Here is a 524263-nt window from a genome sequence, read left to right as displayed (position 1 = left end):
ACTTGATATTTATTAATAGAAAGATTATCCAATCATTATTAAGGGCTGAAAGGAAGACATACTACTGAAGTAAGATGGTGATGTGCTGGAAATGAGCGTGTGGATTTTCAAAATACCAATTAACACTAAAAGAGCGATCATGAAAGTTATATGAAGAAAAGTGACAAAATGTGGAATCTGTGGGGCACTCATCATATCTCAAAACATAATGACAGGGCGCCTGGGTGGCTCAGTGGGTTAAGCCGCTGCCTTCGGCTCAGGTCATGATCTCGGGGTCCTGGGATCGAGTCCCGCATCGGGCTCTCTGCTCAGCAGGGAGCCTGCTTCCCTCTCTCTCTCTCTCTCTCTGCCTGCCTCTCCATCTACTTGTGATTTCTCTCTGTCAATAAAAAAAAAAAAAAACTTAAAAAAAAAAAACATAATGACATCAGAGCAGTAATAGGTTGCATATAGAAAACTTGAAAAGGGGACATTAATGTGCCAGTTTCAAAGAGTTGCTGGATTCATATGATATACTGGTCACATAAACACGATGGTTTATTGAGAATGGTACGTAGAAGATGGTGACTAAATGGAAAGAGCTAGAGCTAATGATGAAAATACATAATTAAAAATCATCTCCCCTGGGAAGCAGGTGACCCTGGCTAGTTGTTCATTCAGCCCAGGACACAAACTTCCACAGTGGTGGGTGGAATTGGGGAAACTGGGAGTGGGGGCACAACCAAACGCCTCTTAAATGCCTGCATGGGAAGGTACTTTAATTTAAACAATATGGTGAAAAGCTATTAACCAAATCACTTTGAAAAAAAAGGAAATATCCTATACATCCCTGTTTTGCAACACCTAGGCTCCTCCTCATCCTGACCCCCACCTCTCTCCCTAAACCATGTGATTAAACAAAGCTTGGGGGAAACAAAAAGGTTCTGAGTCTCCAGTTAGTATTAAATTAGATTATGCAACTGGATCACCAGGGTAGTCTAGAACATTAAACTTATTTTGTACAGCAATGGCAATATTTGTTAAAATCCATGAACAGTTTTACAAAAGAAGTGGCTTCCCAGAGAGACAGCAACTGTTTTGTAGCTGTACGAATTACATGAAGAATCCCTCTTATCCAGCATAGTTCAGGCCAATAATTAATCAAAACAATTGTTTAAAATAAGGACTACACTATTTAAGTTAAAACTCATAAATATACTTTATTTTCGTAAATATCCTTTCATTGGTCAATTTTTTTTTTTTTTTAAGAGAGAGAGAGTATGAGTTGGGGGAGCAGTAGGAGGGGGAGGGGAGGGGCAGAGAGAGAGAATCTTGGGCTCCACGCCCAGCATGGAGCCTGATACAGGGCTCAATCTCGTGACCCTGAGGTCACGACCTGAGCTGAAGTTAAGAGGCGGACACTTACTGACTGAGCCACCCAAGTACCCTGGTCAATCCTGAGAAAGATCTATGTTTCACTGATTAAAGCTCTTACTTTCTTGAATAAATTATATTAGTAATATAAAATAAGTTACACAACAATGGGAAAATATACAACTTCTAAAAACACATAAAAGTAATTAAATATGGGTGTTAAGAATTACTTTTGACCCATACATCAAAAAATACAATAATAGGGCGCCTGGGTGGCTCAGTGGGTTAAGCCGCTGCCTTCAGCTCAGGTCATGATCTCAGGGTCCTGGGATCGAGTCCCGCATTGGGCTCTCTGCTCAGCAGGGAGCCTGCTTCCTCCTCTCTCTGCCTACGTGTGATCTCTCTCTGTCAAATAAATAAATAAAATCTTTAAAAAAAAATACACTAATAAATTCCAGATAAATCAAAAATATGAGAAGGGAGAAATGATAATGGTGGGGAAAGATAAAATTATTCACGGAATAATAATCAAAACTAAGATGAATGGTTTTGGATTCATAAATAACATGTACAACATAATAAGGAAATATTTGGTACATACCTATAAAATATGAGATATAACTTTTTATTCAGGCATCTAATATTTTATTGAAGAAATGAAGTAAATACCCAAACCCAACACCCACCCTGAATTCTTTTTCCATCTTTTTTGAATATACATAGAAAAAATCTAGGTATAAACAAATAAGTGTATGTGCATGTGTGTCCACATATTTATTGATTTCCATCTTCTTTAAATATATGTAAAAAATCTGTTTGGATGTAAAAAATAAGTGTGTGTGTGTGTGTGTGTGTGTCTTTGTGTGTATATCTGAATATGTATTGATTTCTGGCTTCCTTAAATATATATATAGAAAAGTATGGGGAAATTAATTAACTAATTAATTAAATAAATAAGTGTGTGTGTGTGTGTGTGTGTGTGTGTGTGTATGTCTAGCTTCTCCAAATATATACAGAAAAGAATCTGAAGATAAATAAATAAATAAATGTGTGTGTGTGTGAGTGTGTGTGTGTATCTATGTGTCTATATATTTATTGATTTTTGGCTTATTTATATACAGACAAGAATATGAAAATAAATAAATAAATAAATAAATTGGGACGCCTGGGTGGCTCAGTGGGTTAAGCCGCTGCCTTCAGCTCAGGTCATGATCTCAGGGTCCTGGGATTGAGTCCCGCATTGGGCTCTCTGCTCAGCGGGGAGCCTGCTTCCCTCTCTCTTTCTCTGCCTGCCTGTCTGTCTACTTGTCATTTCTCTCTGTCAAATAAATAAATAAAATCTTTAAATAAATAAATAAATAAAGGGTGCCTCTGTGTCTCTGTATATTTATTGATATCTGGCTTCTTTAAATATATATAGAAAAGAAAGTGCAGTGTGTCTGTGTGTCTGTGTCTGTATTTTTTTTTAAAGATTTATTTTTTTAAGGATTTATTTAAGAGAGATAGAGAGTAGGGGGAGGGGCATAGGAACAGGGAGAGAGAGAGTGTTTTAAGCAGATTCCACGCTGAGCACAAAGCTCAACCACGGACTTGATCTTGCCACCCTGAGATCACAACCTGAGCAGAAAAAAAGTTCGTTGCCTAACTGACTGTCCCACCCAGGCACCACTGTGTCTGTATATTAATTGACTTATGGGCTCTTTGAATATACATACAAAGAATCTCAGTGAAAATTAAGCAATTAATTAAATGCACGACTGTGTCTATATGTGTGTGTGTATATTTAATGATTTCTAGCTTTTTTAAATATATAGAAAAAAATCTAGAGATTAAATAAATAAGTGTGTGTATGTATGTGTATGTATTGATTTCTGGGTTCTTCGAGTGCATGTAGAAAAGAATCTGGATGGAAGTAAGTAAATAAATAAATAGTGAGTGTGTGTGTGTTTGCGTGTGTATGTGTGTTTATTGATGTCCTACTTAAGTATAACACAGAAAAGCATCTGAAATCTGGATGGAAATAAATAAGTAAGTAAGTATATAAATAAATAAATAAGTCGGTGTGTCTGGGTGCCTGAATATTTATTTATTTATTTATTTATTTATTTATGCCAAACGCTAGACTAGGATTTGGAGGACACAGTGCTGGGCACAGACTTTGGACTAATACCCTGAAGGATGAGCACCCAAGGGTTCTCCAGCCCAAAGACCCCAACTCCTCTTAGCACCATAGTTGTCCAGGACATTTGTGAACAGGCACTACATTATCCTTGTTTAGTGCAAACAAAGGATCTTTATTAATTTTGGCATTTGAGTTATTTTTGTGGACTATACCAAATTTTTGAAATTTTTTCCTGTATTTTGATTAGTGTTTATTTGAGAATTAGAAAGGATCAATAACAGAAAAGGAGGCTAGATGGCTCTTCCCACACAAGGAACTCTTTTAGCACACAATAAAGTTCCTTAATTCTATTCCCAGGTAATCCCTAGAGATAGGTGACATAGGTACATCTAGAATCTTGCTTTCCAGGAAATCAGTATAATTTACAAAATACCATTTTGACTTATGACAATAATCCCAAAGAGAAAGCAAGAGAACCTCTTGAAGATCATTAATGACTGTTTTATATCTGGCCTTATAGACCGTAGATAAGAAAATTTCTGAATTCAAATTAATTATCACTTGCATAACTTTGTATTATTGGCTAGTCCTTCTCAAACTGCATGTCATAAGCCATGAAAGAAATAAGTGGGTGTTTTACTCAAAAACCTCACGAAAACATCCTCATAAAACTTTATTATAGCTAAAAATTCTTTTTAAAAATAATAAAAACATTTTTCTATTCTATTACTAAAAAGTTTCAGCTTATTTAAATCTTATTTACATCAACCTTATTTTAAAGTCCAATAAAAGCACAACATCCTACATTCTATGTCAGAATTTATTTTAAGACTATGTTTTGCTCATTTCTATAACTTTGAGTCATCTAAGTACCACCCCAAGTTTCAACACTACCCGCAGTTCTTAAGATTACTCACAGTAGGGTGATGGCATTTTAGTAGCTTTAGGACCACAAAATTGGCATATCAAATTACCCCATCTGTCCAACACTGAAATAATGCCCAATTCTGAGAATTAGATTTAAGCCTTTTCCCCAGGGGCTATTGGATTCTTAAAGTGTTGATTAACTTCTTATTTATGTGTTCTATAAATGGTTAATCCTTATAATCTACATGAAATATTCGTGATGGGCTGAATTTTGTCCCCCCAAAATCCGATGTTGAAGCCCTAACTCCCAATTTGGAGATAGCATATACACATAAAGAAAAGGACCAGGTGAAGACTGGGAAAAGGATGTCATCTGCAACAAATCCTTTTGGCACCCTCATCTTGGATTTCCAGCCTCTAGAACTGTGAAAAAATACATTTCTGTGTTTAAGTCACCCAGCCTGTGGTATTTTATTATGGCGGCCCTAGAAGACCAATACATAATATTGTATATACAATACAGAATATTGTATATTATGTTCCATAAATTTTATATTTATTATTTTTTAATTTTAATATTTAAAAATGTTATATTTATTATAATTACAGAGTAGTAGAGTATAATAAATGTAAGCATAATATAGTATTTTTTTTAAAGATTTTATTTATTTATTTGACAGACAGAGATCACAAGTAGGCAGAGAGGCAGGCAGAGAGAGAGGAAGAAGCAGGCTCCCTGCTGAGCAGAGAGCCTGATGTGGGGCTCGATCCCAGGACTCTGGGATCATGACCTGAGCCTAAATCAGAGGCTTTCACCCACTGAGCCACCCAGCATCCCATAAAATAGTGTTTTAAATAGGATGTATTATGTGTCATATTCTATTGTTATTTAATGTGTTCTACATCGTAATATAAATGTAGAATGCTAAAATAAATGTAAATATATAAATATAGGTATAACAAGTATAAATATATGCATATATTTGGTGTTTATTATGCTAAAACAAATATAAGTAATATAAATACACTCTTTCTGGTTGATGTTTGTATTTCTATATCAAAACTAGTGGAATATCTATAGTACAACCCACTGAGCCACCCAGGTGCCCTTGTATTTTTTTTTTTTTAATGGAAGGATCATGGTAACCCTGCATCAAGCAAGTCTATCAGTGCCTTTTCCCAACAGCATAAGCTCACTGTGTGTCTCTGTGTCACATTTTGGTAATTCTTGCAAATTTCAAATTTTTTCATTATTATTGTATTTGCTATGGTGATTCTTTTTTAATTTCCTAGTTAAACCATTCATTCTTTAGTAGCATGCTCTTTAGCCTTCATATATTTCAGTTCATTCCAACTTTCCTCTTCTGTTTGAGTCCATTTCAAAGTACTGTGGTCTGAAAATATGCAGGGAATGATCCCAATCTTTTGGTACTGGTTGAGACCTGATTTGTGACCCTATGTGGTCTATTCTGGAGAATGTTCCATGTGCACTCGAGAAGAATGTGCATTCTGTAGCTTCGGGATGAAATGCTCTGATTATATCTGTGAAGTCCATCTGGTCCAGTGTGTCATTTAAAACACTTCTTTTGGGGCGCCTGGGTGGCTCAGTGGGTTAAAGCCTCTGCCTTCGGCTCAGGTCATGATCCCAGGGTCCTGGGATTGAGCCCCACATCGGGCTCTCTGCTGAGCAGAGAGCCTGCTTCCTCCTCTCTCTCTCTCTCTCTGCCTGCCTCTCTGCCTACTTGTGATCTCTGTCTGTCAAATAAATAAATAAAATCTTAAAAAAATATATTAAAAATAAATAAATAAATAAATAAATAAATAAAAATAAAAATAAAACACTTCTTTTCTTTTTGATTTTTTACTTAGATGATCTATCCATTTTAGTGAGGGTGGTGTTAACGTTCCCTACTATTATTTTATTAATGTTGGTGTGTTTCTTTGATTTTGTTATTAATTGGCTTATATAACTGGCTGGTTCCCATGTTAAGTGTATAAATATTCACAATTGTTAGATCTTGTTGGACAGACCCTTTAAGTAATATATAGTGTCCTTCCTCATCTCTTATTACAGTCTTTGGATTAAAATCTAATTTGTGTGATATAAGGATTACCACCCAGCTTCCTTTTGATGTCCGTTAGCATGGTAAATGGTTTTCCACCCCCTCATTTTCAATCTGGAGGTGTCTTTGGGTCTAAAATAAAATGAGTCTCTTGCAGACAGCATATCGATGGGTCTTGTGTTTTAATGCAATCTGATACCCAGTGTCCTTTGATTGGGGCATTTATCTCATTTACATTCAGGGTAACTATTGAAAGTTATGAATTTAGTGTCATTGTATTATCTGTAAGGTGTCTGTTACTGTCTATTGTCTCTGCTCCTTTCTGGTCTGTTACTTTTAGGCTCTCTCTTTGCTTAAAGGACCCCTTTCAGCATTTTTTGTAGGGTGGTTTGGTGATTGCAAATTTTTTTAGTTTCTATTTTTCCTGGAGGCTTTTTATCTCTCCTTCTATTTCCAAAGGCATCCTAGTTGGATTTAGTATTCTTGGCTGAATATTTTTCTCATTAATGCCCTGAATATATCATGCCAGTCCTTTCTGGCCTACCAGGTCTCTGTGCATAGGTCTGCTGCCCATCTAATGTTCCTACCATTGTAGGTTACAAACCTCTTATCCTGAACCTCTTTCAGGATTTTCTCTTTGTCTCTGAGATTTGTAAGTTTTACTATTAGATGTCAGGGTGTTGACTTATTTTTATTGATTTTGAGGGGGGTTCTCTGTGCCTCCTGGATTTTGATGCCTGTTTCCTTTCCCATATTAGGTAAGTTCTCTACTCTAATTTTGCACCAACATACCTTCTCCCTCCCTCCCCCACCACTTTCTTCTTCTTCTGGGATCCCAATTATTCTAATACTGTTTCACTTTATGGTATCACTTGTCTCTTGAATTCTCAAGCGATCCAGTAGTTGTTTATCTCTCTTTTTCTCTGCTTCTTTATTCTCTATAATTTGGTCTTCGATGTCACTAATTCTCTCTTCTGCCTCATTTATCCTAGCAGTTAGAGTCCTAATTTTTTATTGCACCTCATTAATAGTCTTCTTTATTTCGACTTGGTTAGATTTTATTTCTCCAGAAAGGGATTCTCTAGTGTCTTCTGTACTTTTTTTTTTTTTTTAAATCCCAGCTAGTATCTTTATAACTGTTATTCTGAACTCTAGTTCTGACATCTTACTAATGTTCATATTGATTAGGTCCTTGATAGCACTGCCTCTTATTCTATTGTTTGAGGTGAGTTTTTCCATTTTGTTATTTTGTTGAGAGAAGAATAGATAAATAAGAGAACAAAATCTAAAAGGGTAAAAATGACCCAGGAAAAATAACACTAACAAATCAATAAATCATAAAAGACCTGAAACCAAGGGGAAAAGAAAAAAGGGAAAAAAAAAAGAAAAAGAAAAAACATGATCAGGCCAGTGAATAGAACAGAGTCATACACTAGATTTTGGGTGTATTTTGGCCTGTTAGGAGAAATTGCATCCCAAAATTTTAAAGAAAGAAAAATGTATGTATACAAAAATAAGGTTAGATACAAATGAAGAAATGGAATATGACTGTAAAAACGAAAAATTCTTAAAAAGATTTTAAAAGAGGAATTGATAAGTTGGTTGAATATAGGAAGAAGAATATTAAAAAAATAAAAATGAAAGAGAATGTTATCAGATGGGTGAATAGAACAGAGCCATACACTAGATTTTGGGTACATTTTGGTTTGTAGAAGAAACTGCATACCAAAATACTAAAGAAAGAAAAACTTACGTATATATTCAAAAAATAAAGTTCAACATAATGAAGAGATAGAATATGACTATAATATGAAAATTTAAAAATATTTTTTAAAAAGGAATTGATAAGAAGTTGGTTGTAAAAGGAAAGAAGAATAATTCAAAAAAAATGGAAAAGGAAAAAATAAAGAAAAATTTAAAAATTAATGTTGAAAGACTAAAGAATAATGGAGAAAAAAGCCATGAATTTTATGTGCTGTATTCTGCTAGCATTGGAGTGTTATAGTTCTCATTGATCAGTAAACTTGGTCTTGGCTGGATGTTCTCACTAATCTTTGCGGGGGGAGGGGCTGTTGCAGTGATTCTCAAATGTCTTTGCCCAAAGCAGAATTGCACAGCCCTTGCCAGGGCCCAGGCTAAGTAATCTGCTTGAGTGCGAGCTCTCGGGAACTTTTGTTCCCTGAACGCTTTCCGTAGAGCTCTGGAGAACGGGAATGAAGATGGCGGCCTCCCGGTCTCCGGCCCATAGGAGCTGAGAGCTCAGGGCCTCACTCCTCAGTGCGCCCTCAGAGAAAAGCAGTCAGTCACTCCCACCTCCCTGTCCTCCGACTGCACTCCCTGCTCACCCGGCCTGTGACCCAGCGTTTCTGTCTCTGGTGCACGTTCCCATTTGGTGTCTTCAAACCCAGCAGTAATCTGGATTCCAGTGGCACTTTCCTGCGCTGCTCCTCCCAGGAAAGAAAGGCAGTCTTTCCAGATCTGCTGCTTCAGATCTGCTCCCGACTATGTCTTGGATCCTGGTTTATGGCCACCCCAAGATGAGAGCCCCTTCCTCGGTGACATCTCTGCAGCCGGCTTCCCCACTCTGCTACCGGGGAGCTCTGCTGCACTCAGGCAACCCCAGCCTTCCTGTGACCCCATGGGACCCGAGACCACACTGTCCTAGTAAGGGCTCCATCCCCGACTTATCCTCCAGAGCGACATCCCTCACCGGAGCCGACTTCTAAAAGTTCCGCTTTTGTGCTCCCCTGCTCGCTCCTCTCACTTGCCGGTAAGTGGCTCAGGGAGGCTCCCTCCCCAACCCTCCCTGCCGTCTGTCTTCCCATACGTGGCCTCAGATTCACTTCTCCGCACCTCCTACCTTCCTGAAAGTGGTCGCTTTTCTGTTCATAGAGCTGCTGCTGTACTTTTCTTTGTGTTCTAGTTGAGTTTGTAGGTATTCAGAATGGTCTGATAGCTGTCTAGCTGAATTCCTGGGATCAGACACAATTTAGGTCTCTTACTCCTCCGCCGCCATTTTAGCAATATGGAGTTTTTACATTGAGGTATGTACCTTGTACATTTTTTTAAGTCATAATGTTATCACACACTTAACAGACTATAGTATAATATAAACATAACCTTTATATGCGCTGGGGAACGGAAACATTATTTGACTTGCTTTATTGTAGTGGTCTGGAGATACAAAATATGTCCAAGGTACGCCTGTATTACAGTTAGACACATACACACACTATGCTCCACACTCCTTAAATTTTAACCAAGCAAAATGATGTTCTTAAGCCTAAATGTGTGGTATGCATCAGTCAGTATTAGTTTTAGGTGCAGATAAAAGAAAACTCCAAAGTAACAGTAGCTAAAACAAGAGAGAGGTTATTTCTCTCTTAAATAAAAGATCAAAAAGAAAGAGTCCAGGGGTTCGAGGCCCCTGGGCAGTGCAGTTGGTTAACCATACAAGTCTTGGACAGTTTCGGCTAAGGTCATGATCTCAGGGTCCTGAGATGGAGTCGGGCTCTGAGCTCAGCAAGAAGTCTGCTAAAAAGCTTCTCTCTCCCTCTCCCCTCCTCTTGTTCCCTCTCTCTCAAATAAATAACACAAGAAAGAAAGGGAGAGAGAAAGAAGGAAGGGAAGGAAGGGAATGATGGAAAGGAAGATAAAGGAAGAAAAAGGAAGAAAGAAAGAACCTAAGGTTGCTAAGTGTCTCTGTATTATCAGTAGAGACCTAGACTTCAGCCACTGCTCCACTGTCTCCCAGTCTTAGGTAGCTACTGGCCAGAAGAAGTGGAAAGGCAGAAAAACAGAAGGGGCCCTTCCCTCTGCTGAGTCAGCTCACTTTAAGCTATAAATCACACACACTTTTACTAATACTTCATTGGTTGGAACTTAGTTATGTGTTGGGGTGGAAGTGTAGAAAGATAGAAAAGAAAAATTTCATTTCCCATGTTTCACACCCAGCTAAAACTCAGGCATCTGCTTCTAAGGAGAAAGAAAATAACAGATGAAGTTAGAGTAGACCACTCAGGTCCTGACACATAGTACAGTCCAGATCTGTTTCTGATTTCCATGTATTAAGAATAGAAAGGTGAGGAAAGAGAATCAAGAACAAAAAGAGAGAGAGAGAGAGAGAAAACAGTTTGGTTTGACCTCTGCCTGTATGGCAGTAGTTAATTCAAAACCAGATCTTCTGAGTCCCAAATCTATCAAATTCACCTCAATTACAAGTAGTCCTCTATTAAAATGTTAATTCTGTGGCAAAGATTAACAAGACATGAAACAACATATGTTGGAGAAGATGTAGAGAAAGGAAACCCTCTTACACTGTTGGTGGGAATGCAAGTTGGTGCAGCCACTTTGGAGAACAGTGTGGGGATTCCTCAAAAAATTAAAAATTGAGCTACCCTATGACCCTGCAATTGCATTACTGGGTATTTAGCCCAAAGATACAGACGTAGTGAAAAGAAGGGCCATATGTACCCAAATGTTCATCGCAGCAATGACCACAATCGCCAAACTGTGGAAAGAGTCAAGATGCCCTTCAGCAGACAAATGGATAAAGAAGATATGGTCCATATATACAATGGAGTATCATGCCTCCATCAGAAAGGATGAATACCCAACTTTTCTATCAACATGGACTGGACTGGAGGAGATTATGCTGAGTGAAATAAGTCAGGCAGAGAAAGTCAATTATCATATGGTTTCACTTACTTGTGGAGCATAAGGAATAACATGGAGGACGTTAGAAGAAGGAAAGAAAAAGTGAATTGGGGAAATCAGAGGGGAAGATGAACTATGAGAGACTGTGGACTCTGAGAAACAAACAGGGTTTAGAGGGGAGAGGTGTGGGGGGTTGGGTGAGCCTGGTGGTGGTTAAAAAGGAGGACACGTATTGCGTGGAGCACTGGGTGTGGTGCATAAACAATGAATTGTGGAACACTGGAAAATTTTTTTAAAAAAAAGATGTTAATTCTGCTGCCACGTTTTCAACATATTTGGGGGATAATACCTAACTTTGTACATAGTTTTATTGTGCAGAAATTTCATTTGACTCATTCTTGTTTTTGAAAAATTCAAAAATTTGTAATGTGGAGACGCCTGGGTGGCTCAGTCAGTTAAGCCGCCGCCTTCGGCTCAGGTCGTGATCCCGGGGTCCTGGGATGGAGCTCCGCATTGGGCTCCTTGCTCGGCAGGGAGCCTGCTTCTCTCTCTGCCTCTGCCTGCTTGTGCTCTCTCTCTCTCCCTCTCTGACAAATAAATAAATAATAAATAAAATCTTTAAAAAAAAATTTGTAGTGTGATCTGTTCATGTGATCTATCATGCATTGTTAAAGCATTTACATTTTTCCCTCTTCTGTACCTTCTACTGTTTGTACCCAGGACTGAACTGAGAATGGGCTTTAAATCAGAGCAATGCTCCATACCTTGTTTTGAACATATTTCTCCACATTTGTATCAAGAAATTATTTAAGTACAATTCATTTTATTGCTTTCTCCTTTCTCCAAATCTCCTACTGTCAGTACTTCTTCATTTCCTACAAAGTTCTCAAAGCATTTTTCATTCTTTTCTTATTGCCCTGGAAATTCTTGGGTCTTTGAATCTGATCTTCTGGGGCAGTTTCTTACTTGCCTCACCCTATAGTCAACCAGAGAATCCAACTCAGTAGAATTGAGAGCTACAGCTGCTGGTGATAGCTCCAAAGCCATCCTCAGTGATCCAACAAGGACCAATCTGATCTGGCCTCCTCTATGCACTCTTCTGACACTTAACTTTCCAGGTCTGGAGTCACTATTGCTGCTTTGATCGCATCAAAGATATTCCCTTTTAACACCCCTTTGCAGCAGCAAGTGGGGTAAACCTTCAATGGTTCATTTGGTTTTCCCTGTCATGAACTCTTTCTTTTTGACCTCCCCAGTTGAGTTTTTACACTATACATTTTTTACATAGTTGAGTGTTTACATTTTATATTTTACATTTTACATTTACCTGCTTCTAAGGTTGCTCCATTTTCTTTTCTATAAAGAGGAAACCTAGCACTTATGGGGAAAGTTTGACATTTCTCTTCTAGCATATTTAGGTTTTCTTGGTGGGGGGCCATAACAGCAGACCCCTAGTGGGAGACATGAAGTAAAAAATGTCTTCAGAAAGCATCTATTGCTCAAATAAATTTTGTCTAACCTCATCAACTCAAGCTGAATAACTTCACAAAGGAAATATCTTCTCAACGTTCCAACACATAGCTGAGGATTAAACTCAAACTGTTGTGACTGCGCTTGCTTGTGATGTTCCTTATCTTCCCTGTGTTAAGAGTCCTGATAACTCTTACATGTCCTTCATGCCCTGCACTTAAAATAATTCTGTCACCTTAAAACTCACATGATCTTAACCATAACACTTTGAAGTGTATCTTTATGCTGGTATTTTCTTAAATATGTCCAAATCTTATATAACCACTTTGTTTTCAAAGTATGAATAGCAGAATACCACTTGTTCATTGCCAGTAAAAAGAAAGCTATTACCTTTTGTACATTAACCTTGTATCTTAAAACCTTGCCATAATTACTTGTTAGTGGCAATGGTCCTTCTGTCAGTTCTTTCTAATTTTCCATATATATGACCATGGCATTTGCTAACAAGAACAATTTTTATTTCTTCCTTAAAAATCCATATATATAATTGTGTTTCCTTTTCATGTCTTATTGCATTAACCAGGAGTTCCAGTACAGTGCTTAAAAAGTTCTAAAAAAGTTCCTTGCCTTGTGCCTGATCTTAACAGAAAAGTTTCAAGTTTCTCACCATTAAGCACAATGTTAACTGTAGGATTTTTGTAGGTATTCTTTATCAAGTTGAGAAAGGACCCTTTTAATCCCAGCTTGCTGAAAGTTTTTGTCATGAATGCATGTGGATTTTATAAAACACCTTTTCTGCATTGATTGATATGGTCATCATGTGACTTTTCTTTCTTAAATTGTTGACATAATAGGTTGCACTAACTGATATTTTTAAAGATTTTATTTATTTTAAGAGAAAGAGAGAGAGGGAGAGCAAACAGGAAGAGGGGCAGAGGGAGAGGAAGAAAGAGAATCTCAACCAGACTCCTCATGGAGCATAGAGCTCAACTCAGGGCTTGATCTCATAACCCTGAGATTATGACCTGAGCTGAAATAAAAAGTTGGATGCTTAACCAACTGAGCTATCCAGAGACCCCACATAAATTGATTTTTGAATGTTAAACCAGCCTTGCATAATTGGGATAAATCTCACTTGGTCATGGTGTATAATTCTTTTTATAGATTTTGTTGAATTTTTTTTGCATCTATGTCCATGAAAGAAATTTATCTGTAGTTTCTTTTCTTGTAATGTCTTTGTCTGGTTTTGATGTTAGAGTAATGCTAACATAAAATGAGTTAGTAGTTATTCTCTCTACTTCTATCCTCTGAAAGCGAATGTAGAGAATTGGTATGATCTCTCTCTAAATGTTTGGTATAATTCACCAGTGGACCCATCTGGGCCTGGTACATTCTGTTTGGGATGCTAAGTTATTAATTGTTCATTGAATTTCTCTAATAGACATAAGTATTGTTTGTTCTTGTGTAAGTTTTGGCAAATTGTGTCTTCTAAGGAATTGGTCCATTTCATCTGAATTATCAAATTTGTGGGCATGGAGTTGTTCATAGTATTCCCTACTTCTCTTTTTAATGTTCATAGGATCTGTAATAATGACCCCTCTTTTATTTATTTTTTTAAATTAATATATAATGTATTATTTGTTTCAAGTGTACAGGTCTGTGATTCATCAGTCTTACATAACACTCAGTGCTCAGGGGCACCTGGGTGCTCAGTGGGGTAAACCTCTGCCTTCAGCTCAGGTCATGATCTCAGGGTCCTAGGATCGCGTCCCACATCGGGATCTTTGCTTGGTGGGGAGCCTGCTTTCTCCTCTCTCTCTCTGCTTACCTCTCTGCCTCTATGACTGTCAAATAAATAAATAATAAAAGAACAAACAAAACACTCAGCACTTATTATAACACATACCCTCCCCAATGTCTATAACCCAGTTACCCCATCCCCCTGTCCCCTGATGACCCCTCTTTCATATCTGATGTTAATAATTTGTGTCTTCTCATTCTTCTTGGTTAGCCTGGCCACAGCATTATTGTTTTTACTAATCATTTTTAAAATCACATCTTTCAGTTTTGCTAATTTTTCCTACTGTTTTCCTCTTTTCAATATCAATTTCTGCTTCAATTTTTATTATTCCTTTTCTTCTGCTTGTTTTAGGTATAAATTGCTCTCCTTTCTCTGGTTTCCTAAGCTGAATTATTGATTGTAGAATTTTCTCTTTTCTAATGTAGAAAACTTTGCTGCTAAGCATTGTTTTTCCTGCATTCCACAAATTTCGATAAGTTGAATTTCCATTTTCCTTTAGTTCACAATTTTAATATTCTTTTGAGGCTTCTTTAGTGAGCCATGTATCATATAGATGTATGTTGTTTAATCCCCAAATATTTGGGACTTTTTCATATCTAGAATTTTATTGATCTATTTTAATTCCATTGTGACCTAAGACAATACTTTGCATGATTTTTATTCTTTTAAATTTTTAAAAAAGATTTTATTTATTTGATAGATATCACAAGTAGGCAGAGAAGCAGGCAGAGTGCTGGGGGGAGCAGGCTCCCTGCTGAGCAGAGAACCCGATGCAGGGCTTGATCCCAGGACCCTGAGCCCAAGGCAGAGGCTTAACCCACTGAGCCACTCAGGTACCCCTATTCTTTTGAAATTTTAAAGGTGGCTTTTATGTTCCAGAATGTAGTCTACCTTCATGAATGCTTCCGGTGGACTTGAGAAGAATGTGTATTCAGCTAGCTCCTATTGTATAAAGTATTCTACAAATGTCAATTAAATCAAGTTGATTGATAGTACTGTTCTGGTCAATTATATTCTTATTGATTTTCTGCCTTGTTGATCTATGCATTACCAACAGACAGGTGTTGAGATTTCCACATGTAATAGTGGATTTATATATTTCTCCTAATGGTTCTATCAGTTTTGCCTCATGTATTTTGAAAGCTTGTTGTTAGGTACACATACATCAAATGTTAGGTTTTCTTGGAAAATTGATATCTTTATCATTATGTAATATGTGTCTTTATCTCTAATAATTTTCTTTTCTGGATTGTGCTTTTTTCTGCAATTAATATAACCACTCTAGCTTTCTTTTTTTATTAATGTTATGGAGTATATCTCTTCCCTTTCCTTTACTTTTAATCTATATCTTTATATTTAAAGTGGCTTATTTGGATTTTTTACCCACTCTGAAATCTTTGTCTTTTAAGTGGTGTATTTAGGCTATTCACATTTAAAGTGATTATTGATATAGTTTGATGAATATTTACTTTGTTTATAACTGTTTTCTATTCATTGAACTTTTTTATCCCCTTTTCCTCCATTTTTCCCCTGTTTTCTTTCAGCGCATTTTGTGATTCCACTTATCTTTTAGCATATTAATTATGCTTCTTAAAAAAATAATTTAGTAAGGGTTGCCCTGGAGTTTGTAATATTTATTTTTAACTCATCAAAGGAGAGTGAGAAAGAAAGTGGCTTCTATCCTGGTGATGTTCATAAGTGGGGGAATTCCTCCAATATTGGAAAGATGTTCAGAATTGCTGAGTAGCTAGAAGGAATGACAAATATCACTACATATTTTCTTAACTATTTTTTCTCATATTTTCCATGTCTTTGCTTAACGCCTAAAAGGTGAATTTCTTCCTACTTTATCTTTCAGTCATTAGGTTGTTCTACAAATATTTTATTACCCTTCAGTCCTACAGTGGAGTTTCCTTTCCTCTTTCTTCTTCTTCCTCTTTTTCTTCCTCTTCTCTTTCTCCTCCTCCTCCTCCTCCTCCTTCTTCTCCTCCTCCTATATTATAGTGCCATGCTTTTAATTTCAAAAAATCCTCTTATTCTGATAGCTTTATTTTTTTGGGTACAATCACCTTTCAAATCTATTTGCAGATATGAATTATAAATTTTTAGAAGATCATCTTTTTTCTCCATATTTGTGTATTGACTTTGGTATCTCTTTTGTTATTCATTTTCTTCAAAATGACTTACAACTCATTGTTTTGTATTTACATTTTTTTTTAAAGATTTTATTTATTGATTTGACAGAGAGAGATGACAAGCAGGCAGAGGGGCAGGCAGAGAGAGAGGAGGAAGCAGGCTCCCTGCTGAGCAGAGAGCCCGATGCGGGGCTCGATCCCAGGACCCCGAGATCATGACACGAGCCGAAGGCAGCGGCTCAACCCACTGAGCCACCCAGGCGCCCCTATTTACATTTCTAAATGTAAATTTAATTTCTAAAATGAAGTATTTAGATCATTCTAAATGAAGGTTTGGTTCATTTTCAAGCTTTGGCCATTTCAAGCTTTCTATCCTGTTGAGAATTGCCTCCCTCCCCCAAAGAAGAAGTGACTTTAGGTTCCGTAAGTGTGATAGGGGAAAGCTTAAGGAATGCTTTTTGCCAGGGGATAAAAGGCAATTTTTCTGAAGGGCCCATAGATAAACAGACAACCTACTGAGCTACTTGAGATGGTGAGATAAAGAAAGGATCACTGTGGTCCAGCTCATTTTAACCTAAAGCTACCTATCCTTGGGGTTTTCTTCATGTTCATTCATGCCCATTTGAAGGTCAGGTTTACTTTTACCTTATTTTAGCCCAGAGGCTCACAGTGGATCTTCATTTCCGCTAAGTCAGAATTTCCACCTTATTTACCTCATCTAATGGGATTTAGCTGGTGAGTTAAATATGGTTGAAGTTGGGTTTGTCCCAACCATTGCACAATTCTTTAATGAACTGGCATGTGGCAAGCTCACATCACCAACCCTGCTGGCTCAGTGCTTTGCATTCCTCTGAGGTTTCTAGCACTCATCCCACTATCTACTGTATATTTTCAAGAAATCCTCGGATTATCTGTATGACAATAACACCCTCCTCTGTCTCCCATGCTGTTAGATTTGTTCCTTTTCTTGTATAACTCCTATTTTTTAAGGTGACTTTACTGTCATCTCAGTGTGGTGGTGGCAATTTTTCCCCACTTCACATAGGAAATATATGAATGGATAAAATCAGAATGAACAGGTTAGCTGAAACTAACTATGCATTGGTCTAATTGAAAATTCAACCTTTTCATGGGTATATTTGGAATTCGTACTTCTGCCAAGGTTCTTGGACATGGGCATCTTTATTATACTACTATAAAAATGCAAGGTATTAATAGACATTTGCAAAATTCATTTCAATACTTCAGAGAAGTTTTTTTGTAGCTCTTTTCTGAACTACATATATATCCATTCATGTAAATATATTTTTCATATGACAATGAAAATATTTATTGTTGTTATTCTGGAAGGTGGAATTTTGAGTGATGCTCTTTTTGCTTTTAGATTGTATCTCTCAAATTTTCTACAACAAATGTATATGATTAAAAGGGAACATTTAGAAATAAATATATTTCTTTTGTTTTCCTTCAGTTTGCTAGACAAATGTTATACCATCCCTGGGGCTACATAGGGAAGTATCACATTTTTGAGCAGTAAATTTAAGGTATGGAAAAATCTAAAAGCATAAATTGCCTTATAAGTACCAGTTGCATAGAGATTTCCGGGTGTACTATGCAAGTTTAAAACTTCATGCATTATTTCTTTTCTGCTTTTTCCTGCCAGCTGATGATCTTCAAAACAACATATTATTGAGATGACTCATGAGAATCAGTGTGAAATAGAATGTTACCGCTAAAAGTTTCTTCCTCCTTACACTGCTTAGAACTTTTTCAGAGTATTATTGTATAAAAGAAGAAGAAAATTCTAAAAACTGAGATTGGAAATTAGTCCTGTCAGCACACCTAGAAAGAACTATAATTTTGTTAGGAATGTGTAACAAAAGAATCAATGTTAACTATTCATTTAACAATAACATTTATTATGCAGAAGAAATAATACATTACCAGCATTATAACATGAGATCTCGTCTAAGGTCTACCATGGCGAATACAGAGCTTTCGTTGACTCCATTATAATTTGGCTAACAACCCACATCTCTCAGATTTTCCCATAAATTATATGAAATTATATGTACAAAGATTATTTTATTTAAATATTATAACATTAGCACTTCACCTTATTTAATTTTGGGGACCCACCCTATTAAAAACACCTGAGGAGTAAGAGACAGAAGGTGACCCTAAACATGGAAGTGACATAGGGAGGTGTTTTCAAGACCTCAGAAAAATAACAAAGTATTAACATTTTTATTTGCTATGAAAAAAAAATAGGCGAAATTTGAAAAGTTGGGTACAATGTCCATGTCCCTTCAGTGTCATACTGAGGTGACAATCACCAAAGAATTATCTAGTGGAAAGGTTCCCAAACTTCAGTGTGTGTCGACATCATCTGAAGGAATTTGTAAAATTATACTTTAGTACATATAAATGAATCAATTGTGACTGAATTTTGGTGATCTACTGCACTTTGTTATGTAATTTTAATCAAGCATTATACACGGGCCATCAGGGTACCATCTTTTAAATTGAAAATTACATATTTGTGAAAGATTAAATGACTCCAAAATTTGTGTTATTTTGACAGACATCCTTTTGTCAGCTCAGATTTATGTGCTTTTACATTTTCTTAAAGCTGTATCAAAAAGTTGCGTTTTCTGATGCTTATTATTAATCAAAAATCATTTTTTCTTCATTTTCATTTAAGCAACTTATTGTAAAGACTCCTTTTTGTGTGAACATGTGGAAAAACACATGGCTTTATGTATGTTCTTTGTAAAAATTTGGTGACAGCAATATCCATGTAAGATAAATACATACTTTAGCATAGAGAAATAATAACAGAACATGGAAGCCAGAAGTTTGTGTATACTTTCAGGACTTAAATAATTGGGGGATTCATAGCTTCAAATTCAACTTTCAAATTATCCACCAATTTCTTGCGGGTATGGGGAGATCACTAAACTTTTAAATCCCTGCATATCACTATTTGCCAAGTATTGTCATATTTGCAGGTTTATATTACATTTCAGTGAAGTTACAGGCTACATTTATAAATTAAAAAAAGTAGTATCAAAAATATAAACCTTCAAAACCACCGTGAGATATTATTATTTCACACTTACTGGGATGGCTACTATTTAAAAAAAAAGAACAGAAGATAATAAGTGTTGACAAGAATGTTGGGGCCCTTGTGCACTATTGGTGGAAATGCAAAGTGTTGCGTTTGCTATAGAAAACAGTATCGGAATATTAAAAATACAGTTAACATATGATCCAGCAATCCCACTTGGGGCACATATCTAAAAGAACTGAAAGTGGGATCTTGCAGAGGTATTTGTCCACATTCATAGTAGCATTATTCACGATAGCCAAGAGGGGGTAAAAACATAACAGTGGGATATGACTCAGCCCTAAAAAGGAAGGAAATCATGTCACATTCTACAACATGGATGAAACTGTAAGAGATTATGCTAAATGAAACTAGCCAGTCACAAAAAGATGAATACTGTATGCTTCCACTCATATGAAATACATAAAGTAATCAAATTCATAAAATACTAGAATAGTGGTTGCCAAGGGGTGGGGCAGGGAGAGATGGGGAGTTGTTTTGTAATGGGTACAGAATCTGTTTTGTAACATAAAAAAGTTCTGAAGATGCATTGCCCAACAGTGTGAATATACTTAACCCTACTGCACTGTACCCTTAAAAAAAGTTAAGATGATACATTTTATGTGTTTTTTACTACAGTTAAAAATAGGAGAAATGTGAAAAATCTTTCTGGATAGACCTAAATTTTTATGGCTTTATAAGAAGGCAGGTACAGGGTATAATTTAGGGTCCACCAAAGGATTCTTTTCTCTCTAACCAGTCCTTATGTCATAACTGCCATCCATAGAGCATCATTAGTTGAGGTTACACACATATTCCCTATTGTGAGTAAATATCTAACATAATGACCTATGATTAAGTATTCACATTTTGAGGACATTTATCCAGATTGTTAAGAGTGAGCTTTGATAGGGTAAGGGGGAAAAAAGCAAGCCAGTGTACTTGGTGACAGAGTTGGAGCCTGGTGAAGTCTGATTGTTTACCAAAAAATTCACCTATTTAACTCCACCTTGGATCTGCCGAAACTTTTCCCCTTCCTGCTTCCTGTTGCCCTGGGGAAAGTTGCTACTACCATAGAAAAAGGGATTTTCTGTGTGTAACCCATGCATTCCATTCTAGGGGCGGGCAGAAAAAACAGAGAATCATTTTCCCAGCTTTCCACCTCCAGGCCACTAGCATGCTGTGGTAAGCAGTATTTTTCCTGTTTTTGAAGTTAAATCCCTTATCGATTGTTTCTTCTCATTTCCACATTTTCTTTCAGTTTGACTGAGGAACATTATATTATGATCCCTACAAAGGGACCAGAAGTGCTGATCTATTTTAAGGCCCATTCAAACACAGACCACCCACCTCTCAGTCTTGTGCTGTGTAATTTCTGGAAAAAATTCCATTCTTAATTTTGTGATTCTTACGCATAAACCATACACCCCCCCACTCAAAAAAAAAAAAAAAAAGTCATTACCATGGAAACTGGGGGAGTAAGTAACTTGGTAACTTTAATAGAAGTGCTCACTTGCTTTTGCTAAAGCTGGAATAACAACTGTGCATTTACCAGGGGAATACAGAACTTTCTATCATAAAGTTGGCTACTTTTCTTTGCCAGGTGCTCCATAACTCTTCAAGAGTATTCCCTATACAGGAGCGGTATTTTCTGTATTAACAATTTAGGGAAATGTTTGTTATTGACATAGCAGTATGGTGGTTAGTTAAAAAAATTATACAATTAAGACAATTTATATTACCTTATATGTCTATATTTCTCCCTTTTTTTCTATCTGAGGCTTCGAAAGGGCATCCTGGAGGGGTTTGCGGGATTTGGTTTCCTTTATTTTTAATTAATCATTGAAGTGATTCATTATATGAAATTCAGAGAACAGAGTAAAATATAAAAAAAAGAGAAAAAGCCATCAACTCATAATCCTGGCTCAATTTCAGTTAATTTGATGTATATTCTCCCAGTATTTTTTCTTAAGCGTTTTTTGTTAACATAGCTGCAATTATTGAAGGTTTCATTGCATTTGTAAAAGGAATTGCAGGGACACCTCAGTGGTTTAGGCAATTAAGCATCTGCCTTGGGCTCAGGTCAGGATCCCAGGTCCTCTGATACAGCCCAGTGTCAGGCTCCCTGTTTAGCAGAGAGTCTGCTTCCCCCTCTGCCTGCCGCTCCCCCTGTTTGTGCTCTTTCTGCCTCTCCCTCTGAAAAATAAATTTAAAAAAAAAAAAAAAGGAATTGCAGATTCCTTGTTTAAGTGGCAGGGGTACATGGATAAAACTGCTTTGTTCAGTGCTCTTTTATCTTTATTTTTTTAGCAATACGATTTATCCAAGCTGTCATTCAACATTTCCTACTAATATATCTTACTTTTGTTTTAAATGGTTTTTTCCCTGGTTGACATGTAGGGTTTATGTAATTTTGGAAATTTTTACCTGATTAAAAGTAACTTATTTGATTGATAAATCTTGCTGTGAGGAAGATACCAAGCAATCTTGTTAGAGCCACAGTGTCAGAGTTTGGATTTATCTGGAACATACTCACTGCTGTGACAGAGTGCCATGGGATGTAAGATGCCAAGAGAGCATAAGTGACAATGGGATGAGACTTCCATGGAGGCAGTGGGGCAGTGGTTGTTCCTTCCAGCTCTCATGATAATGCTCTTAACTGCATCTTATGTGGTTGGCTCTGAAAGTGCTAGGATATGTGCGAATGGAAATTTCAGGGAACTGGAACATGCTGTAATCAGGGAAAGGCTTGTGAATTTATTTGAGCTTCCATCCAAATGTACTCTTTTTTTTTTTTTTAAGATTTTACTTATTTATTTGACAGACAGATCACAAGTAGGCAGAGAGGCAGGCAGAGAGAGAGGGGGAAGCAGACTCCCTGTTGAGCAGAGAGCCCAATGCGGGCTCTATCCCAGGACTCTGGGATCATGACCTGAGCCGAAGGCAGAGGCTTTAACCCACTGAGCCACCCAGGTGCCCCCAAATTTTCTTTCTTTATAAGAAGACTAGTGATATAAGTAGCCATTCTCTCAGGATACTTACTCATAGATAGCATTTACTGAGTGATTACCATATGTTGGGTACAAGACATTTACTATCTAATGAAATCCTCTCAACAGTCCTATAAATTAAGTCTTGTTATTCTCACTTTAGCAATGAAGAAACTGAGTTACAGAGAAAGCAAATAACTTGCCCAAAGTCATTAGCTACTTAGTAATGAAGTCAGAATGTGAACTTTGACAGTCTAACTTGAGAGCCCATTTTCTTAATAATGTTTTACTGTGTTCCTTCTGGTAGATTCAGCTCAATAAAACTTCTCAAGACTCTGAGTGCCTTGTTATCACTCTTCCCTGAAAAAGTAACACCAATTACCAAATGCCAAATATGGAGAGCACTTGTCTTTAAGTCTCTGAAAAACAAAACAAAACAAAACAAACATAAACTCGAACATTTTGTAAACATTAAACTCCGTATCTTTTGTCTTTTGAAATGGACCAAAAGGATTACTGGATGTCTTCAATGGAAAATTGAACAGTTATCTAAGCACACCATTACTGGTATCTGATTCTATAGGTTCTCTTTACTTCTCGTTGCCTTTGAGCTCTTTTATAATTCTTATAAGGTATAGATAACTGATAGCTATGCAAATGATTGCTGTCCAAGGTCATGCAGGTGGATTTTATATGGGATTAATGCAACAGACTTCTCTCTACCTCCCATAAGCCAATTTTGCAACTACTTGCAAATTAATTTTAGCATACTTAATCTGTATATATGTGTGATTCTTTACATCTCATTTGAATCAATTGTAACATTAATGACTTCCTCATTAATGAATGAATGAACGAAAATATTTGACAGGTGTCCAATTTACTCTTGTATGAGAATTATGATTATGTCCTCTTTGAAAATCTCAAACTTCCTTTTCTTGTTTTATTCCAATCAGTTTCTATATTCTATACATTCTACTCAAATATATTTTAAACCTGTCTTTTCTGTTCCTTTTGCCTGATCTGCACTCTCATCATCTCATCAGTGCACTCTAGCAACAGTCTAACTGTTATGTAAATGTTTGCTGAATAAATGCATGAACACATAGGTTTGGGATCAGGATTATAATAGTTATTGTCAATGAAGGGAACAGCTGGGTTGGAAATAGCAGGAGATACCAGCACTCTAGAAAGGTTGATTTCAAAAATGTTTCTGAAACTTGGTTTCATTGATAATTCTTTTTCTGATAAAATGTTTTAGTACAATATGCATAATAATATAATTGCTCTTGCATTTAAAATTCAACTGGCTTTGTAGTGGCTTGATACCTGGTTTTATTTCTTCCTCCTTCTCTTCCATTTCCTTAAGCATGACTGGATAACACCAAGTAGTTGTTCATCACCTAGAGCTTGTACTATTGGGATATTTAAATTAACAGTAATCCATTCAGTTGTTTCTTATATCTTAGGCGCAATAACAGGTTGGGTTTGACTGGTGTGGTAGGAGATGGAGAAGGGGACATCATCAATATGCAAGATGTTCTTCGCTCTTCAGAGTATGAAATAGGTGATGGGGATGAAGGAGTGCCCTTGTGTGTGATGAACACTGGGTAATGTAAGGAAGTGTTGAATCACTACACTGCACACCTGAAGCTAAAATTACACTGCATGTTAACGAACCGGAATTTAAAGAAAAACTTTAAAAAATGTTTTACATTCCTCTTCCTCTAAAGAATACCTCTCAAAAATGTCCTTTGTCCAGAGTTGTTTTGTTGTTGTTATTGTTGTGGTTGTGGTTGTTATTTTTAAGTGTTTCCTCTGGCAGGTGCCCACTTCAGTGTCTACTCTTGCATACTCTTGTGGCAACATAAACAGGACAAACCGTAGCCCAGAAATCCCACACATAATCTGAATATACAAATTCAAGAGTGAAAAAAAAATGCCCCATGTAAATCCATGAACTTCAGGATGATAACTTGAACTTCTGTTTGGAACCTAGAAGGCACATGCAGCGACCTTGTATGATATAAAATAAAAAGTCATAAAGAGGTGTCCACAAAGAATTTCTAAAGGTGGAGGAATACCCAACAATGCTAAGATGATACTGAAAGTATTCTCAAACGTACCTGTTTGCTGAAGTTTGACTGCACACAAAAAATGATTAAAAGTAATACTCTTTACTCAGAAGCCTTCCCAGTACTTGTGTGTCATAAAGAATAGGAGGCTTTAACATTCTTGAAAGCCTCAGGCACATTAAGTATGCCACTAGCAAAATATTTTAATTTACCAGGACCAGACTAGAGAAAAAGAAAGAGGTTTCCTTCTGTCCCTATTGAAGTTAAAACTACAAAGGTTATATATGTTTCCATTTTTAGCTGCCAAATTGTTACTATGTAAACATTGTTAAGAATGTCCATTTTTATCTAGCTGCCTTATAAAACATAAAATGTCAAAATATTCTTTTAAAACAATTTTAAAAGTCAGTAAAAATTTTAAATTGAGCAGCTTCAGTATTTCTAAATGGTACTTTAACACAGATACGATTCTTATGACTGCCTAAAAACAATTAGAATTTATGTAAATATCTACTAAAAATTTTTTCCTTTTTATCAAGTTATTATAAAATTATGTTTTAACTAATGTAGACCTATTAGCTTTCATTAAGAAAATTATCTATAGACTAGTGCATAATTACACAGCCCAACATTTTCTAATCTTTTACATATGAACTCCACATTGTAAAAAATTATTTTGTCCATTTTTGTATGATACGAAAAAGAGTGTACTTAAGTGAAAAAAAAATTTTTTTTAAAGATTTTATTTATTTATTTGACAGAGCGAGATCACAGTAGGCAGAGAGAGAGAGAGGGAAGCAGGCTCCCTGCCGAGCAGAGAGCCCGATGTGGGACTCGATCCCAGGATCTCGAGATCATGACCTGAGCAGAAGGCAGCGGCCTAACCCACTGAGCCACCCAGGCGCCCAAGTGAAAATTTTTTAAATTAGCATATCAACAAAGAATAAAAGCTAATATTTACTTTCAATAAAAATTTTAATGTTAAAATATTTAAAATGATAATATCTAATAATTTTTAAAACATATAGGGATAAGTTTAGATACCTCATTCAGTAAGAAAATAAAAAATGCTTAATTTCCTTTGAATTATGTAAGACAAAACCTACTTTGTCAAGAATAATATTTAAAATGAGGGGTGCCTGGGTGGCTCAGTGGGTTAAAGCCTCTGCCTTCGGCTCGGGTCATGATCCCAGAGTCCTGGGATCGAGCCACACATGGGGCTCTCTGCTCAGAGGGGAGTCCGCTTCTTCCTCTCTCTCTCTCCCTGCCTCTCTGCCTACTTGTCAGTCAAAGAAATAAATAAAATCTTTTAAAAATAATAATAATATTTAAAATGAAATGTGTTTTATTTTGGAACTGAATATAAGTTAAAGATACATATTAATGTGTAACTACATGTTATACATCAAAAAGAGCAAAAACATCTTTCATGGCTTTTCAATTTTAGCATATTCTTCAGAAACTGTGCTGGTTTGCTTAAAATTTTTTTTTCCATTGATGAGGCAAAAACAGTGTTTTCAGGCTTATTTTTGAAGAATTTTCCACCAATAAAATAGTTTCTTTGGGGTATAGTAATTACATCAGAATACATGGATTACAAATTGTTTTCTCATTTCTCATTAATGGATTACAAACTAAGTTTTTGAAGTCTTTCTCTTGAAGAACTATTTAACAATATATATTCTGGATTTGGTGAAGAAGTTTTTACATTATAACCATCAAAGAAGCAGGCAGTTCTGCTTCTTGGTATGGCTAAATGATAAGATTGATTTATTACAGTAATGAACAATATCAAAATTGAGGAGAATAAATTTTTCCATTGCATTATAATATATAACTCTTTTTTTAAAAAAGATTTTATTTATTTATTTGATGGAGAATGAGTGAGAGAGAGCATGAGAGAGGAAAAGGTCAGAGGGAGAAGCAGACTCCCCAAGGAGCTGGGATCCCCATGCGGGACTCGATCCTGGAAGTCCGGGATCATGACCTGAACCGAAGGCAGTTGCCCAGCCACCCAGGCGCCCTATATAACTCTTTCATAAGAATTTTATCAAAATTTTTCCACAGATAAGATCATATCACAAACAATGAAAGCATTAACAAATCTCTTGAACCTGTCAATTTGTTTTATACGATATACAATCTTAGAAAATTTATATGAATAACATTTTATCTGTACAAAATTATCCTTTCATTTGACAATTTTTCCCATAAATTTCTTATATAGTAACAAGCTAATTCAGAAATACAGATTATATCAGGGCAACCTAAAATATTCTGACATCTCTTTTTATAAGGCAAATGTATAAATCATTGGATTTTACAGGGGCTCTTTGAAAATTTCAAAGATAATTTTAATTTTAATTTAAAAAGACATCTAGTGCTTGTTTCAGCAGCACATATACCAAAATTGGAATGATGTAGAGAAGATAGCATAGCTTCTGCACAAGTATGACATGCAAGTTTGTAAAGCATTCACGTTTTTTTAGCAAATATTCTCATACAAAGAATGAAGTTGAATTCTAATATTATACCATATACAAGAGATTAACTTAAAGTTAATCAAAACTGTTAGAAGAAAAATAAGGAAAAAGCTTCATGACATTGGATTTAGCACAGTGGTAGCTTGGATATGACACCAAAAAGCTATATAGACAACAAAAGAAAAAATAAATTGGACTATATCAAATTTTAAAAACTTTTGTGCAAAAAAACACACTGTCAACAAAGTGAAAAGGAAACCCATGAAATGGGAGGAAATATTTGCAGATCATATATCTTAATTAGGGCTTAATACACTGAAATACATAAAGAACTCCTACTATTCAACAACAACAACAACAACAAAATCAGATTTAAAAATGGACAACAAAATTGAATTGACAGTTCTCTAAAGAAAATACACCAATGGCCAAAAAGCGCTGACAAAATGTTCAAATCATTAATCATTGAAGAAAAATGGAAATTAAAAGTACAATGAGATATCATTTCCCAACTATTAGGATAGCTGTTTTCAGGAAACAGAAAGTAACAAGTGTGGGCAAGAATGTGGAGAAAGTGGAACACCTGATGCTCCTGGTGCAAATATAAAATGGTACAGCCACTACGAAGATTGGTATGGTGGTTCCTTTAAAAAAAGAAAAGAAAAGAAACAGAATTACCATATAATTCAAACCCACTTCTCAATATACATCCCAAGGACTTCAAAGCAAGGTCTTGAAAAGATATCTGTACACTCATATTCATAGCAGCATTGGTGAAAACAATTCACATGTCCATTGAAGGATGAGGGGCATAAACAAAACATAGAATACATAAGATGGAATATTATTCAGAGTTAAAAAGCAAGAAAATTCTGACACATGCTCCATGTGGATGAATGAACCTTGAAGGCATTGTAAGTGAGATAAATGAGTCACAATATGACAACTGCTACGTAATTCTACTTACATGAGCTATTTAGAGCAGTCAAATGCATAAAGACAGAGAACAGCATTGTGGTTGGTTGCCAGGAGCTACAAGGGAAGGAGATATTGTTTAATGGGTATAAAGTTTCAGATGGCCAAGATAAAAAATTCTGGAGATGGATGGTGGCAATGGTTGCACAATGTCAAAGTACTTAGAGTACACTTAAAAATGGTTACGATGGTACCTTTTATGTTATGTATATTTTATCACAATAAAAAAAAATGAAAAAGACACCATAAAATTTTATTTTCCTGAATTTAGGATTTGATCTCAAGGAAGTAAAGTAAAGAATTATAAGAAAAGATTTGGTCATTTGATTGAGATAAAAACACAATTACCTGTGAGCAATGACAAGTTATAGCCTAACTACACATAAATCTAAGTGATAACAATATACAATAAAAAGAGAAGGTTACAAAAATTTTAGGAACTTTTGTTGTTCTGAAGAGAGGTACTTTTTTTGAAGTTATCCAGAATATAATAAAGGTAGTATAAATTACAAGAAATTATTTTGGTGATATACAGAATTTCTGCTAAATTTTCAGATTACACAGAAGGTAAAGAATAATCTTTTATTAATCTTGTTAAAAGTGACTAAATATTTCAAGATCAATTTATATTTTCACATGGAGAAAATAAAATCCTAGTATTACATAAATTTAGTCTTTGGAAGTAAAGGGTATTAACATATACTAATAAATAAACATCAAAATTCAGGAAAATTTGCTAAAATCTTAACATATTTTATCTGTTTTCTTTCAGAGTCAGATATTGTAAAGAATGGCAAATAAAATTCACTTTCATCAAATCTTCTATACCTTGATATACACACTCAAGTTTCAAACTGAACTTTACAACAAATCTATTCTGTTTTTCCTCAGAAAACATGCTAGGCTATCTCTCCTGATTGTCAGGGATTGTATTTCTCTTTTTCATTTTGTAAGATTTTATTTTTTCTTGATTTTTTGAGATTTCTTATATAACCCATAGTATGTCTATTAGAAGAATGTCCCATGTTTATTTGAATGATCATCATTTATCTTTCTTTATCCTGGGTAATATTTCTTTTTTTGAGGTCTACATTATATATTAATATACCACACTAGGGTTTTTTAAATTATTGTCTACATAGTAGGCCTTTTAAATAATTTTAACCTATCCACTGCAGGGAGGTAATATATTACAAAGGAGCATGAGGAAATTTGGGGGTTGATGGAAAAGTTCAGCATCTTTATTGTCAGTGATATCATGAGAGTTGCATATCTGTTAAAGTCATCAAATTGTATACTTGAATTGAGTGCAGTTTTTGTTACAAAAATTATACTCCAACAAGGTTGACTAAAAGCAGAATATACTAACAAGAAATACCTAGGAACTCTCCAAGTATTTGGAAATTACACTTCTAAATAAACTGTGGTGCAAAGAGGAAATTACAATAAAAACCTAAAATATTTTGAGCTAAAAAATAATGAAAAGACTCCTTATTAAAATATGCAAAGGTGTGGGGCACGTGGAGGGCTCAGTTAAGCAACCCACTCTTGATCTCAGCTCAGGTCTTGATCTCAGGGTTGTGAGTTCAAGCCCTGTGTTGGGTCCACACTGGGCATGGAGCCTACTTAAAAAAAAAAGAAAAAGGAGAAGAGGAAAAAAGAAAATAACAAAATGCGCAAGATACAACTAGAGCAATGTTTAGAGGGTCAACTATCATTTTTTTTTTTTGGCAACTATCATTCTTGATGTTTATGTTGGACATGCAAAAACATTTAACAATATTAATCTAAGTTTCTACCTGAGAAGCCTTAAAACAAAAATTAAATCCAAAGTAAATCAAACAAAAGAAACAAGAAAGATGAGAGCAGAAATCAATGAAATTGGAAATTACCAACAATAAAGAAAATATACGAAGCAAAAGTTTGTTCTTTGAAAATATTCATATAGTTAATAAAGCCCTGGATAAGAGACAGGCTGTTTGTCTTCCTCTGGGATATGAGCAAACTTATCAAAGAAAATTAGATATCTCGGTGTTCTAGATAATATTATATTTTACTCTAAATATTACCATGACAACTATGGACATTAGTCTTTGCTAACAGTTTCAGGTAAGATTTTGGAGAATGTGAGGATGTTTACTGTGTGAACAGTGAAGGTAAATATATTCTCAGTCTCCATGCAAAGATAACAGATTATGTTATGTTCACAGTATATGAAGAATTATCCAAAACTTGGAAATAAAGCCAAGAGAGTACAGATATATTTTCAATGTCATATTGGATCATTATTTAATTTTAAAATGAGGTTTATTTAATTCTTTAAGAAAATTAAACTGGCACTTTCACCTGTGTTTAATTATTCTTCTTACTGTTTGATTAGAGCTCAGACACTGAAATTCATATTATCTTATAGATTTCTGTGTGATAGAAAAGTTAACTTCCAAAATGTGTTGTATTTTTTTATTTCTCACTGTGAAGTAACCAGTTTTATATCTAAACCAGCAATTTTATTCTAACATTACTTTACTCAAGTGCCTATAAATGGATTGTTTCTCAGAATGTTTTTTAAATTAGCTTTAACATTTTAATTGCCAATGTTAGGAGACAATTCTCCATGGGTCTCTCACAAATCTGTGTGTCTTATGAGTAGAGGTACTAACTGCCTTTGTTCTGAATTATCTTTCAAAGAATGTTTATACAGTAAACAGCCTTGGATGATACATTTATTTGCTTCCAGAACAAATCACAGTTTTGCTTATAGCCTTGGAAGGTAGAGTCTCCCTCCTGAGCTGAGGGTCAGGGACACTCAGTGTGTATTACCTAAGCTCAGAGTTCCTCTCCTAGAATGCAACCCACTACATGTGCAGGTGTCACCTGTCCTTCTTTGTATCACCATGTAGAAAATTGTGGTTTGAAGAACTGGCATCAAATATGCTTATGCTTATGCTGCTTGCTATGCTGTAAATAGTAAATTTCTTTTTGCTTCTGACCCAGGCATTTTGCATCCCCTTCTGGCATCCATGAATCTACTGCAGGTAATGTTTTTGCTTGCAAGTAGGATAAAATCTCAGACCCCTCACAGTTCTTGACAGGCTCTTTATTATTTAAAAAATTGGACAAAAGGGGTGCATGGCTGGCTTAGTGGGTAAAGCATATGACTCTTGTTCTCAGGGTCATGAGTTGGAGCCCCAGGTTGGGTGTAGGGATTTATTTTTTAAAAAAGAAGAAAGGGGCGCCTGGGTTGTTCAGTGGGTTAAGCCTCTGCCTTCGGCTCGGGTCATGATCCCAGGGTCCTGGGATCGAGCCCCACATCTGGCTCTCTGCTCAGCGGGAAGCCTGCTTCCCCCTTTCTCTCTGCCTGCCTCTCTGCCTACTTATGATCGCTGTCTGCCAAATAAATAAATAAAGTCTTAAAAAAAAAAAAAGAAAAAGAAATAAACAATTAGACAAAACATTTGACTGTGTTCATTCCATGTGTGGATGAGAACTGTGTTTCAATTCTTTGAACATTGTACTTTAACCTGTTGCTTGGTTATCCACTGAGATACCCAAGTGGACTTATCTGCTAAATTCAATAGAATGCCATCGTCCAAGAAGTGAACTCAATGAGTGTTTAGCCAAGGCAGGTTTTTTCCCTTGGCTCCTGTAGGGTTTCCCAATTAACTGAAACTTACCTTTGCTGACTCACAGTTTCTACAGCCTTTCTCTTTTCTTTCTTCCTTCCTTTCCTTCTTTCTCCCTCCTGAGTTTTTTGTATTTCTGGTGCTTGGTCAAACCTGTTGGTTACTTTCTACAACCAAGAGCAGGGAGGAGTGGTGTTGTAGGCTCTTGACTGTGCAGTCAGTTGAGCACCTTGTGTGTACATGAATTTAATTTGTGTGTAGCCAATAAATGTTTCCTACTTGATTGCAGGAATGACTGCTAGTCTGTTTGTATGGTCTTGCCAGTCAGTAATCTTCAAGGGATGATGGAGATCTGTTCTTTGTCAGGTAAGAGACAACCGAGAATCTGGCTTGTTTTTCTGTTTAACTATTTGTGAACTCATACCAATTAAGAAAATATTTTTCTGTTCATTGGAGAGGAGAATAACCCTTTGGTATCTGAACTGTGGAGTTTTTATGTTCTGTGTTTAGTTTTACTTGAGGTTGTAGACCTAAGGCTGCAAGCTCTCTCTGTTTTTGTGATTGAGGGAAGTTTTTAGCTTTTGGGGGGTGATTCCAGATATTTTCCTATCTCTAGAGGTATTAGTAAATTAGATTGTAAAGTCTTAAGAAAGGAAAGGGCTCTGTTCTGATTGGTTTATACAAGTTAATAAGTTACAATAATATATTCTATCTAATGATCCCAGAATTTCTAGAAATAAAAAACTAAATTTTAATATTTTATATATGTTAGTCTTTTTAAAAAACCATTTCTAGAGGAATTTAGTTCAGAAGCACTTTTATGTAAAGAATCCAAATCCACATTATCAAGGTTAAATCTTGGACAAATCAGACTAGATCTATAATTTTGGGTTTCTCTACTTTGGCACTATTGATATTTTGGGCCAGAAAATAACAATTTAAAAAGATTAAACTCTTTCAAAAGTCATGTCTCATTATATATTCATTTAAACACAGTTTTATTTATTTTTTAACCCTAAAAATTTGTGTGAACAAAGATTATTTATTAAATTCATGGAAATAATGCAGGAAATCTTAAATATTTAAATGATGCAAAATTAAACTCCTCTTGTATTAAAATATTTTGCTAAAGATTTTTACATGTTAATAAAATTAGTAAGAAGACAATTAGTAAGAAGACAATGTTGACTACAAACTATAATTACTCTAATTTGTCCAAAGAATTATTTATTTAAGAAGAATATCTTTTCTTAATTTTTCAAATATAAATAAATCTCTGTATTAAAATATCGGAAAATTTAAAGACTGGAGTTTTGCCAAAAGTTCCCAGTGTTGAATATTTTCTTTCTGGCTCGAACTATGCCTATTACTAGAATTCAATTAACTTTTTTTCTGAGTTTCACTCTTGGCAAGGGAAAACATACAAAAGAAGCACAGAAAATTTAATATTTCCCCTGCCTTCCCCCCTTTTTGGAAAGTCTTCACTTTGTATCTGCACCAGATATTCCCAGAATTTATACATAATAACAGCATGTGCATGAGCAGATTCATTTCCAAATTTTCAAAGGTTAAAAAAAGAAAAAGGAAAAGGGAAAGAAGCAGGAGGAAGCCAACTTAAAACAGTTATTCTATAAACAGTTATATTATAAATCTCACTGTAAAAGGCTAATTACCTAAACTCTACAAGGAAAGAAAAAGGGTTAGATGAAAGAAACCCTATTTTTACACATATAAACACCAAAGAAAAAGCATTACAGCTTATTGAAGCAATAACTAGGGTCTTTAATGATTCAATCAAACCATATGATTAAAAAGTTGGTACTTACTAATCACCAAAGTAGGAAAGTCTGAGACAGTGATCTCTTAAAATAAAAAGTGACCTCTTGTGCAGACAAACAAGTCAGAGAATCTGCTCCCACGGTTTTCTTCCTATTCTGAATTTTTTCTTAAATGATTCATCTAGTTCATATCAGAAATATCCCAGAGTGGCCACAGATTTCTAAATCCTCCTTGGTGAAATTAGGCCAGTTAGAGAAATATGCACCTGAATGAAAGTGTGAAGACAGTACAGGAATGGCCCAGGGTGTGAAAGAAGGAAGACCCGAGATGCCTATGACACCTGTAAACATCTGACTGATCAGCCACTCTCACAGCTTTGAGACTTCTGGCTCTAGGTAAAAGAAACTAAATTAGTAATTATCAAAGAAACAAAGGCAAGACTGAGGAAAGATCTTACTAGGTTTGAATAGGTGGTCCATGTAAAATGGGTTCAGTAAGGATGCTGGCTGATGGGCCCTTCTGAACCTGTTGGCCCTTTGGGATAGATTGAGGGACAGACTTCTGAAGCTACCACGTGCATCATTTCCCCTCCAAACTTTGTCTTATGGACTCACAGCAGAAAGTGACAAGGACGAAAAAAGAACCAAGATATTATGTTATTGATAACAAATGAGTTCTTCTTCCAGATATAAGAGTTTTCAAATCTGACCAGTTCACCAAAGGATTCCTGAGAGGAATCCTCATTCCCAGGACACAAAATAAACTGTTTCTCAGAAAGGACTTCACATAAATCTGTTGGACTTGAGCACCAATGCAGGACCTACCTGACCGCTATAGTGGGAGAGACACCTGAACAGGAAGTTCAAGCCTCAAGGGTATATGTGGTTTCAGAGATGAGGGCCTTGGGTCATGTTGGCAAAGGGCTCTCCACCAGATCTTCTCATAGTCTCCAAGAATGTCAATGTCAATTCTCCAAAAGAATATCAGAAAAGCATATTGATCACACAAAACTTGGTTTATTAGACTTACTGTAATAAGGGTAACTTCAAAGTCTTAGCAGTGTCTCAGAAGGGAGATTCCAAGAAACAGTATTTATAGGGTTTAGGTGGCTGGGTTTATGAGGTTTCAAGCAAGTCTTTCATGGCAGGTAACTGACTATGATAGTTTTGACACAATAATTTCAGATTGGTGAACACGGTGAAGTGTTTTAATGAGTAAACTGTTGAAGGAGAAGCAAGGTGTATGCCCAAGCCAGCTACCTACTATCCTAGTAGAGTTATTTATCCCAATAAGCCAAGTATTTGCCTGGACAAAATTAGTTTGCAGAAATGCCCTGAACAAATAGTAAAATTTAATGATTTATATTCTTATCTTCCTGGACCAGCGTTCTCTAGAACAAACAGTTGTGTCATGATGGCACAGGGGGCTGGAGTTCCCCGAACCTTTCTATACTGTGACCTCTGCTACGGCTTGTCCAGGGATCTACTACAAAGCATCATTGCCTTAAGATGATTTCCCACATAAAAATCATTTAATATTTTTCAGAGGGATAATTTTCTTCTGTTCCTTAGAACATACACTTTATTTAGAATGGTATATTATCTTTTACGGATCTGGTAATATTCCTGGCAAAGGGGATACTAATTGTTAATCCATTAAAGTTAAATAAGTTTCACCAGAGCTTGGATCTCGAATTCTTTCAGACTTCCTGAGTACACAGGCCTGTCCTTCCTTAATCGACTCCCATTTATAACTAGCAAAAATTCATCAATCTTCTAAGGCTAGTAACCATTCCTTCAGACTTTAATATCTTGCAGATCTTGCAGTTATTTACATAAAAATTTAGGTTAAGAAAAATTAGCAGTTTGCTCTTTTGAACTTTTGTAAAACTAACAATTTGGACATTTTCTTTCTAACATGACTGGTAAATTAAAAAAAAAAAAAAAAGATTACAGATGACAGAATCAGTCCAGTTACTTCATAATAGGAACTATTCCACTGTTTTGGACTAAAGCAAAAATGTCTTTGTCAATTATAATTCAATAGAGCTGTCTGAATTGGAAGCTTAATATACATATTTCATTGCTTACATTTATTAAAACCGAGAAATTAAAACGTGATTTGACTTAGTAAATATTAACACATTTCTATAACCCATCCAAAAAGAGCCTTTTACTTTGATAAGTCAGATTAAGAGGCAAACATAGATGGGCAATACAGATCCATACAGAAAGTGATCCTGCCTGTGTGTCAGTAGAAGGATCTTAATAGTCAAGAGTACATCCATGGGGATGCCTGGCATTTATAGTTTATTTTATAAATATCCTCTAATATTTATGAAAATTATAGTCCCAGAAAATAGAACATGAAAAGAATGCAAGATACTGTCAGGTCAAAGATTTTTTTTTTTAAAGATTTTATTTATTTATTTGACAGACAGAGATCACAAGTAGGCAGAGAAGCAGGCAGAGAGAGAGGAGGAAGCAGGCTCCCTGAAGGCAGAGGCTTTACCCACAGAGCCACCCAGGTGCCTCCCACCCAGGTCAAAGATTTTTGAAGGTGAACAGGAAGATACTTAAATATCTTAGGAGACAAAGAAGTGAAAACCTGACCGAGATGATGAAGCAAGGGACAACGATCTTCCTGAGACTGCGTACTTTGGGAAGACAGGCTCAGGCACATCCTGAGCCATGTCAGTAAGCTGTTCCTGACAATCAGCACTCACCCACACAACTGTTAACAGAAACCTATGGCTCATTATTTTAAATGGAAAATCTTTAATATATTAACCATCAACTCAATGCCTCCAACCGATTTCTTAAAGTACAGGAAACCAAAGCATATGAGTAACAGACTCTATTATTAGGATGCAAAATCATTATAACTAAATGTTGTATCATATGCAGTAATGCCTCAATGCCTCTCTTTACACCATGAACATCCCAAGAGTGACATCTCTTTTTTTGGGTTTATGTTACTTTTGTCAAGGCTTCTACATGGACCCTGTCATTCTGTCAATTGTATTTGAATCTCAACCCAAGGCTTTTTCCTCTTGTCATTTTAATAAAAAATATTGCGTTGAGCTTCGGGGACATAAATATACATTTTCCCCCACATAAACACCAGACTAGAATATTGTTTTGAGAGAGAACGTTCAGGGTATTAAAATCCAAGAGGCATCCTAGTGAAAAGATCTTAACCGAGGAGAGAATAGGCAGCTTATGTCTATATTAGGAAATCTGTGACTTACTTGTGATTTAAATTCATGGACATGAACCCTGTGAAACTCTTCTCCATCCTTCTTTAAAGATATAGTGGTTATAACTAAGACTAAGTTTGTCACTATTGTCATTAAGAATTATTCTAGAATAACTCTGCCTGAAAAAGGAAGGAAATGCTGACATGCACTACGATATGGATGAACCTTGAGGACATTATGCTAAGTGAAATAAGCCAGCCACACAAAGACAAAGGCTCTGTACTATGCTGCCCATATGAGGTATCCAAAGCAGTCAAATACATTGCAAGAGAAAGTAAAATTGTGGTTGCTAGTGGTTGGAGAAGGGGAGAAATGGGGACTTGTTTTAACTTTTTCTAAGAGGAAAATGTTGTGGAGATTGATTGCATGTCAATGTGAATATGCTTAACACTTCTATAATGTACACTTAGAAATGGTGAAGATGGTAAATTTTATGCATTTTTTATGGCAGTAAAAAGGAACAAAAGAGGGGGAGAAAGAATCATTCCAGAACTTCAGTTTACTCAGAAGGCCTCTCCAAAAAAAAAAATTTTTTTTAATAACATAATTATCTTGAAGCATCTTTTCACCCAGGAAAAATAAGGAGTCTGTATAAAAATCTTAAGAAAATAAAATCCATGGTGTTAATATTTTATATTAAGGAATCCTGCATATTTGCTATGTTTTGTCATAATGTTTGCTTATTAGCCTTGTAATTCCATTTTCTAAAGTGTATCTGTGTAGTTGATTTAGGTTTGTGATATTAAATTCAATTCTTAACTAAATTTATGTACATTCTTGAAAAACTTAAGATAACGTATTTATAAGTTTAGGTTATGAGACCATCAGAGTTAAGTAGTCAGAAAGACTCTTTAAGTTAGACGATAATATTGCTGAAAAGAAAATTGAACACTTTAATGTGAAATGTTAAACATAAAAGGAAATTTAATAAGTCGAGATATTTAAGGGAATTTAATATGGTTGTAAAATCCCCCTTACAAGCAATTGTAAAAATTTGCTAAACTTTTTTTTTTCTAATTTGCTAAACCTTTAAAAAGAATTCAGGGTATAGGGTAAATTAAAAGCTTGGGAAAGAGTCAAGTGAATAAAATAGTCATTTAAAAAGAAACCTAAGTAAATGAGCTTTTCCACACAGAAAAACTGTTCTTGCAGGCATAGAAAACTCACTTTCAAGAAAAGAAAAAAAGAAACAGCTCATGTTCATGCTGATAATAATATTTACTGTAAAGAAGCGAGCTGGGTTGCAGCAAGCTAACAACTGGTCATTAACCACCACTGACAAAGTGTGCGCAAGTCAGGTATCCTACAGAATAGAAATAGAACTACATTCAACGATTGCAGAGAACCAGTCTAAAAATGTAGATGTGGAGTATTTGTCTTCCTATTTGAACTGTATCGAACCCTTCTTGGTAATTTTTAACCTCAGAGCTTTTACTCAGTTCTTTATTCATTAACTACCTCACCAGCAGGCAATTTATGAGTTGCAGGGTCAGCCTGAACCTGTGGGGCCAAGACTACCAGGAGCCTTGATAATGAGCGAGCTAATTCTCTCTTCCTCCCCGGGACAGGGTAACTTAGAATTCTGCTCAGGTGCAAAAGCAGTTTGAAACTGACTCTGTCTCCGGTTCTCAAAGATTTTCTCACAATCAAAAATAGATTTTCTTTGCTTTTTAAGTAATCTGCAAAGCACCCTGCTCAGTAACATGTACATTTAATAATTTGGGGGGAAGATAATAAGGATGACCTGGTGTGATACCATTTTAATGAGCCAGCTTCTCTCTGAGCTCTGGGCTTTGGTGAATCAGAGGCACATTTTTAAATGACTCAGAATCACTTATTGATCACCCTCTGTGTGTAGATGACTATGTTCGTATTATTGACAATTTAAAAGAATAACAAAAGGAAAAGCCTTGGACTTCAAAGAGTTTCTAACAGCCATTTTGGAATATGGAACACTTCTGGGCGGGCAAAGCCAAGGCAACATGCTGTAGCCATATGTCAGCTTCAGGGCACTGGGTCACACAGTGGGATAAGAGGAAAGGAAATGAGAACCAGAAATAGCCTATAAAAATGAAAGTGCCTCCAAAGAAATCCCCAGACCAATGGTCCAATGGAACATGTTGAGTAGGAACTAGAGAAATCCATCCGAAATTATACCTCTTACTAAGCACAAGACTTGCTCCAGCTGTAAGTTCAATGAAGATTTTTCAGATTAACAAAATAATAATAATAAAAATAAATCACCGGTCTCCTTGAGAGAATGAAAATACAAATGGACAATGTCAGACCATATACCACAATTCAGCTCTGCCCACAACCTTGACAGCAATCAGCCCCAGATGATCAGGACTTGGTCAGTGACTGCCAGTTCCCTCTAATGATTGCCCAGCGTCCAACTCAGGACCAACCAGAGAAAGCCAGATACATTTCCCGAATCAGTCATGTCAGATGCCCCACTTCTAACTAGCCCCTCTCACTTTCCCATGCCAACAACCTCTAATCAGAGCTGAGGCCTACCCTATCTACACCCCCCACCTACGCCCCATTATTAAGCTTCCTTGCCTTGGAGTCTCTGCCAAAGGCAAGCGATGATAGCTGACCCCCACCTCCCATCCCCGCCCATAGCAATCTCTGAATATAGTCTTTCAAAATTCTTATTTGGGTGGTACTCATTTATTTCCACAGTTTTACTGGGAGCCCCACCTAGATATGATCTGCACTGGCTATTGCCACGGACCCCAGTCTTGGACCAGTTGCATTACCCATGGACACCCCTGGTGCCCTGCAGCTCTTGGCCTGTGGAGACCCAGCCTAAGTGGTAAGTCAACACCGGGTCTGAACTCTGCTGTCTTTGAATTGAGTCCCCTGGCTATTTATTCTACATTTGATAGACAGACATTGTTATTGGTTCCCATTTGTTTGGCACTCATTGGAATCAGATCACTTTTTTTCATCTGTTTTGCTGTGTTTTGTGTTTCTGCTCTGGGGTATTCTGCCTGGAACTGTTTGTTAGAAGAAGAGAAGAAGGAGAATGACCAGTGAAAACAGGCCCAGGCGTTATAAGCCCATGGCTCCCGCTGACTTCACAGAGTCGTGAATTTCCCGCTTACTCAAGTGTCCATTTGGACAAACTGCAGAGCATCACCAAAACCCAGAAACTTCCCCTTCTGTCTTGACTTCTGGTCTTGAAAGCTTGCCTTTGATTCAGAGAGAGTGTTTCCTCTGGTTTTATTCTGCGGGGCTGGGCGGGTGTTAGGGGTACAGATTAGTGGCTCTACCATCGAAGGCCAACCTTCCTGAAATCTTGAGTATGGGAACATCACATCTCTGTTGACACTGCCAGCTCTCATGGAGTCCTCTAAACCAAAAGCTTCTCCTTTCGGGAACAATGTCTTCCTATGTATTTTCTCAACGCAATCCTAACATATCTTTCAAAACGGCAAAATGGGGGCTCCAATGGCTATGCTGGGGAACCTCTGATGTGAATAATACCATTTGAAAGGCACCTGAGGAAAGAGAGGGAATATGGTTTCTCAGGTCTAATGAGCAGCACATTTTGATTGGTAGGCAGAGACCTAAATGAAATTCTGAATAAAAAATGTACTGAAAGAGTCTTTGGCCAAAAACAAGAAGCAACTTAACAAATTTAAGCAGAAACAAACGGGGCTTCTTTCCCTGGTGAATCCTCTCCCTCCGTGTCCTCCAGCTGCCTCCTTATAACCAGTTCTCCCTCTTCCTCTTATCCCCTGATCTCTCTCCTTCTGTACCTCCCTGGACTTCTTTCCCTTCTTTCCATGGTCCAGATTTCTCTAAACCCAGAGAAGACTGATAATTATTCATAGATGAATTATTTCAGGTTATGTGTACCTGAAATAGCCAGAGGTTACCTGGCTTATATGTACACCTATGTGTTGATCAGAACCTCAGATACTAAATTCTGGATGGCAGATGGTTGGATCAACTCAGAAAGAAACCTACAAAAATCCCTCTTTTGACAGTATATCTGAGAGTCAGAAAAAGGGTTAAAAATGAGATTAAGGTCTCCTAAAACCATGCCCGAAGTATTTCCAATAAAAATTGCATGGACACCACCATTGTCTGCCCAACCATTCCAGCCAAAGCAGGGAGCTCTGACATGTCCCACAAGACCTCGCTGACCAAGGGCATCCGAGTTAGCCCTGTGATGAGGGTTTGTAGCTTTGTCTCAAACAATGCCTGGGGAGACGGGCAGGATGCCAAGGCTGCCTTGCATTTCAATCCCCACATGGAACTGTCCACAGTGGTGTTCAACACGCTGGAGCTGGGCCCCTGGGGCCCTGAGGAGCATGGCTCAGGCATCTCCTTCCAGCACGGGTAGCACTTCGAAGTGTTCCTTGTCGCCACTGAAGAAAGATTCAAGGCAGTGGACGGTGGTGACTCCAAGTACCACCACTTCTGTTACCAGTTCCTGCCAGTGCACAGTTGCCTCTTGGAGGTGGTCAGGGACCTACAGCTGGAGGCCATGAAGATCTTCTGAGCCATCTCAGGAGGGTAGGTGGGATGGGGTCTCCAGTGTTGAATGGCAAATAAAGTTTCAGCCCACATAAAAAAGAAAAAAGTGTGTGTGTTTATACACATATATATTATGTGTGTGTGCAATATGTGTGTATACATATGTGTGTGTGTGTGTACACACATATATATCCATAACTGAATTATGGAAGCAGAAAAAACCTGAAACTATGGGAACAGGTCCTCGATCAAGATTTATAAGATCTAAATTTCCCTTGTGATTTAGTTCTGCTACTATATGTAGATGATGTCATACTTTATCGAGAGAACAAGGAAGCCTGTAGAACAGATCACTTGCACTGAGCCATAGCAAAAAAGAGACATAAAGTTTCAAAAGATGTTAAAATTTTACCAAAATACCCCCTTTTAAGGTATGCCCTAATTAAAAAGGGAAAAACACTCTCTTCTAATAGATGAAAGATAATCCAAACATATCCTACACCCATTGTAAAAAGACGGTTGAGGGAATTTCTAAGTTTCACTGGATATTGCAGACATTTGGTGCCAGAGAACTGAAGATCTTTCAGTACATTTGACTATAGAGGTGACTGAGCAATCCCCAGTTGGTGAAGATCTAGATCTCACCAAGATGGTACATCTTAGCCATCCCTGAATTGGTCAACCTCTCACAAGTGAGAAAATTACCAAAGGTTGGCAGGGAAGGGGACTGGGAGTCCAGAAGTCAAACCGATTATGGCCAGACCATAAGTGTAATCTTACTCTGACCCGTGATGTCTGCTGCAATCAGCCCAGAACGATCAGAACTTGGTCAGTGACTGCCAACTTCCCTAATTTTTGTCCTCGGTTCTAAGTCAGGTTGAACCAGAGAAAGTTAAATAATCTCCCCCAAACCAAGCACATGAGATGCCCCATATCTAGTTCGCCCTTTTCCCCACCATCTATACTCTCCTGTCTGCCTTTGAGTCTCTGCTAAATGCAAGTGACGGAGACTGACTGCCTTGATGTAGCGAAGTGAGTGAAAAACCCTGTCTAGTCGCACTTGGGTTGTCTTTGTTCATTCCCCATCCTCTATCCAGAGTTTTCCCGTTTGAAAATTGGGGTTTCTAGCTGTGAAAAAGTTCATCAATCATACCTGGAGCCACTCTAAACATTATGCTACTTGATCTCGAACACCAGAGACAACACATCTGAGTAAAAATGCCATTTTGTCTTACTCTAAAATATATACGTCTATACATCTTTACATCTGTATGTATATAGAGAGAGACTCAATCATTTATATGTGTCCAAAGCTGTGTGTTTATCCAAAAATCATGGAGCTCTCAAACTTGGTGGTTTTGGAGTCAAGCTAACTTATCCATGCTTGTCTCTCTTTAATAAACTTGGTGGTTTTGGAGTCAAGCTAACTTATCCATGCTTGTCTCTCTTTAATAAAACCAGAATATGGTCATCCCACTTTCTAAGTCACCTCTGACAACCAACCCTATAACCATAATACAGATCCTGACTAGTAAATTGCCAGTGACTTCCCAGTCATTCCCACCAGCTGGTCCATTAAAAGGGTTGCTGGTAAGAGAAGAAGCTTGGGGAACACATTTTCCAGTCACCTGGTATTACAGACATGTCAAAATTACACACAGTTAAACACCAGTCAGCCCTGTAGGAAACTTAACATATCTCCACGTGTGATAGAAAATTATCTGAGAACCAGAAATAAGCATAAGGGAGTAGAGTGTATTCTTTAAGCACAATGCTGGCTTGCAGTTCTGATGAACTTCTGATCGCCTGCAGTATTTTACAACTCTGTAGGGACAGAAATTAACACACAGACTTTTGTCCAAGGGAGATATAAATAACTTCTACCTTGTATCATATATTGCCCTATAAAATATAAACCAGGAATTTAATACTAATATTCTTTCATTAAATTACCTCTAGATTCCTGACTCTTTAAATGCTCTCTGAACTTCTTTTAGCATCTTACTGATTCCCTCATTAACTGATGAGTTGAATAAAATCTCTGACATACATTCATTAGGTATTTTCATGAGCATGATTTCACCTTTTTGAAAATTAAAAATTTAAGCTCTTAGAGGAAAGTTATTTGGTTTTTCTTTTTAATTATTATAATATGATAATATATAATAATAGTTATCCTAATATTGAATCAACCTTGCATTCCTGAGATACCATAGATAAGATATTATGATACCAAATTTTATTTGCAAATGTTTGTATTTAGAATATTTACATTTATAATTATTAACATAATTTTCAGCAAAAGGGAAAATCATGACACTTGAACAAATATAAAAATATGCACATGTTAAAGAATTTTTTTAATTACTTCCATATGACAGAACCAAACAGATGGTATAATCAGTTTGCAGAAAAAGTCAAATAATTGGAAAAATTATATGGAGTAAAGGAATATTGAGAGGAATTGCAAATGGAGGCAGAACTATTTTTTTCAGAGAGGAGAGAAAATCAATTAAGATCACTAGCAGACAAAATACTATTTATGCATTTATCAGTTACCTAAACACAGATGCAAAATAGCTCAAAGACAGTGAATAAAACTAGAATCTAATAACATGGAAGGATATGATATAAATGAAGCAGTTTCTATTGAAACACTCAAAAATTTTTGACATAATTGTTGATAAAATGGGTCTGTAATTTCAATTTTTTAAGAGTTTATTTATTTATTTATTTCACAAGTAGGCAGAGAGGCAGGCAGAGGGAGAAGCAGGTCCCCCGCTGAGTAGGGAGCCCAATGTAGGGCTCGAACCTAGGACCCTGGGATCATGACCTGAGCTGAAGGCAGACACTTAACCGACTGAGCCACCAGGAGTCCCTGTAATTTCAACTTTTTATGTAACCGGCACTGCATTTTGGTATTGCAAAGGGGGAAACTATTTCTTCAAACTTTCTATTAAAGAAGAAATTTAAGACACATGGATATCAGTGAAAATGGTGAACCATAAACCTCCAGGAACCTGTATCTCCCAGAGAACAACAAAAGCCTGGCAAGAACTGTCAGAATCAACCTCATTGGAACTCTGGAAGATCATCAAAGGTTTGCAGCAACCAGGAGAAAGGCCACAGATACAGGATAAGAAAATTTTGTGACATTCCCTTAGCCTTGCCCTGCCCCTTCCCCAGCACAAGAGCTGTACAGATGTGGGAACATGGTTCCAGAGCAAGCCAAGCAGATTTCGTTCCTAGGAATTGTATTTTTCTCTTTTGACCTGTCAGTGGGTTTCCTGAAGGACCCATGTAAGGAGCCTGCCTTTGTTTCACCTGACTTGGAACCCTGTAGGTGGAGAAGCAGCTACATGGAGAATGTTTATTTACAAGACAGAAGGTCAAAAGAATGAGCCTCTGTCAACTGGACCAAAAAAGAAAAATTGGGACAAAGGAGGGACACACAGAAAGACGGGATAACAACTTGCAGAGTGAGAATCTTTGGAGACTAAGGGCTTTTCAAATCTTCTGCCTATAATGAGGAACCTAGAAAACCACACACTTGCCTGGGGTGGGATGGCTGCTCAGAAAAGAATGAAAAAGACCATAACATTTCACCTCTGGCAGATCGTTAAGTTCAATGAAAGCCAGAACCGAAGGTAAGTGAGTAAATGGACAGGCTAAGCAGAAAGACATGCCTCCACACCGTGCCACTCTCCAAAGACCTGAAGAGAATTATTTTCTTCTTTGTCTTTCCTCTTTTCTTTCTTTTCTTTTGTTTTTGGGTCCAGAAGTTTGGTGGAAATCCCTGTCAAGCCATTAGTGAACAACTAAACTAAAGAAACAGAAACTTCAGAGTCAGACATAATAAAGAGTACAGTCTTTACAAAAATAGTTTAGAAAAATCATGAAAATAAGAACTAGAACCCAATGCAAATGAAACAGCAAAACTGGAGAGAGGGGAGAATGTAATTTCCAGAGTTACCAAATCATAATATTCAAAATGTCCAGTTTTCAATTAAAGGGCATGAGGCATACAAAGAAAGAAAAGACTATGGCTCTTTCCCAGGAAGAAAAACCAAAATGGACAAAAACTGTTCCCAAGGAAGCACAAGCACTGTACTTGAGTTGACAGAGACCTCGACAGATGGTCTTATGTGTGCTCAAAGAGCTAAAGGAAACCATGGGCAAAGAAGTAAGGGAAACCAGGAAAATGATATTTCAGTAAGTTGAGAATGCCAACAAATAGACAGAAATTATAAAAAGGGGCCAAGGGGAATATTTGAAGCTGAAAAATACAATAACTGAAATGAAAAATTCACTGGAGGGATCGAATAGCAGATTTGAGTAGAGAAAAGGAAGAAGAAGAGAATTTAAAGATAAGTCAAATGAAACTTTGTCATCTGAGGAGCAGAAAGAAGAAAAGGATGAAGAACAAGAAACAGAGTCTAAGAATTGCAGGACACCATCAAGCATATCCAGAAAAACATAATGAATATCTCAGATGACGAGTAGGGGGAGAGACAAGAAAAATACCTGAAAAATACTCAATATTTCAAGAAATAATGGCTGATATTTTCCCAATTTAATGTATAGATTTCCCAAATCTATACATCCAAGAGACTCAATAAACTGCATAACTTCTTATATTCTTAGTAGTCACTTTGGTTTTCTCTTCTGACTGCCTAGAAATTTTTGCTCATTATCTTATTTTTCTAATATTTGTGTATATATACATGTCTATGTCATCCATGCATTTAACCAGTTGCATTGACTGGTTAAATGCATGGATTATTGATATAATTATTGATTATTGATTATCTATTATTGATGCATGGATTATTGATCATTAATTATTGAATAATATTTTCTTTCTCCCACTAACTTTTTAATTTTTTTAAAAGATTTTATTCATTTATTTGACAGACAGAGATCACAAGAAAGCAGAAAGGCAGGCAGAGAGAGAGGAGGAAGCAGGCTCCCTGCTGAGCAGAGAGCCTGACGCAGGATTCCATCCCAGGACCCTGAGACCATGACCTGAACTGAAGGCAGAGGCTTTAACCGACTGAGCCAGCCAGTCTCCCACTAACTTTTAATGCTATCTCTCTCTCTCCCCTCTCCACAGTCTCTCTCTTCCAGATTAAATATATACATAGATAAGTTTGTAGACTCTCTTGATCTCTGTTTATGTCTAAACCAGCATCCTACCATTCTAATCAAGCAGCTTCAAGAAAGTTTTCATATCTAGTAGCACAACTTCTCCAACACTACTCTTTTTCACAAACTTCTTGGCAAGTTTCATGTGTTTATTCTTTTACAGTAACTTGAGAATGATTTTACTGAGTGCCAAAGTTAAATATCTTTGGGATTCCAATGGGCATTGCATTCGATGTATATATTATTCTGGGAAGACTGGACATGAAGTCTTCTCATCCTGGAAAATGTCTTTCTACTTAATCAGATTTACTTATGGTACTTAACATTTTCTCAAAAGTTCTTGTTCACAAAATATTATTTTTCTTGTTTAATATAATCCTACATATCATATAACTTTTCACTACTATGGATGCAGGACATTTTTCTATTTTAATTTCTAGTTGTGATTTTTAATATAAAAATTCTTGATTTTTGCATATTTATTGTTAGCCATTTATTGAGTTCTTAAACTAGCTATACTAGTTTTCAAAGTTGAGTTTCTTGAATTTTCTAGAAACAGATTCATAACTATAAATCATAATCTCTTTTTTCAGTAGTGGTCCTTATGCCTTGTACTTCTTGCATTAGCTAAAATGTTCAGAAAAAAAAATTGAATAGTGGTGATGGCAGATACTCCTGTCTTTCTTCTGGTTTCAATGGCAATGCCTTCAGTGTTTTTCTATTTTGCATGATTTGTATTGTTGTTGGTTTCTGAGAAAGCCTGTCTTTCTTGTTTCTTCTGGTTGGAGTTGTAATCAAGAAAGCTGATGAACTTTACCATATTAAAAAAATTATCAATTAATATCACTACATGTTTTTGCTTTTTGTATTTATAAATATTATATTCATAGGTCACCTAACTATAATTGTCTTTCTACTGTAAATTCTACTGCTGAGTAAAATCCCTTCTTCTTCCCCTGCTCTGTAGGACCTAGTTCCATCTCCATAGCCTACCTTCTATTTCCAAGATCATTAGCCTTTCTTACATATTATTATCTTTGCCAGGAATGCTCTCTCCCTAGTTCTTCACGAGTTGAACATAGTCTCATCCTACAGACCTCTGTATCTCCTCAGATTAACTTTCCCTGACCAATCTATCTAAAGATGATTCTGCTGGGTATTGTCCATTTCATTGATTGATTGATTTGCTTTACATCAGTTTTTTTTAGACTGTAATTATCTTGCTATTTCTTTATGGTCTATTTTAAGATCAACAGATTTTTTCCATTAAGGGCTAGGTAGTGGATATTTTAGATTTTGTGATCCTTGTGGCCTCTGTTTCAACTACTCAGTTCTGGCACTGTTGTGTAAAGCAATCAGAGGGAATGCATAAAGAAATAAATGTGGCTATGTTCCAACGAAACTATTTGCAAAACAGGCAGAAAGCCAGATTTGGTCCATAGGCTGGAGTTTGCTGACTCTTTTTTGTTACTTCAGTTACTCTTCTTGTTCTTTTTTCAGTTATTAAAATGAATATCAAGAACTTGAGGCATTTATTCAAGTAGAATTTTAGCTATGTTATTTTAGGTTTTTCTCTATTATGTTTTCCATTAATCTCTTAATGATTTTACACTTCATTGTAAAATTTATATTTCTTTTTGAGATCATATTAGAATGTTTCCAGTCACAAAACAACTAAGTTTATGTTGTTTGTTTGTTAATGATTTTAGGTTTTTCACAGTGGAAAGATCATTACTTTCTTCATTTAAAAATTTTCAAGCTTTTTATCTACCCAATTTCAGATGATTTCTTACAATTGTTATATGAATGTGAGGAAATAAGAAATATGTATAGTGATACAGATAGCTAGATGCAAAATATCATATACAAATACATATGTTGGTGATTGTTCTGTTCAAAACCTCTATATACTTAGTTATTTGGTAAATACAGTATTAGTGATATATCAGTTTCTATTGTATTGTTTATCATAAACATCATTTTTGTTGAATACTCTTCATTTTATTACATCTAATATTAATATCATCAACTTTTTAAAAAATAATTTAATTTATTTTAAGTAGGCTCCACACCCAGGGTGAGGCTCAAACTCATCACCCTGAGATCAAAAGTTACATGCTGCACTGACTGAGCCAGCCCAACGCCCCCATCATCTGATGTTTTAATTCATCTTTGCCTAACATATATTTCTCCATTTCCTTATTTTCATCATCCATTTGTTTCTTATAGTCAGTATATAGCTAGATTTTATTTCTTAAACAGCCTAAAAATCTTTTTATGGGGGAATTTAATTAAATCAATTATTCAATCTGATTTTGTTTTATTTAACTTATTTTATATTTACTCCTTAATTAATCATGTTATAGACTTGGTGTCCCTTCCCACATATTTCTTTTTTTTTTTTAATTTTTAATTTTTTATAAACATATATTTTTATCCCCAGGGGTAAAGGTCTGTGAATCGCCAGGTTCACACACTTCACAGCACTCACCATAGCACACACCCTCCCCAATGTCCATAATCCCACCCCCCCTCCCAATCCCCGTCCCCCCAGCAACCCTCAGTTTGTTTTGTGAGATTAAGACTCTCTTATGGTTTGTCTCCCTCCCAATCCCATCTTGTTTCATTTATTCTTCCCCTACCCCCTTAACCCCCCATGTTGCATCTCCACTTCCTCATATCAGGGAGATCATATGATAGTTGTCTTTCTCTGATTGACTTATTTCGCTAAGCATGATACCCTCTAATTCCATCCACATCGTTGCAAATGACAAGATTTCATTTTTTTTGATGGCTGCATAGTATTCCATTGTGTATATATACCACCTCTTCTTTATCCATTCAGTTGTGGATGGACATCTAGGTTCTTTCCATAGTTTGGCTATTGTAGACATTGCTGCTATAAACATTCGGGTGTACGTTCCCCTTCGGATCACTATGTTTGTATCTTCAGGGTAAATACCCAGTAGTGCAATTGCTGGGTCATAGGGTAGTTCTATCTTCAACATTTTGAGGAACCTCCATGCTGTTTTCCAGAGTGGTTGCACCAGCTTGCATTCCCACCAACAGTGTAGGAGGGTTCCTCTTTCTCCGCATCCTCGCCAGCATCTGTCATTTCCTGACTTGTTAATTTTAGCCATTCTGACTGGTGTGAGGTGATATCTCATTGTGGTTTTGATTTGTATTTCCCTGATGCCGAGTGATGTGGAGCACTTTTTCATGTGTCTGTTGGCCATCTGGATGTCTTCTTTGCAGAAATGTCTGTTCATGTCTTCTGCCCATTTCTTGATTGGATTAGTTGTTCTTTGGGTGTTGAGTTTGCTAAGTTCTTTATAGATTTTGGACACTAGCCCTTTATCTGATACGTTGTTTGCAAATATCTTCTCCCATTCTGTCCATTGTCTTTTGGTTTTGTTAACTGTTTCCTTTGCTGTGCAAAAGCTTTTGATCTTGATGAAATCCCAATAGTTCATTTTTGCCCTTGCTTCCCTTGCCTTTGGCGATGTTCCTAGGAAGATGTTGCTGCAGCTGAGGTCGAAGAGGTTGCTGCCTGTGTTCTCCTCAAGGATTTTGATGGATTCCTTTCTCACATTGAGGTCCTTCATCCATTTTGAGTCTATTTTTGTGTGTGGTGTAAGGAAATGGCCCAATTTCTTTTTTATGCATGTGGTATCCAATTTTCCCAACACCATTTATTGAAGAGGCTGTCTTTTTTCCACTGGACATTCTTTCCTGCTTTGTGGAAGATTAGTTGACCATAGAGTTGAGGGTCTATTTCTGGGCTCTCTATTCTGTTCCATTGATCTATGTGTCTGTTTTTGTGCCAGTGCCATGCTATCTTGATGATGACAGCTTTGTAATAGAGCTTGAAGTCTGGAATTGTGATGCCACCAACTTTGGCTTTCTTTTTCAATATTCCTTTGGCTATTTGAGGTCTTTTCTGGTTCCATATAAATTTTAGGATTATTTGTTCCATTTCTTTGAAAAAAATGGATGGTATTTTGAGAGGAATTGCATTAAATGTGTAGACTGCTTTAGGTAGCATAGACATTTTCACAATATTTGTTCTTCCAATCCAGGAGCATGGAACATTTTTCCATTTCTTTGTGTCTTCCTCAGTTTCTTTCATGAGTACTTATAGTTTTCTGAGTATAGATTCTTAGCCTCTTTGGTTAGGTTTATTCCTAGGTATCTTACAGTTTTGGGTGCAATTGTAAATAGGATTGACTTCTTAATTTCTCTTTCTTCCATCTTGTTGTTGGTATAGAAAAATGCAACTGATTTCTGTGCATTGATTTTATATCCTGACACTTTACTGAATTCCTGTACAAGTTCTAGCAGTTTTGGAGTGGAGTCTTTTGGGTTTTCCACATATAGTATCATATCATCTACGAAGAGTGATAATTTGACTTCTTCTTTGCTGATTTGGATGCCTTTAATTTCCTTTTGTTGTCTGATTGCTGAGGCTATCCTATGTATTTCTTACACCAAAATTTTTGAAATGTTCTTTTCCCTTAGTAAATTATTCTATTATATAGCTCATTTTAATGTTTTAGTCAATCACATTTAAACCTCTAAGTTTCTCTGTTGGTTTGCCAGAGTGCAATAATGATTATTGTATTGTTCTGCTTCACCTCTTTATTCCTTCATTCTCTGCATTGTTTTTGGCTTTTGACTTATTTCTCTAACTTGAATTTCTTTTCCAGTTGTATTGAAAAATAATTGACATACATCACTGTGTAAGTTTAAGGTGTATGCAGCATGATGGTTTGATTCACATTTATTGTGAAATTATTACCACTATAGATTCAACTAACATCTATCTTCTCATATAGACATAATAAAATGAAAAGTTGGGGAGACAGGGTAACCGGGTGATAGACATTAAGGAGGCATGTGATATAATGAGCAATTGGTATTATTTAAGACTGATGAGGGGCGCCTGGGTGGCTCAGTGGTTTAAAGCCTCTGCCTTCAGCTCAGGTCATAATCCCAGAGTTCTGGGACTGAGCCCTGCATTGGGCTCTCTACTCAGCAGGGAGCCTGCTTCCTCCTCTCTCTCTGCCTGCTTCTCTGCCTATGTGTGATCTCTGTCTGTCAAATAAATAAATAAAATCTTTAAAAAAAAGTATTAAAAAAAAAGACTGATGAATCACTGACTTCTATCTCTGAAACCAATAATACATTATATGTTAATTAATTGAATTTAACTTTAAAGAATTCTAAACAAAAAAGTAAAATGAAAAGGAAAAATATTTTCTCCTTGTAATGAGAATTCTTAGGATTTACTCTCTTAAGAACTTTCCTATATATCACACAGCAGTGTTAGCAATAGTCATCATGTTGTACATTCCATCCCTGGAATTTTTTAATCTTATCACCAGATGTTTGTCCCTTTTGACAACCTTCCATTGGTTGTTCAAGAAAATCTTTGATTTCTAAGATTTTGTGAATTTTCCAGTTTTTCTCTTGTTATCAATTTATAGTTTTATGCCATCATGGACAGAGAAGATACTTTATATGATGTCAGTCTTCTTGAATTGTTTAGACTTGTTTTGTGGCCTAACATATGTTCCAGCCTAGAAAATATTCCATGTATGCTTGAGAAGAAGGAGTATACTGCTTTCATTGGATAGAATGTTCTATATATGTCTTTGTCCATTTGGTCTATAGTGCTATTCAAACCTCCTATTTCCTTATTGATTTTCTGTATAGATGATCTATCCATTGTTGAGGGTGAGGTATTAAAGTCCCTAACTATTATTGTGTTACTTGTATTGTTTTTTCTTTGTTTTAGCTCTGTTCTTGTTTAGCTCTGTTTTACTTCTGTGAGTTTTTCTTTATATATTTAAGTGCTCCAATATTGGGCACATAAATATTTATAATATATCTTCTTGATGTATTGAGCCCTTTATCATTATATAATTCCTTCTTTTTCTCTCTTTACCATTTCTTTTTAACTCTCAAACTATAGTTGTTAGTGAATTATACAATATTATTACCATATTATGGAATTTAACTATAACTATATATTTACAATTATTCGTGAAATTTATGCTACTTTCTTATGCTTTTACAATATCAGTTAGTGTTCTTTTACTACGACTCAAAGAAATTCCTTTGGCACTTTTTATAAGGCAGTGTTGGTGGTAATAAACTCCCTTAGCTTTTGTTTGTCAGAGAAAGTCTTTATCCCTACTTCATTTCTGGAGAATGGGTTCTCCAGCTGTAGAAATATTGGTTGACGTTATTTTCTTTCAGTATTTTGAATATGTAGTCCCATTCTCTCCTGGACTGAAAGGTTTCTGTTAAGAAATCTGCTGATGGTCTTATGGAGAGTCCCTTGTATGTAACTTTTCTCTTGCTACTATTAAAATTCTTTTTTTGTTGTTTGTTTTTAACTTTTGACAATTATAATGTGTCTCAGTGTAGCCCTATTCATGTTCAATATATTTGGAATTCCTTGGGCCTTGTTGATCTGGATGTCCATCTCTCTTCCCAGGTTTGGGAAGTTTTCAGCTGTAATTGCTTTAAATATACTTTCTATTTATTTCTTTCTCTCCTCCACTGGGAATTCCCCTAATGTGCATATTGCTTTTTAACTTGTGTTCCATTATTCCCATAGGCTTATTTCACTTCTTTTCATTATTTGTTTGTTTGTTTTGCTCCTCTGACTGGATAATTTCCAGTGTCTTATCTTCCAGGTCACTTGTGCTTTTTTCTGAATGGTTGAGTCTGCCTTTGAAACTCTATTGAATTCTGCAGTTCAGTGGCATTTTTCAACTCAAGGACTTGTTTGTTTGTGATGGTTGCTCTTTCCTTGTTGAACTTCTCAGTTTGTTTGTTTTCCTAATTTTGTTTATTTATTTATCTATGGCTTGTGGGGTTTTTTGGTTATTTGTTGGAGTTCTTGTAGTTTATTAAACTTCCATAAGAGGATTATTCTTAATTCTTCGTCTGACAGTTCATAGGTCTTCCTTTCTTTAGGGCCAGTAATTGGTGCTTTATTAGTTTACATTGGTTGTATCTTATTTACTTGATTTTTCATGATCACTGATTCCTTATATTGGTCTACGCTCATTTGGAAAATCAGGCTCTTCTTCCAGACTTCGCAGATTTGCTTTGACAGAGACAGTTCTTCACCTTTCAGCTCAGTTGGGATTTCTGGGTGTAGCTATGATCATGCCCCTAAGTAGGTGGGCCCTTCTATTATGGTCTGTTTTGGAGTGAGGCAACTGTTCAAGCTCTGAGGATGGGATGCGTGTCTGCCACTGGCTGAGAACAGTTGGATTGGACTTACACCCTGGTTCTCTACCCAGGTGAGGCTGTATGATGGGCTTCACAATTGCCTTGATTCTCTGGCCAGGCTTACTAAAATGGTTGGAATTGAGTACTATGTACAATAGTAGAAGAGGTTATGAATTAGCTTCCCTGACTTGGTAAGGACAGGGCCCAGAGATTATTGTTTGGGGACCCGAACAGGCCGAGTGTACACTGAATTCCCTGTTAAGGAAAGGCCAATAGTTTTACCCAACAGACAGGGGAAGCCATGAGTATTGCTGTCTGCTGAAGTGCAGCCCTACATAGGACTGTTAAATGGGCTACGTGGCTTCCCCGTGCTCTGGTTAGGTTCCCTGATCAGGCTGAAGGCTCTGTTCGGTAATGAGTGAGGCTATGAATTAGATTCTCTGGCTGAAAACAGTGGGAAAAGCAACTCTTAAACCAATAAAGCTCTTTGTTTGCTATCTTAACTGGAGCCAATCTGCCCTCCAAGTTCCCTGACCAAAGAGGGCCACTGGCTTTGTTCTGCAACCTATTGGCTCTGCCCACCCACTTCTTGGCTTGCATGCCCCTGGGCTGCACAGCTTCCAGGAGTTACTATCAGCCCTCCTTGTCAGATGGGGCTGCAAAATACTCTTCACAGTGGCTGTGATTCAGCTCCTTCCCTGGGTGAGAGGAAAAGGAGTGGCTCTAGGCTACTCTCAAACTGGCTGTCTGCTTGGGAGGGGCTGGGAGCTATCTTCAGTCTTCAGCAAGGAATTAATGCCAAGCCTTTGCATAGCAGAGGAATATACCATGCCTGGTACTAGGAGCTTTACTCTGGGACCAATCAGTTCTGCTCACTCACCTATGGGCTTGAGCACCCCTGGGCTGCACAGCTTTCAGAGCTGTTCCCAGCCCTTCTGATCAGATGGGGCCAGAAGACACTCTCTACAGAGGGTGGGGCTGTGATTTAGTTCCCTACCTGGGTGTGTCCAAACTGGGTTTTAGAGCCTGTGAAACTTTTTTGAGGATCTGAATCAGGCAGATCTGCACCTAGCCAAGTTCCCTGGTCAGGGTGTGCTCCTGACTCAGCTCTGTGAATACCAAGTTGCTGGCTGAGATTATTGCTTGGGCGCTGCAGGTATGAAATCAGCCAAGATACATGTGCTGGTTGTTGCAAGCCCTTCGCCTCCTTCTTTGTCAGTTAGATTCACTGTGGTTGAACCCTACTGATTCCCCTGGAATCCTGTGGTGCAAGAGCAGAGTGGGGGCTCCCACAAAATATCCCACCATGCTGGGAGTCTGGTTTATCCCCTGGGTTCTCTTTTCCCACTGGAGGAACTGAAGGCTCAGAGGAGACCTCTCCACATAGTGCAGCTTTGGTTTCAGGGGAAGGGCGATGTGGTCAATGTTCCTTTTCTTATGCTTCTAGGGCAGACTGTCTTGGTCTCTGAATCTCTGAGGGTGCTTCAGCCTCACCCCCATGCCCTAGGATTCTGTCACTGGTGTTTTATTCCTGAGTAGTTGTTAGTTGTTCTTGTGCAAAGTCAGGAGCAACCTATGTCCCCGTCTTGATGTCACTCTCTCTGCTTTTTCTGATAGTGGGATTGCTAGTCTTTGACAGAGCATGTTATAAAACAGAGCAGTGGAGGCAAAATATCCAGTCTGATAATTCTCAAGGTCTCTTAGATATTCTAAATGACTATAGAAAGAATGAACTAATGAGGGGGGTGAGTACAGGGAGAAGAATTTCCTCCCTCAGAAAATATCTGCAATGAGAAGATGGTGTCCAGCCAATTTCCGTGTTGTTGACCCTCTTCCTGTCAGAGGACTGAGTCCATTCCCTATTGCATTGTTCCAGGGCAAAAGGTCAAGCATTCATTGGCTATGATTAGACTTGTTTAAGCCTTAACATCTGCTTGTAATTAGTATGAATCCTTCCAAGATTCTGATATATGATAAGTTCTGTTCCTTAGTTTCCAGAGCCAGTGCACATGTTTTTATAATGTGTGTTTTCATAGATATTTCATACAATTTTAGAGCATTTTTTGGTAATTTTTGAAAAAGTAGCACACAGTATTGCCTAACACTTGGGAAATGCAAAAGGGCCCCCCAAAAGAAGATCCCCATAATCAATTCATATAGATAATCTCTATTATCAGATTTTTAATATATTATCCGAATTCTGATTTTATATCTATTTTTTAATGCTAAAGTCAATCTGTTTGCAAATTGCTCTATATTCTTAAATGTATATATCACAAGTATTGCTCATTCCAGTTAATATTCTTCAATAGCATAATTTTTGTTGCTACTTAGTATTTCATCTATAATTTCCAGAGAATTATTTTCAAATTTATCAGTAGAGTTTACTAGTATTTCCTTTTTGCCTTTTAGTATCTTCTGGATTATGTCTATATCTACTTTCTCATTCTTAAACTTGTTTATTTATGTTCACCTTCTAGTATCTTTTATTAGAGTATTCAGAAGTTATTATATTTATCTCTCTTTCCTTTAAGCAGCATTTTTTAAAACTTCCTTGGTAAAATTTTAACATATTTAACTAAACTAAAACATTTCACTTCAAACTTATATAAAAGTTGATGAGTAAGGACAAGAAACTCCCACTTACCCATGACTCAAATTCACCAATAGTTTACATTTTGCCCATTTTCTGTATTATTTTATATAAGTATGTTATATGTAAAATGTATATCAAATGTTTTTCTACTGCTATTCTAAGTTACACTAATTTTTTCTGAAGTATTTTGGGAATAAGTTGAAGAGATGCCTATTTTCTCTAAGTGTTAACGAATATTAAATGTATGTCTTTCCTAAGAATGAGGATATTTTCTTGTAACCACAGTGTAGTTGTTAAAATGAGGAAGTCAGACATGGATACACTATTGTTGAACCATAGTCTGTATTCATATTTATCTATGCTTCAGTAATGTTCTTTTTTGCATTGCTTTGGTTATCATATCTCTTCAGTTTTTCTTTAGTCTGGAAGAGTTCCTCAGTCTTTCTTCATCTTTCTTGACTTGAAAATTTGAAGGGATCTGAGCAGTTATTTTGCAAAATGTCTCTCAATGTGACTTTGTCTGATCTTTCCTCATGATGAGATGTGGGTTATACATTTTGGAGGAAATATCACAGAAGACATATTGTGTCATTGTCAGAGCATGATAGAAGGAGTGTCATGACATTAATTTGGATCATTTGGTTAAGGTGGTGTCTGTAGGTTTCTATACTTTGGAGCAATTGTATATCCCATTGTCATTAATAAGTAATTTATGAAGAGACAATCTGAAGCTATGAAAATATCCTGATCCTTTTCATTCACTGATTTTAACATCTCTTGATGACTTTTACCTCTATCATTCCTTCTGCATTTACAGATTCTACTGTAAGAAAGACTATGCATGGATTCTTATATTACTAAATTTATTGTAATCCATTACTATATTTATTTTGATCTATGGCTGTTCCAGAATGACCCAGTGTGAGTCCCTTGAAGTTGTCCTCTTTCTTCTTTGTTTTTTAACCTTCAAATTATGTTGTTTTTTCATTAGCGCTAACAACTGTTTCCTGTAGTTAAATTCTTTTCTATGTGTACTCAAGAGTATATTGAATTGTTGATGTATAGGAGGTGCCTCATTAAATTTCAACCTTTTATTCAAAGGCCTCCAAACAGAATAATCTGGATGCGTTAAGAAATTTCAGAACATCCTGTTAGGTGTCAAATACACTGACCTTCTCTCTTGTGCTTCTTACCCTTTTAGTTTTTAGCACAGTGGCTTATGGAAAAGCATCTGTTGGTTTTTATCTTTGTGATGACTATTTTCTTGTTATGATGTGGGAGGAGGCCCTCATCAGGTCTATAAATGTTCTAATACTGCCAATGTGTTATGTATCAGCCATAAACCCATATCAGCCATCAAAATTTTGATTTTTTTAGGGGCGCCTGGGTAGCTCAGTGGGTTAAGCCTCTGCCTTTGGCTCAGATCATCATCTCAGGGTTCTGGGATCGAGGCCCTCATCAAGCCCTGCATCAGGCTCTCTGCTCGGCAGGAAGCCTGCTTACCCCTCTCTCTCTGCCTGCCTCTCTGCCTGCTTGTGACCTCTGTCTGTCAAATAAATAAATAAAATCTTTAAAAAAATTTTTTTTTATTATTTAGGAACCATATTGCTCTCTCTGTTTGTAAGCTTGTAGATCTTTACATACTCCATGCTTTCATTTTTTAATGTTGATAGGATTATTTTTTAGTTCATCCATGTAAACACACGGATATATGTACACACAGGTGACACAGTTTCTTCTTAGATTTCTGTGTCAGGTGTACAAGAAGAAATAAAGAAGAGTCCAGAACTACTTTTATACATTTATAAAGAGAAAGTCTCTGTCGATTATCATTCTTTGTCTGGAATTTTTCTAACCCTCTTTGCATGTATACTGAGATATATCCTGTGGTGTCTGGTTCTTGACTCGGATTTTTTAAATTTGTGACTTAATTGTTCTGAATGAGCCTATTGAGAATGCCAAAGAGCCAGTATTTGTTGATGATTATGCTTCCTATGGAGTCATTTCCAACCAATGCCCTGCCTGGGCTTTTCTCTGCTCAGTAGTGGAGGCCAGGAATTGCAGTCCATGCTTCTGCTGAGGCTCTCCTTCACGCTTCCAACATATCTCTATGTTTCTTTGAACAGTTTCTTACTTCCATTTTCCCAAGGTAACTTGGTTGTTTTTACTCAAGAATGACATTCAGATACTAAGATCTGCATAGTAGGGCTGATCATTGGTCCTGATGCCTATTGCCTATAGTCCCTTGTAGCAGAGAGCTGGGAAATATCTTCATCTATTTATATCTGTATCTTCTATCTGTATTTATTTCTAGCTCTACATTTTAATTTCTATATCTAAATAACTGGAGTTTCATTTTGAATTCAATACCACAAATCACATAGGGTTCTCCTCTTTCTATATTTTTATCCCTCTGTCACTGTTTCCTGAACAGTGAGAAATCTGGATTCCATTAGCCTCAATACTTTTACCCATTTGCACAAATTCAGAGTACACAGACATTAATTTCAGAATTGTTAACTCGTACCACTGAGAAAAGTAAGCCTACTAACAGGAACCTTGTTCATAGATGAATTGTATATATACAGTTCTGCACAAAACCTAAGTCTACAATTGATGAATTTGTGCAAATACATACATACATATAATCCACATTCAGAGCTCCTTAGAGAAATGTCTGATTTTAGGGCTGGGGCAGGAAATAGACAAGATGAGCCTAGAGCATCTTATAATGCCAAAAGTTTGGAAGTCCTTAGAAAAGGAAAAGAAAAGAAAAGAAAAGAATCATAAGGGCATACAACATGGACGCATAAGCAAACTGAAAGATTTTCCAGTGATCAAAGCCGCAGTTATTTGAAAAAAAAAATAATATTCATTATAAAATAAAGTATAAAATAAGAATTCAAGGGGCACCTGGGTGGCTCAGTGGGTTAAGCCTCTGCCTTCGCCTCAGGGCATGATCCCAGGGTCCTGGGATCGAGCCCTGCATCGGGCTCCCTGCTCAGTGGGGAGTCTGCTTCCCCTCTCTTTCTGCCTGCCTCTCTGCCTACTTGTGATCTCTGTCTGTCAAATAAATAAATAAAATCTTAAAAAAAAAAAAAAGAACTCAAGAGTCCATACTGATAGAACTAATGACTGAATAAATAGAGCTGAAGAGACAAATTTCCTATGCAGAGTTCCAAATAATTTGTGTAGATACTCTGCTGTCAAGAAATGGGGGCATCATCCCCACTTTAATGCGGATGTGCGTAGTAACTTGCTCCCAAAAGATGTAGTATCAAAAGGAGGGGGTAAGGTAACTTTACAGTGGGGAAACCTGGCAAACACTACCTCAGCCCACTGATCAAGGTTAATGTCAACAGCACTAAGTTATACTAATAGTGTGTATGTTTGGTCGAGATTAATGGAAATGGCACTCTATCTTTGGGGTCTTCCTTTCAAAGATCCATAGCTCCAGTCTAATGATGAGAAAAATACCAGACAAATTCCAATAGAAGAGACTTAACAAAATACCTAACCAGAACTCCTCAAAACTGTCCAGGTCCTCAAAAATGAGGGAAGTCTGGACAATTGCCACAGTCAAGAAGAATGTAAGGAGACATGACTAACTGTAATATGGTGTCCTGGATAAGATCCTAAAGCTGAATTTGGGTTAAAACCAGGAGAATCTAAATAATATATAGACTTTACATAAAAATAATATATCAATATTAGTTTATTGTGACAAATACACTGATGTAAGATGCCAGTAAGGGGAACGGTGTGAGATATAAGGGAACTCTGTGGTAACATCTCAGTTTTTCCGTAAGTCTAAAACTGTTCTGTGAAATGAGGTCCACATTTTTTAAAGTATGTGTTGAAGTATAAAAAGCCCACATGGCTTGGGATTGTGTGTATAAACTCTTAGCAGTCTAAAGGTCAATTGTATTGAGTTATGATTTATTATTCTTTCCTTGGTTTGTGATGTTAGCTGCATTCTTTTGATAAAATGATTCGGAGTTATTTACTTTCACTCCCTCAGGTGAAAACTTCCACGTCTGTTCTTCAATATGCTATTCGGTAACCTCTTATTGCAATATTTTTTAATAAAAATTCTTTTCAGAAACAATACATTATGGAGTTGGATTTTCAACTTTATTAAGTGAAGGACATTCATTCTTCCCGTGATAGCTTCAAATAAATCTTGCATTCAAAATGCAGATCTCACATATATTACTTTTGTGCTCCGAAAAGGAAGATGTGCCTTGTGAGAGAAACAAAATACAGTGCAATATGGGACAGTTGTGGATCTTGAGGGCTGAACGTGACCCCAAAACAAGGACCAAATGCAGCATCATACAAATTATTCCAACAATGGCTAAATTGTAGCAACCATGCATAAAGTAAAATAAGCAAGACAGAATAAAAGACTCCAAGTACATCACTAATTGGAAACATTTAGAAATGGGAACAACGTTTATGTAAGAAAGTTTTTCGCTTTTTTCAGAATTTCTCAACATGGCGTAAGGGGCCTATTCACCCATATCTATATAAATATACAGCCAATCCTGTTCCTCTGTTTGGGGAATATTTATTAAGATTAAAGACTTATGGACATTGGGGAAGGTATGTGCTATGGTGAGTACAGTGAAATGTGTAAACCTGGCGATTTACAAACCTGTACCCCTCAGGATAAAAATACATTATATGTTTATTTAAAAAACAAACAAACAAAAAAGATCAAAGACTTTTCCCTGATATTAAAATTCTGTGCAACCCCAGACAAATTCTGGAAAGAAAACTGTTTTTCTGTTTGGATAGAAGTTTGTATTTCATGTTGCTGTTAAAGGGGGGTAATTTAGTTCAGAATAGGGGGCTTTCACTAAAGCGTGACGCTGTTAGAACTACAGAAAGCAGCCTTTAGATATTCGGGGAAGAAACTGCTATCCCTGAAGAAAATTATACCAATTCAAAATAGGACAAAAGCATAACTATATGCCCTTTCAATATCCTATCAGAACATTGTCTAACACGACCACCCGAGGGTTATCTAATTCTCTAGGGGATGTACCTTTGTTTGACTTAGTAGTTATGTTTGATTAGGCTCAGGTTCTGTGAATTGTGTGTCAATGATATGGATTTTTTTTTCCAGTAGAAGTGCAAATGATTTCTCTTTGGCAGGAAAGATAACCCAAAAGGTTGTAGGTTTTATTGCCCAGTAGGATACTAATCAGTTCTGTCTCTCACTGAGTATACTGATTTCAGCAAGTCTTTTTTCCTCACTGACTTAATATAAATCAATTTCAATCAAACTCTCTCTTTCTGTATAGATGTACACCTGCGCAGATTGATATGCACATATAGATACATAGTATGTATTTATAACATATATTATGGGTATATGTGTATCACAGACATTCTTTGAGTTAGTTATGGCCCTATTCCTTTTTTTTTTATTAATAACACTCTTATTATTTGTCTCAGGCGTACAGGTCTGTGATTCATCAGTCTTACACAATTCTAGGCCCCCACTTCTAGACACCAGAGTATCTACACAAATTATTTGGAACTCTGCATGGGAAATGTGTCTGTTCAGCTTCTATTTATTTATTCAGTCATTTAGCTTTATTAGTATGGACTCTTGGATACTTATTTTATACTTTGTTTTAAATCCAATATTTTTTTTTCAAATAGCTGCAACTTTGACCATTGGAAAATCTTTCAGTTTGCTTATAATTCCATTTTATATTCCCCTATGATTCTTTTTTTTCTTTTTTTGCACTTCCAAACTTTTGGCATTATAAGATGCACCAGGCTCATCTTGTCTATTTCCCGCTCCAGCTCTAAAATCAGATATTTCTCTGACTGTGCTACGGGCAACCTTATTAGTAAGTCAAATACTGATGCACATTTATTCAACAGTTGTATGAGAGTCATGCTATAATAAAATGATTCAAAGTTATTTACTTTTGCTTCCCCAGGTGAGACCTTCCACCTCTATTCTTCAGGCCACTAAAACAGGTCACTGAGAAAAAGTTTATGCATAGATTCATTGGTGAGCTACGTTACTGCGACCAGAGTTCACCTCTTCCCTGTGGCCCTACATGCCCTCATGTACTTATGATTATGAAGTGGCTCAAGACGGAGTTTATGAGCTACCATACCTGCTGATGGAATAGAAGGGACTTAACTTTTGCAAAGCTGACCAGTTTGACTTTGTGATGGGTGAGCAAGTTGAATGTTCCATAAGCTTTCAGAGCTTTTAAGCAGATAGAGAAAATGCTTTTGTTTAACATTTTGCACTTTTTTTAAAAAAAAGATTTTTATTTACTTATTTGTCAGCTACAGAGAGAGAGCACACAAGCAGGAGAGAGGCAGACAAAGCAGGCAGAGGGAGAGGCAGACTCTAGCTGAGCAAGGAGCCCGATGCAGGACTCGATCCCAGGATTCTGGGATCATGGAGGCAGCTGAAGCAACTGCAGGCAGACACTTAACACACTGAGCCACCCAGGCATCCCAACATTTTGCACTTTAAAAGAAATCCACTTCTTAATGAAAATCAGTATTTACTTAATTCTCATCAAATGTTATCTTTCAGGGGATGAAATAGATTTTTATCTGTCGATTCTAAGGGGGGAAATAAATAACTAATTAACATGATTATTTATCAAGTAGTCAATTTTATAAATTGTCCTTGTTGTGATACAATCGCCACAGGATCAAAGTACACTGAATAACTCAAATACATAAAACAGGAACAGAATAACTACTGTGGTAAAATATGTCTTTATAATCAATCAACGTACAATACAGAGTATCATTTATGCTGTATTATGGTTATTGTGAATAAAATTGAACTGCAAATGAAAAAAAAAAGAATAACTACTGTGTTAAATTTTATTAGTCATCTAGACAAATTCATGAACAACAAATATTTGGCCTAGGAATAAATTTCCAAAAGATGATAGTCATCCTTGAGATCCTCCTATATGTACCTTCTGGGATGAAACAAAGAAATGTCATCAAAATATCTGGGCAGGGGTAACCAGTGTTGATGATGAGAAGCTCTTAATTGTTAGACCTTTACATTACACAGTCAGCATTTTACAAATAAATAGTCATGGAAATACGAATCCTGTCCCAGGGAAAATCTCTTGCTTTCCCTGCTTCTGTACATTTGTCAGGTTCTTACTGAATCTATAATTTATGAGTAAGTGACATGGTTAAAATTTGAATTGAAGACTTTAATTCTACATTTATTGTTTTCTCCAAAAGATGATAGTATCCATATTCTGATTTTGATTATTTTATATCAGCATTTATTAAAACCTCATTTCATCTTTCAGCAGAGGAAATAATATTTTCAGGGTTTAATTCCATAGGAACAGGATATATGCATATATAGTGAATTCTGAAATAGCTATGCCAACAAGAGCATTAGCATGAGAAGTGAAAACATCATACTTGGTGTACCATTTGAAATGGAGATGAGGGGGATGCCTGGGTGGCACAGTTGGTTAAGCAGCTGCCTTCGACTCAGGTCATGATCCCAGTGTCCTGGGATGGAGTCCCACATTGGGCTCCTTGCTTGGCAGGAAGCCTGCTTCTCCTCTGCCTCTGCCTGTGCTCGCTCGCTCTCTCCTTCTCTGACAAATAAATAAATAAAATCTGAAATGGAGATGGGTCCCACCAACAAAGAAGTGAATGTGTATTTCCTTGTCCATTCACATTTATGTGTTTCATGACAAACCTCAACTTCTAATTGTTCCCCCACATACTTTCTGTCAAAAATATTTAGTGCCACCCACAGCGGGGTTTCCCAAAGCACACATATTCAGAAAACTTGGGGGGTTATAATTCTTTCCTTTTTTAAAAAAAGGTTTTATTTTTATTTATTTGACAGAGATCACAAGCAGAAAGGCAGGCAGAGAGAGAGGAGGCAGCAGACTCCCTGCCGAGCAGAAAGCCCGATGCTGGGCTGAGCCTGAGCTGAAGGCAGAGGCTTTAACCCACTGAGCCACCCAGGTGCCCCAAGGGGGGTTATAATTCTTTAGTGAACTATTGTCTTAATTACAGAGACAAATTTCACTATTGACCAAAAGGGCAAAAAAAAATCTAATAAACCTTTGAGCTTTTCCATTACTTTAATAGACACACATAACACTACCATTTAGACAGACTTCAGATAAAAAGGTGAGGTAAGGGCACCCGGTAGCTCAGTTGGTCAAGCATCTGACTCTTGATTTTGGCTCAGGTCACGATCTCAGGATTGTGAAATCAAGTCCCACATTGGGCTCTGAGCTGGGTGTGGAGCCTGGTTGAGATTCTCCCTTGTCCTCTCCCTCTGCCATCCCCTCTCCACTAAAAAAAAAAAAAAGAAAGAAAGAAAGAAAAGTGATGTATAAAAGAAGTCACATGGAAAAGCCAGCCACATTGGATTGGAGATTAAGAACCTCAGGTTCCAAAAGAGTTCACAATACAAGTGTGATAGGACAAAATTAGGAAACCACCTGGGAGTGTTTTCTTCAAATGGAAAATCAGAGGGCTGGGTTAACTTCTATGTCTATGTTCCATCCTTTCCATTTCACAATTCATTGACTTCTCTAAATTTGCCCATCATGAAAAATAAATTCCAAATAAAAGGTGTATGTTTATGAAAACATAAACAAGCATCTAAAGTTTGTAAATATTTCTACTCGGGGAAAAAAAATTGTCATAATTATATCTAGTTTTTACATTACTCAAAAAAGCTAAAATAACCTGATAATACAACTATGAATTTCTGTTACTGGAGAAGTGTTCAATTTATTGTAACATTACCTGTAACTATATCAAGTAAAACAAAATTGTAAGTATCTCTTAAAGTTGGACATTCTGTAATATTTTTTATATACTGACTAAAAGTGTAACTATATTATATGACAAAGATTACAAAATAACTTCTGAAAATAAGCATTACACAGATTGTCACTATGTATCTAAGAATATATAAATACAAACTAATATGAATCATAACATTCACTTTTGAGTAAGACTGATGAAATCAATAGTAAAATTCATATAGCTGAAATGCCAAACTTTAAAAACTAAATAATTTGTTCATCAGTGTGAATTCTGACAGCTTTTCTTTTCCAATCCTCTCATTCTTCTTTCTCTATCAAAAAAATACATCCACTGAAGTATATCTTCAGAATCATTAATAGCCAAATCACTGTGGTCTGACTGAATAATTTGGCACCTTAGCTGAGCCTACCCCCCAACCCCTCACAAAAAAGGCAAATAATTTCCTGAAGAATTAAAACATGGCTCTTTCTATTAGTGTTGGCATTTCAGTTCTGTTCAGAGACCCTCTCAAATTTAGCTGGAGATAGTTTCCATGGTAACTGAAGAATGTGCTCTGATGAGTCTTGAAACAGACAAATAAGAATCTTTGCTTCTTACAAGTGGGCAACAATTTAATGCTTAATGCTCTCTAATGCTTAATGGAAGACATTTGAATCTATTTCGGTTTCAGACAAAAGCTGAAAAAAAAGCCAGTTCTGTCAATTACACAAGTCTAAAAGGTAGATATTAGTAAAATTGAGGTGAATACAAGCTGTTTTATCCTTTTCAAGATATAAAAATGTATAGCAATATATTATTATCTGACATTAAATATTTTATACTACCATGAAGAACTTTAAAAACCAATTTTCTTAATCCAAGTAAATATATCACTTTCCATTGTCATTGTCAGTTTTTAACTTAATTACCTCCTAAGTAATATACAGTTTATAAACACTGCAAAAATTCAAAATGGTGTTTCATTTTTTATGTGGGATTTGTTTGCTTTTGGTAGAGAAAATTGGGGATGGGTTAATGGGAATGTACAAGTCAATATGTGAAGGAAAGAAACATGGTCAAACTATTGAGTTGAAAAATAGGTATAGCTTTTCAAAGTCTAAAAAAATAATCCAGGAACATAAAAAAGAAAATTAGTATTACTCAAGAACAAATTGTGGCCCTACTTGAAAATATCTCTGCATAAATTTGTGTTACAAAGATAATGAAAACAGATGAATCTACCCTAACCCAAAAAACAAAATCAACAAAAAGATTCTTTTTGTTCTTTAATTCTTTTTTTTCTTTTTCTTTAATTTAAATTTAAATTTTCTTTAATTTAATTCTTTCTCTCTTTTTCTTTAATTCTTTAACTCCCTAGGGAAGAATCTGTGTCTTAGTTGATTGTGACGTTGGTTACCAAGGTAATGACTGTATCTGAGAGGCCCCTGGCTACAAATCCAAACTCTTGAAGACCTTCAGTAGAATCTAAATCAAACAGACCCTTATAATGGACTAACTTGTGTTCCCTAGTGCTCAAACACCTGAACCTTAGCAAATGAAACTTACTGCAAAACAAGGCAAAAATCAAGGTCATTGTTGAAAAATTTGCTTTAAAATTGCTTTCACCTTGACTCTCCACAAGTTGGAATATGTCAACCTCAAATCATTTAGAACCCTGTGACCCAGGAATTGTAACTGGCAGGATAGCCACTAGCCCATATGATGTATTTGTGTGATTTGGAGTGTATGAATACTGGTGTTAGGGCTCACAGCAAGTAAAGCACATGCTGGACTGAAGCTACCCTCCACTTCTTCATCCAGACATACCTGTGCAGTATATAAATGGCACAAGGCAGCCCTCGCACTAGGTCTTGAGTATGTAGTGATGAGCAGGCCAATGAATACCAACAGAAAAGGAAAAAAAAGTGACTGGGATCTGGTTGTTTTATAGGACTATGAGTATTTAAATAAATTTGATCAACATTCCTTAAGAACCTACTATGTGTCAGGAATATTGAGTAAGGGTTATAAGGATGGGATTCAGGAAGTACAAAAGAACTCTAAGGACATAACTACTTCTTCAAGTTCCTATACTAAGACTTTTTCAAACCAGTCAGGACATCTGGCAGCCTAAAGTCACATGCCCGGGACTACCCACTCTTTCTGAGTTCCTGCCTAAAAAAGCTTCAGGCTGTCAAAAGAATTTTCTGTTTGTTTTATTCAGTATCTGACAACAGGCCCCTGCCCCCACCTTTTTAGATCATTTCTGAATAAATAAATACATAAATAAATACATCTTATCATTGTAAATCCATCCCTGTCCCTTTGAGATACATACTTCTCTCCCACAATTTAGGAGTGTCTTTCTCAAGAACCTGAAGCCATCCCTTTGAAATATAAATTTAGGGAGGGATAGGACTTCTTTCTCCCAGTCTCTGTGGGAGTATGTTGTAATCCTAACTTCAATAATTGCTAGCTAGGAAACACAGCTGGCCTAATTGCATTTACACTGACCGACCCTCTCACCCACTTTTGGTCATTTTTCACTCCCCCTCTACACTGCTTGAACCCTCCCTTTCCCTACTCCCTCTTTCTCCCTTTAAAACATTCAGCCACCTCTGCACCAATTGGAATGGAACTCAGTTCTTTCCCCTACTGTCAGTAGTTCCTGAATAAAATCTGTTTTCTCCACTTTAACTAATGTTAGACTATGTTTACCTTTGACAGATCTAAAGGAAATATTGTAGTGTGAAAAAAAAATGTTAAAAAATAACCACCTGAAATTAATATTACATTTTATGTTAACTACCTGGAATTTAAATAAAAACTTAAAAAGACCATAAATACAGAATAAAAATGCTAGGATAGTACATTTAATTAATTAAATTGAGAGTGTGTGATATATGGTCTGCACATCGATACAAGTGATAATACAATAATATGTGAGAAGAAGGGAGACATCTATTGGGCAGAGGAGGAAGACAGTGTGGTTGGAGTGGAAATTTAACTCGGCTTTATGCATTTGTATTTGGACAAGGGAAATAGAATTTAACTTAGTACTGACATAGGTTCATTTCATTCTAGAAGACATAAGCATTGCCATAACCATATTAATAAATTCCAAGATCCGTAAGGGGAGAGTTCTTACCTGATTGTTTATTCATACCTGCATCATCAATGTATAACATACAATGGTCTCAACAAAAATTCATTGAATTAACAAATGAGGTATTATTTAAGTAAAAAGAGACTAAAATATGTGAACTAAAAGGCAGCTAATAGAAACAATCAGAAATGAAAGAAGAGACATTAGAACTGATATCACAGAAATAAAAAGAATCATGAGACCATCGTGAACAATACACTAAGAAATAGGATTACCTAGAAGAAATGGATCAAGTCCTAGAAATACAGAATCTACTAAGAATGAATCACAAAAAAATAGAAAGTCTGAACAGACTTATAACTAGTATGGAGATGGAATCAATAATCCAAAACCTCCCAACAAAGAAAAGCCTAGCACCAGATTGCTTCATTGGGAAATTCCACCAAACATTTAAAGAAGAATTAACACGAATCTTTATCAAACTCTTCTTAAAAAATGGAGGGGAACAAGTATCTCCAAACTCATTTTATGAGGCCAGCATTACTTTGAAACCAAAGCCAGACAAAGACACCATGAGGAAAGAATATAGATGCTGAAATCCTCTGGAAAATACTAGCAAACCAAATTCATCAGCACATTAAAAGCATCATCTATCTTGATTTATCCGTGGGACACAAGGATGGTTCAATGTAGGAAAATCAACTAATGTCATATATCCCATTAAGAAAATAAAGTGTAAAATCATGATTATCTCAAGAAATAAGGAAAAAGCATTGACATAATTCTATACCCTTTCACGAAAAACTCTCACCAAACTACCAAAGTACCTCAACATAATAAAGGCATATATGAAAAGCCCACAGCTGACATAACAATGATGAAAACGTTAAAGCTTTTCCCCTCTAAGACTGAGCATGAGGCAAGGATGCACACTCTTGCCATTTCTGTTAAACATAGGGTCAGAAATCTAGTCAGAGAAATAAGCTAAATAAATAAATAAACAAATAAATGGCATTATTGTCAGACAGAAGTAAAATTGTCCCTTTTTTCAGATGACATTGTCTTACATATAGAAACTCCTAAAGCCCCCACCCAAAAACTGTTAGAATAAATGGATTCATTAAACTTGTAGAATTAAAAAATCAACATATAAAAATCAATTTAAATTCTATACACTAACAATGAACTATCTGAAAAGGAAATTAGGAAAACAATATCAAAATAACCAGTTTACAATTACCAAAAGAAAATATTTGGGAATAAACTTAACTAAGGAGGTGAAAGACTTGTATATTGAAAACTACAAAGCATTGATGAGTTAAATTAAAGAAGACACAAACAAAGGGAAAGACATCTCATGTCAGGGGTTAGAAGATTTAATATTGTTAAAATGTCCATATAATCCAAAGCAATCTATAGATTCAATGCAATCCCTATCAAAATCCCAATGGCGGGTTGTTGTGTTTTTGTTTGTTTGTTTTAAAGTAAGCTCTACACCCAACATGGGGGCTTGAATTCTTGACCTCAAGATCAAGAGTCACATGCTGTACTAACTGAGGCAGAAAATGGCATTTAAAAAAAAATAGAAATAGTAAAAAACAACTACATAACTCGGAAACACAAATAGCCAAATCAAATGTAAGAAAGAACAAAGCTATAGGTATCACACTTTCTGATTACAATACTATAGTAATCAAAATAGTATGGTATTGGGATAAAGATAGGTATATAGGCTAATGGAACATAATAAAGATCCCAGAAATAAATCCATGCATATATGGTTAATTGATCTTCGACCAAGGTGACAAGAATACATAATGGAGAAAAGACGGTGTCTTCAGTGGTCCTAGGGAAATTGAATATCCACATGCAAAAGAATGAATTGGACCCTTAGAGAATTTAAAAAAAAAACCCTCAGAATAGATTAAAGATTTAAATGTAATGCCTGAAACTGTAAACATCCTAAAATTAAAAAAAAAAAATAGGGGAACACTTCATGACATTGGTCTTGGCAATGATTTCATGGATAGACCAAAAGTAAAGGCAACCAAAACTACAATAAACAATAGACTACATCAAATGAAAAGGCTTCTGTTCATCAAAAGAAACAATCAACAGGGCAAACAAGCAACCTACAGAATGGAAGAAGATGTTTGCAATCCATATATCTGACAAGGGATTGATTTCCAAAATATATAAAGAATTCCTACAATTCAATAGCAAAACAAAAACAAAAACAAAAACCTAAAAAACTGATTTCAAAAATGAACAAAAAGCTCGAATAGCTGATTTTCCCAAAGAAAACATACACATGGCCAGCAGGTACATGAAAAAATGCCCAGCATCATTGGTTATCAAGGGAATGAAAATCAAAACCACACTGAGGTATCGCCTCCCACCTATCAAAAATACAGTGAGTGTCAGCAAGTAAGTGGAGAAACTGGAAGCCTTTGACACTGTCAGTGGGAATGCACAATGGTGCTGCTGCTATGGAAAACAGTATGGAGGTTTATAAAAAAATTAAAAATAGAACTACCATATGATCTATTAATTTCACTTCTGGGTATTATCCAGAAAAAATGATGTCAGGATCTCAAAGAGATATTAACATTCCCATGTTCATTGACACAGTATCCACAGTAGCCAAAAATGTAGGAACAACATAAATGTTCATCAACAGATGAATGGATAAAGAAATGGTGGTATATACATACAGTGGAATACTATTTAGGTTTTAGGGGAAAAAAGGGAAATTTTGCAATATGCAACAACACGGATGAACCTCGAGGACATTGTGCTAAGTAAAATAAGCAAGTCACAAAAAGATGAACTGCATCATTTCACTTACATGAAGTATCTAAAATATTCAAATTCATAAAATCAAGGAATAGAAGGTAGTTGCCAGGAAGGAGGGGGAAGTGGGAGTTACTAATCATTGTGCTTAAGTTTCAGTTAAGCAAGATGAATAAGCTGTAGAGACCTGCTTTACGATATTGCACCTGAGGCCAACAATAATGTGTTGTACACTTCAAAATGAATTTAGAGGGTAGATCTCATGTTAAGTGTTCTTACCACAATAAAACCAAATTCAAAAAAGATCTGAGGGCATGTCTTGAGGTGCAGATAAATTCCTTGAATTCAGTTTGATCTTTTTTCAAGTTTGATTTTTAAGCTTCATTAATTAACATCATTGTCCTTTACTCAAAGGCTGTTTGGCTCTACTGCAGAGATAATCCAAGTCTGAGAACTCTGATGCCTTATTAATTAGGAGGATATTTGACTTCAGCCTGTTAGAAAATAATGTGTTCCCACCTCCCTGTGAGCTCCAGGAGTTGTTGTGTCCAGTTTGGTCCGGTGGTTCTTCGTCAGAGTCTATACTTTCTTCTTGTGCCTTCACAGATCAGTATCTACTCAAAGACAGGAAGATTCAGGGGCTCCTGGGTGGCTCAGTGGGTTAAACCTTTGCCTTCAGCTCAGGTCATGATCTTGGTGTCCTGGCTCTCTGTTCTCGGGATTTCTGCTCAGCGGGGAGCCTACCCACCCCCCCGCCTTCCTCTCTGCCTACTTGTGATCTCTCTCTCTCTGTCAAATAAATAACTAATATCTTAAAAAAAAAAAAAGACAGGAAGACTCTTCTGCAGAGCAACAGAACTCTTCCCTAATAGCTCCATCTTCTTCAGTATTATGTCCTGAAAACTGTAGCTCCCCTGACCTCTGCAAACTTTAAACTGTATCCTTGCCTCACCAACTCTACTAGGCTATATGCAGCTTTCACCTCAGTGTGCTGCTGAGTGAACACTGTCTCCAGCCAGTGAGCTCTAGGGCTTACGTTCTTTCTTTATCTGCTCTCAAGGATATGAAATAAGAATGAGCGCAAACTCCTGGTCATAAAGTAGGTCGGAAACAATGAAATGACATTTTTTTAAAAAGATTTTATTTATTTGACAGAGGTCACAAGAAAGCAGAGAGGCGGGCAGAGAGAGAGGAAAGGAAGCAGGCTCCCCGCTGAGCAGAGAGCCCGATGTGGGGCTTGATCCCAGGACCCTGAGATCATGACCTTAGCTGAAGGCAGAGGCTTAACCCACTGAGCCACGCAGGAGCCCCAAAAGGACATGTTTTAAATATTTAAAGAAAAATGCGTCAACCTGGAATTTGGCACCCAGCAAAATTATCTTCCAAAATGAAAACAAACCGAAGACTTTTAGACAAACAAAAGTTGAGAGAATTAGTTAGCAGAAAACCTGGATTATAAGAAATATTTTTAAAAGTTTGTAGAACAGAAGAAATACAATTCCAGAAGGGAACTTGGGTATGCACAAAGAAATGAAGACTGCCAGAAGTGGTAAATCCAAGTACATGAAACACAAACATGACAGAACTATAAAGAAAAGTAAACAAATCCACAATAAGAGTTACTAGATTTTGACATGACTTCCTTAGTAATTATAGAACAAATTGATAGAACAATTGATAGTAGTTTAAAGAGCAAATAAAGACAAAAGCAGTAAAGTGTAAAAGATATGCACATGATAAACCTACCTGACCTAATTGATATTTATAGGACACTCCTTGCCATAACCACAGAATACATGTTTGTTTTCAAGCATAAGTGGAATTCACCAAGATAGAGCATTTACTGTGCACAAAAGAGGTCCCTATAAATTATATATCCTGTTCTCTATCTACAACAGATTTAAATTAGAAGTCAATAATGGAAAAATACCTGGAATGTGTTCCAAATACTTCCAAATTTAATAACACAGATCTAAATAAATATGGGCCCCCAAAAAATCGCAATGAAAAATAGAAAATGTGACTTAAAAGAAAATGAAAATAAAACATAATAAAATTTATCGACTGCAACTAAAGCAATTATTTATAGGAAGATTTATTGCTTTAAATCCTTATATTAGAAAAAAAGAACATCCTAAAATCTATTATCAAAGATTCCCCATTATGAAACCTTAAAAAGAAGAGCAATATTAAGCCTAATGTTAGTAAAAATGATCGGAATAAGAGCAGAAATCAATAAAACAAAAACCACAAAATATTGAGAAAATTAATGAAATAAAAACCTGTGCTTTGAAGAGTAATAACATTGTTAAGGCTATGGCTGAACTGAATAGTAACAAAACAAAAAGATAACTCAGATTACCATATCAGGAATAAAAGAAGAGAAATGGCTAAAGATACAACAGTCATTAAAAAATAAGAGATTCCTTTAAGAATGTATGTGTGCCTATAGTCTGAATAACCTAGATGAAGTGAACAAGTTCCCTGAAAAGCACAAATTACAAAATAGACTCAAGAAGACATGGAAAAGCCAAATTAGTTTAAGACTTTTCTAAGAAAAACACAAATTTACAAAACAGACTCCTGAAGCCAAATAGCCAGAAAGTCCTATATTTATTAACGAAATTAAAATTTCTAATTAATATCCTTCCACAAAGAAAGCCTCGCAGTGCAAAAAAGCAAGAAAAGGAAATAAAGGGGGCATAGAGGTCAGTAATGAAGAAGTAAATCTTTCTTCATTCACAGGTATCATCATCTACATAAAACTACCAGAGCTAATAAGTGAAATCAGCAATATAGTACTACCCAAGTTAAGATACAACAACCAGGGGTGCCTGGGTGGCTCAGTGGGTTAAAGCCTCTGCCTTCGGCTCAGGTCATGAGCCCAGGGTCCTGGGATGGAGTCCTGCATTGGTTCTCTGCTCGGCGGGGAGCCTGCTTCCCCATCTCTCTCTGCCTGCCTCCCTGCCTGCTTGTGATCTCTGTCTGTGAAATAAATAAATAAATTCTTAAAAAAAAAAATCACTTTCTCTTTAAAAACAAAAAAGATACAACAACTAATCTTAATTCTCTATGCTATAAATAAATAATAAAGTAAATTGTATAAAATGATACCGTTTTCAATAGCATCCTAAACCATGAAATACTTAGGAGTAAATTTAGCAAAATAACTGAAAGAAGTGTGACTGAAAGTTACCAAACATTGGTGAGAAAAATCCAGAAGACTGAAATAAATAGATGTTTGTTAATGGACTGGAAAACTAAATATTTAGTTTTCCACTAATTGATAGATTTGATGCAATCCCAACGAGACCACAGCAAGACTTTTGTAGAAATTGCTAAGATGATTTTAAAATGTATATGAAAGAGCAAAGACCTAGAAGAGCCAAATTATTCTTCTTAATTATGATGTTGGAGGAAATAAACTGCTTGATATCAAGGCATATTATGAAGCTGTAGTACATAAGTAGATAGATATAGATAGACCAATGGAACTGCAGAGAATCCAAAAATAAACCCATGCATCTATGGTCATTTGATTATTACAGAGCTGCTGAGATAATTCAGAGGAAAAGAATCATTTTTACAAAAATGGTGCTAGAACAATTAGGTTTCCATTTTTTTTAAAAAACGAAACAACCCACACTTCATAACATACATGAAAATTGACTTGAAAAAGATCACAGACTTGGGGCGCCTGGGTGGCTCAGTGGGTTAAGCCTCTGCCTTCGGCTCAGGTCATGATCCCAGGGTCCTGGGATCGAGCTCCACATCAGGCTCTCTGCTCAGCAAGAAGCCTGCTTCCTCCCTCTCTCTCTGCCTGCTTCTCTGCCTACTTGTGATCTCTGTCTGTTGAAAAATAAATAAATAAAATCTTTAAAAAAAAAAAAAGATCACAGACCTAAACATAAAAACAAAACTACAAAATTTTAGAAGAAAATCTTAGTGATCTTGGGATATGTTTCTTTAACAGAACAAACAAACAAAAAGCACGAGTGAGAAAAGGAAAAATGACAAAATAAGCTTCACAAAGTTAAAAAGGTCTTTTGTCAAGAACTGTAAAAGAGCTGAGATTTCATCCAACTTGCAAACTAATGAGTTAGCCTCCCTTAGCTCCATGGATGTTGTCACACGAGAATCCTGAGTCAGAGCCTGAGTACTCGTGCCACAGCAAGTAGGTCACCATTAGCCTATTTCTACCAATTCTCTTTGTCCCCAGAATCCCACCGGGGTGCGGCTGATGGGCCCAGATGGATGCCTGAACAGACAGTGAGTTGCACTGTAGAGGAGGAACCCGGCGCTTAAGGAATTCAAATCTTTTATGATGAGTAGTAATAGGCATGACTGCCCCTTGCACCTGAAGGAAACATTGTCTTTATTACGTTGGACAGTCAGCATCCCTGCCCTCTGCACTGGAGGGAGATTGTCTCCTTCCTTCAAGGCTGCATGCTATATAAACACCCATTAAAACACAGTCCAGAGAAAAGTTCTGTTAGCAACTTGCTCACAATAAATGAAGAAACATGAAAAACCTGCAAAGAATTGTCTCCCAAACTTGTTCTGTTCCAAAGATACAGTTAAGTACATGAACAGAAAAGGCACATACAAGAAAATTTTTACAGGGCACACGGGTGACATGTTGTGCGATTCAAGATGTATGGAACTTCCACTAACTGATAAAAATACAAACAACACTACTTTAAAAATAGGCAAAAGATTTAAATAGATATTTCACACAAGATATCTGAATGGCTACTCGGTATATGAAAAGGTTTTGAACATCTACTTGACAATTTAAAAAATAACAGTACTACCAATACACACAACAACATGGTTGAATTGCAGAAATATTATGTTGAGCAAAAGAAACCAGATGCAAAAGAGCAAACTGCATGATTCTAATTTTACTAAATTCTAGAAGAGACAGAATTAATCTATTGTGACAAGAAGGAGATCAACATATGCTTTGGGGTTCAGGGTAGAGTTTAACTTCACAGAGCTAAAAGGATCCTTGTAGAATAATTGAAACATTCTGTATCTTGATTATAGTGGTGGTTACCCAGTTGTATACATGTGTCAAAACTCATTAAACTGTACACTTAAAATATGTGTCTTTTGTTGCATATAAATTATTCCTGCATAGAGTTTATTGAGGATATAGTCCAGTTACACAAAAGATGACTTAAAATAATAAATTCACAGGTAAACATTGTGCATGAAAAATATGGTGTTGGAGTTGCGTACAGTGAAACATAGATTTAAGTATAATCATCTAGTATCTATACAAAACAGAATGCAGTTTTTTATAACTAATATTGAAAAAGTATTAATAATTATAAGAAAATCCAGTAAGGTATCTGGACCCAAAACTAATATTCAACTCTTTTTTTTTTTTAAAGACTTTAGTTATTTATTTGAAAGACAGAGATCACAAGTAGGCGGAGAGGCTCGCAGAAGAGGAAGCAGGCTCCCCGCTGAGCAGAGAGTCCAATGTGGGGCTCAATTCCAGGACTCTGGGATCATGACCTGAGCCAAAGGCAGAGGCTCAACCCACTGAGCCACCCAGGCGCCCCTAATATTCAAATCTTAATTGTTGGTGTACCTGGGGGGCTCAGTCAGTTAAAGATCTGTCTTCAGCTCAGGTCGTGATCTCAGGGTCTTGGAATCAAGTCCAGCATCCGGCTCCCTGCTCGGTGAGGACCCTGCTTCTCCCTCTCCTGTGCACCCCACTTGTGCTCCCTCTCTCTCTGTCAAATAAATAAATAAACAAAATCTAAAAAAAAAAAAAAACTTAATTGCTTTGCTATTTACAGTTTAAAATACAGTGATGAGGGGTACCTGCATGACTCAGTAGGTTAAGTGTTGGACACTTGATCTCAGCTCGGTTCTTGATTTCAGGGTCATGTGTTCAAGCCCTATGTGGAGCCTACTTAAAATTTAAAAAAAATTTTAAAGAGAAATACAGTGGTGAGTATTTCAAAGTAACAATGTGTAAGCAAAAACTTGGGAATATACTTGGAAGGAAATACATAAAGGACATATATGAAAAAATATTTCGCAATTCCATGATGGAACACAAGATACCCTTTAATAACATAAGACTGTTTTAGCTGACCATTGCTGCATTAAGAAAAAAAAATACCCACCCCAAAACTAAGTGACTTAAAATATTCATTAGGAAATTTGCTGGGGTGTAGCTGGCCTGTGAGGAGCTTGGCTGGGCAGCTCTGCTTCTCCCTGGAATTCTGCAGACTAGTTGGGGTCCTTCTTCTTCAGATTGTGGCAATTGGGATAGATCTGCTTGACACAAGTCTCATCCTCCTCCTGGGACTCTAGTAAACATGGGTAATGTTCTCCAAACGGCAGTGGCAGAGGCTCAAAGAGGCAGGTCCATGACTCAAGCGCATTTCAAATTCTGCTTCTGTGATTTCTGCTAATATATCATTGACCAGTGCAAGTCTGCATGTTTAAGGACGAAGTCAATGGACAGGAAAAGATTACTCCTCCTAGGGAGGAGTAGAAGGGGCTGCAAAGTCACACGGAAGGGTTGTGTTGTAGACTGAAAGTTTGTGTACCCATAAAAATTCATATGTTGAAGCCGTAACTCCCAATGCAATAGTATTAGGATGTTGGGCCTTTGGGTAACCCACCCTCTTTTGGGGTGCGTATTTTTTTTTTTGTAATGCAGCAATGGTCAGCCAAAACAGTCTTATGTTTCAGTGAGATTTGTGCTTTTGTATGAATAGGAAGAGACACCAAAGCATCATCTCTCTGCCATGTAAGGGTACAGTAAAAAGGCAGCTTGCTGCAAGCCAGAAAGGGAGGCTTCAAATAACCAAATCTGTTAGGACCTTCAACTCCAAGCTTCACAACTGTGAGAAATAAATGTCTGCTGTTTTTCTTTTTAATTAGTTTCAGAGGTAGAATTTAGTGATTCGTCAGTTGCATGTAACACCCAGTGCTCATTACATCAAGTGCCCTCCTTAGTGCCTATCACCCAGTTACCCCATCCCCACCCACCTTCCCTCCAGCAACACTCAGTTTGTTCTCTATCTTTAAGAGTCTCTTATGGTTTGCCTCCCTCTCCGTTTTTATCTTATTTTTCCCTTCCTTCCCTGATGTCCATCAGTTTCATTTCTTAAATTCCACATATGAGTGAAAGCATATGGTATTTGTTTTTCTCTGACTGACTTATTTTGCTTAGCATAATATCTTCTAGTTCCATCTATGTCATTGCAAATGGCAAGATTTCATTTTTGATGGCTGCATAATATTCCGTGTGTGTGTGTGTGTGTGTGTGTGTGTGTGTGTGTGTGTGTGTGTGTTTGCGTGCGCACGCACATGTGCGCTCATCTTCTGTTATCCATCCATCCATCGATGGACATCTGGACTCTTTACATAATTTGGCTATTGTGGACTTTGCTGCTATAAATACTGGGGTGCACATGATTCTTTGGATCACTATGTTTGTAGCTTTTGAATAAATACCTAGCAGTGCAATTGCTGGGTTGTAGGGCAGCTCTATTTTTAACTTCTTGAGAAACCTCCATACTGTCTTCTAGTGTGGCTGTACCAGCTTGCATTCCCATTAACAATATGAGGGGGTTCCCCTTTCTCTGCATCCTCACCATCATCTGTTGTTTCCTGACTTGTTAATTTTAGCCATTGTGACTGCTGTGAACAGGTGGTATCTCATTGTGGTTTTAAAAATGTCTGCTATTTAAGCCATACAGTCTCTAGTATTTTGTTATATCAGATGGAGCTGACTAAGACAGGTTGTCATTAAAAGGATCAGTGAAGAACAGGGCCAATAATGCAATCTACAAAATAAAACAAAAAACAAAACAAAAAAACCACGCAAAAAAAACCCTGGATTTTGGACAGAAAGAGTCTACAGTTGTGGTGATTGTTAAACATTTATACAAATTCCTTGACATAAACTAACTCTTTGACTTCTCCCATGAAGAGGGGTCCATGGTCCTTCCATATCAACCTGGGGAAGGCTTTGTTTATTAGTAGAATGTGCCAGGAAAGATACTACCTGACTTCTGGGGCTTTGTTAGCAAATGTTCAAAAAACAAAATAAAACAAAACAAAAGACCTCAAGAGGCACATGGGTGGTGCAGTGGAAGCATCCAACTCTTGTTTTTGGCTTGAGTCATGATCTTAGTGTCACGAGATGGATCCCCATGTCTGGCTCTGCACTCGCAGGGAGTCTGCTCAAGATTCTCTCTACCACTCCCTCTGGCCCTCCACCCCAACTCTCTCTCTCAAATAAATAAATCCTTTAAAAAATGCCTTCACACTTCAAAATGATGATTATTGTACTAACTGAATTTGTAGATTTGCACAGTGTGTTCGGACACGTTTTGGCTGGAATGACTAAAATGTACCCAATAATTAACACCTACAATGGTGCTTACTTTACATTAAAAAAAAAATTATATAAAACCCATCAACAAATGCAAAAATAGACTTACAACTTTGCTTATAGCACTCAGCTCTCAAACTACATGAATCTTAAGTAGTTAAGAATAAAAATAAAACAACGGTATAAAACCCATTTTTCCTGAATATTCTACAGGAAATAGAATATTCTATTCAATTGGGAGTTGGGAGGCCACGGGCCCGGGGCCACACTGTCAGTATAAGACAAAGCTGGAGGCAGATAAAGTTAAGAAGGCCACGTCCAGGCCAACAGAGTAAGGTACACAGAGCTGAGGTCATGAAACCACCGAGAGAGCTGGCGGGAGTCAGTATGGTACCATATGGACCAAAGTAGCCTGTCCTCGACTGGAGTCCTCCCAAAGCTCTTCATCTTCACTGCCTTCAGAAAGAGCAATGCAGGGGTGCCTGGGTGGCTCAGTGGGTTAAAGCCTCTGCCTTCAGCTCAGGTCATGATCCCAGGGTCCTGGGATCGAGCCCCGCATCGGGCTCTCTGCTCAGCAGGGGGCCTGCTTCCCTTCCTCTCTCTTTGCCTGCCTCTCTGCCTACTTGTGATCTCTCTCTGTCAAATAAATAAATAAAATCTTAAAAAAAAAGAAAAAAGAAAGAAAGAGCAATGCTGACATCCTGCAACGCAGCCAGTCGGCTCACCCTGAGAAGCTGAATTCCCCATGCCACAAGTCAGCTGGCCAGGGCATGTGTGGGGACAAATGAGAGAAAGATGGCTGAATGGTGCCTGGAAGTTGTACAAAATTAGGGCAGCAGGGAGCAGAGCATTCAAAACAAAATCGATAGAACACAGACGCAGAGTTTGATGTAAAACTAAGTGAAAGAATGTGAGGGAGATGGGTAGAAGTGGACAACGGCAACTAAATTTGCAGGAATTGGAGTAAATGTATTCTCTTATTTTGTTTTGTTTTTAGCAAGACAAAGACATGTTGTCCCTGAGATGAAGATCAGCAATATGTAAGTATTGTTTGTAGATATGATAGCTTCCCAGGCAAACAGCTCAAACTTTCTATGTCAGCTAGTTCCTCTAAAACAAAATATAAAATCTATCTGTCTCCTATTCTCTCTCGCTCTCTGTTCAAGTGCTTCTTCCAATTGAAAGAACTGAAAGAACTGAAATTCATTCTTGCTACCACTACAAGGTTTTCCTCTAGTTCAACACCTGGTCCAAATCTCCTTGACAGAGCTCTGCTCAATTTAGTCAATCTTTGGCCTGCTTTAGCATTTTTCGCCAATTAGCACCTTTTTTTGAGTTGCTTTGTAAGTATGCCTGAGGGTTACTAATGTGTGGGTTCTGTCATTTTGACTAGACCATAAACTCTGGAGGTGAGCCTCCACATTTTTTTTCCAGCTTTATTGAAGTATAATTGACCTTGTATAAGTTTAAGATGTACAATGTGATGGACACAGTGACACGATTATATATTGCAATATGATTACTACTGTAGCATTAGCTAACACGTCTGTCATGTCACATAATTACAATTTATTTTTGGGAAATATAAAATGGACAGAAACAATTTAAGAGACAGAACATTTAAGGTCGACTCTCTTTGGCAATTTGTAAGTATGTGACACAGCATCTCCTAACTAGAAGTTTGTACTGTTTGACCAACATCTCCCTAATTCCTCCACCCCTAGCAATGACCATTCTGATCACTGTTTCTATGAGTTCAGGTTTTTTAGATTTCACAGGTAAGTGGTATCGTACACTGTTTGTCTTTCAATGGCTGACTTACTTCATTTAGCATAATGTCTTCAGATTTCATCCATGTTGTCACAAATGGCAGAAAGAAAGAATTTCTTTCTTTATCATGGCTCTGTGTGTGTGTGTGTGTGTGTGTGTGTGTGTATTTATAGTGTATATCTGCATCTTCTTATCTACTCATCCATTGGCAAACACAGGTTATTTTCATATCTTGGCTACTGTGAATAATGCTGTAGTAAACATGGGAGTGCAGGTATCTTTTCAAAATCCTGTTTTGCATTTTTTTTTAGAAACTTTTTTTTAAGATTTTGTTTATTTATTTGACAGACAGAGATCACAAGTAGGCAGAGAAACGGGCAGGGAAAGAGGAGGAAGCATGCTCCCTGCTGAGCGGAGAGCCGGATGCGATCCCAGAACCCTGGGTCCATGACCTGAGCCAAAGGCAGAGGCTTTAACCCACTGAGCCACCCGGGTGCCCCCAATATCCTGGTTTTATTCCTTTGGATATATACCCACAAGTAGGATTCCTGGATCATATGGTAGATCTACTTTTAATTTTTTAAAGGAAACTTCATACTGTTTTCCATAGTGGCTGTACCAATGTGCATTCTCACCAACAGTGCCCAAGAGTTCCCTTCTCCCCACATCTTTGTCAACACTTGTTATCTTTTGTCTTTTTGATGATAGCCATTGTATCAAATGTGAGGTGATACCTCATTGTAGTTTTGATTTACACTATTTACACTTATCTGATGATTAATAATGTTGAACATCTTTTCATGTACCTGCTGGCCACTTGTATGTCTTCTTTAGCAAAAAAAAAAAAAAAAAAGGCAAATTGAATTCAATAGCACATTAAAAGGATCATGATCAATGGTGTTTATCCTTGGGATGAAAGAATAGTTCAAAATATACAAACCAATGAATGGGATACCCCACATTAATTGAATGAAAGATAAAAATCATATGACCATGTCGATAGATGCAGAAAAAGCATTTGACAAATACAACATCATTTCATAAAAAAACCCTCAACAAATTGGGTATAGAAGGCACATACCTCAACATAATAAAGGCCATATATGACAAGCCACAGCTAATGTCATACACAATGGCCAAAGCTTGAAAATTTTTCCCTGAATATCAGGAATAAGGCAAGGTGCCTACTCTTACCACTCTTACTCCACAAAGTACTGGAAGTCTTAAATAGATCAATCAGGTAAGATTAAAAAAAAAAAATTAAAATCATCCAAATTGGAATGGAAGAAGTGAATCTGTCTTTATTTGCAGATGATATGATCTTACCATATCGTATCATATCTATCTATCTAGAAAATTCTAAACACTCAACCCAAAAACTGTTAGAACTAATAAACGAATTCAGAAAACTTGCAGGATACAAAATCAACACACATAAGTCAGTTGCATTTTTATACATTAACAACAAAATGCCTCGAAAAGAAAGTTAAAAAGTAAATGAAAAAGGACTCAAACAGTATATTATTAGTATAATCAGGGACTCAGATGGAATAGAGAGGGAGAGGGGAAATGAGACAAAACAATATTGGAAACGATATCCAGGAATTTCCCTAAACTAGTGAAATATATAAACACAGAGATTCAAGAACTTCAAGGAACTCCAAGCAGGATAAATAAAGAAAACCACACATCAGACACATTATAGTGAACTGCTAAAAATAAAAATGAAGGAATTCTCATAAATACAGCCAGAGAGAAAGTCCCATTACATTACAGTAATAGAAATAAAGCTGGGGTCCCTGGGAGGTTCAGTCTGTTAGGGCTCTGACTCCATTTTGGCTCAGGTCATGAACTAAGGGTCCTGGGACTGAGCCCCAGTCAGATATTGCACTGAGAGGGAAGTCCGCTTGAAGATTATCTCCCTGCCCTTCTGCCCTTTCCCCCAACTCATGCTCTCTCTCAAATAAATAGATTTTTAAAAGAAAGAAAAAGAAAGGAAAGAGGGAGGGAGGGAGGAAGGAAAGGAAGGAAGGAAGGAACAAACGAAGGAAGGAAAGAAGAAAGAAAAACAAAAATGGAAGGAAAGAAGCTCACAATTTTTCAAAAGAAACACTGGATGCAGAAGACAAGTGAATGACATCTTAATGTACCGAAAGAAAAAAAAAACACAAAACTAACAGATGATAATTTTATACTCAGCAAAAATGTCATTTAAAATGAAAGTGAACTGAAAATGCTCATAGGCATACAGAGGCTGAAACAATTGTCAGCACACCCACAGGACAAGAAAGATTGAAAGAAATTATTCAGGCTGAAATAAACTGATACCAGATGGAGGCATGTAACATGGTGGAAAGGAACAAAAAGTATCTGAAATGTAAACATGTAGGTGAACACAAAAGAATAATCTGTTAAAATCAGGAATAATTGATGTCTTCTAGACTTATACCAAATGTAGAAATGAAATCTACATTAGTAGCAGCAGGAGGTGATAGCAGCGTCTGATCCAGCCTGAACGACCTGACTCTGAGAAATGGAAGACATCCTTCAGACCTGAACATTTCCCCTTGGCTGGGGGGGGCTTGGCATGTGGCATAAAGACAAGAAGTCACCTGAAAGATGCCAGTGTTCTCTCCCTCTGAGTGGCTTGCATTTTCCAAAGTCCCACGTTGCAGGGCAGCATTTCTAGTGAATATGTATAATGGGGAGACCATTGAGGTGTGGGCCCCGTCCCCACACCACCTTGATTGGTCGTTTTCCACTGATCAGAGCCCAGGCTAGGGGATCTCAGAAGAACATAGAGGAAGGCAAGGAAAATTCCTGTGGGGTTTTGGCATAATTTTACTGGAATTTGGAAATCTTTTCTGTCTAAACAGAAAGGATATTCTAGTTCTAGCTAGACACTCCCGGTAGTGGGGAGGGGTGAGGGTAAAGGGTAGGGGAGGATGCTATAATGAAACTGGTTAGTCAACGTTGTCTTAATATTGTTGACAATTCTGTAAAGTTTCTTTTTATGAATGTTTCTGTTTAAGCTCTTTCACCTTTGTTTAGAAATCATTCCCTTTTGGGAAGAAATGTGACACTTGTGGAAAAGCTTATAGGAAAGCCCCGCTTGCCACCCCCCCTTTTTTTTTGCCTTTAAGCCTTCTTTAAGTGACACATCTTCTAGATAATTAAGGTTGTGATTTTTACTTTCGTTTTGTTGTTAATGAACATTTGTCTTTCAGATGGGATTGTGTGATAATGTTTAAACGGCAAAAAAAAAAAAGATTTTGTGCAATTAACGAAAAGCTACCGCAAGCAAAATGAAATGTTTCTTGGCAAAACAAACTCACAACCCCGAGATCAAGAGTTGTGTACTCTACCTACTGAGCCAGCCAGGTGCCCCGTATTTTGTTTGTTTGTATCTCTTTCTTTTTTTTTAATATTTTTATAAATTTTTTATAAACATATAATATATTTTTATCCCCCGGGGTAGAGGTCTGTGAGTCTCCAGGTTTACACACTTCACAGCACTCACCATAGCACATACCCTCCCCAATGTCCATAACCCCACCCCCCTTCTCCCCAACTCCCCTCCCACCAGCAACCCTCAGTTTGTTTTGTGAGATTAAGACTCACTTATGGTTTGTCTCCCTCCCAATCCCATCTTGTTTCATTTATTCTTCCCCTACCCGCTTAACCCACTTCCTCATATCAGGGAGATCATATGATAGTTGTCTTTCTCCCATTGACTTATTTCGCTAAGCATGATACGCTCTAGTTCCAATCATGTCGTCGCAAATGGCAAGATTTCATTTCTTTTGATGGCTGCATAGTATTCCATTGTGTATATATACCACCTCTTCTTTATCCATTCAGTTGTGGATGGACATCTAGGTTCTTTCCATAGTTTGGCAATTGTAGACATTGCTGCTATAAACATTCGGGTGTACGTGCCCCTTCGGATCACTACGTTTGTATCTTCAGGGTAAATACCCAGTAGTGCAATTGCTGGGTCATAGGGTAGTTCTATCTTCAACATTTTGAGGAACCTCCATGCTGTTTTCCAGAGTGGTTGCACCAGCTTGCATTCCCACCAACAGTGTAGGAGGGTTCCCCTTTCTCCACATCCTCGCCAGCATCTGTCATTTCCTGACTTGTTAATTTTAGCCATTCTGACTGGTGTGAGGTGATATCTCATTGTAGTTTTGATTTGTATTTCCCTGATGCCGAGTGATGTGGAGCACTTTTTCATGTGTCTGTTGGCCATCTGGGTGTCTTCTTTGCAGAAATGTCTGTTCATGTCTTCTGCCCATTTCTTGATTGGATTATTTGTTCTTTGGGTGTTGAGTTTGCTAAGTTCTTTATAGATTTTGGACACTAGCCCTTTATCTGATACGTCGTTTGCAAATATCTTCTCCCATTCTGTGCTTTGTCTTTTGGTTTTGTTAACTGTTTCTTTTGCTGTGCAAAAGCTTTTGATCTTGATGAAATCCCAATAGTTCATTTTTGCCCTTGCTTCCCTTGCCTTTGGCGATGTTCCTAGGAAGATGTTGCTGCAGCTGAGGTCGAAGAGGTTGCTGCCTGTGTTCTCCTCAAGGATTTTGATGGATTCCTTTCTCACATTGAGGTCCTTCATCCATTTTGAGTCTATTTTTGTGTGTGGTGTAAGGAAATAGCCCAACTTCATTTTTATGCATGTGGTGTCCAATTTTCCCAACACCACTTATTGAAGAGGCTGTCTTTTTTCCATTGGACATTCTTTCTTGCTTTGTCGAAGATTAGTTGACCATAGAGTTGAGGGTCTATTTCTGGGCTCTCTAGTCTGTTCCATTGATCTATGTGTCTGTTTTTGTGCCAGTGCCATGCTATCTTGATGATGACAGCTTTGTAATAGAGCTTGAAGTCCGGAATTGTGATGCCACTAACTTTGGCTTTCTTTTTCAATATTCCTTTGGCTATTTGAGGTCTTTTCTGGTTCCATATAAATTTTAGGATTATTTGTTCCATTTCTTTGAAAAAAATGGATGGTATTTTGAGAGGAATTGCATTAAATGTGTAGACTGCTTTAGGTAACATAGACATTTTCACAATATTTGTTCTTCCAATCCAGGAGCATGGAACATTTTTCCATTTCTTTGTGTCTTCTTCAATTTCTTTCATGAGTACTTTATAGCTTTCTGAGTATAGATTCTTAGCCTCTTTGGTTAGGTTTATTCCTAGGTATCTTATGGTTTTGGGTGCAATTGTAAATGGGATTGACTCCTTGATTTCTCTTTCTTCCGTCTTGCTGTTGGTGTAGAGAAATACAACTGATTTCTGTGCATTGATTTTATATCCTGACACTTTACTGAATTCCTGTACAAGTTCTAGCAGTTTTGGAGTGGAGTCTTTTGGGTTTTCCACATATAGTATCATATCATCTGTGAAGAATGATAGTTTGACTTCTTCTTTGCCGATTTGGATGCCTTTAATTTCCTTTTGTTGTCTGATTGCTGAGGCTAGGACTTCTAGTACTATGTTGAATAGCAGTGGTGATAATGGACATCCCTGCCATGTTCCTGACCTTAGTGGAAAAGCTTTCAATTTTTCTCCATTGAGAATGATATTTGTGGTGGGTTTTTCATAGATGGCTTTGATAATATTGAGGTATGTGCCTTCTATTCCTACACTTTGAAGAGTTTTGATCAGGAAGGGATGCTGTACTTTGTCAAATGCTTTTTCAGCATCTATTGAGAGTATCCTATGGTTCTTGTTCTTTCTTTTATTGATGTGTTGTATCACATTGACTGATTTGTGGATGTTGAACCAACCTTGCAGCCCTGGAATAAATCTCACTTGGTCGTGGTGAATAATCCTTTTAATGTACTGTTGAATCCTATTGGCTAGTATTTTGGTGAGGGGAGTGTTAAAGTCCCCTACTATTATTGTATTATTGTTTATGTGTTTCTTTGATTTTGTTATTAATTGGTTTATATAGTTGGCTGCTCCCACGTTGGGGGCATAGATATTTAAAATTGTTAAATCTTCTTGTTGGACAGACCCTTTGAGTATGATATAGTGTCCTTCCTCATCTCTTATTATAGTCTTTGGCTTAAAATCTAATTGATCTGATATAAGGATTGCCACTCCTGCTTCCTTCTGATGTCCATTAGCATGGTAAATTCTTTTCTAACCCCTCACTTTAAATCTGGAGGTGTCTTCGGGCTTAAAATGAGTTTCTTGGAGGCAACATATAGATGGGTTTTGTTTTTTTATCCATTCTGATACCCTGTGTCTTTTGATTGGGGCATTAGCTCATTAACATTCAGGGTAACTATTGAGAGATATGAATTTAGCGCCATTGTATTGCCTGTAAGGTGACTGTTACTGTATATTGTCTCTGTTCCTTTCTGATCTACTACTTCTAGGCTCTCTCTTTGCTTAGAGGACCCCTTTCAATATTTCCTGTAGAGCTGGTTTGGTGTTTGCAAATTCTTTCAGTTTTTGTTTGTCCTGGAAGGTTTTTATCTCTCCTTGTATTTTCAATGATAGCCTAGCAGGATATAGTATTCTTGGCTGCATGTTTTTCTCGTTTAGTGCTCTGAATATATCATGCCAGCTCTTACTGGCCTGCCAGGTCTCTGTGGATAAGTCTGCTGCCAATCTAATATTTTTACCATTGTATGTTACAGACTTCTTTTCCTGGGCTGCTTTCAGGATTTTCTCTTTGTCACTAAGGCTTGTAAATTTTACTATTAGGTGACGGGGTGTGGACCTATTCTTATTGATTTTGAGGGGGGTTCTCTGCACCTCCTGGATTTTGATGCTTGTTCCCTTTGCCATATTGGGGAAATTCTCTCCAATAATTCTCTCCAATATACCTTCTGCTCCCCTCTCTCTTTCTTCTTCTTCTGGAATCCCAATTATTCTAATGTTGTTTCGTCTTATGGTGTCACTTATCTCTCGAATTCTGCCCTCGTGGTCCAGTAGTTGTTTGTCCCTCTTTTCCTCAGCTTCTTTATTCTCTATCATTTGGTCTTCTATATCGCTAATTCTTTCTTCTGCCTCATTTATCCTAGCAGTGAGAGCCTCCATTTTTTATTGCACCTCATTAATAGCTTTTTTGATTTCAACTTGGTTAGATTTTAGTTCTTTTATTTCTCCAGAAAGGGCTTTTATATCTCCCGAGAGTGTTTCTCTAATATCTTCCATGCCTTTTTTGAGCCCGGCTAGAACCTTGAGAATCGTCATTCTGAACTCTAGATCTGACATATTACCAATGTCTGTATTGATTATGTCCCTAGCCTTCGGTACTGCCTCTTGTTCTTTTGTTTGTGGTGAATTTTCCGCCTTGTCATTTTGTACAGATAAGAGTATATGAAGGAGCAAGTAAAATACTAAAAGGGTGGCAAAGACCCCGGGGAAAATATGCTTTAACCAAATCAGAAGAGATCCCCAATCGTGAGGGGGGAGAAAGGGGATAAAAAGAGGTTCAGAAAGAAAAGGAAAAAAAAAAGAAACAATTAAAAAAAGAAAACGAATAAAGAAAAAATATAAAAAAGAAAAAATATATATATTAGATAAACTAGTTAAAAAGTTAAAAAAGAAAAGGGTAAAAGTTTTAAAAAGTTTAGCAGAAGAAGAGAAAAAAATTGAAAAAGAAAAAAAATTAAATTAACCTCAAGACTAAAGAATCATGGGGAGAAAGCCATGAGTTCCATGCTTTGCTTTCTCTGTCTCTGGAATTCCACTGCTCTCCTTGGTATTGAAACTGCACTCCTTGGTAGGTGAACTTGGTCTTGGCTGGATTTCTTGTTGATCTTCGGGGGGAGGGGCCTGGTGTAGTGATTCTCAAGTGTCTTTGCCCCAGGCGGAATTGTACCGCCCTTACCCGAGGCCGGGCTGAGTAATCCGCTGGGGTTCTTTTTTGGGAGAAAGATTTCTGTAGAGTTCCGGAGGACAGGAATGAAAATGGCGGCCTCCCGGTCTCCGGCCTAGAGAAGTCAAGAGCTCCGGCCCCACTCCTCAGTGCGCCCTCAGAGAACAGCGCCCAATTACTCCCGTCTCCCTGACCTCCGGCCACGCTCCGAGCTCACCGAGCCTGCGACCAGTTCAAGGTAACCCTAAGCTGAGAGCTCACTCCTCAGCTCTGTCTCTGTAGTGGCTTCCCCAGTCTAATACCCTTGAGCTCTGCGACACTCAGACACCCCCGATCCTTCTGTGACCCTGCGGGACCTGAGGCCATGCTGACCCCTCGTGGGCTTCGCCCCGGTTTAGCCTCTGGAGCGATGTCCCTCAGCAGAACAGACTTTTAAAAGTCCTGATTTTGTGCTCCGTTGCTCTGCCGCTTGCCAGAAGCCGGCCCCTCCCCCCGGGGTCTATCTTCCCGTCGCTTTGGATTCACTTCTCCGCCGGTCCTACCTTTCAGAAAGTGGTTGCTTTTCTATTTCCAGAATTGCTGTTCTTCTTCTCTTCGATCTGCCGATGGATTTGCAGGTGTTTGCAATCTTTAGATAAGCTATCTAGCTGATCTCCGGCTTGCTGAAGTAGTCTCAGACTGCTACTTCTCCACCATCTTGACTCCTCCCCCAGGTGCCCCGTTTTTGTTTTTGTTTTTTTCCAGCTGCTTTAATTTATTGAGACAAACACTGTCGTAAACGGAGCCTGTTTGCTACAGTGTGCACAGGGCCTAATCCTTCCAGCGCTGGCAGGTGTCGAGTCCGGCCTGGGCTCCCCTCCTCACATCCCATTGCAGCTGCCTTCCCTACATTAACAAGGGAATACTGACATAGATTTGCCCGCAAGGCATAAAGTGACCCTTCACTGTCTACACCATAGTTAGGAACCTGCTAGTAGAGGACAAATAAAAAGAGATTTTTAAAGTGAGAGTACGGAGGCTATTTTATAAGAGTACAATAGTTAGGGGAGGCGCCTGGGTGGCTCAGTCAGTTAAGCGTCTGCCTTTGGTTCCTGTCAGGATCCGAGAGTCCCAGGAGCGAGCCCAGCATCTTGGTCCCTGCCTTTTCCCTCTATGGCCGCTCTCACGCTCTCTCTCTCTTTCTCTCAATAAATAAATAAAAAACCTTAAAAAAAAAAGAGTATAAAAGAGTATAATAGTTTGGGCCAGAAATTCATTAACACTATCTAAAGTAGATACAGAGATGGTGCCACAGATGAGATTCATGCACTTAATTTTAGAGATGTTCTTCTTATCTTGAGTTAGAAGACACTGGCACCACATGAGATTTGGAAGTCTTATGTTCTAGACCGAAATGGGATAGGCCAATTTCCTGTCATCCAAGCAACTGAATAGTAAAAGCCTTAAGGCAAAAAAAAAAAAAAAAGGGCTTTTCTTGTTCTTTTCCCCTGTAAAACATGAACAGGCAGTGCAATACTAGAACTGTACTTTAAAATTGTTTTGTATATACCTGCTCCATACAGCCACAAATATGGTATTCTTTAAACCTTTGCCCATCCATGCTTGGAACAGAGTCTTCCAAAACTTGGGATATCTGTGACTTCACTCCTTGGCCTGAGGTGACAGTGGCTTCATTTCCTGGCTTGGGCAGCTGTTTATCCCTCAGTCCCCTGTTCTTCAGTCACTGCGGGGCCTGCAAATTGTGGTGAATGGCCCTCAGCATTTGGGATTCTACAACAATCCAGTCCCTGGTGACCTGGAAAGTGGCAATGAGGGAACTCAGTTGAATCTTCTCATTGGTGCCAACACAAAGTCTGTACTCACTGCGTGCCATTTTGGTCAATAAATGTACTCGAATTCAAGAAGGAAAGGCAGCTCTGCACAAACAAGCCTTTATCTCTATCAGGATATCATGTAACACCAACCCTTTCAGCATTTTCAACTCCATAATATCTCTGTAGGCTGTGGTAAAGTCTTGATTCAACACCCAGTCCAGAATGTTGGCAATGTCTGACCTCAGTGGTGCCCAGTGCAGGTGTAGGCAGTCTCCTCTGTCATCTTCACAAAGGCAGGAATGTAGGAGATTGGAAAATGTAGTTAAACTGTCAAAAGATTTCCTAGTTATCCATAAAATGGTAAAATTACTAATACGATATAGTCTGAAATAAGCTCAAGGATAACGCATAAAGGACAACATAACCATGTAAAGATTAATACAAAGGGTATAGCTAAAAAGTTAGAAGAGATGAAATAGAACAACTTTTATTTATTTATTTTTATGTTTAAAGATTTTATTTATTTGAGAGACAGACAGACAGACAGAGCATGAGTGAGGGAAGGGGCAGAAGGGAGAAACAGACTCTCTGCTGAGCAGGTGTCCTAGGCAGGGCTGGATTCCAGGACCCTGAGATCATGACCTGAGCTGAAGGCAGATGCCCAACCAAGCCACCGAGGTGCCCCATAAATAAATCTTTTTTAAAAATCAGAGGATACTGAAAATTTAAAGATTGGATAAAGTGCTAAAAATTCTTGAAAACTCCAGGCAAGGATGACTTCCAATATGTTTCAAACATTTATGGAAAAAATAATTTTATACAAACTCTTTAACACAATAGAGAAAAATGAAAGACTTCCCTATCAATTCCATGAATCTGGCATAACTCTGATACCAAAACTACCAAATTCTTCTAAGGACATTATAAGAAGGCAATATTACAGGTAATATCTCAAGTGAATATAAATTTTAAAATCCTCAATGAAATATTACCAAGTAAATCTTACCATGAAAATACATATGAATGTTATACCTAACCATTATATGCATAATATTTTATGTACATACTGCTGTTTTACATTAGAAACTATTTTTGTTTCAGAAATGAAGGATTCATTTATTATTTGAAAAGCAAACAATGTTAATTTGCCACATTAAGTAGACAAAATTCAATAGATGGAAAAATAGCATTTTAAAAAAGATTAAAATTCTGTTCATGTTATGAAAATTTATTCTTCTCAGGAAGCTAGGAATAGAACGTCCTTAATCTGAAAAGGAGTATCTGGTAAGATCTATTTCTATCATCATATTTAATGGGCATATATTGAATACTTTCTTTTTAAAATCCAGAACAAGACTAACTGGATATAAGCAGAATTCTACCAGTATTGTGTTGGAGCTCTTTGTGAATACATCAAGACAAAAAAATAAAACCAAACAAATCAAAAACCATAAAATAAAGAGAAAAAGGAAAAGGAAAAAATGGAAAAGAAAAGAAAAAAAAAGAGAGGCTGAGCCATATAATTCTATACATAGAAAGCCCCCAAATAATCTACAAAGAAACCAGTAGATTAATAAGTGAATTTAGCAAGATTGGTACAGGTTAAATACACAAAAGAAAGGATTGAATTGCTACATACCAGCAACAAACTATGGGAAAAAGAAATTTACAGCTATCATTCATATTAGAATTTTAAATGGGGTGCCTGGGTGGCTCAGTTGATTAAGCGACTGCCTTCAGCTCAGGTCATGATTCTGAAGTCCCGGGATTGAGTCCCACATTGGGCTCCCAGCTCCACGGGGAGTCTGCTTCTCCCTCTGACCTTCTCCTCACTCATGATCTCTCTCACTGTCTCTCAAATAAATAAATAAAATATTTAAAAATAAAAATAAAAACATGACATGCTCAGATATAATATTTTGAAGATGTGAAAAGCTTCTTCACTAAAATGTATAAAATACTGATAAGTTTATGGTATCTTTATTTATTTGTATTGTCTGAAAGTTAGTGTGAGCCTTCTAGTGCAGAAACAGATTACATCCTGATAGCAATGACCGTATTAATTCTTATCTGCCCCCATTCTTTTCTCCTCCGAGAAGATAGGAAAAGATTCAGATTAGATGTTACCTTACCAGTACTGGGGTTTGTACTATGGGCCAGGAACCATATTAATGTGAACAGAAGTTTAAATAGGATTAGGAAAGCTGTTTGACTTTCCCTTCTGAGAAAACTCCCTAATGTAAACATTCTTTGAGAAGAGAAAGGGAATGAACCTGAACTCCTACCTTTTATGATGTAAATAAATGTCTTTAGGGGAAGAGAAGAGAAAACCCCTTTGAGTTTACCAGCAAAGTGTGGTTTTAGCTCCATGGCTTCAGGACCCATCCCCTTGAAATATGAAAACTCATAGCTCTGTGAAAGTAAATCTCCTCAGTTCTCACTATTTGGTTATGATTTAACTTCCAAGGCTTGTGTTTTACCCCAGGGTTAGTTTTCTTTCCTTCAGAAAGCCCTACCAATGCAAAAACATTTTTAAAAAGTTCTCTATAGCTCCATCAATACTACTCAAGTAAAATTTTTAAATGTTTTTAAAAAATATTTTATTTATTTATTTGACAGATAGAGAGCGAGAGGGAGAGAGCATAGGCAGGGGGAGAAGCAAGTAGGAGAGGGAGAAACAGGCTCCCAGCTGAGGAGGGAGCCCAAAGCCAATGTAGGATCATGACCTGAGCTGAAGGCAGATGCCCAACCAACTCAGGCATCCAGGAGCCCCTAAATTTTAAAATATCTTAATAAATGTCCATAGACAATGGATCTTAGTCATTAGCAACATTATCTTTATATTCAATACAATTCCAGTTCAAATCTCAGAAGGTTATTTCCAGAGGAAATTGAAAGGTTGATTTAGAAATGTATAGGACATGGGAATACAATGTACAGCATAAGGAATATAATTAACAATATGTAACAACTTTGTATGGTGATGGATGGTGATGAGATTTATCACAGTGATCACTTTGTAATGTATATAAATGTTGACTGATTATGTTGTAGACCTGAATCTAATATAATATTGTATGACAACTATAACAACAACAAAAATGTGTGGGAAACTACAAAGATATAGAATACTCCAGAAAACTTTGAAAAAGACAGTGATGTAGGGCATATGGCACTAGATTTTAAGACTTACTATAAAACTATAAAAATTAAGGGACTATGATAATTAGTGCAAGGGACAGACAAAAAACCCAGCATAATAGAAAAGTGTATAGAAATAGACCATACATATATGATCAGTTGATTTAAGACAGATTCATTTTATTTACATTTTAGGAGGTGAGGCGTCTGGGTGGCTAAGTGGGTTAAGCCTCTGCCTTTGGCTCAGGTCATGATCTCAGGGTCCTGGGATCAAGCCCTGCATGGGCTTTCTGCGTGGCAGGGAGCCTGCCTCCCCCTCTCCCTCTGCTTGCCTCTCTGCCTACTTGTGATCTCTCTCTGTCAAATAATTGAATAAAATCTTTAAAATAAATAAATAAATAAATAAATAAATTTATTTTAAAAGCTAATGGGTTCTTTTAATGGATCGTTTTTTAAAAAGATAGTGCTGGAACAATTGGATATCCATATTTATACCAAAAGCCCTAAATTTAAGAGATAAAATTTTAAAGCTTCTGGAATATAGCATAGAATATTTTTATGGCATTGGAATGAACAGTATTGCTTAAACAGAACACAAAAGAACAGCAAGCTAATTAATTTAATTAATACATATCATTAAATGACCAATATTGTTAGTCACCAGGGAAATACAAATTAAAACCACAATGACACAGAATTTCACACTCATTAGAATGACTGAAATATAAAACAAACAAATAAAAAGTTGTATAGAAAATGTTGGTAAGTAGTGATCAACTGGAACTCTCACACATTCTTAATTGGGGTGGGAGGGAGGAAGACATTAAGCAATTTAGGAAAACTGACCACGTCTAGTAAAGATAAACCTACATCTATCATATGATGTAGGAACATCCATCAGTTCCAATCCTAGCTGTACATTCACAAAAATTGTCTACATGTCCACCAAAATACACACACAGTATGTTCAAAGCAATTTTATTCATCATAGTCTAAAAATAGAAATAATCTAAATGTCTACCAACCAGGAACAGATCTATTGGATAGAAACATTTTGGTTAATTCATATAATGGAATACTACACAGTAATATACAATGAACGCACTACTGATGAACACAACTGTTACACAAACATTATGTCGAACAAAAGGTGATGGACACCAAAGGGTGCATACAGATGGGGTGTTTCTATTTACATGCAGTCAAAAATCAGACAAAATAGGTAGTGATAGATGTCAGAAGAATGCTTACCTCAGGCTGAGGATATTGGCTGTGAAAGGAAATGAAGGAATTTTATTGGAATGTTCCAATAATAACAATATTAAATGATATTATTAATATTAAAAATTAATATTATATTTAAATATTAATATTAATTAATAGTAATTAATTATATTATATAAAATATATTATTTAATATTAATATTAAATAATAATAAATGTTCCAATTGGGGTGTCAGAAGTGTATGTGTATATTAAAAAATCATTTAACTCTTCATTTAAGATTAGGTGCTTTATGAACATTACTGAGTATATATTACTATGTTACAACTCAAATGTTAAAAAAATGAGGGGTCTTTTATCTGTTAAGTGTGTGAACTTTCTTCCAAGCATGTTTTCTGTGAGATACAAGAAGATTCTCAGAAGGAAACAGAGTTGTTTCTTATGATTCACAGTAATTACACTCGATAAACTCCCCATAATATTGCATTAGCAAATACCGAACTATTGCTCCTAGGATAAAGACAAGGTTAGGTTCCTGCTACCAAATGGTCACAGCATTTTTGTCAACAGATGAATCTATAACCTTGTTTATGTATACCTCGTTAAATATATATTGCTAATTTTTTTTTAACTTTTTAATTTTATTTATTTATTTATTTATTTGACAGAGAGAAATCACAAGTAGATGGAGAGGCAGGCAGAGAGAGACAGAGGGAAGCAGGCTCCCTGCTGAGCAGAGAGCCCAATGCGGGACTCGATCCCAGCACCCTGAGATCATGACCTGAGCCGAAGGCAGCGGCTTAACCCACTGAGCCACCCAGGCGCCCCTATATTGCTAATTTTTTTTAACACTGAACTCACAGTTGTTAAAAAAAATTAATTTGAAGATCAAATTGGCTTTTTTTTTTTAAGTTTTTTTATTTATTCATCTGAGAGAGAGAGCATACGAGGGAGAGCACGAGCAGGTGAGGGGATCAGAGGAAGAGGGAGCAGCAGACTCCGCGCTGAGCAGGGAGCCCAGCTCAGGGCTTGATCCCAGGCCCCTGGGATCATGACCTGAGCCAAAGCCAGATGCTTAACCAACTGGGCCACTGAGGCACCCCTGAATTGGGTTTATTAAACACTTCATGAATTAGGCAGCATCCCATCTAGCAAATAGTGGGGAGTTTGGAGGAGTTGTACAAAATGGAAGCCTTTTATGAAAGGAAATTGGGTCAAAAAGTTATTAGCAAAAGTAAAGAAAGAATTGTTCCAGGCAAAATCACCTTCCCCTAAGGGGAAGTTGAGGTGTCTTGTTGGCAGATTACCTGTTCTTCTGGGGGAAGGAGAGGGCCCATGTGACATCCTCCTCCCTGAAGTTGAGCAGAAGATTCCTGACTCACCAATTAAGACTACATTTCTGAGGGAGGTTAAAACTGCAGTTATGTTAGGTATTGAGTCCAGATTTGGTGACCTGGCTTAAGTAACAACATTTTGGGCCTATGCTTTTCTTTTTGACACATACAACAGCATTATAATTCCTCCTGACACAAAGCTTATCTAAAACGTGTTTGTGTTGCATAAATCGCATCACAGCCTTCTTGTTCTTAGGAATGCTGGACAGCACTTCAACACTGTGCTTACGGGCCGTGTCAAATAGCAAAATCACCAACAAAAATCACAAAAGAGGAAAAAACATAGCACTAAACAGACCACAAAAATGACAGTATGGGAGCCGAAATAAGACAGCACTAGCTTGTTCAGTCTCTGCTGGGACCATGCATGTCAAACAGCTCAAATTTTTTTTTTTTTTACCATTCTATGCATGTCCACAAATGACCACAAGTATGACACAGGTATTGACTTGGGAGGTCACAAATGAATTTTGGTGAGTAGGCAAATATGCAAATACAGAATCTGTGAATAATGAAGAACAGTTTGAGTACAACTAGATGCTATAAGGCACATAAATCTCTCTTCAGTTCTCAGAAATAGTGCCCCTTATAGGGAAATTGATTTGGAAGACATCTAGGTAGATATGTAAGGAAGTATGTAGAAAATGATAAAATATCAAGGCAGTAATGACAGTGAGAATTTTTTTTTTTTAAAGAGTTTATTTATTTATTTGACAGACAGGGATCACAAGAAGACAGAGAGGCAGGCAGAGAGACAGGGAAGCAGGCTCCCTGCTGAGCAGAGAGCCCTACATGGGGCTCGATCCCAGGACCCTGGGATCATGACCTGAGCCGAAGGCAGAGGCTTAACCCACTAAGCCACTCAGGTGCCCCGACAGTGAGAATTTTAAAGCAAAATTGGAACTTTGGGCAATGGTTTCACAGAGCAGTCAGGAAGAACAAGAGGAATCACTAAAAGAAATGTGAAGGAGTTAACTGGCTTGCGTCATCTCCTAGAAAAAACTGAAAACCCAAACCCATCTCTTTTGCTCCCTTCTGAGCCTTTTCATTCACATCTCTGCAGGTCCTGATCCATAATGACCTCATGTTTTACTAAGTGTGTAAAAGCTTATTAATCCCACGATGACACACCACAATAACATTAATATAGGTGTTACAAAATGGGTATTTAGCATGGACATACCTGCAGATCTCATAGCTTATACCATCAGGATAGTATAGGTTATGCTGCTTTAACAAAAATCTCCAAAATCTCTTTGGCTTTACACAATAAAGCTGTTTTTGCCTGTTTTTGGTTTTCTCTCACACAAGAAGTCCTTTGCAGGTCACCAGGAGGTCCTGCTTTACTACAACCTCATTCCAAGGAACAACTACTATCTCAAAAATTGTCTCTGGTGTATAGCAGTGGGAAAGCAAGAGCTTTGCAGAGTTTTACATCAGCAAGAAACACTTCAGCAGAGAACTAACACATGTAGATTCTACCCATAATCATTGACCAAACATAATTAAATAACCTCACCTAACCCAAAGAGGCCTTAATATTTTGTTTAGGATATTTGTGACTATGTTCATGAGGAATATCAATCTGTTCCTTCCTTTTCTTGGAATATTTTCATCTGGTTTCCACATAAGGGTACTCTTAACCTCATAAAATGAGTTGACAAGCCTTTCTTCCTTCTCTACTTTTTGAAAGAGATGTCTAGAATTGGGGTTCTCTCATTCTGAAATGTTTATTGAATTTACCATTGAACTTTGAAAGAATAAGATCAACCAGATTTTCTAATTTTTCTCAATTCAGATTTGTCATGTTATGTCTTTCAAGGAACTTGTCCATTTAATTTGCAAGTATTGGCATAAAGTTGTTCATCATATGCCCTTATTACCCTCTATGTCTGCAGGATGTATAGATAATGCCCCCTTTTTCATTCCTGATGGACGTCATTTTTATCTTCTCTCTCTCTCTCTCTTTTTTTTAGATCACTGTGAATAGAATTTTATAAATTTTATGGTTCTTTTCAAAAAGAGGTTTTGATTTTACTTTATTATTTGTCTATTACTGTAAAATTTAGAATGAGTGTGAGCTAAGTGACATTTAGAGTCACAGTAACCCCTGTCCTGAGTCCAGTGTTTGTGGCTGGGGTTGAACTGTAAAATAAATAAAGGGTTAGTCCAAGAAGTAGTTTCCCATAGCTCTGGCACCCACGTGCTAGAACTGCAGTGTAAAATGGAACTGCTGAGAACATCAGTCAAATTAAAAGAATTCCTAAAAGTTTCTCTTGCAAATATCTAAGGTGGTTAGTGGCCTGGTAAATGCTGACATTCATGAGATGTTTGTTCCATAAATCCCCAAAGACTAGAGATGACTTGAATGTCTAAGAGAAGCCATGGCCTGAAAATGTTGGGTTACACCAGCAGAGGACAGTCTAGCCTCCAGGGACCCTACATGACTGTTACCAGGATGACCATGCAGATGGTGGAGATGGGATATGGCCATCACATCACTTCAAAGGGACCTGGGCAGCCTAGGTAATGCAGCTAGTGAAGTGAGACATGCTCCGGAACATGCTGAAGGTTCCTCATTCTGTGATCAAAACATTGCAACAATAGACTATGGTTTTATCTGCTGAATCTTTCTAACTTTTCATAAAACTTCACTCAGATTTTGTGGGCATGTGCTTGCAAGGGAGGTCATTGATAACACAATATTGAAATCAATGCAAATACATCAGCAGAGAGATTTTTCTAGGATTCTTGGTGGAATTCAAATCGAGTGATTGAATCAAGTGCTTGATAATTGTTCCTATTTGTATCTTATCTCCCTAACCAGAGTCCAGAATATTACCCTCATTTGTATCCCCTGTGATGTCTCATGTCTGTATCTCCTGGCTCACCATGCTCTGGGCAAGTGTAATATTAATACATATCAATACTCAGACACACAATATGTGTCATTCTCCTACCTTCCAGCCAAAATCACAAATTATCTCTTTCATCTCACTATTTTCTTGGATTATTTCCCCTATATGGTGCTATAAGGAAAACCAGAAGAGCATGAGGTTGGATAAAGATGCATGTTATGTGTACGCTTGAGGTTGAAATGTGACGGTATGATAGTAAATGCTACTCTTAGTCGCTCCCGAGTCCTCTTTTGTTTCAAGATACCAGTGTTCTTTCTCTTAAGCATTAGTGTAGATAATGTGAATGGACTACATGTGTGAACTAAAAGAGGAACTAAGCAAACGCTGCAGAGGAGATATTTAACAAATTTACAAAAATCAACATTGTAATAAAACTGTGCAAATATTTAGCTAAATTGCAAAACTATTATGAGTGCTCCCAGCATGTAATTTGGCATTATAACAAATCAGAATAAAAACTGTGTCTTTGTGAAATAAGCAAACATGAAATGAGTAAAGCTATACAAAGTTGTTTGTTCGCTCTAAAACAATTGTTTATTTGAATGTTTCATGAAGGCTGTTTAATTAAATATGCTTGATATCTTGAGTTCATGTCATCTTCTATTTCTTAGTGCTGTGAATGTTTCATATTTGAGAACTACGTTCAGCTTATTCTGAAAATAAAGCTTCAAAGATCATTTTGACTGTTTAGGAATGATTAAATTTATTGCCAATACTAGTTGGTCAATTACCAAATGTCCTTCTGTCCAATTACCTCTACCTTCTAAATCATTTTTGAGGGAAAAATGGGGCTGCCACAAATTTCTGGACTGCAGATGAGAAAAACTTGGTAATTTAATGATTTATCTTGAATGTATAATGCTGCTTAGACTGATACAGGGCTTAGAAGGATAGGGAGAAAAAAGGTCAAATAGAATGTTGATGTTCTAATAGCAACATGATGATACTGAAAGTAAAGAACTAATTAATTCTGCTTTAAAAAAAAAAAAAACAAAAGCTTTTCCTTATCATTACTGTACTTGGCCAGAGTAAACCTAGAAAGTCTCTTACCCTCACTGTGATGAGTTTTTAATTTGAAACCCTGGTTGTATCTGTCAGTATCTGTCATTCAGAGCCAATTTTTCCCAGCCTTAATTAAAATTCCCACTTTCTTTGTTCTTTCACCTGACACTTAATTAATATATGCTACATTGTTATAGGTGCTTCTAAGTTTTTTGTTGTTGTCTATGAAATCTAAATTACTCTTTAAACTAGTCACATAGATGTACAGACTTGCAGCTGTATGAAACCTGTAAATCTTACCATTTCTCTCTTCCAGTTCTCTAACAGCCAGTCTATTTTGTTAGAAAACTCACTCTGTGAAAACCAATTTCGACACACTTGCTTTGTCCACATTAAGGTATTACATAGTTCGCTCAGTTCATTTACAACATAAATACTGAGACTCTATCCTGCTTACTCATTTTGTACCCTGAGGAATGCAAACAAGGAGTGATATTCTAAAATCTGCACAGAGTGAGAGATTATTCACAAAGTTATCATTCCAGGGCACCTGGGTGGCTTAGTCGGTTAAGCATCTGCCTTCAGCTCAGGTCATGATCCCTGGGCCCTGGGTCCTGGGTCCTGGGATCGAGCTCCACATTAGGCTCCCTGCTGGGTGGGAAGCCTGCTTCTCCCTTTCTTCCCCGCTGTGCTCTCTCTCGCTATCTCTGTCTCTCTCAAATAGACAAATAAAAATCTTTTTTTATAAAAAAAGCAAAGTTATCATTCTATATTAAGTATATAATGAGGGCCACGGATAATGTGATAAGACTATTTTATCACTGGTTGTTGAATTAGTCAGAAAACACTTGGTTTGAAACTCAGAGTAATAATGTTATTTTTAATTGTAATAATTACAGAATTCAATCAATGTCTGAGTCATTAGCAGGGTATCAGATAATAACTGTTGAAAGTCTTAAAAGGGAGTCTCATACAAATATAGAAAAAATACTTGCCATAGATATATTAAGTCACTAATGAAGAAGCCAGTCAAGATGGATAAAGCTTGTCCAAAAATAATTTTGGTTACTTACTGGCATTTTGGGAGTGATAGGGGAAGAATGTTAAATACAAACTAATGTCCTGCAGGACAGTTAAACCATAACCTTTGAAGCTACTGTTTCCACCAAATAAAAATCTATAAGCTAACATGTCATTTATAGTAGCTATGTTCTAATCAAGCAACAAAATAGCAAAGTCAAGCACTGGTACATTTTCTCAGAGAATTAAATAGTCCTTGGGTGGGCCTTTAACACAGTGGAAGGTCATACTGTATATGCGCTCTCCCCCAATTTCCAAGTTTTGGGTAAATTCTTTTTAACAGTATTTAATTGCCACACATAAATCACATAGTTTCTTGGCCTCATTTTTCTTACTAATAAAAAGAATTCAAGATTTGTTTTTCTCACAGCGAGGTTAATAAGCTAATGTGCAAAGGGTCTTGAAAAGACAATGTCCTTCATAGTTGCTAATTATTAGTACCATCCCACTTTTGATATTATTGAAGAAATAGTTACATATTTACGTGGGCTTCTACTTTGTCTTTATTCTGGCATGGTTTTAGGGTTTAGGAACCTGTCTCTTTCCTATCTGAATTTCAAGTGCTCTTGTACATTCTGACTCACAGCAGACATCAAACAAATATTCACTGAATGAATACCTAGTTTTTTAAACACTGCTCTTTATTAATAAGGAATACGTGGTGTTCAAATCCACCTACCATTGAATTTTTTTGTTATGGCTATTAATGCTATGGTTTTCCTCCTTAAGTGAGGGTCCATGTTCTTTATTCCAACAGAGCTAGGTCTTTGTAAAAACATTAAATTGGCCTTGAGAAATATTTTTGATTTAGCTGTCACACTTATCTTTGACAGTAGAGTGCGGGGGTTGTTCTTTTTTTATTAATAGTTTTTAAATATATTTTATTAGCCAAAAATAAATAATAGTCCACCCACCCTTCTTTTCATTAGCCTTTTATGGCAACACTTTTCATGACTAAGCATCAGATTATTAATCTTTTCTTTTCCTCATCTGTAAAGTTGGAAGATCATATTTTATTATTTTTAAGAATATTTTTAGTCTGTAATACCCTAAACATTGAAGCAAATCTTTCTTATAATTTACTCATAAAAAAAAACAACAACAACAGTTTAATGAAATTTTACAGTTAAAGTAGTTCTTTTTTTTTTTTTTAGATTTTATTTATTTCTTTCGCGGAGAGAATGAAAGAGCAAAAGCAGGGGGAACAGTAGAGGGAGAGGGTGAGAGAGGGAGAAGCAGGTTCCCTCTGGCCAGAGAGCCTAATGAGAGGCTCAATCCCAGGACCCTGGGATCATGACCTGAGCCGAAGGCAGGTGCTTAACATCTGAGTCACCCAGGCACCCCAAGTTGTAGTAGTTCTTAATTCAATACCATAACACCAACTTTATATGGCATAAATTGTTAAAGATGGCATCATATACTGAAAAAGAAAAAAGTAACAAGTCAGGATTGAGTTTAAATTCTGACTGTGCCCCTTGTCAAGTTTAAAAGATCACGCATGATTAATTTTCAGGAGTGTGTATAAACCTCATAAAACTTAAAATCCAACAGGCACGGGTCTTACAAATCCCAAATGCCAATTATTCCTACAAAAATCTGAACATTCTCCCCACTGGCAAAAATAGAAATATTGTGCAACAAAAAATATATTTTATGGACACTTGATAGAAGAAGAAAGGCAAAAACATGTCCTAGTTTAAAAAAAATGACACAGAATACACGTTTGGGATGAACGTCTCAGGGGGGCTTCTATCACAAAACAGCACACACTGGGGTGGCTTAAACAACAGACATTTATTTCTTGGAGTTCTGAAGGCTGGGAAGTCTGAGATCAACATGCTTGCAGATTAGTTCTCTCTGGGTTACAGTCGGCCGCCTTCTTGCTGATCCTTCACATGGCAGAGAAAGGAAGTTATGGTTTCTATTTTCTTCTTTTAAGGTCATAAATCCCATCTTGGTGACTGGGGCCAACCTCATGACCTCATCTAAACTTCATTCTAAACCTAATTACATCCCAGTGCCTCACTTCCTAATATCATTGCATGGAGTTGTGTTTGTGTCTATGTGTGTGTGTGGTGGGGGTTCAATATTTGTATTTTGGAGGGACACATTCAGTCCATAACAGTGGGTATTCAAACCAAATCCTCCAAACTTGGGGGAAATGTGGGAGAATGAGAGGCATGGGTATTCCTCTATGAGTCTCCCATATGTCTATGAATAAAGAAAATATTGTATATACTCCAAGCTAGCAAGTTTCTCTGACTCATATCTATGAGAGATTTTGATTAAGTGTTTGGTGTGATTTCTTAGAACATGCATTTTTTTAATCATTCAAATTGATTTTGATTCAGGTAGTGTCTGGACTCTACTACTATTAAGCATTGAATTAGATTATCTGTGAGATCATTTAAATATTAAAATGCTGATTATAAAAGCCTAGGAATACATTAGAATTCCATCTAAGAAATCTAAGCTAAAAGAAATAAATAAGATCTTTTTTTGTCCTCTGCTAGGCCCAAGACATTTATTTTGCCTTGGGAAGAAGAGATATTCAATATTAATAGGTCTTCCTCTTCATACTTAGTCCTTTTTCTTCTTTTTCTTATTCATATTCTCTCTGCAACACTAAAAATGCAACTTTGCATAATTCCTGCATAACCAGTATCACTGATAAGTACTCACGTGCCCCTATACATGATAGTCACTATTTTCTCTTTTATTTTTTAATTCAATTTTATGAAGCAGTCTAGGCCTCAGGGTACATTGTGTAGTTCAGATTGTTTCTAGTTAGAGTTATCACTTTGCTTTTTTATGATGCTCATGAGCTGTCAATTCCATTAGTGTTAAAGGACGGGTGCGGGGGAGCAATACGGAAAAAGAAGTCACAGCATCTAACTTCTGTAAGCTTGTACAGTCTGTAAAGTTACTTCCCTCTTCAAAGAAGGACTTTTTTTGTTTGTGTTGTTTCCTATTTATATGGTAATACAATGGGAATATGTGGTAATATGTGCCTATCGTTGATAATTTACAAGACATATAAGTTGGGCCAATAGAGCAATATGTAGTCAGTGATAGTCTTCTTTTTGTTTTAGTTCTTAATAGTACAAGAGAGAAGTTTTCTTGGTGTAGTGGCCAGCAACATTGTCAAGAGCTCTTGGCCATTTTCCAGGTCAGGGCCTATTAAATGAAGCTTCTGAGAAGCCAAACAATTTAAACACCCAGGAGTTAAATTAAGGCATTCTATTCAAGCAGGCATCAGCAAAGGTGATAGAACTTTCACAATTCCATTAACATTTCATGAATTCTCAGCAAATGTTGACGAGTTAATTCAATTACCCTGGTTAAAACAAATGGAGCTTAGATTCTAGTTTTTCTTCTTCATCCACAAAACTTTAATTTGCTTTTTTATTTGTAATGGAAGATACTAAGGAGGAAAGTGGGCTCTTGAATTGTTCTAGTCTGGTTCATATTCTAGTCCTACTCCATATTAAAAGCTTTCAGAAGATTATGCAAACTCTGAATTTCAGAGTTTTTTTTTTTTCCTTAACAAATTTGGAAAATACAACCCACCTTGTAGAGGTATTGTGAGAATTAATATAAGCATCAGTGTAATATGCTTAGTAGACTACCTAGCATACACAGGGCCCTAGTAAATGGTAGTTATTACTTAGCAAAAGGCCAAATACTGATATAGGCGAAGGCTTTCTTCACTTACTTTTTCCTAAACCTTTTTATAGTTTTCATCCAAACTACAGCAGATGCCTATTTTTCTGCTCATTCTCTTATTCCCATGACTTCCACATCTATCCCTGCCTCCAGGTGTCTGATGGAGCCCAGTATTTTCCACCCTGGCCTTGCTCTTCCTGTTGGTGTGTTATTTTTTAGAACATCTTGACTCTACTATTATCAAAACATAACTTACCTTTTTTTGGGCTCCATTGCTTTAGTTCCATATTCTGTGTATTTTATAGGGAGTACACAACCAAAACTGATGGAGAATAGTGACAATGACTTACTTTCAGGTGACATGTTGGCATTTTTACCTGTATTTGGGGAAAAGATTCCTTATCTTAGGAGTGAGTCCAGAGTGGAAACTATCATCACCATAACAAGTCCAGTAAATGAGGTCATGGTGGACAGGAGAACCTCACATGTGAACCTTGTCAGGGAGGAAAACGTTTTCCTCCACCCTCATAGGTTCAGTACTGGAGGCCTATGAATTAAACAAACAAAAGACAGATTAACAGGAAAAAAAGACACACAGTTTTTATTGATATTTATATGCATGGGAATTCACAGAAAAGAAGTGAAACTCAAAGAAGTGGTTAGACTTGGAGGCTTTTATACCATTTTAATAAAGAAAAGGGGGTTTGGGCTTTGAGGGATGTTAAACTATAGGGAAGTGATTAGGAAATGTATTAGGTAACTAATGGATGATAAGAGTTATTTTAGAAACATTCATTTATGCAAACTCATCTAGGTGGGTATAAACTCTCCATCTCTGGTAAAAGTAAGTTGTTCTTCCTGGTAGGGGAAGAAAGGGGAAGAAACATCTTCACAAAGGAAAATTTATGCCTTCTTTCAAGGAGATAGCAGAGGGCAGAGAACTTTTTCTGCATGTCGATTGTCAATTGCCTTTAGCATAATATAATCCTCCTGTCAGAGTGGCACACTATGAGGTAGCATATCCTGATCTTCAGCCTCAAAGAACCCCATATAGACAGATGGCTACCCAAGCACTTACTTACTCAGTCAGCTCTATTTTCATTGGTGTGCTCACCATAATCTCACAAAGGCTGTCAGCGTCTCCTTAAAAATGCAGACTGCTTTTCATTTTTCCAGCCTATCTCTGGAGATTCTGATCTGCATTGTCAACAACCATCCCAGGTAATTGTTAATGCAGTTTAAAATTGGAGAGCTCCACTAGGGTAGCCTTAGATGTACACATATTCTACAATAAGCTGTGATGTTCTTACAAATAACATTTACCAGGTTTTCAGTAAGGCCTGAATAATGAGTCATAAATTATGCCTTGGAAGTAAATGGAATCCTTTTCCCTAATGTAAGAGAGATTGCTAGGCATCCTGCTGATTTACTTTGATCAATCCTGGAAACTGGGGTTATAAATGGAACCAAGCTGAGTTCGATTCTGAGATATATTAGCATCCCCTGCAGAGTTCTTAAAAATCCTGATGCTCAGGCCATACTCCAGAACAATGAAGACCTTTTGGAGTGGGACCCAAACTTTTTTTAAAAGCTTCTCAAATAGGGACACCTGGGTAGCTTAGTAAGTGAAGCGTCTGCCTTCAGCTCAGGTCAATGGTTCTGGGGTCCTGGGATCAAATTCTGTGTCAGGCTCCCTGCTCAGTGGGAAGACTGCTTCTCCCTCTCCTCCCCTCTCACGCTCTCCGTTGCTATGTCTCAGTTTCTCAGTCTCTCTCTCTCTCTCAAATAAATATATAAAATCTTTTAAAAAATAAAAACGAAAAACTAAAAGCTCCTCAGGGGATTACAATATGTAGACACGTTTAAGAATCAGTGCACTAGTGTCACGATTCTCAACGCTGGGGGCAAATTAGAATTATAGGGACAGTTCACAAAGACAGCTACCTGTATATCATCCCTAGAGACTCCCACTCAATTGTTCTGAGGTTACCCAGCTCATACAACAGACAGCCAGGGTTGAGAACAAAGGCATTAGAACAATAATTCAAAGTGGGAATGAGGAAGGGTAGCGAAGAGGAAAACGAACTTTTAAAACTTTTAGATTTGAAACAGAGAAGAAGAGGAAAGGGAAAAGGGGAGGATTACATGTAGAAGGTCAGAGCAGGAAAGAGCCTAGTTTACAGCAAATGACCCAGCACAAGCACTGTAATAGAGAAGTAAGCTAACATTTCAAGCACCCCAGTCCTGAATGGGCAGCCCAGGGGTAGATTGCTTCTATCTGAAAGGCTAAGCAATTCTATACTCTAGGCTCGAGAGGCAGCTATTCTAACTACTATAAACATAGGTGTGTTTTAAAATGTCATTAGAAGTATTAGAAAAATTTTCACTGGTGTCCAAGATATGTGGTTGGCCAAGAAGATTCTATAGGTCCTCCTGTCTCTGTGTGAGCAGGGTATTAGAATTTACCAAGATCAGGAGTTTCTTTACCCTTAGTACTCAAAGTGTGGTCTGGACTAGCAGCATCAGCAAAAAGGTTATTTTGTTGTTGTTGCTGTTGTTAGAAATGCAGGATCTCGGGCCCCATTCCAGACCTAACGATGCAAATTTAAGTTCTTTTTTTTTTTTTTAAGATTTCATTTACTTATTTATTTATTTGACAGACAGAGATCACAAGTAAGCAGAGAGGCAGGCAGAGATAGAGGAGAAAGCAGGCTCCCTTGCTGAGCAGAGAGCCTGATATGGGGCTCGATCCCAGGACCCTGGGATCATGACCTGAGCCGAAGGCAGAGGCTTAACCCACTGAGCCACCCAGGTGTCCCTTAATTCTTTATTTAAATTTAATTCCGTTAACATATACTGTATTCTTAGTTGCAGGGGGAGAATTTAGTGATTCATCAGTTGCATGTAATACCCAGTGCTCATTATATCATGTGTCCTCCTTAATACCCATCACCCAGTTATCTCCATCCCCCCAAAAACCTCCCCTCCAGCAGTCCTGAGTTTGTTTCTAGAGTTCAGTGTCTCTTATGGTTTGCCTCACTCTCTATTAGAATATTACTCAGCCATCAAAAAGAATGAAATCTTGCCATTTGCAATGGCAAAGATCTAAAGGGTATTATGCTAAGTGAAATAAGTCAGTCAGAGAAAGACAAACATCATATGGTTTCACTCACAAGTGAAATTTAAGAAACAAGACAGATGAACATAGTGGAAAGGAAGGAAAAATTAAAATAAAAAAATAAAATAAGATTTATATGCCCTTTAAAGTTTGAAATGAATGGCATCCTAGATTTAATATTTTGAACCAGTTCTACATGCAACTATGTAACTTAAAATGTTGTCCTCTGCCTCCTAAATGGTTAGTTGAATTCTGCTGCTATGATATTGTACAGTATCCTCAAATGAAACTTCCATACAAGGGGCTTGTTGGAGTGCCTAAAAGAACAAAACAGAGAGTTGGGACTTCTGTGAGCTTACAGAATAGCTTGTGTCTGCTTGCTAGTAAGTGTGTGCATGTGTAGAGGAATTTAGTCTGAGATTTCCTTCCTTGTAATACATCTCACCTAACAGCGAGTTTGTGCTAGCCTTTACCTCTAAATATTGGTGGCCACATATAGTAGCTATTTAAAAAATATCCTAATTAATTGTGAAGGATGAAATGAGGTTAAGTGGTCACAAGGCTAGTCCAGTCTCTACATTTGACAGACTAGACCATGGGGGTCCAGAGACTCTAGGGACTTACCCAGGACTATGACTAGAACTCAAAACTTCTGACTCTCAAGTTTAGTCTTTTTTTTTTTTTAACTTCTACTGAAAGAGGACTTTGGCTGTCTCCATTTTGACCTCAGACTTTCTAGCTGGGTTCTTCTTTCCAGATTGTCTCTGCGCTCAGGCGGGTTACCCTGAGGGCAAAGCACCCTCCAGGGGAATCAAAACGAGCCCCTCAAGCAATAAGGACTACCCTGAGCCAGCAAACCCCGCCCATGATTGATTTCCAGGACAATGATGGGTCTGACCACCCCCCCCACCCCCCCCCACCCCCCCCCCACCCCCCCCACCCCCGCTTACCTTCACATCCCCACCCACATTGCCCCGCATTTTCCTTATAAAAACCTGGAAATATTTTTGGCACTTTGGGCCACTGTGGGCCCCACAGAACTAACTTTCTTTCTTGTTTCACCATGACTTGTCTCTCTGCCTTTGGATTCTGTCAGCAGTGAGTGGCTGAACCTGGTCTGTTTGGGACCCCCTGCGCCCTGGCTACTATACCACCCAATTTCTTCAGGAGAGCATTATGTCCTTTTCCATTTGCCAAGAAGTAGAGGAATGGAAATAAAGCTGAAGGAATGAGCTTCAGGCTTATCAAACTTAAGGAAAGTAACCTCAGTATCACTTGCTCATGCATCTCTTCTGGGTCAGTCCTATGCACAAGCAGACCAGAGTCCCCTTACAAGAGATGCTTTAAGATAAAGGAAGGGCTTCTTCCTTAAGGCATAGTTATATTAATGTTACATCTCAAGAATCATTTCAATTTACACATGGCTCTTTTAAATCTGGAGAAAAAGGTTGTTAGCTAGCTAACACGTCATGAATAATTGTTCTAACTGGGTTAAAAGATAGTTCTCAGAAGAATTAAAATGACTCTCAGATAGTTATAAAAAATGATTCTTATATAGTGTTAAAGATTTTATTTTACTGGTTAATCAATGAGAGAACCAGACAGATGCTAAAACTGGTTCAAAGGAAAAGTCAACAAGCACAAATTTATGTAAAATAAAGGAATTAGATTACAAAGGGAGGCAAAACTGATTTTTCTATAGGAGTTAGAGAGGTCAAACAAATCTGTATTAGACAACAGGGTCTTCATATCCATTCATTATCTGCAATTTAAACAGAATTGCTCAAAGACAATGAACAGGGGTATTACTAGACAACTGGAAGGATGTGTTATAGACAGTGCATAGTTTTTTGCTGAAGTACAAAATATTTTTCTACAACTGATTAAACAACTCATTATTCTTTATTTTTCCATAGTTATTACAATGATTATGTGGCAATTTCCCATAACAATAATCCAGAGTTATGAAACATTATCTTTACCTAACACTATAGAAAGGCAGACTCCAAATGGATGAAAGACATAAATGTGAAAAGCAAAACAATCATGTTAAAAAAGGATAATATAAGGGCACCTGGGTGGCTTAGTCAGTTAAGCATCTACCTCTTGATCTCAGCTCAGGTCTTGATCTCAGGGTCGTGAGTTCAAGCCCTGCACTGGGCTCCACAGTGGGCATGGAGACTACTGGGGGAAAAAAAAAAGAAGGAAAGAAAGAAAGAAAAAGATAATATAGGAGAATATCATTGTGGTAGAGATATAAAGAAGGATTTCTTAAAGAAAACTCAAACGGCACAGATTCCAGGACAAAAAAAAGAGATGAATATTAGTACATTAAAATTAAAGATCAAAGTCAGAGACATGACATAGTGGGACATGGGATATTCACAATGTCTAAAACCAGAAAGGGACTAACATGTAATGTAGGAGGAACTCCTGCAAACTGACAAGGGAAAAGCATGAATTCCAGTAGAATGACTGATCAAGAATCTTACTTAAGATTTTCCTTCATTGTAACATACCGCTTGGTCCCAAGGTCCAGCCTCGATGAGAGCTGCTAATAGTCATTAAAAAATGAACTGAGCAACTGCCGAAGGGCCAACGAGGCTTTGTTGGCAACAAGAGCCAAAAGTTGCTGTGATGAAACACCAATCTGGAAATTTTTAACAATGGGGAAGAGGAAGTCAAGAAATGAAACACTGCATTAAGGGATTCCTGTGGGGAAAGGAAATGTTTGTGGCCAGGAGACAGCAAGGTAACTGGGGCCTTTGGGAGTTGAAGAGCACTAACGGAACCAGCCAGGCGGAACCAGCCAGGTGTTCACACAGATGAACTGAAGACACAGTTTGTCACCTGGGCTGGCCTTCCTACTGCTTCTCTCCCCTTCTACTCACCAGCCTTATATGTGAAAAGCTACTGCGCTTTCAGACTAAGATAACCAAGCCCAAAATTGTGCACACACTTACATATACTTATATTTGTGGATTTGATCAGTTGTTGTAAGTTTAGTATACTCATTTGTGTTGTCCTTTGCTCTATGCAATAAACATAAATACCCAGGAGACAGAGTTAAATGAAAATTTGCATTTTGATGAGTACCTATTGACCATATATATCTAATAATTGGTGTATCGCAAAGATCAGAGAAAGCGTATTAACTGACTAACTAATGACTTGGCATAATTTATGGATAACAGTTCTTAGTGCTTAGCACAATGCCTCATATACGGTAGATGTTCAGTAAGAAGTTGTTTTTTTTTTTTTTTTTTAATTTTTTTTTTTTTAAAGTTTTTTTTTTTTAATTTATTTATTTGACAGAGAGAGATCACAAGTAGGCAGAGAGGAAGGCAGAGAGAGAGAGAGAGGAGGAAGCAGGCTCCCTGCCAAGCAGAGAGCCCGATGTGGGACTCGATCCCAGGACCCTGAGATCATGACCTGAGCCGAAGGCAGCGGCTTAACCCACTGAGCCACCCAGGCGCCCAGAAGTTGTTTTGTTTTATTAAGCGGGCTCATGCCCATTGTGAGGCCCAGCTCGGGGCTCAGACTCACACCCTTGAGATCAAGACCTGAGCTGAGATCAAGAGTCAGATGCCTACCCAACTGAACCACCAGGTGCCCCTGCAGTGAACGTTGTTGACTAAAGGGACATAAATACGAGTATTCTTTGTCCTGATTAAATATTTTTATTGTCAGTGAATGAGTTAATACCCCGAAGAAACTACGCATTATTTCATTATTAAGTTGTTGTCAGAAAGAAGGGATTAAGAACAACCAGGATTAAATGTAAGTTATCATTTTGGGGGTAGACTTCGGCCAGTATTTGCTAAACTTATATCTTAATGATCTAGATCGATACTATAGAGGAGATTAAATCAATATATGTAGGTATTTATTTTGCTACTACTTCATCTTGGAAGGTTCACTAGAATATTATATTTTAGAAAATCCAATATTTTATGGGTGTTTTATTGAGTTATGTATCATTTCCTGTAAATAGTTCCCAGGCAAAAGTAATTATGGTAATGTACTGCTGCTCTCTAAAGCAGGACACTGAGGTCTTCCTCATCCGTTTACCTAAGTACTAAGAAGATCCAGAATTACTTTTGGAAGAAAACCTTGGCTTTGCCTAAAAATAGATTCTTGGCCCATCTCTGCTGGAAGCACTCAGGTCTTCTGTTCAAGTATGTGCCTCCTTGGCGGCCTTCATTTTTATAAGACGGAATCTTCCTACTTTGCCAATTAGTTGATTGTCAGAGCATATCAGTCGGTTCTTATTTGGCAAAATAGAATATGTTCATTTCAAATTCCTACCAAAGAGTATGTCTTGGATTACTTATTGGCCAATTCTTATAATCCCTCTGGGGAAAATAATTATTGGGATATTGACAGAAGTATTTCAAGTACATTTCTTCATTTGTATTAATTAACCCATTTTATTTTGTGGTTTTGATGTTTTGACATTTGGGGCCTTGCTGACCCTGGAGGGACTGCCTCTTCCAAGCCACTTCCTAGAGATTATCATCAACAATGTACCTGTGAGAGCACCTTTCACATGCAAACCAACCGGTGGAGCCCAGGGCCAAAGACATCCCCTTTATTGGGTTCTCACACCCAGGACACTATTCTCCTGCCCTAATCCCCCAAGGGCCAGGTACCAGACAGACAGCCTTTATACCCCAGAGCCTGCTGAGATTATTCAAGCTAGCCAATCCTAAACCTGCTTACCCTACTTCTCCAGTTTCTTCCAACAGAAAACACAGTAATTGCTCTTACCATGTTTCTTTCTCATTCCCTCTGCTTCCTGACTGGTGCTTCCCTGTGTGGTCCCGTCCTTGCGTGATGTGCCCCCCTCCTTGCTGTGAGTAACAAGACATCTTGACAGTGGCGATCACCTCCTAATTTGTTCGTTTCACCAAAGCTGAAAGAATATATATATTTAGGGGCACCTGGGTGGCTCAGTGGCTCTCTGTCTGTCAAATAGATAAATAAAATCTTTAAAAAAATGTATATATTTATTTATTTATGAGAGAGAGTATGCGCACACACCCAAGGGGTGTGAGGGGTGGGGAGACGGAAAGGGAGAATCTCAGGAAGACTCCCACTGAGCATGGAGCTGGATACTCAGGGCTCCATGCCAGGACCCTGAGATCATGACCAGAGAAGAAATCAAGAGTTGGAGGTTCAACTGACTTAGATACCCCAAACCTACCTTTTACCTTTGAAGCAGATTAGACATTCAAAATTAATCCAAGTCTCAAATCTAATTGTTAGAATCTCTCAGTGACTTGCTTTTATTGAATTACCTTTTTAAGTCACGCCATCCATCTGTGTCTCTGGGCTTTAAAAGAAATAACAGTGCAAATCATGTTGTTAGATAAAAGTGAAATTGTTGCTAATGATATAACTCACTATTGTCTCAGAATGTGCCTTTTATAAATTCACATTAATAGTTTCAAACATACTTTATTTTTATTTTTTTAAAACATTTTATTTATTTATTTGGCAGACAGAGATCACAAGTAGCCAGAGAGGCCAGCAGAGAGAGGGGGTGGGGAAGCAGGCTCCCTGCTGAGCAGAGAGCCTGACATGGGGCTTGATCCAGGACCCTGAGATCATGACCTGAGCTGAAGGCAGAGGCTTAACCCACTGGGCCACCCAGGCACCCCTCAAACATACTTTAAATCTCATATTTTACTTTGAGGAAGATACTGCTTAAAATTTACTAAATATACACATACATATGTATATTCATATATATTATATATATACATATACATTCAGTATATGTACTAATATATATATTTATGTGTGTGTGTATATATTACTGAACATATATATCTTTTTAATAGTATATGGTGATGTATTCAGTGATGAACTGGTACTGGGTTGTACTGGCCTGAAGGCTGACTATTAAATTTTCAGGAATTTTATGTTGATAGTTTGAATTGGCCATGGTTGGAGTAATGACACCGTGGAAATGGACAAATACTGCAAACCAGGACCCCCTAATCCCTGTGCAAAGCCAGATGTTAAGCATTATCAGTACACCACTGACAGAATACATTAGTTTTCTCACATTTGTTTTACAAACTAGCATACATCTAAATAGACAGGAAATATACTGGAATTTCAGTCTAGTTTACAGAAAATATTTTAAAATTCTAATATTTAACACAACTAAATATGAAGTTTCAGACCAATAACAAAGCTGCATGATTTTTCTTAGACCTATCAAATGTACTGTTAGTTTGCTTTTTTAAATGGATAAACAAATGCAACTCTGTTCCATAGGTTAAAGTCAAAAAGTGAGACCAACATGTACGTGCCGTTTATAGATGGTCAAGGTTAACCAGATACACAGTTCCTACTATTATCTACTGATCAGTGATGAGAGAGAGAGAATTTCATAATAGGGAAAGGTAACGCTCAATGACATAAGAACTCCAGAGTTCAGTGAATATTGGAGACCTCTCTGGCTCAAGTTTAGGGGATCAACTTTATGGCAGAAATACCAGAGAACTGACTGTATCTCATATTTCAGAGAAAAGATAGAGCTGAGGGAGAGTGGATCAGCTGAAATCATTCCTTATGAGACTGGACACAGTGTCTCCACCTAATCCAGTATCCAGAAAAGGAATCAGAATCCAAATGGCATCTGGATTTATGAGGAAATAGTCGTTTGACTTTTTGTTCTGCATCAGTACAGAAGAAGTCAGATTGCAATTACAAATACAAAAGTCAAGGTTAAAAGAGCTTAAGCATTCATATATTTTCAAAGTATATGGCATTTAACTTTTATGACCTAGCTAAGTAATAAAGTCCCTGAAAAATAAGGAAACAATTTCCACACCTTCTGAGTTATTTGTGAAGCTAGCAACATGAAACCTGGCAAAGTACACTTGTATATGGATTACCTTCTCCTGCCAATGAACTTTGATTTTAATGATTATCCAGGGATGATCTTACATGTAAAATTGGTTTGCTTTGTTATAGATTTATCTTGAAGCAATGAAACCACACTTCTTTCTATTGTGGTCAAAAACACACATTGATTACCAACTTTTAAAAATTGTACAATGCGGGGCACCTGGGTGGCTCAGTGGGTTAAAGCCTCTGCCTTCAGCTCAGGTCATGATCCCAGGGTCCTGGAATCGAGCCCTGCATCAGGCTCTCTGTTTGGCAGGGAGCCTGCTTCCCCATCTCTCTCTCTGCCTGCCTCCCTGCCTGCTTGTGATCTCTATCTGTGAAATAAATAAATAAAATCTTTTTTTTAAAAAATTGTACAATGCAGTAATATTTAACTACATTCACATTGTGGTACAACAGAAATCTAGAACTTTCTCATCTTGCAAAGCCGAAACTCTATATCCATCGAACAATTTCTCTTTTGCCTCTCTCCTACCCTTGTCCCCGAGCTCCTGGCAACCATCATTCTGCTTTGTGTCTAAGAGTTTGACCATTTCAGATACCTCACATAAGTGGAACCATTCAGTATTTATAATTTTGTGACTGGTTCATTTCACTTAGCATAATGTAATCAAGGCTCATCCATTTTGTAGCAGATGACAAGATTTTTTTTTGTTAAGGTTGAACAACATTCCATGTACATACCGTATTTTCTCTATCCATACTTCTGTTGACAGAATTTAGGTTGCTTCCATACCTTGGCTCATATGAATAACACTGCAATGAACATGGGTGTGCACGTCCTTCTTCAAGACTCTATTTATTTTCAGTTATTTGTGATAAAATTCCAGAAGTGAGATTCCTGGAACATTTGATGATTCTATTTAAGAATTTTTGAGGAACCTCCATACCGTTTTCCATAGTGGCTGCATCAGTTTACATTCCTATCAACAGTCGCAAGGGTTTCAATTTCTTCACAGCCTCAATAACAATGAGAGTTTTCTTGTTTTTGTTTTGATAATGGCCATTCTAATGGGTGTGAAGTGATGGCTCACTGGGGTTTTGATTTGCATTTTCCTGATGAGGAGTGATGTTGAGCATCTTTTAATGTGTTCATCAGCCATTTGTATATATTCTTTGGAGAAATGTCTATTGGAGTCATTGCTCTTTTTGAAATTAATTTTTTTAGATTGTTGAGTTGTAGGAGTTATTTATTTTTAAAGAATTCTTTATCTGTTTTGGGTATTAACCTCTTATCAGATATATGATTTGCAAGCATGTTTTTCCCATTCTGTAGGTTACCTTTTCACTGTTAATTGTTTTCTTTGCTCCACAGAAATTCTCAAGTTAATACAAATCGCATTTGCCTTTTTTTGCTTTTGTTACCTGTGCTTTCAGTACCACGTCAGAGAAATCACAGACAATTCTAATGTCATGAAGATTTCCCCATATGTTTTCTTCTAGAAGTCTTATAGATTCAGGTCTTTAATCCATTGTGAGTTAATTTTTTTATATGATGTTAACATAAGGTGCCAACTTCATTCTTTTGCACCTTTATAATCTATTTTCCCATACCATTAGTTGAAGAGACATCCTTTCCCGCCTTGTGTAGACTTGGCACCTTCATTGAAGATCATTTGGTCATATGTGTAAGAGTTTATTTCTGGATCCTCTATTCTGTTCCATTGGTCTATAGATCCTTTTGTCAGTATCATACTATTTTGGTTATTGTACCTTCATAATATCGTTTTAAAATCAGAAGGTGTGGGGCACCTGGGTGGTTTAGTGGGTTAAACGCCTGCCTTTGGCTCAGGTCATGATCCCTGGGTACTGGGATGGAGTCCCACACTGGACTTCCCGCATAGCAGAGGGCTTCTTCTCCCTGCTTGTGCTCTCTCTCTCATTCTCGCCCTTTCTCAAACTAATAAGTAAAATCTTTTAAAAAAATCCTAATGTGTGAGGCCTCCAGCTTTGTTTTTCTTAAGAAGAAATCATGCTTTTAACAATGAAAATGCAACAATGAACATTGACTATGAGATAATCACACTTTTAACAATGAAAACTTGCTTTGAGAAAATACTTTGTGTCATCCTCTTACACATTTTTATCTAGTGTGGTTGGGACAGCTTCCTATTGTATAATGAAACTTTGTAGTTTTACCTACTACATTGTAAACAGTGATGGTTTTTATTTGTATAGTATTTGTTGTATAAGTTCTAGAATACTGTTTACCAATACTATGACAATAATGACGTGCCTTTAAAAATGACAAATGTGTAAATTAGTCACCAAAATGAATGTTATCCTTTTTCTTTCTTCCTTTCTTCCTCTTTCAAACAAATGCTTTTTCAAGTAATGCTAAGAACTACCTTTTGGAGCTCTTCTTTTATTATGAACTAGCTTCCGATCTAGTCAACAACCTACTTAATAAAACTGGATTCACTACTTTCATTTCTCATATCATATTTAACTGTGAATGACTTCAGAGTGTTTACAAATGTCAAATTCTATTTCAAAGAATGAAGGCATTCATTACTGAGTAGGAATTTGAAAAATTAAGAAATTGCTTTGAGGTAAGAATTGTTTGGATACAAATAAATTTTGGACCTGCTTGTTTAAAAATCACTCATATTACCTGATATATACTTATTATATACATACATAAAAAGTTTTGACTAATTGTGACTTCTTAGAAAATAAATAAAATGACAAAATCAAGTGTTTACAGAGGTTATCTACCCATGAGTACCTCACATATTCCTTTCTAATGTTTTGGGTATGTCAAATCAGGCAAAGAATTACTTTTATATATGTATTTATCTTCACTGCATTCCAAAAAGAATTTTAAGCATGGAATAAGCAGCGCCAGCCAAGTCACAGATTCTGTAAATTCCCAAACAGAGTGAAATTATTGCTTGAATGTTTTGATACTTTATTGAAATATATTTTTCATTTTCAATTCTGTTTACTTGTGGTATACAGGTTCTCTCACATAACTGTAAAAATCTGAATTACTCCATTTAGTTCTAGCTAACCAATTCTTCGGCTTTAATGAGAATTAGCCCTGACCTATATGTCTAGTACCTTAAGAGAACCATTCAGTGGTAGACAACAGTGTTAATTAATAAAACCAACCTGATTTGAAAAGTGGGAGTCATACTAGATCTAGGCAATTAATTGTGGGGCTATAGACTTTATAGATTAGTCAAAATTTTTCTTACAGTTTTATTGAAATATAATATATATACCACACTTCTCACCCATTTAAAGTGTACCTATTTGTGTGTTTTAGATATTCGTAAGGTTGTTCAATCACCACCACAAAGTTTAGAACACTTTTTATCCTTTAAAAGAAACTCCCTACCTATTAGCCATCACTCACCAGCATCACCCTCCTCAGTCCTAGCCTTAAGTAAGAGCTAATTTCTGTCTTTATAGATTTGCCTATTCTGACATTTGTGTAAATGGAATCCTGAAATATGTAGCCTTTTGTAATGGACTTCTGTCATTGAGCTTAATGTTTCCAATTTTTATTCATGTTGTAGCATGTATCAGTACTTCCTTTTGTTGCCAAATATATTCCATTGTATAGATATACAGTATTTTATTTACTTATTCATCCTTTGATGGACATTTGTGTTGCTTTCCCCTTTTGACAATTTGTTAATAATGGTGTTATAAACATTCCTGTGTATAGCCCAAAGACTGCTGATTTAAGTATTTGAAAATAAAGAAGGGGAACCTTAGGGAAGTCTGCCATTGTAAAAAAGAACATATGCTTCAACAGAAAACTATACATTTTTTAGATCACATTCTTTCAGGTATCTGATTCTAGTTTTTCATTGTCATTGAGCTATTTTACAATTCTTTGAAGTGTAGGTTGCCTGATAACAATGCAAAATAATTCCCACCTATAGACCTATAAGTTCTATCAGATAGAGGTTCACCTGCCTTCTCTCCATCACTGGGGAACAGGCCATTTTTGCTTTCATGTATACATTAACTTCAATATTTCTGATTTCCAAATGTATGTGTTTTTTAAAAAACGATCTCTCTTGAATTGGTTGCAATATCTTGCCAGTTTACTCATTAATGAATTAAATAAAATCATTAACACATTTTTATTTTTTAATCTGTATGGGAGTCCTGATTTTACCTTTTTTGAAAATGATCTTTCAACAACACCCGCAGTGTTTGTCTGCCTCCAAAAGTCCTGCATTTTCTGATGGAATTAGAATTTTAGTGGCTCTGAGAAGTATCCACCAGTTGGTTAAAACATTTCTGAAATCTCAACAAAGGTTAGCTAACCTATCACTGTATTCTCAAATTTAAATACATTCTGTCTAAGAGATTAAAGTTTTCTCTGTAGTTTTGATGTTAGAGGAAAGTTTTGAGCAGAAGGACTCAAGGAGTCTTCTCAATTCTTAGAAATGTGAGAACCACATTTATAAGTTTTTCTATCCTACTTAGATTGATGTAGAGAGCCAATCAGGACAGTAACTACAAAGCAATGGTTGTCATGATTTTCTTAACCAAAAAGCCAAGCGTCGACCTCCATAACCAAAAACATAGCAGGGAGGATGGAGTAGCATGGTTTCTGATACCTCCTGTTCATGGTCCCAGAGGCTCCCCCACACAGATCACAACACTCTACACAGCAGTAACCAAATAGTGATTCAGGAAAGAGAACTGTAGGTATATACTAGATATCGTAACTTATTGGATTCTAGTATCAGTAACATCATCTAGTTAGTGTTTCCCAAACATCCGCTCTCAGTCTAGCTGCACAACAGTATCAACTTTAGAACATTCTGGAATTTACTAGATTCCACCCTAGATATTCTTATTAGGAGAGCTGGCCTACAACCCAGGCATTTAAATCTGATCAAGCTCTCTAGGTGATTCTGATTTCCTTTTTATTATTTTTTAATTTTTTGAAGATTTTATTTATTTATTTGAGGGAGAAAGAGACACAGATAGCGACAGAGAGAGAGAGAGAGAGAGAGCGAGCATGACAAGCGGGGAGGAGAGGGAGAAGCAGGTGCCCACCTAGCAAGAGCTCAAGCCCAGGACCCCTGCCTGAGCTGAAGGCAGACGCTTTAACTGACTGAGCCACCCAGGCGCCCCTGAGTCATTTTGATTTTCACACAAGGTTTGGAGACAGCGGATACGATACTACAGATAAAGAGAAATACTTCCTAAATCTTGCAGTATAAATTTATGTGTTTTCTTATATTGCTCTCCAAGTGTTCTTTACCAGGCCAAGGACAGCTAATAATGTTCCTTGTTCATGCCTCACACTGTGCCAAGGAATTAAATCAGATAAACAAATTTTCTTATGGGCAAGGAATATAGCAGAGTCTTATTTAATAAAGATTCTATAAGCCACATACCTGGTTTCTTTTGAACTTAATTAATATACCAGGCATTTATTTTTTCTTTTAATTTCTAAATCCTACCAAGAACTATTCAATTGATTCAAAATCAATTATGTATTTGATTTCTACACAGTCAGCCTAAAAGGTAATAGTTTCTAAGAAACATTTTGTGTCAGTTCTGAATTGTTTGTTTCTTATATATTTCAGGTTTTACATACCCAAACATATGGTTAGAATCTTGCAGAGAAGTCTTAATTTTCCACAGTTGGAGAAAATTTTACTTAGAGCAAAATAAAAGCAATTGTCGGGTGCATTGACCTTGTGATTCAAAAATTTCAGAGAAGTGATCAGAAAGGTTTCAGTGAGGTGATGATTATGTCCAAATATTTTGGAAACTGTCTATATGTAAATATGTAACTTTCTGGGTCAGCACTCATCCGAGAGCATCTCAGTGTCGATTTTAGGCTTAGTGTTAGATTTTTGAAGGTGCATTTGCTTTCAGAAAATAAAGCTACAACACATAATAAATGACTATTTATTTATGCATCTAAATGCCTCATTTGGCCTTGGTCCAACTCTCCTCTGGATGAGCATGTGGTAGTCTATCATTTGGTTTTATGTAGCTCTTTGCTTAATCTCTGAGGCTCTAGAGACGAGTTCAATTTATGAATTTGCAAAATATGTATACTTTGCTAAATTATAGCACATTGTACTTAAATACATGTAATCTCTTATAAGAAAATTATTCAGGTTTCACAAAATCATGTCAGAGTAGCTTGTTAAATTTTAGAGCAAAGCAAAAAATTCTTTAAAAATCCACAAAATTCAGTTTCCTTTCCTTTAAAGCTACAATAGGTCAAATTTACATTCTTGGCAAAGATGATATCTTCTTTTTGTTTTGTTGAAATTGTAGTACTTAACTCCCTTCTAAAATTTTAATTAATATCAGCTCAATTTCATCTCACATTAATGTATTTGTTTCTATTCCCAGGATCATAAAATATGAATTTCATTTCCTTTGAGGACTCAGCTATGTGTTAGGCAGTTTTCAACTACTCATTATGCTGTTTCTGTAGCCATAAAATAAGTAAGAGATTCTTGTTTAAGTTTTGCCACAATTCAATATGGGAAATAGTAGTATATTATCTTTTTTGCATGGACATATACAGCCTTGGTGTCCATGGCTTTCTTTTTTTAAAAGGGAATAAACACTTGGATTGTAAGGCAGAGAATTATTAATGTGGAATTTAACAGCATTTTCCCTCAATTAGACAAAAATCAGGAGCAGAGTTAAGATACACGATTTTTTATACTAACTTGTTTCTTTAATTTATACAAATACATTAAAAAAAAAAAACTACAGTCTCCTAATTTCAGTTGGACAGGTTTTTTTTTTTTTCTTCTACAATACTAAGAAAGCCCAGAAAGTATGTGATCCATCTACACTTTTAGAATCTAATCAAAAACACTAGCTGAGTGAAAAAAAATTTGTTGTGGCTTAATCAAGAAACTAACTCCAGGGCCAGCAACACTTCCAAATACAATTACAGTGCTGGGTACTGTCCTAGGACATGAACAAAAGTATTGGTTGCTCTAGATCTGCCCACCAATTAGGATAAGTATTTGCTCATTATTCATCCAATTCAAAAATTTAATCGTGTAGAAACATGTAAGGCATGATGATATATTTTCAAACTTCATTTTAAAATAATTGTATCGATAACATTCTATGCTGGACATCAGAATTATAGCTAAGAACCTATGGAAAAATGTACTAACAACTCAGAACAAATTTTTTATTATTTCTTTTCTTTTTAAAAAAATTTATTTATTTGAGAGAGAGTGCTAGGTGGAAGGGCAGAGGGAGAGGGAGAGAAAGTCTTACGCAGACTCCAAGCTGAGTGCAGAGCGTGATTTTGGGCTCAGTCCCATGACCCTGAGATTCTGAGCTGAAACTGAGAGTCTGGTGACTCAACTGACTACAGTGCTCAGGCACTCCTTATTTCTAAAAGCAGATAATCGCATCTACAAGTTAAATACTAGAGTTTTGTTTTTGTTTTCTTTTTAAGTAGACTCTATGCTCAGCATGGAGCACCACTTGGGGCTTGAACTCCTAACCCTGAGATCAAGACCTGAACTGAGATCAAAAGTCAGATGCTTAACTGAGTCACCTACACACCCCTAATACTGGAGTTTTTTAAAAATGTTTTTTTATAACTTGGATTTTTTTACCAAACAGGACTATAATGGACCTCCTCAAGATCTAGTTCTGTTACTAGAACCAGACTGGAAATGGAAATAAAAATCAAAGAAATTTCCTGTTTAATTGTAGACAAACAGGGGTGTTTATTTATGAGCTTTAATAATTAATTCACCAAAGCTAATGCCGTAGAACAGAGAAGCTACTGACATAGTTTTGTTATTCTTTGATTCCTTCCTCCATATTTTCACAACTAAGAGTATTTTGGACAACCATTTCCTCCAACAGTTGTGTGCAAAGAAGAGCTATGCTATCATATAGCTCAAGAAATAGGCTTAGCATTTCTAAGGTAAAAGAATAATGAATATGAATTCCAGTAAAATGTTTTCAACTTGAATCTCAATTTGACACTTTGCTACCTGTTCTTTCCATGAAGGATTACCATGCCTCTCCCATTTTGTTTCTGTCTTGAAATATAACATTATTCTGAAGCAGAGGAGACAACATGTCAATCCCAAAGATGCCAGAGTTCGGGTGCCCTTTGGGGGTGGAGAATTGGCACATAGAATGCCACCACAAGAATCCTTTTGCCAGAGGGGCTAATCGGCTGAAAGTAAAATGGGCTTCTGTAGGAACAGATAATACCTCACACTTGTTATTAAACATGCAGTTTATACTATTGTAAAACTGAAAACTGAGAAGAATGTTTACGGCAGCTATTGTTTCAAACTTAGAAGCAGCGACAGTAATGAAAACATCATACCAATGTCTAATCCAATAAAATCCTTGGTTTACTGTGTTTTGTATGGGCAACCAAATAAAGTAAAAATAGGGAATAAAACAGAGGAGGTATCACTTTAGCGTGAACACACTGTAGATCTATTGTGCTATATTTGTAGAGCTAACAAATTAACAGCAACTTAAAAAATGACTTTAGGAATCCCAAGAAGTTCCATAGTTTATTACTTTCAAATAAAAGTAAATACTCAAACCCATCACGAGCCTACTTTTAGGTGGAACAGCCAAGATACTGGATGTATTGTAGAATGAGAAATCGATCAAGGTGATGGTATAAATTTTCAGTGGCATGGCCAAGGCATGAATGTAGGTAGAAAGCAATGCTGAATCATTATCAATTTATTTGGGCAGAAATGATACCTTCTAGATTAGAAAATCTGTTTATTGATTTAAGCTTAATTTTGTAGTTAGTAACACAAAATCAGACTGATCAGAGATATCTCTTGTATTCTGAATGTAAGCTGAAAACTTACATTCAGTCTTTTACTGAAATGTAGTTCATCTCTACAACGGAGTGTGTGCGGAATATCAAAAACCTAAAACACCGTAAGGCAGACTTCAATTTTTACCCTTAAATAGGTAAAAAATTTTAAAATTTAAAAGATGGACCTTTAAGATATCCGAATACCAACATTCACATCTGAAGGGGACAAAGCACTCTGGTATTTGCAAATGTGAAATAAGCGGTTATAAATATGTTTTTGGCAACCAAATTGCTTCATTACTATCAACACATTTTTCTTATTAGTATTGGTAAAGAAATAGTAATAGGAGTAAAATATCCTTTTATGCTAAACCTATGTGTAAACTTACTTATATAAAGTGCTCTTCCATTATTTTGTGTATTGCATAAAGAGATTATTGTGGAGACCTTTAACTCTGTTCTAGTCTTTTCTCTCCAAGACCTTCTGTTAATATACAACCAGCCAGGTGCCTTCCTGCATTAAATTATGGCATGAAAGGCAGGTTTCAGGCTTATCTTAGTGAATATTATCTAGTCTTAAATTTGATTCAGGCTTAATTTATAACTGTACCCAATATTTCACTTACACTTATGAATAATAATAACTCTTTGACTAGTTACTCAGAATATCCATTATGAGAACTTTAAAAATATATTGAGAAAACCCCTAAAACAACATAGAGTACATTTTGAACTTTTTTTTATTTTAAAGATTTTATTTGTTTTAGAGAGAGAGCATGAATGCGAGAGGGAGGGACAGGGGAAGGAAGAAGAGCCTGAGAAAGACTCTGAAGCCAAACAGGCATTGAGCTTGGAGCCAGAGACCGGGCTTTGACTAGGTGACCTGGAGGTCAGGACCAGAGCCGAAATCAAGAGTCTGCTGCTCCACCAACTGAGCCACCCAGGTGCCCTACATTTTGTACTTTTTATCTACTAATCTTATGGTCCATTTTTACTAATCATGGTATTACTGATTACAAAGGAACTAAGAATAACAGTCCACAATATCCTCCAGGACTTATGAAAGAAATCATATAGGAAAATCATCTGCCCCAATGTATTGTACTTTGTATTCCACTCATGTCAATACTAAATATCACCTGTTATACCCTAACACTGCTCCAACCCCTTTCCAACTGGAAAATGCAAAATGTAGGACCTTGAATCTCTCAATACATTAATGAGCTACTAAACTAAGTTTCAACCCTCATAAAGTCAATATGCCTTTTTTAATTTATAGAAATGCAAACGTTGTCTAGGATAGCACTGTCCAATAGAAACTTCTGTGATAAAAATGTTCTGTATCTACACTGTTCAATAGGGTAGCCTCTAGCCATTGAGTTCTTCAAATGTGGCGGGTGGGACTAAGGAACTGAATTTTTAATTGTATCTGGTTCTAAGTAATTTAAACAGCCACATGTATTGGTTAGTACTGGTCTAGTAGATTCTTAAAATAGGTAAGTGTTAGAACTGGAAAGTAGATTATGGGCAATCAAGAAATCTTAAAATTATCAGCTTTATGTTTTAAAAACTCTGTCATTCATTCCTTCAGTATGAATTTTTCCAGAAGGTTCACATTAAAAAAAAAAAACACACACAAAAACCAACCAAATTCTTTAGGTTGCTTTTCTGTATGAATCATCTTTTTGCAAAGAGGTGTAAGACTGATTTTATTGCCAACTCTGCCCCCTCTTCTACAGACAGAACTCAGTGATTAGGTTCTTGCATTTATTTAGGTTACTCTCCTAAAAAACATGGTTTCCATACTGCAAATAAATGACAGGAACTTTTCCACTAAATTATCCCAGACAGCACAAATGTTCTTTCCAAAAGTGGAGACTGGAACCACAGCCCCCTCACGTTGCCTGCTACATCTGTTTATGCTTATAGAAGTGACATCCACTTTGTAGACAGAGAATGCCAATTTCTTGGGAAAGCACCCAGAATTTGGTGAGCTTGAAGAAAAAAATTCACTGTTCAAAATACTTAGAATTGAGTAACTACAAAGGCTTTTTGAAATTAAGTGGGGAGAGATTTTGCTTCCAGGGTATAGATTCTGTATACAGACTTGCTGGAGTTCATATCCATCTACAATCATTTAGTAGCTGATAAAGCTTTGGGTAAGTTACAAAACTTCAGTTTTCCCATCTGGGAAATGCAGATAATTATAGTTCCGTTGGGAAAACTTGTTTAAGACTTTGAAATGGGCAAAATTATCACAGGGAGTTCTTTCAGTGGCAGGCTGGATGTTATCTACAGGAATCTCGTTTTTTGGTTCTAAGGCAGTCTGCACCTTTGACCTTCGATAAGGCCATTTTACTATTTTATAAGCTGTAGAAAGTAATGGTAATGTAAATGTTCTTATCTATAGAAATGCAAAATTACTTTGTTTTTCTTAGAGATACCATTACTTCCCTGTAGAACAGATAATTCGAAACATTTCATTTTGAGGCCTTATAGAGTTTTAACCAGTTTGGCCTCTTTACGGATTGTCCGTTAAGATCTGCTCTTTACATCCTTGTTGGAATGGGTTGTAACATCTTGCGATTCCCTCCCTAATTAATGAGTTAAATGATATTTCTGACACATTTTTATTTTCTATGTCCATGAGAGCTACGGTATTACCTTCTTCAAAAATTATCCTTTAGTCATTTCTACCCTGTGGAATATTTGGGAGGATTGGTTAAAAAATCCACATTGATCCTCATGATCAGTTTCGTATTTTGCCCCAAGGCTGTAACACTTCCGGTCTTTGGGCGTGGGCGGGAGAGAAGGGGGAGTAGCGGCAAAAGGGGGAGGTTGGGGGTCGGAAAAATTCTATCCTGACGCGAACGTCGGAAGACCTCCTCATCCTTTTCTTTTTTAACAGTGGAGACTTGAGGTCAAGGTGGGTGTTAGGCGGGGCACAGTGGCCTAGGTGTTGGCCTTCCCCGCCTGGTGAGTGGCCTGGGGTTTTAGATGCCCTGGGGTCATCAAGTTAATGCAGACTTTGTGGGGGCCCAGCAGCGGGCCGAGCGGTAGCCCAGTTTGCGCCGAACCAACCCCTCTCAGCAAGGCCGAGAGGAGAAGAGAGCAGGCCTTGCCCCAGGCCCCGGAGGCCCCTAGCCCGCGGCCGAGGGGGTGGGGCGGCCTCTCCTCGGGCCGGTGCTTTTCGCCCTCGGTTGGCCGCCAGAGGCTCCCTCTCTCTCTCCCTCTCCTGGGATTTTGCTGCCGGGCTCCCTCTCTCTGCGGCCCTAGAGTTAATCCCATCAGCCGAGGTGAGGCACCTGTTACCCTGGGCCTTCCTCACCCCCGCGGTCTCTCCCCCACTACACCTGGGCTCCCGGGCGGCCCAAACGGCCCGGCGCGGGTGACCGCACGTGGGCCAAGCCCCTTCCGCGCCGGGACCCCAGCCCCAGGCCGGCCCGAGTGTGCGAGCGTGTCGCGGCCCGGGCCGCCGCCCGCCCGCAATGGCGTTGGGGAGCGCAGCGCGCCTCCCGGGGCCGCCCGCCGCGGGCTGGGCGCGCGTGGGGGCCGCGGCGCGAGTGGAAGCGGCCGCCGCAGCCGCCCTCCGCGCTGCGCCGTGAGCGGCGGGTGGAGGGGCGCCGAGCCGGCCGGCGCGGAGAGAGCCGCGGCCACCGTGGGGCGGGGGGCGCCTCTAAGGAGGGGGGTGGGAGCCGCGGCCGCCCGACCCTCCCCGCCGGCGGCGGCTCCCGCTCGGGTAAGGGGGAGGCTGTGCGCGGGGCGAGGAGTTGGGGAGGGTGGAGATGAAGAGGAAAAAAATCGGGATGTACAAAGGCTGAGTTGCAGGCTGGGGGTGGGGGTGGGTTGTGGTTGGGGAGCGATAGGTTGAGGATCGGAGGCATTATCAGTGGGATCTATTGTTTCCTGGCACATTGGGAGGAAAAACAAAGGGATTTATTATCATTACCCTGTAATTTTTTTTTTCTTTTTCTTTTTTTAATGTGGCTAGGGAGCTCGGCTTTCCCCGTGCCACACTGGGATCCGCCTGGCAGCCGCCGGGAGCCGCAGCCAATGTGTTAGGACTTCAGGTGCTTTTTGGCACAAAGCTAGACTGCGACCTCCTACCATAGCGCTTGGCGTCACCTGCTCTCCCGGCCCTGCCCCGGGGCCGAGGGATTGCGTCCCGAACCAGGCTTGGGAACCGGCTGCCTCTCAAGTTGGTGTTATTTATGTTTGTCTTTTGTGAGGGCAGGTTTTGAGTCCCCCGGCGGCCCCATCTCCCCCGCCCCCGCCCCCTCGGGTTCGAATTGGCCGGGGAGGGAGTGGGGTGTACGTGGGGGGGGGGGAGGGGAGGGTGTGCAGGGCTTAAACAAATGTCAGGGTACAAGGAGATTGTCGATGCTTTACAAAAAAAAAAAAAAAAAAAAAAAAAAGGCACCACACTCTCAAGCCTTTCTTGTTTGTCTGCATGGGCCATGCATGCGTGCTGGGCCAGAAGCCGAGTTTGGAGGCGGTTTAAGTGAAAGTGTGTGCTTCCTCAGCTGATGGTGCGTGAGGGTGATATGGCTCGGCCTAATATTAAAAGACAAAACAAAGCAAAAACAAAATGAAAAATCTTTGGAGCTACATTGTCTGCGCCTCAGCGGATCTTGAAGTATTTGATTACTGGCATATTGATATAAAATCCAGCTGTGGGCTAGTGGAGACCAGCAAGCATGCATTGCGTTGCATTCTGAGCTTGTAGTAAGTTAGAGGAGTAAACAAATCAGGACTATGAAAAGAGGGCTCATGTTATATTTGCTTTCTGATCGTCACGTTCTGCATTTATTCCCATGATATTCTACATCTCACTCTATAATTAATAGTATCCACGCTTAGGAAACTTCCAAATATTACATGTGAGTGCACTTAGAGTGAAACTTATTTTCATTTAAGAACTTTCTTCTGCTTGTTTTGGTCTGAAAATGTACTAATGTTGCTCGGGGGATGCTGTACATGAGAATATTGGACCAAAGAGGGTGAACTAAGCTTCTGTAAGCATATTTTGGACTTTGGAAACATAGATTCCAAACTTTGAATTGTACTTATACAGAAAGAATAAATTCTACCTGATGGGGAGCACCCCAAATGAAATTCATTTTTCTGAAGGTTTGGTGATATCTTAAAGATCTGTGAACTGCTGGTTTCTTTGAAGGTCATTCACAAAAGCAACAGAAACTTAGGCTGAAGTTATGTACTTGTACTCATGTGTAACTTGTATGTGTGTCAGTATATGATTTCTGTAGGGATCTCCAAATTGTGTTTGAAACATTTTTGTTATCTAAGACCAATTAGAGGGATAACTTTTAAATTCTTGGCTTTTAAATTCCCTTATCAATAAATGATTTTTTTTCCTGTTTGACATATGGCTAAGCCACATTGAAAAGTGTATTGTTAGTTGACTGAACTTAGATTCAAATAAGTAAATGAATTTAGAAATTCATTCTTTTCTGTTACAGATGAACCTCTAGTCTTGCTTTGAAAAAGCCATTTTGTGTAACCCCTGACTGAATAATTTCCTAATACACCTGTTGGGAGGATCACTGATACAGTATGGCATTTGAGAGGTACTTTTTCTTGACCAAATACTGGTGATTAGAGAAGAGAGGTGTTTTGTTTTTGTTTTTTGTTTTTTGTGTTTTTTTTTTTTTCCTGATCATTATGAACATTGGCTTTTCACCCCTGAAGTAAAAATGTTGAAAACCGAGTCTTCAGGTGAACGAACCACTCTCAGAAGTGCCTCTCCTCACAGGAATGCTTATAGAACTGAGTTCCAGGCACTGAAAAGTACCTTTGACAAACCCAAGTCAGATGGGGAGCAAAAAACAAAAGAAGGTGAGAGCTCCCAGCAGAGCAGGGGGAGGAAATATGGCTCCAACGTCAACAGAATTAAAAATCTATTTATGCAGATGGGTATGGAACCCAATGAAAATGCTGCAGTCATTGCCAAAACAAGGGGGAAAGGTGGACCTTCATCTCCACAGAGAAGAATGAGGCCCAAAGAATTTCTGGAAAAAACAGATGGCTCGGTTGTTAAGTTGGAGTCCTCTGTTTCCGAACGAATCAGTAGATTTGACACAATGTACGATGGCCCTTCATATTCTAAGTTCACAGAAACTCGGAAGATGTTTGAGAGAAGTGTGCATGAGTCAGGACAGAACAACCGCTATTCCCCAAAGAAAGAGAAAGCTGGAGGGAGTGAGCCTCAGGATGAGTGGGGTGGCTCGAAGTCCAACAGAGGCAGTACCGATTCCTTGGACAGCCTTAGCTCCCGGACAGAGGCTGTCTCCCCAACTGTGAGTCAACTGAGTGCAGTGTTTGAGAATACCGATTCCCCCAGTGCCATTGTTCCTGAGAAGGCTGAGAACAACGCATACTCAGTGACTGGCCATTATCCCCTGAATCTACCATCTGTTACTGTTACAAATCTTGACACTTTTGGTCACCTTAAGGATTCTAATTCTTGGTCTCCTCCAAGCAAACACGGTGATGATGCAGAGGATTCTCAGAAGGGTCATACAACTCCGGGACCAGAAGTGGCTTTGAAAAGTACCTCTCTAGCCTCCATACCCAGTGAAGAGACACAGCAGAGCGAGGAAGCTGAGGACTCCACATCCAACCAAGAGACTCCTGTCGGGATTGACAGAGACGTTCCTGAAGAACCTTGTGCTGACACTAAGGCAATGCCCGAGTCTGAAATCCCTTCACCACAAAATGAACCTTTAGAAGACGCCGAAGCTAATTTAGTTGGGAGTGAGGCAGCAATGCATCAGAAGAAAGAACTGGCAGGTGGTGATTTTACCTCTGCTGATGCTTCTGGATCCAGGTGTGGAAAGGAAGTACCTGAAGATTCGGTTCATTTTGAGAGTTCCCATGTTTACATGCACAGTGACTATAATGTATACAGGGTCAGGTCCAGGTATAATTCAGACTGGGGAGAGACGGGCACTGAGCAGGATGAGCAGGAAGAGAGTGATGAAAACAGTTACTATCAACCTGATATGGAATACTCGGAAATTGTTGGATTGCCAGAAGAAGATGACATCCCAGCAAATAGAAAAATTAAGTTTAGTAGTGCTCCAATTAAGGTAAGTATGTTTTCTCAGTTTGTTTTTGAAATTTCCAAGTTGTGTTTTTTTTTTTTGGTATTTGGGCCTAAATGTATGTAGAATAGATTTGACAACTATAAGGAAGTCACGGTTGTTGATATACAAATGTTGTCAAGTGATTTTAAAAGTTTGGGGGATGTCCACATATTTCCTAATATACTTTAGGATTGCTTAAACCGGTATTGACTAATAGTAAAGTTGAAGAAGTTTGAGGATTGTGAGATACATTCCAATGGACTGGAGTATGAATAATATGAACCCGGAAAACCGGGAGTGTTAGTTTGAAAATAGAATTACCTCTTTAGTTCTACTAAAAGTACCCATATGTAATAACATTTTCTGAATCTGGACCCTCTAGTATATGAGGCATAATGTACAATGAGAAAGTCATGGTTGACCTTGAAATAATAGTCTTTATTTACTTGCTTAAAAAATTCTTGAGTTCTCTCTTACTTAAGTGTAAGTGGATTGTGAGGAATGTTGAAACTTACTATTTTTTTTTTTGTACTGCTACTTAGTAGCGAAAGTTTGATTCATGGAAATATATTAGCGGACTTAAATACTTTAATTGGAAAGCTATGACTGTGATTAGCTTTGAGTTCAGAACTTGTGATGTAGCCCTGAAATGAAATTTTATGAAAGGAAATTAAATTGATTTGTCATTCATGTATATGTTTTTACCTCTTAAAAGCTGGATAAATGCCAATTAGATTCAGATGCTCTATTCTAATGACTTCACTTACTTAACATTTGGTGTAGAAGAAATAGCACAGCGTACATCAGAAGCAGGGGGTGAAGCATTATTAGCTGATAATGGCGGGAGGGGCAGGAGGTGGTGGGTTGAGTATCACAGTCTCCTGGAATGCTTTTTCAAAGTGTACTTGTCCATCAGCCTCCGTCCTAAGATTCTGGCAGGCCCTCCTAGGGGAATCGAAGGGTTGTGGTGGTAGAAATGTGTAGATTGAAACCACTTTCTAGGGACTCCCAGCTTGTCCTGTGTGTATATATAATAGATTTGGAATTTGATGTGATGTCTTTTAAAGGAATCTGAAATCCACTGTCTATTGTCATTTCCGTCTTTTGAAACTTCCATATAAGGCTGTAAGAGAGAGAATTTACAAAGCAAAGAGAAATTTGACTTTGCTCTGATTATGAAATACTAATTTGAAATAAATAATCTATGAAATTATTTATAGGTGTTAGTAGGCAGTTCATTTCATTAGGGTAAGACAAAATTTCTGGGTCAGAATGGGCCATGCCGAGTTACACTGTGTTTAAAATAACTAGAGATGTGAGTGTGGTTTCTGAGTAAGCTAAGTTTCTTTGCTGTGTTTTCCCACTTTCATTTGTGAGCCTCTCCCCTAAACCTCGGCCCCCCACTCCCCAAGTCTTAGGCTCTCTCTTTAGAGGTGTCTTTCCATCAGGCTTATCCAGGGAGTTCCTAAATTTCGCTGTGCATGTTCCCTTCCAAGTGCTCTCCTTTGAGCATCATCTTTCTACCCCTTAGGAAGAAAGCAATAAGATTAAATTGTTTTACAGTGAGCAAGGCAGGAATAACTGAAATGAACTCTTCAAGGAGTTTGTTAAAACCAGTGACTAACTCCCTAATGGGGGATAGCAGCTTAACGAAAATTTATCAACTAGAACACTACCCACTCGACCAAATGGGGCACCAGCCTTGTATTTGCGTCCGGAGCTGCACAAAATGTAATACATGGTGATGGGTTTAATGCATTTTAAAGGATTTCTTATTGAAATATGGCTGTTCATAGGTGAACAAACCAGGTTTGGGATATGATATTCTGAAATTCAAGTGATTTTTCCTACTGTTGCTTATAACAAAAGCATTTTGCCTTTTAATTTTCATGTAATAAATTATGTATTTTATATAACAAGGAATGAAATAGATTACATACATATAAGTTGTAACACATTTTATCAAGAATAAGGTTTGTGAAACAAAGATAATGTACTAGGTTTTAGTGGGCAGTTAAAAGTATTAGTTGGAGTGGATTAAGTTTGCAAACAGAAGATTCATTCTTAGCCCTTTGTAATGAATAAGACAATTATTCTTTCTTGTTGTTCTCACTGTTTAACATGTAAGTGGATTCACTTGGAAATCTTGAGAGTCACTTTTCTACTGGTACTGGGGCTGGTAGTATTTAGATTATTCTCCAATTAAGATTTTTGCCTCAGAGGGTGGTAACAATGAAGTTCAACAAGTGTTTATTGAAGGCTTTTCATGTGTCTGTGCTCATGCTGTTTGAGGTAGAAGGCATGCAAATCTACAATGTTGCCTCTTTCCTATGTGAGCTGGTTGACTCGGTTCTTCAATACTTGTTATTTAAAACACATATAACACAGTCTGAAAACCTGTGCTGAAATGTCTCATGTCCTATGAGGACTGTAACTGTCCTTGGCTGTGCTAAATGCATGGATTGAACAGGATTTGATAAACCATTTGGAAGGAAATACACTGTGCCATTCCCTATGTATGTTTCATTATTCCTTTTGTAAAGTTGCACTTACAGAATGGGAGATTATGATTTCCAACCTAAACCTTTTCTTTTGAAATTTAAACATACTGCCTCTTTCAGCAACCAAAGGTGACATACTCTTTACAGAAATGATCTTTAGAACTTTTACATTCTTTTCCTGATATTCTCATTTACTCTTCACCGGAGTAAATATTCTCAACACTTTTAGGCTTTTGTTTTACATCTTGTGTATGATCTTTATGTGTGTGATCATTTTGTCAGTTGTTATTTCAGTTCTTCTATAGATTTTTTTAAATAGATACTTTACTGAGACGTCTTAAATCTGGATCTAGGAAAGCATCAAAATGATAGCTGATCTTTCCTGTGTAGCGTATTACTTATACATAATCGGTGACATTTAGAAATGGATTGTTTCTTAATGGATAGGTTGATGTGTTTCACAGTGTTGTGGAAAATTACAGTGGTATTGATTAATAATGGAAAATATAAAATCCAAGTTTGAAATATGGAGTGAGAGAGTGTTATGAACCATGCTAATTTGAGCTATGGAATTATGCCTTCATTCTCAGGAATTTCTCAAAACCAAGAGATTGAATTAATTAGCTTTGCTTTAAATGAGCCCAGGAGAGAAGTGATGACATTTTTCATTATTGTTTTCTATTAATTTGGAATATTTACTGAGACCTTGCTACGTGTGGGTTAACAGTGCAATATACTATAAAATGTAATAAATACAGAAAGTGACTGGAGCTGATCAGGTCAGCAAATGCCAGGAGGTGGGGAGTGGATAGCCCCTTAAGGATGGTTCTTGGGCTGTTCTCCTGAACTGTTCCTGGATGCTCTTTCTAAGGTCACTGCAACCCTTTTAAGGCAGTCATAACCCTTTCTCTCTTTCTGGTAGTCTTATGTCCTTTGGATAGGTGTTCTTGAAACTTAGCATCGATGAAAAAGGGTATTTTCCTAATTCCCTTAGCAAGAAGGAGATTGCAGGGTTAATGTGACGGTATGTTGTGCTCTACCTTTCTGAATGTTCTCTCTAGCTGTATGGAGTTTGCAGAGCTGGGGTTCAAAGGAGAATCACCAAGGACTGCAGTGCTTCTCTAAATCTTACATGAGACTTGTTGAAAGTGGGGTCCCTTAGCATTCTCTTTCTTTTGGGGGGCTCCGAGTTGATACACAGGACATATATAAGATCTTTTATTTGGGAGGTGTTCAGAGTATAGTTCTGAGATTCAGATTTCGGTCATTCTGTTTCTTCAGATAGTCTTGCTCAGTGCTCTTAAACTTTAATATGCTTATGAAACCCCTGGGGATATTTTAAAGTGCGGATTTCTGATTCAGCAGTTATTTGGGGGGAATCACCTTGATGCAAAGGTTAACCTCCAAGCACATCACCAGCTTTCCCACGGGCTATACGATAGACAGGCTCAGCAACCAGATTAAATGTCTGAATCACAGTATTTATCAAATCAGTTTAAAACACACAGCCAGAAGCAAGAGGAAAGCCATAGGGAAAGTTTACACAGGTAAGGAGCAAAGTTTGGAGGGACCACGGAACCTGAGGCCTGGGTACACAATATTTATATGCCAGCCCTCTCACTTTCACATCACCTTTCCCACTAAGGGTGCGGTTATGAGGACCAGAGTTGATTTTTGAGCATGGGCTCCACATACTAATAATCCCCTCAGCTCATGATATCATGGTATTTGCTCTACAGAGGAGAGACGGTACAAGTACGCTTACAGACAGCGGTAGCTTTGCCAGTTTCCCTGGGTTTTATTTGTGTTTCTTGGGTCAGGCACCTGTGAGTCTGAAATAAGACCAGGCTGGGCGGTCTCGGTGGGTGGCTGGAACGGAGATGGCGTATCTGGCAGTCCAGAGATGGCACAAGGATGACTTGGTCTTTCCATCCCTTTTCTTTCTGCAAGGGAACTTCTTGTTTGTTCCATCAATATATTTTCTATTTTGGAATGTCTTTCCGCTTACTAACTTAACTATTTTTAGCACATCTTAAAAATTTTGCCTTCATTTTTAGAAGCTTATAAGCTGTTATTGTCTGTACCTAATTGAGCCTCTGAGTGTGGCCTTTACCTCCTTAAGTTATTAGCTTACTTACCGTTAGTGACCATCACTTATAAGTGTCATCCATCCCATTTGTTTTCTTTTTTTAATTTAATTTTATTATTATTATTTTTTAAAGATTTTATTTATTTATTTGACAGACAGAGATCACAAGTAGGCAGAGAGGCAGGCGGAGAGAGAGGAGGAAGCAGGTTCTCTGCTGAGCAGAGAGCCCAATGCGGGGCTCGATCCCAGGACTCTGGGATCATGACCTGAGCTGAAAGCAGAGGCTTTAACCCACTGAGCCACCCAGGCGCCCCCCCACTTGTTTTCTTGATCTATATAACAGAATTTAATATTGTTGAATAATATAGCAAATTCACAAATAGTAGGTCTCAGGTGAGATTGTGGATTCCTGAAAAGATCTCAAGTGTGTGCTGAGGCTGCTGGTTAACAGATCGCTCTTTAGAATATGATTGTGAAGTAGTTTTCTGACTTGTGACAAGAGCTGGTCACAAAATGTTGGGGAATCCTTTAATACATTTGCTTTTCAGATTGGTCTGCTATAGCTGGTTTTGTGGAATTGTGTTCTTTGAAGCTGACGCAGGTGTAAAGTTGTAAGGTGCGTGATAGTTGTGGATAGAAGAGTGGATTATGACCTCTAAATTCATAAAAAATTGGGGTCATTAAAATGTCACATCATAGACTCTTGTGTTAGAACACACAAGAGTTTTATACAAGAGTGTTAAGTTTTGTTTTTGTTTTTTTTTCTTTTTGGAAGATTTTATTTATTTATTTGAGAGAAGAACACAAGCAGGGGAAGGGACAGAAGGAGAGGGAGAATCAGAACCCCCGCTGAGCAGGGGGCCTGATACGGGACTCCATCCCAGGACCCCGAGATCATAACCTGAAGGTAGATGCTTAACTGACTGAGCCAGCCAGGTGCCTGACATATTTCTTAATATAAGTTGTGGAAAATATGCTCGAAAAAACATTACTCTAAGTAAATTTGAGATATATCTGATGAACTTGCTAAATCTAGAGTAAAAATTAAATAGCAGTTTGCAAACTATTAATGTGAGCTTTTTAAGAAAATGTTTTTAATTATAAAAAAAGCAGGAGGAAGCAGTTCTTGATAGACTCAGAAACTCCATTTCTTTCATTTTTTGGAAGCCTAAATTAATAAACTAGAGAAGAGTATAGGATTGTTGTCTTATTTAGTTTGTTTTTCTTTGGATAACTTTGATTTCGTAACATTTAAATTGGACTTCCTTTAACATTCTGATGTCTTGATTCATAACCAGGTAAATATGTCAAATATTTTAATGTACTATACACATTTAATGTACAAATATTTTAATGTACCCCTTTTCTAATATTGAATGTGTAGACTAATACCTCTTTTCTGTTTTACTAAACGCTGGTCATTTAGTCTGCAAAAAGGGGTTCTTTTCTACAACAAACTATTACAGACGTTTGCTGGCATTTATTTGTAGTAGATTTAGTTTTTTGTTTTTTGTATCAGCCATAATTTTTACCTTCCCCTCTAAACTTCCTCACAAAGGACACTGGTTGTTGGCATTAATGGATTTTAAAGGGAAGAGACTGTATTTAGGGGAAAATAACTTTCTATGTTATCCATGCCTTGTTTACCTTATTAACGCAGTTATATGCCCAACGGTAGTAATCTGATTTAAGTCTCATGTGCATTAGAATTTTTTTTTTTTCAACATCTTACTTCACCACTCAAGGACAAAAAAGGTTTCGGAATTTTTCTAGAGAGATACAGTTAGCTATGGGATAATATCTGCATAAACAAAACAAGCATTGCTATGTTAAACTCTGAATATCATTTCTTGGCTTTTGAGCTGTTATTTAATTTCTTTGCTTTTCTATTTAATATTCTTTTCTTAGTATTCTATGTTCTTCCTTTTTGGACCTATTGCACTTTTGTTCTTTTGCTTTATTATATTCCACAGTTCCCATTTTGAATGGGAAGAGATGATTCGTATTTTTTCTTCCTGGCTACTTAAAAATTTTTTTCCGGGTATCATTTCTTCATTGTGGTTTGTGACATAGGAATTTACGGATGAAAAATCCTTCGCGGTAGTCTAGTGTAATTTCCCCCTCACTCCCATTAGCTCTTCAGTAGCTCATTGCTGACAGATGATCATTCGGCTTCTGCCTTAATAATTCCACTTTTGGGGAGTTTATTATTTTGCAAGGTGAAAGGGAAGTTAGAAGGAGGGAAATGCTGTGTGTGTGTGTGTGTGTGTGTGTGTGTGTGTGTGTGTGTGTAGTTGTACAGCATTGTGAATACACTTTTTTTGTTTGTTTTTAATTGGCAACTTTTTATTGAGCTAAAATTCATATAGCATAACACTCACCATGCAGTTTGATGGCCTTCAGTATATTCACAGTGTTGTGCAGCCATCACTGTTATCTAATTCTAGAGCATTTCCATCACCCTAAAAAGAAACCTTGTGCCTGTTAGCAGTCACTCTCAATTCCCCTTCTTCCTGTATCCTCTGGCAAGCACTAATCCACTTTCTGTCTCTATGGATTTGCCTCTTCTGGACATTTCATATAAATGGAACCAGGGGCATGCTCTTTGAAAGGAACGTAGGAGACACAATGAATGTGACTTACGATATGTTAAAATTTTTTTATGTGTTTTTTAAAAAGGATTTTATTTATTTATTTGACACAGAGAGAGATCACAAGTAGGCAGAGAGGCAGGCAGAGGTGGGGGGAGCAGGTTCCCTGCTGAGCAGAGAGCCCTATGCAGGGCTCCATCCCAGCGCCCTGAAATCATGACCTGAGCCGAAGGCAGAGGCTTAACCCGCTGAGCCACCCAGGCACCCCGCGATATATTAAAATTTAAGTTATCCTGAGGACGTCAGACTGTAGGACAGTCTAAAGAGCAGGGGGCAAAAGAATTTTCTGGGAGCTGACATGGTCTAAAGAGCAAGTGACAAGGTGTGGGAGCAACAGATGCTGTCTGCCCCTTATGCAGTTTCATGGAGAGGAAAAAAAAAATCAAGCTGAGGAGACAGCAGGGTCCAGGAGGGGATGAGGGTATTTGTAAACCGAGGAAGAGCGGTGCCCGTGGCGAAGAGGACGGTTGGAACAGCTCCCTTGTGTGGGATACTGCACTTCCATGCATGTAATCTGAAATTGCTACTGATGGAGCCTAAGTGCTTGCTTCAGCGCGGGCTGTCGTCAAAGGCACGGAGAGCACTAATGCTGATTTCATGTTTGCAGTGGCCTGAGCACAAGGGACCCTTGTCCTTTTCCGATGATCTGATCAGCTTCTTTCCATCCTACTGCTCTGACGTTGCTTTCATTATTCTTTTATGTTCAGCGAGATCGTTCATAGACAAACTTCACTCTTTATCTTTAAAATTCTCCTCATTCTTTCATATTTTAATACAGATTTCATATGCCATACTTGCTGTTATTCGTAATGTAACCATTTATGAGATGAGTAATTTGGGGCAGGCACTCATTTAGTTTATTGCATGTTATTTACTGAAGCATAGTATCTAGATGGCTGTTAAATATTATTAACTGGTAATGAAAGTAACACCAAGAGTGACTTGGTATTCTGTAAACTTGACGGATTGCCTCTTGAGGCCTTGGCTTTCTTATTTGTAATGGAGGCTGTCTTACTTGTAAAAGACCCCTGCTCAGTGTTAACATCTTGTGATTTTCTGATTATCCTTTAAAAAGATTTGTACAGTAAGTACTGCTATCATATATATCTGTGCTGTTATTTCAAAGGGAAATGGACATCTTTGGTTGCAGTATAGAAATGAATTTAGATTAGTTGTTCGTGACAATGTAATTTATGCTGTAAATTATAGTTTAAAATGATTAAAATTATATATATATATATTTTTTAAAGATTTATTTATTTATTTATTTGACAGAGAGAGAGAGAGATCACAAGTAGGCAGAGAGACAGACAGAGAGAGAGAGGGGGAAGCAGGCTCCCTGCTGAGCAGAGAGCCCGATGCGGGGCTCGATCCCAGGACCCTGAGATCATGACCTGAGCCGAAGGCAGCGGCTTAACCCACTGAGCCACCCAGGCGCCCCTAAAATGATTAAAATTTTAAATCCAAGGGAGTACATTTTCATAGAGTAGTTTTTCAGAGCAACTCAACTTTTGGAAGTATGGGTTGAACTACATATTAAACACCCTGCTGAGGAACCTTAAGAATAAAGAAATGTTTTGTAATATAGTTGCTGACATATTAATTGCTTCACTCACTTTTGTTCTGGAAATAGCTTCATAGCACGGTTCAACATGATTGAGATATTGATATATATATATATTTTTTTCTTTTTTTTTTTGCAAAATTCCCAATTTTTCACTCTAACTTGCTCTCTCCTCACGCATCTATTCTTACAAAAAGGACAATGAATCAGGCCGAGTATAAAGATACCTGGAAATTTTATATTTCAGGAGGAGGAAAGTTTTGTTCTTCCCTTACTTGATCTGTTTTCAGAGGGATTGAAGAAAAGCATTTGTAGAGTTAAAACTTTCCCCCATATATTTATGTATCAGGAAAAGTGGTTTTAGATGAAATGGCTCATAGACCTGTTAGTCTCCTCTCTTTTTTTAAAGTCAGATAAGAGTTTTATTTTGGGGAAAGCTGATCCTCCAAGATGTTTTCTATACCAGTCGAAATATACTGGGCTAGATTGGAACATGTAGTGGTTGGCAAGGGTCTAAAAGATAAAGAGTCATGATTAAGAGGCTCCTTTCCAGGAGTGACCAGGTGAGAGGCTTGCAGAGTAGCTATTTGTGGAATTTTCCCGGTGAGGCTTTTGGACTGGCATAACCCTAAGAAACTGAGTGACTCTGTGCCTTCAGATCTGTCACTGTACAGTGGGGTGGACCCTTCTTTTCTCCACTTAAGAGCTGCCCTCCAAAAGTCACTTTTTACTTTTTACTTGTTCCTCTTTGAAAAGTATGTCAGGATAGAGTTCTGCAGAGGGTACATTCATGCTTGAAAATTTGTCTAATCTTGAATACAAGGATTTTATTTTATTTTATTTTTTAAGAGTTTATTTATTTATTTGAGGGGGTGGGAGGATCAGAGGGAGAGGAAAAAGCAGACTCCCAGCTGAGCACGGAGCAGGACATCGAACTTGATCCCAGGACCCTAGCTTCATGACCTGAGTTGAAGGCAGGTGCTTAACTGACTGAGCCTTCCAGTTGCCCCAATACAAGGATTTTAAATTGTACTCAGAATCAGAGGTACATGTTTGGGGTTTTGAAGAGTTTTCCTTCCACTGTAAGGGACCTCAGCTGGGGGGAGGGAAGGACAGGTTTATTGGTTGGTGTTTAATATCAACCTGTGAGTCCGTGCTGTATTGATGGGTTCTTTTACCAACCACTTGTTTCAGATAAAATGGATGTGCAAAGTTGTTTCATAAAGAAAGAAAAAGACATAAATTCACACTTGCTCTTTGAATCAACTGATATATATTACATATACTTTTAAAAGAACCCATTTCTAGGGGGGCGAAATGGCAGAAGTTACTGTAGGGTGTTTCACTATCATCTTGTACACTATACATAAGATGGATTTATTTTTAGAAGTTTCTTCTGTAGGTAGAATAATAAAGTGCAACAATTTAAATTGTGCAGGAGTTATTATATAATATACTATCCCCAGAGGGCCCATTTCCTCTTAGAAATTTCAAGATTGGTCACTAAACTTGAAAACACACACACAAACAAGCCTTATGAAAACAAAAACTGGATCAGAAATGAAAATCTACAAAATAGTAGGGAAAGCAGAATACAAAAATGATGATAACATAGAGCAAGTCTTCACTGACTTTTGATATATGTGCTTAACACTGGATTAGCATTAAAAGGGAATTAACCCTATATACAGTTTTTTGTTCAAGATCTAGAATTATCTATGATCATTTAGTATAGATTTCTAAAAATAAAATTATTGGCTAAAATATTTTAAAGCTCTTCACAGGGGTGCCTGGGTGGCTCAGTGGGTTAAAGTCTCTGCCTTCGGCTTAGGTCATGATCCCACTGTCCTGGGATCAAGCCCCACATCAGGCTCTCTGCTCAGCGGGGAGCCTGCTTCCTCCTCTCTCCCTCTCTGCCTGCCTATCTGCCTACCTGTGATCTCTGACCGTCAATAAATAAATAAAATCTTAAAAAAAAATAAAGCTGTTCACATACATACTGCCTGAATTATTATTTAGAAAGGTTGTATTAGTTTATAATTAGCATTGCATTGGAATGGTTTTCTCACAATTCCTGTACCAATAACTTGGTGTTATTTACATACTTTACAGTTTTCAGTTTGGTGGGTGAAAAACATCTCTATAATTTCTATGATTTATGCTGACATTGATGAGCTTAAATGTTTTCATGTGTTTATGGGCCTTTTTTTGGATATGAGTTCTGAGTGTTGTTTTTATGGTCAATGTGTTTTTTTTTGGTCAATGACTATTGGTAAGGAGTACATCAAAGTTGTTATTTGTCTTGGTAGAAAGTTGGTAGAAAGAACTGACATGTTTAATAATAGTCATAATAATTCATAGTAATGTCATAATAATTCATTATGATATATGCATGTAGAGTAATAGGATAAATGTATTACAGGTCATGTCTTCTAAAATTTTAAAGATGAAGACTTGCTATACCCAGTATACTGTAGGGTAAAAAGATTGGTTAAGTACTTAATTTGCATTTTTTTAAATAACATATAATCTATTATTTACCCCAAGGGTACAGGTCTGTGAATTGTCAGCTTAATATGCATTTTTATCATCATTTTACTTTCAGTGTATTTATACCTAGAATGAAGATTGAAAGCACATATGTCAGAATGTTAACTATGGTAATTCCTGGGTGGAGAGAATAAAGGTGATGTTTAAAAAAATTATTTATAGTTTTCTAGAGCTACTAAATTTTCTACAGCGAGCAAATGTTCCTCTCTTAATGATAGGTAAAAAAAGGTGATGGGAACACAATTGGAATGATCAGTGATAACAACTTAAGAAGTTGACAAAAACATTTTTTCATATCGTCCAAGATTAAAATGATTAATTTTTATTGTTATTTTCTTTGGAGGTCATTATGTCACAGAAAAATCTGGGGAGTATAAATTTATGGAATACTGAAAAAGCGTTGGTTTAAGAAAATGGGCGTACTTTTGGCAATTGAATTTATTAAGTGCATACTTTTTAATCCTTGGTAAAATTGATCCTGCATTTGTGGTTAAGCTTGTGAATATTATGGGGGGGAGATATTTCAGTGTATTTTAAATTATGATGATAACATTTGCATAGGTGTTAGATACTTTCCTTTAGTTGCTATTGTGTGTGTAAAAGTATGCTTTTAAAAACTGAGCATATATTTTGGATTTGAAGAGAAAAGTATATTTTAATGAGTACTCTTAATAAAAATGATAAATATTTGTTTTTAAAAGCCTAATAATTCTGCCACATGTTTTTCTTTCTAACCCTTTAAATTACTGAGCCTCAACAGCTTTTCTCTTTCAGAAGTTGAGAGAGTAGAGATGTCAAGTTTAGTACCTTGGCTATATGTAATCCTATGAAAACATTTGCATGCTTTCAGCTAAAAACAGGATTTTGAGTTCTAAGACTCCACAGTGTCCTTTTGAATATGTTTCCTGTCACAAAACACCAGCCAATATGTAGTTTCCTGTTGTTCTTCTTAACAAAAGTTTTAGGTGAAAAGAGATTCATTTGATGTATGATTAGGCTATATGGTAGTATATAATATTTTTAGTTAGGGTCAAAGGGTCAGTTCCTCTCATGCATTGGATTGGATAGTGTTCCACCTTTGAAAAGCTTTGGTAGATAATGCGGGAGCATATAGGTGATAACAAGAATATTTTTGTTGAGTGGCAGAGTTTTCTGAAATTAGAAGTTAGATGTATTGCTTCTGGCCTAATCGATCAACTGATAACTCAAATCTTAAAATTTTAAGCAATTCTGGCATTTTATAAGCTCTGGTGAAGTTGTAATTAAATTGCCTTATTGTATACACTGGTGCTGCCTTACCATTTTCCATTAGGTATACTTAAACCTTACTACATACAATGTGGCTAATAAATTCTGTTTGTATTTTATTGAATATTGATTTTACAGTAGTAATACTCCTATGATTGATTGTATATAATTTCAAGGATTGTATGAAGGAGAAAAGGCAACATTATTATGCATCTGACTAACTTTGAGATGAGACTTGTGTTTTTCAATTGGGAGATTCTGATGCTTGTGAAATTTTTATGTTGCTGGTTCCTTCTCTGAATAATGAGTTCTGTGAGTAGTATTTTTAAGGAACTAGAGAACCCTCAGGAGATTGCCCCATTTGCAAATATAGCAAATCAGAAGTTTTAGTTTGAAGTTACTTGGTTTTGGTTGTTTTGTGACATTCTTGCCCTTAATCTAGAAAGGAACCATTGACTAAGTAGAGTTGATTCCTCTCACTGGAGGATGGTGGAAATAGATTGTAAATATTAATATGAAATACTTTCTTCTGCAAGTTTTTATTTAAATTTGTTAGTTAACTAATCTGCAGTGTAATGTTAGTTTCAGGTGTAGAATGTGGTGATTCAGCACTTGCATACAACACCCATAGCTCATCACAAGTTAATGTGAAATACTTTTGAAGGTGTCTTTTTTTACCATGTGTTGTATTTAATGTTTAGGTAGTATTATTAGTTAAAGTTCTCCAGAGAAACAGAATCAAATAATAGAAGATGTGTTTGTGTGTGCTTGTGTTGGGGGGGTGAGGGAGAGACAGAGGGAAAGAGAGAGAGACAGATACACAGACAGGGAGAGATTTATTTAAGGTTTGGCCTACACGATTATGAAGGCTGTTGAGTCCAAGATCTACAGGGTGGGCTAGCAGGCTGGACATCCAGGGAAGGGCTGGTATCGTAGTTTCAGTCTAAAATCTGTCAAATTAGAGACTCAGGGAAGGACCCAGGCTGGAGGGTAAGGATTCAAGTCCAAAGACCATCTGCTGGAGAATTCCTTCCTGCTCAAGGGAAGTTGGTCTTTTGTTCAATTCAGGGTTCCACTGACTGTTTAAGGTCTACCCATGTTATGGAGGGTAATCTGCTTTACTCCGATTTAAATTGTTAATCTCATTCAAAAACACCCTCACAGAAACATCCTGAATAATATTTGGCTAGGTTTCTGGGCATTCTAGCCCAACCAAGTTGTCACATAAAATTAACTCTTACAGTTAGGTTTTCTTACTTGGTTCTAACCTCTGAAGCAGTTTTAGGAACAAAACAAAACAAAACAAAAACCTCAGTTTTTTTCCTCATATCTTAGTGGAGTTGTTCTGCTGTTTTTCTTAGAAAACTTGTAAACAGAATTCTTCCTCTTGGGGCAGTTTGTAATAGTAGTAGTAGTTCCAGTAGGAAGATCACATGGTTTGGAATCAGATTGGATCCAGATCCTGCTGACATATGATCTACTTAATAAAGTTTGTTTCCAGTTTGAAAGCAGGGACTTTGTCTTATGGTTTTGTCTTCAGGACTGCTACGGTGCCTGGCACATAGCAGGTACACAGTCAGTGGTGGTAACCTTTGATGTCCCTTATCCATGTTCCTTCCCCTTCCCCATTCCCTCTCCACATCTGAAGGTCCAAACGGGGATGATGGTGATAATATTTGTACATGTATAATGATTGTATAATTTATTTAAAAGTGAAATTCTTCAAGTTAGCAGTTAAAAATGAAGGCTGAGTGATCCCATTACAGATTGTAATCTTTTCTGGCCCCTGCTCTGGCTGGCCGAAGCTCTTGTGCTCTTTCATTTGGGAAATCTCAATCTATTGCCCTGTAAGATAATGACAGTTTATAACTAACCAGAAACGGTCATTGAAGTATGGTTGCATGAGATATAGCTGTGAGAGTTGAAGGGGGAAAGTATTCATTTTGCCTTAACTTTATTTCTGCTTTGAGTGATCGACCAAGCTTGTAATTAGTTGCAAGAAAATATAAAAATTGAGGTTCCATACGAAAGTTGTAAAGCTACTTAGAAATTACAGTAATTTGCTACAACTTTGGTAAATTGTATATGTGAATATGTCTGTATTCTTACATGAAAATTGAAAATTTAATTAAAGAAGGCAGTTGAATTATTTCTTAACATTTAGTCTCTTCCCCACATTTTATTTCCTGACCTCTTTGTTAAAATGTGGTTTCTTTTGTACTTTTCTTTGATTAGAGAGGAAATGCTTTTTTTTGGGATAATATCCGCCCCCCCCTTGATAATTGATTTTAGAAATGTTTTTGGTTTTAATTGCAGACCTAAGTTATAATATTGTAATTATTTTGGTAGTCAGTTTTCTCATTCTCTAATCAGGCAGGCTCTTGCTGAGTGTGACTTGTTTATCCAGAAAACAGTTTTTCATTTTTCTCTATGACTTGTAAATAATTAGTAATAAGCTGCATTGGAACAAATAATCCAAGGTCTTCAAATCATATGTTTTTGTCTGTATGTTTCCTCCATGAATTATATTATCTGGGAGAAGTCTGACAGTTGTTATTAGACTAAAATATGATATGGCTTTGCTTGTTCATGTAAATTCGTTTAGGTACAAAATGTATGTCATTTTCCGCAGGCAGAAATAGCTTTTAATGGCACTCTAAGGAAGACAATTGCTAAGCTGTTTTCTGCATTTTTCTTTTTAAATAAAAATACCCTAACTGTTTGGAGGTTTATGTACATATCTGGTGACACACAAAAAAGTGTTCTGTAAAAAAAAACAAAACACCTTTTGGTGATAGTGAAGTTGGTAAAAACATGTGGCCTTTTATTCTGTTCACGTTATTTGAGTGACTTGAGCCAGTATGTCAGGTACTGTAATGTACTGTATGTTATTACTGCTGGTGATATTTTTGCTTGAGATTAATATGATTCTAACACTCTGCAATTACTGCTTGGCCATTAGTCAGGGTTGGTAGATCACTTATGATTCAGGTGTTTATGAGTAGCTGCTTATGCTGCAGCCATTTCAACGCATTGTCTTCTAATTGATTGTTAGCAGTCTACCAGCATTATTGAATCCTTAGTATGTGTTGAGCATGGGGCTTGATGTGTGGACATTTTTTGTTCGTTTGTTTTTGTTTTGTGTTTTTTTAAATTTCATTTTATTTTATTTCTTTTCAGTATTCCAGAATTCATTGTTTATGCACCATACCCAGTGCTCCATGTAATACATGCCCTCCTGAATACCCACCAGCAGGCTGATATGTGGTTATTAAGATAAATAAGAGGAGCCCTTGCTTCTCGAGGAGTGTATAGTCTTGACAAGGAGATAGAGAACAAAACACATATAGGATAGTGGAATAAGTACTGGGATATGGTTATAATCAGAAGGTGACTGTATGTGATTTGTGGGCCAAACTGTGACTTTTTTCAGAATAAAACAGGAGTAAGAATTATATATATTTGAGAAACCAGAAAATCTGAGTGTGTGTTTGGGTTTTATTTACTTATTTTTGAAAAAGAGCACAGACCATTGCTTCTTCTTCTTCGTATCCCCCAGTGTCTAGGGTGACCATATGATTTATTGTCAAACTGGGATGCTTTCTGACAGCGAAAGGACTATTCTTACCACTTAGTCTCCAACAGCAGGCATAACCTAGGTCTGACCCAGGGTGGCCAGTACACGGCGTCGCCTGCATATGTAACAGGGTGCTGAGGTCCCTTCTTCGTCAGGAGGAGGGGACTCATCAGGGAGGTCTCCTTAGACGAAATGGTACTGAGACTTTCAAGATGATTAAGAGTTAATTAGGTAGAGAAGTGGGACATTCTAAGTCCAGGAAAGGTATGTTTGAGGTAACTGTAGATAAGTCAGAATAACTGGAGGAACAGTGGGGAGATGCGTGTGCATGTGTGCATGTGTGTGCGTGTGTGTAGTGTTAGAATGTAGGCAGGTAATAGTTCAAGGACAGACTTCTCTACTATGGGCTTGGAATTAGATGCAAACTGGGGAGTCACTGAGGAATTTAAAGGGGTGGTTGACCTCGCCACTTTGTTCTAGTGCCTCCCTCTTATATGTTACTGATTCTGGAAAGCTGGAGGAGATCCATCAGTCCTCCGTTCGTTCTTTTTCATTCACTCTGTTCTTTCAGTAGACATTTATCTTAGTGCTTAGATTCCGAACCTGTTTTTGCTTGTTTCTTGTCTTTCTAGGTATGTGTTTAATTGAATATTATGTATACTGATGAAATATGAGTGTTCAGTGTCTTTTCTATAAAAATGTAAATTGAAATCTTCAGAAAGATCTGATGATGACGTCACCTAAAAAATCTTGCTGTTGAATTAAATGAGGGTGATAGGGATTAATACAACTGTTTGACCAAACAGCTAAAATGATCAACTACTCCAGTTATTTTTCAAGTGTCTTTAAGTTTTTGATCCACTTTAAGAAAGTCAAACTGGCCATCATAGCTGGGGCGTAATGCTGATTGTTAACCTGTGGGCTTAAACCCCAAACAAAGGGCCTGGCCTGATACCCGGAGATCAGGGAAGGAATGTATATTTAGTTGTCTTTTGTCAGTCAAGACCTGATAAAATATAAATCACTTTTTATGATTCCCCACTTTAACTTTTTTCAGTTAGTTGACAAACTCTTAGTCCAGATTGCTTCTGCTAAGAGAGCATCTTCTTGTAAAGAATGTCTGCTCTAAGCTAGCACTAAGCTAATCGCCTAAATTACATATTGGAACATACTCTTTTTCAAAGAGCCTGCATTCCAGTGAGAGAGATGGATGGGTGAGTCAACAGTTATAATATAGTGAGAGATGCACTGTGTTAGAGGTGTGCACAGGGCACCGAGGGCAGAGAAAGGTCACCTAGGTTCTGGAGAGAAGTGAGGAGAAACTTCTAGGAGAAGGTGAAGCTCTAGCTAAGTTTCAAAGGTTTTGTAGTGTCTGTAGAGGAAGGGGAAGGTGTGCAAGGTAGTAGGGAGGCACAGAGGAGAGAAAAACACATCTGTTGCAGATCTTAAAGTAGTTTAAGGTTGTTGATACACGGTAAGGCAAGTTCAGATCAGGAGAGTTCTTTGTGCTAGACTTAGGAGTTTGCATACTTTTCTTAAAACTTATCAGTCATAGGGGATTTTGAGCATGGAAAGGCGTGGTTGGATTCATATATTAGAGAGGCCGCTCTGATGGAGGGTGGAGGCTGGATGGAAGGGTTAGGTATAGAGATGGGGACGAGGTGGGTATGTAGGAATCCAAGTGAGCAGGGATAAGACTGGTGAGTGTTTATAAGAATGGGGGTCAAGACGGGCAGAGGGCAACCTGGGGCAAGACATAAAGTGGAAGGTAATGAGGAGTGCTGTTTTTTAATAAAGTTAACCTTTGAGTGCAAAAATCGTATGCGACTGTTTCTTATTCATCTCCTGTATTTTTCCTTCCGTCTCGTAATAGAACTTTGTCTCATGCTTAGTTTATAACCGGTACTCAGTAAATGGGAGGTAGTGAAGGAATTAGCTGCATATAAAGAGGGAGTTGATTGTCTTTGATCCAACAGTTGCAAAATTGGATGGATGAACTGATGGGGTCCTTTGGGGAGCGCAGTGGGTATGAGAGCTGGATCCGGATTTCTATGGTATTGGGGTACCATGAGAAGAGTAAAGACCAGGATAAGGGGGTAAGACCTGGTGGAAGTACAGGGAGGCAGCATCATGGATCAGGCCCACATTTTGGAGGAACAAAGATTGAGAAACAATGAGGTTTAGAAAGATTTTAAGAAGTATAAAGGTTTAGCAGCCTTGCTAGTGGGTTCGTAGCTGAAGTAGGGTACTCGAGTAATTCTGAGGAAAGAGGGTGACATTTATGGATTGAGACTGGAGAAGAACACTTCTGATTAGGAAAGGTCAAAGAGGTACAGAGATGTAAAGACACTGACTCCCATTTATTTCTGATCAAATAAGTTAGTACTACTGGACCTTTTAAAAAACTGTAATCGTAACTCAGAGCCGTGTCCAAGGTTGGTGGCAGAATTGGAAGCAGGATTCGAGGTTGAAAAGAACCAGTGCTAAGCTTAGCTGTCAGTGTCTTGCAGGTTAAGCTCTAGATTTTTACTGCATCCATCCAAAATGGTCGGGTATACAGATGGTGGTCACCTTCTCTAGAATTACTTTGCCTGGACTGCGAAAAGCTTTTCTTTATTTTCTTTGTACATTTTTCTAGCTGTAATTTGCCCCCTGATACCAGATCTGCGAAGATCCTTAACAAAGGCTCCAGAGTGACAAACGTGAATATTATTCTAAATCATCAGTGGACTGAAATAGTACTTCTTTCAGTCTTAATTTGCATTGCAAAAGTAAGTGCTCCTCAGTAAGATACTGTGTTTGTTTTCTTTTCTGAAGGCGTGGTAAGCTTTAGATGGTATTCTAGTAACTCCTTATTTGATTTCAAGCAATTGCCTTTGACAGGTCCTTATAAATTAAAATCTTCCTGCTGGCTGATGTCATACAGTGAGATATTGTTCCCACGAAGGGATGTCTCTTTATAAAAATGCTAAAAGTAGTCATGAAAATGAATAGAGAGAACATACAGTTAATGCAAATAGGACATATACTAAACACACTAATAATGGAATTGTTCCTGTTAGGGATTTTTCCTGCATGAATTAGACTGGCTGTGGGTTCTTAAAATACCACTTCTATGTGCATGAATGTGTGCCTCTAAAAGTATTTAGATGGGAGTGGCTGTTTCCATGGCTATTTCTTCTTCAGTGAATTTTTGTTGCTGAAGATACACTGACCTTCAGGCTTTTGGCATTTATTTTACTTGAGGTAGGTGTTGGGCTGGGCGTTAGTCACTTTTAAAGACAAATTCAGTTTTCTTTGTTGTTGTTGTTTTAAAGATTTTATTTATTTGAGAGAGAGAGAAAGAGAGAGGGAGGGAGGGGGAAGGGCAGAGGGAGAAGCAAACTCCCAGATGAGCAGGGAGCCCAGCACGGGGCTGGATCCCAGGATCCTGGGATCATGACCTGAGCTGAAGGCAGGTACTTAACCGACTGGGACACCAGGCATCCCATGATTATTATTTTTAAGTGAATCTATATCTACTGGCTGAAAGACACTTTGGATTTTTGTGTTGTATTTTACTTAATAATTTTGTTAATGGTATCAAACAGATTGACTTGGTACTGACTCTATACTGGAATTCTGTAAAATGAAGGTGCTGGATTAGGTAATCTTTTTATCTAGAAGTGTATATATATTTGTAGATATAAACTTTCAAGGCTGTGTTATAGAATTCTTGATTTGCTACATGAATAATCAGACACCTTACCTTTGTGAATGTTGTTTTGAGGTGTTAGTTTAGTGTTTGCTAAGTTTATTAGAACTGAGGCAGAGTTTTGGAGAGCTAATTCTGGAAGTTAAACTAAGCTCTGTGTTAAAATTGAGAGAATATATATTCACAGCATTTGACCTTGGAATTATAGGTAGGAGTGGTTGAGAGGAAGGGAAAGGGGGGTGGTGGGCCTCATCATGACAGTTCATGAATTAAATGAACCACCTACTCTACCAATAATTATGATACATTTTTTTTTTTTTTAATGCTGCTCTTCCTTTACAAAGATGGAGATTCCAGCCTACCTGGGGCATATGCTTTTTTTTTTTTTTTCCCTTTGGTCAGGAAAGGAAATAGAGTTTTGATTCATTAACCTTCTATCCTCTGATCTCTGGTGTGACTGGTATCACATAACTGTGAAACAGATGGTTAGGAGCATGATGTGTATCTGCTGAGCAGCCCTGTGTGATGGAATATGTGACTCTAGGATTAGAAGTCAGGAAGAAATGAGCTTTGACTATTAAACACACACACATACACACAGGCTGTCTTTGGCCATGTATGTATACCCACGTCTCTCTGCACATACGGGTCAGGTGTGTAGCGTATAGTGTCCTGCCACTGGGGAGGAAAATGTCAGAACTTTATTGTTAAGAACAGTTACATCATCAAACTACAAAGCTCCAAGAAATTCTCTGGCAACATAGTTTGCCATGATCCAACTGGGAATGTGCAAATTTATAAGGAGATTAACAGAAATTCACTGTGGTTCAGTTTTTAACTGCAGGCTGCTCCTTCTCTGAAAAGTCTAAAATACAACAAGGTGAAGTTAAAATATTCTGAACTATTTGCAGAAATGCCACCGAAGCATGTAAAGCATCAGAGTGCTTCTGAAGTCATCACTGAATTCAGGTAGACAGGCAGAGAGATCAGAATAGAAGGTGAAGTGGGAGTCATTCCCCTCCCTTCTCCCAGCTGTACTGGAGACAGCTGCAGTGTGGTTGAGCTCTGTGCCTAAATGTGAAATCAGAGTGAGCAGGGCCTCTAACCTGTCAGCTGGGGATGAGCTGGAGAGCGCCATCCTAGGGCAAAGCACTGGGAGATAAGCCATTAGGGTGCTCACAGCCCCCGGATTAAGTCACCCGGGTAAGTTTTAGTTTAATTAGTTTGTCTCTATTCTGTAACCACTCAGGGATTTCTCCATAACTGAAGGAATTTTCCTAATCACGTGAACACTTAACAGTAATAGAATAACAGGAAATAGTCTTGATTCTAGAGCTAAGAAAACAGCCTCTGTAGGTTTATGAGTATAGGCATGCTAATCCATTACCAGTGGACCAATAGTCAGAAAGTGTTTGAGTGCCTCCTCATCCTAGATCTCCAGGAAGTTCATTTGTTCTCTGTCTCACAAACTTCCCCTTTAAAAGTCCTTTTGTTACTCTGCTTCAACCAAATAATCTACATGCCTGTGAGCTCCTTAGGCAGGATGCTCTATGTCTCTGTAATTTTTGGGTGCTCCCTGTCTATGGCACGCTTTGGGTGTTCAATAATTAATTGTGAATGAATGAAACTTTACAGCCACCTACCCCTGTTAGTTCTACAAGTGTGTGCCCTGATTTCCAGAGCTCTTAGACATTAGAGTAATGAAGCCTGTGAAGTAGAAGTATGTAGTGATAAGTGGTTTGGTTTAATGCAGAACTATATGCATCTCATGTAAACTGCTTTTTAGGGGAAAAACTGGAGAAATAAAAATTGTTTTTTTTTTCTTTTTTCTGTTTGATTTTTGAGGTGAAGATAGTCAAGATACCTGATGCCCTATTTCCTTAGCCCAGTCATTAGATAGGTGGCACTGTGACGGATACTGGCCTTTTTTGCAAGAGGTGATATAAGTAAAAATTGGTATAGCCTTTTGGATAGGTTGCCAAGCCATCTCACTTCTTAGTTTAATTTGGAATAACTTTGAGTTAGTTTTCTTTTGTAGGTTTGCAATATTATGTAAACTGATTTGTTGAATGTTTGCTTTGGGCATGGTGGTACTTTAGATTTCTCTACATTTGCTCATGGGATTATTTGGTTTTTACCTTGTCATTATTCCAGCAAATTTATGATGGTGCTTATGGAAAGGGAGCAGATATTTGAGGTATTATGATTATTATTTTTAAAGATTATTTATTTGAGAGAGAGAGAGCAAGCATGTGCATGCAAGCGGGAGGGGCAGAAGGAGAGGGACAGAGAATCTCAAGCAGAAACCGTGCTGTGCTAAGCGTAGAGCCAGATGTGGGGCTCAATCTCACACTAATGTTCTGAGCTGAAACCAAGAGTTGACGCCTAAGGACTGCACCATCCAGGCGTCCCCAGGGTATTGTTTATTTAAAGGACATGGTTAACTCCTTTTTCTAGTGGAGAAGGTGCTTTGTGCAATTCAGTTCAAGCATCTTCTCATTGTAGCCTTTGTCTAAGTCTGGCAGTGTACAAAAGTCATGTTTCAATATCTTATTTATTTGGATTTTACTTTTATTTGAAATGTTTATTGCTTAGATTTTATATTACTATAGTTATTTGATGTGTAACTTTTTTTTCTTGTTTTATTTCTGTTTTTGATGTTTTCCTCTTATATGGTTTAATTTTTACCCTGTGAGAAGTAATTAGAGCCATCAAGTCTGCTCTCTTTGTCTTTTTGTAGCTTCTTATGCATAACATCATATGGCTGGAGTTGATATAATCAAATAATTTTTTTTCTTTTAGTTAACAAAACTAAACTCTTATGATGTTTCAGCAACAGAAATTTAAATCTGGTTTTATTTCAGATGTGTTTTGGTTATTGTTTCCATAATGAGGTCCAGACTCCCCAGTTAAGTTGTTATGTACAGTTTTGTTATTAAATTGCTATTTTGAGGCCCCATTTTCACCCATAACCCTCTTAAGAGAATTCCTCCCTTTGCCGTCTATTTAATATTCAAAATTTTGTCCTCACTTCTAAGGTTTTCCCTCTATACTTTCATTAGTTCCCTTTTTCACTGACATTTCCTGCTGTTTTCCATTTCATTTTATTTTGCTTACATAAACACATTTGTTTCTTACTTGAAGTCTTTTTTTTTTTTTTTTTTTTTTTTGGTAATGTTGTGGATGGTATTTCCCAAAGAATTCCAAGTGATTTCCAAAAAGGAAACACAATAAAAAACAAATAAAATTAAATAGAGAATCAGGATTAAAGTGAAGAGGAACCCAAATGTGGAGACTGTAAGTCAACAGACCTGGTCGCTTGCTTTGTGCTTCACATGTGATCTTAAGTATCCCATAACTCATAGTGAGAAGGAGGTATACTCAGCCCCTTATCGGTCCCCAATAAGGACAAGCAGCATTTTTTCTTTTTTTAACCTCAAGCAACAAAGCTTTTGTTTTTTTCCAAAACCAAAAGTTTTTGCATAGAACATTATTGCATTGATGATAATGATAAAAAGAGCTAACGTTTACCATGGCAGACACTACATAAAGGTGTTTTTTTTTTTTTAAGATTTTATTTATTTATTTGATAGAGAGAGATCAGTAGGCAGAGAGGCAGGCAGAGAGAGATGGAGAAGCAGGCTCCTTGCTTGCGGAGCAGAGAGCCCAATGCGGGGCTTGATCTCAGGACCCTGAGATCATGACCTGAGCCGAAGGCAGAGGCTTTAACCCACTGAGCCACCCAGGTGCCCTCTAAGTAAAGGGTTTTATTGGCATTAAATCCGTTAGTCCTTAGGATAGCCAGTCACTTTACAGCAACAGAAATGCAGACACTGAGCACTGTAGGGCAGAGACCATGCTTTCTGGGTAGATTCAGTGTGTGGCTGAGGTGATCTAGCCCCAGAGCCTGTGGTCTTTACTAATGCAGTACTTTGTTTTGCTCTTCCTTTTTTGAGGCTGAAATATATGTTGACATACGATACTATATTAATTTCAAGTGTACCACATAGTGATCCGACACTTACATAGTTCGCAAAATGCTCACCTTGGTAAATCTAGTTACTATGCTAAGTGTCAGGCTTTAGAATAGGCCCTTTGCCATAAGCTGTCCTCTTTCCATGTCCAGCTTGGGGCCAGAATTCACAGCCCTGAGATCAGAGTCACATGCTCTACTGACTCAGCCAGTGAAGCGTTCCTCATCTGTTGTCCCCGCCACCATTTAGAAAATAGTTTTTCTGCTCCTGCTTTTAACTGAATTGAGAACTGCCACTGCACAGCTTGATGAAAGTGAAGTCAGATTCTCAATTTACAACATAGGAAACTCCAACATTTTTAGTTTTTCCTTGTTAATAATTGACTACTCTTTGAAAAATGTCTATGAAACCGTTCATCCTAACAAGTGGGGAATCAGAGGGGTGGAATGTTAAATCCATGAGTCTGGGTTCCATTAAGTGATGATCCAGGCATGATTTGAGTTCAGAATTCTGTTGAGGCAAAAATTTTGCCTTTTTTTTTTTTTTTTTGGCAACATTTTTGCCTTTGACTGGATTTATATTTTCTGTCCAGAATAGAGCCCTGGACCATCGGCCAGTTAATGTGTCTTTCCTGTATCAGGCTCACTGGCAGCTCTGGAAGTATAATTGAGTCACAACAGCACACCCTTCACTCTTCAGACATCAAACACTTACTTTGAACATATTGTCCTTTGTTTAATCTCCCCTAAATATGACCTTTCGGGATCCCTAACATGTGGTATAAATTTTGAGAACTTCTCAACCCTAACTGCTGAGAGCTATCCTGAATTTTATCTTCTAATTCTTACCCTTTATGTTTATAAATTATTATTATTTGTGTTAAGAAGGTCTGGCCTTTGAATTCAGAACAGATTCAGTGCAGAGTTAAGGAAGCACTTCAGAAAGCGTATGATGAGCATTTCACAGTACCTTTGCATTCTGTTTCGTCTGCTGTCTAAGCCTTTGTCATTGTTTTGCCCTTTTTTGTACATAATACTTTTAAAAAATACATTCATGTTTCTGGCACAATGAATATTGCTTGTGGATTAGCCACAATTCTGGCAGACTTTTATGTAATGAAGTGGGAGCCTAATAGACGCAGTGTCTTGAGCTTTCAGACATGCAGGTTGTACTTTGTGTTTTCATACATTGTCTCTGGAGAGGTCATTTTCCCCCTGCCTGAAATGGGTCACCTTTAGTTTTTTTTTCTTATCTCTCTGCCAAGGAAAGAGGGGATGGTAGGGTTGAGCTACTACTTAAACATTATTCCTTGCCAAAGCCCTTCTTAAAGCACCAATAAGCAAGGGCTTTGTGTAGTCTAGAGTCAAATAATAAGAAGGGGTAGCTTATCCCAAAGATGTATTTTACAGGATATTAGTTCTTTAGGGAACACTTTGAAAACATGGTTCTGTGGTTAATTATGTTTGGGAAACTTTATACTAGAGCATCTTCTATCACAAGACTATTATTAGCCTCTTCGAGGCTCCAAGGAGACCACACTGTTACATTTTTTGAAAAAATTCTCTTCCCACCTTATTCTTTTTTGTTTAGCATTCCGTGATGTCAATTAGCATTCCAAGGCTCATGGAGCTACTTTGGGATAAGTTGTTGTACAATTTTTAAAGTAGAATATTTCTTTTAAGTTGCATTTCAGAAGTTCAGTTGCTTTTACTGCCTTCTCCTTCCTCACTGATTATCCCAGAAATCTTGAATTTTATAATAGTGAATGTTAGGTTATGATAAAGTGTTTCCAGTTAATGAAAGTGCTGCTACTTTTAACTTGCAGTAAAGCTTGTTGATTGAAGTAGTCCATTTTTGCTGTTTCATTCTAGAAACCAGAGATTCTGGATCTAAAATTTTCTTTTAATCTCCTGAGTCAGCCTGGATTATAGCATGCTCTGTTTTCTAGCTCATGATAACCATATTGCTGTAAAACACAAGAAAATTAAAAACATTGTCTTCCTATTGTTTAAATAATTGATAAGAGTGAGGTAAATATTTTAGGCTATTTTGTACTTGGAAAAGGAAATTTGAGCAGTAATCTCATCCCCTGGAGACAGACCATTTGGATAATGAAGTCTAAATTAAAGTAGTTTTCTTCAATAACTCAGGTTAAGTGTTGCTGTGTGGGTACCAGAGAAGGCGGTTGAGCTTATAGAGGATACTTGTAGACTCTGCTGGCTGTTTTCTTCTATTGGTAATCATTAGCTATGAGTGATCTTTTTATAAAGGGTCTTGATTTCCTTTTCTATAAAAAGAAAGAGTACTATTAGATTATCTTTTTAAGATCTCTTCCAGGTCCTAAATTCAGTTCTCGTTACTGTTGTACCTAAACAAAACTTTCATTGCTCCTTTTTTTTTTTTTTTTTTTTGGCCTGGAAAACTTTTAACAACAAATGAGGCTTAGGCCAGTAACATGTTGTTTTTTAATACTGGAGGTCCAGAGAAAAGGACTTCTCTGTTTTCATCTGATGCTCTTCTTTCTTATTTTATGCACTATCTTTATTCTGTGGATTTTAATAGAACTATCTTATTTCTTATTTGTGTGGGACATACTTACGTAGAATTATGAATAGGGAAACCTGAGCAAAGATCAGGTTGAAAAAATTTTGGAAGTATTTTACCCTGGGATAAAATTAAAGTTGTTTAGATTGCTATATTAATAAGCAATCTAAGTACAGGGACAATGAAAAATATATATACATACATTTTTTAAAAAAGATTGTTTATTTATTTGACAGAGAAAGAGACAGCGAGAGAGGGAATACAAGCAGGGGGAGTGGGAGTGGGAGAAGCAGGCTTCCTGCTGAGCTGGGAGCCTGAAGTGGGGCTTGATCCCACGACCCCAGGATCATGACCTGAGCTGAAGGCAGACACTTAACGACTGAGCCACCCAGGCACCCTGATACATACATATTTATTTATTTCAAAGAATAACCTACCTCAAAATAATTAAGAGCTCTAAAATAACTGAGGGGAAAATATTACCAAATGGCAAAACAGTAATTCTGTAATATGTTCAGTTTAATGAATGACCAGCTCATAGTCATTAATTGCTTCCTTGACTTTGAGAAAGTAATTTTCTCTGGTTGTTAGACTTCTCAGTTCATATATGTATTTAGAATTCTCTGAATAAATTTACACATATTAAAGTAAAAATAGGACTGGATTTTTGTGTCTTTATGCTGATTCTTTCATTTTTCAGTTAATAGTATGACAGTTAAAGCCATTGTAAGGTCATTCCATGTGCATCTGTACATAAAGTCTGTGTATCAGCATTTTAAATTCTCCTTAGTATAAATATATTAAAATGTATTATTTAATTTTTCTCTATTAATGGGTACTTGGTTATTTCCATTTTTTTTACTTCCATGAACAGTGTTATGGTTAACATCTTGATATATTTTGTGTACATGTGTTAGTGTTGTGGGATGGATTTCTAGAAGTAGTGCCACCCAGAGCCCTTTCCCATCCCCCAAATTGGGTTACATCTGTCTCTCCTAAGTTCCTGAAGCTTCCTGTACATCCCTCTAACGCTCTAAAACTACATTTTATTGCAAGTATGAGGCTGTCCCCTCCACTGGACACTCTCATGGGATGCAGATTGTGATTTATGTATTGTATCCCCAACACTGAGCACATAGCAGTGAAAAATAAATTTGAACCCACAACTTGAAAATCAGTATCCATTTTAGTCTTGGCCTGTCTCACACAGACTTCTGTAACACTCTAGTACTATTTTCCCGGTGCATTTGGATCATGACAACATAGCTCCTGAAATTCAGAGCCATCAACGTATGATGTGGCTCCTTTGTTCTTTGCAATTTAAGTTTCAGGAGCCTGGCATGACCCAGTGACACAGCTGTGCTTTCTTACAGAATACAATGTTCGACAAGTCTCTTGAGATATTTCTCCTAATTAGAGATGAGGGGATGAGAACTCTTATGTAATCAGCATTGTGGTAGAATGAAGAGAATCCGGGTTTGGGTGTCAGATGTTTGAAAGCATCTTCTCTGTGGCATATGATAGCCGTTTACTGAGGGCAAGTTTATTGAACTCTTTGAGGCCTGCTTTCCTCATCTGTAAAATGCAGATAGTATTATATATTACAATTAAGTATCGGAGGGACTAAAGATCTTAAATGTGAAATGTCTATCACGAGACTTGGTACATGGTAGGCACCTGGGCAATGTTAATTCCCTTTTCCAGGTACCTTCATAATTTTCCATCCTCGAGGGGAACCGGCCTCACAAGGCCTCCACATTGGTTTTCCAAACTGCTGAGGAACTCTGGTAGAGTAGAAGGTTGTTATAATTGACAGGTGTCTTGGAGAGATTTTAGACAATTGCGGTTCAGTTTTTCTCATTCGCACATACCTGCTTCTTCATTCCTCCCAGCCCTTTGGGATGTATATGTTGACTGTGACATTGCTCTTGTTACCAGGAGAAAAGTGCTCCTAATTTACCACTGTTAGTGATTTCATGTTTTTTTTTTTTTTTTTTTGAAAGTTCTTGTCTTTTTTCCTGTTATCCTCCCTAATGTAGTTTATGTCCTTGATCCTTTTTCAAAGTGAGTTAGGTTATACTTGTCAAAGATCAGAAGTGGTCCTGGTTTTCATCTTTCCTGATCAAGCCCATTTTTAAATTAATCTGTAAATTTCATCAGACCAGTTTATGAACAAACGGCAAAACTACTTTCAAAAGGATAAACTACCAGAAATAGAATCAGCTGGTTCTTTAAGTAACCTCCTTTTTGTAGGGCACAAAACTGAAATATGCCATGTCAAATGTAGCTTTGGGGATTGAATGAGTTTGGGCAGTGTTTTCTTCAATAAGTAGTATGATGCAGATATGCTACTACTGTGTTTTGTAAGGGAGAAATAAATGGTGACTTTTCTCCCCCAAACTGTGAAAGAACTGTATATGAATTTTATGAGCAAATGCTTTATTACTTGTTTGATGACATAGGGATGCTAAAGGAGAGGAATTCGGTGATGTGTGATATAGATGAGTGGCTGCAGAGGCAGTGAGGGTTAGTAGAGAGAACGGCAGATTCGGAAGGAGAAGACCTAGGTTTGGGACCTGCTGGCTGTGTAACAGCACACCTTTCTTCCCAGTTGCAACTTCTTCGCCCAGGAAAGGGGATAATAATACTTTTTCATAATGTTGTTTTGGGAATTAAGTAAATGAATATGTGAAAGCACTTTCTAAAATGTAAACGTATTGTCTACGTCAATAGACTGAACTGTTAGTGTACAAGTGGCTGGCATAGTACTGGTAGATAGAGGTTTTTTTTTTTTAAGATTTTATTTATTTATTTGACAGAGATCACAAGCAGGCAGAGAGGGAGGCAGAGAGAGAGGGGGAAGCAGGCTCCCTGCTGAGCAGAGAGCCTGATGTGGGGCTTGATCCCAGGACCCTGAGACCATGACCTAAAGGCAGAGGCTTAGTCCACTGAGCCACCCAGGTGCCCCAGATAGTGGGTATTAAATAAATACTTGCTGAATAAAGGAATTGGGGAAATTAAGCTGGAACAATTTGTTTCTTTTTTATTTTTAAGGATTTTATTTTTTTATTTGAGAAAGAGAGCAGAGCGAGAGCACGAATGGGGGTGAGGGGCAGAGAGAGAGGGAGAATCAGACTCCCCACTGAGCAGAGAGCCCAATGCCCAGCTCAGTCCCAGGACTCTGAGATCATGACTTGAGCTGAAGGCAGATGCTTAATTGACTGAGTCACCCATGGCTTCTTAACAGAACATTCAGTTTACTCCTTTTTATTTCCTTCTTTCTTTATGTTCCAAATCAAGAATTACTAATCTTCTGATACATAGATTTCTGGCAGAGATAAGATGTTGATAGTAATAATGGGGTATCCCATTGGGGTACAGAGCATCTTAGTTAAGAAAACAGACAGAATATGCAAATTATTTATATTGCAAAGGCAGTTTTCATAATAAGTATTTATTGAACATGCACTATGGACTTATTGTTTAATCAGTTAGGTAACGATTATTAGGAGCATATCATGTGCTCAAACCCCGGGGATTGTAGAGTAGTGTTGCGGCTAGCTCACCCAGCCTTACAGCCCATCAAATATGCTCTCTTTGTTTCCTCCCTTGACCTGTCCTGATTGCTGGTTGAAAGCTCTACAAGTGCAGGGTCATGTCTTCCTCATTCCTGTACCACCAGCACTTGGGACATAACAACTGATCAATAACAACTGATCAATAATTATTGATCAGTTGTTGAATCCTGAATACATGAGGATCTTTTTTTTTTTTTAAGATTCTGTTAATTTATTTGAGAGAGAGAAAGTGAGAGAGAGAGAGAGCTTGAGAGGTGGAAAGGGTCAGAGGGAGAAGCAGACTCCCTGCTGAGCGGGGAGCCTGAAGTGGGGCTCGATCCTGGGATTCCAGGATCATGACCTGAGCTGAAGGCAGATGCTCAACTGAATGTCTCACTTTAAGGGTCTTGATTAATCTTTTCTCTCCCTTCCCTTCCTTTTCCTTCCCTTTCCTTCCTTTCCTTCCTTCTCCATGCCCAGCATGGGGCTTGAGCTCACAGCCCTGAGATTAAGAGTCACAAGCTCTAGGGACTGAGCCAGCCAGGCGCCCCCATGAAGGTCTTGATTTAGCAGTGTTTATACGGAAAAGAACCTGAGCCATAACAATCATAATGTCTAACCTTAATTAACACACTGTCATTTCCTCTGCTAAGTGGTTTACAGGCAATAACACATTTAATCCTCTCAATACCTTGAGAGGCTGCTGTTACTATTCACATTCTACTAATGAAATACTGGAATCTCAGAGCGACTAGATAATTTGCCTGGTATAGCCATAACTCATTTTTTTATTTCTTCTACCTGGGAGGATCCAGTATAGCCTAGCCTCTCGTTTTTTTTCTTTTCCTGTTGCTATAGTGGAATTTAGTCTCTTCTATCCAGATGACCAGCATCCTCCCTGACACCGTTCCTGTTCCCTACTACCTCTCTCCTAGTTCCTCCAACGAGTCTCCTTTTTGTGATCTGTGAGCCAAAGATGATGCTAATCATAGTTCCAAAACACGAGATTGGTAGTAATGTCATATTTGTAATAAGGGGAAAGGAAAGCTTCAAGCTTTAAAGTAAAACGAACCAGTGCTGTTAGCTTCTGGAGTCCTTGAAAATAATTAAAAGTTTATTCTGAATTCCTTCAAATGTCTTCATCTGTTTTATTATCTTCTCTGCTTAAACCTGTTTCTCTTCAAGACCTGAATTCAAGATCGGAAGATAAAGTATCATACATAAGGTTTTTGATAGGTTCATAGAATTTGAAAACTTGAAACAGACTAATTTTTTTAAAAAGATTATTTATTTATTTATTTGACAGACAGTGATCACAAGAAGGCAGAGAGAGAGGAGGAAGCAGGCCCCTCCCCACTGAGCAGAGAGCCTGATGTGGGGCTCGATTCCAGGACCCTGGGATCATGACCTGAGCCGAAGGCAGGGGCTTTAACCCACTGAGCCACCCAGGCTCCCCCAGACTAATTTTTTAAATTGGGAAAAATCTTTTTAAAAATTAAAAGACTTTTTAAAAAGTTAGGATACTGAGAGTCTTAGTGTTATCTCTTCCAAAAAAGTACCTTGCCCAACTCCCACCTTTCTGTAAGCCATAAAAAGTTTTGCATAATGAAGAAACAGACCTCTCCAAGCAGCAGTGAAATCAGAGAAGAACTGAAAATTTGGAGATTACATTATGCAGATTGTCACTATGATTCTTCATTTTGCCAGAAAGAATGAAAGACAATTAACTTCTACTTGGTTTTGATGCTATGAAAGACCAACACTTAAGAAAACTGAGAAATAGCAGGGCAGATGGTCACACACAAGAGACAAAGATAAAATGGAAGTAGAGAGAGGAAGAGGTTAATAAAAAAGCAGTGGCATGGAGACAAGGTTAGAGAGATCAGGTCGGGAAATAGAGTTGGTAACAAAGGGACCAAGCAGAGCAAGGTTCTGCCATGAACCGGTAACCACAGTGAGAGAGAGAGAGCGAGAGCTAGAGCGAGTGCGCGTGCATGCGTGTGTAGTGTTGTCTCAACCTCAGTGAAAATAAGGACACTATATCTTTACATGTATCTTTAGCCCCAGTGACTGGTATATGTACACTTGTATATGTGACAGTATGATTCAGGGATGATTTGAGCCTCCGCAGTGTGCTCTTTTTAAGAATGCCTGACTATATTTGTGTATTTCAGAAACAGAACAGAAAATTGTGTTCCTAAAACACAATTTCATACTTAAATGGTCAAACCTCAGTTCATTGTCAGCTTTTCCCCCTTTTTCCGCTAGGCTGACCCATTTCCCAAAATTAAAAGCCTCTTGTATTTGGGGGTGTAATAGGCTTCTCTGAGCTGGCAATTGTGGGAACCTAATTTCCATTTAAATCTTGACTTGTGTACGATTAAGTTTTAATTTCTATGCATTTAAAAAATATTAGAAAAATCATCTTGGAGGGGCACCTGGGTGGCTCAGACCATTAAACAACTGCTTTCAGCTCAGATCATGATCCTGGCTGACGTTCCAGGATCAAGCCCACATGGGGCTTCCTGCTCAGCAGGGAGTCTGCTTCTCCCTCTGCCCCTCACTCTGCTCTAGGCTCTCTCTCATTCTCTCTCTCTCTCAAATACATAAATAAAATCTTTAAAAAAAAGAAAAAATAAAAATTCATTTAAAAAAATCATTTGGTGATAAGAGTTGGAGTGCTATTTTTATTTTTAAAGTAGTCAAGGAAATGAGAAAAACAATCACTGAATTTTTAGCATGGCAGTATAGCTCATGGATTTGGTTATTTAAATTTTAGTTTTCAAATCCTTGTTGTGACCTTGGGCTGAAGATCCTTGCTTTTTTTTTTTTTTTTTTTTTAAGATTTTACTTATTTATTTGACAGAGAGAAATCACAAGTAGATGGAGAGGCAGGCAGAGAGAGAGAGAGAGGGGAAAGCAGGCTCCCTGCTGAGCAGAGAGCCCGATGTGGGACTCGATCCCAGGACTCTGAGATCATGACCTGAGCCGAAGGCAGCTGCTTAACCCACTGAGCCACCCAGGCGCCCAAGATCCTTGCTTTGATCCACAGTTTCCTCATCTGAAAATAGAAATAATTTCTGCCTCATACGATTTTTATAGAATATGTGAAATGCATTTAAATGACCTACCTTGTTGTGTCTGCTATGTTGACTCACTCAATAAATGTTATTTTCCCTGCTACCGTCTTACCTTCAGTCAGATAGAACATTTCTCTCTGATTCTTCATCTTTGGGCCAGTCTCTCAGAAGCTGGAAGAGCAGAAAGGGCGGTTTCCCTAGGCTATAGAAATTCCCTTGGGTTTAATTTGAGCTTCAAATGAGTTCTTCTGTATTCTACAGCAGCAAACAGCCACTTCCTACACTTGGTGACAGGGTGAGGGGGTGGTGAGGTGGGGGGTTATGGACCCATCTAGGAATAAGTCAACCATCTCAATGAAAAGGCAGTCATCATAATTGAATAATTTAGAGCAGATTGGCAAACTCTGACCTCTGAGACAAAGCTAGACCTCTGTTTTTGTAAATAAAGTTTTATGGAACACAGACCCCTCCATTCCTTATCTGTGCTATCAAAGCAGAATGAGTGGTTGCAAAAGAGATTGCGTGGCCAGCTGAGTCTGTTATCTACCCTTTTCAGAACAAGTGTGCCAACCACTGATTTAGAAGACTGGGAGAGTTTCTTTAGGTGAAAATCAACTGAAAACCTTCGGTGTTAAATATTCATGTTTGAACAGCTATGCTGATTTTCTCATTACAAACTCTCCATCTTACAACTTCTGAGCATTTGCTGCTCTGTGTCTAGGAGAGCCAAAATGTGATCTGGAATTCACAGACCTCATTAGTTCACTATTCTTGGGTTAGTTAGGTGTTTGGGGCAGAGAGTATAGTCAGTCTTCATTATTATTATTTCGTGTGTTTTCCCCCCAAATTTCTGGAAATCTGTTGCAAACTTAGTAAAGTGCTGATTACAGTAATTTCATGAACATTTCTTTTATATTATCTAGACATTTGTTTTTGGAAGTAAAGCTTTTATCTGCATCTACTTCACCTAAAAATGTATTTTGAACCATCACAGCTCAAGGGGGATGGCAGTGGGATGGAGATAATATTTATTATGTTTTAGACAAAGGTAGGCCCTTATCCATATTGGTATTTTAAGATAAGTCTGTGAGGGGTGTCTGGCTGGCTCAGTCAGTGGAGCATGTGACTTCTGATCTTGGGGTTGTAGAGTTGGAGCTCCATGTTGTGTCCATAGATTACTTAAAAATAAAATTTTTTAAAAATATAAGAGATAGATCCATTTCTGTGCATGATGGGTGCTGATAGCTTATAAAAGAAGTTAAAAACGTGTTGGGCATTTAGATCTCTGCAGTGGCGTATGATTATGAGAGAATCAAGGAAAGCCCCATTGTGACCTACATTTTATCAAAACTGGAATACTTATTTCTTAAATGTTGTCAACTGGCTCATTTTTTAGTTTGTTCCTTTGTTTGTGAAGTGCTACCTCCTTCTGTTTATGTGAGTGTCCTGCCTGTACTCCAGGTCTGTTTCCAATAATACGTCCTCAGTCCTTGTTGAGGCTGTCTTTCCTTCCCTGCTCTCCCACCCCAACAAATACACCCGGTGTTGATCACCTGCCCCTTTACGCCTCTCTAACAGTTGAATGAAAATTGCCAGATGTTATCACCAGCAGTGCTAAGCATCATGTGCTCTGCACATTTATTAAACATGCAATTAGCGAAGTAGTTTGTGACTCTGGTAGAAATGTGCTCCATTAAAAAAAAAAAGAAGAAAGAAAAGATCATTACTACTGTTCCAAGGAGTTGATTCATGATTCTTTAAATCAGCTAGTTTTTACTTAAGAGAGAAGAGGGCTCCTCATTTCCTAAACCTGCAGTTAAAGTTAAGCTTGGACTAAAACCAGTGTGATGACCATAGTGATCAAAGACATTTCTTTGACAGATTCTTTCATTTGTAGAAATCCCAATCCCTGTTACAGAGCTGTTTCTTTTGTATACTTTGGTTCTCTGATTCTTTTTCTCAAAATAGTAGCTTGCCTGGATTTGGGATTCTGGTTACCTCTGAAAAGGATTTTAAGAACTACTTTGGAATCTTAATTGAATTCTGTTATTTAGGGTATTGGGGGTAATAACTTTTCAGATGTATATGGATAGTTAGATTTCAAGGATTCAAAAAATTGAAATTCTTAACCAGACTTTGGATTCTAAGTCCAGCTTTTGCACCCAGTTCCACTGGGCTTAAGGGGGATGGTCTGTGATGTTTGTATCAGTAAAACTGCTTAAGAGAATACTTTCTGAAAGCACATGGTAACCAAGATGCCGACTTTCGTTTCTAAAGATATTGATTGCCTTGTTTGCCTTTCCTTGTATAAGATACATACCTTTACTTAACTTTTGTAAGCCATACATGCGTATTTAAAAAAAAAAATCAGAGCAGAATGGTGGTGAAAGCATTTAGGGTAGGTCCTTTGGTTCTTTGCAAGCCGGAGTAACCTCTTGTAAGTTACTTAACCTCTTGTGCTTTCCCTTCCTCTTGCAAAATGAGCTTGATTATACCTTCTTAAGTGGAGATTATAAGGCTTGTTTTCATGACATATACAAAAGACAGGGATGCTTAAGGTCAAATGAACATAGTGAGGGTTATCTGGATAATTAAGTCTGAGACCTTTCAAGAAACGTTTTACGGGGTTGGAGGGATATATTTTAGGAAGGGTGTCTAAATAATTTAAACTGAGTTATTGTACTTGTCCCAGTTCACTGAAAAATTGCCCATCTTTTATTTTGTTTTGTATGAAATTGGCATAAAACTGCCATTCTAGTCACTTCATAATTATGCCCAGCTCACAAACATCCTCTTGCTGTACTGTCACAGTGAGAAGACAGTAACATTCCATTCAACTGTATGGGTTGAAGTAGGCTAAAATATTTATGAACATATGTTTTGAAATTTGGAAACATTGGAGGAAGAAAATCAATAAAGATGTAAATTTGTTTTGTTAAAACAGTTTGAATCTGTTAAATATTTTCTCAGTAATCTGCTTGACATGCACAAACCACTATAAATAGAGATAAAAGAACTTGTTAACAAAGAGGTTTGTGCAAGTACAAAATTTATTTTTTGGATTTTGTTTCATTAGTATGAATATTAATTTTAATTTTTTTTACTACATCAGTGGCTCACATAGCATTAGTTCTGAGAACTTACAGTCATCAGAAAGCTAATATGATGCTAAGAATATACAGAGATTCTTTTTTTTTTTTTTTAAAGATATATTTATTTGAGAGAGAGAGTGTGCTTGTGAGCTGGGGGAAGGGCAGAGGGAGTGGAGGAAAAAGGAAACAGACTCCTCACTCACCGCAGAGCAGGGCTTGAGGCTAGATCCAAAGGCCCTGAGATCAAGACCTGAGCCGAAATCAAGAGTCTGAAGCTTAACTGACTGAGCCATCCAGGCTCCCCAAGATTCTTAACAAAGCTTAAAATTGCACATAAATAAGATGTATTGAGACTCTTAAACTAATTTAACACCTGTACCATAACAAAGGTCCCGAAAGCATTTCCTCTTTTTAACTAGCACTTTGAAGCTTTCTGGGAATACCCTGGGTAACTTAAACCTTAATGTTCCTTGGAAGCCTTTGGCCTGAAGGTTGTGGTCCAAATATGGTCATTTTTTTTTTCCCCCTTCTTTAAGCTGAGATAGGTTAGCATTTTCAAAAAGTTCTTAAATACTAAGGGAGGAATGGTAAGAAAATACTTTTTTTTTTTTTTTTTTTTAAAAAAAGGAATATATGGCAAGGTTTGCCCAGCTGTTTTCCATTTTTGGCTGGAGTGAGCGGAACCAACTTAAATGATTTGAGCCTGTGTGAGCGCTTTGGGGGATTTACATGGGGGCAGAATCTAGGACTAGTGTTTATCTTTGGGAGAGTAGTGTCTGATTCTCCTGAAACCCTTGCCTTTTTGTTTCTGTACTGCCCCCCCCCCTTCACAATTCACCACTGACACAGGAGGAGGAGCACTAACAGGTGAATTTCATGAGGATCCTTTGGTTCAGTAGTTATATTAAGAAGGATAGTACTCAAATTTCAGATTTGTTTCTAAAATAAGTGGTCTGTCTGTTTTTTAATTCGTGAATTGAAAGGTAATTTTAATACTGTTCCTGTGACTGGTGACTTTCTGATACTAATTCTAAAATTCTTTTTGTAGATTTTTGGGTTTTCTAAAAAAGATAATCATATACTAGCTTACCAATTATAATTATTATAATTTATTTCCTCTTTTCTAAGACTATAACTTTGTCTTCTTTTTCTTGTCTTACTAGGACTAGGACTTCTTGTTCTCCCTTAAAAATACTGAACAGAGGTGGTGGTAGTGGACTTTTTTTGTCTTGTTTTTCACTTTAGTGAGTTCTTTTATTATTACATATGACAATTGTTGACATTTTTTGGTAGATATCCTTTATCAGATTAAGAAAGTTCTAATCAGTTATTTATTTGGTATTCTGTTTTTAAAATTGTGGTTGGATAGTCAATTTCATTGAATTTTTTTTCGTATCTGTTTAGATGATCATAGAGGATATCTCCTTTGGCTATATTGATAGGTGTTTTTTTTTTTTAAAGATTTTATTTATTCTTCAGAGAGAGGGGGGAGAGAGCGAGCACAGGCAGACAGAATGGCAGGCAGAGGCTGAGGGAGAAGCAGAGAAGCAGGCTCCCTGCTGAGCAAGGAGCCCGATGTGGGACTCGATCCCAGGACACTGGGATCATGACCTGAGCCGAAGGCAGCTGCTTAACCAACTGAGCCACCCAGGCGTCCCTATTGATAGGTGTTTTGATATTAAACTGCTCTTCAGTTCCTGGGATAAATCTAATTTTCTTACATTTTGAATTCACTGATTTATTTTATTTACTAACATTTTCTTCAGGAGGCTTGCCCTGGTCAGTTTTTGTGAGTGAGACAAGCCCCATGATTTTCCTTCCTCGTGCTGTCCTTGCTTGGTTTTAGTATAGGGTTATACCAGTCTCATGCAGGGGACCCAGAGGATGGGTCCTCTTCTATTTTCTGTAATAGTTTATGTAATGCTGGAGCGATCTCTTTCTTAAGTGTTTGAATCAGTTTCTTGTGAGACCGTATACACAATTTTTTGTCTGTGAGATTCTTTAAAGATTATAGTGCTCTTAATTTTAAAGTCATTTTTGAATCAGTTTGATAGGTTATATTTTCCAGGAAATTGTGCATTTTGTCTGGTTTTCAAAATTATTAGCATCAAGTTGTTTATAATATTCTCTCATTTTAAAATTTCTGTTGGATATGTAGTTTTTACTATTGTTAACTTGTCTTATTAATTTATTACAGCAATATGGCCTATTTAGTCTTTTCAAAAGAACTATCTTGTGTCTCTTGATTGTTAGGTCCGTGGTCAAAGAAGTGAGACTGATACAAAGGAGTGAGACTTGAGCCAAGCATCGAGAATCAAACCGACCGTTCAGGGTCGCCTCTTACAGAGAGGGTGACCCCTCCCAACCTCACAGACTAACTTTTATAGAGCAAGGGCCATGTGGTTGAGCCTGGCCACACACAGGTGGCCAATGAGATTGTAACACACAGAGAAAGCTGCACAGTCATGCTAGGTCACACACAGGTGGCCAGTTGTATAGTAGATATTTGAACTAGCCTATCACCTTGGTCAGAATTGGGGCCCAAAAGGCACCCAAAAGGTGGGGCCCACATTCTTTAGGGTGATAGTGATTGGATGTCTCCACCTGGTCTGACCCGCCCTTGTGTTTAGGCTCTGTTACCTGGGACTGGTCGACCATATTTTACTAGTTTCCCGGACTTGCTTTTAAGTAAGTCCCCTGGGAGGCGGAGTGCAGGGTCAGTTTAAGTTTTACTGCATAAACAACAAAATGGCTGTTCAACCGAGATGAAATTGCTCTGGCTGAATAGGCCCTTACATTGATCTCTGTCTTTTTTTGTTTTATTAATTTCCGCTATTTGTTTTTTCTTCCATTTCCCTTGTTTTTGTGTGTGTTCTTTTTGTAAATTCTTAATTTGATGCTTAGCTCATTAATTTTCAATCTTTCTTCCTTTCTAATATGAGATTTTCGGACTGAATTTGACTTTGTGTACTGCGTTAGCTAAATTTCACACATTTTTTTATATTAGTATGTTTTTACTGTTCACTTTTAAGCATTTCCTGATTTCTTTAGTGATTACTCCAAACCCGTAAGTTATTTAGATCTATGTTTTAAAGTGTTCTAATTCATGTCCCCCCCAACTTATGTTTTTGTTATTTATTTTGAACTTAACCTTCTAACTATAGACCGTAGAGAATATAGTATATATGATGTTGATTTTTTTGAAATTAAGACTGGCTTTAAGACTTAGTTTGTGGCCAGTTTTTGTTGCTGTTTCCCGTAGGCTTGGAAGGAGCTGGTAGTCCCCAGTTCATGACAGCAGTTTTCTGTCTGTGCACATTAACTCAAGTTTGGTACTTACGTTTGCTGAGTGTTTTATTAGGTTTGTATAGTAACAGTGAGAGAGTTGTACTTCTCGCTGACAATTTTTTGTTTATGTATTTTGAAGCTGTTTGTTAAGTATATATAAGCTTCGAGTTGTTAGGTTTTCCTTCATATTTTCTTTAAATCATTCTTTCCTTATGTATCATTACATGTCATTTCATTATTCCTGCGTGAGGTCTCTTATGTTTGGTACAAATATTGTTCTATCAGCCTTTCTATGTGGTCCTACTATATCATTTAAAAACATATTTTTGCTTGCAAACTTTTTGTGTCCTTATGTTTTAGGCATTTCTTATGAATAACATGCCACTGGATTATTTTTTAAAAGAGTAAACTTTTCTTTTAAATAGGGGGTTTGGTCTATATAGATTTATTATGATTACTAATGTGTTTGTGTTTATTTTGAGCATTTTTTGTATATATTCTGACTTTTGCTGATTTTCCCCGTCTCGCCTCTCCTTTTTGTGAACTTTGGAGATTTTCCTTCAGACTGGTTTTGTATTCTCCACTAGTTTGTAAATTATACAGTCTATTTTTTATTTCGTTACTCTAGAAATATATGTTTTTCTGTGTATTTGTATATATGTATGTATATGTATATCTTAAAGTCTAATGTTACTCAATGTTTTCACTCCCCTCTGAACCACAAAAGTAATTTCTGTTACTCCGCTTCCTATATTTACGAAATGGTCCATGTTTTAAGTCTTTTTTAAAAAACTTACCAAGGTAGGTAATTATTAATAACACTGTCATTGTTTATTTACATACGATTTATGTACCTGTTTTTCATTTTCTTTTTTTACCATTTATTGTGTATTCTAGATTTTCCTTTGGGATTAGTTTCCTTTTTCCTGACGTGTATCTCCTTTAATAAAGGATTAGTGGTATTAAGCCCTCTCGTATTTTTGTTTGGAGATATATGATTACTTTAAGCAGCATTATAAATAGCATACTGTCGGGTTCATACTGTAGTAAAGCAAATTTAGTGTAAAATTTTTACCTCTTAAAATGTGTATCAAGTTGTGATGATTTTTGTAATATCTGTTGCTTCATTTTATCCATAGCCTGCATTCTTCCTATGGCATGGAGAATCAAGAATAACCCGGAGGAGATTCAGAATCTTTTTCTATTACAAAATGCCCCAAAATAGTCTTCCTATTTCTTTTGATTCCCACTGGATAGTACTTTCTTTTTTGCTCTTAATTGCTGTCCTATAAAAATATCTGAACAAGATGTGTGTTAATTTTCTTAGTTCCCCTGTCTGGGTACTGAATTTCCTCATAAAAGAGGAATAGATAATCTCAGTTCATTCTCAGTTGTTGCAAATGTGTTGTTCCTGATGGTTTTAAAAATCAGTGCTTCTTTGAGGGAGAGGTAGTGTTGGGTCCCCAATGTTGGGTCCCCCAATAATGGGTCCGTGAATAAAGGAGTGAGACTGACGGACAAAGCGAAGGTCAAGCAAAGCTTTATTTCCCACGAAGCATCGAAGCATCGAGAACCAAACCGACCGGCTGGGGCCACGCCTCTTACAGAGAGCGCGACCCCTCCCTGCTTCACAGACTAACTTTTATCTGCATAAACAACAAAATGGCTGTTCAATGGAGGTGGGGCCGCTCTGGCTAAATAGGCCCTTACAGTACGACCTAGGAACTTGTGTATGTGTAGTTCTGACATTGTGACAACTTGCATGACTGTCTCCAGAGTCTACCAGTCTCCCATAAGCTTGCCCCACTTTCTGAATCATTCCTGACGTAGGCTCGGGGGCCAGTATTGATTCAGTTTGGGAAGATTAGGTGTTCCATGCTGGTGTTGGAGGATGAGACTTTCCACCTTGCTTCCTGTGCTTGATTGTCTGCCTTCATGGTACCTTGGCAACCTTAGTTGGGGTTTTTGCTATCTGGTGCAAGGACTGTTTGCCTACCTGCCAGCCTGTACCTCTCACAACATTGCTCACGCTGTCCTAATGCTGATGCTGTGTTCTCCAGTTACTTCCGGTCCCCAGCTTGGTTGAATTCCATCCATTGGTCAATGCTGCTGGATAAACTTCCAGGCCATTCATTTCAGTAGGCATGTCTAATTTTCCAGGATGGCCCATTTTGTTGCTGTGTGAACCCCTGTACTAAAGTACCTGTGGGCATTTCAGAAAGAACAGAGTTGGTTTGTAACATGAGCTTTCAAGAGAATTTAGCTGCAGTGACAAACCTTCTTATTGGAAATGTATTGAGTGTTGATATTCTTGGGTTACAGTTTATTTCCAAACAAAAATATAACCTCCACCTGTTGCCCTGAGAGTTGAATTTTGTGTATAAATATTGATTTCTTAATTTCATTCTTCATTTTGCATTTCGTATTATTTTGTCATATTTAATTTGACTATACAAATGGATTCTTTTTATATAGTACTGAAATATTACCTAATTGAGTTCCTTTTTTTTTTTTTTTTAAGATTTTATTTATTTATTTGACAGAGAGAGAAGCAGCGAGAGAGGGAACACAAGTTGGGGAATGGGAGAGCGAGAAGCAAACTACCCGCTAAGCAGGGAGCCCAATGGAGGGCTCGATCCTAGGACCCTAGGATCATGACCTGAACCCAAGGCAGACGCTTAACAACTGAGCCACCCAGGCGGCCCAGAGTTCTTTCATTTTTTTTAACTGTTACCAAATGATTAATTTTTAAGTCAGCAGAAGTTACGCTGTAGTAAGACTCGTTAAAATTTGGTAGGAAATTTTATAAATTGATGCAGCCTTGGTAAAAATGTGTTTTCCAGAGCATGCATTTTTGTCCTTGTGAATTATACTGCTAAGTATAAAGGCAAATGAGAGCAGTAAATGTATTAGTTTTTTTCCTCAAATAATTCTGTCATCATACTATCTTTAATTTTTCTTTCTTCTGAATTTCCATGCCTGATGGTTTATGCTAATTTTTTTGATGAATATTCACTTCTTACCTAAAATATAAAAGTAATGTATATATAGATTGCCAGCCCCTGAAAGCAAATCTTAACCTTTCTTTATTCCACAGTCCCTGGCTCAGTGTATGTTCAAAGTGTATAGTTGGGCTTTAATCATGTTTCAGTAAACATCAATCAGATGAGGTAGCATTAAAGTTGAGATCCAGAATTTCATTTGTTAGTATTTGCAAAGATGTGGGTAATTAAAAGATAACCGCTTTCCTGCAGCTTCTTGTATCCAGGTATCAGTATACGTAAGTGTTTCTTTTCATAAATCATTAACCATCATATTTAAATATATCTTTCAAAATATAATTATCATTATAATCTTTATTTCTTTAGCACATGTGAGACATATCCAGTCAGAGATATCAAGTTTTGCCTTATTTTGGAACAAGTAGAAAATTTGATTCCTTATATCCTTTGTTTTAAAACTCTATAGCAGATTTTATCTGCTAATAGTGGACTTATTCTTGGCACTACCTCAGATGTTTGAAGGGCAAGACAGTTTCTCCCTTAGTCATTCTTAGGATAGTAATAGTAGGAAGTAAGCCATACTAAGTAAAATAATTTTAATTTTTCTTGATACCTTTGAGTAAATAGTTATGAGAAAGCACCTGTAGATTTGATAACTCTACTACCAAGATTTCTAAGTGGAAACTATAAGTAGCTAATAATCTTTTTTTCTTTTTTTAAATTATTTGACAGAGATCACAAGTAGGCAGAGGGACAGGCAGAGAGAGAGGGGGAGGCAGGCTCCCCATGAGCAGGGAGCCCAATGCAGGGCTCATCCCAGGACCCTGGGATCATGACTTGAGTCAAACAATGGCAGAGGCTTTAACCCACTGAGCCACCCAGGTGCCCCACTAATAGTCTTTTTTATGTTAAAAAATGGGTGGATTGAGGTGTTGATATCCTATTAATTATTAATCAGACATAGGTGGGACTTGTATGTGCTCACCTAAGGTAAGACATCATGTGTGCTTTGTGCACCAAAAAAGGCCGAAAATTGCTGGTCTCGAGCACTTGCCAAGAACAGGGTAGAAGTGAGGTACATTTTGTGAATAATGTGTCTACTGTAAGGAGTTTATAAATTTGATAGCTGACACTGCAGCCTCCATACTTGCACCTGTCTTCTGGCCTCGGACTAGATAGATGTCTCTCTAGCCTGAACCTCCCCTTTCTTCCGGATATTTCTGTGGCCAGTTTCTGATATCCAGGTCGCTGTGCTTACAGGTCCTCCTTCTCCAGTTTACATTAGCCTCCTAGGCTCTGTTGAATCACACTTCTTGTTTCCACAATATAACTGATCAATACCTGAGGTTTTCTCCTTAGTTATTTCTCTCCTATTAGGATTTATTCCCCAGGACACTGTGTCTCTCATTCACCTCTTTATCCCCAGGGTCTAGGTTGGTGCCTGTCACAAGGCAGGTGCTCAAAAATGTTCACTAACCGAATGTGTGTATTTTCTTATTCAGACCTTTTGTTGGTGGTGATTATTTGTCATGGCGGTACTGTGGGAGTTATAGGAATAAATGAGAGTTGAACCCTAAAACCTAATAAATGGCTGTATTAAATTAGGGGTCTGGAGTTAATATGCAGTGGCTTCATTAAATCATCAGCAAAATTAAGTTAAGCTTTGTGATAGTGTTAGCATTTTTGTTACACTGATTATACATTTATTTCCATTCATAAAAATTAAAACCTGGCTAAAATCCCAGATTATATTGACAATTTCTTTTTTAAATTGACTTGGTTATTTTAAAAGAAAAGAAACATTTTCTGTATTGCTGCCCAAATTCCATTTAAGGGCTTTTACAACAGCAGGATGGCTTACAAATACCAAAGATGAATGTAGTTACATATTTTACAGATTGCAAAGTTGGGAAAATAGTTAATGAACGACTACTACAAAATTAATGAAAGTAGTTAATGAACAACCGGTAAAAAGTAGAATTATGTTTTCATTTATATCCAAACTAAATGGAGTGTTCCTTCATTATCACATTCTAAATTGAGGTATAAATGAAAGAGCACAGAGCATGTCAAGATTAGTAAGTATTACATTTTACTTTTGGAAAGAGTCATTTACTTATACCTTCAGTATTTAGTAACCACTGATAGTTGAAGGGATTATATGAGGTCATATTCTATAGAAGTAGTAGCCATTTTTAAAGCTTGTCATTAAATTTCTGACTTAATATAATGTTTTCAGCATTCCTGAGCATAGTGGTTTTGTGCAGAAAAAAATATCCAGGGATTATATTGATGTTAAAAATTAGTATTTAAAGTTAAGATTCAAATTCCTAGTTTTAACCTTTGGAGTGTAAGTCTAGCTTATATTAATCATATTATTCTTGTTATAGGTCCGTCAAATTTTAACAATTTTAAAGGCTTTAGGTGATACTTAGTCTCATTTGTAAACTTAAACTCCTTAAACCATTTAATATTTTATAAAATTTATTATATTTGACTTAAATATTTTTCTGAGAACCAGTAAAATTCTTCTACATCTCACAGATTAAATTATAAATATGGTGACTCTGAAGTTCCCCAATATGTCAACACTGTGTATACAGAGTTAGTTAGAAATACTTAGACTCATTGGTCTAAATCATTTACTCATTTTTTTATTTTAATTGGAATTCCAAGGCTGACCTATCACTCTGATAGATCAGATTCTCTTAAAAGTTACAAATCCTTAAAATATAATTGAACTTACTATTATTTTTTTAAAAAATATTTTATTTATTTATTTGACACAGAGAGAGAGAGATCACAAATAGGCAGAGAGAGAGGGGGAAGCAGGTTCCCTGCTGGGCAGAGAGCCCGATGCAGGACTTGATCCCAGGACCCTGAAACCATGACCTGAGCCAAAGGTAGAGGCTTAACCCCCTGAGCCACCCCGGTGCCCCTAACTGAACTTACATTATTATCATAAAATAGTAATGATAGGACTTTGATTCTCCCAAACATTTTTTACATTTAATTATAAAATCTCCTTAGGATTATGTCATCCCAAGTAATTTTCTCAACCTTTGAGACTGTGTGAGGAATTTAAGCAGGATTCTTATCAGATTCTTGTCAGTTCCTTTTATAGACAGACTTAACTTTATTTATAGGTAACAGGGCCATACTAAGTTAGTCCCTTCTTAACCGCGCAGCCCACATCCCTATTGTACTCATGTGGAGAAGGTAGTCTGTAATATTTGGTTGGATTTTGTATTTCTTTGGCTCCTAAGATAACTAAATATCTTTTCCCCAAACTTTGAAGGCTTTTGAAATTGATGGCATTAACTTTTTTTAAAATGTCCTTTATGTCTGGCTGGAGCACAAAAATCTTACTGATATTGAAACTATCTGATAGAATGCTGGCATTCTCTCAAGACTTTGTTCAGTTACAACTTGCAAGGTCATTCTGTAGATATTAAACAAAAACAATCAGTGAATCCTATTAGTCTCTTGACCCTTCTTCAACGGTTTGTGTATGACCTCTGTACTAGCAGGGGGAGGGGGAGAGAGAAAGTGTTCTCAGAAGGTACCCTGTCACTAATCCTATGATATCTTTATATTATAAATGGGAGCATCTGTTCCTTTTGGTTTAGGTCAAATAAAATGAAAAGAGAATTCTGAAATCCTTTTAGAAAGTAGGGGAAGGTAAAGGAAATAACACTTAAGTCTTACATTTTGTGAGGCATTTTATACTTACTATCCAACTTAAATTAATTTCAGTCTTACCATATACCTGCCAGGGAGGCATTATTGGTTCCTCATAAAGTATCTTTATTTATAGATAAAGAGATAGTGGTTCAGTGACGGTAACAGCTTGACAGAGGTCATGAAACTATTAAATGGTGGAGCAGAGTATGAATCTTATCTCTTTTGTGCTCAGATCTCTTTCCCTGCCTTGTCAGAAGATAAATGAAAAAAAAAAATGGAGGGGCACTTGGGTGGCTCAGTGGGTTAAGTCTCTGCCTTTGGCTCAGGTCATGATCTCAGGGTTCTGGGATTGAGCCCTGCATAGGGCTTTCTGCTTAGCAGGAAGCCTGCTCTGCACCCCCCCCCCCCCCCCCCCCCCGCTTGCCTCTCTGCCTACTTGTGATCTCTTTTTGTCAAATAAATAAATAGAATCTTTTTTAAAAAGTGGAGATTGTGTTCATATAAACAAATATGTTTCTTCTGGATGATGCTTCCTCATATTTGCTTGCTTTCCTTGCTAATGTATTTAGTAGACAAGCAAAGTTGAGTGTGTTTCCTGACTTGCCCATTGGGTTTTGTAGATGCCCTTGTTGGCAGGGAGAGATGCATGTTTCCACTATGCAAATTTGTTTTGATAGGTAAAGGGGAGAGTTGACTAGTGATATGATACAGATTGTCTGGAAGGGAATCCTTTAAATTCACTCTCTTTCCATCTCTGATATATTATCTTCTCCTTCCTCTGCTTCATCAGAAGGAAACAAAAGTGGGCCAGTAACATGACAGACTTGCACTTGAAGGGGATTAGGATATGCTACCCCACTTTGGTGTAAGGATTATTTTGAGACCAAAGAAATTCAGTCAGCAGGTGCGGGCAGAACTCTCTGTCTTCTCCTTACTTGCCTAAAAGCAGGGCATAAATTTCCTTTGTAAAGGTGTCTGTCCTCCTGGACTGTGGGAAAGAAAGAGAGTGACTCTTTACCTCTGATACGGCGAGTTGGCACTGAGATGAGCCTACATAAGCATACTTCATTAAAACAGACCTTCCGGTAGTTTCCACCATATATTGTATATTACTTACTTAGAATTCATTGTCCTGTGAAGTCTCAATCACCTTTTCATTGTTAAAATGTTATATAAGCCCTTGAGTCTAACTACTTCTTTGTTTTACTACTTCTCTGTGACCTCCCATGCACCTAAGATATTAATAAAAATTGTATGCCTTGTCTCCTGTTAATCTCTTTTGTTAATTTAATTTACAGGCTAATCATTACTGAACCTAAGAGAGTAGACGAAAAGTTTTTTTTTTTTTCTCTCCTCAACATCTGAGAGGGAAACTAGAGCCTTATGAGGGAGTTTCTTTTCCATATAACTGGGTTATCTTTTGAGTGTATCAAATGTTATGCTTTTCAGAGCAGAATAATGACTAATAATATTAGTATATTCTGATTACCCTGTGGTTTGGGTAGGACAGGTTATTCCTATTTTATTAATATGTAAATTAAAAAACCGAATAACCTAAGTTACTTACCTCAGGCTAATTCAGAGTAGAAAATCTATAATTTTTTTTTTAAAGGTTTTATTTATTTATTTGATGGAGAGAGACACAGCGAGAGAGGGAACACAAGCAGGGAGAGTGGGAGAAGGAGAGGCAGGCTTCCCGCTGAGCAGGGAGTCCTATGCAGGACTCTGTCCCAGGACCTTGGGATCATGACCTGAGCCAAAGGCAGACGTTTAACCACTGAGCCATCCAGGCGCCCTGAAAAGCTATAATCTTTTAAACAAAATGGAAGACTATGAGGATCTTTATAAATATAAAACTAGATTTAGGAATCCGAGCTGGTTATCTGTAGGAAATTGGAGCATCTAAGGAGTTAAGGTTAATTTTAGAAATGACTCGTGCCCCCTTTGCAAAAACTACTTAGAAATATTTGTACCCACTGTGGTAGCAAATAGTGCCAAATTTGGATGTAAATGGCTTTGCAGGCAGCAAATTACTATTTAAAGTTTGAGTTCAAGTATTTGGAAAATGCTTGCCCTAGCCCTTTTATGCAGTCTAGTTTTACTTGTGATTTGAGCGTATATCCTAGAACACATTTTTATTGATATAACCAATGTATTTGGACAGAGCCTGACAATCAGTATGTCAGAGGATGCTCATTTTGCCATTTATGAATTTTGCTGATTATTACAGAAATGTCTGAATGCTCATTATGTGCCTTATGTGTATCTTGTAATAGCTATATCAGATCTACTTTTTGAATCTTCAGGGTTTTTAGGATACAGACTTACTTTAGATTCAAATGAATTTCCTGGGGTTCATTGCAGCTCTGTGAATTCCCTGCTTTTAACTTAAATCTAATCAACTATCAGGAATGTCAGAACTCATTCTCCTAGAATCCTCCCTTTTTTTTTTTTTTTTTTACAGTCCACCTGGGTATCCATCCTCTCTAGAGAATGTTTATACCCAGTTCATCTTACATTCGTCCATGCTTAATTTCTGTGCAATTTCTTGTTCCTAAAATGTATAAATCACAAAAATGTGCAACTGCTCAGATATCTGTTATTCATTAATTCCATTAAGTAGATACTTTTTTTTTTTTTTTTAAGATTTTATTTATTTATTTGTCAGAGAGAGATTACAAGTAGGCAGAGAGGCAGGCAGAGAGAGAGAGGAGGAAGCAGGCTCCCTGCTGAGCAGAGAGCCCGATGCGGGACTCGATCCCAGGACCCTGAGATCATGATCTGGGCCGAAGGCAGCGGCTTAACCCACTGAGCCACCCAGGCGCCCCAAGTAGATACTTTTAACTCTAGTGGCTTAGCTGTCATTTGATTTTTAAGGACATTATTGATAAAGTAAGATTTTTGATATTATTACATTGGATTGTCAGGTGAAACTAGTGGGTTTCAAAAAATTCCACTCATCATTTTCACAAGTATTCCAAAAGTTTTACCCCATGTTTTACCCCAATGATATATGACTCTAAATTGGATTTCTTTAACCTCTTCCTCATAAGAGAACCTTGCTTTTCTGTTTAAAGAAATGTAGAAGTAACTCCTTATAAGGAGAAAATATCTAGAGATCTGTTTATAAGCATGTAATAGTCAAGTTAAAAAAAAACACCTCAAGTTGAAAATTCAGATAAAGAGCAAAATTACCTTGCATTAAAAAATACATTGAAATTATGCATATAGACTCTGAAAAATAAACATACCTTCCAATGCAATGAAATCCACTTTAATTTTAGTCTTAATCTTGGGATTCTGAGTGACTACAGTGTCATTGACTTGAGTATAAAGGGACTAAATATATTCCCACTGGAGTCAAGCTAGCACATTAATTTTTATAACTGTGAGTTTCCATGTAGGCAAAGGACTTGCCACAAAGTATCAGAATAATACATAGCACCTCTTTGAGAAAGAAATTTTCTTTCCTGGATTTGCCTCTTCTTCATAAATGCTTTCTCATGGAGCAGTTTGCTTTTGAATATATGAAGGGGTAGCATTTAACATTCCAAATAGAAATCATTTAAATATAGCAAAAATCTCTATTCAGGATGCTTGAGGAATCAAGCATTCAGGTTTATAGAATCACATAGCCTTTACATGGGCAACCAGTTCTCCAAATAGCAAAATAAAATATCTTTTTTTTTTTTTTTAAGATTTTATTTATTTATTTGACAGACAGAGATCACAAGTAGGCAGAGAGGCAGGCAGAAGGAGAGAGAGGAGGAAGCAGGCTCTCTGCAGAGCCAGAGCCCGACATGGGGCTAGATCCCAAGACCCTGGGATCATGACCTGAGCCGAAGGCAGAGGCTTTAACCCACTGAGCCACCCAGGCGCCCCATAAAATATCTTTAATATAAAAAAGCTTTGAATGTAGTGTTTTTGTGTATGTGGGATGTAAGCATGACATTTTAGGCATTTGAAATGAATTTCAGGTTTACCAATTGAGCAACACTTAACCCTGTGTTGGGGAAGCAATGGAACAAATGTTTGTGAATGAGAATTTCCTAACTCTTATCTGCCAGATAAATCAGTTTGCAACAAAGTTACTATTTATAGTAGTTTCAATGAGATGTAATTCATATACCATGAAATTGTTTCTGGTATATTCACAGGGGTGCTTAACCATCACCACAAGCAATTTGAGAAATTTTCGTTGCTCCTAAAAGGAATGCTAGGCCAAGCAGCTCCCCTTCTCGTCACCCCATCCCTAGGTACCTTCTAATTTACTTTCTGTGTCTCAGTCTTCCTGTTCTGCACATTTCATATAAATGGAATCATAAGGGATACAGTCTTTTGTGTCTGGCTTAGTAAAATGTTTTCAGGGTTTATCCGTGTTGTAGTATGCATCAATATTTTATTCCTTTCTATGGCTAAATGATATTCCCTGGTATGGATAGACTGTATGTATTTATCCACTCATCAGTTGATGGCCATTTGGGGTTCTTTTGCCTACTTGGCTATTGTGAATAATGCTGCTGTGAGTATTCACATATACATTTTTGCAAGGACATAGGTTTTCATTTCTTTTGGATGTATGCCTGGAAGTGTATAGTGAGTTTTTTATAATGTTAATTTTCCATTGTTAAAAGTAAATAGGTTTCTTTCTTTTTTTCTTTTTTAAGATTTTATTTATTTATTTGACAGACAGAGATCACAAGTAGGCAGAGGCAGGCAGAGAGAGAGAGAGGAAGGGAGGCGCTGAGCAGAGAGCCCACCATGGGGCTTGATCCCAGGACCCCAGGATCATGACCTGAGCCGAAGGCAGAGGTTTTAACCCACTGAGCCTCCCAGGTGCCCCAAAAGTAAATAGGTTCCTAATGAACTGACATAAGGAAACATCTTCGAGTAGTGGAAATGTGTTTTTTAATCTTGTCTCTAGCATTTAAACCTCTTATATCTCTAATTTCTTATATGGCAAGTGAGAGTTAGATTGGAAGATCTCTGTCCATTTAAATTGTAAGGTGTCAGGGACACCTGGGTGGCTCAGTTGCTTAAGCATCTGCCTTTGGCTCAGGTCATGATCCCGGAGTTCCAGCATCGAGTCCTGGCATTGAGCCCCGTATCAGGCTTCCTGCTCAGCGAGCAGTATGTTTCTCCCTCTCTCCCGCAACCCTCTCTCCCTCTCACTCTCTAAAGAAAAAAAAAAATCTGTTAAAAAAACCCCCTGTAAGGTGTGTGTGTGTGTGTCTGTGTTCTTTCTTATTCAGCAAACATTTGCTAAGTGTCTACTACTCTGTGGCAGATTTGTGCCAAGACTTGGGGATAGTGCATCTTCAGAGGAGCTGAGAGTCTAGTAGAAAGGTGGGGAGAAGAGGAAAAAAAGCAGAATTCATTAGTTAACAGATAGAAGCCTGTGCTGTGCCTGCCCAGAGAGTGGTTGTCACTGAGTGCTGGTGAACTGGTGAGCAGTGGTACCTTATCCATTGTGGGCCAGGGTGTAGGTGAAGGGGTGTCTGTGAAAATCTCTTGGTGAAAATGATGCTTAAGCAGTCCTCAGGAAGTCAGCCAACTGGATAAATGGGGAAATGATGTTTTATAACAAAAGTTGCTTGGTAATCATTTTGCGCTTAAAATTTTGGCTAAATGAATTGGTAACGTTGACAAGCAGGAAAAGACAACACTTTTTTTTTTCTTTACTACTCATTGCCAGACTTTGTAGTTATTTTTCTCATTGCAGAAAAGTGTAAAACAAGCCAATCAAGCTTTAAAATGACTCTTAACTCTTACTTGAACTCTTACTTGAACTATTCTAGTCACTTTAAAAACTCTTTGGGATCATCATGAGAGAATTCAACTTTTTTTTCAAGAAGAAATCAAATTTTATTGGTTTAATAATCATTAATTTTTTGGTAGTTAAATATCACCTCACAAGGAAATATCTGGAATGGTTTTGTCTGAGGGTCTCATGATGAGAAGGGCTCAGAATGGAGTTGTTTGGGCTGGGAATGCGGATCTACATATGGCATAAGCCTGGTCAGCTTCAGCCTGGGCATGGGTGGGATGGTGGTAATGAACTTGAGCTTTGACTACAGCTTCCAACAGAGACTGTGGTGCAGTGGCTGGATACCAAGTGTGTAGAGGGTAGCTTCCCTTCAAGAGACCTGCCAGGAGAAGCATTTTTTTTTTTTTTTTAAGATTTTATTTATTTATTTGACAGAGAGAGAGAGAGAGAGAGATCACAAGTTGGCCGAGAGGCAGGCAGAGAGCAGGGGAAGCAGGCTCCCTGCTGAACAGAGAGCCCAATGCGGGACTCAATCCCAGGACCGTGAGATCATGACCTGAGTCGAAGGCAGAGGCTTAACCCACTGAACCACCCAGGCACATCCCCTCCTTTTTTTTTTAACTTTAAGGTGTGCAGTGTTTTGATTTGATACGTTTTATATTGCAATATGATTACCACTGGGGCATTAGCTAACATGTTTATCATGTCCCATAATTGTCATTTCTTTTTTGTTTTTAGCATCTTTTTTTTTTTTTTTTTTTTTTTTTTTTTTTTTAAAGATTTTATTTATTTATTTGACAGAAATCACAAGTAGACGGAGAGGCAGGCAGAGAGAGAGAGAGGGAAGCAGGCTCCCTGCTGAGCAGAGAGCCCGATGCGGGCCTCGATCCCAGGACCCTGAGATCATGACCTGAGCCGAAGGCAGCGGCTTAACCCACTGAGCCACCCAGGCGCCCTGTTTTTAGCATCTTTAAGATCTAGACTCTTAGCAACTTTAAGGACTGTAACCCAGTATTGTTAACTGTAATTACAAGGTGTGCATCAGATCTCTAGAACTTATTCGTCTTCTTACAGGAAGTTTATATCCTTGACCAGCATCTCCCTAATTCCTCCACCCCTCTGCACGGGTTTCCATGAATTTGACTTTTTTTTTTTGCTTCCAGATATAAGTGAGATCGCATAGTATTTGCCTTTCTCTGTCTGACTTACCTCACTTATTCTTTTTTTTTTTTTTTTTTTAAAGATTTTATTTATTTATTTGACAGAGAGAAATCACAAGTAGACGGAGAGGCAGGCAGAGAGAGAGGAAGGGAAGCAGGCTCCCTGCTGAGCAGAGAGCCCGATGCGGGACTCGATCCCAGGACCCTGAGATCATGACCTGAGCCGAAGGCAGCGGCTTAACCCACTGAGCCACCCAGGCGCCCATTACCTCACTTATTCTGTCCTCAAGGTCTATCTGTGTTGTCACAAGTGGCAGGATTTCCTTCTTTCTCAGGGCTGAATAATATTCCAGTGTGTGTGTGTGTGTGTGTGTGTGTGTGTGTGTGTGTATCACAGTTTTATCCATTCACTCACTGGTGGACCATTAGGTTGTTTTCACATCCTGGCTGTTGTGAATAATGTTGGAGTAAACACAGGAGTGCAGATAACCTCTTCCAGATCATGTTTTTATTTCCTTTGGATAGATACCCAGAAGTGGGACTGCTGGATCATAGGGCTGTTCTGTTTTTCGAAGAACCTCTGTAGTATTTTGCATATTGACTGCACTAGTTTCCATTCTCAGCAGTGCACAAGGGTTCCTTCCTTCTGCATCCTCGCCAACACTTACTATCCCTGGTCTTTTTGATGATAGCCAGTCTCACAAGTGTGAGGTGATACTTCCTTGCTGTTTCGATTTGCACTTCCCTGACCATTAGTGATGTTGAGCATCTTTTCAGGTACTTGTTGGCCATTTGTATGTCATCTTTGGAGGAATTTCTATTCAAATTTCCTCTGCCCATCTTTAAAATCAGGTTTGTTGTTGTTGTTACTGAGTTCTAGGAGTTATTTATATATTTTGGATGTTAATGCAAGAATATGGCTTGCAAATGTTTTCTCCCATTCTGTAGGTTGCCTTTTCATGTTGTAGATTGTTTCCTTTGCTGTGCAGAAGCTTTTTAGTTTGATGTAGTCCCACGTACTGATTTTTGCTTTTCTTGTGAGCATGCAGTTTTCTACTCATTTTATGCAAGCAGGTTAATTGTACGCAACTTTGGAATCTTTCACATAGGGTAATCTTTAGAAATCATGGTGATGTTCCTGTAGGAGTATTTGCAAGCTATTGTGGGCCACTGGAGAAACAAACAAAACAACGGAAAAGGGTGAGCTTAGAGTTCTAACTTGTAGAAGCAATAATCTAGGCGAAGTATAAAAATCCTCTTTAGTGGTATTAAAAAGGAAAATACAATGGAATTTGCCCATAAATTGAAATTTCCACGTTTCTGAAATTGGTCAGGATATAAAAATTCTTTCTTCTCCTTTCAGGTTCTTCCTTGTCTTTTCTAACCATCATTTCCTTAAAAACTTGGTTTAAAGTTCTGCCTGGAAGGAAGCCTTCTAATATTAAAAGCTCCCCTTGTGTTATTTTTCTCTTGCATACTGATCTATAATTAATAACCTAGGTTTTAGTCTCATAGTGGATTGATTTAATATGAAAGTACAGAGCTATGTCTGCCCAGGCCATTGAGAGAGGCACGCATAGAAGGTGACTGTCGGATGTGAAGACAACACTTCATTTTAATTCATAAATGCAGCTATCTGTATTTTCATACATCCTTGTTTTTGTACATATTGTTTCAAGGTCTTGTTATTATAATTAGGCAGTTTGTCTCTTCTGAGTTTTAGTTTCAAATCTGTAAGTGGGTAAGATTCATATTGACCTTAGCTTTCATGATTTATTACACTGATGCAAATCAAACATAGAACAGGGAGAAGGGAAACAACCTTTTGTAGATGAAGCAATGCATTCTTAACTTATCCTGTTAAGATTTTTTTTTTTCTACAACTGTGACAGGCTGCTCATTCTCTGGCAATGACCTCTACCTTGGCCCTGACTCAACTAGTATGATGGCTCTTTGTGCAAATATTTTCTCAACCTTCAATTTGTCACAAGTAGCTGGGCATTATCCCATGAATAATAGATCTATGATTTTTCTAGCATTAGCAGAGTGGCTGGGATACTAACTTGTTCCAGCTGTGTTTCCTGGATTTGGTTTTTTTTCTCAGGAACTGGTGTTACTGCACAGCAAGAAAATGAATGGCCAGTAAAATAGATTGTAGTAGGTGTGTACTGGCCTGGCCCTGAGGAAGATTAATCTGAGAACAGGTTGAGTGCACTTGAAATACTTTAGGCTTTTAATGATCTGAATATTGTACGTTACCATATCATGGGGTCAGGTAGCTACAGTGTTACCAACAGGAAGACCGAATCTTAGAGAGAGGGACTTGCCAAAAAGTTGTTCCATTCTGAATTTAATACACACTTTGATTCCAAGTTCCATGCTCTTTCCAATCCATCATAGTACATAAAGACCAATGAAGTAAATACATTTTTAGTGGCAGAAAAAAACAACTATCTTTTGGATGGGATAATTAAAATGGTAGAAATTGCTTTATTTCCTTACTGTTTCAGTTATTTAAAACAATGCTGAGATTTCAATTCCTTCATTTTTTGTTTTAGGAGATTTTTGTGCCTTTACTTAAATGCTGTGAAAATGAGGAGCAACCACAAAATATAGGGAAAAATATATCTACTGCATCATAAAAATAATGTATGTGTTGTGTATTTTTGTTATTATTGTTTACCAAGGTATTTTTTTTTTTTTACCTTAGATTATAAATGCCTGTAATTAAAAAGGCCAAACTATTTTAATCCAGTGATGCTGAGGCTTATACTGTGTATTGAAAGAAGTATAGGATTTCAGATCTGTAGATTGGGAGGAGAAGGTTTTTCTAGAGGAGATTAACTTGAATAAAGTCATGTTTTGGGGAGAGCTGGAGTTAACTGATTTAGTGTATTTGATGCTAGTCCTCAGATTAGGACAAATGGAAGGGGTAATTAGGACCCATATCGCCTATTGTTGAGTAAAGGAGGGATTTTTTTAAAAGTGTTTTGGTAAGAATGTTGTTTAGAGGATGTAGAGTGAATGGAAGGCTAGGAAAAAGTCTGAAAGCAATTGCAATAATGTATGTGTTGAGAGCCACGAAGAGGGTTGGGTCTTAAGCTTTCCCTTGACAGATACCAAGACAAGAAAGGAGTGGATATTATAGATTTGGGGGAGTTCATTTGTCAGTGGTGGAGTATGTCAGACTAAAACGAGTACAATCATTGAAGTGGAGTTAGCATTTTGAATCAGGGTTTGTGATTGGAGTAGAGGGTTCATGGGAGATAAGAGAGAAATAACTTGCGGTAGGTCAGATTATAAGAGGTCTCAAGAATTAGGAAGATGAGTTTTAATTGTGGTGTGTAAATCAAGACAAATTAAAGAGCAGGGAAAATAAAAATGGTGTTTGAGAAGTTGTTGACACATTTAGGAAAACCGATTGTGCTTTAGGTTCTTAGAGTCTGGCTGCGATAGGATTTGGGAGAGGAAGGGTGTGTGACATTAGATGAGCTGAATGAGTTAAGGATGAAATTCCTCTAGAGGTTCTGCAACTTGAATGTGCTTAAGAATCACCTGAGGAGCTAGCTAAAAATTGCCAGATAACACCCTTAGAGGTTCTGATTTTAGAAGGATGGGTAGAGGGCGGAAATCTGCATTTTTAAAGGTACTCTAGGTAATTGTGATGTAAATGGCACACAGAAGTTTCCAGTTAGAGATACCTGGATAATCATAGACTGAAAAACGGAAATTAGGGGCATAATTCTGTGCAGCAGATGGTGAATTTTGTTTTGGACAAAATGAGTGTGATATTTATAAGCTACAGTGAGTTTGATGGCAGGACGTCCAAGTGGAAAGAGCTGTCCCGTAAAAATAGGTCCTTGCGTTGGCTAGAGTGTGTTGTCTGGCTGTGAGAATGGATGACGCATCCAGAGGGAAGGGTATTGGAGAAAGTAGGACCTTTTCTTCTAATTAATTTACCTCAGAAACACCAGGGTGCCGATGGATCTCCTTAGTTAAGTCATTTTAACATAGCTTCATTCTTCCTTTTTCTTCTGAAAGGACACTGACATTTCTTTTTTGTTTTCTTAATTCCTGGGGAGTATACATAAATGTCTTTGGCAAAGTCCTTCTGGTCTTGACATAGCTAACAGTATTTTCAACCACTGTAGACAGCTGTTTTAGCTATTCAGTTGGGACACATTAAAATAATTCATAAATAAATAAGTATTGTTACTAATTAGAGTACTAATCTGTGACGATATGCCCATGACTTATTTGGCTCTATGCCCTCTACCTCCTTACCTATTTCAATGTAGGCATTGATGTTGTTGTGTTAATGGTATCTGAGATATCCCGTTTATAAGTAGTTCTCGATCTGTATTTTTCAGGACCCTCAGAAAATTTTCCAGATAATTTTAGTTAGTTTCAAAAATGAATTCTAACTTCTTTTAATTTAGAAAGCAAATACTGTGTTGTACTGTTTAAAAGAGTCTGGATATATAAATTGCTCTGGCCTCTAAATCAACCCAGTAGTGACATTGTACTTCAATCTCTAAATTGATATGAATCACTGGGATAAAGGAAGTTTAGTTTAGTCCATTCACAGAAGGGGGGAAAAAAAAAAAGCCTGGTAGCTTGAAGCCCTTCTTTTGGCTTTGCTGCAGATTTTATAAAATGTTAAGCAAGCTAATTCACCTCTGGACAAGCTGGAGGTCTTTGAAACAGCGATATCTGAGCGGAAGAGGCCTAATACAAAGTGACTTACTCTTAAACATACTCAGAAATGCCATGGGCCAAATTGAATCCCATGAAACCTAACCTATATGCAGATAGTTTCCAGCATATGAGCCAATTGTATTTCAAAAGTTTATGTGTAAGGCAGCTGTTTGGAACTCAGAACACATTTTTTCCCCCTCTTACTGAAACAGTATAAAAAAGTATTGGCTGTGTTCCCAGGCTAGCTCACAAATCTTTTTAACCCCAAATGTACCTTAAGTTTTAACTGTACAGTTCAGTTTCATTTTATTAAATATATATATGTATATGTATATATGTGTGTGTGTATATATACATACATATATATATATATATATATGTATATATATATATTTGCTTCTGCGGGAAAATATACTCCAAACCAGTGGGAAAGGAATAGGTTATCTTTGCTCAGCTGTGTGAAGAGTCTTCTCAGAAGATGTCACTGGCTAAGCTGGGAAACAGTAGTTTATTAAGCATACATTTGTAGATAACTATCCTGTCCCATTATGAAGATGCACTTGTCGGCTATTCATTCCCTTGGTGATTACTGTTTCAGAAAGATGGCTTTAGTTTCTTACTCTTCTCTTCCTTTACTTTCTTGCCTTTGTCCTCTTCTCTCCCCAAATGTGGTTCATTATTAAGTGCATGTTCGTAAATCGGGAGTTGCCTGTAGCAGTTTTGGCTATAAAGTATCTAGTGCTCCTGTATTTCCTAACCAGAATTAATTAATAGGTTCAGTCATTTTCTGTCTTAAACGAGGCTGGTGAGAACTTATGATGGAAAACTGAGCCTGGGTGGCTCAGTGGGTTAAGCCTCTGCCTTCGGCTCAGGTCATGATCCCAGGGTCCTGGGATTGAGCGCCTTGTCGGGCTCTCTGCTCAGTGGGGAGCCTGCTTCCTCCTCTCTCTCAGCCTGCCTTGCCACCTACTTGTGATCTCTGCTTGTCAAATAAATAAATAAAATCTTAAAAAAAAAATTATCTTGGGGCGCCTGGGTGGCTCAGTGGATTAAGCCACTGCCTTCGGCTCAGGTCATGATCTCAGTGTCCTGGGATCGAGCCCCGTATCGGGCTCTTTGCTCAGCGGGAGCCTGCTTCTCTCTCTCTCTCTCTGCCTGACTCTCCGCCGACTTGTGATCTCTCTGTCAAATAAATAAATAAAATCTTTAAAAAAAAAAAATTATCTTATTTGGCAAGGATGGAAATGCTTGGTGTTGTCCAAGGCAAAAAAACTGATCAATTATCAATGACTTAAAAGTATTTGAAATATTATTGTAGTGTTTATTATATTGGATTTTAATGATTTGAATTTTGGTGAATTATTTCACTTATAATTAATCTGTTTTATTCTTAACCCCTATTTCATTTTGACTAGTCATGGTTGGTGACTATGTATTCATTCAAGGAAAAGGGTTCTATAAAACTGATTAAGGCTCATTTACGTTCAGCCTGGAGTGATTTACCTTGATGGGATTGCTGTTGTTTTGAGTGGAATTGAGGATCTGGAACCTCTCATTCATTCATTCATTCATTCATTCATTCAATTATCCAGTCCACATATATTTATTGGGTGTGTGTCAACTTCTTTTTTGGATAACAGGGATACTACAGTTACTGAAACAGGTATGATTCCTTCCCATATGTAGCTTATATTCTTGCTGGGAGTACAGAGAGAAAACGATAACTGGTAAGTAAATAAATAGTTTGTCTGGATATATTGTAAAGGTGGATCCCACTTGGGTAACAGATTGACTGTGGTGTATGAGAGTCAAGGGTATCATCAGCAGAGATTTTGGTTTAAGCAATCTGAGGTATGTAATTGCCTTTCCTTACTTTGAGGAAGACAGTGGGGGGTGGGGGGGTGGCTGGGGAGTACTGGTGTGAATCAAGAGTATGGTATTATGTATTAAATTTGAGGTACCTGTTAAGCGTTGAAATTGAGATATTCAGTAAGCACTTCAGGGGAGAAGTCTGGGTTGAAGATAGAAATTTGGCAATTGTCCCCCTAAGAGTGGATGTGAAAAAAGAGGTCCAAGCTATGAGTCCTGGAGCACTCCAAAATTGAGGAACTGGAATCAGCACAGAAGACAAAGAAGAGCAGCCAGTGAACCTCATTTAGTTAGTACCGAGACAGTCAGTGGCAAGTTAAAAAATATTTCAAGGAAAAGCGAATGATCAATTCTGTTAATTGTTGTGAATAGTTCGGTTAATATGAGAACTGACCATTGGTTGAGCAACACTGAGGACACTGGTGACTTCGGACAAGTCCTTTTCATGTGAGAGAGAGACAAAAGCCTGTTACATGGGTTTAGGAGAGAATTTAAAGGAGAGAAATGAAAGCTAGGTATGCAGACAGTCGATAGTAAATTCCAAAGGATGCAGTGGCAGCGTTTCAGGAGCTGAGGAAGGGTGTGGGATGAGACAGAATCAGGGAATAGAGGGTGCCTTATGGGGATGAGAGACCAGGTGGTGAAGAACAATTTGGGTTCCTTGGGATTCTGGTAAGGGTGAGTGATGTGAAGTGGAATAAAGGATAGGATGTGTTTAGCCTGATAGTTTTCCAGTAGATTGTGATGCAAAGCCAGTGAATGTGGAGGGGTAGGAAAGGGTGGGTGTCTGGCCAAGGTCACCTAGACCTGTGGGTTGCAGCCTTGTTTTGGCCAATAAAATGGTTTTTCGTAGAGCATTTCTTAAAGAACTTTGAAAGTAAGTTGCTCTAGTTTAACCGAAATTGAATTGTACCAAAAAGCCAAACTGTGGCTATCTAGTAAATATAGATGCCTTTTTTTTTTTTTTCAAATCAAGTTACAGTATAAAATAGACTATATTTTTGTATGGCATGTAACTGGCTGTTGAAAGAAAAGATGCTTAAAAGAATGAATAAATGTTACGGGATCTCCTTCTGGTAAGTTTCTTATGGCATGATCGATAATTTTAGGTATTTATGAATAGTATTCTTCCTATACACTTACTCGTTTTCTCAGAAGTTGCTTAAAAAGGCTTCATTGCCTTTTTATTCCTCATTATTTTTTGGCCTTTTTAATGGGGCTACACTCATTTTCATTCAGTGAATTTCTGCTGAGTTCTTCTCTCTGAAATAAACATATTTAAAGTGAAATCATGGCCTGATATAAGTTTTCCGAGTACTGTTTTAACTTTTCAGTTGAATTCTAGAATTTCTAACTCAAGATTAATTCATTTTTCAGTGCCCATTTGATTTAGGTGTTCGGAATGGGATTCCTCTAACACATCGGAATTTTTAGTGATAGAATTTAAATTTACATTGTTTATGCAGCTTTCTGGCAAGTTCTGCAGGAAGAAATGATCTCTTTTACTATTTACTATTAGAATTGACTTGTTTGAACAAACTCTTAACTATTTCTTAAGTCAAATCTGTCATACATTTGTAATTCCAGATCAAGTTTTTTTAGTTTTTCAGCCATAAATTTCATTAATTCCTGTTTAGTAATGACCCAGCATAGTCCATCCTTCTCCACCCACAAGTCTTTGTAGGATGCCATGGCCATGAATCAGTGCCATCTCATAGGAATTCTGTTGGAGGTCTCTCAATGGGATGTGTGATTTGAGTGTATCACCCTTATATTTTTACAGAAGATAATAAGCACTGATGTTAAATGCTATTTAGCAAATGGATGCAAAGGGTTGACAGTAATTTTAGGTTACTTAAAGATAATGTGGTCTTAAAATTTTTTTTTAGAAAGCTGCTTTCAGTTGACTTGTAGTTACTTGTAATCTGTTATTATCAAGGTCACCTCGTGGAAGATTTCCAAATATTCATTGGACCATGTGTCATTATTACCTCTTACTTGTCCACGGAGGAGAATGAGATTCTGTGGTGCTGAGGGTGGAAGAGTAAGGGTCATTATTTAGTGTTTGTTATGAATGGTAACTGTGTAACTGTCTTCCATATCCAAAGCCAGTTAGTTAATAGTGGAAGCCACATTCTAGCTTGATGTTGTGTAGGCAGAACTCTCAATGTTCTAATAACAGGAAAACAATGGTAGTTGTGTATAATTCATACTGGTTGAAATGTAAAAATTATTATCTTCTGGCTTTGAATACCTCTTAGTACATACCTGTGAATACTGAAGTATTAGATCTGAAAATTAATATTTGTGAAAAACCATTGATATACTTGTTTAGATCAGTGTTTTTTAAAAAAATTTGATCACATCTCGTAACTCGTAGTAAGAATTCATTCTGCATTCTAACTAGTGCACCATCTCACACATTCATGTGTGTATGTGTATGTTATGTGTAAGTATGCAGGTGTTGTATATACATGTATGTGTTAATAATTATTTATAATAGGTGATATATATATATATATAAAAGTTTAATGAAATAGTTAATCTTTGCATCATGTAGTACATTAGAATGTCTTCATTCTAATCAATTTTAGAAAAACATACTGTACATGAACTAAATTGATTTCTTAACCCATTGCTGGGTCATGACTGCTTATTGGATTACTCCTGGTCTAGCTGATCTCCAGGGTGGCCCACAACTATGGAATGTTTGTTTCTGGTTCCTATGAGAAAGGTGGTAAAAGTATTGAATATTCACTCTGAAGTTTACTAATCCTTAGGAAGTAATCTTCACCATCAGGTAATTTAAGAAGGAGTTACGACTGGGGGTGCTTGGGTGGCTCAGTCAGTTAAGTGGCTGACTCTTGATTTCAGCTGAGGTCATGGTCTCAGGGTTGTGAGATTAAGCCCCGGGTCTGGGAAGGTTGCTTGAAATTCGCTCTTGTCCTTTCCCTCTGCCCCTGCTCACTGTCTCCCTGTTTCTCTCTCTCAAGTAAATCTAAAAAAGAAAAAGAAAGGCTTAGGATAGAGTCATTTACTCATACAACTAATCTTTACTGAGTGGCAACTCTGTGTCAGGCTCTGAGCTAACCACCTCATATTCTAAGGTGGAGAAACAGAGGCTAGAGGCATGCAGGTGTCTCATTTGGTTAAGGGGCTGCCTTTGGCTTAGGTCATGGTCCTGAGGTCCTCGGATCAAGCCCCACATTGGGCTCCCTGCTCACGGGGGAGCCTGCTTCTCCCTCTTCCTCTGCCTGCCGCTCTGTCTACTTGTGCTCTCTATCAAATAAATAAATAAAATCTTAAAAAAAGAAAGAAAGAAAGAAAGAGAGACTGTCTCTGTCTGAGGCTCCAAGCAGCCTCCCATGTAGTGGAAGAGAAAATAAACAAATAAGAAATATAGATTGCCATGGAGCTATGGGAGAGAATGATGGTTGCTTGCTCGTAGTTCTAATCACCTTATTTATGTACTGTTGAAAGAAAGAAGATGGTAGCTGGAAGCCTAGGTTTTGACCCCAGGTGTCTGATCCTGTGTGTCAGGTAGAATGCTCTCCTCTCCATATCCCTTCTTAGGCAGGAGATCTAATGCACAACTTTTAAAAAAACTGATTCTTAAATAATTTTCTTTTGGATATTTTCTTGCTTTGTATGACAGATAGTTTTCTTTTCTGTTTAACATTTTCACAAAATATTCTCATTTTGGGTGGTTTCCCATGGTTAACATATTTGTAATCTGTATGTACATATGTGTGTATATGTAGTCTAATGTAAACACTTTTCTGCTTTTAATATTTTCACACTAATAACGATTTTCCATAGCAGTCATGAAGAAAGATTGTTAACAAATTGTAGTTATTATGGAGGAGGGTTTCTTATGAATGATAGTGTTTTCCTATACTCATCTCCTTCTATATATGAAATGGAATCATAAAATTTTCATATTTTCCAGTTTAATTTTATGGGCTCTGAAGGTATATGAGAATGTTTTGGGAAGAAAATGACATTAAAGATGACTTGGCAGGTGGGAGGAGGGGAAGTGATAGCACTTTTCAGGTTTTCAATGGAAGACAGACCATAGAATTTTTTAAAGCTATGGAGATTGACTTGAGATCAGCAGGTGGAAAATACAAGTGGCAAATTCTGATGGATAGAGAGGAAGCTAATAACTTTTTCTTGGTTGAATAATATTGGAGATATTAAAAAGGTTCTTTCAAGTTTGTGCCTTATCTTTACCACTACTGTTAGCTTCTTTTTTTTTTTCTTTTTTTTTTTTAGATTTTTATTTTATTTTTTATTTATTTGACAGAGAGAGATCACAAGTAGGCAGAGAGGCAGAGAGAGAGGAGGAAGCAGGCTCCCTGCTGAGCAGAGAGCCCGATGCGGGACTCGATCCCAGGACCCCGAGATCATGACCTGAGCTGAAGGCAGCGGCTTAACCCACTGAGCCACCCAGGCGCCCCTACTGTTACCTTCTTTTTAGTGAAGCCTGTAGTGCAATTTAGTGCCATTGCTCAAGTTCTAGAAGGACCTGGTTTGTTTTCTCTCCCTTCTCCAATATTTCATACCCACCTGATTCTGTGCTCTATTAATAAAATATTAAAAGTAGTGTCATAGGTGGATTAAAATATTGATACTCAGAGGGGAGATTCATGGTTCTACTTTTGAATAGAATGTATACTTCCAAAAAGCTGATGCTTCTACAACTTAAGTGCCCACTGATGGATGAATGGATAAAGGAGATGTGGTGCGCGCGCGCACACACACACACACACACACACAGAAAATGGAATATTAAAAAGTATAAAAATGCCATAAAAAAGAATGATATCTTGTTATTCATTACAATATTGATGGACCTAGAGGGTATCGTATTAAGTGAAATAAGACAGAGAAAGACAAATACCATATGACTCAATGAATCATATCTATAAGTGAACCATACAAGTGAATCTTATATGTGGAACCTAAGAAACCTAAAAACCTAAAAAACAAAACAAATGAACACACACATACACAAACCAAATGACAGAACAGATTCATAATTACAAACTGGTGGTTCTAGTAGGGAGGGAGCAGGGGGATGGCTGAAATAGGTGAACGAGGTTAAGAGGTACAGACTTCCCGCTATAAAATAAATAAGTCATGGGGATGAAAAGTACAGCATAGGGCACATAGTCAATAATACTGTAATAACATTGTATATTGACAGGTGGCAACTACACTAATGGTGAGTGTTGCATAATGTATAGACTTGTTGGGTCACTGTGTTGTGCTTCACAAACTAATGTAATGTTGTGGGTCAACTATACTTTGATTTAAAAAGCTGATGCTTCTAGTTTTAGATAATTCTGGTTTGTCTTTCTAGAAATTGCATTGATTGTATAAAATATTTAATGCCCTAAAAGTATCAACTACTTTCCAACCAAGTGTAAGAGGATCAAGTAGAGTTTGAGTTTTGAGCATTGGGCTTTGGCTTAGAAACTATTTTGTTAACTGGCGATGAGTTGGGCCATCCTTTTAACCATGAACTATAATAATCTACATGAACAGTCTGGTTCCTTGGTGACCTCAAACTGAGAGGCCAGTGAGATTTACTGGGATAAGTACAGTATCTGCAACTGGATAGAAATTGATAAAATATCAACCAGAAGACAATAGCATGTAGTTGACAAGGTAAGGAATATTTATCTTTCGAATCTTTTTTTCTCTTTTAAGCCTAGCTTTGGCTGCGTCTCTGCTGTTTATGTTAAATAAAATAACTCATTTTATTCAGCAGAGCAATAGGATTTCATACTTTGTTTAAAAGAAGAAAAATTATAAATTCATTGAAACTACAAAACTAATTGAAGAGTTGGAAATTAAATCTAAGAAAATCATAGCTATAGAAAAAGTAATATTCTTTTTGCATTGAATATGACAGCATAAGAGATATTTTCTCCAGGAGAAACCAAGACATGTTCATATCCTTTGGGCCAGTAGTTTTCCTTCTTACAGTGTAAACAATGTAAATAATCCAAAAGAATATATTTTTTTAATAATATATATTATTTTTTCACAGGGGAAGGGAAGGAAAACTGGGAAGAAATCAGAGAGGGAGACAAACCAAGAGAATATTCTTTATAGCATTATTTATACTGCATTATTTATATGGGTGAACATATATATTTAACCATTACATATATATGTATCCTTATCGTAGAGTATAATATTTTAGGTATCTTTCCTAAATGCTATATTATATAATCATCAAAAGAGATATGAATGGGATTATCATAGCAACATGGGTCATATAAAAATGTTTTAGAAGATAAATGTATGGACCACTCTTTGTATGAACCATTTTTAAATTCCCAAATAATGCCCTTAACTTTTGAAAACATGTTTAGAATAGCTTTTTCCCCCTTTGACCTGTTTTGCTACCTTTTTACCAATTGCTCCTTATTATATACCTGTGAGTTGTCATTCAGAGTGCTAGCTTTATTCTTGTAAAGTATTAATTGTTCCTTGAAATATAGCTCTCTTGTATTCTCAACTATTTAATATTTTAGCTTAAAGCTGAGTAAACACATCCTTTCTGTATAAATTTTTGCTTGTTGGATTTAAAAAAAATAGTGAACACAGTAAATAATTCATTTGGGTTAGAAGTTCATTACCCTTGACACTTGTGGGCAAGAAGCCTAGGAATTTGTCATCTGTGTTTCCAGATGGAAAACTCTTACCTTCTGATACTTGGTCTTCATTACATCTAAAATACCAGAAAATTTTGTTAGAAGCAGATGTTGGGGATATGCAGATATGACCCAAATGTGTGTATTGCAGCCCTGAAGGAAATAGCTCAGTTAAAACCAACCAACAAACAAAAATCAAGAATATTGGAGTTCCTTTATTATTTGATTATAGAACTTTCATATCTTCTCATATACTAGTATTTATTTTAGATGTTTGAATTTAACTGCTTAAGAAGAAAGTTACCCAGTGTTTAAAAAAAATTGCTGGATAAGAGGCCACTTCAGCAGTTTTGTGAAATTTTTTTTAATGTTTCCAAATGGTGTGTATTTAAGTAATTAGTGAGTTGGAGAGATGAGCCCATTTTCAGCAGGTCTGATTAGATTAGAAAGCCAGGCTAAATAATTCCTATTGAATATCAAAACAGGATTTGAGTATCTGAATTATGTGGGTAATTATTTGTTATATTTTCTGAACCTTTGTTGAAAGAGTAGAAGAGTGAAATGAGAAACTCCTCTTTTATTAAAAAATGATGGGGAGAGGAAAGAAGTGAACAGACAGAACACAGGATTTTTAGGGCACTGAAAATACTGTGTGATATTACGATGGATCTGTGAGCTTATGCATTTGTCCAAATCCATAGAATGTACACCGAGAGTAAATAAGGTGAACTGTGGACTTCGGGTGATTATGGTGTGTCAATGTAGGTTCATCCTTGGTAACAAATTATTGCTCTGGTGAATGATGTTGATAATGGGGAAAGCCATGCATTTGTCAGGGCAGGGGGTCTGTGGGAAATCTCAATACTATCCTCTCAATTTTGTTGTAAATCTCAAACTGCTCTTTGAGAAAAGACTTTAAAAAAATGAAAAGAAATTGCGAGTCAGTTATTGAGAGGAAAGCGTTCTTTAGGTTTAAAGTAGAATAGATGTGACTCAAATCCATGTGCTTTTCCTTGTCCTAACATCTTGGAGTGATGGACACTGTCTCTCCATCTCCACCCCCTGGGGTGATGGTGTGTATTACCCTGCAATTCTCACATTGTGTAACTCCTGAGTTTGTCCGATATTTTCAGTGCTTAGTGTTCAGTGCTTTTAAACTTGCCTTACATCTTTTAGGTTATTTACTTCTTTATCAAACTGATGATTAAATATGGTGATCCTTTTGACTCTACAAGGGAAAAGAATCAAGTTAAACTAAGCCCCAAACAATGGTTTATCTCAGTTTTAAGGAATCTTTTAGTCCAGGGTTTTCAACATTAGCTTACTTTAGAATCATCTAGAATACTTGTTAAAAAAGATAGCTGGCAGGGGCACCTGGGTGGCTCAGTGGGTTAAGCTGCTGCCTTCAGCTCAGGTCGTGATCTCAGGGTCCTGGGATCGAGCCGCACATTGGGCTCTCTGCTTTGCCGAGAGCTTGCCTCTTCTTCTCTCTCTGCCGGGCTCTCTGTGTACTTGTTATCTCTCTCTCTCTGTCATTTAAATAAATAAAATCTTAAATTTAAAAAAAAAAAGGAAAAGGAATTTACATTTGGGGCGCCTGGGTAGCTCAGTGGGTTAAGCCTCTGCCTTCGGCTCAGGTCATGATCTCAGGGTCCTGGGATCGAGCCCTGCATCACATGGGCTCTCTGCTCAGCAGGGAGTCTGCTTCCTCTCTCTCTCTGCCTGCCTCTCTGCCTACTTGTGATCTCTGTCTGTCAAATAAATAAATAAAAATCTTTAAAAAATTAAAAAAAAAAAGATAGCTGTCTCTTATTCCCAGATTTTCTCATTTAGTAGGTGTGAATGTGGCCCAGACTGCACGTTTCTGACAAGTTTTCAGGTGCTGCTGCCTGCTGCTGGTTTGGGTAACACGCTGAAAAAGAATACTGGCTTAGCATACATACTATACAACTCATTACTGAAGTTTCAAAAAAAGGTCAAATCATTGCTCTCATACGATGTGCAACCATGAATTTCATACATCTTGAACACATATTAAAACATTATTTAAATCATAGTTAAGAGGGAACCAGGCAGATGTTATAGCCAAGTTAAAGGAGAAGTCCAAGAAATTAAGATTGCTGTGGTGTAAGGGAATATTGAAGTGAATTTATAAATAGACAGGAAATTGGCCTTTTCTGTTTGGAGGAGTCAACTGAACCTCCACTGGACAGTACGTCTGTAGATGAGAGTAATTTATATTGCTCTCAGTTACCTATGGCAGTCAGTTGTCTACAACTCACTTGGAGTTGTAAAATAGCTCAAGGTCAACAGAAGACTAGAATCAGGTAACAAGGCATGGTGTGCACAACCAAGTCCATTTTTCCATCGGAGCACACCTTATTCTTTTTTCCCATGCCCAATTTCCTTAGAGTGCTTTACTGTAAATCTCCTAAAAAGGAAAGTGCCAAAGTGTTTTCCAAAATACTTGTACTGCTTTCCAATTCCACTAACAGTGTCTGAAATTCCAGTTCTTTTACTTCTGCAGTGACACCTGATGTGGTCAGTCTTCTTAATTTTAGTTATTTCAATACTTGTGCAGTAAAATGTTGTTATGGTTTTAATTTTCATTCCCCGAGTGGCTAATGATGTTGTGCACCTTTAAATCTGCCTTTTTCCCCTTGTCAATCATATATCTTATTTTGCGAATGTAATATTTTCTTAATTCTTGCTGTTAAATTTTAAAAGTTGTTTTTTTTTAAATATAGTCAAATATAAAATATACAAATATAAAGGATACAAGCCCTTTATCAGATACATGCTTTTGCAAATACTTGCTCCTAATCTGTGGCTTGTCCTTTTATTCTCTTACTAGTGTTTTTTGGATAGAAGAAGCTTTTTAATTTTGAGGTCCAGGTTAGCAGCTTTTTCTTTCTTTCTTTCTTTTTTTTTTTTTTGTTCTTCTTTTTTTTCTTAAATGGTGACAGCAGAGTTTTAAGATTTTATTTATTTATTTGACAGACAGAGATCACAAGTAGGCAGAGGGGCAGGCAGAGAGAGAGGGAGAAGCAGGCTCCCTGCTGAGCAGAGAGCCCTATGTGGGGCTCAATCCCGGAATTCCGGGATCATGACCTGAGCTGAAGGCAGAGGCTTTAACCCACTGAGCCACCCAGGCACCCGGCAGCTTTTTCTTTTATGAATCACCTTTTGGTGTCACATTTAAGAAAGCCCAAGGTCACAAAAATATTCCTCCTATGTTTTCTTCTTGATTTTTATAGTTTTTGGTTTTACTTTTAAGTGCATGGTGCACACTGTAATTTTATATATTCTGTGAGATACAGATCCATGTTCTTTTCTTTTCTTATGGTTATCCAGTTGTTCCTCTACCTTTGTGGAGAAGACTTCCCTTTTGCTACTGAATTGCCTTTGTCAAAAGTCAGTTGTCCATATATAGATTTGTTTCTGGACACTGATTTGTCTTTTATTGAAGCTGATACCACATTGTATTGATTACTGTAGCTTTATAAGAAGTCTTTTTAAAATGTCAGAAAGAATTAGCCTTTCAGCTGCTGCTTTTTCCGAAGTTGTTTGGCTTTGGTAGGTACTTTACATTTCCATGTGAATTTTAGAGTTAGCTTGTCAGCTTCTATAAAGAGACTACTTCTGTTTCGTTTGAATTATTTGAATCTGTAGATCAGTTTGAGGGGAATTGAAATCTCATGGTACTGAGTTTTCATGAACAAGGTGTAGTTCTCCAGTTATGCGGGTCTTCTTTAATTTCACTGAGCAGTGTTTAGTTGTTTTCAGCGTACATTCTTGCAGATCTTTTGCCGATTTATCCTTAAATGTTTCCTATTTGTGCTTAAGTTTTTGACCATTTGGCACAGTTAGAGTGTTGGTTTCATGTCCTTATCTATCATTTCTAAAATTTGTGTCAGTTCTAGATTGGTTTCAATTGATTGACTTTTCTCAGCCTCATGGTTCAAATTTTCCTGCTTTCACATTTCTTTCTATAATCTTTTATTGGTTAACAGACATTATTGGGTGCTAGATATTTTTGTATTCTTATAAATATTCTTGAACTTTTTTTCTGGGATGCGGTTATTTGAAAACAGTCTGATCCTTTTGGATCTCTCTTTTAAATATTTGTTGGGTAGGACAAGAGCAATGAATGTCATGAATCTTAGACTACCTTGCGCATACCCTTCACTATTGAGCCAATGCCCGTCTCAGTACTCTAGACAATGCCCATAAATCATGTTTTCCAGTCTGTCTGGAAGAACTGGATTTTTTTGGGAAAAAAAGTACCTTGACCTCCAGCTTGTGGTACATACAAATACTAATTTGTGATGGACCATGGGAGATCATAGAGGAATATTTTCATAGTCTGAAGATAGGAAATGGTTTACTATATAGGACATAAAAATGCTAAGTGTAAAGGGAAAATGGATAAATTGGATATGATAAAAATTAAAATCTCATCAACAGTCTTTGCTTAAAAATGAGCAGTAATACTAGAGACTAGGAGATAATGTTTGCCATATGTGTATCTGATAAAAGACTCCTATCTACACTGTTTGAAGAACTCCTACAGCTAGCTGCTCTAAGATTTTATCTTTATCACGGGTTTCAGTCTTGTGATGTTGATGTACTGTGGTGTGCTTTTCATTGTGCATATCCTACTTAAGCTTCTTCTGTTTGTGAGTTTATTATTTTTATAAAAATCTGGAAAAATCACTGGCCATTATTTCCTCAAATAATCTTTCCCTCTTTTCTTCTTGATTCTTACACATACATCAGACTGTTTAATACTGTTCCACAGGTTGCTTAGGCTCTATTTATTTATTTATTTATTTATTTATTTTTGGTAGTCTTTTTTTCCTCTCTTCCATTTTGTTAATTTCTATTGCTATTTTAAAATTCACTGTTTTTTTTCATTCAGATATTGTGTTTTTCATCTGAGTAAGTTCCATTTTTAAGTCTTCCATTTTCCTTTTTATCATATTTTGTTTTAAAGAAATACTGAGCCTCTATGTAAACTGTTTGAAAGCTTCCCTGTTTGCTAATTATTTTGTGCATTTTGGGGGTCTGTTCTGTTTTCTCTTTTTCCCACCTGTTTATGGATCACAGTTTTATCATTTCATTCATGGTCACTCCTGGCATTTTTTGATTGAATGTTGGGTATTATGACTATTATGCTGTTAAATGTCTAGGTTTTATTGTGTTCCTTTAAATTTTTTGAAATTTATTTCAGGTGGCAGCTAAGTTGTGCTTCAGTTTGTATTTTTGAGGCTTTTCCCAAAATTTTGTTTGCACTGGTCTAGTGACAGCTTTATGTAACCTACTTTGGACCTGCTTCTAAGGTGTGTTCCTTTTGGGGTGTGTGGGGTGTTCGGCGAGCCTCTCCACTCATTGTCCATCAGGCTTTGAAGGTCTCCCAGCCTGGTGAAGCCACTGGGACTTAACTTCCTTGAGAGCTCCCCAGTCCTTTGCCTGACTTCATGGAGTCTCCCCGCTACATAGGAAGAGCTGAATCAGCAGCCACGGACTCAAGGAGCCTTTGTGCAGATTTCTGGAGCTTTTTCTCTGCCAAGCTCCCAACTCTCTGGTATTCTGCCTCACACACTCGAGTCTCTTTAGCCTCTCCCAGATCTGATTTCTATCTCCTTTGCTCAGTGAGATGGCCATGATTACTTTCAGGAAGTTCCCTTCCCTGCACTCTGTTACGGACAATGCCTCCTGGAAGAAGAGTTCCACTTTTCTGTCTGTTTTTCTTCACTCAGGGATCATAGTCCTGGGCTGGCTATTGTCTTGGTGTCTGAAAAAATATCTTCTTCCAGTTTTCTAGTTGTTTATCATAGGAGGGCACGATCAGTTATGCTATTCCATTATGGCAGAAGCTGGATAGTTTCTGTTTTTAATAGAAGTATTTATTCCGGTCATGATTCTGAATGAATGTGATCTGAGGTTATTTATTTTTGTTGTCTGAGTAAATTTTTTTCAGCAGCAGAGCCCCTTCCCCCTTTCTCAAATGAAATTCTACACAGAACTCCAACACAGAAAGTAGTTAAAACTTCATCTGCTCTCATTTAAGTGAGGTTCAGAGCTGGCTTGGTTTCCACCTAACCCTGAAGCAATCCGGTACTCCTAAAAATAAAATTTGAAGACCAGTGAACTATTTACCCCTCTCATTTTACATATGAGGATACTAACTTTCTGGAAGGGTCAACTGTTTTGTCCTAAAGTAATGAATCTTAAACTACCTTGCTTGTATGGGTTCTTCTAGCATTTGAAAGAAGATCAGTTATATCCAGACTTAGTATCTTATTCTCCTTAGGTCAGCTTGATTGGAAAAAAAAAAAAAAAAAGAAACCTTCTGATTTTGAGCTGTTGCGGCATGAGATTCTTGGAGAACTCCATTTTCTATTAACCTTTGTGTAGTGCACTGAGCCCACATGGGCTCTATTGTAACTTCTGGCTGTTTAAACAGTCTCAGAATAGTTTATTTTAAAACCAGTCCAGCATTTTGGTTTATTCTGCTTTCTCAGTACTTGTGTATGTTAGATTTCTGCTTACCATCTTACAAGAACTCCAGATGAAGATGGCCACGTACAGATGTCTTATTCCTCCCTCCTCTTTCAATTATTACGCTTATGTTATTTAATCTCCTGGAAACTACTTGGACTATATGTGAAAGAATGCTGTACTTTGAACTCTAAAGAGTAGATCATTGGTTGTGACCTTGAATTGTTGAGGAAGTTTTCATATTGAAGGAAGCTGAATGTCAACAGCTTGCACTGTATTTCTTGGCAGAAACCTGCTCTGTGTGCACCTGGGGCTGTCTGCAATCAGAATCGGGGAGCTTACGGTTTTAATTATTTCATTCTGAAATCCGTTCTGTGTTTATTCATTGCTTTATTAGTGTGGTCTGTAGTATGGAAATGGGGCAGTCACCACAGATGGATGAGAAGGAGGCAGGTAGAACAGATGTGGCATTTGTCCAGTCCTTCGGTCTGCCGGTTTGGGTTAGACGTTCATATTGAAGAGTTGTGTGGCTGCTCTTATTTTGTTCTGACTGAGAAGGAAAACAAAACAAAACACCAAGTAATTTAGTTATGCCTTATGTCCTTGATTAGTCTTAGAGCGAAGAGTTCTTTTGAGGTGTCTGCGTGTCACTATTTGGGACTCAATGAATACTTGTCCAGTGAACACATGAACCAACCCCAATAAAATTAACAAACATCCCCCAAGAAATTGTTGATGATGTAACTGTTGGAGTTGCATTACTTTACAGAACAATAAGAATGCGATCGCTCTTCGGCAAAACCAGTTGAGTTACCTTATTTTTGAATTAAGGCTAATCCTGCCATGTTGATACAGCTCTTCCACAGGCAGTGGAGAAACATTTCCCCTTACTAATCTTTGTGTATTCAGTACTCAGCAAAAGGCTTTTGACACCAGAGGTAGTGCTCAAGAAGTGTTTATGGAAGGAGACCAATAAATCTGTTTTATCACATTTCAGTGTGCTCCTGGGCAGGCTTGGCAGATCTTGAGAAAGCTGTTTTTTTTCATGACTGTAATAATCCCATGTTAATTTTTGCATGTATACTTCACATGCACATACATTTATTCTCTAATTGTAATATGTATTAGTAGATATTTCCTTTCTAACACTGATTAGAAATTTTAGTTAAAAAATCTTACATTTTTAATGCAGCATTTGCTTTTTCTGTGTACTGTTCTTTTAGCCTGCGTAACTTGAATTTACTTAATTTTGTTTTCCTTTTCCCAGCAAAAACTTTCTACCTATTGTAAATAAAATTTGTGGTTTTTGGCTGATTGCTAACATTTATAAAAAAGCAACTTAGGAGGAGTTTTCCTGCATGTTCTCTTGTTTGCTCCCTCAACTTCTTTTTTAAGGTAAGTAGGCAGGTAAAGCAAGGCAGGTAGGCAGGTAGCTTAATTATCTGTTTCAAAGTTCTACAAATAGTTAAGTTTCAGGGTAAGACGTTGAGGTCAGTGTTGTTTCTATTGATTGTAAACTACCTCTGAATATTATATTTCAAAAAGTGACATAATCTAGTTGCTTTAACTCTTATTAGGATTGACTTACAATTTTGATTTAAAAATAAGAAATGACACTGTACTTAATGGAGATAATATAATTTTAAAGGTTGAGTCTGTGATATATATATTTTACATATATATCTATATAATTTAAGTATATATATATATGTATATATATGCATTAATATATCTTACATCTTATAATTGTAAATCTCTGTTTAGGGCCCCGTGTCTTTACAACCTCAGCTCAATAATTTATTTCTGATATAAGCAGATGGTGAGAAAACAGTGATCTCCAGATCTCTTATTACTGCTGTGTAATTTGATGTTTTACAGATAAGAATTTTTTTTTTTTAAAGATTTTATTTATTTATTTGACAGTAGATGGAGAGGCAGGCAGAGAGAGAGAGAGAGAGAGGGAAGCAGGCTCCTTGCTGAGCAGAGAGCCCGATGCGGGACTCGATCCCAGGACCCTGAGATCATGACCTGAGCTGAAGGCAGCGGCTTAAACCACTGAGCCACCCAGGCGCCCCTACAGATAAGAATTTTGACCAATGGAAGGCTGGTCTGGAATTCACACATCTCAGGGGACCCACATTGTCTAGATTTAGAAGTGTACTTGCACTTGAATTCAGGAAGGCTGTTGTAAACAAGGATTTGGGCTGCATTATAATTAAAATTCAAATCTTTATGTAGCCATTCCTTTGAGCTATTAAAAACTAAAAAAAAGTTTTTTTAATCTTATTTTTGAGATAGAAATTTGAAGCTTTTCAAAATGGTCTTTTCTTCTGTCATACTGAGTAAATCATCACAATGATTGGTATGCATTTATAGATGAAGGCAGAAAAATTGAAAGACAGAAGGTATTAAATCTTTGCGGTGAATAAGAACCTTTGCATCATATCATATATTGAAAATAGTAAACTTTGAGATTCTTACAGATGTAATTGATTAAAAAAATCAATTGATCAGTTTGATCCCACAATGCACCCTTGTATCAGGAGAATAAAATGATGCCTTGAGGGACTTTATTGACATTTAAAATTGGTCAAAACAAATTTTAATTTGACTTATTAGCCTTGTTTATTTATAATTAACTTTCATTTGCCATTTTTCCCTTTTTGATTGGTGTTTTCTGCTCATCAGTTTTATTGCCTTCTGAATACTAAAGTCTATCTACACTGAAAGTTTTCTAACTGTACTGAAGATAAAGAAATTCATTAAAAAGTTTATCAATATCATTAAAATCTGATACTAAGCTCTCGCTTTCCAGGGGCGAATTTGAAAAATAAACAAAGGAGACTTTAGTATTCGTTCCAGGTGACAATAATTCTGTTATGTCTACTGTAAAAGTTAATCATTGGCAAAATTATTTGAAATATTTTAGTGTTCTTGTGAATGTTACAAGCCATGCTTTTTAGAGAAGAGAAATTTGTAATAAGTGTCTTCTCTGCAGTGGTTGTAAAGTGATCTTATCTATGATGGAAACTGAAGAGAGGGAGAGAGAAAGAGTGCATGTGTCCATGTGGGTGACGGGTGTGGAGGGACAGAAAGAGAGGGAGAGAAATCCTCAAGCAAGCAAACTCACCATTGAGCATGGAGCCCAGTATAGGGCTCCATCCCAGGACCCTGACATCATGACCTGAGCCAAAATCAAGAGTCCGATGCTCTACCACTGACCCACCCAGGAGCCCCCTGATGTTGTTTTTTAAGGGGGAGTGGCAGCTAGGTCTTCAAAATAATTTGTGGAAATGAAAATTGGCTTTCATTCCCAAAGTTGCTAAGCCCCCCATGGCTAAGGGAAGGGCCCAATCTGTCTAAAAATATGTGGTTAAAAGTATATGATGTATCTTAAGTATTTGAATAGTATTACAAAAATACAACATTACAAAATGGGATTTCTTTATTTCGGCATATCTCATTGTACTTCACAGATAATCACATTTATCACAAATTGAGGGTTTGTGGCAACCCTGTATTGAGCAAGTCTATTGGCACACATTTTCCAGTAGCATTTGTTTAACTTTGTGTCTCTGTGTTGCATTTTGGTAATTCTTGCAGTATTTCAAACTCTTTTATTGTTACAGCTTTTATGATGATCTCTGATCAGTGATCTTTGATGTTGCTGTTGTCAGTGTTTTGGGGTGCCACAAACTGCGTTCATATTAGACAGTGAGCTTAACTGATAAATGTGTTCTGACTGCTTTGCCAACTGGCTGTTCTCCCATCTTATTCCCACTCCTCGGGCCTCCCTGTTCCCTTAGACACAATATTGAAATTAGGCTAATCAGTAACCCTACAATGGCCTCTAAGTGTTCACATAAAAGGAAGAGTCACATGTCTCTCACTTTAAATCTAAAGCTAGAAGTGATTACCCTTAGTGAGGAAGGCATGCCAAAAGCTGAGATAGGCTGTAGGCTGGGCTTCTTGTGCCAAATAGTGAGCCAAGTGGTGAATGCAAGGAAGAGTTTTGGAATTAAAGGTGCTACTCCAATGAACACGTGAAGGATAAGAAAGCAAAATAGCAGATTTTGCTATTGCTGATATGTTTTAGTGGTCTGGGCAGATCAAACCAGCCGTAACTTTCCCTTAAGTCAAAACCCTAATCCAGAGCAAGGCCCACACTCTCTTAATTTTCTGGAGGCTGGGAGAGGTGAGAAAGCTGCAGAAGAAGGCTGGAAGCTAGCAGAATTTGGTTCATGAGGAAGGAAGTCCTCTTCGTAACGTGAAAGTACAAGGTGAACGGCAGGGGCTTCTGAAGCTGCAGCAAGGTGAACGGAAGGTCAAGCTCAGAGAGTAAGTGACCCGTGACTGCGCTAAACAACAGACTTTCAGCGTAGATGAAACGGCCTTGGATTGGAAGAAGATGCCATCTAGGACTTTAATAGTTAGGAAGATAGTTAGGAAGTGGCTGGCTTCAAAGCTTTGAAGGACAGGCTGACCGTCTTGTGAGGGGCTGATGCAGCTGGTGCCTTAAGTCGAAGCCTGTGCTCATTTACCATTTCATAAATCTTAGGGACCTTAAAAAGTATGCTAGGTCTACGCTGCCTATGCCTTATAAATGGAACAACAAAGCCTGATGATAGCACCTCTGTTTACAATATCATTTACTGAATATATTTTTTTTAATTTTTTATTTTTTATAAACATGTGTTTTTATCCCCAGGGGTACAGGTCTGTGAATCACCAGGTTTACACACTTCACAGCACTCACCAAAGTACATACCTTCCCCAATGTCCATAATCCCACCCCCTTCTCCCAAACCCCCTCCCCCCAGCAACCCTCAGTTTGTTTTGTGAGATTAAGAGTCACTTATGGTTTGTCTCCCTCCCAATCCCATCTTGTTTCATTTATTCTTCTCCTACCCACTTAAGCCCCCATGTTGCATCACCACTTCCTCATATCAGGGAGATCATATGATAGTTGTCTTTCTCTGATTGACTTATTTCGCTAAGCATGATACGCTCTAGTTCCATCCATGTTGTCGCAAATGGCAAGATTTCATTTCTTTTGATGGCTGCATAGTATTCCATTGTGTATATATACCACATCTTCTTGATCCATTCATCTGTTGATGGACATCTAGGTTCTTTCCATAGTTTGGCTATTGTGGACATTGCTGCTATAAACATTCGGGTGCACGTGCCCCTTTGGATCACTACGTTTGTATCTTTAGGGTAAATACCCAATAGTACAATTGCTGGGTCATAGGGCAGTTCTATTTTCAACATTTTGAGGAACCTCCATGCTGTTTTCCAGAGTGGCTGCACCAGCTTGCATTCCCACCAACAGTGTAGGAGAGTTCCCCTTTCTCCGCATCCTTGCCAGCATCTGTCATTTCCTGACTTGTTTATTTTAGCCGTTCTGACTGGTGTGAGGTGATATCTCATTGTGGTTTTGATTTGTATTTCCCTGATGCCGAGTGATATGGAGCACTTTTTCATGTGTCTGTTGGACATCTGGATGTCTTCTTTGCAGAAATGTCTGTTCATGTCCTCTGCCCATTTCTTGATTGGATTATTTGTTCTTTGGGTGTTGAGTTTGCTAAGTTCTTTATAGATTCTGGACACTGGTCCTTTATCTGATATGTCGTTTGCAAATATCTTCTCCCATTCTGTCAGTTGTCTTTTGATTTTGTTAACTGTTTCTTTTGCTGTGCAAAAGCTTTTGATCTTGATGAAATCCCAATAGTTCATTTTTACCCTTGCTTCCCTTGCCTTTGGCGTTGTTCCTAGGAAGATATTGCTGTGGCTGAGGTCGAAGAGGTTGCTGCCTGTGTTCTCCTCAAGGATTTTGATGGATTCCTTTCTCACATTGAGGTCCTTCATCCATTTTGAGTCTATTTTTGTGTGTGGTGTAAGGAAATGGTCCAATTTCATTTTTCTGCATGTGGCTGTCCAATTTTCCTAGCACCATTTATTGAAGAGGCTGTCTTTTTTCCATTGGACATTCTTTCCTGCTTTGTCGAAGATTAGTTGACTGTAGAGTTGAGGGTCTATTTCTGGTCTCTATTCTGTTCCATTGATCTATGTGTCTGTTTTTGTGCCAGTACCATGCTGTCTTGATGATGACAGCTTTGTAATAGAGCTTGAAGTCCGGAATTGTGATGCCACCAACGTTGGCTTTCTTTTTCAATATCCCTTTGGCTATTCGAGGTCTTTTCTGGTTCCATATAAATTTTAGAGTTATTTGTTCCATTTCTTTGAAAAAGATGGATGGTACTTTGATAGGAATTGAATTAAATGTGTAGACTGCTTTAGGTAGCATAGACATTTTCACAATATTTATTCTTCCAATCCAGGAGCATGGAACATTTTTCCATTTCTTTGTGTCTTCCTCAATTTCTTTCATGAGTACTTTATAGTTTTCTGAGTATAGATTCTGTGCCTCTTTGGTTAGGTTTATTCCTAGGTATCTTATGGTTTGGGGTACAATTGTAAATGGGATTGACTCCTTAATTTCTCTTTCTTCTGTCTTGCTGTTGGTGTAGAGAAATGCAACTGATTTCTGTGCATTGATTTTATATCCTGACACTTTACTGAATTCCTGTATATGTTCTAGCAGTTTTGGAGTGGAGTCTTTTGGGTTTTCCACATATAGTATCATATCATCTGCGAAGAGTGATAATTTGACTTCTTCTTTGCCGATTTGGATGCCTTTAATTTCCTTTTGTTGTCTGATTGCTGAGGCTAGGACCTCTAGTACTATATTGAATAGCAGTGGTGATAATGGACATCCCTGCTGTGTTCCTGACCTTAGCGGAAAAGCTTTCAATTTTTCTCCATTGAGAATGATATTTGCGGTGGGTTTTTCATAGATGGCTTTGATGATATTGAGGTATGTGCCTACACTTTGAAGAGTTTTGATCAGGAAGGGATGCTGTACTTTGTCAAATGGTTTTTCAGCATCTATTGAGAGTATCCTATGGTTCTTGTTCTTTCTTTTATTGATGTGTTGTATCACATTGACTGATTTGCGGATGTTGAACCAACCTTGCAGTCCTGGAATAAATCCCACTTGGTCGTGGTGAATAATCCTTTTAATGTACTGTTGAATCCTATTGGCTAGTATTTTGTTGAGTATTTTCGCATCTGTGTTCATCAAGGATATTGGTCTATAGCTCTCTTTTTTGATGGGATCCTTGTCTGGTTTGGCGATCAAGGTGATGCTGGCCTCATAAAATGAGTTTGGAAGTTTTCCTTCCATTTCTATTTTTTGGAACAGTTTCAGGAGAATAGGAATTAGTTCTTCTCTAAATGTTTGGTAGAATTTCCCCGGGAAGCCGTCTGGCCCTGGGCTTTTGTTTGTTTGGAGATTTTTAATGACTGTTTCAATCTCCTTACTGGTTATGGGTCTGTTCAGGCTTTCTATTTCTTCCTGGTTCAGTTGTGGTAGTTTATATGTTTCTAGGAATGCATCCATTTCTTCCAGATTGTCAAATTTATTGGCGTAGAGTTGCTCATAGTATGTTCTTATAATAGTTTGTATTTCTTTGGTGTTAGTTGTGATCTCTCCTCTTTCATTCATGATTTTATTTATTTGGGTCCTTTCTCTTTTCTTTTTGATAAGTCGGGCCAGGGGTTTATCAGTTTTATTAATCCTTTCAAAGAACCAGCTCCTAGTTTCATTGATTTGTTCTATTGTTTTTTGGTTTCTATTTCATTGATTTCTGCTCTGATCTTTATGATTTCTCTTCTCCTGCTGGGCTTAGGGTTTCTTTCTTGTTCTTTCTTCAGCTCCTTTAGGTGTAGGGTTAGGTTGTGTACCTGAAACCTTTCTTGTTTCTTGAGAAAGGCTTGAACCGCTATATATTTTCCTCTCAGGACTGCCTTTGTTGTGTCCCACAGATTTTGAACTGTTGTATTTTCATTATCATTTGTTTCCATGATTTTTTTCAATTCTTCTTTAATTTCCCGGTTGACCCATTCATTCTTTAGAAGGATGCTGTTTAGTGTCCATGTATTTGGGTTCTTTTCAAACTTCCTTTTGTGGTTGAGTTCTAGCTTTAGAGCATTGTGGTCTGAAAATATGCAGGGAATGATCCCAATCTTTTGATACCGGTTGAGTCCTGATTTAGGACTGAGGATGTGATCTATTCTGGAGAATGTTCCATGTACACTAGAGAAGAATGTGTATTCTGTTGCTTTGGGATGAAATGTTCTGAATATATCCGTGATGTCCATCTGGTCCAGTGTGTCGTTTAAGGCCTTTATTTCCTTGCTGATCTTTTGCTTGGATGATCTGTCCATTTCAGTGAGGGGAGTGTTAAAGTCCCCTACTATTATTGTATTATTGTTGATGTGTTTCTTTGATTTTGTTATTAATTGGTTTATATAGTTGGCTGCTCCCACGTTGGGGGCATAGATATTTAAAATTGTTAAATCTTCTTGTTGGACAGACCCTTTGAGTATGATATAGTGTCCTTCCTCATCTCTTATTATAGTCTTTGGCTTAAAATCTAATTGATCTGATATAAGGATTGCCACTCCTGCTTTCTTCTGATGTCCATTAGCATGGTAAATTCTTTTCCACCCCCTCACTTTAAATCTGGAGGTGTCTTCGGGCTTAAAATGAGTTTCTTGGAGGCAACATATAGATGGGTTTTGTTTTTTTATCCATTCTGATACCCCGTGTCTTTTGACAGGGGCATTTAGCCCATTAACATTCATGATAACTATTGAGAGATATGAATTTAGTGCCATTGTATTGCCTGTAAGGTGACTGTTACTGTATATGGTCTCTGTTCCTTTCTAATCTACCACTTGTAGGCTCTCTCTTTGCTTAGAGGACCCCTTTCAATATTTCCTGTAGAGCTGGTTTGGTGTTTGCAAATTCTTTCAGTTTTTGTTTGTCCTGGAAGCTTTTAATCTCTCCTTCTATTTTCAATGATAGCCTGGCTGGATATAGTATTCTTGGCTGCATGTTTTTCTCGTTTAGTGCTCTGAAAATATCATGCCAGCTCTTTCTGGCCTGCCAGGTCTCTGTGGATAAGTCAGCTGCCAATCTAATATTTTTACCATTGTATGTTACAGACTTCTTTTCCCGGGCTGCTTTCAGGATTTTCTCTTTGTCACTGAGACTTGTAAATTTTACTATTAGGTGACGGGGTGTGGGCCTATTCTTATTTATTTTGAGGGGCGTTCTCTGAACCTCCTGAATTTTGATGCTCGTTCCCTTTGCCATATTGGGGAAATTCTCCCCATTAATTCTCTCCAGTATACCTTCTGCTCCCCTCTCTCTTTCTTCTTCTTCTGGAATCCCAATTATTCTAATGTTGTTTCGTCTTATGGTGGCACTTATCTCTCAGATTCTCCCCTCGTGGTCCAGTAGCTGTTTGTCCCTCTTTTGCTCAGCTTCTTTATTCTCTGTCATTTGGTCTTCTATATCACTAATTGTTTCTTCTGCCTCACTTATCCTAGCAGTGAGAGCCTCCATTTTTGATTGCACCTCATTAATAGCTTTTTTGATTTCAACTTGGTTAGATTTTAGTTCTTTTATTTCTCCAGAAAGGGCTTTTATATCTCTCGAGAGGGTTTCTCTAATATCTTCCATTTCTTTTTCGAGCCCGGCTAGAACCTTGAGAATTGTCATTCTGAACTCTAGATCTGACATATTACCAATGTCTGTATTGATTAGGTCCCTAGCCTTCGGTACTGCCTCTTGTTCTTTTTTTTTTGTTGAATTTTTCCTTCTTGTCATTTTGTCCAGATAAGAGTATATGAAGGAGCAAGTAAAATACTAAAAGGGTGGCAACAACCCCAGGAAAATATGCTTTAACCAAATTAGAAGAGATCCCAAATCGTGAGGGGGGAGAAAGGGGATAAAAAGAGGTTCAAAAAGGAAGAAAGAAAAAAAAGGGGAAAAAAAAAAAAAAAGAAAAGAATAAAAAAAAAATAAGAAAAATATAAAAAAGAAAAAATATATATATATTAGATAAACTGGTTAAAAAACGTTAAAAAAGAAAAAGGTAAAAGTTAAAAAAAATTTTACCAGAAGGCGAGAAAAAAAAACAAAAAATGAAAACAAAAAAAATTAAATTAACTGCAAGACTAAAAAAATCACAGGGAAAAAGCCATGAGTTCCGTGCTTTGCTTTCTCCTCCTCTGGAATTCTGCTGCTCTCCTTGGTATTGAAACCGCACTCCTTGGTAGGTGAACTTGGTCTCGGCTGGATTTCTTGTTGATCTTCTGGGGGAGGGGCCTGTTGTAGTGATTCTCAAGTGTCTTTGCCCCAGGCGGAATTGCACCGCCCTTAGCAGGGGCCGGGGTGAGTAATCCGCTCGGGTTTGCTTTCAGGACCTTTTGTTCCCTGAGCGCTTTCCGTAGAGTTCCGGAGGACGGGAATACAACTGGCGGCCTCCTGGTCTCCGGCCTGGAGGAGCCGAGAGCCCAGGGCCCCACTCCTCAGTGCGCCCTCAGAGAACAGCACCAGTTACTCCCGTCTGCCTGACCTCCAGCCGCGCTGCGAGCTCACCGAGCCTGCAACCGGTTCACGGTAACACCGAGCTGTGAGCTTACTGTCGGCTCTGTCTCTGTAGCCGGCTTTCCCTTTCCAATACCCGCAAGCTCTGCGACACTCAGACACCCCCTATCCTTCTGTGACCCTGCGGGACCTGAGGCCACGCTGACCCCGCGTGGGCTTCGCTCCGGTTTAGCCTCTGGAGCGATGTCCCTCAGCGGAACAGACTTTTAAAAGTTCTGATTTTGTGCTCCGTTGCTCTGCCGCTTGCCGGGAGCCGGCCCCTCCCCCCGGGGTCTATCTTCCCGTCGCTTTGGATTCACTTCTCCGCCGGTCCTACCTTTCAAAAGTGGTTGTTTTTCTGTTTCCAGAATTGCTGTTCTTCTTCTCTTCGATCTGCCGATGGATTTTCAGGTGTTTGCAATCTTTAGCTAAGCTATCTAGCTGATCTCCGGCTAGCTGAAGCAGTCTCAGCCTGCTACTTCTCCGCCATCTTGACTCCTCCCCCGTTTACTGAATATTTTAATCCCACTGTTGAGACCTACTGCTCAGAAAAAAAGATTCCATTTAAAATAGTACTACTGCTCAGTGGCCGAGCATCTGGTCGCCCAAGAGCCCTGATGGGGATGTACACTGAGATGAATGTTGTGTTCATGCCTCCACTCCGTAGCCCATGGATCAAGGAGTGACTTTGACTTTCCCATCTTATTTAAATACATTTCGTAAGGCTGTAGCTGCGACAGATAGCAATTCCTCTGACGGTTTTGGGCAAAGTAAATTGGAAACCTTCTGGAAAGGATTCACCATTCTAGATGCCACTAAGAACATTTGTGATTCATGCGAAGAGGTCAGAATATCAGCATGAAAAGGAGTTTGGAAGAAGTTGATTCCAATCCTCATGCATGACTTTGAGGGGTTCAAGACTTCAGTGGAGGAAGTGACTACAGATGTAGTAGAAATAAAGAAGAAAACTAGAATTAGTAGTGGAGCCTGAACACGTGACCAGATTGCTCCAATCTCATGATAAAACTGTAGTGGATGAGGAGTTGCTTCTTATGGATGAGTAAAGAAAGTGGTTTCTTGAGGTAGAATCGACTCCTGGTAAAGAGGCTGTGAGGACTGAAAAATTTTACATACGCTTAGTTGATAAAGCATTGGCAGGGATTGAGAGGATTGGCTCCAGTTGTGGTAGAAGTTCTGCTGTGGGGTACTTGGGCGGCTCAGTCGGTTAAGCATCTTGACTGACTCTTGGTTTCGGCTCATGTCATGGTCTCAGGCTCGAGAGATTAAGCACTCCCACTCCCATGCTCTGTGCTCAGCGGAGAGTCTGCTTGAAATTTTCTCTCTGCCCCTCTTCCCCTCCCCTCATGTGCTCATGTGAGCATGCACACACTCTGTCTCTCTCAAATAAATACATAAGTGAAATCTTAGATAGTTCTCTTGTGAATCAGATCTTATTAAGCATCACATGCTACAGAGAAATTTTTTTATAAAAATAAGAGTAATCAATGTAGAAAACTCCCCTGTTGTCTCCTTTTAAGTAATTGCTACAGCCACACTAACCTTCAGCAACTAGCATCCTGATCAGTTGTAGCCGTCAACGTTGAGGCAAGACTTAGCAGCAAAAAGATTATGACTTGTACAATGCTTGTACATTTTAAAAAAACAAAATACTGTTGCACACTTTGTAGGCTACAGTGTAGTGTAAATATAACCTCTCTATGGACTGGCAAACCAGAAAGTTCATTACACTCACTTTGTATACACTATTTGCTTTAGTGTGGTGGTCTGGAACAGAGCCCGCAATATCTCTGAAGTATGCCTGCACATTGAAAGTCTTAAATGTTGATTTGAATAATGTTTCACTTAAAAGGGCTTTCAAAGCAGAAGCCAGGAGATCTGGAAATTTATCCAAGTCCTGCAAGTTCTAGGAAGGAAAGGAAGGAAGGAGTTTAGAGGTAGCTGGGGTGGGTATCTGGGTAGAACACCTGAGTATATGAGAGTAAGCTCAGCATTAGGGAATCCGATAAAGGTGCTAGGTGCCTGAAATCAAAGGGCAGGCTCCTTGGGGATTCCCATCAGAAGAATGCACTGATCATCACTGAAACAAACACTCAGTGAAAGTTACGAGAGCCTTTTTGACCTGAGTATGGGTCTGTGGGCTTTGAACACAGAGTTAATAGAAAATATACAAGGTTGAAGGCTGTTACATGATCTAAGATCAGAAGTAGAATGACCTAACAGGAATGAAAAGTGAAAGAGGAAATTATTATCTCCTAGGAAAAATAAAACAGTGGAATCAGAAAGAAATCAGGGCATATTTTTACCCTGAGCTAGCTAATTGATTGGCATTATGTGTGTCTAATTTACCTGTGTAGAGTTACACTCTTCTGATGTCTTTACACTGTAATGAAAGTGTTCATCTGAGTTTACTCAGTATTTCCATTCCATTAGTGATAGCTGTAATGACTAGAAAAGAGAGCGCCAGTCTCATGACTCCTTGGATAGCCACATCGCAGTGGTACCTAGGGGTTATGTCTATGGGAACCTCATCATGAGGCCTTCTGGTTGGAGAGTAGTAGCCTGTGTGGCTTAAAAAAAGCCTCATCAGATACATGTAATGAGTATGTGTTTCAAAAAGCATGTAAGAGTAAATAGCACAAAATTGCCTTTTAAAGATGTTAAGTTGTTCAAATTTCTCTTTTCTCCTTAGGATTTGTGCGTAATTATATTAGTAATGTGTTATTCTTGTTTTTTAAAAAGTTGTTTTCTTCTGTTTTCAGTAGTCAGATTTAAGCTTTCATGAAAAATAAGTAATTATTGTTATCTCAATTAATATGAAGAGTCATGCATAAAATGTAAGGCCACAATTGTCTCTAAAATGAACAAGGAAACACAATTTCCTGGTTCTGTTAGCTGTTATAAAACGTGGTTACTCAGCTATTATTCTGTACTTTGGAAAAATAATGCTTCCGTGTTGATTCCAAGTGAAAGATTTTAGAAATTAAGGTCTCCCATGATACTTTTAAGGATATATTCCTTCAATTTGAAGACTCTGATGAAGAAACAAAAATATAACATTGTTTGGTCCCTTGGTACTCAAACAGAAATCTTCTCTTTTGATGAGAAGCCCTGGCTTCAATCTTTATATAGATTTTTATAGAAAAAATTTAAAGTAGGTAGAGCCAACTCTCAGTTCCAAACATAGGGCAAATAACTCCTGATTTGTTTGACCTGTGGCATTGCTTTTCAACCTTGGCTGCTCTTCACAGTCACTGGGAGTGTCTTCAAATTACCAGTGTGGTTTCTCCCTCAGAGGTTGTGATTTATTATTGGTCTGGAGTCGGCTTTGAAATGCTTGAGTTCTGTAGGTAATTCTGATGTGTGGTTACAGTTGAGAACCACTGCCTTGGAAGCATTCCCTTGGACTGTCATTCGTCTTTATGTGAAGTCAGAGGGGGACTGAGGAAGGAAAGGAGTGTCCTGTAGCATTAGCTTCACATCTCTGCTTATTCTAAGGGATCAGGGTAAAAGAGCATGTGAAGGGCTGGAGTTTGGGTCCTGTGCATCAGGGTGCATAGGCTAGTGTGTAGTGTTGGAAGTAATGTTCTCGAATGTTGTAGTGTAGTGGCATTTCTTGCCAAGAGTGATGGGAATGCGAGATTATTTTTGCTTCTCTGATATTGCTTGACTTTGAGTAAAGAGTTGACCATCCCTTGCTTTTTTAGCATTTTAGGAAAAAAGTTATTGTGCCAAGAGTCAGGAGTATCAGGTAATCAGTCAGAAAAACGTATGAATGGAATAGAATTATGTGTATCATTTCAAACCAAAGAAATTTAAAAGCATTCTTTTTTGCTTTTTTGGCTAAGCTCTGGCGGCACAATCACTGTTAATTTTGTAAAGAAATTTATTTTTAAAACAGCATGAGAGCCAAAAAAAAAAAAAAATAGCTACTCTTGTGGGGAGAGGGAGAGAAGACACTCCTGGGGTTCATTGTGTCTCTTAAAATCTATGAGAAGGGTTTAAAATATTTAAAGAATCTTACTTAGTCATCATCATATTTGTGCTGGACTTTTTGTATGAACTTAATTATACATTTCTAAATTAACTAATCTTATGAATACTTATTTGTTGAATGTGCTCCTTACATATGGAACTGTTTAAAGATTGAAAGGAAGAATAGGGATCTTTGTTGTTAATAGCAATTCTGGATACTATAATACCTAAATTGAATCCAGAGCAGTACATAGTATAACTGGTGTCATATATGTCTCTAGACACACATACCTATATAACGTGATATTGCTGCCCGAAAGCCATTGATATGATATCTGCGCACTGCCGTGATGAAGGTTAAGGACACGCTAGAAATGATTGTTGCCCATTGATGACAGTCCAGGTCCTATCAGAGATCTGATGGGTGTTTCCCTCTGGAGAAGAAGGAATATATTTTTTGACAGTCAATTAGATAAAGATTTTTGATTATCCTAGGACAGAGGTGAGGGAAGTAATTCGTATGGAAATGGACATTTTTGTTAGGGGAGTAAGCTAGATTTTTGCATTTTGTTAGTTGGGTGCCAGGCTACTAGACTCTAAACTCCGTCTGGGCAGGATTTTGTCTGTTTTGCTCACTGTCGTTTCCTCAATAAAAGTTCAGTGTTTTCGATTTTGATGAAGTCATTTACCTACTTCTTGACTTTTTCATTCTTCTTACTTGCTCTCTGATTTTGTAATTATATGCTATAAGCCACTTGCAGCTTTCTGCAAAGGGCTACTAATATGGTAACATTTTACAATTTATTTTACAACTTATTAAGGACATTTAGTACAACTGATGATTTGTGAATAATTTATGAATTAATTTTATAAAGAATAACAGTATAAAATCCTAATGACTTGAATATTAGTGCTTAGCCTTCCTCTTATAGTAGGCTTTTATACGAGAGTTGAAATAAGATTTTAAAACTTCCCAAGGCATGTAATCACAGATATGAACCATATTGAAGGATTTTGTCCAGAATCATACTTGATAATTGACATTTCAATACACTTAACTGTGTAAAAACTTTATATAGAATGGTTTTTAAATTACCTAGTGAATTTAGACTGAATTTTATTCTCAAAAACTCAAAATTTCACATCATTTTAGGACTGTATATATTGTAAAATGTGATATACACTAGCATCTGGTTGTGGTCAGCATCTACCAGAAAAGTGAATATAGAATTTCTTTAAGATTGCTGGTTCAGAAAAATGTCCTGGCTGTATTTACAGCAGGCAGTATAAATTATTGCTGTAAACATAATACCACAGTATTTGTGAATCTCCCCTCCTGTCCCCATCAACAGATACTAATAGAAAAATTAATTAGCTTTTTTCTATTGTCTAGCATAAATTATTCTCACCTAAAGATATACCAAAAAATGGTGATGTACACAATCATACATTTTAGAGAGGGTCTTTGAAATAAGGTACACTTACTTTTAGCATTTTCGATTGTAATTTTGTAAAATGCTTGGTGATATTTTTGTGGAGGGATGTTTTCATTAAGCTTTTGGTTCCTAATAGTCTTGCAGTAGTCTTATTTGTTAATTTTTGCCAAGAGTTCCACTTGAGAGATCTAAACCACTTGCTCCAATTTGAAATTTACATAAGGTTGAAAATAAAGTGAGATCTTAAGAACATTCTTAGGCCTTTGATTTTTGAAGAGAAAAACCCTAAAGAAGGTGTACAACCTGTTATAACTGAGACTTAAAAATATTTTTACGACACAAGAAACTCACTTTTAATTCAGATAATGCCTGCTGGTAGTCTTTAGAGAAAAAAATAAAAGTTACTGCATTTTAATTTTAAAGAGAATCCTGCCAGAATTCTTAATTCTGACGTGGTCTGCCTGAGGTCAGAGGGCGCTAGTTTGCTTCTCAGTATGTCAGTTCGTTCATGACGGTCCCTTTCTCTCATCCCTTGAGAAGTATATTTTCAAGGTCTGATTCGTGTATGTCCGTGTGTGTGTGTATGTGTGTGCATGCATGCGTGTGTTTTGTACATATGATCTACTTTTCTGTCTTTTTGCAGCAACCTTTTTTCTTTGAATGGTCATTCTAAATTTCTACTGCTTCTTTGGAGCATAGTTTTTTGCCCTAGATTGTTAATTATTCTAAGGCAGGATTTTTCAGTTTGTGTACTGTGACATTTAAACCAGATGATTCTTTGTTCCAGGGGGCGCTCTTGTGTGATGTAGCATGTTCGGTGGTGTTCCTGGTCTCTACCTGTTAGATGCTAGTAGTACTTTATCTCTGCTTTTGTGACAACCAAAAATGTTTCCAGACATTGCCATATGTCCTCTTGGGGACAAAATTATGGTTGAGAACCACAAATGTATTCCTCCTAATTATATACAAGTTCATTAAAAAAAAAAAAAAAACATTTTTACTGAATTGAAATAATAACTTGATTCAAGACTTGATTATACTGGGTTTAAATGGTAATTTTTTTTTTTTTTTATAGCTTTTTTGACTAACAAATACTTCAGAAGTCAGAGAGGACATATATACCAAATTATTTGATTATAAGAAAAACAGAACACTTTTATATGAAATCTCTCATTTAATTAATGATATATGCTATTAAGAACCTTTCCATGCTAGAGAGCTTATAAAAAAATCTTCATTAGGGCGCCTGGGTGGCTCAGTGGGTTAAGCCGCTGCCTTCGGCTCAGGTCATGATCTCAGGGTCCTGGGATCGAGGCCCGCATCGGGCTCTCTGCTCAGCAGAGAGCCTGCTTCCCTCTTTCTCTCTCTGCCTGCCTCTCCATCTACTTGGGATTTCTCTCTGTCAAATAAATAAATAAAATCTTTAAAAAAAAAAAAATCTTCATTAAACAATATGGGATTGGGAGGGAGATAAACCATAAGAGACTCATAATGTCACAAAACAAACTGAGGGTTGCTGGGGAGTGGGGAGTAGGGAGAGGGTGGTGGGATTATGGACATTGGGGAGGGTATGTGCTATGGTGAGTGCTGTGAAGTGTGTAAACCTGGCGATTCACAGACCTGTACCCCTGGGGCAAATAATACATTACATGTTAATAAGAATAATTACATAAAAAGACATATTTAGCATTTTTGGTACTATATACTATTCAGAGTGTACAAAATGTTAATAATTCCAAGAATGTTGATATCGACAAGTATTTGCAGATATTAAATTTCATAGCTTCCTCTGAATGCAATCTAATTTCTGAACTTCCCCCCCATTTTTTCTTTTGAAGTTTGATAATTATCTCTCTTTTTAAATGAAAGGGAATTGTCCTCTTAATTTTACTCTGTCTCTTTTTGGTTACCCACTGAATCCCACCCATAATGAATTTGTAGCAAGAGGAAGGTGAGTCAAGTTATGTGAAATGTAAGTTGAAGTTTGTGGCTTTTAGTGTTGCTACTCAGTTTTGATAGTGTATTTTTTTCAAAGACTTTATTTATTTTAGAGAGTGAGCAAGCACAAGCAGAGGGAGCAGCAAGCAGAAGGAGAAATGTATGAACGGAGGTTGGGGGTGCAGATGGAGAGGGAAAAACAGACTCCCCACTGAGCAGGGAGCCTGATGTGGGATTCAGTTCCAGGACCCCGGGATCATGATCAGAGCTGAAGGTAGAGGCTTAACCCACTGAGCCAAACATCCCAATATTGACAGTGTATTATGAGCAACACAGATCAATATTTTCTGTAGTTAGTGGGCCTGAGTGGCTTTTCCTTGTCATCTCCTTTGGCTTACCTTAAAATATATAATGAAAGCATGTGGTGTTTTAAAAAATTCTACATGCTGCTATATTACTTATTTACTTACCTTTATTTATTTATTTATTTAAAAGGTTTTATTTTTTTATTTGACACAGTGAGAGAGACAGTGAAAGAGGGAATAAAGGCAGGGAGAATGGGAGTGGGAGAGGGAGAAGCCAACTTCCTGTTGAACAGGGAGCCCGATGTGGGGCTTGATCCCAGCACCCTGGGATCATGACCTGAGCCAAAGGCAGACACTTAACCTGAGCCACCCAGGCTCCCTGGGTGGAGGAGCCACCCAGTGCCACCTACATGCTGCTCTTTTAAAAAAATTATAACTATTTCAACCAGGAAGAAATTCTCCAAATTGCAGAGTGATTTTATATTAAATATTTCTGATTGATAGAAACTATGAAAAAAAATAAATGTTTTGGATTCATTTCATTCTGAGTTTCTATTTTCTGTTGCTAGAATGGATAACATTTTCTTTCTTTTTTTTTTTTTTTAAAGATTTTATTTATTTATTTGACAGACAGAGATCACAAGTAGGCAGAGAGAGAGAGGAGGAAGCAGGCTCCCTGCTGAGCAGAGAGCCCAATGCGGGGCTCGATCCCAGGACCTTGGGACCATGACCTGAGCCGAAGGCAGAGGCTTTAACCCACTGAGCCACCCAGGTGCCCCTAGAATGGATAACATTTTCAGAATTTGAAGAGGAAACAGGCAGATTCGTTAAGGGAACAATATTCTTGTATTGATATTCTGCGTTTAGTTGTATGTGTTATTGTCCATAATGATACACAGGTTTCCCTGATGTCAATGTTGCTGATAGTAAGTGGGTGGAAGTGATGAATTGGATGATCCGCCTGACAGAAATGCAGTCGGAGAAGAGAATTTTCCTCTTTGAATAGAACCCTCTTTACACTTGGCCTGAATTTCTTCAAGATAACAATACTGCCTTTCAGAATTTAGCCTTTCTTTAAAGACATTTTTCATGTCAGCGTATTCCATCTAAAATACCTCATGCTAAATATTATGTTAAATTTAAAATAAGAGCATTCAAACATTAATATCTGAATTAAGCACATCAAAATTATCTTTATACTTTTAAATGTGGAAATTATAACAGCATTCTTTTACAAGCTTTTTTTTTTTTTAGATTATCTTACAAGTAAAAGCAACTGAAAAATTTTGGCAAGCTTGGTCTTTTTCAGAGTGAGTATGACTTTCTTTTTATAGGAGAGTCCTGGCAGATTGTGATCTATTTTGTGAAATACTGATTGTAGGGGGAAATAAAGATGCTATTTATTTTTTTGGTTTTCTTTAAACTGAGCAATCAAATTAAAATCTATGATACTGTTTCAAAAGTAACCATCCTATGTGTTTTTATCCTTTTATCTTTATTTTCTCTGTGGCTTTTAAAAAATGTTCTCCAATTTCTTAGTATTTTTTACTTTATTCAGTTGAAATTTAATAGTCACTCGTTTACTACTAATCAAGAATTATGAGGTCTAGCCTTTAAAAACTACTAGAGGCAACAACTGTTCAGTTAAAATAATTCACAGCTGGGTGGCTAAATATCCTGAAAGAGAGTGGACTAAATGAATCAGTGTCAGCTTGGAAAGAGAGCTCTTTCTTTAACTCTGTTCAACTTTTTATTTGAATGACTTAGATGACTCCCGAGTCATGTAATCTAAGTCAGACTCCACTCACCACACGGAGCTCAACTTTGCAACTCCATGTGAAATTGAAAGAAATAGCTAATGTGTTGAGTAAGTAAATTAGAATTAAAAATGATCCCAATGGGCTGAAATGCTATCGCAGCAAAGGAAATGAAATTTAATATGGATACATCTAAATGCCCGCATTTAAAGATACACAAAATTGTCACTTAAGTTCAGGAAACCTTAGCAAAATGGTTTTAGTTGACTACCTGTTTTTTAAGAAACAATATGATAAAGCTGCTAGAATTGCCTATAGTAGTTAGTTTCAAAATCAGATTTTCCAAGGGGGTCCCTGAACTGTACCATCTGCTCTTCAGGAGTCTTTTTTCTATTATGGACTTCATTTCTCTCTCTCTTTCTCTCTTTTTTTCCCTGCATTTTTCTTTTATTTAAACTTTATTTTTTCAGTGTTCCAAGACTCATTGTTTATGCACCACGCCCAGTGCTCCATGCAATACGTGCCCTCCACAACACCCACCACCAGGCTCACCCAACCCCCACCTCCCACCCCTCCAAAACCCTCAGTTTGTTTCTCAGAGTCCACAGTCTATCATGGTTTGTCTCCCCCTCCAGTTACCCCCAACTCACTTCTCTCCATCTCCCAGTGTCCTCTGTGTTATTCCTTATGCTCCACAAGTAAGGGAAACCATATAATTGACTCTCTCTGTTTGATTTATTTCATTCAGTATAATCTCCTCCAGTCCCGTCCATGTTGATACAAAAGTTGTGTATTCATCCTTTCCGATGGAGGCATGGAATATTATGCCTTCATTAGAATGGACTTTATCTCTTAAGGAATAAAGTCCTTAAGTTTTTAAAAGAACAAAGTTGGAGAACTTACGGTTTTGGTTTTGAAGACTTACTATGTAAAGCTACAGTAATCAATAGTATTTGGAATGGTGACGTTATATTGGACAGAAAATTCAGAAATAGACCCACCTATATATGAGCATTTGATTTTTAGTAGAGATGCCTTTTGTGAGACATTTTCTTATCATTCTCTGAAATTTCTCCATATCTTCTGGGCAAGCGGCACTGGCATCTTTGTTCCGGACTATCTTTACAAAAATATTTGTATAACATACAGCCTTGGGAGATTGAGACAGTGCCCCTCTCTGGGACAGAGAGTGATTTATTTTCTCCCACAGTAATAAACATAATGTCTCCCACTTAGGCAGAAGCTGGGCAGGCTTGCTGGTACCCCCTTTATAGGAGTTGTTGGAGTTTCCTAAGTTTGTGGTTCCTCTGCTGTGACTAAGACCCACTGTGTGCGCAGCCTTTTTTACCTGAATGTACCGCTATGTTTCCCCCTTGGGAGTTGGGGAACAAGAGGAACCAATGTAAACATGAAACTCATGCTGCCTGACATGCCAAGAATTACGAGGTGCTTTATCTCTGACCCAGGAGTTTTGGGTCTCTTGCTAGCGTCACGGAAACTGTGGCAGAGCTGACTTGTAGCTTACAAGTAGGATCGTATCAGACCTTTCATAGTTCTTGACAGTACTGGGAGAATTAAAAGGGGGAAAAGAAAGTTGTTTCAGCAAATGGCACTGGACCAACTGGTTATAAATTTGGGAAAAAAATGTGAACATCAACCTTGACCTCATACTAGATGTAAAAGTTGACGTAAAAGATGACTCATGGACCCACATGTACAACATGAAACTAGACTACTGATAAAAGAGAGCATAGAACTTAAATCCCGCAGCCTTGGGGTAAGACACAGCAAGTCATATCGTAGAGGAAAATATTGACTAATAGGATTTTATCAAAATAATAAACATTTTCTCTTTTAAAAAAACCATTAGGGAACAAGGTCAGGCTGGCAGAAAACATTTACAAAGCATATATCAGACAAAGGGCTTGTATCCAGAATACATAAAATACTCTTTCAATTTGATAATAATGAGACAAAATCCAATTAAAACATAGTAGACAAATGTTTGGATGCTTCACAAAAGACAACCAGTGAATGTCCAATAAGTGCGTAAAAATGACCAGCGTAATTTGTCATCAGAGAGATGCAGAGTGAAATCACACTTTTGTCCTAATCTGTGCCCATTAGAAAGATGAGCGTGTGGAGCATCCGGCACTTTCTACATCGCTGAAGGGATGAATTTAATGTAACATGGTGTAACTACGCTGGCAGGTAATTTTTAAAGAGTTAAATATGCATGGACTGTTAAAATAAAAACAATAAATATACACGTACCACACACACACACACACATTTCCATTGCTAGTTCTTTACACAAGAGGGGTGAAAATATGTGCCCACACAAAGATTTATTCATGAATGTTTCGAGTGTTTTCATTTGTAATAGTCCAGACTAGGAGCAGCCATATGTCACCAGTAGGTGACTGGATAAACCAGCCATGTCCTACCCATGCAGTGGGCTACTATTCAGCAGTAAAAAGGACAGGCAGACAGCTGATACATGCAGCAGTATGGATGGGTCTCAAAATAATCACACTTAAAGGAGCCAAATGAAGAATATGTTTTATGCAATTCCATTTATATACAGTTCTGGAAAGCTCAAATGAATCTATAATGACATAAAGCAGATCGGTGTTAGTCTTCCAACAGTGGTAGGGTGAGGGAAAAATTATAAAGGATTGCACAGGAAGTTCTTGGGGCTGGTGGGACTGTTTGTTATCTTGATTGTAGTAGTATTTTCATGGGTGGGTATAGAAGTCAGAACTCATCGAAGTGTACATTTTAAATGTAGGTAAGTAGGTCATTGTATGTCAGTTAAATCTCAATAAAATGGGAAAAGAAGACAAATATTTTATTATTTTTTAGAAATTCAGTTTTTTGAGTTCAGCTTTCTCATACAAATGAGCTACTTTTTTTTTTTTTTGCTTTATTGAGTTTTGATTGCCTCATTAATAATTTCCTATATATTTACTTCTAGGTCCATATAGCCCCATATATTTAGGTTGGAGGATAACATTGAAGTAGTTCAATTTTGGTTGGCCTTACTTATCTCAACTATATATTTAGGGTTATATCAGATCACCAAGGATTCTTCTGTCTTCGTAAATCTGTAATTGTAATTATAGATCAGTTGGTCTTCTCAGAATCACTTAATAAGGAAGCATTGTAGAGAGATCAGGAATATCTACTCAAATAAATCATGTTAATTCTTTTAGAGAATATTTTGAATAATACTAGACTAACCTGGTAATGTAAGGTTGACAACCAGAAAACAACTGCCCAAAGATGAAAACCAAGTCTTTGTCTGGATTAACCAGTATTTAAAATCATGAGTCTAAAATGCTATGTAAGAAAAATGAATTTTTTGTGTGTGGTTATGTTATAATAAAACTTTATTTACAGAAACAAGTGGTAGGACAGAATTAGCCATGGGCCACAGTTTCCTGACCTCTGGCCTAGAGCTTTGTTTTCTGATGGTTAAAGCTTGGCCGCTGCAAGTATGGGTTCCAGCTGGAGGAAAGTAGGGAGAGAGAGCACATGGAGGAGATAAACTCATTCCTTCACAGGTGCTGATCAGAAGTGGGATATCTCCTATCTCACAGTCTTTGGGCCAGGGCCTAGTCAAATGGATGACCTTCTTGCAAGGGAAGCTGGCAAATGGCTTCTAGTTTCAACAACTCTATTACTTTAGAAGAAGAGAATGAATTTTTTTTTTTTTTTTTTGATAGTGGCTCTGTTAAAAGAAATGTTTCCAAGATCAACAAAGGCTTCAAAGTTTGGAATTAAAAGCAGGAACATCATTCAGCCATAATACCCAGAAGTGGCATAGCAAGGTTCTGTTATGGAAGGTACCCTTAGAAGCCACCAAAGCTCTTCCAGTCCCAAAGGACTGAAAACTAATGATTGCTAAACAGCTGCATGCCAGTGCTTGGCAAACAACATCTTCCTGGGAGTAGTTTCCTGTCTTTAAGGTGGGGATAAGAGCAAGACCTCATCGTGGGGAGTAACCGACACTGCGTGCAAATAAAAGCGTGGGACGGGACACACAGGTACTGCTTGGGAAATGTTTGTTACAATTAATACCCTCATCATCAGCATCGGCATTATCTCCTGTAACTCTGACAGCTCGCATGAAAGAGGGTCTATTATTCTCAAGAAAAACGAATTTTTATTATATAAAACTGATTTCATATTGCTTACTGTGTATTTGGAATGATTTAGAAGAACAGTCTCATGCTTTGCTCAGGGAAGTTTTAAAACCAACACAACAAATGTTATTAAATATTGTTAATATAATTGCACATGCCCACACTTAGTAATCTAGGTACGTTTTTATTAGAACTCGCGAGAGGGGACCAGTGTTAGATAAATGTCTTAGGGATAGGGGAAAGAATGTGTGTTCACTTGGCTAAATGGAATGTGGTGCGTGGGTGTAGAGAATCAAGAAAAAGCATTTTTTTTCATGTTCAGGAAAAAAAATGCCTTTTATGAAGTTGGATGTTCTTGAATATGCTTATAAGTCTTATTCTAATACACTCATTACTTAAAGAACGTCCTGTGTAATACAGACAAATTGCACAGACAGAGGTTCTCTGGTGACAGGAATGAAACACCTACAGAACTTGTTTGTAACCGGGCTGCGTTGACATAATAGCCCCCTTTGAGTGAAGCCAGAAGCAGGAAGATAGCTTCACTTACCCAACGTTGTGGTTCACTCTTTAGGCCATGCTTGGACAAACAAGGAGGTCAGTGTGAGCAGTCTGCTTGTGGGTTAGTCTCAAAAGAAATTCTCAGAAGTTATTTTTAAAAGGCCAAGGAAAATAGAGCTCCTGTTTTTGGTACATATGTCACAGCTGAGCCTCTCCGTTTGAAGAGCTTCATTTAATATTTTTTGCCTTTTGGAGGGTAAGCTCTAGACTATATTCTAGACACTGTAGCATTGATAAAATGTTACTATACAGAGGCTCTGTGTATCCTTTGCACCCAATACCTTCCTTTCTTACTCTGCTCTGCCACAAATCTTTTTCATAGCTTGAGGAAGTGTTTCATGGATGACCTAGCCAGTTTTTTAAAAAAAAGTATAAAAACATTGGTTGAAATGTATTATTATTATTATTATAATATTTGTTGTTAGTGAGTCCCACATTAGTGGAACTTTCTAGTATTTTGGAAATGTAAGCATTTCGACTCTATTAGAAGTAGGCTAGATTCGACTCTATTAGAAGTAGGCTAGATTTTGATTTAGAGAAAAGTATCTGAAAAAAAAACCTAGGAAAATTGTGATTGAGATAATCCATTATTAGGTAATAGCTTATGGTGTTAAAATTCTAAGCAGTTTGATAGACTGCATATTGAAGTGATAATTAGGTATTCGATCTTCAGCAGATGATGGGAGCCCAAAAAGCTTATATTTAGTATTAAGAAATTATTGAAGAAACCATGTGCATATGTGAAGTGAAACAGTTTTTCTTAATAAGTTCAATTAGGAACTATTAGGTATAGCCGATTTATAACACTCTACTGCCGAAATCATTATAATTTTCAGATTGGAGTTTTACCTACCAAGTCGCAGGGAAGAAAATCCTATTTTGAAGTATGTCTTTTCTGTTGTACTCATTAGTTACTTGCTTTTTGGAAAATTACTTAGATGTGTTTGATTTCTTACTTCTTGATGCCTATTTTACTGAATCAGAACTGACATACATTACCATTTTGGTTGGTATTTAGTGTATTAAATGGTACATGTCGTGTAGTTTTAAAGTGACGGTTTTAAAATGACCGTCTCATCTGAGCCCCATGGCTGGTACCAGCATGGGGCTCCCTCCATCCCACCCCAGCAGCCTCTGGGGTAGGGTGGATTTGGTAATGACACTGCTAGAGAGTCTCCATAGTCCTCTCTCTTCTCAAGACTCTTCTCTATTTTCTCTCTCCGAACTTGCCCTTTCCTTAAAATGCTAAGCGTCTGGGGAACACCCGAGGCTGCTTTTGCCCTGTACGCCGTACCCGGCTCTGCTCTACTGCTCTTTTTCCAGATGTCGGTGTTCCGAATTCTGCCCTCTTGCTTACCCGCCGAGCATTAGGTGAATGTCTCAGAGCACATCTTCATCTGTGAAATAGAGATCATAACATACATCTCAAGATAAATGAGCAGACCCACATGAGGTACAGTTTAGGAGAGGCTTTTAAAATATTATTTATCAGGGCGCCTGGGTGGCTCAGTGGGTTAAAGCCTCCGCCTTCCGCTCAGGTCATGATCCCAGGGTTCTGGGATCGGGCCCCGCATCGGGCTCTCTGCTCAGCAGGGAGCCTGCTTCCTCCTCTCTCTCTCTGCCTGCTTCTCTGCCTACTTGTGATATCTGTCTGTCAAATAAATAAAATCTTTAAAAAATATATTATTTATCTTCACAGCTATTTAGTCAGTAAGTGAAATGTAATTGAGAACCTTCTTGAATTGGGTGGTATTCCAGATAGCCAATAGAATGTGTTTTGTGAAAGCCATTTTTGTAACTTTTTTTTTTTTTTTTGGTATCGATTGAGATTGGGGAATGAGAGTCATATATATTTTAGGTATCTGATTTCTTAGAGGGAAATGCTTTGTGCTCAGTTTAGCAGAGTTTTTTTGTCCAAGTGTTACTTCTGAAACCTCTTGCTACAAAGGAGAGAAATGTAGCACCCCAGAAAAGGACAGAGTGCCTGCTGTCTGCCTACTGACAGCTCCTAGGAATCTACCACGTCAACCAACAAAGTAGGACAACTGGGTAAGTCTGACCCCCTTAGCCCCTTGCTTTTAACTTCAGAATGACAAAAATAGTTACTTCCAGTTTACCTAACAGTGACTTTCTAAGTGCCTAACAGCTAGAATGGCCTGGGCCCTAAGGAGTTAGGACTGGAACAACATTCTGGGGATACCTGGTTCCACTAAGGTTTTTTGTGGAATTGTGGGGAGTGTCGGGCAGGGCCAGGCCAGGGTTCTGGCCGCAGGGACTGGGCCACGTGCACGGAAGTTCGCTCAGGCCCTCTGTCAAAGGGCCAAGGAGGACAGAAACCTGTAAATGTTGTGTGCCAGCCTCAAGTTCACCTGAGTGTGTCCATTGCAACTCGGGTCATTCTATCTGATTTTCAGTTTGGTTCTAACAGAAACTTTTTCTTCCTTTTTCCAAACCCCCCCCCCCCCCTTAATCAGCTGTGGAAGATAGTCATAGGTATAACTGAATATAATGTTGCCTTTTTAGGAAGGCATACATAAAATGTTAGCTTTCACACTTTAGTTCCTGGGAAAATATTTAAAGAAACCTTAATTTGAATCCTTTCATGAAGTGATCATTTTTAATTTCTCTTAGTTATAATATTGAATTTGTGTTTATTAGGTCTGTTATAAAAGCAGTATTAAGAGAACATAGCACCCCTAGATAGTGTATAGTTGTGGAAGTTGTAGCTTATATATGATCATAGAGTCGGGAAAAGAACCTTAAATGATTTGAACTGGATTGGCCCAGCTCATCTGTGGTCAGTCACCTCGCTGGTAAATGCTCAAGCCGGAACTTGAATCCTCTCCTTTCACTTCTCCTGTAACCTGTTTGTGTTAAGAAGCAAGAATGCTCTTTACAGTTTGTCTTCTTCAGATCACATTGGCAACAGTTACGCCATCTAAGCTTTGAGGTATGTAGCATGGAAGTTATTGTTTCTCTTTGAAATTTCAGGTAACTGAGGCCCAGAATTTCTTGGTTCCTTTTCTGTCCGCTTTCCCTGTTCACACTGGTTGAGTCAAACCTGCAGTTTTTCAGTTTTTCCTCCCTAGCCAGCCAAAGATTCCCGTTGTACGCTCTAGGTTGCTCAAGATCCTAGTGGGAGTTAGGAGACCAGGCAGATCTATGGAATGCTTCTCAAATATGCAGGTTGTGAAAACTTATCATCGGGGAGAAAAAGCTCAAAATGCTTGCAGTTTTACTTAGGCCTAATACTTTTTTTTTTTTTTTTTTTTTTGGTGTTAAATTGAATGAGGAAACCGAGATCCAGGAAAGCAAGCTTACTTAGGAAGATTTACTCATCAAACTGATAGTAGGATTAGTAGGACTAATTGAATCCTTTCCCCAGTCTATCCGCATCCAAATCCTATCCCTTAAGACCCAGACCACATGATACCTCGTCCATGTAGCCTTCTCTGGAGAAAGTAATAGATGACCCACCATGGTTAGTCTGACTCTAGGAAAAAGGAAATGGGGGCAACTTGAATCTAGAAGTTACATTTTAAGGAGACTCTGTTTTGGGGAATATAGTCGGATTATCTGGAACATTGTCACCATTTGATCTGTTCTTGTAGTGCACTTTTTAGTACAACTTGAGAGAATCTGCTTTTATTACAGAATATAATGCATACACAAAAGTATATAAAACAGTTGTGCAATGAATATAATGATGAATAAGTTATAAAATAAACACCCACATAACCACCTCCCACATGAAGAAGTAAGAATATTGTCATTACCATGAATCATTCTAACTTTGGGAGGCAACCACTGCCCCTTGACTTTAATGATAAGCACTTTGTTCTTTTATTTTTAATTAAAAAATTTATTTATTTATATTAGAGAACAAGTCGGGGGAGGTGCAGAGGGAGAGGAACGTGGAGAAGCAGACTCCCCGCTGAGCATGGAGCCCGAAGTGGGGCTCGATTCCACATCCCTGAGATCATGACCTGAGCTGAAATCAAGAGTCAGATGCTCAATCGACTGAGGCACCCAGGTGCCCCTGTTTCTTTTATTTTTCATTTTTTTTTTTTACTTTGTTCCTTTTAAAATAAAATTGTTGTTTAACACTTGTATGTATCCCTTGGTAGTACTTTGCCCCTTACTTCTATCTATTTGAAAAGTACATGTCCAAGTCCTTTATTCTTTTTTCATTCTACACATCTTTCTGTCTTGTCTTTGCAGACTTTCTGCATAGAGTTTGACTGGAAACTCTTTGTTGTGTACATGGGTTATAATATCTCATCCCACTCTATAGCTTCTCATTCCGTATGTTTTTCATTGAACATGTTTATTTTTTTAAATTTAGTCAAATTTATCAATTATTCCCTTTATGGAAATCATGATTTTAGAATGTTGTTTAATAATTTTTCCTTCCATGTGCCTGGGTGGCTCAGTGGGTTAAAGCCTCTGCCTTCGGCTCAGATCATGATCCCAGGGTCCTGGGATTGAGCCCCACATTGGGCTCTCTGCTCAGCAGGGAGCCTGCTTCCCTTCCTCTCTCTCTGCCTGCCTCTCTGCCTACTTGTGATCTCTGTCAAATAAATAAATAAAATCTTTAAAAAAAATAATTTTTCCTTCCCCCAGGATCATGAAGATATTCTCTTATATTCTAAAAACTAAATACATAGTGTTGTCTTTCACATTAGAGCCTGAAAATTTCATCTGAAGTATTTGTTTGTTTTTGTTTTTTTAGACAGTGTGAGGGAAGGACCTAATTTAATTGCTTTTCATATGGCGATCCAATTGTTTACTGAAATGACTGTCCCTTCTCTACTTCCATGAAGGGCTACTTTTGTCCTAAATCAAGTCTTCATATATTGTGTGTCTGTTTCTGTGTTCCCTAGTCTGTTCCATTTGTTTTCTGTTTCTCTACTGCTGTAGCAATACTATGTTGTCTTAATTGCCATTTATTTGTAATAACTCCTCATATCTAATGAAGTTCTCACACACTTTGTTCTTCTTCAGGATTGCCTTGTTTACTCTTGTCCTTTTGCATTTACATGTAAATTTTAGAATTAGCTAGTCAATTTCCACACAGACCTGTTTGTAATTTTAGATTGTGATTACACTAAATCTGTAGAATAACCTGGGGGAAAATTTACTCTTTAATCCATATGAATGGTATATCTCTTCATTTATCTAGGGTCTTCTTGCGTGTCTCAGTAAAATTTTATAAAACTGTCTTTAGACTCTCACATATGTCTTTTGATAGATGTATTACTGCTTAGCAACGTTTCTGGTGTACAAAATTAAAATATAATTAGTCATATGTCTGTATTGCAGCAACAAACAAAATAAAATTTTAAAAAATACAATTTGCCAAAACATCTGTTTTAAATATATTTCGATGTAAGGTTTAAATTTACCATCTTATTTTGTGCTTTTAACTTTAAAAGTTGCTGCTGTTTGATTCTACAGAGACAGTAGTGCCCCAGAGATAGTAGTGCTATAGAGTGGGATGAGATATTATAACCCATGTACACAACAAAGAGTTTCCAGTCAACTCTATGCAGAAAGTCTGCAAAGACAAGACAGAAAGATGTGTAGAATGAAAAAAGAATAAAGGACTTGGACATGTACTTTTCAAATAGATAGAAGTGCTCCACAGTAGTGTCCCACCAGTTGGTCATAAAGTTGTGTCAGTTATTCAGAGTTATGAAATATTCTGGTTTGAGAAGTAACAGATATTTGATTTTGTAGTGTTAAGGGCATTACTATATTCTTTTGCATATACTCATTTAATCCTTTTAACATCTTTATGAGAACAGCATATGGTTTCTGTTTGATAGCAGATGAAACTTAAATGTAGGGATGTTAATTAGTTTGCCTATTATCATAGCACTAGAAAGCTGTGAGTATCTTGGTCTGAACCAGCTTGTGTCCAACACCAGCATCCATGATGTTGTCACCTTCAAGATTTTGTCACTTAGCACTAACTCCCCAGGGCAGCACAGTGCTTCAGCAATGGTGATTGCTGATGACAATGAAAAACCTGAAGCAGCAAGAGGCTAAGTCATAATTATTTTATTTTGTTTCATGAAGCAAGAAAGAAGGTAAAAAATTTTGGAAAGATTTCTATTCAAAACATGAAAATCAAAGTAAGCCGGCTGAGCTTTATGATGCAAATGGATTCAAAGCATTTTTTCCTATTGAAGGGGAGAGATATAATGCATAGAGATAGTGCTCATTAATGTTATCAGTTTGTGAAAATAGAAAAAGTATTTGATTGTTAAGAACCCTACTTTTTACCTAAACTCAGTTTTTTTTAAGAATAGGAAAATGCGAAACTTTAGCTTTTATTTATATATCTTTTCTCCTTCTGTCAGTGACTGTCACTTTGCCAAATCCGTGGGAGTTTTATGATCTGTTATCCTCTGAGATCTGTGGATTCATTTAACATTTTGCTGTGATTTTATTGGTTTTGGAATCAAGAACTAAAAACTGAGTATAGTTCACTATTCATCTAACAAGATTTAAGGATGCTTAGCTTTTCAAAGTTCCTTTGGTCCCGATTAGATTTATTTCTGTTTGGCTAATGAGTAGATGGAGGAAAAAAATCAAACATTGCATATGGTTTCTGGAGTCTGGATATGTTTTAATAAAAAAAAAATATCAACTCTGGTCAGTGAAAGCTTTCAGAAAATGATTTCATGAAAAACTGCATGCTTTTGAGTTAAGAGTACTTTTCCCCTAAACCTGAAAGTCAGTCATACCACTTTTTTCCTGTTCTCTGTTTTCTATTTTTGTCTGTTCCTTAAAAATATTTCTTAGCTACGAGGAGACTTGCCCGAGAGCTGTCTCGTACTTAGGGTGGAGGTCAATAAAATGATAGCTGGAAAAACTTTGGATTGTTTACTATGTAGACTAGGATGGAAAAAAAGAAAAATAAGTAAATGGTGTTATGATTTTCTGTAATATACTCTCAGCTCTTTTAATAGGTGTAAACAGTGTCTTTTACACTGAGGATTGCAACCCACTGGGGGGTCATTGCAATCAGCACTTAATTTAAAGAATAGATTAGAATGTAAATTTAAATTTTAAACTGAATATAAATTGGAGCCACCTGGGGGGCTTAGTCCATTAAGCCTCTGCGTTCTGCTCAGGTCATGATTCCGGAGTCCTGGGATCGAGTCCTGCATTGGGCTCCCTGCTCAAGTGGGGAGTCTGCTTCTCCCAATGCCCTTTACCCAGCTCATGCTCTCTCTCTCTCTCTCAAATAAATAAATAAATAAATAAATAAAATGAAAAAGAATCCTTTAAAAAATAAAGTGAATATAAATTTAAGGAGATTCTAAATAGGACAGATGAAATAGATAAATTAGTGTATCACATAATAAAATTATTTGTTCATGAAAATTTAGTATCAATTCCACAGATAATGTCAGTAACGTATGTCAAGATTTAGCCCAGGAAAAAGAATCAAGATGTGTCTTAAACAGAAAGATATTTAATGCAAGGGAATTATAAAATTGATTGAAGATAGAAAGAATGGGTTCTAGGAATGACTTCCAGGCTGTGTAGAATCGATCCACTTAAAAGTTGGGTACACCTGAAGCTATTGTTGGAGCTGCGAGTTTGCGAATATACCCCATTGCTGCAATTAAGTATTCAGGAAACCAGAATTAATCTGCTGCTGCTGTGGCCACAATTGCCTCTTGACACCCAGAGAATGGGAAAGTGCCATCATCAGCACTGCTGTAGAAAACCTCACATTTGCTTGTCTGTGTTTGCAATTGAAACAGCCAAAAGGGTGCAGGAAAATGCCCTCTGCTTTACTTCTGCTTTCATCATCTTAGACATGTTGCTTCTATTTGCAGAACTAATTCTCATCCAGAATTTTAAGTCTAAGAGAAATGTCCTTAGCTTATCGTCCTGTGCAACAATCTAGATGGAGGTTAGAAGGGCAGGTAAGAGAATCCGTGCACAGCATCCAACTCAGCTCACCCCTTTGACTGCTCGGTGCTCACACATGCTCTTCTCATCTTGACATACTCATAGCAAAATCATGCAGCTGTCACTCCTATACAGGGAAGGTCGTCACTTCTCCCCAAAATGGGTTACAGCAGAGTCGCTGTACCTAGTGAATGGACTTTCTGATCCAGTAGAGATGCAGGCTGAAGTAGTTGTATGTTATCTCGGATTTGCTTTAAAATATTCTGGGGAAAGAAAAATGGGAGGAGAGATGAGGCAAGATTGGCAAACATGGTTATAATTGTTGAGACTGGGTTATGGCTAGTCAATTATTTTTCTCTATTTTTTGTAATCTTTGAAAATTTCCATAGGTAGAAATTAAAAATACATAAATGTAAAATATACATGTTTGTTCATGCTTCTTTAACTTAAAAATTGGCTGTTAACGTTTGGGAAGAGGAACAGTTGGGAGACAGTGAAACAACGAAACTGAACCATAGTGATAGAGACCTTTAAAGAAGAGCATATTGATTTTCCTCACTTCCTGAAATTTTTTCATTTGTGATTGTATTCATAAATATAAAGCATTGTCACTCTTATCTTTTTAAAATGATGCATAGGGTTATGATTTATTTGTTATAATTAACACATTTGTAATGCCCCAAAAGTAATTTCATGTCATTTGATTGCATTAAGATTAGAGAGATAAATTGTAGAAATGATGGATTATGTCTGAAAAGTCTCAAGGCCAGATCTTCTAACCCCACATACCGGGTTTGGATCCCTGAAGCATACTTAAGTTGTTATCAATCATTAGCTTCTACTCTATACATGTATTTTCTTCTCTTACCTGTTCTTTAAGTATAGGGATCTGAAAGAATGGTGTGTGTGTGCACATACGTATATGTATGTGTGGTGGGTGTGTGCACATGAGTGTGTGTGTGTGTGTATGTGTGTATTTTAACACCAGCTTAATATGAAAAGTGGTTGTTGAAACTTCTAATTTCATCTCTGATAATTAGAGATCTTGGTAGTTTTCACTTCCATCCTTAGAATAAGACAAAACTGGACAAATTGAAAAAAAATGAAAATCTCTCATCATAGACCTAAAGTTACAGGTCAGACCATCACCCTGAAATTTGGAAAGATGGGTGCATGCAGATTTTGTCAGCCAACATCTGCTTACCCGTGGCAGAAACTTCTGAAGCAGTAACACTTAAATGGTAATTTTGATAAATTGCTCAAGACTGGGTATGTGTTAATGTTAGAGTTAAGAATTCTTGGGGGGTTCCAATCTCACATGTTCATGAGCCTTATCAATGGGAACCCCACCAAGGTCTCACAGTAAAGATTTGAAAATTGTGCCAGCATGACTCTGACAGGAGCAGTGGATAAGTAGTCATCATAAAATACACACAGAGTCGTCTCAAACAAAGGCTACTCTTTAGGGTGAAAGACTTTGTCAGAACCTTGTTCTGGAGACACAGGAGTCAGATATTCATCTCTAGTCCCCTATAGACTTCCTGTCTTATTGAAGGAATTAAGTGACATGCTGTGTAAAGGTCACAGGCCAGAGGCATCCAAATCTTAGAAGTCTAATTTTTTTTAGAAGACTGAAATTTAATCAAAAGATTATGGAATGCTGCCTGTCCCCACATTTTACCACTATTCCAATAGGTCTCCTGTATAATAACCGTGAATTATAGCTGAAGGAACTTAAAGGTGCAGATTCCCTCTGAGGAGGAGTATGTAGGGAAGCCCAAAGTCAGGAGCAGGGGATAGAAACAAGGATAATAGAGGAATTGTTGTCTCTTGCACCTACAGCTGCAGCAAACATTAAACACCCAGAGTATAGCCAGATGAATATAAATCTTCACACTGAAGGCTTATTTACTTTAGTTCTTTTCCCCAATACGATATACCTGCTTTGAACAAAAAATTATAAGGCATCTCTGAAAAGGTAAAGGAGTCATCAGATATGATGACAGATGTTAGAATTATTGGACAGGTAATTTAAAATAACTGATTAATACAAAAGGGCTCTAATCAGGGAAGTAGACAACATGCAAGAATAGATGACTTAGGGATGCCTGGGTGGCTCAGTCATTAAGCATCTGCCTTCAGTTCAGGTCATGAGCTCAGGGTCCTGGGATTGAGCCCCACATTGGGCTCCCTCTTCATCAGGATACCTGCTTCTCTCTTTCCCTCTGCTCCTTCCCCTGGCTTGTCTTCTCTCTCTCTCTCTCTCTCTCTCTCACTAGCTCTCAAATAAATAAATAAATATATATAAAAAAAGAATAGATGGCTTATATAAGAATGAAGGTGGAAACTCAAGGAATCAAAAGACAATGCTAGGGGCGCCTGGGTGGCTCAGTGGGTTAAGCCGCTGCCTTCGGCTCTGGTCATGGTCTCAGGGTCCTGGGATCGAGTCCCTCGTCGGGCTCTCTGCTCAGCGGGGAGCCTGCTTCCCTCTCTCTCTCTCTCTCTCTCTCTGCCTGCCTCTTTGCCTACTTGTGATTTAAAAAAAAAAAAAAAAAGACAATGCTAGAAATCAAAAGCACTAGTGCAGAAATGAAGAATGCTTTGAGTGAGTTCATCAGTAGACTTGACATGGCTGAGGAAAGAATTAGTAAGTTTGAAGATAGGTCAATAGAAGCTTCCAAAATTGAAATGCAAAGAAAAGCATAAAAACCAAAAAACTAAAAAAACCCCCACAAAAAACAAACATTCAAAAACCGTGGGACAATTTTTAAAGGTTTTACATACCTATAATTGGAGGACCAGGTGGAGGATAAAGAGGGAAAAGAGCAAAACATAAACAAAAAATAAAAAACATTTGAATTGATATGGCCAAGACTTTCCAAAATTAATGACTTTCCAAAGTTAATCAATTAATAAATGAAAACTGTGAACACAGCAAGCTCAGAAAAAACCAGGTAGTATAAATACCAAAAGCAATGAAATAAATAAGGAAACTAAAAACACAGACCAACAACTCATGCTTCCTATTTAAACTGCTGGAAACCAAGGCAAAGAGAAAATCTGGAAATAAATCAGATGGGAAAAATACTTTACCTATAGGGGAGCAAGTACAAGAAAGGTGGATGTTAAAACAAGGTTTCAAATATTTAATGATACACATATTTACACCTTCAATTTAGCAATGACTTTTGAAATGCCTAATAAATGTCATGTTTTATAAAAGATGATACAGGCAAAATAAGACCTAATAACCTCCTTCTCCCAACTGAGTAGTAAAATCTGGTAGAAGGAAGTAAGAAAAGTATATGTATAACGATAATAGTAATAGTAATAATAATATTCAGATTTTGAAGTTACCACGAGGGAGGTGCCAGTCACACAAAATGTCATGGTGGTGCTTCGAGGGAAAGCCCGCACTGGCTCGGTGGGCCAAGGACAGTTTCTTTCCTGTTGCTCACAGGAGCTGACCAAAAACTTGACCTTCATCATTTTCCTCTCATTTTTTAAAATTTTCACCTGCCCCTCACTCAGGCTATGTTTCCTTCTCTTTCACTGAGAAAATCGTGACAACAGTGAACCTTGTTATCTCTACCCCTGTTCTCATGCTGTCCAATTTTCTCATAAGACACTTTTCGTTCTCTGTTTCCGTTCATGTCTCTGTTTCCGCCTCAGTCCTGGCACATCTGTCACGATGACATTGCTGACCTCTCCTTCTTCTCCCCAATCCCACCTTTCCAGCATCCTATACATTCTCCATGAAACAGATTAATCATCTCTCTCCCCTGCTTCGCCTTTTCTGTGCTTCTCGCGTCACCTACAGAATCAAGTCTTCGTCTTCGGCCTTTCAGAGACCCTTGTGTTCTGCCACAGACTTCGATTTTTGATTTCTGAGAGGAGGTAACCCGTGAAATCTTTTCCAAACATATTTGACGGAAATATCCAGTGACTGTCTCTTGGGCCTGTAATGTTTTGTGGAGTACAGTTGGGGAAGTGCTGGGCTTGAATGAAGAATGTGAACGTCTGGGAACGGGAACAGGAGGGAGAAGCACGACTGAAGTCATCTTGGTAGTAATGAGCATGGAGAATAGGCCAGCTGCGCATGAGGTCATGACATACATTAGTACATGATTCTCCAAATGCTGCTTTCTTCTCCAAGATTTTTAGGAGTGAGCCTCTGTGTCTGTTTATAATCTGCAAAGACTGTCATGCAGAAAAATAGGAGGAAAAGCCTTTCCGTTCTTAATCTCAGGAGAAAATAGATTTTAACCACGTTTCTGGAAACTTGCATTGGCAGAAGTTAAAGTCTTCCAGAGAGCTCAGTTTTATTTTATTTGTAGTTATATTTCATCTTAACAATTTAGATGTAGGGTTATTTGGCAAATTTGAGAAGAATAATGCGTTTTCGTTTCCTAAGAATTTTTGTGCTGTTCTTTTATAGTCTCCCTGAAATATGTGCATTTATCCAGTTGTCATCCAAACATCTGAATGTATACTTGATAATGTTCCTATCACAAAAGCTAGGGTTCATTGAGGTTTTTTTTTTTTTTTAAAGATTTATATTTTTGAGATAGAAATTGGGGTGGGGAGGGGGGGAGAGAGAGAAAGAGGCAGAGAGAGTCTTAAGCGATTCCATCCTAAGTGTGGAACCCCACACGGGGGCTCGATCTCCTGACCCTGAGATCACAGCCTGAGCTTTATTTTTAAATAAGGAGTCAGATGCTTAACCGTTGGCTGTCACCCAGGTGCCCCCGTTGAGTGTTGTTTTATTGGCAATTTCTTGTAACTAGGAATCTCCTGCTTTAGTAGAATGGGAATCATTAACTGTCATGTCTTTAAGGAGTACTAAATCATTCTGAAGGAACTTATATAAAAGAATACTAATTATAGTTTGTTATGATCCTTTAAAAATTCATGATTTCTTTAAACTGTTTTTGGTGAGACTTGCAGGACCTAGGCTGGAGAGTTACCTTGAGAGACTGGCCACTCACTGAGTGTTGCAAATGGAAATTATTACTCTTTACATAGGACCTTTCTATAGTTAGAGGGCAAAATGCAAGGCCAGTCATGTGGTATACTCTAGGGAACAGAAGACTCTATCCAGCCCTCACGTACAGGTGCGGAGAGCGTCCTCATATCCCTCTGGGCCTGCCTGGCTGTCAGGGAAGATAGGTAGCCAAAGGCAGCCTTCCTGCCCCCACAGACTTCCGGTCTGGTTGGACATGAAGTATGCCTATGGCTACACACTTACTCTGGGATTATACCGGGAGTGTTGACTTTCTCAGAAGATGCAGAATTAGGAGTGGAGAAGGAAGAAAAAGTGCTTAGGGAATATGTGATACAAACACATTATGGCAGTGGAATGGGTCTCTTTCTGAAATTTTGGATTAAAACCCTGAAATTGCTGCTTGTGCTACTATTTGAAACTGATGGGCTTCATTAGAAGAGCAGAGGGCATCAGCCTGATACTGAGATGCATTGAAGTTTTAGATCATTGGCAGTATGTCAGTTTTCTCTGTTGTTGTGTCATATCTCAGCATCTCCGGCTGGACAACGTATCTTTTTCACAAGTACACAATAACGGGAACCTCATGATGTGTTGATGTAAAGTAAAACTTCTTACTGATGTTGAATATAGTCAGTAGATTGTCTTATGTTATTTTCATGATCAAGAGAAAGAGAAACTATCAGGCTGCTAAATACAATCCTTTTAGCATCATCCACATGTTGAAATAAATTCTAGTTGCAGACTTTTAGCTGATAACTCTCATTTTGGAATTATTATATTTCCAGTACACATACAAGTATATTTCTGCTGAAAAATGTTCCGTTAAGACATATTTTAGGTATTCCATTTGCTATCAGTTTCAGTAACTTAGAACCGTATTTTTAAAAATGCTTTCCCTTCCTAAGTAGAGACGTGGAAATCTTGCTACCGTGTAGCCACAGTAACGTGTCTTAAAAATGAGACTGCTAAATTAAGTCTTTTTTTCTCTACTTTCTTTAACACTATATTATTGTATTCCTTTGTGGTATTTCCATCACTTAAGGGAATGAGATTTCAAATTGAATTCTAGAGAGACTTGAATTCCCCTTGGGTTCTCTTTCGCTGGAAGTATGTTTATGCTCTGAGGTAATTAGTGGCGCCTCATTAGGATAATGCTGGCAGAGTGGTAAGACTTCCTTCTGCCTTGAATAACTGCTGACAAAAAACAGACACCCACCACTAAATAAATAACCTTGCTTATGCTTCCTATACGTGAAAATACTTTGGACAGTAATTCATGAACACAGTGCAGATGAATGAAAAACTTAAAGCAAGCTACTCCTCTAATAGTAAACTGTGGAAGAATCTTTTCTAAAAACATGGACTTTATACTTTCTACCTGCCACAGGCTGCCCCATGCCATTTGTTTTCTACTCCTACTTCCACCTTTTGTCTTAATGATTCTCTCCACTTCTGGCCTTAAATACTTCTAAGCCTGTTCCCTAATTTTCTAGGCTTTGAAGTTAGTCCGAGGTAAGATTTAGTGGATCATTCTTTAGCTTGGCCAACATTGAAATCCCACTTATCTTAGAAGAAAAATAACACGTTGGAGGCTCTGTGCTTCAAAATTTGACTGCCAAGGAGATGCACCAAAAGAAGCCTTAGGCTAAGGGAGGGGGAAATGAGGCAGTTACTGCTTTTTTAGTTGTTCGTAGTTAATTTCCGGTCACTGTTTCCCAGTGGCTGCTCTGAACTGTTGGCTCGGTCCTCTGGTCCTGAAAGCCACACTTTATCCATCATTCTCATCTCCTGTGTTCTGCAGAGACTGAGGCCACCTGAAGTGAATTCCTTCACTTGCATCTAAATTACTGCTCTTCATCGGCACTCACGCTCTTTCCCCTTCTGCTTCTTCAGTGGTATGTAAGTCGTTGAAGTTTAGAGAAACAAACAGGATCGTTTAGCCCCTGCAGTACCATTTGAAAGGTCAGTCATATAATGTCCATTTTCTGTTCTCAGTTTGAAAGGTCCTGGTGAGTCTAAAAAAGGAAGATAAATATGAAAATGGCTTGAAGACTATAAAGGGCTGTACAGTACATAATTTATTAGCAATCTTTTCCATTGTTTGAGTTTGATATAGCTTGATCCAGTTTTTGTTAGTGGAAGATTTGGTTGAAAAGGATGCAGCAGAATATGAGTGGATTCGGTTAAGAGCGAGGATCAAAAGAAGAGAAAATGGGTCCTGCGAGTAAAATTGAAAACACTTGGGGCTTTATTTTGTCCTTAGAAAATTGGGCAAGATGACTAACTCCTTCAAGCATATGAAAGATTATTATATTGACCCATACTACACTTTATCTCTTCAAAAATGAAATGGAGAAAATGGTTTTAAATAGCAGCAGCAGAGAAGAGTCTATCATTTCTGAATTAAAGGTTATTAAACACTGAAACAGGTTATTAAAGGAAGCTATAGAATTCTCAGCATTGAGTACCGTTAAGATCAGGGATTACTTTTATTAAATGTTTCAGATATTTTCTTCCTAAAAGCAGATGACCTGATGACTCCTTGCATTGCCTATACTCTTTTGGACTCTACTGTATTATAACATTGGAATTTGGAGCATCATAGGGAGCACTTAATTTTCTCTTTTCTATTAAAAATTTTCCTTACTATGCTCATTTTCCAAGAAGATACTTTCCAGAGAGAAAAGATGGAGACCTGCATGGGTGATAGTTGGACTAAGTCCCGGGGATTCTCTGCCATGGATTCCAGCTGATGAGGACAGCTGCTGCTACTGAGCTACCATCATCTCACCTCCTCCTTTTCCCCGCCAGTTCAAAATCGCTTTTTTGTAAACAGTCCATCATCTCTCATTTAATTAGACCAGAAATAAAAGCCTACGCATCCTCAAATAAAGAGCAAACATTCAGATCTTGACCTTGGCAATTCCAGAAGTATTTTTGAATGCTTATAACCAAGTGGGTTCCTTATTCTTTCTCAGAGAAACAATGAGCTGCAGCCATCTTTGACCCCCCAAGTCAAGTGCATTGTGCAATTGCATTGTGATATTCATAACTGATAGCTTTTTGTGTTTTGGTTTTGGTGCTTCCCTCTCTCCTGGATTTGTTGATTTCAACAATGGAGTGATTCAGGAAGGTGGAGAGGGGATGGACAGTTAGAGCTCTTCAGGTGCCATGTGACACACGCCACTGTTGGCAGTGGCTGACTTACATCACATATACCCCCACTGGAGTTCTGGTCGTTCCCAGCCCAAGATTAAAGTTAATATGCCATCTCTTTGCATTATTTTTAAATAGTTCTTTACTTCTATGGTATAAATGAATAACTTATATCAGTAGGGATCATGAAGTGAGTTTTTTGTAACAAATGTTTTAAAGCATATACATATATATATATATATGATATATATCACTGACATGATACACAACAACCAGTGTATATATATACATTAGTTGTGATATATATATATATACACATACTAGTTGTGATATATCACAACTAGTGTGTATATACACTGGTTGTTGTGTATCATGTCAGTTATCCAGTGCCATCAGTATAGTTTCAGTCTTCAGTGATGTGATCTTTGACTATATTTTTCCAACTCACTGTATACCTTTCCTTTTCAACAATTCACTCCTTGAGCCATAATTGCCTCAGTTCTCCAGGATCTTTTTTGTGACTGGCTTGAATGAGCTCATTGTTTATGCGCAGTAAAGAACGTTTCTGATACTGCTTTGTTGTGAATATAGTTGAGTGCTCTAGCCAACTTTCTTGTTGAGCCAAAAAGGTCTATTCTGAGTATACTCTCTCTCAGGTTCTACCTTTGCTGAAACTGAAGGAGATTTTGAAGAATTTCCCCCATCTTACCAGGTTGTTTCAGCTACTCTCAGTTTTCTTTTTGGCTTTGGTATAACTTTCGCCAATTATGAAGGTTGATTCACTGGGGACCTCTTTATCTTTTTGTATTGTGATATAAAGTGTAGATTTAAAGGAAACATACTGTTGAGGCAGCTAATTCTTTTAGGCCTTGGCAGTTGGAAGTAATCCATTTAGAAATCTGTATAGAAGGCGTTTGATGGTTAACAAAAAGTAATCTATAGGCAAACTGGAAATAACAAAATGTAAGTGTAAAAGCTTGCTGGTTAGTAAATATTTCCTGTTTTTCCATAGATGGAATACAGTTTTATTTGTATGATCAAATTAAAATAGGATTTTAGTTACATTTTTCCAGATTGAATACTTATTTTAGAAAGGAGCAGCTGTCAACAGAAGTAGAAAGAAGACCTCATTGTCTTTTAATTCCACATCTAATTTTACATAAAACAAAAAGGTATATTAAATGATAGTACACAAAGTCTAACGTAAAACAGTTGTATGTACAAATATTGATGTGTGTTTTTCATTGACTAAGATGATAAAAATTCAGAAACATTTCTCTCCTTAATAGTTAGCATCCAGGGGCACCTAAGTAGCTCAGTCCTTATGTGTCTGCCTTTGGCTTAGGTCATGATCCCCAGGGTCCTGGGATCAAGCCTTGCATCCAGCTCCCTGCTCAGCAGGAAGCCTGCTTCTCCCTCCCCCACTCTCCCCACTTGTGTTCCCTCTCTCACTGTCTGTCAAAAAAAAATAAATAAAATCTTAAAAAAATAGCATCCATTAAATCTATTTTATGACTTCTTATATTAGAACTCATTCATTTGTTTGTCATTTTTTTAAAGTGTTCATTCAAAAAACTTACATGACTCGTAGGATTTTAAGATAAAATGGGAGCTAACTTGAGAAACTTGGGTGTGAAAGATAAATAAGTATGTAAGAAGTACAATAATAGAAATATTATTATAGCAGCCAATTTACTATCATCTTTTGAAGAAAACCTCTGGGATAAGCTTTACCAGTGATTCCAAACTTGTAAATGTGTGTCAGGCAATTTCAAGAGTTCTGCAAACCCAGTATTGACTGTAGGTTTAATTAATAATATATGACTCACATATGTATTGCTGTTTTCCAAGGCGATGTAGAAAAATCCTGTTCAATGAAGTGTGATTTCATTTATACAGTAACCAAATTCACAGAAGCATTTTGGTCATTGCGTCCCCTTTCAGCTGCTGCGAAAAGAGCATCCGCTATTGTATGATGGGTGCGTGTCAACAGCAACAAAATCACCTGGATGAATGTCCAGAATCTTGCTGTTGGATTCCAGGTTTTGAGGAGAACATGTAACCTCTCGCAAGGCTGTCACTGTCGGAAAAAAAAAAGTTTGAGTCTTTGGTGAAAATGGCTCTTCGGTTTGGTCTCCTTTCTGTTAGGTCACATGTTTAACTGAGTGATATTGTCAACTCTGTGCATAATGTTTTTTTTTTTTTTTTTTAAGATTTTATTTATTTACTTGACAGAGAGACACAGTGAGAGAAGGAACTCCATTGAGCATCTCCTAGAAAACTACTTAGAGAGTTTATCCTGCCTGTCCTTACCTCATGGTCAGAATGTAATCTTTCCTAAAACCCCTGTGTATTGACTTCCCTTTTAGAACAAAAGTTTTTCAGGTATTACTATGGTGACCAGCTGCTTTTGACATGGGTCCTTTCTGACTTCTTATTTTCATTAAAGGATTTTCATTTATTATCTCGGAGCAATTGAAGTGTGATTCTAGTCTGTGTCATCTTACTGACTCCAATTCTTTTTGCTTGAAAGAAGTCAAATCCTTTTTGAATGATCAAAAATTAAACATTTGTGACTGACTCAAAGTGATAGTAGTTTACAAAGCTTTAATAAAACTTTTTTCTAAAAAATGATGCTGTTTAAGGTTTCTGAAAATTCTGCATGAGCCTTTCATAGGTAGCAGCATTTCTAAAACTTTGTAGTAAGTTTTAATTTTCTTTGTTTTATGTGCCTGAGTTGGCGTTAGCAGAATTAGCAGTATTCATAAGAATTTTTTTGGGAAATATTTGTCAGAATACGTTATTTGGTGGTGATGGGGGGTTATTATTAAGGAATTAATTTTTATTAAATAAACTTAATAAAATTTTATTAAAGAAGCCTCTTTGTTACACTACTCCTTTAATAAAATAGAGTGAGCTTATGTTTCTTTCTTTGTCAAGACAATGGGAGATGGTTTAATGTGTTTGAGTTATTTGATAAATAGCCAAATTAGAGATATTAAAGTGAGTAAACATCTTTTCCTGAAAATCATGGAACTCTGCTGCCTTGCTAAAGCATAGCAGGCCACTGAAAAATGTACCAAGGAATTTGTATTTCAACTATTATATATATTTTTTTCTTTCTTGTTCTTTGTTTATTGTAATATACTTAAGGCAGTATAATGCCCAGACCGATGTGAAAGTCCTCACTCTTGGACCCGCGCAGAAATGTTTAGATGTTTACAGCATTAGTGTCGTTACATAATACTCATGGGATCTCGCATCCATGTTTCTCCCACCTATATTTTGACAGTATTATGTTGTATACAGTTTGCTAGTGTGGCTTTTGTCCTTTGATTCTCAATCTGAGGATCTTAGAAGCAGGTGAAGAGCTGGACAAATTTCAGCCTTTATGTCATAGAATCATATAATATTAAGTCATTAAATTAGACTCTTCCCACTGGATATCTCCCCGTGGGTGGCCTGTCAGTGCAACTTCTCTCCAGAGCCTAATTTTCCTTCTGCCTTCCCAATTTTAGTCATTGGCATCAATCAACAGTCAGGAACTCAGGGCAACAGTCTTAGGGTTGTTTTAAATTTTCCTCTTCTCTCGCTTCTGTGTCCAGTCAGTTGCCATGTGCCATCAGTTCTGACTGCAGTATTTCTTTTTCCTCTGCTCCTGTCTTTTGTCATGGCTCCTGCTCTGTCATGCTCTCGTCGTTTCTACTGCAGGAAAGTGCAAAAGCCGGCTTGCCTCTGGTCCCCTCCTCTGTCAAGTCGTTATCGACTAAACCCTCAGCGCAATTTCCATGCTTGATAAAACATACTACCTTCCTAGACGCTATTTCATTGTTTTTTAGTAAGGTTGGTGGGACTCTTCCTCTTTATCCTCATGCTGCCGTTAGGATGTTTTTCAGTGTTTGCGTTTCTTTGTGTTGAGATGGATATGAGAATCTTATTGCTGAAAGAAGAATAAACAAGATGATTCACATTTTCACAAATCGTATCTGAGGGAAGGTAATAGAAATGGCTCATGGCTGTTATCAAGAGGTCTGGTATGTGTTTGCAGAGGGAATTGGGAGCAGAGTAACTGGAACCTGGACCTCACACGAAGGAAGTATATTTGCATTGTTCTCCCAATACATCTGGCCCTGGGAAACTCTCCTTTGTGTACATGAAAGAAATACTACAGCAAAATTCAATACAATTTTAAATTTCTCAAGACCAAAACCATAAAAATATTAGATAAATATCTAAGATCAAACAATATTGACAACTGCATGGAAAGTCTTATTTTACTTGTGACTTTATTTTTAAACTCTGGTGGGAAAGAGAGGGAAGAACTCTTCCCAGCTTGGATCGCAGAAGCTGAAGAGAAGATGACGGCTCAGTCAGAATCTTTTTGGGAGCCCCTAGCCACATTGTTCTGTGTGGTGGTCTGTAGTAAGTGTAGGCCATAGGATCTTTCCTCATTTAGATTTCTGCTGCTTTTGCCAACCTTCAGAAGGCTGTAGCATGGCGATGTGGAACCATATTGCTTTGGAAAGCCCCGTAACAAAATACCTCGTAGCCTGCTCTCTAGAAATACAGAGAGTTCAACTCATCTAGGTATTTTGAAGTTAGGAAAGATTTGAAGAGCAATCACAAAACTATGTTTAGCCCCCCAAAATAAATCTGGTAGAATTTTTATTTTTATTTTTATTTTTTTTTTAGATTTTATTTATTTATTTGTCAGAGAGAGAGTGAGCGAGAGCGAGCATAGGCAGACAGAGTGGAAGGCAGAGTCAGAGGGAGAAGCAGGCTCCCTGCGGAGGGCAAGGAGCCCGATGTGGGACTCGATCCCAGGACGCTGGGATCATGACCTGAGCCGAAGGCAGCTGCTTAACCAACTGAGCCACCCAGGCGTCCCGTGGTAGAATTTTTAAAACAGCTATAATAAGCGTATATAGAAAGCTTATGTTGGATAACTCTGGAACCATGGCATTTTGGAATGCATACATTGATCATTTTAGATTAGGTTTTAGATTACAACTTCCTCCAGTGGTTTCCCATTATATTTGGAATTAATTCTAAGTCTACCATGCGTTGCCTGGAACCAGGGTGACCTTGTATCATCAAAATCAGAACTCTTGAGAGTGAAAGGAAGTTCTGTTACTAATTGCACCTGAAGAACCAGGAATACCTAATCCTGTCCTGGGCGAGTTAAAACATATGGTTACCTGAACTCCAAGGTCCTGCTCCCTCGTACCTGGTCCCCGTATGTCCCTCCCACCTCATCTGCCACTTTCCGCCACACTCCACACGGACCTTTTTTTCCTCATCTCTGTACTTGTCTTGGAGCCTTTATGCTATCTCTTCCTCTTCCTGAAACCATCTGCCCCCAGAATCTCACACGGTTAATTAATACTGTGTTATTCTGGTCTTGGCACATTAGTGAGGGCTTCCCTGTCTGTCTAAAGTTGCCCTAGCACACCAGCCTTTGTTCCTCATAGCACTTCACACTACCTGGAATTTTGTGTGTGTATTCATTCACTTACTTGTTTGTTTTTCCCCACAAAATAAACAGTAGGTACTATCTTTGTCTCGTTCATTACCATGCTTCCTGCCCTTAGGACATTGCCTGGTATGTGAGCTTCAAATATATTTGTTGAATAAGTAAAAGCAAGTTGATTTATTGTAACTTAACTGATTGACTCCTGACGAATTAAGTATCATGACATTGAAACAGAGTTATTTTGGGGAAAAGCACCTTGGTATAGGAGACAGATGGGACCATTTCCTTGGATTACTTAAGCTTTCACTGACTGTCCTTCCCTTTCTGAACCTCAGTTCCCACATCTGTCAAGTGGGATTATAACTGCGTTGCCCACCTCACCATAAGTAGTATAAGATAAATGTTTGAGAAAGGACTGTGTAAACTGTTAGAGGGCTTTTATAATTAGAAGGTATAACCATATATTTTCCACTTCTCTGCCACTTAAAGTATTGCTCTTTTCCAACTTCCCCTTTTCTGTTAAGACCTCCAGGCGAGAAACCTTAGAAATAATTCTTAACTGTACCCACCCTTTTGCTCTTGACATGGAGTTAAGTCTCTGAGCTCTGTTAATTCTTCCTTTGAAACATCTCCAATTTCAGTTTTTATTACCACTACTTAATACCCCATGTTAGTGCCTCAGCACTTTTTCCTAGATTACTATGATAACATTCAACATGTTTGTTTTCTCTTCCCTGTCTGACTTACCAAAGGCAGGTTAATCTTCCTAACAAACGATGTTTGCTGGTAACCTTCCATGATCTCCATAGCCTATTTGAAAACATCCACATTTCTAAGACTGACCTTTGGGGTCTTCTAAGGTCATACTCTCCATGTTAATTTCTGGCTCATGTCCATCTCCTGAGTTTCGTATTAATACTAATTTCAGTGGGTTTTTTTTTTTTTTTTTTTGCTTGTTTTGTTTTATTTTCTTTTGCCACTAATTTCTCATTCAAACATAAAATGCTCTTTCTGTTCAAGCACTTTATCCTCCAGGAAGTTCTTTCCTGACAACACACCCCACATTTTATCACAACGCACTTAAAAAACTTCTTGTGCTTTTTTCCTGTTATGTAGATATGGTGCATCCCTTCTAACTCCCATTTATTGAGTACCAACCATATGCCAGGAATAATACCCTAAATGTTTTCATTAGTAATTACGAAAATCAATACAAAGTAACCTAAGAAAGGTTAATGCAGTTAATGCATTAACTTGTTAATAAAGGTTAATAAAGGTTAATGCAGAAACTTGTGTTGTTATTTAACTGCTGTATAGAAATGTGTTTTCAGCATAAAAAATTCAAGAACAAGACCCGTGTCTCATTATTTTCCACCTGCATGTACTATTCGCAATATTAAGTTCTCACTTATGCTTTTTAAGATTGCATATATGTTTCATATTTCCTAATGACTGACTTTTTCTTAACATCAGGACACTCCATACCTATGAATTCCTGTGCTGAAGAACTTCAGTGACCCAAGATGTTCTTATCTAAACAATTAAATTAGAATGACAGAAGTTCAGGGAATTTGCTAATTACCTTGCAGTCATTTGTTAGCTAGGAACAAGTTTATAAGCCTGGGATTTATGTGGTATTCGCCCTTCCCCACAACAAACCAACATACTGGTTTATAGTCATAACAAGATAATTTCAGCATAATACTTTGAGCATCATGGCAGAGGTTTTTTTTTCCCTTACTTTTTAATACTGGTGACTTTAGACTCTCGAGTTTCCAGCGGTCTGAGGTTAATGAACTGTTGCATTCTTATTAACCATGGTGAGCTTATGACTTTACAAAATACCAGGTTTTTCTTGCCTTGTGATTTTTCTCCCCACCCTGGCCCCGTCATATGATTTTGCTGCATTTTTCAGTGCGTGAAAACTACATGCATCATATTACCATGTTCCCAGAAGTTGCCTGGCAGTAGCTAAGTTTGGCTAAAGTAATGCTAATGGCATTTACACCTCATGAAACTTACCACTGATCTGATTAAAACTGATTTTAACTAGTGTATTTTTGCAGGTATTTGGTTTAACGACCGCTTTTAAGAAAAATTGAATTTATACACTATTGACTCTTGAAAAGGCCAAAATCTAAATGAAAAATTTATATTTGGACATTCAGCCAGGACAGTTCTAAAAATAATCAGCCATACCATCACTAACATTTGTGAGACAACCTCAAGTTACATCTAAGCATTGATTAAATTATTAATGTGATTTACAGCTTTTTGAAAAAAAATGTTGAATTTTGATCTCTCTCTCTCTCTTCATGACACATACTGTTTGGTGACTTCACTTAGAAAAGAAAAAGAGGAATTTATGACCTCATCAAAAGCCTCATTAAGGAATGTGTTTGGTTTTCATGCTGAAGTTTTTTTTTTTTTTCTTCTTTTTTCTTTCTTTCTGCTGTTGTTTGCAAGAAATTCAGTCTCTACACTCACATAATTTGGGGAATTTCAAATACTATGTCATTCAGCCACAGCTGTTTTAGATATGCCACAAACTGTAGTTGTATGAAATTGATATTGATTTTTTTTGATATGGAGAAAAGCAAAGGATACAGAAAAGCAAACAAAACAGGGAAAATTTAAACTGTCTCCATAGTAATAGAATAATTCATGAGGCCAAAATGCTATAGCTTAGTAAGTAACTACCTTACTTTAGTGCAACATCAAATACTGGTGGTTGGTTTCTTGTTTGGTACAGATGTGGACTATTCTACCTCTCTAGGGTGGTTTATAAGGAATTATGGTCACGGTAGGGGTTTAAGTTGGGTTTGCTCCATGAACTGGAGGCATTTTCCCCAATAAGGAACTGGCAGATGAATTTTAGGTACATTAAAGAAATAAATACAGACAACTCGCACAACCTCTGAAACTTGGAAAACCAACACCATGTTTTATTTTTTCTAATCTTCTCTGAGCTCATTTGTTAATAACCCTCATCTTTACTCATTTTTCTGTCTTCCACTAACCCAGTTTTCTACTTGGAATGACTTTCTTTATGACAAAATCCATTTGATTCTTTCTCCCTGTACCTTTTTAGTGTAGCACTGAAGAGAAATTAATTATATTGAACAGTTGTTCTTAAGTTTGCTTCACTTTCCCTCTTCCTGATCATTCGTTTTTCTTCTCATTTTGAACTCTCATTATGGGTGGTAGATCAGGAATTGGAAAGACCTTTGTTCTGAATAATTGGAGTGACCATATTTGCCAATTAGATACTAGAGCAATGGTTATAAACCTGTCTGAGTGCTAGAAATTTATGGAGAACATTTGGATACACGTATTTTCAAGTATGTACCCAGAGATTCTGGCTTAGTAAGCTCAAAGTAGTCCTGTAAATAAGTGCTGGAAATAATTGACAACAGTTTTGTTCTTAAGTCACCTTAAATGAAACTCTAAGGATTTGTTTATAAAGAAACAAAAAAAGATTTTCTGTTCTTCTGGATGTGTAACTCTCCAAAGTCTTGTCTTCAGCTAGACTTTTTAGTTGGCTTATAATAAAGAAGAATAGTTTAGGCTAAATTAACATAATTAACTGGACTACTTATGGGTCCATTACTAGATAAATAGTGTTACACTGAGGAAGGTAGAAAATGCAAAGATATTTTTCCTAGAAAAAAGAAAACAATATATATCAAACAATATATATGTTGGAGCTTATAAATGAGACTTCTCAAGGGCTGAGTGTGGACTGAGGAGAGAAGAGGGCCTCTCTCAGAGCCCTCAGGATTCTAGTCTTTAGCCTTTGCCTAGAGGGGGGGTCTTTTGAAAGTGAGATTGTGAAGCAGTTGCTAGAGAATTGGGAAGAAGGCAGGGAAGGCCGCATGACAGGGCAAAGCGGACAGTCCTAGGAGGGAATAGTCAAGTGTGTTGAAGCTGCAGTAAGAGGTCAAGTAAAATGAGGATTAGAAAATTGGTTTTACCAGAGCGGCGGTGGGGGGGTGGGGGATGGAGATGGGGGGGGAGTATGGGGGGAAGGAATGGAAGGTTCTCATATCAAAGAGGCATTTCTCAAACTCCAGTTATTCATCTGTCATCTCATATTTATTTTCTTTCTAATTACCACCTTTTTTCCCACCCTTTTTCTTTAATTTTATAGGTGGTATGTACCCAGAGTTGTGACCAAGGCAAGATTTCTGCTAATGTCTTCTGTGTGGGCTTACCTGCCACTAATCAGGGCTTTTAATCCTGGATATTCATTAAAAAGAAATCTCTAGAGATCCAGCCTAGGATCACTTCATGTTAAAAGACTTAAAAAAAAGTCTCCTAAATTGCTGGACTGCCTTAACTATAATAATCTTTAAATAATAACAGGCATGGTTAATTTAACCAACATGTTCACTAAAATATATCTCAAGTTGACACTTGGAGTCATGGAACCTTAATTTTTTTTTTTTTTCCAAATTTTAATCTGAAGAAATTTTCCGTTTAAAGTAAGACCAAAATCTGGTATATTCGTTTTAGAGTTTAACCTCAGTAGTTTTTATAGTCATACATTTGTGGTGAGTTTAATAAATATTTGTGCTCAGCATATTTTTATCTTGTTAGAAATTCAACATTGAGAAATGGAACATTAAGGTTATTTTTATTGTGAGTCAAATCACTGGAAAAGTTTTCATCTGTTTCTAGTGTCATGAATGGTATTGTCTTCTGTGTAAATGTACCAATTAATAAATGTTTATTAATGGTTAAAAATAATCAACATTTTATAAAAAGGTGTATTTAGGATTCATCTCACAGTCATCCCAACTTTCTCCTACCTCTTACTTACCTCACTCCTTACAAACAGTCGTTCTGACCAATGTTTTGCTTATCATTTCATGTTCTTTTTATAAGGTACCAGAGAAATCTTATCGTGATAACCTTTTTAAAATTTAAGTGTAATTAACATACGGGTTGTATTAGTTTCAGGTGTATAACATAATGATTCAGCAGTTCTATACATTACTCAGTGCTCATTGTGATAGGTTTAGTCACCGTCTGTAACCAATGTTGTTACCATCTTACTGACTGTATTCCCTGTACTTGTCATCTCTGTGACTTATTTATTTTGTAACTGGAAGTTTGTACCTCTTAATCCCCTTCATCTATTTCACCCTCCTCCCCCGCCCGCCTCCCCTCTGGCAACCACCAGGTTGTTCTGTGTATTTAAAAGTCTGTATTTTTGTTTGTCCCTTTTTTTCTTTCTTTGCTTCTTAAATTCCACATGGATGCCCTAGAGGGTATAATACTAAGTGAAATTAGACAGAGAAAGACAAATACCATATGATATCACAGTGGCTTTCTTTTTTCAAAAATTTTATTTATTTGAAAGAGAAAGAGAAAGAGAGAACACACTCTAGTGGAGAGGAGGGGCAGTGGGAGAGAGAGAAGCAGGCTTCCGCTGAATAGGGAGCCCAATGTGGGGCTCGATCCCAGGGCTCTGGGATTGTGACCTGGGCCGAAGGCAGACACTTAACAGAAACATTCAGGCACCCCTCACTGTTGCTTTTTAATCCTTATGAAAATCCCATTCTCTCTAAAATACCAGAGAATAGTAATGTAGTGTAGTGGGTACTAGGCTCTCAACCCAGAATTGAGAGGGCCTTGAATCTGCTGTGTGACTATGATTAAACTGCGCAAGCATGTGTCCCCATATAGGCTGTGGCCTGAGCACTAAAGTTTATATTTTATTAATTCATCTTTCTATATATGTTAATCCTGGAACATAAACAGTTAACCATTAATGTGTGGTTGAATTTGTGTACATTAAGTGTGGGTTTTAAGGACAAAAATTTCTATGATGTCTACGATGTCTTAGCCCCCACAAATATTATTTTGTAGCCCCTACAAAATAGTTTTGTAGCTCAAATACTCCAGCACTTGAACTTGAATTTTCTTTGGTTTCCTTCATTCCCAGTGTTCACTGGATCTTCTTGAGATTGTGGAGACCTTAGATCCTGATCTAGACCCCCTTTTAGCTCTTTGGCTCATGTCCTACAAGAGTGGAAGGGGATACAGGAACATCAAGGAGTTTCTGAACAACGTGTGACTGAGATGTTTGCTTTTGATGTTGGAAAGGGTTAAGGTGCAGGAAAAGCTACAGTCTGAGAGAGATCAGCAGACAAGTTGGAAAGGGTCCTGGAAATGGAAAAAACCCTGGATATAGATTGATGGTTCTCTAAAGCCTACTACTATCTCCAGTTCTCCCATATAGTAGAGGGTGTGAGTCTGGCCAGCCCTGTAAACACCAGCTCTGTAAGTGCTGTGGTGACTTCAGGACTCATTGGGCTAAAGCCCAGCCTGTTACAGATCCAGGGTTACTTGAGAAACTGAAATCCAAGTATCCGAGTTGTTACCACTCAATTATATGACAAATAATGTGTCCTGGGTAGGCTGAAGGCCCCATAAGAGACACCTCCTACTCCGCAGTGGGAGTTCGAGGCAGCAGTGCAGTTTGGCAAGGAGGGGCAGAGTTGGAGATTTACGTAATTGACCTTATGGAGCAGAGATTAAGAGACACATTAGACTTGAACTTGGATGCTAACTAATAATGACCAGATATGTAAAAGAAAGATGAAGTGGCCATGGCGCATTATCACCCAGGTCACGCCCCCTTCACCACTGTCTAATGAGAAGGTCTTTCCTAAGTAGAACTGTAAACTGAGATAGATCCATTGTTCCCATAAATTAAATAGTAGAATCATGCATTCTTGGTTTATTATGTACCACAGTTAAAGAGATAAGGTCAGAAGCGCTCAGACTTTACCCACAAGTTATAATTAGATTTAGATGCTGGCATCATTGGAGTGTGGTTTTGCCCCCTCGGAAAGCTGACAAGTTTACCCCACCCAGACTTTATTGGATCAGTTGCCCAGATTGGCTGTAGGGGGTTCATATTCCAATTTAGCTTTGACTTTAACAAACTACACATGTATCATGTGGCAGCACACTCATACATACCGTCTGCTCTCCACCTGAGGCCTCTTAGTGCGTATAAATGTCTGCTAACCCTAGCATATCTCAGACTATTAATGTACAGTGGTTGACGAGCAGGTATTCCTAGTTTATGGGAGAATTGACCCTGGAAAGTTGGGCGCCAATACTAGTGGCTGGGATATGGAGTGGTAATCAGGTACATAGATAGAACTTTTACCTCCTGGGGAATACCTGGCTGGCTTAGTCAGTAGAGCATGCAGTTCTTGATCTTGGGGTCATAAGTTCAAGCCCCATGTTGGGTATAGAGCTTATCTTAAAAAAAAAAAAAAGAAAAAAAAATTTTACCTCCTGCTTTAAGTATGTTATGTATGCTGAGATAAAAATTTATTACAACTGAATCCTGTAATAATAGCATGAAATTAAAAAAAAAAAATTACCTTTTAATGTGAGTTCCAGGTCGAGACAACGAAAACACCTGGAGAAACAAAACTCCTGCAATTTTCTGGCCTTCTTTGCCTTCTTGCCCTTGTGCTATGTTTAACACAATGCCACCAGGGGGATGTTCTCTGTGGAAATCTCCAGGATGTTTTAAATACATATGAAACATCTATAAAAATACTTAGTGAATAGGCAAAAATTTGGTAGGTGTTGCGCTAATAACTGCAGTTTGGAAAGCTGTCACTTACATGATAAAGTATTTAAAAAATGCAACAGACCTTAAAAAATACAAGTTGTCATTATTCTTTGAATGGTGTTTAATAAGTGATGGCTTTCTTTATTAATAAGCAACATGATACAGAGCAATGTCACCATTAACCAAGAGACAATAAAACTTTACTTATTTATTTACTTACCTTACTTTTGAAAGATTTTATTTATTTGACAGAGAGCAACACAGAAAGAGTGGGAACACAAGCAGGGGGAGAGGGAGAAACAGGCTCCCTGCTAAGCAGGGAGCCCCACGTGGGGCTCGATCCGGGGACTCCGGGATCATGACCTGAGCTGATGGCAGATGCTTTATGACTGAGCCACCCAGGTGCCCTGAGACAGTAAAACTTTATTAACATGGAGCAAGGTACCTGAAAATGGCTTGTAATATACCTTAAAATAAAATCAGTGACATACTAGGCTAGTGAATATAGAATTTGATTAGATACCTTCATGAGGGGTGCCTGGTTGGCTCAGTTGTTAAGCATCTGTCTTCAGCTCAGGTCATGATCCTAGGGTCCTGGGATTGAGCCCCACATCTGGCTCCATGCTTAGTGGGGAGCCTGCTTCTCCCTCTTCCTCTACCTGCTACTATGCTTGCTTGTGTTCTCTCTCACTCTCTCTCTGTTAAATAAAGAAATAAAAATTCTTTAAAAAATACTTTGATAAGCAAACCTGAATTACCATGAAAATATACTATACTAGGGTCCCGGATTCTTTTCATATTTAACTGCCAAGGCAGTTAACCAAAGAGAATTTCATTAGCTTGCATTCTCTGATACTTGTTTTGGTTCTCATTTTCATTTGAGAAGAAAATTCTCAAGGAAATCAACAGGGGCAGTTATGTATGTCTTGAAGACAGAAGAGATACTCCTTTGCACAGCTGACCAAGGTGCTTGGAGTTGGGGGGAATGAATTGGGTGATTTTTTATGGTGAGTGGAGCATCCTATCTAAGTTTGTTATTGTACAGATTCAAAAACCTTTTCAAGTCTCTTAAAAGACTCAAATTCTCTTACCCTTTGTTTTTATGAAAAGCACATGACAGTAAACATCTGAGAGGGTGTGAGAAGGGAATTGAGGAACCCAACTTCCCCATCTCCTCTGTGTTGGTGTGAAAGAGACCAGAAATGTCCTTTGCAGGTCCTTCTTGTTCCTACAATAGAAGCAGTTCAGCTTATAGGTGGGTGAGGTTCCTTCCCCACCCCACTTTGAGTTATAATTGTTGTAGTATAATTATAAAACTATACATCCCCCTGCACTTTTCTTTCTTTCTTTCTTTTTCTTTTTTTTTTTTGCTTCTATTGGAGCTGCTAAATGTCTTAAAGAGAAGTATCCACAACAGGCTTTGCTGTCACAGAGCACTTATATCTGTGTTTCTCCATTTATGAAAGGGGGAGTGTTGCTTGGTAGCAGTGGCGGCTGTGGGTGTTCGAAGGCAGATGGGGGACTGCCGGGCTGCAGCTGCAGTCTTGCAAATATTGTTAAAATAAACTTCCATTGCAAACTGAGTGGTCAAATAGAGAGTGTCGTTATGATGAAGCAGAGCTGAAAGTCTAATGTGAGAAAAAGCAGAACTATTTATCTGAGCCTTGGAAACGTCTATTCTGAGTAGTGTCAGTGAGGTTTCGTAGTAGAAATCCAGTGGATTATGACCTTAAGAGGCCTCTAGGAAGTGATTGGGATAAATGTCACTAGTAGAATATTTTGATGAAAGAGAAAGCAGTTCCATTTTTTATTCTAAGAAGGTTTCATTTCACAGACTAATTTTATACAACCTTGAAATATATGCCTCACTTATTTAAAGGTGCATTTTACCTGTATTTGTTGATTTACCACAAAGTCTCATGTGTATGTAAGGTTTGGTTTTGATAAAATTGCATATTCAAAGTTACTTGGGCCTACCATAGACACTACAATCATGGTTTTCATAAAAACTGTAATGGAGGGGCACCTGGGTAGCACAGTTGGTTAAGCATCTGACTCTTGCTTTTGGCTCAGGTCATGATCTCAGGGTCCTGAGTTAGAGCCCTGAGTCAGGCTCCATGCTGAGCATGGAGTCTGCTTAAGATTCTCTTCTCCATCTTCTTCCTTTGCCCCTCCCTTCACGTGCATGCACACACTCTCTCTCTCAAAAAAACAAAACAAAACACTACAAAGGAGCCAAATGAATAAATAGATGGTTGTTATCAGAGGAGTTGTGGAAACTTCTGGAGAGTTGTCTTCTAGTGTAGTTGAGTTAGATGAATATTTATAATAAAATATATTATTCATTATAATTATATTCTAATTTTTCCTTTATAATTAGACATAATATTTATTTTGAAATTATATGTGGGGTAGTGTTTATCATGTGTGTTCATTTCAAGGAAGTAAAGAGGGCATTACAAAATTTTGTATAAAAAGGTGGACTCTTGCGATCTACTTATCTTCGTAATAGTTAACTTGGACTTCTTTTTTTTTTTTAAGATTTTATTTATTTATTGGACAGACAGAGATCACAAGTAGGCAGAGAGGCAGGTGGGGGGTGGGGGGGGAGGAGGCTCCCTGTCGAGCAGAGAGCCCGATGTAGGCTCTATCCCAGGACTCTGGGATCAGCTGAGCAGAGAGCCCGATGTGGCCCGGATCTGAGGACCCTGGGATCGTGACCTGAGCCAAAGGCAGAGGCTTTACCCCACTGAGCCACCCAGGCGCCCTTTAACTTGGACTTCTTAAATTGTTTAACTTTATACATTCAACAGAGTTTCTTTTATTTTTTAAAGTTAAGTCTGTTATTATTATTTGTAGTACTTATGTTCTGTAAAGTTGCTGCAAACAGTATTAGTTAATAGTGAATTTATTGCTCCTAGGGGAAATAGTTCCTGTAAGCCTCTGGTCATAATATTTTCATCAGTCAATCAGTATATAACTAATCTTGTGTGCATTTCTGTTTAAAGACACCTTAATACTGTTGCTCCCTTGATGTTGAAGTCACAGCCAATGCTAGGAAGTTTCTTAGAAGTACATTAATGGAGATGAAGAATGCTTCCAATGGGTTAATTTGGAGACCTGACTCTGAGAAGAATCAGTGACCCTGACCTTAGATTAGTAGAAATTACCCACACCCAAAAATAAACAGAAAAAGAGAGTGGATAAAATAGAGAGCAAGGTTTCAAAGACTTTTTGAATAATACCAGTAGTCTAATGTCTGTGTGATGGGACTGTAGAAGAAGAGAGTATAGGGTAAGAAGAAATATTTGAAGAGATAATGGCCAGAATTTTCAAAATTAACAAAATAAATTAAATTATGGTTCTGAGAAGCTCAGACATTCCCAAGTAGGATAAATATTAAGAAAATTCACCTAGGCACATTGTATTCAAATTGTGAAAAAATAAAAGGGTAAATGAAAAAAAATTGAAGGTGGAAAAAATGATAAATGACAGATCTAGCAACAAAGTTAAGAATTTCAGCAGAACTTTCATCAGATACTGTGCAAAAGTATAAGGTAGAGTGTATATTTTTTAAAGTATTGGACAGAATACAACCTGTCAATCTAAAATTCTATACTCACTAAAAATAACTTTCAAAAATAAAGGCAAAAAAAACTTTTTAAGAAAAGTAAAAACTGCGAGGATTCATTGCCAGCAGACCTGTGGTATAATGTGTTAAAAGAAGTCCTTCAAACACAAGGAACATGATACCGGACAGAAACTTGGACCCACATAGAGAAATGAGCCATTGAGAATATCAGAAACTGAGAGACTCCAGGTACCTCTAGGGACTGGAGTTTTCAGTGCCATCAGATCAGGAGATTTGTTTGAGGGTATGAAAGAGGAATAGATCTTCTCCCTAATAGTACAGCCAGGCACTTACTTTCTACTCTTCCTTTTCAGGAAGAAAATAAAGAATCTTACTACCTAAAGAATTTGGGGAAAACCAGATATGTGCATACTGAATAGTAAGATTACAAGTCCTGCCCTCACCCTCATGTTCCTAATGGGAGGAGGATTCTTCTCTGAGAAACTTTCCAATTCAGAGGACAGTTCTAGCTGATATTTGGAAACAGGCAATTAGCTGGATTTTCACTTTGTTAACCCACCTTTAGATCACATTTCAATCAACTTTATGGAAATATACTAAATAATAGTATATTATGAATAGGCTAAATTGTATCCCTTCCCCCCAAATTCATATGTTGAAGCCTTAACTCCCAGCATTTTAGAATTTGACTCTCTCTCTCTCTCTCTTTTTTTAAGATTTTAATTATTTGAGAGAGAGAAGAGTGTGCACGAGCAGGGTGAGGGGTAGAGAGAGAGGGGGAAGCAGGCTCCCCACTGAGCAGGAAGCCCAATGTGGGATTCAATTCCAGGACCCTGAGATCATGCCCTGAACCAAAGGCAGATGCTTAACCAACTCAGCCACCCAGGTGCCCTACAGAATTTGACTCTATATAGAGATGAAGTGTTTTAAGAGGTAATTAAGTTAAAATGAGGCCATTATGTTGATTCCTAATCTAATCTAACTGGTATTCTTATAATAGGAAATTTGGACACAAAAGAGATACCAAGTGTACACATGGGTACACCCACACAAACACACACAAACAGAGGAAAGATCTTGTGAGACACAGATAGAAGGTGTATAAGCCAAGGAGAGAGGCTTCAGAAGGAACCAAACTAGCCAGCACTTTAATCTTAAACTTCTAGCACCCAGAACTGTAAGAAAATAAATTTCTCTTCTTTAAGTCACCAGTCTTAAAAATGTAGAGCTAAACATCAATGATAGATAATAAGACAAACAAATAAACAAATAATGGGAGTAGAAGAGAATGGAGATAATGCAGAAAGGAGAAGGAAATAATCTAAAAATATGATAAGTAATATAAGAGAAGACATTGTATCTATGAACAAGAATAAGGTGTTCTAATAAATACTCAAGAGTACAAGAAAGAGCTTTTGGACAGTAAAAATGGTGGAGGAGGGGCACCTGGGTGGGGCTCAGTGGGTTGAAGCCTCTGCCTTCGGCTCAGGTCATGATCCCAGGGGCCTGGGATCGAGCCCCACATTGGGCTCTCTGCTCAGCGGGAAGCCTTCTTCCTCCTCTCTCTGCCTGCCTCTCTGCTTACTTGTGATTGCTGTCTGTCAAATAAATAAATAAAATCTCAAAAAAAAAATGGTGGAGGATATTTCAAAATTCAATGAGTTTTTCAAGACAGCATTAAGGAAATCTTCCCTCAAAATGGAGGAAGTAGATTATGGAAGCTAAGAGGGAAAAAAACGGAAGATAATCCAGGAGGTCCAACATCCAACTAATAGGAGTTCAGAAAATTAGTGAACAATGGTATGGGAGGAGAAATTAGCAAATAAATAATACAAGGAAATTGTCCTAAAATTAAAACATGTGAATGTTGAGACAGAAAGGTCAGGTGGAGCCCCAGTTATGGGCCTGACATGCCTTCTCACGTGACAAACAAGTGTCCCAACCAGCTCCGTGGTCTGTGAGTAAGAAAGTCTCCCCTGCCCTTCACTCTGGGGCCAGGGCCCCACATCCAGGGGCCCTGGACTAGCAGCGGGCACACAGGCTCTGAATCTCCAGTTAAGGAATGGCTTCTGACGTACCCCCAGAATCTGGGGAACATCTGGAGGCTTAGCTGAGTGGGCAGGCCATTGCCACTCAGTAGGTGTCCCGCTGCCCAAATCCACAACCCAGATTTCGTGGGACCACAGCAAAAGATTTTTTTGTTTTTGTTTTTTAAAGATTTTATTTATTTATTCGACAGACAGAGGTCACAAGTAGGCAGAGAGAGGCAGGCAGAGAGAGGGGAGGAAGCAGGCTCCCTGCAGAGCAGAGAGCCCGACGTGGGGCTTGATCCCAGGACCCTGGGACCATGATCCGAGCCGATGGCAGAGGCCCCAACCCACTGAGCCACGCAGGCACCCCGAGACAGAAAGGTTTTTTTAAGTGCACTATAGAAAAAAGTTTCAATAAGGCATATCATTGTGAAATTCCAAAGCATCAGAGTTAAAAAAAGAACTTGGAACATTTTGGGGGGAAGAAAACTATATCAATGGTTTGGAATTGTAGTACCAACTTTCTCAGCTATAACAAAGAAATTTCAAAACATAATAGAATGTGTCTTAACAATCGTGAGAGAAAATAATTTCCATCTTCGAATTCTACACCAAAACTGTCAGTCACATGTGTGAATAGATTATAGATATTTTCATATATGCAGTATTTTAAAGATATTTTTCCTCTGCCCTTTCTGAGGAAGCTACTGGAGCTGTGTACTACAAAACTCAGAGATTTAATATAGAAGGAGGAATGTATGGAATCCAGGAATGGGATCCAGCAGACAGAGGTAAAGAAAATTCGTAGAATGATAGTGAAGGTTAAGAAAGTAGTTGGCTAAATGCCTATAGAGTGTGCAGTCAAGATTAGGAGATTTTAGGAGTGTGTCTAAGGAAAACAATTGAGCATGAAACTGGTATATTATTTGATGTCTTGCACTCGAGTAAGGGAAGTTTATATTTCTTTTGGATGTCTAGTGCTGAGATGTTTAAAAATACACAAAAAAAGTTATCTAAAAAACAAAAGCAATGATTAACTTTAGAGTTAACACAAAAAAATAAATTGTAATGACATACACAAAGTGACTCAGGCATAAACAGCTTTTAAGTAACAACAACAACAACAACAATAATAAATACTGAATATTGATTTTGGCCAACACGTGAGGAGTCGTGTATGTGTGTGTGTAATGCTCGAAAAGTAGGTGGGAAGGGGGCAGGAATCAAGAGTGTGGAGAAGTGGGAAAAGGATTACTATGTTATAAGCCAAATCTAAAAGTAATAGTTGACTTTACAAGAACATATTTTATTATAAGAATAATTACTGTAGAAAATAAATAATATGAGCAAGAAGGAAATAAAAAAAACTTTAGCTCAATTTAAATGACTGCTCAGTAAGCACTTGTTAGGACAGAGATGTTTGATCTTAATTTTGCCAGCTTACTTTTCTATACATTTTGTTTCCAGTGCTTCCTTTGTTTTCTGGTTTTTGTTTTAAGATGCACATTTTTCTTATTTCTTATTTACACTTTATAGTGATCTTTAAAAATTTAAATTATATAAACGTAATTATTTTTTAATTATGTGGAGACTATCTGTTACTGAATGCAAGAGTATTAGTATACTTTGAAAGGGGTTAGAATATGTCCCCCCGAAAATATGTTGCTTTGGCATAAGGATTATTTTGAGCTAAAGGCAACTGAGAAATAGCAGATATAGGAGGAGCTCTCTGCCTTCTCCCCTTTCAGCCTAAAAACAGGGCATATATTTTTCTTTGAAAAGTGAAATGAGCATCCTTTTGTAAAGGTGCCCCCTTTCCTGTACCAAGAAGAGAACAGTTCTTGTAACAGGAGAGGATTTGAGTTTGGATAGCAAACCTTACGAAATAGACTGTGTCTATTATAAGTTTCCAAGTCATCATCACCTGTAGAAGCCCAACCCTCCTTTATATTTAGTCACTTCACAATTTATTGCTTTTTGCTAAAATGGTTTATAAGCTCCCAGGTTGAAAATCTTTTTGGGTTTTCACTGCTGTTCTGTGATTTCCTGGTGCATTTAAAGACATCAAAAACAAAATTGTGTGCCATTTCTCCTGGTAATATGTCTTCTGTCAGTTTAATTTGTAGTCTCCAGCTTAAGAACCTAAGAGAGTAGAGAAAAAAACTTTTCCTCTCCAACAACCTCAATTTCTCTTTTCCTTGATTTCCCTCTCATCTTTTAAATTTTTATTTGCTGCATTAAAAGATAATTTTCAGAAAATGGTAAAATCATTTTTTATAAAGATTTAAGAATAAACATGTTTTAAAGAATTTAATTTACTCATGTTCGGGAACCAGATAACAATTTCAGAGGAAGTCAGAACAGCACAGATTTATGTGAGGTTAAGAAATATTGAATGACTTGCAAATGGAAGCAAAGCTTGTTTTTTGCAGAGGGTAGGAAGTCAATTTAAAAACTATCAGTCAGCTCAGAATTTACATATATATCACTTAACTATAATTTACAAAGAGTTGCAAAATAGCTGAAAGCCAATAACAGAACTAGAACTCATTAACCTAGAAGGTTAATTATGCTATGTAAAATGCATAATTTCCATTGAAACACAAAATTTTTATTTTTATTTTATGTTATTTTATTTTTAAAACATGTTTATGACATTTATATTATGTAATATCAAGAGCTGTTTAGTCTTCATTCTCTATATCAAGGGTTAAGAAAATTCTTCTTCAGGGGCGCCTGGGTGACTCAGTGGGTTAAAGCCTCTGCCTTCGGCTCAGGTCATGGTCCCGGTGTCCTGGGATCGAGCCCCACGTCGGGCTCTCTGCTCAGTGGGGAGCCTGCTTTCTCCTCTCTCTCTGCCTGCCTCTCTGCCTACTTGTGATCTCTCTCTCTCTGTCAAATAAAATCTTTAAAAAAAAAAAAAAGAAAGAAAATTCTTCTTCAAAGGGCCAGATAGCAGGTATTTTAGGTTATGTGGGACACATGTATACATATTCTGTATTTTATTATTTTCATTTTCTTCTACAACCCTTTACAAAGTGAAAACCATTATTAGCTTGGGGGTTGTATAGAAACAGGCTGTGGGTCGTATTTTGCTGACCTCTGCTGTGTGCAAATGATTAGAAGTTTGTACCAGTCTTCTCATGCCACCAATTTCTAATTCTTGAGATCTTTGTTTTGATAAATCTCTTGGCAGACTGGCATTCATTATCAAGTATGCATAAGCACAAGCACATTTTTCCTGAGAAAGCTCATTAGTGCAATGTAGTTATTTTCCATTAGTCTCTGCATGTTCCTCAATGCTTTTATGTGGATTAGTGGCACACCAAGGGCAGGGCAGTGGGAGTGCTATGCATTGGGTACAGACTATGCAGAGTTACTTTGTCTACAGAAAGCTTTAAAATAATAATAAGGTTGAATAAAAGTTGGTCTATCCAAGTTCATTTCAATAGTAAATTCAACTTCTGCTTCCATACGTGATATACTAACAAAGTTTACATTTACCCTCCTCCTTGAAGAAAGAGAAAAATGGACAAATTGTATGAAACAATGGCAGTGAACACCAGTGATCCTTGAGACATGGGAACAAAACAGCCCAGCTTCACTCGTGAAGAGTGTCCAGACCACAGTGCAGTTAAGTGGAAAGCAGGCAGAGCTTGTCACTATCACTGAGGTGAAGTGACAGAGCTGAGGGCCTGGGAAAGCTAAGATAGCTAGAGTTTACAGGGCAGAGTGCTGATGAAGAAATTGCTGCACAGGGAGAGAACTCTAGAGATTTCCAGAGGCTCTGGTACAAGAATTGAGTTGAATACTGATCAGCGCATGCATGTGAGTGAACTACCCAAAGTAGAAGAGGATACAGTGCTCAGATGTCACCTTCGGTGTTGAATCATGCTTATTCCCAGCAGCTAGAGTAGAAAACATCCAAATTCTGTAGGTATTGGTTAGAGTATCAAAGAAGGGTCCCACCTCCTGAGAGAACAAAAAATTTTAAAAAGTAAAATTAAAGTAAACGTAGACTAAATAGAATGCATTCCTTCTTAACCTTAAAATCAAGACCTGAATGGAATTGTTTCCAAATAACTTAATCATATTCCAGAAAAAAACTCAAGAATATTTGTGGACATAAAAAAATATCCAGGACCCAAGAACCTGATTCACAGTATCTGGCATTCAATTAGAAATTCCCAAGTATACAAAAAGAAGCAGAGAAAATAGCATAAGAAAGAGGAAAAACAAAAAAAACAACTCTCACTCTGAAATGACACAAATGGTAGAATTAGTGCACAAATATATTAAAATAGTTGTTTGGACCTGTGTTCCCTGTGTTTGAGATGCTACAGAGCAGATTGAAAGGATGAGGTAGAGACATGGAACTGGTAAAAGCAACGTTATGCAGTAAACTTCTAGAGATAAGCAATGTACTGTTTGAGATGGAGAACATACCAGATAGATTTAGCTGCACGTGAGCTAGCTGATGAGTAAAGAGAATGAAATTGAAGACATAGCAATGGAAACTCTCCAAAATGAAACTCACAGAGAAAAGACTGGGGAAAGGAAACCTCTGAAAGGTGCATCAGTAAACTGAAAAATAACTTCAGTGGCCAAATATATGTGTAGTGACATCAGTCACTGGCAAACATTGGTCAGAATCAAATTTTTCAGAAACTAGCAAAAGGTAATAAACCAAAGGCTTGCAGCAGTCATAAAAGCATTTAATCAAGGCAAGCAACTGAATCTTAGTAAGAATAGCAAGCTTTGTGGTGTTTAACTTGCTCTCTTACTCCTTCCCCTAATCCCCCACAACCAGCTGCCTTGAATTTCAGGACCCTGGCATCCACTGGAGGAGGTAAAAGGTGTTGAAAGATCCAACACCATTTCCATGGAATTGTCATTATTTGACCTGTCCAGTGATCCTCTGGAAGACACTGCTCATGAAGATTTTCTTGATTTGTCCTGACTCAGTGCTCTTTGAATGCAAGCAGTCTCTTTTGTTTTGTTTTGTTTTTGTTTAAGCGGGGGTGGTGGGGGAGGGGGCTTGGTAATATTTGTTACAAACAAATGATTGTTAAACATTCCTGGGCCTGAAGTGGTAAATATAGGAACAAATGGTAGGCTAACCAAAAAGGTAACCTAGGGAATAAGCTGTTCATAGGGGACTTTGAAGATGCTCTGACATAATCCTGGGAATCTAGAAGCCTGTGCAAAAGTGTAGGGCAGTGAACATGCTCAGGAAGTACCTGTGACAACCCTTTGCTCTTACCTTTGGCTGGCCTTGAGGCTCTGTGCAAGCTGGAAGTGAACGCTAAGGTAGGGTTGTCTGCTGCCTAGTGGGTGTTGAAGGTGTGCTCCAACACACACAGAGCTCTGCTACAAAGACTGGGAGATTCACTGGTTCCAGGTGGTTAAAGAAATCTTGTCTAAATTATTAGCTGTGCATTTTTTGGGCACTGATTGTGCTGAGCATCAGAAGCCAAAAGACCAAGAGTGCCACCTACTCCCTTGGCTGGCTGTGCAGAGCTCTACCTGGTGCACACAGAGCACGCTTTACCCTAAACTGATGGTACTGAGGGAAGAGCCTCTGCAAATACTGCATCTGTCCATCAGCTGAACAGGTGAGAAGGTGGAATGAGCTCTAGGGTGAGGACGGTTAAAAACCGGACATTTCATTTAAATTGAACGCCAAAGAGTAGCACGACTGATTCATGCTAAAAAACAAGTACCTACTTTGGTTATGTCATGCTGTGCTTTTTTAAAAAGATTTTATTTATTTATTTATTTATTTGACAGACAGAGATCACAAGTAGGCAAAGAGGCATTCAGAGAGAGAAGAAAGCAGGCCCCCCGCTGAGCAGAGAGCCCAATGAGGGGGCTCTATCCCAGAACCCTAGGATCATGACCTGAGCCGAAGGCAGAGGCTTTAACCCCCTGAGCCACCCAGGCGCCCCCATGATGTGCTTTTTAAAAAAACTTTGTTCATAACCTTTGTTCTTCTGTCTGTGTGCTATTCTTACAGCCAAGTTCCAGGAGGAAAGTGCATGAGATTTGGCCACAGGCATGCCTAACTTTATGAACCAAAAGTATTACTTGACAGTTTGGTATAAATCTAACTTTTATAAGATGAAAAAATAATTAGCTGTCTACTAAGCCAATTGAACAGAGAATTCAGTGTCCACAGAACACAAAGAATATATAGACTTTGAGACACCTGGGTGTCAGAGTTGGGTAAGCTTTGGACTTGATTTCGGCTTGGGTCATGAGATCGAGCCACACGTGGGGCTCTGCGCTCAGTGGGGAGTCTGCTTGAGATTCTCTCTCTCCAACACCACCCCGACCCTCCCCTTGCTTGCATGCATTGTCTCTCTATAAAATAAATAAATAAGTCTTAAAAAAAAAAAAGGTAGAACAAAGAATATATAGGCTTTTTAGAATTAGTTCAGAAAAGCTACTATCAATCACAACGACCACCACAGGCAGTAGCAAGAAATGTATGTGTAAGTGGATTCAAAAATGAGGTGGGGAATGAAAAATTATTTGAGGAAATTTTCTAAATTTGCAAATTTGATGAAAATGCTACGATCCCAAGCATTTCAGAGAGCTCAAAGGTAAGAAATATGAAGAAAACTACTAAGATGATGCATCATAATCAAAATGCTGAAAACCAGTGAGTGATGATAAAAATGTAAAAGCAGCACAGGCAATAGGAGCATATTACATATATGGGAACAAGAAGAAAGATGGGAGGGCACTTAATATAATGAGCCCGAGATGTTATAGGCAAATGATGAATCTCTACATTTGACCCCGGAAACTAATAATACACTGTATGTTAACTAAATTGAATTTAAATAAAAAAATTAAATAAAAAAGAAGAAAGATGACGGTAAATTTCTTTATGAGAAACAATAAAGCTAGAAAACAGCAGGGTTATTTCAAGTCCTTAAGGAAAAATCTGCACACTTCTGTAGCACATGTATGCCACAGGCATCCCTGTAGTAAAAGAGAAAGGAAAAACGGGTTATGTTCACCAGTGAGCTGACACTATATTTAAGGCCCGTGTTAAAAAAAAAAAAGCCTAAGCAAAAATTCTTGGTGTTCAAAGTCAGATTGGACAGAGAAATGAGACCGTTGTTGTTAAATGTATGAAGCGTGGGTTGAGGGCAGAGAACAATTAAAAGGACAAAGCACTGTCGTAAAACTAGGGAAATAGACTACAAGCACTATGTAATTATTCCCATCAAGTTTTTTCTTTACTGACTTAAACTATAAAGCACTTTGAACATAATAGAAAATATACGCTGTGATACCCCCCACTCAGTTTTGTAAAATTTTAATGTTTTACCATATTTACTTTGTATTTGTCCATTAAAAAATAGAATATTACAGACTCAGTCAGTGTCTGCAGTGTCCACCACTATGTAAAATCATTTCGCAGTCCTCTCTAGCAGTCCTCATGTTCTGGATTTGGTGCTTTGAGTTGCGAAACATTTTTATTCTTCTAAAATATATAGGTAAATATAATATTTTTATTTGATGTGTTTAGGCTACATGTAAACGGTATCAACTAAAAGCACTCTTTGGTAGCTTTTTTTTTCCTCAACTTAAAGATGTTGAGATTGGTCTTTGTTGATCCAAGAGCCCTCGCCCCCATGTATTTTACTATGTGACTCTCCCAGAGTTTATTTGCTTTCTTGCTGTGGCCATTACAATTACTTACGGTTTTATCACTCACACCAGCAATGCTGCCACATACATCCTTGTATGTGTCTGCATATGCACAGGAACAATGTTTTTCCAGGCTGGGTTTCTCCATGTGGACTGGCCGGGTTATAGGAAATGTATCCATAACTTTATATCTGAAAGTAGTCTGTTGCCAAGGTGCGTTTCAGAGGGTGATGCTGACTCTTCCATCCTTTACCGGTTCCTGTTCCTCCTCATTCTCACCAATACGTGGCCTAGCTGATGGATTTAAAAGGGAACTCATTGTTTTAATTTATATTTTTCTGACTACAAGTAAAGTAGGATCCCTTTTGTGTTTGTTGGCCATTAGATTTTCTTTTTCTATGAGTTGTGTCTTCATATCTTATCCCATTATTCTACTTGTTTGATTTTCATTTTTATTAACTATTTTGAGTTTTAATAATATATATTGAATACTGACTTATTGGTATGTTTTCCCAGTTTGTAACTTACATTTTTCATTCTGTGTATGGTATTTTAAAATACAGAAGTTTTGAGTTTTAGTGTAGTCCTAATGGCTAATATGTTGTATCTTCTTTTTCTATAGTTTTTAGAAAACTTCTCATGTCATAAGTATCTCTTTTTTTGTATTTTCATCTAAAAATTTAAGAGTTTGCTTTTCACCATATGTCTTTAATCCACTTGGAATTTTTGGAATTTATTTTACATACAATATTAGGTAGGGATAGAAATAATCTATTTTTTTCCTTTCTTTTTCTTTTCTTTTTCATGTAAGTAACCAAATGGTTTCCTCAACTTATTTTCTTCAATCTTTTAAAATTTAGAATAGATAAGGCCCAAGTCTTTTTAGTAACTTACTACTGAAATGATAATATAGCCTGTGTTTGCTGTTTCAAAACTGTGATCTATTTTCCTAGTGGTTTGGTTAGGAAGTGGTGATGCAACATGGGGGCTTAAGTGGGTAGGAGAAGAATCAATGAAACAAGATGGGATTGGGAGGGAGACAAACCATAAGTGACTCTTAATCTCACAAAACAAACTGAGGGTTGCTGGGGGGAGGGGGTTTGGGAGAAGGGGGTGGGATTATGGACATTGGGGAGGGTATGTGCTTTGGTGAGTGCTGTGAAGTGTGTAAACCTGGTGATTCACAGACCTGTACCCCTGGGGATAAAAATATATGTTTATAAAAATAAATAAATAAATAAATAAATAAATAAATAAATAAATAAATAAATAAAGCTTAATTTTTCCTCCAAAAAAACTTGGAAGAGATTTAGATTTGCAGGAAACTTGCAGAGATAGTACAGAGAATTTCTGTGTGCTTTATACCCTGATCCCAGATTGTTAACATCTTTGTGTGGCTTTAAAAATATACCAGAGGTATAGAAAGGGACCTTGTCTTTCCATAGCAAAAACATTACAGAAATTCACTTTACAGTTCTTGCCTTTTTAAAAGACAGGATACATATTTTAAGGTGGTTGTATCATAAATATGGACACAAATACAAATACATGTTTTCAGGTATAATATTAAATATCTCTTGCACTGTGTGTGAAATGGATTTGCTGTAATGTTTTTTCCGACTACATTCCACAGAACCATCCAGATTGTATTGTACTAACTCAGTGGGAAGTGGGGGAAGGGAGGGAGTTATGGGAATTTGGACATCTGGGTATCATGGAAAACTACAGACTGTAACAAAGGTTAGAGATTGCTGGGTGTATTCTCTGCTTTCTGCTTTCAGGACAGGTATGGATCTGTTGATAGAGTCAGGCTGAGAAAACACTGGTGCTCAGTATTTGTAAACATTCCCTTAAGTGAAAGCCTATAGGGCTTGTTTGTTTGTCCGTTTGGGTATGTGTTTTCTAAGCTGAAAGTTTAGAAGAATTGTGGTGTAGCAAGAAATAGGCTACTTGGTTCTAGCAGAAGTCTATCCTGTGTAATAAAGCATGCGTGCCTCCTGTTAGGGAAATTTGGGGCTGTTGGAATCTAAACTGTGATATTTGGCATCTCTTTCTTTTCTGTGTGGTCACTTTCTTTCTAATAATAATCTATATTTTGGCTAAATAAGCTTGAAACCTTATATAATCATATGGCATGTGCAGGTTTTTTTAGGGGGGATTGGAGGTTTTCTTGCTACCATCTCATAGTGTTCCTGAAATGATTTCTTCATGAACTACCTTTGAGATAATTTACAGATGTCAGCAGTAAAGCGTAAGAATCCCAGAACACCATTCCTCTATGTTTTAATTACTTGTGTGTGTGTGTGTGTGTGTGTGTGTGTACTGGCCTCCATCCTGTTTTATCTGAGAAGGGATAACCTAATATTGTTATCATTAATTAGTCAGTAAAAAAGGAACTTAACGATAAACCAATAACAATAACAATGACTACAATAATAATATTAAAAGTAACAGGAGTTAACCTGAAGTGTGTAATCCCATTTAGGACAACAGAGTGTTCCATACTATAATTCAGGAAATGCAATCTTGTAAAGATCAGCTGTGGTTTCCTTAATGCCTCTGAATGTCCCTCTCATTTCATTTTCATTCTTGTACATGCATATGAGCAGATTCTACCTTCATTTTCTTACTGTTGGACACTTCCAGATCTGTTTGCAGAGAGGCTGAAGATGCTTATTCTGGGAGTAATTGGCAGTATGTGTTAGAATTCCATAGATGGGAGGGATCTGTTGCCTAGAATCTGACCTTTCCAGGGGGTTCGAATCCAGGAATATGGAGGAGGTTCCTGATCTTGGCTGTGATTCTCAGTTGAACTCCTTTGGAAATTAGAAAAAGTTAGAGTATTATAGTGGAAGGCTTTCAGGAAACAACTAGGACATGTGGAATCATTTGGTAAAAATGGAAGATATGGGAAGAATACTGGTCAACTTGGGTAAATGGTGGTTTGTTTCAGCCTGTTTTCTTCAGCCAAAAGGATGTTTGAATAATTCTGCAACATTTACAGCTGTATGGTTTGTTGATATAAGAAGTTGATTGAGCAGCATCAGGAGCCATGTGTAGACAGTCCTAAACATTAGAACAGGAAGTTAACGATTTCTCCTAAAACCTGCCCCTAGTCTTGTTGCACTAGGACAAGCATTTCTTTTGCTCACCCTTAAGCTTTTCTACTGGACTTCACTAGTAAAATACACATATTAGTATTTGGAGACTCAATAAGCCTCATATAATACATTTGAACTTTAGTTCAAGAGCCATGAAAAGAACATCAAGGAAAGAGTGAACATAACTTATAAAGTAGTTGATACTTTAGACATAAAGTCAGTGAAATTCATGAAAATGCTATTTCAGTTCAGAAAAAAGTAGAGTACGGGAGGGTCAAAGGTGTAAAGCTGATCCATTTTAAGGCTGATCAAATCATTGTCATTCTGCTCTGTGAAGCTACCTAGTACCCTTATTGTAGTTGTGCTGAAATATGAATCTGCCTTCAGTAACATTTCCTCATCCCCTAGGACATAGAAGTAAACATAATTCAGATGTGAATGGATAGCACCCAGGTGTTTACTTTTGTCTCATTGAGATATTGGTGATGTGTTTTGGATTTCTCTTTCTCTAATCAAATATGCTCTCAATATTTATCTGAAGGTAAATATTTTACTTCTTAAAATGTAACATTAATTAGAATTAGAAATTTTAGTCTCCTTATTCTAATTTTATTTCAAACTACAAATAAAATAAAATAAATTTCCTTTATTCATAGTGCCATTGAATCCCAAATATGGGCAGTCTCTTTGCTAGAATGTGAGACATGATACTTGAGGGATTTATAGTTTCATGGGAAAAGTGAAACGTAATGAAATATTTACAGTAAAGGGGTAGATGGTCTCATGTATTTGTCTTTCTCAAGGAATCCTACTCTTTACGATGGTTATAAGTGTGCTATAACAGATGTCCAAATAAGTTTAGCCAATTTTGAGCTTTATGGGTTTTTTTTGTTCTTGTCATCATTGTTTTGTCATCATCCCAGGTCTTACCTGCAGCTTTAATCTGATAATACTCACTGTGAATATAGTAACTGATTTTTTCCCCAGATGTATGAAGCCAGGAAATCCCTTTTTAGGTAGAAGTTGTGAGTATTTCCTGGTGTGCCAAGGCCACCAGGGTGTAATATAGAGAAGACTATGGAAGTTGAGTGGAGGAAGCTTCTACCTCTAACTTCAACTGAGTCAGTCAGGAGCGTTCACAAATAAAGTCATGTCTACATTGAATCTTCAAGTTTGTGTTGTTTGTAAGATGGATAAGAGGATCATGAAAGAGAATACTGGTCATTTTAAATAGTTTGAGATCTTGAGATTGTTGGAGATACTGATAAGGAGTATGTCAGGGAGAAGACGAGAAGTGAGAATATTAAAAAAATAATCTTATAAGATCTGTTATATTGTCGGAACTCTATCTGGTGGCTTATAAGAAGCCATTGGAGGCTTTAAAAATTAAAACAAAAAAATCTTTTTGGATCTTTAAGCAGAGCAGGGTTCTGATGAAATCCATGTTTTCTTTTCTTTTTTTTTCTTTTTAAGATTTTACTTACTTAGTTGACAGAGACACAGTGAGAGAGGGAACACGAGAAGGGGAGTGGGAGAGGGAGAAGCAGGCTTGTTGCCAACCAGGGAGCCCGATGTAGGGCTCGATCCCAGAACCCTGGGGTCATGACCTGAGCTGAAGGCAGATGCCCAACAACTGAGCCACCCACGTGCCCCGACATCCGTGTTTTCGAACAGTACTCTAGTGACAATGTAGAGCTATTAAAATGGTACCTGAGTAACACTGAGAACTGATATGTAATAGTCAATGTAATTGATCAATGAGAAGGGTATTTGTCTTTGGAAGAGAAGGTAGAAGCTTAGCTATTTAAGAGGGTGGAGTACCCTAGACCTGGTCCTCTCATTCCTACTTTAAAAGAGACTTGAATGGATGGTGGTGCCCTTAGAAGAGCCTCCTTTTTTCCCCCACTAAGAGCATGGCATTCTGTACTATATGCTTCCTAACTTTAATTTCGGAAGTCTCATTGAAGTCTGTAAGTACTCAGAAAACATTGTTCAATTAGGGAAACTTTAAAGATAAAAGAGGACAAACTATACCCATGATTGATTGACTAATTGATTGATTTTGGAGGTTTAGAGGATGAACTACACTCAACCTTTTTTTTTTTTTTTTTGGAGGTTTAGAGTTTGAGGAACCTAATCAATAGTATTCTTCCTTTGTGATAAATTCTGAACGACCTGAGCGATAACCTGATAAAAGTTAGAGCTGTGGAGATCAGAGTATCCACTATAAAAAACTGGATATGAGAGTGTAGTTTAGGTTTGTAGGACTGGTGACCTTCCTGAATCCTGAACTCCAGAATTAGACTTACCCACTCAGTCCCACTGGCACCAGAAAATAGCGGGTCTCTCCACGCAAGAGAATTTTTAAGGGACAGCACTGAGGCATGGACAAGAGTGTGTGCTCTCTGCAGACAGCCTGGTCCTATAGAGCAGGACAGAATTACACCCACCTAGTTCTTACTCTAAAGGACCAGCATACAGTGCTTTGATGTCCCTTCCCGTGAAATAAAGCCCGGGGAAGAAAGGTGGTTCCATTTTTCCCAAATGGTCAGTGGCTCTGTGAAGACTGGAAACCATTAAAGGAACCATATTATGCTCCGCTGAAATAGCAGATTGATTGTAGGTATAGTTTTGGAATTTCAGAGCTGAAAGTGATCTTGAGGCATTTACTTCATTTATTACTCTCATTTTTATAGATGAGGCAGATGTGGGCCTAAAATGGTCAACTTACTTAAGACAACACAAGTGGAAGAGCACATCTTCTGAGTCACCATGTTGACACTATTTGTAAATAGTAATCATAAGGTGTTGCCTTTTAAATAAAAAATTAAGTGAATTTCCTCATTTCCCTTTTTTTGTGCAGTAAAGAAAGATATGGGAATATTAAAGACGATAAAACAAATTCATAATCCAGCTACTTAATTTTTTTATTTTTAACATTTTTTTTGAAGATTTTATTTATTTATTTGAGAGAGAGAGCAAGCGTGAGCAAGGGCAGAGGCAGAGGGAGAAGCAGACTCCCCACTGAGTAGGGAGCCTGATGTGGGGCTCAATCGTTTAATTGACTGAGCCACCCAGGCGCTCCAATAATCCAGCTACTTTAAAACAACTATTGTCATTTTCACATACTTTCTCTTCCAAAGCTTTTCAACATGCGAATTAAATGTGAAGCATACCCACGACATCCAAATTGGAATTGTTTTCTGAGGGAGGGCTCACTTTGCTTCATGTGAAAGGACTTACTTTGCTACTTGTCTTTTTTATAGAGAACCATTTGAAGGAATGCAAGGTAATACCAAGAATACTCTGTAACACATCTGGAAATTATTGTTCCAACATCAGCTTTGGTTAACTGTGATCTTGGATGTGCTTGTCTGAAACTAAAATGAGAGCTGAGACCAGATATGGCAAACGTGTGTCTTTTGCCCTTCTCCTCACCAGATCAGTTGGCAGTGAGCGCACTGAAGTCATGTGGAGGGCGGCTGGACTCAGCTAGCCGGACTGGCCTGGGGAGTCCACCCCAGGAAGGAGGGGGAGTGGCGTCTGTGGCCTTTGTTTGCATGGGGATGTGGGCAGTTGCCAAGATTCTAGCTGGCTGAAAAATTCCAGGACTGAGTACTTTAGAAGCTCATTTTTCTTCTGAATGAAACGAATTTCTAATTTTACTGAGTTTTAGGTAAAGTTGTATTTTTCAGATGGATGAGTATGTGATACCTCTCTCTCTAGAGATGTAGCTCAGGGGACCACTTCTCCTGTTTTCATGTGATGACAAAATCATTCCACATAAACTTACACACACACAAAGGCATTGCGAATCAAGCCCAGAAAACTTCAACTGAAGCATAGTATTAGCTTTTTGCTCAGCGTGAGTGTGATTTTCCACTGAATAAACCTCTCAGCCAGATGTCTGAAAGAAGAGAATGTACACTTGATTTTCTTGGAGCGTATTCTCAGAATTAAAACCAGAGTATTCTGGTAATTAAGTTCTTTTGAATAGGGATTTGGATCTAGATCTTTGTTATTTTGTTTGAGGATCAAACAGAGTGGAAGTATTTTAGTATTTAAGGTCAAAACTCAGCAAATTATTTTTTTGGTAAATGATACAGTAACTATAAACCATGGTTTCTATACTGTTTGACACATGTATGTTTATTACATAAAAAAAAAAAAGCTGAATGGGATTGTATTTTACATTTCATATTTATAAAACACAATGTCTTTTTGTTCCTTAGGGTCATCATTACAAACATCAGTTATCACTATATAAATTAACGCTGAAAGTGGTATTAAAATATGTTTAAAGTTTATATAAAGCCAGACAAACAGTTGCCTATTTCCAGGCAACAGTGCGTGGAAAGACGTGCTCATTGATTGTTCAAGATTTGGTAATGAGTGTTTTTAAAATAACATTTATTATTTCTCATTTATTTATCAAAGCTCGATATTTTTTTTTTTTAAAGATTTTATTTATTTATTTGACAGAAAGAGATCACAAGTAGGCAGAGAGGCAGGCAGAGAGAGAGAGGAGGAAGCAGGCTCCCTGCTGAGCAGAGAGCCCGATGCGGGACTCGATCCCAGGACCCTGAGATCATGACCTGAGCCGAAGGCAGCGGCTTAACCCACTGAGCCACCCAGGCGCCCCAAAGCTCGATATTTTTAAAAAGCCAGAAAAATACAAAGAAAATAAAATAATTTATAATCCTAGTTCTCAGAAATTATGATGTCTGTGTATGTAATGGGGATCACTCCTATTTTGTGTGTGTATACACACAGTTGCTTCTATAATCTTCTCACATGCCACACATTTGGACATTTTTTTGTGTAGGTAAATGACTTTATAGAGCATGACTGTCATGATGCATCTGTGAGAATCAGTGTGTCCCATCTTACGGATATACCATTATATTCATCCTTCTTTTGGACATTTAGATTGCTTTGAATTTTTTTCCTCTTTAAAATAATACTGTGGTGGGGTGCCTGGGTGACTCAGTGGGTTAAAGCCTCTGCCTTCCGCTCAGGTCATAATCTCAGGGTCCTGGATGGAGCCTCGCATCGGGCTCTCTGCTCAGCAGGGAGCCTGCTTCCCTCTCTTTCTCTGCCTGCCTCTCTGCTTACTTGTGATCTGTCTGTCAAATAAATAAATAAAATCTTAAAAAAAATAATAATACTGTGATTAGTGTTTTACATAAATATTTTGGTGCATCTGCGATTTCATTAGATTAAATCCTTGGAATTTATTAGGTCATTTGACCTAAGTTTGCAAAGTTTTGAAGATCTTGAGCATGCTGCTCTTCAGAAGGTTATGCTATTTTCCTTTCTCCACAGTGTATTAACTTGACAGTTTATCTGTCCCATTGCCTGGTTTAAATTCCTCATAAATGAAAAATGACTTGTGTCATTTGCATTTTTAAAAGATTTTGTTTATTTATTTATTTGACACAATGTCATTTGCATTTTAAAAAAAGATTTTATGTATATTTGACAGCCCACACAAGCAGAAGGAGCGGCAGGCAGAGGGAGGAGGCAGAAAGAAGCAGGCTCCCCACTGAGCAGGGGTACTGGGATCTTGACCTGAGCAGAAGGCAGAGGCTTACTGAGGTGCTGGCCACCCCCAGTGTTTGCATTTCTTTAGTTGCTATTAAGTTTGAATCCTCCTCCCTACCCCATTTCTTGGTTCTCTGCTGTTGTGGTGTTTATCCTATATAGGGGTGCTTCTTTTATGCTTTGGTTTTTTAATTTTTATTTTATATATTGTTTTTTTGATTTATTTTAGGGAGAGAACACAAGTTGGGGGAAGGGCATAGGGAAAGGGAGTGAGAGAAGCCGACTTCCCACTGAGCATCTGGCTGGATCTCAGGACCAGGAGATCATGATCTGAGCCCAAATCTAGAATCTGATGCTCAACCCACTGAGCCACCCAGTTGCCCCTCTGCTTTGGTGTTCTTAATAATGCTTCCTCTACTTAAAGCGCTGCGGCAGGAGGTAAAGAGCATGAAGTTTTAATTCATCCAGACCTGGGCTTGGATTTCAGTTGTCACTTACATATTTTCCATGTGTCTTTGGACAGGCTGTCATTTATGAGCCTGAAGTTCACTGAGCTGCAAAATAGAAACATTATTGGGTCTAAATGAGACACTTACTTCAGGAGAGTCACTTAATGGTAGCTACAATTATCCTCTTTTTTCTCATCTCCTTATTATCACCTACCTGTCATTTTCTCTTGAGGTATTTTTGAACCCAACTGAAGGAAAGGTCCAGGAAAGTCTGCTGTTTGTCTATAAACAGGGAGGGCAGGTTCTCCTCATGGTTCACCTAATGGTCACTGTTGGAATCTTCTTTTTTATTCTTATAATAGCTTACTGCTATCGCAAGCTTATTGATAGACATTTCTGTTATATATATGGTGAGAGAGCCCACAATGGAACAGTGGTTTTTGTTTGTTTGTTTCTTCCAAAGTGAAAGGGTGAGGCGCGAGTCTCCAATTCAGCTCATTGTCTCCTACAGCTGAGAAGCTGTATCCCACTCCTGAGTGCTTTGGCTACATCTGGTTGATTCGAAAGAGGCAAACAGCAGTTTGAGTATGTCAGATTTAGGACGTGTGACCTACACATTTCCCTTCCCAGTGCCAGTGCGGCAGGTGGAGATGACATGGGACAGATTTCGGCAGCCTTGAGCTCTTACACACTAGACCGTTTGTGTTTTCTCCGCTTGGGAGATGACAGGCATCAGCAGTGCGGTTTCGCACAGATAGCCCACCATGACCAGAGGCAGAACTGTGAAAGGGACTGCTGAATTTTATTCAGCAAATCTGCCACAGTTGTGGGACATTAGGGCCTTCACTGACCCCTTATCATTTAGGGACAGATGCTGCACTCAAGGCTACAGGGGAGCAAACAACTTTTACATATTTACATATGTAAATCCACAGGCTTTAACCACCTGCCAGCTCCTCATTTCAACCAGAGAACTTAATATTAGCTATTATTATTTTTCTCAAATGAGGCATTTTCCCAGCCAATAGAGCTAATTGCCCTTGACTACCCTATTCCTACCAGTAGACTTTTTATATTAGCATTTTGAAATACATTAAAAAAGTATCAGTTCTACCAAATGATGTCTCACTAAACTGATCAAAAGGGAAGCATTATAAACCTTTGTGCCAGGCGCTAACTGGCCTTTTGAAAAGGAGGATCGTAGTCTTTTCCTGTACTACCTACAAGAAGATATACCATTAATTTCATTCTTCTCTAATACTTGATCCCTAACACAAGTAATCACGAAGACCATGTCATTACATCATGTCTTTTAGACCGTAGCCCTTCAAACGATCATGCTAGTTGGGTATCATAGGAGGTTTATTTAGCTAATGGATGACCATTAAAGGGCATCCCAAACTATGCATATGTGAAGACTTACTTAGTTTGCAGTTGCAATATGGTAAAGCTTTTTATGACTGGGAGATTTTTATGATTGGGACTCCCTCTGCCTTTTGAAGGTCACTTTGCTTTTGCTCTAAAGTGGTTCTGATTTAAGATACCATCCACATATAAATCACCGACATTGTAAAATACGTTGTACTGTTAACCATAGATGATATCGATTCTGATAAAGGTTTCACAGTGTACCCATGCCTCAAAACTTCATGTTGTTAGGTAGCTATACATCATGTTAAATAGGTACCATTTTTATTTTGTTAATTATATTGCATCCAAGCCGGAAATTTAAAAAACAAACCAGAAACAGAAGCAGTGGGCTATAGGAAGATGAATAAGACTATAATACACCCCTAAGGAGTTTATTTGAATAGAAAATATGGTCACAGATAAATACAATGAATGACAGAATGGGATAAATTCTAGAGGAGAGACCCAAAAAAAGATGAAAGAAAGCTTTACAAACTTATAGGGAAATAGGAACTTAACAATTTTTTTGCATGCTAGGATGAGTACAAGGAAGTTGTGTGGGTAAAGCCTTGTAAGCTGCATTCTGGTCCTGGAGAACTTTGATGTCCTTCTAAAATATTTGAACTTTCTTCTCAAGGGAATCCAGAACCTTGGGAGGCAGAAGAAATGTAAAATCACTCATAAATTCACTATCTTGGGGCATCTGGGAGGCTCAGTCATTAAGTGTCTGCCTTCGGCTCAGGTCATGATCCTGGGGTCCTGGGATGGAGCCTTGCATTGGGCTCTCTGCTCAGTGGGGAGCCTGCTTCTCCCTCTCCCACTCTCCCCACTTGTGTTCTCTCTCTCGCTGTGTCTCTCTGTCAAATAAATAAGTAAAAATCTTAAAAAAAAAATGCACTGTCTCTGTTTCCTATCCCAATCTCATCTCCCAGTTCTGGTCCCCAGCCACAGTGACTTGAAGAACAATCACACTTGAAGAACTGTATTTAGATGTGGTGTATTGTGAGTTGTGGGAGAGCAGAATGCAATAAATGCATCACAGTGTAATTACATTATTAGTGATCTGAGCAGTCAGGGAATAGGAAGGAATGAAAACAAGAATCCTTTAAAAGATAGACTCTCAAAAAAAAAAAAAAAAAGATAGACTCTCTAGGAGATTTTGACCAATTTCTGATGTGTATAGGGTCAGGGGAGAGGGAGAGGAAGATATGTTCATGACCGACTGCCTTTTCAAGTCCACTTGACCAAAAGGGTCCAGTTGCCATCAAGTGGGAGAGAGCTTGCAGGAGGCAGAGAATGGGGAGCAGTACAGTTTTGCTTCGGGGAGCTTTGAATGTGAGGTGCTATGAAGGCTTAGAACTGGTCAGCATCGAAACGGGGGCCATAGCCTAGTCAGGCTGACATATCAAAGACCATCACAGTTGGTGTGAGTAGTCCGGTCTTCAGTGCATCTTCTCTAAGGAGTGAAAACCAGTTTGCGTACATCACCGCCAGGATGCTTTAGATCTCATTCCCTTCCTTTGCTGCATTTCAGTAAACTTTTTTGAGATTCCTCACCTACTTGTTTGGCAGACAGTTCAGCCTCATTGATGTCTTTGAAATTTCTTCTGTCACCTAGGTAAGCACACAGTTTCTGAGAGTTCTATAAAGACCCTTATGTTAGGAACCAGACTTTTAGTTTAAGTTGGAGACATTTAATCCTTACTGTTGTTTCTACTTGTTTCCTGGAACAAATGGTAAAATTCCTTGAAAGGCTCTTCTACTGTCTCCCAGCAAAACTTTGGACCTGGGGTGGGTGGTCTTCCTAAGGCTCCCAAGACCATAGAGCTTAGTGTTTAGTTCTCATGGTACCCCTTAGCTCTTCCTTCAGAGGTGCAGTCACCCTTGGGGGCTTCACATGGGGGGTGTAAACATCGATACCTTAGGAAAGTCTCCCTTCCCTTCCCAGCCTCAAGAGAAGCTCTCAAACCCCTTTTGGTGTAGCCAACCTCCTCCTTTGTCCCCTTTAACCTCATGCATACGTTGTTAGCACTCCATTCCATCAGCTTTCCTATTTAGACAATTCAGAATAATCTCTTTCCATGGGACTTCAGAAACACAGTGTTGGCACTGGTAGGGGAAGAGGAAGGGAATACCAACTGCTCAAACAAATGCTAGAACAGATCCGGACTTACTAACTCATCCTGTTGCATCTGTATGAGAGTATTAACTTCTGTGAATGAGAGGTTAGCTATTTATCTTAGGAGATTACCCTCTATCCCCCCCGAAAAGGTGCCAATTGGTGCTAATTAGTTCAGTTTTTTCTGCGATGAAGATACCTGCCCAGTGGGAACTGGACCAAGGCCACCAATTTATGTCATGCTGGCTACCAGTTCTCAGTTTATAAAGCATATGTCTCCAGTTTAAACCAAATTCCGGCTGAGCTGAAAGAGAACATTGCTAATTTCTCATGGATATGTTTAATTGTTTATAATAATTTGGAAAATACTGTGAAAAACATGAACATCAGTGGAATCACCCAGTTTCCTGTTAAGCTGTCTACTGGGAAAACACACTAATTTGGGCTTCGTTGTCTTAGAATTTGTCCAAATTTAGGATGAGCTCAGTTTATATTTATTTATGGCAGAATTTCTTTCTGTCATTTTACTTTAATGGCATTAACTTTTTGCAAGGAGATATTAAAGCTTTTGAAACTTATCAAGTACTTAACCAACACATCTTCGCAGATAAATGATACTAATTATAATTCAATTCTGTTTTCTCAAAATGGAGAGATACGGGACCTTCTAATCTTTTTATTTCACTGAGAATCTGTGTATACGTAGCCTTAATAAGACTCTACTTATTTTGAAATATTTTATTTAAAGTCTTCATAGATACAGCTTATTGTTCCACAGAGTCAGTCAGAGCTATTCTAAATTTAAAGAGTTAGCTTCTCCAAATGTGGTTGTTGGTTGTCTCTAAACATGAAGTAGTTGATGCCATTGGTGAAACAAAAATATCTATTTGATTTTATCACAGTTTGGGGGCACATTCTGTGACTATGTCTAGGGATATGAAAATTTACCACACTGTAAGAGTTGTTAAAAAACCTTTCTCAAGGGGTGCCTGGGTGGCTTAGCGGGTTAAAAAACCTTTATCAACCTTTATCAAGATATGATCATCAGATATCAAAAGACTAGTTTTTGGAGCCAGAGAATTTTCTGTTTTTTTTTTTTTTAATTTACATTTTTAAAAATTTTTTATTGACATATAATATATTATTAGCCCCAGGGGTACAGGTCTGTGAATCGCCAGGTATACACACTTCACAGCACTCACCATAGCACATACCCTCCCTAATGTCCATAACCCAACCACCCTCTCCCTACCCTCCTCCACCCGGCAACCCTCAGCTTGTTTTGTGAGATTAGGAGTCTCTTATGGTTTGTTTCCCTCCTGATCCCATCTTGTTTTTATTTATTCTTTTCCTATCCCTCAAACCCCCCACTTTGCTTCCCAACTTCCTCATATCAGGGAGATCATATGATAATTGTCTTTCTCTGATTGACTTATTTCGCTCAGCATAATACCCTCTAGTTCTATCCACATTGTGGCAAATGGCAAGATTTCATTTCTTTTGATGGCTGCATAGTATTCCATTGTGGAATATATATATATATATATATATATATATATATATATATCACTTTATCCATTCATCTGTTGATGGACATCTAGGTTCTATCCATAGTTTGGCTATTGTGGACATTGCTGCTATGAACATTTGGGTGCACGTGCCACTTCGGATCACTACATTTGTATCTTTAGTGTAAATACCCAGTAGTGTGATTGCTGGATCGTAGGGTAGCTCTATTTTCAATTTTTTGAGGAACCTCCATGCTGTTTTCCAGAGTGGCTGCACCAGCTTGCATTCCTACCAACAGTGTAGGAGGGTTCCCCTTTCTCCGCATCCTCGCCAACATCTGTTGTTTCCTGACTTGTTAATTTTAGCCATTGTGACTGGCGTGAGGTGGTATCTCATTGTGGATTTTATTTGTATTTCCCTGATGCAAAGTGATATGGAGCAATTCTTCATGTGTCTGTTGACCATCTGGATGTTTCCTTCGCAGAAATGTCTGTTCATGTCCTCTCCCCATTTCTTGATTGGATTATTTGTTCTTTGGTGTTGAGTTTGATAGATTCTTTATAGATTTTGGATACTAGCCCTTTATCTGATAGGTCATTTGCAAATATCTTCTGCCATTCTTTCAGTTGTCTTTTGGTTTTGTTGACTGTTTTCTTTGCTGTGCAAAAGCTTTTGATCTTGATGAAGTCCCAATAGTTCATTTTTGCCCTTGCTTCCCTTGCCTTTGGTGATATTTTTAGGAAGAAGTTGCTGCAGCTGAGGTTGAAGAGGTTGCTGCCTGTGTTCTCCTCAAGGATTTTGATGAATTCCTTTCTCACATTGAGGTCTTTCATCCATTCAGAGTCTATATTCGTGTGTGGTGTAAGGAAGTTGTCCAGTTTCATTCTTCTGCATGTGACTGTCCTATTTTCCCAACACCATTTGTTGAAGAGACTGTCTTTTTTCCATTGGACATTCTTTACTGCTTTGTCAAAGATTAGTTGACCTTAGAGTTGAGGGTCTATTTCTGGGCTCTCTGTTTTGTTCCACTGATCTATGTGTCTGTATTTGTGTCAGTACCATACTGTCTTCATGATGACAGCTTCGTAATAGACCTTGAAGTCTGGAATTGTGATGCCACCAGCTTTGGAGAATTTTCTATTTTAAGGGCTTTGTGATGGTTAATTTTATGGGTCAACTTGGCTGGGTCACAGTGCCCAGATATTTGGTCAAACATTATTTTAGATGTCTCTGTGAGCGTGTTTTTGAATGAGAGTAACTTTTCAGTTGTATGTGGAGTAAAGCAAATTGCCTAACATAACGTGAAGGAGCTTCATCTAGCCAGTCAAGGCCTGAATAGTAGTAAGACTGACTTCCCCTGAAGAAGAGGTACTTTCCCTAGCAGGCTGCCTTCAACTTGAACTGCAGCATCAGCTTTTCCCTGGGTCTCCGGTCTACTGGCTTACCCTGAAGATTTTGGACTTGTGAGTCTCTCTAATTGAGTGAGCCAATTTCTTAAAATAAATGTGGTTAAGTATAAATACAAATATTATATATATTTGCTATATAAATATGATGTATATTATACTATATATTATACACACACGTAGACATAGTGACACACACACGTCATCTTGGTTCTGTTTGTCTGGAACACCTGACAAATACAGGGTTGTTTGTGTTGCCTTTTGAACTAGCCTGCTCTTTACTGCCCACTGTGTAGAGTGTGCTTGTTTTTTCACTTCCTGTTCTTTAGTTTCCCCCAAAACACTAGGCTTACATTCAGCGAAACACATCTTTTTTTCCTAAAGACTTTGTCTTCATTAACTATCCTTGGTGTGCCATGCACATGGTTCTCAGAGCTTTGGGTTTCTCAAATAAAAATATAAAAAGTCTGTGCTCTCCTTACTCTTTCCTGCCTTATTTACTTGGTATAAGCGTTAAAGATAATTTGTGTTAAGTTTTATTCTGCCTGTAATTTACCTGCAATTACTTCACCATATGCATCGCAATATTTACGGGTAGAACTTTGTTTGAGGAGCCTTTAGTTAGCATTCCAGGTATGTTGGTCAGGAATCTTCATTCTAGGATTAGTTAGTATTTGAAAGACCCTAACTAGAAGTCAGCACTTCAGAATTGGGTGCTTTCAATCTGTACAAAGGGCTTATTAATATTTTTTATTAATGTTAAGGATGTTACAAATTATGGGTGAAATGAATGGTGTTGCACATACATGGGCTGGCCTTAGAAATAGTTCATGTTAATGGACTTTGAATTAGGCAAGGCCAGCAACCTAACTAACAGCTTTCAGAGTAACACCTACCTTTAGCCCTCATTCGGCTCTGTTCCCCAATATGGAGGATTCTGCCGAGTGGACCTGATAGAAGGCTAGACACATCTGCTGAAGAGTGTTGTCATAATTGCTTACGAACCTTCCTGCAGGTTCCTTGTCAGAGATACCCTAGAACAGAAATCTGGGCCTTTGCTGAGTTTACAACATAGAACTGTGGGTCTCTTTTTCAACCTTCCTTCTCTTCTGTGTATCTGTCTGCAGCAGAAAATCCTCACCTATGGGGGATCTTTGCAAGACTCGGGGTGTTTCCCCCAAGCTGAAGTTGTCCATTGCTCGAAGGCCATCAGGGTGCTCCTTTCTGTGGATGCTTCATTGCCACATTTCTCTCCAACACTTTCAACGTACGGATTGTCTTCTTCCTGCTTTGTTTTAGTTTCGGTTTAGGGTCACTTCAGCAGAGGCACTGAAATCACGGGAAGGTGGGTTCGAGTCCTGGTGAGGGAGCTCATGGTAAGTGGGGCCCGTTTGTGAAGCACGCAAGTGTTTGGCCAATGCCCGGGTGCGTGCTGTGCCAAGCCGTCCTCTGTAACGTGGCGTGCTAGAATCTGGAATGTTTTCCGTCTTTGATGTGTCAGGAAGATGAAGAAGAACCAGACAGCAGGTGGAAACGAGACCCTGTGAAACACTGTGGGAGATTCCTTCCAGTCAGTATTTATATAAAATTCTGAATTTATTTGGACCTGCGTTGATAAAAGAAAATGTGTTATAGGGAAGTAAAGGACATACTTTTTTTCCCCCTTGTTGTTCAAAAAGCGTTGCTGTTGCTTTGAAAAAGTGCTGTGGCCCAAACCACTAGAAGCATGCAAAAGAATGACTTTAGTTAAAATCTTAGAGTAAGCTAATTTTAACTTTATTTGTTTTGGATCGCCGTGGGTTACTGGGTCAGAAATGTCACTGCTAACTGTACTTGTAAACTTGTTCCCCTTAAAAGCCTACCTCTGCTGCAAAGAAAGGGAGAAGGTCTTGTTTTGTTTCCTTTGATGAAGGAACAGAATAACATTTGTTGGTTTTGAAAAAAGAAGTCAAGTTTAAACATCCGTTTGTTTGCTTAGTGAAATAACACAGGAACAATGTGAAGGTGACCGAACTAGATAGGTAGATTGATTGATTGATTTTGATGGTGTTGAACATTAGGGCCCAGGATACTGTTGGCCTTTAGAGGTTTTTGCATTCCAGTAATATCACAATTGGGTTCTGATTATTATTTGATTAGCTGTCCATATCTCTGCAAAGTATTTATGGTAATATAAATAAAATTGGTAGAACTATTTTAAGAATATTAAAAGAACCAAGGTCACATTGATGAAAGGGAAAGTACCTCAGTTAACATCTCTTTTATCTCTGAGGTTTTTTCCTGGTCAAGGTAAAACAAATCGAGGCCGGTGATACGCCAATGTAGACTGATAGTGCATTGCTCTGGGCACAGGCAGGGGTTTTGGCAGGCCAGTCTATATTTTAGTGTCAAGATAGTTATGTAGATTTTGGTTTCAGGGACAGTAAGCATCATAGTGGATGAACTATTCAAAACTTATTTATGAGCAGGAGTATGAGAGGAGTGTAGATAATCTGGGGAAGTAGTTGTGTTATCTCACATATAACCCTGGGAAAGCCTTCTCTCCCCAACATTGAACCATGCATGATTACATGGATGATCTCATTTCATTTTCTCAATAACTTTGTGGGATCAGTGTAATTATGATAACAGCCGTTTTGTGAATAAGGACACTGAGGCGAGAGCTACAGAGCTACAGAATTTAGGACATCTTTAAATTAGATTAAAATTGGGCTCTTACCAGTTGGGAATATATATATGTAGATAAAGATGTGTGTATGGATACTGATGTATAGACATATATGCAGTGTGCTCTTTGGTTTCCATAATATAACCATTTCAGAGCCTTTCATGTCAGCAGGGATAGAACTTTTTAATCAATGCATAAAATTACATATTCATATGTACCATAATTAGTTAGACATTTTCTGTCAGTGGACATTTAGGCAATTTCCAGCTTTGGGCTCTTACAGATAGTGCTGTGATGAACTCTCTTGCATGTACATTTTTGTGCACATTTGTAAATATCTCTATAAATACCCAAATGTAGGATTATTAGGTCAAAGGCATTGACATTTAAAATCTTTTTTTTTTTTTAAAGATTATTTATTTATTTGACAGAGAGAGACAGAGAGGGAACACAGCAGATCATGATCTGAGCCAAAGGCAGATGCTTAGTGACTGAGCACCCAGGTGCCCCTGACATTTAAAATCTTGATAGCTATTCTCAAATTATGCTTTTCCCCCTTGCTTTTCCAAGAGCATTCATTTCCCTGTATTCTTATGAACACTAGATGTTGCAGTCTTTTTTTTTTTTTCTCTCTCAACTATTCTGTGGGTATTCGAATACCTGGTATTTCCTTGTACTTGAAATTTGCTTCATTTTTAATGAAGCTGAGCATCTTTACACCATTTACTGAACATTAATATTTCTTCATTGAATTCTACTTAATTTCCTTTTCCCTGCTTATACATGCAGTTGGTTGAAGTGCTGACGTTCTTTGTATATAATGCATATTCATATTTCTTCTTGATATTTAACAATTTTTCCTCCTAATATTTGATTTTTCTTATAATTTAATTATGGCATATTTTGTTGTCTAGAAATTTTTAGCATTGAATTTTAATCACATAGCTTGTTCATTTCTTTGAAGATTTCTAGGATCTGTGGCTTTGTAGGAACATCCTATCTAGCTGATTAAATGTTGTCCCATATTTTCTTTAGCACTTTTAAAATTTATAAGGTTTTTTTGTTCTTAACCAATTGAAATTTTACTTTTGCTATTGATAGGAAATAGGATTTTTTTTTCCACAAAGATATCCCATTCTTTCCCACTATTTATTAAATAGATCACCCCAACTAATTTGAATAGAATAGTAGAGCAGTAGAACAGAATAGGACCCCAAAATAGATCTTCCTGAGGGTCCAAACTATATTGCCTTAAAAAATGAAGTTTTATTATATGTTTGATATCTTATAGGGTCTGATTCCATTGTACTCTTTTCAAACAGTGTGTTAGTTTTCCATGAAAAATGTGAGTGGGGTTTAACTTTGACTGCCTTGTATTCATAAATTAAGTTTGGGCAAACTAACATTTATAGTAATTTAAGAGCATAGATACCTTTAAAATATTAAGAATTTTATCCAGGAAAATAGTGTGTCATTTTACATATTTAGGGCTTTTTGTATTTTCAGTTAAATTTTATAGAGAAGGATATCCTTACACATTTATAATTAGTGATTCCTGGGTATTTTATGTATCTGATCTTTTCTGTTATGCTTTCTAAACTGTTTTCAATTTTCTTAATATTTTTTGGTTACTTTGTAGAACTCTTACTGGTTCTAATAATGTTTATGTTAAATCTTTTAGATTCTTCAAGTAAATGATATAGCTTTCTCTGTACCTAATGAATTCTGGCTCTTCTTTGAAAAAGAAAATTTATTAGATTATTACATGTAATATATATTATATTATTTATAGGTTTTTTGTATGTACCCACATAATTTACCAGCCTATGAGCAACCTGAAGATGAAAAGTATCTTACATTCTTTCTTTTTTTTTTTTTTTAAAGATTTTATTTATTTATTTGTCAGAGACAGAGGGAGAGAGAGCGAGCGAGCACAGGCAGACAGAGAGGCAGGCAGAGGCAGAGGGAGAAGCAGGCTCCCCGCCGAGCAAGGAGCCGCATTCGGGACTCGATCCCAGGACCCTGGGATCATGACCTGAGCTAAAGGCAGCTGCTTAACCAACTGAGCCACCCAGGCGTCCCCATTATTTCTTTTCTACAGAATGAAATAGTGGTATAGTCCTCTGATTGCTAGCTACCTCAAAAATTGCTTAAAACACCATTTTCCAATATGGAATCATACAGTTAATTGCTTTATTTAGTTTCAGGATACCCCCAAATGAACTTTATAAACCAGACCAGTTGAGGAAGAACACTCTGACAGCAGAGTATTTTGGAATCCTGAAAGAAGTCAGGAAGGTGTTAATTTATTGGAAACAGTTCTCCCGTACTTATATTTTACACACACACACACACACACACACACACGAATACACACACATATTTATTGACTTACTCTGTGGTAGCAAAATTGAGCTCTGTTCCAGGGTAGATATCAATTGAATCTTTGTTCTGCAGTCAATATATATTCTTGGACTTTCAGCAGATGTAGATAAGCAGCAGACATCAGTGGAGTAATTTCCAGTCATATCTACCAGTAGTTTGCAGGACATGTAAGTTACAGATCCAGCTAAAATTTTTTTGTGTGTCTTTAAAGATTGCTCTCCTAGGCATGTTGCTTTGTAGTCCACTCAGCTGTCTGTGTTTTCTAAAAGAAATGGATATAGGTAAGGATTTTTTTTTTGGACCTAGGACCTTATATGTGCATTCTAGGTCTTCTACACTCAGATGTAGGAATTCTTGTTTATTCTTTAAGACTCATCTCAAATATTTTGCCCTTCATGAAATTCTCTTTCTCCAGCAAGTGAGAAAGATTACTTGGCATATTCATCTGTTACATCAGGTATCACGTTATATACTGTGTTGTTTACATTGATTTCTGTATCCCTGCTAAGCTGTGAGCTACTTGAGACTATATACCTTCTCCAATGTCCACAACTTCCAGTGTCTGACATGGAGAAAGGTACAAACCCTATAATTTAGAAATATGCATTTGGATACAGTGATGTTTATTATGGTGGGGAAGTGTGGTAGAGACCAAATGAGTGGCTGGAGGCCATGAAAACATGTTGAAAGTCAGGAAGAAAAACAGTACTCATCCTGGTACAAATATTATAAATGACATGATTTTGATGAATTTGTACCATACTACATCTGCGTCTATATATACAGCATATATTCCTGATTTATAGGTTACCATATATAGCATAGGAAAGTTGCCAGTTTTCCAATAACATGAATGTAGAACACACCTGGACCAGCAGGACCAACTTTATCGGCAACAGATTTGGTTTCTTTTATCTCTGACCTTCTGTTCTGCTTTCTTTTTAAATTATAGCTTCTTATGTATAGTAAAGCTTCACCTAGATTTTAAGATTTTGAAGACATTACAGAGTTTTTTCAGGAACAGTTTAGATACTTAATATTTATTGAATTTAATTTAAAAATGTCAGTTTTTATTATTACATGTTTATTGGACTTGGTGAATTACACATTTCTTTCTTTTAGATATAGACTTGAGTAAGGGATGGTATACCTATTTCTAGTTACTTTTCAAATAGAACAAACTCAGAAGAAATAAGGACAAGCAAGTTTTGGTTTTCATAAGTGTTTTTGAAAATGGAGGAAACGATTGACATAATATTTAGCAGAGCTGGTGCCATCCTGGTTCTCTGCAGCTTTTGAGCAGTATTTTGATACTCATTTTGTGGAAAGGCTCACTGAGAATCTAGCATGGATCTACATGCAAGTAAAATAAGAGAGGACAAATGAGAGCATCGCGTGCTCTGTGCAGTATATATGTGCTACCAAAGCGAGCCGCTCAGTACAGTATAGAAGTCAGTTTCAGTGATTCTGTGACTGAAATATAATTATTGTATTGACACACCACAACGCCGGGGCACGTGTCGGTCATAGCATGAAAGGGACTCAGTGCAGATGTTTGCTTAGGTAGTAGCTTCAAGGTCCTTTTCCATGGTTCCATCAGGAACCAGTAGAGCATTGCAGCTAATATGGTATACTCTGATTCCATAAAAAGCAGTGAATATTGCTATTCAAATAATACATCCTGTGGCTGCTGTTTCCTCTCAGTTCATTAAAAGTGATAGAACGGCATACATTTCAAAATGTAAGTTTTTTTTTTATTCTGATTGAGTTTTCCTTTTCTTAACATCTCCATTGCTTTTAGAGAGAAAATAATTATTTCAAAGAAATTAATGGTACAAAATTTTTAATTTATATAAGTTTAGATACTTAGCAGGTTTTGTGGTTTTTTTTTTTTTTTTTTTTTTAATCAAGAAAGCCATCTTTCTGGATTGTCATCTTCTTGTTGACCTCCTCCTACAGGTTTTCAGCACATACTCCAATGAAGACTATGACAGGAGGAATGATGAAGTGGACCCTGTGGCTGCTTCTGCTGAGTATGAGCTTGAAAAACGTGTAGAAAAGCTGGAACTTTTCCCAGTGGAACTAGAGAAAGGTATGTGAGCTCCACAACATTTGTAATCTCACTATGGCTATTTTAGCAACACAGAAATGACTTTATTTTTTTCACATGTAGCCTTTTTCCCACCAAAGGGTTGGATAAAGTGTTAATTCTCACGGAGGATTTAATTTGTTTATTAAATTTCAAAAGTAGTTGATATGACCTCTGCATAGATGGTAGACTCGAAGACTCTTCCCTTCTGCTTCCAATGGAAAGCCATCAGCTTTAGTTGGCTGGGATGGTGCTGGGAGTAGGGAGGTATGGGTGGGGCCTGATGTTTGGATGGTATCTCTGCAAAGGTCCAAGGCTGGTGAGAGCTAAGAAGGAGCAGGTGGAAGGGAGGCGGGCAGGTGGTTGTGTTTGTGTTTGTTTTTTTTCATTCTTGGTAGAGAGGGAGTGGTCACTCTGAATGTATTAGGTAGGGGAGTGCAGGACTTTTGATTATGGGTTTTGGAATGGAGAATCCTCTGTGAGGGGAGAGGGCTAAGAGAGCAGGGAGAATGGGAGCAGAGGGGCTGCCTTTTTATTTCTGCTCTGGGAATCTTAACCTGCTTGTAGTGGGAAGTGAGGACCCAGGGGCCCAGAGATTGCCGTGTTTATTGTCCTGTAAGATGGGCACCAGGAAATGGACTGGGACTCAGTGAGCAGGGAGATAATCACATCTCAGAGAGCTTACAAAAACGCAGAACAAACAGATAAAAACTTGAATGACAAAAAGAAGCAAATGAAAAACCAAGTGAGGATATCTAGTATGGCTTTAGAAAGACATTCTTAAGCCAGTCAACAAACAACAAAAACACTGATTTTAAAATGTAAAATTTCAGTAGAGGAATTGAAGAGGAAAAGATGGTTTTGTTGAGATTCAAACTGGTGACCTTGAAGGTCAGGCCTAAGAAATGAGCCAAACTAATTCTTAAACAACAGAGCAAACATTCATGAAAAGTCATGACAGAGACCCAACATATAAACTATAGGTGACAGAAGGGGAAAAGACAACAGAGGATGAGAGACATATTAGACAAAGCACGGAAGAATTTTTCCTGAGCTCAGAAAAGACTGGAGTCTCCTATTTGGAAGGGGTTAGCCAACTGATTGAGAGAGGACTTGAAAAACACCTGTACTTAGGCATAGCCTGGGAGAAGTCCTCATCATCAACATATAAAGTAGGAATTTTACAAAATACCGTGCTCAAATCAGTGCAAACAAAGAAGCAAAGGTACTTGCCAAAGCCACATTATTAGACTAGCATCAGATTTCTCACTTGTAACATTGGACGTGGGAGGCAGACATACAGTTTCACGCATCAAAGAATCCCGTATCTGTCCCAGAAAGCTCTTCTCCTGGTGAAAGAAGGAAAGTTGCTGTATCTAAGGATCTAAAGGACACACCTGCCTCCTTCCCGATTAGCAAGGAGGAAAAGAAACAACTTGTTCTAAACAGCAAAGGTGAGGGGAAAAGAGTTGAAAACAAATTATTGGGTATAAAATTACTTAGGTCACAAAAATGTAGAGAATACCGGTCGTTACACCAGACATGACTGGTTAATTGTTCCCATTAAGAGACACTTTCATTTGAGGTTAAAAAGATGTAAGAATGGTACTTACATTTTTCATTCATTTAAAATGTGAAAACCAGTCCTAGCTTATGGTCCATACAAAAACAGCTGTGGGATTTGGCTGTGGGCCATTGTATTTGCTTATAATAGCAAAAATGAGCATAATCCAAATATTCATTAATGACAGAAAAGGGTAAAATGAAGGAGGCTCAATTCCATGCAGTAGTGTGTATGATTCTTACAAACATGAAATTGATGGGGGGGGGGGGAGATTAAAAGCAAATCACAGAAATAGCCATTCAGTATAATTCCATTTATTTAAATTTCAAAGCCAGTGAAAATTAAACGGTGTAACGTTTAGAGATACACAAATAAATGGTTTTAATAAGTGGTTTTAAAAATGGTGGGAATGACTGATACAATATTTAGGACAGTGGTTACCAAGGGAAGAGTTATGATACCAGGGAGGGGTACAGAATGGGCTTTTCAGGTGTTGGTAGTATTCTGTAACTTGGTCAGTTTTATTTTTCTTCTTTAAACACAATGTTTTGTAAGTAAATGTTTTCATAGACTCTTTTGTGTTTTTCACAAAATCAAAGTTGAAGCTAGGAAAATTAAGCTAGAAAAGAACTAAATTATTTTCAGTCTTTTGAGAAGCCTCCATCTTGTTTCCCCAAAATGGATGCACCAGTTTGTGTTCCCAGCAACAGTGCACAAGGGTTCCCCTTATTCTGTATCCTTGCCAACACTTGTTACCTCTCATTTTTTGGATGATAGCCATTCTAACATTCTAACTCTAAAAAGGTGATTTTTCACTGTAGTTGTGATTTGCATTTCACCGATCATTAGTGATGTTGACAACCTTTTCATGTAACTGGTGGCATTGTATGTCTTCTATGGAAAAATGTCTGTTCGCTTCCTCCGCCTATTTTTAATAGGTGTTTGGTTTTTGCTGTTGAGTTGCATGAGTTCTTTATATATTTTGGATATTAGCCCCTTACCAAGTATTTTCTCTCATTCTGGACGCTGTCTTTTCATTCTGCTAATGGTTTCCTTTGCTGTGCGGAAGTTTTTTTAGTTTGATGTAGTCCCACTTGTTTATTTTTGCTTTTGGTGTCAAATCCAAAAAGTCTTTGCCAAGACTGATGTCAAGGGACTTACCTGCTATTTTCTTCTAGGAAGAATGTCAGCTTTAAATCCTTTTGAGTTGATTTTTATTTATGGTATAAGATAGGGGTCCAGTTTCATTATTTTATATGTGTCCATTTTTCCCAGCACCGTTTATTTGAAGTGGCCATCCTTTCCCTGTGGTATATTCTTGGCTTCTTTGTCATAAATTAATTGACCCAATATGCATAGGTTTATTTTAGAGCTCTCTTTTGTGTTCCACTGATCTTTGTGTCTGTTTTTATGGCAGTACTGTACTGTTTTGATTGCTGTTGCTTTGTGACACGGTCTAAAACCAGGAAGTGTTATGCTTCTAGCTTTGTTATTTATTAAGTTTGCTTTAGCCATTTAGAATTTTTTTTGTAGTGCCATAATTTTAGAATTGTTTATTCTATTTCTGTGAAAAAAATCATTGAAATTTTGATAGAGATTGAATTGAATTTGTAGGTTTCTTTGGGTAGTATGGCTATTTTATTAATATTAATTCTTTAAATCCTTGAGTATGGATAGTCTTTCCACTTATTTGTGTCTTCAGTTATCAGTGTCTTACAGCTTTAAGAATTTCTGATTTTTCACCTCCTGGTTAAGTTAATTCCTAGGTAATTTATTCTTGTTGATGCAATTGTGAATGGAATTCTTTTCTCCTCTTTTTTAAAAGATTTATTTATTTATTTTTAGAGAGAAAGAGGGAGCACACTTGGTGGGGGGAGGGGCAGAGGGAAAGGAGGAGAGAGAATCTCTCACACCCAGCATGGAGCCTAATTCAGGGCTCAGTCTTTGGACCCTGAGATTATGACCTGAACTAAAATCAAGAGTTGGATGCTGAACCAGCTGAGCCACCCAGGTGCCCCAGGAATTATTTTCTTAATTGCTCTTTCTGATAGTTTGTCAGTGTGTGAAGATCTAAATATGATACAAACTATATATTATAATACCAAACAAAAAATTTTACTTTTAAATTAAGGAAGCATTTTAAAAAGTAAATAAATTAATGAAGTAGTTAATAAATTAATTACTTTTAAATTAAGGAAGCATTTTAAAAAGTAAATAAAGTATTTCAGTTAAAACCAGGAGTCTGATGTGAAATGCTCTTTAAATGAAATAGTATAAATGGTAGAAGACAAAAGATGAAAAGTAACCTTTTGCTGATTTTTATTATATAATATGTATAATAATTACATATATGAAAACTGTAATGAGAAGCTGAACTAATTCTTATTTTAAAATATTAGAATTGATAAGATTATATGTAAGAGGAGGTTAGGTGCCACATACATATAAGAAAATTTATCATTTTTTCTCTATATTTACTCAAGCACATAAATATGAAAATGGGAATGTTTCATTTACAGTAGCACAAAAAACAAAATGCTTATTAATCATGAAAATAAACAATATTTATCTGTTGAAAATCCATCTTTTTGACTGATAGAAGATGTAAACAAATAGAAGGATGTATCATATTCTTGGATGAAAAGACTCAGTATGGAAAAGTTCCTCCTATTCTTCCTCTGTGATACCTATAAATTAATACATAAATTTAATGCAGTTTGAATAGAACTGCCATCAGTGTTGATTGGGAGAGTGGATTGCATACTGTAATACTAAATTATATATGGAAAAATAAAGACCTAAGGGAAGTCTGAAAAAGAATGTGAAAAGTCTTAATTTCTTAAATATCTGAATATAATGTAAAGCCTCTATAGTCAGAACAAATCGTATTCACAGAGCAAGTGATCAGTGGAACAAGGTAAAAAATCAAGAGAAAGATGTTAGTATGCATGAGAATTTACTACATGACATGTATGGTATTCTAATTTAGGAGCAATAGGGTGCTTTACAAATTGTTCTGGCATAACTGAGCATCACTGTGGAAGAATATAAAGTTGGACACCTTCATTTGTGTTATATTATGTGAAAAAACAACTCCTCATGGGTTAGTTAAATATTAAAAATAAAGTAATAAAGGTATTTGACAAAAAATTTATAAGACCACATAAATCCTGTAGGCATGTTGAAGGAGGGGCTTGACCAAAGTGGGAAAGCAGAAGTTAGAAAAGGAAAGAGGGACCAGTCAATCAATCCAAAATTTTAAGCTTTTAAAGGCAATATTGTCAAACAAAGGCAATAGATAAATGATAAATTTGAGGGGGGCATCTTCATTATAAATGACATGGAGTTAATATGTATAATATGCTAAGAATCTTCAAAAAGAAAAAAAAAGACAGGGAAAACTCATTAGAAAAACATGGCAGTTTACTGAAGAGGACATCTAATGGTCCACGCTCCTATGAGTACAGTCTCAGATCTCACGAGCAATAAGGGGGAATGCTAAGCCAACATGAGCTTCTTTCCTAAGAGAAAAAAATAAGCTCTGAGCTCAGAGTGTGGTGACAGCATCTTTCCTAGTAACTCAGCCTCATAGTCTTTTCTGCCGTTTCCTGGCTGCTGTGCCTACTTAGGGCTTGGCCTCTCCCTAGGAGGGGATAGACAGAGGAAGACCAGGTGGCTCCTGGGTTCCTGGCAGTCACAAGAATCCGTGGCCTTCCAGGATAGGGCTCTGGACTTCACCCATGCCTGACACATCTCACAGAAAGCTGTGCAGACATGAAATGAGGCATCTGGTCTCAGTGTTGATTGTGTTCTTCCTTTGTCTCTCCGTTATACATCTTATCTTTCAGGCAGTCAGCACTGGAATTGAGGATGGCTCAAGCTACTATCACTTTTCCAACAATTGGGTTTTCAGCTCTGCAAATCTGAGTAATTTTCCAGTGAGAGCAACAGAGTTGCTAAGGCAGGAAGAAAGATAGTTTTACTAAAGCCTGAGTTCAGGCAGGGAAATGCACTTAAAAATGAAGACATAATTTTCATGCAGGCTATTTACAGGAAGGAACTACTTAATGACATGATGGTACAGAGAATCCACATTTGAAAGGAGTTCTTTGAATGTACTGCGTGTGAGAAAGTTTCACTTATAGCCCAACATTGGCTTGACACGGGGTAATTCATAATGAAGAGAAGCTCCTGTAAATACAATGAATGTGAACAAGAATTCAGCTAAATGCTTAATATATACCAGATTTCATATGGGAGAGAAGCCTCATGGCATTACTTCGTGTGGACGAGTCTGCAGTGATCATCCCTTAAACGACCAAGAGCAAACACTCTGGGAGAAACACGTACATGTATGTAAACAGTGGGAAGGCTTTGGGTCATCATTCATCCTTTCACCAACACGAATAGATTTCCACACCAGGAAACTCTAGGAATATGATGAATGTGGGGAAGAGTTCAGCTGTATAGCTAACCATACAAATAGGACAGTTCCTGTGGGTGTGAGGAAACTTACACATGGGACCAGTGAGGAAGAGCCTTTAGCACAGATTTAATTTTTCTTTTCCCCAGAAAACTCTTACTGGAGAGAAATCCTAAATGTTTTGAAAATTTTTAACCAGAGAAAGCCTCTGGATCAACTTGAGTATCTATACCAGAGAAACAATGAGAATGAAATGAATGTGGGAAATCACATGTGTGCAGACATTTTAAATACAAGGAATGAAAGAACTTCTCCGGTGATGACTTGTACAGTAGTCACCATTAAACTTCTCATGCTGGAGGGGCACCCCTGCCTAAAGTCAACGCGGAAGTACGTTCATCTGGGGATCACATTGATCAGGTCCTCCAGGGAGAACACTCTACGGAGCTCTCTTTAGCACACAACTGAGTAAACAAATCACGCTTTTCCCAAACGATATGTAGAATACAGATGTAGGATTATAAATTGGACTTAGAAACACTTAAAGCAGAAGTTGATGACAAGTAGTAATGATCAATGAGATCAGCCCAGTTCAAGAGATTACTGATTAAGAATGCTTAGTGTATTAAATGTTATTGCTAAGAAGTCTTAAAAGCTTCAAGCATTCTGCTGACTGGATGAGCCAGTTTTCCTTTGACAACCCTTTGCTGTTGATTAGAGAGTGTCTGCTTTTTTTATGTAGCCCATACAGTATGGTTCCAAAGACTTTGACGCTATCAACCAATAACTTTCAGTGTTGACCAAAAAATGTGGAATGTGAAATCTTTTATTATTATCTTTTATCTTTTATTTCCTTGATGTTAAGATACATATGTTCATGGAAATATGGATAAACACATTATTGTAAAGGAATTTAAAAACGTTTTTGTCAGTTTTGTTCACCAGAAGAGGAACATGGAAACTAAAATGAATGCCTGTCAGTAGAGAAGTGGTTGTATAAGTTATGATACCATCTCACCATAAAATATTATGCAATCATTAGAAGTGATTTAAGGCTATGTAGGTTGATATCCATGAAGTATCATTGAATTAGCTGCAGAGAGAACTAGCTTTAATACGATCTTATTTGTATAAAGCAAATAGGAAGGAAAAATGAGCCATGTTTATACATACATATACATATATGTATATACATTTATATATATGCATATATACATATATATTGTAGCTGTTGATACTTTAAATGCTTGGATAGTAGGAAAGTACTGAAAGACACATGCTACCTTATTAAACATGAATGGGGACATGAACCAAAAAACCAAAGACCATGTAAATGAAGGGGAAATTTTAGATATATTATGATCACATTCATTTAAAATAATATATATGTGTTTTGGTATGTATGCCTTTATGTTTGAAATGTATTATTTAGAGAGGGTGTGTTTCAAGGCAGATTGATTACTCCATGATCAAATTTCTGCTTTTTCTTGGGATCGCAAATGAATAGCCAACTGCAGTAATAAAATGAGATTAAACTCACAAGCCTTTTGGGGGTCTCCTGTTTAACATCTTTGCTCCCCAGCAGCATAGAAAAAAATATTCTGCCAAGACAAGTGTGTCATGAATGTGTCATATAGTCCATGAAGAACAAAACTAAAAGCAAAAAAAACCTCCACCTAATTGTGGGCTAGTGTAAAACTTAGGTTGTTGCATTGTTTTTCCCTTTTTCATAGATGAGGACGGACTTGGTATAAGCATTATTGGAATGGGTGTTGGAGCAGATGCCGGACTTGAAAAGCTGGGAATATTTGTCAAGACAGTAACAGAAGGTGGTGCTGCTCAGAGGGATGGCAGGTAAGCTAACTACGGTTGTTAATAACTAAAATCTTCTAGGAACTTTACTGGAAATTTCTGTCAGTGGTAGCTTTCTTCTTTTGATTTTTTTAGGACAATTATAGAGTGTGTCTCAGAAATGGAAAAGGTTAAAACACTTGAATTACTTTATGACTTGCCAGTAGAATGCCTGCTTTCTTTAATGTATGTTAGGTAAATGGGTGGTTGGGTCTTCTGTCTCCGTCTGTCTCACTTTGGTACCTATCCTATCCTGTCATCCCTCTGTCTAGTGAGAAATGGGCAGAAACGTGGGTGTATATTGTTTGGGAATATGTCCTGTGGAGATCAGCATATAGTTTTCACTTCAGAAGTATTGAGACAAGTGATAATATTTCTGGCCCTTTTGAGAATGACAGAGGTAGAAGGGATAATAGGAACCTTAACCCTGCAATGATGATAATTCTGGAAATCACATTTTTCAAAATGTATTCTGTCTGAAAACACAAGTTCTTGAGTGCTAACTAAACCTGTGGAATTAAATGTTCTGGAGAGGACTCCAACAGTCTTTACTTAAGTGTCCACCTTGGGTAATCTGGGTGGACACCAGCATGTTGACTGATTGATGTTTTAAGTCTTAGCTTTCGTCATCTCAGCCTGCAAGTATCTTTAAAGATTCTGATGAGTCCCCACTCAACATTTCTGCTGCATCAGGTTGGGGCTGAAGCAGGGGTTGGCAGTAGAACTAAAAGTAGGTCCAGCATGATGAGGGCCAAATTCAAAGAAAGGTCATCTTATTTTTTTTAAGAGCACAGAGTAACTGGCTTTGATTTTTTTTTTCAAGTTTTAAGTGTATCTCACTTAACGATATTATCAAGGAATGATCAAGTATGTTGAAAATCATTTGTAAATCTCCTGTGGGACATATAGTAGCATTATTTCTTTCATAATCCTAAGTGTACATATTGATAAACACAGATACTAAGGGGAATTAAATTGATTTATTTAAAAGGAAAGCCCCACCAGTATCATATCGTTCCATGAGGTTTGGGACCACATCTGTCAGTAGCCTTATTTGTATAGCCTTCACTTGAATAGAGAAGGCCTGACATGAATCTTTTGAGTGAATGTTCAGTTAAGTGAATGTGTATCACACCTAAAACAAAGTAGGATATTAATATTTGTGTTACAAAATAATTTGTTAACAGTCTTCCCCCATTTTTCAGATGGTTAACGAAATAACCTCTTTACCCTTTCAATGAATTATACAATGGTAGTAGCATAGATTTCCCATTATTGATGTAGAAACTTTCTTCCAAGTGAGCTAAAATTTATTTGTAAAATCTGTGTCATTTCTCTTTAAGTTTCACAAAAAAATTAAAAACTATTCCACAATGATAGGAAATACTTCTTGTTGTTAGTATTCAAATAATATGAAATTATTATGAACCATCTCTCTTAAGTTACATGGGCCACAAAACCAAACCAAAATAGAAATTAATTAAAAAATAAAAAGGTAGAAATTTTAGCATTCAGCACTTAGCCAGTTCCCATTATTCTAAACTCAGACCGTTTTGTTTTCCCACCACTCACTTTTAAAATTGTTTGTTTTTCGTTAACCTATTTTTTGACTTGTTGTCCTACATAGGTTCAGTATTTCCACCGGCAGGAGAACTTGGCTCTGTCAGTCCCAGTGTGCATTTCCTCAGTCCTTTGAAATGGATGTTTACCTAGGATAGTAATCCTGCTGTTGTTACAATAGATGCTTAATAAATGCCTCAGTGAGGGGCGCCTGGGTGGCTCAGTGGGTTAAGCCGCTGCCTTCGGCTCAGGTCATGATCTCAGAGTCCTGGGATCGAGTCCCGCATCGGGCTCTCTGCTCAGCGGAGAGCCTGCTTCCCTCTCTCTCTCTCTGCCTGCCTCTCCATCTACTTGTGATTTCTCTCTGTCAAATAAATAAATAAAATCTTAAAAAAAAAAAAAATGCCTCAGTGAATATACTAAGGAAGGCAGTTTGGTGAAATGAGCAGAATCTTTGGGAACATGTGACCAGGAGTCTCATTCTGTTCCCTCTACTTAACCAGATATAGGATATTGAACAAATCAGCTTAATTTTCATGTTATCTACATTGCAGGGTTGCTGTAAGCATTCAGTATGCCTATGTAAATTAAAACCTTCCACAGTGCTGTCTGTGTATGAAACTGTTCTTGAATGAAGTAGGAATAAGCTTGAAATTTATTTAAAAATAGTTATTATGAGAAATGTTATGAAAAACTATAGAAAGATATATAAAATATGTATAGAATCATAAAATTTTAAAAGTACAGAGGAACTTTAGAGATCTTTAAATTCATACTTTTTGTTTTATATGTGTTTACAAATTGAGGATATATATGTGTATATATAGTCTTATTATTAGACCTGTGGAAGTGTTCACATCTTTAAAATTATATTACTATTTCTAGCATTACTGTTGTGCTCATTTGCACAATATTTAAATGCTTGTTGTTTAAAATTTATCAGTGTAAAATAATTGCAAAACAAACAGTTGATGCTTCCTCAAGTTAATATTTTTGAAAGCTATGTCTACTTGATGGATATAGAAAAATATCCTTTAAGGATTTACGAAGCACTTTGATCAGCGTGAGACCATTCTTCTGTGGATATGTTTTCTATTTTTCATCCCTCCCCCAACTTCTCTTTCTCTTTCTCTCAAAAAATTAATATATACCAAAATATTGAATGGCTCTAGTCAGTGTGGGCTTTTTTTTTTTTTTTTAAATTTCAGCTAATATGGAATATTTCATTTTCCTACAGAGAATTTATAAGGCATATGTATATATATTAAACTACAACTAAAAATAATAAAGTTATCATGTGCCCTCAGGAAAGTTACTCTTCAGACCTCAGTTATGGACAAAATGAAAGTTCTGGATTAGGTGTTCTTTATAATTTAAAAGGTTTAAAGTTTTTTTTTTTTTTTGAACCCTTCTCGCTTACTTTAGATTCTTTTTTTTTTTTTTAGAGACAGAGAGAGTGTGTGTGCACAAGTAGGGGAGGGGCCAAGGGAGAGAGAAATAAGCAGACTCTGGGAGGCTTGCGGAGCTGGACGCGGATGAGCCTGACAGTGGGCTCCCTTCCCATGACCCCGGGTCATGACATGAGCTGAAATCAAGAGTCTGTCCTTAACTGGCAGAGCCACCCAGGCGCTCTTTGCTTTAGTTTCTTAGTTCTATTTAAGAAAATCATTTCAATTTAATCTCCTATTCAGTCACATTACCTTCAAGATATGTTAAATAAACAGACTTACAGACTAACCCAGAGCATTCTTTCCTCCCTTCTCCCCATTCACTGCCCCCGCACAAGAAACCTTTTTTGATTGCTTTAACCCCTTCTAAGCATCTCATAAACTCACCATATTTTGAGCACTTTTGAAAATTTGCCGTGAGCGTTTGTCTCTAGTGCATCCAGGGTGTGGTTAAAAAGTTTTGAATCTTCCTTACTTTTTGATAGTGTGTTCTGCATTCGAAATTTTGTTTTGTCAAGCTTTTCCTGTCTGTCTGTACCTTGTCATATGATGCCTGAAGTATAGGGGTGCTCAGTAAGTACTTGTTGATGAGTGAATCTGAATACTTGCACGTTAACCACTTTCAGAATGTTTACTTAGGCCTAACGTTTTCCTGCCCAACGCCGCTCTCCCTCTTTTCTTTTTCTTTTCTCTCCCTCTTTCTCCTTTTTGTGCTACCCTGCCTCTTACAGAGTAACTTGCAATTTAGCCAAGTGACATGAGTCGGTAGCCATTTCCACCATCTGTTTTAGTTTTACATTTTTAGTAAAAGAATAAGTACAAGGGTCATTAAATAAGATTAATTTTAGTAAAATAAATATTAATCTTAGTAAGTGCATTTTATTTATTATTAAATAATAAATATTTTATTATGTTAAAATTAATATTTAGTAAAAATAATGTTAATGATAAAACCATTAGCTTTGCTGCCATCCATTTTATGATTGGTATACAGGACATGAATTATTTCTCCAGTTCTCTTTCATGAATCTGTAAAGCAAAATCAACTTGAAGATACCACAACTGAAAATGCTGGTAGTGGATGGAGTAAGTCCTGACAAACAATGGGAATGACACTGTGCTAAAGAGGCAAATTAAAAATGCATTTGGGATCTACTTTGTTTCTGGCTCCTAGGTTTGTTTCTCAGGCATTTGCATGTCATCATTTGAGAACACTGTCCTGGTCAGTAGTTTTTGGAAAAAGTTATCAAATGTGAAAGGAGGGTGTTATGTAGTTTACCTTCATTCAAGCCTCTCAGGGTTTTCAGATGATTTTAATTGTTCTTGACAAGCTTTGGGTAGCAACAACATGTAAAAAGATGAAGAGTTTTACTCTTAACTTCCCTTGCAGCAGATGCCCCCTGGGGCAGGACCCATCTGTGTCCCCGGGGTGTCCCTCAGGCCCGGGACAACCTGAATGGAAACTCCTGTTTTAATTGTGTCCATCTGTCGTAATCCCGTAGTCGAGGGTTTTCTCTCAGTGCACACACCTCGTGTCACTCTCCTCATCAAATATTTTGCTTATTCACCCCTTAGAGAGTTGGGATATTACTGCTTTGATATGGACGTATTTTCATATACGTTTAAAACTTCACCATGTGGCATTTCGGGGGAACTTGTGTTGACCAGAGTTGGTTAGTGTTGCTCCAGCTGGTCTCCCTTTCCTTCATGCTTTGTTGACATAAGCCCCGTGAGGTGGAATTTGTGGTGGTGTTTCCCCTTCCCAGATACATCATGTCAGTAGGTAACGATCCAGGAACATTAAACAAAGCCGGGAACCGTCCAGCATATGTATTTTTGTAAGCTTACCCCCATTGGTCTGGGTTTTAGATTCCGAGCTGAGGGAGATCACGAATACAGTGGAGGGTGAGGAGTTGTGCACTGTTGTTTACTAGCACACGAAAACTATGACCAGCCAGCGACATTCCTGTCCACTCCATTCCAGTAGGCAGTGTTTCCGGGAAAAAACAGGCTATTTCCTGTGTCTTTCTGTAAAACATTTGGAAAGCCCAGGTCGTCTGTAGTCTTTGTGCTCGGGGATGGTCTGCTTCAGAGAGCTGTCCATTTAATTTTTACCACCAGGACTCATGCCTCGTCTGTTTTGTGCTTCTAATTATGAACCAAGATTTGAGAGATTATCACTGTTACTGTAGGAAAACCTTTTTCTCTACTGTTGCAACCATTTTTGTATTAAATACCTTGCTGGTTTATGGTCTAGTGGGTTGTAGGGTCAGTGTATGATGGCAGTAATAACCCGAATTGCTACCCTTTCTTTTTAACCAGTGTTACTTCTCTTATCCCCTGTCTAGTCCTCTTTACCTCTCCTCCCTCTTCTGCTTCTTTTTAGTTTCTTGAGTTTGTCTCCGCCTTAATCACCACACAGTCTTTCTCTATGAAATGGTAAATTAAAATGCCTCTCAAAATATCAAACTCACTAGAACTTCCTTCTCTCCCTCTCTCTTTTAAATTAAAGGTGGTTTTATTTCCTTGGTGTTTTTTAATTGTGTATCAGATTTTCATTTTTTTCCTTTAATGAATGTAACACTTTTGAAATGAGGACTTTTTAAAATAAATATTCCTTTAATGAAAATAATAATCAAATAGCACTGAGCTCTCTTCATCCTCTTAATGCTGTCTGTATTGAGGCAGGCAGGAAGAATTATGTAGGATCAGGAACCTGCATTTTAATCATGGGCTGCCTCTTCCTCACACTGGTGTGACTGCAAAGACCAAATCTGTGCCAAATATCTGTTGTCCCTGTCCCTGTTGCACCGAGTGCTTTGTATAGAGCTTGGGTCACTTCTGTCTTCTCAGGGATCATTTCCAGTGCTCGTCATTGCTTTGTGAGTTGCATATTTCCATCTCGTATTATTTTTTTTTCCTGAGGGACTGCCTTTAACATTTTACCACCAGGTCTGATGATGGTGAATTCTTTCAATTTTTATGCCTGAAATCATCCTTTTGTTTCACCTTTGCTTTTTTTAAGATATATTTTCTTTGTGTATAGAATTTTAGGGGTTGACAAATTTTTGTTTTTTGTTTTTACCTTTTGGTACTTTTTCCAGACTTTTTTTTTTCCCTGCATGAACAAAAGTACGTGTACACAGATGAATTAAGAAAATTAGCAAGTGCTATACATAGTGTTTTATTTTCTGCTTATTTAAGTGAGTTGTGTATAAGAAGCATTGCAGAATTTCTGTTGACAAGCAGAAGCTCAAAGCTATGTGTACTAATTCCCCCGTCCTTTATATTTTTTTGAGACCATGCCTTTTTGGCTTTGGGTTATAGACTTTAGATCCTTGAGTCCAGAACCTTTAGTTATTTTATTGTTATGCACATGTGTATCTTTAATAAAAAACAAGTCCTGTAATGCTTAGACTAAAGGAAAACTTTTTAGACTGTCTCTATGAAATGCTATCCTCAAGTATCAAATTAACATTTGCTAATTTTAGAAAACATTTTAAAGTTTTAATGTAATGCATGTTCATTGTTGAAAATTTAGAAAACAGAGAAAAATGTAAAGAAGGCAATAAAAATTGCATGTAATCCCAACATCTAGAGTTGATCTATACTAAAATTTCCTTGCAGATTTTTTTCTGTGCATATTATGCCTTTGTTTACTTACTTAATGAAATTAAGGATCAGTTGAATATATAGCTTTGTGGGTTTTTATGCTTTTTATTCATTAAGATAGTATCTGTTGAGTGCTTATGAATGATATGTCAAGCTGTCTTCCATGCTTTTTGTATTTTCTTATCATTTTTATTTATTTACTAGTTATTATTGCTAATAGCTATGATTAAATATGTATATTATTATTTCTGTTGTATATATAAGGAATTGTTGGCTTTTCTTTTATGGACACAGCAAGTAAGTGGCAGAGCCTGGCTATAAATCTAGCGGATCAGACTTCAGAGCCTATACTTAACTAATACATTCTGTTGTATCACATCATTAAACACTTTTCTGCAACAGACTTTAAGGGGTGCGTTATGCTGTTGTATTATATAGAGAAGTCATTTGCTTATTGTTAGGCTAGTATGTTGTTTCAAGGTGTTGATCAGATTAGCATTTTTATACAAAAACCATTGTGGCTATCTCAGATTCTTTCTTCGAAATTACTTCCTTGGAGCGGAATTGCTGTGTCAAGGTGCATTACATTTTAAATGCTTTAGAAACACATTGCTAAGCTGCCCTTCAACAAGGTTGATCAGTTTGTACCCCCTTAGCAGTGTCAGCAACCCTGTACTGCACTGCACCCTCAGCAAGACTAAATGTCATGTTATAAAATCTTTAATAAATTGATGTGAGATATTGCTTTTAAATTTTAATTTCTTATTTATGAGCCTCTTAGGATATTTACTGGACACCTGTATGTCTTTTTTTTTCCTGTAAATTATTTTCCATTTGTTGGTTTCCTGTTACATTTCTTACAACTGTGCTTTCATCTGTTCTTTCAGTGCTGATCTTCGCGAAGAAGGCAGGTGGTGCAGACCAACTGCCTTCACTTCTCGCCTACATGGAGTTTTCTCTCCTGCCCCCCCGGTTTGATAACAAAAACAATCAAATACAAAAACCAGAATTAAAGTGCAACTCTAAACTTAAACACAGTAAAAATTTGTATTAAGTTTATACCCTTAATTTTCTGTCAGATTTATTGCTTTGAAAATTATTTACCTAATTTTTGAGACATCCAGAAACTTCTTCTTAGATCTGATCTTCTTAAACTTTTCAGTGTCATAGTATAATCACTTATCTCTAACTAGGTCTATGCTTCCATCCTCGGTTTTGTTTTTGTTGTTGTTTTGTTGGGGGTATGTGTGTTTGCATGCACGTGTGTGTGTGTGTGTGTGTGTGTGTGTGTGTGTGAGGGAGAGAGAGAGAGAGAGAGAGAGAGAAACAAGGATGAGAGAGGGACAGAGAGAGAGAGACAGCTATATAGATCCTTTGCCTCTTATTTTTCACTCTGTATTAGAAGAATGTTTCTCTCTCAAATTAGCTTCCTAAACTCATTTTTATATTCAGTCAGTGAACTCATTTTTTAAATGACTCTAGAAATTACTCCCAAATTCGTACCCCAGCCTTCGTGCCTATAGAACCTATTCACTTATATCATCTTACTTTCATCTCAAATTCAACATAAATTGAATTCCTTTTTTCATTTTTTTTCTTCCTTCCCCTTGATCTGAACAACCTGTTTTTTTTTTCTGTATTGACCCTATTTTTCATTACTTTAGATGTAAAACTTTCTAGTCATCCTTTCTTCTCTCATTTACTTTACCTATGTAATATCTTCCTATATTGGATATTTCTTTCTTTGGAATGTTCCTCAGATTCTTCTTTTCTGTTCATTCTTTGAGCCGTATCACTGGACCAAATCTTTTTCTTACTGTGCCGATGTTTGTGTAGGGCTTCTTTCAGATCATCTTTCCGGTTTATCCTTACCTTTTTCCAAGATTGTTCTACAGTTATCACTTCGTTTGTATAGTCTTGGTGAATAATAGTGTGTAGTTGTGCTCCTTTTTTTTTTTTTTGCCAGTCAGAGCGCAATGTCTTACTGACTTTGAATACCTGTTATTTAAATGCCCATTCAGTTGTCCGCTTCAGTCCAGAAGAGTACATTGTCTGCACTGGTTTCCTTCCCCAGCCTCCCTCCACATCTTAGTTGAAATAATAATTACTATAACTACAGTGATTTAAGACCATATAATACATTAATTACTGTGTAAACCCCTTTACATAGATTTTTGCTAATATTACAACCAGCACGGTAGTTATAGTAGACCTTCTTTATCTAAACTAAGAATTAATTTTTTCAGGAATTTATAGTTGAACAAACTTAAGGTTTCATAGAAAATGGGATTAAGGAATGCCTAGGTGGCTCAGTCGGTTAAGGACTCTTGATTTTGACTAAGGTTCTGATCTCAGGGTTGTGGGGTCTAGTCCCCCTTAAGGCTCCCTGGCTCAGTGGGGAGTGGGCTTGGCCCTCTCCCTCCCTCTCTGTTCCTTTACCCCACTTGCATGTGCACTCTTAAATTGATTAATAAATCTTAGAAAATAAAGAAAATGGGATTAAGAAAACTGTGGTCTGAGGTAAGTGAATGAAAGCATCTAAATAAACATTTAACAAATAAGGCAATCAAAATGTGTTCTAAAAGACTATCAATTACACATCTTAAAGTTTTGCTATAATAGATACAGTACTGTTCATTTACATTTAGCATTTTGCATATTATGTACATTTTAGTAGAATACCTTTTGCTGACTCCTCACAAACTCCTAAGCATTAGGAAAATGCTTGTGAATTTGTTTTATCCTCATGGTGGTGATATGCATTTAAATGGCATTTCTCATTCTCCAATACTTTTTCCAAGAGTTCATTGCTTTTCCAGTTTTCATAGATCTGACTTTGTTTTACCACCAGCACCTGAGACCCTGTAGCTCAACTCCTCAGTCTCCTTTATTCCTCCTTCACTTTCAGTGTGCTAGCAGGGTGGGTGGGTGGGTCTGGATTTTCTCTAAGGCAGATTTCCTTCTCTCTTCCCAGGGCTACTTTGTAGAAATATGCATCTCAATCTACCATCTGCTTTCTAGCTCTTTTCTTTTTCTATCTTTCAGTCATTGCTTTTTCCATTTCTCTACATCACACAGACTTAAAAGTATTCCTGAAAAAACTAATTTCCTTTGATTCATTGATTGTTTAGAAGTGTGTTGTTTAATTTCACATACCTTTTAATTTTCTTTGGTTTTCTTTTTGTCACTGATTTCTGTTTTCATTTTATGTGATCAGAAAAGATACTTTGTATGATTTCAATCTTTTAAAATTTATCCAATTTAAACTCTTAAAACAAAAACAAAACAACAACAACAAAACCAAACAACATACAGATGGGAAAGAGCATTGGGGACTTTCAGTAGATCATCAATAAGTGGAAGCTTCGGGATTGAAATTTAGCTCTAGGCAACTCTTTTCTTACTACCATACTTCTTTCATACTCTCCACCTTGCCCCAAATAGTATTTTTCTCAACATTGTGTTACCTTTTACATCAAGGGTAACCTTAGTGTCCAGTTCATCACTGAAGCCATTCAACTGTCCCTGGTGGAGCCCAGCGGAACGCTTGGCCTCTGTATACTTGAATGTAATGGGCTATAGCACATGCATTTAGGTTTACTTGTTTGTCATCATGTCATGTGTATTGAGTGAATATCCATAGGTTTATGGTTAAGTCATTAAGAGCAAGGACCACAGTTGTATTTCTGGTGACTTTTAGAGCAGCATGCTAGCACGAGACTTTGAATAAGCACTAGAACCCATGTATGAGTGGCTTGATGCCACTTCTAAGATTCAGTCTTTTGGGGGCAAATTTCCTGTGACTTTAGTGTGTTCTGTTACTCTTCCTAAAGGTAATTTCCAATAATCTCTAGTCTCTGTGAGGGTCACTTTTCCATTTCTTTTTGTTTATTTTGATAGCATTGTATACTATAGCTGATGACTTTCTTGGCTTATTTGCAAAAACACCATGACTTCATTGTGAATCCATCTATTTTCAGTTTTTTCTTTGCTCTGGTTCCACTTGACCCTCACCTCACAGAGTCAGTAGCCCTCCTCTGTTAATGTGAACTTATTTTGTTCATACCTTTCTTAGCACACTTACTGAAATATTTCACACTCTCCGTCTCTCCAGTTCCTTCAACATACACACATATCCCTGTACTTCTGCAAATATTTGTGTGTGTGTGGGTGTGTATGTGTGATATTCTGTATCCCAGTGACTCTCACTGTTCTTGGAGTACAGTCAGGATCGACTCACTTTTGCTAAATTACTGACTGAATGAATCAATCAAATCAATGAAGCAAGCATATTATTTTCTCTACTTATATTTTTCTAGCACTTTTGCTATCTTCCTTCTGATTAGAGTACTTAGAAATGTCCCTCTAATTGTATTTGTTGCATTGCATTTTATCTAAATTATCCTGTACAAGGATGTATATTTCAGAAATTTCTTTGACTTTTCTTGTACTTCCTTTATTCTTGTCCATTAAGAAAATCATCATCCTCATTTTCTTCCAACTCTAATTACTCTGTCTGTTGACAATGTAAAAAACCTGTATTTTGCTTTGACTTTTATTTCCTCCCCAGTAAATGCTAGCCCTGTATGTATTGGCTTACAAAGAAAACCTGTTTTAGAAGTTTTCTGCCCTGTACTTAGTAGTTCCCACACCCATCCTTGACTTTTATCTATTTTAAAAATGTCTACCTTCTCAAATGCTCTTGCCCGATTAGAACACCGTACCACCTTTTCATTTCATAAAAGCATAACAATGACATTCGTTTTGAGAGTTTGAGCTTTTCAGCTTTACTTCCCACCCCTTCCCCAAAGGCCAGCTGTGTTCATTGTTCAAATTCTATAATTCAACTTTAACTTGGTGTTTCAAAACACAAACTATATTTTAAAGAGTTGAAAGAGAAAGAATTTCTACTGGTAAATCATGCACTTGAACTGCCATGGATGTTTCTTGGAGAAATGCCATGGGTTTACAACGGTCACTGGTCATTCAGAAGCATTGAGGAAGCAAGCGTATACTGCCTGATAGCATTCCACTAGATTTTATGTAAAGGTTAGGAAGAAATAAAGTCATAATTTTGGCCATGAAAGTAGTTTAGAATCAACTTAAAACTCAACGTCCTCACTCCCAACACAACCCTACACAACAAAATGACTTTCATAAAGGAAATGTTATATTATATTACACAAATTATGTGTACACAGAAACAAAGATAGAAAGTTTTTAAAAAATGCTACTAAAATTAAGTAAGATTTAATCAAGACAGATGTTTTCTAGACTGTCTCTGAGAAAAAAAATACTTAAATGACAACTGGCCAAGAGAAGATGTTGTTACAGAAAAGAGATTGGTAAAAATAGAATGATGGAAAGGGAGGCAATAATTAGGATATTTGTCTCTTTTGAGTCTAACCAACAGCAGTGTATAAAAAAAATGTTATCCTAAAAGTGGACATTTAACTTTTGTCCTATCCAGAGAACAAACTACACATAAAAGGAACTCTTTTCTTTTCTCTCATTCTCCAAAATCGTTTAATAACATGAACAGTATATAATTATTGCTCTGGACTCAGATGTCAGACCCATGAGGTTGGCAATCTATTTGCTTAGGGAGACCTTATACCTCAATAAATAATAAACATTTATCTGGTAACATGTAACATTAGATGAAGGTATAAAACATATGGTATAGAAGAGGTTCAAAGGATGGAAGAGATCACTGGGCTTGGGTAAATAGATTAATACTCAAAGAGAAGTTAACATTTGAGCTGGGCTTTTAGGAGAAAGCTTTTGAGAAGATGAAGGGATACATGGGCACATGTTTCATAGAGGATACAAAGGCAGGAAAGTGAACAGTCTTTTCAGGATACGGCTTGCCTTACAGTTCTTAGCTATGTGAGGGAGTTGTTGGACAAAAATGAAAATGTAGTTGAGTTGATACTAGCTGATGGTAATAGGAAATATGCTAGGTAAATAAATGGATACATAGCAATGTTTATAACAGGTGTTGTCAATATCGTTAAGATGTCACATACCCTTGTATTCATCTGTAGATTCAAAGAAATATCAGTTAAAATCCCAGTGGGCATTTTTTTTTTTTTAAAGAAATTGGTTAGCTGGTTCTAAAATGCATATGGAAATGTGAGGGACCTAGAATAAAAATTCTGAAAAAGAATAAAATTAGAGGACTGACCTTATCTGATTTTATAAGACTTATTATGAAGCCTCAGTAACCAAGACTATGTGATATTCGTATAAAATAAAAAATGTGGAATAGAAAGTAAGCAATAGATTGAGACATATGTAGTTGTTGACTTTCAATAAAAGTGCCAGAATAACTCAGTGCTAAAGTGTACAGTCTTTTCAACAACTAGCAGAAAAAAAATTAGTTATCCATATGAGGAGAAAAAATACCTGAGCACAAATGTTATCACACCATAATTAATTAACTTTGATTAATTAATCAAAATCAATCCTAGATCTAGATGTTAGAGTTCAAACTATGAAAGCTCTAAAAGAACGCATAGGTGAAAGTTTTTGTATCATCACATTAAATAAAAGTTTCTGAGACAGCTCACAAAAAGCTCGGACCATCAAAGAAAAAACTGGCAAACTGAATTTCATTAAAAATCACAACTTTTTTTTACTTTGAGAGACACAGTTACAGGTAAGGAGAAAATATTTGCAAAACACACATACAGAATATGAAGAACATTTACAAGGAAATAACAGCAACCCGATTTTTAAAATTACGGACCAAAGATTTGACAGCCATTTCACAAAGAATATATGTATGGCCAATAGCATATGAAAATATGTTCAAAATCCCTAGTCATCAGTGAATGCAAACTAAAACAGCATTGAAATACCATTTCCTTTGGATCAGGTCATGATCTCAGGGTCCTGGGATCAAGTACCAAGTTGGGCTCCCGGCTCTGCAGGGGTCTGCTTCTCCCTCTACCCCTCCTCATGTTTGTTCTCTCAATCTCCCCCCTCTCTCTCTCACATAAGTAAATAAAATCTTAAAAAAAAGAAAAGAAAGAAAGAAAGAAAGAAAGAAAAAAGTGGTCCTGGACCTGCTCTATGGGAAAACAGAGTTGGGTCCCTCGACCACAGAGATCAAAGGGGAAGAAGGGAAACATATGCTGTATACTAGAATTATTAATTCACTCTAGTATTTGATCTACCTATTAATATTTAAGGAGCCCACCCTCTAGCCCAATTACCAACCAAAAGTTCTTAAACTTCAGCACCATTCCTATTTCTTAGAGGTACAGTACTCTAGTCTTGTGCATGGTGAAGGGTGGACGCAAATGGGGACGGATGATAATACTGTTAAATATCAAGAAGGATAATGTGGGATAAAAATGTCAGAATGAGATTAAGACCCAGTGCTGAAGAAACTTGATAGCTACACTAAGTGATTTAGAAATACATTTTATGGGAATGACAAAGCTGGTGGTGTTTTGGATAAAGTTGTTCTTTAAGATGAATTTTTAACATTTTATTGATATAATTCACATAGCATACAGTTCATTTATTTAATTATAGAATTCATGGGTTTCCAGAATATTCAAAACATGTGTCACCAATTAATTTTAGCACACTTTGATCACTCCAGAAAGAAACTCTATATCCATTTACAATCATTTTCCTTTTCTCCCAACTCCTCCCTCTTCTCCTGGCTTTAGGCACTAATCTACTTTCTGTCTGTAGAGATTTGCCTTTTCTAGACATTTCATATTAATGGAATCATGCAATATATATTGGTCTTTTGTGACTGACTTTTTTTCAGTAGCGTAATGCTTTCAAGGTTTATCCATGTTGTAGCAGGTATCACATTTCCTTCCTTTTTATTTCCAAATAATATTCTATTGAACAGATATGCCTCATTTTGTTTATTCTGATATCAGTTGATGGATATTTGGGTTGTTTCTGCTTTTTCACTGCTATCAGTAATGCTGCTTATGTATAAATTTTTGTGTGGACATGTCCTCATTTTTCTTGATATATACCTAACAGTGGAGTTTCTGGGTCACATGGTAACTTTATGTTTAACCTTTTGAGGAACTGCTGGATGGTTTTCCAAAGTAGCTGCACCATGTTACATTGCCTGTGGTAATGTATGAGGGTTACAATTTCTCCACATCCTCATGAACACTTGTTCTTATCTGTCTTTTGATCATAATCATCTCTGAGTGGGTATGAAGGGGCATCTTATTTTAGTTTTGATTTGCATTTCCCTGATAGCTGTTGATGGCAAGGATCTTTTCCATGTGCTTCTTGGCCATTTGGGTATCTTCTTTGGTGAAATCCCTGTTCAGATCCTTTGGCCCACTTTTTTTTTCCTCTTAAGGTATAATTGACATGTAACATTATATTAGTTTCAGGTGTACAGCATAATGACTTGTATACATTGTGAAATGATAACCATGGTAAATCTAATTAACATTCATCACTAGACATAGTTATAATTTTTTTCCTTGTGATGAAGACTTTTAAGACATACTCACAGAGCAGCTTTCAAATATGCAATACTTAACTTACATATTATTAACTGTAGTCACCGTGCTGTAGATTACATCCCCATGACTGAGTTATTTTGTAGCTGGAGGTTTGTACCTGCTGATCCCCCTACAGTCATTCTGTCCACATCCCACCTCCCTACCCTGTGGCAACCACCAATCTGTTCTCCGTATCTGTGAGCCTTGTATTTGGTTTACTTGTTTGTTTTGGTTTTTAGATTCTACAAAAAAAAGTGAGATCCTACATTATCTTTCTTTGCCTTAGTTTTTAAAGTGGATTGTTTGTCTTTTTGTGACTGGGTTGTAACTATCTTTATAATGCTGTAGACATAAGCCCCATATCAGATATATGATATATAAATGTTTTCTCCCAATCTGTGAATTATTGCATGTTAAAACAGTGATGAGATACCATTACACTATTAGAATGGCCAAAATCCAAAACACTGAGAGCACCAAATGCTGATGAGGATATGAAATAAAAGGAATTCTCGTTCATCATTTTGTGTTGTTACCATTTCAAGCTTTTTACAGATTGCAAACAGCTTCTTAACTGTCTTCCTGATTTTAATTTTTCCCTTCTTCAGTCTCTTCTCATCCTCAACCCTAATGGAGGAACATAATAGCAGTTTTCAAATATATGAAGGACCATCATGGAAATAGGAATTGACTCACTCTGTGTAACTCTAGTAGTAGAAAAACTATTCTCTTTTCTTCTAAATCATATTATGGATAATATAATTCAGTCCGTCCTTCAAGACTGAATGCATTTCATAAAAAATTCATCTCATTTTATATCTTCTTTTTGGACTCAGATGGTATGGACCAAGGCAAATAAAAACAAATAAAAATCACTTCTTCATACCTTCAACTTGCTTTACACTCCAGTTTTGGTTTTCATTATGTTCTCTCACATCCTAAAACAGGCTGATACTGTAGGTCTAACTTTTGTTATCCTTTCTCAAGAAAAAAAAAAAAAATTCATCCCATTACCTCACCCAAACAATTATATTTTTTTCTGTCACTGTTGCTGCTAGCATCATCTCAATTGTCCATATTACTCTTAACTTACAGCTTACTTAACCAACTTCTAGTTAACAACCTTTCTAGGTGGATGGGGACTTGCTAATGATTGTCCATTACGCACAGGCAGTACCAGACTAGCAGCTATCATTTTCTGCAGCCACACACTCCATTTTTACATCTTCTTAACGTGTGGAGATAAACACATTCCTTAACATGATGCAAAGCTAGAGTAACTTTGTAACATTTTATTTTTTATTTATTTTTTGTAACTTTGTAACATTTTAATGTAAGCAGAGTTGTATATATTAAAAGCTATGCTTTTATGGCCAAGGCGTTGGAGATAACTAAAAATCTGGGAAATCATGTTTTAAGCTGACACTCTATAAAACATAATTATCATCGATATAAAAGTTTGTCAGGATTATGATTCAGTTTAGTTAAACACAATCTAATTTTCCTATACGTCTTAAGCTTTTTATAGGAGTACTGTTAATCTGATCAGTATCCATATCAGAATATTAGGAAGTACAGATTGATTAATCTCTTCATTTGGAAAATACAAAGCCATACCTTTACAAAATCATGGAGAAAACACAAGTATATATCTTAAACTAAAATTATTAAATTAGTCTTACTTGTCTGAAGATTCACTTTTACTTTGTGAACTGGGCTTTCTATTAAAATATTGCTGAGCTTCTAGCAGAATCTTTAAGAAATATTTTTTTCTTAAATGTCTAGCATGTTTGAACTTTTCATTAGATACTAGAATGTAAGATTTATGAGAGTGCTTGCTATTCTCTGTGAACCAGGTTATCATTCCTTTAACTTCCAAGACTTTATAATTTAATTTATTAATACCCTTCTATGTTAGGGACATATTTCATGCATACACAGTGAGAGATAATGGCTTTTCTCAGTTACAGCAACACAGAGAATTTGTCACTTCAGTTCGGCAACCTCAGAAACAGCGTTAAGTAATCAAAGAAATACAAAAATTCACCAGTCCAAAAAAAAAAAAAAAAAAAAAAAAGATTTCAAAGGGCTATTTTCCTTTCTAGTGTTCAGGAAATTTTTTTATGAAATAGTTGAAGCCCGCAAACAGACAAAAAAAAAAAATTTAAAGGATAGTAACTTAAAATTTTTTAAAATCATCTCTCCCATGAGAGATAATAGATCCCTATAGTCCCAATAGCTGTCTCGAATGGTCAGAATATAAAATTACACTCCTATTCATTGCTGCTACCAGTGGGGAATTATTTTTCATTGTTGTGTAGAGCAAACTCGATCCAGAACCAAAATGGCCAAAGTCAGAAAAAACTTCAATACTATACTACATTAGGAAAAAACAAAGATAGTACTCTGTTGCTGCTTTAGAATCCGTCTGGGGCCCAAGCAATTATGCGGGGGCTTAACCAGCCCGCAGTGTGTATTTCTGTGGGAACAGTTGCCCTGGCTTTGTGAATCCACTCTGGCATCTTGGGTAGAAGCTCCAAAGCCATCGTAGGCTAATATTCAGAGAGTTAAAAAAAATGACTTTCATACATATAAAATGAACACGGATTAGACTTTACTTAACTCACTAATTAATGAGAGAACCAATGAGATGTGGTAAATGTGATTCAAAGGACATTTAGGAAGTACGTAGTTAAAGACAAGTTAATAAAGTAGTATTAGAATAACATTACTAAGTTAGATATAAACTAGTTAATATTCTACAGGGAAATAAACCATGGCCTATGGGATTATCTTTTCTAACAGAAGGAAAGTACCTGAATTTATTCCAGACAGAAAAATCTGCAAATTAACATGCAACTTAAATATATCCAGGATTTTAATCAATTTTAAACAGTGGATCAATGAAAATACATTCCCCCAAATTATCCTTGGGTGGACCTGCTAAATATGCACCTTAATCATATTGAAAAGACAGGTTAACTCTTCTTTTTATTCTTATTTTCAAGCTTTAAATAACTCTTCTTAACAGATGGCAAAAACATATGATATACCCAGCACTTGTCCAGAGTTATTATAGTGGCACAAGGATTATTGATGGGAAGCCTCAATATGATAAAGATGTCAGTGTTCTCCAAACTAATCTAAAAATCAGTATGATTTTATTAAGACCTCAACAAGTGTTTTTAGAGAACTTGGCAAGTAAGTCTTAAACTAATTATGCAGAGAAAAAGCTCAAAAATTGAGCAGAAAAATCTGAGGACAATGAACAAGGTGGAGGGAATTATCCTATGAAATGTCAAAACTAATTAGGAAGTGATAGAGTGTGCAGAGATAGACAAGTAGAACCTAATAGAAAACCCAAAACATGTTGATGCACATTTTAAACCCAGACAGATGCAGCACTACAAATCAGTGGAGGAAAAATGAACCCTTAGTAAAAATGTTATTAAGGTATTTATTTATAACACTTGAAAACATAAAAATATATTGCTAACACATAGTATAATAAAAAATAAGTTCCAGGTAGTTAACAACCTAAATGCAGAATGGCAAAATGTTAAAACTTTTTTAAAATAAATATTATTTTATTTTTTTTCAGCGTTTTAGAATTCATTGTTTATGCACCACACCCGGTGCTCCATGCAATACATGCCCTCCATAATACCCACCACCAGGCTCACCAAACATCCCACCCCCACTCCTCCAAAACTCTCAGTTAATTTCTGAGAGTCCACAGGCTCTCATGGTTTGTCTCCCCCTCAAATTACCCCCAATTCACTTCTCCTCTCCATCTCCCAATGTCCTCTGTGTTATTTTTTATGCTCCACAAGTAAGTGGAACCATATGATAATTGACTCTCTCTGCTTGACTTATTTCACTCAGCATAATCTCCTCCAGTCCAGTCCATGTTGATACAAAAGTTGGGTATACATCCTTTCTGATGGAGGCATAATGCTCCATTGTATACATGGACCATATCTTCTTTATCCATTTGTCCATTGAAGGGCATCTTGATTCATTCCATAGTTGGGCGGCTGTGGCCATTGCTGCTGTGAACATTGGGGTACAGATGGCCTTTCTTTTCACTACATCTGTTTCTTTGGGGTAAATACCCAGTAGTGCAAATGCAGGGTCATACGGTAGCTCTATTTTTAATTTCTTAAGGAATCTCCACTCTGTTTTGCAAAGTGACTGCACCAACTTGCATTCCCACCAGCAGTGTAAGAGGATTCCCCTTTCTCCACATCCTCTCTAACACTTATTGTTTACTGTCTTGTTAATTTTGGCCATTCTAACTGGTGTAAGGTGGTATCTCAATGTGGTTTGGATTTGAATCTCCCTAATGGCTAATGATGATGAACATTTTTTCATGGTCTGTTAGCCATTTGTATGTCTTCTTTGGAGAAGTGTCTGTTCATGTCTTCTGCCCATTTTTTCGACGTGATTATCTGTTTTGTGGGGGTTGAGTTTGAGGAGTTCTTTATAGATCTTGGATATCAGCCCTTTGTCTGTGTTGTCATTTGCGAATATCTTCTCCCATTCCATGGGTTGCCTCCTTGTTTTGTTGACCATTTCCTTTGTTGTGCAGAAGCTTTTGATCTTGATGAAGTCCCAAGCTTTTGATCTTGATGAATGTCCCAAAAGTTCATTTCCGCTTTTGTTTCCTTTGGAGACATGTCTTGAAAGAAGTTGTTGTGGTCGATGTCAAAGAGGTTACTGCCTATGTTCTCCTCTAGGATTTTGATAGATTCCTGCCTCACGTTGAGGTCTCTTACCCATTTCGAGTTTATCTTGGTGTATGGTGTAAGAGAATGGTCGAGTTTCATTCTTCTATACATAGCTGTCCAATTTTCCCCACACCATTTATTGAAGAGACTGTCTTTATTCCACTGTATATTTTTTCCTGTTTTGTCAGAGATTCTTTGACCGTAGAGTTGAGGGTCCCTATCTGGACTCTCTACTCGTTGGACCAGATGGACCTCATAGGTATATACAGAACATTCCACCCTAAAACAACAGAATACTCACTCTTCTCGAGTGCACATGGAACTTTCAACAGAATAGACTACATCCTGGGTCACAAATCAGGGCTCAACCAATACCAAACGACTGAGATTATTCCCTGCATATTCTTAGACCGCAATTCTTTGAAACTGGAACTCAACCAAAAGAAAAAGCTTGGAAGGAATTCAAACACTTGGAAGCTAAGGACTACCTTGTGTAAGAATGTTTGGATCAACCAGGAAACCAAAGAAGAACTTAAACAATTCGTGGAAACCAATGAGAATGAAGACACTTTGGTCCAAAACCTATGGGATATGGCAAAGGTGGTCCTAGGGGGAAATAGCCATCCAAGCCTCCTATTTTTCTGGAAAAATCCAGAATATACCAGCTCTCTTTATACCTTAAAGAACTGGAGAATCAACAACAAATTAAGCCAATCTCACACACAAGAAGGGAAGTAATCAAGATTAGAGCAGCAATGAGATAGGAACTAGAGATAAAGTAGAACACATCAGCAAAAGTAGAAGCTGTTTTTTTGAAAGAATCAATAAGATAGATAACCCCCTGGGCAAACTAATCCAAAAGAAAAGAGAGAGGATCCAAACTAATAAAATTATAAATGAAAAGGGAGAGATCATGACTAATACCAAGGAAATAGAAACGATCATCAGAAATTATTATCAACAGTTATATGCCAATAAGTTAAGCAACCTAAATGAAATGGATGCATTCTTGGCAAACTTCCAAAACTTATGAACTTCCAAAACTGAATCAGGAAGAAATTGTCAACCTGAATAGACCAATATCTAGTAACATGATTGAAGCAGTGAGCAAAAATCTTCCAAAAAACAAGAGCTCAGACCTGACAGATTCCCTGGAGAAGTCTACCATTCAAAGAAGAAATAATACCTATTCTCTTGAAGCTGTTTCAAAAAATAGAAACAGAAGAAAAACTTCCAGACTCTTTTTATGAAGCCAGCATCACCCTGATCCCCAAACCAGGCAAAGACCCCACCAAAAAAAGAGAATTTCAGACCAATATCCTTGATGAATATGGATGCCAAGATTCTCAATAAGATCCTAGCTTATGGAATCCAACAGTACATTAAAAAGATTATCCACCATGACCAGGTGGGATTTATCCATTGGATGCAAGGGTGGGTCAACATTCGCAAATCAATCAATGTGATGGAATAAATCAATAAGAGAAGAGAGAAGAACCACATGCTCCTCTCAATTGATGCAGAAAAAGCATTTGACAAGATACAGCATCCGTTCCTGATTAAAACGATTCAAAGTATAGGGATAGAGGGAACATTCCTCAACTTCATAAAATCTATCTATGAAAAACCCACAGCGAATATCATCCTCAATGGGTAAAAGCTGAGAAGCCTTCCCTTTGTGATCAGGAACATGACAAAGATGTCCATTCTCGCCACTGTTATTCAACATAGTACTAGAATTCCTAGCAACAGCAATCAGACAACAAAAGAAATAAAAGGTATTCAGATTGGCAAAGAAGAAGTCAATTTCTCTCTCTTCCCAGATGACATGAGACTTTATATGGAAAACCCAAAAGACTCCACCCCCAAACTACTAGAACTCATACAGTAATTCAGTAATGTGGCAGGATACAAAATCAATGTACAGAAATCAGTTGCTTTCTTATACACTAACAATGAAAATATAGAAAGGGAAATTAGAGTATTGATTCCATTTACTATAGCACCAAGTACTATAAGATACCTGGGAATAAACCTAACCAAAGAGGTAAAGGATCTTTACTCAAAGAACTACAGAACACTCATGAAAGAAATTGAAGAAGACACAAAAAGATGGAAGATCTTGGATTCCAAGATTCCGAGCTCTTGGATCGGAAGAATAAACATTGTTAAAATGTCTTTACTGCCTAGAGCCATCTATACTTTCAATGCCACTCCAATCAAAATGCCACTGGCATTTTTCAAAGAGCTGGAACAAACAATCCTAAAATTTGTATGGAACCAGAGGAGAAGTGAACGGGGGTAATTTGAGAGGGAGACAAACCATAAGAGACTGTGGACTCTCAGAAATTTAGGGTTTTGGAGGGGAGGGGGGTGGGGTGTTTGGTGAGCCTGGTGGTGGGTATTACGGAGGGCACATATTGCATGGAGCACCAGGGTGGTGCATAAATAATGAATTCTGGAACACTGAAATAAAATAAAATAAAATAAAAATTTTAAAAAATGGTATGTATAAAACATGCATAAAGAACACTAAACATTAAAGAACAATAAATAAGAAAGAACATTAAAGAACACTAGTAATATATATGCTCTTAAACATAAACATATACATTTACATACATGTGTGCACACATACATACATACATACAGTTATGAGTATTATCTGTGTTAAGCGTACAACTTGAATAGGAAGGATTCCCTGCAGTTCTTGATGTTTTTTCCTGAAGAGGAGTGGTGGGAAGAAGGACCAGGGAGGAAGCCCACAGCAAATTTCAGCTGGATCTTTTAGGTTTTATGTAATTCATTAAGGACAAGAAAGGATGTAAGTATGTCATATGTTAGCAGTTGTCAATTTGTTGTGATAGGAATACGAATGTTGGGTGACCTGAATCTCTCCATTTAGTATTGCTTTTCAAAACAATCTGTTTTTCAAAACAATGTTTTAAAAATATTAAGTATTTGACTAAGATTGGGAGCTTGTGGATAAAAGACAAATTTCAGGTCAGTAAGAGTATCATAAAAATCAAGTATTTTGTCAACTCATGTATTGAAAATGGTAATGTACTATCAGAAAAGTTAATTGTGGTTAATTTCTCTCCTCTTTCCAAAGAATACAAGTCAATGACCAGATTGTGGAAGTGGATGGAATCAGCTTGGTGGGTGTCACACAGAATTTTGCTGCAACTGTTCTCAGAAACACCAAGGGCAATGTCAGGTAAATATGTGTCTTCAGATATGTATAATTTTATTATTTAACATTTTGTTATATTTTAGTTTTCTAGATTATACCTATCATCTTATGTAATTACAATGAAGATTTTATCTAAATACTTAATACTTGCCTTAATTTTTAATGTTTCCTTCTTTATTATAATTAGTTTATGCAAATGTAATATAAGACCAAAAATGATGGTAATTTAGGATGACACAAAGATATGAAATGTACAGTGTGACTCAATATGGTTAATTATTGAGCTATGTTAGTGTGCCTAACTGCATAAAATTTCTACTTAAGTCCTCAACAAACATGGATTTAGACTCTAAATCCTTTTAATAAAACATGTAATACTGTAAATTGAAATTGAAATGATTGTACATATATTCAATGCTACATGTTTTTAGATAAACTGGCTAAATTATTTGAGGTTAATACATGCATTTAAATAAATCTCTTTATAGACTTTATAGGACTAATCTTCGATAAATTGTAACTCTGCCAACTTAATAGGACAGAGGGTACATTCTTTTCATCCTTGAAATATATATCCTGTCCTGGGGGTTCTGAAAATTGTAGCTAAGAAAACAGAGAAGAAAATAGTCCTGAGCCAACTAAGATCAAGGTTTGAAATCCATTTTATTTGGTCATAGGGTATTTATTTTTAAATATTGTGTTGCTTATGTCTTAATATTTTCCCATCAATCCTACAAAGGTACACATAGGTGACATTAGTATGGGCCGTTATCAAAATGTTTTAGTGTTATCATCAGAGTGTCATGGCCAAATACTCTGAAATATCAATGAATCAATATTGCTGTAAAGAGGGTAACATGGAGATTTTATTGCAGTGGGTTTTATGTTGCACAAACATGAGTTTAAGTTTTAGAATTTAGACATTTTCAGTTGGAAAATACCCTTTCATGCTGAAGGAAGTGTTTAAGGAATACAACATCAGTGACTTTTATGGGTGCTATGTTGATGCTTCAAGACTACCCATAGTCCTGAAAAAAGTGTGTGAAATAATTGGAAAAAGCACAGGAAGAACCGTCTGATGGCTCTCTTAGAGCTGCGTGGGTGGGCTCGCTCAGGAAACGGGACTGTCTTTCTGCAGATTGCTGTCTTTTCTTGAGACAGCACTTTCCTCTGTCAGTAGAGAACTTTGGTTGTAAAGCTGTCCATTAAGATTTGAAGTGAATTTTAAAGTGAAATCAGTAAGATATGCATTCAAGTTGTAGAACATTTTTCTTTTTTCTTTCTTTTTTTATAAGAACATTTTTCCGTTGCAAGGAAGTTTTCAGTTCCATGAAATCATAGCCGCCCTTTTTTTATTTCAAGCCTCCTAAAAATTATAAATGGCATCTCAGCTATCTCCGGACTTCAGTCTCTCCCTTTTTCAGTCTGTCCTTTGTATACTTCCTCCGGGTGGAGGAAAATAATAGCAGTTTTCAAATCTAGGAAGGGCTATCGTGGCAAAAGGAATGAACTCATTCTGTGTAACTCAAGTCCTGGAAGATCTGGGACCTTTGGGTAGAAGTGATAATTCCACATCCGTCATGTGCCTCTCCTCTGCAGACACCTTCAGTGGCCACCCATTCTGTACAGCATCAAAGCTCTTGATCCTGGTATTAAAATCTTTTGTCACCCAGTCTTATCACATACCTCCCCCTGTATTCATGCTTTGGTAGAGTCACACTGGGGTAGCCATATTCCTTCAAAACTGACTTGAGTTATTGTTTTATTATTGTGCCTTTCTCTCTGTCATTTCTTCTGTTTAAGATACTGTCTTCTGTTTAGAACCTACTTATCTTGAGGAACATATTTCAACTCCTTTACCCTCCAAGAAATCCTCCTTGACCTCCATATCCCCTAGTGATCTCTCTTCCTGGTTGCATTCATCATTCATACTACGTTTTTAACCTTGAGGTTACTGAATATTACTTTCATCTTTTAAAGGCATACGTTTATTTCCTCATTCACTTTGCACAAATCTTGATAGTAAAATGGGACCTTTGACGCCTTGGTGGCTCAGTTGGTTAAAATGGGACCTTTACCCCTCTTTATACCCCCAAATGGTTTAGCCCAGGGTCTTAGTTAATGGAATATAAGGAGTAAGTCTTTTCTCAATTTTAACTTATCAAAAGTAATATTGGAGTTCTGTGAATATAATTTAGGTGGTAGTTCTTCATAGAACATTAATACGATAACAGGATGCAAAAACTTGACCTGTGTTTTTAATGAACTTTTTAAACCTGAGGATTTAAAATATGCATGGTTTTATATTTCTTATTGATTGGTGACTTAGCTATTACATTTAGTGGTTACTGAAATTTATTTTCAAAAAGGGATATCTGAAAAATTAGTAAATTTAGTTTGATATTTTTCCTAACTACTAAGCACATATCTGCTTAGTAGTTAGGAAAAATATCAAACTAAATATCTGGGAGGAATGTGTGGAAACCATGGCTTTAAAGATATAAGTGGGAGAAAGATAGGAAGCTAGAAGTGATGGGAAAAATGAAACTGAGATTTGGTTGGTGATTATTTCTGAAGTATTAGAGGTCAAGATTTTTACTTATTTTTACTTATTTCCTGGAAATGTATATGAAATTGGTACCAGGATATGGATATGCATCAAAATCATACAGTGAAGTTCTGTGACTTCATCTGTCCTTACAGAGAATCATTTCCCATCTGACCTCAGTCTGCTTTATTTTATTAAACTTTAAATTATAATACCCGAGTTTATGAACTAATACTAGTAACAAAGACTCCATTACTATGACATTTTTTAACACACTGGAGAAATTACAGGTATTTTAATGTGGTAATTTTTAAGGCTTATGTGTTTTTCAACTCTGCATCATTATATGAGTTAAGAAGTAGTTCAGCTCAAACCAGGTGAGGTCCTGGGGGATTGGAAGCCTGACTCAAAGTGTCAGTAAACAATGACTATTTCCTTCGTTTTACCAATGTCATTTAAAAACTAAGCACTCAGGATAAGTACTATGCTAATATCATGTAATTACTTAACATAATTGATTAGGATAAGACTCCTTAAGTAGTTTATACTCAGAAATAATGCAACACAGCAACAGGAGGGGAAAGATAAGCATTAACAGGGTGGGCATGGTGAACTCAAGACACAGTCTTCTTTATCATCCCTCTTCTGCGCCTCGCAGGACTTGCCCGTCTCCAGATGCTAAACCACCACGGGTGTGTACATGGAGCATCTTGGTACCAAGAAGTCCAAAGTCTGTTTGTGGTAGGGATTTCTCATTGAAATCATTGAAAACCCCTGGACTCCACAAAATCTAGGTAGAAGAAATAAATCCAGTGATTATTATCAAGCAACTTTGACAGGTTAGTCTGTCTTGCTTTGAAACAGCTCAATGACCCCTATTTGCAAAACACATTTTTCCCTGGTTAGTATATCTCGCAGCTTTGACCAAGGTTCAGTACCATGCTCTAGGCAATTCTGTATACTTTGTCAGTCCATTCGGTTTCTAGATTAACTCATGCTCTCTAATATGTAGTGCATAACACATTTACGGCTCTCCTTTTGACTTTAGATTCATACTACTTAGTATGTTTCTATTGTATGTTTCTTCTTTTAAAAATTTTTATTGGAGTATATTTATTGTATATTTCAGTATTTTGGTGAAAACCTAAAAAGAAAATGTAAATTACTTGAAAACCTGTAATCTTGGGGCACCTGGGTGGTGCAGTGGGTTAAGCCTCTGCCTTTGGCTCAGGTCATGGTCTCGGGGTCTGAGAATCGAGCCCTGCATAGGGCTCTCTGCTCAGCAGGGAGTCTGCTTCCCCCCTCTCTCTGCCTGCCTCTCTGCCTACTTGTGATCTCTCTCTGTCAAATAAATTTAAAAAAAAAAGAAAAAAAAGAAAACCTGTAATCTTTTTGATGCTTGATAGAAGGTAACTTGCCAAATGTAATATAGTTAAAAAGTTAGAAAAATATTCTATTCTTATTGTCAGATCCTACAATATATAAAGCATAATTTAAATAGTTTAGATTCAGTTCATTTGAATCCACAGGTTTAGCTACTTAAAATCCATTTTTAATCAGAACATACTAAATAATGCTTTTCTTAGAGATCCTTAAAAGACCCTGATGTCTGTTGGTCCATGTAAAGTTATGGGAAAATACTTTTAAACATGAAATTATAAAGTTATTAGAAAAATAATAATTAGTTCAAAATGATAAAAATACTGGTCATATACCTCTGGAAAGAAAGCAGGAATCTCTAGATATTAGGAGACTAATTAAAATTTATACAAACTACCTTCTAATTAATTTTGGGTATGTAATTTAGCTTTCTGTGATGTTGTTTTGTCAGAGATGTCCCAAATGTAGACATTTGACTCAGTCTCTCATGTTTTATCTCTGTGGACAAGGGGAAAAATGTGTTTGAATTATAAGATAGCCACAGGATAGGTACAATCATGGAGCTGATTCTGTTACAAATTATAAATATTATTTAATGTGTTCACTGATATTTCTTTATGCACTTAGCACTAGGAGTAATTGTCTTTCTCTAGTAACTACCTTTTCTCCCATGAAGCCAGACCTCATAGGTTCAGATTCTGACTTGTGAAATGGAAGCTGTGTTTATGGAAGTGTTAAATTTCCCTGTGCTGTAGTCTCTTCACGTATAAACCGGGCATCATAATAGTACCTCCAATACATTTTAGATGAGTATTAAATGAGTGAAAACATGTAATGAATGCCTAGAAAAAGTTGAAATTCAGTGAAATTTTAGTGATTATTATTTTCTTCTGAAAACTCTGATTCCTTCTTAGGTGTTTATGTAGATTGTTAGAAAACCGAGTCAATTTTATAGCCATTTCTAACAAAGGCACAGGATCTGATAGTCTGCAGAGGAAACCATTGTTACAGGTTTCTCTTTTTAGCTCTTTTTGAAGCACCAATATACGTCTTTTCTTTATTCTTTGATTTTTCAGTTTTAGGTAAAAATTTAGTGATTGCTTACTATAAAACTTTCACTGATCAGTTTTATTGTTCAGTTAAAAACTTTTGCAAGAGTTTATGACATTTACATTCTATTAAATGGCTATAGTTGTCTTGGGCAGTTTTTCTATAAGTTCATTCAAAAATTAAAACCAATAAATCTTATTTATAATGTTATGGTTATGAAAGTATTACTCAGTCTAGAATCAAGTATGACTGAATTGATAGGAAATGAAATGTAATTTTATGTCATTCAATCTGTGTCACTTTTCAAGGCATAAAGATTCTAATGGAACCTGACTTAATTTATTTCTAGCCTTCTTGATTTCCTCTGGGTCATACTTAGCTGCCAGGGAGCTTACATGTCTAAAAATGTATTATTTGGCCCTGAAATATAAGTAGGTATAGTATTTGAATTCAAAATCCTTCTCTTTCAGTATTACGAAGATATTTTCCATTGTCTTTTAGTATCTACAATTGGTAAGGAGAGTGTTAGTATTAATCTGATTTGTAGCCCTTTGTGGTTTTCTGCTTTGGATTTTTTTGCCTTCTTTGGTTTTTGAAATTTTTATCAGGCTATAAGTAGATCTGTATTTGCTTGTTTGTTTGTTTGTTTTGCTTGGAACTCAATCTGAAGTTGAATTTGGGAAATTTTCCATTATTTTGTTGTTTTCTTTCTTTATTATTCATTGTGTTGATCTTCTTTTCTCAAACCAGTATTAAAAGGGGAATTAGATATCTCGGCCATATCCTCTGGCATGTTCTTTTCTCTCAGGATCTCCGTCTGTTTACATTTTTTAAATGTATTCTTGAGTTTTCTCGATTTAATCTTCCAGATTACCAATTTATTTTAAAGCTATGGCCTTTTTTCTTTTTCTTTTCTTTCTTTCTTTTTTTTTTTTTCCCCCAGCTGTTCTGGCCCATTCTCAATTTCCTTTTGTTACTTAAATCTCCATTCTCTCTTGTCTAAGCTTGAGAGTTATTCAGCTTCCTACTTGAGATCTTCATGTGGCATTCAAAATCAATTAAATTTCATTTGGCACATCAAATGTAATATGTTCAAATTATTATCCTTTATTTGTACCATTCTCCGTCTTGCACCCTTGTCCAAAAAAAAAAAAAAAAAAATATGATCTTTACGTGGCTGATTCCCTCTTATCAAGTCTCAGTTCAAAGATCACTCTTTCAGTGAATGAATTCTTCTTATAGTATGGTACTTATGTTGTCTGAACACCAAGTCAGTTTCTGTCACTTTACCATGTTTTCCATATAGCATCCTCCAAGCAAATGATCCTCTGATGATCCTCTCCTCTGGGCATTGCTTCTCTTGTTCAGTTTTCTACCACGTTTACTCCTGACTAGCCTTGTTGATTAGAGCATGAAGGAAGTAGTGATGTGTGACTTCTGAGGCTAGGCTGTAAAAGGCATGTGGCTTCTACCTTGGTCTTCTGGATCATCAGCTCTGGAGAAATCCAGCTGCCACGTTGAGAAGACATTCAGACAGCTTTCTGGAGAGGCTTACACAAGGAAGAAGTTAGGCCTGCCAATAGCCAGTGCCAACTAACCAGCTCTGTGAGGGTGGCACCTTGGTGCGAGATCTTCCAGCCTCAGTAAGACCTTGAGATACTTGCAGCCCTGTCAACATTTGATTTAACTTAGTGAGAAGCACCAAGCCAGAACTGCCTTGTCAAGCATCTCCTGAATTCTTGACTCAGAGAAGATATGGAAGATAAAATGTCTATAAATTTTGGGATAATTTATTATATAAGTTAGAATAAAAGAGAGGACATCATTGTAGACCTAACAGATAGTATAAGGATTGGCCAATATTATGAAGAACTTTATGCTGATATATACAACTTAGAATAAATGATAAATTTCTTAGAAAACAATACTATGATGGAGTACCAAGGCTCCTTCAAGAAAAAGTTGAGTGTGTGTGTGTGTATAAATGTGCACATGAAAATGAATTTAGAGTTTAAGTTTTCCAGCAAAGAAAATTCCAGTATCAAAGTGTTTGACTGGTGAATCTTACCACACTTTAGAGGGAGAAATAACGTGACTTCTATATAAACTTTTCCAGAACATAAAAGAGAAGACACATCTCAGCTACATTTATGAGATCAGCATTACCATCATATTAAAGTCAGAAATAGACATTAAAACAAAAGTCATTACATACCAGTATTGCTCATGAATGTAGATATAGAAGTCCTTAGCAAAAATTTAACAGATTGAAGTCAGGAATATATGAAAAGGATAATACATTATGGCTAAATGACATTTATTTTTGGAATGCATGTTTGATTTAATGTTTGAAATTCAACCTGTGGAATTTTCTATACTGATAGAAGCATGGAAAAAAATCATAGGTTTGTATGCTCATCTCAGTAGTTGGAGACCAAAAAAACCTCAGGAAACTTGAAATACAAGAGAATTTCCTCAATGTGATAGATAACATCTAAGTGAAATCTACAGCTAATATCGTACTTAATGATGAAAGACCAAATGCTTTCTGTCTAGTATAAGAACAATGTCAGTGTGTCCACTTTCACTACTTTCTTCAACCTTGTCCTGGGGCTCATAACTAGGTCAATGAGGCAAAAATAAGAAATGAAAAGCACAAAAGACTGAAAAGGAAGAAGTAAAACTCTTTATTCACAGATGAGATGGTCATCTATGTTAGAAAGACCTAAGGAATCTAACAAAGATGCTACTAGAACTACCAGTAAATGAGTCAAACAGGGTTACAGGGCATAGGTTGATGTACAGAAATCAGTTCTATTCGGTATACTTGCAACAAGAAGGAATTGAAAATTCAGATAAAAAATATTTATGTTAGCATCGAAAACATGAAATACTTAAGGATAACGTTACAAAGATATGTTGACAACTTCAGCAAAATATTTCTGATAGAATATAAGGACTACCTAAATAATGAAGCAGTAGACCGTGTTCATGGGTCAGAATACTCAGTGTTGTTAATATTTCAATTTCCTCTAAATCTGCAGACTAAGGACAATCTCAGTGAAAATCTCAGCAAGATTTTTTGTAGAAATTAATATTTTCTAAAAAGAACAAATTTGGAGAACTTTCACTGCTGCAAAACTACACTACTCACAACAGTCTGGTTTAGGCATATGGACAGAAATCCAGTTTAATGAAACAGAAAAGAGAGTTCTAATATCGACCTGCACAGACATGAACAACTGATTTTTGACAAATGCACCAGAATAATTCAGTGGGGGAAATTATAGTCTTTCCAACACAGGTGCTGGGACCATTGAATAACCTCATTAAAAAAAAAAAAAAAAAAAGAATGAGAACACTTGACCTTTGTCCCACAGTATATACAAAAATTAATTCAAGATTGATCATAGATCTAAGTACAACTGAAACCAAAAATTTCTAGAAAACAGGCAAAAATCTTTATGACCTTGGGTTAATCAGATCTTTTAAGACACAAAAACAGAAATAGAAAGACATGATAAATTAAACTGCATCAAAATTAAAACATTTGTTTAAAAAAATCCTTAAGAAAATGGAAAAGCGGGCTAAAGACTGAATATTTGCAAAAACAATTATCTGATAGAGGACTATTATTTAGAAGATATGAAGAACTCTTATAATTCAATAAGAAGATGTATAATCTTTTTAAAAATATGCAAATCAATTAAAGAGACACTTTACTGAGGAGGATATACAGTTAAGCACATGAAATACTGCTCAACATCATTAATCACTGAGGAAATGCAAATTAAAACCACAATGAGGTACTACTGCATACCCACTAGTATGGCCGAAATTTAAAAGACTGATAATACTAGGCATTGACAAGGATGTGGAGCAAATTTAACATTCATTTGTTGCCAGCGGGAATGCAAACTAGCACAGCCATTTTGCAGAATAGTTTGGCAAATTCTTATAAAGCTAAGCATGCACTTGCCATATCAGCCAGCAATTCTATTCTTCGCTGTGTGTTCAAGAGCAATAAAAACATATATCTACCCAAAGACTCATACTTACATGTTCATAGGAGCTTTGTTCATAAAGCTAGAAACAACTCAAATGCCCTTTAACTGATAAAGAATATACAAATTGTATTATAGCCTGTGTAATGAAATATTTCTCCGCAATGTTAAGAAATAAATTACCAATATATTCAACACAATATTTGACTGTCAGAACTATTATATTGACTTAAGAAGGCAGACAGAAAAGGCTTTATACTCTACTTTAAACCTCAAGCATTTAAGAGGCATTTCTGAGGCAGTAAAAATGTGCTATATTGTGGCTATTGTATTTGTGACTCAGCTGTCTGTATATGTGAAAACTCAATGTATTAGACAACTTTAATTTGGCGAATTTTATTGTATATTAATCTGATCTCAATAAAACTGATTTTTTAAAAAAGTATGTTAATAGTTATGATTAACTTAGAAAGCACCATGCTAACTAATTTTATTGATGGGAATGGGGATTTCTACTTAAGAAAGGCAGACCTTAGAAAGCACCATGCTAACTAATTTTATTGATGGGAATGGGGATTTCTACTTAAGAAAGGCAGATGTAGTCAAACTGAACTTCCTCAGTAATATGTATATGTTATTATGCTATATACTTCTTTTTAAAAATAAAAAATACTTCCCATTATTAATTTTCTATGAGAAAAAAATAGTATCTATATTAAATTCTTATCTGGACACTTTTCTTTCTTTAGACATGGATTTGCAACACAACTTTAAGAACTCATGTGTTTTGGGGTGTTACAACTTTAAATGGGACCTTTCTGATCTTGTTTACCACTATGTAAATGACATAGTGTACCTATTGTTGTAAAACATGTTGCCCCAACCTGAGTGACTTGAAACAACAAACTTTTTATCTCACAGTTTATAGGATCACTTTCCAGCTTTTTCATGAGACCCTCTCTACAGGGATGGCTAGCAACATGGAAACTGGATTTCCCAGAGGAAGTAATCCAAGAAAGTATCCAAGATGGAACCTACCATCTTTTCATAACTTAATATCCAAAGTGACATTCCATCAGTTTTGTATTTTATTTGATAAAAGAGCTTAACAGGTCCCTCTTATGCTCCATGAACATCAGGAGCCAGAGTTCACTTAGGTGCATTTTAGAGGCTGCATATTATGTAATGATCAATCACTGATTGATGTATAGACAGGCAGTCTGATCAATGTGGTACCACAGTATAGTTTGTTTAATGACTACCCTCTCTTAAGAAGAACCCTGAAAATTTTTGAGACTATTTGGAAAAGACTGACCAGGATGGGGAGAGATCTAAACATTTTTTCCTTGTATATATATAAAAATTAAAGACTCTGCCAACTTCTACATAAAATAGAAAATTTTAAGAAGACATAGTAATGATTGTGAAGTATTTGAAAGATTGAACTGTGGGAAAAGACTTAGGTATTCTTTTAAACTCCAGATAGCTGTCCTAGTACGAGAGGACAGCAATTATAGGAAAATGATGTTACAGGAGAGCAATTGTGCTTCAGTATGAGAAATTTCTAATAAATTGTATATTTGTTCTTCAGTGCCATTTACATTAAACTTAAAATGCTTTCTGGCAAGTACTGCTACTTATGGTCAATAACATTCATCACACTTTTATCCTTAGCATATGTGTTTAGTGAGTTTTTGACATTGAGCCATATGACACTTCTGGAGATGAGGATTTTGTAGGAATTCTGGTTACACATAATAAAAAATAAATTAATCTGAAGGTCTTAAATATTTTCCTATCCTTTTTGGAAGAGGTTATACTACTCAAAAGAATATAAATGCATGTTGAATTTTTAAAATAAATATGCACTTGTTTTTTTTGGATTCACACGTGGATATGTAATTTGTCTTTTTTTTTTTTTTGAAGATTATTTATTTATTTGACAGAGAGAGAGAGAGATATCACAAGTAGGCAGAGCGGCAGGCAGAGGGGGAGGGCGAAGCAGGTTCCCTCCTGAGCAGAAAGCCTGATTCAGGGTTCGATCCCAGCACCCTGAGATCAGGACCTGAGCCAAAGGCAGAGGCTTAACCCACTGAGCCACGCAGGCACCCCTGGATATGTAATTTTTAAATATGAAAGTTTTTTTCTAAATTTTTTTTTACCTAAAATCATTGGTTTTCCATTTGAAGTACATTAAATCTTGAAATCTTTTTGCTTCATTCACATCGTTTTAATAAGAGGTTTTGTTGCCATTACAGCACAAGGGGAAATTGAGAGTTTCCCTTTTTATCAGAGTCTTGATTTTGTGGTTATGCATAATGGAGTATCATTTGTAATGAAGGGCAGTGAGGGCACCACCATGTTCATGCAAATTCTCCGTCCTTACAGATTTTGTGTTTACATGACTCCCTTGTGGTTAGACAAGAGGAATGGGACCATGAGTTTCGCAACTTTATTTAAATTATTTTAAATTATAACTACTTGTGATAGAAGATTAGATAAAAGATTAAAAACAGTGGAAATTTCAAAAAAATGTTTTAAAGGGGACTTGGGCTTAATGAGACATTTTCTGGGGCCAATATATACAGATTAGCATTCAGAAATTTTTCCTTTAAATAATTGTATGCATAACTATTTAAACCTGAAGTTAGCTTTTAAATCAAGAAATTTCTGTTCTTGAGAAGGTATAGCATTTTTAGAAAAAATTTAAGTTTACACCTATTATATAGCATATAATCCTTGAAGTGGCATGAGTTAGGCAATTTTTCAAAAGATTTTTAAAGAATTCCAATTATTTTTGTTCTATATTAAAATATAGTTGTAGAACAAAGTTCTTATGATTAAGGTTGGGTTATATATAAAATTCATTTCAAAAAAGTAATGCTTATAGTTAGGTTTAAACATTTCAGATCTAGATATTTAAGGTCTAGCTTTTAAAAGCAAACAGGTTGATGGGGGCAGGTGGGCGGGTGGTGGACTACATGGGTTATAGGTATTAAGAAGGGTACTTGTTATGATGAGCCCTGGGTGTTACATGTAAGTTATGAATCACCAAATTTTAGTCCTGAAACCAATATTACACTATATGTTAACTAACTAGAATTTAAGCAAAATTTTGAAACAAACAACAAAAAGCAAACATTTTCCTAGATGAATTTAAAATTTTTAAATGATATAGAGTATGCTATATTAATCTAAATCCCAATATAGAAAGGAAAAATATGTAAGGGTACCCAAATATAAGAAGAGGCAAAAGCTTTGCTGTGTAGCTGTGTAGGACTTCAACCTCAAGATAATAATAGCAAATCTCAGTGAAAGCAGCTAAATATGCACTTAACACCACTTGCTAGAAAAAACTGAGACACTTTCTACAAAAATATTTAAAAGTACCATGGGATCTTATGATCCAAGACTCCAATATAATGAGAGTAGGTGATGTGTATCTATTTTTCTTTTCATTTTTTAAGGTATATCTTACAGGTTTTTGGTGTGCGCACAATAAGTATTTGTTGCAGAATAAAATAATTGATTTTGTAAGAGCTAATAAGTATATTCTACTGTAGCTTTTCCTTTTTCAGACTTGATTAAGTCTACATTAAAAATTCTTTAGTAAAAAAATTTGAAATTTTGACATCATTTAAGTACCATTTTTGACTAGTATAGCACTTATTATCATAAGTATCTGCAAAACAAGGCACTCATAACTCATCAATTTTCAACATAACCTCTCACATCATTTACACTGAACATGTAGGATCTTTATGACTTCAATTCAGCAAATTGTAAATGTAATTTTATAGTTGTTTAGTTTTTGTTTGACAGCGCACCAGAGAATTCAATAAACTAATCCAATAAATCCTGTATAATTTCGTCATCTAAACTGTAAAAGACAGTGCATGGACACTGCTTGGTCTGATAATAGATGAAAGGAAAAGGGGAAACTGATTTATCTGTCTTTCTCTATTGTATCTCAGCCTGAGGGAATGAGGGGGCAGTTCTTATTGAAATAATTCACATCAAAACAAGATAATTGTTTGAAACACTAGCAACAAGTCATGCTGAACACAGAAACCCTCATTTTGTATTTTAGGTCTAGCCTTTATTTGTCCATTATAACCTTAGAAAATACTGAATTTTTAATCCAAACGTCTATTACAGTTTGGCTCCTTTTACCTCAACCTTTATAACTAAAAAATGAACAGATCAATCCATTCCTTTTGGAAGCAAAGTAAATGAATTTAGAAAGTAACAGGAAAACATTGTTTTCTTAAAGGATCTTAAAGGCTGATTTAACTAAATGTTTATCGTTTCAGTCAGAGATAATGTCTAAAATCTAATTCGTAATTGTGCATAAATACCAGTTAATTTGGTCACATGTGTTTAGAGGGACTGATTGTTGCTGACTTTATTAATTGTTATAGCTTTGAAGACTTTAAAAATTCAGTTTAAAGGGATCACATAACCTCTACTTTTGTATTTTGACGGTATCTAAAACTAAGGTTCTCAGAACTTCAGTGCAAGTATTTTACCTTTGTACTGTGGTTGACTCTCAAAAATGTACTGTTTTCAAAGCTAGGATGATTCAAATAAGAGGTAATTGGCACCAGTGTACACAGATAGTCCTTAAAAATGCATTCACCCCATCTAGCTATTAATACATTATCCAGGTAAAAACAACAGCAAACATTGTTAAATACTCTCTAGGCAGTAGGTCCTTGGTTAAGCTTTTTATATGTATTATATAATATTTACTTAAGTTATTATATTCATTTTATGACAATCTGGAAACTAAGGTTTAGAAATGTTAATATAGTCAAGGTCACAGAGCCAGTGAGTCATGTTTCTGGTTTAGTGAATTTGTCCTATCATAGCCTTTTTCCCCTTTTGCAGCCACTTTTAACCCCTAAATTTTACTATCACAGCTATCCATAGTGTGAATGCACAATTGAAATAATAATAACCTAATTTTAAATTTTGCATTTTCTTCTCAATTGTCTATGTGCTAGATTATATACATATTGTTACAGGAGTCCATTTATAAACACAGCTTAAAAATGGACCAGGCACTTAAGAACATAGAGAAAGGTAATTTGAATGTTACCCATTTTCCAAATGAGAGACTTTATCACTTTCATCGTCCCAGTATTAGTGCCTCATGTCCTTTCATGTCTATACCACATTTTATTCTTTTATCCCTCCTTTAGACACCTGAAGTAGATACCAATTTTCACATGAGGAAAGTAAGGCATGGAGGATAGTTTAGTTCCACCTCTGGGTGCTTTCCCTCTAAACCATACTTCTCAGGATGCCATTCTCCTCAGGCACATGTGAACTATAAATGACAGCGGAGTACAAGGCTTTAGAGATGTGTGTAGCTAGGTGCTGTCACGCTACCCTAAACAGCTGCCTGAATGAAGATGTGTATTTTAACATAATGCTTTAAAAAGTATATCTCATGAGATGAATTCTCTATTTGATATACGGTTAGAAATCACCTTTATTTCATAAGACTGTAAAGTGATTTTGAATACAAACAACTATTGGGCAAATAGTGAATAAGGTTAAGTTGTAGGGACCAACTCAGAAAGCCACACTATGATTTGAGCAACTATGCCTTCATGGTTTAAAATACTGATTTCTTATGCAATGTAGGGCAATACTTATTTCCTCTGGAATTTCAGTTGTACGTGTATTTGTTCCTTTCAGTTTTAGCATCACAAATAATTCTGGCTTGGAATTAGAGATCATGTTTTGAGGGCAGGAAGAAACATGCACATCGTATTGGAGTTTTGATGTATTATATAATTTTATTATTATATGATATGCTCTCATCATATAATTTGGGCTTTAAAAATAATCTTCTGCTCTAAAATTTCTCACAAGGTCTTTCTTAAGACTCCCTCATTAACCTCTGGAGTCATCAGCAGTAGTTCTAACTTCTTGGCAAGTGAACCAAGTCTTATCTTTTTCTCTCCCTGAATTGTGTTCAGAGTAATTTTAAACACTTGCCTTGCAGAAGAAATAAACTTCTCCATTCTTAGGGAAAACTGTTCAACTAAAAGATCTGACTATGTAATTCTCAAATGAGTTTAAAGAATTAATGACTCAAATGAATCTAAATTCTAATTTACCTTTTACTTTGAGCTTGGCTGCTGTTTTCAGTTAGTAGCATTTTGTACATTAATTGCTTCCTTCAAATTTCTGTCAGCTTTATAATAGGTTAAGTGATACTTCAAACCCCACTCTGTTATGCATTTGAAGACACATAAAAGATCCATCTAAGTTTTCCTAAATCTCTCATTCTAAGATATGAGTTTCTTAATTGCTTTATATTTATATCCCTAGACATCATTTCTGACTTTTAGACTATTAACCAAAAATGTGATGAATTCAAGACAGTCCTTATATGTCTAGATTAGTTGGGCATGGTAAAGGCTTTATGTACCTTCCATCACAGAAACCGAGTATCTCCAAATGAAGTAGAAAAATAAACAGGTAAGAAAAGAAGAAATAAAAATGTCTTCATTGTGGATATGATCTTATTAGGAAAAGTCTAAGGAATCTGTAAAAGTCTACTATGATTAATAATAAGTGAGTTTAGCAGGGTCACAAAATATAAGGCCAATATTCAAGAGTCAATTATATTTGTATATTCTAGCAACAAACCATTAGAAACAAATTTAAAAATCAGCACCACGTCCAGTAACTTGAAAAAACATGAAATAGAGATAAATTTAACAAACCATAGCTACAACTTTGCCTAAATGTTGTAGTGTATTGCTGAAAGTAAAAAAAAACCTAAATAAATGCAGAAATGCACCATGTTCATGGATTTCCATGAACTATTTCCACAAATAGATCTAGAGAGTCAAAGCAATCCCAAATCAAACATCAAATGGGCCTTTAAAAGAAATTGATGAGCTGATTGTAAAATTTATGTGAAAATGCAGGGAAATTGGAATAGTCAAAATAGTTTTGGAAAAGATATACAGAGTTCGAAAATTCACACCAACTAGTTTCAAGAGTGATTATATAGCAATCAAGGCAGTGTGGTATTCACACAAGGATAAGTACATCAGTGGAAGAGATTGGAAAAGTCCCAAAATTCAGCCCACAAGTATCTAGTCAACTGATTTTCAACAAATAAGCTAAAGTAAATTCAATGGCAGTAATGAATAGTCTTTTCAATAAATGGTGTGGAAACAACTAGTTATCCATGTGGAAAATGATGAAGCTCCACCCTTACCAAACATTGTGCATGAAAATTAATTTGAAAGATACAGATCTAATACAAATTCAAAACATTAACGCTTCAATAGGAAAATAGGAGAAATCTTAAAAATCTTACATGAGGCAAAGATTTCTTAGATAGGAAAAAAAAAGACACAAATCTTTTAAAAAGTTATCAATTGAACGTCCTTGAAGTTAAAAATAATCTTCTGCTCTAAAATTTCTCACAAGGTCTTTCCTTGTGAGAACTTCCTTGTGAACTTCCTTGAAGTTCAATTTATAAGACACAATTAAGAAAATTAAGAGGTTGGGGTGCGTGGCATGATCCCAAGGTCCTGGGATCAAGCCCTGCGTAGGGCTTCTTGCTCCCTGCTCAGAGAGCCTGCTTCTCCCTCTGCCTGCCACTCACCCTGCTTTTAGTCTCTCTTTCTCTTTGACAAATAAAATAAAATAAAATCTTTAAAAAAAATTTTAAGGGGCCCCTGGGTGGCTCAGTGGGTTAAGCCTCTGCCTTCAACTCAGGTCATGATCTCAGGGTCCTGGGATCAAGCCCCACCTCGGGCTCTCTGCTCAGCAGGGAGCCTACTTAACCCTCTCTCTGTGCCTGCTGCTCTGCCTACCTGTGATCTCTCTCTCTGTGTCAAATAAATAAATAAAATCTTTAAAAAAATTTTTTAAAAGGAAAAAAGAGAAAAGTGGTTAAATCAGAGCCTGGGAGGTGATAATAAATAAATAAAACAGATACACAGACATTATTTGTATGTATGTATGTATCTATGTGTGTTTATTACATACAGTATACATGGATAAAGATATGCATCCAGAATGTATAAAGAACTATTACAGCACAATAATAAAAAGCTGGATAACCCAGATTTTTTTTAATTGGCAAAAGACTTGAAAAAATATTTCACCGAAAAAGATATAAGAATGCTCATTAAGTGCATGAAAAGATACTTAAATGTCATTGGTCATCAAAGCATTGGAATTAAAATCATTATAAAGGTACTATTAGCTATTCAGAGGAATAGCTAGAATTCTAAAAGACAGTACCAAGTGTTGGTTAGGAAGTAAAGCAACTGTAACTTTCCTGCATTACTAGCAGGACTATAAAACGGTATGACCACTTTGAAAAATAATTTGGCAATTTCTTTGAAATTTGAAGATACTCTAGACTATCATTTCCACTATTAGTTATTTGTGTAAGAGAAATGAAATTTATGCCCCCCCACGACTTGCACACAATGTAACTTTGCTCATAATAACCAAATCCAGCCTAAATATCCACCAGTAGAAGAATAGATAAGCAAATATAGTACATCTGGTACAATGAAATACTATTCAGTAATAAAAAGGAATGAATTACTGATATTTGCATCAGCATGGATAAGTCTCCCAAAACATGGTGAGCCAAAGAAGTCAGACACTCTATGATTCTGAAAATCAAAATTTTCAGATTTGAATCTGATTTTCAAAATTTGAATCAAAATTCAAAAGAAAAAACAAATCTAATATGCGCCCAAGGTGAGGTTGATTTCCTAGAAAGGGAAATGGTATATTTTAGGTTGCTGGAAATGTGTATTTTTATTGGTGTGGTGATTACAGGTTATGCGTGTGACTCTTATCAAACTATGCATTTAACGCTGATCATAATAATTTATTATGTGTAAATTATACCTGAATAAGGATGAAAATTATATAATTTATAAACTCTACTTATACTTGATTCCCAAAGGAAAATAGCTCAAATGATTAATGAGCACCCAAAAGCGTAACTTAAAAGTCCTGTTTGGAACTATATTAAAATACTGCTACAAAGACAATTAATTTCTAGCATCTAAGCATAAAAATTTTGACTTATAGTGCATTTGTACAGAGAATGGTGGTGTATTTCATTTAAACTTATGATCCAATACAGCAACATACTATAATCTAAGAACAGCATCAGTTAACTATAGAAACATGATTAAACAAATAGTTACAACCAAAATAATGAAATTAAATGATATGTAGAAACTAAATCATGGGTACTACTCATATATTTTTAGAAAAATAGAACCATATATTAGTATGAAAAGATGTTAAGTGAATAATAATTTGTTAAGCAAGACACAGTATTGATGAAGTTGTATCCTAAGTGACTGCAGCTTGCAACAGCGAATGACTTCCTTGCTTTTATTTTATACTTTTTTTCTTACAGTAATTGATTTGAACAGATATTTCCCTTTGTCCCTTTATTTCTTGAAACGACACCTTTCCTCATAGCATCTCTTTCTCCAAAACTATGATCTCTTTTTATTTTAGTTTTTCTTTTCTTTTTTTTTTTTTTAGGGTTTTTTGTTTTGTTTTGTTTTGTTTTTCTTTTAGTTTTTCTTCTAAATAAAAACCAAAGCCTGTATTTGTTTCCCTTTCTTATTTCCAGAGTTATAGTAACTTAGCAGAAATTAATGCCTCTTTAATTACCCACCTAATGCATTCTATTCCTCAGAATGTTTTTGAAGCAGTTTTCGCATTGTAAAAAGAACAGTATTAGGGAAATGATTCTCAAGTTCAGCTGTACAAGAAATTAAGAGTTTGCTTCCACTTTGTAGGGCATCAAAAATGTGTGAAGTACTGTAGAATGGATTACATCTCTCTTGTCTTCTCCCAAAGTAATTTTTTTTTCTTTTTGGAGAGAGCAGCATGCAAGTGGGGGTTGGGGGTGGCAGAAGGAAAAGAAGAGAGAATCTTGAGCTGGTTCCACACCCAGCACGCACCAGAGGCGGGGCTGGTCTCAAGACCCTGAGATCATGACCTGAGTGGAAATCAGGAGTCAGATGCTTAACTGATTGAGCCACCCAGACACCCCATTTTTTAATTGTCCTTTACTTTTCCCCTTTCTTTTCCTTTAGGGTACGTCTGCAGTCACCTGTTCAGTTGACAGCTAACCTCCCCTTCCATGCAGGCATATCATTTATAGTATATATGTGATACTCTCTTCTTGAGGCCTGACGGACTGTGACGAGCTATCAAGCTCAGTTACTTTTTTTGTTTTTAAGCTGGAGAATCCAACCATATTGGTCTCTTTTCACCTTCCTACAGATTTGTTATTGGGCGAGAAAAGCCAGGACAAGTGAGTGAGGTTGCCCAGTTGATAAGCCAGACGCTAGAACAAGAAAGGCGCCAGAGAGAGCTGTTGGAGCAGCACTACGCCCAGTATGATGCCGACGACGATGAGGTAGGTGGTGCTCACAACGTCCTTCCTGCCTTCTCCCCACTGTGTTCCTCCTTTACAAAACTCTCTTTACCACATAAAAGTAGGATTGGTTCTTTGCAGTTTCTCAGGGAGAATGTGTCTACATTCAAACTCACAGAAAAGAAATATTACTTACATCTGTTATTAACTTATGAATCAAGTAATGGTATCCTGTTTACAGCATGAAGGCTTTGAGATCAAGTAAGTCATGTTTTACTGCACTATTGAAAGAAATTCACTGAAACAAAAAAAAGAGTAAAAACACTAACACATAAATAGTAACTGTTACTGTTGGAATTTGGTGATTTTCTCTCTCTGCTTTGTATTTTTTCCCATTTCTCCCCCAATTTTCTACAGTAAGTTTGTAACACTTTTTGAAAAAAAAAACAAAAACAAAACACAAAACATTTTGATTGAAAAAAATGCACACATATGTACACAAACACACACAGAAAAGTGTTAAAAACTTCTGGGTGTTTTCAGGTTTCTTTTTTCCAGGAAGAGAAAATCCTTTGGATCTGCTCACTGTGATTTGTGCTAACATAACGCAGAACAAAGCATCTCCACCAGCACATATCCCATAGAGCAGATACATATTGGAATAATTTTGCGTCCTGCTCTCTGTAGAAGATCAAGTAAATGAATAGAAGCTAACCCCCAAGTGAAAATGGCTCTCCGGAATCCTTGTGTGTTGTAATGTAATACAGATGCTGGTCTATTTCTAATGTAAATGCCAAATGTGCATTGATATAATGGGAAAACATGCTTTATTAGAAACATGTTTAAACATGTATGTGTTTCATATTGGCATGTCAAAAGGCCCATCAATAATTTAATCTGAGTATTTCATACTCCATAAACATAGTAAATATTCAGGTAAAACATATTATTTATACCACCTGATATAAGGACAGTGCAACTTTATATGTTCAACCTCTACCCATCTGAATATATTCTTTTTCCAGAGCCCTTTGTTGGTCTCTAGCCAGGACATAGTGAAGATTAATAAATAGACATTGAAATATTTTCATGTGTTTTTAGTCTGGAATGTTTTAACCCAAGTATATCTTAACTTTTTACGTGTTGGTCGTTCAGTGTAATTTATTCTCCATTCATTATAGTAGACAACTAAAAATGGTCTATTAGCTAAGTTTTTTTTTAAGTTTTGATTGGAGAATAAACATTACAAAGTCTTCACATCATTAAATTCGTCTCTGAGAATTCTATTTCGTTGATTTAATTTTTTATTTGCAGAGTCCATCTGAAATGGCAAGTACTTTTTTTACTATACTGAGATACAATGTATAAAAATGTTGCCTTGGTTTAGAAATTAAAAATGATTTCCTCCAATATTTAAATTTTCATCTTAGCCTTCAGTTTCTCTGTGCTAGTGTTTTGTATTTTATCAGAGACATTGATTTGCTTTGGCGGCCAGCCTATTTTTAGGATTGTAGAATCATTCTCTGCAGGCTCTGCTAGAAAGAATTTGGGTGTGAGATTTGGGGAAGTTTGGGTGACATCAAGTGGAAGAAGGCGAGGGGGCCAGGCTTCGCAGTCTGTGGGCCTCCGTGTCTTTGGCTTTGAGATTGGGCTAAATTTCTGCACTCTTTCTAGCTTTTAATGTTCTGTGAGTGTGTGAAATAAAACATCAAGTCTCGAAAGGCAAGAGGGAAAATAAGATAGTTCTTTAAAGCTCTCCCGGTGAAAGTTTTAGATCGTCTACTCTGTACTCCATGCTGCTTCCAGTTATGTTGAGGAATTGATCACATTCAGTCCCAGAGGTTTTCAACTCAAGCCCCTAAAGCTTTTTGTTTGTTTGATGTAATGTTTTTTCTAATTTAGTAATTTGAATCAATGCAAAATGAATATTTGTTACTCAACTTTTATACTTAGGAGCACATCATATGCAGTTTTGTTTGCTGGCTTGCCTGGTTTTTATGAGGAAAGCAAAGTTGGTTATCACCTGAGCAGATGTTTTTAGGACCAAGAAAGGTAAATAAATATCCAGTGCCTGGCACTTGGCAAGATGCATTTCCCTACATGATTTCATGTAGTTTTTATAGCACACAGAAGAGATGTTTTTTCTAGAAATGAAGCAAATGAGGCTTTTCCTAGTCATACAGCTATAGTTGGCAGTTTTGTTTTTTTTTTAAAGATTTTATTTATGTATTTGACAGACAGAGATCACAAGTAGGCAGAGAGGCAGGCAGAGAGAGGAAGGGAAGCAGTCTCCCCGCGGAGCCGAGAGCCTGATGCGGGGCTCGATCCCAGGACCCTGGGATCACAACCAGAGCCGAAGGCAGAGGTTTTAACCCACTGAGCCACCCAGGCACCCCCAGTTGGCAAATTTTTGATGGGAATAGGGTCTTCCTGTCTCCAGAGTTGGGACTTGACAACATATTGCTGTTTTTGAATGGGGTAGAGTAATGGGTCTGTCTTTGTTCGAGCACCCACAGAATAACTGGGTGACAAGAGATGTTGGAAAGAGGATTCCTGTGTTGGGTGATAGAGTTTCATGTAATACTTAGGTTCTGTGATTCTTTATTCTGTATTTCTAATAATAGGGGAATTAAATACTTGGAGAATTATTTTATTCTCAGCAAATAATCTGTAAGTATCCTATGAAGATAGGGTTTAAAGGGAAGAATAATTGAGTGTATGATTTTTTTTTTTTTAATTTGAGTTTAGCTTTAGGTTAAACTTTTTCTTCTATTTTCCGTTGTGGAAATAGAAATCATATGTTTGCTACTATGTTATTCCAAGTAACCTTCACTTTACTGAAAAGGTCAAGGAGACTTTCTCTATGTTTCTCTCTCATGCTCCCCTCTGACTTGTATTTCTCTCCTTTTCTTGTGTGTTGCCAAAACATGCTCAATTAAAACCAACTGTTAATATTCTGTGCATAGGAGAGATGAAAGCTGTACAAATAATTCACTCTTATATAAACACTTTATTTAAATTCATTTTTTACTCATACTACCAAATATTGTTAAATCAATTTGAGTTCTCTGTCCCTATTTTTTATCTATTCTCTTTCTCTCTGTTAATGAAAAGTAAAATGTCCAAGAGACATAACAGAGGTGAGAAAAACCTATAACCATTGGTTATGCAATGGGTAAATGATCCTGAGTTAATTTTATATGTACTTGAACAATGTATTGATTTATGTATATTTGTTAATCCTGAATTGTGTAATGAATCACTTGACTTCTCACTTTTCTTATCATCTATGGAATCATCTTGTGATTTCAAAGTTAGAATCATTTTTATTTCACAATATCCCCTGTGACATTCCCTGGGCCAAGAAGGAAAAAACTTCTAATTAAATGTAGGACAACTGAGTTCATCCAACTAATTTCCAGAGCCAGCGCTTAGATCAGCATAGTCTACTGAGGGATAGATAGCTTCTGGTTTTGGTCAAATCATCCAAGGTTGATTCTAACTTGGAACGTTCCATTGATAGAAGGGAGCTGCTTGCTCGAACTGCCTATAGGGAAAACATTGCAATGTGAGAAATATGTCCGAAAATTGTGAAAGTACAGTAGTTCTCTATCAAAACCATATTCAGGAATAAAAATACCTTATCAGGCATTGTGTGTGTTTACATGTAGTTGTTTTGATGATTTAGGACATTATAAGTTGTACTCCAAGAGAATTTACAATATATAGATAATCCCCAAACTCTTTAAATTTCTACACTTTCTGGTTTTTTTTACCCCCAAATATTTAAACTAGAGGAGTTTACAGTAAACCAAATCAGTTTTAATTTACAATCCTGTTTCTGTTTACTCTCCATTAAATATTGTGATTTTAAAAGAAAAAAAAAAGTTAAAAGGGCTTTGCCCAAAGGCTGAAGAATAAGGGTGAGGATCCTGTCAGGAAGAGAAAGATTAAATCTGAGCAATCAAAACATTTAAGATGTAGATTAGAATGTATCCGTAATTAGCAATTGCATTTCTGGATAATAGAATTATTGTTCATTTCTTTTTCTTTCTTTCTCTTTTTAAACAATCTGGAAGGTAACGATGGAGGAGTTCAATAAGCCCCTCACACAGTCAACACTATCCCACGAAATTCTGGGGGTATGGTAAATTTTTCAACTAGATTTTAATTTTCAATAACAACTTTAATCTCCTGTCATACTCCACAATTATCAATGTTTAGCCTTTTAGTGATGGGATGTTGTAATTCTGGTATATGTTTTGTGTAGCATGGGTCATGTCTGTAAGTTGTGGGTTTATATTTTTATCAAAGATCATTATGCAACGTGAAATACAGTCTGCTCACACTAGAAATGAAGTATGAGCTGGTGCCGTAGCACTTTTTTGAATTAGAAAATGCATATAGTCGTTCACATTAAAATAAACTATTTTATGTGCACTTTGAAATTATAGGATTATTTTTGGTTTGCTTCTTTAAATATGCTTTTAAAATATGGTAATTATTACATTTTAAAGTCTTAGATTATAGATGGTATTTCAAAGTCTCTTCAGGCAGTAGTTTATAACAAGGTTAATCATCACTCTAGAAACTGAGGCCCCTTCTCTTAAAACATAATTTAAGCTTACTTTCATAATTTTTTTCATTACTGAAAATTAATATAATTATAACTGTATCATGAGAACATTAGCTTTTAGAATCTTTTAAGATATTAAATACAATTTAGAGCCGCTACCTACATGGATATGCATTTTTATTGCTTGTGTTAACATGTAATGATTAGAGTCCGAAGTACAATGGAGCTATGGTTTGCGTAAGTGTTAAATGGTTCTTAAGAATATAATTTTTAGGTGAAAAGCATTAAAGGGATAACATTGAATTTGACTCATGCTGTTTGCTGTTCCTGGTTGGAAACAGCTTGTGTTGTGTGAACAAGAGATTGCAATTATTATGGATAGCCTTTTAATAAAGTGAATTGACTTTATACTGTTCATAATGTTGAGAAACTAAGAGTGGGAGGCATTCTCCCAGTTCTCAAACGTGTGTGTTCTAGCTGGCACTGGAACATCAGTGTTTTTTCTACCCTTTATCCTTGGGCTGCTCTCTTTACTGGGGAAAAGCCTTCTTTAATTTGTGTTGTCAACCATTTTAGAGCACTGTGGCTGAATTGCAAGGAGTGTCTGGCAACAGCAATAACAATAACAACTATTTCCTTAAGGTTTGTTTGTTTGTTTGTTTTGGTGAAAAATAATGCTTATATGCACCTTTCTGCTTCATGTGTGAAATTAAATATTCCATGTTTCTTATTAATTGGCACTGTGCTCAAAGAAACTCTCTAGAGCTGTGTGTTGAATAATAGTTGGAAAAATTATCATTTGAAAATAGTATTTACTTCTGAGATATGGATGCAGGTTCTGCAAGTTGTACTCACTTCCTAATGTTTAACCCTGGATGTTGTTAACCCTTAACACTTTAAATATTTTGTGATTCATATTAAAGGGGAAGAAAAAGGTACCCAACAATAAGGCTGTATGTGTATATAATACAGAGTACACGTTGTTTTTAAACCCAGTGAGGTTTTTTTAGAAAAGAATCTGTTGATACAAAGTTCTTCATTTTTCAAAAAACTAAACACACGTATGTTTAAATTATAATGCCACTTATTTATGTGATTTATATGGTAGACATAGCAAAATGTCTAAATAAAACTATTACACTTCAAATAATAGAATAATTCTCACTATCTTTAGCTGTCAGTAACAGAAATAGAGGAGCTTAAAAATGGAAATCAAGCTTAAAATGGAGATTCAGTTATGGTGATGGGAGGGACCTGAAGAATAGGAGAAATATAAAACCTTTTTAAACAACTTTATAGACTCCAATTTGACTGGATCTTTAAAATCATTAAATTTTATTACATCCTTTAGTTTGTGATCCCCAAATCTACAATACTGGTCATTGTCATTGAAACCCAGAATCAAGATGTTTGGAAAACATTTAGTTGAAGACTGTGTGTCCATGAGTGAAATATAAAATACTAGCCTAGGCATTGTACATGTACACAGGCATACGCACAGACACACACATGCATGCACTAGCCCCTGGTGGTAGACATCATCCCATACTTGAAGAATCCTCTGTAGAAATATTCTTTGTATGTGAAAACAACATTATTTATGATATTGAACACAGACAGGAAGATGGATAGTGTCAAAGGAAGATAGAGATTAGAATAGAAACCAAGGAGGGCACCTACTTCATGGAGCACTGGTTGTGGTGCATAAACAGTGAATCTTAGAACACTGAAAAAATAAATTTTTTTTTAAAAAAGGAAAAAAAAGTAACCTTTGCCCAGATAATGTCATCTTTTTGTAGCTCACTTTCTTTATATTGTTTATTGTAATGCAAGTGATTTAAATATGTTTTCATGTTATTTTCTTTCCAACTACCACATTGTGATGATATTTATTCATGAGTGAAATATAAAATACTAAATAAACTCCATCAAAGTCTGCTATACCATTAAATTCCTCTGAGGGTATGGACTTTGTACATCCTAGAAATCATGCTAGAACAATTCTATATTACAGTGATGGATCACGGAGTTTGAAGTGTTTGAGAGATGTCACAGAAATAAACACAAATGTCAGCATTTTTCCAACTTTAAGAACATTTATAAGTTGAATATATTTTTTTACCAAAAAGTTATAAAATTCAGAAAGGCACTGTGGGAGATGGATCATATCAGCCTTACTTTCCAGTGGGCTAGAAGGATTCTGTGGTGTCCTCATGCCTTTGCTCCTTTGGTCTTTTCTTCCTGGAGTACCATTCCCTAAACCCATTCTTGGTCAACCTTGTGTGCCTTCAAATCCTGTTCACTTTTTGGGTTCAATTTAGTTTTCACATGTCTTTTCTACAAAGCCTTCTTGGATTTTCTCAGCTGAGCTGGGGACTCTTTTCTATATGAGTCAACAACAGTACTGTGTGTGTCTCTATCATCATTTACCCATAAATATCCCCCACTAGCTTGTAATTTCTTCAATGACAGGTTTCAATAGCTAGTTGATTTTTAATACATACCACCATGAGCACAGCACTGGGCAGCCAAGAGGAAGCCAAGAAATTAAATTGAATTGAATCACTCGAAGGATGCTAAGATGAAAATTGGAGAGTAGAGTTAAATGAGAATAAAATTTAGTTAGAAACATAATCTGAGATAGTGAGGGAAGAGTGACACAGAGTACATGGATAAAAGAAATGTCAGACCTGGTAAGACTAGAGATTGGAGATAGGGACTGAGGAATAATCTGAACTTGTCCTTTGGCACTTTGGGATTTCACACCTTTCTTTGGGTTTTTGCATCCATATCTTAATTGTTTTGAGAAAATGTGAATTTGCAAGAATACCCTATCTCTATCACACTGCACCAAAATTGTTGGCATGTAAAACCAGAAAAAAATGAATATACATATTTCATTACTTGAAAACCTTTGGATCTTAGAAATAGGAATTTGGTGACTCACATTGGCATGACCTCTTTTTAGCCATAACTGAATAAACATACAATAGAAACAGTATAGTTGAAATGGCCTAAGTACTGTCGAGTTCAGTATTACATAGAGAGCCATCTTCTGCCCAGTAGTCATAGAAATACATTCTCATGAGCAATAAGGACTAAATGGTGACCTGATCAAAGACCCCAGTTTTCTAAAGCAGCCTTATTATGGAGGGTTAGCAGGTTTGATAAGGATTTCATTTATTTTAAACTGATATTGATGCTAGTAAGGGAAGTGGTAAAAACTCTTAAGGGATTTCTGGAATTCCAGTCCTTACAGGGGCCTTAAAAAAATCATTTTATTGGCATAAAATTGACATGGAGTAAAATGTGTAGATCGTAAGTGGATAACTTGATTGTTTTATCATTATATAATCCATGACATTAAAGTTAACATTAATGAGGGATAACATATATAATAAAATGTACCGATTTTAAATGTATTCATGTGGGTAGATGGTATCATGAATACTTTCATGGACAGTGAAGATACTGAACATTTTCATTACCTAAGATAGTTTCCTTATAGAACTTTGCAGTTAACTCTCAGCCCAAATCAAACTATTGAATCTATTTTCTGACACTGTAGATTAATTTTGTCAATTCTAGAATGTCATTTGAATGGAACTGTAAGTACACACTTTTTATTGTCTGCCTTCTTTCACTTTCATAATGTTACATTTATCCTAAGTATCCTGTATATTATGATGAGACTGTAATTGGTATTTCTTTGAGTTGCAGTAGACAAAGCCAGGGCCCAGCCAAAGTGGGATGTCTAATTGGAGAACTCCGTCATAAAGGTGGAGTCTCATGGGCTACACTACTCTGGAAGATGAAAATAAATCTAATCTTCCACTCCAAGGACTGCATGAGAAATTGCCAGTGTCAAACCTTGTTGCTGGGTGGACGGGAAGAAAAATTTTTTTCTGAGACATTCTGATCACAGCAGCCTGAACTTATGCTACCTTTCAGGACAAAAAAAAAAAAAAGCATGTTCTTTCTTGAGTCATTCATCTTTTTTTTTTTGAGAGAGAGAGAAAGTAGGAGGAAGGACAGTAAGAGAGAGAGGAGAGAGAAAAAACCAAGGGCTGGATGCTTAACTGACTACACCACCCAGGTGCCCAAAGCCTTTCATCTTCAATCAAAGCTTAAAAGTCAAAGTTTCAACAATTTCAAAGTACAAAACTCACAGGGAAGAACAAAAGGAGAGGGCAGAGAGGAAGTGAGAAGGCAGGGGAGAAAAAAAGAAGAAAGGAAAGTAAGAGAAGTTCCCAGTTATTTTATCAATAATACCAAACTGGAACAAATACCTCCAGTTGTATATAACTTATTCCAGAAGACAAAAATGAAAGTAGTGCAACTCTGATACCAGGAATGCAGTAAAACTTTGAGAATGTGAGATGCATTGGGCTATAGGTATAACCTTGGTCCAAAACCAAATATTGATGACAAGATTTAATAAGCCCATCCTATTCATAAAAACAATGCCCCCCAAAACTAAATAAATAAAATATTGTCAAATCTTATCTAAGAACATATAAAAGAGGTATTATGGTGAAATTGAGTTTAGCCAATAATGCAAGTATTAATATTTGAAAATCAGTCATTACTTGGATTTGACATCATACTGGAAGGCAAGAAGATGAAGAAATAAAAGAAATAAGTTGGAAAGGAAGAAATAAAATTGTTATTATTGCAGGTGATGTGGTTATCTGTTTGGAAAACCTCAGATATGCTTATGATCAGTTATTAGAAATATAAAATTTTAGCAAATCTAGACATAATTAATACAAAATATAGCATCTATTTCAATGTGCCTACAGAGAGAAAATATAACTATTTTCTAATTATTTCTAAGTATTAATTACTTTAGTAAAAAGGAAAAACCTTGTCTAACAAAACCTAGGCAAGACCCTTATGGAAAAAAAGAAATTTTACTGAAATATATGAAAGAAAACTTATATGGAAGGGTGAAGAAACCATTTTCATGGATCAGAAGACTCAATAGTTTAATTTGAGTCAATTCTAAGTGTATTTATATATTCAATGCTATTCCAGTAAAAATAATTCTAAAGAATTTAAAAATGGAAGTTGGTAAGCTATCGCTAAAATCTGTAGGAAAGAACAGTGCACCAGAAATAACCATGACCTATAGCATGCCTTAGAAAAGAGATATTTATTATTAAACTGTAGAAATTTAGTCTCTGGAGCAAAAGAAGGAACAAGTTGGCCAAGGAGCCCAGAAACACCCCTCACACATATGAAAATTGGATTAGTGACAGGTAACACTCTAGGTGAGTTGAGAAACGTTAGGCTCTTCAATGAAGGAGACATGGTGAAATTGCAACCTCCATTTCAGTCTGTACCCAAAAGTTCAGTCTAGGTGGACTGACTACTCAGGTGCAAAATATAAAACTATAATATTTAGAAGACATCATAGAAGAATATCTTTTTGACCTCAGTGTAAGAAGTGGTTTTGCTAACGTGAAATAGCTAAGAAAGCAAAACCATAAAAGAAAGGATTGACAGAATTGGCTAATTAAAATTTAGAACTTCTGTGCGTCTGAAGAATACCTATATGAATGCAAAAAGGCAAACCAGAAGCTGGAAGAAAGTATTTGAAAAATAAATAGCTGAAAGAGAATTATATAAAAAGTACTTCTAGGCACCAACAAGAAAAGACTATATAAAGAGGGCATTGGCTTTAACACTCATGTCATAGAAGAAGAACTTTAATGGCCAATGAGCATATGAAAAGATGCCCAAACATATTAGCAATCAGGATGTGAACATTAAAAACACAATGAAATACTATCTGGTATTTACTGAATTGATTTAAATTGGGTATTTTAAGTTTTGGTAAGAGTGTAGAGTGAAAGGAACTATTATTCTTTGTTATAGGATATATTAATTGGCCCATCCACTTTGAAAAACAATTTGACATTATCTAGTAAAGCTGTCTCAACAGTTATATTCTTTACCAAACAATTAGTAAAATTCTTATATACAAGAGCTGTAAGACATGTAGTATTTTTTTTCTAAAAGAAAAAAATTGGACACAACTGATAGCTCTATCAACAAAAGACTGGGTAAATATATATTAGTATCTTCATACAGGGAAATAATATGCAGAGTTCTTTCAGCAATCCACCACAACTGGTGGAATCTAGGAATATACCATTTAAAATAAAAACGACACAGGAGCATACCAACAATATGATTCCACCGATAATGCGGTTTAAACCTGTTAAAAACAAACGATACATTGTTTTGCTCTACATAAATATGGTAAAACTAAAGAAAAACCAAGAATGATAAAATTCAGCAGAATTACTCTAAAGGGCATGGAACTGAAATAGAATGAAGAAAGCACACACAGAAAAATATTAGAATGTAGTAATACTGCTCTTTTTCTTGAACTAGGTTGTTCATTGGTAGTGGTGATATCATTATTTATATACTGTCTATGTGTTTTACAAATATGCTTCCTGCCAATTAAGTATTTAATGAAAAAATTAAAATCTGCCATGTACAATCCTTATGTTTAGCAATTATCTGGATATAAAATGACTATTACCTAGTTCCTGATCTCTAAGACTTAAAAACGTCTTTAAGACTTCACGTCTCAAACTTGCCTCAATGTGACAATCTCATGCTACGTCTTTAAAATTACAGATTTCTCCATCCAGCCTCAGACTTACTGAAACAGAGTATGTATTGTGTCAGGCCTAGGATCTGGGGAGTTTGTGGGAAGGGGTTAGATGCGATCAGATCTGGAGTAGTCCAGCCAGGAAAACTGACCTTTGAGTCCTGCCTGGTATTGCAGAGATTTTGTAAGAAAGAATTGCGGCCACAACCCATCAGATAGCCATGAGGAAAGGAATAGAATTATCCTCTCTCAAAGGAAGTTGTAAAATTGAGATCATATTTATCATTAATTCATAGATAATCCATATAAATACCATCAATGATGTTTGTGTTCGTTTTACCTTTTCATTTACCAGAAATTCTAGAACTGTGACTTCTGGTTCTATCCGATCATCTGTTAGCATTTTTGCAATCATGTGAGTCAATTTGTATATGTACACACCGTATTTTCCAAGACTCAGTTAGTTGTATAATTATAGAATTATTGAAATAATAATAACATGTGCCACTTTGGTCCCTATAGTTGTTCTCTTCTGCAGATTAAAAATTCAGGGAAATACAAATCTCTTAGTCTCTTCCCACAGTTCTGTTGGCATCAGAATAAATGCTTCATTGTTTCCTTGGCAAGTAAAACAAAACTCAAGGAAGGCTGCCAATTTGAAATTGCAGTGTGACATTTGAATTACAGAGGTCTACTTTGGTCTGTTGACTGTTTAGTTCTGGATCTCAGTGGGAAAAATAAGGATCTTTAGTTCCCTCCTCATATAGAATATATTTATCAGGGACTTAAAGACAGTAGCATTTATGTCTTAGTGAGTAGGTAGCATTTGTTAAGAGGAATTGAATTAGGAATTTTGAGTCATGGAAAAATATAGTTTATACTTGCAAGAGGCTTGCTATTTTGTTTTGGAAACAATAAATATATATGGTAAAGAGCTTAAAGCACTTTGAAGGCAACCTGCCAAAAAGCCAAATAACCATAGTATAGAAGAGTCATCAGAACTAAGGACATGTAAAATAAAAGTATAAATTTAGATTTGTGGTTTTGATATTTATTTGCAAGAAGTTTTTGTTTTTGTTTGTTTTCTATAACCTAGAATCAGGTCAATATTGCATATATTCAAGAAAGAGCCAGTTTACCTGCAGGCAGAGTATGTGGAAAGGAATATTAGTTGGACAGTCTTTGAAAAGGTAATTTGAAAAATAATATAGGGATGTTAAAAATCAGCTGAATTTCGTAGACCTTTTTCCCCATTAAATAATAACTGGGAAACAGTTCTCCATGAGGCTCTCATATTTCTGAGGCACTGACTGCCCTTTGTTCTGAACTATCAAATGTTTGTGTCATGCACAGTCTTGGAAACTAGAGATAGTCTTTCCTTTTGGAACAAGGGTGGTGACATCGCCTGTTATAAAAGACTCAGGTTCCCTGAGCTCTGGCGTCTTCTCCAGACAGGCCTGCTTGTGCAGGTATCATCTGGCCCTCTTCCCACCACTCTCTGGAAACTGGAGTTTGAGGAATCACCACAAAGATATGTTAGTCTCTATCAACTAGTCCAAAGACCCATTCTGGGTTAGGATGGTTCTGACCTTGTTCAGACCAGAGTCATAGAGAAACACACTGACACCTATCTCTTGGGAGGGAAGGGATTTGCAGCTGCCACAGTCAGAAGCCTGGGAAAGCCTCAGAGCCTTAGTGAGTTCACTGTGGAGAGAGTGGAGCAAGGTATATAATGCCAGTTTAAGGAGAAATACCAGCAGCTGGACTGCCTTTGACTCAACCCCTCCTGCACTTCATCATGCCAGCTGTAGTCAGTGAGACACTAAGTGGTCTCAAAGTTCTTTGTGTTGCGTCTTGTCTGCTACAAAGGCTTATTGGCTCAGTCAGGGAGAATTCTTTGAGATAGACAATCTCTTGTGGGAAATTATTGAGGAATATTTGGGTCCCAGCTGGCCTACAGTGCTGATGAAAGTAACCTGCTGGAGAATAAGAAAGTGTCCCTCAGCGGTCTTGCTAAATTCTTACTAACTGTAAGTTACTAACTGTAAGTTAGCCTTACCACCTTGGAAGATTTCCCTGTCCCTTATGTTCTAACCAAACTTAGGATTGGACTCTAGGCTGAGATGGCCTCCAGCATAGTTCCTGCTGTGGCAGTGAAGGCGGGGCTGCGTCAAAGACTCTCCAAAGCCAACTTGGTTGTGTCAGTAATGATGACACCTTATATAGTGCTTCAGGTGGGAGATGCTGGAAGTTTGGTTAAAACACAAATAACCACTGCACTACTCAAAACAAAATAAATGCACCTTATTAGTGGTTCAGAGCCACCCTCTGCCTCTATGCCCCTGGATGCCTCTTCTATCTACCCTGAACTCTGCTGCTGTAAGGAGGAAGGTGACTAGTGGTCACGATGAGATCTCCTTTGTCCTTTGAAGAGACCAGATGCTATATGAACCCCTTATATGCTGGGGAACTTTGGGAGGAGAGGCATCCAAATTCAAGGATGGATGGGGGAAGGATGCCCAAATTCAACTGATGTGGTTTGGGCAGTGTTCAAGTGGGAAGGGAAACAAAATGGTCTCTTGGATGGAACCCTTTGGGCAGATGCAATGTAATACTGTTGTGACTTCCACTGCTCTATGTGTAACGGAATCAATGTATTATGCACCTGCCCTTATCTGTCCCATTAGTGCCAGTGGAGATCCTCTCATCTAGGGATTGCCAATATAGAACAGTAATAGTAGGACAAGAGAGAAAACATGTGTGCTGTTTTCTTCCAGGTAGGCCAGCAGAAACAGTATAGAATCCCAGAAAAAGAAGGAGAAACCACAGCTTATTTAAACACATCATGGTTGATCTCAGTTACTACAAGCTGAACTCATTCTGTGGCTTGGACTTCATTTAATAATGGTCTTATTGATATGAAATAGACTGACTAGATTTGGTGCTAGCCACTGTGGTCACACTGATCAGTGTAGCTGAGGGAAAATCCCAATAATGGAAAAATTCACCAGAAGCCAAAATGATATAGAAACAAGGGTAGATATCAATTGGGAGATGATTCCTGTATGAGTCTCTGACTTCTCTGTGTGTCTGGTAAGCAGAGACATTCATGGCCTTTGTTTCAGATTACCTTTTTAATGATGTGTGTAGGGTGAACAGTGTTGGAAAATAGAGTGTCTCTCGTTAGGGCAGATGACAGACTTGCCTACTGCATGTTATTAAAAAAATATATATGAGTTCCCTCAGTTCAGAATACTTTTTGGGGGTGTGTGTGGTTTATAGTTCATGTTTTTCAATCAATGCAATTATAATTAGACACAACTATTTTAAGAGACTTTCTTCGAAGAAAGAAAGAAAGTGAAACTATCTTTTAAAAAATATTTGATATTTGAGTACTCACCAATAAATTCAATATAGTAGAACAGCTGGAAAGGGAACGGATTTATAGAGTTTGAGGTGGATAAGATTAGGAAATTCCTAGAAAGTAAAATTTAAGAAATTGTGGTTGAAAATTACCTCAATAATTGAGTATTACAGATTATAGTACACTGTAACTGCTATTCTTCAGATCTCTTTCTTTTGCTTTTCATTTAGGCATCGTCAACACACTGTGTTACATTAGTTTCAAGTGTACAGCTTAGTGATTTGACGATTTAATACATACTGCTGTGCTCACCACAAGTGTCACCACCATCTACCACCAGACCAATGCTATTACAGTACCACTGACTCAATTCCTTATGCTGTTCCTTTTATTCCCATGATTTATTCATTCTGTAACTAGAAGCCTGTATTTCCTACTCCTGTTTACCGATCTTGCCCATCTCTCTTCCTCCCCCGCCTCGGGTAGTCATCAGTTTATTATTTGTATTTACGGGTCTGTTTCTGCCTGTTGTTTGTTCATTAGTTTTGTTTCTTAGATTCCACATATAAGTGACATCATATGGTATTTGTCTTTCTCTGACTGATTTCACTTGGCATAATACTCTCTAGGTCCATTCATTTTCTCACAGATGGCAAGATTTCATTCTTTTTAATGAATGGGTAATATTCCATTGTGCGTATATCCCTTTGAATTCATGTTTTCTTATTCTTCAGGTAAATACCTAGTAATAGAATTTCTGTTTTTAATTTTTTGAGGCATCTCCATACCTAAGTTCTGCTTCACTTTTAGACCATGTTCTCCTGGCACTACCCTGTCTTTGAACTTTGTTTGGAAACTGTTTCTTATTTTTAGAATCAAGATGTTCAAAACCATCAAGTCTTGGTTCCCTTCTGTTTAATGGTCCTCTCAATTTCTCTCTTTGGTCACATTTTACCGTAATAAGCAGCATGAAGAAATCCAGTAGCACCTTCAACACTTGTTTAGAAATCTACTTAGTGAGATCACTCCATTCACTAGGGAGCTTTCCAGCTTTCTCCTTACAGAAGGTGATAATAATGTTGCTAAGCTTCCTGCCACTATGCAAGAACTACCCCCCCCTCCACCCCAGATTTCCACTTACAGGGTGTTCAAGGCAATTCAGGCTTGCTCTAACATACTCTTCAGAATCTTCCCAGCCTTCCTTCATTGCCTATTTCCAAAGCCACTTCCTTGTTTTTCTGGGTTTGCTATGGCAATACCACCTTTCTATTACAGTATAGCAAATTACTACCACAACTTAACAACTTAAAATGAGAAATATTTCTACTTCACAGTATCTGTGGGTCCATTTAACTGGATGCCTCTGACTCAAGATCTGTTCCATGGCTGTGAATAAGGCGTCAGCCAGAGCTGCTGTCATTCAAATGCTCTACGTGGGGAGGATCTGCTTCCAGGCTCACTTGCAGCTGTTGGCAGGACAGAAAGGAAGATCCACTCCCAAGCTCCCTCATGTGACTTTTGGGACGCCTCAGGCCCTTGCTGGCTCTTGGCCAGAAACATCAGTTCCTGATGATGTAGGTGTCTCCACAAGGCCACGCACAATCTGGCAGATTGTTTCTCAAAGGCAAGAGGACAAAAGAGATGCAAGGCATAGTCTTCTTGTAAATTAATCTCAGAAGGGACACCCACTTTTGTTGTATTCTGGCAGTTAGAAGTGAGTCATTAGGTCCAGCCCACATTCAATGGGGAATGGATTATAGAAGAGCATGATTAGCCAGAAAGAAGGATCATTAAGGGTTATTTTAGAGCCTGCCTACTGTGGTGGAAAATGGAGTTCCTGCTTTTCAGGAGTATGCTTGCTAAAGGAAAGGGTAGGGGGGAAAAGAAAAAACAACCCAAAGAAGATATTAAAATACTGCAAAATCAAATGCTAACTTATAAACTGTCTACTGCAATTGCTAGAAACTTTTAAGAAGGGTAAAGATGAGTTTGAGTTGTTACAAAAAAAATTTATAGGCAAATCTTCAATCTATCTAATCATATTTTAGGAGAGATAATTTGCCAGAGGTATTATCAATTATCTGAGGAGCCGAGTGCTTGACAAAAGGAACATAGAAGGCCATATTCATAACCTAAATATAGACAATAGATGCTTCTTGCTTTAGTAGCGAGATCGTAGAATGAAGTGAAAAATCAGAAAACATTCTGAGCAAAAAGATTGGCAAGAAAATTTTGAATGGCTTGAGAAATGAGAGGAGAAAGGAGTATCTGTCTTGGTCCAGGCATCATGGTGGATGTTTTACATACTTTATCTCTTTGAATCCTCTCAATGCGCTATGATATTGGTATCTTTGGGGTCATTTTATAGAAGAGAAGAGCACGGAAGATGCATGCTAAATGACTTGCCGGCGGCTGTCATGCAACTATGAAAATTTTTTTCTCTTTTAGGGCCCTGGTCTCTCCACCCCCAAAATCCATGTTTTGTTGTTGTTGTTGTTGTCCGCATTGTTCTGGTGAAGCCAGAGGTAGTGAAAATTATCACAGTCATAAAGTCTCTGGCCTTTTAGCATATTCTAAGCACCGTGATTAATACTTTGAAGCTACCACTACCGGAAATTCTTCCAACAACCTTATGAAGAAGATGCTGTTATTCCCATTACAAAGATGAGGAAAGAGACTGAGTGGCCTAACATTGCAAAACTAGGACACAGAGAAGTCAACTGACAGAAGATGGAAAGAGAGATGGCTTTGCAGGGAAGGGGATGCTTTTGCTGAAAGCCATCTGGATGGCTGGCACAGATTTAGGAATTTTAAACATTAAAGTGTTAGTTTGAGGTCTTTCTCCTCCAGAGAAAAAGCAACTCTCTTCTATTCTCCAACAGAACAGAGTCTGAAAATATATATAACCAAATTCAAATCCAGTAAACAAATTCCAACAAAAACTGCATAATCAACGCTATTTTTTTGATTAGCACCATTTAGTTTCCCGGAATTTACCAGAGCAAACATTGCTACAGCAAAAATTACTGCTAATGGTTGAACCTAACAACAAGAGAAAATCCCCAAAAGGGTCATTTAGGCCCCAGCTGCAGCTGTGCCTCACTATATTTCTTACTTGAAAGCTGAGAATTAACAGGAAAATCAGGGCTCTGCTGTGCTGTGCAGATGTGGCTGAAACTGCATTAATTTATTCAGCAAACATTTGTTTAGTGCCTACTATATGCCAAGCATTGTGCTAGCTACACTGGGATTTCAGGAATAAATCATACCTGGTGCTTTCAAGGAGCTTATAGTTGAAAGTGGTTGATAGAGGGCAGATGTAAAAGCAGCCAAGTTTTATGAGTGGCATAAGGAGATCGTAGAAGCATAAAGGAGTGGATTAGAAGAATCTTCAGGCTGTGGCTTCATAGGATGAGCTGAGTAGATTAATCTTCGTCTTGGATGCCTGGGGCAGGAGGGGCAGGGCCAGTAAGTGGAGACAACAGAGGCCTGGAACTTTTCTTGGTCCTGATGCCTCCTACCAAAACTGGGAATATAAGAAGAGGAACGGGTTTAGGGAAAAGAAAAATTTTACTTCAGAAATGACCAATTTGCTCATAAAAGGTTCACGTGGCAGGGTCTTCCAGGACGTTACATTTATGAGACCAAAACTTTGCGAATGTCTGGTTACAAGATTCCGATTTCGAAAAGCTGTAGCTTATGTTGCTGTATTGTAGGATTAGTAACACGACAGTAGCAGCAGCAATGGCTTGTCTGGGGTGCCTACCAGGTGCTATTCCTTGGTGCCTAGAGACACCCCTACCTTAATCTCATGACAACCTTGTAATATATCCTAAGGGGGTATTTTTGTTCTCAGTTTATAGATGAGGACTTTGAAACTTAGATCTGAAAAGCTGACTTTGCTCACATCATAGAGTCAAGTTTTGAATCCAGGGCTATGGGACTTCAAAATCAAGATTGTTTAGTTGGCCTCCACTTAAGCAACTCACCAGTATAACAGATAACGTCCCTTCCTTCTCTAAAGCCTAAACTGAGATCTGCACCTTTCCTGAGTCCTCAAAGCTCAAGAATGTCTCATGCGTTTGTTCCCACCAGTCAAAAGTTAGAGATTTACTAAGAGGCAGAACCTGTCAGCTGTACTTATTATTCTTGTAAGTATGTGTTTTCTTAAAATATCAAGTGCTCCAATGTCATATGAGTAAAAGGAAGTTGTGTCCATGAAAATGAGATGAAATGTTCTGGGAAGAGTCAATACAGATTGGTAGCTCAAGAAAATTAAGTATGAGAAGGAAACATAAAAGAGACAGACCATACACATCTAGAGGAATTTTGCATTCATTTTCCTTGCAAGTATCTTTTCCATCCATTTTAATACCCGGCAGTAATTCTATAGGTTGTATGCTGTGATTCTGGTCTGTATACATGTAAATAGGAGATGAGTTAATTTACAGAATATCACAAAAAATAATACCAAACCTGGGATTAGGGTTCTTCTAAGATTTATAGGATCTAATCATCCCAACAAGTAGGAGCTACCTAGAATCAGCAGCCCCTACCACTCAGCTACCTTTTCCTGTCAGTGCCAGAGTCACTTGGAATGGAGTTTTAAGTTTGCATATTTTCTGACTGGTTTCTGAGGGGTTCTTTCACCCCAGAGATACACTGAGCTTGCTGCTAAGCACAAATGCCACTAAAGTCAAGGTCTTCATGATACTAGCCTTCACATGAGGAAGTAGTGTCTGAAAGATGCCGAGGCAGTTCCTTATCTGGGTCAATGACCCTCAGATTCCTTACTGGAAGTTATGCCTACTTCTGGGCTCCATCCTTTAAAACAAGTGTGGAGAATTTGGAGAGAAGTCTGAGCAGAGGCACAAGGACGATGACAGAGAATGAGACCCAGGAGGAAACCAGAATTATTTTACTTGAAAAGGAGCAATCAGAATGGCAATTTAATAATGGTCTTTCAGACATTAGGAATTATGACACTGAGGTTAACGACCAGATTTTCTTCATGTGCAAAACAGTGAAAGAATTAGAATTTCAGCTTTAGCAAGAAGAATAGAGTATAGAACCAAAAGGAAAAAAAAAAACAAACCAGCAATCAGATGCTGAGCCTATTTAATCAAAGGAGTAGATCAGTCCACACACTTTATGAAAGTGTTTTTAAAGGCAATATCATTTCCTGTCTGTTTTATATATTATACATAATACCACCTGACACAACAGAGACACATTAAGTGAACTTTGTTTTTTGACCCTGTGAATCCATGATTTATCTTTAAATTATGTCATAAGGTATAGATTTCCAACAGTTATTTTAAATTAGAGCCTCATAGCTTGGTGCTGTCAGGGGATGACCTACTTTCTAATAACGTTAAGGAAGTTCATGGTATGGAGGAACATTCATTCCAGGGGCCGCAAGCTCATGGAGCTGCAGGGGCATGTGGGTATCATGAAGAAGTGAAGCTAACAGCGTACAACATTGTGGAGTTAGGAAAGTTCTGGTGTATTTGAAGGTGTGTGGCCCATCCCAAAAGGGCAACCACTGCTGACTAGGCCATTGTTTTCACATCACAATATACCCATATTGCCAGATCTTTAGCTTTCTGAAGAAAAACTCCGGGGATCTGGAATCTCATATGAATTTTTTATTTAACATCAACAAAATACTAAGATTTATCAGAATGCTATGCAAGCAAAGCAGTACACCTCTGCAGGCTGTAAGTTAGCAGTCTCTGGTTGTCCTTTAGGTCACTGGTTAACCAACACATTAGTTAGCATAGAAAACAGAGCTGATTGAACTCTGAAGTTAGGAGAATCCATCTGCTAAACCTTCGTAAAACCCGAATTAAGGTCCCTTCCAGCTCTGCGAATATTTTGATCTCCTCTTCCTTCTTCCCTGCTCTCAGTATTGGGTGACTTATTCACACAGTGGTGGGGATTTACAGGAATTACTTATTTCCCCTAGCAATATAATTTTATTTTGCAAAACCATCACATACTTAGATGGAAGACAACTTTTGTTGCTATACTAAAGATGCTGCTGATGCTATTAGATTTTTAGGGAGGCACTCACATATGGCACAGACATGTCACTTTGGATCTTTGAACTAACATTTGTTTATAACATTGGCTGCATGAGGCATGCTTGACTTAAAAGCCTACTTACACTTCACCATTTGGTGACATATTTTATTTCTCTTTCATAAAATATTTTCAAATAACCCCCTTCTCCCTGGGCTAAGGACAACTGGATCTCTGAAATCCCCTTCCTTTCAGACAGGAGAATATGCCACAGATGAAGAGGAGGATGAAGTAGGACCTGTTCTTCCTGGCGGTGACATGGCCATTGAAGTCTTTGAGCTGCCTGAAAATGAGGACATGTTTTCCCCATCAGACCTGGACACAAGCAAGCTCAGTCACAAGTTCAAAGAGGTAAGTTGCTGATCTGCAAAATATTTTTCTATGCCTTTCCATTTCATTATTACATTTATATTTTGGTTTGAAAAATGTATTGAGAAGCATCAGTTTTCAAAAGAAAGCCTTTGGATAACAGATTGTCTTGAATTTCATTGAATTTCAAGGTAAAATTCAAGTAGATCTCATTCCACAACCATTAATTTTTAAATGCTTGTTATTTGTGTAGTGATAGCTTATGACTGATCTGTTCTTCCATATTTTCAAGCTGTAGCTTAAATGTGCAGTTTCCGTGGTAAGTTCAGGTTTTATTTTTTCAGTATTACAGAATGAATTTGGGGGACCTGATGATAATCTTTCCTCTAAAGCAGTAATTTCTTAGAAAGGTTTTTTTTTCTTTTCCTAAAATAGACAAGATCCCAAAAGGAATCAAATGATATACCTAAGTAGTTTAATTGAAGAAATTAAAGTTTAATGAATGAAATTTGAGTGGAGTCACTAGAATTCCCCAGGGATAGTGAGGTGCACAGGGACTGTTCCAACTTCCAACCGAAAGAAGGCCTTGATGGGTAAAGAGGAACAGAGATCCATCCCCCCACCTCCTCCCAAACAAGGGCATCTTTATAAGATCCAGCCACTGCTAAAAACGACATTTGGAGACAAGGGTGGTAACACTCAGACCCTTCTCTCCTCCTCTGAATGCTTCCTATCGACCGGCCAAAACCAGGAGGAGTGTGAAGAGGTCAGTCTCCGAAGGCAGCAACTATCAGAAAAGGGCCAACTAAGGATCCCAAAAGGGCAGATAGGTGCAGATAACACATACATTCGTCTTCTAGATTAACTGCTCTGAACTCCAGCATGTAAAACAGAAACACTGATGAATGGGTCCCCAAACAGTTTACTCTTCCTTGTTTTAGGAAATATCCTCATTGTCAAGGCAAGTGTGTCATTATTTAGAGCCCCCCCACCCCCACCCCACAATAACCCCGAGGCACTAAAGCTCTGTGGTTTCGAGCCTGTTAGGGACTTGACCATTTGGAAGAAAAAGTTCTCCTATATGTGAAAAACGAGGTTGATCATTGTGAATGTGTAATTTCTAATTTTATTTCTGATTTCTAATTTATTTTCATTTATAATTTCTAATTTTGATGTACCGTAAATAGTTCAGTTGTGTATGCTCTAATGTTATACCTACCGTGCCTTAATATTGACTTGCCTTTTTAATTCCTTATGATAAATTTATACTTGTGAGACCAGTATCAAAGTGAATGTACTTTTAAAATGTAAATTTTTATTTAAAAAAAACTTAGGTTTATTATAGAATTTTGGAAAATGCACATTTGTATAAATGCCAAAAATCTCATTCAGGAGCCTAATTTTATGGTATTTGGGATTATACAATTCATGCTGGGTTAAATTTCTACTCTTGATACCTGTATACATGAATTAATAGGATTTTCTCATGTCATCAAATGTTCTTCTGCAAATGATGTTTATTTACTATAGAGATCTCTTATCATTGATCTACTTAATTTTTTATCTTAGAACATTTCCATTGTTTCCAGGTCTTAAAAAATTATTATTCTTAAGTTACACTGTAACTGATATGTGTGTACTTATCCTTGGGATAATTTCTCACCGTGGAGTTGTTAGATCAAAGAATATGAGTATTCTGGGGACTTGTGGTACTTAATGCCAAGTTGCCACCAGAATGGCTTTTCTTGGTGATAGAGAAATCTGTTTATGCCACTGAATGTGCTGAGTGCCCATTTCTCTCCCACCTGTTATTAATTGTTGGGTTGAACCATTTCCATTTATATAGTTCACAGAGTCCTTGAGGCAAAATACATGGGTTTCCCAGATGATTTATGACTATTCGTAGTTCTGAATCAGATACAAACACTTGGAGACAAAGGAAGCACACAGTTCTATAATGATCGCAAAACTCGGAATTCCCTTACAGTAGGAGTGGCAGTGCTTATCTTAGGGCTAGTTCTTGTAAAGGTTTTCTGCATTAACTGGTATCTTCAAACCAAAGAGCAGTGCCAAAAAAGAAAGTTCTACTGGAAGTGAGTGAGTGCGAGGAAGAGGCAATCTAGGGACCTCTTTCTCTGCAGCTCTGATTGGGCCCATGAATACAGATTATCTAGAAGAATAGATGGACGACTTGTTCTTTAAAAAAGTCTTCCTCAAATGTTGTAACTCTCCATCCAGCTTTGAGGCCATGAGGTCAAAGCAGTATATCCAGGCAACAGCCTGTATTACAGCCAGGTGGGTATGGCCCTACCTTTTGACAGATAATTGAGCTGGAAGTGGAACCCACATTCTTTTATGAAAGCTAAAGAGGATAAAAAGTAGAAACAGTATATGGTTATATTCTCCATTTTCTGAATTGAGCTAAGGACTCCGCACTCTGTAAATACTGTTTGAGGTGTACTCACTGTGTAGACAACTGTGAGGTCTAGACCTAGGGGTTGGCAAACTGTGATCTATTGGCCAAATCTAGCCCAATGCTTTTGGTTGTAAATAAAGGTGTATTCGACATTGCCACAGACATCTGCTTGTTTATTGTTTGTGGCTGCTTTCATGCTCCATTAATAGCCAAGTCAAGTAGTTGCATAAAGACCATGTGACCTGCAAATCCTAAATTATCTGCTATCTGGCTTTTTACAGAAAATGATGGCTGACTTTGCTGTAGGCCCCTGCACGATCTGGACCCATTGTATATCTAACAGAGTTGATTTATTTTTAGTCTGAGTAACCAAATCTGTAATTTTCTTTTAACTTTGGTTTTTAAGAGTTGGAGGTTCGTCCTCACCTCAAGATCAAGCAAATACCACATTATTTCACTTCTAATTCTTGTTATCTCTTTTGTTATATATTTAACATATTGACATATTCTTTTCTTCAGGAGATTGTCACTGAGGATTTGTATCTTGTACACTGCCACTATCAGTTTTAACTTTCTTTCTATGGTTAGCGTAAATGCCCCAATACTTACAGCACTAAATATTTTTCACAAAATGTGAAAAATATGCACAAAATGTGGGGTGGAGATGGAGAGTCACGTGTGTCGGACTCTGTACAGTGTCTCCTATTAGCGAGGGTTCTCTTAATTGCGTTATATCAAACCAGTACATGTTGCACTCTTTGAGAAAAGTACATTGGACGAGATTATCTCAGTCAGCCCTCCTTTTGGCCTATTAACTATCTTCCTACCAGGCTCTCAGGTCCTCTGTTTTGGCTCACTCTTGTACCTGTTTTCTCATAGTTCTTGACATATGGTCAGTGGTTAAATATTTGGTGAACGAATATCATAAAGCATATACTGGAAGTTGTATAATTCAAGACAGCTGCCTAATTTAATTTCTCCAAGGAGTTGACAAGATAGCTAGCACTTTTATTAAATGCTCATTTCTGTATTTCCCTCTGCTTGGAAGGCCAGCATTATTATCTACAGAACTGGTGCCTTTTCACTCTGGCCTGCTTTTAGCCTTTATATTCTGTTCTGTTTTCTCGTTCCTTGGTGCAGTGCTGTTAGAATATACATGAATCATTGACAGAATAAATCAGATTCATTTAACTCTTCAAAAATTCCTGTAGTGTTCAACCTATTCAAGAAAACATTTGAATCACTTTATTCATTCCCTTGGAAAAACTTCTTTGCATTTTTATTGTAATTACATTAAACTACTAAATTAACTTGCAGAGAGCTGGCATTTTTATCACAGTGACTCTTTTAATCCAAGTTTATGGAATGTATCTGTTTAATTCAAGTCTTTTTTTCTATTAGTTACACAAGCATCCCTCCTATAAGTAACAGAACATCTCACTAGAGTGGATTAATCAAAAGCTGCCACAAAGGTTATATTAGCTTCACTATAAGTTAAGAAGTTTTCTCTATTTTTCTATTTTCAGAAATGACTTTTATAAGAGAGACTTAATGACTTGCATAAAATAGAGATTTCTGTTCCCTACAAGTTTATTATTACTCAGCTGTAAAACCATCTGTGCCTTTGTGGAGAAAGATTTTAAAAGCCTTTTATAAAGCTATTACTCTCTCCAAGTGTTCAGGTTTTTCTTGGGCCAGTTTTAGTGTTTTGCATTTCTCAAGAAAGTTATATGTTTCCTCTAAGCATTCATATTTTCTATCATTTTTATAATATGCTACTTATAATTAGTTATTCTTGTTTTATTCTTTATTTAAATATTTTTTCTTAGTTATTTTTCTTCAATTTTTGTCTGTCTTGTTAACCTTTACATTCCTAATTTTTTAATAAAAAAATATTTAATGTTCCCTACCAATATCTTAATTTTTTCCTCCTTTCTTGTTTCAGTATTGATTAATTGCAGTTAGTACATTTATTTTTGATAATTCCTGCATTCTGATAAATATATTGAAAACTATGCTTTTTCTAAATTGATTTTTTAACTACATGTTAACAATTTTTTTTTTTTTTCATTTAGAATGCCATTGTCCTTTAGATATAATTTCTCTTGGGATTTCCTCTTTTTTTTTTTTTTGTAAGATTTTATTTATTTATTTAAGAGAGAGAATGAGCAGGGGTGAGCGACAAAGAGAGTAGCAGAATCCCTGCTGAGCAGGGATCCTGACGCTGGACTCAGTCCCAGGACTCCGAGATCATGACCTGAGTCAAAGGCAGACGCTAAACTGACTGAGGCACCCAGGTGTTCCAAGATTTTCTCTTTAATACGAGAATGTTTTAGTGATATATTTTACTTTCCAGATATATGTAGCTTTATTTTGTTATTCTTTTGTTACCAGATTTTAATTTTATCACATTCTGGTCAGAAAACATATTCCACGTGATAGCTATTTAGAATTTTTAAGACTTCTTTTGTAAATTAATTCATAAATAATTTTGTTTATCTAGTCCTCATGCATGCAGAATTTTTGCATACATTTTGTGCTTAGGTATAAAATTTATATGCTTTTCATTTATGTAAATATGATTAATAATAGAATTATACATTTCTCTGTAGTGTGGCTTAGATTTTTGTCTGTTTGATCTATTAATTCTGAAAAGCCTGTGTTAAAATCAAAAACTACAGTATTTTTTTCCTTCCTATAATTCTATCAGTTGTGGTTTCATATATTTTAAATCTTTGATATCTGCTACATATATGTTCAGCATTATTATGACTTTGTGATTTATTTAACAACTAGTTGTCTTGTCCCTTATGATGCATTTTGCCCCAAATTTTATTTTCTCTAATAATAAAACTTCATCACTGCCTTTCTCTTGCATCATGTTTGCTTCACAACATCTGTTTTTTCCATCTTTGTATTCCATCATAGCCTTTTGTTCAAATATATTTCCTTTCGCCAACTTATTCTTAAATCTTACTCCTAACTACTCTGGGAGTCTGTCAGTTAATTCATGAGCTTAACCCATTTACATTTATTTTAATCACTTTAATATTAGAACTTAGAATTACTTCCTTATTTTGTATTTACAGTTTTCGTGCTTCCTTCTTCTTTCTTTTTTATCTTTTACCTATTTGCCATTAGATACATCAAATTCTCATCTGCTGCTTAAAAGTTATACATTTTCATTCTTTTCTTCTAGAGATTACATGTGAGTAATTTTGACTCAGTCTTGGGTTATTTTCTCCTAGGAACATAGAATGCAGATCAATAGCTGTATCTACCATTTAACAAAATAATAACCATCGCATAGTTTCATCTCCCTTTCCCCTCCTCTTGAATTTTTTTTTTTTTTTCAGGGGTTTTGGTTAGATATCTAGTTCCAACTCACCTATGCTTCTCCTGACTCTAATGGGATTTCAGTGCCGTCCTGATGTTAATTCACAAACCTCATTTTGGTGCTCCTACTTTACTATATGGCACCAAAGTTTAAAGTTAGTGGCCAGGATGTCTAAACTTAAGGTGAATGGAATAGACTGTCCCTGATTTACCTCCAGATGCAGGTTTACCCAGTTACATGTATAAGATGAAAGATGAATTAGATTGCTGTCTACCATTCCTGGTTATAGACACTTGCCTGGTTCATTTACTCATGTTTCCCAAACATATCTGGAAACACCTGTGTTCTGTCTCTTAAGAAATTCTTACAATTTTTTTTGCTAATTGATGAATGAGATTTTTTTTTTTTTTTTTTTTCCATCTCCAAAGTTGCATTCAGGAAAGGCAGTAAATAGTTTTTATTAGTATGTGTTGTTGTACTGCACTGGCTGTTTGCCCCTGGTCAGTTCAGTCATTTTATCTTTTTTTTTTTTTTTTTTTTACTCATTCCGTCATTCTACTATCCTTTAAAATGTTTGATTTCTCTTTTCTAACTTAGGGCAATAAATGCTTAGTTTACTTTATTGTTTAAACATTAAAGCACTTAAAAATATGAATCTCTGTTTCGCTAAGTCTTTGGCAACATCTTTGAGTTTCAGTGTTCATTCAGTCATCATTTTACAAATAGTCTTTATTTTTCATTTTTAAATGTTTTTATTTTCTCTTTGACTTGAATAATTGAGGAAACAGTTTTTAATTTGTAACTTACTATTAATCTAATGTTTTGTTACATTGTGGTCAGATAATATTGTCTATAAGTTTCTTTTTTTTAAATGGCTCTTTTATTATAGATTAATATGGGTATTTGTGATAAAAGTGATATTATGTACTTTCTACCTTCTGTATCCTTATCATTTTTTCCTATTTAACCTACTACACTGAGACCCATGTAGTAAAATTACACCTCATTATATTTTGGGCCTGGTAGCTTTGATTATCTATTTTAATGTTACGTTGAAAGCATATAAAATAAAAACTTAAAGATTTCTTAATCTTTAAATATTCTTTGATGGTAATAATGTGACTGCTACTTTTGTTTGTAGTTGCTGGATAAACACACTTTTGTAAACATGTGTATGTATCTGCTTTTATAATGTAAATTTAAGTGAAGTACTTTGTTTTACTGTAAATTTTGAAAATATCTTGGAGCTCTTTTAGTCCAAAACTTTAGCAACTTAAGTTTATGGTTATAATTGTTCAGGGTTTAATATATCTCACCTCATTTTATGCTTTATGATTCCTTTATGTTGATTGATTTTTGGTCAGGATTATCTAAGTTTTTAAAAAACTATTCTCTATTTCTATAATTTTCAAAATGAAGAACAAAATGATACCATCTAGAGTTCTAAAACAATACCATTTGAATCTTTTTGATACAATCTTGGTTTCTAAGACAAGATTGTTGTTAATATTTAATTGTCACATTTTCAATTAGCTTTATAATACTATGTGCAATAAATTGTTAGACTCTGGCTTACTCAGTTTCACCTGTTATTTTCTCTACACCAGAATTTCTCATTTCACGGAGTATATCCTTGAGTAATGTATTATGTACTCATGGAGGTTACAGCGTTCATGGGCTTCCTATACTGAGAATGAGAAAATCTAATTTTCATGACATAGGAATGATAATTAGTTGGGTTTATTATTTTGATTTATTGTTTTTTTTCCTGACAGTGTTGTAGGGTAGCCTTCTCTGTTGAGCTAGATGCATACTGTAAAAACTAAAGCCTAATGCCAACCTGGCACTTGGATACTTATATTATTTTAGTCTTGTATTTTACATTTTTATCACAATTTCTTCAAGTAGGCTTCCTTTCATTGAGGGTTTTTTTTTTTTCCCCCTTTCAATTTGCTTTCCTTGTTTCCTATGTTTGTGTTTTGGTTTGTTCTTACTTAATATTTTCTTCAGTTTCTGTTACTTTTATCTCTGTTGCTGTTTCTTTTCTAGAAACACTTTGTCTTCTATATTAATTATTTTGCTCATATTTTCTTTTTCTGTTTTTCTATCTGAGGTTTTCAAATGTGTCCTCTCATATCAATGATTCAGTTTTCTGTAGCCTTAAGTATACTCTTAACTTCAGGTTATATATGCTTTTTAGCACCTCTAACATCACTTAATTCCCTTACAACATTTTTAGTTTCCTTACTCTCTATCCATTCTTTGTGCTCCTTCACTTTCTATCCTAGTAGTCCAGAGAATTACCTTAAAATATTTTTATTTATGGGCTACCTCATTTTCTCAGTTTACTTGAGTTTTCAAGTTGATATTCTCTTTACCGTCACTTGAAATATTTAGTAATAGGTTCAGTTTTGCCTTTTTCTTCTGTTTTTATCTGGAAGTGAGACAAAAACTTGTTTGTATAGTCTGCTGTCATCCACTTCTTAAATTATGTATTCCCTATCTAGACTCCCATCGGGAGGACATATCTGTGTGCCTCGTTTCCTGTCTGGTTGCTATTTTCTGGCAGTCTGTCATCTAGTGCAGTTCTCTGAGCTTCGGTGAAATACTTCAAATCTTCCACTCAGTTCTCTAAATTAAAGGGGGGGAGAAAAGATGATCTCCTGCTCTCAAAACCCGTACCAGGACCACCCCTATCTTTACTGCTCCACTTTGGGGTCTGGAACTCAAAGTATGAGGTGTGCCACTGTTCAGCCACCTTCCTGCATTATTTTCCTCTTCTGGTAGTTGCTTTCTGAATGAATGTGGAATCCTGAGAGAGTTGGAGAACTTGGTCTGAGGACAGTCCCTGGGAAAGACAATAAAGGCTGCCCAGCTTTCTCACTGGATAGACTCAGAATCTTCAGCAGTCATTGAGGATGGACAGACCATCTCTCTGTCCTTGGAGTGAAGCTTGGATGCTTTTCTTAATTCAACTTTGTGACTCTTTCATATTCTAGTTACAGTTTAGTGTCCATTTGAACCTGTGAGTTTTCTTTCTTCCCTTTTTTTTTTTTGGTTTTTTTAAATGTGATTTCACTGGAAATTTAGTGGGGAAAAGGAAGAGGCTGAATCAGAAACTGCTGGTCAGGAGATATTTAAACCAGTTGTCTACTGTTTCCCATCACACTCCTCCTCAGCGGTTGTAAGGATCTTGAGGGGGAAAATGGAGTCTAAAAACTGTGCTATTTACTTTGCTTAAGTCATAGAAAATGTATGAAAAATAATCTAGAGAAAGCTATAAATGCCTTAGATGATAATATAAAGTTACCTTTATGGAAATTTCTATTAACATGTAGAGAAAGCTATAAAATAGATTATCTAAAATAGTGTACTTAGCAGCAAACAGATACTTCTTTAAAAAAGAAACTGTACTTACATGCTTTCACCTACATCCATTTTCATCTACATCATTAATAACTAGTTTATGAATACCTACTTGGAGAGTGGCCTTGTTGGAGTAGCTCACCCAAGCCTACATATGCTGCAATTAGTGATACCATTCAGATTATATTATTATACTATTCAATCATCCAACTTCAGCTAATTTTGCATAAACTGTTCCCTGAGAAAAACACTCGATACTGTAAAGATTGGTACTATATGTAACGCTTTGAGCAGAAATTATAAAGGAATATGATGTAGCTTCATTTTTAACAGCACCTGGGTATAGGCAAGAACAGCCGTGATTCCTTCTTTTATGGAGCCTACCCTGTCATAGGTAAGACAAAGTTCATTCAAACAACCGCACTGATAATGATAAGAAGTTTGATTCCAGTACTGAAACCACTTTATAAAGTTCTATGCAAATATCGTGTATTATTTCGCCCTTGTAAAGTAGAACAGAGAATGTTGCTCTTACCCGATTGTGAGCTCTCTGGTACTAGAGAGCTCTCAAAATCTTTGCTGCAAAGACAGTGTTTCCCATTCTTGCACAGGATAGGTAAAGAAAGTGTAGAAGTTCCGTCTCTCCATTTTTGTTTCTGCTAAGGATGTTTCTATTTCTAGCACAGTTAAATTTGGATTGTATTGATTCAGGGATAGGGTACATGTTCCATATTCATCTTTATTTTGAAAGAAATAAACAAAATGGACACAGCAGGCACACCTGCAGAGTGTTACGTAAGAGCTGCTGTTCTCTGTAGGAGGCATGTGTTTATTTGTGCTGTTTGTGCTGTAACCCCAGGGTACACATCTTTGGCATTCACGTTAAAAGATGACAGAAGAGATGAGATTGGTCTTTTAGGTCAAAACACTGACCTGCAATCCTTAACCTTTTCTTTTTATTTATATTCTGTCTTTCCAAGTATTCTCTCCTAATCTGGATTTTCTGAAGCTCCCAAATTCCAACAGACGTTTCAGGCTCGGTTTCTACTAACCAATCCTGTTGACTCCCTGTCCCTGCCATCAGCCTGACCAATCTCAGATGGTGATGTGCAAACCCTTGATCTGTCCTTTGGAAAGGTTATTAGACACATGGAGAGAGAACTTCTCTAGAATAAGAAAACACAACCTTTCACCAATTGTGCTTCTCTTGTCAAGTCACTTCACCTCTCTGAAAAGCAATTTTCTCTTCCTCTCTCTGTGAAATGGAAGTATCTCGGTCTCACCTTGCCCATTTGCCAAAGTGGAAGATAAGACAAAGAGGCCAAAGCCTAAGGGTCGTCTGACCCAGCTATGGGAATAAAAGATTAATCAGGCTATATTGGAGGAGGTTCCCTACCATATTTCTCTGGGGATGATCTAAGAACTTCTCTCAGAAGGTGGTCTCCTAAAGTAAGTGTTTGGAAGGTAGGTTCTGTGTCATATGATGAGCACAGCTCATGGTGTCATTAGGTCAGTGCTTAGTTGGATAAGGAGGGAGGGAAAAAACTGTATTGCTAGCCGATTAGGTGCAGGGTGAAGGGGTTAAGAGAGGAAAGGGAGTCAGACCTGAGATATTTTCCACGCCAGCATCTGCTTCCCCTGGGAACTTGAAGAAGCCATGTAATTTGTCTGGGCCTATGTCCCCATCTGAACAATGAGGTGGACCCTACCTGTCCACCTTCCCTCACAGGCTCATTTGCAATGATAAAGGAGATGATAAAAGAGATAAAGCCGCTTTACACAGGTAAGACATTTAGTGGAAGGAACTGTGAACTGAAGTATTCAAAACCCAGCTCAGACACTCATTAGCTCTGCAGCATGCATGACTGAAGCTGTTTCCCACTACATAACCTGAAGGTTCGATTAGTTTTGATATTTTTCCTACTAATAGAGATGGGTTTATAGAAGTTCTCTTAAAGTGCATACAGCCTTAAAACAATTGCACATCTTGTTATTTTAGGCCTTGGGAAGTCTAAGAAAACATTGCACTAAAACTTTTGTCCATCTTCTGAGTAATGTCTGAATTTTCAGGCTTCAGTCTGTTTTCCTGGATTCACAGCATTTAGAGGTGCTTAGTAGCACTCCAGGCTTTTATCAGTGCTCTCCCTTCACCACTAATGAGTGCCGCTGTCTTCTGTCACCCATTTTGGTGGGATGGGAGGGTGGGAAGCCTGGAGGTCAACCCGGCTGCTTCAGTTTTCCCTGGGTTTGCCTGCACACATCGTCAGTGGATTAATCTCTATATGCATTCATAGGAATAAACATGCTCACCCGAGACAAGGATTTCTAGGCTCTGCAACCATGACAACCATCTCCAGGCTCTTCATTTAGTAAATGTCACACCTGTAGTATTTGCAAGGGCCTTGGAGTTCTTCCCATCTAGCCCTCTCAATTTTCCTATGGGAAGCCAGGACTCAGAGAAGCAGCTTTCTCTCGGTCACAGTGATCTGAACAAGGAAAATCCAAAGTCCCAACAACCTGCATGCCACCTCCTTGGTTACCCTACGGTTGAACGAAGTCAACCCCTGAGAAAATAAAATCTGGCACTTCCCCACGGTTGCAGCGTTCTTCGTAAAATCTGCCCTTTTGATTTTGTGCTACTCTTCAAATAGAAGCAGAGGTGTTTGTTTTATTGCAGGTGTGACATTTTACAGCATTTAGCACTTTTGACTAAGAAATGCGGTTGTGGTAATTAGTCTGAGTTCTTCGGATCATTCTCATCTTAGCCTGGGCTAACTTTAAATGGCTTATTCTGTGCTAGCCATTGTGCTAGCCGCTTTACGTGGGTTATCTCATTCAGGCTTCCAGTAAAGAAGGTCATGACCTATGAGGAACTGCACTGTACAGGTGAGCAAAGTGAAGGTAAAAGAGGTGAAGGGACTGTCCAACGTCATGGAGTTCGTCCGCGGTAGGCTGGAGATTAATTCAGTCTGGCTTCACACTTGGCCATGGTACAAAGATCAAGGAGTCATTCTTCCAGTCAGTAACAATTCCAGATACTTCAGAACCATCTAGACATGTGCATTTGCTGGCATTTGCTGGATGCACATAGCGGCTCTTCAATAAATGCCTATTGAATCAATCCTTATTTTCAAAGGGAAATGGAACCGGATCTGGAACCAGAAGGTCTAGGCTCTAGTCGTGGTTCTAACAGCAATTCCCTGTAACAACTAAGCCTGGTCAGTTTTTATCCACGTGCCCTGGTTTTCCACATCTTCGAGGGAGTCCAGAAATGTCAGGATTGGTGATTCTGCAAGTAGTGTGCTCTCTGTAGGGCTCAGAGCTGGAGTAAACATATCCTGGTCATTTGAGCACGTCAGGCCGCCTTGCCTGAGAGATTCATCCGGACTAGGGCTTTGTCGGTAAGACCTCATGACTGAGGTAGAAGGCAGCTGCCATGCATTTCGTGCAACACTTGCCACTTTGTTGCTCTGAGCAGCTCCTTAAAGTAGGCAGGTAAAGCGTCGTACCACTAAGGCTACGGAGAGAAACTGGGAGCGCCAGGACTGCCTCTCTGGGGCTCCTAAAAGAATGGCAGCTGCACAGAGAATCCTTCCTCTCTAGAAGCTGTTGGAGCTCAGGAGCCCCTGGGAACCCATGAGGGTGAAAGGAGCAAGAGTCACACTGACAACAGACTGCGGGAGTGAACCGATCAGGAAGTGGTAAAGTAAGAGAAATGGTGTCAGTGGGGCAGAATCAGATTTTAAAAGTTTCAACCCCCAACCCCCCACCCCACCCCAGGACCAAGAGCAGTAGCTGAGCCATAGCAGTGTAGACCACAGGACCTTAAACATAACAGGAGACTGGAGAGCGTGGGGGAAGGAGCGTTACTCTCCATCCTTCCCCCACGCCCTTGTCAGCAAGCTGAAAACCAGGGTCTGGTAAGAAAACTTGGATTTATTTGATCATAGCAATATCAGACATTTGCAGCCCTTCTGGTATAATTCTAAATCCGAAATGCTCTGAAAACTGATTGTTTCATATAATTTTGTGGCAAAGTCATTTGGTGGTAAACCTGACCAAAACAGACAGGATGCTATGTATAGTTTCTATTTTCTACCTCACTTAGTGGGAAATACTATGTTGGGTGGCAAAAAATGCTCCTGTATTTGATCACAGAGTGCCTCCATGGGCAGGCTGTGGGCAATAGGCAATTTCTGAAATTGGAAAGATTCTGAATTCCAAAAACATCTGGCCCCAAGGATTTCGGAGAAGAGACTTTAAACCTGTAAATTGTTTTCTGTAAATCTTGGTGCATTTCTTTATCCCTTAAGGAAAGGAATGTTCTGTTTGTTCTTCTCACCCTTACAGAGAAAACAGCATGGGGGGAGGGGAGAAGCAAAACAAATGTAAGCGTGGCTCGCGCGCTAATAAGCTGCAACCAAAGCTTTTGGGGGGTCTAGGTCCTCCATCGGAGTCGATTTTGGGGGGGACAGAAGTCTGCATCTGTACCTTTCCCGCAATTTAAAAAAAAAAAAAAAATCACCGATGTCATTGTGGAACTGCAGCATCCTGGTCTTCGTCTGGCAGCTGCCGGAGCCGCATAGGAGCTGCTCGGCCTTCGGTGCGTGGGACTCGCGGAACCATGGCGCCATCTTTCTTCCAGATTGGGAATCGCATCCTCGCCCTGCGCGGGCCCACTTGCCTGCGGGAACCGTGCCATCCACCAGGCTCTGGGCTCTGAAACCATTCCCTGGCACCCAAATCCCAGAGGAAGAGCTGCAGAGAGGGCTAGAAAATGTATTGTCTTTTCTTTAGTCCCCGAGTAATTAAATTCGCAGCCTAATCAGTTAGAGAGTGTGGGCCACAGACCCCACGTTTCATTAGTGTGCACCTAGTGAGTCATTTTACACACTAGACATTTTAATTTACAGCCTGCTGCATTGCAGCACTTTTCTGGGCCTTCTCTGCCATGGGATAAGGTATTCTTCTAGCCGCCAGGGCTTCCAAAATATAGATACACTTTCTTAGTTCAGATTTTTTTCTTTCTTTTCAATTTCCAGTTGCAAATCAAACACGCAGTTACAGAAGCAGAGATTCAAAAGTTGAAGACCAAGGTAAGCACCGTTAAGTGGTGTTTGAATTGTGCTTTTTACACTTCAGATGCTGTGAATAAATTCAACCCTAGGACTAAAGGATTTGTTCCTGTGCATTTGCAAGAGTACAAATGTGAGAGGCTTTTCCACTGTTAGATACATAGACCTGCCAGTGAGACACATCCCCCAGGGGGTAAACACCACCATACTCCCTCAGCCAAGATAGCACCGCGTTTTAAAAATGCATATTTACATATTTGCCCATATGTGGCCACTTCCCTCTGAGATTTCCTCAAAAAATTAAATATTACTAATGGTTCTAGCATTTGAGTTAGTTTTGACCACTAAGTATGCTGTTCTTATTATACAAGTTATTACCCTGTATCTCTTTCTCTTTATTTAAATAGGTTTATTCATTTACTTATTTTTAACTTACTCATCAGAAACAATGTATTTCAATGTAGCACATTAATACTTTTTCATAGAAAAAAATTCCAATTTCTAATTATTAAATATTATGAAATTTAATATAATGTGTGAATAATTGATTTTAAATGCCAGATGCTACTGGAAATTTTTAGACAAGTTTAGTTTGCATTATTTAAATTTGTGGTGAGAAAAACAGGTCTTGATAAAAGGGAGTATGTATTTTTAGTTTATATATGAAATAATACAAGATTCAAAAGGGCACACTTAGTTGGTAAATTATAAGGTGCTTGTAAATTCCTCGAATTGTGTCTAGGTTTATCAAATATGTAATTTCAAGGATTTAAAAATATTTTTGAATTACCTCAAAAATAATATTCTTTATTATTTTTATGGTCTTTTAAAAACTAAGACATAATTTCTGCTCCCACCACTAATGATCTGTTTTCCTGTTCACATTGAACAATTATTTTGGTTTTTCCATGTGTTTTAAATGGAGATGAATTAGCAGGGCTATTTTGGTTAAATGGTATTCTCAGCTAATAACTCTGTAGCTCTTTAGTCAAAACATGTCTATACATCATTCATGGTGTCAGCCAAGCTCTGTGAATAATCATTTTTAAATTAATAGTGGTTGGTAAATAAACAACTTGAATACAAAACATTGCTTAATAAAAGATGCAGGAAAAACCTATCTCATTTTAAATTGCTGTTGTTTCTTAGCACAGAATGGAAGAATAGATTTTTTTTTAAATTGTTGGTTATAACCAGGGAAAAAAATTCCCCTGTGGATTGTAAGTGCTTTAACAAAACTTATGTGTTAGACCAGAAACATTTAATTTAGAAATCCTATAAATTAGTATTTTGTATTTCTCTCTTTATTATACTGGCATGTAATATCTATAATAGCTTACTTTATTGTGACTCTTTATATCCATGTTGACAATAGAATTCCTAATTTTGAAATGTTTTTGATTTTTTTTTACTTTGTAATCTGTTTTGTCAATGTATTTAGTTTAAATTATGCATTAAAAGATACATATATATATTTATTTGCTGAATGTGGTATGGTCTGGGGATGTCTTCGGTTTTGAAAATTGTTAGTTTATAATGACTCCGCATCCTTTTGAACTTGAAAGGAAGCATGTGGACTAGATGAAACACTACTTTAAAGATCCATTATTGTGAATAAATGACATTTGACCCCTCACCTAAAGGATCAGCCTTGAATTCCTGTAAAAATAATGGGGTCGGAGTAGTATACTATCTATTCCCAAGAGTCCCTGCAAGCAGAAACACAAGAAGCTGCCTTTTTTGGTCCATCAGAGGGATTTAAAATAAGTCAGCAATAATTTATATTTTTTACTTGCGCTATCTTTTACACTTTCATGCAAATTCAAGTTTATCAGGCTCTGGAAATTCAGAACACTGCCAGCAAAATAATGAGCTACGACTGGGTTCGTGTTCATTGAAATAAAGGATATAATCATATTATTAAAAGGGATAAAAACCAAAGCAAAAATAACTAACATTTATCAGATTATGCCCAAGGAGCTGTTCCAGGCATGCGGTTGTGTTACCTCACAATTCTGTCTTATAGATAATAAACCCGAGTCTTAGAGAGCTTCCGTTACTTACTTGCCTAAGGTTTAAAAGGCCAATAATGGTAGAGCCGGACCTCAACTCTAAACTGAATGGCTCCAGAGACCCCTTCTTAACCAGCAGACCAAACTGTGCTTTGGCCCCTCTCTCCGTCCCAGTGTGCCTCTCCCCCTTCACTTTTCAGTTAGTCTTCTACATCTAATTGTGTGTAGGAAAAACAGCTGAAAGAAGGTACATTGAAGTTCATTGGCTAGTATCCGGTCAAACTCTCAAACAGCATGTACTGCTCACAGAATTTCAAACCACATGGGGCAATGGGAAGATCATGGGAGGTGAAATCAAATCCCGGTTTTATTATCTATCAGATGTGTGACCTTGGTTGGACAAAACATTTCCCTCTTCAAGGCTTCCATTTCGTAATCTCTGAAATGCTGAAAATAAGGCTTGCTCTTCTCATCTCAGGGTTCTAAATGATTGAGTATATGTGGCAGTGGAACTTAATTGAAAACATGCTATTAAAAACGTGACGGATTTTGCTATAGAATACCCAGATTATCCTTGCCTTGACATTTGCTTTATCCAGCTGCAAGCAGCAGAAAATGAGAAAGTGAGGTGGGAACTAGAAAAAACCCAACTCCAGCAGAATATAGAAGAGAATAAAGAGAGAATGCTGAAGTTGGAGAGCTACTGGATTGAGGCTCAGACCTTATGCCACACAGTGAACGAGCACCTCAAGGAGACTCAAAGCCAGTATCAGGCCTTGGAGAAGAAATACAACAAGGCAAAGAAATTGATCAAGGATTTTCAACAAAAGTAAGCAGCTTCTAATGACTAAAGAATTGTGTGCATTTCTAAAGAGGGCTTACATCCAGTAATCTTATAACATCTAACAGAATAGAAAAGATTATCTCGGTGATCCTTTAAGCGGAGTTATAAAGCATTTAGACGTTCACTTTGGAAATCCCTTCTATCATTTTTTTCATGCGAGATTATATTTTGTTTATTTTAGAGTTCCTTGGCTCTCAGTTACCCCCCCTCCCCGGTTTCTCTTTGATAGTTTGTCACTCCTAATAACTATGAGAACATTTGAATCTCTGTCCTTTTGGCAACAGCTCTGAGGAGAAAGCAAGAAGCCCAGTTGAAGTCACGCAGAATGACTGACCATGCAAAGCAGTAACTGGGGCCTTGAGGAGGTTGTTTCTGTCTCTGTTCTTAGCATCAGGGACTGCGGAACTTTCCCACCTCAGAGAGTGTAAACCTTGTCTAGCGAGATCCCTTGCCCTGCCATTTTCCATTGCTCACAAGGAGAATCCCGAGGGGCTCATTTCGCTGCAGTGAGAGTCTAGCCGCAAACTTGGTTTTTGTATCTCATCAGCTCTTTCCACACGAATGCTGCTTTGCTTCCCTCTGTTGGATTTTGGTGTAATTTCAGGGAACTGGTTACTTAAGGACTTTTTCATCGGCAACTTCAGGTGCCTCTGGACAGCCAGAGCAATACAGTCATGCCCGACCACTTCTGGTCTTCGTGCTAAGCCTTAGAAGCTAAGCGTATGTGTAAGATTCCCGATGTCTCCGTTATTTCCTATCTCTGAGACCCTGTTTTTCACATTTAAAGGAGACTGTTATAAAATGTTGATTATGGAAAAGGGGAAATTACTCTTTGTGGTCTGAATCCAGTACATCACTATTTTAACTCTTCCTACCAAAAATGTCATCCCTAATTGTGTTTCACGTGATAAATTTATAGTAAGTGCCAGATTTGCAAGTTGCATTCCAGGCTCCCAAAAGGGAGAGATTTTTCTCCTCCACATACTAACTTCTAGTGTGCAAGTGACAGCTCCCCCTCAGTGTTTCTGACCTGCCCAGTCCTTCGCCATTGTCATTCGTAGAAAGTAAATTGTAATTATCTTCTGTAAACTCTTGCCATCCAGTCCTATTGGTTTACAAAGTACATGGCTCTGTAAATACGGAATTGTAACTATCCTACATAGAATCAACTGCACTAAGTTACCCAAGGTAGGTCATTAGTTCAGTAGCTTCTCTTATAAATCTGTGTGGGTACTCAAGAATCAGGAGTTAACAAACGAAAATCACAGAAGCAGAATCAAAGCATTCTTCTTTCATTTAGGAGCCATTAAAATGTTTTATTTGCTTTCATTCCTAGATGCCTTTTTTCGAACTGTGATTGAGTGTTGTTTATTTAAATAGCAGCCCACTCGTGTGTCCCACTGTGCAGTTTATTGCTTCAGATAAGAACTTCCACGTGTTTTCTCATTTATTGAGTATTTGATGTCATCAGATCTTTTATTTTCTTCTTAAGAGAACTTGATTTCATCAAGAGACAAGAAGCAGAAAGAAAGAAAATAGAAGATTTGGAAAAAGCTCATCTTGTGGAAGTTCAAGGTCTGCAAGTACGGGTGAGTTATGTGCTCAAAACCACTAAGTAATAGGATGGTTTGGCTGAGTACTTAGAGAGGAGTTCTGGCTTCGAGGTTTACGGATGGATTTTCTTTTCCCCTTAGATTAGAGATTTGGAAGCTGAGGTGTTCCGACTACTGAAGCAAAATGGGACTCAAGTTAACAACAACAACAACATCTTCGAGAGAAGAACATCTCTTGGTGACGTCTCTAAAGGAGATACCATGGAGAATTTGGATGTCAAGCAGACATCTTGTCAAGATGGCCTAAGTCAAGGTTTGTTTAAACTAACCACAAAAATTATTTCCAGTGACTATAAAATTGAGCCTTACATTCTTCGTTTTCTTACCCAGAGATTTCAAAGCTGAGACAGCCTTCCTGCCATGAGAAAGAAGAGAAGGTTTATCAAAATAAGAACCTATCATTTAGCTCTTGTTTTATCAAAACCAATGCCTTGATGAAAGGAAATAACAAAATTGCCACTTAAGCCAATTTTTTTTTAAGTCATGGTAATATTGATAGACTTAATGAACTACCTTAATAAGAATAAGTAAATAAACTACCCTAACATGATAGTTCATCTAGGATGAGCTCCTACTTATGTATTAATAAGTAAATCTTATAATTTTTAAGTCATTAGAATGAAAATCTTTTTCCTAGTATCAGAAGGCTGACTATCTACTTCTAGCACTTGGAATTCATTGAGTTACAAAGTTCTGTATACTTTTATGGTTTTACTTTGGTGTCCTCTCTATACTTCTCAGTCTTTCCTGTCAAAGAGCAAATAAGATTCAAAACACTGGAAATATTTGTTCTTGCAAATGTTTGTCTTGTTTTATGTACCAGCCATAAAGCAGTCACTTGTTTTCCTATGCAAACACACATCCATACAGAGGTTGTGTATATATGAATGTGAATGAATGCTTTAATATCTATAGTACATTTATAAATTAGAAAATGTGTAAGAATTTATAAAGATAAATACACAGGAGGATATAAAACCTTTGGTCTCATCTTTTAAAGTTTTTACCTAATAGTCCTTGGAAAAAGTGAAAGTAAAAGAATGTAGTGAATCAGCGCCGTCATGATAGGACGGACAGCTCACAGGCAGTGATCTGACATGCAGGAAAACTGTTCACTAATGAGCTGTATAATTCTCTGATGTTCTTTCTCACATATTAAAATGTCTCCAACGAGACTTCTTTTGATAGGCAAGTATTTATATCATATCATTAACTTTTAGAATTGCATTCTTAGCCATTAAAAATGAAGAGTATTGGAAATCTTCATTTAAAATTAAAGTGAGATCTAGAACTTTGAGATCATTTACTACATTTGTATCCTTTTGCTGGGCTTTTCCTTAATAAATATAATGGGTACATCTTGACTCCTGGGTGGCTTAAAGAGGAATGTTTAGCAAGGGCGTTACCACTAACTGAAGAGCTGTGTGTCTTCAGGAAGGTCATTTAGCATCTCTGGATTGGTTTTACTATGCATAATATAAAAATAGTCACACTTGTTTTTTCTCCATACTAACAGGTGTTTTGAAGTTACATGTCTTTGTTCACTGAGGTGAATCAATCCTTTATAGGATTATAATTGTTATATCAGGAACTTTAGAAGATTGATTTCTAAAGAAAAATCAGAAAAAAAATCAATGTTTTCTTCACCTTTTGGAATATTTTAATTTCATTAAATTAATTGTAGTTTATAATAAATATGTGTTTCTGCAGTGACATGCACCAGGTGTGATCCATAAACCAGTGGCTTTCCAGTGTTCAGTTCATTTCTGTTCATTTGTTTCCATTCAGAAATCTGTATCTTGTCAAACATGTAATTAATGGTATTTATTAAATTATGTGACTACAGAAGATCAACAAACTCTACTATTAACATGCTGATTTGGATCTAAACCTTATATTTCTTCTGAACCCTTTTCCTATTCTACACCCTCCATTTTGCCACATAATTATCAGTTTCCCTAGCAACACTGTCGGTTCACAGTGAGATGCGAAGACTACTAATTCTTACTGAAACCAATCCATGCTTGTGCAGTGGAGGTAGAATCAGTCATCTTAGACATTAGTAGCATACATATCAAGCGCTTGCTCTTCCAGTTTTGCTGCCGAGGACAGTCAGTGATAAATCTCCTTGAATTTCAATTGCTTGATCACATAAACTAAAATGGCTTGGTCAGTAGCTAGATAGGAATGCTCTGGAAAGCACTTTTCTAAATTGATCCTTTGCTTCTGTTGCTAGGGAACGCAGAAGTCCTAGAGGTTTAGAAAAGGAAGTAAAACTGAGGACCAAACAAAGGCTGTGCGGCACTTAAACATCCCCTCCCCTCCCCTGCCACATACCTTTTGGCAGCAGGATGGGTACAGCAGTTGCCCTCAGCCCTACTAGTTTCTGCCCCGCAGATGCAGTGCCTTTTCTCCCCACTTCCTGTGGACTGTCCAGTTTTGACTTGCCTTCTGAACACTGGAGTGCTTTATTGATAAGATGAGTGGTTTAGTAGATCTTTAGGTCTTGAGGCTCAGTGAAGCAAAAGGATTATCAATTAAAGTCATTGAAAAGCTCTGTTAGAATGCAATACTGAAAGAAAGAGAATGGAAGGAGAGCACGTAGGGGGCAGAAGGGGAGGAGGAGGAAAGGAAGCCCACATGCAGTCGTTTCTTCACAAGGAATCATGTTCTTCTACGAATGAGCTTCCCAGATGAGGAAGGATTAATTATGTGACTGTAGGTATTGAATTTATGTTAAGTTTTCAGAGTGATAAAATCATTTTTCAAACCATGCAGAAATTTACCATAGTTACAGTTCTATTTGAACACTATTTGTGTGGTTCTCTCTATAAACCAAACCTACTTAAGTAGCTCATTAAAATTGTGATAGATTATACAAAGCCATTAATATGCTCTAATACATCTTTTTTCATAATACATAAAGCAAATATAACATTTTTTTTAAGCCAGGAGCCATGACAGACCCTTATTAAGGATTATTACCTAATTATTAAGAGTTATTAATTAACACTTATTATTCATTAACTAGAACACATTGTTTTACCCGTGTTCCAGGATGTGAAAAGTAATTATTTTGCCTTCCGGTCATTTTTTTTTGTTGTCATTTCTTAGTGCCTGAGTAGTGCTAGTCTATGTATGTCCTCTATCCAGGAGCCCTAAGTAAGTAGAAGTATCTGCGACTGCCCAGGGATTGAGTCATGATTAGAGTAAGAGCAGAGAACCGGTTAGAGAGATCTTGGAAGAAAAGGGTTGTAGTCTTCGTTTGATTAGATTCCCTGGAAAACTCCGCTGAACAACATGAACTTCCCGCACTTCAGATATTCCGGGATCCTTAAGATGATACAGTTTTTGGCTTCAAATATTGTAAAGGCTCTTGTGAAAGGCTCTGCATATTTCATAGAGATAATGAAAAACTAGGACTAATTGGTAGAAGTTACATATGAAGGGAGATTATCACTATCCTGCCTCGAGAGGTTAGAAGTAAGTATGATACCTTTAGGAAAGTGTTTTGAATACTGGAAGTGTGGTGCCTCCCTCACTTGTAAGAGGAAGGATGGCTCCTAGACAGAAAGAACAGTGTCCCTGCCAATCGTACAACAAGGCCTGTCATTTGTAGGATAAAGGGCAAGGAAGGTGAATGGTTTGGTTGAAGACAAATACATAGATGAGTTAAACATTTCAAGAGATGAGAGGGAGGGGCACCTGGCTGGCTTAGTCTTTGAGCATCTGCCTTCAGCTCGGGGTCGTGATCCCAGTGTCCTGGGATGGAGCCCCATATCAGGCTCCCTGCTTCGTCGGAAGCATGCTTCTCCCTCTCCCACTCCCCCTGCTTGTGTTTCCTCTTTCGCTGTGTCTCTGTCTGTCAAATGAATAAATAAAATCTTTAAAAAAGAAAAAAAAAAGAGATGGGAGGGAGTTGAAGAAGAGGAAAAACATGAATAAAATTAGAATAATTTTTTTTTTTTTCTGATTCATAGATCTTATGTTAAAGAATGAGACCTTATGTTAAAGGTCTGCTTCAGGATATTCTTGGAGTAAAAGTAGGCTTTGAGTGCCTGAGAAGAAGTCATAGCTATTTCCATAAGCACTGGGACCCATTAGTAGTTCTCAGGCATTACAGGAACTGGGTCAGTTGTGGGTTTGTGAAGGTAGTTCAGGTATCCCTGTGAGGTTTGGATATTACTACCAAATCCTTCTTCTTTCTCTTACCCGTCTACTCACCTAGTGGGCCACTAGTTAGAAAACACTGAATAGTTATCTTCCCTAAAGTGTGAACATGGAAGGATTATATAAAGCCTTTTATTCTTAGTTCCTTTAGTTAGTTACTGTTCCTTAGCTCTAACAAGAACTGAGCCAGAAGAAAAAGACTGAAGGTTCAAGATGGCAGATTGTAGGAAAGACTAGACTTTCAGCATAGATTGTATGTAGAATTAAATAATTGAATAATGCATAATTTGGAGCACACAGTGATATTGATATTGATAACATCCTTAGAGTAAATCCACTGATGATTGTTATTAGGACGTTTTCACACAGTGACCCTCAGTGTAGACTAATGGCATCACGCAAATATGTAATGCAGTGTAGACTAATGGCATCACGCAAATATGTAATGCAGTGTTCAGTAAAACCGAATTAAGTTATTGGAGAGAGTATGGATAAGACATGATGTACTCAGCTGTCCATTGATCTGGTTTGGTGCTCAGGTGCTCTTTCATGTATAGCAGGTTAAATTTCTTAACCATGTTCAAAGAGAGATGTGTTTCAAGTATGTCTCACCCTGTAACTTTGGAGTTACCTGTTACTTCTTTTGGTTTTGTCAGTTTTTGCTTTGTGGGTCTGAGGTGATGTTAATAGGCACATACAGTTTAGAATTGTCCTATCTTCTTGGTAGATTGACCTTTGATCATCAGAGAATGTCTCTACTTTTAGTAATTCACCTTAATATCTGCCTTGTCTGGTATTTGAAGAGCTGTATCAGCTTTCTTTTGATTAGTGTTTGTATGGGATATCATTTTTTTTTTTTTACTGTAAACTTTCTGTGTCTTTTGTACCAGTATATAGATGTTTATTTTTTATTACAATCTCTCAGTCTTTTTAAGTTTTCCCAAATCTTTATTTTTAAGATGCATTTAGAAAGTTCTTTAATTTATTTACTGATATGTTGAGTTTAAAGCTAAGCTCTTACTATTTGTTTCTAATCTAAAAACAAAAATCTCTATTCTTTTTATCTGCTTGCTTTCTTTCTTTTGGATTAATCAAGTGGGGATTTTTTTTTTCTAAGTTACTTTTCCTGTATTAACTTCTATTCTTTTTATTGGATACCTACAGATACAATTTAGAATATTTGCAGAAAAGAATGGACTGAATGAATATTCATTAATGTGCTTCCCGTTCAACTGGTTCTTCTTCTTTTTGAATCTTTGGGCAACTTTATTGATTGATTAAATCAATCAATTGATTAATTGATTTAAAACATTTTTCTTAGATGATGACAAATATATAAACATCAAAAAATATTGGTGGCTCTACCTTACAACCACTATTTTAAATTTGAATATTTGATCCTTGCCAGTGTATTGCCAGTTCCCTATTTTATTTAAAAAAATCCATTTATTGGTTCCATGTGAAATCATAACAATTATTTTTAGGGGGAAATGAGTTCCTATTGCAATTGGATATAAAAAATTTTTTAAATATTTATTTATTTATTTGAGAGAGAAAGAGAGAGAGAGTGCACACGAGCAGAGGGACAGGTAGAGTGAGAGAAAGAATCCCAAGCTCGATGTTGGGCTTCATCTCACAACCCTGAGGTGACGACTTGAGCCGAAATCAAGAATAGGATGTTTAACCAACTAACCACCTAGGCACCCCTAAAAAAAATCTTCCATAACACCTGAAACTAATGTATCATTCTATGTTAATTATACTAGTATTGAAGAAAATTCTTCTGTAATTGGAGTGTGACCTTGTGTCACACTCCAATATAGATAATAGAGATAATAAAGATCCTCAAAAAGTTGGAGTTTGGGCTTTTTAAAATTCTTTTTATACACTACAGGTCTTGTGGTCCCTAACTGAGCTTTTAATAAATACTGAGTGGCAATTTATTAGAGGTTATACACGTTGGCAAATGCCTCAAGTACAGTTTTCTGTGTAACTAATGGAGTACAGATCTGTATATTTAACAAACGGTTAAGTTACAGATGAAGTTAATACATTTGTATAAGATTTAAGCTGTCTAACACAGTTGTGTTCTGGAATAAAGAAAGTTCCTCTTCTACTCTGAGGTGAGCAGAATGAATACCCGTTAGCTGGCCAGGATTCTCTTCCTTAAAAATAAATAAACAGGGGCACCTGGGTGGCTCAGTGGGTTAAGCCTCTGCCTTCGGCTCAGGTCATGATCCCAGGGTCCTGGGATCGAGCCCCGCATCGGGCTCTCTGCTCCGCGGAGGGCCTGCTTCCTCCTCTCTCTCTCTGCCTGCCTGCCTCTCTGCCTACTTGTGATCTCTGTCTGTCAAATAAATAAATAAAATCTTTAAAAAAAAAATAAAATAAAATAAATAAATAAATAAATAAACTAAATAAAACAGAAAACCTGCTTCTTCACAGAGGTTATTACTGAATCCAGAAATGCACTTTATATACATTTACATATATAATGTGTATAATATCATAACCAACTTGTGTCTATACAAGGAATCCAAAGTTGGTTTAACATTCAGAAACTCATATAATTCTTACATTAACCAGAGAAGTAATCTATATAATCATGTCATTAGATGAAGACAAACATTTAGTGAATACTTGTTCATGATAAAAAGTTTATTAAACTAGAAATACAAAAGTTTATTAAACTAGAACTTTCTTTTGTTTTTAACTAGAACTTTCTTAACTTGATATGTGAAGCAAACAGAAGTCTGAGAAACAAACTGAGGGTTTTGGAGGGGAGGGAGGTGGGGGGTTGGGCGAGCCTGGTGCTGGGTATTATGGAGGGCACGCATTAAGTGGAGCACTGGGTGTGGTGCATAAACAATGAATTTGGAAACACTGAAAGTAAAATAAAATAGAATGAAAAAAAATCATATGAAGGGTGAAAGTTAAAAATCAAGAATTTCCTTTAAAAGTAAAAATATTGTTAACATTTCGCCACTTAATGTGCTATAATCACTGCTATCCAATGTTTTCCTTGAGGTCCTAGCATGTACCAGACAAACAAAAGAAATTAAAAAAAAAAAGGAATAAAAAGAAAGAAGCCAATGTGTTATTGTCGCTGATACCCTTCAAGAATATAGATTATTAGAATTAATAAGAGTTTGGCAGGATGGATGGCTCTAGGAATTATTAGACATCACTTAATTCTAACAAAGAGAAAATGCAGTTTTTGTACAAGCAATTTATAATAGCAACAAAAAAATATAAGATAGCCAGTATGAATTTAGCAAAAGTAGCTCAAGAGCCATGGTAAGACATTCAAGAAGACCTACAAAAATTGGTAGAGGTGGGAAGCCTCAGTATTACAAAAATGCCATAGAGGCAAATTAACCTATGTGTATTCCATGCAGTTCTGATGAGAATTTGAACAGGGCTTTTGTTTTTGTTTTTGTTTTTGTTTTTCTTAAAGAACTTGACAAGTTATTTCATTAATTAGAAGAACAGTTTGGCCCAGAATAACCAGGACATACTTGGGCTAGGACAAAGTGGAAAGAGCCTTGTTCTCTCAGATGCCAAGATTCATTATAAAGTAATAGCGATTAAGATAGTGTGGGGTAGTCTCAGCAATTGACAAGTAAGTAGACCAGTGTAGCTGAGTGAAATCCAGAAACAGACTGACCCATTCATGGACATTCGAGACTGATACAGAACTGACAATGCAGATTAGTGGGGAAAGGATGGAATAACAAATGATGCTGGGAAAACTGACCATATGGAAAAAAATGAAATTGGATTTGACTTTGTATCACTCATACAATAAATTCCAAATGGATCAGAGCCTTAAATATGAAAGGTAGTGTTCCTGGGGCGCCTGGGTGGCTCAGTGGTTTAAGCCTCTGCCTTCAGCTCAGGTCATGATCTCAGGCCCCGCATCAGGCTCTCTGCTCAGCAGGGAGCCTGCCTCCCCCCGCCCCTGCCTGCCTCTCTGCCTACTTGTGATTTCTGTCTGTCAAATAAATAAAAAAAAAAAAAAAAGAAAAGAAAGGTAGTGTTCCTGAATCTTTGAAGAAGATGTAGGAGAATATTGATATGATTTAAAACACAAAAATTCCAAATCATAAGAAAAGTTTGTTAAATTTGACCACAGTTACTATTAAGAAAACCTGATCATTGAAAGATACTGTACTATCTTTCTAGAGAACGTGGAAAGACATGCCAAAAATTTGAGAGAAGGTATTTGTGGCCCATTTAAGAATAAAGATTGTTATTCAGAATATGCTAAGAATGCAACTAACTTAATAGAAAAATGGACAAACACATAAGCAATCAGTTCACAGAAAAGGAAAACCTTGAGTTTGATAACATAAGTAAACATTCAACCTCATTAGTAAAAATAAAGTGATTTTCAGGTATAAAGTTTCACAGTAATATGTGAGAGCCAGCATGAAGGAAAAGTCATACAGCTATTTTGCTGAAATAATTTGGTATTATCCAGTAAAATGGAAGATATGCAAATTCTGTGGCCCACCCAGTTTGCTTCTACATGTTTATATGCTTCCGGAAGTTCTTGCAAATGTGTACCAAAAGACATGTTCAAACATACGTAACAATATTGTTCATAAGAATTGCAGAAAAAGGTGAATTAATCCAGTCATACCTTTCCACATAATGTTGAGCAAACAAAAACGACAATTTACAGAATATTGAATACTGTTCATTACCATGTATATAAATTTAAAAAGCAAGCAAAATTAATGTAGTTTGTTTAGAGATACTTTTGTGAATAGGTAGGAGAAAAGATAGGGGCTACAACTAGAAATGAGGCATAGAGAGGGCTTCACAAGTACCAATTTTATTTTGGGGACTTGATGGTAGGAACATGGGTGTCTTTTTCCTTCTTTTTCTATGTGACTTATATATATAATTTTTTTATAAATTAAATATATTAAAATAGGAATGGTCAAGTAGCTTAGTTGAAAGTTAAGAATGAGGGGAACCACAGAAGACTTTTGGGGGCTTATAATACTTAAGATTTAGTAAGGGAAGGAAAGTCAACACCAAGAGACATTTATATCAATAAGGAGATTCCCTAGGTCACTGGACTCCTCCAAGAAATCATTTTCTGCTGAGGCTGTAATCATGTGTTGTCTTTGTCCCCTTTGCCGTTCCCTGGGCCCTCAATGTTAATGGCTCTTTCCCGATACCTGTGGATGTGAAGCTGGGCTAGACCCCTACCACCATGTCTGATTTATTTCCTGATGGAGTCTGAGAGTACATTAAGCATTCACTTTTAGCGTTGGAACCCAGAATTGTAAAATAAGGTTAAAGGCATGATTAAAACCAGAATTCATTAAATGGAAAGTCATTAAAAGGAAAGTGAATGCTTGCACTACATTATCAAGAGTGTCTTATACAAGAGCATTAGATACAGAGCAATGAGGTAATTATTCCATGCTGTCACATTGTTTAGTTTTAAATTGGGGCAGGAGAGAATTCTGAAGTGGATTTAAGCTTGTATTTATCATACATACAGATATAATTTCTTGGTAAACTTTCATCATTTTCATTTTTTCCTGAACAAATTATTTGCAGTAACTTTTAATCCCCAATAAATAATTTTGACCATGAAATATTATTGAATTGCACTAATTAAAGGGTGAACATTCCTGGTAAATCACTATGGAAAATTTTAATGAACAAGCCAAATGAATGAGAAATCAATACTTATTGATTGTTTTCTGGCATATCATTAGAGCCAAAATCTGTTCTCTTACTCAAAAAGCAAAGCACCTAAATTGCCTGTCTAGTTTTGTGCAAGTTTTGCATCTGTCTTTGTGTAAGTCATTAAGACTTTTGTTGCCAAATCAAAGAGGCATTCAGAAGGAGGTATTCAGTTGCAAAATGACAACTCTCCTTGGTTCCTATTTCTCACTGCCTCTTTGTAAGTTCACAGAAGTCACCAGACCCTACAGTCCTACTGCGTATGCATTAGTATTAGAAGATGTATTAAGTTGTTTTGATAGAAAACAAGCTGTTCTTTCTGAATGAGCTTAAGCTTAGTAGTTCTCTGTCTACTTTAGGAAAACCGGACTGCTTTGTATTTTATTTGGGCTTTTAAATTTTGTTCGCTTGGAATCCAGCTATAAGGTAGATTATGATCTGGAAGTAAAGACAGTTTTATTTTTTTTAGAGATTTTATTTGAGAGAGGAATGAGAGCGTGAGAGCAGAGGGATGGGGCAGAGGGGGGCGGAAAGGGAGACAGAATCCCAAGCAGACTCCACAGGGCCCGATGCCCGGCTGGATCCCAAGACACTGAGATCATGACCTGAGCAAAAACCAGGAGCCAGAGGCTCAACCAACTGAGCCGCCCACGCGCCCTGGAAGTAAAGACAATTTTAATCTGAATGTTTGATACAGTTCCTTTTCGAGGAAATTTTCCAAGATAGCTGTATTCTGAAGTGTTTCTTATATTTTATAGATAATCCTCGGGTCCACCATGAAATTGTAATTATACAGATTGTGAGACGCTGTATAGTTCTGTTAAAATAAAATTGACTAAAAGAACAGGCTGGGAAATCAGGATGGGAGGGTACAAAAGAAGAATGTTGCACGAGTGGTTTCTAAGTGCAGTGCATGTTGGCAGACTCCTGTCAATTTCTCAGGGTGGACCACAGATTTCACTGTGCACGCCATCTACCAGCCAAGAGGAAAAATACGATTAATCATGGTGTCACGGCCTCTTTAAAATTAAAACCAAGCAATAAACAGCTGTTTCTGCAATTAGGACCAGAAAATTATCTTGTGTGTATGGCTCTGAATAATATTCTAACCATATTGTTTCAGTAGTTATGAGATCCTTGAGGTTTTTTCTGTGAATGCAGGACACTAATAGCAAGTTATGACTGAATCCCACTGGACATGAAATAACGTTCTACTTCAGTACTTTACACTAATTACGTCTGAGAACCAACAAGAAATGCCATGTGTTAGGAAACTTAAGAAACACAGAACTTAGAACTTAGGTACACGGAAAACTCTATTGTCTGTGTGTTTTGTAATGACAGTAAAGGCCTTAAGACTAACCAAAAAGTCATTTGGATATTTGTTTTGGTTTCACAATTAATGTTTTATTTATTCAAGCTATATTATCAAAGACCTAGTTTTAAAATTTATTTGCAAGTCATTGTTAAGGGATCTCAGAATAATATTTAGTTCTTATTTACAAACTTCGCTAATTAGCACCTACAAACATTTTAAATTGCTTTTGTAAATTTGTTATGTTTGACTTCCTTGTTAAATACTATTTTTAGTGACTGGCAGTCTTTGCAAGTACTTAAGAAATTCTCGTGCATCTGTTAAGTTATACTTACAAGTAGTGTAGCCTTTGAATTTCCTTAACCCTTCTAATGCTGTATGTACGTAATTAAGTCTTTCCATAGTTAAAAGATACTTTCCCATTAAGGAAGCCAACAATTGTTATTTCAAGTGACTGAGGTTATTTCCTATCAAAAGCTTAAGCTCTGAATTCTTCTTATAGTAATCAAAGAAACTGTTATATCATGATAAATCATTTGGGGGAGGGTTGCATACTTAGCATACTTGGGATTACTAATATCCAGAGATTTTCGTAGGCAGCCCTGAAAGACAACAACACAGAAGCTTGTTTACTGTTGTCTTGTCAGGGACGTTATAATATCAAGAAGAGGACATTTACACAATTGTTTACTGTTGTCAGGGATGCTGTAATATCAAGAAGAGGGCATTTACATATCCCACCTTCCTAGACCCAGCTCGTGGTCCTACTCACAGAAGTCTGCAGTTCCCAACCAGTTTGCCCATTTGATTAGATTTTATAATTCTCTGAATTTAAGGACTTTTCTGTCGGATTCCAAAGATGTTTGACAGTGAAGGAAACCTAAGATACTGAATGCCTTTCCCTGTTGTCTAACCATGAATTATCCTTTCATGTTCTCCGAATCAACAGCTCTTGCAAGTGTTGCAAATGATACCAATGGAATTTAGGAACCCTCACATAGTTTTTTTTTTTTTTTTTTCTGCTTTGCAGCCCTTATGTCCAGGGGCAGGTCTAGTGACATTACTAAAGAGTCAGGGGCAACAGAGTCTGACCTCTCTACCCTCTTGAGAACAGGAGGTGGGTTGACCATAAGCTGAAGATGGCTATATTGGGCATCAGACGGCACCTGGAGAGGCATTACACACCAAAACAGACAACCAAATTATGTTTCAAAGGCTACCCAGATAGTTTTGAGGTTGCATTTATTGACAAAGTGGTAAAAAAAAAAAAAGGTGGGGGGAATTCTTCAATATTTTTCCAGCATTAACCAATGAAATGTATAGTTCATAAAACAATAATCTCAGAGCTACTAAAGAGATTAGGGAAAAGCAGCCATCTTCTGCTTGTTCTGAAACGGTAAGGAATCAGCTTCCTAAAATTTCAGAAATTTATACTTGGGGTATAAAATGTGTGCACTCACCATAAGGAAAGCAACTAAATGAATATAGAGTTCAGGGTGAGAGTCGCCTGTGAGTGTGTTCTTAAGTAAAGTGCTGTCATGAGAGGAGATGCAGTTGTGTAACTTGCTCTCAAATTACCACATCCGATTCAATACATCTTTGCCGGGCCATGCTGAAACAGAGTAGTGATTGGAAGCTAAGCCATAGAGCCCCGATCAAGCCAGATCATCTGGTCGTCAGGAGAGCAGCAAAGCAGGCCCACAGGCTCCACAGACGTAATTGGAAGAGCAGCCCTTTCACCTGGGGCAGGCTGATAGTCACATGGATTTTGACAAAGTTTCCCAGACTAGTAACAAGATCTGGGCATTCCCTGAGTCCTAAAACACCAGAGCTCTCGGATTAGAGTGGAATTAAGATGTCTGTAAAAGAAAATGTACTGAATGTGCGGGTTGTTTTTCTTTAGTTTTGTTTTGTTTTTACTAATTTTACATATATAAGTAATATATAAACACACAAAAAATACATATAACACACAAAAAAATTGACATTACAAATAGGTTTAAAGTATCTGTTGGCCAAGATCTCCAAATCTGATACCTTCTTTGGAGGTCACCACCATCGTCAGTACCATGTTAAATCACATGCATCTATTTATCCTCAATTATAAAATTATAAAATTATAAAAATATTTAAAATGAAGGTACATGTGGTTCTGCAGCTTGCTTTAGTCATGTGAGACTATCTTGCTAACCTTTCCACATCAGTAAGTGCCCGCGTTGAGTGCTTCTGTAACCATCGCTCTTCAAAGCATTGCATATCGATGAATGCGTTTGGTCCTCACGGCTATGTGCTATGTTACCATCGTGCCCATTTTGCAGTTGTGGATGCTAAGGGACAGAGAGGTTAGAGAAATTGCCCAGTTTAGTGACTGGAGCTGCCGATCTGGATTCTGTTTGAGGGAGACTTAACTACAGATCACTGTCATGGTAACTGTTTTTACCACCTCTCTGAGATGTATAAACCTACCTCTGAACACAGGGCAGAGCAACCCCCAAACCCGCAGGCCCATCTTGTGTGAAGGTGCAGTGACTGTGAGTGATCAACGGCTACTGTTCAAATTTTAAATTGCCACCAAGTGCTCAGTACTGTCGTTGATAACAGCATAAGTGAGATCATAGAGGCAGGACTGTTTTTGAGGAAAATAGTGCCCTTAAGAATGCAGAGCAGCCCCCATGTCATGCTGCCCCATTCCCTCCTTCCCTGGCCATCTCTGTCTGATCTGCGGGCAGCGTTCCATTTACGTCAAAAATAACGTCAACCTAGTGAAAAAACGGAATGACTCACAGCCTTACTGGAGGGAACTTGTTGCTGTGTGATAGGATATATAACATCCTAATTTCACAGAACATTTTTCATAACAGCTGCTAAAATCATAATCGAATCCATTAAATTTTTTTCAAGGATGCAATTTGAAGCAATATTGAAGCTGATCTTAAAAGGCAGGTACAGAGGTCGAGTCCCACCCACGCAGCACCGCTCTGTCATGAGTCACTTCATTATCTTTGCTGTTTGTCTGTCTGTATTTGTTAACCCACTCCAGTCTGCCCATCTTTTTTATTTCTAGCTGCATTTGAGTCAAAGTTAGGCTTTTTCTCCCCCCCGCAGAGACTAGAGGGTCTGAAAAAAAGGAATAGAGAAGGAAAGGAGAAATGGAAAGGAAATTTCCCTCGGATTCTTACGGACAACAGAACACAACAGCTGGAGAGAAGGGGTAGAGGAAGAACCCAGGTCTTGGCTTTATAAAAGCAGTGTTAGGTTATTGATTAAGGTCTCTGTTGAGAGTGAATGACAGTGAGAGAACATGGCCACCTAAGCCCTTTCATTCAGTAGCGTATGACTTAGCCATGTGGAGCTGGTTGGGTTTCTTCTGCCACATTGTCATCCTCAAAACTGACAGCTAATTTTTTAAAAAAATATTTTATTTATTTATTTGACAGAGAAAGAGAAAGACAGCGACAGAGGGTACACAAGCAGGGGGAGCAGCAGAGGGAGAGGGAGAAGCAGGCTTCCCACAGAGCAGGGAGCTCAATACAGGGCTCGATCCGAAGGCAGATGCTTGAAGACGGAGCCACCCAGGTGCCCTGCCAGCTAAGTTTTTGATGTAAGAATTTTACTCCTTGGATAAACATAAAACCAAATAAAATCCCTCAGGTTTCTCTCTAAGATACTGTATACTTCTGGAGATTAGCAAAGTTAGAACCTGACCTGTATTTTTGTTTGGAACATAAAGTAAGACTAAAACAAAGACTCTATGACGGCACAAGGTTACTTGTGAAGTTTACTTTCAGAGTTGCGAATGACCTTCCAGAAGGCTGATAGCACTTTTTTTTTTTTTTAAAGATTTTATTTGTTTATTTGAGAGAGAGAGAGAGAGAGAGAGAGCAAGCAGGGGGAGGACCAGAAGGAGAGGGAGAAGCAGACTCTGTGCTGAGCACAGAGCCTGGCACAGGGCTGGATCCCAGGACCCTGAGATGATGACCCGAGGTGAAATCAAGAGTCTGGTGATTAACCGACTGAGCCACCCAGGCGCCCCAAGAGAACAGGCTTCTGAGGACTGAGCTCTATCCTGTCTCATCCACAGATTAGCTGTGTGACGCAGTTAGTAAACAGTTAGTAATCTTCTTTGAGCCTTGTTTTTCCTAACTGGAAAGGAAAGCAGAGATAGAATCCCTAAGGTTCTTTTGAGCTGCAATATTCTGATTCTTGAACAACATGATAGAAAAAGATAGTTTCTGGTTACCCAACCACGTAAGTCCTATACACAGTTTCCTTCTCTCGCTCACACCTCCTCTAACACTCCTGAGGGCGATGTAGCTTGCTAGCTCCAGACTTCCTGTTGTTGAAGTGAAAGTTCTCCACTCCACTCCATTTTTCTGGCTCTTTACTTAAAAAACATTCATTCTCGGGATGGAATATATAAATTGCTGATTGGTAATTCATGAAGCACTGCTAAAAGCCTCGTGTTCTGGCCCTCAAAAATCCTCGACTGGATGCAGTGCGTTGTGGGCCGCTTGGACAGTGGACTTAAGGTGCTGCTTTTCCAGCGGACTTCATCTTTGATAGATGTAATTCCATATGCCTACCTAGTGCTAGCTGATAATAAAGCAGGTGTTCTAGACCGCTCTTTGGAAGTTGTTGGATATGAGTACCAGGCAAATTCATGAATAGTAACAGAGCTGGAAGTCCCAGAATAATTCCCTGCCCTTGAAACCCTGCTAATAAGTAGTTCTCATGTTCCCTTACTTTATTTCTTCAGTGCCTAGTGGGTGGAGTAGCTTCTGCATTTCTGGATGTTGGGTGCTACATTGGGTCCTCCAGGGCCAGGATTCTGTTGCAAAAGGAGCCATGTTAACAAAAGGAGAACAAGCTTCCTCCTTGAGTCTTCTTATCACCCAGTAACCAACACTGTTACAAAGCAACCGAATTAAGAAATCCGAGAATTAATTTTTTCTATAGTTTTCAACATGTCTTCCTTTTTTGCTTTCTTACACATATGTGGAAGATAAATAAGTATATTCTATATGTAGCCAATTGGAGAAATGTATTTCCTAGATTAGTCACATTATATGTGATTTTGCAACGAAAAACATTTGAACTGTAATGGCAGGAAAATTCTTTTTCTAGTAACTTGTTTAACCCTAGCTCAATTTGGAGGGCACAGACTAGTAGCCTGAGAGTCAAAAAAACAAGAAAAATCATGGCAGCTCATCAACCAGCCATGCAGATGAGAGCGAATTACTCAAGTTCTCTCAACTTCTGGAGAGGATAAAACATAACTTGGTGGCTCTGTCGCATGGGTTTGTGAGGAACTCATGAGACGGTGTGCATGATTGCTTTGTGTTACAGAAGATACAGTCCACATACAAGATAGATAAACTGTGAAACGGGCTTGTATGACAGTCTGTCTAATTATATTATTGCTTTCATCTATGTGGTGTTCCCACATTTTATATGTAAACAAGAGCTTGTAAGGTTGATTATCTCCCAATTATCACAACTAATGAACTCTTAATCGGCAGCTGCAGGTTTAGATTTTATTGAAAGGAAGAAATTAAAGTGATCAAGGAGATTATTTTTCTTCCATTGACATGTAAACAATGAAGAGATGACTAATTAGAAAATATTTAGCTGTCCTTTATAAATACCTGAATAGTCTGACTTTTTTGAATATTCACTTTTCTTTCAAATACAGGAAATGAAGAGTCAGAACCTTTTGTAAATATTGTCACTCAGTGGATGTATCTCCTAGGGAAAATATGTTTAATATAATTTGTTAGAACCGTATGACAAATGCGAAGTTCCATAGGTAAGAGAGGCACAACCTGAGATGCTTCCTTGTTCTGCTTTTATAATATATTTAGGGCACACCTTCGTAATAACACTGTGAAAAGGTATTTCCTCCAGTAATGCTACTGTAAGGAATTGTTTTATTCCATTAATATCAGTACACATTAACTTTCTGCAACTCAGTTATAAGCTTTATTTTTAATAATTTAAATCCAGAAGCACTTAATTAATTCTGTGAACATTATGACTTCATATAATGACTGCCATTCTAAAAAGATGAAACAGGATTAATGATCAAACTACATTTTTTTAAGGAGCAGGATTCCAGATAAATTCAACCAAAGGAGAACTTTTCCTCATCCAACGCCTACATAAATCGATGGGTAACCTTTCCTTCTCCCTTTTGGAATGGTGACTTGGAGTCCTGACTTGGACTTAGGGCCACAAAATTAAAGGTCGTGAGAGGCAGACCACAGAGGACCACGCTGACTCTTTGAATGTCAGATTTCTTTTGTTGCCTTGGTCACCTTTGGTGTTGGTTTCTTCCATTAGGCTTTGTACATTTCTCCTAAATCTCACAGACTTGTTTGTTACCCATGGGCTATCAGACAGGCTGGCATGGTTGTCACCGATTTTTTTCCCGATGTTAATGATAACCTTGAGATTTTTGTTATCAGGGCCTGTGGTCTCTTTGACAATCCTCTCCAAAGGTTCCCTCACCGATTATTTTGCTTTATTCTTTCCTTAGACTTGAATGAGGCAGTCCCAGAGACAGAGCGCCTGGATTCAAAAGCACTGAAAACCCGAGCCCAGCTCTCTGTGAAGAACAGACGCCAGAGGCCCTCTAGGACAAGACTCTATGATAGTGTCAGTTCAACCGATGGGGAAGACAGTCTGGAGCGGAAGGTGAGCTGACTGATTTCTGACTTGCAGTGTCGAGCTGTCTCCTTGTTCCTACAGCTTTTTGAAGATGATTTTTCTGCAGCCAGATTCTATGCTCTAGATGGAAACAGCTGGAGTAGTTCACTGTTTTGTCTTCTAAATTCTTGCTCAACTCGACAAATTGTAATTCAGCGTATTTCTGTACTCATTCAATGAACTAACCCAAGACATTATCCCTATTGTCATATTTCGTGATGGTGTTTTTATATTCAGTTGTTGGTTTTACCTAGTGGGAAATAAGGAATGTACAAGTAATTGTTTCTATATGTCTTAGGTGTCTGTTTTAGCTACAATGGTAATATGCTGAATTGTTATAAACTATGCAGTCTCATCTGTAAACCCACAAAAAAATTGGTTTTCAAGGGAAAATTTTTTACTAAAAAAGTTTGGTCTGATTTCAAAGTAAGTATTCCTGGAGCTGATGCTCAGCAGCATAACCTCCTTTATAATCTCTTATACCAACAGCCTTCAAACAGTTTCTATAACCACACGCACATTTCCAAATCACTTCTGCCCAAGGGTTTGAGAACTTCTCCAGAATCAGATTCTGGTGCTCCGTCCCTCACTCCAGTGGCTGGCAGTGTGCCCTTCTCATCTGACCACATAGCTGAATTTCCAGAGGGACCACTGAGCCCAGAAAAGGAGCCTTCCTCCCTTATTTGGGGAGACACTTCACTCTCCTCTCCTTCAAAATCTGATCATGATATGGAAGAATCTCCATACCACCATCAAGCCACCACCAAGAAAACACCACAAGAAAAAGGTACTGTTGATTTTTGTTGTTGTTTTGATTTTGTTTTGTCTATCTTCACTAACTCCTTGATTTGTACAATAGAAGAACAGCTTTTTTTGGTCATAGTCGTAAATCCTTTGTCTTCTCACACCTAATAATTAATATTGCTTTCTTTTTATGTTGTGGGATAAGAGCCCATGACTCTCCCATTTTATTTATTTGTTTGTTTGGTTTGTTTGTTTATTTATTTACCTTTTCCTACCAGGTTAGCATTTTTACTTCTTTCGCTGTCCACAAGTCTACTACTATTGAAGGAAATTCTTCAGGAGGCCTACTAGAGATTTTGTAGAGTAGCAGCCCAGAGTTTTAATGAACACTTAACATACTCACTTTGGGAGAAAAGAAGTGTATATAATATATATGTAAAAATATGTATGTATATAATATCTATAAAAATACATTACACATACACATATACATATTTATACACATGTGTGGTGTGTGTGTGTATATATGTGAAGATGAAGCAGTATAAGTAATAAGTATATAAGTATAACCATTAATTGGTTTTTATTTAGAATAAATTTTCACAGTAATGATGTATTACACAAATTGTGACAGGAAAGCTATGATAAAGATAATACAGAGAGATTAATCAATTAAATTTTAAAATAAGCTCCTAGAATTAATACCAAAATTTCATAGTCATATCAATAGACTATCATCATTTTAATTTACAGAAGAAATAAATTCTCATTCAATAAGTTAAATGATACAGAGATGTATAAAGATTAGGTTCATTCTTTTCCTACTATGTCTGATGTGTCTCCTTATAGTAACCAAGTAAAGTTGGTTATATTATCGGTCACATCTGAAATACAAGTAAGTATATATTACGTGTATTTGCACGAGAGCGCACATGCGTGCGTGTGTGTGTGTGTGTGTGTAGATGTAAAAACGAAAGTACTTTTTAGTATGCTTGCGTTTTATTTTGTCTTTTTTTTTTTTACAAAAATGAATCATACAAGTCACATGACTCTGCAGTTTTGTTTTATACATAATAATATTTTATGGACATCCCTCTAAGGCAATATACCCAAATTAAATGATAGAGACTCTTATATAGTGAGCCTATAATATAACTGAGACAACTATTCTGATATTGGTGGACATTTAGGCTATATTCTAGATTTCTTTTTGTGTATTGCTTGTTTGCTTACCACTTTGAAAGAAGTTACAACAAGCATTTGTATATTTTTTAAATTTTTATTTATTTGATAGAGAGAGAGAGAGAGACAGTGACAGAGGGAACATAAGCAGGGGGAGTGGGAGAATGAAAAGCAGGCTTTCTGCCAAGCAGGGAGCCCAAGGGCTGGATCCCAGGGCTCTGGGATCATGACCTGAGTCAAAGGCAGACACTTTAAGGACTAAGCCACCCAGGTGCCTCAGCATTTGTATATTCTCATATACTGGACACTTTTACTTCTTTAGAATACATTTTCAAAAGTCGAATTGGTAGTCAGAGTATATTGTGCTCAAGAGAAAATGTATAGCTTTAAATTCCTTTATTATTAAAAATAAAGACTGAAAATAAATAAATATTCAAACTAATAGGAACAGAACAATTAAAAGGTAGGGGGAAAAGTAGAAAATAGGAGCAGGTAAGAGATATAAGCTGAATTTAATTTTTAATGAAATGAAAAACCCATTCTTTTTTTTAATTTTTATTTTTTTATTAACATATAATGTATTATTAGTCCCAGGGATACAAGTCTGTGAATCGTCAGGTTTACACACTTCACAGCACTCACCATAGCACATACCCTCCTCAATGTCATAACCCCACCACCCTCTCCTGAACCCCCTTATCCCGGCAATCCCCAGTTTGTTTTGTGAGATTAAGAGTCTCTTATGGTTTGTCTCCCTCCCAATCCCATCTTGAAAAACCCATTCTTAATTTCCGTCTCCCCGCAAAATATTGTAACAGTGTGCAAATTATTCTAGCTAAAGTGAAGAGCCGCTTGGAAGGACACAGTAAGAAGAAAATAGAGAAACAAACACACAAAAAAATGTGGCATTGGAAATAAAGGAGATACGGAGATTAAAAGAATTTTTTTTTTTTTTACAGATAGTATGTGAACTCAGTAGATTTAAAAACCTAAAGGAAATGGAGTTCTCTACAAAATTAGTCTATTCAAATTGTCTAAGAGGAAAACTTGGATAAATCAATAATCACAGAACCACGAAATAGGTTTTTATAAGCACTTCCATTTAGAAAGTTACTAGAGCCAGGTGGTTTTATAACTGAATTCTGCCTAACCTATTAAGACAGAAACAAAAACAAAAACAGATAGGCTCTATTTTATGCTCGTTATCCCAGGTAGGGTGTTTATCATTTATTCAAGTAGCTGGTATCCTAAAAACTAGTAAAGCCAGTGTGGAAAAAGGAAAACTTATGCATGTAGCTTCATTTCAACTATGATGCTAATCAGTTGAATCCAGGAGTGCAAGTTAATTATATTCCATAATCAGGTAGTAGTATTGATTCTGAAAATGTAAGAATAGTTTGACATTAGAAAATCTAATAATATAAATCATCATATCAACAAAGGAAAGGTAAAGTGTTATAATATTAATGGAAGTCGAGAGGCATTTGGTATAATTCTTCAGACATTTTCAGTAAAAACTTGTTAAAGTAAAAGTGGAATTAGAAAAACTTTTCTGAATATGATTGGTTACTTACCAGCAATCAACTACTAAATAGAGAATCTTAAACCATTTGCATAAGAATTAGGAATAAGACATGAATGCCAACTACCACCACGATTTTCAAGTCTGTTTTTGAGACTTTTCTAATTGCAGGAAGATAAAAGAACATCAAATAATAAGTATAAATTTGAAATATAAAGACAAAAGTATCTTTATTTAAGGATTATATGAATATTCATCTAGAAGATTAAGTGGCCAGATATAAAATAAATATATGAAATTAATATCTTCATGAGTGTAATGGTGAAGCGTCTACAACTTACTTTGAAAGGCATTTGAAAATTAATGGATTAATGGATGACTAGAGGGACGGCTATATGATAAAGCAAATGTAGTAAAGTGGAAATTGTAGAATATAGGTAGTGGATATACATTTGTTCACTATAAATTTTTTTTAATCTTTTAAAAAAAACTGAGTGGTAGAAAGGAATGTCATTTTTGTCTATACTGATCTAAAGATTTGCTACAACAGATATTTTTGTGGAACTTGATAAGCTGATCCTAAATTTATAAGAAAGGAAAAATGGCTAGGAATACCTGAAACTCGTGTGTGTGTGTGTGTGTGTGTGTGTGTGTGTACCTTATTTTATGACAGCTGGTGGGTGGATCCGTGGAGAAAGAATGGAGGTTTTTTACAAATTGCTTTGGGACAGCTGGTTATCCGTATTTTTAAAAATTACATTAGATACCCCCCATACATTGCAAAACAACCTATTCAAGTTGGGTTTAAGACTTAACTGGAAAGTAACTGGAAAATACAAACTATTTAACTTTTAAAAGACTGTATAGAATATTTTTGTGACTTTGGGTAGACAAGGATTTCTTAAACAAGACACAAAGGAAAAAAAAAGAAAAGATTAATAACATCAGATGATATTAAAATTAGGAACTTCGTTTCTCAAACACACAACAAAGAATCCCACGAAAGTGGAGAAGATATTTCCTGTCTGTGTAACTAACATGAAGTTAGCGACTAGATTATGTAAATAACTTGTATAAATCACCTGGAAAAGACAAATGATACAGGAGATAATATATAATGTCTTGAACAGGCACTTCATAGAAAATGAAAACCAAAAGGCCAAAATATTTATGAAAGATGTTCAACTGCATTAGTAATCAGAAAAGTATGAGACAAACCAGATGAGATACCATTTTGTACCTACCACATTGCCATAAATATTAAAGTCTGATGTTACCAAATGCTGGAAACTATGTGAAACAACCAAAGACAGAAGAGTTTTCATCTTGCAGGTGGAAGTGTGAATTGGGGCAAGCTCTTTGGAAACAATTTAGCATTGACCTAGTAAGGGCGAAAGTGTGCATGCCCTTGACCCAACAAGGTCCTACGCTTGTCTACTGAGATTCATGTACAGGAGTATTCATAGCAGCCCTACTGTGTGATCAAAAGCAGCAACAAACAACTGGGAAAACCTAAAAACTGATAACTCCTGGAATAATCACTAGTAAAATAGTTAAATGAATTGTAGTATATTCATAGGATGAATCTGTGCAGCAGGGAAAATGAGTGAACCACACTGAAATATGACAACAGGCGTGAATCTCTGGAACGAGGCATTGAGAGAATAAACCAAATTGCAGAAGAATCACAGTGGTTCTATTTAGATAGTGTTAAAAAGTGAGTTACTTAGAGATACAGACAAAATGCTGAGGTTGTAAGTGGGAATGACAAAAGTCAGTTACTTGGTGGGGACTGTCCAGGAACTGGAATATGGAAGGACATACTAGGGACTTTGTAGGTAGAAACTGTGGTGAGGGTTGCGAGGAATAAATGAAATGGGTGTTGGCTTTATTGTTTTTTTTTCGTACTCTACAATTATCTAATAAATACTCTTGGTTACAGTAGTCAATAAGCATAATAAAGGACCCCATATAGAAATTAGAAAATAGAAAATTAATTGATGGACTTTAATATACAGGTAGCTTCAAGGAATTTTTAAAAAGTCAAAAATTGGCAAAAGAAATAAACTTGGTTCACCGAAGAGAAAATTTGTATTGCTTATAGGAAAAGATGATCAGGCTCACTAATGATCAGAGAAGTGATCACTTAAATTAGATACCACTGGATTGCCAAAGTTTTAAAGAATTCATGAGCTAGGGACGCCTGAGTGGCTCTGTTGGTGAGGCATCTGCCTTCAACTCAATTCATGATCAAACCCCACATCAGGCTCCCCGCTTGATGGGGAGCCTGCTTCTCCCTCTGCCTGCTGTTCCCCTTGTTTGTACTCTCTCTCTCTGTCAAATAAATAAATCTTAAAAAATAATAATAATAATTCTGACAACTAGTGCCAGCAGTGATGTGAGATACACTCATACCTTGCAGGTATGACTGTACATTACTGTATTTTTGAAAAGCGCATACCCATCTGTCTCTACCCGATCAAAAATTATGATCTTTCTAAAAATACATCGTGAACATAGAAATACATTTGATTTGGGGGACTCAACCTGTTTTTAACTCTTGGGAAGCACCATAGCTTTATTCTTGATCTTTTCCCTTTGGTTTCATTTCCTAAGCCTATTCATTGCTGGAATTGCCTTCCACAGACTGGTCTTAAGCACAGCTCTTCTAGGAGTTTTGGGATAAAAATTATGTACTTAGAAACTAAAAAAAAAAAAAAAAAAAACTAGTAGAAGCAAAAGAAGATATGTCAAGCCTACTAATTCATCAAAGGTAGTTCTCAAGTTGATGGAGGACTTGCATGGTTGATATTAACCTACTTTCAAAAGAATTAAAGACTTCAAAAACTCTCATTTATTCACTCAAACTATGGATTTAAATAGCACTTTTTTATAGTGCTGTTTTGTGGTAAGCCCTCTATCATCTCTTTGGAAAACTACATATAGATCTTAATTGGTCCATAAGAAGACCAAACAACAGACACATGTATTTTGGAGATAGAGGTTAATACTCTTTGGTCTGCTGTTTGAGTTTATTAGGCATAACTAGCTATTTGAGAGAAGTTACATTATAGTCAAGGAGAGTGGATCACTCACACATGAGATATGGCCCCCCGATTTTTTTAAGTGGCAGAATATTATCTAGATTAGGTCTCTCTTTTACTTCTAATTTTTTTTTAATGCTTCTTTAAAGTCAGCAGATGTTTCCTCCCCGATGGGAGAAGTAGTACGTGGATTTGCATTGTGCTCCGCAGTCTACGAACAGCAATGTAGGAGTCAAATGTGAGAATTCCACCCTTTCCCCAATGCCTCCCTTATTTGCAACTCTTTTTTGGAATTAAGCTCTCAGTGGAAGTAAGCAGGAACCGAGATAGAAGATGGGTAGCTTCTTCTCCAGAAACTAAGTACTTGGGCTTTACCCCTCTTCAGTCTTCCTGGGCTGATTGTCTTTCTGGGGAGCAGGGAAGAAGCAGTGCATTGAGCTTTGATAAAATATGAACTTTATCAATAGTCAGCTACTAATACAGTAGCCACTGGTACATACTATGGTCAGAGAAAAGAGTGCCTCACATTCTTTTCTTTCCCAGTAAAAAGTTTCCAGCCTTGAAGAGCTTTCATTGCCTTCCCTCTTCATTGACATTAATCCATTCATTTATGTATTTATTAAACTAATAGTTATTGAGCAGTTACTCTGAGTCAGGCGTTGTGCTAAGGGTTAAATGTATGAGAACTGACAAGATTCCATCTTTACCCTCAAGGAGTTTGCTGACTAGAGTCAGTCTGTCTGCCTCTTCTTTCTCTCTCTCTCTCTCTCTCTCTCTCTCTCTCTCTCTCTGTCATTGCCAGTTTGTTTTGTAACATCTTGTTTCTGATACCCCACCATCAGTGACTGGGAAGGCCCTATTCTCTCTTGCCTTCCGGTCTCAGGCTCTGTAACACCTGGAAAGACATCAAAGAGACCTTTAGTTAACTGACTGTCAGTCAGCAGCCCATTACCAATTAGTACCTCAAAAGTCAAAGGTCTAGCCCTTCAGTTTTCTAAGTCCAGAAACTCAGTAATACAGTTCAGATTTAATCAAGGCCAAAGTGGCTGATTCTTGCTGTTCTAACTTAGAAAACACTAATTTCTAGGCCAAAATACTTATTTTTCTGATTTAGTTTGGGAGGTACAGCTGACATAATACCCAGCATCCTTCATATGTTCTGTTCTCTCTCCCATGGGTTGGTGGGTTCATAAATCAGAAAGCTACTCAACCAGCATAAAACAGTAGTTAAATTACCTGGATGTGTGTATGGAATATGCTCGTTCAGCTGGGCTGACGGATGAATGGCCGGTTGCATGGCGGCACCCCTGCTATTGGGGCACTTTTGTGTCCCTCCAGGACTCTCCCTCCCTACTTCCCAAGATGCAGACCCCAGTGTTGTTAAAATGTTATGACATTGCAGGAGATGATACAGTATGGATTAACAGAGTCAGATCTACCTTCTCTGTCCTCAAAATCCAATTTGAGGAATAACATCCTATAAAATTCTTGAGTCCCTGGCGGTGTGAGATTAATCTATTCAGAGCTGGACTCAGCAGAGGTCAGGTATGGTTAACCTTATCTCCCTCCATATGTTGGTGTGTTTATTCACATGTGAGGTTCTTAGGACTCATTGGCTCATCTTTAGAGGAGCTAGAGTGAACTAGGTCAGCAAGACTTCATGTTTACATTCTTGCCTAACATTTCACTCCACGGAAATTCTGTTCTTCTTCAAACCCAGGTTAAATCTCATCTCCTTTAGTGGACTGTCAGTACACTCTCCCCATTCCCAGGCAGAGTGAATTATTCTCTTCTCTCTGATCCCTCCGAAATTTACACACTGTTGCTTCTCGTTCATCTTTTCATCTTCATATTCTTGGTCCCCAGCAAAATGTATGGCATGTAATTGGTGCTTCATAATTTTCTTTGGTAACCAGTGCAGGAGGTCTCTCCAGATAGCCAATGCAGGTCATCAAACCAAATCTGGCTGCCATGTCTTATTTTAAGTAAAGTCTTATTGGAACACAGCCACACTCATTTATCTATAACCTGTCTACACTTGTGCCACAATAAGCAGAGCTGCGGAGATATGACCAACTGTATAGCCTCAAATCTCAAATATTTGTTATCTGGCTTTACAGAAAAACTTGCTGGCCCCTGGTCTAGGCATTCATTTCCTTCTACTCATCATTGCTGGGTAAACTCTGAACATGTCTTAGTCCCTGGTTGCCATTTATCTAGATTTTTAAAAAATAATATGCCATTATTTTTGGTTGTTTAAGTTACTACAAGGTAATAATTAATTTACAGCTGTACTTGCCTGCAGTTTCAAGGCTAACAATGTGCTGGTATTACTGAACAACTAATTGAAGTTGGCTGTTTTCAAATTTGTGTTGATACCACATTCACAAATCATCATTTTGTTGTCATATTTGAGGAACCTCAGTGGAAGTGGGATAGAAAGAGCCCCATGGTAGCTGGGTAAATGATAAACATCTAACCCCATTTCAGTTAAAGCAAGAGGAAGTGTAAGATTATTTCCAGAGGTTTGTAAGACAAGTTAAGTGACCATAGAAAGCATGACAATATTTTTCTCATGCTTACTCTTTGAGTAACCTAATAATAACGTTTTGGTTTCTAGACTTCCATAGCAGTAGACCTTTGTCCAGACAAGGTTAAGAGGAGTAAATTAAGTACTATAAGCTTTCTACTTATGATTTCTAGAGATTCTAAGTTTATATGTGGCTATTAGCACACTGCCTGACACAAAACATGCCTTCAAAAGTATTCGCTGAATTAATGTCCTGGCAAATAGAACTGGCTTTGCAAAATCTTTACAGGATTTTTTTTTGTTATTAACATATTGCATTAGGTCTTTATACATTCGAAATAGTAAATTTTTTCATTGCTCAGAGGAGGGGTGAGGTTACATCCAGCTGTGATTGGTAAATTAAGACTTGACAATTCAAGGGACCATCGAAGGACTTGGGGGGAGAAGGATGGCCAAGGAAGCAGAGACAGGTACACATGAGATGGGTTGAAAGGAATGGGGCTGCCCAGCCTGCCTGAAGTGAAGCAGTTGTTTTATGCAGGTTAAATTGTTGCAATTAAAACTGAATAGGAAGGTGAAGTCATTAGCTCTAGAATTTAAGTGCCTTGAATACCTCACCAAATTACTAGGCAAACACAGATGTTTGAACGGAGGAATAAAAAGGGAAAAAAAAAAAAAAAAAGAAGACCCATGAGGTGTGGGGAAGGTGAATCAGGAGACACAGGGAGGGATGACCTGGAAGGAGGAGCAGTCGACATTGAGGGAGAGAGCGATGCAAGAGCCTGTGTAACGTCAGCTGCCTAGACGCAGGGGAAGGAGGTGAGGAACTCCGGACTTGACGGCAGGGCCTCTGACCTCAGGAAATGTGGCCCTGTCATTAGTAGACACTGGGAAGTCAGAGATAAAGGGCAAAAACAAATTTTTTAAAGGGATTTTTTGCATTTTTTTTAAAAAAGATTTTATTTATTTATTTGATGGAGAGAGAGAGAGAGAGAGAGCACAAGCAGGAGGGGAACAGCTGAGGGAAAGGGAGAAGCAGGCCCTGCACTGAGCAGAGCCCAACCGGGACCCTGGGATCGTGACCTGAGCCAAAGGCAGATGCTTAACCGACTGAGCCACCCAGGCGCCCCTTAACTCGTGTTTTTAATGAAGAAGGTTGAGACCTCAAGAGACAGGCTGGGCTAGGGGCAGATTTGGGAGTCCCTAGAGGAGAGGAAGAGGTCAAGAGTCTGGGGCCCAGGAGAGGAAGGATAGTTCAGTACAAGAAAAGGCCATCACACGTAGCCATAGGGAGACTGTTTACTGCTTTGAAACTGAAGGCCAGATCGCCAGAGCCTGGAGCTGCAGCGCCCCAACTGGGGGTTTGGACTTCTGATTGCTCTTGAGGGTAGTGTTGGAGAGATTTCAGAAAGCCTAATGGAAATTTTACATAAAGCTAAATAAATAAACAAAAACAAGTCACTCTTTTTTTTTTTTCTTTTCCTGAAATCATACCAATCCAGTGTCGGTTTTTGTGCAGACTGGACATTCTAATGTGCACTGTGGGTAGATTTGATTGATTTAAAATAGAGAAGTGCATTATTCCTTAATCTTGCCTCTTCAGCCTTTTGAAAGCATTCATTTAAGTGTTCCTTGGAACACACTTTGGCAAATGTGTGAGATAATGATGTGAGGTTGCCTAGCAGCGGGCTCTGTAATGGTCAGAATCAGGCTTTTAGTCCCAAGATGTCCAAATAACTGCAACACTAAGAGGTTACAGAGCATTTCCATGTCCATTGTCTCATCTGGTCCTCTCACCACTCGTTAAAACATCGCCCTGCTACCTGCAATTCAGAAAATAATTAGGCAGTCTACTTTTAAACTTTGCACAGTCCTAGCCATTAGGAGTTGCTTTGGGATTGCTCTGGAGGAATCCAGCACTTTCTTTTCCCCTTCAGCTTCTATGAAGGAAATTGAAATCTTGCCTTTTTTTTTTTTTTTTTTTTTTTTTAAATGTCCATTAGCAAAATCATCTCAGAAGGCGTTTGGGCCGTGTCTGGATTTTCTTTAAGTGTACGCCTCACATCTGTGGCCATTTAATTCAGACACCCAGCGTAATGATGCAAATATCCGTAATTAATATCTGAGGCTAGAAGTGGATTTTGACGTGGACATATTTCTGATGCTGGCGTTCCATTATGTACATTCCAAGGGATTGATTGTTGTAATCCAAGTATCGTTAACTGAAAGTATGAAGGGCTCATTGCTAAAAATCCTTAGTTTGTAAACCTCCCGTGGTGCTTCTTCAGAGCTTTGAACATAAACTGCTGAATAAGAACAGTGTGCATAATTCATGTTGTGTGTATGTATTTAGAAATTTATCCTGAAATACAATTAGGAGCAAAATTAATTAGCAAGGTTAATTAAACACTTCTGTAGGAACACTGTTCTGTCTACATTCCATGCCAGAAAGTTGCTGGAATATTTTTATAATTTTACAAAGATAGAGATAGACACCAACAGACAGGAAGGAGTAGTTTCACACACAAATATGCACTAAATTTAACACATCCTTTGTTAATCATCTCAGATCACTGCATATGCTGAACAACATCCTTTGCTAAATAGTTCCAGGTAGAGCCGTAGGAATTATCTCCTGTGTCCAAGGAGGAATAAGTGCCACCTGTGGAATCCAGCTCCTACATTTGACATTGAGCTCCACTCTCAAAGCCTTTCCTCTGATTGCTTTTTTGGCATCATGTGGAGTGTTCCCATCCCCCAGCAGCTGCTGCCCTTGAGAGCCAGCATAACTCAAAGAGGCAAAGATCATTCAGCTCCAAACACCGAGGAAATTTTGGCATCTTCCACATGACAGGAGACCAGCCAAGTTGTAGTCCAACCCAACCTCTGAGAGAAGCCTTTCAAAGATATAAATGGTTTATAGCTGAGCCCCAGCTTAAGAAGTCTCCCCATGCTCTACCTGTCCCAGGGCTGGCCACAGGCCATTAGCTAAGGGAGAGACCAGAAGAGAAAGCTTTGACTCTTGCTTCCTCCCCTAAATCTCCCAGACTCTGAGGGGTCTCTTTCTGTATTGGACTTGGGAGTTAAGTAAGAAGTGGGCTGGGTTCCTGTCAGAAGGCACCAAAACCCAAAGGCAGGACAGGTGTGGAGGACAGCGTCTGGTATTTGAAGCGAAGAGTTGGAGCCAGAGAAGGAACAAAAGTAAAGTCATGTCAGTCCCTGCCTTGAATGTAAAGAATTATTTGATTGTGTTCATTCTTGCTTATTTTGCTCATTCCAGTATATTTGAAGATAAAACTCTTTTTGATGAGTATTGGGCCTCTGTCCAGCAGGACCTTTCCTGGCTTAACTGAATGTTCCTCAGTATAGCTGTGTTTCCTGTAGCTTAAGAAAGGCATATATATTGGGACGCCTGGGTGGCTCAGTGGGGTAAAGCCTCTGCCTTTGGCTCAGGTCCGACCTGATCAGGTCCCATGATCCCAGGGTCCTGGGATTGAGCCTGGCATCAGGCTCTCTGCTCAGCAGGGAGCCTGCCTCCTCCTCTCTCTGCCTGCCTCTCTGCCTACTTGTGATCTTTGTCTGTCCAATAGATAAATAAAATCTTAAAAAAAAAAAAGGCATATATTATTTTCTTTTACACTTTGGAATTGGGGCAAAGTCCTTAGATTCAGAAATGCACTGACTTTTGACTAATGGCCTCAGAAAGAATAATAAATTGGTCTTTTTCACCTGTGTGTACATCCTAGATGGTGCCAAAGGTCCCAAATCACTAAGGGCATCCAGTTCATTGGTGGTGCAAGGAGGAAAAATTAAGCGCAAGTTTGTGGATCTGGGGTAAGCATTTCGTGATGTAAAAATCAAGCAAACAAACAAAAAGCTAAAAGAGGAAATGTGTTTCTCCTTTCTGACTGTGTACTGTCCTTATAGGGCACCTTTGCGAAGGAGTTCCAACAAGGGAAAGAAATGGAAAGAGAAGGAGAAAGAAGCCACTAGGTTCTCTCCAGGTAGCAGGTACGGGTGGGTGATCTCAACTTTCTGGCCCCCTCCTCGGTTAACCAAAATCAGCAGTCTGTGTCTATGAGCTGAAGTGATGCTCCCTAGAGGTGAGAGGAAAGAGAAATTGCACAGTCAATATATATTAGTCCTACCCCAGTTGTAGTCTACACTGGCGTTGGGTATATCCATTGGCTTAATTGCAGAATTATGGTCACGTGAACGATTTCAAAAAGATCGTCAGATCTGTTGGGAACCACGGATCCATTTTATAGGCTTTCCACTGCTGTTTCTTTTTCTCCTTTTTCTTTTTCCTGGCATACCACTTGGTGAGAAATTGTACCTTCTTCCTGGGATTATAAGAGAGTGGGGTCAGGGATGAGAAGAGAGAATTCCTAAATTAATTGTTGAAGTCTGTTATGGTGGTGGTTTAATCCTGTACGACAGAGAAAGGGTAAAAAGCTCTGTTTATATTGAGGGCACCAGTCTTGGGAGAAATAAGTCCATGATCCGACTCAAAAGCAATTTAACTTTGTGTGGTTTTGAAGTGAGAAATAGAAAACAGTCTGCTGTGTGCCTTAAAATTAAGAATAGGAAATGATCAAGGATACTCAGGATAAAATACAATAAAAAAGTGGAACTGTGTCAGGGAGAGAGAGATGCCCAGATACACAACAGGAGAGGGGCTAGGACAGTTCTATAGTAAACACCGCCTTTATTTCGGTCCCTGCACTTCTGAGGCAGTCACTTCCTCAATCCTTGAGGCTCTGTGGGGAAACGGATGGGACTGAAGCATCCAGCCCTGTGGAGAAGGCTTGACTGGATTTCATCATAGTGGCCAGAGGGTATCACCTCCCTCTACAAATTCCAGGTCAAAAGCAAGCAAATCTTGATTCCTTTGGTGAGTGCACACCTTACTCGGGGCCAACCCCAGGGAGTCACTACCACGAATTCCAGCTTTGGAACCAGCAGCCAGACGGCTCCATATTTTAAAAATCCTAACCCTGGAGTCTTTCTGCTTCACTGGTCACAAGTGTTTATACATGTACCAGTGCTACAAAATAGTTGTCAACTGGAATCATAATTTTATAATTGTCTGTAATTACAGTAGAATTTTGACAGGCCTGACAGGAATTCATGTAATTGAAATACTAGAAGAACAAGGGAAAAAGAGGGAGGACTTTTTCTGTTTCACAAAATGATTTTTTGAGCTATCACAGTAGTTGGTTAACACTAATTCAATCTAATGACAGTCTCTGTTCTTCTGTATAAATTGACAATGGACCCAGAACCTTTTAAAACAGAAGTCAGAAAACAGAGTTACTACCCAGTAGTGACACAGGGCCCCCGAAGGTGGGTGCGCGACAAGCACCGTCCGTGTCAGGGTCCCGCTTGCAGTTGTGGAGGACTGGGTGTAAACTCCGCACCTCTGTGAGGCTTTCTCAGAGAAGAGAGGGAATGATTTCACAGGATTGTGTTAGTAATCTTATCTCTTGGCTTTTCATTATTAGGCTGTAAAAATCAGATGAGGTCATTCAATCAGTTAGAGCCTGAGGCTGCGGGACTTGAGAGGCAAGCGGAGAGGTTTGCCAAATTCAGTCTTGCTTTTAGTTTTTTCCTTCCTCAAGAGTTAAGAGTTTATTGTATTCCTTGTGGAGACCTAATGACTCAAATGCATGACATGAAACATGAAACAAATAGATGAGGTTCAATAATTATAATAATAAATAAAACCCTACAAAAAATATGGCTCGATTCTAGCCTTTTCAGATATGTGCTCAGTGAATGCTCTGATTTAAACAGGCAGGATAGCAGGTCACAAAAGCAGGAAAGAGTTAGTGAGTTAGTTGTCAGAGCTTGTTGACAACAAAGAGTAAAATAAAATATCCTCATTTTAGAGCAAGTTGCCTCCAATGCCAGTGGAGTACCTACTTTGGAGCTCTGCAGGAGAAGCTCCTGGTTGAGTGGCTGAATGGAAAAATGTGTAAACAGTTATGTGTGTCTCGGAACAAGGCTAGACGGTGGCGTGTGGGAAGAAGACAGGAAGGGAGATGGCACTCCTTTCTGGAGGTGAATATGCATTCCCCTTAAAAGTGTGAACTGTGGGGAAAAAAACACTGTGCCAGAATCCAAGTATTCATCCTGACTTTGCCATAGGTAAGGCTCTGAATTTCTTGGACCTTGGTTTCCCACCAAAAAGTAATTAGATGGATTAACACTACCTGTTCTCTAACTCCCCATCTCTGTCTGTATTATCCAATATGGTAGCCATATGAGATGTAGCCATTCATTGAGCACTAGAAATGTGGCTAGTCTATATTGAGATGTGTTGTAGGAGAAAATGCATGCAGGATTTCAAAGACTTAGTATGGAAAAAAAGAATGTGAAATAGCTTATTAAAAATGTTATAATACTGATTACATGTTGAAATAATAATACCTTGAATATTTTGGGTTAAATAAAATATAAATTAATTTTACTTCTTTTTTTATGTGGTTACCAGAAAATTATAATTTACATACACAGTTAATAAGATTTTATTTATTTATTTGACAGACAAATTGTAAGTAGGCAGAGAGGTAGGCAGAGAGAGAGAGAGAGAGAGGGAAGCAGGCTCCCTGCTGAGCAGAGAACCCGATGTGGCGCTTGATCCCAGAACCCTGAGATCATGACCTGAGCAGAAGACACAGGCTTAACCCACTGAGCCACCCGGGTGCCCTGATCCCTATCATTCTATGAAAAACATCCTTTTTTGAGTTCTAACTCATTCTGTTGATCTATAAATTGGTATTTTCATGTTTGTTCTTTTTTTTTTTTTTTTTTACTTTTTTTATTGAAATATAATTAATACAGACTATTAGTTTCAGGTACAACATAGTGAGTCAGTAATTTCTATGTGTTACTCAGTGCTCATCACGATACATTTACTCTTGTTTATCTATTCTTTTTTGAACATATCTACTCCTCTGTGTTCCCACTATAATCTGTTTATACACAGAGATATAACAATATAAATTATTGTAAAGGCAAATTGGGTAAGGCAAAAAAAGATAAAACAGAAAGTAACATTGGTACTTAAAATAGAACATCTTCAACAATACTGCCTGTGCGCCAGAAGAGAAAAGCACCGCACCTCTGCCTAAACTTGACCCACAGAGGACCAAAGAGGAGCCAAATTTCTTTAAAAGCAAATGATTTTAAAAACAGGAAACAAAATGCAGTTGTAAATAGCCAGAGGAGAATGGTGAAATGATTTCATCCCGGCAAGTTTCAAAGCGAGAGTTTAAGGCCTGAACCGTGACAGTGAAAACTCAGTGAAGCCCCACAGAGTGGTTAACTTTAACAATATCACTTCTGCGGGTTCGCCCCTCACTTGATGGTTTTTCATGCCCAAATATGGCTTTCCTTAAAAAGAGGGTTATTTGGGTTGTACATTTAAAGTAATTTATTAAAGCCTCCAGTTTTAAAACCTTTTTGTTTGTTTGTTTGTTTTAGTTCATCTTACAGATCTTGTTGTTTCATTTTATACATCTAGTAAAATTGTATAAAAAGAAAAGCAGTCACTTTTATTAGGGACCCTTGAATAATCTTAGCTTAGCCTCAGTAGAACAGACCTGTTCCCCCTGTAGTTGTCAGTCCTGTTCTTAGAGAACTGCGCTTATAAAGTTAACCTACTCAGTTTTCTTTTTAAGTACGTCCAAGTGCTTGAAAGCTGACAAACTCTGACATTCCTAACAACATCAACACTCTTCCACTTGAAAAAAACTCTCGAAAATCTAGTAAATTAACATAGTGACTATATAAACACCCAGAGCTCTTATCACTTTGGTTATTTTTCATCTTAACCAATTAAACATATTAAAATAGAATCGATAGACAAACTTCTCTCTCAGATTCCTAATAATACAGATTTTCTTAACTCCTAAGCAATATATTTATTATTCCTAAACCTAATGTTTTTGTTTTGAAATATCAAATTTTTATTTGATTTTATTTGAAATATCAAATATTTATTTTATAATCATCTTGCTGTTTCATTTTAAACCTTCCCAGGATGGGGAGGATTCATTAAGGGAAGAGTTTCTCCATCTCAGGGAGGGGGCAAAAAATACCTTTTTCCTTCTGCCCTCTTGGGTTTTCCAGCTGGAGTCCTATAAATTAGATTGGCAGATGACAGATTAATAAGGGAAAAGCATACAAATTGATTTTTGATTTGACGTAAGTTTTGTGTGATGCAGGAGCCTTTATCAGGAAGTGAAGACCAAAGAAGTAGTTAAACCTGAGCACTTTAAAGCTAGGTTTGTTGAAGAGTGGAAAGTCTTGGAAAAAATGTTGAGAGGACAAAAGGGTATGAACTAAGAGTAGTAAACAGTGGAAACTTAGCAAGGCCTGTTTGTTCCTAAAACCACTGTTCCTTCAGATTCCTCTTGTGTCCTTGCATCTACAGAGATAAGGATGTTCCTTTCCTCCAGGTGTAGGGAAGGCACCTCTCTCAGAAGATCTTATGATCTGCTTGGGGGGCAGTGGAGGAGGTCAAAGAACCCTTTGTATACTTGCCATTTCTCAAATTCCTTAAAATGTTTGCTTAAAATATGTGCTCGGCCAAGTTGCCTTATTCTGTGGTAGCATGTCCAGAACCCTGTCAGAAATTAAGGTTAGACACTACAGGGACCATCTCAGATGGGCTGTTGGTTATTAATGGGAGTCTTTAGACCATAACTGAAGGTAGAAGCAAAGTATGTCAGTGGTGGTTGGCCTGCACTGCAGATGGACACCTGCTTGTCCTAGCTGTGATCTGTCAGGGTCTCCAAGTGCCCTTAGAAGGGTCTGGCTTTACAACTACCGTCTACTTAGTGGATGTGAGAACCTTACAGAATTACTTCATCTGAGGTGAATAAATGGAAGTCTGCAGCCCTCTGATTGCACCTAACTTCCCTTAATTAACCTCCTTAACTACCTGCTTAAATTCTATATTCTGCTTATACATTTTCTGTTCTGGCAGCTCCTGAACTCCTAATTATAACTTGATGACATTCAATTCTGTTCTGAATACCTCACATACCTTGTATTTGAAGTTAAGACAAATAAAAAAAAAATTACTATAGAATGTTTACCTGAGCAACTTAATTTTGGGGTGCTGACCCCAGAACAAACTGGTGTCAGGATGTATGTAATTGGGTTAACTGCTCTGTAGAGTTGTTAATTATAAACCATTTGAATGCCAGGAAACAGTGATTATCTCCACCTCATCTTCCCCACTCCCCCCCAACAATTTAATATGACAGAGACTTTATTTGAAGCCATTCTTTTTCCCGGTTCCTAACAATAAAACAAACCAGGGTTACATCAGTGACTTGTAATTCCATTTTCACCAAAAACAATAGTGAGACATTAGTGTACAAGTTTAAAAAAAAAAAAAAGATGAATTACAGAACACATACCTATTTTGATCCTCCAGAAATTATTTTCAGATCCATTTCTACCAATCTTGATTTTTAAGGGCATTATTAAAGATCTCTATGGAGATCGTTACCATAACCTGCTCTCAGAGTCAACAAGTGCAATAGACAGAAGGAGGAAAGGAAGGGAAGGGAGGGAAGCAGTAAGGAGAGGGGGAAGAATTTTACTTCATTCTTTTTCTTTTTAAAGATTTTATTTATTTATTAGACAGAGATCACAAGTAGTCGGAGAGGCAGGCAGAGAGAGAGAGGAGGAACCAGGCTCCCTGCCGAGCGGAGAGCCCGATGCGGGGCTCGATCCCAGGACCCTGAGATCATGACCTGAGCCGAAGGTAGAGGCTTTAACCCAGTGAGCCACCCAGACACCCCAAATTTTACATTATTCTTAACAGATTCTTCCATCAAATGGAAGAGACTACGAGTGATCAGTAATGGTATGATTGCTTCCAAGCTCTCTGTGCTCCTTTTGTAGGCCCAAGAGTTCAGTTGTCCAAAAGGAAAGTGGTATTTATTTTAGAAAGCGTGTCTGGTAAGCTGATGGATCTGTAATTATGAAGTAATGGAGAGTTTGCTTCTTTTAATGAATATACGCTAGGTCGAAGCAAATGGAAGCATACTGACCAATTCAGGATAGTAGGAGACAGTTACTTCAGTTCATAGGGTTTTAGAGTCAAGGCTAAGATACCGCCTCAGCAGGGACACAGCCAGACCTCCTGGAGACCTGGAAAATTCTCTTCCAAGGATTTCAGGACCTAATGGTTTGCAGTTTTGAGGACACTGGTTATTTCCTTAGAAGTGGGCTTTCTTTGCTTTCTATGTGATAATTCTTCCAGTCCTTCCATCATCTTGATAGAAAGCTGGAGAAGAAAGCCTCCGAATGTCCCCCAAAGCTGAGCCTCCATGATGTCACTTGTCATACTCACACTGTGGCCTCTGGTCCTGTGTTCAGTGCTGGATGCACAAGTCCTCATGGAATTATTAGTCTTGAATATTCTCCTGGCAGGAGGCTCTTACAAAAGAGTTTAATTATATGTGGTCATGAGCTTCTGTTTGAGATGTTCCATGATCAGAATTTGAACCCAAAGTCCTTTTCAAGTTAGGCATTAGGATGACAGTAGGTGGGCAACAATATTCTTATTTCCCGTCTAATTAAAAAAAGATAGGGATGGTGGTGATTGTCCCAAAAGTGTTTTACAAAGCTCACTTGGGAGCAGGACAAGAGAGTCATGCTGTCATTAATTATGGCCTGTTTATCAACTTTAAAACAATATCCATATATTTAAGCACTACTGTACCTTTTTGAATCGTGGATGGAACTCTTAAAAAAAACCTCCCATGCTCCTTTGAGTAACTGATTCAGAAATGTATAACCAAAGGGGGAAATAATCCTAGGTCCAGTTTATCTCAAGCATGCCCAGTTAGAAGACTGTGGGACTGCAGAAAAAATATTTTTATGGATCTGCACAGTTAGAGCTTTCTGAGTATTTTTACTGGACTGGGGAACCTGAGCTTAAAAGTCAAGCCTTAGCAGCTAAAGTATGAATGGAAAGATAGCGAGAACTGCAGAGATTAACCTCCCATGAGGTGTGTGGTTTCATATTCAAGGAGTGGGCTGGGGCGACGAGATGAGATCCAGCTTCGTGGAGACATTCCCAGACTTGTTAGGCTGGAGACGCTCGTCTTATCTCCCCCTAAGACATGTGTTACTTTCTGAAGGGTAAGAACCGAAGATCCTTCCTTAGTTGAGTTTGTTTACATGAAGGAGATAAGATGTCTCTCCCTTTCCCAGAAGGGAGGTGGGGACAGCACTGCTGTCCCTGTCCTATCTTATCATCCAGATGGGTATTTTTTAAGATCTCCTCACCAACAGTGTAGACCAAGTATAGGATGACAGCTGCCTTTCATTCTGTCACTCTGGAGAGAAGAAAGTAGGGCATGGGGACCCAGTGCAATCATTTTCTGTAAATAGTCACCTCTTCTCCAGGAACCTCATATTTGCATTCAGGAGAATAGAAATAAGTGTAGATACTAAAAACTTCAAGAGTCAACTCCGACATTTGTTAACATACAGATTCCAGGCAAACTCCTCCCTTCCAAAGGTCTCCCAGAGTCTAATTCAGTAAGTCTAGGTGCCCAAGAATCTGTATTCGAGCAGCTGCCCCAGGTGATTCCTGTCAGGCTTGTTTGGGAAACACCACAGGGGTCTACGACCCAGGAATAGAAACCGCTTCTTCCAGAAGACCAGTCTGTCTCTGCTGCCATGGTTTCTTAAGTTCGGTTATTGTACCCAATCCCTACCCCGTCTTTTAACAGCAAGTAAGTAGACTTCAGGATACAGAGTTTTTTTGGTTTAAACTTTAGGATGAGACTGAAGGTTGACACATCTCTCATTGGGCTTTCTCCATTATCCTTACAGTCCCCTTTATTGTTTTGGTGTTTTGTTTTGTTTTGTTTTTTTAAGGAATTCGCCATTATAACCATCAGATATTCTGGAATCTTTAAGTGAGCAATCATGATAGTCACCCAGCTTATGATCTCAGTGTTCTACCAAAACCTCATTGGCATCTTTGTTCTCTTTAGTCACTATTTTTATAATCTCTTTACCTTTGTAAATTAACAAGATGTTTTCACATTTACTGTTCCCTTTGAGTCTCACAATAACTTTGGAAAGAACAGGAACTATTGGGAGCTGCACTGTTTATGTAAATTTGAAATCTATTTTGAAATATTTGAAGTAAAAAATGTTTCAAAGTATTTGGAGTGAGATGTGAGAAGACCAAAGTCCTGTATGTGCATGCGTCGTGTGCGGTCTAGCTGTGGTGTGGAGGCACTTTTCACTGAAAGGGAATCTCTCTTGTCGTGACATCAACACGCAACAAATAATAGGCACGTGTCAAACTCATTTGGACAGATTGAGGGTTGACCTCTTCCCGGATGCACAGAAACTACCACCCATTCCTGCCTCGGCTCTTGATAATTCCTTTTCTCTAACCAGAAGAAAAATACAAACACACAAGTATACACAGACATAAAAATATCTGTTTTCAAACTGTGTTTCTCAAATACCTTTGAATCCTTTAAATGTTAAACAATAACCTTTGGCCTTTATACTTTCGCAGTTTCCCGGGTACTTTCACACGTATTACCTCACTTAATTCTTAACAACCACATAGGAGTTACATAAAATATCCACCTTTTACAGAGGAGAAATAGAGGCTGAGAGAAAGCCCAAGGCCCCGTACTCAAGAGGTGACAGATCCTGGACCTCCAATAGAGTGTTAAGACTTGCGGTCTGGTTTCCTCCTAAGGGGTGTGAGGGCGATCGGCTGTGACATCTGTCATTCTATCGATGCCTGAGTCGATTCGGCTAATGTGGCTGGCTAGCACTCCAATTGTGATGAAAAACCAATAAGGCGTGTGTTCTGCTTAAACTTTCATAAGCCCTAAAATTTCCAAATTATTTAAATACATCTTCTAAAATCCTAGACTCTTGGAAGCATGAGTTCAGAGAAGGCAAGGAAAGAATGCTGGCCGAGAGCTAATGTCACTGGCGGTGAGGCACTGCTCGGTCACCCAAATAAGGGGAATGACGTGATGGTTAACCTAATAGCAGTTCCAGAAAGACGGTGCCCTGTGACTTCAGTTCAGCCACATCCGCTTAATAGAAACAATAAGAATTCACTGTGGCAATAGCAATATGAAAATGTTGACCATTGTTCTAGAATCCATCGATACAAAAAAGATAGCTACTAAGATTAATGTCCTCGTCAAAATTGCAAAATTGTTCCTCTCCCATGTAGAACAATTTGTCAAACTGCTACTTTGAACTTTATTCGTAGTCCCTTCAGGATTCCCTTCAACGAGTGTCACACCTGTCCTTCCTTTGTCTGACATACGCATTTTTTCCCGTAACACAGGATCTTCAGAAGCAGGCTGGAACACTGGAAACCCAAGCCGTCCCCCGCGCCTCAGGCCTCCACCCGCTCACCGTGCATCCCTTTCTCGTGGTTTAATGAGAGCCGAAAAGGATCCTATTCCTTCAGGGACCTGCCTTCACCTACACGTCCCCTTCAGCCTTCTCCTGAAACTCTAATTTCAGATAAAAAGGGGTCCAAGGTAGAAAACACATGGATTTAAAAAGCAAACAAGAAAACCCCAAATCCTTCCTCCTCTCCAGTCTTTGGAAAGGATTCTCAACTTGTGTGTTTGCTCTGGACCTGAGAAACCAATGTGATAACCCTCCAGTAAACCATGCATGGTATTTCTTGTGTGGGGGAAAAGGAAAGCCTCGTTTAACCATCACCTTCCTTAATGCTGTTCCATTCTAGATTGTATGTTAATCTTTGATTTGCCTGTCTTTTCACATATTGCTATTAAATCTCAGTTTGACAGTTAAGCCATGCTGGGAAAGATGCATTTGAATCATGGAACAATATGATAGATCTGTTTACCAAGCGTTCCACTTTAAATTACATTACAAGACTATTTTTACTGTGCTCTTCAAGATTTACTGGAAAACAAATAAATTTGGGACTGAATATGTGTTCAATATATCTAAGTGAAACTCTTTAAAACGAACCAGTGCTGACATAGCACCCTTACTTATCTCTTCTTTTTAAATCAAACTTCCACCTTGAAAAACTTATAATCTCATCACTAAAGTTCTCTAACTTGAGCAGAAATAGAAAATATAATTGCACGGGTGTTGTTTGTTTTTAAACGCATGATGGTTATTTCCAGCATGACGCTGCAAACCTTATCTAACATTTTATTGGAACACATACAGTGGCTAACTTTCACATGTTGTTTGGTCTCCTTTTATCTGTGTTCGCTTTTCTTTCTCAAGCAGAAATGTGTGATTAATGTGACTTGAATTTAACTCTTTTCTTGAGGTCAGCAGCTCACAAGGTCTTGACAGGGCTGTGGGTTGTGTGTCTGTTGACATATCAAATAGTAATGTGTTGTGTTCAATGCTCTCCTGCTTACATGTTCTCCTAGCCTAGCTCCATGAGCTCGGATTTAGTCTCCATGTCGGAAGTTTGAGCAAAACTTGGGGTTTTTTTGGAACTGAATTCTGCAGCCTCTGGCACGGTACTTATTTTTGACATCTGACAGAACCCAGTAGCCAGGGAGCCTAATGGAAAACTAACGGGCCAGTTCCAAAGGAAGCAGAATATGGAACAAGATGGTGTTGGCCAAGGGCTTAGAGTTCCTCGGAAGCCAGTCATTCTAGAATTACTAGCAAAAGAAGTTTTGGCACTACTAGACCACTTGGATCTTGAAACATTTTCGGTATTGGAGCTGAGAAATCTAAATGTAGTTTGAATAATTCCACCATTAGCTTGTCCTGGAGGGACTCCAGATTGGTTTAAAAAATATTTTCACAAGTGCAGCCATGTGGTCATTCTGAATTTACTTGACTTGAGTAGCCACTGAACATTTTGATGAAGTTCTGGGGAAGTTGTTTTTTTCTTTTCTTTTCTTTTTTTTTTTTTTTTACACCCCACCCCCCCAACTCCACCGGCCCCAGGTGATTATTGGGAGAGTGTATCTGTTCTGCAGCCTCTTTGGAGCTCTGCAGGTGCTGTGGGAGAGTCGTATTTTAGCGTGTAACTACGAGTATATTGTCAGACTCTGACCTCCCCCAGAACTCATCATCTTGAAGGTTATATCCAGGGGACAATTTGCCTTTTCTCAGTATTTATCATGGCAAGCGATCCTTCCCAGGGGGTGCTCAAGCTACCTTTCTAATATGGATGGCCATCTGTTCCTAATAACTCAGGCTCTCCACACCATCTTGTATTTTTACTTGTACTGTTACTCATCGCGAGTAGGGTCAAAGAAGATAGGCTTATTAATGTTACTCCTCTGAGCAGTTGCAGAGGATAATGAAGCCTGTATCCTTGAAGAGGGATTGAAGAATGATTGCTCCAAAACACCTATCCTTTCATCTGATGGAGAAAGCGCCCAGAATTCCCCATCAGTTGCAAAAGGCACGGTACCTTCCACCACCGCCGCTTGAAGGTCATCACCAAACCAAATGTGAATTTCTCCGAAGATGACTTAAAGAGAACCTTTGTAGGACTTGCAGATACACCTACCACTGGTTCTCTCACTGTGCCCACTTAACCCTGAGCTTCATTTACTTTCACAGAATTTTACCTTCAACGATGACTTCAGTCCCAGCAGTACCAGTTCAGCAGACCTCAGTGGCCTGGGAGCGGAACCCAAAACAGCGGGGCTCTCTCAGTCCTTGGCGCTGTCGTCAGATGAGGTACGGTCGGGGCGCTCACGCAGACCCACCTTCTCAGATCGTCCATTGTACCCGTCACCAATCCCCGAGAAAACGTAGATTTTGTGTGTGAATCATGGGGACCATGTTTTCTTGTTTGATGTGAAATCTTCATGATTTCTCTCTCAATATGAAGGCAGAGTATTATTTCTGAGTCCATTGAAAGCTCTCCAGGGACCTCCTCTGCATTACTCTGACTTTACTGAGAGGACTTTGAGCAAGGGGGTGGGTGTGGGAGGCTTGGCACAGAGAGCAAGAATAGGGAGCAGCTCAGACTGTCCGTTCCCTCTCTCCCTCACCCCCCAACCATCACCCTTACCCCCTACCCCTACCCCCACTATCACCCCCACCCCAAGTTGAGCGTCGCCCCTGATTGACAACCACTGCAGTGGAGAGGGGAGAAAAACTGATTTAGAAGCCAGGGTCAAGTTAGCATTGCCAAGAATTCCCAGAAGATCAGTGTGTTTCCAGAGAAACAGGAAATTACATGACTGTTGGACTTAGTGTCTCAAGAGATGAGGAGAGGACAGAAATGCCACTATAGAGGGTGGGGGCCGGAGGAGGAGAGGCCGTGTAAATAAAGATACCATTGCTCCACATATTTGCTCAAAGTTACTTCTTTCTAACATGATTTTTGTTTTATAAAACTTTTCGTCTCCTAAATTTTTCTGCCCGTCCTCTTGAGATTTTAATTTTAAATCTTTGTACTGTGTATGTTGTGTCTCCTAGTTCTGTAACACTTTTCTTTTTGATTCCTTTGTTGCTCCCTCACTCAGAGCCTGGATATGATAGATGACGAGGTGAGCTATCAGTGGGCTGCGTGTGGTGGCTTCTGTGGTATTGTTTGAACCTCCTCTTCTCTCTCCGCAAAATGATTTGAAACCTAAACAGTACAAGACCACTTGTGTCTGTCCCGGAGGGTTTCCGTGCGTGAAATCATTTTGCTCTCTGCCCTCGTCTGTCCCTAAGTTGGAGCGATGTTTCTGAGGCGAGAGGATCACCAGGTTCTACCCTCGGAGCCCCTCGGTCGATCCCCCCATCACCACTACCTTGACACGGTCCATTCTGTTCCACCCCCTCTGCCTTCATCTCGGCTTCCCCATCCCCTCGTCAGTGTTCCCCGAGGTGACTCCTGTCTCTCCTCCCAAACCTGCCATCGCCTTCATCGCCTCTCAGCTTAGAGGTTCTAGGAACCAAGCTGCCCTCTGTGCTGTCCAAAGTGGTGCTGTGCCCTGGGCGGAGCCAGAGATTTGGAATGAACCACAGACCGTTGAGCTCTCCCGGTCCCCTGCTCCGTGCTCCGGGCTAAGCCGCACGTGACTCATTTATTAAAAGTCATTATGGACATTACCTGCCCCACCTTCCTCACGGGTTTGCTTGCTGCTCGAATGAAACCCTGGCTGTGAAATTTCCCCTCACAATGCTTGAGGACTTAAGGCTTTCCTCTTTGGAGGGGAAGCTACCTCACGATTTCTACATGTATTTTTATAGACCTCTAACGTCTTCTCTGAGGCTGCACGCAGAGTGGTGCATTGCATATAGAGATGAATCAAATACTTGCTTTCCGCATCTCATACTCTTTCCAAAGTGTTCTAATGTAAAGGCTTGCAACATTGGAGTGTATTTTCCGGTAGTAAACATCCTACGTTAATAATGCTGCTTTATCTGGGGGAATTTTTCAAGTTTCCAAATACCTAAAAAAATATATAGGTGATAACTATGCATGTGTGATACACACACAACTACAACCATTAACTTATTATTCATTTGATGGCGTAAAGATAAATATGGCTCTAGTAGGCAAGAAATTCCTTTTGATAGCATAATAGGCCGTGGCGAGCCGTAGCTTTTTGGTCCTTTAACAACCCTGCATAACATTCCTACCTCAGATCCTTGATGATGGACAGTCTCCCAAACACAGTCAGTGTCAGAGTCGGGCGGTCCATGAATGGAGCGTGCAGCAGGTTTCCCACTGGCTAATGAGCCTAAACCTGGAGCAGTATGTATCTGAATTCAGTGCCCAAAACGTCACTGGCGAGCAACTCCTGCAGTTGGATGGAAATAAACTGAAGGTAAAGAATTCTGTCTCTGTGTGAGGTTACCAGGTGTCAGTTGTGTCGCTCATGGCACCTGAAGTGTTTCCATGAGACAAGAGTGTTCTGCCTGTCTGAGAGGGAATTCACATCAGTGGTCGGCAGAAAGGACATTGCATCGTTTCTGAGCAGTAAACATAGTTTCAGAAAGTCGTCAGAGATTCCGAATCAAACAGGATGCTGCCGAGTAGGAGAGCTAGGGGCTCACTCCATTGCTTCTACCCAGACATGTGGTCCACGAATGAAGTCTGTTGACTTCCTGTGTGGTAGGAGTTGTAATAATGGCCAACGTGGACTCTCTCATCACATGAGAGTGAAGACCTAGATCCATGAATCTTTCCTTCTTTATTCATTTCTTCTCCACCCCTGCTCCTCCCTGCACACCTCTCCAAAAGTGGGACGATAGTCTCCTCAGAACTTTCTTCCCGGAGTACGTGCAGGCCATGTCTCCCCTGCTCCATCCCACTCTCATTTCACCTGTCCAGTCCATCCCTTTTAGAGACTGGGGGGGGGCGGGTGTGGACCCACCCCTGTGGAAAAAGGGCAAAAAGAGCTTACATTGGGCTCACCATCCCCAACCTCAGCCCCCTGTTGGGCTGAAGGGCAGATGAGTATCTCCTGACAGTCTTGAAAAGGTTAGAGATCAATCAATAGTCGGTGATTATGAAGGCCCCATTGACAAGGCTGTCGCTGTTGGGGAGATGGATGCATCCCGCTGTTGATTCTGAAGGTCAGGAAACATTTAGAGTACGCAACCAACTCCTCTTATTCTGAATTCCAAGCTCACTAAGCAACATCCTCATTAACAGGAATCCTTTATAGGTCTGCCTACAGGGAGAGAATGGCTAGTCATGCTGACATGAACATTCCGGCCCCAAAGACATTTTTGGTCCTCATTGTAAGTGACTACATTGGCAAAAAGGAAGCCACTTCCGTTCTCCCTGCCCTTCTTGGGGCCCTCTATGGCAGCAGGTGCCCACTCCTAGCTTTTAAAAATATTGACAAGTTTAGCGATACTCTTGCCTGTAAATGTCTATGGCCCAAAGGTTGGAGAAACAGAATTTCACCCCCCACCCTTTTTAAAATTCCTTCACCCATTAGTTACCAGTTTGGCAAGCATGTATTTAATGGGATTTAAGGTGTGCTGTGCTAGGCACTTCGAAGGGCAAATAAAGCTTAGCCCCTAAGTGTGGAGATTTTTGGCAAATGTAAGCAGCTTTTTCTAGGTTTTTACCTCTTTGATTATGTTTAAATCAGTTTTTGAGTCTGAACACATTGTGATATCAGCCTCTTCCTAGGCAGAGAGGTCACTGGTTTTCAAGTTCAATTTGTTTATGTATTTCCTTCCTAGGCTCTGGGAATGACGTCATCCCAGGACCGAGCCGTGGTCAAAAAAAAACTCAAGGAAATGAAGGTATCTCTTGAGAAGGCTCGGAAGGCTCAAGAGAAGATGGAAAAACAAAGAGAAAAGCTGAGGAGGAAGGAGCAAGAGCAGATGCAGAGGAAGTCTAAAAAGACAGAAAAGATGACCGCTGTGTCAGAGGGTGCTGGCGAGCAGTAAGGCACACCCCCTCCCAGACAGCTCTCCCCTCTTCCCGCCCTGGTCTCCTCCCGGGGACGGAAGGAACTGATGGCAGGGGTAATGTGCTCTAGGCCCAGTGGGGAACCGCGTGTGGCATACCTGCATTTTCTGCAATAATAGAATACACTTTTAATTTTCGCCTCCTGAAATAATCCCAAGCCACCTTTGTTTATTACCAAACCAAGGGTCTCATTTGTGAAAGATGCAAAATAGCTGTGTTCCTCTCTTCTCTTACTTACCACCCTCTTGTGTTGCATTGGGTGGGTGGTGTCCCTGGGGGAATCGGTGTTACCCTGCCCAGGAAAAGCATGGTGTGTCTCAGAGCACCATGACTTTTCAGTCTGGAAATCCTGAAACTATGCAGTGGCTTGTATCTGCGTGGCCAAGAGCCCTACTCTACCGTGAGATCGGGGCTCCGGAATCTGCTCCAGTGTGTGGACAGTGTTTGTGTCTGGACAGTGAGACAACCCCACTGTAACAACACTGGTGCCAGGCCGCATAATTATATCCGGTGGCAAAAAGCAAGCAAGCTCTTCTGTTTGCTGGGCATCCGAAAGAGAGAAAAGAATTCATGATTTGTTAACCCCAGAAGGAAGCAGAAGCCCTCAGATTGTGGATGTGGGTATTACCTCGGGGTTCTGAGGGTAACATTTGTCCTCCAGATTGAGCTGAACAAAGGAAAAAATCAGAGGTTAACACAGCCCCAGGATGTTGGGATCCATTGTTTACTTTGCTCCCGCTGTGTGTTCAGTAGTTCAGCGACACAGACACACATAATGTAGTTCCTTTATTCCCCCAACAAATTGAACAGGAAATTGATTCTTAAGGAAACCAACATTTTCAGGTTTCCTCTCCTGGGGAACATTCTGGCTAGTCTTCAGCCTGACTGTGACACAATCAGGAACTTGTCACATATTTTCTACTTAAGATTTCCCAAGTGGGCTTAGTTAGTGTTTTAACAAATGTACTTTTAAGAAAAATAGAAATACCAGTTAGAGAAAATTTAGATGTGAGTAACACTCAACCAGAGAAGCAATTTTATTGAGCACACAGAATGTTCCCGTAAAGGAGAGCTGACAGATTTTATAGATGTTTTGAATGGTTTTTCTGAGCTGTTCTCTTTCATTCTTTAGAGATTTCCATGTTACAGGTAAAGTTTGTTTAAGAGAGTTCACAGGAGACAGTCTACCAGCGGAGACAGTTATGCTGATTTTAAAGCCAGTATATGAAGGATTTCGGCATTTCATCCAACTAATTCAAGCAGAAGAGACTAGGGCAGAAGGAGGAGAAAATAAACTCATCTTGAGACACTTCCAATGATCGGTTATTGTTTGTTGTTGTTGTTTTGCTTTTTATGCTTGTGTTTCCGGTTCTGCGTTGGCTATAAAAATGAGGTCATCCATTTTCCAAGGGAAGGGACGAGTTGCAGATTAAGAGTTGAGGCCAGACAAATCTTCAGCTAGTATTTTACTTCCTTTTACTACATTGTAGGGGGGTCTTTGTCTGTACCATACACTGGACAGGTCGTATACACAGAGCTTGGGGAAGGCCTTTGAAGGTTCCAGGTAACAGATAATGTAAAGGGGGCCCCGCCCATCTAGCACCAACTTGTATTTTGGACATTGTGACTTTTTTTTTAAATTAATTAAAAAAAAAGTATATATATACTTTTTTTTTTTTTTTTTTTTTTTTTTTTTGCTTGCCTGAATATCTGAAATCTGGAATTGGCTACACTAGAAACTTATAATCCTGTCTCTCCCTAAGGTCTGTTTCCTTTTTGGTGACAGAGTATTGTCTGTTCTACTTTGATCCTGTGTCCCTAGTACAGATCATTCATTCAATGCTCAGAAACATTGACATAAAGTAACATTGTGTTTTACAATGATTGGAGTCGCTATGTATGTCTTTCTGACTATCTTCATTTGCTGTATGATAATGAAACTGCCATACTGGATACTCTATCAATATTTGAGATGTGTGGTGCTTTGCTATTTATTAATATCCTGAGAAACAAGGAATCACTATTCATGAACTACAAAATTCAGCAGATCTTTTCTAATACTAAAAGACTAAATTAGTCAAAATCTGGTAATACTAGTGCTTGCTAATGTAAATTTTTTGCCATTTTTGCTTATCTTCGGGGGGAAAAAAGTGATCTGGATCACACTGGAAGTTTTGCTCTATATTCATTTTAGGAATAGAAATAGAGGATGATTATCTTAAGTGATGTTTACACTCTGGTAATATTTGAAAATGGCTGTACATACTGGAAATGTCTATAAGTCTCAGTCTCTGCACATAATTTATGATCTCTAGTGTATCGCATTTCCTTAAATGTTTTAGAAGTATTGTTCTTGAACTTTATTTGTATGCTTCCAATGTTTAGACCAATGACCAACTGAAAATATTATAAATCAAGTCCTTCTTCCTCAAATCACATAGTCTTTGTATTATAAGTATTTTGATTTTTAAGTTAAGTTACAGTGATTTTAGGTCTTAATGAGTTATTTTAATATTACTACTTAAAACTGCTGAAATTGTAAAAGGCACTTGATTTGACTGTCCAGCCAAGGATGACCTGTAACTGATTGATCGAAGAGTATGAAAACAAAGTGCAGGACCTCAGAACTTATGAACATTTATTCATATTATTTATTATTCATATTATTTCTTTTCTTGACTCTAGTGCATGATGCCTAATTGAGGTCCCAGTGTCTTCAACAACTCCTACTCTAATGCTAGTGGTTTTCGGTGTCCCTACAGTTTAACATAGACTTGTTGCTTCATGAACTGTAAGAACTTTGCAGTTTTTTTATTTATCAAAAAATGAACAAAAAGGGAACATCTGGTTGCTATGAACTATATTCCTTCAGTGACAGCTCAGTATGACTCTAACAATAGCCAAACTGTTTTGGGGTATAGGTAATGCTTTGCGGGGTAGGGAATGTGTGGTGAGGTCAAGCTGTAGACAGGGAGCATGAATGTCCGGGACAGAGTTTTCCATTAAAGGACTTTAGTTTTTATAATGGATTATTTGATTTAAGACCATCTCCCTTAAAGTAACTCACAATCTATGTAATAGGTTTTTTTTTTCTTCTTCTTCTTCTTCTTTTTTTTTTTGCTTGAATCCAAAGTGTACTTCAGAGTGCTTCATTAGGGCAGGAACCTAATTTTGCCCATTTGGGCACATTGATGAAGTCCACCATTAATTTCATGACAGTAAAACTGTCCTTCTACGTTATCCTCCTTTAGTTGGGGTTGCCATGGGTTTCCAGCCCTCAACATCACAGAAGTATTTTGAACCCACCGTGGTTCGTGACGGCAGTGTGCTAGTGCTCATTCCAAACTTAACTTTCAAGGGGCATGAAATGGGACCACCTACTCTAGGCTTCTTTGTTGTTGTTGCCAACCAAGTGCCAAGAGGACAGGGGAGGAACCCAATTAACCCTTGCTGCTGCCTTTCATCCTATGTCATCCCTGGCCCGAGATCATAAGCTGCCCCCAGGCCTGAGCTACAAAAACAGTCACGGATTGTTCGATCTAGGACCTTAATTAACCTTTATGGTTTTTTTGCTGAGGACAAAGAATTCTCGTCTAGGTTGTTGGTGTAATAGGATTAACATGTGCTTTAAAATTATATTTTAAAAGGTAAATAAAAAATTGCATTTATATGGATGTTCTAACTCATTTATAAATGTTAAAGATTATATAGACCGAGCTTCAAGAGAAGAAACCAGTGTTTGAAGAGTCTAAATGGAGAGCTCCCCATGATTCTAAAAGAACTATTTATTCTTTAGAGGTATTGTAGCTCCTCATTACATTGACATATTTAAGAATTACCAAATTCCATTTAAACCACTAAATTTTCTGTCCCAGTAGGGCCCTGGTGAGGGGCATTTCAATCTGGTGGATACTGGTCACTACAGTTCACGTCACCTACTTAGTGCTAAGTCCTCAGTGCTTTCTGAAGGAAAGGTAAAATGAAAAACAAAAGCCCAGGGTTTTTAAAAACAGCTTTTCAAATTTATCTTTAATCAAGGACCTATCCTTCTACTGTTCTGAAGCTAAGCATGGAAGGATGAGGTCCAGAAATAAAATGTGCATATTTTCCACTAGAATTGTTTTCCTTCTGATAATAGGGTTGGGGAGTCAATTCTCAAAAGAAAGCCATGGTATATGAAATATGAATGTGTTTCCGTGGCTCATTCCTGAAAAACAGCCTGGGTATGTAGGCAGATTTTTGTTTTTATACTTGTCTTAGGTATTTAAAGTCTCAGGAAATTTAGTCTTGGTCCAAAACACTGGGGGGGGGGGGGATCCTACTAGACAGTACACCAGTAGTATTTGAACAATTTAGCATAGCGGTGTAGACTTGACCCCACCAGGAAGCCAGAGGGCAAAGAGAAAGCTTACAGAATCTACTTTCCCCTGGAAAATAAAAGGTTCAAGTTCTACTTTAGGGTAAACAGAAGGTCTTCAGTGCTGCTGTGTGAGCGTCTGTGTGGATGTGTCGAGGGAATGGTTCTGACTTGAAGCTAACGTATGTACGCGGTGTGGACCAATCACAGCATGTGACCTGCTTCTGGACCTACAGACTGGGGAAGGATGGAAACGGAATGATTTCCAGTCCTTGACCCTACCCCAACCCCAAAACTGCTTAAGATTCGAGAACGAATAGGAGGTAATGCCTAAGAGAACCAGAGGCAACTTCTCGATAATGTGCATGCTGCGTGTGTAGATGTACAGAACTACATATGTGTGAATATATTCCCACCTTACATACACACACACACACACACTCTCCGTAATGACACTGCATAAAAAATACATATATTGTATATGGAACTTGGTCATGTCAGTTAGGACCCCAAGCAGTAATCATAGCCTTATTGCCACTTTGTGTGTTTGTGTACATTGAATGACTCATAAGATTTTCAGAGATTTTTTTAATGTAAGTATTTCTACTAAATGCACTTATCCTTCTACATGTTTATATATTTTGGTAAAATTGATTTATTAGATACTTGGTATTTTAGTAAGATAAAGTTTCTTCAAATGTTTGGTTAATGCTTTGATGTCAAGATTGCACATTGCTGAGTCGAACCTCAGAAATTTATGCAGCTTTGGGCATTTTCAACTGCGGACCGCAGTTTCCTTGGCTAAAAATTGCACGTGTGTTCTTGTGCATTCGCTCATGCTCCCCAGCGACCTACTTGGTAGCTGTGATGCTTCAGTCACTACCTGCTGGCTCTCTGGTGGCCCTGTTGCCATCACGTGATCACTATTTACTTCTTCCTTGGAGTGACGGCATGGTTAGGTCAGTGCCAAACACGATGCAAGCGGCTGTGAGCGGGAGTATGTTGTTGGAAGGTGTCCACTTCTCTTGCTTTCAGCTGTTGTAGCCAGACACCCAGGTTTTCTTTAAAGGATTTAAATCTTTCACCCGTGAAAGAACAATTGGCCACGAAGAGTTAAATTACCTTGAAAAGTGGGAACTAATAGGCACTCCAGCTAGATCACACCTCCCAACAACATCAGATTTAGTTAGTGTTTTGTGAAACCCCTCAAATTATCTATCTTTATCTATATATGTTTTCCTTAATATAATTTATGGTCGCCCCTACTGCTTTTGTATTTTTTAATGGTGGTGCTATTAAACCACAAGCACGCCTGCTACGTATCACTAACAAACCTGACCAGCTGGAAAGAGAAACAAGAGAGAATGAATTCTATTCCATCGTAAGAAGTTGATTTATTTTAACTTTTCTTTATGTATCACTAAAGGAAAAGGGTTGTTTGAAAAACCTTTTAAGTCCAATAAGTATGGATAGCATGTTATCTGAAACTTTTAATTTGTACATTTCGGTGTCTGATCATTTGCATGGAAGAGACAATAGTGCCACGTCTAAATTGTTCTCTTGTGCTTGGTTAATATGTACTTCTCTAGATTGTTCCGTTTCAAGCGACATTTCTTACTCTTTGGTTTTCAGAGGCATTTGAAGCAAACTATCACAATGGTCCTCTGTTTTCTGACCAATCTAAAAATACCTGTGATTAAATTTGTCAGTGTAAATAAATTTCTTGCCAATGAGTATTATTGTTGTTAGACAACGAATGCAATAAAAAGAGAAATACAGACATCTGTCGGAGTAGGCTGGTTTTTGGTTTGGGTTTTTTTCCCCTCTTCCATTTTCACCTTCAACTAAAACAAGCCCTGACTGGGTAAACCTGTATTAACTGCCAAAATGCATCTATCAAGCAAGAGCAGAGTGCACGTTTTCCAGGGAAGTGAAACTAAAAATGAGTTTTAGCCCCAGCAAAGTGTAAATTGGCAGCTAGCATTACATATGAAAGCACAGTTAGGGAACTGGGTATAAAGTAGAAGGTGTTCCACTAGAAGCTTCCTCACCCGCCTTCTGATTCCCACGGCGTGTTTCCAGTACCTGTCAGCCTGGCCGGGCTCTGTGACAAACACAGTCAGGGGCGCCTGGGTGGCTCAGTGGGTTAAGCCGCTGCCTTCGGCTCAGGTCATGATCTCAGGGTCCGCGGGGAGCCTGCTTCCTCCTCTCTCTCTCTCTGCCTGCCTCTCTGCCTACTTGTGATCTCTCTGTGTCAAATGAATAAATAAAATCTTTAAAAAAAAAACACAGTCAGTGGCGGGCCTCGCCTCGCACAGCACAGGGCAAGCTCAGGGCAGGCTGGCCCACGGGACGGGGTTCTTGGTGGCAATTTTATTTCTAAAACCTTAAATGTTCTGAAGACTTGAATGTAGCAAATGAGGGATATCAGTTTCTCTCCCTCTCTCGCTCTCTGTCTCTGTCTCTCTCACACACACACGAGCCATAATTGATCTGTGACTAAACCTTCACCAAAAAATAAATGAAATAAGCTGGTTTTTCTCTTCCTCAGAGTGTGTTATGAAACCCCTCACTGAGGGGAAGCGTGTATCCCTTTTTGACTGGCCGTAAGCATATGCTATGTCAAACTGAATAGCTTGCTTGCTTTTTCTGTTGGGTGGGTTGGGGAAAGAATTTGCTTATTCTGTCAAGAACAAGAGGGAATAGAATGTAGTTATTTCATTGATGAGATCAAGCAACTCTTTTTAAAGGAAATATGGGGGCTTTTTCAACATAAGCCCAAAAGCCATCAATAGTTTCAAGACAATATTTGAGAAAATCCAACTTCAAGAGCTGTGAACAGCGTCACTGAGTAATTGAGTGCTCCTAGGGCATATGATATTATGCTCCCTGAAATGGTGACTAAAACAACTCTAATCCGATATGAGAAAAGTGTTTTTCGATCCAAACAAAATGTTCCCATTTATTCCTTTAAGTTAGTAGCCTTAAGATGTTGACAGTTCTCAATTTATCAGCAGACCGTTTTCCCCAAAATGCCAGACCTGACGTCATCATGGCAAGTGCCTTGGAGGAACTTTGTTTCTAATGTGACTGCCTTAGCATCCCAAAGAACTCATCCGGCCGGGAAGCCATACTTTCAAAAGAGACAGACAAATAAAAACAAGTAACCTTTTCATACCAGCTTCAATAAGAAAATGACAAAAGTCATCTCTTCTTCCCAATCACATCCCTCAGAAGATAGGGCAAGATTGTTGACTTTTTTTTCTTTGCCTTTCTACTGTTTTCTTGTGAGCCTCCCCTGCAAGTTACAATAAGAAAAAAACAACAAAAAAACAAAACAACACCTGGTTGAGGGGATGGGCAGTGGGTGTCGTGTGTGGCTCAGTCAGTTAAGCGTCTGACTCTTGATCTCAGGCTGGGTCTCCAGTCTTGGGGTCACGAGATCAAGCCCCATGTTGGGATCCACACTGGGTGGGGAGCTTACTTAAAAATACCAACAACAGCAACAACAAAAACCAGCCCCACTACCACTTGTAACAACAGTACTGTCTTCGGGGGCATTTAGCTTTACCTGAATGGATTATGGGCCTCAGTCCATCTTCAATCACTGAAGCTAACACACTTCTTTTCTTTCTTTCTTTCTTTTTTTTTTTTTAAGATTTTATTTATTTATTTGACAGACAGAGATCACAAGTAGGCAAGAGATTTAGGCAGAGAGAGAGAGGGGGAAGCAGGCTCCCTGCTGAGCAGAGAGCCTGATGAGGGGCTTGATCCCAGGACCCTGGAACCATGACCTGAGCCGAAGGCAGAGGCTTTAACCCACTGAGCCACCCAGGCGCCCCAACAAACTTCTTTTCAATGGGGCAAAGCCACTAACATGTACAGTTTATGCTGAGATCACAACACTCCCAAGAATGTTAAGATTTTCCTACATGTCATCGCTACCAGAGAACTGAGTGAGAGTAAAAGGAGAAATGGGGGTCATTTAGGTTTCCATTTACTGAGAAAGTCCTACGCCGAAGGGGAAATGGGATTCAGATTGTGCCAGTATGTCCCATGGCTTTGCTAAGGAGGGGGTGCCTGGAGCCGAGGGAAACTTCGTAGGTCACCTCTAGTTTCCCAGCAGGTGACCCAGAGCTCCTGAGGACTGCGGTCTGGGACGACTCGTGAGATCACTATGCTCCTCTGTTTCCAGAACAAGATTCAGCAAGGCAACAGCAAGCATCATGGGCTCCCCAGGCCACACCCATTTTAGGGAAAGGACGTTTGGATCACACGCAGTTAAACGATTTAAGGCCGGACAACTGATGCGGCAACTATAGCCATTTTATTGACAGGATTTTTATTGGTAAATGGAGTTTTCGAGTATTTCTAGACTGATTTGTTACAGTACTTTAAAAAGCCTTATGCACTGATTCTGTTCCCAGGTAAATAGCACTGTCTTCCTTCCTGATGTGCAAATGGAGGGTCAGTGCTCACGGTTCAGACCAGATCACCGTGGCCCTGGAGATGCAACAAGCCGTTGAAATGGTGGGCTCACGGTGTGCGTGACACGGGGGCAGATCCACCTGCTAGAGCTTGCAGTAGAGAGCTCTGTGGAACACGGTGCCAACCAGCAGCTTCCCTTTGTACACAGAAGCCACCGAACTTCCTTGCAACATTGTACCATTTTCTGCATAAACCTGTGTAACTTTGGGCTCTTCTGTTAAAATGTCCTGGATTCGGATCACCTATCAAAGAAGGAACATTAGCTTACTATTTTTTTTCATTTTTTGAAGATTTTTATTTATTTATTTGACAGAGAGATCATAAGTAGGCAGAGAGGCAGGCAGAATGAGAGGGGAAAGCAGGAGTCTGACCCAAGGCTGGATCCCAGGACCCTGAGATCATTACCTGAGCTGAAGGGAGAGGCTTTAACCCTTAAGTTTCTTTTCAACTCTTAACTTCTTAACATTTTTAAGCCTTTAGGATAAAATACAGTGTCTGGAAGAAAGGATGCTTACATACAAAAACACCAAATATGCAAACTGGGAGGGCCAGTGCCTATATATAAAGGGTTAATGGGAGCATTTAAAAGGACCTTTTTAAAACAGCCAGCCCCAGTTGCACCTGAGCAGCTCAGTCCTTTAAGCTTCAGACTCTTGGTTTTTGGCTCAGGTCCTGATCTCATGGAGCCCATTGTGGGGGCGATGTTCTCAGTCCGGAGTCTGCTGGAATATTCTCTCTCCCTGCCCCTCCCTCCCCACTAGTGCATGCATTCTCCTTCTCTCTCTAAAATAAATAAATAAATCTTTAAACAAAAATAAAAATAAAAAACTAAAACAGCCAGCCCAAAAGACAGACATAGTAGTTACTTAACTGGGAAATAGGTGATGGGGCACCTTGACTTAAGTAAGCCTCTTTCTAATAAAAGTCAGTCACTCTTCCGTGGGGCAGTGCATTAGGTAATGGATTGTTACTACTTTTTGCTATTCCTTACCAGATCCATCATTAGAAAGGAAGCACTTTTTCCAGAACAGCAAACCAAGTCCATGCTATAGCAAATGACCTAAGTTCACCAGATGAGCTAACAAGCAAGAACAAATTAGAATCTAACATTCTGCTCTGTTCTGCACAGTGAACACACCACAGCATACACTTCCCTAATTCTGTTAAACATACCACACAGCCATCCTAATAGCTAAGAACCAGGAAAAGGCACAAAGGATTGCCATTAAATATAATCACGATTGTCCTGTAAGCCTGGAGAGAAAGGGTATGAAGGGCCATAAAGTAATTGGAAATACACATTTGGTTTGGGGGTTACTTAATCTAAGAGACATGGGCTTTATTAATTTTTTTTAAGATTTCATTATTTTTTTTTGATAGAGATCACAAGTAGGCACAGAGGCAGGCAGAGAGAGAGGGGGAAGCAGGCTCCCCGCTGAGCAGAAAGCCGATGCGGGGCTCGATCCCAGGACCCTGAGATCATGACCTGAGCCGAAGGCAGAGGCTTAAACCACTGAGCCACCCAGGCGCCCCAAGACATGGGCTTTAAAAAGAAAAAGTTTTTTTTCGGTGGGTGGAAATGAGGCTGATTCTTAAAACTAAACTTTAAAAAGAATACATAGCCATAAACTATGTCAAAAATGGTATCGGTTATTTAACATAAATAACATGTATAACACGTACTGAAAAACTCAAAACAGAAAACCCCAGATGAGTCACAGAAATGTTCAAATGCCTATAGCAAAGTGCGTCTCAAAACTCTTGTTTGCACAGCCAAAATAGTCTGCCGAGTTAAGACCATGAAGATGAATGGGGTCTTTGGGTACTATAACTAAGATGGAAGGAAAGGTCTTTTAAACCAAAATAATTCCAGCAAGTGATGGATCTTCCCATTCCGCAGGGAAGGTTTGGAGAGGACGCCATATGGACATCAGGCCTGGCGCATTGTGTGAACTTGTGCATATACGGACGCGCGGGAAGAGGGGATTAAAAGGAAAGGCAAGCTACAAACAAATGATTAGACCTGCGGTCCATTCTGTTTCTTTTTTTTTTTTTAAACGATTGTGAATTCCCAAGTTGAAGAAACTCATCACTGAAGTAAAGATAGGGACTCCAGCCCTGCGCTGGCTCCCCTCACCCAGCCCTTCACTCTGCCGAGACTCTCACGAAAGCCTACGATGAAGTTTCCTTTGCCCCCAGCTCTGGCTCAGGGTCAGCCCAGGAGCAGCAGCAGCAGGGGAGTGGGAGGACTGAGAGGGAGGTAGAGTGTTTGTTCCAGGCTTCCTCCCTGCAGGGTCCCCACTGGTTGTCTATGTCCCCCAACCAGAGGCCAGGTTCCCCTCAGGGGACCCTGTCCACACTCAGCTCTGCTCTCATTCGACTTTCTGGTAACCATTTCCTGCCTCCCGCACTAGCTCTGGGGTAATGCATTATCTCCTTTCATTTCCCTACGTATGCCCACACCTTTGTATACAGGACCCTTATTAAATCTCCTCAAATTACCCAATTTAAATGTACCATCTGTCTCCTGCCTAGATTATGACTAAAATTCCTCCCAAAATCAAACTCCTTTTTATCTCTCATCATGTGGATCATCTATCCACGTCTCTCCTCATATTTGCACATGTAATTGAGATTTATGTTTCCAACCGAGAAACAGCGGGGAATAAGGTCGCCAATCTGATTCATTTTTCAAACTAACCTCTGATGCGGGAGGATTCTCCAGATCATAGAAGAAGATCTTCATGCCACTGGGATGGCATCCAACCCAAAGGTCCCCTGTCACAGGATCCACAGATATGTTATCCACGAGTGTGTTAAAGTCCAGGGACTTCCAGGTTAAAACAGGGAGAGAAGGAAGGACAGAAAGTGAAAACAATTGAGAGGTGACGGAACAATCTCTCAGGGGAAGCTATCATCTTGTTCTCCTCGGTCTCCACACTGCTGGTTCCAGAGCACAGTTCTGCCGCATTTCAATATCGCTCAGAGAGTTCCTCTGACTTTCCACCTATATTAGCATTTCGTCAGTTTCCAGGACAGAGGAGGGAAGGGGAAAATGCAGAATGGCAAGCAAGACTGTTAGAAGTCAGAGGAAGTCATCTGGACTAACATCTGTGCATAAACCTAAGAAAAAGTTTTAAGTGCTGCATAAAAGAGCTCCTTCTACAAAAACATGTGCAAATGATATTTTTATAAGCATTCAGAAAACAACTAGGAAATGTGGATTCATTTTGAATGAGCACATTGATGAAATGTAGGCTCCTCTTTAATGGCTAAAATATAGGCTGTGCAGCCAGAGAAGAAATGATCACCCAGGGTCTAATTTTTGCCATGGAGTAGGGGAAAAGTTTCTTCTTTGGTTTTCTGATGTTATTTAACTCCCTGTTCTTCTGCTGTTTATTTTCTAAATATAAGTCGCAAGCATGTGATGACTGCACAGATTGCTGTCGAGGCTTTGTACCAGGATCATAAATAATACCAATGATTCTTAATTCCACCATTCATCATCTTGGCTGCCTTCTACTGGGGAGAAATCACATCTATTTGTTTACCTCCAGCTCTCCATTGGAGAAGTAACATCTACCGTGTACCTCAAACAGAGGCCAGGACACCTCAGCGCCTAGAGACCATGTAATAGCTGCTGGCAACTCACTGCAGAGGCCGTAGTGTGGGCGGGGAGCTGCGGCAAACCGCGCCGCCCTGCCCTGGGCTCCCTGCTCTAAATGAGACCTCTCCCCGCAAGTCCATGATGGGGCTGCAGGGGCCAAGCCTCCCAGCAGAGCCTCCTCCCAGAGCCATCATCCATTCTTGCCCTGGAGACAGGCCAGGTCGGCCAAAGGAGGCAGCCAAGCAGACATCCTCTGGCCAGAATCAGCCCCAGGCCTTCTCTGTCCCCGCAAACACCCATCCATCACAGTGTCAGACAATCTACGCAGATCCGCCATTTTCTTTAGACAAGGAAAATGTGTGTCTGGGGGCTCTGTGCTATTTGCTGGCTTTGGGAGGGGTAGCGGTCGATTTCTGAACTGCATGGCGGCTGAAACCCTCCAGAGATGTGAGCTGGGGTGAGAGAAGAGGAGGACACCCAAGCCCGGGGTCCCTGTTCATTTGACACACGATTACTGAGTTCCCACCGTGTGCTCCGGAAGCAGCTCAGCTCCCGGAGAGCAGGTACTGGTAAGTGGCAGACCTGTCTCCTGCCCAGGTGGAGCTGACGGTTCCGCAGGGAACCCCTTTTGGGCCCAGCAACTAACTCCTGTCTTGTAGATCTCTAATTCCTAGCAAAACTCACTCACTACAATGCACGCAACGACACATTTCAAGCTTCCACAAAGCCAAGTGGAAGATGGTACATTTCTTGATAAAGGAAACTGAATAAATGATTCTCATTGCAAAAAACTGTGTCCTCTGTTAACAAGTATCCCAATTTTTAGAGAACGGGAAAGCACTGAAGTAGGACTAATTCATTGGCTGTGTCCTGGAATTTTTTTTTTCTTTTTATGGAGGAGGGGATTATTTTATTGTGGTGAAATACACATAACATGAAATGTGTCATTTTAACCACTTTAAAGGTAAGATTCAGTGGCATTTGTACACTCACAGGGTTTTGCAAGCATTACCTCCAACCATTTCCAGAAACTTTCATCATCCCAAACAGAAACTCTGTACCCCATATCTCCCCATTCCTACCTCCATGAGCCCCCGGTGACCCCTATTCCAATTTTTGTCTATGAATTTGCTTATTCTAGGACCTCATATAAGTGGAATCACACAATATTTGTCCTTTCGTGTTTGGCTTACTTCACTTAGCATGAGATCCTCAAGGTTCCATCCATGTGGGGGCATGTATTAGGACTGCATTCCTTTTTAAGGCTGAATAATATTCCATTGTCTGTCATACCACATTTTGACAGGACATAAACCCACCCACATCTCATCGCAAATTCTAAGATCAGTTGCAGCTCATTTATCAAATTTCCTGATGCTCCAAGTATTAATGAATTAACTCGTCTTGATTACCCACTCCTTCAAAAGAAAAAAAATAATAGAGTCACAGAAGTAGACTCAAGTGAATTGTTACGTCAGCAGATGGGGCCTTGCCTGTTGCCAAAAGTGGAAGCCAAATGTCAAATAGGTCCTTGGCAGGACCAGCGTCTTTACCCTTCTGTGTTGAATATCTATTGGATGGGGCTCCAGTCTTATAAAATTAACATTCAATTTGCAAAAGTAACTATTGTTACAACCACCATTCCTTTTCATTCCATCAGCCAGTAGGAGTGTGTGAAATTCCATTTTACTTCCGCTAATACCAAATTGGCCACACCGATGATTTTTAATGTCAAATGTGATGCCACGCTGGATGCTGCTTTGAGCTCATTTTCCCGCAGTGAAGCCCCTCACGACAGCACATTGCATGTCCTGATGGGAACCGCCCCGCAGGGCCTGGTGACGGCGCCTCGGGCTGGGGACGGCTGCGGCAAGACAGCCAGGTCCTGTTTGTAAGGGACAGAGGACTACCTTCACCCAGCTCCACTTTCCTGCTTCTTCCTCTTTCCTCTCCTTTGTGTTTTTACTTCTTCTGACCCAAACCTTCAGATCATAATCGATGGAGGTGGAAGTTAAACCCCTGAATCATACCCAGCCCCATCGTATTAACTGAACAGGTCTTTGTTGAGTGCCTACTACCTGTTGGGAACTCTTTCGGGAACAAAGAGAAAACACCCTGTCCTTCTGGCACTTAAACCCTAGTGGAAGGGACGGACGATAGGACAGATAAAATATATAGCATTTCACTTACAAAATGTAAGTAAAATATGTAATATTAGCAATGAATGTTGAAGGGAATTTAAAGCCATCAGGAGAAAAGAAGTGTGTGTGTGTGTGTGTGTGTGTGTTTTGGAGGAGGTCATCAAGAGGAAGTGACCCCCAGTTGATCCTCAAGCTGGACCCAAGCATTTGGAGGCTCCTTGACTCCTTCCCCTATCTTTGGGATATACATTCTGCCCACCGTTTCCACAGTGGGAGCTGTTCCAAGGACATAGCTCTCATTGAGAGAGTAACATGTTATTGAGACCATCTGGACAGTGTGTGTGGCTGAATCCAGTTAAGACCTCTACGTAAACTTTTAAGATTCTGGTCGGAGGGTGTGTAGATTGACTTGTACCACGGCTGCTCAAGACAAGCCTCATATGTCATTTCTCTTATTAAACCTGCCACCCAGCAATCGGAATGGTCTGCCTTCTTTTTTGATCTCTCCTTGCCTTCTCCGTGTATGGGGACAAGAGACCATTTTCAGATTGCACCCAGGAAGCTCCCCAGACTGCAAGCTAATAATTGGTGAGTCAGCCAGGAGGAGACCATAGAAAGGGGCTCTAGAAAGGAGATGTCCTTGGAGGAAACCCCGAGTTGGCCATTGACCTCTGTGTGGGGAAGGGTGACCCCATGGCCAATCCCTAAGGACTACCATGAGCTCACCAATCCCTGCCAGTGCCCACTGATCGCATGCACTACTCAGCCAGAACAAGGAATGAGATCTCACCATTTGTAAAAACATGGCTTGACTTAGAGGATATCATGCTAAGTGAAATAAGTCAGACAGAGAAAGTCAAATACCATATGATTTCACTGATCTGTGGAATCTAAAAAAACTGAACAGATGAACAAAGAAACAAAGGAAACAGTACAGAGAATAAACTGGGGGGTTGCCAGAGGCGAAGGCTGTGGGGGATAGCAAAATAGCTGAAGGAGATGAAGAGGTATAAACTGCAGGTTAAAATAAGTAAGTGACAGACGAAAATATAGTCAATAATACTGTAATACCATTGTATGGTGACAGTGGTGACAGACGGTGATGACATTTGTGATGAGTATGGAGTTGTGTACAGAGTTCTCCAATCATTATATTGTACACCTGAAGGTAATGTGTCTACTATTTAACAAACACATTAAATTAAAAAAAAAAAAAAGAAAAAGTGAGAAGAGGTTAGAGAAGGACATGTGGGTGCTCGCTACTCTGTAGTTTTGGGGCTGGCCGACAAAGGGAGAGAACAAATCATCAGCTGAAGACTATGCACGCCATGTTGCAAAGTCCCAGCTGCTGAGGATTAAGGTCCGAGTGCTGTGACAAGGTCTGACTGGGAAGCTAAGAGGTGGAACTCCTGGGAAAATGGGGAGGGCGAAGAAGTTGCTGTGAAGGGAACAAAACGCCCCACGCTGTCCAACCCCAGGGACAAAGGAAAGCAAAAGCACCACGATGACCCCAGCCAGCAGGGCAGCCTCCAACGGAGGAAACGTTCATGAAGAGAGAAGGTACTTCCGCTGAGTTTATTGATACAGCTGCCACGTTGCAGCAAAAGACCAGAGCAAGTATTTCAGTGTGGTTAGTACACTTATGGGATGTGGGGGACATGGCATTTCTCTGGGCAGGAAGCAGAGAAAATGAGTGACATCACCACACACTCGGCCCCCCGCCGCACCTGCATAGCACTCAGAGGTTCAAAGTACCACTCCCTTCTAGACTGGATAATCCTAGCCTGCAGGGAGATTTGGCCCAATGAGGGCCCTTCCCTGGGCATGTGGAACCCTGAAAATCTAGAGAGGAGGTCTGACAACCCTTTCGGAGTTGGGAATGAGATAGGCAATCTCTGCCCCTGGCTTTGAAGGTCTCATCAGGCCACGTTCACAGCAAGAATGAAACATCCTGTACCCCAATTCACCACCAACACCTGTTATGGGACCCTCATGTCCATGCTGCGGCCAGTGGCGGGACAAGATATCTATAGTGCTGGGCAATCTGTTGTCAATTTAGGGAAAACTGACAAATCCTGGGACTGGTACAGGATGTAGGAAAGGCCTGAGACAGAGAGCTCCCCCATAAAACCTAAAGGCTTTCCCAATCAGCTGTCAAGGTCCAGTAAAAACAACCCCGAAACAAATGGGGTTTAATCTCCTTGCTGCAGGGACCTCCCCAGAACAGAGAAACTGTGTTCACTGGCCGGCGGAAAGCCACAAAACTTGAACAACAATTCAGACCTGTTCCTTCTGCCCCTTACTGTCCCTGATGCCCTGCCGGCTCCAGCAGGAGCCTCAGGAAAACAGTGCTATTTGGGGTGGGTGCCTCCCTAACCCAGGTATAGAGACAGGCCAGGACTGTCTCCAGGTGCAGGCAGATGGAGATGATCAGAGGCGTCAAGTTGAACTTGCTCTTTGCTGGTCCTCCAGGAGCTCTGGTGGATGCTGGATCCAAATGCACTCTGACCCATGGTGACCCTCAGTTTTCAGCACCATCAGTGATTACAGAGAGCAAATGGTTACGGTTAAGAAGGTTCTTTGACGGATTTAGTGTTCCTCCCAGGAATATGAGGTTCTTCTCAGCGCAATACCAGAGAATCTACAGGGTGTTGACGTCCTACGAGATGGAACTGCAAACCTCTCTCAGGGATCTGACCCTGGATTCTGGTAATCAGACCAGCGCTGAGGGGAAACACGCACCACGAACCAGTACGCCTGCAACCCCTTCAGAAAATGGTAACTGTTAAACAACATAAATTGCTTGCGCGCATAAAGAGATAGGAGACAGTATCCAAGAACATGCCGCAGGACATTCTGCAGGCTTTCCTGGAACAGTTGCAAGGGAGAAGATCGGTCATGAGCCCACAGAAAACTCAAGGCCCAGGAACAGCCACAGGCGTTTGCGAGTCATGTGGTTGGGCAAGACATGCGTTCCAGAATCTGTGATTGATAAGGCGTAAGCTTAACAAGCCCTAAGGACTTGAAAGCGGTGCAAACCTTTGTAGGGATTTGGGGGTTTTGGAGGACTTTCATTCCCCATCTGGCATGGTGTCTCTGTCTCTGATACAGACTGATAAAGAAAGGACATGTGTGGAACTGGGAACCAGGGCCGCAGGTTCCCTTGGAGAAAGCAAACATACTAGTGAAGGAGATTACAGCCCCGGGCATCTCGCAGGCAGGGCTACTATTTGAGTTAGATGTTAGATGCTATTTGAGTTAGAGTTAGATGTGTCTGTGGGCACTGTGTGGGGATAACAGGAGGACAGAGTACCCCTAGCTTTTGGTCCCAGAGGGGACAGAAACTCCATACACCCCCTAGAGCAAGAGCTCTTAGCCATATATGCAGCACTGCTCTGGAGTGGGGGGTGAGGGTGCTTTCAGGAAGGAAGAGGGCATCAAAGTAAGAACTTCCTTTCCTATCAAGGGGTAGGTTGGGACTATGTTCCATCCACGCATCTCTGCCATGGTTCAAACCCCAACATTGACTACCTTCCGATCCACAGCGTAGGAGCACCCTGCCCACCTGCCCACTGTCTCCAGAAACACAGGCACTACTAGGCTTGGAAGAGAAGGAGACGCATTGCCCTCTCCCCCTCTTTCCGTGGCAGTCCTTGCAGCTTGTAGAGAGGGGGTGGGGGTTGGATCTAGTCCAGGGAATCCATCCCTCCTCCCCCAAAGCGGAGTTGCTCTTCAGCCCAACACTGACACCATCTGGATGGAAGCAGGAAGAATCCGCAGCGGCCCCTGGCCTGAACTCGGTGGTTTGACTAGTGGTCACTCCTGAGCCCTGACCCTTAACCCTTTGCATTGACCTTTGGACTGTTGTAAAGGGATTAATCCTACAGCTGGAAGGGTGGCAAGCCAAGGGGTGGATGATGGGAATAAGTTCTGGCGCAGTCAGGATGTGCGGCAAAACATTTGTGTTGGCCTGCAGGGATTTGAGGCTGTCCCCATTGTCCACATCCCAGCTCAGGCAGGGGTGACACCCCCTGGCAATCAGGAAGCCATGTCCTCGCTTGGATACAAGCTCTGGCAACCTACCCTAGTAGCCACCCCAGAGCCCTAGTGGGAGGGCATATTTCCAAGGAGGCTCTAGTGTCCTCAAAATAGAGTGACTTGGTCTACACAGCAGTAGCATGCCCAACGTGTTTTAAACAATGACCAAGGCAACAGCCAAGACAACTACCAAAGAAGTCCAAGGCCATCCCCTGAGACTGGCAAAGCCCTGGCCAAACTCATCCAGTAAGCTGTAAATGAGGAGCCTGTCCTTACCGAACACTGAAATGTCTCTAATAACCAAAGCTGTCCTCCAAAACCGGATGGCCTCGAACACTACTTACCACCTCTTTGCCATTATCTGAACAGAATTCTGTGGGTTCACACCTGGTGAGTGTGCCAGAGTGTCGTCTCTATCAAATCACATGAGGACACAAGTGAACGCCTAGAGTGATCTGACCTCAGCTTGGGGGACTTAATAAATCAGTGGTTCGGATCATGGGGCTCTTGGATGAAAAAAAAAATTGTCATTGATTTGGGGAATCACTGCAGTAATTTGTGTTTTCCCTAGCACAAACGCACTAACTTCGCTGCCTCCGTGCCAGTGGACACCCCCACCCCCGACCATCACTGACTGCTCAGGACATGTTGCACAAGAGCTGGGTGTATGAGATCGTAAGAGCTGTCACGAGGGATGGCATGTTGGAGGAGGTCCTTGGGAGGACATGACCTCTGGCTGAACCTCCAGCTGAACTTGGACAACTGAAGGTGTCCCGTCCCCTTCCCTGTCCTTGGAATGTGCATTCTGCCCACTGTGCACACAGTGGGAGCCATTCCAGGAACACAGCCTTGATGGAGTAAGGTGCTGCTGAGCCCCTCTGGACAGTATATGTGACCGAACCCCCATTAAGTGCTCTATATAAATGTTTAAGATTCCAGTGGGCAGGTGCAGAGAGCTAGTCTTCTTGCAGCGCCCAAGACAAGTCAAGTAGCTGAGGGCCCTTGTTTATTAAACCCGCCACCGAGCAATGCAGAGTGGCCTCCCTCCTTCTCGGCCTCTCCTCGCCCTCCGTGTGTGGAGGCAGGGGAAGAGGGCGGCTCGGACTGGACCAGGAAGCCCCTGAGGTTGCAGACTCGCAGCAGTGTGTGTGTAGCTAGGCGGGCAGAGTCGCAAGCCGAGATGAGGTAGCCAGGAAAGGCCTCACTGAGGTGACATTCTAGAGGAAACTGGAAAGGTATGAAGAAGAGAGCCACAGAGAACTGGAGGAAGATGATCAGAGCAGAGGGAACTTGAGTGCCCCACCCGAGGTGGGTCCCCACCTGGTGAGCTCAGGGACACCAAGCAGGGGGAAGCGCCAGAGACAAAGGGGGTGAAGTGATGGGCGGCAGGGGTGCGTAGTGGCCGCTGGGAGTCCTTGATACTTTATTGGGTTTTTTATTATGTTGTCACGATGTTTAACTATCGTGGAGAGCGCTGTCATCGGAACTACCAGTTGAGGTGATTTCTTGGCTGTTTCATCAACATGGAGGAAAACATGAAAGGGTGAGAGAGAGGGGAAGGAGCGGGGGAGGGAAAAGCGGGAGGAAGGGAGCAAAAGAGGAAAGGACGGGAAACTAAGCCGTGAGAATTCGTTAGGGCCGAAAGAATCCAAGTTTCATAGGTGAGATACTGGGCTTGCTCCTCCCCACTCTGCCGCTGAACCAAAGTGAACAACAAACACACACGATGCTGTTGACTCTTAATAAAGAAGTGAAAAATTGGTTCTCACCCGCTCCAATTAGACAATCCTTTTTTGCTCACTTTTAATTTCACAAATCAATTAGAATCTAATTATCACTCTGCAAACTTATAGTGTTAATACATCTTACCTTCAATGGAGTTAAAGTCCAATTAGCGTGTTTTTCATACACATGAATCTTATGAGCCAGCAATTCAGATATATAGACATACCTTCAAAGAAGAAAGAACTACATCAAAGCACTTGAAGTAATACGGCTCAGAAAATTATGGTGAAGCTGGGAGAACTCTTCCTAGGAGAGAACTCTGCTTAGAGACAGGAAAATGCAATCCCTCTCAAAGCACACCGAATTATAAAAAAATAAAACAGAAACCCAACTCAATGAGTTTACAATGTGCAATGGAGTTTTCATTTCTGAAAAGTTACTTCCTAAGGTAGGAACCTAGTTGTCCCTGATCAGGAGGGAAGAAACGCAGCCCTAGTACCAGCTCCAAATATCTGTTATTACACCACTTCTCTTTGCTGGTCAACATGGCGACAATCCCCAGGTTCTGCCTCTCAGAGGACAGCGAGTTCTCTCAGGCAGGCTGCAGGAAAGCCCTTTGACAACCAGGCTCTTGTTTTAGGCCAGAGAAAGTATGAGAGGAGACAAGATGCTTGGCCGAGAGAAACCTTCCCCCACTCCTACCCTGAGCCGGGTTCTGACCCTGCGCATTTAGTATTTTGAAGGCAGGGCATCCCAGAACAAAGAGAGAAATGACTATGTATTATCTGCTACTTTGTAAAACCAGGCAGTGCTATAAATAACTGAAAGCTGTCCACATTGTTTCCTCTAATCATGTTACCAACTCCTGAAATCCCTGATGACAGAAGATGACGAAGGGTATGTAGGACTGCATACATGGCTTTTGTAGACAGACTAATGTTACCCAAAGTGTGGTCCCCAGACCAGGGTTTCTCTGTGAATCATTTGTTTCAGGGTCATCATCAAATAATAATGTAAATCAACTACACCATGAGGAACACTCCCTCGATAAATGGACTCTTCGCCTTCAGTAACACCTTCTTGATGGAGAAAGAAGTGTCTTGATTTACACTTTGGTGCAGGCTCTTTATCTTGTCACAAACAGCACAGCTAAGATATATAACTACATGCAGTTCATCTTATTACGCCCTCAAAACGCTTCCCTCAAAGCAAAGTTGTTTAGAAATGCTGAATGTTTATCCCAGTTTCCCTTCTTAATACATACATCCCTCCCCGCAAACTTAGAAGAATACGCCTACACAAAATAGAAAATTTGGACTTGATACATTTTATCCCCTGAAAAATTAAGATATTTTAACATTCTTCCTAATTTACTTTTACCAGGATGACACGTTAGAGCATATCATGTAGTTTAGAAAATGAGTCCGTTCTAAAGAGAGCTAACGAGAATCTGGGGAAACGCGTGATAAACAGTTCACATACTTGCCGTCAGGTGAAATGTTGATTCCATTAGCAAAATCAAATCCATCTGCCATCACTCGAACTTCATTTGGGCTATAGTAAACAACGTAAGACCACGCTAAACCCAAGTAGAGCTCCCAGGATCTCAAGTAGGGGTCAACAAAGTAGTGGTCATTTGTGGCATAAAAGTGCTCGGGTCCCACAGCAACAATATCATTCAAACTGCAAATTGAAACACACATGCAGGGTATATCCAGGTGAAGGTATTGTACATTACAGGAGTAGGCATTGGTTAGCATTCAGTAATGGCTGTTCCCAAAATCAAGACGCAGGATGAAGTTTTCACTCCAGTCTTTATGTCACAGAATTAATATGACATCAATCCCACCTGTATGATCTTCAAAGACAATAATTACTCTAAAAAAAAAAAAAAACCCTAAAAGGTTACTATAGCAATGTAACATAAAAATCCTATTAACTATATCTGAAAAATAGTGTGATGGGTTATGAATGTGTGTGTGTGTGTGTGTGTGTGTGTGTGTGTAGATATACTAAAATCAGCAGACATTAAATTAGGCCAGGAATCATTATCAGGGCAAAATGCATTTATGTTCATACAGAAGTCACTCTCATATAGAATAGCCTAGGCTATCATCATGCGGAGGGAGGGAAAACCACTGACAATCTTGAGATTTGCATTTTAGTAAAAGCTCTACCACGATTAGTTGTGCAATTTAGGTAAAATTAATCATTTTGCATGTCAGGGCCTCAGTTTCCTTATCTGTAAAAGGATGATGAGCTGGACAGCTCTATCTCTCCATCTTAAAAGGTCACTTCTGGCCTTAAAGTTTCACCATGCTGAACTGAGGAAAATGTCTGCGAGCAAGAATGCTCAGAAACGGGATGCTATGGCATATTTTCTTTCTGATTTTGATTCTCTCTCCGTTACTGAAAATCTAAGATATATGAGTCTATTTTTCTGCTTTAATAGGTACAACAGTGAACACATAAGTGAGTCATTCTCTGCTGATTGAGGTGACAGAAGTTCCCCAGGGCTATTATCTGGGAGAGAATTATCTCGGCTCCATTGCAGAGGGCGTAATGGCTAGCACAGCGGCTCTGACGCAGCTCTGGGCTCCTGGGCCAGTTAGATAAGCACCCAGAGTCTCAGTTTTCTCATCTGTAAAGAGAGGTTAAACAATTTTCCCAAAGTCATGCAGCTCATTAATATAAGACTAAGGGTCAGAATCTTAATCTGTGGAGTCTCACTGGAAATCGCAATACGGCAATGTCTGTTGTGGGCTTTGTAGAATGCCTGCCACTCGCTGAACCCCTCCGTCAATGATGACCACTAACTACCACGACATGAGAAGAAAGGTCTAGGAATTTAGGATTAGTGTGTATAGGATCCAGGCATAAATCTCTCCCTCTCTCTCTCTTCCCTCTCTCTGTTTTTCCCCCTCTCTTTTTTAAAAGTAAATTTCCAAAGTGAGCATACTTTACAAATCATGGGCCCGTTTTTTGTAAAAAAGAACAGAGAAGAATATTGCAGAGTAATTGCTTTGAGATCTGATAGACCCCATTTGAATGCGGACATTGCTTGTTATTGTCTATGGGGCCACAGCTTGTCACTGAAACCTACACCGCAGTTTCCTCTCTGAACCTTGTGAGGTTAGGGTAGACGAAGTGAAAGAAGGAATATCAAGACCTTGGCACTGTGTCTGGCCTATAGAAGATGATCAGTTATGACCTTTGTGTTATCATTAATGACATACTTCAATTGTGATAGATTAGTAACAGGAATATTAATGCTATAAGCAAAGCATAAACAGTCATTAAATACAAAGCAGAAAATACACGTGGCCTAGTCCTTCAGTTAGTTGGGAGACCAGAATTTTAGTTAACTGTGGCACCCCGGTTTTTTCATTTGGTTCTATGTTGCCAAAGACAAATCTGAGACTTCCAAGACTAACTATGAAATAAACAAAGTAAGCTTTCACTATTTCAGACTAGCTCAGAGCAGCAGCTTCAGCCTCAAGTCAGCAGGGTTTGAATTCCAGCTCTGCTGTTTTGCTGATGGTATTCTCTGGGGCAAGTTAAATACTCCAAAATGCCATAACAATAATAACACCTAATTAAGATGGTATTTGTAGAAAGATAATAAAGTAATCGGTTTAAATTGGTTATTATAGCCCTAACTTATAGTTAAAACTCATTGTTACTATCACAATTATTGCAATTATTATTAGCCCAGCTTCTCTATTTTATATACTTTTCCCTAATTTAGATCTGGGTATGTGGCACATTCACCAGACATTCAGTATCCTTATTCTCTTTCCAAAATACATTTTTTGAAAGAATGTATAAATAAACTGTTGCACCAAAAGCTGTTCTCTGAATTTGCACTCATCTTAGGGACACAGAAAAAGACTTGGGCCATGTGGTTCCTACACAGCTACTAATTATCTGATTGACCTTCATCCAGTAACTCAATTTTTCTCCAGTTGCAGTTTCCTTGTCTTCAGAACCACCAGGTAAGGAAAGAGAGGAGGGGGATCCTGGAAACACTGCGTGCCAGGCCCTCTGCTAGGTCCCCACATGTAAATAACACACCTTTTAAGAAAAATCTAGATTTATGGATACTGAGGTAGTCGAGTACTATCTGCTAATCATTCAAATAAAGGTTGGGATTCTAGACAATCTCAAGATTCGAGGATAAAGAGAGTTTGGAAAGACTGTGTCAGACTTTTGTTCCAAATCCATCATAAGCCTCACAAACCAAATCTTAAGGCAAGTGAGGAGGTTGATTTGGGCTTGGGTTGACTGGGATCAGGGATACCCTGGGTTTTTTCTTTTTCCTTATGTTACATTGTCAAGAAATCTAAGATTGGAGCTGAGTGTGAACCACAGATCTGTTACTCCATATATCATGTGCCCGAAGAGCAGGAGGGGTAGGACAGGGAGATCTTAGAGATACCAGATTGCAGTCTCCCTTGGGTATATGTTTCTAATTCATAGAAATATCAAAGATTTAATTTTTTAATACAAGAAGAAATAAATGAATAAAGAAGAAAGCTCATGATGTAGGAATTGTCTGTGAAATTGGTGTGGGTTTGAAATACAAAGACTGGCTTTGGAGAAGAACAGAGTTACGTCTTAATAACAGCTCGAAAGGCCATTCTGAGCCTGGGAGCCATAATTCAGCACCCAGCCAGCCTGGGAAGTGAAAGAGGAAGAGAAAGGGTCTTCTCTCAGAGGTCTGAATCCTCTAAAGTATCTGCAGAAGAACATTTGGAAGTGTTTGTGATGATTAGAAAGGAGAGTCAACCAGCCATTATCTGCCCCTCCCATTCTGGCTGGAAGGAAAAACCAGCGGTGAATTAACCACCCACTGGTGTTAAACGGAAATAGAAATATGGTATATCTCAATACTTAGGCAGAAGTTTGTGTTTGATGGTTTTCAGATGCAAAAGTGATTTTTCTTCTTCTTGAAATTTGAACAACTCAACTGCGGACTTAAAATCTGGATGGTTCACCACCAGCAGGTACACGGTATTATCTGAGAAGAGATTAAAAACAAAAATCGAAACATTAACTGAGCTCTCAGCTGTCAGCCCTGTCTCCGAAGAGCAATTTCAACCCACCTCCAACTAGTACTTAGGGTGTCAGGCAGACGGAATATTTTCATGTCCTTGTAGAGAGAAGCACTTGTGATCGCTTCAAAGAAAAAAATGGCTAAAGGAAGGACTAGTGACAGTCTCTAAACACCTCCAAACGCCACAGGGGGGAGAAAGATTCTCAACTTAAGAATGAGCAACGCTTGATGCTAAAACTCCAAAGAGCTTGTTAAGCTTTCTATTGCAAATGGTCTCAGCAAGATGCACAGTTGAGATAAAAGAGATAGCTGGTGTGGAGAACACCGACGGGAGAAGGTGTGCTGAGATATAACTCACACAATGTAAAATGATAAATTCCATAAAAAGAACACCTGAGAGATGCTATCAAAGAGGAGGCAGCTTCCATGAATCAGTCCCGCTTTAAGACATAAAAGAGATCAATCTAAGTGGTCAAGATGGTGTGATTAGAGTTGGCAAGTGAAGTTAGATTATTACAGTCTTTGCCTTAAGAAGCAGCAAGTCTTTGGAAACCTTTGATGTGACCAAATTGGTATTGAAAGAAAAACAGTGCAAAGTTTAGTAGGTTGAGTGGAAGAGATTTAAACAGAGAAGCCAACCAGGAGGCTCCTGGTAGTTAGGCCATTGGACAAACAAGTGTTTATTTTAATTGGTATTAAGTGCTACAAAGGGAAAATAAGACTAGATAAAAGAATGGCCATCAGGGAAGTTCTGAAGTGATGTTAAAGCAGAAACCTAAATGATATAGGAGACCAAATCACGTAAGTATCTGGAAAAAGAGCATTCCCAGGTGAGGGAAGAGAATGTGCAAAGGGCCTGAGGCAGGACCTTATCTCTTAATAGTGAGGTTGTGGATGGAGTAGATGGAGTGAAAGAAAAAAGTGAGAAGGCTGCAGCCATAAAGGTAGGTAGCCAAGGCCAGTCTTGTTAGGGCTTAGGGTAAGGACCCAGGGCTGGCTTACTGAGGCCTTGGAGCCAAGGGGTAACATGACCTTACACTAACAGCAGTAATCCAGGTGTAGGGGGAGAAGAGACAGGGCCAGAAGGATGGCGTTGACAAGAAGTGACAGGAAGTATCAAAAGTCCCTAATGATGGCTGAGGAATGGGGAAGTCAGAAATCAAACACTGAAGTGAGCACTGAAACCCAGCTTCATATTCTGTGTGGCAGATTTTACCTCTAGGCATTTATCCTAAGGAAATGCTCAACAGAAGATATATACACAGGAATGGTTATTTTGGCACTGTTCACAATGAACATAAAGGCAGAAACAGGCTGACTATGCATCTACAGAAGAGCTATATTGCTGCACTCCCAGGCATCTGAATCCTGAACAGGGGAGGAATCCATTGCAGGGGAGCTCTAAATGCACGTCATAGACAGGAGTCCATAATGCAATATCAAATGTGGAAGCACTTTATAGAAGGGTTTGGGTAATACGACTCCCTTTTATTTTTAAAAGCATACGGGTACCCAGCAGTATATTTCTTTGCACGTAATGTTTGCAAAATAAAATACAATGTTGCTATGTGGGTGGAGAGATCACTGAAAGGGGACTCTATATGTATACAGAGAAGAGACATCATATGGGGTAGGAAGGTAAAGAAGGAAAGATAGAAGGATGGAAAATCAGCTTTCAACCTGTTGAGTTTAAAGCAGCTATAGGAGAGGAACTCAAATAGAATAATCTAGTAAGTTTGAGGGAATGGAGTACCCGATTAATGGAATTCTCCCCGAAAGCAGGAACAGTTAGCAGGTGTGACTTGGTTGAACTGTCTGAACTAGAGCAAATGAAGAGGAGATACAAGATCAGTGTTTTGGGGAATGTTCAGAAAATTTGAAATGCGTGACAACACAATGAATGGGGGCGGGGGTGGGTGGGTACCGCGGTAGGATCGGAACTAAGCTCGATAAGTATATTGGGGTATTGGGGAGAAGCACTTGAAGGAGAAAGTGGTCAACAGCATAAATGAGGCGGAGGAAGGAGGAAAGGGAGGCAGGGAAGATAGGCGACCTGGGAGAGAGAAGGCTTGTCAGTGAGGACGTTGCTGACAACTTTCAAGGCCGCGGTTCTAGTCGCCCACAATGGGGAAATTCTGGAAGAAAGGTGGAAGGAAGGACTGTCAGCTGAGGAGAGGGAGGCCGTGACGACAGAGGGGTTTCTCAACCCTAGCTTTACATTTTATCACCTGGAGAACTTTTAACAAGTCCTACCACCCAGGCCTGCCTCAGACTGACTGAGTCAGAATATTTGGCACTGGGATCTGGTCATTAGGCTCTTTAAAACTCCCCGCTGTTAAAACCAACAAACCAATTCAGTGAAGTTGCAGGATACAAAATCAATACACAAAAGAGAAATAATATAATCCCATTTACAAGTGCATCAAAAAGAATAAATTATTTAAGAAAAAAGTTAAGCAAGGAAGGGAAAGACCTATATATCGAAAACTGTAAGACATTAGTGAAAGAAACTGAAGAAGACACAAAAAAATGGAAAGCTACTCCGTGCTCATGGATGGAAAGAATGAACATTAAAATGTCAAAACAGCAATCTACATAGTCAGGGCAATCCCTATCAGAATTCTGATGCCATTTCTCACGGAGATAGAACATACACCCTTGAAGCTTGTATGAAACTACAAAAAACAACAAAAACAAAACAAAAAACCCAAAGCTGAAGCAATCATGAAAAGAAGAGCAAGGCTGGAGGCATCATACTCCCTGATTTCTAACTATATTACAAAGCTATAGTAATTCAAACTGTGCTACTGGCATAAAAACAGACACATACTTCAGTGGAACAGAACAGAGAGCCCAGAAATAAACCTACACGTATATGGTCAATTAATTTATGACAAAGGAGCCAAGAATATAGAATATACCACGGAGAGAGGATGGTCTCTTCAATAAATCACATTGGGAAAACTGGACAGCCACACACAAAAGAATGAAACTTGACCATTATCTTAACACCATACACAGAAGTTAACTCAAAACAGATTAAAGACTTGAATAGAAAACCTGAAACCATAAAACTCCTAGAAGAAAACATAGGCAATAAGTTATTTGGCACAGATCTTGGCAATGTTTCTTTTAAACTGGACACCAAAAGCAAAAGCAACGAAAGCAAAAATAAACAAGTAGAACTATATCAAACTAAAAATCTTCTGGGGGTGCCTGGATGGCTCAGTGGGTTAAAGCCTCTGCCTTCAGCTCAGGTCATGATCCCGGGGTCCTGGGATCAGGCTCCGCATTGTGCTCTCTGCTCTGCAGGGAGCCTGCCTCCCATCCTCTCTCTGCCTGCCACTCTGCCTACCTGTGATCTCTGTCAAATAAAAAAATTAAATTCTTGAAAAAACAAAAAAAAGGCTTCTGTACAGCAAAGGAAGCCATCAACAAAATGGAAAAGCAACCTACTGAATGGAAAGGGATATTTGCAAATCATGTATCTGATAAGGAACCAATATCCAAAATATATGAAAAATTGATTTAACTCAAGAGCAAAAGCAAACAAATAAATACTCTGATTTTAAATTGGGCAGAAGAGGTATGTATGGATGGTTCAGCCTGTTAAGTGACCAACTTTTGATTTCGGCTCAGGTCACGACCTCGGGGTCCTAGACTAGAGCCCTGTGTTGAGCTCCATGCTCAGCAAGGAGTCTGATTGAGGATTTTTCTCTCCCTCCCTCTGCCCCTACCCCCACTCATGTTCAATCTCTCTCTCAAATAAATAAATAAGTAAATTTTAAAAAGATTTAATTTATTTCTTTGAGAGAGAGAGAGAAAGAGAGAGCACAAGCAGGGGGAGGGGCAGAGGAAGAAGGAGAAGCAGGCTCCCCACTGAGCAGGGACCCCCCCCCCATGCAGAGCTCTACCCCAGGACCCTGGGATCATGACCTGAGATGAAGACAGCTGCTTAACCAAATGAGCTACCCAGGTACCCCAATAAATAAATCTTAAAAAAATAAAATAAAATAGGCAGAGAATCTGAATAAGATATTTTTTCCAAAGAAGACAGGGACAGTCAATAGCAACAAGAAAAGATGCTCAACATCATTAATCATCCAGGGAATACAAATCAAAACAATAACGAGATACCATCTCACTCTTGTTAGAATGGCTATTATCAAAAAGACCAAAATAACAAGTGTTGGTGAGGATGTGGTGGAAAAGGAACCCTTGTGCTCTCTTCTTGGGAATGCAAACTGGTGTAACCACTCTGGAAAACACTGTGGAGTTTTCTTGAAGAATTTAAAGAGAGAACTACCATACAACCCAAGAATTCCATTCTGGGTATTGATCTAAAAAAAACCCAAAACACTACCTTGAAAACATATATGCTCCCCCATGTCCAAGGTAGCATTATTTATAGTAGTCACGACATGGAAACAATGTCAGTGTCCATCAATGATGAACACACACACACACACACACACACACACACACACACACACACAAATATTATTCACCCATAAAAAAGGAACAAAAAATCCTGCCATTTGTGACAACATGGATGGACCTTAAGGGCACCATGCTAAACTAAAGCATGTGATCTCTTTTATATGTAGAATTAAAACCTAAAAAGCGCAATGCAAAGTTCATGGATTGGTGGTTGCCAGAGGTAGGGAGAGAAGGACAGGAAAAAATAAGGGGTCAAAAGGTAAAAAGAAAATAAATGCAGTTGATGTCAGATCCTGCAGGGTTTTCTGTGTGCAGTGGGGGTTCAGGACTCACGTCGAGACCCAGGAAACGGCTGCATATAGAAAGGAGGAAATGGAAAGACAGCATGAGGGATGGAGGCGATATGTTGATAGCCTGGGTTGCTGATGACTTCCATTAGAAAAATCCATCCCTGTAAATTTCTGGATCTGGAAAATTGTTTAAAATGGAAAACCTCTAGTGATCAGGGCGAAATATTATTGCTATCATCATTATAGGGATAATGTGAATGCCAGTATTTTAAAAAGTAAATGCATTACAAATCTTAAGTATGTAAGTGTTCTCAAGCATCAGAGTGGTTAAAATATTATATTTCATTAAAATAGGGGATATGTTTAACAGAAGAGTAACATTAATCATGATTATACTGTAGTTGAATGAGAGGAAATATTCACTCTTTAACATTTTTTAAATTTTAGTTTTGTTTTTCATGAACATTAAATAGTGTTACCTTCATCTGTGAATGTGCTAATCCCATGAGGGTTAAATGAAGACTGATCAAAGTTACTTCCAATGACTCTCAGTTCTAACACTGTTGGATCTTCTTCATTCAGGTCCATTAGAAGAATTTTGCCAGCTTGATCAGGTGCAAAGCTCTTTATTCCAGGATATTTTAATCCCTTATAAAACATGAAGAAAAAAAAAAAAAAGGCACATTACACGTACTCCAAAAGCTGATCGAGGTGGTAGACGGTACCTGGGTTCCTACTGTCTGCTTCGAGTCACAGGGCCACACGGGAAGCCTCTTGGTTGGCTTGTGCAATAGGCCCATGAGGGCTTCTGGAATTCAGAGGCTGCACCAGGCCACCCCACACAACACACTGGCTTGGACACTTTCCATGACAGCAAAGCCATGTGTGTCCCATACCACAGCTCCAAAATCATGAGTAAGGTAGAAAATGGAGAAATAGACCAAACGGGAAATTGCTAATGGGCTTCAGTCATACAGGCAAGGAATACTGACAGAACATGGGCTTTTAGAACGTCTCCTGGCAGGTTCCTTGTAAGCATCTCAGGGACAGAGTTTTAGGGGATGTCTAGTGAATCCAGAAATAACTTCTTTCTTAGCCTTCAATTAGAACAACAAAGCTGGGTTGTTTTGTTTTGTTTTGTTTTGATGTTGGTGTCCCATATAGATTTTGCTTAGAATATGTTATTCTGTTGCTTTTAAAAGGGGGGATTGCAAGACACTGCCGGAGAGGATGACTTGTCCTCCAACTTCATAGGAGAAAACTGGACTAAATAAATTACAACAGGCAGCGAAAGGAGTTGACTTCTTTTGTTTTGAGCTATGTCACTACCACAGTGGTCTGTATGCAGAAGAGGTTCAATAAACATGGTGGCTTTACTCTTCAAAGTGTGGAAATTGTGGGATGGCCTATCAATAATTTTAGATTAAAGGGATCATTTTGAAAAGTGTAAAAGAAAAAAGTAAAAGTAAAATGACATGTGAAGGGGTATATATATAAAAAAAATACACCTAATTCAGTAAATATTTGACTCTGCCACTTAAATCCTTCAAGTGATAGACCATTGATGGAAAGCCATTTTTGAATTCATTGGACTCACAATTTGCCACAATGGAAGATGAAGTAATATTCAAGTTCAGTGTACACACAGGAGTACAAATATGCATAGAAGGCATACGGCAATAATTTTAACACCAGTGTAGGACATATATACACTTTGCTTTTTGAGCCATATGGCTGCTTATTTTATTTGAAGGTGAGTGTTGGTAAATAGCAAGCTTAAACAAGACTTGAGCTGTTGGATCTAGAAAATGGTGTAGAGCACTGTAAAAGAAGAAAAACACTTACAGAACTAATGAAAGCCAGCCCATTAGGAAGTATCTCCAAGTCTTCAGAGCCAGTTTCTGCCAGAAAAGAGAATACTGAATACAGATTGTTACAGACGATTACAGAGAGCTGTGATCGTTTTCTTTATCGCTCTTAACTGGAAAATGGGGCTACATATTTAGTTCTTATCTAATAGATTCAGAATAGTTAACTCTTTTTTTTTTTAAGATTTTTATTTATTTATTTGACAGACAGAGATCACAAGTAGGCAGAGAGGCAGGCAGAGAGAGGAAGGGAAGCAGGCTCCCCATTGAGCAGAGAGCTGGATGCAGGGCTCGATCCCAGGACCCTGAGATCATGACCTGAGCCCAAGGCAGAGGCCTTAACCCACTGAGCCACCCAGGCGCTCCCAGAATAATTAACTCTTACATTTACTTATTCAAATTGACTAATATGATTCCATAAAAATTAGAAGATGTTGATATAATTATGTATAATTAAAATTTACTTTTAATATGTATTTTTTAAATTCATGGACTAGAACTTTTTCCTCAGAGTCTGAAATGTCTTACATAAAGTTCATGGAAATTCACAAAATTTATAAAAGGGACAATAATTTGAAAACAGCTTGCTGTTTTGTTAAAGACACAGTTTAAACTACCAATACCTAATAATACCTAATTCCAAATCCAATAAATTCTTTGAGAACCATATTGGAAACATAGGCAGATTCCAAATGCTTCAGGTAAAATGGGGATACATTTCATATGCAAGATACACATCTACTATTAATTATAGCCATCAGTAAAGTACCACCAAGTTAATTATACTTTACATGTACATTTTTAAAATCTCAATCAACCTAGAGACAAAGGAGATTTTTGATTTTATATTGATACTCTTAGTGGAGATGTTTGTTTTTCAAATATCAAGTGATATCTAATATCAATATCATTTATTTTCTAGAGAAAGATTGCACTGTAAGATAGCTGGCTAACCTTATTGATGTGACTGAGTAAGTCATATGGTCTAGCCTTTCCAACCTTAGTCAACAGAGATAAATAATTCTAAACATAGCAAAACAAAACATAACAAAAGTGTGGATCTGAAACAAGTTGTCCTCAAATAACAAAGGTGGTTGGTGGAAACCAGATGGGGACTTGAGCTCTGTGACACTCCCTGTTGGATGCCTACCAGCTGCTATTCCCCTAGTCTTTTATCTTTGCTGACAGGGCTTGCCTTCCACAACGGAAGCCCAATAATTACTTTCCCAGCTTCCTTTGCAGCTAGGGCACCAGCCTGTTGTCCATCTCTGACTAATGAGATCTGAGGGGAAATCTGCTGAGAACTTCTGGGAAAAAATATTCCTCCCCAATATTTAAAAGAGAGATGGATGAGGGAAAGCCTTGTGGTAACTGCCAAGGTGTGTAAGAGCTTTTTATTTTTTTTTTTTTATTAATTTTTTTTTTTAAAGATTTTATTTATTTATTTGTCAGAGAGAGAGAGAGTGAGAGCGAGCACAGGCAGACAGAGTGGAAGGCAGAGGCAGAGGGAGAAGCAGGCTCCCTGCGGAGGCAAGGAGCCTAATGTGGGACTTGATCCCAGGACGCTGGGATCATGACCTGAGCCGAAGGCAGCTGCTTAACCAACTGAGCCACCCAGGCGTCCCTGTAAGAGCTTTTTAAAATTTGTCCCTTTACTCACTGCTTTTTCTCCATCCCCTGTCCCTCCCCTGGGATGTCGTCAGGTTATATTACCATAAAATCGAACACTGTTCCCACTACTGTTTTTGCTAAACTGACCAAACAAAAGCAAACTATGAAAAATCATCAATACTTTAGCCATATGTTGGTGAAGTCAAAAGTTGAGTACATTGGTATTTATAATTAACTACTAACTTAATCACTCTCTCCTGGTTTGTGGTTCTTTTTTTTTTTTTTTTTTTGAACAAAATTAAACAGGTGTATTAATCAAATCAGTAGCAAGATAATACTGCAAGTTTCAATGAGATACTTCTTCCCCTTTCATACTTACCTATTCCTTTAACTAAATTACAGTTAGGAAGTTCAACCGGTGTTATTTCTCGGAAGGCATTAAGTCGTGTTCTGGGGGAGAAAAAAAAAAAAAAGAATAAAACTATTCAGAAATTACAACTAAGTTGCAAAAGTTAGCTGCCAATAAAGTTCTCCTCAGTAACTCGTACTTTGCCCGAGTTTCAAGCCCGGGGTTAGCTGTCCCTGGAGTCTGAGTGATTCTACCAGACGAGGCCAGAGGAAGACCTGTGGGGCTTCATGGGTACATTCAGTATTTATTTAGCCGAGGTGAACTGATCCACAGAGGAAACACATCGTGTCCTCTCCAGAGCTCTGCGCACTTTGGCAGGAATAGGGACTATTTCATCAGCTGCGTAAGGAGTCCTATGTGGAAATTTGGGTTAAACAGCAACATGGTTCCAATTTACTCCATTGATGTTTTAGGGCTGCTGACAGATGGGACTCCTACCCATCTGCCCAATCTGGCTCCAAAGCCGGACTGGGCATCTGCTTTGGGGTGTGTCCCTTGAAAAACACAGGTGTGCTTAAAGGATTTATAACTTCAGAAAATCATACCCAAGACCAGCATATTAAAAGACATTTCACACACACACACACACACACACACACACACACACACACACGCAGCTTATTAAATCTGAGTGCATAAACATCCCAGAGAACATCAGAGCGAAGGACAAAGGCAAAAAGGACAGATGTGGGAAAGATGCATCCCCTGGTTCCCTGAGCAGAGCAAGGCTGTGGCTGAGGCATTTAAAAGAACTTGTCCACAATATCAGCATGGCCAAGAGATTTAAGCAATCAACAATTGTTTTTTGTTTGTTTGTTTGTTCGGTTTTTTTGAGAACTAATGATACAGTACGATCTTAGTGAGTAGCAACGATTATCCAAGAATGCCCAGAAATCTTATTTGGCTGAAGATAGGCTGAGAAAGTCTTCACTTGCCTTACTAATAATTTAGTCTCACATAGGAAGAGGTTGGGCTAGGGGACACTCTGGATAAAATTCTTGAGATGGTATAAAATGATAGGAATTTAGGGTGCCCCACCTTTTATCCAGAAAAAAATGCAACATGTTCCTATGGCCATGGAACTGGCCAACAATTCCACCTTTGGAGAGGGTCTGACCCAAGGGGCTGGGAGAAGGGTCTAGCCATCAGCTTTGTTCATCATTGTTAACAGGATAAACCAGAGTTTATCCTGAAGCACAACCAGAGTGGAGAGCCACGAGGCCAGGTGCTAGAGCTCCAGACATGAACCATTAGCTGAGGAAGGCCTGGCCTGTGAGCAGAGGGTGGTTCCCTGACTGATGAACTTGAATTTACAAAGGAGACTTCAAGGGAAAGTTGGAATCTGTCCCCGTGACCCGAGAAGCTACCAAGTATTTAAAGAAATGGGAATCTGATATTATAATTACAAAAGTTCACAATAAAGAAATAAAAGGGAAAATGATGAAGGATTTTTCATTAGGAAAAACATTTTGAATGGTCAATACACACACACACACACACACAAACACACATGCCCTAAAACAGGTTCACAAAAGACTACGCATCCTAATACATATAATACATTCTTAACTTTTCTATTCAATTCTATTTCATTCATTTAAAAATGCTGGCCACAATCTACTAAATTTGATTTGTGAACCACCATTTTGAAAAACATTGGTCTAGGGAAACCTCAGTAAATACCTGTGAAGTGCCCCCAAGGGAGTCAAAGGACAGCACAAAAGATGTTAAAGTTGCAGGTCCCATTGGAAAGATTCAATAATGTGAAATCACTGACTGGGCCAAGACTTGTGAGAAATACCAAGGATAGGCAAATTAGCTTTTCTTAGAGCCAAAGGCACAGGGGAAGTATTGTCCCATAGCCTGGTCATGAAACCCATCAAGTCTGATGGGATCACAGAAGACAGTGAGAAGCAGAGCCCACCAGCCCCTATCCCGATTCAGACTTCTCTCTCATGGAAGACAATCTCTGACCAGGAAAAGGTAGAATAATCACAGTCAACGGGAGCCTAGGATAGCTAAGGAGGCATGAAATCAGCACTTAGTTGCTTCGAGTTCAAATCTGTGGCCCCAAAACAAGTCATGTCTTAACAGAATAATCATCACTACTGTAGCTCAGGTACTGTATCACTCTTATTTAACCTTCAAACCCTCCCTGAGGTATTATTTCCCCGATTTTATGGATGACTAAGTTTAAAGGGCTTTGCAAATCCACGAGCTTATGAAGTGACTGAGTTGGGATTGGAACCCAAGCGTGAAGGTAGAGCTCACGTTGGGTCCTCTGCTCCAAATGCACAGAGAACGCTGCTTAAAACCAGGGGAAGCATCAGAAAATAATTCCGCCCACGTTAGTATAATCCAGCTCATATTTTTCTATCTTAATCCCAATTATTTCCTGATAATTGGCTTGATCAAGGGCTTGATTAAATCCAAATGCTCCATATCTAAGGGATAAAATTCAATGTCTGCGATGTGTTCTGATTCACAGGCCTCTGAAGTCTGGCCAGAAATCGCACAGTCCCTGCTGGGAATTATTTTTCATGAATACCTGCTTGCTTCTCACAGAAGAAAGTGAGGATCTTTAGTTTAGTTGAGAGGATCTTTCGCATGAGGAAATCCACTCCGGAACTTTCCTTGGGGCCATATTCAGCCTCTTCCATCTACTTTCTACCACTCTACACTCCTCATTCTTCCAATATTCCTTACTGCGACCTACTGGGTGCCAAGCGCTATGCTAAGGGCTCTCATACAAACTTTCCCGATGAATCTCCTCATCCCGTTTGAGGCAACGATTACTACTTTCCCTGACTGGTAGGTAAGAAAACCGAGGCATGGAAAAGCTACGTAGTTTGCTTGTTGTTGTTCATTCCATTTCAAAGGATAGAGCTGGGATTTGAAATGAGGTGTTGTGATATGGGGCCCTTTTCTATACATCACTTTCATACCTCTTTTCCCTGGTTCCTGCTTCTCCCTCCGCCTAAAAAGCCCATACCTCTTAACCCAAGGGGAAAGACTCCTTCTCATGCCTTTCTGTAGCTCTTCCTGGTCTTCTGTGATAGGACTAATAACTCTTTTATCCTCATGAACCTCCTCATACACATCTATCGAGTCTCTGACCCTACTGTTTTGCAGTTACTGGTTTTTGGTCTTGAGGTTCATAGTAAATTCTGAAATCTGTGAGTGAATACTGCATTCTATTCATCCCTGTGACCCAGCAAGGACCCAGCACCGGCAGAGAGAAGGTCACCTGTAGATATCTTCCAAACTGTTTTGTGGAATTATGAGGCTGGTACATCAGATGGAGAAAGCGGTGTCAGTTGTATCGATAGGGAAGGCTTAAGAGTTATTCATTTGTCCTTAGCCTAGGGTCACATGAGGTATTATCCTAATATATATTCAAATATCACTCATTAGGGGGATCATTCACAGGTGGATTTTTGCAATAGCAAAGGCCAAAAATAAAGCTAACATTTACAGAGTCTCTTTCATGAGCCAGATTTTATATTTATCCTACTACGATCTGTACTATCATCCCATAAGTTTTAGGTGGAGAGACAGGCTCAGCCTGGTAAAGTGACTTGGAAGTTGCAGAAGTGGCATTCAGCCCAGGTCTGGTGGAATCCACAAGTGCCCTCTTCCCACCACGGTGCGGAATGTGGAGTGGGTGTGGCGTGACAGAAATGCTAACACTAGCTTTGCAGGCTCCTTCTAATGAAGGGGAACAGTGGTCTCACATGTTACGAGCAGCAACTTAGGAATGGAGGAGTTGCCCTAGAGATGAGGGGCTGCAACATTCCGCACCCCCAGGGTGCTGCTTAGAGGCTAGTCCAAGGCATTCCTTGGTTGACCACGCCCTGCCAGGTCACAACAGCCGACTACAGAGCTGGCCAGGGGAGACTACTGATCAGGGGATGTCTCTCAGTTCCTTCCTAGGGGCTCTTACCACCTCAAAGGTATCAGGGAACCCCTCCAAGACACCTTTTAAATCCTTCCATGAGTTCTCTTCAGCCCCAGACCTGTAGAATCTCACGTGAACCTGCCCCCCTCCTGTCTACTGGATCTCTGAAGAACAAAGGTTGTCTCCACCGTGGGGGTTTGCATGCAGGTCTCAGAACATAATCTCTTCCTTGGGCAGATTCATGATCTTCTCTGGGAGTCAAGGGCCTTTCCTCTGAATGGTAACAGAGGTAATTTACAGATCCTCCAGGATCTCTTGATCTGGCTTAAACGTGGGCGATGTGGGATTTGAGTGTTCTTTAAAGAAGTGCATACAAATCCCTCCGGGGAGCTCGTTAAATAGTGCTGATTCAGATTCAGTAGTGCGGGGTGAGGGTCAGGATTGTGCCACGAGATCGAGCTCCCAGCCAGTGCTCGTGCATCTGGTCCACAGCTCCTCTCAGGACTGAAGGTTACGGCCTTTCAAATAGTGGGTGCAATTTCCCTTCCTTCTCCTATCTGGGTTTCTTCTGTCCTCCATCTCCATAACCATCATCCTCTTGGCCCTGCATTGCTCCCATTCCCCGGGTTCTTCTAGATCCCCCTTCCATTCTAAAACCAGAATGTTTTTTGTAGCTGAAGGATTTTTCAAAAGCTTTCATTATGCCAGAGTGCATTGCCAATCTCCAGGAAAAGGCTACAATAGACAACATTTCCCAAATTGATATGTCCAAGGGATGTGCTTTTTGTTTTTTGTTTTTGGTTTTTGTTGTTTTGTTTTTTGTTTTGTTTTTGTGGAGCAAGTCTTGTGGCTCATATTCTAAGGAACAAATGTGGGGAAATACTAAGGTTCAAACACATAAGCTAAGACAACATGTTGAGAGAGAAACTTTTCAGGGTTGGAGTAGTAAAGCTATGCTTTTACATAAAAACATAAGCAAAATGCCTACAGTTTCCATTCTCAGAGTAAATTAAGGAAGATAAATCAAAAAGACAGACCCTCACTCCTGGGTAGATCGTCAATCCTTCAGAAGACATCTTGGTGTGGAATTTTTGGAAAAGTGGGAACAGAATAAACCCAGGTACAGAGGCAGAATTGAAAGGATAAAGCCCAGAAGGGGTGTTAGATCTTTGTATCTCATATATTTTCATCCCAGGATAATACCACGACCCACACATATGCTGGAGGAAGATATATATACATATGCCTGTATGTATATATGTATTAATATGTATAATATGTATGTATTAAATAAAATATATATAATAATATATAGAGAGTTTCTCCTGAGCATCAAATAGAACTATGTTTAATGAAAATCCTCAAACTGTAATTTTTACATGATTTGAAACCCAAATCACTGTTACTTTTCTCTAATAGTTCGTGATTATAAAAATAATCAACAATTAGAAGAAAAAAAACCAAATAGTTTGTAAAAAAAATTATTCTGAAAGAAAGTAAAAGTTTTTAAAAGGTTAAAAAAGGTCATAAAAGTTTTTAAAAGGTTAAAATGTTCAACTTGGTTTTTAGTAATGTTTTACTTCAAAGTAAATAACAAGATATTGACTAAAACCTTAGGAATTAGAATGTTCTCTAGACTTTGAACCCCTGCGAAGTTACAGTGAAACTACTGAAATTCTTAAAAACCAACGCCCTCCCCCCCTTCTACAGTACCTAAGGGTTTATAAGTACTTTAAGGAAATCAGAGAACTAACGTTCATTGAATAGTTACTGTGTCCCAGGCAGGATGAATGTGTCTTATTGGTTCAGGCTTGTTGAAGCAGAAAGTGTTCGAAAAGGAAAGTGATTTGCCCAAGATCCCATAATGGAAGGGACAGAGGAGAATTCAGGACATCAAATGCCAGTGCCAGGGTTCTTTGCTCCCCCTGCCCTACCCCTACCCAACTGGAGTACCTAAGAGTTAGCGGCAGGACCTCCCAGTGTGTGTTTGCTCCCACCTGCTCTACTCCCCATGCGTTTTTCTCCCTGTGGCCTCAAATTGAGAATCCCCAGTCTGGGAAAGATTTACGGCCATGACCGGGCAGCTCCTTCCGTAACTGACACAATTTTCAGGTGAGATCCCTGGTCTGGTGATCTATCTTGAAGCGAGAATAAGAAGGGATTCTGTAGCCAAAAAGGGATCTTCATGAAAAATCCATCTGTGTATGCCATTGACTTGGCCATCACACCCGCGTGATGTGTCCCCTTCCTCCATCTATCAGATGGTGAACAAGGACATGTTTTCAACCTGCAGGCTGTGTGTCTAAAATTTACCTGGGTGGACTTTCAGTTAAAAGACTACACCCCAATATCAGGGGCGGTCCTGGGGTTGGTGGGGTGGTAAGGACCTGGGCTGCAGCTCACCACAACCCAACTTACTGATAAGAAGCCCGGTGATCCCTGAAGAGTGCCAGTCCCAGTCCCAGGAGGGTGAGCAGCATCAGCTTCGCCATGGCTCGGACGGGAACAGAGGACTGGGCTGATAACCCAGACGGCGGGAGACTGGCCTGTGTGCCGCCTGAGCCCAACTGGGGCAGCTCATGCTCAGCCTCCCCGCCCCTCCCCTCCCGTCCTGCAGCCCCGAGGGCACTGGCTTGGGATCAGCGCCAGAGACCAGGAGCTGCGGGCTCTCCTGGGAGACTTTAAAGAGAGGAGATGGAGAGCAGCTGCCCAGACCTGGCAAGAGGCGGAGAGCATGCCTGTTGGTGGAAATGAAGAGCTGTGGGAAAAGAGAGCCGGGCTTTGATGAACGCTGACTTTGTGCCAACAAGGTTCTAATCCCTATGGCTCAGAGGGGTTCAGTAATGTGATCGCCGTGACTCAGGCAGAAAGGCACGAAAGGAAGAAAGTGCTGTGATTAGAACCCCTAAGGTCTAAGTTCATTTTCACCGGGCTGCCACTGTGTGTCACCTTCAAACACCTGGATTTCAAGCATCTCCATCTCCAGGCAACGCTCCTGAGTTTGCAGCTCAGAAAGGACATCACTGTGACGTTCATTCATTCTGGGCACTCACGGGCACTTATTGACTACCGGCTGTGTGTGCTAGAGAACAGTAAAACACATCACTACCGCTGTGGGTGATGCAGGTATGCATTAAGGATATGCACATAGTCTATGGAAAAGAATAAACCACAGAAGAAATGTAAGGATGAGGACTGAGGTGCCATTTAAAGAATGGGAATCAGGAGAAGTCTCACTGTTAAGGGGACACCTGAGCAAAGCTGGACAGGAGGTGCCTCTGTATACCTATGTCTCCCTTCTCTCCTGTTACCATGAAAGAAGTGTTTCCTGCTTCACTAAAGGCCATCCACCTCCTTTCTTCCCTTTTCAAGGATTTTGGCCCCCATTGCAACTTTCTCTCCTGCAACACCCATCTAGTCCTCTTTTCTGGAATAATGCAATCAGATACCAACATGCTGTAGGGTCATAGTTCTGAGGAAAATGCTCTTTGACTCCACATTCTAACTCTTCCCTCTTCCTCTGCTCTTTATTTTTTAAAAACCTCTGAAAGATTTGCCAATGTCACTGTTTGCATTTTATCACCTCTTATAACAGATGAATGATGGCCACAAATTCTTTGATACTTCTACTGAGGAGTGGGCACGGGACCTTGCCCTCAAGTGGGTGCTGACCCTGTAAATGCCTTAATTCATAAAATTTAGTGGTGCTATTCAAGTTTGCAGGCACAGCCTTAGAGGCCAACAGCTTCCACCCCCTGTCACTTGGAACACTTGCCCTTAAACCTTGAACTTATATATAATAAATCTGATCACCCTATTGGAATGCTCAAGGAAAGGTTCTGAACACATGGAGAGGGAAAGTGACCAGACCTCTAGCCATCCCCTCCAAGGCAGAAGACTAGACACCAGACAAGTCCAACCACCAACTGAATACCATTGAGTCACCCTAGCTGACACCATGTGGAGCAGAAGAATCAACCTACTGAGCCCTGCCCAAATTCCTTACTCATTGTTTATGAGCGTCAGAAAATGATCCCTTGATTTAGCAACTAACTTTAGAGAATACCTCCATTCTCTCCTTAACCTTTTCTAGTACAGCTTGTGTTCCTTTGACTCAACTGTAGAACTTACTCTTATTAAACCACCCATAATATCCATGTTATCAAATCTGGTGGTTACTTCTTTGCTGTAACCATATTCAACTTGTAACCACATTGACCACAGATCACAACTCCCTTTTCAAATCCTTACCTGTTTTGGATTCTGTGATCCCATCCTCTTCCAATTTTTTCCTTACCTTCCTCATATTTGCAGTGTCCTCATGTCACTGACCTCTAAATTATGAAACCCTAGGACTTGTTCTAAAATATTTTCTCTATACATTCTCTCTTGATGTGATTCTGTCAACTCCAGTGGATTTAGATACGATTGTTATGCTGCTGTTTCCAAAATATACCCATCTACCTCAAGCCTACTACTGTGGCTCTAATAAATCATCCTTGATCTTTTTAGCCAAAGTAGCACACCCCATCTCCAGCAACCTTTTGACATTATCCCATTTCTTTTATTACTCATTGCTTTTGAAATCATTTTGTTAATTTCCTTATACATTTGTGGTCTATTGCTGTCCCATGGATGGAAGCTCCTTGAGTTTGGGGGTTTTGTCTTATTTCCCGTGGTGACCTCAAAGAATGGAATGGAGCCTTGCAAAGAATGGTCGTTTATTAAACATTAATGACTGGTTGGTTGCTGAGCGCTCACTTTGTGCTCACTGACTAATGCCTGGTTTATACCCTCACTAGAATGTCTAGTAGTCTCCTTAAAATGTGTCCAGAGCAGAACTCTTGATTCCCTACCCCAATATGCTATGTCCTCCACACTTCAGTAAATGGCAGATCTATCCTCCAGGTGCTCAAATCCAAAACCTAGACAGCTACATTCACCCAACCCTTTCTCTAATAACTCCTTGCACCAAATATATTAATCAGTCCCCTAGACCTTCCTTCTGTATTGATTATCTATTGCTTCAGAACAAATGTGTCAAAATCTAACAGTTAAAAACAACAAACATTTATTATCTCATAACTTCTGGGGGTCAGTGACCTAGATGTGGCAAACTGGGTATCTCTGGCTAAAGGTCTTTTGTAAATTGACAGCTGAGCTGCTAGCCAGAGTTGTTGTGATGGTTAATTTTAATGTGTTAACCTGACTGGGCTAAGGGATGCCCAGATAGCTGGTAAATTATTTCTGGGTGTGTCTGTGAGAGTGTTTCTGGAAGAGATTAACCTTTGAATAAAAAAACTGAGTAAAGACCATCAATCTTCATTAATGTGCATGGACATCATCTAATCCTGTGGGGGTCTGGATAGAACAAAAAGGTGGAGAAAGGACAAATTCTCTCTTTACTTGAGCTGGGACATCCATCTTTTTCTGCCCTTGGATATCAAAGCTTACAGTTCTTGGTCCTTCAGAATCTGGAAATTAGGTCAGCAACCCCCTTATTTCTCAAGCCTTCAGACTGGGTTAAATTATACCACTGGATTTCCTGGCTCTCCAGCTTACAGATAGCATATTGTGGCATACCTCAACCTCCATAATCATGTAGGCCAATTCCAATAGTAAATCTCCTTTTTATCTATATCTATCTATCTATCATCTATACTATTGATTCTGTTTTTCTGGAGAACCCTGGCTGATATAGATCTACCCTCATCTGAAGGTGCACTTGGGGATTGGTAGAAGAGGTAAAATCAGCTTCCAAGATGACTCACATAGTTGATGGTAGTCTTTGGTCTCTTGCCTCATGAGACTTTCCACAGCGCTATAGCATAATAAAGTAGCTGACATCCCACAAGGTGAGCAAACTAACAGGGCAAGACAGCATGCCCCCACAATGGAAGCCACAGTCTTTCCACAGAAGTGACACCTCTTTACTTCTCTCATATTCTCTTTGCTAGAGGCAAACAACTCCAGTCCACATTCAAGGGGAGGAGAATTAAGCTCCACCTCTTGAGGGAAGGTATATCAAAGAATGTGTGACATATCTTTAAAACCACAACTTGCAAATAAATATTGAATTAACCCTCTTCTTTCCACTTCCACTGCTGTCACTCTGATCCAGGCTCCCGTTGTCTCTAGGCTCAAACAAAACAAAACAACCCCAGAAAACCTCTTCACTCTTCTTCCCCTAACCCCCAATCCATTCTCCTCAGTGCAGCTAGAGTAAGCTTTTAAAAGTGTACATCAGATCATATCATTTCCCCATTTCTCATTTTACTTTCTTATCATGGCCTAAAAGGTCATACAAGGTGTGGCCTGAGCCTGTCATCTGACCTAATTTCTTATCATTCCCTTGGCATAATGTTCCAGCAACATTAGTCTTCCTATCCTTCTGTAAACCTGTCAGGCTTATTACACCTCATCATTTTTGCCTTTGTTATCCTTTGGCTAGAATGCTCTCCCCATCCTTACCTGCTTCCTGACTGCTCCTTGAATTTTTTTTTTTCTGTCATTCAGATCTTGGCTGAGAGGCCATTATCAGCATTACTATCTATAATACCCTTTGCATTCTCTGCCCACCGTAAGTCACTAAGACATCAGTCACTGGTTAATGCCAGTGCGGAGTTACTGATTGTTAGAATAGTGACATATCTCTGCTCTGGTTGGTGAATACTTCAGGCCCCCCCCGCCCCAAGAAGTCTTCCTCAACACGGAGATTCCCCTTCCCCTAGAACCCTCCCTCCACCTCCACACACACACACATAATTTGTCATGATCCAGCAACTAAGGGTTATTGCCTGCCAAGACACGGTTTCCAGGAGTCTTTTCCCACACGGTGCCCCAGTCAGTCGTGACTGAGAATGTGCTGTAGAGGTCGTTAAGGACTCCATCATCCTTGCCTTCGCATCACTCTTCACCCTATGGAACCAACTTGTTTATCTTTTTGTTCACTTGTGGGCAGCCTCACCAGCATGTAAACTGAGGAGGACATAGACCTTGACTAATTTGTCATCTGCCTTCTTTTCAACTCCTAAAACAGTTTCTGGCACAGTAGGTGCTCAAAACTTTGGAAAAGGAATGAAAGAATGAATAAATAAATGGCAGGGGATGGGGCATAAAGGAGGCAGGAGGGGCAGGGACTGGAGGGTGAGTTGGGGAGTAGACAAGAGATACCATGCCCCCCTCCTTTGACCCACTTGATTTATTAACTTACTGATTTATTTATTGAATAAATTGGGCAATATATGAATATCCTTTCCAACTTGTCCTACCCTGTGAGAACTTAGAGCCATCATTCTTAACTCTTTCTGAAGGGACTCAACTAACTTTGAGACTCTGCCGAATGCAGTAACCTCGCCCTTAGGTTCATGTATATACAAAACACTCATGCCAGCTTTCAGTCGTCTCATAGGTCCATCCCTGAAACCCTTAGTGACCGAGGCTAGATATTAAGAATCCTTGTCTGAAAGAAAAGTGAAAACTCCTTGAATAATTAATGATCTCCAATCAGTTACTTTGAAAGTTCTACGGTCTATGGAAATGCTGCTCTGGGCTTTTGCACCTACCATTTTGTTTGAAACACTTTTTTCCCATAACATCTCTATTCCCCATTTGTGATATAACCAAATCCTACCTGATCCTTCAGGCACAAGTTTGGAATTTACTTTGGCTAGTATTTCTTGATCCTTAATTCTTAAATACCCTTTTCATACATCCTTTGCACTGTGTGTCTTTATTATTCTTCCTGCTCTGTATTATTAATATCTTATTACTTTTCCCTTTTTCTCATTAGACTATAAGCTCATATAATACTGCCTTGTTTATTGTTATAGCCCCAAAGCCTGGGGTAGCAGCAAACACAGGTGAGGTGCCCAATATATATTGAATTAACAAATGAATGAATGTTTAAAAAGTATTACAGGAGCCTCTGGAATACTTTAATATTTTACTAACTTCATTTTACTTTACTTTAATATTTTATTAACTTTAAAATGTCATCAGTGTTAAATAATTATTTTCTTTTAATTATTTTATTGCTTTAATTACTTTATTATTTTACATACCACTGGAAAGAAACTGTCAATTAGTTTACAATGCAATTAGCATATAATTGTTAATTTTAACAAATTGTAAAATGAAGATAGCTCTAAAGAACCATCAGTTATACACTAATTTTCTATTTTGAAGATGTTGAAATGTATAAAAAAGGCTGTATGTGGGTCCATGAAATATGAAAATTTCAAACTTATGGAAGGTTATGGGAGCTTTTAAAATTAGAATTCCTTTTTATTACCAGCAATTTATAACCCAACATTAAAAAAAAACTGTAAAAAATTCAGTAAAAAATTCACCTTCACTTTTATAATTCCTTTCCTTTCTTACCTTATTCCTCATGTACTAAATATTTATTGGCACATGTTAAAACATTACTTCCTAAATATATTTGGTGAAAAACACACGTACTTATTCTTTTATTTTCCCACAAAAACCAGAATTCACAGAGTAGTCAATAATATCTCTCACTGCATTGGCTGAGAACCAGAGCCAAATTTATCAAGTTTTAAAAAAAATTTTTAACAACAACAACAACAACAACAACAACAAAAATGATTTATTTGTAACACAGCCCAGTCTTCACCACTTAATTTTGTGCAGGTACAAAAGGATTGATTTGGTGGGTGTGCTTGGTATTCTTCCCTAGAGGCTGCTGAACCTTGCTGGCACTAACTACAATGAACTCAAGAGTTTGGAAGTGTGAAATTCTCATTTCCTTAGAACTCCAGTAACACCATTCTGCCTGCAGCAGCTTCCATTAAATATAGGTAAAAACATGAAACTGAAAGCCCTGGATTTTGAATACTAGATCCACCATCACTCTTGGCAATTCTCTAGTAGCAGAAATCACATCTGTAAAATGAAGAGCATTCCCATGGGTGTGTTGGAGGAAGTACGTGAGAAAGTATCTGCAAAACCTCTATGTAGATATAAAGCAACTACAGTGCCAACAATGAAGTTCTATCAAGCGGGAAAAGGAACACTTTAAAAAGTGCTCTTGGATATGTGGCAAGATGGCGGAGGAGTAGCAGACTGAAACGACATCAGATCCCAGGCGTTCAGCTACATAGGTATCAAACCATTCTGAACACCTACAAACCCAAAGAAGATCAAAGAGAAATAGAGCAGCAATTCTAGAAACAGAAAATCGACCATTTTCTAAAGGAAGGATGTGCAGAGAAGTGAATCTAAAGTGATGGGAAGACAGACCATGGAGGGAGGGGCCGGCTCCCAGCAAGCTGCAAAACAGTGGAGTAGAAAATCAAAACCTTTAGAAGTCTGCTTCACGGTGGAGGACATTGCTCCAGAGGCTAAGTGGGGTTGGAGCCTTCATGAGGACAGTGTGGTCTCAGGACCCACGGGGTCACTGAAATATTGGGGGTGTCTGAGTGTGGCAGAGCTGCCAGGTATCAGAGCAGGGAAGCCAACTGCAGAGATGGCACCGAGTAGTGAGCTCTCAGCTTGGATTTACCTTAAACCATGATCCAAGGCACAGTCAGACCACTGCTCTTCAAGCAGGGACCCCATAAGTGGCAGATGTGGGGAGGCTCACCTTCCTGCTCTGGGAGAAGCAGCACGGCAGGAATCTGCTGGGTTTAGAGACTCAAAACGGGGCTGTGTGCCAGAGATAGAAATACTCAGTCAGAGAAGCTGAAAGACAAGCAACTATTGCACCACGATGGGAGAATTTGAGAGATAAGTGATACCATAAGACAAAACAATATTAGAATAATTGGGATTCCAGAAGAAGAAGAAAGAGAGAGGGGGGCAGAGGTATATTGGAGTGAATTATAGTAGAGAATTTCCCTAACATGGCAAAAGGAACAAACATCAAAATCCAGAGGCACAGAGAACCTCCCTCAAAATCAAGAAGAATAGATCCACACCCTGTCATCTAATAGTATAACTTACAAGTCTTAGTAACAAAGAGAAAATCCTGAAAGCAGCTCGGGACAAGAAGCCTGTAATATATAATGGAAAAAATATTAGATTGACAGCAGACTTATCCACAGAGACCTGGCAGGCCAGAAAGAACTGGCATGATATATTCAGAGCACTAAATGAGAAAAATATGCAGCCAAGAATACTATATCCAGTTAGGCTATCATTGAAAATAGAAGGAGAGAGAAAAATCTTCCAGGACAAACAAAAATTTAAAAAATTTGCAAACACCAAACCAGCCCTACTGTAAATATCGAAAGGGGTCCTCTAAGCAAAGAGAGAGCCTAAAAGTAGTAGACCAGAAAGGAACAGAGACAATATACAGTAACAGTCACTTTACAGGCAACACAATGGCACTAAATTCATATATTTCAGTAGTTACTCAATAGTTACATATCTTTCAATAGTTACCTATAGTAAATGGGTTAAATGCCCCAATCAAAAGACATAAGGTATCAGAATGGATTAAAAAAAAAATCAATATACTATCTACAAGAAACTCATTTTAGACCCAAAGACACCTCCAGATTTAAAGTGAGGGGGTGGAAAACAATTTACCATGCTAATGGACATCAGAAGAAAGTTGGGGTGGCAATTCTTATACCAGATAAATTATGGTGGTATGGTTATGATATGGTTATGATATATTATGATATGGTGAGTGCTGTGAAGTGTGTAAGCCTGATGATTCACAAACCTGTACCACTGGGGCAAATAATACAGTATATGTTAATAAAAATAAATTAAAAAAAAAGTCCTCTCACCTGCATAATCTCACAACAGCCTGGTTAATGGGATATGACCAACATTACTAACTACACGATATGCACAGTCTTCTAGTTAGGAAGTATAGGATTCCCAGATGTGGATGTCTAGCTTTGGTGATCCTAAATTTGTGTGCACCTAAGCACAGAGTGTCCAAGTATAGAAGGCAAAATCAGCAGAACCATATGACATTGCTGCAGTTATCTAAGCACACATTTCAAAAATGGAAAAACCTGAAGAAAGCAGAAAGACAGAAATAGTAGAGATAAGACCAGAAATCAATGAGATTTAAAAAAAACCACCCAGATTTTAAGAAAGACTTATCCAGGGGTGCCTGAGTGGCTCAGTGGGTTAAAGCCTCTGCCTTTGGCTCAGGTCATGATCCCAGGGTCCTGGGATCAAGCCCCACATTGGGCTCGCTGCTCAGCAGGGAGCCTGCTTCCTCCTTTCTCTCTTTCTGCCTGCCTCTCCCCCTACTTGAGATCTCTGTCCATCAAATAAATAAATAAAATCTTAAAAAAAAAAAAAAAGAAAGACTTATCCACTGTATGGAATATTATTCATTCATAAAAAATAATGAAGTCTGGATACATGCTGCAATATGGGTGCATGTAGAGAATATGCCAAGGGAAATAAGCCTGACACAAAAGGCCACCTAGTGTGTGAGTCCATTTATATGAAGCAGCCTGAAGAGGGAAACACACAGACAAAGCAGATTGGTAGTTCACACTGGCTGGGGGGAAAGGGTAAGGGAGAGTAACAACTTAATGGGCATGGGTTTCCTTTTGGGGGGATGAAAATATTTGAACAGTTGATAGTGGTTATAGTTTCACAATATTGTGAACATATTAAATACCACTGAACTGTATGCTTTAAAATGATTAAAATGGTGAATTTTATGTTATGTCAATTTTACAACAAAAAATTAAATAGAGGGGTTCCTGGATAACTCAGTTAAGTATCTGCCATTGGCTCAGGTCATGATCCCAGGGTCCTGGGATTGAGCCCTGCATTGTGGGGGGAGGGGGGGTCCCTGCTCAGCAGGGAACCTGTTTCTCCCTCTCCCTCTACTGTTCCCCCTGCTTATGCTCTCTCCCTGTCTTTGTCAAATAAATAAGTAAAATCTTTAAAAAAATTAAATAGAGAAGACAAATCATTCAAAATGTGTTTACTGAAAATACCAATAAAATGTATAAACATCTAGTAAGACCCACAAGGAGAGAGAGATTAAAAATTCTAAGTATGGGGAATGAAGAACAGAATACTACTGCAAGTCCTAAAGCTATTTGAAAAATTAAAAAGCATATTTTGAACTACTTTATTCCACTATATTTACAAATTAAAATGAAAAGAATGAATTCTTAAACTTACCAAAAATACCCAAGAAACAGAAAATCTCAATATTTTTATATTTATTAAAGAAATTGAATCCATAATTTAAAGCCTTCAGTCTTGAATAGCTTCATGAATGAAAAACTTCTAAACATTTAAGGAAGAAAAAAATACCAATTTTTACATAAATTCTTCCACAGAATTAAAAAAAAAACCCTTTCTCAACTCTTTCATCAAGCCTACATAACCTTGATATTAAAACCTGATGATGGGGGGTACCTGGGTGGCTCAGTGGGTTAAGCCTCTGCTTTCGACTCAGGTCTTGATCCTGGGGTTCTGGGATCGAGCCCCACGTCTGGCTCTCTGCTCAGCAGGGAACCTGCTTTCCTTCCTCTCTCTCTGCCTGCCTCTCTGCCTGCTTGTGATCTCTGTCAAATAAATAATAAAAATAAAAAAAATTTAAAAAACAAACAAACAAAACCTGATGATGTATTACAAGAAAGGAAAATTAAAATTACAGCCAATATTTACCATGAATATGAACATCAATACTATAAACAAAGGATTAACCGATTGAATCCACAATATATAAGCAGGTAATATATTGTGACCAAATGAAGAATATACTCAGTATCCAAGTTTGGCAGAGAGCTTTAAATGCATCATATACTCGATAGACTAAAAAAGAAAAATAAATTGATTATCTTAATAAATGCAGAGAAATATTAAAGGGTCCTAATAAATTAAAAATGGAATGAAAATGTTCTAATCAGACAAGGAACAGTAACTAAAAGGGAAAAGCTATAGCAAACATTGTATTTGTTGAGAAATTGAAAGCTTTCCCTGGTGATTAAGAAAGAGACAAGGATACTTGCTATTATCATCTATATGCAACATTAAACTAGAAGAATAGATACATACAAACATAAATAAATAAATCCAAGATTGGAAAAGAAAATCAGGAGCATACTTTATTCATTATTAGAAGACTTAAATTTTATTCATTATTAGAAGAATTAAATTTTATTCATTCATATTCATTATTAGAAGACTTAAATTTTAATAATGTTCATGGTCTCCATTCAATGCTGGCATTCAGTGCAATCCCCATTAAAATTGTAGTGAAGTTTTGTAGTAATTGACAAGCTGATTCTAAACTTAAAGAGAAGTAGGAGTAAAGCAGAACTTTAGAAATTTTGAGGAAGAACAACTTTGAGGGATTTTACTACCTAAAATTAAGACTTACTCTAAATCTACTATAATTAAAACAGTGTGATGTTGGTTCAATGATTGTCAATCTCGTGAAGCAGAATAAAGAGTCCAGATATAATCCCCCATGCGGATGGTCACCTTAATTATGACAAGGTGCCACTACAATCTGTGGGGAAAGGATTTCTTTTCAATAAATAATTGAAATATACAATTGAATATACGTACCAATTGAATATACATGTGGCTACAAATAAACCCTGATTTCTACTATAATACACTAAAATATACTACATATACATACACTAAAATATACGCCAAATAGGGGAGAAATTTAAATGGGGAAAGTTAGACAATAAATCTTTTATAAGATAAGAATGAAGCATATTTTGTAATCTACTTAAACAGGAAACTTCTTAAATGGGAAACACAAAGCAATATCCATAAAAGAAAATATTGATATCTAAGTTATCTAAGATTTCATTAAAATTGCAAATTTTCTGTCCATCAAAGACATGATTGAGAAAGTGAAAAGACTCATCAAAAAATGAAAGAATATATTTTCAATACAGGTATCCACAAAGAACCCACAACTACAAATTAATAAGAAAAACAGTGTCAACCAGATTTTAAATGGCCCAAATTTGAACATTCCCTGTAAAAAAGAAGACTCCAAAAGGCCAATAAGCCCAAGAAAATGTGTTTGATTTTCATTATCCACCTGAGGATTGCAAGTAAACATCACAATGAGATATGCCTACACACCTATTAAAATGGTTACTTTTTTTTTTATAATTAAGGAAAATGACACTAGTAAGATTTGGGAAGGAAGTGGAGCAACTACAGCTCTAACGTGAGTGGGAGGGTACTTTGGTGCAGACACTTTGGAAAACTGCTTGTCAGTATCTACTAAAGCTGCACATACTGTGCACCCCATTCACCAGTGATTTCAGTTTTGCATAAATACCCAATAGGGGTGTTTACATTAAAGTACATCTGTGCATTAAATGAACAAGAAAATTCATTGCAGCTTGGTTCATCATATTTAAGAAATCTGTATACAACATAAATGTCTAGCAACAGTGGCATGGATAAATAACTTATGGTATATTCATCCAATGAAATACTGGCTTATTTATCACTCATGCACATGTCCATTGCAGGTTGGCAGCAGTTCTATGTCCTGTCATCACCAATTTCAGGATCCAGTCTGGCAATGCAGACTGTATCTAGAGTACTACCAAATTGGGGGCAAAGAGAAAAGAGACACAGTGAAACACATACCAGCTTTTAAAATTTCTACCAGGAAGTGACCTCTATTCCTTCTATCGCCATTTCATTGGACACAAGAGGTCATATGTCCACTCTCGAGCACAAGAGCTCAGAGATTATCATCAGCCTGCTGAGGGTCATACCCCAAGAAGAGAACCAGAGCAGCTGAGCAACAGTTATCCAGTTTACCATAGAGGTTGAGAAGGTGAGTATCTGTCTTCTCTTCTTGGGCAAAAGGGAATGATGTGGAACGTCCGTGTCTGGTTCCTTAAAAGTAGAGATTGGGAGAAGATTTCAGAAGCACATGACTTGATGAGAGACTGTGTGTCAGGGAAAATCCTGAAAAGGAGTGAGGGCAATAAGAAAAAGATAGGGAAAGGACCAAAATATTTAAATCTGTTAAGGTAGCACACATCTGACTTTATTATTTCCATTTATTATGTGTGTTGTCTTTCTGTGTGTGTGTGTGTGTGTGTGTGTGTGTGTGTGTGTGTGACTTTTAGCATTTATGATTGCTTTGAATGCTAGTGGGATTCTCTAGATCCATTCATGCACAATTCATTTTCCCAAGATCTTGAGTTTACATTCTACGCAGATAATCTTCATATTCATTGCAGAAGCCACTATTGTTTCTGTAGTAGAAATTACTAACATTTTGCATTAATACTCCACCTGTGCTTCCTTTAGGTTTTACTTCCTTAGGTTTTACTTCTTAATACAATCAATAATATTCTAGAGGTTTCTGTGATTCACAAGGGCTCCTGCGGTGGGCAAAGCCTAGAGCTCTAAGAGCACAATTTTTGTGGTTAAGTGTTCATTTCACTATTTCCCAAAGTCATCCCCGATGGTCTGAGCTTTTTCTACTTCTCTTCTAGAGAGTATCAGATTAATTGTCTTAAAGGTTTCCCATTACATTCTGTGCTCCAACTCAAGCACATTCCTCTTGGTTTTCCTCAATTGGATTACTTGCTCTCAAATATGCTAATTATGGTATTTTGCATCTCCAGTAAATTGCTTTCCCAAACAACCGCATTGTGTGGGAAAAATGAGTTTTGGCAAAAGGTACATGATTTGTTTTCTTGCTATTGACAAATTCCTCCCATATTGTGACAAACAATATGAACAAGAACATCAATAATAGCGAGTGTGCATTCTGGTCGTACTCATGGTGGGGACATTAAATCAGCACCATCCATTTTTCAGCACCCTTTGGGTGCCATGTTTTAGAGCCCTTGTACATATTAGAACTGTGCGGGGAGATTTTATAAAATACCAGCCCCTGAACCTCAGTTGTGGGGGAAGGGGAGGAGGTGATCAGTCTCATATTTTCTAGTGTGCCTTTTTGTATGGCATAAGAAGAAACTAGAACCTATTATTTTCCCAAAAATCTTGAAGCCACAACACAGGATATAATTCTGTGTCTATAGATCGGAATGGCTTAAGTGAGATTAAAATTTGAAACCGATTGAGGAAAGAGTCTGTATTGCAAGCATCCGGTTTGCTGGTGTGGATCTTGGCTACAGATGTGGTTCTGAACCCTAGAGCGCTTGTGATTCCTGGATCTCACTTGTTGTGGCTCCAACCATCTACCCTCTCACCAAAGATGAGTGAAGTCCCCTAGATCCTCTGTTTCCTTGCCACACTGTCAACACTTGGCAATATGAGCCTTTTAATTTTTCACAATCTACTAGGTACAAAGCAATTTAAGTGCTGTTATTTTTTAAAATATTTTATTTATTTTTAATATTTTATTTATTTACTTGAGAGCGGAAGAGTGAGAAAGAGAACACAAACAGGGGGAAGGTCAGAGGGAGAAGCAGACCCCCACTGAGCAGGGAGCCCGATATGGGGCTCAATCCGGGAACTCCAGGATCATGACCTGAGGTGAAGGCAGCCACTTAACCAACTGAGCCACCCAGGCACCCCTAGAGTGCTGTTTTAAAAGACACTTCTCCAATTACAAAGGACTCTCAGTATCTTTTCATGTGCTTCATTTTTTCCCCTTTCTTCTGTAAATTGCTTCTTCACACCATTTGCCTCTGATTCTTTGGGGTTACTATCTCCACTTTTTTACTTCTAGAGTTCCTAATATATTGTACTTAATAATACCTTGTCAGTTTGACATTGCAAATATTCCTCATTCTGATATTTGTCCATTATCTTTGTCAATGGTGCCCTTCCCTGAATGGAAATTCTTAATTTTGATGACTCAAGTTCAACCAATTTTTTTGTCATAGGGTTTATATTTTTGAAAAACTTTTTTGGAAGTCTTTCCCTACCCTTGGGTCATAAAGATACTCTCCTACGTTATCTTCTATTAACTCCAAAGATTGTAGACCCTTGTTTGGTAGTTACCCAGTGATGGGACATAGTTTTATTTCCTTCCATAGAGCAAGTCCATTCTCCTAATGTCATCTCCTAAGCAAACATCCCTTGCCTATTAATTAGTACTGCTACTTTATCTGATATTAATTCCCCAAAGAGAAATATCGCTGAGATCTCTATTCTCTTCCATTGATCTACCTGTTTATTTTTCCTTTCACAAATACCAAACCATTTTTATTGTTAGGCCTACTTGTGCCCTTCATTTTTATTTTTTGAATTCAACTTAGGTCTTCCATATGCATGAAAAATCTATTGTGAGATATATTATATGTGCCTGAGATCTATGATATATAACATATATATATCATAAATATATATTTATAAATATACATATTTATAAATAAGTACTAGAAATATATTTATAATATATATTTATATTATATATATATTTATGATATATATTTATACAGTTATGGAATGATTATTAAAGAAATAATCAATTTATTTATTATTATTTAAAGAAATAATAAATCAAGAAATGTAATATTGTCAGTACCCCAGAAGTTTTACCATGTGTCATTCCCTGACCACAATCCCCACCTTCCCTAGAGGCAGCCACTATCCTAACTTCTGTGATAACTATCACCTCTGTCTTCTAACTTAATCACTTACTCATGCGTCCTCAAAAAACATTGCTTAATTTTGCTTCTTTTGGAACTTTCCACAGATAAAAGCATACTACATGTATTCATTTTGTTGTTGTTGTTGTTGTTGTTAGCTCAACATTTGTGTTATTCGTGGAATTCATCCATGTCCTTCCATGTGGCTCTAATTGTGGTATACATGGCTGGATAGTATTTCACTGTCTGGATTTACCATGATTTATTTATCCATTTCAACTTTATCAACACTTGGTTGTCTCTAGTTTTTAGTTCCTGTTAATGTGATGATTTTTTTATTACTAACTAATTTCTAGAATGAGTATAGAATTATGATTTCCAAAATTTCTTTGAGTTCACTTAAGGTACTATGGTAAAGGGCACTAGCTACCTACCCAAACCCCTCCTTTCTGGGCAGAAAGCTCCCCAGCGAAACTAGATTTTCCAGTCTGGCTTTCAGTTAGCTATAGCTGTATCACTGTATCACAGGAGGTCAGTGGAAGTGGCTGGTGCCAATTCCGGGTTGGGCCTGCAGACACTTGGTGCACCTCCTTATACTCTCTCCCATTTCCATGGGATGGAATCTAGTATGATGACTGACCATGAAGAGGACAATGCTCTACAGAACAAAAATGCCAGCTGTGAAAAAACTGCTAGGCCCCTGAAGTACCACAAGGATCTGAATTTTCACGCTGATCTGCTCAGGCACACTTATCTGCAATTTTTTTACGTGAAAGAGATTAGAAATGTATTTTTTTAAATTAGCAAGCACTTATATAACCTTGGCATGTAACAAGAACTGGTAAGTTTTACATAGATTACCTCTTTTAATTCTTTTACCAACTCTAGGTGGTAGTTACCATTGTCGCCTCAATTTTCTCTATTTATTTATTTATTTAGTTGAGAGAAAGAGCGAGAGCAAGAGAGAGAGAGCAGGGGGAGGAGCTCCGGGAGCGGAGGAGAGTCTCAAGCAGACTCCATGCCAAGCACAGAGCTCAACACAGAGCTCGATCCCATGACCCCGGGATCATGACTGAACTGAAGCCAAGAGTCAGATGCCCAACCAAGAAGGCCACCTAGGCACCCCATTGCCTCAATTTTAAAGATTACAAAACTGCTCAGACAAGGCCAGAGTTGCACAGTTAGTAAGCAACTGAATTGGGATTTAAAACCCAGAGAATTGGATTCCCCAATCTGTGCTCTCACCCACTATGCTGGACTACCTGTTAGCAATGTCTATGTTCTTTAAGCCACTATATTTGGGGTTACTTTGTTACTATAGTTTAGCATGACCTTAGAAATATAGAAATTTGAACCTAAAAATGGCTTTCTAAGAATAATCTTAAATATGTGGTTAGACTAGAGTTGAGGAAACAGATACCACAGGCTGCAAAATTGGAAACCCTTGTAATGTCATCACAAAAATGTATAATAAAACTGTTTCCTGCAGTCATCTGAAAGGCTAGCCACTTAACCAGAGAGTCACAAGACTGTTAATGCATGTTGGTTGTTCTTTGATGTTTGTAATAGAGGACAGTAAGGAAACAGTGTGCTCAGGTAGAAACTAGTGGACCTAAAGCAGAAAACTACTGAGAAGGTCTAGAAATTTGTTTCTGTGTCCCAGCAACAGGAGGTAGGATTGCTATGACTCGTAGCTTTTCCCAAATGCCTCCCAATTAGGAAAGCTAAAGGATCTAGCACTGTGCAAGTTTATATTGACGGTATGGCCTCATTTTACCTGTTAGATAGCCTCAAAGGAGACAGACTTTCAATGAGAGCAATGGCTAGACATGAAAACAAGGAAGGAAAGTGGGCTTGAAAGCATTGTTCCAAAAAGAAATCTGAGCGTGTTGTTGTTGGCACATGGCACTGAATGAAAACAGACACGGAAGCCTATCGGGTTTCTCAGATACTTCCATTTCCACAGCAACCAAAATCCTGCCCTGATAATGTCCTCAGACTCCAAACCGATACCTCTAGGAAGAGGGCTACTAAAATTTCAGTCTTCCCAGCATCCGCTTCAGACACGGCCTTAAAGCGTGAAGCACTAGGAAACATTCCCGAGAGGAAAAATTTGGACTCACAGAGAACATGAGAAAGAGAACTGCCAAGACAAGGAATCTTCTCAACTCCTCTCTGGTGTAATAATCTCTTTGTTCCAGAGCCGAGTGTGTTCCGTTCCTCCTTTCTTTTACTAGGAGTGTTTTAGTTCATACGCAATCATCGTAATTGGATATGTGTATGGGGCAATACTTTTATTTTCTAGGCTGCCACAGCAGCCATGTATGGACGTGATGCAGAGGTCAGAACATCACCCAGAGGTCCTGTGCTTTGAGCTGGATACAGAAATTGGGTAGAAATTTAGTTTATGTTCCTTGGCAAGGGAGAAGGGTGCGGAGGGATATTTAGCGGCTGAGGGGCGGACTGTGACACAGTTAGTAATTGCTCACTAAAATTCATTCTTTCTTTCTCCTGAAACATATGCCTCTCCAGTCATATACCATCAGTCAATTTTCTTTATAGTATGTCAGGTGTGGCCATGTGATTGGTTCTTACCTTTAGTAAGGGAGAAGAAGTAATGACTACCTTTTCTAGTCCTGGGTCTTAAGACACTGGGTATTTCTCCTTGACATCCTCTCTCCTCTCCTTCCAGTTTGATGGACACAGACGTGGCTGTGACCTAGCTTTCACTATGCAGATAACTACAATCCCCTGGACGATGGTGCAGTAACATGTTGCTCAAGGTCCACTCTCTATGCAACTCCCTACCGCTCTGCATCCTGGAGGTTTTATGGGCTCCATTAATAGCTCACTTGTCTTCCTGCTTCTAGCTGGGAGGGTGAAGGGGACTTAAGGTATTTATTTCCTTTGCTTTCTCTTTGCTGAGTTGTCACAGGGTGGCTCCCTCCTTCTACCCATGACCACAACATCTTTTGCAATGGTCTCTCCTTTATCTATTCTCTTCTGATTTTAGTAGCTGCTTCCATAACTTGTTCCTTCAAACCTACAGTTAGAAAGAGTTCTTTGTCTCCCCCCACTTCCACCCCCCATCTCTCCCTCTCCATTGCTAGCCCTGAGGTGTTATATTGTACCTTGTTAGTTTCCCTTAATCTTCCTACTCTTGTGTCAAGAGTCCCCTTAAAGAACTTCCTTCAATAGCCTTGTTTGAGTGTGCCTTCTCTTTCCCGTAAAAACCTGACCAGCAATGTCTCTGAAATGCCCCATCAAGGGAAGTTGTCCCATCAATCACTCTCCTGAACTGGAAAATGAAAGACAAAGACACATTTAAAAAAAAAAAAAAAGACATTGTATTTTTGCTCTGCATAATAGTTTAGTCTTACCCTAGTTAATAGAGTATTATATTCTTTTTAGAAGTTTGTTCTTTTCATAAAAATTTCAAATTTGTTGGCATAAAGTAGTTCATCAACTCCTCTTTTTATCTCTCTAATGTCTATAGAATCTGCATGTCTTATTTTTCATTTTTGACACTGGATAATTGAGCCATTCTTTTTCTTGATAAGTCTTACCAAATGTGTATTAGTTTTTATTAATCTTTTTAAAGAATGAACTTTTTGGCTTTTGTTGAATCTCTACATTATACATGGTTTCCTGTTTCATTAGTTGACTAATTATTATAACAAAGTACTTCCCAAGCTTGGCATTTTAAAACAGTCAGAAATTTATATCATGATGCACAATTTTCATGAGCAAGGTCAAACCTGCAATGTTTTTATATAACCTAGCCTTGACAGTCACATATCATCATTTCTAGAATATCCTGGGAGCCATCTTGGCTCTGGCTACCATATAGGTTTTTGCTCTTATTGTCACTATTTTCCTTCCGGAGCTGAACTACCTCTAATCACCAGGCATGTCTCTGACAATAAATAGAGAGACCAGGGAAAGGATCACAATGAGTCATCAAAATGCAGCATTTATTAGGAGGGGAAATACCCCTGCTTCCCACACCAAGAGAATCACCTCAAGATTGGGAGCACCTACATGAAGGAGAACCCCAGAGCTTTGTGACTTTCTTAAGCCCTCTCTGTGAAAGAACACACTAGTCTCTCAATAATCAGATCCCCCAAATGTCTGTAGGAGTTTTTATCATCCAGCCTTTCCTAAATTGGCCTGGGGAGAAGACAGGGCAGGGCCAACTCTCAGGAACCCACCTGCATATCAATGCCCTTAGTCATCTCGTCTCTGGCTTTCCATGTTGCCTCTAGTCTGGTAAACTTTGTACAATCTATTAGGTATAAAGATTAGAAACAGAGAATAAGACTTTATTTTTAATTGACTATATCTTAGTTATTGCTCATAGTTATTATTTTTTTTTCTGTGTCTCTCTGATTATTAGGCTTTTGAAACTTAAAATCTCTTTTTTTTTAAAGATTTTATTTATTTATTTGACAGACAGAGATCACAAGTAGGCAGACAGGCAGAGAGAGAGAGGGGGAAGGCTCCCTGCTGAGCAGAGAGCTCAATGTGGGGCTTGATCCCAGGACCCTGGGATCATGACCTGAGCCAAAGGCAGAGGCTTTAACCCACTGAGCCACCCAGGCACCCCTTGAAACTTAAAATCTAAGAACTAACTAAAACATTCTGCTGGGTCATTCCTCCTCTGAATCAATGGGAACTACAATCTTACTGTCTAAATCAAAAAGGGCTGCATGGGCTACATAGTAGAATTTTACCCCGATACGACACTTGTCAGCAAAACGTAGATCTAATTGAGCAAAAATCTTTAGGAAATAAAGAAGCCTCCTCAATTTCCCATCCCCAGAAGAGAGGGGGAAAAAAGTCAACTAACTACTCCCCAGCAGAAGTCACAAAAGGAGAAGAAGGTGGAGTGCATGGGCAGACTGACTCCCATTAGCTATTTGCCAAAGGCTGTCCTGGTTTTTGAAAGAAAAAGAACATTTTTATTCATTCTCATCAAACTAAGGTTGAGTTGGTCCTTAAGACAGGAATTTTTTTTTTTTTTTAAGATTTTATTTATGTATTTGACAGACAGAGATCACAAGTTGGCAGAGAGGCAGGCAGAGAGAGCAGGGGAAGCAGGCTCCCCACTGAGCAGAGAACCCAATGCCTGGCTGGATCCCAGGACCCTGAGATCATGACCTGAGCCGAAGGCAGAAGCTTAACCCACTGAGCCACCCAGGCACCCCCATATTATTTATTTGTGATTCCTCAGGTTGAAGTCTGTGGGATGTTGCTTAATAGGGTGTGTATTGAATTAACCGGAGGGCAAGTTTGAAGCAATTGAAGGTCACAGCTCTAAGGCTCCATTCCATGGTTCAAGAGTAAGCCGATTAGAGTACTTCAGACACCAATAGCCCGCCACAAAAAGGCGTGTTAAAAAGGAACAGATTAGCCCTGTTCTGCCCTAAGGTACCCAGGAAGGCGGAGTCTCTATCAGATTTTCCAGAATGCGGTTTCTGGTGTCTGTACCGGAAAGGCTACAAGAGGGTCTGGCAGTTTCCTGGTGCCAGTCCTTGCTTTTATCCATGGCATAGGTGCCTCACTGGCACCTAGCACAAACACAAGAAGAGAAGGGGATTTGTCAGTATTTGAGCATCAGCTTTACTCCAGATCTGGACCACAGGAGGCTGAGAATGTCAGGTGTAGGAGGTAGTTTTGCTTCCCGGTTAGCAAGGGGCCCTGGGTCAGCTGGAATGCTCACTCACCAGAGCATGCACATCTTACTGTAGAAAGAATATTGGGGATATTGGACAAAAAGCATTGAGAAGTCTGGCTTCTTACTGGACTGTCACTCACTTGACTTAGGACTTGGTGGGCATTACATAATCGCTAGGCTTCTTTGCATAAGAAAAGCCAGCACACTATTATTGGTTTTGTCATTTCTGTACAGTTTCACTTATCATATGAGTGAGGGTGTTTCGTGTTTTTGTTTTTGGTTTTTTTAAAGATTTTATTTATTTATTTGAGAGAAAGAGTGAGGGAGAGCACAAGCTGGGGAAGAGGCAGAGAGAGGGGAAGCAGACTCCTGGCTGAGCTGGGAACTCTATGTGGGGCTTGATCCCAGGACCCTGGGATCATGACCCAGGCCAAAGGCAGACACTAAACTGACTGAGCCACCCAGGTGCCCGTAACTTTTTTTTTATTTTTACTAAACATGAAGATTGACAACAGAGACAATAAAATCAAGTAAATGTTTACTAAGAGAGTTATTTAAAAGGGAGCCGGGAGGACACCGAGGAGATGGGCTTATGCACTTGTTCTGGATCAAATTCTCAGGATTTTCGCTAAGCTCAGCGCAAGTCCCAGGCATCTACTAGGAGTTAAGATGGTCATGAACGGACTTTCTGCCTCGCGCTAGCAACCAGCCACACACAGCTTAGTGTCACTGTAACTATACCAACACCAAGCACCTTTTCTTCAAACAACTTAGGTAAATCTCTTCTTTCCTCTTTAAAAACTCTAACCTCTTTGTCTCTCTGCAGCACGCTTTCAATTCTAGTCGAATCCGTGTCTCCCATGTTTGCAAACCCTAAGACCCCAAATAAACACATTTATCTTGCTGCTTGTCATTTCGTGTTTCCTTGGTTGACAAGACTTTTGGGGATGTCTGGAGTCTAGAGCAAACAGTACAGAGCTTTGTGGAATACCGTGCCTATGAGAAGTTTTCTGTGGTACACAGAAGCCACGGTGCTTGCCTGAAGCACAGAGCCATTATTGGCATACTCGGTGCTGATTTTAGGCTTCTCAGATAAAACATTCTGGATGCGAAGTACCTGTCAAGAAAAAGATTATTCGTCAGTATGCTACACGAACAAACAGCTGCCAGGGACATTTTCCTTCTCCAGTACTCCAGGACTAATATTGTTCCCAGAAATCAATACACTGAAATTTGTGTACAATAATTTTGGGGGGGGGTATTCTGATGAAAGTATTAATGTTCTAATTATGTCTGTGCAGTCAAGTGGCCTGGTTACTGACATGCACCAAATTCCCAACAAGACTGTTTACACAATTTTGATAGTTCGGACATCTGCTATAGAAGAAGGAGGTGAGAACCAGTGGCCGTTCTTATCTAATTCTCAAGTGAATAGTGTTCGTCTGGAGAAAGGTCTTGCCTTTGACTAGGCCTACTGTATGGGGAGGGAAACACAAGACAGAGAGGATGAAGGGACACTCTGTTAGCAAGCCAACCTAATTTCGTAACCAGTAGGGTGGTACTTGTCCCAGCTGGAACCCCCCCTCGTATCCATAATGTGGCTCAGAAGCATAAAGAATGCACACTTTGGAAGTCAATCTGACACATCCCACCTACTACTGTTACTGATTCTCAAGATCAACACACTTAAGTTTGTTCATCAGTAAACATATAAGAGCTCAGTTTTCTGAATAGCCTGGAGGAAGTTCACTGAAACAGCACATGATAGGAATTAAAGAAAACCAATTAGAAATTCACGAGTCATGAGCATGTATCGACACTTATTAGGAACAGAGTTGAGTTGAGTTTTGTCTTTTCATCTTAAGGAAGATCCTATAACTTCATCTCAGGTTAGTTACATGAAAATACTCAAACTTGGAACTCACGTAGATAGAAAAGTGAAGCCTCAACCACAAGGGAAGGGTGTCATTGATTGTGAAGGAAGAAGCCTTATCTACAATAAATGTATGATGAACTTGAAAACAGAGACAAGAGAAAGATCCTGAACAATTTTCCAGACATGCTCTAGATCATATTTTCACTCTCTTACAGCAGACATTATTGGGTGTTTGTAAAGAGTAATATGGCTCACTTTGCGGGGGGCGTGTGTCTAAAGCCCAGGTAGATTGGTAGCCTGGGGTAAGAGTTCTTTAGGCTCTAGATTCAGACTGAACTTTTGTTTCTGCTTTTGTTTTTGATGTTTCTGCTTGCTTGTTTGTCTGTTTTTAAGAAGCTGTGATTAATATATTGATAAATTAGAGAAACATTTTTCTTCCTTTTAACTGAGGAAGAGCAATATTGGAAGTAGAAATCGGGATATTTACCAGGGCCAGTTACCAGGCTGGGATTTGAATCTCAATTTCCCAACTCCCCAAACCTAGATTCAAACATTATATCTTTCTCCAAACCTTACCTTCTCAATGAGGTCTACCCTGATTCCTGTATTTAATAATAGGACTGCCTATCCCCCTGTTCACAGAAATCCTGATCCCCTCTACCCTGTTATATTTTTTTTCTCATAGAACTTACCACCTTCAAGCTTGCTATATAATTCACTTACTTCTTACGCTTATTGTTCATTGTCAATTCCCCCTCCAGAAGAGCGGAAATCTTTGTATATTTTGTTTTCTGACACATTCCAGGCCTTAAAAAAAAGTTTGGCCCACTATAAGCACTCAATAAATTTTTGTGAATTAATCTCTCAGAATTTGTGTGCCAAGAATTTATATCTATATTGAATTTACTAGAGATTTGTTATTCTTAAACTCAAAGCTATAGAAAATTCTCCTCCTATTTTTAATGCCATATAAAATTCAATGGTATATGCTATTGTTTTAGAAGATTTTTTTTTTCTTTTTCCTTTTTGCATAGGTTCTATGCTCATGCTGGGGCCCAACATAGGGTTTGAACTCAGGACCCTGAGATAGAGACCCGAACTGAGATGGAGAGTCAGATGCTTAACCGACTGAGCCACCCAGGCACAGCTGTTTTAGAAGAGATTTAAATAACACAAATAGCATCTTTAAAATGAGACATTCTTCAACACTATCATATATATTAGAACCTGCTGGCAAAACTAGTTTTGTTTTGAGACTACAGTCATTTAAATCCTTTCTTTTGAGCTTCATAGTAGTGTGAAAGCAGATGGTCCCACATAGGACTTTCCCTTTGCCTAACTTCAGGCCCTTCTCAGAGCCTACATCTTGATTAGAAATATGATATGGCAAGCTAGTTCAGTGTGAATAATGAAGCTCCTACTTATCTCTTCTTCCCAATAACAAACACAGCCCTTGCAAGGATGGGACATGTTGTCTAGCACTGGTATGAAATTGGCATCAGGAGACCTGAAAAGGTTAATGGGCTGTAACTCTCCATCCTGCTAAAATCTCTGCTTTTTCCATATGCAGAACTTGTTCAGTTCTGGAACTCTGCATGTGACCCACTAAATTCTCCCAAGTCACCTCAACAATTGTTCTTGCTGCTTTGCCTGTGAGCTCAGAGAAATACAGGCACTTACTTCGGACCCTGGAGGATCTGCAGGGTTATAGGCCAGCAGCTTCATGCCATCAGGATGGCATCCGGCCCAAATATCTCCCGTGTCTGGATCCACCGTCAAATTATCCACTAAGGTGCCCAGATGTATCACCTTCCAACAAACAGGAAATACAAAGACGTGGTTTCGACTTTCTTCTCGACCCTTCCTCCCTCCCACCAGCTCCTTCTGGCTCCTAAAATGGGTCTTTTTAAGGGCCTTACTATTGAATTTTAGAAGTTCAAGCACAATCTCACCGATATTCTTCTAAAATGGTCATGTTTCCTGCTTTCAAGGAGCACATTCCTAGGTCAGGCGTAGGAACCGATCTAAGAGGCCACATGGTGGGGGGACAAGGCAAGCCAGGAGACTTTTACCTTCACTGGAGTTAAATCCCAGTTCTCATGTTTTTTCAGGACATGAATGTTCTGAGCAGTTACATCAGCTGTGTAGATAAATCTTTGAAGAAAAGAGCATTTAGATGTAAGCAAGTAGTAATGAGAGATGACATTAACTTTTACTTTGGAGGAGAGGTCTAACAATTCACAAGGGTTCCAAGTGCCCCTGCAATGTCTTTCTAAAGCACGGTACAAGAAGATAACAGAAACTTATTTTTAGTATTCTTCAAGAGCTTGAAGTAAGCATTAAATATGAGATGTGACTATAAAGTAAAGAACTTGGTGTTTCTAGGTGACATATAAGCTCAGTCTCATTACTTCGGAGCCACAATGTATTCCTTAAATTGTGTGGAGTTAAGCAGACCTCTTTATTTTAAGTCAAAAGAGTCTATACTGCCACAAGAAACTAGTGCTTACAAAGAAGTATCAGATGACCATGAAAGTCAATCCTACTCATTTTTTAAAAAGAAGTGGAACTTAGAGATGTTTTCTACAGGGATCATCTCTATTATCTCAAATGCACATAGTAATATTCATGGGGTACGTTTCTTTTTCAAAAAAACCATCCAATCTAAAACACTTTAAAAGAGATTCTCATAGAATTTCATGCTGCATAAAATCATATTTAGAAAAGTCTGCTGTTGTGTATCAGTAAATATGAAATTGATACAGTCACAATGCCCAATCTAAGTCAGGTCTCCTTCTCTAAAAATAACTTTTGGGTAAGTCAACTTAGTGTAAGTAGTTAAACACCTTTCACCCTCCTAAAGGCAGAGATAATGGGCATTTATTCTCCTTTTCAGTGTGTTGGGTAACTGCTTCTAGAGTCATATGTTATATTGGACCAAGGACCTCACATCCTTGAATCCACATCCTTCATTTCATTGTGTGTGTGTTGCGGGGGGGGGGGGGGGGCTAACATGCAAGAGGGCAAATGGTGTGTTTATGATCAAACATAGAGTGTGAACCCTGGCCACACCCAACCTGGCCACCTATCCAGCGACGACTTAAACTTAAGGAGGTAACCACCTCTCAAAGGAAGGAATCCACTAAAATGTCAAGAGCAAAGTATTGGAAAATTATAAAAAGCTTACTTTTTGTCTAGTGAGACTGTGATCCCATTGGCAGAACTAAATCCTTTGGCTACCACTTTGACCTCTCTTGGACTATAGAACAGAACATGACTCCAACGAAGATCCAGGATAATCTCCAACAGCACCAAGAAGAAGTTAGTAAAATAGTGGTCTCTTGTAGCATAAAATTGTTCTGGTCCAAGAACCACAATGTCATTCAGGCTATAGTGAAAATAAGAAAGAGAGAGAGCAAAACCCATGGTGTATTTAAATATCTAGACTGTTGTCAAAAACACTGAATCTCAAAGACCTTTATGTTCATCAGTTTGAAAAAGTATACACAAAGCAGTATGAATAAAGAAATTCCACACAAAGGACATGATTTTTCATTGCACCTGATGGGTTTTCTTTGAGCCATTTATTATTTTCTCAATCTTCCCTTCCACAGAAGTCAGCAAAAACACATAAATACACATAAAAAAACCCTCAGTTCCAAATCATTGACTTGTAAATGTCAATCATGGTTATGTGCAATGGTCACAGTGCAACAATGGTTATTATCAGTGGTCATCAATAGCTCTGGTTCACTCTCTTCTAGGATTAGACTTCTCCATGCCCTGGATGTTCGGCCCAGGCACATGACTTGCTTTTGGCCAGTGAGATGAAGTGATGTGTGTGGCTTCCGGAAGGAAGACGGGCCAGTATGAGATCCACCATGCATCCCTTACTCTGTGGCAGTAACCAGCAACTTTTCTGATGACTGAAAGTGTGGCCCGTTAGGGCCCTATAGGAGGACAATATAAAATTGAATCCTTGAATCACTTACATTGGACATGTAGCATGAGTAAGAAAACAAAACAAAATTTATGGTTTTGAGCCACTAAAAACCTTACAGTTTTTCTTTGCTGTTATTGTAACATAACCCAGTCCATCCTGACCTTTATAATTGGGATTGTGAGTGCTATTCTTTCTTGCTTATAGTCTTTGGTATTATGAAAATTTTTAAATGAAACAAGTCATACTCCTATAAGAGTAAAGAGCAATAAAGTCATTTACATTTTGGAAAAGGAAAAAAGAGATGGTGACTTGAAAAAAATGTAAAAAAAAAAAAAAGAAGTAAAAGAAAAAAGAGAAAAAGTGTAAAAAATGAAATACTTTTAGATTGAATTTAGAAAAATTTTGGATGAATCAGGAAATACTTTGAGGTTTTGATTTACAATGACTTTTCCAAGATCATTAGGCCACTCATCTTTTGGGTCTCAGCTTAAGCATTCATTCTTCCAAAAAGTATTGGCAGACACCACAGGTTAAGTTCGATCCCAGAGCACCTTGTTCTACCGCTTGAATTGCTTGGTTAAGATTGAGTACCGGGGCACCTCTCAAAAGTACTCTTTAGGTCCTCCAAACTTCACCTGCTCTGTTCCAGATGGCACTCCTCCAACCAGCTCTGCCTGGTTCTAACAGACCCTTACCTCATTTTTATTACTGGCCTCAGGCTCCTACTTCCAGGCTTCTGTGTTGAGGCCAAAGCACGGGATAATCACCAGGCTTGACTTGCACATGCACAATCAGGAATTTTCAGGAGTTAATACCCTCTGGGGGCAAACTTCGGCTCTCAGGAGATGGGACTGGTGAATAAACTCTTCTCCCTTTCTTATGGCAGCCAGATTGTCCGAAAATGAGGCTCATGTTGCCTACAGGAGGACAATCCTATGATTTCAAGCAGCTGCACTCGGCAGTGGCTGGCTTCATTAACACTCACCATAGCCTCTCCTCTGCATGAGCTTCCTAGCGCTGCCGTGACAGAGTGCCACAAACTGGGGAGTGGAAGACGATAGAAATTTGCTGTCTCGCAGGAGGTGAGACCTCTGAAGTGAAGGTGCTGACAGAGCCATGCTCCTTCTGAGGGTTCGATGGGAGAATCCGCCCTTGCCTCTTCTAGCTGCTAGTCACTCTGGACATTCTTTACCTTGTAGATGCTTCACTCCAATCTCACTCTCTATCTCCACAGGCATTCTCCCTGTCTGTCTTTCTTCTTATTAGGACATAAGTCATATTGGATTAAGGATCCACCCCCACTCTTAATATAACTTCATTTAACTAAGTATATCTGCAGTAATCTGATTTCTAAACAAGGTTATATTCTGAGATGTTGTGGTGGAGGGATGGCTGGTTAGAATTTCAGCATATCTTTTTGAGAGGACATAGTTCAAGCCATCACACCCGCGTCTCCCTACCTCAGGCTGATCCCTTTCTTCTGGGTCCTGGGGTGGTAACTCTCCAATAAAGTAATTGCCTATTGGGCGCCTGAGTGGCTCAGTGGGTTAAAGGCTCTGTCTTCGGCTCAGATCATGATCCCTGGGTCCTGGGATTGAGCCCTACATCGGGGGTCTCTGCTCCGCAGGGAGCCTGCTTCCTCCTCTGTCTCTGCCTGCCTCTCTGCCTATTTGTGATCTCTGTCTGTCAAATAAATAAATTAAAAAAAAAAAAGTAGTTGCCTATTAAGTTTTCCCTCATGCTATGTTTTCACCGAAAGGAATTCGTTCAGTGAGGTCAGAGGTCACCATCACCAGTTGGGTAAGTCAAGCCAGTGACAGAACCCCCATTTCACTAAGGACACTGAAGCATAGGTTGAGAGATTTGCCCACAGTTTCTCAGTCACCCTGTGGTGGTCCTGGTCCCTGCTGTGCCTCTGAACCCAGTGCAACTTTATCATGGAAAGAGTTCAGTGACCCCCACTTCTTTTCTTCTGCCCTCTGCTTTTGTCATCCCTAATTCTACAGGGAGAAATTCATACATGATTTTGAGAAAGACAGCAAAGGAAAGACAGTGAACTTCCTTCCTTTTCTTTTCCTGATCCTCTATCCCGGGAAAGATTAACCTCTACTGTCTTTCAGCATTGAGTCCATTTTATAAAAGACAAGTTCCTTCTTGTTTGTTACAGCCTTAGAACAAGCAAACTACACACTAAAAGAGTGAACTGTTTTTCTCAACAGAGTAAAAAGGATGTTCATCACTATGACCGAGAGTCTAGCTTTTAATTCGGACCAATCGAGGCTTACACCCTGGTTCTGCCACTTACAAATTATGTAATTTGGGTAACTTAACCCAAAATTTCTTAGGTCCCAGTTTATTCATGCCTATTACTAAAGGCTGTTGGGAGAATTAAATGAACTATTTTGACACAGGGCCTGGCACACAGTCAATGTTTAGTAAATGTGAATTTTTATATGAGCCGATAGCCTTTTTTCAAATCCTGTCCTAAAGCTTTTATCAAACAAAGGAATGGCCCCTCTGGAGGCTGGTTATAACACCCAGCCGGTAAGGCTCTCAGAACACAACCTACTGGGACAACTAGAAAAAGGTGTAGGTGTTTGAAGAGAGCCCAATAGTGAGTATTGCATTGTTGTGGTACAGAGGATGGAATTAGAGCTGGGAATCTAATTGAACACCTTTATAGGATTAAAATGCTTTCAGAGAGTTGGAGAATATAAAGATATTCAATACTGAATACAGCAATTTCTAGTGAGATGCTGGGCAGTGTCACCATGGGAACCTCTTGAAAGCTTTAGGAAAAAAATGCTGCAAAACAAAAGTTTAAGCCTGCTGAACCAAAGAAAACAAAGCACACAGCAGAGATGCAAAATAAATAGAAGTGCAAAATACTTTAATTCCATACCTCTTGAGAAGTTCATGTTTTATAGTTTTCAAGTGTACAAGAGAATGTTGTTGTTCCTCAAATTTAAATTTCTCCACCGTGGACTTCATGTGGGGATGATTCACAACATAAAGATACACAGTTTTGTCTAAGGTGGAAAAAAGGCATAATTTCCAAGAAGTTTACTTCTATTGCAACTATTATTATATTCCTAGACTTGGTGTACAACTTGGTCATGTTCAAGCACTTTTCTTATACACCTTGCATTTGGTCCCCCAGTACACCTGCTAGGATCCCCATTTTTTAAAAAGATTTTATTTATTTATTTGAGAGAGAGACAGAGACAGAGACAGAGTGAGAGAGCATGAGAGGGTTAGAGGGAGAAACAGAGCCCCCGTGGAGCTGGGAGCCTGATGTGGGACTCGATCCCAGGACTCGGCATCATGACCTGAGCCAAAGGCAGTTGCTTAACCAACTGAGCCATGCAGGCACCCTAGGATCCCCATTTTATTGAAACAATTGAGGTTCAGAAGGTGAGTCACTCAGCAGCAATTTCACCACCACCAAGTGGCAGAACCAAGCCCAGATGTTTCTCAATGGTCTCCTGATCCTCACCTACATACCCTCTCCAACAGGAAGGTATAGAACTACAATGGTACATGGACATATGTGGTTTCCCAAGGTGGCCCTTCAACAAAAAAAGTGGGTGCATGTAAGCAAGCGGGTGCTGAGAATTCCTTTCTTTGAGAAATGCCAACATTGCAACACATGTTCAAGAAAGGTCAGGGTTATGTAAATATCTTAAAAGAAGGAACATGTCTCAGCTAGAGAAGAAAGTTCTGACACAAGTCCACCATCTAAGGCTGCAACAACAATATTTAATGATCCCAATGGACACAGAAGTAAGTATGAAGCCAAGAGAAAGAAGACTAGTCAATTCTGGGTACTGCCAACCTCAAGAATGTTCCCCTCTGTTCTTATTAAAATGTGAACTGCTGGGGACAGCATGGAGGGTAGTAATACGTTTTCTCAAAATACTGTTTTCTGACTTGACAGAAGCTCTAGCTCAGAAGAGCTTTGGAGTTTGAAAGAGCCTGGCCCCATCCTCCCCCTGCAGGGCCTGGTCTGTATTCATGTTCTCTATTCCATTCTTGATGAGTTCCCGATCACGTAGACCAAGCACCAGCCCTGAGACGCAGGGGTTATACTCAGAGCCCCTGAAACACACAGGTACCTTAACCCTACTTAAGGAAAGGCACTGCCTCACAGGTGACTCTTTCAGTCTGACCCAGCTCAGTTCGAGGGCCTGAGGCTTGGCAAGCAAAGCCTGAGTTGGATTTCAGCCCCCACGTGGCCCTTCAGCCAGACACTGTGGCCAGATACAGCGTGAGCATTATATGTGTGGTGCCAGTTTTACCCCTTCTTTAGGCTTCTACTGGACCCTTCCTTCCATATAACAGATGCTCAGTAAGAAAATTTTTGGTTTTTGTCTTCTCATTCCATTTCGATTTATGGGTAATGTTTTGCCCTTATTAAATGCATAATTAAGGGAAGTGACTAGTAACTAAAATAAGATTGCAACCATAATATATTCAGCTTCTGAAAGTCTGATTAAATGCCTGAGGGTTAATCTGTAAACTGGCTCCATCTCAAAAAACAAAAACAAACGAAAGAAAAAAGTAAGCGCCTACTCCCCATGCCTCAATAATAATAATAATAATAATAATAATAATAATAATAATAACAATTCACCCCTAACATTATCCCATGCAGTAAAATAGCTCCAAGTTAATTTGGTCACTCATTATACTTTCTCCAATGAAGGTGTTGGGGAGGGTCAGACAAAAAAATGGTGACTCTGATAATTTAAACAGAGCTTGGAGCCCTAATTTCACCCAAGTAAAGGGTACAGGATTAGAAAGAAGACCACTTGGGTTCTACTTCTGGAATTGCCTTCTATTAATGACAGATGTGAAGTCACATGTCACTACATTTCTTCAAACTCCATTTCTCCATTTATAAAACTGAGTGTTAATATCTGCCCTGTCTCATGGGGCTCACTAATTTATTCATTCAACACACATTCATAGAGTACCTACTATGCAACAGACACTGTTCTAGACTATGGGAATCCAGCAATAAACAAGCCACATAGGATTTTATGGTGATTATATTCCAGAGAAGAGAACACAGAGGAAATAGTAAATACAAGAATACTGGAGAGAGGAGATGTCTTCTTCATAGAGTGGCACCCACTTAAAGAGTGACAAGCTTGGATCTAAAGATGCGAAGGAGCTCACTACAGGGCAATGGTAGGAAAATGAAAGAAGGTTGGTATCATTTAATATTAATAAAAAACTTTAATTGTCATTTTGATAAGTGCTAAAAGAAGGACTATACTGAGAAGAAAAATAATAAGGTTCACACGTGGAAACAAGATAGTGGAAAGGCTCGCTGAGAAGGTGACATTTAAGCTGAAGCCTGAATGATGAGGAAGAATAAGTCAGAAGTGGTGGAAAGACATTCCATTCAGCAGGAACTGCAAATGCAAAGGGCCTGAGGCATGGAGCATTTTATAGGTCTAAAGGAAATCTAGTGTGGCTGGCCCAGCGAGTCAAGGGGAAGGTGGTATCCGGTGAGGTTGGAGAAAACACCCACATGCCAGAATACACACAGGTATTTTTCTCTGGAGTAATGGAAACAATATGGCAAATTTTAAGAAGGGAGGGACATGATGCGATTTGCATAAAAAATAACTCTTGCTTATGAAAATGGATGGAGGTGGTATAAGAGGGAAGGTCTAGTCAGGGGGCCATTATAGAATCCAGGGAAGACAGGCTGGGGGCTTGGGAGGGGATGGAGGCATCAAGGACAGAGAGAGGTGGACAGCTTGGAGACATATTTTAAGGGTAAATTGGACAGAACTTTGGAACTAGGTGACTGAATGGGGCAGGAAGAGGAGAAGTATCAAGGTTGGGCCCAGTGTTTTATTTTGAGGAATAAGTAAATTATATGTGAAAATTTTAAAAGGAACCCACTTATTAAAAATCAATAAGCCAGGGCACCTGGGTGGCTCAGTGGGTTAAGCCTCTGCTTTTGGCTTAGGTCATGATCTCAGGATCCTGGGATCGAGCCCCGTATCGGGCTCTCTGCTCGGCAGGGAGCCTGCTTCCCTCTCTCTCTCTCTTCCTGTCTCTCTGCCTACTTGTGCTCTCTGTCTGTCAAATAAATAAATAAAATCTAAAAAAAAAGAACAAAAAACAAGTCTATTGGTGCAGACCAAAGGAATTAAATAAAGATCTGTTGGATAAGTAGATTAATAATTATTAATCATTCATTTTTTATTCAATAAAATCACTCCAACAAATGTATTCTTAACAATACATTGTAGCTCTTGTACGTATTTGAAAGAATTAACACACAATTTCTTTAAGAATTCTGAACTGCTGGGGCGCCTGGGTGGCTCAGAGGGTTAAGCCTCTGCCTTCGGCTCAGGTCATGATCTCAGGGTCCTAGGATCGAGTCCCACGTCGGGCTCTTGCTCAGCAGAGAGCCTGCTTCCTCCTCTCTTTCTCTGCCTGCCTCTCTACCTGCTTGTGATCTCTGTCTGTCAAATAAATAGATAAAATCTTTAAAAAAAAAAATTCTGAACTGCCACACTTCCATTTGGCCTTCCCTTCACATAGCTACTATGAGTAAGGTCTTACTGTTTTTATTTTCCATGTGTCCTATAGATTCACATATATCTAAAAATTAAATTAGTCAGTAATGATGAACTGTGAACAAGTAGCAAATCACACCAGAAACTGTTGTGTTAAAGTAAGTATAATGTATTAATAACCTAGATTTTTTGCAACAGTTTTTGTGTGATATAATTTATTGTTATTAAGCTCAAACTTTTAAAATGTACAATTTAGTGGCTTTTGGTATATTCACAGAGTAATACAACCATAGCCACTCTCTAGCTCCAGACCATTTTTATTACCCAAAAAAGAAAGCCCAAACCCATTAGATATCATTCTACATTTCCCCCAGCCCCTGCAAACAGCTAAGCTACTTCCTGTTTCTATGAATTTGCCAATTCTACACACTTGATATAAATGTAATCATACACTATGTGGCCTTCAGTGATTGAATTCTTTCACTTAAGATAATGTTTGCAGAGTTAATCCATGTTGTGGTATATGTCAGAACATTATTACTTTTTATTGCCAAATAATATCCTATTGTATATACATTCATCACTTGGTGAGAATTTGGGTTATTTTCGCCTTTGGGGTATTAGGAATAATGCTGTCAAGAACGTTTGTGTATAAGTTTTTGTGTAGACCTATGTTTTCAGTTCTCTTGGGGACATACCAAGGGGTGGAGTTCGGGGATCGTATGGTAACTCTGTGTTCATTTTGAAGAATGGCCAAAATGCTTTCAAAATTGGCCAACAAAGTGTGAGCGTTCCAATTTCCCCATATCCTTGCCAACATTTGTCATTGTCTGCTTTTTTTATTATTATTATTATAACCATCCTAGTGGGAAGGGAGTGCCATCTCATTATGGTTTTGATTTGCATTTCCCTAATGACCAAGGATATTAAATATCTTTTCATGTGTTTATTGGCCATTTGCATATCTGTTTGGAGATGTCTACTAAGATCCTTTGTCCGTTTTTTAATTGGGCTGTCTTTTTGTTGTTGAGTTGTAAGAATGATTTATATATTCTGGATACAAGCCTCTTATCAGATATATGATTTGCAAATATTTTCTTCCATTCCTTGGGCTATTTCTTCACTTTCTTCATGGTGTCTTTTGAAGCAGAAAGTTTTTAATTTTGATGAAGTCTAGTTCATCTTGTTTTCTTTCATGTAATGTTTTCTAATGTCACACACAATTATTTTCAAAGGACTTTGAGTTTCTATGTTAGATTTCTGAGAACCATCTCCAAACTAGTTTTGAAGGTCAAAAGGAAAGAGAAGGAGATAAGAGGAAGACGGAATGACTACCTTCTGGTTTCCCTTCTTTAATGTGGGGTTTACAAATATTTAGTACACATTTTATTATTTTACAAATATACCTTTTTCTGGTAAAGTAGAATTTTCCTTCCTTTCACATACACATTGAGTCACGGAGGTTGAGTGTCTTTTATTTCCCTCATTTACCCCTTATTTTTAAACATTACCCCTTATTTTAAAAACATTCAGGCTTTACCTTCGTCGATGAAAGTACTGATTCCATGTGGGTTAAATGATGCTTTGTCAAAATCACCACTGATGTTTAGTGCCTGGACTCTTGGGTTTTGCTCATTCAGATCCATCAAGAAAATTTGTCCTGGCTCATCGGGTGCAAAGCTTGGCATGCCTGGATATTTTAATCCCTGTAAAAAATATAAAATAAGTAGCGCATATATCTGCTTCACAATATTTCATATGGGAGCTCAAATCTCAAAGCCTAACAACAATATTCAAAACTCTGCATTTCTTTTAGATTTCTGGGATTTTTCACGCTGTCAGCTGATGCCATTATCTGATCTGAGGGATTACCAATGACACTTGGGCCATTGGGAATGGAAATGGGAATGTGGGAAGAACCCAGATTCAATTACTCATTGAAGGGATGAAGCCAAAAAGTGTAATGCAAGACACTAGGCTGGGCTACTTTGTGTGAGTGCCTCGGCCTGCCTATGCCTCTGGTTCCTCATTTATAAAATGAGAAGTGTAGGATTGCTAAGCCCCAAGAGTCTGTCCTTTATAGTCCTGATAGTCAGCAACTAACCCTCCTTAAAGCAGAGAGAAGGGGTACAGGCTTTCATTGTATTGCTCCCACCTCTATATCCGTTGTATTAGACAGTCACAAAGAGTGGAAGCAGCCAAGAATTCACATAGGGAAACGAGTAACATAAAGCTGACTGTTTCTTTTTCCTTTTTTTTTTTTTTTAAGATCTTATTTATTTATTTGATGGAGAGAGAGAGAAAGATCACAAGTAGGCAGAGAGGCGGGCAGTGTGGGTGGGGGAAAGCAGGCTCCCTGCCGAGCAGAGAGCCCAATGTGGGGCTCAATCCCAGGACCCTGGGATCAAGACCTGAGCCGAAGGCAGACACTTAACGACTGAGCCACCCAGGTGCCCCTAAAGTTGACTATTTCTGACCTATGTTGTCCCTATAGTTATGTCTGAAAATTTGGACATGAATCCTTTTCTTCAAATACTGCAAAAAGGTTATGTCAGTAACTTGGATAGTGGCTCTTTCTCCTGGAAGGACCAATTATGTGGTCTTTTAACCAATAACAGGCAGTGGGCCTTTGCTGCATCCCAGGTCATTGTGTGGAAGTTAGGAGTTGGTTGATGGTACACCAATGACAAAACTTCTTCCTCCCTGACACCCTCCCCCATCACTCTGATATATATTCACATCAACAATGTTATATCTTTTCTTGTACCCTCATTTCCATTTATAGTCAGTTTAAATGATGTCCTTCTTACTCTATCTTCTGTCTTCCTTTCCCCTCCCTTTTTTTAATAAACACTCACACACTTCTCCACACACTTACTTACAACAATAGCCCTTCCACTGCCCTTCACCCCACCCCTGGGGGAGTCAACCTTCAGTTGCAAACAACCTCACACACAACTTTGAGGGTTTTGTTTTTTTTAAAGAACAGTTCTTCTATCCCTAAATATTACCAGAAACCTGGCTTTCCCCCAGACAACAATGACATTGCAGAAGCCCCTCCAAGGACACACTATTTTGGCTTCATTTTTTTCTTAGGTCAGCCTCACCTGGAGGAGAGATTCCTACCAACTCCCCTTTCCCTGGTCTAGCGCGTAGATAGGGCCAGTCTGAAATCAGGTAGAAAACTTCCTCTGCAAAGTTATCATCCCAACTTCAATCAGACCTTCAATACCGTTTGTCAATCTTTTTGTTCATTCCAATAGTAATCTATTGCGCTTCCCCAGGTATCCACCTTGATTTATTTTATTATCTTCCAGAGCACCCACCTTCTTCCTCTTTATTCTCAATGGATGACCTTATCTCCTATTTCTCCAAAGATAAAACCATGCCACTCAACATGAATTTCCTCTGATTCTCTCCTTTCTATCTTGGTAATTCTTTAATTTCATCAATTTTCTTCCTTTCTTCCTCTTCTCTTAAGGATAGAGTTTCCCTCTACTGTTCTTAAGTTAATGACTCCCCCCACCTGTTTACGTGGTTGCCTGTTCTCGGGGACCTGTCTTTAGAACTTAAAGTCTCTCTCCTGCTTTATCCCCCATTTCTCACCAGTGCCCCCTTCGTTTGCCTGAAGAATTGCTCATTTCCCCTTCCTTGAGACAAATCTTCTAATTTTACTTCTCCTTCAAATGCACATTTACTTGCCTTCAGCTCTCACTGTCTGCTTTCTTAGAAACATCACCTAGTCTTGTCGCCTGCCTTGAACGGCTCCAACTCTCACCAATTTGTAGAAGCACCTCTATCGAGGTTCCAATCAGTGCTCTCCAGAATACCTCATTTGAGAACTCCTCCCCCTTTCCTTATCTGTGGCTCCATGGCATCTGATGTACCCCTTTATGCCTTGTCAAGAAGTCAAAAGCAGACTTTCCAGATAGAAGTCCTGCTTTTCTTTCTGCCCCTTCCTCCTTCTATCCTCATCCAACCCTCTTTTCTTCTTGCTCTCTACTCTTCCCTTGCAGATCTTATTCATAAGGATTCAGATATTTCTTCTATACCAATTATCTTCAGGTCTGCCATTTACCTGGAACCTATCTCTGGAGCTCTAGCCTGCATTTCCAACTTCCTCCTCACAACAGTTCCAAATCAAATTGACAGAACCGAAATCAGCATTCTCTTCCTGAATCCTGCCTCATTCATGTCTATTATTCTCAGTTAAGGGCATCACTGTTCTCCCCAGTGCTCTCAGGCCAAGAAATTCAGGCTTCGAGTCTACCCTTTCCTCAGAGTCAGGCTGTCACCAAGCCCAGCAACTTAGGTCACGGTGATAATGGACAAAAAATATCAGAGACATCAACTCTTCCCTTTCAACCAAGGAAAATTAAGCCCAGAGAAGTGAATTGCCTAAGTCACTCACATCGTTAATTGTACACTCTTTCTGCCACACCATAAAGAAAGGTTTGACAGTGGAGAACACTACTCGGGAAGACAGCTCAAGGAAGACCACCTTAGCAAGTATCTTCGTAGTCTTGGTGCAAACAAAGGCACAGCCAGCTAGTTCAAAGGCTGCGTGTTCTCAAAACAGAAATGATTTATTAGGTAAGTAAGGGTAAGACATTGCAAACAAACTTGACCTACTTTAAGTGTCACAGTGAATGAAGCACTTCCAAGTAATGGCTTCATAGGCACCCGGTTTACTGTGTTAAGCGGTTGGGTAGGAGTTTGTAGCAAGTGAGTGCAAGCAAGTCTTTGGATAACATTTGCCACTGAAAATAGTGAAAATCCCCTGGAGGGGCAGCATCTCATTTTCCCCCATAGGTGACCAGTGTGTGTGAGTCGGTGCTGAACTTCTCTACTCCCCTCATTCACCAGCACACACATTCAGTAAAGAGTCAAGCACCCTGCGCCTGTCAGGGAGCACGTCCGGTGCTGAGCATGGCCACGGACACTCCACAAAGTTCTGGCCACAAGGAACTTGAAACCTGGGGAGGCAGCGCTAAGCGAGCACGTCTGATATGATGTGGTAGGGACGAGCCTAGGCACAGAGAACATGAGGGACCACAGCAGAGGCACATCGCCCAGAAGGAGCGTTGGGGGAAGACTTGCCTGTGGAACTCAAGTGTGGCCACAGGAAGCCTGACAGAGAGTGAGGGGCTGGCTCTGTCATGTGTGAAGAGGGCAGGCAAAGAGAAGCGTGCCAAGCCCCACAGTGAGGAAGCAAATAGCCTGTTAGGCACCTCTCTATAGACTGACTACCAATGTCGCGCAGAACTTCTCATGAAAGCAGCAGCTTGCAAACGTGTTCTGTGAGGCAAGGAAGGGAGAGAGGAAAAACCAAGAACCAGGACTTGAATTCACTGCAGTGCAAAGAGATTGAAAATAAGCGAAAAACCTCTTCCTTAGCCTAGGAGTCGTTTGTTAGTTTGCAAAGAGGGGCTCTATGATTGAAAGCCCCCTGTTTAATGTTTCTCCGTTAAAATCTCTAGTTTCTGTACGGCGACCGTTCAGTACTTTTAGATCCGGCAAAAATAGAAAAGAAGCATACAGCTGAACCTACGGATATTTCCTCCTAAAAGCAGATCCCAGCTACAGAACAGTCATTTTTAAAAGTCTATGTATGTGGCATAACGCTGAACATCTAAATTGATAATAGAAAATTTAAGACAACAAAGGACAAGCTTTTCTAGACAGCTTTTGCTTTAGTTTTGGTTTTGCAGGAAAACTAAGGAAATAAAATCCCTCCCACCTCCCCCCGACCCCGACACATCTCACCACCAACAGCAATTTAAAATCCAAAAGAAACCTTACTATACTGTGCGTACTTGAGAATTTATAGACACTCAGGCCTTTAAGTGTTACTATATGCATCCCCTTTTAGCCAAAAAGATATAGATTTTCAAATTCATGTTATTTGGTAGTATTCTATTGGTTAAAATGGAATATTTAAGACACGCAATCCCAAGAATCTGAGTTCACAACGAAAATGGAGTCATTTTGCTTGTTCAGAATTTTGGCCACATTCCAACCTTCAACTGTTCAATAAATACACAGCAATTTTCATTATCTTCACACCATATATGTTTCAACTTATTGTATTTAATTTATTTATATTTATTTGTCAGTCCTTCACATGGCTTCCTGACCATCCCAAACCCGTGAAGGTGGTATTGGAAATAAAATGCAGGCCCTTCTCTACTAGTCTTTGAAAGTTGGAAGGAATGGCAGGGAACCCAAGATGGAAAATGGGCAGGCTTTCAAACTGAGTAACATGGTAGACATATGATTCAAATATTGCCCGAATCCCAAACACGGGCAGGCATTGAGATAATACCAGTTAGTGAGGACATGACAACCGGAAACCCAGGTCCACCAAAATAGGGCAATGATGGGGACGGACACCAACAGGACAAACCTGAAGACTCGTCTAGGAATCAAATGGAAAGGAATTGACATTTACTGAGACCCTACTGAATTTGTAACCCTATAGGGAGCTACCCACATGGGGGGCAAGCAAACCTGGGCATTCCGTGGTAATCCCATTAGCCCTCTGGTATCCTGTTTTGGCTTTTTTGGTTGACTGCTTTAACCACAGTTGGGATGAGCATGGAGGGGTCCATCAGGCAGCCCTAGTCTGCAACGTTAATGTATCTATTTGGCTATTGAGCTGAGTGTCTGAGGAGCATGGAAAATACTCACACTGGAGATAAAAGCCAGCCCACTAGGAAGTATATCAATGTCTTCAGAGCCATTTTCTGCAAAAGAAGTGGAGGATCAGGAAGATGCATGAACGAAGGCTTAAAAAGTAAACCTCCCAGGTGAAACTTTGGACTTCTTTTGGAAAATACATTAACTTTTTCAATTATTTACTTGGGAAACTACATTAACTTCCAGGAATCCCATAGGCATGCTACTCTACTGTAAAACCTGGGTCAGATTCCCTAAATATTAAATTCTTTCTTCAGAATTCAATTTTCAGGAGAAAAAAGCAAATAATGATAAAACAAAGTCACAGCCTAGATTTATTCTTTAAATGACAACTTCTGGGGTATGCCCTGAGAGATTCAATTTTATTCCCCCTAGAAGACTGACGTGCAGATGGATTTATAACATTTGGAAAGTCATCTTTGTGAGGGTGCCTTAAACTCCTCTCAGCCAAACATCTCTCTCTTCAAATTTGTTGAGGTCTAAAAAATACCATTATCCGATCATATTGGAAATTCTGGTAATTGTTATCCATTATAAAAACAATAGGTCTTAGGTAAGACTACCAAATATAGGTAAATTTGAACAATTTAGTCAGCTCTCTTTCTCACTAAGAGATGGTCCTAATCATTTTTCTCTGGAAAGAGATGGATAAGAAGTAAGTTATGACCACAAACAGGATGAAAAGGGGGCTCACAAGTCTCCTACTAGAGAGACAGACCCACAGAGGGTGGGGGTCCCAAACAGGCCGGACTGAGGGTAAAAGTAGTGGTTATCTAGTGTGGCAAACTGTATTTTACAAATATGGGAGAACCAACATGGATCATAGCCACATGCCCTTCTTAAAATGTGATGGTCATGTTCTTCCATCAGGAGGCAAGGTCTCTCCACTTGAGTCTGGGTGGATTAATGGAAACTGCTTTGACAAACTAAATGAGGTACAAGTGATACCATATGGCATACAAGGTAAAGCCATAACCACAGTTGCTGCTGGCTCACTCTCAATCTCTTTCTATCTCTTTCTCTCTCTCTCTCTTCTCCCTTCCCTTCTCCCTTTCCCTTCTCTTCCCTTATTCTCTCTGTCTCTGTCTCTGTCTCTGTCAGCTTGGGCCTTTGGAACCCTAAACTTAAATTTAGAAAGCCTGGGTACTTTGAAGCTATAGAGGAATGACTCTACAGGGACTACAGAAGGTAGAGAAGACAATGGAAATGTCACAGGTCACTTCATTTCTCAACCATTGAGTCATCCTAGCTGATGCAAATAGGAACAGCCATGAGCTGTGTCCACTGAGCTGTGTTAAAATTGCAAATTCATGAGCAAAATAAACATCATTTAAGTCACTCACTCAGATTTAAGGTGGTTTGTTACACAGCTACGGTGACTGGTACATGTGGGGAAAATGTTGCTTAGGGTAATGGGTGACTAGTGTGTCAAAAGGCAGTTGAGTAAAGAGAGGGAGGGAGGAAAAGAAAAGTGGGACAAAGCCAAATAAAATGCAAATTTGAATCAATAGAGTAATGAACAATGGGCACTGAAAGTTAGAGAACAGAGAGAGATTTAATTATATATTCACTTACTGAAACTAATTCCCAACTAGTAACTTGAAAATTAATCAGAGCGTTCCCTTTTCTAAACATTCCAGGTAATCAGGACTTATCTATCTATGGTATCTGAAGGGCTTGAAAGACTTAGTGCTCTTTCCATGTGGAGTAAAACAGACATGGGGAGAACCCAGCAAATTGAATAAAGCAATTTAAAAAATCACATTGAATACGGGTTGGTTAATTTTTGAGCCAACTTTTTTTTCTTCTTCTTACTTTTTTTCTCTTGAACACTGCTTTTCTGTAGCTTTTTGCCCTATTTTCCTGCCCAATTTTGTTCTGGACACGGTTATTCTCGAGGCCCTGTCTTTGGCTGCTTCTTATACCACAGCATCCCTTCTACCTCTGCAATCTACTCCAGTCGCCTGGCTTCACTTCTGCCCATATGCTGTTGACTCTCTAATCTCCAAATCAAGCCCAAATCGTTCTGCCAATTTCTAGACCTTTGTATTCACCTGTACAGTGGGCATTCCTACCTAGCTGTTTCATTTCTCATATTTAACATGTCCCGAACTGATCTGGATGTCTCCCCCTTGAATCTGCTCCATTTCTTCTATTTTTATTTCAGTGGATGGCACTTCCTCCCCTGAAGTACCTGAAGTGATCTTCGATGATTTCTTTTTCCTTACTCCCTGAATCCAAAGGATCACTGTCATTCGAGCTCTAGCACTGCCCCTTGGATTTGCACAGTAGCTTCCTAACAGGTCAGTTCTGTTGCCCTTCTACCACTCTCTGCACCTGCTGAGAGTCAGCATTTTAAATTGCAGAGTTGATCTGCAACTCTGCAACTCTCAGTTGGTCTTGTCATTCTCCTGCTTAAAACCCTGCAGAGGTGTCCCAGAGTTAGCCATAGAAATCTGAAGCTGCTTGGTCTGGATTCCCGGTTCTCCACATGCCGGCTCCCGTCTTGGTCTGTTGGCCCCCACCCTCCACTCTCTGACACCTGTGCCGCAGTTCTTGCCTTGCTAGCTGCTGAAATGTGTCAGCCTCGCTCACCTGCCTGAGCATGTGCCGCTCCCTCTTCTTCACAACCCACGCCTTTCCCATGCCACTTTCGCCTCCCCTTGCCTGAGTATCACAGGCTCTAGAGAAGAGCTTGGGGGCCACCTCCTCAGCCTTTGCAGCCTCTCCCAGTTCCCGTTAGTTCTCACAGCCATGTTACATACATATAGGATCACTTGAGACCACCTCCGCCAAGATATTTCATTTACACCTGGGCGGCACCCTTCTGCTGACATGTTGATTTCCTACCAAACAGTCAGCCTCCTGGGAACAAGGACCAGTTTTCATTCAGCACTCCAGTTTTGCACCCAACCTCATTCCTGCCTTTTCACTACAAAAACTCTCAGTAAAAGCTGGTCAACTGACTAAATAAGATAAACCATGTTAGTTTCTTGATCTCTGTCTTATTTTTGAGTTAAACAAGTGGGTGTTAATTTCTGAGCATAAGGTGTCCTGAGTTGAGTGCTCTTTAGTCTGGTCCTTTTATCCTCTAAACACCGTTTAACACATGCTCTGACAGCATTAAACCACCTCAGTAATTCAGCTACAACAGGAGTGGGTGTGTTCTTGGGGTGTTGGATTTGTCTTTATTTCCTGACTTAATCCAGAGCACAGGGATGCAAGTACTTTCCATTCAGATGTGGAAAAGAGTCACTGGCTGATGGCACGGTATTCCCACCCCTCTTTCCCCACCTCCCCCACCTATGCTGCACCTGGCATGATAACACAGTGCATCTTGGCAACAGTGGCACCTGCGGGAGTAAGAGCTCCCAGGACACCCTCCCCTGGGTGCTCCCCGCATACTCGTTAGCCTGTGCACAACTATCATTAAAACCCCACCCAAGGGGCGCCTGGGTGGCTCAGTGGGTTAAAGCCTCTGTCTTCGGCTCAGGTCATGATCCCAGGGTTCTGGGATCGAGCCCCCCTCATCAGTCTCTCTGCTCAGCGGGGAGCCTGCTTCCCCCTATCTCTCTCTCTCTCTCTGCCTACTTGTGATCTCTACCTGTCAAATAAGTAAGTAAAATCTTTAAAAAAAACCCAAACCCACCCAACCCGAATGTTTATAGGAGCAATGTCCACAATAGTCAAACTATGGAAAGAACCTAGATGTCCATCAACAGATGAATGGATAAAGAAGAGGTGGTATATATATACAATAGAATACCATGCAGCCATCAAAAGAAACGAAATCTTGCCATTTCCAACAATGTGGATGGAACTAGAGGGTATCATACTTAGTGAAATAAGTCAATCGGAGAAAGACAACTATCATATGATCTCCCTGATATGAGGAAGTAGAGATGCAACATGGGTGGATTTGGGGGTAGGAAAAGAATAAATGAAACAAGATGGGATTGGGAGGAGGAGACTCCCGTCTTGGTCTGTTGGCCACAAGAGACTCTTAATGTCACAAAACAAACCGAGGGTGGCCAAGGGGAGGGGGGAGGAAGAGGGTGGCGGGGTTATGGACATTGGGGAGGGTATGTGCTATGGTGAATGCTGTGAAGTGTGTAAACCTGGCGATTCACAGACCTGTACCCCTGGGGCTAATAATACATTATATGTTTATTAAAAAATATAAAAAATTATAATTAAAAAACCCCCGCCCATTAGTCTAAAACCAGTGTCATGAATAAATGTCTACTACTTTTTAAACTGTCAACCCTCTATGCAGCATAATTTTGTCTCCTTGACTATTGATCATTTTCTACAGGCACCTTGAGAATATGTCACACTGAAACATTACGATCAATTAATATTATCATGATTTCCCGTCTTGGAAAGAAGATCCTGATAGCCAACTAAGAAAACAAATGCCACCTACAATATAGAAACAGATCTTGGAGATAGGGGAAGATGCTGGAGAGGAAAAAGGATGGAGGGGACGATAGGAAGATACCAAAGACAATGGCTGTTTACTTCCTAATCCCGCCAAGGGTGGATGGAGCCCCAGTCAAACTATTCGAATTTCATGTGCAGCTTTGAATAGATGCCAAGGGCAGCCAACTAACTTCCTGGTTAAAACAATCCTTGACCCGCAAAGCCTTGGAAAAGGAGAAACTCAATACAAAAAGATCTATGAGATATCATTTCTGGAGCTTAGAATTATTTCGCTTTTCAAATTTTCTTCCCAGAAAGAATAATGGGAAGGAAAACAAAAAGAGGAAAGTTTCTCCCATCAATAAAATTATCCACAGAAGCCCAGATCTTTTTTTTTTTTTTTTAAGATTTTATTTATTTATTTGACAGACCAAGATCACAAGGAGGCAGAGGCAGGCAGAGAGAGAGGAGGAAGCAGGCTCCTTGCTGAGCAGAGAGCCCGATGTGGGACTCGATCCCAGGACCCTGGGATCATGACCTGAACTGAAGGCAGAGGCTTTAAGCCACTGAGCCACCCAGGTGCCCCCAGAAGCCCAGATACTGAAGAAAACACAAATCAGAATTCTTCTTCAGCTCTGTTAACTGCCTACCAAGCCCTGCCTAAAATCCTTATTGGTTTTCCGTTGCTTCATAGAGCTTTTCACTCATCAAATAGTTGGGTCTCGTGAAGTGTTCTCAGCAGTGATTTTTATTTAAATATCCAGCCTGCTTTGTTTTGGCCAGCTCTGCTTATTAATATTTCACCATTTTGCATCTCAGACTTTCAGTTTTCTGCTGCCATTGTACTTTCCTGACACTTCCATAACAAAATGTGTTGTCAGTAGATAAGAGAGGCAAAGTCACACGACAAAGAGTCCAAGGCATAGGAGAGAACCATCCAGGCTCATAATCTGGGCCTGTCACCCTCTGGTTCTGGGCCACTAGGCAAGTCACTTCATTCTGCTGTGTCTCTGTTTCCTAATCAGCAAGGAGAGCAAGTAGCACCCACCTTACAGATCGATTGTCAGGGTGATGTCAATGTTTGTAAAGAACTCAGCAGAAGGTTTATAGGCAAAGGTAATGGCATTATTTTTAGAGATGTATCAATATTGCCCTATTAATCATGATCCCAGGGTCCTGGGATCAAGCCCCACATCGGGCTCTCTGCTCAGCAGGGAGCCTGCTTCCCTCTCTCTCTGCCTACTTGTGATCTCTATCTGATGAATAAATAAAATCTTTAAAAAAAAATTTCCCTATTAACAAACGTTTAGTTCTCCAGATATAAGACAGAGATATGCCGATAGACACAAGAGGTAATGCTGTTTTCTTTTGCTCTCAGCCGGTTCCCAACCATTTTAGCCATTCTTTTCAAAATATTTAGATAATCAGAACTTTGATCTGTCTTACAACATTAGCTCCAGTTTTAGCTTCTCAACTCTATTGGAATTCTACGATCCGCGAGTCAGACGAGGCTTTAGCAATAATCTAGTCTAATTTCCCTACTACATTATTTGGCAAGCTCCTAGCTTTTGAGAGAGATATGTAGTAAATATGAATATTACACCACAAAACAGTAAACACATGAGCAAATGTTACAATTTTTTTTTTTTTTAATCAAATGAAATCTCACCCTGTACCCATATTCCGCTAAACCGAAGAGAAATTCAACCTCAGTCACTACTGGGTCTTCTGCCAGGGTTGCGTAAATATCGTAGGTGGCAACTTTTTAAAAAGCAGAATATTTGGGGAAGTCCATCTGGCCTTTATTCTATACTAGTCACCACCGAAATACTCACTGCCAAGCCAGTGTGTTCCCTTTAACGTACACAGTTCTGTCACTTCCAGGCCCTGGATGGACACACAATCTGTGCTGGGGCTGGGACACACATAACAAAGGATCCAGCATCCCCAAAGACACCTTGCAGCCATTCTTTCTGGGGTCCTGCTCCACCCCCAGAATGCTGCCAGGCATGGGGAAAGGATCCCTGTTATTCAAAATAGCTACATATTCATATGCTTTATTCATTGGCACCTTCTGAAAGAGTTCAGATTTTTGAGAACAAAAGTCAGGAAGCAGCCTGTCCTCAGTTGCTTCTGTTTCTAGCCGGCCCCACAAACCTCCTCCATGTGATAGGAAGCCATTGGCCAAGGCTAATTTTTCTTTTCTTTTTTCTTTCTTCTTCTTCTTCGTTTTTTTTTAAACCAAGAGAGAAAAACAAAGATAGAAAACCAAAATAAAAAAGACTCTTATTCTACCCCTGTCTCTCTCTCCCTTTCTCTCCATGTATACATATATGTATATGTAGTCAAAATATATCATATATAAAGAAATATATAAATATATAAAGAAATATATGTACCAAGAAAAAGAAAACAAACTCATATCACAATAAACCATGCTGTCACCCTGTCACATAATGATAAATGAGTCACAGTCCTTGACCCTAGGGAGTTTACAGTCTGGTAGTGAGAGAGAGAACACTGCTAGCCATAAAATAAAGTGTGTGGTAGGTGTTGTAAGTGAATCAGAGTTTTAGAGCACTGGGGAGTTCAGAGGCAGGAGAGAACTTAGCAGCCTGATCTCAGCAAGCAAAGAGGAAGGAATCAGTGCCGGGGATTTCATGAGCAGCCATAAGGAAGTGAAAAAGCGCATTTCTCCAGACAGTGAGCAGAATTCACTTTGAGCTGTTTGTCTGGTAGCAGTGCGGGGGAGACTCCTACATATGGAATGGAGGCCCTTTGAGAACGGGCTTACCATACATAGGGCAAGTCTAGAAGAGCCAGTTGTGGGTGAGGGGATGAGGGAGGAAAGGACACAAATGGCGAGTAGTTTAGACTGGAAAAGGAGGCCTGCAGTTTGAGAGGTTAGGGAGGCACCTATGGAGTTTGGATTTTTTTTTTTTTTTTTTTTTTTTTTTTAAGAAATCTGAGTAGGCTGTGAGGTTCCTCAGGGTAAAGGCTAGGTCATATTTCTTTTGGTACTTGCAGATAAATTTAGAAGGAAACTGATATTTGAAGCCCGGAATACCATGAAGGAGAAGGAAGAAGAGAGAAAAGAAGTAAGGTGGGCCCCGGCAGGAGACAGAGAGAGGAGTGAAGTAGCACAGAAGGGGCATTCAGTAAGGGACAGGATGTCCTTCAAATGATGGAGAGACATCAGTAAGAAAAAAAAGACTGGGGGGAAAGCCACAGATTTTGACACTCAGGAGGGCCCCTGGAGCTCTGGGATGAGAGAGCTTCAGAAAGTGGGGCAGAAGGCCCTGGCAGGAGGCCCTAAGGAGTAGCAGACAATTAATTTAGTGGGCAGCCTCAGTCGAGTGGGTAGTGACCAAGAAATGGCACTGTCACATACGTACCAAGTCCCTCAATAAGGTGGCAGCTCCGGGGCTCTACCGACCTCACTTCTCGAGATGCATTAGTCCTTTGTCTATAGAAGATAAAAACACAGGAGGTCAGTGCACGATATCCAAAATCGATGTCTAAACATAATCTTTAATCACCTTTTTTTTTTAAAGATTTTATTTATTTATTTGACAGAGATCACAAGCAGGCAGAGAGGCAGGCAGAGAGAGAGGAGGAAGCAGGCTCCCCGCTGAGCAGAGAGCCCAATGCGGGGCTCAATCCCAGGACCCTGAGACCGTGACCTGAGCCAAAGGCAGACACTTAACCCACTGAGCCACCCAGGCACCCCTTTAATCACCTTCGTGTTCATTAACTGTGTTTCTCATCATGTATGGATGCTATAACATGTAAGTTGGTACCTCCTTTTATTTACATTTATTTACATAATGTGGACTATAGCAGCTGATCTCACCCAGTTGAAAGCCTAAAATGCCATTATACATGGACAATACTTTTTGGCCTGATAAATGATACTGTAGAATAATATAAGTAACTGGACAGTATTATTACTTTAAATGTACAGAATAGTATTATTTAATTTGTGAAGTATTATCTATTAAAAATCTGCACTTTGGCTCCCTTTTACTCCTGATAGCCTTGTCTTTTGACCCCTCCCCACTGAAATGCTTTCCCCAAATTCAAGTGTCTCCTAATAGCTAACCCCTGTAGCTTTTGCTTTAACTTCATTATTTAAAAAAGTTTTTATACTGACTTATTTTGCAAGTGCATAAAAGTCATTAGACTGACCACAGTGTAAACAACTGGCCAAATTATTTTTTTAATATAGTGTTCCTGTTTTCACAGCGAACCATTCTTCTAAATATCAGGGATAATTTTACATTTTTATTAGACTGTATTCGGGAAGATTCTACACTTAGACTTACCTTACTGTCACTTCTGTAACAATACACCTTCGATCTACCTTGTAATTATTATTTTTTATGATTCTCTCACTTGGGTGCACTGGGAACAAATGTAACAATAAACACTCTCAAGTTGAATTAGAAAGTATTCACAAAAGCCATCAGACTTCTCAGTAGATTCTAATGTGAACTTCTGAGATCAGCTTTTGCTTGGAGAAATAAATAAAAGCAACTTAAAGACAAGTGAAGGCAAACAGAAGCTTTACATCCACTCAGAAATGCATACTATACCTAACATTTCTTTCTAGCCCAGTGTATTGGCTTCTCTTGAGATACTTCTGCCCATCACCACTAGATTTTCCACTTCAAAAGGTCCTAATTTTAACCTGCATAATGCCGGTGGTCACCACCTGCAAGTTTCAGCTCATATCCCTGCTGTCTGGCTAGCTCTTTTAATCTAGGATGAGCTCTGTTTCCCAGTACTCATCAGTGTTTTACTGGCCTTGGACAATGTCTTAGTGGGCTGTAAATATCCAGCTGGCAGCCTGGTCCCCTCTGGTCCCCTGGTCCAGCGCGTCCAACGGAGTTCTTTCTATTCTTTCCTTTTCCTTTTTTTTTTTTTTTTTTCCCAAGAGCAGAATGTCAAGGGCAACCTGGAAAAGGGGGGTGGGGGTGGGAGGCACGACTTTCAGTAAATAAATGGGGGCATTTCTGCTCTACCATCGGAAGAAAGGCAAACAGCTCCCTTTTCCATATCAGCGTTTCTCAAGGGATAGCTTGCTGGGTGGAACTGAGGAGTGAGGTTCTAAAAAAATGCCCTTTCCTATTCTTTAGGAAGGTGGCACGGGGCAGCCCTTGAAACTTAGGAGAGAAAGAACCAAGGACGCCCCCATCAAGATGCCAACTCACCTAAGCGCCACTAACCTCTCCCCGATTAGGGCGAGGCCGGCCCCAAGCAAGGTCAGCACCAGCAGCTTCCCCATGGTCTCTGGTGCCCGGGTGCCCGGGTGCCCGGTGGCGACTTGCGGGTGGCGAGCACTCCCGAGGGCGTGGCGGGCAGGCTCCGGGCCCCGCCCCCTGGATGGCGCCCGCCCCGCCCGCCCCTCCGGAGCCGGTGCGCTGCCAGCAGAGGTCCAGGTCGCCCGCCAGGCCCCGCCCCCCGCCCAGAGTTCAAGGCCATTTCCACGCACCGGGTCCTAGGAACCCTTTACTCGCGGGACTCCTGTTCAAGGCTCCCCGTACGGAGAGAGCGAGCCCGCGGGACCGCAGCTGTGGCAAGAACACACCTATCCGTCGGTGGAAGGATAGAGGAAGTTTGTTGCTAAAAGCTGCGAAATTCAACCTCAGCTCCTCGAATGAACAGAACGGGAAACCCAAGGGTCAGGAGACGGCGGGGAGCTGAGTTCAGAGCCGAAAACTTCGCGTTTCTGGAAGGCCAGACGGAAGAGAAGCCGCAACATTGATCCCGAGAGAGTGGGCGGGGCGATGTTGAAAGATAACCGCAGCCAAGAGCTTTAACTCACCCTTCAAGATTTGGGGCGCGGGGCCTTATTTCCTGGACTTTCTGCCCTGTCTCAGAATGCTGACTATGGTGGGTGCCCAGTTCCGTTTGTTGACTGGGTGGATTTGCGAATGTCCGTGGCCGTCCCCATCATTGATGGGATAAAGAACATCAGGGGGAGTGAAGGAAAAGAAGTGGATAGGTAACAAGAAGATGAGCGAAGTGGGAAGTTAGCCTTTCAAAAGGCTCCTTGATTCTTCTTTCTTCTGGGTCTTCAGTTCCTACCAGCAAAGAATGAATTTTCCCCTCTCGTCGTGAGGATTAAGTTGGAAGGAGAAGGGCTGGCTGGAGGTGGGGGAGATTTTAGGAGTTAGGACACAGCAACATAGCATCTTAAGCGTGATGTTTTTATTTACCAAAAGAAAGAAAGAATGGTTCTTTTGAGTTCAACTGAGTAAATACTATTTAGGAAAAAGAATTTGCCAGACCTGGAGATATTAAGACAAGAAAAATTGGTCTCTGACTTATGGGGCGCATGATTACAATATGAATACATAATTAGGGCATGAATAACAATGCCTACCACCTATACAGCACCTACCATGTGCCTTGCATTGTGCTTAGTACTTTGCCTAGGTTAACTCTCTTCTAATTCTCAGAACCACCTCTGAGGCAGTTAACATTATCCCAGTTTTATAGGTGAGAAGAACTGAGGCACAGAGTGGCTGTGTAACTTCCCCTAGGTCACACAGGTGGTGAGTGGCAGGTCAGGGCATGGGCTCCAGAGCCTGTACCCTTCACCATGCTGCTTCTGTGAGGGCTGGGCAAGAAGGAAATCTGTACTCAAGGAGGGCTGTAACTGAGAGTTGTACTGATAATTATTTTTAAGATGACTAATTTTAAGAATTCAAACAGAGGATGAATTGAATGCTGTTTTCATAAGGCTTCCAGGGAAGAGAGATGAAGAAGGGAACCTTGCCAAAGGTGAAGGGTCCATACATGTGGTACAGGCTTGCACGCAGGGCCTGGGGCTCAAGCTGCCTGGGTTTAGATCCAGCAAGCCTTAGGTATCCAGCTAACTTGTTTATGCTTCAGATTCCTCTTTTGTAGAAGAATATCTGCCTCATAGGTGACTTAAAATCAAATGTCACGATGAGTGCAAAGTGCCTAACACTACACGTTGTGAGGAGTCAATAAGCATTGACCATCAATTAAATCTGAGCCTTCACGTGAGAGCGCTGGCTCGGATCCTGGTCCCATTGATCGCTGGGTCTTCCAGTGCTGGGCACAGAACTGTGTACTTAATAGATGCTCTATAAAAGTGATTAGATGGATGAGTGCAAGATGTTGGACTTGGCGTAAGGAAAAACTGGGAACAAAGACACTGAGTGCATGATGAAATAGTAATAATACGTATTATTGCATGTATTTCTCATATGCCATCCTCGCTTCATGACTAAGGAAAGTGAGGCCTAGAGATTGAGTAATAACTTGCTTACATAACTAAGAAGTGTCAGGTACCCCATTTGGACTCAGGTCAAGAGACTCTAGAGTCCACGTTCCTTATCAGTGTGTTCCCTGCCTCATAGCATAGCAGGAAGGCAGGGACAAGGGAACAGGCAGGTTCTTGGGTAATGTATTGCAGGTGTTGTGTCCTCTATAATCTGGTTTAACCTTCTTCACTTTAGGCAGAGGTAAGGATGTGTATGCGGGTGTGTGTGCACATGTACGTACATAATTTTAAACCTTAGAGGTGGTTAGTTATCATTTGAAAACCATAGTCAGTAATTCAAATCCCCAACCCTGGTAGTTAGCATTAAAAGATTCCCAACTTTGGAGACCACTGTATCAAGCATCACCATTTAAATCTGCACCTGGAGAGTTCACTCATTAGCTCAAGATACTAGAGATAATTATTCATGGGGAAGCCACTTAGTAAGATATATTATATAAGCAGCTCCTGCTCCGTGTAGAGTAAGAATGAGAACAAGGTTCTCATACCAGTAGAGTGGGTTTTGGCTGTCTTAGTCCATTTGGGTAGCTGTAACAAAAAAGCATGAGGTAAATGGCCTATAAACAACAGACTTTTATTTCTCATAGTTCTGAAGTTCAAGATCAAGGTGCCAGCAGATTCACTGTCAGGTAAGAGCCCACCTCCCAGACACACCTTTGCTGTGTCCTAACCTGGCAGAGGGGGCAAGAGAGTTCTAGGGGGTCTTTCTGTAAGGGCGCCAGTTCCATTCATGAAGGCCCTCATAACCTAATCACCTCTCAAAGCCCCCACTTCCTAATACCATCTCCTTTGGGGTTAGGCTTTCAACATAGGAAGTTTGGGGAGACACAAATGTTAAGACCATAGCGGTGACTCTAGAACACTCTTGTGTGCTGTGTCCACACTATTGACAAGGAAGATTCTGCTTTTTGATCCGAGGTAAACTGAATCCTCCTTTCAAAACTTTGTCTCAGACCAAGGCTTTTCGTCACATGTCTGTTGAAATGGCTCGTTGAAATACAGAGGACAGAGCTAGATCTTCATTGAGTTTCCAGAACAATGGATCCTAGGATGATTTTCACATCTCCTTGGAAATAGACATTTGTGCGTGACAGCTTTGGGTTTAGCCTTGTGTTCACTGGACCCTCTACATAGCAGTGAGTGGGATTGACTGCGTAACCAGAAGTAGGATTTAATCAGGCAGAATGAGTGTTGGTGAGGCCCAAGGAAAGGCAGCCTGGTTTCTGCACAGTCCTGGGAATTAGAACCAGAATGAAGTAAGTCCGGTAAGGACACAGCAGGAGTTCCCAAACCATGTGATAAGAATCACTTGGAAGACTTGTTAAAACGCAGACTGCTAAACTTAAGCTCCAGAGTTTGTGATTTGTTAGATTTGGGGTAGGTCTTGAGAATTTGCCTTTCTAACAAGTTTGCATGTAATGTTGGTACTGGTCCAGGAACCACACTTTGAGGACCACTGGGTTAGAGCATAAAAGACTATGAGGAAGATGGCGAGAATTGAATCCAGAGAGGTTGGTAGGGCCTTGTAGGCCAAGTGAGGAAAGTCAAATTATATCCTAGGGGTTCATGGGAAACCACAGGAGTGATATGACCCAGCAGATGCTTTAGAAACATCACTCTGCGGTAAGAACGGATTAAGGAGCGGGTAGGGAGCTTGCCTCTCCTGGAGATGGGTAGAATGGTTGGTGACCTTGGGGAACTAATTGGAGAAGCAATGGGGATTAATTAGTTCCTAACGTCCTTAGAACTGAATGGCTTTGAGAAATATTTGGGAAGGGGACTGATAGTAACGGCGACAGGTTGGATGTGGACAGAGGAACAGCAAAGAACGGGAAGGTGCTCAGGTGTGGAGAATCTGGTGGAGAGGGTTACCTATCCATGGATCTGGGGACCAGCGGGCAAGGAGCAATAGATAGAAAAGCGGGGGGTTCGTTGAAAGCTCTGATTTCCATTAGGATATTTTTGGAAAAATCTTCATGTTTTCTTCAAAGTGGAACAACAAAAGTCACATTTATCTTGATCATCACTTTCAGGCTCTGAACTGAGTCCACACAGTAAATTTGTTATTGGCTTATTGTTAAAATAAATTTGTTTATTGTTACATTAGCTCTTTCTGGAGAAAAATCTGAGTAATGTCTCCTGCAGCTCAATGCTGCGAGGGACAGGATAGCTTCCGTGGTTTCGGAGCTTGAAAACTGTGTACTGCTTTCTGCTCTAATGAGAAACATCATTTTCTTATGCTGCCAAACCCTATCCAGAATTGCATAACTGATGATTTACAGTTATGAAAAAAAAAGTAAAAATAAAAAAGACAAGGAAGTTCACAGAAAAAATAACCGCAAATCTCTTTGAATATCTGAAAGTGTGCTTAAACTCGGCTGTACTAACAGAAGGAAAGCTAAAACACGGTGGGATATCATGTTTGCAAACAAGTGAAAATTGGACAACAAAACCTGTTGGTGATGCCTTTGGGGAATT

General features: G+C 38.2%; 3 protein-coding genes, 1 non-coding gene and 1 pseudogene across 13 annotated transcripts; 3 read left to right on the top strand and 2 right to left on the bottom strand.

The window, feature by feature from the left end:
* Positions 1–27021: 27021 nt before the first annotated feature.
* LOC116569737 lies at positions 27022–27127 on the top strand. The gene has a single exon (XR_004277168.1). It is a non-coding gene; the product is annotated as a U6 spliceosomal RNA (small nuclear RNA).
* Positions 27128–40841: 13714 nt separating this feature from the next.
* Positions 40842–41276, top strand: LOC116568768 (annotated as a pseudogene).
* An 85800-nt stretch (positions 41277–127076) lies between these two features.
* PPP1R9A (protein phosphatase 1 regulatory subunit 9A) lies at positions 127077–431267 on the top strand. Of its 10 annotated transcripts, none has more exons than XM_032306040.1 (22): positions 127077–127281; positions 129466–131094; positions 293501–293633; positions 301351–301471; positions 324429–324533; positions 343803–343938; positions 347976–348038; positions 349049–349114; positions 364744–364899; positions 379019–379072; positions 381663–381892; positions 383400–383496; positions 383602–383773; positions 401250–401407; positions 401909–402206; positions 414188–414275; positions 414369–414452; positions 423811–424009; positions 426048–426167; positions 426962–426985; positions 428075–428257; positions 429630–431267. In XM_032306040.1, the coding sequence occupies exons 2-22, from the start codon at positions 129700–129702 to the stop codon at positions 429837–429839; spliced, it is 4092 nt and encodes a 1363-aa protein (XP_032161931.1). In that variant the 5' UTR covers positions 127077–127281; positions 129466–129699; the 3' UTR covers positions 429840–431267. The 10 variants fall into 10 exon arrangements, with proteins under 10 accessions (XP_032161931.1, XP_032161933.1, XP_032161930.1 ...); XM_032306042.1 differs by lacking the exon at positions 127077–127281 and adding an exon at positions 127635–127724 and having other exon boundaries at positions 401963–402206; XM_032306039.1 differs by lacking the exon at positions 127077–127281 and adding an exon at positions 127635–127724.
* A 7256-nt stretch (positions 431268–438523) lies between these two features.
* Positions 438524–470454, bottom strand: PON1 (paraoxonase 1). Its single transcript, XM_032304633.1, has 9 exons — positions 470208–470454; positions 463862–463932; positions 461849–461904; positions 460483–460651; positions 455111–455237; positions 451700–451900; positions 450362–450443; positions 441408–441536; positions 438524–438948 (listed from the first exon to the last, which is right to left on the bottom strand). Exons 1-9 carry the CDS (start codon positions 470279–470281, stop codon positions 438790–438792), a joined length of 1068 nt encoding a protein of 355 aa, XP_032160524.1. The 5' UTR covers positions 470282–470454; the 3' UTR covers positions 438524–438789.
* Positions 470455–491506: 21052 nt separating this feature from the next.
* On the bottom strand, positions 491507–519847 carry PON3 (paraoxonase 3). Its single transcript, XM_032304634.1, has 9 exons — positions 519681–519847; positions 517863–517933; positions 510037–510092; positions 504887–505052; positions 499707–499833; positions 496049–496249; positions 494934–495015; positions 494542–494670; positions 491507–492102 (listed from the first exon to the last, which is right to left on the bottom strand). The coding sequence occupies exons 1-9, from the start codon at positions 519752–519754 to the stop codon at positions 491944–491946; spliced, it is 1065 nt and encodes a 354-aa protein (XP_032160525.1). The 5' UTR covers positions 519755–519847; the 3' UTR covers positions 491507–491943.
* Positions 519848–524263: the final 4416 nt, after the last annotated feature.

The sequence above is a fragment of the Mustela erminea genome, chromosome 11 (assembly GCF_009829155.1).
Source record: "Mustela erminea isolate mMusErm1 chromosome 11, mMusErm1.Pri, whole genome shotgun sequence".
Classification (NCBI taxonomy): domain Eukaryota; kingdom Metazoa; phylum Chordata; class Mammalia; order Carnivora; family Mustelidae; genus Mustela; species Mustela erminea.
The sequence above is the reverse complement of the archived record's forward strand: the minus strand, read 5'-3'. Positions and strand labels throughout refer to the sequence as shown.

Coding starts and splice junctions, on each gene's coding strand:
- PPP1R9A (XM_032306040.1), top strand. CDS start 129,700: ATGTTGAAAACCGAGTCTTCAGGTGAACGAACCACTCTCAGAAGTGCC. Junction 301,472..324,428: donor GCTGCTCAGAGGGATGGCAG/GTAAGCTAACTA, acceptor CTCTTTCCAAAG/AATACAAGTCAATGACCAGA. Junction 402,207..414,187: donor GAAAACACCACAAGAAAAAG/GTACTGTTGATT, acceptor TGTACATCCTAG/ATGGTGCCAAAGGTCCCAAA.
- PON1 (XM_032304633.1), bottom strand. CDS start 470,281: ATGGCGAAGCTGATGCTGCTCACCCTCCTGGGACTGGGACTGGCACTC. Junction 455,238..460,482: donor TAGCACATTCACAGATGAAG/GTAACACTATTT, acceptor ATCTCTTCTCAG/ATAATACCGTGTACCTGCTG. Junction 438,949..441,407: donor AGAATCCTCCCGCATCAGAG/GTTAGTTTGAAA, acceptor CTTCTTTGATAG/GTGATCCGAATCCAGGACAT.
- PON3 (XM_032304634.1), bottom strand. CDS start 519,754: ATGGGGAAGCTGCTGGTGCTGACCTTGCTTGGGGCCGGCCTCGCCCTA. Junction 494,671..494,933: donor GGGATTTAACTCCAGTGAAG/GTAAAAGTCTCC, acceptor GTTTGTTGGAAG/GTGATACATCTGGGCACCTT. Junction 492,103..494,541: donor CAGATCCTCCAGGGTCCGAA/GTAAGTGCCTGT, acceptor TTTTCTTGACAG/GTACTTCGCATCCAGAATGT.